At 50.7% G+C, this 565,658-nt stretch overlaps 8 protein-coding genes across 10 annotated transcripts; 4 read left to right on the top strand and 4 right to left on the bottom strand.

Annotated features, from left to right (window-relative positions):
- Positions 1-2,036: 2,036 nt before the first annotated feature.
- Positions 2,037-21,725, top strand: HSPA4 (heat shock protein family A (Hsp70) member 4). Its single transcript, XM_009902312.2, has 19 exons — positions 2,037-2,284; positions 6,598-6,655; positions 8,265-8,405; positions 9,579-9,701; positions 10,124-10,223; positions 10,616-10,749; positions 12,787-13,031; positions 14,079-14,155; positions 14,419-14,570; positions 15,479-15,585; positions 16,023-16,156; positions 16,545-16,726; positions 17,062-17,148; positions 18,087-18,239; positions 18,711-18,836; positions 19,661-19,768; positions 20,067-20,186; positions 20,537-20,698; positions 21,465-21,725. The coding sequence occupies exons 1-19, from the start codon at positions 2,178-2,180 to the stop codon at positions 21,669-21,671; spliced, it is 2,523 nt and encodes an 840-aa protein (XP_009900614.1). The 5' UTR covers positions 2,037-2,177; the 3' UTR covers positions 21,672-21,725.
- Positions 21,726-23,776: 2,051 nt separating this feature from the next.
- RNF14 (ring finger protein 14) lies at positions 23,777-31,099 on the top strand. The gene is made up of 8 exons (XM_009902333.2): positions 23,777-23,968; positions 24,559-24,721; positions 25,990-26,141; positions 26,952-27,473; positions 28,106-28,334; positions 29,148-29,320; positions 29,862-29,992; positions 30,554-31,099. Exons 2-8 carry the CDS (start codon positions 24,568-24,570, stop codon positions 30,612-30,614), a joined length of 1,422 nt encoding a protein of 473 aa, XP_009900635.1. The 5' UTR covers positions 23,777-23,968; positions 24,559-24,567; the 3' UTR covers positions 30,615-31,099.
- A 3,069-nt stretch (positions 31,100-34,168) lies between these two features.
- Positions 34,169-40,424, bottom strand: GNPDA1 (glucosamine-6-phosphate deaminase 1). The gene is made up of 6 exons (XM_009902311.2): positions 40,245-40,424; positions 40,075-40,176; positions 36,985-37,167; positions 36,193-36,377; positions 35,464-35,638; positions 34,169-34,960 (listed from the first exon to the last, which is right to left on the bottom strand). Exons 1-6 carry the CDS (start codon positions 40,366-40,368, stop codon positions 34,863-34,865), a joined length of 867 nt encoding a protein of 288 aa, XP_009900613.2. The 5' UTR covers positions 40,369-40,424; the 3' UTR covers positions 34,169-34,862.
- Positions 40,425-59,970: 19,546 nt separating this feature from the next.
- NDFIP1 (Nedd4 family interacting protein 1) lies at positions 59,971-72,892 on the top strand. Its single transcript, XM_054168657.1, has 8 exons — positions 59,971-59,988; positions 61,474-61,561; positions 62,893-63,023; positions 64,450-64,537; positions 64,846-64,970; positions 67,232-67,298; positions 67,891-67,996; positions 71,717-72,892. The coding sequence occupies exons 1-7, from the start codon at positions 59,971-59,973 to the stop codon at positions 67,992-67,994; spliced, it is 621 nt and encodes a 206-aa protein (XP_054024632.1). The 3' UTR covers positions 67,995-67,996; positions 71,717-72,892.
- Positions 72,893-95,612: 22,720 nt separating this feature from the next.
- Positions 95,613-116,402, bottom strand: SPRY4 (sprouty RTK signaling antagonist 4). Its single transcript, XM_054168555.1, has 2 exons — positions 116,245-116,402; positions 95,613-100,042 (listed from the first exon to the last, which is right to left on the bottom strand). Exon 2 carries the CDS (start codon positions 99,994-99,996, stop codon positions 99,106-99,108), a length of 891 nt encoding a protein of 296 aa, XP_054024530.1. The 5' UTR covers positions 99,997-100,042; positions 116,245-116,402; the 3' UTR covers positions 95,613-99,105.
- Positions 116,403-157,182: 40,780 nt separating this feature from the next.
- FGF1 (fibroblast growth factor 1) lies at positions 157,183-172,319 on the bottom strand. 2 transcript variants are annotated; one of them, XM_054168558.1, is made up of 4 exons: positions 172,197-172,319; positions 163,730-163,923; positions 158,884-158,987; positions 157,183-157,866 (listed from the first exon to the last, which is right to left on the bottom strand). In XM_054168558.1, the coding sequence occupies exons 2-4, from the start codon at positions 163,896-163,898 to the stop codon at positions 157,675-157,677; spliced, it is 465 nt and encodes a 154-aa protein (XP_054024533.1). In that variant the 5' UTR covers positions 163,899-163,923; positions 172,197-172,319; the 3' UTR covers positions 157,183-157,674. The 2 variants fall into 2 exon arrangements, with proteins under 2 accessions (XP_054024533.1, XP_054024532.1); XM_054168557.1 differs by having other exon boundaries at positions 157,183-157,869.
- A 20,836-nt stretch (positions 172,320-193,155) lies between these two features.
- On the top strand, positions 193,156-329,226 carry ARHGAP26 (Rho GTPase activating protein 26). 2 transcript variants are annotated; one of them, XM_009902306.2, is made up of 23 exons: positions 193,156-193,614; positions 216,900-216,995; positions 218,752-218,813; positions 219,230-219,301; positions 221,283-221,384; positions 225,410-225,520; positions 226,231-226,335; positions 226,513-226,642; positions 227,010-227,110; positions 229,851-229,945; positions 238,637-238,715; positions 255,747-255,783; positions 260,679-260,744; positions 260,979-261,053; positions 269,163-269,250; positions 271,016-271,074; positions 272,290-272,395; positions 289,133-289,292; positions 293,263-293,401; positions 295,764-295,917; positions 322,413-322,523; positions 325,384-325,475; positions 327,791-329,226. In XM_009902306.2, the coding sequence occupies exons 1-23, from the start codon at positions 193,461-193,463 to the stop codon at positions 327,877-327,879; spliced, it is 2,283 nt and encodes a 760-aa protein (XP_009900608.2). In that variant the 5' UTR covers positions 193,156-193,460; the 3' UTR covers positions 327,880-329,226. The 2 variants fall into 2 exon arrangements, with proteins under 2 accessions (XP_009900608.2, XP_054024441.1); XM_054168466.1 differs by lacking the exon at positions 322,413-322,523.
- Positions 329,227-349,804: 20,578 nt separating this feature from the next.
- On the bottom strand, positions 349,805-437,625 carry NR3C1 (nuclear receptor subfamily 3 group C member 1). The gene is made up of 9 exons (XM_054168490.1): positions 437,305-437,625; positions 433,814-435,002; positions 383,986-384,149; positions 378,008-378,124; positions 368,580-368,858; positions 363,137-363,281; positions 355,985-356,115; positions 352,220-352,377; positions 349,805-350,007 (listed from the first exon to the last, which is right to left on the bottom strand). Exons 2-9 carry the CDS (start codon positions 434,986-434,988, stop codon positions 349,855-349,857), a joined length of 2,322 nt encoding a protein of 773 aa, XP_054024465.1. The 5' UTR covers positions 434,989-435,002; positions 437,305-437,625; the 3' UTR covers positions 349,805-349,854.
- Between the last annotated feature and the right edge of the window lie 128,033 nt (positions 437,626-565,658).

Consider the following 565,658-nt stretch of genomic DNA (forward strand, 5'->3'; position numbering starts at 1 on the left):
GGTTTGAGGCACCCATTGGCCTCTCTGGACAACCTGGGCCAGTGTCTCATCACTCTTGGTGTAAAGCATTTATTTCTTCTCTCCAGTCTAAAACTCCTTCTTTTAGTTTAAAACCATCACCCCTTGTCCTGTAACCACACTCCCTGATAAAAAGTCCCTCCCCATCTTTCTAATTGATCCCTTGAAGTACTGAAAGGCTACCAGAAGGTCTTCCCAGAACCACCTCTTCTCCATGCTGAACAGCCCCAACTCTTTTAGCTTTTCCCTCCATCTTCAGCAGCACCCCTGGTGAGGTCCCAGGACCGTGTCCTAGCCCAGGGTCAGTGGCCACACAGCTGGTCTCTGGGTACTCCAAAACACGTCCTGACGCCTGGCTGCTGGGACCCTCTGCTGGTAGAAATACAGGGCATTCTGTAATTCCACAGACCATAGCATTGGTTTAGAGGCCAGCTGTTGTGTTCAACAAAAGGATCTATGAAGTCCACAGGCAGGGGCCCAAGCTCTGAATTCACTTTTCCGTCAGCTGGCCCAAAGACTGTGTTATCCATTGGCCTCAACGATGTGAAAAATGAGGGCAAAAAAACAGAGGAAGTGGGTTGATGTTCTTTCTCAGTGTTCATCCTGCCATGATATTCAACACTCTCCATGCAGAGCTGGTTTTGTCCCTTGGCTCAAGGACACCCGAGGTGAAACCCTTGGTTATTACCCTGTCATTAGTGCTGTGATGCAGTTCCCAGCCCATCGGCAGCTGTGCCGGCTCTGTGTCACTCCACACGCTGCCAGGAATGGCAAACACGCCAAGCTGAGGGCTCTCGACAGCTTCTGGGGCAAGAGTCCTTCCTGCCTTGAAATACTGAATTTCTCTGCCATGTGTTTGCTGCCTCATTGAAAGAAAAAGCAGAGACATCACTCCAGGGCTGGGCAGGATTTGGGAGCGCGCTGTTCGGAACACGTTAGGTTGCTGAGTTTTAGGCAGGTTTTAGCTGGGAATGAAAAGTGTTCCCTGAGTTTCTAAAAACCCATGAATGTTAGTGCTAGAATAACCAAAATCCATGAATGTATGAGAAGTAACAGAATTATCATAGAATCATGGAATGGTTTGGGTTGGAAGGAACCTTAAAGATCATCTAGTTCCAGCCATGGGCAGGGACACCTTCTGCTAGATCAAGGTTATATTCGTGTTTGCAATCTCAGCCAGTTCCTTCTGTTTGCCTCCCAAAACACTCCACTCAGCCAGCAGTGTGCTCAGGGGGCCAAGAAGAAGGACAGCATCCTGGTCTGGATCAGGAACAATGTGACCAGCAGGACCAGGGTAGTGATTGTGTCTCTGTACTCAGTACTGGTGAGACCACACCCATCTTGGGTTCAGTTTTAGGCTTCTCATTCCAACGACATTGAGGGGCTGGAGTGTGTCCAGAAAAGGACAACAAAGCTGGTGAGGGGTCTGGAGAGCAGGTCTGCTGAGGAGCTGCTGAGGGAACTGGGGTTATTAGTCTGGAGGAGGCTGAGGTGAGACCTTCTAGCTCTCTACAGCTCCCTGAAAGGAGGTTGGGGCGAGGTGGGGATCGGCATCTTCTGCTAAGCAACAAGTGATAGAACAAGAGAATATGGCCCCAAGTTGCCCCAGGAGAGGTTTAGGTTGGACATGAGGAACAATTTCTTCATGGAAAGGGCTGTCCACACCTGGCCTAGGCTGCCAAGGGCAGTGGTGGAGTCCCCATCTCTAGAGTTGTTTGAAAGAGATAGAGATGTGGTGCTGCGGGCCGTGTTTCTGAGGTGGGCTCGTCAGTCTCAGGTTAATGGTTAGACTGGAGGCTCTTGGAGCAATTTTCTCTGCAAACCCCCGCCGCGCCTCTGCCTAACTTTTGCCAAGGCAAAGGGGCAGGACAGAGCGCTGGGACTCCCCGCCCCGGACATGACATCACCGGCGCCGCCACCGCGCCCACACACCTACTGCAGCCCTGTCCCCGGGTGGGCTTCCCGCGCCTGCGCGCTGGCTGCCGCCCGAACTCTCGCGAGGCTTCCCCCCTCCCCTCCGCGCTGCGTTCTGCCGCGGCCCGACGGGATCTTTCGAGAAGTCCCCCCCGCCCCGACGAGGCAGCGCCCGTCGCGCCGCGCATTTAAACGGGCCGAGCCGCCGCTCCTCAGGCGCCTCTGCTCACTTTCCTCTCGCAACTATGTCGGTAGTGGGCATCGATTTGGGTTTCCAGAGCTGTTATGTGGCCGTGGCCCGCGCTGGCGGCATCGAGACCATCGCGAACGAGTACAGCGACCGCAGCACGCCGTGAGTGAAGCGCGGGGAGGGCCGCGCTGCTTTCCCGCCGGGCTAGGCAGCGGTGCTGGGGCTGGCTGCCTCCCCCCCCGCGGAGAGGACGGAGCCTGCCGGGCCCGGTTCTGCTCGCCCGGTGTGACGGGGAGGGCAGCGTGCTGGGGACGGGGGTTGCGCTGCGCTTCCCACTGCGGCGGGTCGGGAGAAAGCGGCTTGGAAGAAAGAGCCGCGATCGTACGGTGAACGTGGAGAGAGACTGGGTGACCCTCTGTGCTCCTGCGCTTTTAGTGCGGCGTAACCAGTTTGTCCTCCCCGAAGCAGGGCTGTGCTGATTAAAAGGACAGAGCCCGTGAATTTAAGGAAAAGCCACTGTATCTTCCGCTCCTGAAAGTAACAAAGCCTAATTTTCTCTAGATCTCCACACCGTACCTCTTCGTTCTCTTGCACCTTGGGCCCAGTTTCCCCCAGCGCACCCGAAGCGCGGAGGTGAAGGCTGAGCTGGGCTTAGCTCTGTACGAGCTCCTTGGCCTTCCGATGGATAAAAGCTTAGCAAAGCTGCTTAGCAGCCTTCCCTTTCCTTCTCCATGCCTTTGTTCAGCAAGTGATTTCACAGAATTTGCACGTAATTTTGAGTATTTGAGAGTCTTAAGTGAGTCTTTTGAACACTCGCTTGAAGTTAGCCAGCAGATTGACAAGTTGGAGGGATGGGGAAGTGGAATGTAAATAGGCAGTAAGGTGCCCGACGTCCCTTTCCCTGGCAAGGGGACTAACAGCACGCCGCTGGTTATTCTGGGGCTGAAGTATGTTACACTTTACAATACATACTATATATTCTAATTCTACCTACATAAATAATCCGTCCCACACATCTCTCAAGAAGAGTGTGCATTGCCTAGTTTTAATAAGGAACTTGGTAAAAAGGAGAGGGAGAGCTAAAATAAGGAGAACTCTTCTAAGGATAAGTTGCAAAATAAAGATGGGAAAAAAAACTTTCAGTGTGTCAGAACTGGAGAGGAGCTGTTTGAAAATCTGTCTTAAAAGTATTTCTGCATGTCCCTGTGTTGTACAGCTTTATTTTAAGAAGATCCTAAAGCAAATAGCTCTCTGGGTCAGACAATTGTATCATCTTAGCTTTGGAATTTTTTTCTTTTGTTCTTTTAGATCACTCACATCTGCTTGAAAAGACCAGAGGCATAAAATGACCTTGCTTCTAATGAGACAATACCTCAGCCTTTTAATGTCTCAAAGCAATGAATAAATGGAGAAGAAAATCTTTAATGTGATACATGTGATAAGAGTGAAGACCATTCTCTTAAGTGTTCTCAAGAATACAGAAGTTTAGATATGCTGGGGAAAATAATTCATGTGAAATATTTCACTGCAGTCTTCTAATAGCTCTGGGAATCTGGCTCTCAGGGGGTTTTTGTATGTATTTGAGATATGGATACATCTCACTCACTGAAGGAGATGAGCTGCAATGCATCTTCCAGGAAAGAATTCAATTATGAAAAAACTGAATTGAACTTGGAAGAGAGTTAGAAAGTAGTCAGGGTTTAACAAGTCTTAATCTCCCTGTTCTGAAGGAACTGCAAAACCGTTCTATAAGCTAACTCATCAATTAAAAGATGTTCTTAATGACTTCTGAGGGTTGAGCTTGGAAAGGAAGCCTGCTTCAAAAAGTGTTTACATTTCTGTAGAGTGAGCTCTAGGGGAATGGTGTAAGGGACTATGACAGTTTTCCTCATGGATCCAACCGTAGTCAGGGTTAAATATAATGTGTTAGGATGACTTCCAAATGTTGGGAAGGATTAGCAGATCTGGGTTAATTGCAATCATTAGTGTTAAAGTAAACCCTGCTGAATACATTATACCTGGTTGAGTGGCACAGACATTCTCATCGCATATGCTTTCAGCTCTGTACTTGGATTCTTCCAGAGCCCTCCACAATTTGAATGTGTACCCAAGAGCTGTGCAAAACATGTTTGTCTTTGAATACGATGGTCTTAAAGTATAGAGAAAGCTAGTGAAAAATGAGAGAGGAAGAAAAAGGAAGGTTCATTATCCCTGTAAGGTGGGAGGGACTTGGATAAAGTCAAGTAGCCGTAACTGATCTTGTGAAGCTAGAGCTGATTTGCAGTGTGGAGGAAACATGCTGTCAGGGGAGAGGGGATGGCTCCCGTGGATGTGACAACAGGTGGGAGGGTGAAGCAGAGCCTGTAGGTGTGTAAAGGAAGCCTAAAACTCTGCTGAAGTTGCTTTGTTAGACCTCTGATGACATTCACCATGACTGTGTTTTTACTCCAAATGCTGTGGTTAGCTCTTCAGTTTCCAGTGAGTAATAGTGTAATTAGTGTTTAATGAATTAACCCTGATTCCTATGGGGAGCTGATTAAATGAGACTGGCTGAGAATTCCCCCTTACCTTTGCATGGGGTCTCTGTATGACTCCTTAAGACTCTGTTGGGAGTCAGGGTTAACTAGGAGGGTTGGGAGGGAAAGGAGTGGAGCCCAAGTAAAACCATTCTGTCTGTCCAGTTGCACTCTTTGGCGATGCTTGCCTGTTTATAAAGCCAAACAGGGGCTTGTTTAAGAAGAATGTAGACACTTAAGGGTTTTATTCACTGTGTCTTTTGATCACTGTGCTGTATCCTTCTGTCAAGACAGCCTTCTACCTTGAGATGTTTCTCTGGCAGTTTAAAGAGTTCTATAATTGAAATCAGTTTACTTGTGGTGAAAGGGGGCTGATGGCTTGTGACTTAGAAGTGAAGTAGCTGGGTATTTATTTGGTCCAGGTGAAAAGCACCAATTCATGTCTTAATTCCTTTCTGGAGAGCAGAGTAAATTAATAACCAAGCTTCCTGCTCAAGGCTCATTAGAATTTTGGCTGTGTGCTCTGCAGTTCCTGTTCCCTTAGTATGGGCTTTGGGGTCTGCATAGCACAGAACTTGCTCACTTTTTGTTGACTAGTCCCTTGAACAGTTGTTTCAAATAATAAAAGATTCATTTAGAAATGTGAGTTTTGTTGCAATATCTCCTTTAGGGTGGGCCTTGCTTCAGTTGGTACTAATGAGTTGCAAGAAAATATAAAACAAACCCAATTATATTGTTGGACTCTTCAGCTCTGGTCTTGACAATTCCTGTTTGGAAGACTAATTCTCACCATCAGCCTCATCTGGGATTTGTTTCTTGTCGCAGCCTATGGTATAACCCTGTTGCAAAGCAGATTCTTGACCTGCTGTGTAGAGAGCAGCTCGATTGTCCTGCTAGTATGTTGGGAGTAGTAAAAATCTGCTTGATTAGTAGCATATTTCTTTCCTCAGTAAGTTTACCTCAGTGGTATGAGGAACTTGGATGAGAGGGCTGGATTTGTCATTGAATCAGAGAATGAGCTGAGTTGGAAGGGACCTTAAAGATCATCTAGTTCCAGCCTTGCTGCTATGGGCAGGGATACCTTCCACTAGACCAGGTTGCTCAGGCTACTATCCAGCTTGGCCTCAAACGCTTCCAGGTTCGGAGCCCCCACAACTTCTTTGGGCAATGTGTTCCAATGTCTCACCTCCCTCACAGGGAAGAATTTCCTCCTAATGTCTGATCTAAATCCAGCTTCTTCCAGTTTGAAGCTGTTATCCCTCCTCCCATCACTACATCTCTTTGCAAACATTTAATATTTTTAGGACTCCTACAGTTTGTTAGATAGGGAAATCAAGAGGCCTCATAGAGGAGGGATTCCTCCAGGAAGGAGGATTAATTGTTACTTTTTCTCCTTGGCGTTAGCTGTCACAAAGCAGTTTGGAGTAAAGTGTGATGTTTATTTGTAATCCAGTGGTGAAACTCAAGCACCAGTCTTTTCTCTGCAGGCTTTTCCTTCCTGCTTTTGAAGGGTCTGCTGGGAGGCTTAGCTAGCATTTGGTACAGACCTGTAGGAAGGATTTTTTCTTTCTGTATCTGATTTACTTCATGTATTTTTTTTATTGTTGAGAGTTTCCTGCATTATTGGTGAACAACTTTATCTTTGAGTAGCTTAGATCTGTGGGCTATTGCTGAGATAAGGTGCACGCCCCACTAGTTGCTACTTAGAAGCAAAGCTTGAAGCAGGGGTTAGTGCTGTCCTGCAATGGAGGAGCTTTGCTGCTCTGACTGAATTCAGTGTGCCTGGTTCTTTCCAGAATTCCCAGAGCATTCCAGGCATGTGTTGCAGTGAGTGGCCAGTTTCCTTTATGCACCAAACACCATTTACAACACCTCTAGTCCATGGTTACCACCAGGGAAAGGTTTGCAGTGCAGTTGTACTGATGACTCGCTAACTGCAAATCTTTCTTCTCCTTCTAGATCATGTATAGCCTTTGGACCCAAGAACCGCTCCATCGGCGCTGCAGCTAAAAGCCAGGTGAGCTCTAGTTTGGGTAAAAGCAACTTCAGCAGAAATCAGATGAGCTGGATGTGGTTTTTATCTCTGAAGATCACAAATGTCTCTGAGCTGCTGTCCTAGTGTCTCCGTAAGTGTAAGGAACAACTGAGTTTCATTCGGCTGTTCACCCTGCTGCTTTGTCATCTTGGGGCAGAAATCTAAGGGCTGGTGGTTGCACACAGTGAAATACACAAAACAGCCTTTGCCTCCTAAGAAATTCTGACAAATGCTGATTTACTTCTTCCTTTTTAGGTTGCAAATGTAAATTCTAAAGCTAAGCAGTGGTGTTTCATTCTGCCTTAGCTCGTTCCGGTTCATGTGCATTGTGGTGGCTTTTAATTATCTGACTGCATTCTACAGAATTCCATTAAGTACATAGCCTTAGCAGAAAGAGACTTGCCTGAGTGTAAATATATCTTGACTTTCTTGACTCTCCAGCTGAATTACAAACTAACTATCTTAGGCCTTCTGGCTTGTACTTTGAGTTTCTGTTGGTGTAGGTAGGTAAATATGATTTAAGGACTGAGAAGAGAAGGTGATTTGTCTTCATGCCATTTGGGTCCTGTTGTATTATGCCTTTTGTTCCTGTGAAACCCCTCTGACCCATGATTTTTCTTTGAAGTCTTCTACAGGAAGTGGCTATTCAAGCACTTGGGTTTTCTTAGCCTAGAATACTTAGAGATGTGCAAAGATGCATTATCTAGGTCTCAAATGACTGGTTTTACAACTGTGTTGCTCAAGAACAGAACTGTGCTAGAACTAAATACAGAACTAAACTTTTTGTTTTCTGGAATTGAGTGTCTGCTTAGCTTAAAGAAATTGACTGACACAGATCCAGTAGAGATGAGGTATGTTCTGCAGAAACTAAAGGTACAGCAAATCCAGCCCAGGTTACATAGGAAATAGACACTTGACTCTGAACCACAGGTAAATGTTCCATGGTGGAGTGCTTGTCTGATTTGTTGTTCACTGTGAGGTTTTGGTATGTGTCTTGCTCTGATGGTAATGAAGAATTCAACTTCCCTTGCACCACCTGAAAACAATCTAGAATGACTTTTCACTTTCCACTTGCACTGATCTCTGCTCTTAATGAAAGACAATCTACCTCTTCTCAGCTCAGTGGGGGGCCCTCCTGACTTTTTAAAGCTTCCCCACAAGGGCCTTGAGCTGTTCTGTGAGAATCTGTGTTGTGAGACTCTGTGGCGATTGTCAGATGCATGTGACAAGCCTCAACTGGAGTTCACATCCACCTGCTTGTTGTGTTTGTGAACTTACTGGCTGTGATAGTAGGACACAGGGAAATGGGAAGAGCACTTTTCCATTGCTTCCTGAGAAAGTTCAGCCCGAATGGGATCAATTTTTGATAGACTCTTGGCTCAGTTTTCCAGCACACATTGAATTTTGTATCTCATTCCTGTAGATTACCTCGGCAGTTGGAGAGAAGTTGCCTCCTAGCAACTTTTGGTATTATTAAGATACAAATAACAAAAGTACTCTCTCTGGTGAGAGAAGCATGAGAAGAAAACTCTTCTGTTTGAAATTCAGATGTTCCCCTGACACGCTGTATTAAAGGTTTCTTTTCCTCTAGGTTATTTCAAATGCAAAGAATACAGTACAAAGTTTTAAAAGATTTCATGGTCGTGCATTCTCAGATCCCTTTGTTCAAGCTGAAAAAGCAAGCCTTGCCTATGAACTTGTCCAGCTGCCAACAGGCTCAACTGGCATCAAGGTGAGTCTGGTGTGTTTGGAATAGAGCCAGGGGAGGAAACTGATAAGCTCCCCTTTTATCTTTTTATTTGAATCTGCTTGCTGTAGTTTCTGCTCTCTTGTGCAAGGAAAGCCTTAAATTAGGATGAAAAGGGATGCAGATGGTCTCTCCAGCTGCTACCTGAGACTGGTTTTAGTTGTAGAATTTCTCTGCTTGGCAAAGCTGGACCAGCTAAATGCAGTGCTTTTGTTTGGGTTTTTTTTCAACTCCATACTGAATTTGGAAGACAAGCTCCTAGACTAGTGTCCTTACCTAGCTGCTGTCCAGATGCTCCAAGGGTGAAAGGTGTCAGCTTAGCACTTCAGGTAAAATTGAGGGTGCTGAAGCTGCTGAGCATCTCATGCCTGAAGCATCTCTGAGGAGGAAAGGCTGAGAGCCCTGGGGCTGTTGAGCCTGGAGAAGAGCGGCCTGTGAGAGGATCTGATCAATGATCAGCAGGAGCTAAAGGACCTGTGAGGGGCAAGAGGATGGGGCCAAGCTGTTGTCAGTGGTGCCCTGTAACAGGACAATGGGCACAAAGTGAAACCCAGGAGGTTCCAGCTGAACATGAGGAGAAACTTGTTTGGTGTGAAGGTGATAGAGCCCTGAAGCAGGCTGCCCAGAGAGGTTGTGGAGTGTTTCTCTGGAGGTCTTCCAAATCACCTGGCAATTGTGATCCTGTGCAAGGTGCTGTGGTGGCCCCTGCTTCATCAGGGGAGTTGGACTAGGTAGTCTCCAGAGATCCTTTCAGCCATGCTGGGATTCCATGAAATGGTGAGAACTGGGTTTTTATAACAGGCAAAACTTCCTATTTGGGTTTTAGTGTGAACTAACTAGCCTATTCAAGACAAACTGATCTGGTTTAAGTTAACAAAACCAGAGGGAGGGAGGCATTCCAGGTATTGGCTAGCAGTCAGGCTTTAAAAAGATGCTGAAGGCAGAGCAGCTTTGGCTGTGTCAACTCTTGAGTGTTCATCCCAGTGTTGTTACCTCCTTTCAGCTGTTCTGCATAGGCCAGGCTGTCAGGGAATCCTCTCAAGCTGCCTTAGTGAAACCTGGCTTTAGTAAAGACTGCTTGCTGTGTATGTTCCTTATGTATTCAATGTGTGCATCTTACTGTGGTGTAATGTTTGTGTACACAATTTTTATTTGAAGGCCATGTATATGGAAGAAGAAAGAAACTTTACTATTGAGCAGGTGACAGGAATGCTCCTTACCAAATTAAAAGAGACTGCTGAGAATGCTCTTAAGAAGCCTGTAGTTGACTGTGTTGTTTCTGTAAGTATGGAATAGCAAGTAAGTCACTTACTTGGTTGTCATAAAATGCAGTGACTGCAGCATTAAATTGCTCTTTAAACAAGAATATTTAGCTATTTTCTGTTTAAAACTGAATTTTACATGCATCTCTTCTTCATTAAGGGTAAGATGTCCTAAATTGCTGCTAAGTAGCAGCATAAATAACATTTGCTACCTGCTTCTGGCTCTTTGCTTCTACAGTGAGTGGCTTGAGATGGAATGGCAAGATTCACAAAGTAACTTTTGTCTTTATTTTCTCTTGTGTGTTTTGCTTTGCTTTCTCTTGCAACTGAAGCAAACACTACTAAAGCTGAAGGATAACCCAGCTGTGCTCTGTACTGACTGTCTCCACAATTGTAACTGCTGAAGATCTCTTCTAAATGTTAATGTCTAATCTTTTGCAGGTTCCTTCTTTCTACACAGATGCAGAAAGGAGATCTGTGATGGATGCTACACAGATTGCTGGTCTCAACTGTCTGAGGCTAATAAATGAAACAACTGCAGGTAATATTTGTCCTTTTTCCCCTCGCTTGATATTGAAGTTGATTAGATAAAAGGGCTTGTAATCTGTCACTGAGCCATGCCCTCTGGTTTTGTTAACTTAAACTTCAACTGATCTGTTTTAAGATGTGGTCTGGGTTTTTCTCATTGCTTTATAGAGGCACGAAGATATTTCTTGAGTATCTGTTTTAATGCAGCTGCTAAGAGGGCATAATTCTCTCTGATGTCTTTCCGTGCTCTTTTAGCATGGGGAATTTTCTTTCACAGGAGAGAATTTTGTGTAGCTTGACAACTAGGCTGAAATGGTAATGCTGGTTACTGATGTACCACTTTTTCTTAAGGAATTACAAAAGGGAATGTTCTAACTGTACTTCTTGACTTTTCTTCTCTTGTAGTTGCCCTTGCCTATGGAATCTATAAGCAAGACCTGCCTGCCTTGGAGGAGAAGCCACGGAATGTTGTTTTTGTGGACATGGGGCATTCTGCATACCAAGTTTCTGTTTGTGCATTCAACAAAGGCAAACTCAAAGTAAGCAGTCTGTTACATTCCAGTTTGTGGGTAGACATACTCCTCAGCACAGATATGGTCTGTCTGGCTTCACTCAGGAGCCTTCAGACAGCTCAATTTATCCTCAGGTTGCACCTGGAGTTTGAAATAGGGTATGAAGTGGAGAGCTTGAGTGATGTGTGGAGGAAGCAAATGAGCTTTAATCAGCAGACTTTGGCAGAGTGAAAAACCTGCAGTAAATGATCTGTGCAGATTCTCATATGTGACTGGGTGCTGGTTGCAAAAAATACTCCAGCTCAGCCTTGGATTCTAGTATTGAAAGAGGAATTCCTAGAGTGGGGCAAGTGACCAACACTGAACACACTGTGGTGCTCATGTAAGAGTAAAACCTATGCATGGAAGCTAAGGAAGTTATGGTGCACTTCTGAGTGTAGATGTTGCCATCTGAAAGGAGTTTTGTTTCTCAATTTCCTCTTGTGAGGCAACCTAACCTTCTCTCTGATCTTTTAAACTTGGAAACCATGGAAATATCAATGATGCTTTTGAGTATGGAACAGAGCTGGACAGCAAGGCAGTTACAATAGTGTGGAGACCAACCCTTGTCTGAAAGAGTATTGACCATAATGTCAGACTTCACTGATTGCTGTTGCTAAAAAACAATGATCACAATACATTGGAAGAGTAGAATCAGCTGAGGTGGCTGGGCTACAGATGTTCTTTGTAGATAATACCCTCATCAGAAGTGAACACCTGTTTGCAAGAGTTAGCAACACTTATTCTTTGTTTTATTTTTAGCTTGCTGTGAGCGTGTTCCACCCTTACGAGGCATCAAATATTAAACTGGGATGTGAGTCAAGGGACAGTAGCTGAGCAGAGTTTGGAAACTCTGCTTACAGCACAAGATACTGAACAGACTGTGTTGCTAAGTCTTGCCTTGTCTTCATAAACCTCCTTTAAAAGCTGTCACCTCATTACAGGAGGTCTGAGTGCCCAAGGCTGCTCTTTATCATTGAGTTAACAGATAGTTTTCTTGTGAGAGTCACCATGCAGAGGTCTAATGCTTGTGTAGCTGCCAGAATTTGTCAGTGGTAATGATGGTTTCTCAACAGCATTTTGAATGTATCAGCTCCAGAAAGCTTTGGATAATCATGGTTTAGGCTTGGTAGACTTTAAAAGAGTCATCTTGGGATGTGTACAACTATTACTGCAGTTGCCATCCACAGACTGTCAAATCTTAGTGATGCAATTGCTGCTTGATTCCACTGAAATGTAAGGGCACTGTATAATGGCTCCATAAAGAGTATGACCAGCAGGTGAAGGGAGGTTCTCTTCCCCCTCTACTCTCTCCTAAGGAGAGAGGCCACAGCTGCAATATTTGGTCCAGTTCTGGGCCTTGCAGTTCAAGAGAGACAGGAAACTACTGGAGAGGGTCCAGTTGAGGTCACAAAGATGGTGAGGGGCATGAAGCATCTTTGTGAGAAAGAGGCTGAGGCTGTTGAGCCTGGAGAAGAGCAGCCTGAGAGGGGATCTGCTCAATGCTCAGCAAGAGCTAACAGGTGGAAGGCTGGGGCCAGACTCTTGTCAGTGGTGCCCAGGAGCAGGATGAGGAGCAACAGGCACTAACTGGAACCCAGGAGGTTCCATCTAAACAGGAGAAGTAACTTACTTGGTGTGAGGTGCTGGAGCCCTGGAGCAGGCTGCCCAGAGAGGTTGTTTGAATCTTCTCTGGAGAGCTTCTAAAGCCACCTGGCCATTGTGATCCTGTGCAAGGTGCTGTGAAGGATGAGTGTGGGACAGCTTTACTCTTTAGGATGGGTTAGACTTCTAGACAAGGGTGATGAAAATAATTTCTTTGATGGCAGGGATGTTGGATAAAAAAGAACTTGTCTGCATTTTATTCATTGTGGTTACACTAGTACAGCTCTTCCTCTGCAGCAGTGCTGTGATACTTGATTTAACTTGGGCTATATTTGAAACAATCTGACAACAACTGCTGGTAGCTTTCACTGAAGTGATGACAATTTGTGCTGTTACTGAAGGGCTTCCCCTTTTTTGAAGGTTCTTGCTACAGCCTTTGATACCACACTTGGAGGCAGGAAGTTTGATGAGATGTTAGTTGAGTACTTCTGTGAAGAGTTTGGAAAGAAATACAAACTAGACATCAAGTCCAAGATCCGTGCCTTGCTGCGGCTATACCAGGAGTGTGAGAAACTGAAGAAACTGATGAGTGCTAATGCCTCTGATCTCCCCATGAACATTGAGTGCTTCATGAATGACATTGATGTCTCTGGAACCATGAACAGGTAATGCTCACACACTCGGCAGAGGTTAGCTTTAGAATGTCCTTCAGTGAAGAGGGAATGAGCCTAAAAAAAAACCTGTCCTCAGCACTGGAGGGAGAAGGTAAATGCCAGAAAAACATGAGCAGGGTTGCTGCTCAAAATCATGTTTAGAGAATGGTCAGTGGCCTTGAGTTGAGAGGGAGGCCTGCAACTGTTGGAAGTGTGCCTAGATTCCTAGAACCATGCTGTCCTGAGAAGAGGTTGTTGGTGCTGGTGGGTGAAAAGCTGGGTGTGAGCCAGCACTGTGCTGCCAACCCAGAGCCAGCTGTGTCCTGAGCTGATCCCAACTAACATGGGCCTCAAGTGGAGGGAGGGGATTCTGCCCATCTCCACCTGCAGTGCCAGGACCAGCTCTGGACTCCTCCACACAGGGGAGGCATGGACTTGTTGGAGCAGGTCCAGAGGAGGCCACAGCAATGATGGGAGGGCTGGAAGCCCTCTGCTGTTAGGCAACACAGAGCTGGGGTTGTTAAGCCTGCAGAAGGCTTCAGGGAGACCATAAAGCAGCCCTTTGAATTTGAAGGGGGCAGCAGAATTTGAAGGGGGCTCCAGGTGAGCTGGAGACCAACTTTGTACAAAGGCATGGAGTCACAGGATGAGAGGTGGTGGCTTCAAACCGGAGAGACTTGGATTTAGATCAGACATTAAGAGTAAATTCTTGCCCATAAGGGTGGTGAAGCACTGGAGCAGGTTGCCCAGAGAAGCTGTGGGGGCTCTGAGCCTGCTGCTGTTCAGAATCAGGTTAGATGGGGCCTTGAGCAACCTGCTCTAGCAGTTGGTGCCCCTGCCCATGGCAGGGAGCTTGGAACTGGATGATCTTTAAGGTCCTTTCTGACCTGAACCAGTTTGTCTGGGGAATATACTAAGGAAGTTTAAAACTAGGGTTGTGGAGAGGTAAATTCCTGCAGTGGGTAGTTAAGCTGCCATTCTATCTTGGTATCCTGTTGTACTTGCAGTGTTCATTTGCTTGTGGTGTAACCTGGCTTTATTGATGGCTTCTTCCAACAGGAGCAAGTTCTTGGAGATGTGTGATGGGCTCCTTGCAAGAGTAGAACCTCCCCTTCGCAGCATACTGGAGCAAGCCAGTGAGTGTAAAGGCACATTGTGTTCTGCACAGGAGAGAGACATCCTTTGTGCAGGCTTCCTCTGGGTGTCAGAGGAACTTGGGCAGAAGGTTTAGCACATTAACAATTTCTTAGCTTGTGAGAAGCTTTTAAAAGCCAAGAACTAAAATTCTAATTGCTTAGAACCATGGTGAACAAGATTAAAATAGTGCTTGGTCTAGTAGAGCTTTTAGTTTGTCAGTGTATTCATACAAAACTCAAGCTAATGTTTGACTCCTTTCTAGAGTTAAAGAAGGAGGATATCTATGCAGTGGAGATTGTTGGTGGCACCACAAGAATCCCTGCTGTGAAAGAGAAGATCAGTAAATTTTTTGGCAAGGAAGTCAGTACAACCTTGAACGCAGACGAGGCTGTTGCACGAGGTTGTGCACTGCAGGTAAAAAGCTCTGGGTTTCAGCTGTGAGGAGTCTTGACTGCAATCCATAAATACTTTGAGCATGTTCTTTCTGTGATACTCAGGAAGTATTTGAATAAGCTTCAGGAAGGCAGGGGGAAGAATGCAAATAGCAGGTGCAAGTGATTCTGTTGTGCTGGTTGTCTAAGCCAAATTAGAGGGCCAGTGTCACTTGAAGGGAAATGTGCTCTTCTGCTCTATCTGGAAACTGGGGGCCTAGTAAAGCTCCTATGATGTTTTCTTCTCCAGGCTCCTTTTAGGTGCTTAGGTTAAACAGAGCTTAGAAAAAAGCACTGCTACTTGTGATATGACACTTCATTAGTAAGATGGATGAAAACGAAAGCTGAAGTCCTTGCTAATGGAAACCCATGTCCTGAGCTGGAATTGCTCACCATGGACTGGCTTAAGCAGCAATAAATTATTGTTACTAGTGCTAGCATCTCTTGAGTGCACCTTAATTTTTACTCTGATCACCTCTCTTCTCTAAATATTCAATATGGGCTTGCTGGCTCTGATGGAACAGAGATGTTACTGGAAACTCCTTGGACAAGAGTTTTGTGTCATGGTAATGTAAAAAGCTAGAGTCTCTGTCACTCTAACTGTACTTGAGGTTTTCTGACTTATGTTGGCACTAAAACCAATTTGGTAGCCAAGCCAAACCTGATGGCTTTAAAAATGTGTATTTCCCTTTCCAGGGCGAACAGATTGTGCCAGCTTCCTGAGAAAGGAGGGTGCTTGTGAGCTGCTAGGGCTCATTATGTAGCTCCCAAGACCAGCAGTGTTGGTGTCCCTTAATCTAGAGTAAATCTACCTATTAAGCAGCACAAATAGCTACTTGGTGCATTGAATGAAGTTTGAATGTTTGCAATGTGGCTCTTGTGCTCCTCCAGTGTGCTATTTTATCGCCGGCTTTCAAAGTGAGAGAGTTTTCCATCACAGATTTGATACCCTATCCCATTTCTTTACGATGGAATTCACCAGCAGAGGAAGGGTTAAGGTAAAACAATCTTTCACTCTTCTTGCATGATTACATATAGCTTAAAACTGACAGCTGGAGTGAAAAACACTTCTAAAACAATATCCACTGAGCAGTTTGAGCATTGCTAGTTTCTGGAGTTTGATAGTACAAAAAGCTAGGGGTGGGTGGTGGCCTAGCACTGCCTGTATGGCTGCTGGCCTTAAATAGTTCCAGGGGAGGTTTAGGTTGGACATTAGAAATAGTTTCTTTCCCAGAAGGGTTGCCAAGCCCTGGTCCAGGCTGCCCAGGGCAGGGTTTCACATTCCTAGAGGGGTGGCAAAGCTGTGGAGATGTGCTGCTGAAGGACCTGCTTTAGCAGCAGAGTTATTAGGATTAGATAATGGTTGGACTTCATCTTAATGGTTTTGTCCAGTCAAAACAATCTGTAATTCTGAGTACTGTTGTCTTTGTAACAGTGACTGTGAGGTCTTCCCCAAGAACCATCCTGCTCCTTTTTCCAAGGTCCTCACATTCTACAGGAAGGAACCATTTACTCTTGAAGCATACTACAGCTCCCCCAAGGAGCTCCCTTACCCAGATCCTGCTATAGGTGAGACCATTCTATAGCTTCAGACTTCATATGCCTCTTTGTTTTAAGTCTGGAAATGTTTCCAAAGTCCTGGATTTACAGTAAAATGAGTGGAGTGACATGAAGTTTATGGATAAGCAGGCTGATACAGAGTATCTTAATGTTGGAGCAAACTTGGAAGGGGCGTAGTCAGAGCTGTGTAGTCTTTCACTGTGATTCAACTAACACCAGCTCTTACAGCATGTCACAGGAAATTTGATTGCTGTGTCCTAGCACTGCTGAATAAATAACCTGTAGGATTTTCTATGTTCTTGACTGTGCTTTGTTGTCAGCCACAGTCAGGTTTTGTTTCACACTCAGTGATGAAGTTAACCAAATGGTTTGTTGTTTTCTCTCTGGGATTATTTAGCTCACTTCTTGGTTCAAAAGGTCACTCCTCAAACAGATGGCTCCAGTTCAAAAGTGAAGGTCAAAGTTAGAGTGAATATCCACGGTATCTTCAGTGTGTCAAGTGCATCTCTAGTGGAGGTTCATAAATCAGATGAGAATGAAGAGCCCATGGAGACAGATCAACATGCAAAAGAGGAGGAGGTAGGAGACTCTGTGTTGCTCTTACCTACTTTTGCCAGCTCTTCATCAGTTTTCTAGGTTCTGAGACTATAAAGATTTAGTAGGTGAAACATGAAGATGTAATGAAGTACCAGAGGAAGTGTGTTATGTCAGTGCCTGGTGTCTTGTGACAGAAGTTGTTAACCATACTAGGAGTGTTGCTTGCCTAAGCAGAGATATGTAATTAATGGGGCTCCATTTCAGGTTTCATTCTGTGTCTTTGGCCTAAAGAATGTGACATGATTAGCCTAAGCACTGGAGTAAGGATTTGCATGGTCATGGTTTAATACATCATATTTGATCTCTGTGATTTTCAGAAGATGCAGGTAGACCAGGAAGAACAAAAGGCTGAAGAACAACAGCAGGCCCAACCTGAAAACAAGGCAGAGTCTGAAGAGATGGAGGTAATGTGAACATCTGAGACTTCTGGTTTTTTACAGGGTATTTGTGGGAGATTCCTGAGAATGTAGTGTGTGAGCGTCTGCTGCATTTGGCTTAGCTCTGGAAGCTGAGCTTCTCTTGGGATGTGTAGAGCCATAGAGTTGTTTTGGGTGAAGAGACCTTTGAGATCATTAAGTTCAACCATTGACCCAGCACTGCCATGTCACCACTAAACCATGGCACTCAGCACCACATATCCATGGCTTTGAAACCTCTCCAGGAATAGCGACTCTCACTGCTTTAAGCAGCCTGGTTCAGGGCTTGACAACCCTTTTGGGGAAGAAATGTCCAAACTAAACCCCCCCTGGTGTAACTTGAGGCTGTTTGCTCTTGTCACCTCTTAATGAGTAGAGGGACCAACCTCAACCTGGCTCCAACCTCCTTTCAGAGTTGTAGAGAGCAATGAGGTCTCCCCCTCAGTCTCTTTTCTCCAGGCTGAACAGCCCCAGTTGCCTCAGCTGCTCCTTACCAGACCTGTTCTGCAGACCTGTCCCTGGCTTTGTTACCATTCTCTGGACCTACTCCAGCACCTCAGTGTCTCCTTTGTCCAAAACTGACCCCAGTATGACAGTCTGATCAGAGTTTTAGCGGTGCATAAATGGCATGGAGAACTGCAGACCTGTTAGGTGACCTAGTACTGATAAAAATGGGTGACCTCTCCTATTCTTGAGTCAAATAATCATTTAGTTTGAAATACCAGTGTTCTGATGAAAGCACAGTGGTGGCCTCAGGAGTGTAGCCAGTGTGCCAGAGAAAGGCAGTTAATGATCTTGTTAATTATCTGACTAGTAACTGCAGTGCCAGAATGACAGGTAATGCTGCTGTTGAGGTTTACTACCTCAGGGTTGCTTTTTCACTGACTGGTGATGCTGGTTTTACTTTGACTGTTTCTTTAATGCAGACTTCTCAGGCTGACTCAAAAGACAAGAAAGTGGATCAGCCACCTCAAGCCAAGAAAGCTAAAGTGAAGACTACTACTGTGGACCTTCCCATTGAGAATCAGCTGGTGTGGCAGATTGGAAAAGATATGCTGAATTTATTCATTGAGAATGAGGTAAACTCCTGCTGCCCAAGCTAAACCTTTCACCAGCTGTTAGCCAGAAATGTTGATGTTCCTTAAACATGGTTAAGGGTCATCAAGGAAAGACAAAAGTGGGGGGGGGGGGGGGCGGGTCGAATTCAGGTGTTTGAGGTGAACAGGAGTGCCTCATGGAGCCAAGAAATACTCTTTCTGTCAAGTGAATGCTATAACTCACTGGAGCTGTTCTGCAGGAGGGCAGCATCACAGGGTGATTATATCCACCATCACCTGTAGTTACAAGGTACTTGATGGCTGCTGCCACCAGGGCAGCAGTGTTCTATGATGCATCAGGTGTCCCACAAAAACTGAAAGTAGTCTTTATTCATGTGTTTAGAACAGTTCTGTAAACCAGAGTGTTTTAGTCAAATACAAGCCTTTGCTAACCAGGCAATAAATGTTAAATAATTAGCTTTTTAGCTAATTAACTTGTTAATTTGTTCACAGGGTAAGATGATAATGCAGGATAAACTAGAGAAGGAGAGGAATGATGCCAAGAATGCAGTGGAAGAGTATGTGTATGAGATGAGAGACAAACTCTGTGGGGTTTATGAGAAGTTTGTTAGTGAAGATGTAAGTATTGCCAGATTGGTTGTCTCCTGATCTGTTCTGTTACCATAGAATGGGTTGGAAGTGGCCTCTAAAGGTCATCTAGTTCTAACCCCCCTGCAGTCAGCAGGGACATCCTCCACTAGATCAATTTGCTCAGAGCCTTGTCTAGTCTGATCTTGAAGATCTCCAAGGGTGGGACCTCAACTACCTCCCTGGGCAACCTGTTGCAGTGATCACTGATTCTACAGAAGGTGGGATTAATCTGACTACTGTATCTTAACAGGTTGCCTAAAAATCTCTTGGTGTTATTAATTAGCTTTCTCTGGTGTGCTGAAGGAGCCTGCTGTGTAATTATTGTAATTGGAAGTGAGATGATTACATGAGTCAGATGAATTGCTCTGAACTCTTGACTAGATCCCCACTGATTATAATGAGTGCTTTGCCAGCAGGGTGTCTGCAGAGTCCAGATACCTACAGCAGAGCTGAAATAGGACAAGTCAAGTGAGATTCATCACACCTTTGCTAAAGATGACTTCTACTCTGTTCCCAGACTTGATCATATTGTGATGAGAATGTGAAGAGAGGGAAAGCTAAAATCTGCTTTTCTGCGCCAGTATTGATCTAAACTGGAGGTGTCCTAAATAGTTCTTCCCTAGGTCTGGTCACCACCATGAAGCCATACTGAAGACTTGTTTTATTTCCAATTTATCCCTAAAGCAGGATCAAGATTTCAGAGTTCTTTGCATTCTAAAGCTGTAATCCTTCCAGAAAGGTTCCCAAGATAATCCAATACCATCTACTAGCCAAAGGCATTTTCTCATCTAGTTTTGTGTGGTTTGCTTCAGGATCGGAATAGTTTCACGCTGAAGCTGGAGGACACAGAAAATTGGCTTTATGAAGATGGGGAAGACCAACCCAAACAAATCTATATTGATAAATTGACAGAGTTGAAGGTGAGTGGCCCTTACAGTCCCACTGGAACTGACCCAGAGAACTTTAGCTGAGGGAGTTGGCTTAGGTTTACTGAGTTGGAGATCGGCACTGGTGACAACCTCCTTGGTTTGCATATTAAGTACCCAAGGAGCAGATGAACCTATAACAATGTGGGGTTGAGACTTAGTCCCTCCTGCAAGTGGAGGGAGGAGTAAAAGTTCCAAGCAGCTGAGAGATGCTGATGCACCTTGTCCATTCTAGCAGGACCATACTTTAATGCCACATGATTTTATTTTTTTCACCTCTTTTTGATTTCAGACTCTGGGTCAGCCTATTCAAGCAAGGTTTCAAGAGTCAGAGGAAAGACCAAGAGCGTTTGAGGACTTAGGGAAGCAAATTCAACATTACATGAAAATTGTTCACGCGTTCAAAGCAAAGGTATTTCCAGCCTCGACTTGTGCTGTGAGTCTTTGAGTTTGACCTAAGAACCTTTAAACAAAGCCGGTGCTACCCTCCTGGCTGGCTTCTGAGTGCTGTATTTTCAGAAGTGGGTGTTAGCTTGAAAACCTGACAGCCTTTTTTAATTAGGTGTTGATTTCCTCAGGGAGGGGACAATGCCAGCAGCAGAACTTCAGTTCTCCAGTTACAGAGCTGTGGATCATTAAGCTCAATTGCTCTGCCCACTAGAACAGCCTTCTGACTTAATGGCCTTTCTGTTTCTTGAAGAACCAAGCATGCACTTCAGGTGTTAAATATTTGTGTGGCTACAATTACTTTGGTTATTTCAGGATGAACAGTATGACCATCTAGATGAAGCAGATGTGGGAAAAGTGGAGAAGAGTGCAAATGAAGCCATGGAGTGGATGAACAATAAACTAAATCTTCAGAACAAGAGAAGTCTTACTTTGGACCCAGTTATAAAAGCAAAAGAGATACAAGCTAAAACTAAAGTAAGTCCTTTCATGGAATCAGAATGGTTTGTGTGGGAAGAGACCTTCAAGGTCATCCAGTCCAACCCCTCTGCAGGGACATCTGCAACTAGAGCAGGTTGCTCAGAGTCACAAACTATGTCAACCTGCAACGGTTCCAGGGATTTGGCATCTACTACTCCTGAGCAACCTGGACTGGGGTCTCACCACCCTCAGTGGGAAATGTGTTGTATCTAGTTTAAATCTTTCTGTTATTCTAAAATTACTGCCCCTAACTGTGTGAAAACACTGAGTTATGCAGAATGTTTCTGTTTCTTGGTCTAGTTGTTAGTGCACAGAGGAAAACTGAGGTGAGAGATCTGTAATAGAAGGGTGGTGGTTGAGGATTAACCTAGATGGGGAAACATCAGTCCTCAACTGGAGTATCCACCTGGTGTGGCCAACAGTTGACTGGAGCAACAGCTTGAAGTACAGCTGGGTAGATAAAAACATTAGAATGAGAAGAAATGGTCTGAAATTGTGCCAGAGAGGTTTAGGTTGGACATGAGGAACAATTTTTCTGCTGCAAGAGTGGTCAGGCCTTGGAACAGGCTGCCCAGGGAGGTAGAGTCACCATCCCTGGAGGTGTTCAAGAAGTGTAGGGACATGACACTTGGACACAATAGGTTAATGGCCACGGTGGTGTTGGGTTGATGCTTGAGCTCAATCTTAGAGGTCTTTTCTGACCAAAACAATTTTACAATTCTATGGTTTTATGATTTCTAACAGTGTTTTATTTGTTTCCTAGGAACTGACAAGCATTTGTAATCCCATAGTCACAAAACCAAAACCCAAAGTTGAACTCCCCAAGGAGGAGCAGAAACCAGCTGAACCCAATGGACCAGTAGAAGGGCAAGGGGATACCAACAATGGGTCCCCACCTGCTGAGCCGAGTGCTGCAGGTGCTGCCCCCACAGCCCCTGAGAAGAAGCTTCCAGAAATGGACATTGACTGAACTGCAGCACTTGTTTATATTATTGCAAACTACAATAAAGCTTTAAGTTGTCAACTTTGTACCTTCTGAATCCAGACTGAAGCAAGCGAGTACCATAGCACTGGGGAGGCCCCCTCAGCGCACAGAGGCAGAAGGCTGCGGTAGCTCACTACTCCTCTAAGCACTATGATTGTGTAGAAGTGTTGGTGTCTTGATTAGACCTCCAGGCACACAGCACTAAGCTGAGTCTCCACGTTTTTTAACATTCAGGGTGAGTCAATCTTATTTTGAAGCAGTGAGGCAGTACCCTGTGGACCCTGCCTTGGCAGTGCTGCTCTTCTCTTCCACTGGGGATTGCAGCAGCATTGATTGAAGTGCCCATTACTACATGACTGTAAGATCATGGTGGGAGGGAATGTTCCTCCTTGAGCTCATCTTCTCACCTCAGTCTAGCCCTTGTTTTAGTGTTAACAAACTACTCTAGGTTTACTCTGTGCAGTTTCTAGCTACACCACATTTGCAGAGCTTCAGTACGGTTCTCTCACCTCATGGATGACTCAGATTCATTTATCTCATACTAAAAGTTGCAGCTGTACACTCCTGGATCAGCTCTTAGGCACCACAGTCTATGTAAATTTTTTGCCTCTAGTTTAAATTAGCTGCTTGTAGAAGAGTGAACACTTTGTATTTAACTGCCTACACCAGCAGTTGCTTCTGACTTGTTCCTACTTTCTGAAGGGGTTATGCTTGCTTCCATGAGGCCTTCATTTGGAATGCTTGGGGGATTTATTTTGTTTTCCCAGGGGAAAAAACAAACTGACTCATTTGGCTTTTCTTTTTTTTTTTTTTTCTATGAGCTTTATCCAATGATTTGCTTCTACTACTGGTTGTCATTAAACTTGCACCCATGAATTTGTCTGTGTTAAAACTCAAAGCTGAAACCACCCGTTCAGATATTGCAAGAAATAAATGCACTGGATTCTACTCGATCAGCTTCTCCAGCTGTTGATTGCAATGAGGAGAAAAGGGTGTTGGGGGGGTTGATGGTATGGGCTGTGCCCTTCCTTCCTCCGGGGGTGCAAAAGAGCACGGAAGTTTTAGTGCTTCAGCTGTTGACCACTGTCAATTCAAATCAAACCCGCTTTCCTGAGGTAGAGCTAATGCAGGGAGGCGGGGGCTTCTTGGTGAGGGTAGGGCTTAGGCGGGGGTTGCCCTGAGCTTGGCGGCGTTTACTGCAGGCCGCGTATATGCGCAGGGCCGAGCCGAGCTGCCCCAGGCCGGGCTGCGACCTCAGGCGGGCGCCTTCGTCCCTCCGGTCCGCTGGGGGCGCTGCAGCGGCAGCGCCGAGGCCGGAGCTGGGCTGCTGTCTCCGCCCCGCAGCCGCTTCCCACTTCCCTCAGGGCCGTGAGGGGCTGGGCTGCGCCGCGCCCGGCCCTGCCCCGCTGCGCCGGCCCCGGGGCTCCACGCCGGCGCCTGAGGATAACCGGTGAGGCGGCGCAGGCCTTGGCGGCCCGGGCGGCGGAGCAGGAGCAGGCGGTGCTGGGAAGAAGCGACGAGAGGTGGTGGGTGGCAGCACTCGTGGGTAGGGTACGGGGCAGCCGGAGTGGGCCGGGCCTCCCGGCGAGCCCCAGAGCTGCAGGGAGACGGGGTGAGGGTGCGGGGAGGGCTGGCGTGCTGCTGTGCGCCCCTTTTGCTTCACCAGAGCTGACGGCGAAAGGGTGGAGATGTTGGAACTGGAATAAGAGTTGCACAGTTTCTTGTTGGGGGCAGCTTGACGTGAGAACGCGGGTTTGGTGTTTTGTTTTCCTCTTTCCACCACTCCCTGCCTGTGTTTTGGTGTTTCTTTCTTTCTGGTGCTAGCGTTTTGTCGCTTAAAAGCGAAGCATGTCCCTGCGTGGGCTGGGGGAGAGCAGCAGGGTGGAATCTCTGCTCAGTTAACCGAGGCCCTTGTCGGGATTGCAGCTGTCGCAACTTACACACAAGAAACGAGCTGCTGCTATTTGAGCTAGAAAAAAACCCCAGCTTACTCTGAGTTGTCAGGTGTAATGTTTGTTAGTGTTCACGAGAGTGCTGAGAGGACTTTATTCCCTCTGAGCTGTGTGTTTGCTTGTTTGGCTATAGGCGGCTCAGGAGTAGCCCTGCCGTAACCCTGTGCACTTCCACAACAGAAGTCAACCTTTTTCCTGCCTTCTACGAGAAAAAGTTTCTGACCTCTGGTTGTCCCAAAGGAATGCCCAGGGAGTCTGTTCGGGCCCTGCGAGTGTGGCTGCCCTTGGCTAGCAACCAGTCCCTGCAACGGCTCGGTTGTGAGTACAAAGGTAATCCATTAAACGTGGGTATTTCCCACCAAATCTAGACCTGAAGTGGTCTGGGAGTGCATCTGTAAGATCCGTCTGTAGGATTTAAAGCTTTCACTGATATCTTCAACAACTTTAATCACGAATGGGGTTGTTTGCTTGTTTGTTTTGGAACACTGACAAGGGCTACTAATTCCTTGGGTTTTTGGTTTTGTTTTGGTTGGTGTTTTTGGGCTCTGTTTTCCCTTTCAAGCATTAATGAAATGTCCCTGTGTCACTTTTGCCATCATGTATTTCATTTTTGCCCCCTCTTTACCCACTAACAGTTTCCTTTCTGACTCTTCAATGTTTTGGTTAAGTGTTTTGTTGATTGGCTTTTTTTTCCCCATTACCTTTTCAATCCATTTCCACTATGTTTTTCATCCTGTTTTAAATGCTTTCAAAGGATTTTTTTCAACCTATAATAAAAGCTTGGTTGTATTTGGCATTGTTTTACCTCAGCTACTTTGGGTTCTAAATCTGACAGTAGTATAAACTGTACCTCTCAGGTGAATAATCAGAAGAAGATATGTTAACTGAGCTGATCTTGTAGTGTGGTCTTAACTCCACAGGATATTTAAATGTCTTCAGAAGATAAAGAAGCTCAGGAGGATGAGCTGCTGGCTCTGGCCAGCATTTATGATGAAGATGAGTTCAAGAGAGCAGAGTCTGCCCAAGGAGGAGAAACAAGGATTTGTCTGGAGTTGCCCCAAAACTTCAAAATTTTTGTGAGTGGTGAGTTGAGATGTTTTGTGCTATCTCACTGGGAGTTACACTAGATGACCTTTGAAGGTTCCTTCCAACCCAAAGCATTCTCTCTCAAAATTGCCTTTAACCAAGCTAATTTTCTGGTCTATACTTAGATGCTTGCTGCTTTAGTGACCTGTAGGAGCACTGAGCAGAGAGAGCCATGACTGCCCTCTGCTTGGGGTTCTTTCTGAGTAGTTTTCATCCTCCTGCATGAAGCCTCTTCAGAAGTAGAGGGGAATAGCAGCATTTCCTTGGAATAATTGAGTTCATTCATTATTTTGGTTTTTCCTTGAGGATATCACAGAACCCAGAATCCCAGCATGGTGGGGTTGGAAAGGACCTCTGCGAATCAAGCCCAATCCCCTTGCTAAAGCAGGGCACCCACAGCAGCTTGCCCAGCATCACAATGGCCAGGTGGATTTGGAAGCTCTCCAGAGAAGGAGGCTCCACAACCTCTCTGGGCAGCCTGCTCCAGGGCTCCAGCACCCTCACACTAAAGAACTTTTTTCTCCTGTTCAGGTGGAACCTCCTGGGTTCCAGTTCATGCTTGTTGCCCCTTTGACAAGAGTAAGGCCCCATCCTCTTGCTCACCACAGGTCCTTTAGCTCTTGCTGAGCGTTGATCAGATCCCATCTCATGTTGCTCTTCTCCAGGCTCAGCAGCCCCAGGGCTCTCAATCCTTCCCTCCTCGCAGAGATGCTAGAGGCCCCTCAGCATCTTTGTACTGGACTCTCTCCAGTAGTTACCTTCCTCTCGTGAACTGGGGAGCCCAGAACTGGACCCAGTACTGCAGCTGTGGCCTCACCAGCGCAGAGTAGAGGTGGAAGAGAACCTCCCTCGACCTAGTGGCCACACTCTTCTTTATATGCCCCAGGACACCTTGGCCATGAGGACCCATTTGCAGGCTCATGGTGACCTTGTCCACCAGCACTCTCAGGTCCTTCTCTGCAGAGTTGCTCTGCAGCAGGTCAGCCCCTCACTTACTGGTGAGTGTCTTTCTAGGTTCTGGGTTTGTGCAGGAGAGGATGTTCCACAGTAGAGGGGATGTTTCACAGTGGTGCTTACTGATTTAAGCATATCCATACAACCCCAGGGAGTTTTACTGCAGTGAGAAGTTCTGTTATTTAGGGTTGAACAACTAATTTTTAAACTCAGAAGTTTATCAGACAGGTAGAGATACCTTGTCATAAACCAGCTGTGCATCTTTAGATTTCATGTTATTTCTCAGACTGTCTCAATGCTCTCTGCTCCAGGCAGTTCCATGGAGAGCCTGCAGAGCAGCAAGTTTGAGTACACCGTTTGCTTCCTGCCTCCCCTTGTGCTGAACTTTGAGCTCCCACCAGACTACCCATCAACCTCCCCACCTGTGTTCACCCTCAGTGGGAAATGGCTCTCCCAAGCCCAGGTTTGCAAAACACTTCTCACATTTTAACAGAGCTTTTGGGATTCTGAGTCCATCGCTAACAGTTCACAGTGTGCTGTGGAATGTTCATGTAGTAGATGATGGTGAAATTAAGATGTAATTACATCACTCTTGCAGTTGGCCCTTTGGTTTCCTCCTTGGTTTTGGTTGGTCACCATTCTGAGGATTGAGAGCTCGCATCTCTGAGCCTCTGGCACATATCTCTCACAGTGTCCCTCTCTGTAAATTGGGATAGGGATCTGCTGGCTCAGTGGATGAGGAACTGGTTGGATGGGTGCATCCAGAGGGTGGTGGTCAAGGACTCAATGTCCAGGTGGAGATTGGTGACAAGTGGTGTCCCACAGGGGTCCCTGCTAGGACCAGTGCTGTTGGTATCTTCATCAGTGACGTGGATGGTGGGATTGAGTGAGCCCTCAGCAGGTTTGCCGATGACACCAAGCTGAGTGCTGCAGGTGGCAGGGCCAGAGGGACCTTGACAAGCTGAATAAGTGGGCCTTTGTGAATGTCTTAATGTTCAACAAGGCCAAGTGCAAGGTCCTGCACCTGGGTTGAGGCGGGCTGGGGCACAAAGGGTTGGAGAGCAGACCAGTGGAGAAGGACTTCAGGGTGCTGGTGGGTGAAAAACTGAACCTTCCCACCCAAACCAGTCCCGATTCTGTGATTGTCTTTACATCTGTTTTATGGATATATAAAAACTCCAGAATGTGAAAGCTGAGTATAGGCTAAGGGAGAGGAAAGCAGTAACAAGCTGTCCAGCCTTGCTGACACCTAGAATTGTTTCTTCTTTCCCAGCTCAGTGCCCTTTGCAAACACTTGGACAATCTATGGGAAGAGAATCGAGGCTGTGTGGTCCTGTTTGCTTGGATGCAGTTTCTGAAGGAGGAAACCTTGAGTTACCTGAATATTTCCTCCCCCTACGAGCTAAAAATGTGCCATCAAGGCAGTGAACAGAATAGGACACCTTTGGTTGGCACTGAGGAGGACGGTGGTGGAGCAGCAGGCTCTGCTGCAGCTGAAGGAGAACTCATTGATGCAAGAGCCGTGCAGGATGTGGAGTCCTTGTCCAGCCTGATTAGGGAGATCTTGGACTTTGACCAGGCTCAGAGGAGGAAGTGCTTTAACAGCAAGATGTACCTGTGCAATATCTGCTTCTGTGAGAAGCTGGGCAGCGAGTGCATGTACTTCAGTGAGTGCAGCCATGTCTACTGCAAAGCCTGCCTGAAGGACTACTTTGAAATACAGATCAGAGACGGGCAGGTCCACTGCCTCAACTGTCCAGAGCCAAAGTGTTCTTCTGTTGCTACTCCTGGCCAGGTAATAAAGGTTGTGAGAGGTGATTGACGAATCAGAGAACTGGTTCAGGCTGGAGGAGACCTCCAAGATAAAGTTAAGCCAGCACTGCCAGGTCACCACTGAACCATGTCCCTCAGCACCACATCTCCACAGCTTTGAAACCCCTCCAGCGATGGGGACTTCACCATTGCCCTGGGCAGCCCGGGCCAGGCCTTGACAAACCTGTTGGGGAAGAAGTTGTTCCTTATGTCCAAACTAAACTACTCCTGTGGCAACTTGAGGCCGCTTTCTCTTGTGCTATTGCTTGTTCCTTGGGAGAGGAGACCAACTCCCACCTCACTCCAGCTTCCTTTCAGGGCCCTGGAGAGAGCAATGAGGTCTCCTCTCAGCCTCCTCTTCTCCAGACTAAACAACCCCAGTTCCCTCAGCTACTCCTCACCAGCCCTCTTCTCCAGATCCTTCCCCAGCTTTGTTGCCCTTTTCTGGACACACTCCAGCCCCTCAAATGTCCTACTTGGAGTGAGGGGCCTGAAATGGACCCCAGTACTCAAGCTGTGGCCTCACAGCTGAGCACAGGGGAAGCACTGCCCTGCTGTTCTGAGCACAGGAGGCTCAGAGTTTCAGACCTGTGTGATCTTCCTGTGTCTGTTTAGGTGAAGGAGCTGGTTGGGGAGGAGCTGTTTGCACGCTACGACCGCCTGCTGCTGCAGTCCAGCCTGGACCTGATGGCAGATGTCGTCTACTGCCCTCGCCCAGGCTGCCAGACGCCGGTCATGCAAGAACCAGGCTGCACCATGGGCATCTGCTCCTGCTGCAACTATGCTTTCTGTACTCTTTGCAGAATGACCTATCATGGGGTCTCTCCCTGCAAGGTTACTGCAGGTGAGTCATCCTGGTTCAGAAATGGATCAAGAAACCATTAAGTTTTCTGTGGAAAAAGGCTGGAAGTCGGGAATTAAGCAAGGAAGCTTGTCACCACTTGAGCTTGCTGAAAGATTAGACATTTATCTGGAGCAGGTCTGGTGCTCCTTTGAGGACAACCACAGCTCAGGAAATCCCCAAACTGCTGACTGGCGAGTGCTTTGAGTCTGTAGAGAGGGAAAAAGACTTTTAGATGTCCTGGGGTTTGCCTTTTTTCACCTTTTTCTGTCCATCCATTTATTTCTGTTGGCAGAGTTGACATTGGAATCAGGTGGGTGCTTCTCTAGCATCAGGTTGGAAGGGACCCTCAGAGGTAAACTGGTCCAATCTCCCTGCAGCAAGTGAGCTAGGATTTTGGCCTCAAAGTCATGTGAAAAAGTTACATGTATGTTCAAAAAAGAGTATTTCCGTTTGATTTTGCATTTTAGATCTGTTCTGATTCCATCAGCTGCTCTCTTGTGGAACAAAAGTGTAGAAAAGTTGACTTTTGAGGTAGAGGGATTTTAATATTCTTGTCTTTTTAATATTAAAAAAAAAAAAATCATAGATCAGAGGATGTTAGGGGTCGGAAGGGCCCTGCAGAGATCATCAAGTCCAGGTCCCCTGCCAGAGCAGGAGCATAGACTCCAGCACAGGGCACACGTATTCCAATAGCTTTTAATTAATGATGTGAATTTTCTTTAATCTAAGCTGTTATCAGTTAAACTTTCTATCATCTATTCCAAAAGGTTTTGATTTGGGTGTGGGGTTTGTTGTTGTTGTTGTGTTCCTCAGAGAAGTTAACAGATCTACGCAATGAGTATTTAGAAGCGAATGAGGCAACTAAAAGGTTTTTGGAACAGCGGTATGGCAAACGAGTGATTCAGAAAGCCCTGGAGGAGATAGAGAGTAAAGAGTGGCTGGAGAAGAACTCCAAGTCCTGTCCTTGCTGTGGTACTCACATAGAGGTGAGCAGGCAGGGGAAAGGCTGAAGAATCAGAGGAACTCTTGAGAGAAACTCATGTAAATTAAGTCAGTTGTGGGTGTGGGCTGGGACAGAGATCTATTTGTAGGATCCCAGTTCACCAAGGAAGGGAAAATCCCTGGAGGTATTCAAGGCTGTGTTGGATGGGGTCTGGAGCAATCTGGTGTAGTGGGAGATGTCTCTGCCTATGGCACAAGGGTTGGAGCTGGATGATCTTTAAGGTCTCTTCCAACCCAAACTGTTCCATGAATCCATTTTGACTCTAGATCCATATGGATCCCTTTATTCTCTGTGTCCCAGACTACAGCCAGGCAGTGCAACTAGCTTCAGCAAAACACCCATTTCCAGTTCTGTGATTCTAGCTCCTCCTTCCCTTGAACCATGAAAAAACCCCAGAGTGACCAGAGCGTCCGAGTACAACATTGATGAGCTGATGTGGGTTTGGGGGCTGTTCTAGAGAGATAGGCCTGAGGACTGACCTGGTAAGATTTTCTTACTGCTCTTTCTTGTTTCCTTCCCCTCAGAAGCTAGATGGCTGTAACAAGATGACATGCACTGGCTGCAGGCAGTACTTCTGCTGGCTTTGTATGGGCTCCCTGTCGAGGGTGAACCCCTACAGGCACTTTCATGACCCATCTTCCCCGTGCTTTAACAGGTCTGTATTTATGTGTGCTGCTTTCTGGAGGCAAGGAGGTTGAGGGGAGACCTTCTCACTCTCTACAGCTCCCTGAAAGGAGATTTAGATTGGGTGTTAGGAACAAGTTCTTTCCCATGAGGGCGATGGAAGACTGCAACAGGCTGCCCGGGGAGGTAGTTGAGGCCCCATCCCTGCAGATATTCAAGGTCACGCTTGATAAGGCTCTGAGCAACCTGACTTACTGAAGGATGGTTCTGCTCACTGCAGCGGGGTTGGAACTCCCTGATCTTTAAGGTCCTTTCCAACCCAACCCCTTCTATGAATCATGTCTGTAAGGTGCTGTAAAACCTTCTGCTGTGAGGTGCTGTACAAGTGCAGAGTCATTTTAACTGAGCCTGAGGCCTGCAGCGTGTGGTTTATGATAGTGCAAACAAGTGAAACTTGGACTGGTACAAGCGAATCGTGGTGCTCCTGTGGCTTTGCTCACAGACTGATTTTCCTTTTTCTTCTTTTTTTTAACATACTGTGGGGTTTTTTGGCTTTTTTACATCCTGATGTCAGTTCTTGGCTGCCTTGCAGGTTGTTTCAGGCTATGCACATTGATGGTGAGTTCTGGGAAGATGAAGAGGAAGATGAGTAGCTTTCTCTAGCAACACGAGCTGAACAAACCAGAGATGCTTTCTGTTTTTGTGTCAAGTTTGTTTCTCACTTCCATTGCGTGGCAGAGGAATTGATAACTACCTTGCACTGCAGGATACCACCTTTCAGAGGCTGTTGCCAAAACCAAAAGAGACCATTCTACCCATCCTGTGCTCAGGGTCGCTATGGAGGGCCCTAATCATCATCTCAAGAGATGCAACCAGTCACAAGTTGGGAAATTACTGGAAAAATACATGCTAAGAGGTGTTCCTTTTCCAAAAGCAAACAAAAGTGAGGGCCCACAGCATAGACATTGTGAGGGGGGAGTGTCCTTCAGTGAGACTGCTGACCTTCCCAGGATCTGGTCTGGTGTCCCTGGTGGGGCTTAAGGCAGTTGTGTCATAGCTGTGTTGCTCTGTGTGGAGCTGTTGCTAGTTGTATAGGGCAAGTCTTCTGATACAGAGAATTTCTCCTGTGTTTAGCAACTGACTTCATTGATTCTGTGGCATTTTCTGCCCCGTTGCTCTGGAAAGCAATGGAGGCATTTAACATAATCCATAACCCCCATAGTGCTGGCTGTAATGTCTGGGTCTTTGCTTGGCTGAGTGTTGGGGCACAAAGTGACCAACAGCCATCTCCAGGATCAGTCTGAGGACTCATCTCAGTGTTGCTCTTGTGTTCATGCCTGTGGCCTCTCCTTATTCTGACAGTGATGAGTGCTAAGGCTATGGGCAGAGCATTTGGCCAGCAAGAGGGTGAAGGGTACCAGATCTTGAAACACGGTTTTGAGGTTAACTTGCATTCTTCAAGATACTGAAAGCTACCTTCTTGGATGAAGTAATTTATTTTTCACTAACTCTTCACTGATTAAATTTGATAGTTCCAGGAAAATTGACAGTTTTGTTTCTGGACTAGATCCTTTTCTTTCCAGTCTTGGCACCTCAATTTATTTGAAGAACCAAATTGTTTCCTCCCCATCCCGCCCCCTAAAAGCTCAGTAAGTATTTTTGTGAGCATTAAGTAATTACTAGAGGGAGACACTAATTTTTGTAGAAGTTTTTTTCCACTTGCATAATGATTAAAAAGAAGAAAAAAAAAGTAGTAGTATTTTAAAATGAAACCTGCATGTGCCGTGCTCAGAATGGAGAATGGAGGTGGGGTTGGGTGGCTCAGGAGCTGCAAGGCTCTTCAGAAACTGAAGGTGAACAACTTTCACTCAGTTTTGACTGACACTAAATAAATTTGCTAGTAAACTCAGCTCTCTGGCCAAAATCAGCTGATTGAGCTCCTTTCACAGACCATCAGAGCCTGTGCTGTTAGACGTGGCAGTGATTGCAAAGAGAAGAGCTGGTCAAGGTGGATCTTTTGACTTGCTTTAGGCTGTAGGACAGCGTGTAGGGCAAGTTTACATTTGTGTACAACTCGTGTTTCCTACACCTTTCACATGCACTAAATTCACTTTAAGAAAGTAAAGAGTCTCCCTGCTTGTCTTCATTGTGGCACGGGTAGGGCAGGGGCTGGGTAGAGCTTGTGCACCACAGGGCGTCTCTAGAGTGACGTGGAGCAGGCTTGGGCTTGCACAAAGCTCTTGAGTGAAGCTGGGGCAAGATGTATTCTGCTGATGGACGTTTGGAGCCTCGTGTGTAAAGCGTCCTCACACCCCACAAAGAGCCCTGGTTTTTTCTGGGAGACCATGCAAGGTGGTGGCTGTTGTGAGACAACTCTGGGGTTGCTGCAGTCCCCTTGGGAATTTCTGTTGAATGGAGCCAGCTTTGAGCTGCCATCCCCATGGGCTCTCCACTGGCCACCATTTGTTTCTTCAGCCTACATCCCACAGCTGCCAGCTTTTGGAAGAGGCTTTCTTCTTGCTAAGCTGCCCATGTGGGCAGTGTTTCTGAGGAGGAGAAGCCTGTGCTTCAACTCTGCTTTCCTGCCTGCAGGGAGGAAATGGTGTTGGATCTCCTAACCCTACAGGAAGCTGGGAAGGTCCCTTCTGCCAAACCAGAGGTGGGCTGAGGGCACGGTCTGGACACCAAAGGGTATGTTAGGGTAACAATCCAAGGCTGGGGGTGTCTGCTAGAGCTAACAGAGCACCAGTGCTGTAGTGAAGTATTTGAAGATGTTGCAGTGAACGATCTACTTCCAGGAGCTTTGTGTGGAGAGAGGAGGAATGGTGATGCAGACACCCCCCTGTCTATGAATTCTGGACACTCAGGTCGGGAGCTTCTGTTTTCTCCAGTGAGGTGAACAGACCCTCCTGGAAGGGGACAGAAGGACTCAGGACAATCAGCTGGTGTTGCAAAGGTGGCACAGCTAAAACTAGCAGAGAGCATGGCAGGCAACTGTGTGAAGCAGAGTTTCTTCCTCATCGTTTTTCTCCCCTTGCTCCTTTTCTGTCCATACACAGAGCATTAGATTGCTTGCAGATACTTCATGATACAATCTAACTGCAACCTCACTTTGCCTTTAAAGATCCCCACTTGTTTAATGGGAAATGGCTGCTGTCTGGCAGGCCAGAACTAGAGCAGGTGTCTGGTGGAAACCTGCCAGCAAACACTGGACCAGGCAGGGAGCTCCTGAAGCAGAAGCAGCAGCAGCTGTTCCTACCAAACTGCCAACAGAGCTCTGGTTCTAGGTCAGAGAGATCTTGGGCAGAAGAAGAGCTCTTTGTGTGCTCTGAGGGTTTTGTACTGTTCAAAGGTGGCACTGGGAGTCCTGTTCAGCCTCAAACTGTTCCATGTTTCACTGGCATAGGCAGTGGGAGCATTTAGTAAAAATTAAGACATTTACTCTAGAAAGTTCCATTACAGATCAAAAGCTTACAAAATCTGTGTACAGAAATCAGTGCTGCCCACTTTGTCCTGCCCCTCACCTGATAACAAGGAAATTGCCCCAGTGAGGCCACAGCAACAGTATTGGGTCCAACTGTGGGCTCCCTAGGTCAAAAGAGACAAAAGAACAATAGGAGAGAGTCCAGTGGAGGCCACAAAGGTGCTGAGGGACCTGGAACATTTCTGAGGAGGAAAGGCTGAGAGACCTGGGGCTGTGGAGCCTGGAGAAGAGCAGCCTCACTCAATGCTCAGCAAGAGCTAAAGGAGGGCAGGGTGGAAGGCAGGTTGGAAAGAGGATGGGGCCAGACTCTCGTTAGTGGTGCCCAGTCACAGGACAAGGGACAGTGGACACAAACCGGAACCCAGGAGGAGAAACTTCTTTGGTGTGAGGGTGCTGGAGTCCTGAAGCAGGCTGCCTAGAGAGGTTGTGGAGTCTCCTCTGGAGAGCTTCCAAACCCACCAGTGAGTACAGCTTCTTGTGCAATACCAATTGAAATCACACTGGTGTAAATGAAACCATTAACTGCATGAACGGTGCCATGTCATCAGCACTATGGCCTCACCTCCCTTTGCTGAGATGGTCTCAAGTCCCAACATCTGGCTCAAAGCAGGGCTTGGACATGGTTTTGTCATGGATGCCCCCTCCCTGGAGGTGATCAAAGCCTGACTGGATGAGGCCTTGAGCAATCTGGAAGCTGCCACTGCCCGTGGCAGGGGGGCAGGAAGTAGATGATCTTAGGGTCCCTTCCTACCCAACCCAATCTATGAATCTATGACAGTCAGCACAACCACTCTGCAGCCTGCCCCAGGGCCAGACTGTCTTCAGGGGCAGATTTTGTCCTTGTATCCAGTCTGGAGTCCCATTGTCTCTTCTCATCTTTCACTGCACACTGCCCAGGAGAGCCTGGCTTCACCTTTCTGCTGGTTGAGCAGCTGTGATGCATGCTGCTCTTAGGTGATGCTGGAGCTTTCTCTTCTCCAGGCTGAACAAACTCAGTTCTCAGTTGAAAGGGCACAATGGAAGGGTGTATTGTGGAGAGGGTGACACATGAGGAACTTGTCCAAATTGTGAGGAACACATTCCAAAGTGATTATCCATTTGGTTTCTGCAGCATTGTAATTTCACATCTCTCTATGTTTAAGTTTTGGGGCCTTCAGTCCACAGCATTACAGCTTGCTCTCCATTGACTTCACCTGAAGAGAATCAGCCAGGGGTGTTGCTTTGTGGGACAGCTACTGAAATCCATCCTCCTTTGGTTAATCAAGGCAGGTGTTGAATCTTTTTAGTGGAGAGAAGCAAACACAGAATCATTCTGATCATTTAAGAACAAAGAGCAGAGGAGTTTCTGCAGCAATTCCCTTTCTTTCCAGCTGGTTTTCCACAGAAAAGCTGGCTCAGAGGCCTTGGGGCAGCCAGGTTAATCACTGTATGGGCACTTGGACTGGCTGCTTTTTACTCCCGTCTCCTTCATGCTGTATAAGGGTTCCACCATCTTGTTGTGAACCAGCATTAAACCTGATAGAGCAAGAAAAAAGGATCTGAAGTAGACAAAGTAGAGCAAAATTCTTGTTGATTGGATGCTAATGAAATGAGGCATTATCAGAATCCTTGTTCTTTTGATCCCACACCCACATTAAGCTTGAGAAGGGGAAATTTAGACTGGAAATTAGGAAGAAATTCTTTACAGTGAGGGTGGTGAGACACTGGAACAGACTGCCCGGAGAGGCTGTGGATGCCCCCTCCCTGGAGGTGTTCAAAGCCAGATTGGATGAGGCCTTGAGCAACCTGGGCTGGTGGGAGGTGTCCCTACACATGACAGTGGGGGTGGAGTTAGATCATGGTTCCTTCCAAACCAACCCATTCTGTGAATCCATGAACCAAGCATTCCCTTTGCACTCTCATGATCACCATACATCCCAGGTGTTACACATGAGGAATGCAAACCTTTGGGAGCTGGTTTAACAGAAACATCTAAAAACCATCTACACAGCAGCTGCTTGGCCTGCTCAAACACTCACCTTTAAAGTACTTCACTGTCTTCACCCTGAGTTCCAGTGTGGCATCCTCGTCACACACAAACACAGTGTTGGGGTGCTGCTGGAAAGCAGAGACTGTCCACATGTGGTTGACCCCTTCCTCAATGGCTTTGTACAATGCAAAGGCTTTGTGGGCTCCTGTGATCAGAATCATCACCTGGACTCCGAGACACAGAATATGCCAGTTAGGGTCTAGAGGAGGCCTTCAGAGACCCACACCCTCTCAACCTCAAGAGAGCTGCCCTGGTCCCTAGGAGGACACAACATCCATCACCCTCCCCAGAGGCACTTCTCTCACGTTTGCTCTGGGTGTGTTTCATTTGTCCATTCATTCACAGCCTGTTGGGTCACTGTCATTATTTGGACACTGAGGTGCTAGACACCTGTATGCTAGACTTAATTAAAAGCCACCCCACTTGGCTTTCATGACATGCTGGTGTAACATCAAGCCAGCCAGTGATTCTTGCAGATATTTCCCCAAGAGAGGTTCTCAACCAAAGACACCCAAATCTTTCAGCTCCCTATGGATCACAGCTGTGCTGAGGGCTACACAATGAAGTGCTAGCAGAGCAAAGAGGGAGACACAGCAAGAGCCATGAGCTGCCTGTGGCAGGAACAGCATCAGCTGCCCTAGGCCAGCAGGGTGCAACGCTGCTCCAGGAAGCCCTGCTCAAGAGGTGCTACAGAATCAGAAGTCACTGCTTTGCTAACCTCTCTGGCATCCATGACAGTGCCTACTCCAACTGTCAAAGCCATGGTGGGGACTTTGGAGAGGTCACCATCGAAGAACCTGGCATTAGCCAGGATGGTGTCCATAGCCAAGGTCTTCACTCGGGTCCTGGATACCAAGCTTGATCCAGGCTCGTTGAAGGCAATGTGGCCGTCAGGGCCAATACCTGTGACAGAGACCATTGGAGAAGAGAGTCAGTGGCTGGGATGGTTCACATCAGAAGCAAACTCCTATTAGAAGGGCATTCACTGCATCAGGAATAGATTTAGAGCTGCGAAAAACACTTGTAATTCTTCTGCTCAAGATCAAACTTGTTTCTAGTGGGAATGACAGCAAAAGCCCTCTCTGAAGCCAGCAGGGACTGTTCCCTCACTGTTCTGGGACAAGCAAACAAAGCTGATGGCAGAATCTTGAGGCAAAGTGATGGAAGAAGTTTACCTGGAGCTCCTGTTGGCTTACAGGACTCTTGACTGCTCCTAGGAGTTTCCTGTTAGCCCTGGCAGCTGTAGTATGGTTTGTATCTGGTACAGCTCTAGCCCTGCCTGGTTCTGCTAGTTTATTCATGAACAGTTCACCTACTGGGCTGAAATACCTAAAACTGGGGGAGCAGATAAGGCTGCCAGCACACCTGAGTGCCCAGGGTGATGAAGCACAGGGTGCCTTTCACTGCAGACCCCCTAACTGCACTGAAAATTAACTCTCCTGAGCAGAAATGAGCTGGTGGAGGAAAGGGAATGCTTCCTGCCAGTGGTGACAGACCTTCAGCTTCTCACCTCCAACAAAGAGTTCAATTCCTCCAGCTGCTTTGATTTTCTCCTCAAAGGCCTCACACTCTGCCTGGAGATCAGCTGCATTCCCATCCAGAATGTGAACGTTCTCTGGCGAGATGTCAATGTGCTTGAAGAAGTTGTTCCACATGAAGGAGTGGTAACTTTCCGGGTGATCCCTCGGGAGACCTGGCAACACAGCATGACTAAGGACCACCTGAAAGCGTCATCAGTGACATAAAGCACCTACATGCAGTAGCTTTAGTACCAGAGCACTGCCTTCCCTGTCTCATGTGTGACTCCCTCAACCTCAATCCAATTCTGGTGCCCCCAGCACAAGAAGGACATGGAACTGTTGGAGCAGGTCCAGAGGAGGCCATGAAGACAATCAGAGGGCTGGAGAACCTTCCCTGTGGGGACAGGCTGAGAGAGTTGGAGCTGTTCAGCCTGGAGAAGGCTCCAGCAGCCCCTTAAAGCATCTCCTTGTAGTGATAGTGTGAGAGAGAATGGATTGAAGCTTGAGGAGGGGAGAATTAGACTGCAGATAAGGAAGAAATCCTTTACAGCAAGGATGATGAAACACCGGAACAGGTTGCCCCAGGAGGTTGCAGTTGCCCCCTCTCTGGAGGTATCACAGTATCACCAAGGTTGGAAGAGACCTCAAAGATCATCGAGTCCAACCTGTCACCACAGACCTCATGATCAGACCATGGCACAAGTGCCACATCTAATCCCCTCCTGAACACCTCCAGGGATGGTGACTCCACCACCTCCCTGGGCAGCCCATTCTAATGACCAATGACTCTCTCGGTGAAGAACTTTCTCCTCACCTCCAGCCTAAACTTCCCCTGGCGCAGCTTGAGACTGTGTCCCCTTGTTCTGGTGCTGGCTGCCTGGGAGAGGAGACCAACCCCTTCCTGGCTACAATCTCCCTTCAGGTAGTTGTAGAGAGCAATGAGGTCACCCCTGAGCCTCCTCCAGGCTAAACAACCCCAGCTCCCTCAGCCTCTCCTCACAGGGCTGTGCTCAAGGCCTCTCCCCAGCCTCGTTGCCCTTCTCTGGACACATTCAAGTGTCTCGATGTCCTTCCTAAACTGAGGGGCCCAGAACTGGACACAGTACTCAAGGTGTGGCCTAACCAATGCAGAGTACAGGGGCACAATGACTTCCCTGCTCCTGCTGGCCACACTATTCCTAATGCAGGCCAGGATGCCATTGGCCCTCTTGGCCACCTGGGCACACTGCTGGCTCATGTTTAGGCAGCTGTCAATCAGCACCCTCAGGTCCCTCTCTGTTTGGCAGCTCTCCAGCCACTCTGACCCCAGCCTGTAGCTCTGCATGGGGTTGCCGTGGCCATGCAGCACCCGGCACTTGGACTTGTTAAATGCCATCCCATTGGACTCTGCCCATCTGTCCAGTCAGTCGAGGTCCCTCTGCAGAGCCTTTCTACCCTCTAACTGACCAACATCTGCTCCCAACTTGGTGTCATCTGCAAATTTGCTGATGACTGTCTCAATCCCCTCATCCAGATCATCAATAAAGATGTTAAAGAGCATGGGGCCCAGCACTGATCCCTGGGGGACTCCACTGGTGACTGGCTGCCAGCTGGATGTGGCACCATTCACCTGACTCTCTGGGCTTGGCCCTCCAGCCAGGTCCTAACCCAGCACAGAGTGTTGCTGTCCAAGCCACGAGCTGACAGCTTAGCCAGCAGTTTACTGTGGGGGACAGTGTCAAAGGCCTTGCTGAGGTCCAGGTAGACCACATCCACAGGCCTCCACACATCCACCAAGCAGGTCACCTGATCATAGAATGAGATCAGGTTGGAGAGGCAGGACCTGCCCTTCCTAAATCCATGCTGGCTGGACGTTCCAGGTGTTCCAGGCCAGGCTGGATGAGGCCTTGAGCAGTCTGGGCTAGTGGGAGGTGTCCCTGCCCATGGCAGGGGAGGTTGGAACTGCATGATCTTGAAGGTCCTTTCCAACCCAACCCATTCTACGAATCTATGATTCTTGATCATTTATTTTGGTAGATCACTGAGCCCAACCATTAACCCAGAACAGGCAAGTCCACCACTAAACCAAGGCCCTCAGCACTACATCTTTTAGCAAATATTTAGCCTGTATGTTTTTCACCTTTGGAGCTTCAGGCTTACACACTAATCTCTCTGTACTTTTTCTTCTGAAGTGGCTGTTTCTTCACAGCTTCATAAAGGAAACAGCCTCTGCTATCTCATCAAGAACACACATGGATTAGGGAAGGGCAGCTAACACATTGGTCCTTGTAAGAGACCTGGAGCTAAAGTGACCTTTATAACCCCAGAGCAAAGGTGGCAGTAAATATTGCACACTATCTCAGCTTGCAATGATAGAACCATGGAATAATTTAGAATGGAAAATCATCTGTCATCAAGTCCAGCCACTAACCCGGCACTGCCAGGTCACCACTAAACCACGTCGCTCAGCACATCTCCACAGCTTTGAAACCTCTCCAGGGATGGGGACTCCACCTCTGTCCTGGCCAGCCTGGGCCAGGCCTTAACAACCCTCTTAGGGAAGAAATTATTCCTTACATCCAACCTAAATCTCCCCTTGCACAACTTGAGGCCATTTCCTCTTGTCCTATAGCTTGCTCCTTGGGAGAAGAGACTAACCCCCACTCTGAGGGTGTTATAGAGAGCAAGAAGGTCTCCCCTTGGCCAGAACAGTCCCAGCTGATGGGTCCTACCTGGCCTGCTCCTATCTATTTACTCGTTTATAAGGGCCTGTAGTGACAGGACAAGAGGCAATGGTTTTAAACCAGAGCAGAGACTACTGAGGTTGGACATTAGGGAGATATTTTTTAGGGTGAGGGTGGTGAGACACTGGAACAGGTTGCCCAGGGAGGCTGTGGATGCCCCCTCCCTGCAGGTGTGCAAGGCCAGGCTGGATGAGGCCTTGAGCAACCTGGGCTAGTGGAAGGTGTCCCTGCCCACGGCAGGAGGGTTGGAACTAGATGGTCTTGAAGGTCCCTTCCAACCCAAACCGTTCTGTGATTCCACGATATACAGTAACAGAGACAACGAAAGCCACATGCTTCGTGTCAGCGGGCACTCACCCACGTACTCGTCCATGTTGAAGGTTTTCACGTACTTGAAGGAGAGGTCCCCATTCCTGCAGTACTCCACCAGCTTCCTGTAGCAGCCCAGCGGCGTGCTGCCTGCGGGGAACGTCCGCTTCAGCGCCGGGCACAGGCCACCCGGCCCCGCTCCCGACCCCGGCACCCACCTGTGGGCAGCCCCAGCGTGAAAAACCTGCCAGGTCCGGGCCCGAAGTGGACGATCCGGTTGCGGATGTACTTGGCGGCCCACTCGCTGGCCTCGGCGTACGTCTCCTGGATGATCAGCTTCATGGCGGCCGGGGGCGGGCTGCGCGCTGGGGAGCGGGGAGCCGCTACGCCGCCATCTTAGCGCCTCTGCGCTTCCCACCGACCTACCTGCCCGGCTGCCCGCCGCCCCCGGCGCCAGCCGCCAGCCACCCGCCCCGCCCGCGCCGCCCTCCGCGCCCGCCCCGCTGGTGGGCGGCGAGCGCCGCGCCCGGCCCCGGCCCCGGCCCCAGCCCCGGCCCCGGCCGCAGCGCGGGAAGCGGGCAGCGCCTTCTGCTGAGCCTGGCCCTGGGGCTCAGCACGGGCAGCGTTTAGGGCTAAATGCAGCCGGTGAAGTGCTCGGGCTGTTAACGGGCTGTTACATGAACCCGAGGTACAGCGGCTGCGAATGCGCTTTATGCCTGCGCTGAGCTTTCGGGAGCAGCGTTTCCCACACATTAAAAAGGCAGCTGGATCTTTCCACACAATCCCAACGTGGTGGGGGCTGAAGGGACCTCTGGACATCATCCAGTCCAACCCCCCTGCTAAAGCAGGGCACCCACAGAGCTGGTAAAGGATCACAATGGCTTTGGAATCTCTACAGAAGACTCCACAACTTCCCTTGACAGTCTGCTCCAGTACCCTCAAAGGCTTTTTTCCTCATCTTCAGGTGTCCTTCGATGTCCCTATTCCTTCATGCTTCTAATAGGGTGAGCCAGTCACTGTAGGGGTCATCCGTCTTGGTCCTTCATCTGCTCTTGGTGTCTCAGCAAAAGGAAAGCCACGAACCATGTCCCAGACAGGAACAAGCAGCCCTAGCACCTGAAACAGTTTGTAGGAACCTGGTTCAGGGTACCCTGGGACCATTCTGTGTTCTGTTGGCCTCTCTAAGCGCTGATCGGCCACCAGAGGGTTTCCCTGGAGCTTCCTCCAGGCTGAACAACCCCAACTCTCTCAGCCTGGCCTCAGAGCAGAGGGCTTCCATCCCTCCTGTCATTGCTGTGGCCTCCTCTGGCCTGGCTCCAACAGGTCTATGTCTCTGCTGTGCTGAGGGCTCTGGAGGTGGACACAGTACTTCAAGTGAGGTCTTCCCTCCTGGTGTGCACAGCCCAAACTGCTGCAGGCTCAGGAGGAGGAGCGCAGCAGCACCTCAGCTCTGCAGATGACCCACATCCCATCGCTCGGCGTCACCACGGAAACGCAGCCGGGCTCAGAGAGTTCAGAAAAGCAAACACTGGAGGCACACACAGGCTGTGCAGCAAGTCATAGTGAGAGACACCCGGACTTCCCACAGCGGGGAGCCACAGGGCAACAAACACATACCCCTGTGGGGTGACTTGCAGGCACTGGGGTTTCTTGGCCATCAGAGCAGCCTGTGGACGGCCATCACCCCATTCCATACCTCCTGCTTTGCCTTCTTCACTGCTCTTTGCCCCATGAGAGGTATGGAGAGCTGCTGCCTTTGAGAATCATGTAATCATTATGGTTGGAAAAGATCTCCAAGATCATCAGGTCCAACCATCAACCCAACACCTCCATGATCAGTAGACCATGTCCCAAAGTGCCACATCTACTCTTTTCTTGAGCACCTCCAGGGATAGTGACTCCATCTGTAAAGAAATTCTTCCTAATATCCAACCTAGATCTGCCGTGCTGCAGCCTGAGGCCTTTTCCTCTTGTCCTATCACTAGTTACCTGGGAGAAGAGGCCAACACTGGCTTCACTTCACTACCTTTCAGGTAGCTGTAGAGAACAGTGAGGTGTCCTCTCATCATCTTCTTCTCCAGTCTGAACAACCCCAGCTCCCTCAGCCTCTTCTCTTAAGACCAGCTCTCCAACCCCCTCACCGGCTTTGTTGCCCTTCTCTGGAGGACCTGGGATGCCTGCTAGCATCCCACCACATTGCTGGATGTGGCAGGATGGATGTGGTTTAAATTCTAATGCTGTGGACCTGTCACAGAATCACAGAATGGTAGGGGTTGGAAGGGACCTCTGAAGACCATCGAGTCACAGTTGCAAAGGATCCATCTCCTGCTTTAATCTCCTGTGCAACTTTTTACAGGGCACAAAGGCGTGGGACGCAGCCAGCAGCTAAGCATGTTTTGCTGAGGGGGAAAAATCAGCGGTGGTGCAGGAGAAGGCAGGCAGGTGCACCTGCCAGCACAGCTGCTGCCCTGCTCTGCCCACATCCCAGCTCTTCACACAATTCAGGCAGCCTTACTTTAGGCAGGGATTGCTCCAGGGCTGGCTGCCGTGTGGGCCTAGCAGGCAGGGTATTTTTAGGTATGCTAATTGCTGTGTGTTATTGTTCCTGCCTTTGCAGCTCTCTCTGCAAATGGTGAAGAACTTCCTGGTATCTGAACAGGCTGATTTTCCTTCCTTGCAAAGGCAGCAGATGGAAGGAAACAAGCACTTCTCCTCTGCAGAAGAAGCTGAAGTTTAACCAAGGAGTTCTAACAAGCACAACATTTTCTTTTTCTCTCTGCTGAAGTACTTAGCTCTCCCAGCAGCACCCAAATCCCAGTTAAGAGTTTGCTGGGGGGAGGTCACAGCAAGCTGACACGCTTGAGCAGGGAGCTCTGGAGACCACACTGGCCAGGTCCTTCCCTCTCCCATGGGAAAGCTGGCAGAGCTTCCCTCCTTGCCAGCTTAAAACCCGCTGGTCTGTGCAGTAAGGGACTTAATCATAGAATCACAGACTGATTTGGGTTGGAAGGGACCTTAAAGATCATCTAGCTCACATCCCCTGCCTTGGGCAAGGGCACCTCCTGCCAGACCAGCTTGCTCAAGGCCCCATCCAACCTGGTCTTACACACTTTCAGGCATGGAGCCTCCACAACTTCTCTGGGCAGCCTATTCCTTGTCATCCTCATGGGGAAGAATTTCTTTGTCATATCTCAATTCAGCTTCTTACAGTTTGAAGCCATTACCTCTCATCCTATCAATCTGGATAGCCAGAGTAAGTTAACCATTGATTCATTGTGAGTTCTCTAGCAGGCTGAAGAAATAACAGCAGGACAAAGGGAGAGAAATCAGTGACTCTGGGTGCCAGAAATCAGCCCCGGGCCAAGTTGCTGGATGAAGCAATTTGGTGCTCAGCTGTCTGCTTTGTGCTGGTCACAGCCAGCACAAACTCAGCTTCCTTGCTCCCTATCTGACCCTCACTTCTGCTGCTGAATTTCAGGAGAACATTGGGAAGGTCTCCCATCTCTATGCTGCTTCATTCTCCTTCCTTACAATGATTGAGGGGAGGTCTTATCAATGATTTATAAACACTGCATGAGTGGGTGTCAGAAGGATGGGACCAGGCTTTTTCAGTGGTTCCAGGAGGTAGTGAACATTAATTTGAACATGAGAAGTTCCATCTAAACATGAGGAGGAATTTTTTAACTTTAAGGGTGGCTGAGCACTGGAACAGGCTGCCCAGAGAGGTGGTGGAGTCTCCATCTCTGGAGACATTCAAAACCTGCCTGAACATCGTCCTGTGCAACCTGCTGTAGGTGGACCTGCTCTGGCAGGGGGGTTGGACTGGATGATCTCCAGAGATCCCTTCTAACCCCCACCATTCTGTGATTCTGTGTAATTCTGTAGTACTCATGGGTTATCAGGGCATAATTTTCTGCAGCAGTAAAGCAGGCACTGCTAATGAGCAGCTCTGCTGGTGCTGCTGGAGCGTGGGCAGCTCAGCTCACTGTTGTAGGTGCTCCTGCTTGTAGGAGACCTGACGTGACCCAGCAGCTTCTGTTGTCACAACAGCCAGTCACAGAGAACTGCAGCTGCGTGTTCAGAACTGCCTGCAGAGGTGCATACCTGTGTTTGCCATGCTGGGAACCCTGCCCTCTGCAGAGCTTTGGACAAGTGGTGTAGCATGCTTGGCCAAGGCTTGTCAGAGGACTTTGGGTCAGGGTCCTTACAGAATCACAGAATGATAGGGGTTAGAAGTGACCTCTGAAGATTATCCAGTCCAACCCCCCTGCTACAGCAGGGGCACCCACAGCAGCTTGCCCAGGATCACAGTGGCCAGGTGGCTTTGGGATCTCTCCAGAGAAGGAAACTCCACAATCTCTCAGGGCAGCCTGCTCCAGGGCTCCACCACTGTCAAAGCAAAGAAGTTCCTCATTTTCAGATGGAACTTCTTATGTTCAAGTTGTGCCTCTTGCCTGGTTGCTGGACACCACTGATGAAAGCCTGGTCCCATCCTCCTGACCTTCTCCCTTTAAGTATTGATCAGCATTGATGAGATCCCCCTCTGTCTTCTCCAGGCTAAAAAGACTCAAGTTCCTCAGCCTTTCTTCATAAGAGAAATGTTATAGCCCCCTAATCATCTTTGTAGCCCTTTGCTGTACCCTTTCAAGCAGTCCCCTGTCTCTCTTGAACTGGGGAGCTCAAAACTGGACCCAGTGCTGCAGATGTGGGCTCACCAGGGCAGAGTAGAGGGGGAGGAGAACCTCCCTTGACCTGCTGGCCACACTCCTCTTGAGGTACCCAAGATGCCATTATTGTCCACCAGGACTCCCAGGTCTTTTTCCACAAAGCTTATAGAGCTCTTTTCCTCCTGTGCTGTGACCAGGCAGCAAAAATGCCTGTGAAATAGCTGGAACTGGGGGTTACACCGACTGTGGTCATCACTGATTTTGTTTCTCTGAAGAGGCAGCAAAGCCTCCTAGTTAGGCCCTGAACTACTGTAGATACATCAGTCACAGGGTTTCAAACCAGCTGGAGATGAGAGTACTCCCTACCCAGCCAACAAAGCTGTGAACTGATGATTAAAATAGTGAGGGGCCCAAAACTGAATCTAGTATTTGAGGTGTGGCCTCATCAGGGGGACAATCCCTGCCCTGGTCCAGAAGCTGATCCAAGCCAGGATGCTGGTGGCCTTTTTGGCCACCTAGGTACCCACTGACTCGTGTTCAGCTGCTGTCAACCAACACTCCCTGTGCCTTTTCTACCAGGCAGTTTTCCAGCCACAAACAGACCTGTGGAGATTGTGCTTTGGCTCACAGCTTAATGGCCATGGTGGTCTTAGGCTGGCAGTTGGACTCAATGATCTTAGAAGTCTTTTCTGACCCAAAGAATTCTATGATTCTATTAAATACTTTCAAAGCACAGCCCATGCAGAAGTCACTAAAGAGCAATGACCTCAAGCTTCAGAACATCTCTTGGGAGAAAACACATTTAGCACTAGAGGAAAAGTCAAACAGAGGCATGAAGCCATGTGCCTAAAACCACATGGGAAATGAAAGCAGAAGCAGTCATACTCTGCAACCACAGCATCATCCTTCCACACAGCTTCCCCATCTAAGAAAACAGAAGAAATTCACAAGAAACAACTGGAAGAAATTGCTATCACCCCTCCTGAAGAAGTCTTGCTTGGACTAACTGGCCTAATTAGGCTGCAATTTACCTCCAGCTGACCCCAAAATGGCTTCAAGACAAACTTTCACCTTTCTTCAGGAAGCATTCCAGCACCTTTTCTGAGGACATGTCCAGGTTGCTTATTTTAGTCTCTGTGATGTCCAAGTCAATCAGTGTACAGCTAATTACCACTGAGACTATAGCCTTGCTTAGGGCTATAATCCCACCTCAACAGCAAGCAAATCCAGGCATGGCATCAGGGCAGCCTCTTGCTGTGGAGACATTCGTAGTGCAAATGAGGAAGCTTGTGCAGAGCTGAAACCAGTCAGTCTGTTGCTCTTATTCCAGCTCCTTCAAAGGTATCTGTGTTGCAAGAAACCTGCGTTCTTCTTGTGCCTCCGACTGGACTAGAGAGGTGATGGTCCTCCTGTACTTGGCACTGGTGAGGCCCCAACTTGAACACTGGGTTCAGCTTTGGACCTCTCTTAAGAAGGACACTGTGGAGCTGGAGCGGCTTCAGAGAAAGGCAGTGAAGCTGGTAAAGGGTCTGGAGAACAGGTCTGGTGAGGAGCAACTGAGGGAACTGGGGTTGTTTAGTCTGGAGAAGAGGAGGCTGAGAGGAGACTTCGTGTCTCTCTACAAGTCCCTGAAAGGAGGTTGGAGCCAGGTAGGAGGTGGGGGCAGTCTCCTTTCCAAAGGAACAAGTGATAGGACAGGAGGAAATGTCCTCAAGTTGCATGAGGGGAGGTTTAGGTTGGATATTAGAAGAAATTTCTTCACTGAAAGGGTTCTAAACCACTGGGACAGGCTCCCCAGGGAGGTGGCAGAGTCCTCATACCTGGAGGGGTTTCAAAGCCATGGAGATGTGGTGCTGAGGGCCATGGTTTAGTGGTGACCTGGCAGTGCTGGGTTAATTAATGGTTGGACTCAATGATCTTAAAGGTCTTTGCTATACTAAACAATTCTATGATTTCAGGAGTCAGTCTTTTAGGTTATTCCTGGCTAAAATCCTTCAGGATTCTCCACATGAGAACTGTGATGTTCATTTATCTCACTAAGCCATGGGTAAATTATCTACTTCTGCAAAAACAGACTAGAGACAGAAAAGTGCAAGCTGATTAGGGAGCAGACTAATGAGCACTAAGGCGTGTGTTTATGACTGAGTGTGCAGTTCAAAACCATGCCCTCAGGTTGCAACGCTTGCAACACTCCGAATTTGCAGCTTGGAATCTCAGCGGGGCTGATTCAGCCTTTCTCATCCTAAAGCTGATATATTTAAGTCTCATCAACCTCAGGGATTGATGTGGGCAGTTTGGAACAAGCCTGAACTGCACAAGTAGAAAATAAAGGTTGCACAAGCTGGAAAATCTCTTCAGCAATGGTAGCACTCAGCTGAAAGCCTCCTCTGAATAAACAAATCTCTATCTCTGCGTGGCTTCCTACGCCTGCTTCTTTTGGAATGAGATTTCAGATCTGTGAAGCCATCTGCTTTATGTGGATATGAAAGATCTGACCGCGCTCTTGGAGGAGTTGGCCAACATCTCGTGTTTGCTTCAGCTGCAGTGCAGCACGGCGCCGGCCTCTTCTCTGCCTGGGGAATGGCGGAGCTGGCACGTTTTGGCACCATGAGATGTTGGTGATGGGTACACAGAGAAGCATAGCATTGTTTACTTTGGAAAAGACCTTTGAGATCATCAAGTCAACTCTGAACCTAGCATGGTTTATTAGGTTAACGTGGCTCAGGATTCATAGAATTACAGAATGGTTAAGGTTGAAGGGGACCTTAAAGATCATCTAGTTCCAACCCCCCAGCCATAGGCAAGGACACCTTCCACCAGCTCAGGTTGCTCAAGGCCTCATCTAACCTGGCCTTGAACACCTCCAGGGAAGGGGCATCCATGACCTCCCTGGGCAACCTGTTCCAGTGTCTCATTACCCTCGCTGTAAAGAATGTAAAGGATGTGGCTGGTTTATATGTGTTCTGGCCATGGTGGGTCCTCACTGAGGTATCTGTGTTTTTTCACCATGGGTTTGCATGTACTTTGATATCTTGGGTTTCCGTAACACCTTTTGTGGAGGCTTTGAGTCTGAAAAGTTTCTTGGTTTAAGGGTGCTGGAGCCCTGGAGCAGGCTGCCCAGAGAGGTTGTGGAGTCACCTTCTCTGGAGAGATCACAAACCCATCTGACTGTTGTGATCCTGGGCAGGCTGCTGTGGGTGCCCCTGCTTCAGCAGGGGGATTGGCCTGGATGATCTCCAGAGGTGCCTTTCAGTCCCACCATGCTGGGATTCTGGTTTTTGTAGTATCTAATATATTTAGTACCCCCAGTTTGTGGGCCCTTGAGCAAGCTGGTCCAGTACGAGGTGTCCTTGCCCGCGGCACGGGGATAGAACCAGATGATCTTAAGGTCTCTTCCAACTCAGTATAGTTTATAATTCTGTGATTCTGTGTTTTTCTCTGCTGCTCTTACAAACTCCCAGAGAATGTGCTGCCGGCCCGCAGCACCCACGCGTGCCCTGCTCCGCTTCTCGCTCCGCAGCCGGGCACACTCGGCTGTCTTTGGGGTGGCTCTGGGGTAGCCTTGCTCGCTCTAGGGTCACCAGTAAAGCCCTCCGGCGGCTCTCCTGCGCGGGCCGTGCCTCGCTGCCGGCAGGGCCGGGCCCCGCGGGGCGGGCGGGGCGGGAGGCGGGAGCGATCGAGTGTGACGGGCGGAGGGAGGGAGGGAGCGGAGCGGAGCCCGCAGCGGCGACGAGCGACTCGGTTGCCGTCGCCTCCGCAGCGCCCGTCGGGAGGCGGCCGGGCAGCGCTGCCGCCGAGCCCCCCGCCCCGGTCCCCGCCGTCCGTTTGCCCGAGCCCCATCGAACGCCATGGCGGCCGCGGCCGCCGAGCCCAGCAGCGGCCGCTACCAGCAGGTGAGGGAGGGGAGCGGCGGGTGCGCGAGCGCCGCGGCTCCGCAGGCCGCGCCGGGGACGACGGAGCTCGGGGGCCGGGTGGGGACCTGCCGCCGTGCACGGGGAGGCGGGCGGTGCCTCCGCCCCGGCCCCGGGCCGGCTGTCTCCCGGGGCGGCAGGCCTGGGCCTGGGTCGGGCCTGCGGGCGCGGAGGCCGCTGGCCCGCTGCGGGGGAAGGGGGAGAGCGGGGCGGTGACCGGGCCCGCGGCCTCGGAGGCAGTGCCCGGGGCGGAGGCCTCTGCTGCCCGAGCCGGGCTGGGGCCGCGGAGCCGTTCCTGGCCCTTGGGTGTGCCGCTGCCGGGGCCAGCTGGGCCTGGAGGGGCCGGAGCGACCTTGTGCGCGGGCAGGCTGTGCCGTCCCTGCCGGGCGTGTTCCTCTCCGGGCCCCTGCGGTGCTGCAGGCTCCGCCGTCTCGCTTCCAGCCGGCGGGTCAGCGAACTTGGCGTGGACCCTCCGGCGGAGCGAGCTTGTTCTGCCTCCTCTTGAGATTACCGTTACTTTTTATTTCATCCTCTGGCTCGGATCGACATCCCTGTAGGCCGGAGACTGTCCTTAAAAGAGCTGCCTCGTACGTTTGAGGCTGTTCTTCCTTCTCTGCCTCCTGAAGGAGAGGATGTTTGGGCAGGAATATTGGCATCACAGAAAGGGTTTGGGGTCAGTTGGGTCCCACTGTGTGACTTGGCTCGTCCTGATGTGTGTTTCTGACCTGCAGACGTGGTGACTTTGTTACTGAAATCAGGGAGAATTCCTCAAAAAGCCTCTTGCCTCTGCCTCACCCTGGTTCCAAACAATGTTTATTGATATGATGACAGGTACTTTACAGATACAAATAGATTTTTTTTTTAAAGGAATATATATATATAAAAACATCTCTGTCCTGCTTAACTGAGGTGCATAGAAGAAATCGCAGTTAAGGTTCTGCCTTGGTAGTGTTTTCAACATGGGTAGGTTCGGTGTCTTCAGAATATGAGGTGCACCTTGCTGTTGGTCTAGAGTGATAGTCTCCTCATGGCAGCTGGCAGTCTGTTCTTTACATGCTAAAAATATCAAAGTTAAATAAACCAGGCTTTTTTGTTGGTGGTGCTCTGTGCAAAGCAGATGTGTTCACTTATGAAAACAAATCTCTCTGTTGTCATTCTTGGAAGTGCTCGGTAGGGATAACCAGATCTCCTCACTAATCGCCTTTCCTGGCAGAGTCCTGCTGGTGATGTTGACCCCAGCAAACAGTTTCATAGATTCAGAGATTCGTAGAATGGTTTGGGATGGAAGGGACCTTTAAGATCATTTAGTTCCAACCCCCCTGCCATGATCTGGGACACCTTCCACTAGACCAGGTTGCTCGAGGCCCTGTCCAGCCTAGCCTTGAACATCTTCAGAGCAGGGGCATTCATGACCTCCCTGGACAGCCTTTTCCAGTGTCTCACCACCCTCGAAGTCTACCCTCCTCAACCTTCAATCTATTCCCTCTCATCCAAGCACTACAAGCCCTTGTGAAAAGTCTCTTTCCAGCTTTCTTCTAGCCCTTTCAGGTACTGGAAGGCTGGTCTAAGGTCTCCCCAGAGCCTTCTCTTCTCCAGGCTGAACAGGCTCAAATCTCTCAGCCTGTCTCTGCTGGGGGTGGTTCTCAAACTCCCTGATCATCTTCATGGCCTTCTCTGGACCCACTCCAGCAGTTCATCCTTTTCACCAGTGGCTTTTACAAAGGGATCCAGTTTCATGTCCCATCACCATGAGACTCTGGAGAGAGGTGACAGAACGTGCTGCAGGACACTCGCCTTGCTTTCCAGGCTCTGCACCTAACTGATAAGCACCATCCTGGTTTCCTTAAAAGAGAAGCTGCCTGAAGCTGTGGTGTGGCTGGGTCCTGCTAGCACATCTCCCAGACTCACAGCAGACGCCCTGCTTGCTGTAGAGCACAGCCCTGCCTGGTGCTGCACAGATGAGGGATTGGGCTGTGCCCCAAAGGATTTACACTGCTAAAGACAAACAGATAATGGAGGCCCAGTGAAACGACTGGTGTAACTGGAGCGCGGAATCGGAAACCCACATGTAAATATATTTCCTTTTGAGTAGCTGTTGAGAAATGTTTGGGTTTTGTTTTTCCCTCTGCCAGAACCCTGGGGTTCACAAAGTGTGTTGTTGCTGAACTGGTTCCTAGGGGTTGTTTAGCCTGGAGAAAAGGAGACTGAGGGGAGACCTCGGACTCCCTGAAAGGAGATTTGAGCCAGGTGGAGGTTGGACTCTTCTCCCAAGGAGCAAGCAGAAGGACTAGAGGAAATGGCCTCAAGTTGCCCAAGGGAGGTTTAGGTTGGACATGAGGAACAATTTCTTCCCCCAAAGGGATGTCAAGGCTTGGCCCAGGCTGTCCAGGACAGTGGTGGAGTCCCCATCCCTGGAGAGGTTTCAAAGCTGCGGAGATGCAGTGCTGTGGGACATGGTTTAGTGGTGACCTGGGTTAATGGTTGGACTTGATGACCTCAAAGGTCTTTTCCAACTAAAATGAGTCTGTGATTCTAGTGTTTGTGTTGCTCTAAACCCCCCTGCAAGCTGTGAGGCTAAAGATGCAGAGTTGGGATTTTGACAGAGAGGAGATGAGAGGATGGGAGAGGCTTTCTGGCTTTGAGTGTGCCTGTTTTTTTCCCATCCACTGAGACATCGTGTCAATGAGTGCACAATTAAGTAACAGCCCACGTGCCCACGAGGAAGGACTTGCAATGAATTGATAGCTAAGGGCTGGAGCTAAACACAGGATCCAACAAACAGAGGTAGCCTGTAGAAACTCACAAGCTCATTGAATCTTTAACTTACTGCCTTGTGAGGCAGTGGAGGAGAAGGGGAAACTTCAAAGCCTGCTAATGTATTTTTTTTCAGAGGGGTAATGTGGTAGTGGGGTTTGTCACATAACTGGGCTGTTCCTGCACAGCTAAAGGTGACACCATCCAAGCAAGCCAGAGGTGCATAAACCCTGCTCCAGGAAGGGTTATTGGTGTGTCAGCCTGTGTGTAGGAGCAGCACTGCTGTGCTGTGAATACTCCTGTGGTGTAAAATGTTTGTAGGATTCCCTGAGTGTATTTTGAGAAGAAAAGGTGGTCCACAAGGAAGCTGGGGAGGGACTTTTTACAAGGGCTTGTAGTGGTGGGGTGAGGGGGAATGGATTGAAGCTTCAGATGAGGAAGAAATTCTTTACAGTGAGGGTGGTGAGACACTGGAACTGGTTGCCCAGGGAAGTTGTGGGTGCCCCCTCCCTGGAGGTGTTCAAGGCCAGGCTGCATGATGCCTTGAGCAACCTCAGCTGCTGGAAGATGTCCCTGCCCATGACAGGGGGCTGGAACTAGATGTCCCTCAAGGTCCCTTCCAACCCAAACCATTCCATGAATGTATGAATTGTTACTGCAGATGAACCCAAACAACTGAAACTGATAACAGAACTTGAAACCTGTGTGCTTCTTCCCCAGTCCTGCTCCTCAGCCATGCTGCCCTGCAGGGGGGGGCACCCCAGCAGCCCCCTTCACAGCAGGCTCCCAGCCTGAGTCCCTTCCCTGGTATCTGCAGTGTTAAAGGGTGTTCAGCCGCAGATTTCTTCTCTAAAGCCAACTTTCTGGCCCTTGTGCTTTGTTCCAGCATTAGCTAATCTGATAAAAAATAGCCTGCGCTGACGCCTCGGGATGATGTGGCACTTTGGTCTGATACACTGAGGAAGTGCAGCTCCATGGAGAATAAAGCTGAAACTCCAGAGAAAGAATTTCAGCTTCTCCCAGACCCTTTTCTTTGGGAGCAGTGGCTGGAGCAACAAGCAGGAGCTGGGCAGGGGGACTGGGATCCACACGGTGTGACCAGGGTAGAACTTTGGTTTTGGTTCCTCCTCTGTGATGGGGCTGTACTTGTTGGAGATGGAAAGGGGAGATGTCAGAGGTGCTTCAGAGGGCTGGAGCACCTCTCCTATGAAGACAGGATGGGAAAGTTGGGTCTTTTGAGCCTGGAGAAGAGAAGGTTCCAGGGAGACCTTAGAGCTGCATTTCAATATTTGAAGGGGACCTACAGGAAGGCTGGGGAGGGACTGTTTAGAAGGGGCTGTGGTGATGGGATGAGGGGCAATGGTTTGAAACAGGAGCAGGGCAGATACAGGTTGGACATGAGGAGGAAGCTCTTCACAGTGAGGGGGGTGACACACTGGAATGGGTTGCCCAGAGATGTGATTGAGGCCCTGTCCCTGGAAGCATTCAAGGTCAGACTTGATGTGGCTCTTGGCAGCTTGATCTAGTTGATGTCCCTGCTGACTGCAGGGGGGATGGACAGGATGACCTTTGAGGGTCCCTTCCAACCTGATGCAATCTGTGAACGTCTGGGAGGAAGGAAGGCTGCAGCAAGCCCTGGTGACATCGTTCTGGGCAGTGCTGTTGTCATTTAGACCTGCCTTTGGGAAAGTTGCACTGGGATGCTGTTAGGATTAGGTGGCTTAAAGCCTTTTGAGCTAACCCCTGGGTTGTGAGTTCAGTGGCAGAACTGTCACTCAGAATAGAAACTAACCTCCATTCTGGAGCAAAAAAATAGCCAGGCTTTTAATAGATTTATTTACACTGTGTTAACTGAGGCATGCTTTTTACTTGAGGCATTTGCAAATCTGTGTGATGGAGATGAGTAATGTAAACCCACCTAGAAAATGGTGGGTGTGCTAAAGAATGGAGGCATATTCCTTTTGAAGTGCTATTTCTTCCTGTTCATTTGTTGAAGGCTCTACATGGATCATGAATCATTTCATAAGGGGAGGTGGCTATGGGAAGCATAAGAGAAAAATAGACTTTTCCATTTGTTTGGGTTTCTTTCAGTCAAACTCTGGAAATATGACACCAAGTTGTGTGGCCCACACTGGAGGGAAGGGATTCCATCCAGAGGGACTTGTACAGGCTGGAGAGGTGGGCCCATGCCAGCTTCATGAAGTTCAACAAGGGCAAGTGCAAGGTTCTACATGTGGGTCAGGGCAATCCCAAGCACAAATCCAGGCTGGGCAAGGAGTGGCACAAGAGTGGTCTCGAGGAGAAGAACTTGGGAGTGTCAGTTGATGATAAACTCACCATGAACCAGCAATAAGTCACTGGCATCCCAGAAGGCAGCTGTGTGCTGGGCTGCATCAAAAGCAGTGAGAGCAGCAGGACAGGGAGGGGTTTCTTCCCCTCTGCTCTGGTGAGACCACATCTGTAATGCTACATCCAGTTCTGGTACCCCCAACAGAAGAAGGACATGGAATTGTTGGAATTGGTCCAGAGGAGGCCACAAAGATGATCAGAGGACTGGAGAACCTCCTCTATGGGAACAGGCTGTGAATGTTGGGGCTGGTCAGCTTGGAGAAGAGAAGGCTCTGGGGACACCTTAGAGCAGCCTTCCAGTACCTGAATGGAGCTACAGGAGAGTAGCTTGTAGTGACAGGGGGAGTGGCAATGGCTTTGAGCTGGAAGAGGGGAGATTAAGAGTGGAGACTAGGAGGAAGTTCTTTAGAGAGAGGGTGGTGAGACACTGGAACAGGTTGCTCAGGGAGGTTGTGGATGCCCCCTCCCTGGAGGTGTCCAAAGCCAGGTTGGATGAGGCCTTGAGCAACCTGAGCTAGTGGGAAGTGTCCCTGTCCATGGCAGGGGGTTGGAACTGGATGATCTTGAAGGCTCTTTCCAACCTAAACCATTCTATGAATGTATTACTGAAGATAGAATGTGACTGCAGTTTAAATCCACGAAGGACCACAGAGTTTAATATCCAAGTGTAAAAGAGGGAGGCTGGTGGCAGTTGCCACCTTGTGCTTACCTTAAGCTTGTCTTTCTTTTTTTTTTTCACCTAAAATGGGCAGATGGAAACTAAAAGATGAGAATCTACCAAACCTTTTCATGTCAGCAGTTAGAATTAGTTGTGGCACTATTTGTTTCCTTGCTGAGGTGCTAGTAGAATGCAGATGTGCTTGCTAATGATCCAGGCAGCTGATAAGAATGGTAAGGAAATTTCCAGGGAAACTTTGAACAGCATTTTTTTTTTGGTCTGGAAATATCCCTGCTTTGTCTGCAGCTGCCCAGTGTCCAGCTCAGTCTTTGCCCAGGGTAATTCAAGTCTCACTGTGCTGTTCCGAAACATCCATTTCTCACCAGGCGAGTTTGCAAGGTTTCAGGGATTCTGTGTGAAAAAGCAATCCTAGAATGAATATAAATTCCATCTCTGAGGCTCAAAAGGCTTTGGGAAAGGCAGTGAAACAGTAGGAGTCTGGTATCATCTCGTAGCTTCTGTAACCAGAGAGCAGAGCCTTGCATGCAGGCTGTTAAATAAAATATAACCAGGGATATCAAGATTGTGCTGGAATCTTAGCTCGGCTTCTTTGGTGACTTCTCTTTCATCACTGAAATTCAGTGGGGCTCTGAAACCTCATCAGGAAAGCAGATGAAAGAGCCAGCCCCTCAGGCCTTTGGGTTGTTAAGTGGCTCAGAAGAGAAGTGGTACCTCTTTGTGTGGGCTTGGCTTTGCCTTTTGAAAGTCGTAATAGATGCGTAGGATGGTTTAGCTTGGAAGGGACCTTGAAGATCATGTACTTCAAGCCCCCTGCCATGGGCAGGGACACCTTCCACTAAACCAGGTTGCTCAACCAAGAAGCAGATGTTCTGTATGGGTGTGAATTCTGTTTCTTCATCATTGGGACTGAGAGGAGATACTCAGTGTCCAGGTGTAGCCATGTCTGTCTCCTGTAAAATAGCCCAGTTTGATTGATGGTACCACAATGGGATTTTTTTGTTTTTCATTGAAGATACTTTCTTTATTCACAGGAAAAAAAGAAAGTGATATTTAAAAATACTTCAAAGATCCAGAATTCTTTCTATGATGTCTTGGCATCCAGAAAAAAAATGTTCATCTTGTTCTGAATATTACAGTGAGGCTCTTTGATGAAAGTGTGTGAAGAGAAGGCTCTGGGGAGACCTAATAGCAACCTTCCAGTGCCTGAAGAGGCTGCAGAGAGACTGTTTACAAAGGCCTGCAGCGATAGGACAAGGGGCAATGGCTTGAAATAAGAGAAGAGGAGATGTAGATTGGATGTTAGGAACAAATTCTTTGCCAGGAGGGTGCTGGAACACTGCAACAGGTTGCCCAGGGAGCTAGGTGTGGCCCCATCCTTGCAGATATTCAAAGTCAGGCTGGACAAGGCTCTGAGCAACCTGGTCTAGTGCACTATGTCCCTGCTGACTGCAGGGGGGTGGACTAGAGGGCCTTTGGAGGTCCCTTCCAACCCAAACCATGCTATGATTCTATCCAAGATTAAAAGCTACTTCTGTATTAGACCCTGGAACACTCAAACCTAGGGATGGTCTGTAGGCACAGGTTGATACTGGCCTAAGTTGTTTACAGCCAAGCCAGACCAGGTAATTCCCAGTTTGAACAGAGGTGAGGGAATTAGCTCAGCCTGTTTCCCAGGACTGAGGTGTACTTATATGTTGTCAGGCCATTAACTGCTGTGAGTCAGTGAAGAATATCGTCCTTGTGAGCACAGGTGGTGTTTTGATGGGTATAAAATACATTTTGGGTTGTGTTTTTACCTTGGAAGCTGGAAGGCTTGGTGCAGATGAGCCCTTCTGGTGAATGCTCCTGCTGGTTCCTCAGCCTTGCCATCCTGCACTGGGGGTGCAGCTGGGTGCTCCCTGCATGGTCTGACTGGAAATCAACAAAGCATTTTGGGGCAGGGTTTTCAGTCCTTTATTACAGTGGAGGAGTAGCTCAGGTTGGTGGACACCTCAGGATGTTTCTCCCAAGAGCTGGCCAGGGCTCAGTTCCCCACTGTGTCAAAGAGAGGGGATTCTGCCACTCTGCTCTGCAGGTAGCCCTCTACCTGCAGTGCTGGGGCCAGCTCTGGAGTCCTCAGCACAGCAGAGACATGGACCTGTTGGAGCAGGGCCAGAGGAGGCCACAGCAGTGATGGGAGGCCTGCAAGCCCTGTGCTGTGAGGCCAGGCTGAGACAGTTGGGGTTGTTCAGGCAGCCTAGGGAAGAGAAGGCTCCAGGGAGACCTGGTGGCCTTTCAGTGCTTAAGGGGGCTTATCAGAAAGCTGGGAACAGACTTTTGAGCAGGGGGGCAGGGGGTGATGGTTTGAAACTATCAGAGATTTCAGACATGTTTGACACTGAGGGTGGTGAGACTCAGGCCCAGGTTGCTCAGAGAGGTGGAACTGCCCCATGCCTGGCACCGTTTCAGATCAGGTTGTCTGGGGCTCTGAGCAACCTGCTCCAGTTGCAGCTGTCCCTGCTGACTGCAGGGGGATTGGACTGGATGACCTTGAAAGGTCCCTTCCCAGGGTGACTACCGAGCCTGTCACCTTGGAGCAAGGCCACCCCATGCTGTGCCTGGGCACAGGTAGCTGGAGCAGAGATGGTGTTGGGGGCTGTCCCTCACTTCTGTTCAGTGAGCTGGAGGGAGAAAACAGTTATTTGCTCATCAGGGAGAGGGCTGGTGCATGTGGGTTGACTTGTCTGCTAGCTTATCATTATTCCTGCTGATTAATAAGCTGATATTAAGTTATAGAGACCTGGGCAAAAGGCAGGATTTGAAATCGGGGTCTCTTTAAAAGGAAGCTAAAATCAACAGTTATAATTCTTCCCTTCAGAGTTGGCAGCAACATTGATTTGCTTCCAGAAGGCCAGAGATAGGGAAGGAGAAATGCAAGGGGAGTTGTAATGGACATGAAGTGTAAGCTTTTTGTGGGCAGGCTGGAGAACTCTCAAATGTAGTGGTGATACATGGGTTTTATTTGTTTCTTTAAGCATTTGCCTTGCACAGGTTATGATTTCATCCTTCTAAATAAACAAATCAATCCTGTCACCTTTAGAAAAATACAGAGTGTGTCATGAGCCTAAACATCTGCCTTTGGGAGCCTCAAAGAAACCATAGAAACAGCAAAAATGGGATGTGCTGAGGGTTATCTTCATCCTAGAGTGCCTCTGGGGAGCTTCTGTGCAGCTCTGCCTTGCATGCCAGAACATCAAGAACTGAAACACACTCAACAGTGATGAGCCATGGCTGAGTTAATACCTGCTTGTGATGGTAAATTGCTTAGGTGAAGCTTGTAGAAGCCCTGATGTAGTGTGAAGAATATTTGCATGCAGCCTAAGGGTTTAGGGCAAAGGGAAATTAAAAAGATCCAAAACTGTGCCAAGTTAGGAAAATTTGGAAGAATGAACAACTGTCTTTGGTGGAAATGCTTCTTGCAAAGTGTACATGGAAGCACTTGAAAACAGTTTCTACCTTTTGAACTTCACCAGTGCCATGCTGTGTTTACATGAGGAGCTCACCATGAGCTGGCAGTGCACTCATGCAGCCCAGAAGGCAGCCATGTCCTGAGCTGCATGTAGAGTGTGGCCAGCAGAGCAAGAGAGGGGATTCCACCTCTTTGCTCTGCTCCTGTGAGACCCCACCTGGAGCACTGCATCCAGCTGTGGTGTCCCCGTCAGAAGAGGGACACAGAGCTATTGGAGTGAGTCCAGGGGAAAGCCACAAGCTCCTCTGCTGTGAGGATAGGCTGAGGGAGCTGAGGTTGTTCAGCCTAGAGAAGAGAAGACTTCAGGGGGACCATAGAGCTGCCTTCTCATACCTGAAGGAATCCAACAAGAAGGCTGGAGAGGGACTTCTCATAAAGGTGTCTAGCAGCAGGACAAGGGAAATGATTTTAAGCTGAGGGTGAGTAGGTTTGGACTGGATCTTAAGAAAAAGTTCTTCAGTAGGAGGCTGGTGAGACTCTGGAATAGATTGCCCAGAGTGGTTGTGGATGCCTCCTCCCTGGAAGTGTTCAGGGCCAGGTTGGATGAGGTCTTGGGCAGCCTGGTCTCCCACTGTAGAGAGGTTGGAGTAGACGATCTCTAAGGTACCTTCCAGCCTAAGCCATTCTGTGATTCTATGTGTCTCACACAGAAGAAAGTGGTAGAGGCAATGTCTTGCTCAGAGCCAAGCTGCTGAGGGTGTTTTTTAGCAAATCAATGCCCCTGGGTTTTACTTAGCTCTGCCAGGCAGCTTTTTGGTGACTAAAGCACACCAAACATTTGTTGTAATACTGTGTCACTGTCTTATTTCTCAGTGCTGCAGGTACAAGAGTCAGCATGATTTAAAAGCTCAAATCCATCAGTGACTCCAAGACAGAGCACCCCAAGGCCTCAGCAAAACAGACTGGAACTAAACACTCTTTTAATCAACTTCTAGAGGTTCTGAAGGCCCCTGGCAGAGCCCCAAGGTGGAATTGCCCAGAGTCCCAAGCAGTGCAGCCTCCGTGTGCGGTGTGTGCCTGGTGCTGTGCAGGGCAGGTGGAACAGAAGGGGAGAGCTCTGGCCCTGTGGGGCCTGGTGACTCACTCTTCCTGTCACATGAAGCCTTCCTGCTCTGCTAATAAGCACTTAGTTGAGTTTTAGCTGCCTGGGCTCATTACAAAGGCTGGAAGGCATTTGTGTACCTGTCCATTAGAAGAAAAATCTGTTTTCTGTGGCCGCACACCTTCCACAGCCTGCAGCTCAGCTTGGAAAAGGAGCTGCTTTTTGGGGCTTCTTACCTGAATTGCGATGCTTTGCAGCCAGCAGCAAGTTCAGCTTCTTTCTCCTACACAACAGTGTGGCAAGAATATTCATAGATTCACAGAATGGTTTGGGTTGGAAGGGACCTTCAAGATCATCCAGTTCCAGCCTCCTGGCACAGGCAGGGACACCTCCCACCAGCCCAGGTTGCTCAAGGCCCCATCCGTCCTGGCCTTGGACACCTCCAGGGAGGGGGCATCCACAACCTCCCTGGGCAACCTGTTCCAGTGTTTCACCATCCTCACTGTAAACAATCAGAAGACTTCAGAAGGTTGTGTATGTCTCTTTTTTTGTATAACCAGGAGAGTTTTAGTTCCTGCCACCCCCTCTCCAGGAGAGCAAGTAATGCTGTGAATGTCTTATCCAGAGAGTGCCTCCTGTATCAGAGCCTGACCTCCTTTGTTAACAGACCGGGTCCTGCATAGAATCAGAATCAATAAAGTTGGAAAAGACCTCAGAGATCATCAAGTCCAATAGGCTGAAGCAAGAAAGGGCTGAGGGATTGAATTGTCCTGGATACACTGAAAGTAACCCTGGTGGAGCATTTTCTGAGAATACACAGCATCCCAGCATGGTAGAGTTGGGAGGGACCTCTGGAGATCACCCAGCCCAACTCTGATGCTAAAGCAGGGGCACCCACAGCAGCTTGCCCAGGATCACAATGGCCTGGAGGGTTTGGAATGTCCAGAGAAGGAGACTCCACAACCTCTCTGGGCAGCCTGCTCCAGGGCTCCAGCACCGTCTCACCAAAGAAGTTTCTCCTTCCTGGGTAGAGAATGGAGGCTGCTATTGGAGTATGGAATCATAGAATTGCAGATTGGTCCGGCTTGGAAGGGACCTTGAAAGGTCATTTAGTCCAACTCCAGAGGAGTTGTGCAGGCTCCAGCTCTGTAAGTGTTCAAAGCCAGGCTGGACAGGGCCATGAGCAACCTGGGCTAGTGGAGGGTGTCCCTGCCCATTGCAGGGTGTTGGAACTAGATGACCTTTAAGGTCCTTTCCAACTCAAACTGTTCTGTGATTCTGTGGTTCCAAACCCAGGTTCTGCCTCTCTGTTCAGGCATGGAGTTCAGTCCCAAGGTGCTATTTTTTTGTTCTTTGAGATGAGTTGTGTTTCTGCATCAAAACTCAAGTTTTTGTTGATGATGAGAAATGGGAAGAAGAGAGCTGATTGGTAAATCCCTTTCTGGTGCATTCTGCTGGGAACACTTGTGGCCTGGTCTTGCCTGTCTGAGCAGAGCCTGTGTCCACGTAGCTGCTCCATGACAGGACCCTGTGGGTTGCAGAAGCTGGGTGGTTATTTATACAGAGCCTGTGGGAAGCACGGTGCACAAAATCAACTCCTCCTCAGTCACACAGTGTGAAAGGTTGAAGGGAAATGGCAAGATTCGGATTTATATGGATCCTTATGTAACATATCCATGAAAAAAGCCTTCCTTGGCAAAGCTGCAGGCAGCACTGGAGGCTTTTACAGGGTATCTCCTGCTATTTCCTCAACTAAACCAGATGCAGCTAAGCCATGTGAGCTGAGGAGGCTGAGGAAGTGCCAGGGCAGTGGAAAGATACTGGGAAGGTTTGTGCTGTGCCTTGCTGAAGTCCAGGTGTGTGAGAAGACCAGTACCTGGAAGAGGCCTGCAAGAAAGCCAGGGGAGGACTTTTTACAAGGCTTATAGTGACAGAATGAGGGTCAGTGGCTTTGAGCTGGAAGTGGGGAGATTTAGACTGGAGATTAGGAATAAATTCTTCACAGTGAGGGTGGTGAAACACTGGAACAGGTTGCCCAGGGAGGTTGTGGATGCCCCCTCCCTGGAGGTGTCCAAGGCCAGGATGGATGGGATCTTGAGCAGCCTGGTGTAGTGGGAGGTGACCCTGCCTGTGCCAGGAGGCTGGAACTGGATGATCTTGAAGGTCCCTTCCAACCCAACCCATTCCATGGACCTGAGATGGAACATTGATCATTTCCAGGCAGAGCTCTTTGGTGTAGAGCAGGGCAGCTGCTCATTTGCCCCATGGTGCTGGGGAGCATTCTCAAAATTGTAGAATTGTTTGGGTTGGAAGAGACTTCTAAGATCATCAAGCCCAACCATCGACCCAACACCACCACGGCCATTAAACCACAGCCCAAAGTGCCACGTCCACAAGTTCCTTGGACACCTCCAGGGACGGTGGCTCCACCACCTCCCTGGGCAACCAGTCTGCCACGGGCAATTAACGCTCCAGGGGTGATTTGGTAGAAGTTGAGGAGTCTTCTAACCTCTGTTGTTTGTGGTTGGTGTGTTCAGCTGCAGAATGAAGAGGAGCCGGGCGAGACCTCGCCGGTGGTGAACGATGCTCCTCCGCCTTACAGCAGCATCTCTGCCGACAGCACAGGTAAAAGGAGCTGGAGGGAGATAGCTTGGGGTGCTCCCTTGTTCTTCCTTACCTCCCTAAATCTCATTGATGGATGGCATAGCAGCATCCTTCCCACGGTTGCAGAGCATCAGGATTGATCCAGGGAGACCATGGTTACTTGTGGTTTAGAAGATGCATTTTGGCTGCCTTCATCTGATGTCATCCCCATCAAGTGGTGGTCAGGTTACATCCCAGAGTGTTCTTGGTAGATTGAAGACAGTTAAAGTGCTGTGAGTTCCCATCTCATTCTTTGGCACTTGGATGATGCTGTGCTCCTTCCCAACAGGATTTGTTACTTAAGAGGGATTAAAAACAATTCCCTCTTTCTGCAGGGTGCAGTTCATGAGGATTAACCTTCTGCTGAAGCATCACACCGGGGTGGCACCACTGGCAGTTAGTTTGTGTTCTGTCAGAGTATTCTGCCTTAGGGAAAGCTTCCTTTTTTCTTTTTTTCCTCTTCAGAGACTTCACAGTCAATCACAGAATGGTAGGGGTTGGATGGGACCTCTGGAGACCATCCAGTCCAACCTCCCTGCCAAGGCAGGATCACCTAGAGAAGATCAAGCAAGGACCAAGGCGGGGTTTGGTCACCAGTAGCCTACCAGAGCTTGCAATGATGGTTCTTTGACTCACTGAAAGCACTTGGGCTTGACAATCTGACCATTTCTGTGTGTGGGAGTCAGGAGGGGCACAGCGTGTGTCATGGGTTCAAAAATAAGCCCAGGCAGCTGTGGTAAAGCACTTCTTTGTGCCTTACTTTGTTAGATAAGATAGTCCCTTGGCTTTCACTTTCTGTTTTGGGATGACAAGAAGCTGGAGGGGTGGGGAGGGGACAGAAGGGACAAGCTGCAGCACTTTGGGGTGTTGGGATGTTTTGAGGTCATGTGGTCATGGAGGACCATGAAGTGAGCACCTCTCCTACGAGGACAGGCTGAGGGAGCTGGGGTTGTTCAGCCTGGAGAAGGCTCCAGTACCTGAAGGGGGCCTACAAGAAGGCTGCAAAGGGACTGTTTACAAAGGCCTGCCGTGATAGAACAAGAGGCAATGGTTTGAAATGAGAGAAAAGGAGATTTAGCTTGTATGTTAGGAACAAGTTCTTTACCACCAGGCTGCTGGAACACTGCAACAGGTTGCCCAGGGAGGTAGCTGAGGCCCCATCCCTGGAGATACTCAAGGTCAGGATGGACAGGGTTGCTGGCTGCTGTGGGGTTGAATTAGAGATCCCTTCCAACCCAACCCATTCTGTGATTCTATGGTGATGTTCAGGAGCTGCCAAGTTACCTTCTCTGCAACTTTTTTGTTTTTTCCAGCTTATTTTGACTACAAGGATGAGTCAGCATTTCCTAAGCCTCCATCTTACAACGTGGCCACAACGCTGCCGAGTTACGATGAGGCAGAGAGAACCAAGGCTGAGGCCACGATTCCCTTGGTTCCTGGAAGGGTGAGTTGACTCAGCTGCCCCCCTGTCCTTCACATTTCTTCTTAAAGTCTTGCCCATCAGTGCCATGACTTCTTTTTCTTTTTAACCTTTCTTATTTTTCAGCTGGGATGGAGATACTGCACACTCCCAAGAGTTCTGGGGCTAGTTTTTGTTCTGTACTTTTCCTCTGGACAGCTCTGGTGATGCCAGAGGCATCTCAGTAGTGCCAGTATATGCTGTGCAGATAAGTCTGGCAGGCTGACAGGGGCACTGCTCTGTGGCCATGTGCCCTGCCACTGCTGTTTGGGCTATTTTAAAAAGATTTGGGATTAATTCTTATGCCACCTCCCATACCTAACCTTGATACTCCTGCTGCTTACTCAGTTGACTTTGAGAGGTCACTGTAGCTGAGACAAGGATGATAAAATAATTCTGTCAGATTTATTTATTGTTGCCTTTTTTCCCCAACATCATCAGTCCCTTCCTCCAGCATTAGATACCCACTGTTCATTGTACTTCCTCATACAGGCCAAATTCCTTGCTAAATTTCGTTTTTCTGATGAGTAAGGGAATGCTTTACAGTGAAAAAAAAGAACATGCTGGCTCTTCACTGTTGTAGAAATATTTCATATTATCTACATAATGCTTCATGCTCTGCATCATCTCAGCATGAGAAGCTGCAATTTTTCCTGCTTACATTCACAACCTTACAGAATTTAGGATTTCACCTCTCTGTCCCGTGGAGAACTTGTCTTAAATGCCAGAATCCCAGCATGGTGGAATAGAAAGGGACCTCTGGAGATCATCTGGTCCAACCCCCCTGCTAAAGCAGGGGCACCGAAGCAGCTTGCCCAGGATTGCAATGGCCAGGTGGGGTTGGAATCTCTCCAGACAAGGAGACTCCACAACCTCTCTGGGCAGCCTGCTCCAGGGCTCCAGCACCCTCACACCAAAGAATTTTCTCCTCTTCAGATGGAACCTCCTGGGTTCCAGTTTGTGCCTGTTGCCCCTTGTCCTGTCCCTGGGTATCACTGAGAAGAGTCTGTCCCCATCCTGCTGCCCCCCACAGGTTCTCAATGCTCTTGCTGAGCATTGAGCAGATCCCATCTCAGGCTGCTCTTCTCCAGGCTCTCAGCCTTTCCTCCTCACGGAGATGCTCCAGGCCCTTCAGCAGCTTTGTAGCCTCCACTAGACTCTCTCCAGTACTTCCCTGTCTCTTGAACTGGGGAGTCCAGAACTGGACCTAGTACTGCAGCTCTGGCTTCACCAGGTCAGAGCAGAGAGGGACCTTACATTTCAATGTAAATGAAGCATTTTGATTCCCTCCATTGTACACTGTGTTTTTTTCTGAGGGCTGTTCAATTTGCTGGTCACATGCAGAGCTGGGATTTTGTGTGGACAGGCCTGATTTGAGTCCACCCAAGCCTTGTCTCCCTTTGGGTTTCAGGATGATGACTTTGTGACCCGGGATGACTTTGATGACACTGACCAGCTGAGGATAGGAAACGATGGCATCTTCATGCTGACTTTCTTCAGTAAGTACCTGCTGGAATGTGATTTTTTCCCAGGCATCAACTCCCCTAGAGCTGACACCACTTTCTAAACCCAACACCCTTCCCCAAGTTCTTTCTTCCCTATCCCCTGTTAGAAAGCTGGTTTGAATTCCCACCACCATAGCCTGCAGTAGTTGGAGCTCAATCCTTTCAAACTGTGAAGACTATCCCAGACCTAACTGGAATTTATTTTCTCACCTGTGAAAATAACCTGTGTGTAAGGGGGGTTTGCTTATTTTGCTATGGATATAAAGAGGACTTGAGCTGCTATTTTTCTCCTCCTTTCCCAGTGGCATTCCTCTTCAACTGGATTGGATTTTTCCTGTCTTTCTGTCTGACTACTTCAGCTGCAGGACGATATGGGGCCATCTCTGGCTTTGGTCTGTCTCTTATTAAGTGGATCCTTATTGTCAGGGTAAGTCATGTCATGCTAAAACTCAGATTCACAGATTGCATCAGGTTGGAAGGGACCTCCAAAGGTCATCTTGTTCAGCCCCCCTGCAGTCAACAGGGACACCACCTAGATCGGGCTGCCCAGCGCCATGTCTCCAGGGATGGGGCCTCCACCACATCCCAGGGCAACCTGTTCCAGTATCTCACCACCTGTGAAGGACTTCCTCCTGATGTCCAACTTAAATCTACCCTGCTGCAGTTTCAAACCTACCTAGACAATGATACTGGGATTTTCTTTCCTTAGCTTTTTATCTCACTTAGACTGAAGTTAGTTACCAGTTCAGCTTTTAGGAACACAATGGATATTGAGCCCCTTACTCTTGGGGGTACTGGTTGATAGTAGGCTGAACATGGGCCAGCAGTGTGCTCAGGTGGCCAAGAAGGCCAATGGCATCCTGGCCTGGATCAGGAACAGTGTGGCCAGCCTGAGCAGGGAGGTCGTTGTGTCCCTGTACTCAGCACTGGTTAGGCCACACCTTGAGTCCTGTGTCCAGTTCTGGGCCCCTCAGTTTAGGAAAGATGCTGACTTGCTGGAACGTGTCCAGAGAAGGGCAACGAAGCTGGGGAGGGGTTTGGAGCACAGCCCTGTGAGGGAACTGATGTGTTGTGTGTGTTGAACAGCAGCAATGATCAGATGTTTGTAAAACATTTAGCCAGATAAAGCCAGCTCAGAGGTGTCTCTCCCCAGTATGATGCTTCTCAGGTGCTCCTCTGAGAAATTCATTCTCTGATGAGAAGACAAGGATTTAAAAGAAGTAGGAAGTGTGAGGTTTGCTTTTTGCTGGAGGAAGAAGAGGTAGCCACTGCTTTGTGACAGGGATGGGAGAAGCCCACTGGTGCCCTCTGGTGCAACATCCCTGAGGCACACACGGGAGGGGATCAGCAGGAAGCACCAATTTCTGCTTTCTTTTATTGCCCTATAAACTCTGGGCATATCCAGGCAGTTCCCTTTCCACCAGATACCACTGCTGCCACAGGGAGGGGCAGGGGATGACTACTCAGAATGGGAGCCTCTGTGTACAGATAGGCCTCAGCTAGAGAGACCTGCAGAGGCAAGGAAGTCTGATGGAGTGTTTATAAAACTTGGGGAAACCTTTCTGGAACAAAAGAAAAGTACTTCTATAGATGTGTTGGTTCTGGAAGGAATGGGGGGAAAAAAAGTCAAACTTGTTTTCTTGAGGGACTGTGAGGAAATAGCAGACAAACTGGAGCCCATGAGAAGAAAGTGTCTGTGGAAATGGTGTGCAGCCATCCCAGGCCAAATCTTGAATGTCAAGCAAAAAAACATCTCATAAGCAGAAGTAAAGAGCTGCAGTGTTAGGGCTGTCACTTTGTACCTGATCTTTTCTGAGGGGGCTAGGAGCTGCCCTTTGTAAGTATTTGTAATGCCTGTAGGAAATGAAGGTTTTGAGGGTCTTCATCAATGGTCTTAAAATCTATTTGCTGGATTAAGAGCTGTGACAGAAACAGGTGAACTTATCTGTGGATTTGAGTTGAACTTTGGTAATAAATTGATCTTTAATTAGATTTTTAAACTTGGGTATAATGAAAATAAACAAACAAAAAATTAGTCTGTCTTTAGAATCATAGAATGGTTTGGGTTGGAAGGGACCTCCAAAGGCCATCTAGTCCAACACCCCTGTAGTCAGCAGGGACATCCTCCACTAGATCAGGTTGCTCACAACCTTACTGAGCCTGACCTTGAATATCTGCAGGGATGGGGCCTCAGCCATCTCTCTGGGGGTAGTTGAGGCACTGACACAGTGACCTTCAGTGCTCTGATAGTGCTGCAGCTTTTCATCCAATAGGCAGTGATTTTGCCCAGAAGAAAAATCTTGTCAGCAGGTTCCACAGATTTGGGATTTCAGAGCTGGAATTTGTTTTTCAGCAGTACTTTTGCTTGCTCTACTGTCCAGCCTTGCAAACCTGCTGCAGACCTGGTCTCCCCTTTCGAGAAACTGCACCTCTGGTTTATCAGCATCAAAAAATGTGAGGGAAAATTAGGAGTATTTGCCCAGTGGAGTCTTCGTGCTGCAATGATTGAAGAGTTTATGGCTGGGTGTTGGAGCTGTTCCATCATCCTTGAGTAGAGTTGATCTGGTGTGTGGAGAAAAGCCTTGCATGAAACTTGCTGCTGGAATTGGTGAGAATAGAGTTGAGTTTAGAAACTTCCATGTGTTCTAACTTGCATCTTTTTGGCTTGGTTCTTTATTTTTTTCACAGTTCTCCACCTATTTTCCTGGTTACTTTGATGGCCAGTATTGGCTTTGGTGGGTCTTCCTCGTACTAGGTGAGTGTCTGCTCGGGGTGGGGACAGCCAGAGCATGCTGAAAAACTGTCAAATGCAATCAGGGCCTTTGTGAGCATGGCTTTGTTGGCTGTTAAAATGTGTACATAGAGGTGTAAAGCTGAAAGGGAGCCCTCATAGTACTGCTCCTCTCACTGAATGCCTTCTAGTTTGTAAAGGCACACATTAACCCCATCCTTCTGGATGCTGCCACCAAGAAATGACAACAGAAGTAAAGAAGAGAGCAATGCTTGTCTTCATCATAAATTAGATCTGTTCTTACATCCTACATGCAAGGATGGATTTGCAATCCCTTTCCCCTTCCCCCATTCCCTTACTTTTCTCCTCCTTTCTTTCCCCCCTTATTCCTTCCTGTTTCCCCCGTTTTCCCCTTTCCTTTTTCCTCCCTTGGGAGTGACTGGATGTTATTTGGAGTCAAAAGTTCAGTGACTGCCATTGATACAAAGGAAATCTTGTATGTAATCAGCAGCCCACTGACTTAGGCCCCTCCATACTGGTAGCAGTGGGTTGCTCTGCTCCCTCTCCAGCTGAAGCAGCAGCCTCTGTATTAACTGCACCAATGTCTTTCTTCCAGGTTTTCTGCTGTTTCTCAGAGGATTTATTAATTATGCAAAGGTTAGGAAGATGCCAGATACTTTCTCCACTCTCCCCAGAACCAGAGTTCTCTTTATTTACTAAAGGTAAATGTTTTGCTTTCCTCAATGTGTTCCCGTTTGGTTTGAGCTCTGCTTTGTGACTCTTTGGGGCTGCACTTCTGTTGCTTGAAAGATTTGAGACACAGGGCATTAGGAAATCTGTTTCTTGCTGTCCCATACACAACTCCTGTGTCTAGAGAGTGGTGGGGAGCAGAGGAACACTTGATATTTCTGCCTGAGTTTTCCTTTCAGGAATTGTGTATTCATTAGATCCCATGGCTTGAACTGTAAGGATAAAATCCCTGCCCCTTGGTATTGCACTGATTTGGGAAGTGTGTCTCAGAAAAAGTTATCTGCCTGGAACAAGGTGTGTCCTAAAGATGACTAAAGGTCACACAGTGTTGTTTCAGGTTGTACCAGTGTCTGGCTTCTGTCCCAGACACACCAATTTGTCTGCATTTTACCTGCTGTTTGAATTTTCTGCCAAGTTCCTGAAGAAACTTAACTCCTGCACACCTTTGCTTTGTGAAAAGCCCTCAGTGCCTAGAGTCTTTTGCTTTAAGGCTGAACCTCAACATTGCTGCTGCCTTAATGGGACATTAAAGGACCCTTAAGTAGCTGAATCTTTCTAGCATCATTTCCTGCTTACAGCAGATAATGGCCTTGCCTTAACTGTCCCTCCCTGAGGGGAAGGAAATCCTGTAAGAGGTTGCTTCCCAGATGGTGAGTGCAGCCTGGTGCTCCCTTTAGAAACATCATCACAACACTGCATTTCCCCAGGACAGGCTTGAAGCAATCACAGCTGGGATAGGGACAGAAGGAAATCACACTACTCCTCCCACCCCACTAGGCTTGAAATTCACAGAATCACAGATTGTGTTGGTTTGGACGGGACCCTCGAGGTCATCTTGTCCAACCCCCCTGCACTCAGCAAGGAACACCTCCAACTCTTCAAGGCTGCCCAGGGCCACACCAAGTCTTGTCTTGAATGTCTCCAGGGATGGGGCCTCAACCACATTCCTGGGCAACCTCTTCCAGTGTCTCACCACCCTCAAAGGTCATCCTGTCCATCCCCCCTGCAGTCAGCAGGGACATCAACTAGATCAAGCTGCCAAGAGCCACATCAAGTCTGACCTTGAATGCTTCCAGGGACAGGGCCTCAATCACATCTCTGGGCAACCCATCCCAGTGTGTCACCCCCCTCACTGTGAAGAGCTTCCTCCTCATGTCCAACCTGTATCTGCCCTGCTCCTGTTTCAAACCATTGCCCCTTGTCCTATCACCATAGCCCCTTCTAAACAGTCCCTTCCCAGCCTTCCTGTAGGTGCCCTTCAGATACTGAAATGTAGCTCTAAGGTCTCTCTGGAGGCTTCTCTTCTCCAGGATGAACAGCCCCAAATCTTCCAGCCTGTCTCCATAGGGAAGGTGCTTGTGCTCTCTCGTCATCTTTGTGGCCTCCTCTGGAGCCACTCCAGCAGCTCCATGTTCTCCTTGTGTTGGGAGTCCCATATAGCTGGACACAGGTGAGGTCTCAGCAGAGCAGAGCAGCAGAATCAGCTCTCTCCATCTGCTGGCCACACTGCTTTTGATGCAGCCCAGGATGCCACTGGCCTTCTGGGCTGCAAGTGCCCATTGCTGGCTCATGTCCAGCTTCTCATCCACCAGCACCTCCAAGTCCTTTTGTTCAGGGCTGCTCTCGCTCTCATCATCCCCCACATTTGCAAACTGAGGCTTTGTTTTCCCAGTGCACTTTCCTTTCATTAGGAACAGCAAATTGAGTCAGGTTTCTGCTTCCTTTCCAGTCTGCAGTGAGAACATGCCACACAAAACAGGCATTGTGCAGCCTTCTCCAGCTCGAGTTTTCCACTGGTGATCAGGTGTAAAAATAGTTCAGTCCATTTATTGAAGTGTTTCACTTCTGTTTAACCAAGTTGTGGTTTATGGCCTCTTCCAGGATATGCAATATCCTCTCATATTCCTGCTGAGTCACCAGAGCCTTTATTTCCCCTGCTTGGATGGTCACGTAGCGTGAAGCCTCAGCTCCAGCAGCTGGAGTTTGCTCTCACTGAGCAATTTTCTTTACATTCTGCTTTACTCCAGCTCAGTTTTTTCCCTTAGAGCAGAAACTGGGTGGTTTCTTGTGGCACAGGGCTTTTCCTGTGTTTGGAATTTGAAATGGCAATGGCAGAGAGCGTGTTTGACTCCTTGCTTGAGAAGATGCAGAGGGGTTTCAATAGTTATTTATTTACTTATGGACCACTTTAGAGCTTCCAAAAGCACTCTCTCTTCTAGGTCTGTTGAGAATAATTGCTAAATATTGCACCTTCCAGACTGCACCTTCCAGATTGCAGCCTTGACTTTGCACCTTCCAGATTGCAGCCTTGACTTTGCACCTTCCAGATTGCAGCCTTGACTTTGCACCTTCCAGATTGCAGCCTTGACTTTGCACCTTCCAGATTGCAGCCTTGACTTTGCACCTTCCAGATTGCAGCCTTGACTTTGCACCTTCCAGATTGCAGCCTTGACTTTGCACCTTCCAGATTGCAGCCCTGACTTTGCACCTTCCAGATTGCAGCCTTGACTTTGCACCTTCCAGATTGCAGCCTTGACTTTGCACCTTCCAGATTGCAGCCTTGACTTTGCACCTTCCAGATTGCAGCCTTGACTTTGCACCTTCCAGATTGCAGCCTTGACTGTGCACCTTCCAGATTGCACCTTCAGTATTGCACCTTCCATATTGCACCTTCAGTATTGCACCTTCCAGATTGCAGCCTTGACAGTGCACCTTCCAGACTGCACCTTCAGTATTGCACCTTCCAGATTGCAGCCTTGACATTGCACCTTCCAGATTGCAGCCTTGACATTGCACCTTCCAGATTGCACCTTCAGTATTGCACCTTCCAGACTGCACCTTCAGTATTGCACCTTCCAGATTGCAGCCTTGACATTGCACCTTCCAGATTGCAGCCTTGACATTGCACCTTCCATATCACACCTTCAATATTAGTATTACAGTATTACAATTCCCCTGAAAAGAAATCCTGACTCCTGGGTAGGGAAGCCCAAGAAAATGTGGCTTTTTAGTGTGTTCCTGTTCTTAAGAGCAGGCCCAGGAGCTGAATGTTTTCCTTGCAGAGCGGGGATGATGGTTAGAGGGTGAGGAGGGGAGGAATAATTGGTGCATAGAGAAAAGAAGTGGTGCAGTGAATCTAATGGAAGGCTTGGTGTTTGCTGTTCAGTCTGTGTGTGAGGGATGTTGTCCCTTGGCAGAATCCATCAGCTGTACAAGTGTGAGTGGTTTGTGTTGGATTTAACTGGTTTAAATGGTTCTGGACAGCATGGCTGGAGCAGACAACTGGTGACAGCTGCTATCTCTGCCTCTCTCATACCAATGCACTGAATGGTAAGATCCAAAACTCAGAGCCAAACTGAGATCCAAAACTCAGTCTCAGATCTGAACTCAGGATGGATACAGCAACTAAAGTCTAGTCCAGCCTTGTTGTGGCAGTGTGAACCCAGTGTCATTTCCCACCCCAGTGTGCTTTTGTGCTGTTGTCTCCATTGTCTGCTCCCCCCTAAATAATTTTAACTCCTCAGAGCTGTAAAATCCCCAGAACTCCCTGAGTGCTTGCGAGGGTCAGGTCATTGTGTGCTGAGGTGCTTCAGGAGCTGTAGACATCCTGCTGTCTGTGTGAACAACATCCTTTTATTCTCCCAAATAACCATCTAACTATAGTTTCAATGTTCAATATCCTTCTCCAACAGCTGTTTTCTGGCAAATGTCTTCCTGCCTTAGCAAATTCTCCTTCAAGAAGCAAGAGGACACCTGCAGGAAGTGAATCAATCCTCTGGAGCAGAAGCAAAAATAATCAACCTGCTTTAAAACGAATAAAGAAATAAAAGTACTGTTAAAAAGAAAACAAAACCAAAACCAAGCCAGGAGAAGCATTTCTTTCTATTGGTTTCTAGGTGTAAAATTTTACTAATGACTGCAGACCTCTGTAATCATTGAATCACTTAGTGGCTGATGTGTGACAAAGCTGTTGCTGTGTGTCGATAGTTTCTGTAGTGGTTTGGTAGCCTGAGCCCTGTCCCTGGAGCCAGCAGGGGCCAGGCTTTGCTTTTATTTCCTCACCAGGGGCTCTGTGCAGTGCTGAGGGCCCAGGGGATGACCTCAGAAGCTGAAGTGATGCCGTTGCTGTGCTCACATCTTCCCACTCCTTCAGCCCGACAGCACCTCTGCTGGCTGTGGCCGAGAGGAGAGGCTGGCTCTGTGCAGAATCCTGAGGTGGCACTTGAGAGAGGATTCTTCTGAAGGTGGCACAAAGTATTCGGTTTTTAATAGTTATCTTCTCAGTGTTGTAGGATCCTTTTGTACTACCCACTTTTTTGGACTCTCTTGGGCTCTTCACAGCACACATTGGGCATGTAAAAACAAAAGATTCATCAAATGGGTTGGATTGGAAGGGACCTTAAAGATACCCAGTGTCAACCCCACTGCCATGGGCAGGGACACCTTCAGCTAGCCCAGGTTGCTCAAGGCCTCATCCACCCTGGCCTTGGACACCTCTGGGGAGGGAGCATCCACACCCTCCCAAGGCAACCTGTTGCAGTGTCTCACCACCCTCACTATAAAGAATTTCTTTCCATCACCTTGCAACTTTGTCTAAAGAATTCCCTTGCAGGAAAAGGCCTTTTTTCCCCTCTGCTTTTCTTTTCTTTTTTGTCTTTGGCTTGGGACTTTTGAGACAGCTCCTCCCATACCTGTACTTCTGGCTTTTCTAATTTGTGTTAGCAGAGACCATGCCATGTAATAAATGTAGATTTCCTGTGCACTTCTGTGCTTTCTGCCAAGTGGGAACTCGCTGCCGAGTTTTACTATGTCAAACCTGTAAATAGAGCAGAACCTGAATAAATGTCACTTATGTAGCAATTGCTGCCCCCAAGTGATGTTTGCTTTAGTTCTGATGCTTTACTGAACCTGGTAATTGATTGCAAGCACCAATTACCTGTGGGAATTTCATTGCTTTTCCATGGGTGTGACACAGAATGCCAGGTTGAAACGGACCCCAAGGATCATCTGGTCCAACCTGCCTAGGTAACAGGAGAGTTGAAATGCGCTGGCCCAGCACCCTGTCAAGCTCAGCCTTAAAACTCTCCAGTCTAGGGGAATCCACCACTTCCCTTGGGAGATGACTCCTGTGTCCAAATGTTCATGTGGGGAAACATTTTGTTCTGGAGTCCAGTGGGAATCTCCCCAGCAGTAACTTGTCCCCATCACCTCTTACCTTCCCCATGGGACTCCTTGTACAAAGGGAGTCTCCATCCTCCTGGTGGCCACCCTTTATGTACTGGTCCGTGGCGATAAGGTCTCCCCTAAGCCTTCTCTTCTGAAAGCTGAACAAACCCGGTTCCCTCAGCCTCTCCAAGGTGTCTGTCATCCTTTGTGTAACCACATTTTCAAACCCTGAGACCATCAAGGCCTGACACCCAACAGCAATTCCATCCCTTTTTGGGGCTCATTTTGGATTTTTTCATGGCTCGCTTCTCTGCTCCATGAAACTATTCATGGTTTTGTCTGGTGGCTGGACCTCTCCTGTCTGCAGCCCTCACAAACAAGCATTTGGGGCTGACAGAGATGGATGGACACCAGGTAAGAAGCATGCACAGATTTGTTCCATTTCTCCTGCAAGGCAAAATCCAGAGCATTGGGGAACTCTGAATCCCATTCGCCCAAACTTGGTAGATCAGCCTGGTGTTTACTCTCCTGGCATCTGGGCCTTATTTGGTCTTGTGTATTCAGAGAAGGTGAATATTTGGCATTCCTCTTTCTCTTCCTTTGGTGGCTGAAGCTGCAGACACCTCCTGCTCCATCATTTCTCTGCTGAGAGCAGCTCTGGGTGTGCAGGGCAGGGATGTGCTGCTCGCAGCGGGTCGCTGACAGGCCCTGAAGGAGCCTGCCGTGGTGTTCGGGGTGAGTTAACATCTTCTCCAACTCAAATAATTACTTTGGGTCTGTGGCAGCTCAGCCACTTCAGACCATGTAAGTGGCAGGTCTGTGGTCATCTGCAGTGACCAAATAAACACCTTTGGCCTTCCTGCCTGTGTTTTGTCAGCCAGGTTGTTTTCTTCCAGCATTTGCAACCTCCAAGCAGGTTCGGGCAGGATTCAGAATTAAATCTCCCAGAGACAGGTTTCATCCTTTGGGGAAAACAGCACATTATGGCCTTCCTAGATGGGTTTCACAGAATCCCAGGTGTGGTTAGAAGGGACCTCTGGAGATCATCCAGTCCAGCCCCCCTGCTCAAGCAGAGGCATCCACAGCAGCTTGCTCAGCATCACAATGTCCAGGTAGGTTTAGAATGCCTTCACAGAAGGAGACTCCAAAACCTCTCTGGGCAGCCTGCTCCAGGGCTCCAGCATCCTCACACTGAAGAAGTTTCTCCTCCTGTTCAGATGGAACCTCCTGGCTTCCAGTTTGTGCCTGTTGCCTCTTGTCCAATAGATTTTCACTGAGCAAATGGCTTTGCTTAAACCCAGTTTTGTTCTCCATGGACAATGCCTGGGATCTCCATGGAGGCTTGAAAATGTGCTGCCTGGCATGGTGACCTGGGCCTGAGAGCCAGCAACGGTAAGTTCCCTGGGTGGGAGGGTTTGCATCACACTTTCTGCACTGCCTGTGCCTGAAAAGGCACTTCTGGAACCTCAGCCTCACATCACAGCTCCACCTAAACCTTCAGTTTTAGGTTTCTTGATGTTTTAATAGCCTCAGGATGGGCTGTGACCATCTACCTGAGTCTTGGGTGAGGCATGTAGAGGTGCTGGGACCCAGCCTCTGTGTGAAGGAGCTGTTCCAGTGTACACAGTGAACACTGGCCTGGGAGGGGTTACAAAATGCTCCTAGAGATGGAGATTCTGTAGCAGATCCCTCCCTGAGATTTCATCATCTCCCCATTTCTGTGCAAGAAACATCAAGGTCTCCAGTGTTCCTTTGAGCTCACTGTGCCTGGAGGAGGGCTGGAGGGGCTGCAAGGTGGCTGTGCCTTGGTGGGGGGAGTCCTCTGACAGGCAGATGTTGCTCTTGCCACCTGCCTGAGGGCTAGAACTTCACCCTAGCCTACTTGTGAAGGTGGTGCTGAGGTGGGCTGGCTCTGGGGGCTTCCAGATCTCTCCAGTAGTGGTGGTGGTGGTGTCTTTGCAGCCATCCTTGCACTGGGGTGAGCAAACTGCAAACACTCTGGCTGTTTCTGATAAAGACAGAGGTTGGTGTGTGTGAGGAAGAGGAGCTGCTGGTGTGGTGTCCTGGCTGCTGGGATGGGTTATTCCGTGATGAGCCTCAAAATGGTTAAACTTTCTCATCAGTAGCAGAATTATGCAAAATAGTTGCTGCAGGTAAGGTTTAGGTTGGATGTGAGGAGCAATTTCTCCCCTAAAAGGGTTATCCAGGCCTGGCCCAGGCTGCCCAGGGCAGTGGTGGAGTCCCCATCCCTGGAGGGGTTTCAAATCTGTGTAGTTGTGGTGCTGAGGGCCATGGTTTAGTGGTGACCTGGCAGTTGATGCTTGGACTTGATCTTCAGGGTCTTTTGCAGCCAGAAAGACTCCAGGGGTCTATGAAAAGCTCAGCTGTTTCACCAAGGAATTGGGTTTGGGGGTTTTTTTGGTACCACTGATTTTTTCCCTGGTGCTTTGCAGTCACTGGGAAGCTGCTCTCAGGTTTTTTTTCCAGGTACTGCAGGAAGCACATCTTGAGATCTTGTTTCCAGTTGCCATGCAAGAAGGAAAAGCAGCTTGAGAGGAGAAGGATCAGGTCAAGGCAGAACAGCCTGTGCTGGAGGAAGTCAAACCTGCCTGTGGAGTAGGTGGGAAGCCAGAGGGCTCTGTGCATTGTCCCTGCCTTCCGCCTGCGCTGGTGGCAGCTCTGTCCCTGCTGACAGGACTGGAGCTAATTGGCCATGGCAGCCATGTGAAGGAGAGGATTAAGCTGAGGAAAGAAACCACCACATGGGAGACCTCCCACCTGCTTAAGAGACTTTTCTCCCCTCTTCTTCTTTCTCTACCCAACACACAATTCCATTTTCAAGAATCATAGGAAGGTTTGGGTTAGAAGGGACCTGAGATATCATCTAGGTCCAACACCCTTGCTATGGGCAGGGACACCTTCCACTAGACCAGGTTGATCAAGATGTTATCTACCCTGGCCCTGAATACCACAGCCTCCCTGGGCAACTTGTTCCAGTGTCTCCCCACCTTCACTGTGAAGAGGCTGATGAATATTGGTGGGTTTCAGAATGATTCCTATGAAGCTCTTTGCTGTGCTGCAAAAGAAAAACTCTGCAATGAGTTCATCCCTTGGTGCTTTGGCCACACAAAGCCAATGACTGACTCATTCTCAGTGGCTTCAACAGTGGAAGTGATTCAGGAGCTGGATTACCTTGACCTCTGCTCCAGGCTGGTGCACTCTGCTCTTTGTGGATGTGATGGCAGAGAGGGGATGGCCTGGAGGGAGATCCTGGAGCAGAGACTGGGAGGAAGCACCTGAAAGGGCCAGAAAATGTAACTTAGCCAAGAGCTCCAGGGCAGACCAAAGCTGTGCTGGGGTGCTGGGATGGTGGGTGGTGTGCTGGGATGGTGGGTGATGTGCTGGGTGGTGTGCTGGGTGTTGAGCATGGGCTAAGTGCCTTCTGCCTATGAACATCACCCTGAAGCAGCATCACCTGCGGCAGCTGCCAGCTCCAGAGGCAACACGAGGGGCTTTGTGTCCCCAGAAGCCCTGTGCTCACAGTTGAGCAGCACAGGGACAAAGCAGGCAGCAGACTGAGGAGCTGAGGAGAAGCAGAGCAGGGCTGGTGTTTGGTTTTGTTGCTGCTTTAACTGAACTGTCTGGAGTGTGGTAATTAAAGGCTCAGTGGCTCTGATTGGAAGAGGTTTAAACTGGAGGTCAAAATCCCTTCTGGCACTTCCTCTGCCTAATAACCACCAACTGAAATCAAACAAATCCAACTGGCTCCAGCCTCTAATCTGCAACCAGCAAAGGTCAGGTGGTGATAAGGGAGCCCAGAGGCTGCAGCAGGGCTGTGCAGGGCTGAGGGGTGCAGCTCCTGGCTCGGCTTGGGGTGGTTTGGTCACCAGGGGATGAGTCATGGTGGGGCAGAACCTGGCTCCATGCAATAGTTTGGAACTGGTGCTGCTGGGCTTGGGGGTGAGGAGAGGACAGGGTGAGAGAGTTGAGATTGTTCTGCCTGGAGAAGAGAAGGCTCCAGGAAGACCTTAGAGCAGCCTTCCAGTACCTGAAGGGGACTGCAGGAGAGCTGGGGAGGGACTTTCCATAAGGTCTTGTAGTGACAGGATGAGGGGCAAAGGCTTTGAACTGGAAGAGGGGAGATTGAGATTGAAGATGAGGAAGAAAGTCTTAACAAAGAGCCTAGTGATACACTGGAACAAGTTGTGCAGGGAGGCTGTGGATCCCCCTCCCTGGAGCTGTTCAAGGCCAGGTTGGGTGGGGCCTTGAGCCCCCTCTACTCTGCTCTAGTCTCACACCATTGCCAACATATGGAATCATATAATCACAGAATATTTTGGTTGGAAAAGCCCTCTAACATCATCTAGTCCAACCATCAACCCAACATCAGCATAGCCACTAAACCATGTCCCCAAGTGCCATGTCCACAGGTTTCCTGAACACCTCCATGGATGGTGACTCCATCACCTCCCTGGGAGCCTATTCCAATGCCTGACCCCCCCCGACCCCTCTAACTGGGCCAGTACAAGGGGTGGAAGTGGGCTGGCAGGGAGAGGAGCAGCAGAACCAACCTCCCCCCAACCCCCCAACCATTAAAAGGATTCAATCTGGTGGCAGAAGTTCCTGGAGACACCCCAGTGAGGCTGGGCAGCCCTGCTGCAGGGTGGGATAGCTCAGGGGCATCCCAGCCCCACGGTGCTTGGCTGCTGCACATCTGCAACCCCTTTGCTTTTCCTTTTTTGTTTCGTTTTGTTTGTTTTCTCCCCCCCAGATCACTTTTAAGGTCCAGACCAGGCCATAATTAGAGCAGCAGTTAAAGTGGTGACCTGGCAAGGGCAGTGACCTTGGGCGGTGGCAGGAAGCAGCGGCGCTGGGTGGGCTGGGGGTGCAGCCCCCCTTACCCACCCCCTGCACAACACCCACCAGGCGCCCAGGATTTAGCACTGAGCTGCAAAACTTCTTCTCCAACCCATCCCCCCTCCCCTCCAGCCTCAGCTTCATCTGTTGGCAGAAAAATGGCCTTTTGCTGCAGGGGCTCTGCTGGGTGCCCCACACGCCCTCCCTGGCCGCACTGGCACTGCTGGCTCGTGCACAAGGTCATGGAATCCTGGAATGGTTTGGGTTGGAAAGGTTTAAATGCCATCTAGTTCCAATCCCCTGCCACGGGCAGGGACACCTTTCACTAGCCCAGGTTGCTCAAAGCCCCATCCATCCTGGCCTTGAACACCTCCAGGGAGGGAGCATCCACCCTGGGACAATCCCACTGCAGGTGTTGATGCTAGAGAGGCACTTCCTGGGGTGGGGGGGTTGTGAACAAAGCAGATTTGGGTGCCTCGTGGTGACTTCAATTCCTGTCCCTGTGAGCAGTAGTTGGAAGAGAGGAGCCAGTTGTCCTCTGGGCTACAACAGATCTGTACTGTGATGACAGGAGGAAGACATGAAGGCTCCTGCTTCTTGGGGAAGTGCAGGAATCTGAAACATCTGGTGAGTTTGTGCCTGTGTTGTCCTCCTCTGTGCCTTTGTTCAGCCCCTCCAATTACTGCTTCTAAGTATAAACTGGAAACGGAGGCTGAGTTTGTGGGGAGCACATGGAGAGCTGGGAAATAAACAGCAGGAGGAATTCCTGGCTAATGAGCTCTGGGATGATAAGATACCACCAGAAAAACCCAACAACCAGCCACCCAAAAAAAGGCAGCAAAAAGAGGTCTGAGCTTCATCTCCTTTATTTCATGAGAAATACATTTCACTAATGATAGAGAATCCCAGAATCCCAGCATGGTGAGGGTAGGAAGGGACCTCTGGAGATCATCCAGTCCAACCTCCCTGCTAAAGCAGGGCCCCCACAGCAGCTTGCCTGGGATCCCAATGGCCAGGTGGGGTTGGAAGCTCTCCAGAGCAGGAGACTCCACAGCCTCTCTGGGCAGCCTGCTCCAGGGCTCCAGCACCCTCACAACAAGGCAATTTCTCCTCCTGTTCAGATGGGACCTCCTGGGTTCCAATTTGTGCCTGTTGCCCTTGTCCTGTCCCTGGGCACCACTGACAAGAGCCTGTCTGCAGTCTCTTCCCCTCACCCTTCAGCTCTTGCTGAGCATTGCTCAGATCTCTGGGGCTGCTCTTCTCTCAGCCTTTCCTCCTCATGGAGATGCTCCAGACCCCTCAGCATCTTTCTAGCGTCCACTGGACTCTCCCCAGTAGTTTCCTGCCTCTCTTGAGCTGGGGAGTCCAGAACTGGACCCAGTACTGCAGCATGGCCTCAACAGGGCAGAGCAGAAGTGGAGGAGAACCTCCTTTGACCTGCTGGCCACACACTGCCCCTCAGCATACCATTGGCCTTGCTGATACTCAACAGTGCTTTGGTGCTGTGCTGCAGCTGATGTCTCTTGCACTCTGCTTGGCCTCCAGCCTGCTGAGGACACAATATTCTGTGGTCTGCACTGGGCCAGTACTGTGAGGCTTACTTAAGCCATCCAGGACCCATAGCTGGATTCAAGCCATGGTGATGTTCTTCAGAGCCTCACAGCAGAGCTACAGCCTGGATGATGGAGGAGTTTCATCTTCTCTGAGGTCATTCCACTAGCAGCAGCCAGTGACACTGGCTCCAGGCTGGCTTTCCACAAGCAGCACGCACTTCCCCTTTCAGCCCCTCTCCATACATATGCAATTAATTACTCCAGTGAACAACAGGAACCCAGTCCTTCCTCCTCAAGTTCAAGGCTCGTGTCTCTCTTTCTTCCTGGCAGAAGAATAGATGCTTCCTTACACTTGAGGCAAGAGTCACCCCAACAGCTTTGCTTTTTCTTTGTGGCTGGGCAGCTGCTCAGGTTATTTTTGGGTTCTGAGCAGCACTGCACACCAAGGTGTTCATCTCCACTTTGGGTTAGGCACCCTGATCTGATCCTCAGTGCTCCTGAAACCCCCTGGGCTTTCTCTAATGACCAGTGAAAGCTCTTGGAGGCTGCTCCACATCTGAGCGTGTCTCTTGTGTTTCAGTGTTGTGGTTTGTAGCAACAGACTCTGTAAGTTCAAGGGAAAGGCATTTTCCCATCCAGACACCACCAAGGACAAACACTGGGCCATGCAGGAAATGGCCATGCTGAGCCCGTCATCTGGGATCTCCTGTGTCCCTGTGGGGTGAGCAGGGACCACTGGCTGGCTGACCAGCCACAGGGAGTGGAAAAGGGAGGAAAAAAGAGGCAAACCCCTGAAAATCATAAAAATCACAGAACGGTTTGGGTTGGAAGGGACCTTAAAGATCATCCAGCTCCAACCCTCCTGCCGTGGGCAGGGACACCTTCCACTACCCCAGGTTGCTCAAGGCCTCATCCAGCTTGTCCTTGAACACCTGCAGGGAGGGGGCATCCACAACCTCCCTGGGCAACCTGTTCCAGTGTCTCACCACCCTCACTGTCAAGAATTTCTTCCTGATCTCCAGTCTAAATCTCCCCTCTTCAAGCTTAAAAGAAAAGCAAAGCTGTGCAGGGGGAAGTTTAGGCTTGAGCTTAGAAAGAAGTTCTTCCCAGAAAGAGAGATTGCCCTTTGGAATGGGCTGCCCAGGGAGGTGGTGGGGGCAGTGTCCCTGGAGGTGTTTAAGAAGAGACTGGTTGAGGCACTTAGTGCCATGGTCTAGTTGATTAGTTAGGGTTGGGTGATCAGTTGGACTTGATGATCTTGGAGGTCTCTTCCAACCCGGATGATGATGATGATGATGCCAAATATTGCCCAGGAGGAGATGTGAGCGTGGAGGAGTTTCTAAGTGGGGTGGCCAGTGTGGGGCTGTACTGGGCACCAGCTGGGGCTTGCTGTGTTTTTTGGGGGATATTTCAAGCTGCTGTTGTGATCCCAAAGACCTGCTGCTTAATAAAGGCAGCACCAGCCCATTGCCTTCCAGCAGGCAGGAATGCAGATGGAGATGCCTCTGCCACCCCCTTCTCTTTGGCCAAACTATTGTTTAAGCATCAAACCTCCAGGACCAGAATCATGGAATAATTAAGGTTGGAAAAGCCCTCTAAGATCACCCAGACCAGCCACCAACCCAACCCCACCATGCCCCCAGGTGCCATGTCCACACGTATCTTGAACACCTCCAGGGATGGTGACTCCAGCACCTCCCTGGGCAGCCTGTTCCAACGCCTGACCACTCTTGCAGCAAAGAAATTGTTCCTCATATTCAACCTAAACCTCCCCTGGCACAATTGCAGGGCAAAACGAGGTGGCAGAGTTTGATCCAGCTGGCCAACAATTAGTTAAAAATCCAGGAAGCAGCAGGTTGTTTGTTCCCAGTTTGTGCTGGTTTTTTGTTTCCAGGGGAAAGTGGGATCATTTAAGTGGCTCAGCTGGAGAACAAACCCCCAGATCAAACAGCCAGAGAGCTGGAACAACAAAGGAATGTCCTGGTATTTCTGTTTTCCAAGTTTAGAAGTGGAAGTCAGGGCAGCCTGGGGCTTGGTGGGAATTCCTCTGGCATTGTCAGGAGATGGAGGAAGTGGTTGAAGGTTTAGCTACAGGATTCTGCAGCCCAAGGCAGGGACCAGTTTTTACCCTCCTGACTCAGGTTGCCTCAGCTTGGCTGGCAAGGACTCCATGAACATCAACCTCCTGACCAAGGCAACTGGACAAAAACCTCGAGGGGGTCTCACCATGCACCCCACCACACTTTGGGGTTCTCTGATGGCAACCAGCCTAGGAAAACAAGTGGGGACATTTTTGCATCCCTGCTGGTGTTTCTTTCTTGCAGCTGCTTGGTACAAGCTGAGTCAGGAAAGGTGGTTTTCAGTCCACTATCAGCATCTTGAGGAATGATTCCCATTTCTCTATGGAGCTCTCCATGGATGGACCACACTGACATTTTAATGCTGCTTTCCCAAAGCCATCCAGGTCATTAGATACCAAAAAAGCCTTCATGATCCCCAGATAGATTATATATACATACAGAGAGAGAGAGAGAGAGGGAAGAGAGCTCCAGAGTCCCAGCATGGTGAGGGTCGTAAGGGATCTCTGGAGATCATCCAGTCCAATCCCTCTGCTAAAGCAGGGCACCCACAGCAGCTTGCCCAGCATCACAATGGCCAGAGGGGGGGTGGAACCTCTCCAGAGAAGAATACTCCACAACCTCTCTGGGCAGCCTGCTCCAGGGCTCCAGCACCCTCACAACAGAGAAGTTTCTCCTCCTGTTCAGGTTGAACCTCCTGGGTTCAGTTTGTGTCCCTTGCCCCTTGTCCTCTCCCTGGGCACCACTGACAAGAGTCTGGCCCCAGCCTCTTGCCCCACACAGGTCCTTTATCTCTTGCTGAGTATCAAGCAGAGCCCTTCTCAGGCTGCTCTTCTCTAGGCTCAGCAACCCCAGGGTTGTCATCCTTTCCTCCTCACAGAGATGCTCCAGGCCCCTCAGCATCATTGTAGCCTCCACTGAACTCTCTCCAGTAGTTCCCTGTCTCTCTTTACCTGGGCAGTCCAGAACTGGACTCAGTACTGCAGCTGTGGCCTCAGTAGGGCAGAGTAGAGGTGGAGGAGAACCTCTTTTGACCTGCTGGTGACAATCTTCTTAACACCCTCCAGGAGACCATAGGTTTTATTGGCCATGAGGGCACATTGCTAGCTCATGGTGAACTTGTCCAGCAGCACTCCCAGGTCCTTCTCCATGGAGCTGCTTTCCATCAGGACAGCCTCTTGTCTGTACTGGTACACTTTAGCTTTGCTTGGCTGCAAGCAGCAGCTGGAAGGTAGAGCTGTGGGTTGGAGATGCTCTGGAGGCCACATGGGGATGGAAGAACTCTCATGGATGGTGGCACAGCCATGGCTGGTCTGGGAAAGTCTCCTTAAGAGCCTGTGCAGGACTTGGGTGGGAAACATGTTCAGCCCCAAAGCAGGACACAGTGTCTGTGTGCTGGGAAAGAGAACACGGTGTTGGCCACAGCTGCTCCATGAAGATGCTCAGCTTCAACCCCAGCCAGCTTAGCAGATCCAAGATCTACCCCTGCTGCTATAAAGCCAACACCTGAGCAGCAGTGTGGGGCTGGGGGACAGGAGCCATCCCTGTCCCCATCCCACAGACAGCCCTCATGGAAAAAGAACACGCATGGGATGGAAATGATCCTGGCTCAGCAGAGAGGGGATGTTCTGGAAAGGTTTTTCTTGGCAGGAGCCAATGTGGCTCTTGCTTCCTGCCCAGCAGGGCAACATTCCCCCCCAGGGGACCCCAAGGACAGCACATCCCATTTCATGTCCTGCCTCCCAGCCTTGCTTGACTTCGACCCAGCTGGCAGAAGACAGGCTCTAGCCTCCAGGCACATGGATGTGTTGCCCAGAAACTGAAGAGTATCTTTAAAAAACCCCAAACTACCAAAAAACCCCAAACCAAAGCAACTCCCCCGAGAAAACAGCTACACTGTGACTGGGAGAGCAAACAGCAGGGGGGCTTCAAACCAGCAGCTCTCTTCTCAGGGGCCTGAAGTGTCTCTTTGAGGAGGGAATGCTGAGAGCCCTGGGGCTGTTGAACCTGGAGAAGAGCAGCCCCAGAGGGATCTGCTCAATGCTCAGCAAGAGAGAAAGAACCTGTAGGGAGCAAGAGGCTGGGGCCAGACTTGTGTCAGTGGTGTCCAGGGACAGAACAAGGAGCAGGGGGCACAAACTGAACCCAGGAGGTTCCATCTGAACAGGTGGGGAAACTTCTCTGTTGTGAGAGTGCTGGAGAGTGCCCAGAGAGGTTGTGGAGCTTCTAAACCCCTTTGGCCACTGTGATCCTGGGCAAGCTGCTGTGGTTGCCCTGATTTATCAGAGAGGTTGGACTGGGTGATCTCCAGAGGCCCCTTCCAATCCTATCATGCCAGAGTGGTACTTACTCTGTAAGTGGCAGAGCACAAAGCCTGGGTGCAGCAGAGCTCCTGATGCTTGAACAAGTCAAGGCTTTTGTGCTTGGTTTGGTTTGGGTTTTTTTTTGCTCTGCTTTTTTTCTCTCAATACCTTGTCCCCATGGGCACACTGCAGCTGCCTGACTCTGCTGCCAGACCAAAGCCACCCCTGCACAAAGGAGCTGCCCACCGTGCTGGGGTTGCTTGTCAATAACCATGGATGGGCTCCAAGTGGCTGTTTTTGTGCACATACATTTTAGTCATAGATGGTCGGGGGTTTGCTTTTTTCCTTATCATGCTCTCATGCAGCTGCCTCCGACAGCCAGTGAAGAGCTCTGGAAGTTAATGGGAACCAGTATCACATTTTTGTGTGTTTTGGGTTATTTGTCTGGGCTTTTCTGAGCCCTGTCATGCAAGTCATCATGCAAAAATGTGAAAGAACAAACTGGGCTGTGTGTGAGGGTGTTTGTCCTGGGGACCAAACCCAAGAGCCAACAGGGCACGGTGCAGGGAATTGTTCTTTGTGTTTTTGGGGGAGATAAAATCCCGGTATGAGGAAGCCCTGAGGGTGATGAGCGGTACCTATTGTTTTATTCATGCCCTGCCCTTCCCAGTGCCCACCACATGCTCTGTGTTACTGAGGTACTGCAACTGGGATGTGTCTGAGGCTGCCTGTGAGAGAGGCTTTGAGACACCAGCAGAGCCCAGGGGACCCTCACCAGGACTTTTACCACTGGTTATATGGAAAACTGGGATTTAAGAGCTATCTTAGAAGGGAAGCACAGCTTGGGGATAATCAGCACAGCCTGGGCAGAGCTTTGGCTTTGACTTTAGCCTGGCACAGGGACAGGGCAAGTGGCACAAGCTCAGTTCTTTGAGTGAGGCTATCCAGTAAGGCCACACTTGTGTGCACGTATCACGTGGGTGATACCTTCCTCTTGCTTGCTCAGGAGGCAGATGGGGTGAATGAAGAAGAGTGTGGCCAGCAGGTCAAGGGAAGTTCTCCTCCACCTCTACTCTGCCCTACTGAGGCCACAGCTGCAGTACTGGGTCCAGTTCTGGACTCCCCAGGTAAAGAGAGACAGGGAACTACTGGAGAGAGTCCAGTGGAGGCTACAACGATGCTGAGGGGTCTGGAGCATCTCTGGGAAGAGGAAAGACTGAAAGCCCTGGGGTTGCTGAGCCTGGAGAAGAGCAGCCTGAGAAGGGATCTGAGCAATGCTCAGCAAGAGCTAAAGGGTAAGGGGAAGAGGCTGGGGCCAGACTCTTGTCAGTGGTGCCCAGGGAGAGGACAAGGGGCAACAGGCACAAACTGGAACCCAGGAGGATCCACCTGAACAGGAGGAGAAGGTTCCTTGTTGTGAGGGTGCTGGAGTCCTGGAGCCCTGAGGGCAGGCTGCCCAGAGAGGTTGTGGAGTCTTCTTGTCTGGAGAGCTTCCAACCCCACCTGGCCATTGTGATGCTGGGCAAGCTGCTGTGGGTGCCCTGCTTTAGCAAGGGGTTGGACTGGATGATCTCCAGAGGTCCCTTCCAACCCCACTGCACTGGGATTCTGGGATGAAAAATTGATCTCCAGGTACCAGCCTCATGGAGGCTTTATCCTCACATTGGGTGCAGTGAGTTTGGTGCCCATGGGATGTTCTGCTCCTTCTGCAGCCATTCACAGTGGTACAAAAGAGCTGTAAAAATCCTGCTTGGGTTCTGCTCCATATCTCACACTTTGAGGAGTGAAATCCTTTTTTGTTTGGTGCTTTCAGCACCCAGGGCATGGGACGTCTCCAGCATGGAGGTGAGGGAGATGTAATTGGTGATGAAAGGGGCTGTTGAAGCTTGTCCTCTAGTTAGTGCCAACCTGAAATTATCACACTTAGAGCTGACATTTCAGGGTTTTATCCCAAAGTGTCTCATTTTGGGGGCAGCCTTTTTGTTGCAGCATCATCATTATTATGATAATTATACTCCAGCACTCCTGGTGTGGAAACCACAGAGATCCAGAGGGAGCAAGAAAACCCTTGTGTGACCTCAGAGAAGGAATCACATGAACTGAACTGCCAGTGGAGGTGTGGGATGAAAGCTCTCAGCTCATGGCAGCAATGTGCTCAAGTGGCCAAGAAGACCAAGAGCATCCTGGCCTGGATCAGGACCAGTGTGACCAGCAGGACCAGGGTAGCGATTGTGCCCTTTTAATGGGCACTGGTGAGGCTGCACCTTGAATCCTGGGTTCAGTTTTGGGCCCCTCGCTCCAAGAAGGACATTGAAGGGCTAGATCAGGTCCAGAGATAGACAACAAAGGCTGGTGGAGGGTCTGGAGAGCAGGGCTGGTGAGGAGCAGCTGAGGGAATTGAGGCTGTTTAGTCTGGAGAAGAGGAGGCTGAGGGGAGACCTTATTGCTCTCTACAGCTCTCTGAAAGGAGGCTGGAATCAGGTGGGGGTTGGTCTCTTCTCCCCAGTATCAGGTGATAGAACAACAGGAAATAGCAGCAGGGGAGGTTTAGGTTGGACATTAGAAGAAAGTTCTTCACTGAAAGGGGGTGCTGCAGCCGCCCGTAGGGGATCCGACTGTCCAGCAAGGGCTGGACCATCGTGGAGCTGGGCACAACGGTGATGTTGTGGGGAACCCGGGGCTCCATGGATGAAGCAGTCTGATCCAGGGGGAGAAAGCTGCTCTTAGGTGTGCTGGGGGAGGGAAAGGAGAAAGAAAGAGCAGGTGGTTAATGAGTGACCCTGCAACACCTGCCCAACCAGGGCCCTCAGCTGAGGCTGGTATCATGCAGAAGGTTTGAAGAGGTAGAAGTTGTGAGCAGGGGAGGCAGAGCACTTGGCTGCCTGTGAAGTGCATCCCTCCTGCTTTGCTGCTGTGCTTCTCCTCCTAACCTTGTGGCCAACAGGACTGGGAAAGTGATCATCTCCTGTACTGGGCACAGGTGAGGCTGCACCTCCAAGAGTGGGTTCAGTTTTGAGCCCCTCACTCCAAGAAGGCTATTGAGAGGCTGGAGTAAGTCCAGGGAAGGTCAAGAAAAGTGGTGAAGGGTCTGGAGAACAGGGCTGGTGAGGAGCAGGTGAGGGAACTGGGGGTGTCTAGTGTGGAGAAGAGAAGGCTGAGGAGAGACCTTGCTGCTTTTTAAAGTCCCTGAAAGGAGGCTGCATTGAGGTGAGGGTTGGTCTCTCCCCTGTAGTATCAGGTGATAGAAGGAGAGGAGATGGCCTGAAATTGTGCTGGGGGGGTTTAGGTTGGAGATTAAGAACAATTTCTTTGCTGCAGGAGTGGTCAGGCATTGGAACAGGCTGCCCAGGGAGGTGGTGGAGTCCCCATCCCTGGATGTGTTGAAGAAATGTGTGGAGATGGCACTTGGGGACATGGTTTAGTGGCCATGGTGGTGTTGGGTTGATGGTTGAACTGATGATCCTAGAGGGCTTTTCCAACCAAAACCATTCTGTAATTCTGTTTGCTGTTCCAGGCTGAGGTAGCAGCTCAGCTGCTGCTCTGGAGAGTCCTTCCTTTAGAGCTCTAGAATCCATGGAACTGGTTGGTGGTCAGTGCTGCTTTCCCAGGAAGAAGGCAGAGGGAATTTTGGCAGGAAAAAGAACAGATCTAGTTTCCCTTGAGCTTGTCACTTGATGCTGTCACATTGAGGTCCTGTGTAGGGTTATATGTGGCTCTCTTGAGGGCAGAGTGTTGTGTTTGAGTATCAAAAGTCATTTCAGAGCATCTCATACTCATGGAGTCACCAACTGGTTTGGGTGGGATGGGACCTCTAAGTTCATCCAGTCCAACCCTGCTGCAGTCAGCAGGGACATCTGCAGCTTGAGCAGGTTGCTCAGAGCCCCAAACAACCTGACCTTGAATGGTGCCAGGGATGGGGCAGCTCCACCTCACTGGGCAACCTGGGCCAGGGCCTCACCACACTTCTTCCTTCTCTCCAGCCCAAATCTCCCTCTTTTAGTTTTAAACCATCAGCCTTGTGTCCATGCCACAACAGGTCCTGCTCAAAAGTCTGTCCCCAGCTTTCTGCTCAACTCCTTTAAGCACTGAAAGGCCACCAGAAGGTATCTCTGGAGCCTTCTCTTCTACAGGTTGAACAAATCCAACTCTTTCAGCCTGGCCTCACAGCAGAGGGCTTCCACCCTTGGGTCATTTTATGACCTTCTCTTTGTACTTCTACCTCCGCACACAAAATGATTCTAAGAGTCCTCAGGTCTGCAGAAGTCTTCAGCCAGAGTTTTACTTGCAGCTTGGATGAGCTGCTCGAGGCAGCCCTGGTTTGAATGAGTCTGGGTGGCTTCTCTTGAAGCCATCTGAGATCCTTTGTGGTGTGAGGCTTTCACATGAAAACACAATAAGCCAAACCCCTTGTTGTCCCTGGTCCTGGTTTGTCTGTTCCAGCTTCAGCCAGGCAGCGTGGGCTGAACATTCTCCCCTTGGCTTCAAGGAGGTATCTGCAGGCTCTGCCTGCCTGAGGGGTGATGAACTTTGATCCTGGGTGTACCTGGGTTCTTGAGAAGCATCTGTCCTACACAAGGGGTGACAGACTTTGCTCCTGGGAGCACCTGGGAGCTTCAGCAGTGTCTGTTCCTACACAGGGGTGGGACTGCACCATGCTTCAAACCCCTCAGCAGCACAGAGGGGAAACCTTGGCTCTGGTCAGAGCAGAACTCAGGGTGATGGTGGCGGTATGTGGAGGCATGATACAGTGGTTGGTGTCTCAACATCTTGCTGTGGTGGGGCACCCTGGAAAGAGCAGAATGGGCATACAGGGAGAGGTTAGAAATGCCAAGATGAAAAGAACAAAATTCAGACTCACAGTAAGGTAGGGGTTGGCAGTGACCTCTGGAGATCATCCAGTCCAACCCCCCTGCCACAGCAGGTCCACCTACAGCAGGTTGCACAGGATGATGTCCAGGCAGGTTTTGAATGTCTCCAGAGATGGAGACTCCACCACCTCTCTGGACAGCCCGCTGCAGTGCTCTGCCACCCTTACATGAAAGAAGTTCCTCGTGTTTAATGGAACTTGTGATGTTCAAGTTCTCTTATGTTTGAGGTTTTTTTGTTTGTTGGCTTGATTTTTGTTTTCCCCAAGGGAAAAACCCCTCCTTGGCTGAAGGGAGAAAGGAAGGAGGATGGGCAGAAGCTGTTTGTGAAGAATGAGCTTTTAGAGGGACCTTGTGTGCAGAGCTCTTTAACTTTTCCTGGCATCTCCCATCCATTCCATTGTTAAGCCCTTTGCTGTTGGAGGCTCTGGGTGATCTCATTGCCAGGGCCTCTGCAGTTGTCTCCCAGCTTTCGGATCCCTACTCTTGAAGGGGAAAAAAGGAGGGGGGGGGGGGGGAAGAGAAACCCCCCCAAATTTTTCATTTGTGCATCAGGTCCCTCCCATGCCCAGCTGCTGAGGGAAATAGCACCTTGGTGGTTGTGAAGGAGGGGAGGTAGCACAGCAGATTCCCACAGTTTGAGAGGAGACAGGAAGGTCTCAGTGACTCATAAACACCAACAGATTCGGAGCGTGGGCTCCTCTTTGTTGTTTGCTATTCCTCTTTTCATGGTTTTCCTTCTTTATGAGTGTGTTTGTGTGTTTTAGATGATGCCATCATTCTGTCAGGACACTGTGTGTGGTTCCCACACAGGAGAGATGCTCTCTGCACAACAGCTCTGCTCGCACAACGATGAGCAGCAGCCACTGGAAACCCCTGAGGGCTCTGTTTGGTGCCTCATGTGTGGATCTCAGGGCAGTGAGAAGGAGCAGGAGGGATGTTTTCATCGATGTGCACTCATGGCCAAGAAGCCAAATGGTCTCCTGCTGTGCATTCAGAAGAGTGTGGTCAACAGGTAGAGAGAGGTTCTTCTCCACCTTTAATCTGAGGCCACATCTACAGTACTGGGTTCAGTTCTGGACTCTCCACTTCAAGAGAGACAGGGAGCTACTGGACAGAGTCCAGTGGAGGCTCCAAAGATGCTGAAGGGCCTGGAGCATCTCTGTGAGGAGGAAAGGCTGAGAGCCCCGGGGCTGTTGAGCCTGGGGAAGAGCAGCCTGAGAGGGGATCTGCTCAGTGTTCAGCAAGCGATAAAGGGTTGGGGGCAAGAAGCTGGGGCCAGACTCTTCTCAGTGGTGCCCAGTGACAGGACAAGGGGCAACAGGCACAAAGTGGAGGTCAGGAGGAACAGAAGGAGAAACTTCTTTGGTGTGAGGGTGCTAGAGCCCTAGAGCAGGCTGCCCAGAGAGGTTGTGGAGTCTCCTTCTCTGGAGAGCTTCCAAACCTGCCTGGCCATTGTGATCCTGGGCAAGCTGCTGTGGGTGGCCCTGCTTCAGCAGGGGGGGTTGGACTGGATAATCTCCAGAGGTCTCTTTCCACCATGTTGTGACTCTGTGGCTTAACCACCCCTCCCAGCATGGCTGGGGCCCACTAGAGCTCTTGGTGTAGTTCCATGTGGTCTCAGCCCCAGTGTCTTGGAAGGCTGGTTCCATCTCCGTATGCTACCAAAGGCTGATGGGAACATGACTATCCCAGAAGTGGTGGCATCTTCCTAACTGATTTAATACCAGTGTTTTATCAGAGGGGTGGGATGAGTTTCCCTTGAGAAAGGAGATTGTTATGGGTTTGCATGGATGTTTGTGCTGTTGGGTAACTTGTCTTGCACAAGGTCCTTGTTTTCCTCTTCCACCAGGATCTCTTTCTGCTCGTGCAGTGTGTGTGATTTCATACTCACATGTTGTCTCAGAGCTGGAGATAGTTTAGTCCTTTTTGTATAACTTTAATTTCCTCTTTTAAGGCATGTAGAAGACCCTTTGCAAATTCATAGAATCATAGAATGGTTTGGGTTGGAAAGGACCTTGAAGATAATCCAGCTCCAACCCTCCTGCCTTGGGCAGGGACACCTTCCCCTAGCCCAGGTTGCTCAAGACCTCATCCAGCCTGGTCTTGAACACTTCCAGGGAGGAGTCATTCACTGCCTACCTGGGCAACCTGTTCCAGTGTCTCACCACCCTCACTGTAAATGTCAGAATGGTTTGGCTTGGAAGGGACTTTTCAAGGTCATGTAGTCCAACCTCCTGCAGTCAGCAGGGACAGCTGAAACTAGAGCAGGTGATGAAGCAGTTCATTGACGGTTGAGTGCCAGAGCTGTGAGCTGTTTGGCTCACTGGGCTGTGCTGGTCAAACCCCTGTGTGTCAGGAGCAGCTTGTAGTCCATCCTTGCCTACTCAGCTGCCTGAAAGACCTTTCCATGCTCCCCTCTGGATCTGGGGACAACAGCAACAATGCAGCTATTCAAATAGGGCTGGAAGTTTCAGAAGCACACAAGCAAGCCCTAAAACTCTCCCAAGGCGGCCGAGTAATTTTGTTTGCTTGAGCATTTGAATCCCCCCCAATTACCCCGGGGAAGGATATTGCCTCTTGAAACAGAGTTCAAAAAGCCCAAGACTTTATTTTTTTGGTTATAAATAGCTCACATCCTCTCGATAACAGCAGCCAGGCTGCTATTTATTGCCCACTTCCCCTCAGACAGACAGCTCGCGGTCGTTAAAATCGCACTTCCCATGGAATCCAGAGGAACTTGGGTCTTCAGGTTCCTACAATTGTTTGTCCTTCTGGGTTTCCTTTGTAGCTCACAGCCTTCAGCCAACCTAACCCCCACCAGCAGCTGGCTGAGATGCTGTTGAGATGCATGGCTGGAGTCCTAATCCCCATTCTCTACTCTCTTCATGGATTCATAGAATCACAGAATGGTTTGGATTGGAAAGGGACTTTAGAGGTCATCTAGTTCCAACCCCTGTTCCATGGGCAAGGACACCTTCTCCTAGCCCAGGTTGCTCAAGGCCTCATCCAACCTGGCCTTGAACACCTCCAGGGAGGTGGCATTCTTGGGGACCAGAAGGACAACCCATTGATTCCCAGCAGCATGGGATCTTCACTATATATATATATATATATAAAATTTTTTTTCCCCACACTCTAGATCTCAGTGAGCACCTTCTGGCCTTATTTTATTCTAGAATCATAGAACTATTTTGGTTGGAAAGGGCCTCAAAGCTTTGCAACCTCCCTGGGCAGTCTGTCCTAGCGTCTCACTGCCCTCACTTGAATTAATTTCTTCCTAATCTCCAGCCTAAATCTAAATCCAGTCTCTTCCTAGATGTAGGATATTAGGAAGAAATTCTTTACACTGAGGGTGGTGAGACACTGGAACAGGTTGTCCAGAGATGTTGTGGATACCCCTTCCCTGAAGGTGCTCAAGGCCAAGTTGGACGAGGCCTTGAGCAACCTGCGCTAGTGGAAGGTGTCCCTGCCCGTGGCAGGGGGTTAGAACTAGATGACATTTAAGGTCACTTCCAACCCAAATCATTCTGTGATTCTAAATCCTCTATCCACAGGAGTTAATTTTCTTTGGTCAGCCTCCTGCTGTGGCATCCATTTGGATAAAGCATCTCCTCTGAGAGGCTCCCTGAGCTGTTTCCTGCCTAGCTGAGAGCCGGGGGGGATGTTGGTCAGATGCTCCAGCACAGTGCCTGGAGTGAAGGGATGTGGTGCAGAATGTCCCAGATCCCTGCTCTGAGAGGATCATGTTTCTGATTAGAAAAGCCCAGTTACATAATTGCATCCCATAATCACAAACATACCTGGCACCCAGCAGGACTTGGGGTTATGATTTATTCATCAGAACTTCTTCACGCATAAACTTCTATTTATTCCCTGCTGCAAGGGGAGGAAAATGTCAGCAGAAGATGTGGTGCTGTGCAGCCAGTTGGAGCTTGTAGCTCCATCTTCCTTCTCTTCACATCTACTGAAAAGTCATTCAATTTTTAAGGCTTTTTGTTGAGGAATTCTTGGTTCTTTGGGATCATGAATCCAGCTGGAAAGGGAGTGGGAGATGCTTGCCCTGCCTGGTCCCTTACTGGGGCTGCAGGCAGGGTTGCTGCCCTACTGCCACTTGAAATCCTTGTTGGTTCCTTCAGAAGCTCTCCATCTCTTTTGCTGGGTTTAATGGGTGGTGAGGATTCTATGCTTGCTGGGTTGGGGTGAGCATTCAGCCCAAGCTGCTGCTGGGTGACTGCTCAGCCTCTGTTAAGTAGATGGGCTTTGGTGGCCCAGGCATGACCAACAGCTTCTGCAAGCCCCCTTCAGTCCTTTTCTGCCTCAAAAAGCAAGAGAAAACAGCCCCAGATTGTGCCAAGAGAGGCTGAATATGAGAAACAATTTCTTCCCCCCCAAAAGTATTGTCAAACCCTGGCTAATGGTTCCCAGGGCAGTGGTGGAGTCCCCATTCCTGGAGGTGTGTAAAAGCCATGCAGATATGGTGCTGAGGGACACATGGTTTAGTGGTGACCTAGCAGTGTTGGCTTAATGGTTGGACTTGCTCTCTTAAAGTCCTTTCCCAACCATTCCATTATTCTATGCTTCTAGTAGAAATTCCTTTCCTGATTTGACTTCCAAGAGCTGAAGTAGCTTTGGACCTGGTAGTGAGTGGAGAAGTCTGAAGCTTTTAGCTCTGTATCTCTGACATCTTATAACCTGTGCTCATGGTGTTGGAACTGATTTCCTTCAAGAGTCAATTACTGAAAAGAGTGTAAAAAAATGATTTAAAATATGATAACTCTGACTGGAAAAAGATGACTTTGACTTTGATTTGCTGTCAGAGTGCTCTGGTAGACTTCCAGCAGAGAAGCGAACAGCAAAGTGGTATTGTGAAAGCTTTATGTGCAAGACATCAGTCAGTGTTGCCAAACTCTGACTAAAATTTAGACCTCCTGGCTCAGGATATTTAAAAACCACCCCACAACCAGCATGGCAAAACCATCATCTTTACCTTGGTGCAGATTCTTTGCCATTGGATGTCCTGATCCCTGTGGTGCCATCTCTATCTCTTAAGAAGATGATCTTCAGTATGAGGGTGACGAGGCTCTGCAATATGCTGCCCAGGCAGGCTGGGGATGCCTTCTCCCTAGAGCTGGTCAAGGCCAGGATGGATGAGGCCTTGAGCAGCCAAGTCTAATTTGTGAGGTGTCCCTGCCCATGGCAGGAAGGTTGGAGTAGATGATCTCTAATGTCTCTTCAACCATTCTATGATCCTTTGATCTGACCCAGTGGCCAGCTCCACATCATTGCTTTGGTAATGTTCTTTCAGGCCAGGTAAAGCCCTGGATGAGGATGACCTAAACCATGGCCTGAAAGGCAGTTGTAGTGAGGTGGCTGTTGGTCTTTTTCCCCTTAGTATCCCATTTCCAGGAGGGAATGGCCTCAAGTTGCACCAGGGGAGGTGTAGGTTGGAGATTAGAAACAGGTTTTTTTCCTGCAAGAGTGGTCAGGTGTTGGAACAGGCTGCCCAGGGGGGTGGTGGAGTCACCATCCCTGGAGGTGTTTAAAAGACCTGTGGACATGGCACCTGGGGACATGATTTGATGGTTGTGGTGGTGCTGGGTTGGTGGTTGGACTTAATGATCTTAGAAGGCTTTTTTAACTGAAATGATTCTATAGATGCATGGCACATGCAAAGAAGTGACAGAAATGGTGAAAAATGACCCAAATACTTTATTTGTATCAGTCTCATGTGATGATGGTGACATGCAAGGTAGCAGCAGAAGCAAGACTGTGGGCACTGTAAAGAGGGTCAGGAGGATAGGGCCAGGCTCTTTCATTGGTGCTGAGGGACAGGACAAGGGGCTCTGGGCACCAACTGGAACCCAGGAGGTTCCATTTGAACAGAAGGAGCAATTTCTTTGGTGTGAAGATGCTGGAGCCCTTGAGCAGGCTACCCAGAGAAGTTGATAGAGTTTGGAGAGCATCCAAAGCCACCTGCCAATTGTGATCCTGGTCAAGCTGCTGTTGGGTGCCCCTGCTTTAGCAGAGGGGTTGGACTGGATGATCTCCAGAGGTCACTTCCAACCCCTACCATCATGGCAAACAGGGATTCTGTGACTTGTAAATGATGAGACTTTCAGCTGTCTGAGGCCAGGGACTTATCATGCTATTAATGATTGGTTGAGCACAAGAGAGGGCAGCAGCAGGGTTGGGTGCCGCTGGCCTTGTCCTCTGACCTCCATCTCTATCTCACATGGTCCCTCCATGCTTTGGCCATGGCATTCAAGCACAACATGACTGGTTCTGTGCTGTCAGCACAAGCTCTTGCTTCATGTCCAGCTTTTTACCCACCAGCACCCACAAGTCCTCCTCCTCAGGGCTGCTCTCCTCCCGCTCTCCACCCAGCCTGGCTTTGCACCATGAGCTGATATCCCCATGGCCAGTTATCCCCCGCTGGTTCTCAACTCCCATGGTTCCTCCTGGTGTGTGCAGTACCAAATAACTCCTTTTGGGCTACACTCTGTTTATGGAGTAATTGGTAGAACCATTCCTTGGGCTTTGTTCTCCTAAAAAGCACAGCAGCCATGGCTATATTTAACAATATATATTTTTTTAATATATATATATATCATTTCTAGATCAGTACATTCATCAGTACTTGGGTTTTTTTTCTTCACCAACAGAAGAACTCTTACAATAGTAGACTTTCTAAAATAAATACTATTAAAATAGAGCTTCAAAATAAATATTCTATACAAAGGGGGAAAAAAAAACAAACCTTCTGTAGCAACTTCTCAGGGTGTAGATGTGGTGGGGTGGTAACAGAAGTGTGGAGGGGGGGAAACCTTTCTCAGCGTGTCCAAGTGTGGGAGGGGGAATACCCAGTGCTGTGAGGGCTCATCCAGGTGGGAAAGCTGGGGAGCAATGGTGTGGATTTACTAGCTACTCCATGTACCCACTGGGGTGGAGGGTTCAGTGGTGATTTGTCTGGTGAAGCCACTCAAGCCAGTGATGTGGCATGGTCAGTGCCCCATAAAGTCACCCCTTCTTGCTATGTGGGCAGAGGGTGAAGCCCAGCAATGAGCCTGCTACAGCCATTAGTATTTCAGGGTGGCAAAGCTCTTGCTCTTCCTCAGAGCTGCTCTGTGCTGGCACAGTGCCCACCCTGGGGAAAAATGCTCTTGCCTTTGTGGTCCCACCCCAGCATGGCAAATGTTGTGCCCAAAGGTTGTGCTGATCAGCAGCTGGACCTCAATCTGCAACAGGGCACCTGGCCTAGAGGGAGGACGGCCAGGGCTGGGGTGACACAGCACCGTGCCCATGGATGTCTCAGGGGTGGCAGGAGGCCCAAGTACCTTGAAAGGGGATGAAGGAATAAAGGTGTTGGGATGGGAGAATGGAGATGTTGGGATGGGGGAAGAGAGGTGTTGGAATAAGGGAATGGAGGGGGAGGGGAAGAGAGTAGAATAAAACCATTGACTGGATCGTACCCTCTGCCAGCCCCACAGCCAGCACTGACAGCAGAGCCCTGCTTTCAGCTGACCCTGAACCATTCCAAGTGCTCTGCAAAGTGCTTGACACTTTCTGGCCATGCCTTGGGCCAGGAGCTGATGGAGCAGAGTCCTACTACATGAGGAGACCAAGAAGAGGGAAGGTTGCTCTGCTACATTTAGCACTGCTCTAACACATCTACTAACGCTTCACAGCCCACGTGGGGGTCACCTTACACCACTGCAGGACTTAGATATGAAAAGAATCCAACAGAGAAATAGTTTACAGCTATGTACAGTGAAAGCAAACCCCTAGGGGCTTGCTGGGTGTATATATATGAGTGTAGATTGGCATGGTGGTGACCACTCCAGTGGTGCGTTTGCTGGCAAGGACCATGCATCAGTGCTGCCTGGGGGACTTCGCTCTTGCAGCTTCTCAGCTCAAATTCCCCCAGGAACAGCCAGGGACAGAGGGTCAAAGAGGCAAAACAACCAGAAGTGGAGGCCATTTGGATAGGTATGGTCCTAAGAGAGGAGGGCAGCAGGCTGATCCTTCTCCTGCTGTTTTCTAGCCTGTTTGCATCTCAGGAGAATGAGTTTTCTTATTAAATAGAATACCTTATACGTTCAACCAACAATTCAGCCAGCTTGGGCTTGGGTTTCCTTTTACCTTTTCCCCTCCAATTTGTGCAAGACAAGAAATATAGCTCTGGATCCCCACTAGCTGCCTTCTCTCTGGTGCCACTGGAATCATCTCCCAAGAGAGGCAGGGGATTCCCCTACACTGCACAGTTTTAAGACTCAGCTTGACAGGGTGCTGGCCCAGCTCATTTCAACTACACTATCACCTAGAAAGGTTGGACCAGATGATTCTTGAGGTCCCTTCCAACATGATGTTCTGGGATTCTGTGTCCCCATGCAGTCAGTGAAAGGATAAACTCAGGACCTGGGATGTGGTGACAGATGTAGTATCCCTTTTCCTCTGATGTATCATGTTCAAGCCAGCAGAAGTTCTACACAGAGAAAGTTGGTGGGGGGGTTGTTTGGTTGGTTTCTTCTTTTTAATTCCTTGTTCAATGAATATCTCTAAGCCTAACCAACCCCCAAGCCATGCAGGTTAAGTGAATTCTGAAAGCAAAGAGACACCAGGAGTCCCTTCATGTTGCCCCTGCCCATCCTTCCATGCAGCAACTGCACTGCAGCCAAGCTAAATGGGCTTCCTGGAAATGCTACATGAGCTCTGCCTATTGCTTGTCTAATTAGAGATGACATTTCACTGTCACTGCTGTGCACTGACTGAGGAAAATTCCTCTCATTAGAACAAAAAAAACATGAAAAGGAAGGAAAAAAACCAGGAGAAGAGCCTAGCTCAGTTGTCTGCACGCAGCAAGTACCTACCTGCTGATTAGTGTTGCATGTTTGGGCAAAGGTTTGTGTTTAGCACCTTGTAGTTGTCAAGAGAAAGGGGTTGCTGCATCCTAAAGGGTTGCTGCATCCTGAGGCAATGCAGACCCAGCCCTAAGATGAGCACATGGGCAAAGCCAGCGAGATTCTCTTGCTCCCAACCTTGGGCACCTTCTTTAAACAAGCTCTCTGTCCTCCCCTGGCTTCCCCTGGTGTCTGTTAACACTGACATAAACACGAACAGCATTCTCTACACCTGAACAAGACACTTCTGTACAGAGGAGGCAAAGGTTGACCAGCAGCAATAGAGGTCGGGGAATGGGCTGTACTTCCAGCAAATGTCATTCATCCCCCAAACCAGAAACACCCTAACAATCTGAATATTTAATGAGCAAAGGAGAGCTTGTTCCAGGAGAGGAGGTACTGGGTTGGGTATCCCTACAAAAATACACCTAGGTGTGTCGTGCATTTGGGGTTTGTGACTCCTGAACAGAGCTTAAGAGGTTGAGAGAAACAAACACTGAACATCTTCACATCGTGGTGTGGAAACGATCCCCTTTGCTCCAGCACATGCCTTGGGGAATGGGATTTGCCCAAGAGCAGGTGGATGTGAAATGAATATTCCATTGAGTGAAACCTGATGCTATGGATCAGCTTTGCAGGCAGAACGCCACCATGTTGGTACCACTGATCCAACACATGCTGCTACTCTTCTTCCTGGGGAGGAACCAGCTTGATACCATCTTGCTTGAAGAAGGTCCAAATCCATGTGGCCAAGGGAGTTCAAGGAAAGCAACGTGTCTAAATGGTAAAAGACCCTTCAACAAATGACCTGCAGCTTCACTTCTGGCTCAAAATCTTCGAGGGACACAGAAAGCTTTTGAGAAACATGTACTTCATGTGCAGCTGGACCTTCTGAGGGTGATCAGGCAGGGGAGGAGGGTGGAAGAAGTTAACCCATCACCTTCAACAGGCTGCTGGTAGCAAATCAGGGTTTGGAAGGAAAGCAAAACCAAGAAGGCCACCCTGAATGTGACTCCAAAGCAGCGGTTTGCATCTGGGAATGGGTATTGTGCAGCTGTGCCTGCCAAGCCAGCAGCTCCTGGTTCCTGTGGTGAGCGGGAGGTGTGAGGCAGCTGTACCCCATGCCATTCGTAGGTGTGCAGCCTTCACTCTAGGTTAAGATTCCTCTTTGGCCCCTTCTCTTGAAATTCTGACCAGTCCCAAACCCCTGAATAACCCAAAGTGCTTCGGTTTGTGGAAAGAGTTGCTTCTGCTTCCCCTGAGGGCCAACCGCCACCCTCAGACCACAGGTTATGTTAAAAAGAGCCAGCGTCACCCCCTTCCCTGGAGTGTCCTTCTGCTCCCCAGCCTCCCAAACCATCAAAAGGGCTTTTCTGACCTGCTCCCTTTGCTCTCTGGCAGCGCCTTGCAGATGACACTGTTTGTGTTTTTGCATCTGCATCCAGGCCGGCTCACTTGGTCGTAGCATCTCTGGGACAGCTTGACGCAGCCGGTGGCTGGCAGGTAGCAGAGCAAGCAGGGGAGCACCAGGGAGAGGGCGCTCATGAAGGACCAGCGGGCACAGCAGTTTGAGTGGGAGCAGGAGCAGGGGTGGTCAGCACAGGTGCCCTCATCGTCCTCATTGGTGCAGTGGTAGAAGATGCCCTTGACGAGACACATGCAGGTGGAGTAGTTGACCAGGTTCTGTGCCGAGCAGAGGCACCCTTGGTTGCACACCCAGCAGGAAGGGAGAGTCCTGGGCAACGCACACTCCTTGCACTTGCACTTCCCACAGGCTTCACACAGCAGAAAGTGCTTGTCCAGTTCCTGAGACACAGGTTCCTTCAGGTCCAGGGGCTTGCAGTTGATCACCTTGGGCTGGATGCGGACCGCTCTGGGGGAGGACTGCTCCGCCACGGGCGCTGGGGCCATGTGGTCCAAGAGCCTTTGGTCTGAAGACGTGCTGCTGCTGCTGCTGATGGAGCTGGGGCGTCCACTGAAGGAAATCCAGGGGTGGGTGACATCCTGCTCACAGCGCTGGACGTGCTGGTTGGTCAAAGGCAGTTCGTGGGGGGCTCGGGGATGCTTCTGAGCCGCCAGCTGGGAGGCGGTGGGGTTGTCGGTGTAGTCATTCTCCATGTGAGTTGTCTTCATCTGGTCGATGGGCAGGGGGTGCTGCAGCCGCCCGTAGGGGATCCGACTGTCCAGCAAGGGCTGGACCATCGTGGAGCTGGGCACAACGGTGATGTTGTGGGGAACCCGGGGCTCCATGGATGAAGCAGTCTGATCCAGGGGGAGAAAGCTGCTCTTAGGTGTGCTGGGGGAGGGAAAGGAGAAAGAAAGAGCAGGTGGTTAATGAGTGACCCTGCAACACCTGCCCAACCAGGGCCCTCAGCTGAGGCTGGTATCATGCAGAAGGTTTGAAGAGGTAGAAGTTGTGAGCAGGGGAGGCAGAGCACTTGGCTGCCTGTGAAGCGCATTCCTCCTGCTTTGCTGCTGTGCTTCTCCTCCTAACCTTGTGGCCAACAGGACTGGGAAAGTGATCATCTCCTGTACTGGGCACAGGTGAGGCTGCACCTCAAAGAGTGGGTTCAGTTTTGAGCCTCTCATTCCAGGAAGGCTATTGAGAAGCTGGAGTAAGTCCAGGGAAGGTCAAGAAAAGTGGTGAAGGGTCTGGAGAACAGGGCTGGTGAGGAGCAGGTGAGGGAACTGGGGGTGTCTAGTGTGGAGAAGAGAAGGCTGAGGAGAGACCTTGCTGCTTTTTAAAGTCCCTGAAAGGAGGCTGCATTGAGGTGGGGGTTGGTCTCTCCCCTGTAGTATCAGGTGATAGAAGGAGAGGAAATGCCAGGGGAGACATAGATTGGACATGAGGAGGACATGCAGGAGTGGTCAGGCATTGGAACAGGCTGCCCAGGGAGGTGGTGAGTCCCCATCCCTGGATGTGTTGAAGAAATGTGTGGATATGGCACCTGGGGATGTGGTTTGACGGATGTGGTTTGGTGGTGTTGGGTTGATGGTTGGACTCAATGCTCTTAGAGGGCTTTTCCCTCTGAAATAATTCTCTGATTCCCTGACTCTGGTCCTGGGGACTGCAGGCTCCTGAAATGCCTGTTCATCACTTTTGCTGCTCGTCTTGAGGTCAGTGGTGGATGTTCATGTGTAACTTTGTCAGCAAACTGCCTGAAATGACTCATCTAAGGTTTGAGGACTTTCCTTAATTAACCCTGATTCTGAAATGCAAAATCAGTGCTTGCAGGAGCCTTGGCTTGGTACAAAGAAGCTTCAGAGTGTGGCGCTGAGACCTTATTAACTAGCAACCTTCTGCTGGGGGTGAGAAGGCAGGGCAGGGGGTCAAGGACCATGTGCAGCACGAGCACCAAAAATAGGCAGGGTTTGTACTGACGGTGTTTTAAAGGAGAGCTTCATCAAGAGAGACAGTGTGTCTAGAGCAGGGGTGGGAATGAGGAGAGTCTTGTTTGTCTGTCTTTGAACCAGAGGCTTTAGCACCCTAGGATCACAGAAACCTTTTGGCTGGAGAAGACCTTTAAGGTCATCAAGTCCAACCATTCTCTAACTCTGCTAAGGCTGTGGCCAAACCACGTTCCTCAGTGCCACATCGCTGCCTCTTTGAAACCCCTCCAGGGACGGGGATTCAACCACCCCCCTGGGCAGCCTGTTCCAGTCTTTGAGAACCCTTTCAGTGAAGGAATTTCTTCTAATGTCCAACCTAAACCTCCCCTGGGGCAACCTGAGGTTGCTCCCACTTTGTTCTAACACTTGTTCCTAGGGAGAAGAGACTGACTCCCATTTAGCTCCAACCTCCTCTCATTGTCCTTGCCAACCCAGAACCTGCCTGCAGGAGGGTGGCTTGGCTGCAGTGAGGACATGTCCTATCTCCACCACTGGTTTCCAGCTATAGCATAGAAGGTGGAAGCTCTTGCTCAGATCTTGGCTGATTGCAAGCAGAGGTGAGAGCAGATGAGGAGACCACGCAGAGGTCAGGTTGATGTGCCACCTCATGCAGATAATTAGGCACTCCTGTTCCAAACACGAAGTGAACTGGTGGATGAGAAGCTGGACATGAGCCAGCAATAGGCACTTGCAGCCCAGGAGGCCAATGGCATCCTGGGCTACATTGAAAGCAGAGTGGCCCCCAGATGGAGAGAGCTGATTCTGCCCCTCTGCTCTGGTGAGGGGCACCTGCAGTGCTGTCTCCAGCTCTGGGATCCCCAACACACGAGGGACATGCTGGAGTGGGTCCAGAGGAGGCCACAAAGATGATGGGAGGGCTGCAGCACCTCTGCTATGGGGACAGACTGGGAGAGTTGGGGTTGCTCAGCAAGGAGAAGAGAAGGCTCTGGGGAAACCTTAGAGCTGCATTTCAATATCTGAAGGGCACCTACAGGAAGGCTGGGCAGGGACTGTGGTGATGGGAAGAGGGGCAATGGTTTGAGAGCGGAGCAGGGCAGATTCAGGTTGGACATCAGGAGGAAGCGCTTGGTCCCTTCCAACCCAATGCCATCTGTGAATCAGTAAGAGTGAGTTGAAGTGCTGTTTACTAGCTGTAGTAGCTAAGCTGCCTGCTGCTGCAGATTCTGGATTCATTGAAAGAGTGCAATTTCTCCTGGAGCCCATCCAAGGATTCAGTGGCGGCGTAGGACAAGAAACCACAGGAAGTAACTAAACTTAAATCAAAGAACGGAAACGGCTGGGTTCAGATTTAGAAAGTGCACATTGTTTGCTGCTGGATGTGCCATTTCCTCACGGGGTGACCTTTATTCATAAATAATATTGTGCTGGAGAGCAGTTTAAAGGAGTGGGGAGTAAAGCTGCAGAGCCACTTGTGGGATGGGAAAAAGCTTCTGGGATGGAGAGAAAGGAAACGGTGAAGGGCTTGAGGCACTGCCAGCTGGTGGTGTTCAGGCAAACAAATTAACCTTCTCCAGCAGCACCAAAAAGTTTTGAGTGTCCAGCAGCCTGAAAACAGTCAGGGGGAAGAACTGCACCCGACTAAAGTGACCTCAAATTGTGCCAAAGGGGGTTTAGGTGGGACATGAGGAACAACTTCTTCCCCAAAACAGGACTGGAGCACCCCCCACTATGGGGACAGGTTGGGAGAGTTGGGCTTGTTCAACCTGGAGAAGAGAAGGCTCCAGGGAGACCTTAGAGCAGTCTTCCAGTACCTGAAGGGGGCTACAGGGCAGCTGGGGAGGGACTTTTGACAAGGGTTTGCAGTGCAATGGCTTTGAGCTGAAAGAGAGGAGATTTAGAGTGGAGATTAGGAAGAAATTCTTTAGGGTGAGGGTGGTGAGACACTGGAACAGGTTGCCCAGGGAGGTTGTGAATGCCCCCTCCCTGGAGGTGCTTCAAGGCCAGGTTGGATGAGACCTTGAGCAGCTTGGGCTGGTGGAAGATGTCCCTGCCCATGGCAGGGGTTGGAACTAGATGATCTTGAAGGTCCCTTCCAACCCAAACTGTTCTATGGTTCTATGAAATGGGTTGTCAAGGCCTGGTCCAGGCTGCCCAGGGCAGTGGTGGAGTCCCCATCCCTGGAGGGGTTTCAAAGCCATGGAGAGGTGGTGCTGAGGGACCTGGTTTAGTGATGACCTGGCATTGCTGGATTAATGGTTGGACTTGATGATCTTAAAGGTCTCTTCCAGCCCAGATGACTCTGTGAGCCATGTATGAGAGGTGTGTGTGTGAGGGTTCATCTACATTCCAAGTGCACTTCCCCCACTGAATTTAACCCAATTGGAGCATGAACTAACCCTGCATTTTTGGAAGGAATAAGGGAAGTGTGGTTTTACCCACAGAAAACTGTTTCTAGAGCCCACTATTCTATCTGGAAATCATTGCTTTGATGGATCACTTGGCATTTGAGGGCTTGAAAACCTGCCAGCTCTCCTGGGATCGAGAGCAGAGCAAGCTGAGGCTGGGGAGCAGAGGGAAGGGCGGCACAGGCAGCATGGCATATGCCACCTCTGTGTGCTGGCACCATGTCCTGCCCTCCAGGCTCCTTTCCACTGCAGAAGAGGAGAAGGAAGAAGCTTTATTAGCAGTGAGGATGATTATTGTCATGTAGTCCTTATGCAGGTTTTCTCCACCAGTTACAATTCTCTGCTGGGTCTTGGCCATTGATGTGAAATGTTTTTTGTGTCATTATTCATAGCTCATTGACTTGAGGAACAAGAGAGTTTTTAGAGCATCTGTTGCTAGTTACTATGTGTAGAAAACAGGATCATAGAATAATTTAAGTAGGAAAAGACCTCTAAGATCCTTCAGTCCAACTGTCAACCCAACACCACCACAGCCACTCAACCATGTCCCCAGATTCCATGACCACATGTTTCGTGAACACCTCCAAGAGGGCCAATGGCATCCTGGCCTGGATCAGGTACAGTGTGGCCAGCAGGAGCAGGGAGGTCATTCTGCCCCTGTACACCACACTAGTTAGGCTGCACCTTGAGTCCTGGGTCCAGTTCTGGGCTCCTCAGTTTAGGAAAGATGTTGACTTGCTGGAAGGTGTCCAGAGAAGGGCAACAAAGTTGGTGAGGGGTTTGGAGCACAAAACCTATGAGGAGAGGCTGAGGGAGCTGGGGTTGCTTAGCCTGGAGAAGAGGAGGCTCAGAGGAGACCTTATTGCTCTTTACATCTACCTGAACGGAGGTTGTAGCCAAGAGGGGATTGGTATCTTCTCCCAGGCAGCCAGCACCAGAACAAGAGGACACAGTCTCAAGCTGTGCCAGGGGAGGTTCAGACTGGATGTTAGGAAGAAATTCTTCATAGAGTGATTGGCCATTGGAATGTGCTGCCCAGGGAGGTGGTGGAGTCACCATCATTGGAGGTGTTCAGGAGGAGACTTGATGGGGTGCTTGGTGCCATGGTTTAGTTGATTAGATGCTGTTGGATGATGGGTTGGACTTGATGATCTTGAAGGTCTCTTCCAACCTGGTTTATTCTATTCTATTTTATTCCAGGGATGGTGACTCTACCATCCCTGAACTCAACTAAAAGCCAAAATCCCAATAATCCCTGGAGACAAAAATCCCAATTAAAAAGAAGTGATGATTCTGACAACAGGATGCACACAGAGGGGGGGAAAAATCAATTTTCATTTGCACATCAGAATTCAGGCTGATGAGCCAGGGGAGGTTTAGATTACACACAATGAACGATTTCTTCCCCAAAAGGTTTGTCAAGCCCTGGCCCAGGCTGCACAGGGCACTAATGGAGTCCCCACCCCTAGAGGGGTTTTAAAGCCATGGAGATGTGGTGCTGAGGGCCATGGTTTAGCCGTGACCTGGCAGTGCTGGGCTGACAGTTGGACCTGATCATCTTGGAGGTCTTTTCTAACCAAAATGATTCTATGATATAAAAAGTACTCACTGCAGGCCAGTGTTCAGCAGGGCAGTCAGTGGTGTGTATGTCCTGGTGCCCTGCAGGAAGACTTTGATTCCCCAGGAAGTTGTTTTTCTTATTTTTGTGGTGGTGGTTTGTTTGTTTGTGGGGTTGGGGTTTTGGTTGTCTGTCTGGTTTGGGTTTTGTCCTGAGTGGGGTCCCTCTTTCCCTCTTTCCCTCTTTCCCTCTTTCCCTCTTTCCCTCTTTCCCTCTTTCCCTCTTTCCCTCTTTCCCTCTTTCCCTCTTTCCCTCTTTCCCTCTTTCCCTCTTTCCCTCTTTCCCTCTTTCCCTCTTTCCCTCTTTCCCTCTTTCCCTCGAGCTGCAGCTGTTTTGGCTGCTGAGAGGAAGTGCAGCAGAGCTGACATTAGATGGAAGGTAGGTGGAGGAAATGGTGGCATGCTGAGCAATGATGTTCTGAGCCTCTGTCTGCCTGCTCCTTTGTGTCCCCTGCCCTCACTGCCTCTGTCACGCTGAAATAACCTCCGCACCCTGAGGCTGGAGTGTGGTGGGGGTCGGTCTCTCTTTTTCAAGGAACAAGGACAAGAGGAAATGGCCTCAAGTCACACCAGGGGATGTTTAGGTTGGAGATTAGAAGAAAATCCTTTGCTGAAAGGGTTCTTAAAGACTGGGGCTGCCCAGGCAGGTGGTTGAATCCCCATCCCTTATGGTGTTCCAAGGCTACAAAGATGTGCTGAGGGTACATGGTTTAGCCTCAGCCTCGGTGGAGTCAGAGTGCTTGGACCCAGTGGATCTTAAAAGAAAACTCTACCCTAGCAGCAGCACCCAGGAGCTGAGGTTTTAGCTTTCCACTAGCTCTGGAGCTGCATAGTCTGCAGTGGTCCAGCATCAGCAAAGACATCACATGGAAGTTATGGCATCAGATTAATTTGGAGAAGGATTAGAGTCTCAGGCCCTCTTAGAACACCCAAACCCCAGGGACGCAGACATGGCCATATGCAGGCAGACATTAAAGGTGGCTAAGTTGAGATAATGCTAATCAGGATTGCAGAGTTAATTATCCCAGAAGGGAGCCAAAGCCTAGACAAACCTCCCCACACACACACTTTTAGGCCAGTGGATGTTGGAAATTGTTCATCATCATCTGATACAATTCAGCTTCAAATTGTCATTCTAACAGGAAACTGTTTCTGCAGAGCAAGGCAAATGAAAGCCCTGCCATGGCAAACTCAACTACCCTGCAGATATTTGGCCACAGGATCCACTTGAATAAAGTTTTGCAGGGCTCACTCCAAGAAGGACATTGAGGGGCTGGAGTAGGTTCAGAGAAAGGCACTGAACCTGGTGAAGGTTCTGGAGAATAGGTCTGGTGAGGAGCAGCTGAGGGAGCTGAGGTAACAAGTCTGTAGAAGAGAAGGCTGAGGGGAGACTTTCTGGCTCTCTACAACTCCCTGAAAAGAAGCTGAGGCCAGGTTAGGCTTGGTCTCTTCTCCCATGGAACAAATGATAGGACAAGAGGAAAGGGCCTCAAGTTGCTCCAGGGGAGGTTTTGGCTGAACATGAGGAACAATTTCTTCACCAGAAGGGATGTCAAGGCCTGGACCAGATTTCCCAGGACAGTGGTGGAGTCCCCATCCCTGGAAAGGTTTCAAAGCCATGGAGATGTGGTGCTGAGGGACATGGTTTAGCCCCAGCCTTGGTAGAGCTAAAGAATGGTTGGACTTGATGCTCTTGGAGGTCTTTCCCAACCAAAATGATTCTGTGTTTCTCTGATTCTAAAGCTTCTGGAGCAAAGACAGCCAGACAAGACCCAGCTCTCCTCATTCCCACCCCCACCCTGGACACGATGTCTCTCTTGCTGGAGCTCTCCTTTAACACACCATCAATACAAACCCTACCCATTTTTGGTGCTTGTGCTGTATGTGGTCCTTCACCCCCTGCCCTGCCTTCTCAGCCCTGAGCAGAGGGTTTCTGGTTAACTGCTCTCACCTCTCCAGCTACTTCTAAGAGCCACAGATTTCTGATATTTGTGGAATTTTCCAGGGCCCATGACCATGTTGCTGCTGCTGCTGCTCTTGTCATCAGAAGTTTCAGCACTGCAGTAAGATTGGTGGTGACAGATCCAGGTCAAACATCTCCAGTGCTGAACTAGAGTGGTGTTTGTTCTGGCAGGAGGTTTCTCCTCCCTGGGGATCTGCCCAGATGACAGGGATGATATTTTATGGTGTAGATGCTGCTTTTTTTTTTTGTCTGTATGCTTCCACTGGCACCTGCCTTGTGCACATCTTTCTGCTCTAAGCTTTGTCTCCATCCCAGGAGAACTCTGTCTCTCATGGTAAAGAAGAGAAATCTAGACTTGTGCTGGTTCAGAAGCAAGCCAAGAAGCCAGATTGCTCCTGTGAAGTCCTGCAGGCTGAGGTATGCCTGCCTGGGTCCGTGCAGAGTTTCCAGTGACTTCCCTGAAAGATCCTTTGAGACATTGTAACTTGACTTTTTGTGGTTGGTGTGTTCCCCAAAGGGGAAAAAATGCAGCTGCAACCAGTCTGAAACTCCTCTGGGATGACTGGAACAATACAAGCAAGGCAGCCTTTGAAATGCAGTTGGTTTGCAGGCAGATCCCAGGATACCCTGTGATTGTTCACAGGAGCATCTGCTAAGATGTCTGCTCAGCAGCAGGAAAGCTCATTCTCACTCCAGAAGCAGGACACCACATTCTTCACCTCCCCACCAGGAACCACCCTTGCCTGGCCCTGGCAACCACTGACAAGAGTCTGCCCTCAACATACCCCCACACCACCCCCCCTTCAGCTCTTGCCCCAGGGCTTTCAGCCTTTCCTCCTCACAGAGATGCTCCAGGTCCCTCAGCATCCTTGTAGCCTCCACTGAACTCTCTCCAGTAGTTCCCTGTCTCTCTTAAACCGGGGAGCCCAGAACTGGACCCAACACTGCAGATGAGGCCTCCCTAAAACAGAGTAGAGGGGCAGGAGAAACTCTCTCAACCTGCTGGCCACACTCTTCTTAATGCACCCCAGGATCCACTTGGCCTTCTTGGCCTTGAGGGCACATCATGGGCTCACTACTCTGATGTTGCTGTTGTGAACAGATCTTCTCTTTCATACATTCATAAAGTCATGAATGGTTTGGGTTGGAGGGACCTTAAAGATCATCTAGTTCCAACCCTCCTGCCATGGGCTGGGGCACCTTCCATTAGACCAGGCTGCTCAAGACATCATCCAGCCTGGCCTTGAACACCTCCAGGGAAAGGGCAGTTGTGTGCTGCCTGAATTAATTGCTCAGCTTTAGTACAAGAAGATGTGCCACTGCATGAAGATTGTAGATCTGAAAAGGACAACTAGAGGAAGAGACACTAATGAAGTGGAAAAGGAGATTTAAGGTACTTAAGCCCCATAACTTTCCCAAAGCTACCAAACTTGATGCAGTTCCTTTGTCATCTACTGCCCCAATCCAGCCTGGCTGCAAATTGCATTTTAATTGAGGGAAAAAAAAGTCCCCCCTCAGAATCCCTGTAAATAGGATTAGCTCATCTGTGATCATCAGTGACTGTTAATTACAGCATCAGCACAGCCACCAATTCACTGCCTCTGATTGTCTAGGCAATTTTCTGACAGCACACACCAGAAAGAAAAATCCATGAGGAAGTTCTGACACTGGGAGAGCTTTGTTCTAAAGTTCTCAGGGAATCATGGAGTTGTTTAGGCTGGAAAAGATCTTGCAGGTCATGGAGTCCAACCATTAACCCAGCACTGCCAGGTCACCGCTAAGCCATGTCCTTCAGCACCATATCTACACAGCTTTGAAACTGCTCCAGAGATGGGGACTCCACCACTGCTCTGGGCAGCCTGGGCTTGGCCTGGACAACCCTCAAGGGGAAGAATTTTTAACTCATGTCCAACCTAAATCTCCCCTGGTGCCACTTGAAGCTGTTTATTCTTGTCCTATCACCTGTTCTATGGGAGAAGAGACCAACCCACACCTGCCTCCCACCTCCTTTCAGGGAGTTGTAGAGAGCAATGAAGTTTCCCCTCAGCCTCCCTCTTCTTCAGGCTGAACAGCCCCAGTTCTCTCAGCTGCTCCTCACTAGCCCTGTTCTCCAGACCCTTCACCAGCTTTGCTGTTCTTCTCTGGACCTGCTCCAGCCTCTCAATGTCCTTCTCGGTGCGAGGTGCTCAAACCTCAACCCAGTGTTTGAGGGGTGGCCTCACCAGTGCTGAGTACAACAATCCTCGCCCTGGTCCTGCTGGCCACACCATTGCTGATCCAATGGATGCTGGTAGCTTTCTTGGCTACCTGGGCACACGCTGGCTCATCTTCAGCTGCTGTAAGCCAACCTATTTAGCCAGTTTCCAGCCACTCTGCCCAAAGCCTGGAGCATTTGTGGGGTCGGTGTGACCCAAAAGAAGACTTGTCCACAAACTGCCACTGAGAGAAAACTTCTCTTCCCCCGTGGGGAGATCACACAGCTGCTCACCACATCCAGTTTTCAAGTCAAAATAGATTTCTGTGCAAGGGAATAAAATTGGTTTCTGCCCTTGGTTGAGCTCCTCATCAAGATACTGCCAATTTAAAATGACTGTTGTGCTGGTGGATAATGACATGGCCTGGAGTTGTAGGGAACCAACTGTTGTTTTAAAATGCTTTTGGTATTATTTCAGACTCCAAAGATGTGTAAGGTTCTTCAGCCACAGGAAATGAAATCAAAATGTGGCCTTGTGCTTTAGTGGGATTTTGGATTTGCCCACATGGGGTTATAGAAAGCTCCATCCTGGTGGGCAGAAAGTGAGAAAGCCACCTAAAGCCCCAGTGAGGCTCATTGCTTCAGTGTCTTCAGGACAAGTTTTAGATTCACAGTATCATTTTAGCTGGCAAAGACCTTTAAGATTATGGAGTACAGATATTTTTTAACTCTACCAAAGCTAGGGCTAGAACATGTCCCTCAGCACCACGTCTTGCCTCTCTGAAGCACCTCCAGGGATGGGGATTCAACCACCTCACTGCAGAGCCTGTTCCAGCAGCTGAAAACCCTCTCAGAGAAGAAGTTTCCTCTAATGTTCAGCCTAAATTTCCCCTGGTGCAGCTTGAGGCCATTGCAGCCTTAATGTTCTAATATCTTCCTTTTCCAAGTGGAGCTGGACAGCCTGCTTTCCAGTGCAAAACAAAAGGGAGCCTGCCTTAAATCTGCAGCAATAGTTAATGCTTATAACTGTCTCAGTTACCTGGCAGTTAATAATTTTAATAACTTCTTTCTATATGGTTGACAAAATTCTAGATGCATGTTGTCCTAGCAAAGAATAATGAGAATAAGGGTCCTAGATCCAGACCTCCCTCCCTGGAGGTGTTCCAGGTCAGGTTGGATGAGGCCCTGAGCAACCTGGGCTAGTGGAAGGTGTCCCTGCCCATGGCAGGAGGGCTGGAACTCGATAATCTTTAAGGTGCTTTTCAACCCAAACCATTCTATGATCAGAAATGCTGCTGCCCAAGATTGGCTTGGCAGAAATGCCCCTGTGCAAGTGGCAGATCCACCTCAGTGGATTACAAACTAAAGATCCAATCATCCAGGTTTGATGAGTGAATTACGCCTTAATTACAGCTCTTGAGCAGCCTGTTGTCTGTGAGCCTTCTGTTGTGTCTCAGCAGCTCCAGTGGCAGGGAGGAGCCATTTGTATCAGCAAACCAAACCTCCTAGTGGGACTCCGAATGTTCTGTGGCAGCACAGGTAGCCCCTCTCCTGACCCTGGGTGTGTGCCCTGTAATGCTGGGTTGCTGCTGAACACACCAGTGATGTGGTGCTGCCCATTGCTGTGGTGGTGCTGGGCAGTTCTAGGAGATCTGTACTGGTTATAAAGGTTGGGATGGAGAGTGATGTGTGGAAAGAGCTGCCTTCTTATCCCAGCAGAGTAAAGCACACTTGAATGATCAATCATAATTTTTGATCACAGGTTTCCAAGAACTTTCCCAGTGTTGGAGCATCACAAGTTTTTGTGAAGAATAAATGGAAAAATAACCACAGAGTGATGGAAGATCAGACCCTGACTGGTACCAGTGGGAGCCATGAACTGAGGTTGAGGTAAGGCCTGGATTACTTCTCTGGAGCCTTGCTGTGGGTCAGTGATGGTGAGGGGACAGAGCAGAGACCTCTGAGTCTTGTCACCTATCAGCTGGGTCACACCTCCTCTTGGTTACCATGGTGCTAGACCTGTTCTTGTCCCTGCACCAGCTGAATGGCAGCATGTGAAGGAGAAGTGACAACCACCTTATGAACCTCTGGGGAGTAACAGCTGCAGCAAATGTGCTGCAGAAATCTGCTTATTTTCTTTGCTGTGTGGGACACAGGAATTCCTGACACAATGGGGCACCAGGAAGGAAACAAACAACAACACCCCCCCCACCCCCCCCACCCAATAGAATCTGTACAGAAGTCTGAACACAAAGAAATGATCCTAAATGGAGACAGCCTCCTTTGGGGTTGGGTATTGAGTGTATGTCAAGGGCTGGACAAGTCAACTCTTCTCAGAATCATAGAATGGTTTAGGTTGGGAGGGACCTTAAAGACTAACTAGTTCCAGCTCTCCTGCCATGGGCAGGGACACCTTCCACCAGCCCAGGTTGCTCAAGGCCTCATCCAGCCTGGCCTTGAACACCGCCAGGGAGGGTCATCTGCAGCTCCCCTGGACAACCTGTTCCAGTGTCTCACCATCCTCACTGTCAAAAATTTCTTCCTGACCTCCAGTCTCAATCTCCCCTCTTCCAGCTCCAAGCCATTGTCCCTCATCCTGTCACTACAAGCCGTGCTAAAAAGTCCCTCCCCAGCTCCCCTGTAGCCCGCTTCAGGTACTGGAAGGCTGCTCTAAGGTCTGCCCAGAGTCTTCTCTTCTCCAGGGTGAACAGCCCCAGCTCTCTCAGCCTGTCCCCATAGCAGAGGTTCTCCAGTCCTCCTGATAACATTCATGGCCTCCTCTGGACCCCCTCCAACAGTTCTATGCCCTTCTTATGATGGGGGCACCAGTACTGAATGCAGTGCTCCAGGTGCGGTCTTACAAGAGCTGAGGGGGAGAATCGCCTCCCTCACCCTGCTGGTCACTGGCAACCAGTGCAAAATCCCTCTGATTTATGCCTGTTTTCAGTCTACACCTACTTGGAACATTCATGGCTATTGCCTCTCCTCTGTTAGTTTGGTTACACAGTCTGGAAAACCTTCTCCAGAAAGCCCTGCTCACTGCTGCATTGCCTGGTTTAGGGATGAGCACAGATCCTGCCTTGCTGGCTCCAGCATGGTGCTGGAGGCCAGTATTCACCAACAGCTTCCACTTCCTCCCTCTGGTTGGATGGAAAAAGAGGGAAATACCCAGGATATGCATTGAAAACCAAGCTGGGGCATCTGATATAAGAGCTATCAAAAGGGAAGATCTCTGGGGCTTCACAGTGTGGAGCTGGGAGGAACTGGGAGCTGCTGGCTAGGGCTCAGCAGAAGGATCAATAAAGCCCCTGGGAAGGAGGAGCTGGTGATAAGGCAACAAATTCTGCTATTGCCTTTGTTTGGCACAAAGGACATCCTCTTATCCAGAGCTGCCAGCAGTGATAGGGAACACCCTGATGGGAATCAAAAGGCTCAATAAAAGCTTTAAGTGAGGGAGGAGGCACTTGGAGTTAAGGGAGACCATCCAGTGAGCACGTCTGCAGTGTGTGGTTAAGAATATCTATAAATGTATATGTGTTTAAAGAAATTCTGTCCAAAGAAGGGCCAGGAAACTGGCAAAGGGTCTGGAGAACGAGGCTGGTGAGGAGCAGCTGAGGGACCTGGGGTTGTTCAGCCTGGAGGAGGCTCAGAGGAGACCTCATTGCTCTCTACATCTATCTGAAAGGAGGTTGGAGCCAGGTGTGGGTTGGTCTCTTCTCCCTAATATCAAGTGATACGACGACAGGAAATGGCCTCGAGTGGCACCAGGGGAGGTTTAGGTTGGACATTAGAAGAAAATTCTTCACTGAAAGGGCTCACAAAGACTTGAACAGGCTGCCCAGAGAGGTGGTGGAATCCCCATCTTTGGAGGTGTTTAAAAGCTGTCTGGATGCAGTGCTGAGGGATGTGGTTTAGTGGTGGACTTGGAAGAGTTAGATAATGGTTGGGCTGGATGATCTTAAAGGTCTTTTCCAACCAGAACAATCCTATCACGTTAGAAATCATTAGGACCAAACTGGGCTGCCTAAATGTTGAGACAAGCTGTAAATGCTTTAAACCAGAAGGAAAAAAAAAACAAACAAAGAAAAAAAAGAGAGCTCTTTCCCATAAACCATGTATTGATACAAACAAAATATTGCCATCCATTCCTTTTGTTCCTTTCCTTAGCAGCCCGACCTAGGGACAGCTGACACCTAAGCACAGCTAGAATTTTCTTTGGGATTACAAAGAAGAAATAAAAGCATTAGAAAGCTCCTTAGGGAAACATGCCATTTTTAAAAGGGGACACTAAATTCCTGCCAGAACACAGAAATTCAGGAGCTGGGAAACGAGACCTGGAGACTTCCAAGAAGCTGGCTTTGGCCAGCTGAAGCCTGTTCCTATGGCATGAATGGATCCAGCACATTGTGGCCCATTCCTGTTCAGAGTTCTGGGGGCTCCAGTTTCTTAGTTAAGGAAGCTGGAGGTGGGGAGATTCAGACTGGACGTGAGGAGGAAGTTCTTCACCATGAGAGTGGTGAAGCCCTGGAATGGGTTGTCCAGGGAGGTGGTTAAGGCTCCATCCCTGGAGGTGTTTAAGCCCAGGCTGGATGAGGCTCTGGCCAGCCTGATCTAGTGTGAGGTGTCCCTGCCCATGGCAGGGGGGTTGGAGCTAGATGATCCTTGTGGTCCCTTCCAACCCTGACTGACACTATGATATTATTTCCCTTTGGGTAAGAGCACTTATTTTAAGGCCAAATAACGAAGCTTGGGCGCGATCTGCTGAGCTAATGGTCCTGATTGATCACCATATCAGGAGGATTTTGTATTTTCTTAAGGAAATAGGCTTGTGTTGCATTTGTCAAATGACAAAAAGAGGTTGACAAGATGATGAAGCCAAGCGCTGTCTGTGCAGCTGTTTGCCCAGGAAAAGGCAGGTTTAAGGACCAAGCTGAACGCTGTTAATCATGTATCAGTGTGATCAATGGATTTTCTGCTTTTTCTGGTGAACACCTGGGAAACTCTCAGGATTGTGAATTAATTATTGCTTGGGTGGGGAAATTTATTTCAAATAAGCCTGAGAACAGGTTATTTTTATTATTTAGAGGCGGGGGAGAGGAGGGTAGAAATTGCTCTTATTCGAGATGTTGCATTTTCCCAGTGTGGTTTGGGCATTAGTCACGATTCCATGAAACCAGCTTTTGTTTTGCTGTTTTCAGGAGGAGAACAAACAAATTCTGCCCTGCACACACACCTCGTGGAGGATTTGCAAAGGGCTGTAGCCTTCAGAAACTGCCCTTTTAATCCTGCACGACCACCGTAGGGTCCCTTCCAGCAGAAACAAACGCAGCAGCCCCTGGCAAACGGCACATTTATCAATGAGACATCCCCAGTGGGGTTCCAATAACTGAGAGCCACCCCTCCTCCTGCTATCATTCATTTTTATATGGGGAAGGGGGAAGCTAAGTCATCAGGATCATTGTGATTCCCTGCACAAATGGCAGCCCCAAATAAAGAGGAGGGGGGGGGAAGCCTTAATATTGAGGAAGCTGGGTTTTTTTCTTAGCCTAATTAAGCAGCAATTCCTGAGCTGATTTTATGGCACGCTGTCCCTTGAGCATGGTTTGGTGAAGAAGTTTTAAACAATCTAGAATGTGCCTTTTCTCCTCTGGATAATCCAGGGATGCTTTTCCTGTTTATTTTTTTTCCCTTCTCTCCTTCATGCTTTGAGGAAAGATTTGGGATTATAAAAGATTTAAATCAAGAAATCAGACCCTTAGCTAGGTGAAGGAAAAAAGAGTGAAGCCTTTTCCTGCTGTGCTGAATGCTGATCTCCGCTTGCACTGCCATTTCCAAGGTCTGCAGTCCCAGTCCTGCTTCCCTCTGAGACCTTTGTGCCTCTTACATGCCCCTTTCTGCTTTTTCCATTCCCTCTCTGCTAATGAATTTTCAGAACATGTCGTCTCTAGGCTTCTCTTCCCCTGGTGACACCAGGACTGGTACCAGAGAATAAAATCCTGGCTTATCTCTGCTACGCAGTTGGTGGAGAAAAGCAGCCAAGGCAGGTTTGTCCCCCCTATAGCACAGATTTCCTATACCTTCATGGAAGGATCCTAGGTATACATCTTTGGTGCTTATCTAGCCTTAAAAGAAGACAATCCATCCAGATTTAAACCTGAAGCATCCAAGTGTACAACCAAACAGGGAAGAGAACAGGGATGGAATAAGGCAGCGAGGCCAAAAAGACAGGGAGGAGGGAGGGGAGGAAGGCAGCTCTATGAAATAAAATGCTACAGAGCAAAGGTCAGGAAGGAAAGATCTGACACACCAGTGGCTGAGGTGCCCTATTATGGAGACAGCTCTCAAGTACTTGACACTAACAAGGCTTTGGGAAGAAAAGGAAATGCCTCAAATCAGTTTTCACATTCCAAACCAAAAAAGCCAGCCAGTTCTTGTTTGTCAGCCCAGGTGATCATCTAATTCTCCTTCTTTTTGAGGGGAGGAAGAAGGGATGAAGGAGAAGACACCTCACCAGCAAAAAGAAGAGCTTTCTGCTGCCCTAAAAGCCCTGAAAACCAACCCGCCGCCAGCACGGTGAAACCTGCCTGCCATACACGTCCACCAAATGCAGATGTTGATGAGACAACACAGAAAAGAGGCAGAAATAGGAAAAACAGATGGAAATTCTGCGAGAAACAGGAGCCCACTTCAAGAGGTGAAGTCTCCTTTGGGCTGTGAAGCACCAGGCAGCTCTCCTCTCTATAGATAATTATAGATAACTGCTGCTGGAAAAGTCACGGGCAGAAATCTGATCAGTGAGTGGCAAGTGATGGGATGAACACATCCAGAAACAGCACAAGGTTCTCCCCCGGGGGCTCAGGCTTAGATTTTGGTTTTATTTTCCCCCTTACTTCAAAATATTTATCCGGCACAAAAAAAACCCAAGCAACAACAAAACCCCTCAAAAACACTCCAAATCCCCTACTTACTTTCAAGAATTCGGCTCAAACCGTCCCTCCATAGGCCAGCTAATCCTGGATCCGAAGTGAAGGAGGAAGGTGGAAGGGAAGAGGTGGTGGTGGTGGGGAAGCAGGGAAATCCTGGCCGGAGCTGCAGGGAAGGGACCTGCGAGCGCGGCGCTGTCAGAGGCGGCCGCAGCTGCCTGGGAAAAAAAATGGCTTTTTTATGAATGGGAGGGCAGCCGCCGCTTCTGCGCATGCGCAGTGGCGCCGCGGTGCCCACCCCATTCATAAGCGCCGGGCCCGGCGCTTATGAATGGGGTGGGCACCGCGGCGCCACTGCGCATGCGCGGCTGCCGTTTGTGAATGGCTCCACCGGGTATGGGAAAGGCTCCTGGGTTTGCAGTTTTTCTTCTTCTTTTTCCTTTTCCTTTAGTGTGGCTCCCCGCTCCCCCCCTTTTTCTTTCTTTATTTCTTTCTTCTTTTTCTTATTTTTTTTCCTTTTTTTTTTTTTTTTTTTTTTTTTTTTTTTAATGAATGGAGGGCTGAAGGCAGCTGCGCATGCACCGAGTTACCCCCTGTCCCACACCCACCCACCTACCTCCGCCCGGGGCTGAGGTAACTGGAGGTGGGAGGAGGAGGAGGGGGTTGGGGGGAAGGTGGGCACAGCTGGGCCTCTGTCCTCTCCCCTATTCTTTATTCCCCACTTTCTTCTTCCCGCCCTCCCCCCGCCCCGGGCACCCTTTTTTCCTGGTTTGTAGAGGGGAGCAGCCAAGAGGACGGCCTCTGAATGGGGTGCTCGCCCTCTGTCCCCGGTCTTCCTCTCCTTGGTTCTTATCGGGGAGCAGCCGAGAGGATGCCCCATGGTCCTCCTCCCCCCCCCCCCCCCCCCCCCTATTGCCTGGTCTTCTCCTTCTCCTTTATCGGGGAACAGCTGTGAGGATGCTCCCGATCCCCACCAGCCAGCCGAGACCCCATTCTCCATCCCCTTCTTCCCCTTTAGCGAAGAGCAGCCGTGAGGTTGCCGCCGCCACCCACCCCATCCACCAGAACCCCCCCACTCCCAGCCTTCATCCACCAGGCCCCCGCTTCCCCCCCGCCCCCTTTCTCCCTCCCCGTTCCGCAGCCTCGGGCGGCTCATCCTGCTGCGGAGCGGGGCGGGGTGGGGGCGGGCCGGGCCGCGCCTTTCGCCTGTACCGGGTGGGTCTGGCTACCCGTGTGCGGTCAGATGGAGGGGAAGCGGAGGTGCGGGAGACTGGGGCTTCGGCCAGCCCCAGCTCTAGGGTGTGTGGCAGGGCAGGCAGGAGATACTCGCAGATTTGCTGTCGCGTTCGGCTCCATTTCTCGGTGTTTGCGGCCCGCGATTCGGTCCTTTCGCTGCGGGAGCGGCACAGTCGCGGGTCCTGCCTCTGTGCGGTGCAGCTTGTGCGGGTTCCTGGCAGGATCCGTGTGGAAGCACAAGCCATAGCTGTGCTTGCTGGAAATAACGGTGTGAAACCCCAGGCAGAAATCATAGCTGTGTTTGCATCTGAGATGTGTTTGCCCTCCTCTCTCTTGAGGAATCGTAGGCTGCAGAATTGTTTGGGTTGGGAAAGCCCTCTAAGGTCATCCAGTCCAACCTTCAACACAACACCACCATGGCTGTTAAACTGTGTCCCCAAGTGCCAGGTCCACATATTTCTTGAACACCCCCAGGGACAGTGATTCCACAACCTTGCTGGGTAACCTACTGACTTCAAAGATACCAAAGTGATGCTTTTTTCCCCCCTGTTGTTGTTTTTTTGGGGGTGTGGAATAAATAGAAAGTGATTGTTAAAAATGGTGCTTTGTCATTAGTTGTGTTCTTTTCAGTTCAGTACTGCATGATGGACAGGCAGACACAGAAGTTCTGGGTCAGAGAACTGGTAAATTAGCAGTAATGGTTTGAAAGTGGAGCAGGTGGGGTTTAGGCTGGGCATTAGGAGGAGGTTCTTCACAATGAGAGTGGTGAAACATGAACAGGTTGCCCAGGGATGTGGTTGAGGCCCCACCCCTGAAGACATTCAAGATCAGACTTGATGTGGTTCTGAGCAGCCTCATCTGGTTGAGGGTCCCTGTGAGGGCAACAAAGCCGGTGAGGGGTTTGGAACAGAGCCCTATGAGGAGAGGCTGAGGGAGCTGGGGTTGCTTAGCCTGGAGGAGGCTCAGGGGAGACGCTATTGCTCTCTACATCTACCTGAAGGGAGGTTGTAGACAGGTGGGGCCTGGTCTCTTCTCCCAGGCAACCAGCACCAGAACAAGAGGACACAGTCTCAAGCTGTGCCAGGGGAGGTTCAAACTGGAAATTCTTCATAGAGAGAGTGATTGGCCATTGGAATGGGCTGCCCACGGAGGTGGTGGAGTCACCATCATTGGAGATGTTTAGGAGGAGACTTGATAGGGTGCTTGGTGCCATGGTTTAGTTGATTAGGTGGTGTTGGAGGATATGTTGGACTCAATGATCTCGAACGTCTTTTCCAGCCTGGTTTATTCTATTCTATGACAAGATGACCTTTGAGGGTCCCTTCCAACCTGATGCAATCTGTGAATCTGTAACAAGTGATAAGAAGAAACAGCCTCGAGTTGTTCCTGGGAAGGTTTAGGTTGGACATGAGGAACAATTTCTTCCCTAAAAGGGTTGTCAAGGCCTGGGCCAGGTTGCTCAGGGCAGTGATGGAGTCTGCATTGAATCATAGAACTGTTTAGGTTGAAAGAGGCCTTTAAGGTCATCGACTCCTGTTAATGCAGCCAAGCCTAGCACTAAACCATGTCCATGAGTGCCACACCTACATGGCTTTTAAAGCCCTCCAGGGACAGTGACCCCACCACTTCCCTGGCCAACCTGTGCCAATGCTTAACAAACCTTTCAGTAAAGAAATTGTTCCTTATATCCAACCTAAACCTAACCTCTCACAGCTTGAGGCCATTTCCTCTCATCCTGTCACTTATACCTTGAGAGAAGAGACCAACCACCACCTTGCTACAACCTCCTTTCAGGCAGCTCTTGAGAGCAAGGTGGTTTCTCTTGGGCCTTCTCTGCAAGGTTCGTCATCGCTAGAGGGGTTTCAAAGCTGTGTAGATGTGGTGCTGAGGGACATGGTTTAGTGGTGTCCTGGCAGTGCTGGGTTAATGGTTAGACTTGATGGTCTTAAAGGTCTTTTCCAGCCTGAACCATTCTGTGGTTGGCCAGGTGAGTGCCTGGCTGTCACTGGGAGCTGGCTCCTGGGCTCTCGGTGGAGCAGCTCACGTTGGAATATGGTTCTTCAGCCCTGCCTCTGCCTCGAGTGTGGGCTGGCAGGGCTCCAGGAAGGGTGTGTGTGTCTTGGCCAAAAGCTGGTGGTTTAAGGAAACACACAGTTCTTAATCTGCCATCAGAAAAAAGCAAATATGCAGCAATGTAGTGAAGTGAAAGTGCAACCCCCTGGGGAACATGGAACTCGTGCTTCTGAGATGTTACCAGTGATCAGCCATGTCCTGGCTTCAATCTTTTTGGTCACTTGGTGGTTTACTGTCTTTAAGCTGGATCAAGAACATGTGTGTAGACTTTATCTGCTGAGGTTTTCCTGTAGCTCCAAATCTTCTCTGGCTGGTGTCTGGAGGCTTATGCTATAGTCAGCACACAGCACTCCTGTGTGAAGAAGCAGCTAATTCCCAGGAAGGAACCTTGAAAATCAGCTAGTTCCACGCTCCCTGCCATGGGCAGGGACACCTCCCACTAGCCCAGGTTGCTCAAGGCCTCACTGAACCTGACCTTGAACACCTCCAGGGAGGGGACATCCATAGTCTCCCTGGGCAACCTGTTCCAGTATCTCCCCACCCTCACTGCAAAGAATTTCTGCCTAACATGATGTGTCTGATGCTTGTGATGCTTCCAACCATAGGCAGAGCAGGAGGAATTAGCCCCACTGAGAAATCTGATGGTGTTTTGTGCCAACCATTTGTCAGAAATATTGTTTGGGTGTTGCTATAGGAATTCTCCTCCCTTTGTGTGCTGCTGACAGCATTTTCTGTGCTGGCCTTTCGTGCCTGGAGATAAATAAGAGGGGGTAGGTGTGGAATGACAATAATGTTGGCAAGCTGGTGGTGGCTATGCTGGCAGCGGTGTCCTGGGCTATCAGCCACTGCCTGAACCAAGTCCCTCTTGAGATGCCAGGCAGAAAACAGATGCTACAAACCAGAGAACTGAAGTGCCTGCCTAGATGCAGAGACATGAGGCTTGGGTGCAACTTCTGCAGGGCTGTGTTTGAGCTTTTCTGATTAGCAGAACCTGGGAGGACTGGAAATGATCACAGAATCATAGAGTGGTTGGAAGGGATCTGAATGATCCCTAGGTCAGAATCACCTAGGGCAGGTCACATGGAAGCATGCCCAAATAGGTGCAATGGTTGAGGTCATTGCTTCCCCAGGAGATACTTGCACAGGAACTTCCTTTGGATCACCCACCAGCTTTTGTGGGGAGTAAGAGAAGCCCACTGTTGTAGTCCACGGATGGATGGGTGGATGTTGGAGCAGACCCTGTACTTCTAGTGGGTGGAGAAAAGTGCTGGACCCATCCTTGAAGTGATATAGGATGTGTTCCTGAGCTTCATCTCACTGCCTGAGGGCAGCAGGTGGAGGGAGACAATTCTGCCCCTCTGCTCTACTCTGCTGAGACCCCACCTGCAGTGCTGGGGCCAGCTCTGGAGCCCTCAGCACAGCAGAGACATGAACCTGTTGGAGCAGGGCCAGAGGAGGCCACAGCAATGATGGGAAGGCTGGAAGCCCTCTGCTGTGGGGCCAGGCTGAGAGAGTTGGAGTTATTCAGCCTGGAGAAGACTTCAGGGAGACCTTCTGGTGGCCTTTCAGACAGGGGGTGATGGTTTGAACTACAAAAGGGAAATTTGGACTGGACAGAAGGAAGACAATTTTTATTGTGACTGGTGAGACCCTGGCTCAGGTTGCTCAGAGAGGTGGGAGATGCCCCATCCCTGGCAGCTTTGCAGGTCAGGTAATTTGGGGCTCTGAGCAACCTCCTCTAGTTGCAGATGTCCCTGCTGACTGCAGCGGGGTTGGACTGGATGAGCCAACCCAACCAGTCTGGGATTCTATGGAACACCCAAGCCCCTAGCAGGGCCGCCTCTCCATCTCCCAGGGGATAGCACATCCCCTCTTCTTCTTGTGACATCACTTCATAAACTTGGTCACCCCCCTGGAGGTGACTCAGTGTGGTTATCTCTGTCACCAGGGAGGCTCTGGCCTCCTGCAGCAGAGATGAAAGCTCCGGGTTTCCTCTCTCTTATCAGGCACCTGTTCTTGGCCCTGCACATTACTCACATCCTTGAAGTCACATCTTGTTTTGCATATGTAACACCAACTGTGCTTCATTTCCTTCCTTCCCCTGCAGTTCTGCTCTTGGGCCTTACCTGGCTATGGAAAATTCAGTCTTGGTGTTGAGTTTTAACAGCATTTGGAGTTTTTAAGATGATTTGTTTTCCACCTTAGCCTCCACATGAAAGTGGATCCCTGGGTTATATTCCAGTCTACAGGGCTTAGCCACTTGATTCTTGATGGGTGAGGACCCTATGGGAAATAGTTCCAGCTCTTTGTAATTGAATATATTCATTCACAGAATCACAGAATAGTCTGGGTTGGAAAGGATCTTGAAGACCATCCAGTTCCAACGCCCTGCCATGAGCAGGGACACCTTCCACTAGCCCAGGTTGCTCAAGGCCTCAGGCAACCTGGCCTTGAACACCTCCAGGGAGGGGGCATCCACAGCCTCCCTGGGCATCCACAGCCTCCCTGGGCATCCACAGCCTCCCTGGGCAACCTGTTCCAGTGTCTCACCACCCTCAGTGCAAAGACTTTCTTCCTCCTTTCCAGTCTAAACCTGCCCTCCTCAAGCTCCCCTCATCTCCAGGACCGAAAATTGGGAACCTTTCTTTTTTTCCCCTGGCTCTTTATTTACAGTTCAGGTCAATACTCTCCAGAAACACAATTCTGCTTACAAACGGAATTCCTGGGCTGCATTCCCAGGCCTTCCCATGTGACTGGAGCATTTTTAGCAACCAAGTGAACAAATGCAAACATATTTTCAGGGCAGTGGAAGTGTTGCTGTTCGCATTCCGTCAGAGTGCCCTGGCCCCACGTCTCCTGAGACACGATGATCCTGGTTCCCCTCTCCCAGCAGCCCAGGCTCTGATCACAGAGTCACAGACTGGTTTGTGTGGGAAGGGACCTTGCAAGGTCATCTCATCCAACCCCCCTGCAGTCAGCAGGAACATCTGCAACCAGACAGGTTGCTCAGAGCTCTGAAACAGCCTGAGCTGTTTGAGCAGCAGCCAGGGATGGGGCAACCTGGGCCAGGGTCTTACCAGCCTCAGCAGAAAAAATTCTTTCATTCTCTCTAGCCCAGATCTCCCTCTTTTAATTCAAACCATGATCCCTTGTCCTGTCACAACAGGCCCTGCTTGTAAGTCTCACAGCAGAAGGCTTCCATTCCTCCCATCATTGCTGTGGCCTCCTCTGGCCCCACTCCAGCAGGTCCATGTGTGCATGGCTGTGCAGGGTACCCTGGCAAGAAGTCCTCTTTGAACCAGGGTCTGTACAGGCCTCTTCTTATCAGTCAGGTCCTGTTCCTTGCCTACTATTTAACTTCCAGTTCTAAAAGAGACAAGAAAGAAGCCCACTCTTTCTTGTGCTCCAAGGTCTACAGCTCCCTATCCCAGCAGGAAAAGGAGGCTCAGGAGGGTGCTTCACCCAACCTACTATGCTCTACCCAAAGAAAGGAAGTTGAGGATGGACAGAAACCAAAGGATGCTATTGCTGAACGTGAATTAATTGCATTAATTAGCAAGTGGGAACTGAACAAGAAGTAACAGCATCAAGCTGCAGATGAGAACCCAGCTGCTGAGGTGCAGGGAAATCCTTTCAGTGCTTAGAGAACATGATCTGAAAGCCGGGGACAGACTTCTGAGCAGGGCCTGTTGTGACAGGACAAAGGGTGATGCTTTGAACCAAAAGAGGGCGATTTAGACTGGATTGAAGGAAGGTTTGGGGTTTTTTTATTGCTGAGGGTGGTGAGACCCTGGCCCAGGTCTCATCACTAACAGGCTGTCTGAAAGCAGCACAACCAGCCCCAGGTCAGGAGCACCAGCTCCAGCACATCTCCAGCCCGGGGCGGTGAGGTTGGTGCTGTCGTGTGCCAAGACTCAGGAGGACACGAGGACGAGCGAGTGGAGTTTGCTGAGCCTCTTCTGCTGTGTTTTGGTTAGCTTCAAAATATTTTGTTGTGAGAAAGTCCAGATGGATGTGAATGTTCTCAGGGGTGGAGGGAACAAGCGAAGGGAGAAAGTTAGTCATCATCCTGGCAGGGCAGAGCTGCTGAGAACAAGCGCGGGATGAGGCACAGGGGCAAAAATAGCCCAAACTTCAAACGGGATGGGAGGTGGTGGGCAAGTTCCTCTGAGAGAAAACGCTCTGAGGTCCTTGTGCACATCTTGGTGCACAGCAGAGGCTAGGGGCTTTTATTATCTCTGGGACAAACAGAAGATGTTTGGGAAATGGAAAATTTAAGAGGCTGATGTGGAAATACAGAAGGGCTCCTTGGCCCAGAGCTGTAGGAACTGGGAGAGTTGTGTTTTAGCCCAACCTAAACCCCCGTTTTCAGTTTCCCTTTTCAGTGAAGGCTCCTGTCCATGCTGATGCTTTCCAAGGCTCTTTGAGTTATGCTGATACTCTTTGAAATGATTACTGTTAGAAGGGTGAAGTTCTGAAAGGTGGTTGTAGCCAGGTGGGGGTTGGTCTCTTCTCCCAGGCAACCAGCACCAGAACAAGAGGACACAGTCTCAAGCTGCACCAGGGGAAGTTTAGGCTCAAGGTGAGGAGAAAGTTCTTCACAGAGAGAGTTGTTGGCCATTGGAATGTGATGCCCAGGGAGGTGGTAGAGTCACAGACCTGGAGGTGTTCAAGAGGGGATTGGATGTGGCACTTGGTGCCATGGTTTAGTAGTCATGAGGTCTTGGGTGACAGGTTGGACTTGATGATCTTTGAGGTCTTTTCCAACCTTATTGATTCTATGATTCTGCACCTGGGAAGGAACAACACCAGGCACCAATACAGGTTAGAGGTTGATTTGTTGGAAAGCAGACAGAGAGTCCATGGAGTAGGACCTGGGAGTGCTGATGGACAATGAATTATTCATGGGACAGAAATGTGGCCTTGTGGCCAATAAGGCCAAAGGTCTCCTGGGGTGCATTAAGGAGAGTGTGGCCAGCTGGTCAAGGGAGGTTCTCCTGCCCCTCCACTCTGCTCTGGTGAGACCACATCTGGAGTCCTGGGTCCAGTGCTGGGCTCTGTAGTTCAAAAGGGACAGGGAAATACGAGCAAGTGTCCAACAGAGGCCATGATGATGGTGAAGGGAGTGGAATGTCTGTCTGATGAGGAAAGGCTGAGAGACCTGGGGCTGTTTAGCTTGGACAAGAGAAGGCTGAGAGGGGATCTTATGAATGTTTATAAATATCTGAAGGGTGGGTGTCAAGAAGGGGCCAGTGAGTGGTGCCCTGTGATAGGACAAGGGGTAATGGGTAGAGGCTGGAGCCCAGGAGGTTCCACCTCAACACGAGGAGAAACTTCTTTGCTGTGAGAATACTGGAGCCCTGCAGCAGGCTGCTCTGAGAGGTCGTGGATTTGTCTTCACTGGAGACTTTCAAGACCTGCCTGGTTGTGTTCCTGGGTGACCTGCCCTAGATGATCCTGCCTGGTAGGGGGGTTGCACTGGATGATCTGTGGAGGTCCTTGCCAGCCATTCTGTGATTCTTTACAGAAACTTTGACTTGATGTGTTGGGTTTGTGAATTCCTCTCGTTACAGTAGATGTTGAAAGAGACTTGAGGTTTCACCTCCAAACTTGTCTTAATAATCACAGTCATTAGAAACTGAATGGTTGCAGTCTGGAAATGACCCTGAATTGTCATAATCCAGTCAAATTCTGGTCCCCAGAGCTGTCAGGGATGTTAAATTCTGGTAGATGATCTGCTAAGGGATCTCTCTGACAGGAGCTGGGCAGCTGAGGGGACAAGAATCCCTCACAGTGTTTTGGTCGTATCAAGACAAATTCAGTGACATGAGTAATACAATTGCATGGATTGGTCCTACTGGTGAGATCGATCCCTGGGGTGTCTCAGACAGGAGCCCTTGTCCAGCAGCTGAAGGACTCCAAGGTCAGGGTGTCCAAAGGATGTCAAGAAGGCTTTTCTGTTGCTTTTCAGCAATTTATAGTGAAATCTGTAGAGCAGTGAAACCAGAGGCTGGATGGAGACCACCAGCTTGTTCACTTGTGCTGTTTTCTGCATCCCAGTCAGGACTTCACCACTCAGCCAGAGTTTTTTTTCTTTCTAACACAATACACTCTGGGGGCATGTCCCATCTCCCTTTTATGTTCTGGTATTTCTTATTAAGCCTGAAAGGACTTACCCAAGGTCATACAATCACAGACTGGTTTGAGTTGGCTGGCATCTCTAAAGATCATCAAGCCCAAACCCCCTGCAGTCAGCAGGGGCATCTGCAACTAGAGCATGTTGCTCAAAGCCCCCAGACAACCTGACCTGCAATGGTTCCAGGGATGGGGCATCTCCCACCTCTCTGGGCAACCTGGGTGAGGATGTCACCAGCCTCAGTGACAAACATTTCTGCCTTCTCTCCAGTCTGAAATCTCCCTCTTTCAGTTTCAACTCGTCACCTCTTGTCCTGTCACAACAGGCCCTGCTCTTAGGTCTGTCCCCAGCTTTCTGCTGGGCCACTTCAAGCGCCGAAAGGCCACCAGAAGGTCTCCCTGGAAGCCACCTTTTGTTTTGTCCCGGAGGAACCTGCTGAGACGGTTTAAGGACAACCCTAAGCAGAGCCTGTCTTGTGTGCTCTCCTAAGTCCTATTGCACCTGTGTTGGTGCTGGAGCTTCTTTTCTGGCTGATCTTGGTGCTTACAAACTGAGGTGATTTGACGTGTAGGCTGCAGCACCCCCAGCAGCCCTGGATGTCCTGTCAGGAGGATGTTGGTGATGGGCGTGTTCTGGACGTGGTTTATCCCCATGTAAGGGTTTCATGCCTTGGGGATTAGATGGACCTTTTAAAGAGAACAGAGTGTATCTCCAGTGCAAGTGTTTTTGTTTTCAAAGTCAAACAGCACGTTGTGGACACAGGGAAGTGTGTGGCTCTCAAAAAAACAAGCCACTATTTATGGATGCTCCAGCGGCTCAGGGAGGTTGGATGGTACAGTTCGAGCAGCAAAGAGTTGGCCATTCGGTACAGGGGGATTAAGGATCTGAGGAGCTGGAGAGTGGAAATTTCAGTCTCAGGTTTTGTCATTTGTTGCCTGGAGATGGAAAAGCCTTGGGCTGTTAAACCAGTGAATGTCTAGCTCTGGGATAACAGGTTAAAATCTCCTGGGAGAAAACACATGAAGGACATCACAGCACAAAGGGCGCATCGTCCTGTTGGAGAGGGGCCAGAGGAGGCCACAGCAATGCTGGGAGGGCTGGAAGCCCTCTGCCGTGAGGCCAGGCTGAGAGAGTTGGGGTTGTTCAGCCTGGAGAAGACTCCAGGCAGACCTTCTGGTGGCCGCTCAGTGCTTAAAGGGGTGATCAGAACGCTGGGGCCAGATTTTGAGCAGGGTGTGTTGTGACAGGACAAGGACTGATGGTTTGAAGCTTAAAGAGGGAGATTGAGACTGGAGAGAAGGGAGAGGCGTTTGGCACTGAGGCTGGTGAGAGCCTGGGGCAGGTTTCCCAGAGAGGTGGTAGCTGCCCCATCCCTGGAACCATTGCAGGTCAGGTTGTTTGGTGCTCTGAGCAGCCTGCTAGTTGCAGATGTCCCTGCTGACTGCACTGGAGGTGGACTGGATCATATTTAGAGGGTCCTTGGGCAACCTGTTAAGTGTTCCACTCAACATGAGGCAAAACTTCTTGCTGTGAGGGTACCAAAGCCAGGCTGCCCAGAGTGGTTGTGGAGCCTCCTGCTCTGGAGACTTTTAAGAGCCATCTGAATGTGTGGCTGTGTGACCTGCCCTGAGGGTCCCTGCTTTAGCAGGGGGGTTGGACTTGATGATATCCAGAGGTCCCTTCCAACCCCTAATATTCTATAATTTTCTGCAGAGTATCACCTACAAAAGACCCATCAGTGCTTCCAGGGTTTAATCCTCACTCTGCACACACTTCACCCTCTGAACCCTCATTTTCAGCATCACAAGATGAGGAGATGGCTCCCTAGGTGCTGTTGGACATTGGTTTGGGGATGAATCACACAACCAGGTTGGAAGAGACCTCCAAGACCGTCAAGTCCAACTGATCACCCAACCCTAACTAATCAATTAGACCATGGCACTAAGTGCCCCATCCAGGCTTTTCTTAACACCTCCAGGGATGTCATCCCCACCACCTCCCTGGGCAGCCCATCCCAATGGGCAATCTCTCTTTCTGTGAAGAACTTCTTTCTAAGATCAAGCCTAAACTTCCCCCCTGCACAGCTTGAGACTGTGTCCTCTTGTTCTGGTGCTGGTTGTCTGGGAGAAGAGACCAACCCCCACCTGTCTACAACCTCCCTTCAGGTAGTTGTAGACAGCAATAAGAGTAGAATATGGAGTAGAATATGGAGTAGAGTAGAATATACCAGGTTGGAAGAGACCTTCAAGATCACCGTGTCCAACCCACCATCCAACACCACCTAATCAACTAAACCATACAACCAAGTCTCCTCCTGAACACCTCCAGTGATGGTGACTCCACCACCTCCTCGGCCAGCCCATTCCAATGGGCAATCACTCTCTCTGTGTAGAAGTTCCTCCTAACCTCCAGCCTAAACCTCCCCTGGTGCAGCTTGAGACTGTGTCCTCTTGTTCTGGTGCTGGCTGCCTGGGAGAAGAGACCAACATCCACCTGTCTACAACCTCCCTTAAGACAGTTGTAGAGAGCAATAAGGTCTCCCCTGAGCCTCCTCTTCTCCAGGCTAAGCAACCCCAGCTCCCTCAGCCTCTCCTCATAGGGCTTGTGCTCCAAACCCCTCCCCAGCTTTGTTGCCCTTCTCTGGACACACTCCAGCAAGTCAACATCCTTCCTAAAGTGAGGGGCCCAGAGCTGGACGCAGTACTGCAGGTGTGGCCTGAGCAGCGCTGAGCGCGGGGGCAGAGTGACTTCCCCTGGCGTGCGGCGCTGGTGGCTGGCAGCAGAAGGCTGTGGAGCGACGCTGGAATTCCTGTGCAAACAGAGCTGGTTTCTTCATGTTATATAAGAAAAAAAGAAAGGAAGGAAAAAAAACCCAAAAAGAATAAAGGGGGGGGGGGGGGGAAGAAGGCAAGAGGAAAAAAAAAGCAGTGGAGGGAGGAATTTTTAGCACGTTGTCATGCAGCAGGCTCTGTTTCCTGGCTTTGCCGTTCAAGCTGTGTAATAATATTTATATACAAATGCTGACTGTGATTTTCCACCCCGGAAAGAGGAGCTGGCTTTTGAGAGCGCTGTGTGTGATGTAAAGCAGAGGGTTTTTGGGCACACAGCCTCTGTGTGTGTGTGTGTGTGGAAGGGGTGTGTGTGTGTTTCAATTGTTTGAAATGAGATCGTTTCAAGGAAAGATGGCATTCCTGCTGCATAAGCACATTCTCCTCAAGCAAAGGTCATTCTGCTCTTGAAGAGTTGCTCTTGGAAGGAGGGGAGCTTCCTCGTGTTGTCTTTCCTCTGTTCCTACCTTTATGAAGTGTTCTGAAAAACAAGAAGTAATTAATTGTTGGGCTGAAGCAGCTCTCAGACCGTGCTCGGGCCGTTAGGCTCTGGGCAGACCTTAGAGCAGCCTTCCAGTACCTGAAGAGGGCTACAGGAGAGCTGGGGAGGGACTTTTTACAATGGCTTTTAGTGACAGGATATGGGGCAATGGCTTTGAGCTGGAGAAAGGGAGATTCAGAGTGGAGATTGGGAAGAAATTCTTTAGAGTGAGGGTGGTGAGACACTGGAACAGGTTGCCCAGGGAGGTTGGGGATGTCCCCTCCCTGGAGGTGTTCAAGGCCAGGTTGGGTGAGACCTTGAGCAACCTGGGCTAGTGGAAGGAGTCCCTGCCCATGGCAGGGGATTTCAACTAGATGATCTTGAGGGTCCCTTCCAACCCAAACTTGAAACTATTCAAGCTGGCATCCAGTACCAGGAGCCACAGCCATGGCTAGATGTGTGTTGGCACATGGAAGAGCATTTGTGCCCCCAAATAGCCATGCTGCTCGATCTCCTCAGAACCAGCACCTGTGTCCTGCAAGCACACAGACTCCTTTTGCTGTCTGAATGATCACACTGAGTCTCTGAAGCTTTTCTGGAGCTGGGATTTAGACCCAGTTCCAAGGCAAAATTGCTGCTTTTTTGGCTTCAGCCAAGGAAACTCCTCTGACATCTTGCCAGTCACCCGCACATTTCTGATCCTGGTGTCCTGGGGCCTTAGTTTTCATCTGGAAATCTCTGCTCCTAGCAATGCCTTGGTGGACTGGACATAGAGATTAATGACATGTCATGCTGAGATGTGTATGTTCATCTTCTGATCCCTGCTTGACCAAAGAAGGTTGGATTACAGCTTTGTTTTATCCTGCTGCGATGACAGAATCCAGACGTGAACATCCTAAATCTCTGAAGTCCCTGGGTTTTTTCTCCTTTGTAAACTCTTTGAGGCCAGAGCTGTCATTCTGGCTGTGAAGCTCCTGGTGTAGAATCATAGAATGGTTTTGCTTGGAAAAGACTTTGAAGATCATGGAGTCCAACCATTCTTCGATTCTACCAAGCCTGGTGCTAAAACATGTTCCTCAAAACCAGGGGTAGGGATTCAACAACCTCCCTGGGCAGCTTGTTCCGGTCTTTGAGAACTCTTTCAGTAAAGAAGTTTCTTCTAATATCCAGCCTAGACCTCAGCACCACATCTGTGTGGCTTTTAAAACCCTCTAAGGATGAAAACTCCACCACTGAGGAGCTGTGGTGCTAAGGGCCATGGTTTAGTGGGGACCTGGCAGTGCTGGGTTAATGGTTGGACTTGATGATACTGTTTGATGTGAAGTCTGTTTCTTGCTGTTTGCCAAGGAAATGTATTGGGTGAGGAAGGATCTGCTCATGCTGATGGTTGCCCAGGGCTTTGACTGGAGTAGGCAGGTTGAAATGAAGGCCAGCATCTGATAGCCCCAAGTCCTCCTGGTTCTTGCTCTCTTGGCATCTCGTGGGTGGCATCTTGCAGAGCTGCACCCTGGGCTGGGAAACCAGTTCAGACTTTGGTCCAGGCTGTGCAGATCTTTGTCAGCTGAGCTGAGGACCTGGCCAAACTTCTGTGTCTTTACAGGAGGGTGCCAAAGCCTTGGCTGATAAGAGCACAAATGTCTGAGGCATGCCAATGTGCTGAGGAATGTTTGCAAGGTCAATGATGCCTTTAGTCTGGAGAAGAGAAGACTGAGAGGGGATCTTATGACTGTGTACAAGTATCTGAAGGATGGGTGACAAGAAGAAGGGGCCTGGCAGGACAAAGGGCAGTGGATACAAACTAGAACCCAGGAGCTTCCACCTCAGCATGAGGAGAAACTTCTTTACTGTGAGGCTGCTGGAGGCCTGAAGCAGGCTGCCTGGAGAGATTGTGGAGTCTCTTTCTCTGGAGACTTCCAAGACATGCCTGGATGTATTCCTGTGTAACCCGCCCTAGGTGATCCTGTTTGGGCAGGGGGCTAGGACTGGGTGACCTGTGGAGGTCCCTTTCAACCTCTGTCATTCTGTGGTTCTATGATGCCTACAATTTATTTGTAGGCTAGTGGCTGTCTTCTGCTCCCCACCTAAGATACTTCGGTTCAGAGGATGAACTGCATGTAGAGTGAGGATTAAACTCTGTAAGCACTGATGGGTCTTTAGTAAGTGATGCTCTGCAGAAAATCATAGAATGGTTGGAAGGGACCTCTGGAGATCATCAAGCCCAACCCCACTGCCAAAGCAAGATCACCTCAGGCAGGTCACACAGGAACATATCCAGATGGGCCTTGAAAGTCTCCAGAGAAGGAGACTCCACAGCCTCTTGGGGGTACTGGTTGATGGTAGGCTGAACATGAGCCTGCAGTGTGCCCAGGCAGCCAAGAGGGCCATGGCATCCTGGCCTGTATCAGGAACAGTGTGGCCAGCAGGAGCAGGGAGGTCATTCTGCCCCTGTACACTGCACTGGTTAGGCCACACCTTGAGTCCTGTGTCCAGTTCTGGGCCCCTCAGTTTAGGAAGGAGGTTGACTTGCTGGAGCGAGTCCAGAGAAGGGCAACAAAGTTGGTGAGGGGTTTGGAACACAAGCCCTACGAGGAGAGGCTGAGGGAGCTGGGGTTGCTTAGCCTGGAGAAGAGGAGGCTCAGGGGAGACCTTATTGCTGTCTACAACTACCTGAAGGGAGGTTGTAGACAGGCAGAGGTTGGTCTCTTCTCCCAGGCAACTGGCACCAGAACAAGAGGACACAGTCTCAGGCTGCGCCAGGGGAGGTTTAGGCTGGAGGTTAGGAAGAAGTTCTACACAGAGAGAGTGATTGGCCATTGGAATGGGCTGCCTGGGGAGGTGGTGGAGCCACCATCACTGGAGGTGTTCAGGAGGAGACTTGATGGGGTGCTTGGTGCCATGGGTTAGTTGTTTAGATGGGTTGGATTGGTTGATGGGTTGGACGCGATGATCTTGAAGGTCTCTTCCAACGTGGTCTGGTCTATTCTATTCTATTCTCTCTGGGCAGCCTGCTCCAGAGCTCTATCAAGCCCACAGCAGAGGAGTTACTCCTCCTGTTGAGGTGGAAAATTATTCCTTTGAAATGTTGGAGTGGAAAAGAATTTTCTCCCCCTTTGTTTTTTCCTTCAGGCTTATCAGCCATAAGATGTTGTTGGGAAGGAGGCTTGGAACAGATGCACTCCCAGTTTATTCCACTTATCACGTTAAAAACAAAGAAAAGACAATTTCAGCTCATTTGCTGCTTTATTAGTTCCAATAACCAGCTTTTCTAACCAATGTGCATGGCAAACACCAGCCTTCCAGAGCTGGCAGGGACAGTCCCAGAGTTAATGAGACCGTCCTTGTTTATTGTCGGGTAACAAGGCAGGCAGTTGATATCTAACCCTGCTCTTCACTTCTATTCATTCTAGGGTTGGAAAAATCAGCCTTAGTTTTAAACTTTAAAACATTTCAGGGTTGAGGTCTGTGTCCCCCCTGCCTCTCCCTCCCTGCCACCATCCATCCACTTGAGGAAACACGGCTGGAAATGAGCAGGGCTGTAGAGGAAACCCTCACGAAGGCAGAGATCTGAACAACGTCTAAGGGAGCTTTTTTGCTGTTGTTTACCTGGAGATATTTAGGATTGGGCTTTATTTGTCTGTCCTTTCCAAAAATACTGATTCAGTTTATGAGGTGATAGAAAGGGCTGGGAGAATAATTCTACCTGTGAGTGCAACACTGTCCAACTAATTACCCAGGAAACAGAGAGCAAAGATCTGCTGATCTCCTCCTGCAGATGTTTCTCATCTGGAATACAGACCAATCTGAGCCATTTAACATTTTTTAAGGGGGGGAGGGATTACTGTTTATTTTGATGCTTTTTTTTAACACTGCCTTTGGAGGAAGGAAGCTGCACAGAACCCAGCAAGGTTCTGGTTGTGCTTTGGTAGCCTTTATTTGGTAGCAGTCGTCATTTATTGATCAGCTTTAGGCATGAGGTCTGTGGTGACAGGTTGGACTTGATGATCTTTGAGGTCTCTTCCAACCTTGGTGATTCTGTGGTCATTTATACACTCATTTAGCACCAGTCACAGATTGATGGGCTTAGAAGATCTGGAGATCATCCACACCAACCAGTCTGGGGTTTCTCCTTCTATTGTGTCTATAACTGAGTCTTCCCTTCCATTCCTTCACTGGGAGCAATAAAACACGTTGATGGGTCTACTGGATGATACCCACCAGGGTGGTTATTAAACTACCTGAGTTCTTATGGATCTATTAATGCTTGTTTCCAGCATAACCAATAAGGACCTGTTGGCTTTTTTTGCCACCTAGTGCTTCTGTCCCTGCATTACTGAGAGGCTGGTATGTGGGAGGGGAGAGGAGCCATATGCTGCAGCCAAATGCCTGCTTGGTTTCTCAGAGACATTTCCTTGCACAAGCAAAATTGACACTTAAACCTTCAGCCTTCTGTGTTTTGCTAGAGACCTACTGAGGGTTGTGGCAAACCTTCCCTGTACCCTGTGGGCAGAAGCAGGTTTATAGAATCATAGAATGATTTTGGTTGGAAAAGACCTCTAAGATCACTGAGTCCAAACTTCAAACCAAGGTCACCATGGCCATTAAGCCATGTCCCCAAGTGTCATAGCCACACATTTCTTGAACACTGCTAGGGATGGTGACTCCACCACTTCCCTGGGCAGCCTGCTCCAATGCCTGACTACTCTTGCAGGAACTAAGTTGTTCCTCATGTCCAATCTAACCCTCCCCTGGCACAATTTCAGTCCATTTCCTCTTGTTCTATCACCTGATGATAGAGAGAAGAGACCAATTCCCACTTCACTGCAACCTTCTTTCAGGGAGTTGTAGAGAGCAGTGAGTTCTCCTTTCAGCCTCAGAGGGGAGGCTCCATGCTCAGCAAGAACTAAAGGATGGGGGACCAGACTCTTGTCAGTGATGCCTAGGGACTGCACAAAGGGAAATAAGCACAAACTGGAACCCAGGAGGTTCTGTCTGAACAGGAGGAGAAACTTCTTTGGTGTGAGGGTGCTGGAGCCCTGGAGCAGGCTGCCCAGAGAGGTTGTGGAGTCTCCTCTGGAAAGCTTCCAAACCCAACTGGACATTGTGACCCTGGACGAGCTGCTGTGGGTACCCCTGTCTTATCAGAGGGGTTGGACTGAATGATCTCCAGAGGTTCCTTCCAACCCCCACTGTGCTGGAATTTGTGCAGCTGATGCTGTGTCCCACGCAGTGGGATCATCCAGACTGCTGCCCGCTGCTTGCTGGGCATCTGCTTTAGGGGATTTCAGCTCCATTTGACCAGAGAGGCTTCCTGCTACCCTGAAGCCAAGGAGATGATCCATGAAACAACGGTGGAGCTGCAGGGAGAGTCAGCAGGCATAGTTTTCCTTTGCTAGTTTTATTTGACACTGTCCTTAAACCTAAGGTCGTTTTATAGCCTGCCTGAGAGAGGCCAGGCAGAGCAAGTTACCTTGTGAAGGAAGGAACCAGCCCATACTGACTAAACATTGTCAATTGTGGACTGAATGGAGGCCATGGCTTGAGGAACCTCAATAGTAGCTCTTTGTGTCCCTGGCCACCTCCTGCCAAAGTACTTTCCATAATGAGGCGTAAAACATATTTACATTCCTGTTGTCTTTGGTCCTGGACACACACCTGGATGTGTGGATGGCCATGGCTGAGGTGGAGAATATTCACTCCTGTGTGCTTAGAATGTGGGCTTCTGGCCAGTGCCCATGAGAATGGCCACTGGAGCTGACTGGGATGTGTGCTTTGAGAGTCAGGGCTCATAGCTGTGAGAGGCACAAGTAGTAAAAAAGATGGGGAGGGACTTCTTACAAGGGCTTGTTGTGATAGGATGAGGGGCAATGGCTTTGAGATGGGAGAGGGGAGATCTACACTGGAGATTAGGAAGAAATTCTTTGCAGTGAAGTTGGTGAGACCCTGGCACAGGTTGCTCAGGGAGGTTGTGGCTGTCCCCTCCCCGGAGGTATTCAAGGCCAGGTTGGATGAGGCTTGAGCAAGTTGGTCTAGTGGAAGGTGTCCTGTGGTGACAGGAAGAGGAATGATGGTTTGAAACTGGAGCAGGGTAGGTTTATTTTGGACATCAGGGAGGAAGTTCCACACAATGAGGGTGGTGAAACACTGGAACATGTTGCCCAGAGAGGCCCCATCCCTGGAGACATTCAAGCTCAAACTTGATGTGACCCTGGGCAGCCTGATCTAGTTGATGTATCTGGTGACGGCAGGGGGGTTGGACAGGGTGACCTTTGAGAGTCCCTTCCAACCTGATGCAATCTGTGAATCTGTGAACCTCACTTAGAGGTTCTCCATGGCAGACACTGCTCTGCTTCCAGCCTTCCTGCCTCTGTGAAGATAAATGCTGGAGGAAAAACTCACTCTAGCTCTATCACTTCCATATTTATAACGAAGGGGTTGGCGTACAGCAGCTTTTCCATGCCTGTTCCTTCCCCTCCCTCCATCCTCCATGATAACCAGCAGCCAGACATTGATTAGTTCCACTCATCTTTTTTTTCTGCTGAGGGGTGTGTGTGGTGGTGGTGGTGGTGGAAAAGTGGTGTGGGACAACAGATACTTCAGCAATGTGATTCCTGAAACGTGGCCAAGGCAGAAGGGAGCAGTCACCTGGTGCTGGCTCCCTGCCTGCTTCCAGCTGCTGAGTTTCATTAAAAGGCAGCCAAAATACATTAATTAGTCTTCTAACATAGCTTTGCTCTGCAGGCAATCCACAGCTTTCACAGCCACGCCATCGGTGCAGACGAGATGGTCTGTTCAATGCATGACTGATGGCTGTGATGGAAGCCCCATGTCGAGGTGTGTCTCCTTCCTGAGGCTCCCAAGAGCCCACCTTTGTAGCAGGGTCATGCTGGGGAGGCAGGAGCAGAGGAGGCAGCTTGGTCTGGCTTTGGGCTTTCTGACAGTTCAGTGTAGCTCCTTGTGAAGATTCCGAGCCTGGAAGCATTCAAGGCCAGGTTGGATGAGGCCTTGAGCAACCTGGTGTCCAGCAGGAGGTGTCCCTGCCCATGGATGGGGAGTTGGAACTAGATGAACTTTGAGGTCCCTTCCAACCCAACCTATTCTGTGATGCTATGATCTAGGGCTGCTTCTAACCTACCTCTGTATGAAGTCACCTCTATAGGAAGTCTCCTTTGACATCTTTCCAAGAATTTTAGACAAATACTCTCCCATTTCTGTTCCTACCTGTATGGTAGTTGGGAGGGCACTCTCCAGTTTCCCAGGCTTGTACCTGCTCCTATTCCAAAGCTACTTGTGGTAATGCTGCAGCAATTCAAGCACAAAGTCCTGCTCTCTCAAGCCAGGAGTTTACTTTCCCTCTGGATGCTTTCCGAGCTTTCAGGCCCTTGATGGAAACAGCAGCACTCACACTTGGAGGGCAGGCTTGGAAAGTCTGCATGGGCTTCTGAGTGAGCCAGGGAGCCAGGGAGTCACTTTTTTTGTCTATTGGAAGCCTCTTTCCATCATGTTTTTGTCAGACCTTGACTCTGTAAAGGGGAGTTTGGACTTTCTGTGTCGAAGTGCTCTGCAAATGTTCTCCAAGCCCTTTGCCTCTCCTCAGTGCTTTAGGTTGTACCAGGAACATCTACCAGGGCTTGACCAGGAGTGGGAAAGGCAGGGCTTAGAACTCTTGTACCTTGATGGAAATGTCAGGTGCTTTGGGTTTTAATTCTCTCTTCCCTCTGCAGTCACCATTTCAGATGCAGGCTTATGCTCAGGCTCTCTTTAACAGTCTGTTTTTCCTCTAACCACTTCCAGCTCCCAAACCTCTCCACATCTTCTCAGTGTAAATACATTTTAGCTTGCTGAGGAGACAGTAGTGACCTTCACTGAGAGCAGAGCATTTGAATTTGACCTAGTTTGCTGAAGAATGGATTTGGTGGTAGCAGGGCAGCTGCTGAGCTCTTTCTTCCCTTGTCCCCCTCCTGGTGAAGGTCATTTGGAAGCTCCAGGGGCAACATGGGGCAGATGCTCTGTGTGAGTGAGGAGGATGAAAACCTCAGGGCTTGAGTTTTGGATGATGTTTGAGTAGCTAAGGTGTAGGCAGGCTGGCCACTGGGTTTCTCCATAGTGCCAGCTTTTGTTTGCACCTTTAGATGTTTGAACATGTCTTAAAAACTCTGCTGTGGGTTAGTCACACAAAACACCCACCAGAAAACACTTGGTTTTCATTTACCACCTAAAAATGTTCCCTTTGGTTGCTTTCCTCAAGCCTGCTTGTGTGAAGGTGGCTCCTGTGGGAGGAAGCTCTCAAACCTGCTGAAAGAACAGAAGACACACACATGCCCATTGTGTCCAGTGCTGCTCATAGAATGGTTTGGGTTGGAAGGGACCTTAAAGGTCATCAAGTCTAACTCCCACACCATGGGCAGGGGCACCTCTCACTAGACCAGGCTGCTCAAGTCCCTGTTCTTCACCAAGAGGGTAGCAGCTCTACTGCCAGCCCCAGAACTTCCCAGCTGGTACAGAACAAGTGACTTCCCCCTTGTATTGGAGGAAACAGAACAGGAATTTTTACTCTTACATGAAACCCATGAAAGAAAGGGAAATTGTGGTTGTCCCATAAGAAGCTACTGGTAGCTGCTGAGTTGCTCTGAAACCAGTGCAAGGAAATGCCGGAAAGAGAAGAGCCAGTGGTGGGAACCCCTCTGATTTTGGCATTGAAAGTGTTACAGAAAACATGCCATAAAGTTCTTCTGAGGGTTTAATTTCCCTCCCCCCCATCTTCCTTTGATTTCCATCCCCTCCTCTCCTCATGTCCTTTGAACTGCTAAAAAGCCACTTTGAAGCCATGTCATAAAGTGGGGGGTTCATTCAGGATCTCCTCTTTGATGCTCCTGCTGCTGCCTGTGAAGTGCAGCCTCGCAGGATGTGGGAGCTGGAGGAGCCCAAAGTCCAGATGGAAAGGAAAGTAAAAGTGTGGACATGTTGGTTGTCAATAACTCCTGACTATCTGCCTCCAACCTGTGGCTTTCGTCTGGCCTCGCTGTCAAAAACCACAACACAACCAACCTGTTTGGATTGGTCAAAGGAAACAGGGCCAGAGCAGTCCTACTGCAAGAAATGGTCTTCAGCAGATAGCACAATTGCTCCCCAGTTCAAGAGAGACAGAAAGCTACTGGAAAGAGTCCAGTGGAGGCTCTGAAGATGCTGAGGGGCCTGGAGCATCCCTAAGAGGAGGAAAGGCTGAGAGCCCTGGGGCTGGTGAGCCCGGAGAAGAGCAGCCTGATCAATGCTGATCAGGTGATCAAAGATGATCAGAGGGCTGGAGCACCTTTGCTGTGAAGACTGACTGAGGGAGTTGGCTCTGTTCAGCCTGAAGAAGAGAAGGCTCTGGGGAGACCTTAGATTTGTGGAAAGGGCTTTTCCTCCAGAGCAAAGGTCTGAGGAAAGAGAAGCAAAGCTGATGCCCCTGGATGATCATCCCGGGTACCACCTGGAGACTGCTTTACTTATAAAGACAGGGAAGAAACCCAATTTAATGACATATGTCATAGATTCATGGAATGGTTGGGGTTGGAAGGGACCTTGAAGATATCCTTCTTATTAGTCACTTTGCTCTCATGGCTTGATGATTTTCCTGTTTCCCTGTATATGGTGTATGAGGCAAAGGGTAGAAATCAGCCTGGTTTTGACCCAGGATTAAACCCTCTTTACTGATGGGTGCGTGCCCACTGAGGTGACCTGGAACCACTTTGCTGCTGTGGGGAGCAGAAGGTGGCCCAGGGCTGGAGCTGAAAAGGGCAGGATTTGTGTTGCTTAACAGCTTTGCCAGGCTGTGCTGGAATTTTGGGAGCTTGCAGGCTTGTGTGTTTACCTGGAAGTGGAAAAACCAAGAGACCAAATGAATTCAGTGAGAAGTGAAAGTGGATGTGGGTGGAGGGGTGGAGGCTCATGCTCAATGGAGCTGTGGAGAGTTTCCTTGGGGGTTCCTTCAGCTGCAGAGCAGCAGCCTGTGAATCTGTTTTGTTGCTAACCACATTTAAACCATCAGCCAACAAATCCATTTCCTCCACAGGATGGTGTTTCCTCATCCAAGTGCTTTTCTGTGGAGCTCATGGAGTCAAGATGTGTGTGAGGTTCCTGTAGTGCTACTCAGTCCTCGTCCTGTCCAGGTAAGCCACCTAAAGGAACCTGTCTCCCAGAGTCAGAAAGGTCTTGCTGAACACTCTTTCTGTTACTTCATTCTTCTCTTTTGAACACCCTGGACTCTCCACCTTGTGCTGTGCTCTCTGGCTGAAGCACTCAGAGAATGGTAGGGGGTGGATAGGACCTTTGAAGACCATCCAGTCCACTCCCTCACCAAAGCAGGATCACCTAGGACAGGTCACACAGGAATGCATCCAGATGGGTCTTGAAAGCCTTCAGAGAAGGAGAGTCCACAACCTCCCTGGGAAGCCTGCTCCAGCACCCTCACAGCAAAGGAGTTTTTTCTCATGTTGAGGTGGAATAGAATTGTTAGGGTTGGAAGGGACCTCAAGGATCATCCAGTTGCAACCCCCCTGCCATGGGCAGGGACACCTCATACTAGATCAGGTTGCTCACAGCCACATCCAGCCTGGCCTTAAAAACCTCCAGAGATGAAGCTTCTACCACCTCCCTGGGCAACCTGTTCCAGTGTCTCACCACCCTCATGGTGAAGAACTTCTTCCTAACATCCAATCTGAATCTACTTACTTCTAGTTGTGCTCCATTCCCCCTAGTCCTATCACTACCTAACAGCCTAAAAAGTCCCTCTCTAGCTTCCTTGTAGCCCCCTTCAGATACTGGAAGGCCACAATTAGGTCTCCTCGGAGCCTTCTCTTCTCCAGACTGAACAGCCCCAACTCCCTCAGTCTGTCCTCATTGGAGAGGGGCTCCAGCCCTCTGATCATCCTCTTGGCCATTCTCTGGACATGCTCCAGCATGTCCAGATCTTTCCCGTAATTGGGATACCTCTGCAAAGTATCTGGCCCCTTCTTCTTGACACCTACCCTTCAGATATTTATAAACATTGAGAAGATTCCTTCTCAGCCTTCTCTTCTCCAGGCTAAACAGCCCTAGGGCTCTCAGCCCCATGCAAACAGCATAGCATAGAATAGAATAGAATAAACCAGGTTGGAAGAGACCTTCAAGATCATCGTGTCCAACCTATGATCCAACACCACCTAATCAACTAAACCATGGCACCAAGCACCCCATCCAGTCTCCTCCTGAACACCTCCAGTGATGGTGACTCCACCACCTCCTCGGCCAGCCCATTCCAATGGGCAATCACTCTCTCTGGGAAGAACTTCTTCCTATCATCCAGCCTAAACCTCCCCTGGCACAGCTTGAGACTGTGTCCTCTTGTTCTGGTGCTGGCTGCCTGGGAGAAGAGACCAACCTCCACCTGTCTACAACCTCCCTTCAGGTAGTTGTAGAGAGCAATAAGGTCACCCCTGAGCCTCCTCTTCTCCATGACACCTTGCCAGCGGTGGAGTACGTATGGGACATAAACCTGAGGGTGTGCTGTATGATTGTGGAGGTCTCAACCTGTGGTGGGTGGACGGTGGTCTGGAGAACAACTACAGCAAGTGAAGACATTAATTGACTTGTCCTTCACCCAGAGAGGTCCCACTTTCAGCAGACAGCACTGAAAAGGGCACCTCAGGGTGAAGCTCAGGAAGGGTTTTAGAGCTCTCAGCAAAAAGATGGACTTTGCCGTTTCAGCGGTGGCTGGGAGGGGGAATTTGAGGCATGCAGAGTAACTAATCAGATTGGAGCTTGCCTTAGAGAGGGGGGCTGAGGCTCGTGGGGTTTGTTTACAGGAGCTTTGCATCTAAGTGAGATCCCTTCACGTAAGCTCTTTATATTAATTGCTCTGGAGGAGGCATGGCTCAATGAACAGATGGCTTTATTTCCCTGCCCGGGCTGGGGGCCACGTGGGTGGATTTCCTTCCCCAACACGCCGGCGGGGACAGGTACACAAAGTCACATCTTGTGCCGTGCCGGAGCCGGGGCACGGTGGGACCATCCTGTAAGTGCCTGGTGGGCAGCAGGGTAGGGAGAAGGAGCCCCACGTGCTTCCCAACCCCATGGCTTCGCTCTCAGCATCCCATAATAGCACACACGTTAAAGGATGTGACTCTTTAGGAGGTTATTAATGGTTTCCCATGGGAACTGGGAGCCTGGTGGTTTCCATCCCTCTCACCCAGGATCTAGAAATAGAAAGGGGCTCTTCTGTGCTCCCCCACATCTTGCTCAGCCATGGGTCTGCCAACAGGAAAGTGGGATGCTGTGGGAACAGCTCCTGGGGCTGGGACATGTTTTCCCTGCTGGGGGAAGAGCAGTGAGTCAGCAGAGCTAAAGATGTCCATTGATGATGTCACTGCTTCCTCCTGTCTCCCTGAGACACAGTTCCTCTCTGCTGTGGTGGGACCTTATGGTGGGTGTTGGGGTGGTAGGACAGAGCCATTTGCTCTCAGGGCAGAAAGGAGGACTTGGTGCTTGATGGCAGCATGGTGGGACCTTCAGATTGGAAGGTGGCTGAGATGTTAGCTGTGTGGAATTAAAGTGGCTGGGCAGTACTCCACAGTGCCTGCCAGAGCAATGGGGAGAGACTCAGCAGCAGCCCACAAGCAGGGTAAGACCCTTTGGAGTTATTTTGACAGGCAGTGGTGGAGTCCCCATCCCTGGAGGGGTTCCAAATCTCTGTTGATGTGGTGCTGAGGAACATGGTTTAGTGGTAGCCTGGCAGTGCTGGGTTAATGGTTTGACTTTTCCAACCAAAACAATTCTATGACTTGAAACCCACTTTGGAGAGGGCAAGGGGGCAGCATCCAAAGTACTTTACTCTGCGGGAAGGGACTCGGTCATGCTGAGTAGGGGAATTTCTTGGCTCTGAGGTGCTGAGTTTTCACACTCTGAGCTTCAAAAGCTGGAGCAGCTCAAGCTGAGCTGTGCACAGCACAGCGGTCAGCTCTGAGGTCCCCATTTCCTCAGCCTGGAGCAAGCTGCTACCCCTTGGCAGGACCTGACTGTGCAGGTTGAAGTTTGTGAGGAGAAAACAAAAGTTCGCACCCAGAGCTGTCATAGAATCATAGAGTTGTTTTGGTTGGAAAAGACCTGCAAGATCATTGAGTCCAGCCATCAGTGTATGACCACCATGGCCATCAAACCATGTCCCCAAGTGCCAAGTCCACAGGTTTCTTGAACGCCTCCAGGGATGGTGACTCCACCACCTTCCTGGGCAGCCTCTTCCAGTGCCTGACCACTCTTGCAGCAAAGAAAATGTTCCTAATCACAGGATCACACAGGATGACAGGATATTAGGGGTTGGAAGGGACCTCCAGAGATCAAGTCCAAGCCTCCTGCCAGAGCAGGACCATGGAATCCAGCGCAGGTGGCACAGGAATGCATCCAGATGGGTCTTGAAAGTCTCCAGAGATGGACACTCCACAACCTCTCCGGGCAGTCTGTTCCAGTGCTCTGTGACCCTCACAGTGAAGAAGTTCCTGGATGCAATATGCCAGGTGTGGTCTCACCAGGGCAGAGTAGAGAGGGAGGAGAACCTCCCTCAATCTGCTGGACACACTTCTCTTAATGCACCCCAGGACCCCGTTGGCCTTCTTGGCCACAAGGGCACATTGCTGTCCCATGGATAACTTGCTGTTCACCAGGACTCCCAGGTCCTTCTCCACAGGGCTGCTCTCAAGCAGATCCAATCAATATCAAATCAAATCTTCTCCTTTGTCTTTCCTCCTTCCTCCCTCCTTTCCTCCTTCCTTGTTCCACAAAACTGATAGGAGAAGTGGTGGAGACCCCCTAAACTTAACCAGCAAGCATCCCAGGTGAAAATCCGCTTGGGAACAGGCAGTTATCCACGGGCACTTCCGAGACCAGCCGGCAGATCTTGCCACATCCTGGGAAGATCCCAGCGTGCAGCACCTCCCAGCACAGCCCCCTCTTGTCCCTTCCTAATAACACCGTTTTGCTGGGCTTTCCTTGGGCTCCAAATGGTTATGCAAATCCCCAAATACTTTCCTACTTCCTTTTGCAGCTGTCTAGCAGAACGGATTCTTCTCTGATCCTTACCTAACCCGGGAAATCTGTTTTCCATCTCATTTCAGCCAAGGGTTTGGTTTTTTTTTTCCCCCCCCTTTTTCTTATTTATTATTTTGTTAAATTATTATTAATTTTTTTTTTGTCACCAGTCTTTCCCAGCTGTTTTCCTTTAACACTGTGGCAGTCTCGGTTTGCTGAGTGAACTCTGCAAGGTGGAGATAAATGAAAGTGAAAATCTATTGCTTGTCACACGCTCTGCTGGTTAGAGATGTGGGACTCTTTTCCCTCTCCCCCCCGACTCTGGACTGGAAGAGAGGGATATAAATCATTGGCTTAAACCCAGGGTAATTCAACAAGATTATAGGAGAGAGAAAATCCACTTCCTACCCAAAGTAGCAGTCTCTTAGTTTCTCCACCTACACAAGCCCTACGCATCCCCCGCGCTGCCCGAGATCCTCTTTCGTGTTTTCCTGCCAAGGCTGTGGTACAGTAATTAAAATCCATATGCAAAGATGTCCCTGTGAAGCCCGTGGTGGGGCTCTTAATTACTTTGGAATCGGTCAGACAGTTCCCATCCCTCAGACCCCATCCTACTCCACTCTGTTTGAGGAGTCCCAGATCTGGAAGAATAGAAAAAGCTCAAAATGTCAGGACAGAAGGATGTGCTCAAGGGTTGCCACCTTCCCCCCCACCTTCCCCCCCACCTTCCCCCCCACCTTCCCCCCCACCTTCCCCCCCACCTTCCCCCCCACCTTCCCCCCCACCTTCCCCCCCACCTTCCCCCCCACCTTCCCCCCCACCTTCCCCCCCACCTTCCCCCCCACCTTCTCCCCCCCACCTTCCCCTTTTTAAAGTAGCATGAGCAAACTGGGCTTTTCTTTGCCAGGAGAGAAGTTCTGGGATGGATAGAGCAGTGTGCGTGGAGGCAGCAGGATGCCATATCCCATTGCTTCATCCATCCCAGAGCTTTGGCTGCAGCATCCCAATGATCCCCTGCACTGCTGTAGCCAAAGCTTTGGGATGGGTAGAACAGTGGGATGCTGTTTTGGGTGCCTCACTCCAAGGACATTGAGGTGTTGGAGTGGGTCCAGAGAAGGGCAACAAAGTTGATGAAGGGTCTGGAGAACTCCTGAGGAGTGGCTGAGGGGCTTGGGGTTATTTAGCCTGCAGAAGAAGGGGCTGAGGGGAGACGTCATTGTTCTCTGCAATTCCCTGAAAGGAGACTGGAGCTGGCTGGCTTAGTCTCTCCTCCCAAGCAACAAGTGACAGGATAAGAGGAAATGGACATAAGTTGCCCCAAGTCAGGGTTAGGTTGGATATTAGAAGAAACTTTTTCACTGGAAGTGTTCTCAAAGACTGGAACAGGCTGCCCAGGGGGGTGGTTGAATCCCCATCCCTGGAAGTGTTTCAGAGAGGCAGCGATGTGGTGCTGAGGGACATGGTTTAGCACCAGCCTTGGCAGAGTTAGAGAATGGTTGAACTCCATGGTCTTAAAGGTCTTTTCCAATGAAAATGATTCAGTGATTCTGTGTCACAGGAAAAAGTTCCCTGGAGCCTGCCTAGCTCTGACTTGCAGGAGGAGGTTCCAGTAATGAATTTTCAATGGGTCGTTTTTCTAATTATAGAAAATGATTTTTACAAACAGTTTCCTGGGAAGAGAGTTGGAAACCAGAGCCAAAAAGGTGAAAGGCTGAGATGTAGTGCCTTAAAAATGGACCACATGCTAATTTAATTTTAATTATCAGGTCAAATACTTCTCCAAAATGCAGAGCAGCTGCTGAGCTCATTCCACCATCACAGTGAGTGCTGGTGTAGTGCTGCAGTGAGACCTGGCCAGGCTGAGGAGATAGAATAGAATAGAATAGAATAGACCAGGTTGGAAGAGACCTTCAAGATCATTGTGTTCAACCCATCAACCAATCCAACCCACCTAAACAACTAACCCACGGCACCAAGCACCCCATCAAGTCTTCTCCTGAACACCACCAATGATGGTGACTCCACCACCTCCCCAGGCAGCCCATTCCAATGGGCAAACACTCTCTCCTATATAGAACTTTTCCTAACATCCAACCTAAACCTCCCCTGGCACAGCCTGAGACTGTGTCCTCTTGTTCTGGTACTGGCTGCCTGGGAGAAGAGACCATCATCTGTCTGTCTACAACCTCCCTTCAGGTAGTTGTAGAGAGTGATGGGTGGTGAGGAACCTCATGAAGTTCAACAAGTGTAGGGTTCTGCACAGGGTGAGGAATAAACCTTTGGAGAAGGACCTGGGGAGTGCTGGTGGACTACAAGCTCACCATGAATCAGCAATATGCCCTCATGGTCAAGAAGGTCAGTGGTGTCCTGGTGTGCATTAAGAAGAGTGTGGTCAGCAGGTCAAGAGAGGTTCTCCTGCCCCTCTACTCTGTCCTAGGGAGGCCTCTTCTGTAGTACTGGGTCCAGTTCTGGGCTCCCCGGTTCAAGAGAGGCAGGGAACTACCAGAGAGAGTACAGCAGAAGCTCCAGAGATACTGAGGTGCGGGCAGCATCTCTGTGAGGAGGGAATGCTGAGAGCCCTGGGGCTGTTGAGCCTGGAGAAGAGCAGCCTGAGAGGGAATCTGCTCAATGCTCAGCAAGAGATAAAGGGTGAAGGGAAGAGGATGGGGCCAAACGCTTCTCAGTGGTCCTCAGGGTGAGGGGCACCAGGTGCCGTCTGGAACCTAAGAGTTTCCATCTGACCAGGAGGAGAAACTTCATCGGTGTGAGGGTGCCGGGGGCCTGGGTCCGGCTGCCCAGGGAGGTTGTGGAGTCTCCTCGTGGAGACGGTCTAAGGACCGCAGCGCTCTCAGGCCGATGGTTGGACTGGCCGCTCCTGGAGGCCTTTTCCAGCCGGAACACTTCTGCCACCCCACGATTCCCACGGACTCACCGAAGGGTTAAAGAGGGATGGTTTGCCTTCTCTCCTCCCCCCCCCCAAGTCACCGAAGGTAATGACACCCCCATCCATTGAGCCGGGGAAGAATCTGCCATTGAGCGGCTGGCGCGGGCCGGCCCCGGCCCTTCAGCCCCCCAACAATATCGCATTACCCGCGCCGCATAAAGAGCGGGGCCGCTTCCGCCGGCGCCCCCAGAGCGGGGGCCAGCTCCTCACAAAGCCCCCGCTTCAGGCCAGCTGAACGCCTCCTCCCGGCCTCCCAAATCCCGCTGCCCTAATCCCTCGCAGCAACAAAGATCTGTTTCTTTGCTTAGCATGAAGTAGACCTCAGAGGGCCGGTGTGTGCCTTGGCCTGGAGGCCAAAAAGCCTCCTGTTTACAATTTCCCTATTCCTGTTTTTAATGTTGTTCTGAGAAGCAGCCACAAAGGGCTGGTTTTGTCCAGCGGGAACAAGGGAGCTATTAGAGAGGGGACAGAGGAAGGAAGGAAGGGAGATCCAAAAGGAGCAGCCCAGGAGGGATTAGCATACACAGCTGTTCCCTCAGGGATGCTTTTGAGAATTTCCCTCTCATTTACATTTTTTAATATCTGGTTTCCTCATGTCCAGCCCTCCCCCCTCGCCGTGTCTTCAGGACCATCTGCCCACTTGATTGGATTTGTGGTTGTTTCCACGGCGGGAGCATCCAGCCCACTGTGCTTAAATCCTGCCCTCCCCATCAGCTGGCCTTCACCCCTTTTGCTCACTTTAAGCCCTCTCTCCTACTTTGCTCGTCTTATCCCAGAATCCCAGCATGGTGGGGGGATGGAAGGGACCTCTGGAAACCATTCAGTCCAACCCCTCTGCTAAAGCAGGGCACCCACGGAAGCTTGCCCAGCATCACAATGGCCAGGTGGGTTTGGAAGCTCTCCAGAGAAAGAGACGCCACAACTTCTCTGAGCAACCTGCTCCAGGGCCCCAGCACCCTCACACCAAACAAGTTTCTCCTCATCTTCAGCTGGTGCCTGTTGCCCCTTGTCCTGCCCCTGAGTGCCACTGAAAAGAACCCTGGCCCATCCTCTTCCCCCAACCTTTATCTCTTGCTGAGCATTTCTCAGATCCCCTCTCAGGCTGCTCTTCTCCAGGCTCAACAGCCCCGGGGCTCTCAGCCTTTCCTCTTTACAGAGATGCTTCCAGGCCCCTCAGTGTTTTCATAGCCCCACAACACATCCCTCCATCCTGCCCAGTTGTCTGGCAGCAATGGAAGCTGCCCCAGGGAAGGCAATGCTGAGCATCTTTGGGTTGGGATGCCCAAGGCTGAGGCATTTTGCCCCTGAATACACATTGTCCTCAACTCTGCCAAGACCAGAGGGAGGAACAGCTGAGCTCTTGACAATATTGCTTCACAGATGGCTCAAAAGCCATCAGCTATTTTCCAGAGGGGCAAGGAAACTTTCACAAGCAGGGGAAGTGCTGCAGCTTGGTGCTGCTGGAGCTTTGCAAGGAGAAGACGATGTAACCCATGAACAAAGCAATTAGCAGGACATGCTTATCTCACTTTCAGTCACTCTTCCAAAGTGGTGATCCCCTGGCTACCAGGGCAGAGCTGGTGAGTGGAGCAGCTGTATCTGACCTGAGGAACACCTGCAGCACATCCTGGGCTGGGCACAGTGTGAAGCTGGATAAGGTGCTGCGCTGGCTGCTCTCCAGCTTTGCTTGGCTGTGAGTTCTCTTGCAGCCCAGGGCTCTCGTTGAATTTCTGTATGGTGTATAAATACTGCGTGGGTGCAGGAAGAGAGGGTTGGGCAGCAGGGTGAGCAAGGGACTCTGCCCCCTCTACTCTGCCCTGGAGAGGCCACATCTGCAGTACTGGGTCCAGTTCTGTGTTTCTCTTGTTCAAGAGAGACAGGGAACTACTGAAGAGAGTCCAGGGGAGGCTCCAAAGATGCTGAGGGGCCTGGAGCATCTCTGTGAGGAGGAAAGGCTGAGAGCCCTGGGGCTCTTGAGCCTGGAGAAGAGCAGCCTGAGAGGGGATCTGCTCAATGCTCAACAAGAGATAAAGGACCTGTGGGGAGGCAAGAGGTTGAGGCCAGACTTTTCTCAGTGGTGCTCAGGGATAGGACAAGGGAGCAACAGGCACAAACTGGAAGCCAGGAGGTTCTGTCTGAACAGGAGGAGAAAATTCTTTGGTGTGAGGGTGCTGGAGCCCTGGAGCAGGCTGCCCAGAGAGGTTGTGGAGTCTCCTTCTCTGGAGAGCTTCCAAACCCAGCTGGTTATTGCGATCCTGCTTTAGCAGGGGGTTTGGACTGGATGATCTCCAGAGATCCCTTCCAGGCTCACCACTCTCTGAATCTGTGTGTCTCTGCTCAGATATGGAGCTACAGCCCCTTGTGCCTGCCCACACCAACCCTCATTCACATCACCCATCTGAAATGGGGACATTTCATTGCAGATAAATGACCAGCACAGCATTTATTCCCTTCATGAAATAGCAGAGGTCATCAAGTCCAGCCACTGATGTTAACACCACCATGGTTTAATGGCGATGATGATGTTAGGTCAATGGTTGGACTTGATCATCTTAGAGATCCTTTCCAACCAAATCAGTTCTATGATTCTATATACCTGCCTCTACTTTTACAGCTCCATTTTGCTTGTTTTCCAGTGCTGCAGGCTGTTCCTCACGTTGAAGTTACAGCAGGTCCTTTCCCCACCCCCCACCCCGGCACAGGAGCACTTCAAAGCTCATTAAGACCATTAACAAAATTTATTTGAGGCAAATGGATGCTCTACCCAGAATTGTAACCCAGCTAAATGCAGGAATAAATCAGAATTTGAGTTTTACTGTCCTGGCCATGAATGTTTCACTGTATCTCCAGCATAAGGGATCCCATTGTATGGAATGAGGATGTCTGCAGCTTTTACGTGGCTTCGCGTTTCATATTTGACGTTCCTTCTAGGGAGGTATCAAAAGGAAAAGCTGCGTCTCAGCTCCAGTCCAGAAGTCTTCACATATTCAGAATTACTTAGGGCTTGTAAAAGTCATTTGCTCCTGTGGAATCTGTTTAATAGATCTCCTGGAAATGGGGTGGTTTGTCCCATCCAGCAGGAGCCTGGGCTGTGAACTGGAGGCTGTGGTTAACATCCTCCCGACTCACTCGGGGACGTCCAGCCTCAACCCTTCCTTCCTGCCCACAGTGGAATTATCATTAACTCCTAACTCCTTTTCAAGAAGAACATTTTGTGATCTTATTTTATTTTATTGGTAGCCTGTGGGATTCTTCCAAGAATTCCTCCCTTTTCACAAATGAAAATGCAGCCTCCTCCAGATGCCAGCTCAACCGCCCTGACTTTGTACCGGCTCACCAAGGCACCAGCCCAGCACTGCCCCCTTTAAAGCAACCTTTCCAGAGCAAGCTGAGGAGAACACTTCCTCAAAAGCCACAGTTTCAGCTGCTCTGATTACTCATCCTATCCTTCATGGGTGTTATGAGTGTGATGGAACTTACAAATGATATTTAAGGAACCTCAGCTTCACGAGCCCCCAGCAGACTTGGCTTCCGTGCAGTGCAGGCTTCCTCCGTGGCGTTAGAGTGTGGGGACTGTGATGAGAGTGTTGATGGGAATGGACATCTTCTAAATCATTTTTCTATTCCTCTTGTTACCAAGCACAGTGATATCAACATTTAGCACCTGACAAAGATGAGACACTCTCCAGTGTCCTCCCCAGCAGCAGGGTATTGATGATTGATGGATCTGAGCTGTGATCTCCAAGCAACCATCAACCTCCTGCTTTAACCCAGCACATTTCCATGCTGGATCCAGCTCCCTCAGCCCTACGTTTCTTCAAGGTAATATTTGAGTCCCCAAAGCTCACATTTCTGGCTGCTCAGGTCTAGGAAGGATGTTGACTTGCTGGAGTGTGTCCAGAGAAGGGCAACAAAGTTGGTGAGGGGTTTGGAACACAAGCCCTGTGAGGAGAGACTGAGGGAGCTGGGGTTGCTTAGCCTGGAGAAGAGGAGACTCAGGGGTGACCTTATTGCTGTCTATAACTACCTGAAGGGAGGTTGTAGCCAGGTGGGGGTTGGTCTCTTCTCCCAGGCAACCAGCACCAGAACAAGAGGACACAGTCTCAAGCTGTGCCAGGGGAGGTTTAGGCTGGAGGTTAGGAGGAACTTCTACACAGAGAGAGTGATTGCCCATTGGAATGGGCTGCCCAAGGAGGTGATGGAGTCACCATCTCTGGAGGTGTTCAGGAGGAGACTTGGTGCCATGGTTTAGTTGATTAGGTAGTGTTGTATGATAGGTTGGACTCAATGATCTTGTAGGTCTCTTCCAACCTGGTCTATTCTATTTTATTCTATTCTATTTTATTTTTGCCTTGTAAGAGGTTGTGCCCTGGGTGAGCAATTGGCTGGTTCCTTCCCCTGGGGCTGTGGTAAGGAGGGTCCCAGCAGGACCTTGTTCTCCTCCTCGCTCATCCCTCAGCTCCCAAGGCTGGCGACACAGCAGCTGTGGTGGCAGGGACCAGGATGAGGACCACCAGTTTTGTTCTCCCAGATGATAGCTTCTGGCTTCTCCAGCGCATTGTTTGTAGTGACAGGAACAAATTATGAGATTGTCCTTGCTCCAGGAAATTTCCCATCTTGCCTTGATGACATCCTGGCCCCAGAAAGTGCCTGTCTGCTCCCCCAGCAGTGACCCTCGACACCCACATGTGGGGCTGGTGTCCTGGGGTGAGGTTGTTTTCTTTTTAGGGTTGACTTGGGAAGCTTGCCCATACAAAAAGAGGCAATAAGGAGATATTTGATAGCTCTTGGGATAGCTGGAACACTTTCATGCTTTTGAAAGATGGGATGTTGAGCTGTGTCCTCCTTCATCCCTGCTAAAATCCCTCAGAGATTTGGGAATTTGGGAAAAGGTGCTGGTGGAGATTCTGGGATGAGCCTGTGCTGGCTGTGTGTCCTCTGAGGGAGCTGTCTGTATGAAGAGGAGATCTGCACTGGAGGGGCTAGGCTCTCCCAGTAAGGATGGGGTGACTGGAGGGTGCCATGGTGGCACAAAGCAGAGCTGGAGAGGATAAGCTTTGTCGTGTGTGTGTGTATGTGCCTGGAGGGAATCAAATAGAAAATCCCCCTGTTTGGTGGAGGAGGGAAAGCTGGAGAATGGAGAGAAGGCAGCCTGGAAAATCATGGGTAGGTGAGTGGGTGGGGGTTTGTAGCCCTGGAGGGGGAGAAGGGCTGGGGCAGAGTGGGACAAGAAGGTCTAGGGCAGTGCTGTGAAGATGGGAAGAGGCAGAGACTGTGGAAAGCAGCTGGGGAAGAAGCTTTCTGTGCAGGAAGCCGAGATGTTATTATTAGTGCTCTGTTTCCTGGACAAAAAGATTCTTATCTATTGAAATATTTCTGCTTCACAAAGCCCCAGTTCTCCAGACACAATAAAATTTGCCTTTTTTTCCCTGGCCTCCTTTTCCATTTGCAGCAGGTGGGTCAGGCTGCTGTGTGCTGCTGAGTCAGGGATACACAGCCTGCTGCAGGAGCTGCTTCACTTGGGGACTACAGAAAGGCAGGTGCTGGGAATGAGGATTTCTTCCAGTGTCCCACTGCACCTACCTGCTGAGGCCACATCCTGTCCCTGGAAAGCCAGCAAGAAAGCTCAGCCAGCAGAAGCTGCTCTCATGTGACTAGGGCTGCTCCAGGTACCTGTGCCCCAAAGTGGCACAAGGATGATGTGGTGGTGATGGTGCCAGGCAGCAGGATCCATGCAGCAGCAGAGCCCCTAAGTGTAGGGAGCCCAGGGTGGGAGTTCAGCCTTAGCTCAGAAGATGGAATTGGTGCTTGTGAATGGAAATCATGGAATCCCAGACTGGTTTGGGTGGGAAGAGACCTTTCAAGGCCATCCAGTCCAAACCCCCTGCAGTCAGCAGGGACATCTCCAACTACAGCAGGCTGCTCAGAGCCCCAAACAATCTGACCTGGAGTGGTTTCAGGGATGGGGCAGCTACCACCTCTCTGGGCAACCTGCAACAGGGTCTCACAACCCCAGTGTCAAACATTTCTTCCTTCTCTGCAGTCTGAATCTCCATCTTTTAGCTTCAAACCATCACACCTTGTCCTGTCACAATAGGCCCTGTCCAGAAATCTGTCTCCAGCTTTCTGCTTCGTTCCTTTAAGCACTGAGAGGCCACCAGAAGGTCTGCCTGGAGCCTTCTCTTCTGCAGACTGAACAACCCCAACTCTCTCAGCCTGGCCTCACAACAAAGGGCTTCCAGCCTCCCATCATTGCTGTGTCCTCCTCTGGGGTGACTGCTGCTGCTACTTGGAGCTACTGACAAAGTCATTGTGAGCTGCCTAATTGCTTTTGGATGTTGTTCAGGCACTAAAGTGGGGTGGAAGCAACTTTCCAGGATGGCTTTGAGCTCTTCTATGGTGTTGTTATTGCTGGGTTGGTTGCAGGGAGAAGTGAACTGGGAGAGGTGGGCAGTGGGGCTGGAGCCATGGGGTGCAGGAGCCTGTGGTGGGGTCCTTGGGATGTGGGGAAGTGAACAATGAGGTGGAATCAGAAGAAATATTTTCTTCGCAGGCTTAAACCCTTCAGTTGTATGTGGAAGGAGTGGAGGAATGTTTGGAGTGATGGATGGAGCAGCCCCTGGCTGAGGGGATTCATACTGGAGCAGGATGGTATCTGAAGCTGTGATACACACACTGGTGTCCACAGCACCTGCACACAATGAATTAGCATGAGTAAGAAACATGAAGAGGGGAGAAGGTGTGTCCCAGAACCCCAGCACTAACTGCCTGCACAGGCTGGAGGAGTGGATGGTGTTTAAAAGCCGTGGGGACCTGTATCTGCTCCTTGGTGGGGACAGTGTTAATCAGCCGTGCTTAGCAGCATGTGGGATGGCAGGAGGAACAGGAGGGCTGCTAAGCAGCAGGAAATGGTTTGTTGTGAGATGGGCTTAGCACAGCATAAACCACACAAAGTTAAAGCCTGAGGTGGTGACCAAGCTAGAGTTACCCGGCAGCTGTGGCCAGAGAGTGAGGTTTCTCCTGCATGGGGGTGTTGGAACTAATGCTGAAGGACAGTGTCCATCACCAGCTTTTCCCTTTGGACAGAAAGGCTTCTGCAGTGTTTCAGAGCCTTTAAGCCCCAAACTACCTGACCTGGAATGGTTCCAGGGGTGGGGCATCTCTCACCTCTCTGGGCAGCCTGGACCAGGGTCTCACCACCCTCAGTGTGCTTGTGCCTGGAAATCCTTTTACTCCTTTATGTATCCTGTGCTTAAGATGTGTTTTTAAGACCTACAACGAGCTGCCAAGTGCCTGGAAATCATTTTCTTCCTTGATTTATCCTGCACTTAAGGAAGTTCTTCACGATGAGAGTGGTGAGATATTGAACAAGTTGCCCAGAGATGTGGTTGAGGCCCCATCCTTGGAGACATTCAAGGTCAGACTTGATATGGCCCTGGGCAGCCTGATCTAGTTGGAGATGTCACTGCTGACTGCAGAAAGGTTGGACAAGAAGACCTTTGGGGGTCCCTTCCACCCCAATGCAATCTGTGTGTTCTTAAGACACAGTGCCAAGTGCAGTTGTCACCTGAAAGCCTTGACTTAGCTTTTGGTGGTCCCCACATGCACCAACGTTTCTCTGTGCTTGGTGGTGACAGCTGGTGGTCCCAGGGGAAGAGCCTCAGGAGGAGGGCATGGGGGGGCGGGGAGATGAAGATGTTCTGTGCTTTGGGTGGTTGATGGATCGTGGTCCAGCTGCGGAAATGGGACAGGGGAGGATGTGAGCAACAGAGGATCCATATCCTGGAAATGTGGTGGTGTCATGGCTCTGGAATTCAGCAGGATCAATGCCTTTGCCTGCTCTGCTGCAGACAATCTGTCTGATGTGGGAATCAGAGCTTCCTGCAGCACCAGCTCAGTGGAGAAGGGAAAACCCCGAGAGCCAGCAGCAGAGGGGAGGGTGAAGCAGGTAAAGTCATCATCAGTGACCAGCTCTTGTTTGGGGATTATGCTGAGTGTGGAACTGTGGCTTCCTGACACTCTATGAGGAGTGGGGGCTGTGAGCAGAGGCCTCTCCCCCTCTCCTGAGGGGCTCTACCCCACAGTTATGAGCTGCCCTCGGTAGCCAGAACACATTTCTGCATGTGCTTAGAAAGAGCCCAACGTGCACAAACCCTGGTGATGCTTCAGGAGAAAGTTGGCCAGACCTTGCTCTGTCACATTCACCCATGGAAATCACTCCTTGGGAATTCTCTGATTTACACTGTCCCAGAGAAGGGCAATGAAGCTGGTGAGGAGCAGCTGAGGGACCTGGGGGTGTTCAGTCTGGAGATGAAGAGGCTGTCTTTCTACAACTCCATGAAATGAGGTTGAGGCCAGGTGGGGATTGGTCTCTTCTCCCAAGGAACAAGTGATAGGACAAGAGGAAATGGTCTCAAGTTGCAGCAGAGGGGGTTTGGTTGGACATGAGGAACAGTTTCTTCCCCCAAAGGGTTGCCAAGGCCTGGAACAGGCTCCCCAGGGTAGTGGTGGAGTCCCATCCCTGGCAGGGTTTCAAAGCCACGTGGATGTGGTGCTGGGGGCCATGGTGTAGTGATGATCTGGCAGTGCTGGGTTAGTGGTTGGACTTGATAATCTTAAAGGTCTTTTTCAACCAGAAAGATTCTGTGATTCAGTTAGCACAGCATGAGATGCTTTGGCACAGCTGATAGTAGCTGTTCTCAAGCAGGGCTGCAGGTGATGAGGAGGGGGGGTCTGGGGTGCAGCAGGGGGTTGCTGGGGATGGGGTGTGTGGAGGGTAGGGACATGGGTAATGCTGCTGCAGCCCACAGCCAGAGAGATCTGCAGGGGTGGGCATCATCAAGAGCTGTGGCTGCTTGGGGTCTCTTGCTGAAGCCTCTGCTCTATGGCATCATGTGGTGCCCTGAAACCCTGGCCACCAACCACCACGTCACCCCGTGGCTCTCACAGCCCCAAGCTGTGTGTGTCCAGCAGCCTGTCCAAGATGCCAGCCACAGGAAAGCAGCTGAAACCCAAGCTTTGCTTTCACTTGGATTCCCATCCACTCCCAGAGCTTAATCACAGACCAGTGCAGGCTCCCTCCTTGGACTCCTTTGGTTCTGGCTCCTGGGCCAAACAGTCTCTGAGGAAGAGGAAGGAGAAGCCACTTTGTGGGATGAAGGTTTTGTTGGGATCAAACCCTCCCTCGAGCCTTGCCAGCACTGTGACGCCCTCCACCCTTCCTGCTCCCTGTGCAGGTCCTTTGCCAGCCCTGGTCCCGTGGTGTGGGGATGCAGCAGAGGGGTCCCCGGGGTGGGAGCAGCCCTCAGTACCCCAGACTGGCCTCACCCGGCGGGGATGCAGGGGACTCACCACCTCCCCGACCCCTTTAATCTCCCTCTGGCTCCATTTGTCGGCCAGATGCGGATCCAGCTGTTGGCTTCGCATCCTGCTCCTCGTCGGCTCCGCATCGCCATCTCCTGGCATCCCGCGGCACGGGGACGGAGGCAGCGGGAGGCTTTGGAGCGGGGAAAGCGCAGCCCCCGAGTGTCCCGGGAGGCTTTGGAGCGGGGAAAGCGCAAGCCCCGAGTGTCCCGGGAGGCTTTGGAGCGGGGAAAGCGCAAGCCCCGAGTGTCCCGGGAGGCTTTGGAGCGGGGAAAGCGCAAGCCCCGAGTGTCCCGGGAGGCTCTGGAGCGGGGAAAGCGCAAGCCCCGAGTGTCCCGGGAGGCTCTGGAGCGGGGAAAGCACAACCCCCGAGTGTCCCGGGAGGCTTTGGAGAGGGGAAAGCGCAAGCCCCGAGTGTCCCGGGAGGCTTTGGAGCGGGGAAAGCGCAAGCCCCGAGTGTCCCGGGAGGCTTTGGAGCGGGGAAAGCGCAAGCCCCGAGTGTCCCGGGAGGCTTTGGAGCGGGGAAAGCACAACCCCCGAGTGTCCCGGGAGGCAGCGGTCTGGGGGGGTTGTGGGTTTTATAATCTTCCTTATTTTCTGGTGCGCCCCTCGCCCCAGCAGGGCATGGAATCCCGGACTGCTTTGGGTGGGAGGGGATCTTTGTGAGGGTCCCCAACCACATGTCCCTGCCACTGGGGCCATGGCTTTTGTATATCCTCACAAAGCTCAGCCCTGCTCTATTTCAACACCCCCTTCCCTCTGAGAGATTTGGACTTCTGAACTCTCAAGGTAAGATCAGACATAGCCCACTGCAAGATTTCCTACCAACCTTTATTCTGCTCCTGTGTCACATTTCCTTTATAGCCCAAGAGTTCAGTCTGGGACCAAAGGGAGGACTGAGCTGGATGCGACTTTTGGCAGCGCTTTGGTTCCTTGGCTGATGAATCCACCCCAGCCACAGCTCCACCTGCACCTCACCCACAGCCACACCTGGGCTATGCCCTGTCACACAGGTGCAGTGCAGTCAAACCTCTTCCCCTGTCACCACTTCATGCAGTGCCACCAGAAAAGGTTAGTTAAAAGACTTTGGGCTTGTCTGCACCTGAGGAAAGTCGCTGCAGGGTAAAATGGAATTGGGATTGGAATTAGAGAAGTGCTGACAACGGTTGCCTGGGGTGATGTGGCCCCACTGTTGTTGCAGGCATCTTCAAGTGCCTAAGGAGGACAGGGGAAGCTGAGCTAGAGTAGGACATGGCAGTGTGATGCTCCTGTGATGCTCTCACCTGGCAGGAGCAGCTCTTGAGCTGCTTGGAAGATCTACTTCATGTCAGGAGAGGAGGAACCTGGCTTCATGGAGGATGTGGGAGGCACCAAGGCACCCCAGTGCCATTTGTAGTCAGCAGGGGGCCCTGTTGCCATTTTTAGACCCCTCTTAGCTCGGCACTGGAGGTATGGGAGGAAGCTCCCTGGGAACGGGGTGCAAGGCACTCCCAGCGTCATGCAACCCCTTTATGTGGCACCATCAGACCTTGGTCTGGGGCACTGTCAAAGGGCTTTGGCACCTCGAATCACTGATGAACAGGCTGTGGAAGAGACAGATTTACTTAATAAATAAATACAAATAACATATGGCAGGGAGTAACATGATGCAGAGCAGTATTCATGTTGTAAGGGAGGTCTGGGAGCCTTTGGCTGATGCTAGTTTAGCTTGACACACCTAGGATGTCAAGCAAGCAGACTCACAGGAGCACAGAATGACAGGGTCTGGAAGGGACCTCTGGAGATTGAGTCCAACCCCCTGCTAGAGTGGGTTCACCTAGAGGAGGCTGCACAGGATGGCATCAAGGTGGGTTTGGAGTTACTCCAGAGATGGAGACTCCTTCTCTCTGCAGCACCAGTACTGTGGCTGATGGTGCAACCTGGAGGGCATGTTAGAAGCTACATATTTAGATGGATAAATGTTAATACAGGAGGCTTTACCTCAGAATAGCTGGGGACAGTAACTGGAATGTCCTTGGGGTGCCCTTGGCCCCATTTCTGGGTGCCTGCCCCTGGGCAGGTTTGTGATGTCCCCAGGAGTTCTGGGCAGCATGGTCATGGCAGGCACCATGCAGAGGGCAAGGGGAATGGGGGTACTGATAGACCTTGGGGGTGTTGGTGGACCCTGAGGGGTTCTGATGGACCTTGTGGGGTGTGGAGGCTGCCCCCTCATCTCTGCAAAGCTTCATGCAGAACAAGTTTATTCTGCGTTGTCTATTTTGGGTCAAGCCTTTGCCTAAAGCTTGGAGCTCTAATGTTTGGCTCTGAGCCAAAGACAGAATGAGGGGAAAGGTGGCATTTGGGGTTCAGGGTCATCTCTGAGCTCCCAGGGTAGGGTTTAGTCAGCTGAGACAGGCAGTGGGAGGAAGAGGATGGCTTTCTGGCCGTAGTGAGTCCGTGGCCCCAGCTTGCTGTTCCCGTTCTTCTTCAGCCCTACAAACCAGTTCTTGTCCGCGTGCTTTTTGGAGACGTAGGTGTTGTAATGGTTCTCCTCCAGCCTCTCAAGGAACAGGCACTCCTCACCCAGTAACTGCTGAAAGACAGCCCCCAGTAACCACAGTGAGATGCTGGAGGGAGCAGGACAGCTAAGAAGCTATCCAGACCCACCTCCCAGATTTTCCTGCCCCCGTGAACTTTGGATTTAAAGTGTGGAGCTTTGATTCAGTCCCCTGGGCTGTTCCTGCTTTCACTTGTCCGTGACCTGGGCACTTCAGCTGGCAGTAACTGAGCTTTGTGCTCTGTAAGCTGGTCCTGGCACCAGCTCCTGCTCTGGCACTGAGCTGTGTGGTGGTAGCTGTGGGTTCAGAGGGAACAAAACAGCTCTTTGGTGAGGCTAAGCAGCCTGTGACCAGCATTATGTGGAGTGCACTTGGCTCTAAATGGGGCTGTTTTCACAGACCCAGATTATTTTGGGTGACTCAGTGCCCTCCCGCTCCTGGGCACAGCAGGGTAAGCTTCTGCCTTGCACAATCCCACTCAGACCAGAATGTTGTGACTGGTGGTTGCTGCTCCCTCCAACACAGGGTTTGGTGCATCCAGGGTGCAGAGGAAAGACGTGAGGAGGACTTTACTCAGTGGCTGTGGATCATTGTTGGGGGCTGCTGCCTCTGGCAATCTTGATCCCCCCCTCTTCGTGCCCATCTCCCTCCCTGCTCCAGTAAAGCCATGGAGGTGGTTCAGGGAGAAAGCAGAGGTGCGGGCAAGGCTGAGGCTGGAAGAGCAAGGTGCCCCCATGGCCCCAGCAGAGCTGGCAGCTGCTGAAAGGATGCAAAACAGCTGCTGCTCCAAAAATGCACTGCAATAATTTGAGAGTCAGAGCTGAACTACAACATTTGCCATGTGGCAGGCTGGGAAATGGTCTTTTCTGGCTATTTATTTATCCCCCCCACCAACCCCCAAATAAAGCTGGATGAAGAGTGGCCCTCCAGCTGCCAAAATAACAAACAGAGGGTAATTGTTGGTTGGGGTTTGGATTACTCAGAGCTCTGAAATTGTTGCAAACCTCAAACCTTCTCCTTGTCTGGTCCCACCAAACCCTCTCACTTACTGAGCCATAGAGCAGCCCATTGGGGTCCATTGCCAGGTACTGGCCAGACTGGGTGCTCCTTATGTACACCTCTCCCACGCTCTCTGCACTTAGCTGGAGCTGAACTGGAAGGAAAAACAGGAGAACAACAACAAAATGAGAAGGAAAATAAGGAAAAGCTGTCAGAGATGATGCCCTGGCTGCTAGGAATGTTAGCAGGGTGGTTTTGCTTGGAAGCTTGGCTTAGAAAAAGTTGGTAGGAAACAGGACACCATGTAGTCAAGGTGTCTCCATGGACCCTTGGATTTAAGCTCCATGGACTGAAGTTTGAGGAGGGGAGGTTTAGACTGGAGATTAGGAAGGGATTCTTTCCAGTGAGGGTGGTGAGACACTGGAACAGGTTGCTCAGGGAGGTTGTGGATGCCCCCTCCCTGGAGGTGCTCAAGGCCAAGTTGGATGAGGGCTAGTGGAAGGCGTCTCTGCTCATGGCAGGGGTTTGGAACTAGATGATCTTTGAGATCCCTTCCCACCCAAACCATTCTATGACCCTCTCCCTCATAGAAGCTAAGCTTTAGGAACCAAAGAGCTATTCTTTCCCTTATTTTACATCAAAGGGCAGGCAGCCTTTTGGTTAAGACACTGGAATGGGACACAGGAGGTTGGCATTTTAATTCTAGTTCTAATTGCCAAATTTCTCATGTGGTTTTGACAAGATACTTCAGGGGTGACAGCAGAGGAAGTGTTTTGAGAGCTAAGCCACAGAGGGGCAGATTTCAGGTGGCTGTGTTTCAACCCCCTGATCCAAAGCATCCCATCACCAGCTTGCCATGGTTGGTGTTACCCAGTGTGGATAGTGGAGAAAGGGTTGAACTTCACCCTAGAAAATCCCTCCTGTAGGTAGCCATGAGCCACATCTTAGATGGTCCCAGTTTGTGGCACTAAGATGGAGCTGATACTGAATGCATGGGCATTGGGTTTGTGGTGATGCTGATGTTCATCGCTCACCAGCCACCAGCTTTCCACCCCTGTCACCCAGCCTGGACCTCAGCTAGAAACTCCAAGGCTAAAACCACCTCCTCTTGGTCTTGTCCTGTGGGAGGAGAGCAGGTCAGCTGCAGGACAGTGTGTCTGGGCCACCTCCCCCTGCATCTACCCAAGCAGATTTAACCTTCCTTTTTGTCTGGTTCTTTTGTTGTTGTTTTTTTGCCCTATGGTTTCCTCATTTTCTTGCTTTGCTCATTACAGGACTCTAAGCAAACAATGAAACCTTGGCTCAAGTTCTTGTTGAAGGTGTTTATCAGGAAGAGGCTGGTTGGTTGGAGAGCAGTTTTGGGAGAAACCCTCTCTGAGTGCCCAGAGGGGACCCCAGGGGTGGGCAGAAAACTGTAGTCTGAGCAATCAGCAGTCAGAGGGCTGTGGTTATATCCAGAGTGGGACTTGCAGAATCCAGCTCTTCCAAAGGATCATTCCCATCTCCTAGTCAGCTTTTCCTCCTGTGCTTCTACTGGAGAGATTTGTAACAGGAAGATTTAGAATCATTTAGGATGGAAAAGACCTTGAAGATTATCAAGTCCAACCATTAACACAGCACTGCCAGGTCACCACTAAACCACGAGCCTCAGCACCACATCTTCATGGCTTTGAAACCACTCCAGGAGTGTGGACTCCACCACTACCCTGAGCAGCCTGTTCCAGACCTTGACAAACTTTCTGGGGAAGAAATTGTTCCTCATGTCCAACCTAAACCTCCCCTGGTGCAACCTGATGCTGTGTCAAAGGTCCCTTCTGTGATTCTATGATTCTGGCTGTCCAGGTGTTCTCTGTGAAGGCTGAGAGAGAGATCAGCTGCAGGGTGTTGGTGCTGATGGGATGCAAGTTGGAGCAAGGTTTAAATGCTGCTGCTCCAGGTGGCAGTAGCCTTTGTGAGAGCTTTGTGGTGGCCCTGGTTGGGGTGGCTGTGCTGGACACAGTGCTATATGCTGGGATTCTTGCTGCAGCAGCAGTGCTGGAACAACATGTCTTCCAGCTCCTGTGCAGCCAAAGGTGGGCACTGGGATGGGGTACAAAGGTGTTTAATGGTGGTGGTGGTGGCCAAAAGCCCTCCTGCCTTGAGTTTTGGCTTGATGCAGAGGATGAGTCTGTTACAAGAGCTCATCTGGGTGGGTGTTGTTGGTATGTCCCCTGGTTTCCTCTCATCCTGTTGCTTGTTGCATGTTCAGGTTGGTTTGAATGAAGCCTGATCACATACCTCAGCTCCAGTTCCTTTCTTTGTAAATTGGTTTTATCCCTATTTGGATGAGGCAATGGGTGATGGCACCTCTTGGCATGGCAGAGGCCCCTGTTCCAGTGATGTCTTTGCTGTAATGGTTCACATTCTTCATTTATGGAGATTCCTGCTCCATAAATGATGTTTAATTAGTCAACTGTGTGGGTACAGGTTTGCAGTGATCCACAATCCAGCTGGGAGCTGGAACAAAATGAGCTGGGCAGCTTGCAGAACACCAGTAGAGACTCTACTGCACCCCTGCACATCAGCTCCCCACATAAGCTGTGGGCATTCTGGTGCCCTGCCCCTCCTTGCTGTCGCTCCAGGCAGCCACAGGCATCTGGCTTGCTCCTTGCTGTCACTCCAGGGTTCCACAGGCATCTGGCTTGCTCCTTGCTGTCACTCCAGGGTTCCATAGGCATCTGGCTTGCTCCTTGCTGTCACCTCCAGGGTTCCACAGGCATCTGGCTTGCTCCTTGCTGTCACTCCAGGGTTCCACAGGCATCTGGCTTGCTCCTTGCTATCACTCCAGGGTTCCACAGGCATCTGGCTTGCTCCTTGCTGTCACCTCCAGGGTTCCATGGGCATCTGGCTTGCTCCTTGCTGTCACCTCCAGGCAGCCACAGGCATCTGGCTTGCTCCTTGCTGTCACTCCAGGGTTCCACAGGCATCTGGCTTGCTCCTTGCTGTCACTCCAGGGTTCCACAGGCATCTGGCTTGCTCCTTGCTGTCACTCCAGGGTTCCATGGGCATCTGGCTTGCTCCTTGCTGTCACCTCCAGGCAGCCACAGGCATCTGGCTTGCTCCTTGCTGTCACTCCAGGGTTCCATAGGCATCTGGCTTGCTCCTTGCTGTCACCTCCAGGGTTCCACAGGCATCTGGCTTGCTCCTTGCTGTCACCTCCAGGGTTCCACAGGCATCTGGCTTGCTCCTTGCTGTCACCTCCAGGGTTCCATAGGCATCTGGCTTGCTTTGTGCTGGCTGCTGCTTGTCCCAGCTGTGTAAGCAGGATGCCACAGTGCAGGTCACAGTCCCCTCATGTGCCAGAGGGTGGTGCTGAGCAGCTCTAGTTTGTGCCAGGGCAGGACCGTGGGTGCTCTTGGTGCACAGAAGCAGGTACCTTGCTGGCAGGGCTGCTCCTTGGGCACACAGCCCTTCCAGGAGATCCCTTAGGAAATGTTTCTGCTTTTGGATATCCAAGTTTATGAGAACATTTACAGGAGGTTCCTTCCTGGCAGAGGTTTCCAAACATGTGGCCCCAGGCCAGCAGCTGGTGGGGTGAGAGGGTACCATGCCAGGAGTGCTGTCTGTGTGGACTGGATCCCAGAATCCCAGCATGGTGGAGCTGGAAGGAACTTCTGGAGATCATTCAGTCCAAGCCCTCTGCTAAAGCACCCACAGCAGCTTGACCAGGATCACAATGTCCAGGTGGGGTTGGAAGCTCTCCAGAGGAGACTCCACAACCTCTCTGGGCAGCCTGCTCCAGGGCTCCAGCACCCTCACACCAAAGAATTTCCTCCTCCTGTTCAGATGGAACCTTCTGGGTTCCACTTTGTGCCTGTTGTCCCTTGTCCTGTCCCTGGGCACCACTGCCAAGAGCCTGGCCCCATCCAAAACAATTGGGGTCAACCAGAAGGATTCTGTGATTCTATGAAAATGCTGCAGGGATGCCGGTGGGGTTCACACAACCTCTCCAGCTTGTAGTCGCTGTGAACCTGGCCCTGTCTTCTGCTGCTCGGTGCCCTTTTCTGCCCCTTGCAGTGGTGTGAGGACATCTGCTGCCAGGTTTATTCCAGGCTGGAGGCATCCTGCCCTCTGCTGTGTTTATCCAGCCTTGGTGAGCTCATCCTTGCCCTGCCATGTGCTCTGTGAGTGGTGGGTGAGCAGTGCAGTGAGGCCTCCTCCTTAAACAGCCAGAGCAAGCAGAAAGGTGGAGTTTGGGGAGGAAGCCACATCTACACTTGTGGTTTAAGGAAAATAAAAATGCTTTTCTTAGAGCTTTGTCAGGGCAGATGTGGTTTTCTCCCAGCCTTTCTTCTTAACCAGATAGGAGCCTGGCGGGTCCCAGTTAGATTCCAGTAAGTGTTCAGGAAGTGCTGTGCCCAGAGGCTTCTGCTGAGAACCAAGAAGCCTGGGGTGTGGTGATGGGGAAGAGCCTGGCCCCGTGGGGAGCCTTGCTCTGCTGCTGTCCTGCTCTCCTGTGTTTAAAAAGCTCTCTCATGGAATCCCAGGGGTTGGAAGGGACCTCTGGAGATCATCCAGTCCAAACCCTCTGATAAGACAGGGGCACCCACAGCAGCTTGCCCAGGGTTATGATAGATGGGTGGCTTTGGAAAACTCTCCAGAGAAGGTGACTCTGCCACCTCTCTGGGCAGCCTGCTTCAGGGCTCCAGCATCCTCACACCAAAGAAGAACCTCCTGGGTTCCCATTTGTGCCTGTTGCCCCTTGTCCTGTCCCTGGGCACCACTGACAAGAGTCTGGCCCCATCCTCTAAGAGCACCTGGTACCAAGCCTGTCTTCTCCAGTTCCCCTGTTGGCTAAGGCTGATAAAAGGCCAGGAGCAAGGAGGAGCACCAAGCAGCCCCACCAGGTTTGCTTACTGTGCTGGTCGCTGCGGTCCCTGGTCCCATCCACTTTGCCGTCTGGGAGGATCCGCAGGAAGTGGCCTCCGTTGCTGCAGTAGAGGAGTTTGGGCTTCTTGTAGTTGCCTGGGGGAAGGTTGAACTTTTCTGTCAGGGCACTGAAGGTGGTGATGTCTCCTTCAGCCATTGCTCAGCCTCTCCTGGCGCCTGGGCTGCAAGAGATGTGCTGGTGTTAGGGTGGCAGCGGCGGTGGCACCAAGTGCTTGGCACCTGCTGCTGCTGCTGCCAGGCTTTTAAAGGGAGGGGAGGCAGCACGGTGGTCCCCAGCTGGTGCCCAGCACAGGTGATTCACACCGTGGCTGGTGACTCCAGCAGTGACACAGCCCCAAAGGTGATGCTGCTTGCCGTGGGAGGCTGGGCCGGGGGGGTCGTCGTCTCGCTGGGCAGGCGGGACGCGGTCCCGTTCGTTTCATCACAGCACTCTCTGTTTTCTGTCTACCTTCCAGTGACGTGGGGACTAAAATTACAGGCTCCAAAAGCCAGGTTTGAAACCACCAGAAGCCAGGCTGGAAGCCATCCCATGTCTGATGGGAAGCCGCAAGGGGCAGGAAGGGAGCCCAGGTGAGTGACTCTCCACTATTTTAACTTCCAAGGCTGGTGATGGTGATGATGGGGTGCCGTGACACAGAGCGTGTGCCAGGTCACAAACATGACCTCCTGCCTTAGCACTCTGCATCTCACCTGCTGTGGCATAACTGCCCTGGCCAAACGCACCCACGCTAAAGATCAGAGCAAGTGTTGGACATCCTGGAATCCCAGAAACCCAGCAGGAGGTGCTGGGAGTGCTCCCTGCAGGTGGTGACATGGGCTAGCCCAGCTGTCTTGTGATGAGGCTGCTGAAGAAACCCACAAGAGCTCAGAAGGTTTATGGTTCACAGAATCCCAGCATGGTGGGGGTTGGAAGTGACCTCTGGTGATCACCCAGTCCAACCCCGCTGCTGAAGCAGGGCACCCACAGCAGCTTGCCCAGGGTCACAATGGCCACGGGGGTTTGGAAGCTCTCCAGAGAAGGAGACTTCACAGCTTCTCTGGGCAGCCTGCTCCAAGGCTCCAGCACCCTCACACCAAAGAAGTGTCTCCTCATCTTCAGACAGAACCTCCTGGGACCTCTGGTCCTTTATCAGGGAACCAGATGATCTCCAGAGGTCCCTTCCAAACTCCACCATCCTGGGATCCTGAGATTCCATGAGTGGTGTTTTGCAATGTACTGGAACCAAAGCTTTTCTTGAGCCTTGATCTGAGGGTCAGAGTCACCCAGGAGTCTCCTGGGTTGATGATCTTGGTGAGACACTGGAACGAGTTGTCCAGGGAGGCTGTGGATGCCCCCTCCTTGGGGGTGCTCTAGGCCAGGTTGGATGAGGCCTTGGGCAACCTGATCTAGTGGAAGGTGTCCCTGCCAATGGCAAGGGGTGGAACTAGATGATTTTAAAGATCCCTTCCAATCCAAATCATTCTATGAATCTATGACAGATAGAAGTGAGAGACAACTATCCCAAAGCCAAGAGCTCAGGTCAGGATCTCAGCAAACTTCGGGGTGCAAGTGAGGGGTGGACTGAGACGCTCCTCTTGGTTGCCTCAGAACTGTGTGCTCAAGGGCATCTTGGAGAGCTCTAAGAGAGCAGCTCTCCTGGCAACAGCTTCTTCATTCCACGTTTCCTTTAAGGTTTTTTGGCTATTTTTAGAACACATTCAGAGGTCACCAGCTGCTGTTGAGTCCACCAGAGAAGCTGAATGAACATTATTTTCCACTCCCATTGTCTCTCCTTGCAAAATACTGTTGCTGTTCTCCCACTTTTATGAGCGTGGAGCTGCTGCTCCACACACACCACCACTCACGGCCCTACTATTACCCTTTTGGCAGGGACATGTTGGGTTTTTGTGGGAATTAAGCATGAGAGAGAGAAACTGAACCAAAGACAACACCAAGGGGCTTATTTCTCTGGGTGGAAGCCCAATCAAATGATTAAACAGCTCGAAGCAGAGCAGAAGGCTTTCTCCAAGATGCTGAGCTGAGAGGCACCACACTCCAGCTGTTATTTGGTGCCACATAGAGAAAGGAAACTATTCTAGGAGGAGATTGCTGTGAGAGGGGGATGGCTGCTGCTGGGACATTGACATAGCTGGTCACACCAGGACAGTAAGTGGGAGAGTGTTTGCCCAACACCAGCTGTGTTTGTGGCTCTCCTCTTTTCTCCACCCCTCAGGAACATGCTCTTCCACTCCTGTAGCTTTTCCTGCTCTGTTGCCTAAAGCCAAAACAGCACTGAGAATGAAGGATGGACCTAGGACATCTGCTCTGGGGTGCCTCCTGCAGTGCAAGGGGCAGAGGGTCACACCAGCAGCCTGAGGGCACTTGGCTCTTCCTCTTGGGCTGTGGAAGGAGAAGTTAGAACCCTATAAAGATCAGAAATAGCTTTCTGAAGGAGAAAAGGACCTTAGTGTTGATTTTAACCAGGTCCTCCAGAGCTGGGGATCTGCCTGTGTTTGACTTCTCAGGGGACAACGGTCTGGAGGGAGTGAAAACAGCAAGGGAGAGGGCAAAAGCTCATTGCCTGTTGCAAGGTGGGATGTTTTGTGGTGACAAACTCAAAGAGGGACATTCAGAATAGGGAGAAGGAAGACATGTTTGAGGGTAGTGAGAGCCTGGCCCAGGTTGCCCAGAGAAGTGAGGGATGCCCCATACTGGGAAGCATTCCATGTGAGGTTGTTTGGGGCTCTGAGTAAACTGCTTCAGTTGCAGCTGTCCCTGCTGACTGCATGACTTCAGTTGAAAAGTCCCTTCCCACCCAAACCAGTCTGTGATGCTATGACACAGGAAGTTCTCTTGGGCAGGGGGCACTCAGGCCTGGTTTGGTGATGGGGGGTAAAGTGGCATCTCCCTGCATCATCTCCTGTTCAGCACCTTCCAGTCATGAAAGGTCCCTGCAGCTGGCACCCCCTCATCCACACCCTGCTTGGGACCCTCTGCCCAGATGCTGGCAGGCATGAGGGAGGTTAAACTGGGTGACACTTCATCTGGCTTCCAAATGTCACTGTCCCCCAACTGCCACCCACTCCTGGTGTCCATGCAGGACACTGGGCAAAATGTCAAACCACAAAGCTCCTCCTGCCTGGGCTGTCTGGGCTCTGCTGCAGGTGTGGCTGCGCCTCACGCCCACAGACAGACAGACACCACCGCTGCTGGCCACGGCCAGCCTTCTCATGGTTAGCTGAGGGAACTGGGCTTGTTTGCTCTGGAGAAGAGGAGGTGAGGGGAGACCTCACTGATCTCTACAACTCTCTACAACAAAAGGAGTTGCCCTGTAAAGAGGTTGCATTGAGGTGGCAGTTGGTGTCTTCTTGCTAGTATCAGGTGATAGAAGGAGAGGGAATGGCCTGAAATTGTGCCAGGGGAGGGTTAGGCTGGACATGAGGAAGAATTTCTTTGCTGCAAGAGTGGTCAGGCATTGGAACAGGCTGCCCAGGGAGGTGGTGGAGTTATCATCCATGGAGGTGTTTGAGAAACCTGTGGCCATGCTACTTAGGGACATGGCTTGATGGCCATGGTGGTGCTGGGTTGATGGTTGGATTCCATCTGAGAAGGTTTTTCCAACCCAAACAATTCTATTAATCTGTGATTTGTGTCCATGGAGGAGTGGGCACCAGTTTGGTCCTTACTGTGACACTGGTGAAGAAGGCACCATGACCATGGGCAGGAGCAGGCAGCTGCTCCTACACCACTCCAGGGAAAACAGTGCCCTGACTGGGACACTGCCATGAGTTTCCATAACAGTGCCCTCAGAGGCTTGGGGAGGTTTTTTTTGGGAGGCTTTTCTACCTTTTCCTGATTTCTATAAACAACAAACCACCAGAGAAGTCTGCAATTTTAGCTACCTGCTGGCACTGGGCTGCTGCAGCAAGCACTTTGCAGAGTGCTGCCTGTGCAGGGACACCCACGCTCTTTATTTCCAGCTCCTGAGTGGGCAGAGACATGGAGATGTTTGTCCTGCCTGGTGTTCCACAGACAGCTGAGGGGAAAGCTGTGGGGTCCTGTTGATCTGCAGGGATGGAGTCAAGGGTTCTTCTTCCTGATATCCAGTCTAAATCTCCCCTCTTCCAGCTCAAAGCCATTGCCCCTCATCACCAGAGGCCCTTCTAAACAGTCCTTCCCCAGCCTTCAGATATTGAAATGTAGCTCTGTGGTCTCCCTGGAGGCTTCTCTTCTCCAGAATGAACAACCTCAACTCTCCCAGCCTGTCCCCATAGGGAAGGTGCTCCAGCCCTCTGATCATCTTTGTGGCCTCCTCTGGACCTTCTCTATCAGGTCCATGTTCTCCTTGTGTTGGGGGTCCCATAGCTGGACATAGCACTGCAGGTGAGGTCTCACCAGAGCAGAGCAGCAGAATCAGCTCTCTCCATCTCTTTGCCATGCTGCTGTTGATGCAGCCCAGGCTGCCACTGGCTTTCTGGGCTGCAGGTGCCCATTGCTGGCTCATGTCCAGCTTCTCATCCACCAGCATCCCCAAATCCTTTTGTTCAGGGCTGCTCTCAATCTCCTCATCCTCCAGCTTGCACTGATATCGAGGCTTGCCCCAGCCTAGGTGCAGGACCTTGCACTTTCCTTTATTGAACCTCATGAGGTTCTCCTAAGCCCGCTTCTCCAGCCTGTCCAGATGCCTCTGGATGGCATCCTGTCCTTTGTTCTTATCAATTGCACCACTCAGCTTGGCATCATCAGCCACCTTATGCTGGGTATGTACCATCTGTGAGTCACTGGTGGCTTCTGCAAGAGCTCTGCAACCTTCAGAGGCTGCTCTTGCTCTCCAGCAGCAGGAACACAACATGTGGGAAATGAGGCAAAAAATAGCAACTGAGAAATACTGGGCTAGGGATCTCCCCTTGATGACAGACAGGGAGGAAAGGAGGGTGGCTGCCTCCAGGAAGGCCACACAGCACCCTGGGGCAGAGATACCACCACACAGCAATGGTCCCTTCTCCCTCTCTCTGAGCTGGCTTTCAACAAATTCCACCACAAAGAGATTTCTATTGTTTGAAAGACAAACCTAGCCAGGCCTCCAGCCCAAAGGATCGCTGCTGACAGCTCTGCAGTGGCACAACATGTCTACAGGACTCCTAAAAATGTCCCACTGTGAATCACTGCTCAATGTGTGCAGAGAACCATGGACTCAGTTGGATGAGAGCTTTGAGACCATCAAGTCCAAGCATTAACCCAGCACTGCAAGGCTGCCACTAAACCATGTGGTTTACTAAACACACTAAACTCAACACCACATCTCCACAGCTTTGAAACCCCTCCAGGGATGAGGACTCTACCACTGCCCTGGGCAGCCTGGGCCAGAGTTCCAGCACCCTCACACCATAGAATTTTTGCCTCATGTTCAGGTGGAACCTCCTGGGTTCCAGGTTGTGACTGTTGTCCCTTGTCCTGTCCCTGGGCACCACTGGGAAGAGTCTGCCCCCATCTTATCCCCAACCCTTCAGCACTTGCTGAGCATTGAGCAGATCCCCTCTGGGGCTGCTCTTCTGCAGGCTCAACAACCCCAGGGCTCTCAGCCTTTCCTCCTCACAGAGATGCTCCAGGCCCCTCAGCATCTTCCCAGTCTCCACTGCACTCTCTCCACTAGTTCCCTGTCTCTTGAACTGTGGAGCCCAGGTCTGGACACCAGGCTCTTCCCTTGTGCTGAGGTCTGTTATTTTAATTTCTGACTTGGCAGCCAAGGAGAGGACAAATATTTAGAGTAATAGGATTGTTTGGGTTAGAAAGGACCTCTGAGATCATTGAGTCCAACCATCAACCTAAGACCACCGTGGCCATTAAGAAGGTGCTTGAAATCCTGGCTCTGGTCTCTTCCATGAGCATCTTGTTAGAAACACCTCAAAATGAGAGGAGAGAGACTGAAAGAAACCCACTGTGGCTCTTGTCCTTATGGCCCTGGGGACTCAGGTCTCACTCCTCATTACAGCTCCACTCTGAGCTGCTAAATGCTATTTAGACCAAACTGAAGATGTTAATTATGAAGGCAAATTCCCCTGGCTGGGTGAGTGCAGGTGCTCTGCATGGCCAAGCCTGAATTCCACACATCCCTTCTGTCCCCCTTCCACTTCCCTGAGCACCTTGGCTTGCTCATGCCATTTAGCCAAGGAGAAAGCCCTGATGGAGCAGATCCAGGGAGGTATGAAACTGACAGCTCCCATCACAGGGGTTCTGGGGCTGCAGGTTTTCAGCTGGAGGAGCTGAGCAGGAGCTGAGCCAGGCAGCTGATGGGGAGTGAGGTGGAATGAGCCCAAGCCAGCTGCATGATGAGCTGCCTCAGCTGGGAGGAAGATCAAGGTCTCAGGAGTGGGAGGAAGGCCAAAACCATCAGGGGAGCTTGGGAGGGAAAGTTCATTCCCTGGGCTGGGGTGGGGCTGGGAAGGAAAGTTTATCCAAAGGGCTAGCAAAGCTCTGGGTCTGGCTGGAGACCTCGGTGGACCTGAGCTCTCTCCAGCCCTAACCCAACGCTGTGTGTCTCATCCTGCGCCCGGAGGAAGCAAGGCTGACCCAGGGCTGCAGGAGAACAATTGGACATTGTGCTGCCTTATCACCACCCAGCCCTGGCCGGCCCTCAGGAACCCATTAAACTTTAGACCCCGTTTGTGCAGCTCTTCCTGTGCACCTCCTGTGCTCCCCAGGGCAATGGCTGCAGGGGTTGAGAGGTGCCCAAGCTCCCCATCACCATTGTCTGCAGCCCATCTCCTAGCGTGGTGGGGCTGGCGCCAGCGGGGTGCTGCTGCGGTGCTGCTGCATCACAGACTAGTTTGGGTAGGAAGAGCCCTTGCAAGGCCATCTAGTCCAACCCCCTGCAGCCAGGAGGCGTATCTGCAACTAGAGCAGGTTGCTCAGAGACCCACACAACCTGACCTGGAATGGTTCCAGGGATGGGGCATCCCCCACCTCTCTGGGCAACCTGGGCCATTTCTTCTCTTATCACTTGTTCCTTGAGAGAAGAGACCCACCCCACCTGACTCCAGCCTCCTTTCAAGGAGCTGTAGAGAGCCAGAAGGTGTTCCTCAGCCTCTTCTTACCTCCTTCAGCAGGGTCTCCAGCCTGGATCCCGACCCCTTCCTGCTGACTTGGATATCCCTACCAGAGACCATCTCCAAAGCTGCTAGGATCTGGGGACACCACCCCAGCAGCCATGGCTTGGAGCAGGATGAGGATGCTCAATGCTCACCTCCATGGGCAGGAGATGATCAGAGGGAGCCAAGGGTGGCTTGAGGAGATAATTCTGGTAAGATCTGAACTTACTAAATCTTATTTATGGCCTGCAATTGTGCCAGAAGAGGTTTAGGTTGGACACGAGGACCAATTTCTTTGCTGCAAGAGTGGTCAGGCACTGGAACAGGCTGCCCAGGGAGGTGGTGGAGTCACCATCCCTGGAGGTGTTCAAGAAACCTGTGGACCTGGGGATGTGGTTTGATGGCCATGGTGTTGGTGGGTTGATGGTTGGACTTGGTGATCTTGGAGGTCTTTTCCAACTGAAAAGATTTGGTGGTCCTACTCTGGCCAACAACTCCTTTTCCTTGGGACTTAGGTGCTGGGTGGAGTTGGCCCAAGGATTTTTATACTTTTTTAATGGATTTTTTTTTTTTAAAGGAAACCTGTTTTTTATTGCATGAAAAAAGAGCCATCTCACAGTGCTGTGTCATGTCAACCAACTTCAGATTGGGTTGGGGTTTTTGCTTGTTTAGTTTTGGGGCTTTCTGGTGATCCCAACATTGTGGTTTGTAATTGCAAATGGTTTTTCATCTCCTGATTCTGGTTTTGATCCAGGCTTTAGGTTCACTTCTGGGCATTTTGATACTGCAGCTGAACATGACCCTCCCATTTTTCAACCTTTCCTCTCTCTCTCTCCCCCAGGGGACTGGGGGGTGGCTGCAGCACTGTCAGGGTTGGGTTTTTTTTTGGCAAGCCAGGTGAGACTCTTCTGCTGTCCCTGGAGAGGGGACCTGTCTGCTTCTCCCCCACCATCCCAGCACACCCTTGTGCCTCCAACCCCAACTCTGACCCCTCACTTGAGCCCCCCTGGGTGCATGAACAGCCCACAGGGGGCTGGCAGGGTGAGAGTGGGAAGCCCGGGGTGGGGGTCAGCATCTCCTTAGGGGGCTCAGCTTGGAGTGTTCAACCTCCTGCACTGCCCTGGGTGTAGGGTCTGAGCATCCTTCCCCGGGGATTCAGCAGTCTGGGGTGTGGCTCAGCCCTCTGTGCTGCCCTAGGATGCTCAGCCTGGGGAGCTCAGCATCTCCCTGGGGGATTCAGCATTGGCGGGGGGTTCACCATCCCTCCCGGCTGAGTCTCATCCCTTGTACCCTCTCGGGTGCATCTCAGTTCCCTCACCACCCCCGGGGATGCTCAGTCGCCTGCATCCCGTTCCCCGGCACCTACCGCCGGCTCCGCGCTGCTCCTGGCTGTGCCGTGTCCAGCGAGGGGAAAAAAGGGAAAATCACCAAAAAAAAGGAAAGGAAAAGCTGCTGCGAAGCTGCCTCTCGGCGGCGGCGGGAGGAGGATGCTGCCGGGGGGGTGGGAAAAGGGGCGGCGATGCTGGGTCACATCCAATCCCTTCTGCTGCCAGCGGGGCCGGGCACCTGCCTGCTCTGCTTGCGCTGCCTGTCCTGGCTGCCTGTGCCGCCCGCATCGCGCTGCCTGCCCTGCCTGCACTCCTTTCCTGCCTGCACTCCTTTCCTGCCTGCCTTGCCCTGCTCATTTCAATGTCCCCCGGGAAGGAACCCCTAGCCTTGCTCAGCTGCACCCCAGCAGCGGGGATGGTGGGGGGTGTGTGTGGGGGGTTGACTGCATCTCTGTCCTCTACTTGGGCAACTGTGGAGAAGGGGCTTGGTGCCACAGGGCCACAACAGGCTGCTCAGCACTCAGCCTGGCACGAGACTGGGCACAGCCTGGCCTTAAAAGCCAAAGTGGTGCCTGAGCTCTGTCAGCCTGACAGAACCCAGCCCTGTGTCCCCAAGCACAGGGACGCTGCAGCGTGGGCCTGGTGCTGGTCCAGCTCTGCAGCACGACTTGGCACCTCTGCCGCAGCCATGGGCTCTTGGGGTGCCCCCTGTGGGCTCACAGGTTGCCAGTGCTGTGCTTGTGGAGTGCCAGCTGTGGGCTTACCGTGTGCCAATGGTGGGCTCAGAGAGAGCCAACAGTGTTTGCCTTATGGAGTGCTAATGGTGAGCTCATAGGGAGCCTACAGGGTTGGGTTCTGGGGGTGCAGGGTTGGGTTCTGGGGGTGCAGTGTTGGATTTGCAGGGTGCAGTGTTGGGTTCTCTGGGTGCAGTTTGGGGTTTTTGGGGTGCAGTGTTGGGTTCTCTGGGTGCAGTTTGGGGTTTTGGGGTGCAGTGTTGGGTTCTTGGGGTGCAGGCTGTGTGGTGTGCAGAGCCTGGGGGGTGCTGAACAGTTGCTGGCCGCAGCGTTGGAGAGCAGGAGCGATGACTTCACTGCCTGGCTGGTCTCCATCAGCCTCTGCCGTGGTATTTAAGCTGCTTTATCTAAGCCTGGCTTGGAACAGACTTTGAGTCCCAGCTCCCATGGAGGCTGTGAGCTCAGGCAGGCACTTTGGGCTGGAAGCTGAAAGCACCCAGAGCCCAGACACAAACATCTTCTAGCTGAGTGCAGCTTCCAGCAGCTGGTGGGGATGGCTCCTGCAGCATCCAGCAGCACAGGTGGGCTCTGAGCCTCCCCAGCCCCTCAATATTCCTTTCTGTTTTGTGTGTGTGTTCAATTTGATCAAGTTTTGCTCCTGCCATTTTAGCCACATGTTGAAAATAGAAAGAAAAAAATATGGAAAATGTAGCCAAATATTTCTAAGCCTCAAAAAAAGACCAAGGCTGGCCTCAGCTCAGGCTTTCCTGGAGGAAGGACTGCAGGATTGTAAGGATATGAGGACTAGCAGGAAACCTTGCTCTGTTTTCTCATGCAAAGGAATATTCCCCTTGTTCTGGAGCTGTGGGGAGACTGCATCCCCTGCCCATGCCCCCAGCCCTCCCCATCACTGCCTGGCTCTCCTTACAGCCCTGCTGTGGTTGGAATATGTATGGCTTTGATGCCATGCAGGGCACAGCTGATGGCACCTTGCCCAATTCAGTGTTGTGTCCTTCCTGATGCACATCCTGGAGGCAGCCTGGGGGCAAATGCTTGCTCCAGGCTCATGCTCTGGTCACTGGGACAGAAAATCCCTATGTGAAGTGGCCAAAATGCAGAAGCTGATGGTGCCACAGCAACCACCAGCCCTGCTGCAAATTGCATCTGGAGGCCACATACGGAGTACTGGGTCCAGTTCTGGGTTCCTCTTGTTCAAGAGAGACAGGGAACTACTGAAGAGAGTCCAGGGGAGGCTCCAAAGATGCTGAGGGGCCTCTAGCATCTCTGTGAGGAGGAAAGGCTGAGAGCCCTGGGGCTGTTGAGCCTGGAGAAGAGCAGCCCCAGAGGGGATCTGCTCAATGCTCAGCAAGAGATAAAGGACCTGTGAGGGGGCAAGAGGGATGAGGGGAGACTTTTGTCAGTGGTGCCCAGGGGTAGGACAAGGGAGCAACAGGCACAAAGTGGAACCCAGGAGGTTCCATATGAACAGGAGGAGAAACTTCTTTGGTGTGAGGGTGCTGGAGCCCTGGAGCAGGCTGCCCAGAGAGGTTGTGGGGTCTGTTTCTCTGGAGAGCTTCCAACCCTCCCTGGCCATTGTGATGCTGGGCAAGCTGCTGTGGGTGCCCTGCTTTGGCAGAGAAAGTTGGACTGGGTGATCTCCAGAGGCCCCTTCCAAGTCGATCGTACTGGCAGGGATGGGGGTCTCTGCCCTCAGATCCACCTATGCCTCCTCCCACCCTGCAGCCCTGCCCAGGAAGCTCCAGTTGCCTGGGTTATTTCCCAGGCTCTCAGAATGACTTGACAGCTGAGTTCTGCTCCTGTCTGGGGTGAGGAACCTCCTCCCCTCGCTGCCTCTAATGTCCATGAGACTCCTTCAGCTACAGGTCTCATAAATAGCACAAACTTCTTGGGGTTGTTTGGAAGCACAGAGAATAATTAACCATTGAGATGCTTTCATCCTGGTCTAATAGGAGGTGTCTCTGCCCATGACAGGGGCTTGGACCCAGATGATCTTTAAGGTCACTTCCAACCCAAACCAGTCTGTAACTCCATGATTTCTGCCCTGAGCAAGCCACAGGTGCTTCTCTCTGCCTGGCACCCAGGACCCAGTGCCTGTGTGGGCAGCTGAGCCCCAGCACACACTGCCCAGCAGCTCCTCTTCATCATAGCCATCACCATGCAGCACAGAAAACTTAGACAGTCCCAGGCTTTACTTTCATCCCTCTTGGAGCTGTGTTGCTGAAAGGGCTCAGCAAGTGCTGTTCAGCCCAGCACAAACTGGGAACAGCACTGAAATGGAAAGTGCCCCCCCTCCTGCCTCTGAGCCTGAGGAGAGGAAAAGGAAACCCCAGTTGTTCCTCCAGTGACAGACATCCAGCTGAGCTGGCAAACAGGCCAGGAGCCCAGGAACTGGGGGACCCAGTTGTTCCCCCAGTGACAGACACCCTGCTGAGCTGGCAAACAGGCCAGGAGCTCAGGAACTGGGGGACCCAGTTGTTCCCCCAGTGACAGACACCCAGCTGAGCTGGCAAATAGGCCAGGAGCTCAGGAACTGGGGGACCCAGTTGTTCCCCCAGTGACAGACACCCAGCTGAGCTGGCAAACAGGCCAGGAGCCCAAGAACTGGGGGACCCAGTTGTTCCCCCAGTGACAGACACCCAGCTGAGCTGGCAAACAGGCCAGGAGCCCAAGAACTGGGGGACCCAGTTGTTCCCCCAGTGACAGACACCCAGCTGAGCTGGCAAACAGGCCAGGAGCCCAGGAACTGGGGGACCCAGTTGTTCCCCCAGTGACAGACACCCAGCTGAGCTGGCAAACAGGCCAGGAGCCCAGGAACTGGGGGACCCAGTTGTTCCCCCAGTGACAGACACCCAGCTGAGCTGGCAAACAGGCCAGGAGCCCAGGAACTGGGGGACCCAGTTGTTCCCCCAGTGACAGACACCCTGCTGAGCTGGCAAACAGGCCAGGAGCTCAGGAACTGGGAACACACCTCTCTCAGGATGCTGTGCCCAGCTAGGGGGCAAAGGGGGATGCTGGAAGAGGCACTCACCTGCCGGGCTGGGCTGCACAGAGCTGGGTGGTGGTGGCAGCAGAGAGGTAACACCGGCTGGGGTCACCCTGTCCTTTGCCTCACTCCCTGGGGTCCAGGCAGCTCCTGGAGGGATGCTCACCTGCACCCACACGTTGTTGCAGCACTCATGGGCAGGTCCAGAGGCAGGCAGTGTCCTCAGATGGGCTCAGGGGCTGTGCTGGGTCCTGGGCAGAAGCTGTCATCTGCTGACGGGCACTGCGGTGCCCGGGGACTGCGGCTGCTGCTCTGCACCCAGACAGGAGAAGGAAGCATGGAGAGCCCTGTGCCTTGCTATTTTTTCCCTCTCATGTGACCTTGTTTTTGGATGGCTATTTTGGGGCTGGCCTCCAGCCCAGGTGAAAGACCAGGATCTCATCCAGCCTGCCTCCCCCATCACCCAGGGGGGGCCTCCCAGGACCTGCCTGCCCAGATGCTGGGGCTCAGTGCTCAGTGGGTGCTTCCCAGCCCTTGCCTTCTTCCTGCTAAGCTGCTTCTGTCCCTGACCTATTTCTGTGCAGTCACAGGATGATGGCAACCAGCTGCTGTCTGCATGCTGCACCCACTCCAGCACCCCTTCCCCCTGTCCCCAGGGCTCTTGCTGGGGGTCAAAGTCTCCCCAGCACTGCTTGCCCTCTTTCTGCCCATTTTGCCCCCATTTTGTCAGGAAGCTGCTGGCAGAGAAACAAATAACAGACCTGCTGGCAGCTTCCAGCAGCCTTGGTGTCAGCTCATCAGAGAATCATGGATCTGTTTGGGTTGGAAAAGACCTCTAAGATCATTGAGTCCAACCATCAACCCAACACCACCATGGCCATCAAAGCATGTCCCCAAGTGCCATGGCCACAGGTTTCTTAAACACCTCCAGGGACAGGGACTCCACCACCTCCCTGGGCAGCCTGTTCCAATGCTTCACCACTCTTGCAGCAAAGAAATTGTTCCTTATGTCCAACCTAAGCCTCCCCTGGCACAATTTCAGGCTATTTCCTCTCCTTCTATTACCTGACAGGAGGGAGAAGAGACTAACCCCCACCTCACTGCAGCCTCCTTCCAGAAAGTTTTACAGAACAATAAGGTCCTGCTATTTCCCTGCTTTTCGTGAAGCAGTTTTGTGTGGAGCAGGGAATTGCTCTCTGGCAGCTGTGGAGTGCCCTGTTCTCTGTTTGGTTGGTTGTTTTTTTGGGGTGTGTGGGGTGTGGGTAGGAGCTCATGGTGTGGCCACCACCAGTGACAAAGCTTTCCTGTGGTGCAACCTGGAATTTTCACAGAACCCCAGCACGGTGGAGTTGGAAGGGACCTCTGGAGATCACCCAGTCCAACCCCCTGCTAAAGCAGGGCACCCACAGTAGCTTGCCCAGGATCACAGGGGCCAGGGGGGTTTGGGATCTCTCCGGAGAAGGAGAACCCAACAGTGTGTGACCCAAAGCTCCTGAGGAGCCCTCGTCCCCACGGCACTATCCCTGGGGGAGGGAGGTGGAGAAGGGGTGCCTCAAGGGGAAAACAAGGACTTGGGATATGTGGCAGAGGTTTTGTTGAAGGAGAGGATGGAGAAGGTGGAGCAAGGAAAAGGCTGCAGGCGAGGGAGGCGGTGCGGCCGCCAGGGGGAGCCGCGGGGCCGCAGCTGGGAACAGCTGGACGCGGGGGGGCCGCGAGCTGGGCAGAGCTGGACGCGGGGAGGAAGCTGAGTGCGGATGGATAAGTGTAGGGGGCAGGGGGCACAGCTGCGTGCAGGACGGATCTGGAGACACCTGGATGAGGGGAGAGGAGTGATGGCCACAGCTAGGCGCTAGAGCTGGGCACAGCTGGATAGGGGGTGGGGACAGCTGGGCACAGCTCCATGCAGAGAGGGGGGAGCTGGACACAGCTGGAGGTGGGCAGACTTGGGCACAGCTGGATGCAAGGAGAGGGGGCTCAGCTGTGCACAGCTGGATGCAAGGTAAGGGTGCTGGTCACAGCTGGATGGGAGGAGATGAGCGCAGCTTGGTGCACAGAAGTGGGCACAGCTGGGCACAGCTGGCTGTGGAGGGGAGCAGCTGGGCACATCTGAAGACATATTGGGGTAGACACCACTGGAGGATGCACACAGCTGGGTGAGGGGTGATGGCATGGAAGGAGGGAAGCACTGCTGCAAGGGGCACAGCTGGGGTGACTGTGACACAGCTGGCAGCCACTGGATCCCATTCAGGTGAGTGTGCTTGTGGTAACAGTGCCCTTCTGGAGCACATCTGGCTGGTAGCAGGGCTGGCAGCTATGGCTCATCTGGCTGGCACTGTGTGGAGCATAGGTTGCTTCTGCTGCCTCCCAAAAGCAGATCCAGGCTTGGGTATCCTAGGTGACCCAGAGGAGCTGTCAGAGCTCCTTCTGCTCCCTCAGGCTGTAGCTGAGGCACCTGAGAAGGAGTGGAGGAGAGGTCCCATGAAGATCATCTCATTAGCCATGACCTCTGTCAGTCCCAGTCCCTCTCCTCAGCAGACACACAGAGGGGGGCTTCTGTTTGTCTTCTCCATGGCCCTGCTCAGAGTTTGTGTTTCAGGACCCCTTTGGACCTCTCCAGTCACCGTTGCCCAGCAGAGAGCAGCCCCTCCTGAGGAATGACTCCCATCCTTTGTTCTCTAAAGAGTGACCTTACAGATTGAAATGGATGAGGTTGACTTGTGCTCAGCACTGGGCTGGAGTCAAGAGCTGGTTCCCAGAGGACTCTCCTGGATACAGGAACCAAATGAGGAATCATCTCCTGTAATTACATTTCAGGGACACAGACATTTTCTGATGCATTTAATGTCTGCCATGTTGCATTTGGCACCAATCAGCTACCTGCCAGCAGTCCCTCTTGCCTTATAACTTCTGCTGCTATCAGGCACTGCCTTAATTACACTTTTATCCAGAACCAGATCAGCTTAGCTTGGCAGACCCCATTTATCCCACTGCTGCCTCTTCCCTTCAGTTCCTTCTCCAGCAAGCCCAGCATCAATCCACTGCTGCAGCCTTTCCACAGAACCCCAGCATGGTGGGGTTGGAAGGAACCCCTAGAGATCATCCAGTCCGACTTTCTCTGCAGGGCAGGAGGCAGCATAGGTGGATGTGAGGGCAGAGACCCCCATCTATGCCAGTATGATGGACTTGGAAGGGGCCTCTGGAGATCACCCAGTCCAAAGCAGGGCACCCACAGCAGCTTGCCCAGCATCACAATGGCCAGGAGGGGTTGGAAGCTCTCCAGAGAAAGAAACTCCATAATCTCTCTGGGCAGCCTGCTCCAGGGCTCCAGCACCCTCACACCAAAGAAGTTTCTCCTCCTGTTCAAATGGAACCTCCTGGGTTCCACTTTGTGCCTGTTGCACCCTTGTCCTGTCCCTGGGCACCACTGAGAAAAGTCTCCCTTCATCTCTCTTGCCCCCCACCCAGGTCCTTTATCTCTTGCTGAGCATTGAGCAGATCCCCTCTCAGGGTGTGCCCTGGACCAGCTCCAACACAGACATAAGGACCTGAAGAAGCCCAGCTCTCCATCAGAGTCACTGGTTGATCTTTCTTCTTTTGCTCTACCGCCCAAGAAGGTTCTTCCTGCCTCACTGGGTGTGCAGAGTGGAGGGAGGAGAGCTCTGTGGCTCTGCTAGCACGGTGGTGGCTTGTTCTGGGACACCAGCTTCACTCCCTGCTTTATTGGCCTTTCTGGTCTGAACCCCAGGAGGAAAACAAAACTGGGACTTCAGTGTCCGGTGGCTGCTCCAGGAGATACTTCACCGCTCAAAATCTCCAAGAATTCCTCATTTTGTCTTTGTCAGCTCAGCTACTTGTGCAAAGTGTCAGCCAGGGCTGGCCACACAAAGCAAGGTCGCTTTGAAGCCATTCTCCTGGAACTGAGGCACTTGGAGCCGGCACAAAGACAGCTCTGTCTCTGCCTTTGCTGCCATCCCGGAGTTAACCCACAGCATCGTGGCTGGTCCTGCCTTAGGTGCTGAGCATGGGGCTATGACATGGGCACCCAGCCTGCCTGGCAGGGCTACTTCATAGTTTCACAGAATGCTTTGGGTTGAAGGGACCTTAAAAGTCATCCAGTTCCAACCCCACTGTCGTGGGCAGGGACACCTTCCACTAGCCCAGGCTGACTCATGGCCTGCCTAGCCTTGAACACCTCCAGGGAGGGGGCATCCACGACCTCCCTGGGCAACCTGTTCCAGCATCTCTCCATCTTCACTGTAAAGAATTTCTTTCTAATCTCCAATCTAAATCTGCCCTCCTCAGGGAAATGGAGCTGCCAATGGCAGACTGAGAAGTGTGGAATGACTGAAGGACTTGCCTGGTTTCAGGAGAAGTGAAGAAAATCACTTGGGATTGTATTGTTTTAAAGCAATGGATGGGACCTGTGTGTTGCCCAGGGAGCTGGGAGATGTCCCCATCCCTGGAACCATTCCAGGTCAGGTTGGCTGGGGCTCTGAGCAACCTGCTCTAGTTGCAGATGTCCCTGCTGACTGCAGGGAGGTTGGAGTAGATGACTTTTAAATGCCCCTTCCCACCCAAACCAGTCTGGGATTCCATGATTTGAGGGGGAAAAAAGCAAGTGGGGATTGGTCTCTTCACCCAAGGAACAAGCAATAAGACAAGAGAAAATGGCCTCAAGTTGCTCCAGGGGAGGTTTAGGTGGGACACGAGGAACAATTTCCTCCCCAAAAGGGTTGTGAGGGCCCAGAGCAGGCTGCCCAGGGCAGTGGTAGAGGGAATCCTGGAGGGACTGAAAACCTGTGGAGATGTGGTGCTGAGGGACATGGTGATGCCTGTGGGACCTCCTGAGGGTGCCAGGCACAGGCAGAGCAGGCAGTGATGCCCGTGGCACCTCTGGGGAATGCCACAGTGCCCTGTGTGCCCTTGCAGCCAGGTATCAGAGAAGCTCTCCAGACACTTGATGTTTCTAACTGCACATGGCCTGGTTCCCATCACCAGGATCTTATCTGCAGGCATGAAGGGCACCTTCTGGGCAACCGCTGCTGAGGAAGCAAACCCAGAGCAGTGCCAGGGTTTTCTGCAGCAAGGTGAGCACGGGAGGTGGCTCTGCTGGGATGTGAGGACACCACCCCACAACCTTCAGAGGATGAAATCCACACCTAGAGAAGCAACTGAGATGAGAACTCTGTCTTGCTCCCCCAGCTGTGCATCTGCTGTATAGCTTCCCCTGTCCTCATGCAGCACGGTGAAGACATTGCACTGATCTGACAAGCAGGTTTCCTGGCCAGGAGATCTGGTTCCATGCTGACACAGTAAATGTGGGTGAAGTGAGACATCAGGATCTGTTCCTCTGCTGCACCATTGCTGAACTGGCACCACCAGTCCTTGGCCATCTCCTTGGAGAGCGCTGGGGAGAGAGAAAGGTGACACCACAGAGCCACGGGCACTGATACCTACTGCTGCTGGGATTTGGTCAACCACAACTGATAGTGAGCAAGCCTGTGCCCACATGGCCAACAAGGCCACCACCATCCTGGCCTGGATCTGCAATCATGTGGCCAGCAAGAGTAGGGCAGGGATTGTCCCACTGCACTCAGCACTGGGGAGGCCACACCTCAAATCCTGGCTTCAGTTTTGGGCCCCTCACTCTAAGAAGGACAGTGAGGGGCTGGAATGGGACCAGAGAAGGGCAGTGAAGCTGGGCAGAAGAGGCACCCTCTTGCCCAGCTCCTCTTCCCTGTCTTCTGTTGAGAGATGGCAAAGGAAATGTCAGCCCTGGAGACTGCAGAAGAGGCTCCCAAGCAAGCACAGAGCTTAGGATGTGGGCAGTGGGCATGGTGATAATTGGGGTCCACAGCCTTCAGCAACCATCTCCTGCCTCCAGGTCCCACCCTCAGGAGCAAATCCCTTGGTCAGAGTTTCTGGGCAAGGCTGGGAAGCTGGGATAATTAGTGGGGATTTCTGTGGGATTTTGGAGCAAAAACTGCCTTTGATGATATTTTTATCCAGGCTGTGCTGGAATGATGAACATCAAAATGATTTCCACCAGCCATGAGTGGGGAGCTGATGGAAAGCTGGGGCTAAAGGACCATGCACAAGGAGTGGTCACTGAGGGCTGAGGGAGAGGAAAATCTCCATTCTGTTCCCAGGAGAGACAGAAAAAGAGGGCTGGAGTCACTGAGGGAGGAGATGACAGCAGGAGAGCCACCACCTACATCCATCCCATGGGTCACACCAGGGCTCATGCACTGCAGCCATCTCTGGAAAGCCTCCAAGAAGGAAACTGGAGTTTGTTGGGGAACTTCTGGTTCTAATTCCTGGCAGCAGAGGTGAGGCTCAGTTTCACAGTGCTTTGTGTCCTTTTTTCTCCTGTGGTTCTGTGAATCTGGGGAAAACAGTCCTCTCCTTGTGGTGATGTAACTGCAAGTGGGTAGTTGGAGGTCTTGTGTGCCTTCAAACTACCCCAGAAGGTGCCTGGAAGCAGCAGTCCCACCTGCAGCTCGCAGTGGGGCAGAGGGACCATTGGGGTTGTTTGTCCAGTGCGTGGCCTGGGTTTATGACAGCCTGTTGCTGTACTTTGACACATGGAAAAGGCTAGCCCACAGTGTCTGCTGGAATGTGGTGTGAGCCAGCTGTGGGCTGCTGGATCCCTTCCTGGGTCTGTGTCAGCCAGCAGAGCTGGGAGCAGCACAGGGCAGGCAGCAGCTGAGAGATACCTGGGCTGAAGCACAGGTGGAGGTTCTTTATGGGCTTTGTGTAGTTCTTGTTTCCTTGCACAGCTCCATAGCCTGTGGTGCACCTGGCACATGCAGGTTCTTAAGAGGAGGTTTTCCAGAGGAGACCACAGCAATGATGGGAGGGCTGGAAGCCCTCTGCTGTGAGGCCAGGCTGAGAGAGTTGGGGTTGTTTAGCCTGGAGAAGAGAAGGCTCTAGAGAGAGACCTTCTGGTGGCCTTTCAGTACTTAAAGGGGCTGAGCAGAAAGCTGGGGACAGACTTTTGAGCAGGGCTTGTTGTGACAGGACAAGGGATGATGGTTTGAAGCTAAAAGAGGGAGATTGAGACTGGAGAGAAGGGAGAAATGTTTGACACTGAGGATGGTGAGACCCAGGTTTCCCAGAGAGCTGGGAGCTGCCCCATCCCTGAAACCACTGCAGATCAGGTTTGGGGCTCTGCTAAACCAGCTCTAGTTGCAACTGTCCTTGCTGACTGCAGGGGGATTGGACTGAATGACCTTGAAAGGTGCCTTCCAACTCAAACCAGCCTGCTGCTCTCAAGGCTGCAGCTCCAGCTGAATCCAATTCTGGGCTGCCTGGAGCTGCGACTTCCTCACTCAGCCTGACCAGTTCCTAGGGTGTCCCTTCCAAAGGCAAGCAGTGGAATGCAGAAACCCCTTGGCAAGAATTTGTGTGATGGCTTTCAGGGGGGATTCCATGGAGCATTAGGATGCCAAAGCTCACATGTAGAACACGGATGGAGGCTGGCATTTCATGGCCGTGGATGAAATGAGTGGCAGCTGCTTGGCTGAGCCCTGGAGATTTCCTGTTTCCCCAGAAAAATGAGAGTAAGAAAGGGCAGGCTGTTTGGCTTTTCCTGACAATGCCACTTTGTCATGTCCACAATTAACCCTGTTATTTAAATCCCTCTTCCATGAGCATCTCTGAAGGTTTCATAGCCCTCGGTTCTCTTGTTACTGTTCCACTTGAGCTTCCTGTGCTGCAGCCATCCCCAGGGCCATGACTAATTCCACTTTCCCATTTAATTGAGGCCTTCTTTCTGACTCTGCCTTTGTGTGTCGAGCTGAAGCCTGGCTGATGCCTTGTCCCTGCCCCAAAATGCACCTGTCAGCACTTTTGTTTTCCTTTCCAGGCAAAGCTTCCCAGGGAGTTTGGACAACATCTATGACCCAACGCTTCTCTTCAGTTCAGAAACCTTTCCATCAGTGATGCAATCCCAGAGGAATTTCTGGTGGCTGTCAGTTTAATCCTGAACTTTAGCCCTTAGCTGCAGGGCCAGGACTGGTGGAGGCTTGCACCCAGCAGCACCGTGCCATGGAGGTGGATGGTGAGTTCTCCAGCACCCTGATGGACCTGGGGTGGAGGTGCTATGGATTTGTGGCTCTTCAGCAGGGTTTCTGCACACCCAGCTTCCCAAAGCCTTCTCTTCTCCAGGCTGAACAACCCCAACTCTCTCAGCCTGTTCCTGTAGGGGAGGTTCTCCAGCCCTCTGATCATCTCCACAGCCTCCTCTGGAACCGCTCCAGTAGTTTGTCCTTATGCTGGGGCACCAGAACTGGACACAGTGCTCCAGATGGAGTAGAATTGTTTCAGCTGGAAAAGCCTTCTAAAATCATTGAGTTCAACCACTAACATAACATCACCATGGCCACTAAACCATGTCCCAGAGTGCCATGGCCACAGGTTTCTTGAACACCTCCAGGGATGGTGACTCCACCACCTCCCTGGGCAGCCTGTTCCAGTGCCTGACCACTCTTGCAAGAAAGAAATTGTTCCTGGCATGATTTTGGGCTATTTCTTGCCATTCTATCACCTGATAGCAGGGAGAAGAGACCAATCTCCACCTCACTGCAACCTCCTTTAAGGGTGTTGGAGAGAGCAGTGAGGTCTCCCCACAGCCTCCTCTTCTCCAGGCTAAATGACTCCATGCACACATGCAGAGCAGTGAAGTCCCTCTTCCTGTTCTTCCAGCATCATGTCAGATCTGCTAAATGCCTCCAGACATCCCAGCTCCCTGACCCAGTAATTTCTTACCCTTGCCTTTGTGCTTGAGCGATCATCACGTCTCCAGAGGTTCTGACCAGGCAGTCACTGTCTCCAGGATTTGGAACACAGACTGAACCATGCCACGGGTAAGAGATCATAATGCAGGGCTTTGTTCTGTCCCCACATTTATGCTCAGTGCTGTGAACATTTACAGTGTGAATGGTGCTCTGGAATGAGGTGGAGAAGGGGTCATTGTGGCTGGAATCAAACAGGGTTTGTGCTGGTGTGTAACTGAGCCTCTGCCAGCTCCCTATTGAGGCTTTTCTCTTTTCAGTGAGGGTCCTGCTTTGTAAATTATTTTATCATAGAATAGTTTGGGTTGGAAAAGACCTTTAAGATCATGGAGTCCAGCCATTCTCTAACTCTGCCAAGGCTGGTGCTAAACCATGTCCCTCAGCACCACATCTCTGCCCTTTTGAAGCACCTCCAGGGATGGGGATTCAACCACCTCCCTGGGCAGCCTGTTCCAGTCTTTGAGAACCCTCTCAGAGGAATAGTTTCTTCTCATATCCTAAACCTAACCTAAACCTAAACCACTCCTGGGACAACTTGAGGCCATTTCTTCTTCTCCTATTCCTTGTTTCCTGGGAGGACAGACTGACCTCCACCTGGCTCCAACCTCCTTTCAGGGAGTTGTAGAGAGCAATGAGGTCTCTTCTCAGCCTCTTCTTCTGGCTGAACAAACCCAGTTCTCTCAGCTGCTCCTCATCAGACCTGTTCTCCAAACCCTTCACCACCTTCATTGCTCTTCTGTCTTTTAAACACCTCCAGGGATGGGGATTCAGCCACCTCTGTGGGCAGCCTGTATGTCTAGTTCCTGGGCAGGGCAGTGTGATGAGGAACCTAAAAGCTGCTCTTCGGTGTAAGCATCTCATGGTGCTTTGATTGTCAGTCATCAATATCATCACCCTAGTGGGAAGTGTCCCTGCCCATGGCAGGGGCATTGGAACTGGATGATTTTCAAGGTCCCTTCCAACCCAACCCATTCTATGAATCATCACCACCAAATAAAAGGAAAACAAAGGATCTCCTTTGTTCACATGGTGTGTGGAAGCCTGGCTCCAGCACCATGAGGATCACCATCCTGCAAACCACTCAAAGCATAACATGGAATCACAGAATGCATTGGGTTGGAAGGGATCTTCAGAGGTCATCTTGTCCAACTCCCCCTGCAGTCAGCAGGGATACCTCCAACTAGATAAGGTTGCTCAGGGCTCCCATCAAGTTTGACCTTGAATTTCTTCACAGATGGGGCCTCCACCACAGCCCTGGGCAACCTGTTCCAGTGTTCCACCACCCTCATTGTGAAGAACTTCCTCCCAGTGTCCAAGCTAAATCTACCTTACATGAGGCTAGGGAAAGCCAAAGGGATTCCCGAGGATCCATGTGTTCTGGGGAGGGTGCTGGTTTGGGGTCTGGTCAGTGGGCTGGTTTTTGGGTCAGAAACTCGGGACAGGAGAAGGGAGGTTGGGCCTCAGGGCAGGTGTCAGAGCGAGTACAACCTGTAATGAAACAGTAAAAATGCAAACAAGCTGCTGCTGAAACTGGGGAGGGGGAAGGCAAACAGCACTCTAGGGAACTCTGCCTACAGTCAACAGTTTGGGGGAAAATGCCCAAATTCCTTACTTCCTGTGTGAAAGGACTGGTCCAGTGAAGATGAGGGGTCAGGTGAAGGGTCAGGGTCCTCTATGGCTTCCCAGTATCTTAGCTGAAGAGCACAAAGAAGGTTTACTTTGGTTTTTACCAGAATCAAGGCAAACAAACCTCCTGAAGTGGCCAAAAGCAGGAGCTCCCAAAAGGAGCAGAAGCCGGAGGAGCGCTGCTGTGCTTGCTGCTCGTGGAGCCTGGGTCTTGCTCTATCTGCTCTGACACCTGCCAGCAAGATGAAAAGATTTTCTGGAGACAGCTCCCCTTGGATGTGATGCTTGGAGGCTTTGTTGCTGTGATTCCTGCTCTTCTTGGTGCTTCCAGATGCCTCTGAGAGGCACGTGCCAGGCGAGAGGCTTGGCAGAGCCCATGCTGCAAGTAGCTGGCATGTCCTGGGCATGTAGGAAGGGGTGTGACTGCAGAGGGAAAGCAGGAGGTGCAGCTAATTAGGCCTAACAGACAACGAGCTGGTGGCAGCTCTGGTTACAGGAATCTGCTCTCTGCAGAGAAAAACTGGTTGCCCAAGGCTCTAACAATAGATACAGGGACCTGGAAGGAAATAGATGTAGAGATCAGCACAGGAGAGGTGTGAGCCTGCTGAAGCAGAGCCAGAGGAGGCCACAACAACAGCCATAGAATAGAATCAGAGAATTGTTTTGGTTGGAACAGACCTCTAAGGTTATTGAGTCCAACCTTGAACCCAACACCACCATGGCCATTAAACCATGTCCCCAGGTGCCATGTCCACAGGTTTCTTCAACACCTCCAGGAATGTGACTCCCCCACCTCCCTGGGCAGCCTGTTCCAGTGCCTGACCACTCCTGCAGCACGGAAATTATTCCTCATATCCTACCTAAACCTCCCCTGGCACAATTTCAGGTAATTTTCTCCTGTTCTATCACCTGATACTAGGGAGAAGAGACCAACCCCCACCTCACTGCAACCTCCTTTCAGAGAGTTGTAGAGAGCAATGAGGTCTCCCCTCAGCCTCCTCTTTTCCAGACTAAACAACCCCAGTTCCCTCAGCTGCTCCTCATCAGCCATGCTCTCCAGACCCCTCACCAGCTTCGTTGCCCTCCTCTGGACACACTGCAACCCCTCAATGTCCTTCTGGGAGTGAGGTCCTTGCCCACCTCTGCAAACCTGCAGGTCAGAAGGAGGGGCTGCAAGGACAGAAGTTCACAGGGAAAGGAAAAGGGGAACCGAGGAGGTGGAAATTTACTTGTGATTGCTAGAGGCACATCTGAGGAAGGAAAGGAGCTGCTGTGCTGTGAGCTGTGGCTAACAGGATTATAGCTGTGCATGTAAAGCTCAGGAGTGCTCAGTGGAGGGAGCACTCTCTACATGCTGGAGCTACATGGAGAAGGTCTCTCTGATGATCAGAGAATTGTTTTGGTTGGAAAAGCCCTCTGAGATCGAGTCAAATCATCGACCTAACACCATGGCCACTAAACCATGTCCCAGAGTGCCAAGTCCACAGGTTTCTTGAACATCTTCAGTGATGGTGACTCCACCACCTCCCTGGGCAGTCTGTTCCAATGCCTGACCACTCTTGCAGCGAAGAAATTGTTCCTCATGTCCAACCTAAACCTCCTCTGGCACAATTTCAAGCCGTAAGACCATGCCCAGAGTGTATTTCCAGGCTGCCACGGCTGGAAGCTCTTGGTGTCTGCTCTGGAGTCGCATTCACAGCTATGAAAAGGTCCAGATTCCAGGATCAGATCTCAGATGGCTGTCAGTACAATAGGTCAGTAGATGCCCTTTGGTTTACAAGAGGGAATTCATGTAAATCCATCTTGATGGTCTAATGCATTATCTGGAACACTTTTTTGTGTGTGCTGTATACAATGCTTCATCTGTGCCTGGCTCAAAAAAAACTCCTCGAGAGCAATAAAGATGTGAGTGTGATCTACAGTCACATAATAAATAGACCTTGAACATTGCTGCTGGAGGGCAATTCCAAGCAACCTCCCATGTAGCTCCTGGGTTTTGACAGCCAAGATGCCCATTGTAGTCTCCTGGGGTGTAAAGAAATGCATTAGTGTGCCCAGGTCACCCCTGGCTGGCTGGTTTTCCGCCTTCCCTCCCCCTCTAACACTTATGTTCACAGGCAGTGGGAATACTGCTGAGCCTGGGGACTTGGGGCTCAGCTGTGGGAGGGGAGCCCCCCAAGTCCTGGATGCCAGACAGAGGATACCTGGGTTTAACACCTGCTGGCATCCCCTTGGGCATCTGTCGCTGTGAGGCTGTGGCGATTGGGTTGTGAGATGCTGTGAGATGACGTGGGGATGGGGCTGGTTCCCCACCTCCTGCTCCTGCTGTCACTCCAGCTCCTGCTTCACCTGACTGCTCTCAGTTGACTGGCAGAAAGCTTTCTCCAAGGAGAAGTGGCTTGTTCCTGTTGTGCCAGCAATGGTGGTTTCACAGAGGAGCACCAAATGCTGCAACCAGTGGAAGGATGGGGCAGGAAAACGGAGATGGGGAGATGCTGTGCTCAGACTGGGAAGCTGGTAGAGCCAAAACCTAGCTGTAAACAAAATTACTAAGTTTTTAAAAAATTTCCTTAATCCAGATGATTTTGACCCCCACAGGGATCACAGCAGAGGTTTGGGTCACAACAAACCTATGCAATGCTCCAGGGGAAGAATGGCTGGAAAGCTGCCCAGCAGAAGAGGACCTGGGAGTGTTAGCCTGCAGCCAGTCGAGTGTTAGCCAGTGTGTGCTCAGGTGGCCAAGAAGACCACCAGCACCCTGGCTTGGATCAGCCACAGTGTGATCAACAGGACCAGGTCAGTGATTATCCCCCTGGACTGGGCACTGGTGAGGTCACACCTTGAACACTGGGTTCAGTTTTTGGCCCCACACACCAAGAAGGACATTAAGGAGCTGGAGTTTGTCCAGAGAAGGGAAACGAAGCTGATGAAGGGTCTGGAGAACAGATCTGGTGGGGAGCAGCTGAAGGAACTGGGGTTGTTTTTTCTAGAGAAGAGGAGGCTGAGGGAAGATCTTATTGCTATCTACAACTCCCTGAAAGGAGGTGGGGTTGTGGTTGGTCTCTTCTCCCAAGGAACAAGTGACAGGACAAGAGGAAACTGCCTCAAGTTGCCCCAGGGGAGGTTTAGGTTGGACATGAGGAACAATTTCTTCCCCTTGAGGGTTGTTCAGGCCTGGTCTAGGATACTCAGGGCAGTGGTGGAGTCCCCATCCCTGGAGGGGTTTCAAAGCTGTGGATATGTGGTGCAGAGGTCCATGGTTTAGTGGTGACCTGGCAGTGCTGGGTTAGTGGTTGGACTTGATGATCTTAAAGGTCTTTTCCAACCAAAATGGTTCCTTGATTCTAATGGGGGTAGGGGGGAAGGTGGGGAGGGTGAGGGAAGGCTGGGAGGGGCAGCTTGGCTGATGCTATTGCAGTGTCCATCTTACTCTGACTTGGCTGTAGCTGTGGTGGTTCTCACCCTGCACCAGCACTGGTGGTTATTTGATCCCAGAGTGTGAAACTCGGTAGAAACTGCTTCCCCCCCCTTCTTTTCATGCTGGATTAGTTTTCTGCTGACTTTGCTGGCCGAGCGAAGCTGCGGTGGGATATGGGCTGGTGCCTGAGTAAGGGGTGTGGTCGAGATGTGGGGCTGCTGTGGCTGACACTAGAGAGAAGAGACCAACTCCCAGCCAGCTTCAACCTCCTTTCAGGGAGCTGTAGAGAGCAATGAGGTCTCCTCTCAGCCTCCTCTTCTCCAGCCTGAACAAGCCCAGTTCCCTCATCCTGATGATTGCAGCATAAGCCAAAGAAAAGGGACATGAGTCCATGGGTCCATTAATTGCTGCCTGCCCGAGGCCTCAGCTGCAGTCCTGTGGTGTGAGCAGCATTTCATGTGTGGCAGAGCTTTGTCATTCCTCCACTCCATCCTCAGCACAAAATGACACTCTGAGCATTGCTACTTTCTGTCTTTCTGGAAAAGTGATGGAAAAAAAATCAGTCTCCTGCCCCAAACATCCTGATCCCCTAAGGCAGTGTCCTATAAATCTAGTTACAGGTTCTTCTGCATTAGCTCTAAGTGCTGGAACACTTAATTTGAACAAGGGTGATGGAGAAGGGGAGAAAGACGTGCTCCTGTGGCTTTGTGGAGTGTGGAATTGAGGAGCATAATCCAAATATTAACATTAATGAAGAAATATTATTAGGAAGAAGTTCTTCACAGTGATGGTGGTGAGATACTGGAACAGGTTGCCCAGGGAGGCTGTGGATGCACCCTCCCTGGAGGTGTTCAAGGCCAGGCTGGATGAAGCCTTGAGCAACCTGGGCTAGTGGAAAGCGTCCCTGCCCATGTCAGAAGCTTGGAACTAGATGATCTTGAAGGTCCTTTCCAACTCAAACCATTCTGTGATTCTATAATCTAAGTCCTTCCAACCCCTGCCATTCTGTGATTTGTGCTTTTACAGAGCTGTATGCATATGGAGTAAATGACAGCTCATTAAACTGCCTGCAGGGTAAGGGTGTAATTAGTGTTACATCCTCCTTTTTTTTATTATGAGACCTCATCCAAAGAGATGTGGCTCACAACCCATCTTGGAAGGCAGTGTGACTCAGCCTGCATGAGGCTGTGGTGTGAAGATGGAGCAGATCGTGCTTTAAACCTGCCAGGGAATGGGAAAAAAAAAAAACAACAACCAACAAAACCCAACAAAAAAAGAAAGCCCCAGCCCCAGAAAAGCAGAGACAAAAGGTTGAGCTGGTACCAGGCTGCTGCGCCCAGACCCATCCGCTGCGAAACAAAGGTGGGTGGATTAACTTCTAAACATCGAGCTGGGGCTGGATCCTGCTCTGTCAGCCCTACGTGGAGCTCAAGCTTTGTGCACCACCATTCCTCTTCCCCCCACCCCCCGGTCTGCAGAAAAGCAGAAAGCTGGCAGGGGCTCCGCATCGTGTTTCATGGCTGACTTGACAGGAATTCCACCCCGACGCCGGGATTGATCCAGAACGTGCTTGCTGGGTTTGTGTTTGCGGAGCGGTGCTTGTCCGGAGCCCTCCTCGCCCAGCCTGAATGGCTGAGCTGGGGAGAAAGGGGGAATTCCAGCCATCCGGGGATTATCCACAAATGTGTCTGTTTGTCACAGTCTGGGGGGAGAGGCCATGGCTGGCTCCAGTGGCTCTGCCCGGGGAGAGCTGTGGGTGGCTCATCCTGGGTTTGGAGCTGCCATTTCTGGCAGGAATGGATTGTCTCAGCTCCACGGGGGCAGTGCTGATGGTCGTCTCCCATTTTGCTGCCAGTTAGTCACCAGCCACCTTACGGCAGTCAGAGCCATAAGCTTGAGGAGAAACCATTGTTTTGTGGGCTGCAGTTTGGTCCTGGAAGTTCCCAGCCAAGGGAAGGAGGTGACGAGGCAGCTGCTGTGCTCTGGCCAAATTCCTGGCATGCTCCTGAAGGAAATGGGCTGCAGGGACAAGCACTGGGGCTTGAGCTCAGCTACGCAGCCCTGTCCTGCCCATCCACATCTCCTTTGCTGAATTCCCTTGGCCCTGAGCAATGTGAGCTCATTGGAGGTGTCCCTGCTGTCTGTAGGGGGTTGGACAAGATGACCTTTGAGGATCCCTTTCAAACTGAAGCATTCTGTGACTGCAGATGGTGTGCTTGTGGGGATGGAGACCTGCAGTCCTTTCATGGTGCTGAGCTGCTCATGGCTCTTCATAATCTGAAGTCTCCAGGGAGATCTTCTGGTGGCCTTCCAGTCCTTAAAGAGACTGATAAAGCTGGGAACAGACAGGACAAGGGATGATGGATTAAACTGAGAGAGGGAGATTCAGACTGAAGAGATGGAATTTTTTTCCACTGAGGTGGTGAGATCCTGGCCCAGGTTGCCCAAAGAAGTGGCACATGCCCCATCCCTGAAACCATTCCAGATCAGGCTGGGGCTCTGAGCAACCTGCTCTAGCTGCAGATGTCCCTGCTGACTGGAGGGAGGCTGGACTAGATAAGCTTTAAAGGCCCCTTCCAACCCAAACCATCTTGTGATACCATAACCAGCTGTTTCAAGAGATTAAGGGTTTATTTGCTTATTTCATCGGGGGAAAAAAATCACGAGTCTTTCAGGCTGGAAAACATCATCAAGTCCAACTATTAGCACTGCCAGGTCACCACTGAACCATGTCCCTCAGCACCACATCTCCATGGCTTTGAAACCCCTCGAAGGATGGGGACTCCACCACTGCCCTGGCCAGCCTGGGCCAGGTTGTGACAATCCTTTTGGGGAAGAAATTGTTTCTCATGTCCAACTTAAACCTCCCCTGGGGCAACTTGATGCCATTTTCTCTTGTCCTATCACTTGTTCCTTGGGAGAAAAGACCAACCCCTGCCTAGCTCCAACCTCCTTTCATGGAGTTGTAGAGAGTCAGGTCTCTCCTGAGCCTCCTCTCCTGGATGAATGCCCCTGAATCCCTCAGTTGCTCCACAGTTGTTTAATGGGCGGCAATTTGCGTAAAGCCACAGCCCGCAAAGGCCCAACCAGCGGGGCTCTGCCCGGTGCAGGTTTTCTTGCAGCCCGGGAAGGTCCGGGGGAAGGGCAGTGAGCCGCAGGGCACGGCCGAGCCAGGCGCCGCAGCAGGAGCCGCGCACGGTCCAGCTGCGGGCTCCGCGGCCCGGCCGTTCCCGCAGGCCGCGGAGGGGATGGGCTTCACTAGATCCCACCCTTCATGCCCCACCCCCGCAGTTGATTGGTTCGTGCAATATGACGGGCGTGTCCCTGCAGAGGAGGTGGGTGGGGAGCAGACCGCTGGGCTCAGCCACTGGCTGAAGGCTGGCGCGGGGGCGTGTCCCGGGCAGGGGGCGTGTCCCGGGCTGGCGGCGGCGCGGGCGGGCGGGCAGCGTTCGGGCCCTGCCCGGGCGGCGGCCCCAGAGCGGCGGCAGCTCCGCCCCCGCTGAGCGCTCCGAGCCGGCACCGCTCCGCCCGCCCCGGCCCCGCTGCGTTCCCCTCGGCCCGGCCCGCACCGTCACAGCCCGGCCCAGATCGGCCCGCCCCGACACGGAGGCTTCCCGTGGCTCCCGCAGTTCCCCGCAGAAGCGCTAAAAAACCGCTGTAGTTTTTCCGGTTTTGGGTGTTTTGCTGTAGTTTTCTGGTCTTGCGGGACTCGGTGCGCGGGCAGCATGGGGCTGCCGGCGCTGGAGTTCAGCGAGTGCTGCCTGGACAGCCCGCAGTTCCGGGAACGGCTCCGCTCCCACGAGGCCGAGCTGGAGAAGACCAACAAGTTCATCAAGGAGCTCATCAAGGACGGGAAGTCCCTCGTTGTCGCCCTCAAGAGTAAGTGAGGGGCTAGGGGTGGCTCTGCCGGGGACCCGCGACCCCCGCCCAGTCCCCCGGTACCGGCTCCCTGAAGCCTGCCCGGCCCACGATACCACCTGGTCCGTCATTATCCATCCTGGTTGGTGGTGCCCTGGTCCTGGTCCATCACGGACCAGCTGCGCTCATCCATGGTCTCCGAGAGCTTTGTAGTTTGAGTGGTTCATCGGGATGTGCTTGGTTCTGCTCCTGATCCATCTGAAAATGTGTGGCTGTTGTCCTTTGGGATGTGCCAGGTCTGGTCCTGGTTCCTCAGGACATGGATGGTCCATCAGGATGTGCCTGATTCTGATTCTGCTCCATAACGATGTGCCTGCTCCATGGCCCTCAGAGGTTGCAACCTTTGCAGGTGGTTTGGCTGGAGCTGTGGGTGGGTGCTGTGCATTCCTTTCTTGTCTGTTCAGGGTGGTGGATGCCCAGGGACACCCTCCCGGGCTCTGCCCAGGGTTGGCCCCACCAGTGCTACCTCCTCTGTTCCCAGCGCGTACGGTGAAGTGGAGATGGTTGTTGTGTGGGAGGGGGTCAAAGCTGTAACCTACTGCTTTGAGGTGTGGACTCTACGGGAGGAGGACGCCGTGTTGTAGGTTCTAGGGCTGGGGAGACCGTTGTCTGTGGCCAGCAGTGTCTGTTTCCCCCTCATGCTCACCCTGGCTCCCATCCCCATGGCCAGGCCTGGGGACACCTCTGCATGGCCACCCACTCAGAGTGCTATGGTGGGTGGGTTGCTTCCTGAGCTGCATCTCTGTTCCTGCCGTCTGCTCATGGTGTCGTTTGTTTTTTGTTTTTATTTCAAGTGCTTTTGGCTCAAATCACAGCTCACTTCCCTAGCTGGTAGGTTTCCTGTCCTGAGCGCGCTGGCAGCATGAGTTGTTACCTTGCTGAGCTCACCCTGCCCTTCTCAGTGTCACGGGGTGGTGGGATGGGAGACGGACATGTCCACACACAGCTGTGTTGGACCCCCATGGGGACCTGGGACCCACCAGCCTGGCCTTGAGGGGGTTATTTTGGGACCTGAGGCATGGTGATACCACCACTGGGCAGGTGATGCTCTGGGAGAGTCCACCAACCTGTCCCACTAGCCGCAATCAGAGGGTTGACCTCGCACTACTGTGTCTCATCCCAAGCTGCAGCCATGGAGCTGATTCCTGCTCTCTCCCCTTCACATCTCACACCAAGTCCCATGGGTACAGTTCCTGCTGGTAGCATCTGGCTTACAGGGACCCCCATTCTACCAATTCTGGGCATTTGGGGTTAAAAATCAACCCAGACCTGGTGCATTTATGGTTCTGCAGGTCTGAGCTGTCTTCTGCTGCAGTGCATTTGCTGAGCTGAAGGCAGCTGTGCCTGGCCCTGCCTGGAGCATTCATTTTATCTCTGCACAAATCCTACAGCCTCATTCTTCATGGCAAAGAACATTTTAGGAGCTCAGCTGGTGGGTCCCAGGGGGGTTGGTCTCTGGGCTGAGTCAGGGACACCTTCAGCAGGTCACTTGGCAGGTGGTGGTCACGTCCTTGCCCTGATGATGCTGATTTGTGGGCATGCTGTGCCATTGTGTGTGCTGGAGGTGGCTGGAGGGCCTTGTTCATTGTGGCAAAGAACTGAGGAGCTCTCAGGTGGGTCCCAAGGGGTTGGTGTCTGGGCTGAGTCGGGGAACCTTTAGCAGATCACTTGGTGGTCATGATGCTTATTTGCAGATACGGCTGCTGGGCTCCTCTGCTACCAGCCACAGCCATGCCGCATGGTCCTCACGCTGGGGCAGGAAGACCCCTTGCTGGCCTCTGGAGATGAGGGTGTTTTGATGGTGGCATTGTTCTGTGGGCCCTGCTGAAAGCACTCCTGGATTAGCCCTTAATTCTGGCACGGGGCCGGGGGGTGCCCGCCTGTGCCCAGGCTGCGCCGTGCGGGCAGGCCGTGAGTAATGAGGGTTTGGCTGCAGCATTAATTAACGCCGGAGAACCAGCACTGCCTGGCCTCCTGGCCACGTCCCACCTGTGTGTGTGGCCTCAGGCGTGGAGCCATGGTCCCTGCAGAGGTGGGGAAAGGTTTTGGGCAGGGCATGGGTGACCTGCTCCAATATGGGGCTCCTTCTCCTGCTGTGACAGCGACTTCACCAGCTGCCCATGATCCATAATGCCTCTGATTTCTCCAGCAGAGACCTGCTGCAGGACAGGATCTTACCCTGCTCTCTCTGCTGGTGTTACCCTCAGGGTGTGGTGGGTGTGAAGTCTGGCCATGTTGTGTGGACTGTTAGGACTTTCTGGCTGTCCGTCAGCATGGATGAGGATGAGCCAGGGGTGGGGATCTGCTGTGCTACCTCCTGCTGGGTCTTCCTCCTGTTTCACTGCTGCAGGTGGTTTGGGTGACCATAAGCTGGTGCAGGTGGTACCTGGTGACCATTCCTGGAAACCAACAGGTGCTCACTTATCAGCATTGCATTTTTGGTGTCTCCATGGTGTCTTATCTCCCCATGGCTGTTTGGGGTGGCCTTATCTCACTGCCTTAGCTGTTGTAGAGGACATGATGATATGGGGCCAGACAGGTCCAGGGAGTAGCAACTCCTCTGGCTCAGGGTAGGCTGTCTTTGGAGTGAGGACTCAGCTCTTGGCACAGCCCTGCAGCCCAAGTTTCTTGAAGTCTTGGCAATATCCTCTCTCATTTTCCTTCCTCTTGTGTTCTCTGCTGAACGTTTCACATCCTCTTTGTTGTAAGACAGGCACAAGGAGATCGTAACTCTTTGTGTGTCAGTGAGGAGCACTTGGATGGGGCTGTGGGGTGGAAGGTGCAGGAATGAGGGGGACCCCTCCATAGCTCTGGGGTGCAGCACTCTCCTGCTCCCCACTACTCTGCTTGGCCCCTTGGAGCCTCTCTGCCCCCAGCACTGTTCTGCTGGGATGCTGAGGCTGGGGTGAAGGCACATGGGGAGGTCTCTCACCCTGCTTTTGCTCTCTGTGGAGGTATGGAGAGAAATGGGGCTGAGTGACAGCACTTGCTCCTTCATTTATAAAAAGAACTAATTCAGGAGGTTGAAATGAATCCTCGTTCTTGTTAACTACCCCTTGGAGCTGAAGGCATCTCAGGGGTGTTTGTATCTGTGTCTATAGATAGAAATGCCATTTTTCCCACCCAGTATCTGTGCCTATTTCTATTGTCTCCCTCTGCTGCTAGGCTGCTATTAGGAGTGACCTGGTTTCCAGCCAAACGTGTCCCTCTCCCTCCCTCCTACACCCACCATCAATTATTCACAAAGTTTTGCAAATGCCAAGACCTCAAGTGAGACATAAATAATGAACTCGAAGCTTGGATGCTGTGAGACTTGTTCTCAAGCACAGGACCGTGGTGACCATCAGTACTAGGGATGTGGGATCGGTTTGTCCCTGGCCTGGACCAGGAATATTGTGGCCAGCAGGACCAGGGAAGTGATTGTGCCTCTGGATTCAGCACTGGTGAGGCTGCACCTTGAATACTGGGTTCGGTTTTGGGGCCCTTACTCCAAGAAGGACATTGAGGGGCTGTAGCAGGCTGAGAGATGGACAGCAAATCCTGGTGAAGGGTGTGGAGAACAGTGCTGGTGAGGAGCAGCTGAGGGGACTGGGGTTGTTCAGCCTGGACGGAAGGAGCCTGAGGGGAGACCTCATTGCTCTCTACAACTCCCTTAAAGGAGGTTGGAGTGAGGTGGGGGTTGGTCTCTGTAGTATCAGGTGATAGAACCAGAGGAAATGGCCTGAAATTGTGCCAGAGGAGGTTTGAGTCAGACATGAGGAACAATTTCTTTGCTGCAAGAGTGTTCGGGCATTGGAACAGGCTGCCCAGGGAGGTGGTGGTGGGGTCACCAGCCCTGGAGGGGTTCAAAAAACCTGTGGGTATGCCACCTGGGGACATGGTTTAATGGCCATGGTGGTGTTGGGTTGATGGTTGGACTGGATGATCTTAGAGGGCTTTTCCAACTAAAATAATTCCATGATTAAATGGTCCCAATGTGGTGGCTGCCCTCAGTGCTGGCATTGCTACCAGCCCCTCCACTTTGGAGTAGGGAGAGGGGATATCAAGCTCAGTCACCCAGATGGTGATGTAGAGATGCTTTGCAGCTTGCTTCTGACAACAGGCAGCATGTCTAAGGATGGAGGATCTGGAGATGCAGGTGGCTGCCAGCCATCTCCTCCCCTGTGCTGCTGCAGAGGCTGAGGGGGATACCTTCCTATTATATTTATATTACAATTACTACTTACAAAGGCCTGTGGTGAAAGGACAAGGGACAATGGTGTGAAACTGGAGCAGGGCAGATGTAGACTGGATATTAGGAAGAAATTCTTTCCTGTGGTGGTGGCAAGGCATTGGAACAGGTTGCCCAGAGGACTTGGGGGAACTCCTGGAAGCGTTTAAGACCAGATTGGTTGAGGCTCTGAGCAGCGTGGGCTAGCAACTCAAACTGTTCTCTGATTCCTCCTCCTCTTGACCCCCATGGTGACATACGCTGTGCCCCCAAGGTGCTGGGGCAGTTGGGGGGCTGGGGCTGTCATGTCCTTTGGGGCTGCAGTCTGGTGCCCTGCCACGTTTCTGCTCTTGTTTTGGTTTTGCTTCCTCCTCCAGTTCCCAAGCACTAATTTGAAGCCACTGAACCCGTCCACGCCCCTGCTGCTGCTGCATTCCCATGTTGCAGGCTGCAATTTGTGTGGTGGGGCTGGAATGGGGCTGGAAATCCCCTTGGGCAGAGGGGTGCAAGGGCTGGACCCCAACCAGGCTGAGCCATGCCCTGGCCAGACTTTGCTATGCCCCAGCTTGTCTGTGCCATGCCCTGGCCGACCTGTGCCATGCTCTGACCAGGCTATGCCATGCCTGGGGCTCCCGTGGCAAGGGCAGAGGTGCCTGTGCTCCCAAAATGTGCATTTAGGCTGGGCTGGGGTTTGGGATCATTTTTCCTTTTGGCCAGGTCACTGCAGGGCTGCAGGATCAAGGAGGGATGTGGGGAAGGGGTGATGTTGGGGTGGACCTGGGTCCTGCAGCAGCTGGAAGGTGGCCTGACCCTGTCAGCCTCCCTGGGTTTTGCCTTGGCTCTGCCCTCCTCCAGCATGCCCTGAGCTGGCTGTGATGGGGCTTGCCCCTGGGTTCCCAGCCCTGAGAGGGCACAGTCTGGGCAAGGTTGTTGACCCTTTTGGTCTGTGTGATTTTTAACAAGCTGCCCCAGGGAGCACTGTGTATCTGCCCATGTGGTGCCAGGGTCACAGACTCACAGGATGATGGGGTTGGAAAGGACCTCTGGAAATCATCCAGCCTGAGCCCCCTGCTAGAGCAAGGGCACCCACAGCAGCTTGCTCACAAAGTACAGGTGGGTTTGGAATCTCTCCAGAGGGAACACCACAGCCTCTCTGGGCAGCCTGCTCCAGGGCTTCAGCACCTTCACAGCACAGAAGTTTCTCCTCATCTTGAGATAGGTAATGGAGGTGGCCTATGATGCCAGGAGGGTTCTTGCTGTGGCTGTGGGGTTTTCCTGGGATGCATCCTGTTCCATGGCTGCCCTGTGGTGTGAGAGGCAAAGGGGTGGCTCCTGGCTGTGTTGTGGATGTGCTGGGCTCTGCCGTCACCTCTGTTCCACATCTCAGCAACTTGGCTTCTGCCAAGCCTGCATGAAATGCTTGTGGGTGTGTTTGTGGTGTGCAGTGGTGTGCCCGGAGCAGGCTGGAAGTGAAAGTGAAACTGGTGTCCAGCCTCCAACCTGAGCAGCTAATTCCCTTCTAGTCCAAACAAGAAGAAGGCTGTCTATAGGCAAATGCTTCAGTCTCCAGCCCATAGCTTCAGGTATCTCCTGCCCCAGATGGCTTTGCCACCATTGCTGCCTTTCCCTGCCTGCCTCCAGTTCAGCACCCTCAGCCCTGCTGGGAGAGGCAGCCCAACTGGAGCGTGGCCCTGCTTTGGGTGGGTAGAGTTGGCCAAGCACTGGGCAGAGAGATAACAGAGTGATGTGCTCTCCAAGTCTCCTTGTTTGCCTCTCCAGGGTGAAGGCCCTTGGGCGTGTTGGAGGAAGAGCCACGTCTTGGGCTGTTTCATAACCTGGTGATGTTTGTGGTGAGAGTCCTTGTCATAGAATCACAGAATGGTTTGGCTTGGAAGGGACCTTAATGGTCATCTACTTCAACCATTAACTCTTCTCTACCAAGTCTACCACTAGACTATTCCCCCAAGCACCACATCATTGCCTGTGGCATTGCTTCCTGGGTTTCAAGAAGCACCATAGAACTGGAGAATTGTTTTGGTTGGGAAAGCTCTCTAAGATCATCCAGTCCAACCTTCAACCCAGCACCACCATGGCCACTAAACCATGTCCCCAGGCGCCATGTCCACACATTTCTTCAACACCTCCAGGGATGGTGACTCCACCACCTCCCTGGGCAGCCTGTTCCAATGCCTGACCACTCTTGCAGCATGGAAATTTTCCCTTATGTCCAACTTAACCCTTCCCTGGCACAATTTCAGGCCATTTCCTTTTGTTTTATCACCTGATAGTAGGGAGAAGAGACCACCCCCCCACCTCACTGCTACCTCCTTTAACGGCTCTGTAGAGAGCAATGAGGTCTCCCCTCAGCCTTCTCCAAAGCACACAACAATTCCAGAATGCCCACAGGGAGGGAGGGAGTAGAGCAGAGGGGTTATCAGACCCCTGTGCCAGCCAGATAGGGGTTGGCAGCACCATCCTATCCTGGCTGCAGGCTCCTGAGTTCAGCCAGGGAAGCTCTGTGTGTGCCAACCTGTGAAGAGCACAGGGACAGGCGGCACCGGCGCTGCCTCCCACCCTCCTCGCAGCAACCATGGGAACAGCATCTCCTTCATGCAGGGTCCACGTCACTGTGAGCTGCCAGCCCCAAAGGAGAAAAAAAAAGAAAAGAAAAAGAAATCCAAGCAGCCCACCACCCCCAGCTCACGTCCCAGGGCGTGCAGCTGGCACCACGGACATCGCTGGGTGTGGTGGGATGGCAGAGCAAATGGAGCTGGGAGATGCAGCTGTGCTGGCATAGCTGCACATAGCCCTGGATGAACAGCCTCTTGACCTGAATCAGGCACATATGCTCCATGCTGGCAGTATGAGCAGGACCCAGCAGGTACCCAGCTCCTGGCACTGAAGGAACATCTAGACCTGCCCCTCCACATCCCAGTCTCCAGGTCCATCCACCTCTTGCTTAGATTTCTGTCAGAGATGGAGAGGAGGAACCTCTCCATGGTTTGGGTTGGAAGGGACCTCCCATGGTCCCCCTGCAGTGAGCAGGGACATCCTGCACTAGGTCAGGTTGCTCAGAGCAGAGCCTTGTTGAGTCTGGCCTTGATTATCTCAACTACCTCCCTGGGCAACCTGTTGCAATGTTCCACCACCCTCACGCTAAAGAACTTGTTCCTAACATCCAATCTACATCTCCTCTCATTTCAAACCATTGCCCCTTGTCCTGTCGCTGCAGTCCCCCTCCAGCCTTCTTGTGGGTCCCCTTCAGGTACAGGAAGGTCTCTATTAGGTCTATCTGGAGCCTTCTCCAGGCTCTTCCTCCTCTGCTATCATGTGCACCACCCTCATTTGAATTCAATGCCAGCTGAGCTATTAAGCATCTGACTGCACAAGCCTCACAGGTCATGCAAAGAAGTAAGACGTTCTCTTTGCCTTTGGCCATGCTGGTGCAGCACTGCTTGAGCTCTTAACCATGCACCTCTCTCATAGCATGAAAGATTCCTCATCCCCAAATGTTTCCTATAGTCCCCCAAAAGGAAGAGAGGAGGCAAGTCATGGCCTGGCATGGGGGGAATAACATTACTCCTTCACTGGGTGACCCAGGCAGGAGAAATCAGAAGCAGTTCAGGACCCAAACCTCAAACCCAGGTGTGTTCCTCCCAGACTGGCGCTGTGTTTTGCTGGCCTGGCCAAGGTGTCAAGAAAAAGGTACTAGTCTCTTTTCAGTGGTTTCCTCTGATAGGACAAAGGGCAGTGGCCACAAACTGGAGCCCAGGAGGTTCCAACTCAACTCAGTTGGGAAAAAATTCTCTGCTGTGAGGGTGCTGGTGCCCTGGAGCAGGCTGCTTGGAGAGGTTGTGGAGTCTCCTTCTCTGGAGCCTTTCAGGACCCATCTTGATGTGTTCCTGTGTGACCTGCTTGGGCAGGGGGTTTGAACTTGATGATTGTCAGAGTTGCCTACCAGCCCCCACCATTCTGTGCTTTTATGGTTCTGTGTGCCCAGGGTGGCTGCAGTGGGGGCACCTGGCTGTGTCCCATCGTTGCTGGGCTTGGTGCTGGGCACGAAGCAAGCTCCTTGGGGTTTTGCTGGGCATCCGGGGCTGTGCCCAGGGGGTCGGCTGTGGTCAGTGGGTTTGGGACGGCCCCAGGGGAGCCGGGCTGGGCTGCGGCTGCTGAGGAGCTGCAGCGTGACCGCGGTGGGCGAGGAGGGGAGGGGGAGCTGGTACCAGAACCCGCACAGCTTGTTCAGTGCTTGCTGTGAATCATCCCTGCCTGCCTCCTCCCCCGGGCACGCGAGCGGCTGCCGCTGCGCCCGCCGCATCCCGAGCTGTTTTCCTGGCACGCTTCCCCACCACCTCACACCAAAGCCTCTTCCACCTGCTCCTCATCATCGCCCTGTCTGCGCACCCGGCGCGGGGGGCTGCTTGTCGGGGCATCACCCCAGCTCTTTGTGGTGCCAAGGGTGGCTGGGGGGAACCGGGAACAGGGCTTCCCCGCTGCTGTTCCCGCCTGGCAGCCGGAGCGCTGGTCAGGGCACCGCGCGGGTGTCCGCCGAGAAGGGACAACGGGCACGGGATGCTCTGCGGAGCGGGGACTGGGGAGCAGAGGGGGAAGGGGCTGTCTGTGTGGTGGTGCCAGGCTGTTTTTTCCCTGGAGTTTGTGGGAAGTACACCAGCCTCCGGACCATCTGGCTGCCGCACGTGGAGTGACGGGTGCCGCTCTGCCGGGGCTGCCGGTGCCAGCGCGGGGGCGAGGGGATGCTGAAGGGCCTGGCTAGGCTCATGGTTGGGCTGTGGTGGTCTCCACAGCACCCCATCACTAGGGGTTGGACCCACAGCCAGGGTACAGTGCTCACCGTGGCACCCATCAGCGGGGTTTGGACCCCCAGCTAGGGTATGTGTGATGCTCCCAATGGCACCCCTTCACTGAGCCTTGGGCCTGTGGTACCCCGTCACCAGGGTCTGGATATGCTTTCTGCCCCATGCCAGGCGAGGCTTTTTTATTCCCAGAAGACAAAAATGGTCCCTTTGTTCTGGGCTGCAGTGTAAAATGAGCTATTTTTAAAGGATGGGGATTTTTTCATCTACAGCCAGGCCAGAAATAGCTCATGTATAAGAAAATAAAACCTTTCATGTCCCCAAGGTTTGCCCAGCTCCTGGGGGGGTAGCTGTGCTATGCCCTGCCCTGCTGCCCATCCTGCTATGGGGATGGTGAGCATCAAGCTGGTGAGCACCTGGTATCCTCAGAGCTGCTTTCACAAGGTTCATGTCCTGTGCAGTGATGTGTTTGGGGATGTGGTCACAGCCCATGTTTACCTGGCATTGCCCTGGTGTGCCCACAGTGTACCTGTGTACATGTGTATGCACACATGGTTTTGTTTGGTGGCTTCTAATCATAGAATGGTTTGACTTGGAAGGGACCTTTCAAGCTCATCCAGTCCAACCCCCCTGCAGTCAGCAGGGACAGCTGCAACTGGAGCAGGTTGCTCAGAGCCCTAACCAACCTGACCTGGAATAGTTCCAGGGATGGAGCATCTCTCTCTGGGCAACCTGGGCCAGGCTCTCACCACCCTCAGTGGCAAACATTTCTCTCTGCTCTCCAATCTGAATCTGTCTCTTTGAGTTCAACCATCGTCCCTTGTCCTGTCACAACAGACCTTGCTCAGTGGTCTGTCCCCAGCTCTCTGACTGGCCACTTCAAGGACTGAAAGGCCACCAGCGGATCTCCCTGGAGCCTTTTCTTCTCCAGGCTGAACAGCCCCAACTCTCTTAGCCTTCCATCATTGCTGTGGCCTTCTCTGCCCCTGCTCCAACAGGTCCACGTCTGTGCTGTGCTGAGGACTCCAGAGCTGGCCCTGGCACTGCAGGTGGGGTCTCAGCAGAGTGGAGCAGAGGGGCAGAATCCCCTCCCTCCACCCACTGCCCATGCTGCTGAGGATCAGCCCAGGACACTGCTGGCTCTGGGCTGGCAGTGCCATGTCATGTCCAGCGTTTTACCCATCAGCACCCCCAGGTCCTTCTCCTTAGGGCTGCTCTCCAGCCCCTCATCCCCAGCCTACAGCCCTACAGTGCTGTCTCATGAGGGGTGTGTTGGATTCTCTCTGCATGGGCCAAGTGAGCTGGAAAATGAGCTGCTGTCACCTTTCCAGTCACACTGCCCACCAGAGCATTCCTCTGCTGTTTTTTCCCCTTTTCCAGCTGGAGTAGCATCTGCCCAGAGCTCTGCCCTCACCCAGTGCTGGTTGCTTAGCAATATTGGACAAAAAAACCTCGTTGCAGAGCAGAAGGGTTGGGTGACTCCTCTGCTTTCCCTGCTGCTGGCAGCTCTTGCAGGTTCTTCAGGTGGTGGGGTCACCACTCCTGGAGGTGTTCAGGAAATGTGTGGACATAGCATTTGGGGACATGGTGTAACGGCCATGGTGGTGCTGGGTTGGTGGTTGGACTCAAGGATCTTAGGGACCTTTTCCAACCAAAACAATTCTATAATTTCTGGGGGGACAGCCCTGCCCTTGCCCCATCCCTGGAGCAGCAGTGGGATCCCTGCTTCAGGCAGGAGCCTTCTCCAGCTGGGGTTGAGCCAGAATGGTCTTCAGGAAACTGGGAATCATTTCCCAGTGTTGCATTTCCAGCCCTATCAGTGCTGTGGCCACGAAGGCTGGGAGAAAGCCTAGGCTGGAGGCAGGGAGGTGCTCTGGGCTGTGCATCCCGTTCTCACCCCTTGTGCCTCCCCTGGGCTCTGCTGGGGAGTTTAATTTATTTCCTTTTTTTTTCCTGCCAGAGCAGGAAAAATTGAGTCACTTGCTGGTGATGTTCCTGCCAGCACGGTGGGATTGTTCCTGTTCTTACAGATGAGGTGGAGGAGCACCGGAGACAAAAGGATTTCCGCAGGCTCCTTGGGAGGAGAAGGAAGCAGGCTGCTGCCAAGCTGCTGCTCTTGAGGGGCTGGGACCTGACCCCTCTTTCCTGCCCTGACTGTGGGCACTGCTGAGAGCTGCTGCTGGGATACAGCCCCTTGGGGCCAGAGAGTGGCTTTGGTTGGAAAAGACCTTTAAGCTTATCCAGTCCAGCCATTAAGCCAGTATGGCCAGGTTACCACTAACCCATGGCCCTCAGCACCACATCTCCACAGCTTTGAATCCTCTTCAGGATGGGGACTCCACCACTGTCTTGAGCAGCCTGGGCCAGAGCATAACCCTTTTGGGGAAGACAGGCCAGGCTGGATGTAGCTCTGAGCAACCTGATCTAGTGTGAGGTGTCCCTGCCCATGGCAAGGGGGGTGGAACTAGATGATTCTTGAGGTCCCTTCCAACCCTGACAATTCTATGATTCTGTGTCCAACCTAAACCTCCCCTGGTGCAACCTAAGCCTGTGTCCCCCCAAGACAATGCAGCCCCTTGCACAGCAGTGGCTTGCAAGCTGAGGTGGGGCCCCGTGAGGCATTGCTCCATGGGCACAGCAGAATCATAGAATGGTTTGGGTTGGAAGGGACCTTAAAGGCCATCTAGTTCCAACCCCACAGCCATGGGCAGGGGCACCTTCCACTAAACCAGGTTGCTCAAGGCCCCATCCAACCTAGTCAACCATGGGTCAACTGGGATGTGCTGGAGAGGACTCCTGTCCTGCCCTTTGGGTGGGGTGCAGGACCCCTTCCCACCCAGGGCGTGAAGGTTGCATCATCTGCTGTGGGACCCCAATGCTTCAGCTCCTGCTCCTGGAGAAATCAAGCAGGCTCCCTGCTGGGCTGGCTATTAACTAATTAGATTCAATAAGGAGCTAATCCAATAGGTGGCTGCTACCTGAGGCAATCTGCTCCCTCCCAGCATGGTGTCTGGCTGAGGGCTCTGCCAAGGTCCCTCCCACCCCTACACCAGGGGTGTGAGACCCCCGCCCAGCCTTCTGCTCCACTAATGGTCATTGCCGTGGTCATCAGGAGCAAATTTCTTCTGGATTAGTGTCCTCTAAATGGATTAGCTGTCTTGGGCAGGGCCTTGTCTTCTCCTGAAATGTGATTCCAGGCTCCAGTCGATGAATTGTCGTGGCAAGGAGGGAAAAGTGATGTGGTGTCTTTGTGTGATTCCTTCCAGGGCTGGAGAGCAGGGAAATGGAAGAGGCTCAGAGGGGAAATAATAATTAGCAAGAGAGCTCATTACACTCTGATGGACTTGTTAACCATGAGCCAGCAAAGTGCTCATGTAGCCAAGAAGGCCAATGGTCTCTCCTCCCCCTCTGCCCTGTCCTGCTGAGGCCACGGCTGCAGTCCTGGATCCAGTTCTGGGCTCCCCAGTTCAAGAGACAGGGAACTACTGGAGAGAGTCCAGGGGAGGCTCCAAAGATGCTGAGGGGCCTGGAACATCTCTGTGAGGAGGAAAGGATGAGAGCCCCGGGGCTGTTGAGCCTGGAGAAGAGCAGCCTGAGAGGGGATCTGCTCAATGCTCAGCAAGAGATAAGGGCCTGTGGGGAACAAGAGGATGAGGCCAGACTCTTGTCAGTAGTGCCCAGGGACAGGACAAGGGGCAATGGGCACAAACTGGAACCCAGGAGGTTCCATCTGAACAGGAGGAGAAACTTGTTTGGTGTGAGAGTGCTGGAGCCCTGGAGCAGGCTGTCTAGAGAGGTTGTGGAGTCTCATTCCCTGGAGAGATTCCAACCTCCCCTGGCCACTGTGATCCTGGTCAAGCTGCTGTGGGTGCTTCTGCTTTAGCAAGGGGGTTGGACTGAGTGATTTCCAGAGGCCCCTTCCAACCACACAATGCTGGGATTCTGTGACTCACCTGTGCTCCCTCTTGCAGGAGCTGGGGACAGGGGAGCTGTGAGTAACTGCTGGCATTTCCATGGTGCCATCAGAGGCACTTTACTCATAGGTGTGAGGCTGGAAGCGTTTGCAGGGCTCGCCTAGAGCAGCAGCTGTGGGACAGCCTTCAGATGGGGGTGGAAATCCAGTGTTCCAAATCCTTGCCGCCTGGGAGAAACTGGAAATACCTTCCTGGTTTGAGGCCCAGAGCTCAGCAGCTGTGGAGCAGCAGCTCTGCACAGGTGGGACACGACTGTCCTTGCAGCAGGGACGTTCCCAAGCTGCTCTCCTGACCCTGGCTGAGACAGGAGGATTGTCAGTGCAGCCTCCTCAGGAGGTTTGTTTGTGCCCTGGAAATGCCAAGCGGGGCTGGAGTTTTCCACTCCGTTGCTGTGTCCTTGAAGTTTCGCAGGCACTCCGCTGCCGCCCGCCTCTGGTGCTGTCACACATCCAGCCCTGCTCTGACACATCCTCCTCCGTGCTGGAGGGCTGAATATTTACTTTTGATTTTACTCAGAAGCTGTGCTGGTTCCACCTGAGCTGCTCTCACCCCTGGCCACGGTCCCAGCCGGCAAACTTTCCACCGGTTTGGCTGTTGCTGGCTGCAGGTTGGAATGGGCCGGGGGGGGGTTGGGGTGGTGGTTCTGCCACAAAACAACAGCAGGATGTCACCAGCAATAAACAGGAGGAGAAGCTCCAGTGCTGGGAGTTGGGTGGGGAAGAGGAGAAATCCCCTTGGGTTGGTTGTGTTGCTGAGTGCACAGAACAGGCTCAGGGCCAGCGGTGTGGTGGCACCCTGAGGGTGGTGAGACACTGGAAAAGGTTGCCCAGGGATGTTGTGGATGTGCCCTTCCTGGAAGTGCTCAAAGCTAGGCTAGATGGGCCACTGAGCAACTTGGCCTTGTGGAAGGTGTCCTTGCCCGTGGCATGGGGTTGGAACTAGATGATCTTTAAGGTCCCTTTGATCCCAAACCATTTCATGATTCTATGATTCACACAAAGCTCCCCAGGGTGGTGGGCCTGGGGGGATCTCTGCAGTGTTGGTGGGTGGGAGGGTGGCTGAAGTACTGCTTCCTGACATGGTTGTGGTCAGCCTGTGATGCTGGTGCTTGGCTTTGGGCCCTTTAAGACTGTCTAGGGGACGTTGTGGTGGTTCCCAGCACTGCTGGAGAGCTCTGCTGCCTGGCGGCTTGCCTGTGTTTCTCCAAGCCCTGGTGATCCTTGCTGGAAGAAAGGACTTGCTTTAGGATGTGCCTTCCAGCAGCTGCAGACATCTGTCTTCTCAGCATCTCCAGGAATGGGGAGCCTTTCCAGGGGTCATTTGTGTAATTTCATGGGTTGTCCTGGAATTAGGCTGATTTGGATGGGAAGGAGCCTTTTGAGGTCATCCAGTCCAACCCCCCTCCAGTCAGCAGGGACATCTGCAACCAGAGCAGGTTGCTCAGAGCCCCAACCAACCAGACCTGCAGTGATTCCAGGGATGGGGCATCTACCACCTCTCTAGGCAACCTGGGGCAGGGCCTCACCAGCCTAATCATAAACAATTTCTTCCCTTCTCTCCAGTCTCAATCTCCCTCTTACAGTTCAAACTGTTGTCCCCTGTCCTGTCACAACATGCCCTGCTCAAAAGTCTGGCCCTGTCTTACTTGTAGGGCCCTTTAAGTACTGGCAGGCCATTACAAGGTTCTCCTTCCTTGTTCTGACCACAGATAGAGACAAGTCACAGTGCTTAACCAACCCAGCACCTGCAGGCAGCTCCTGCACTTCTCATGTCATTTTGTTCTCTATCACTTTCCTTCCCCACCCACTGTTGTCTTTGTCCATCTTCACCCATGTTAAGCATTGGAACAGGCTGCCCGGGGAGGTCACCATCCCTGGAGGTGTTCAAGTATGGACATGGTTCAGTGGCCATGGTGGTGTTGAGTTGACCATTGGACTTTATGATCTTGGAGGTCTTTTCCAACCTCAATGACTCCCTGGTTCTATGTGTCTCTGAATCAAGAGCTGCTGCAGCTTGTTGCCTCCTTCCTCTCCACAAACAGCCTGGCTAACACTCAGCTGGGGCAGGGCTGATCTGTGCTGGGCACCAAGCAGAGCACTTCTGAGCAGAGAGTCTGAGAAGTCCAGCTTGGGCAAGAGGAGAGACTAGTCCAGAGTCCTCAGGAAAGGCAGGACAGATGGGAGCCTCCCCATATCTTCCTTTCTGGAGAGGTTGTGGAGCCCCTCGCTGTGTGATGGTGAGCTTAGCACTGAAGTGAGGATCTCTGGAGGTGTGACCCTCAGCAGCGATGAGCACCAGCTGCTTTGTTAGCACATCCCTGCTGCCTTGGCCAGTTGCTGGCCCACCAATGATGCAGGGAAGAGAGGAAGGACCAAATCTGTGTGCAGTGGATTTCTGAAGTGTCTCCACCACCACAAGATAAAGATCTGAGTCATGAAAGTCTGTGTTTGAGTTCCGCTGCAGTAGGAAGTGATGAGCTAAGAAAAGCTGAACAGGAAGGATGGAGAGCGGTGGTGAGACCCCTGCTCAAAGCCTCTGCAGCAAAGCAGGCTCTGCTGGGGGCTGGAATGTCCAGAAAGAGAAAGATCAGGGCTAGGTGTGGGTCAGAGAAGGGAGGGCAGGAGGGTGAGGTCTCTGATTAATCATCAGCCTCTTCAAACTGAGAAGGCAGCTGCTCCTCACCTCTGGAGCTCCGAGGCCCTGCTGCAGGCTGTCTCACCGAGCTGAGCTATGGCAGCAGGCTGATGGACCTGGCAGCAGGCTGATGGAGCTGCCAGCAGCCTGACCTCCACCACCAGCAGCAGTAGCTATTTTTGAACTGCTTATCAAAACACAGTGCAGGTTTGGACCATTTCTAGCCCAAGAGAAGCAGGCAGGAGTCTCTGCTGCCTCCTCATGTGTCCATGGCCAGATGTTTCTGAGAGCCTCACACTGCTCTTATCTCTCTGAAGTTGTTTTTACTGATTTTAGAGCTCTCTGTGAAGTGGCTCTGGTGAGCTGGTGCCCAGGGCTGCAGCTGGGGAGGAGGGCCAAGGCCAAGCTCCTTGGAGGTGTTTGGAGAATGAGTAGATGTGGCACTTTGGGACACGGTTCAGTGGTCATGGAGGTGTTGGGTAGAATGTTGGACTTGGTGATCTTAGAGGACATTGCCAAACAATGATTCTGTAATTCTATGAGGTGCTTTCTCCTGCCCCTCCAAAGAGAGGAGCAGCCCCAGTCCTCGGCTAGGTAGGAGCTTCCTCCTTGCTGTCTTTCTAGCGTTAAACATCTCCTTTCTTCCTTGGCACCATGACACAGGGACAAAGTCAACCAGCAGACCCTCCTTTTCCTCACAGATGGGCTGGCCCCAGAATCCCAGCATGGTGGGGATTGCAAAGGAATTTGGGGAAGCTTTGCACAAACCTGCTGGTCTGGCAAGGCTCCCGAGATATCTCCAAGCATTACTGGTTTGGGGGTGGCAGGATGACGTGGCCAGGGTGCTGAGCTGGTGGGCAGCATGGGGGGGGGGGATAATTTTAGCTGTGCAGCCAGGCAGCCCTTCCAAGGGCTAACTTTGTTTGTCATGAAGCAGGGAACTTATATCTCTTCAAATCCCATGGCAAGAATTCCTGCCTTTGATGAGTTACTCCGGGCTGATCTGCTGTGGAGACCCAGTGAATGGTCCCATTCATCCTACAATGGCTTCTTGAGGCTTTGAGCAAGTCCAGTTGAGAGGCCCATGGCGGGGAGGTTGGAACAGATGATCTTTAAGGTCCCTTCCAAGCTAAGGCACTCTCTGATTCTGTCCCTCTGGTCAATGTTTTGCCCTGCCCAGGCAGGCTGAGCGTGTGAGGTGGGGCAAGGGCAGCAGGACACTGTGCTCCTGAAGTGGCAGCAAAAGGCTCAGCAGAGGATGTGGCACCTCCTGGATCTTTGTTCTTGGGGCCGTCTTGGGCAGATCATTCAGGCTTTGTTTCACCTGGGCAGTTTTTCCCTTGAGGCATGGTGTGTAGGGTGCATGTGGTAGGATGAGAGGAAATGGCTTCAGGTTTGTCTAGGGGTGGTTTAGGTTTTGGATAGTAGAAAAAAAATGTCTTTGCTGGAGGCAGGAGTGGTCAGGCACTGGAGCAGGCTGCCCAGGGAGGTGGTGGAGTCACTGTCCCTGGAGGTGTTCAAGAAACCTGTGGACATGGCACTTGGGGATGTGGTTCAGTGGCCATGGTGGTTGGAGTTGGTGATATAGGACTCACAGAATCAGAGAGTGACAGGGGTTGGAAGGGACCTCTGGAGATCATCAAGTCCAACCACTTGGCCAGAGCAGCTTGACCCAGAACAAGCTGCACAGGACGGTGTCCAGTCAGGTTTTGAATGACTCCAGAGATGGAGACTCCACAGCCTCTCTGGGCAGCCTGATCCAGTGCTCTACCAGCCTCAAAAGTACAAAAAGTTCCTCCTCGTGTTGACAGGAAGATTTTGAAGGTCTTTTCCCACTGGAACGATTCTGTGATTGTGTTTGCAAAGTTTCCCATGTCCAATGAAGATCTGAGCTTTGGGGAGGTGGGATTAGCTCTGTGTGTGTGTGCTGCTGAGATGAGGCTCACACTGTGTTTTGGCAGGAGCCACACATGTGGTAAAGGCACCAAAATGAGGTTTGAGGGTGCTGCAGGGCCCTGACAGTGGTGCTCTCCTCTCCTTGGAGGGTCCTTTGCCTCTCACATTAAGTCCCCAGGGTTACCCCCTGTTGGGTCTGGCACCCTCCAGCAGGTGCTGAGCCAGGGTAACCTTTCCCAGGGCTTTTGTGGACAAACTTGGTGGCAAAAGCTGCTGCTGGAGGTGGGGTTGCCTTTGCTCATCTGGTTTTATTTATTTACTCAAAGGATGAATCAGAGCAACCTGCCAGCAGCTGCAGGCCCATCCTGAAGCACTGATTAACTCCAGCCACCTGGGTGAGAAGCTCTTCAATAAACAAATAATTGCTAATTAGCTCTGAATGCAGTGTGGGGACTGGGCTGACTCAAGAGGACCTCCTTGGCTTGCAGGAGCAGGGAAGGCTTTTGCTGATCTCTGGGAAGCTCAACGAGAGAAGAATTAAACTTCTTGGAACAAATTCAGCTCTGAGTGGCGCAGCCCCAGTGCTTCGTGCTTGGGCTGGGTCCAGGTGGGGGCTAAGATTTGATGCTGGTGGAAGGACATTGAGGTCCTGGAATGGGTCCAGAGAAGGGCAACAAAGCTGATGAAGGGTCTGAAGAACAGGCCTGGTGAGGAGCAGCTGAAGGAACTGGGGTTGTTCAGCCTGGAGAAAAAGGAGGCTGAAGGGAGAACCTCTGGCTCTCTACAACTCCCTGGAAGAAGGTTGGAGTCAGCGGGGGATTGATCTCTTCTCCCAGGGAACAAATGATAGGACAAGAGGAATTGGCCTTCAGGGGTGGTTTGGTTGGACATGAGGAACAATTTCTTCCCCTTGAGGGTTGTCCAGGCCTGGCCCAGGCTGCCCAGGGCAGTGGTGGAATTCCCATCCCTGGAGGGGTTTGCAGGCTGTGAGGTGTGGTGCTGAGGGCCATGGTTTAGTGGTGACCTGGCACTGCTGGGTTAATGCTTGGACTTGATGACCTTAAAGGTCTTTTTCCCACCAAAATGATTCAGTGGGTGCTTTCCTGCATCCATGGGCCATTCCCACCTCTGACCTGTCCCAAACCCCATTCCTGGGCATTCCTGGGGATTGCTGTGTGACCCTGTGGTGGCTTTGCTGCAGCCCTGGCTGGGTGGTGGCTGGCAGGGGTGGTTGCTGTGGGGACAGACACCATATTGCTGCTTCCTAAGCACCCTTGGCCAGCCCTAATCCGCCTGTTTTGGCCACTGATTAGCACGGCTGCTCCCTGGATTATGTGTCCTGGCTGGTCCCTGCCTGCCCTGGTGGCTGCTGTGCTTCAGGGGGGCTCTGGAGGTGCTGCTGGGGTGGCCAAGTTGGCTGTGTCATGCCCCAGTTTCCCTGCACCTGAATGGCTAGAGGTTCTGCTGGTGAGCCCTCCATCTGTGTTCTCCAGGCTCCTGCACTTGGGCTGTTGTGCAGGACAGATGCCCTGGCTGGAAGGAGGCTCCTGGCAGGCTGAGGTGGTGGTGGAGGTGAATCAAGCCTTGCCATGGCTGCAGGCTGGGAGACCCTGAATAGGCCCTACTGTGAGCCCATGGGGAATGCAGTCCAAGGAGTTGCCTCTTGCTGCTTCCCATCCTGCTGCAGTGTCCCCTGTCCTGTGCTCAGGGCTGGCAGCTTGCGTGTGGGGCTTGTGGCTTGCACATCAGGCTCGTGGTTTGCACCCAGCATCTTGCCTGATGTGGTGGCTTCTCCTAGGGCTCCCCTCATGGCACCCATGCATGGTGCTGGTACCCTTCCTACAGTGCCCATGCATGGGGTCACCTGCTGGGCTGCAAGAGAAGGAGCTGTAGGGTGGTGGCACCTGCATGGTGAGGTCCTGGTGTGTGAGGCTGTGCTGCTCGCTCTGCTTGGCCTGTTGCTGTGGGATTTGCAGTGGTTACACTGGAGTGTTGCCAGCTGGGGGCTGTCACTGACCAGCACTGTGATCCCTGTAGCCTGGGCAGGGACACTCAGACCTTCCACTTGTGCCATGGGCAGATCTGAAAGTGTCTTGCAGATCCCTTCCCTTGATCCTGGGAAGCTGGATGTGTTATTTAACTCGTGCCCAAAGGGGAGCTGCCGTGTGAAGGACCAAAGGAAGCTTGTCCCTGTGCCAGCTGCTGGTGACAACACTGGGAGCAAGCCCAGGGGATGGCAGCAGGCTGGTGATGCAGCCATGGCACTGGCAGTCCCTGTTGCATGCCCACAGGCACATGAGTGGTGAGGAGGCTGGAGGTTTTTTCTTTAGAAGCAGCCAGAAGCTGGACCGTGACGCAGCTGCAGATGGCTGCTGGGGAATCATAGAATGGTTTGGGTTGGAAATGACTTTGGAGGTCATCTGGTTCCAACCCCCAGCCAGGGGCTGGGACACCTCCTACTGCACCAGGTTGCTCAAGGCCTCAAGCATTGAGAAACTTGTCAAACCCACAAAGGGGGGAGCTGGTGGCTTCTGCCCTTGTGCTCCCCAGTGGGAATGTGGCCACCTCCCCAGTGAAGGACTGGGAACCCTCTAGGGGCTGCTGGGAGAGGACAGAGATAGGCAGTGCCCAGGAAGAGGGGACATGCTCCTGTCCTACCAAGGACCTGGGACCCTGCTGTCCTTCTCTGGAGGGGGTTGGCAGGGGACACACAGCTTGAGCCTGCTTGTTCCCTGCTGTTCCCTGCTGCAGGGGAAGGAAGGGGCAGGAGTCTCGGTTCCTGTTGTCCCACCAAGCACCAGACAGAGGCTGTGAAGCAATTTTTCTCTGCAGGAAGTGGAGAAATCCTGCTCCTGAGAGCACAGCCCTGTCAGACACCCAGAGCCTGCAGCAGCATCCTCTGCTTTCCCCACTTAGCAGCAACTTTAACCCTTTGCTCCCAGGACTGTTCCACCAGCTTTGGCTTGGACTTGAATCTCCTACACCTCCTGTCTCTGTCCTGGTGTCCCAACAAGGAGCTGACCCATGGACAGTTTTGCTTTTTTCCCAGCTTAAATAGCAAGCTGAGGGCAAAGTCAGCTCTGGGAAGAGCCCTGCTCTCTGGGCCAGTGGGATGACTTGGTCCTGGGCCAACCTGATCTGCTCTCCACAACTGCCTGAAAAGAGGTTGGAGAACAGGTGGGGTTGGTCTCCTCTCCTGAGGAATGAGTGACAGGGAAGAGGACATGGCCTCAAGTTGTGCCAGGGAGGGCTGGATATGAGGAGCAATTTCTTCCCCAAAGGGATTGTCAAGGCCTGGCCCAGGCTGCCCAGGGCAGTGGTGGAGTCCTCATCCCCGGAGGGGTTTCAAAGCCGTGGAGATGTGGTGCTGGGGACTGTGGTTTAGTGGTGACCTGGCAGTGCTGGGTTAGTGGTTGGACTTGATGATCTTAAAGGTCTTTTCCCACCAAAATGATTCTGTGATTCTATGAGCTTCAGCTGCTTCCACTGGAGAGGTTTTCCCCCAAAGTGTAGATGAGAGGTTGGAGCTTTTAGGCTAGCAGGACACAGGGTGCAGGTGGGTCTGACAGTGGCGCAGGGAGGACAGTGGGGCCGCTCTGTGCTGGCTCCTTGCTTGTCTTCAGACATGTGGTGGGCACGAGTGCCCCTCTCTCCTTTTCTGGCCAAGCCTGCTGCTAATTTTAGTCTCCTCTTCAGGCCTGTGAAGAGGCTGTGTTCCAGTGACGGCTGCCAGAGCCCCTCCTCTGTCGCTGTCACACCAGCAGTTATCTCCTCTCCCCTCCCCATGGGCCATTGTTGGGTGTTCCCAGTGCTGAAGGATTCTCAGCTTCCCTCTGGCTAATGCCTGCTGAGTGCAGAGTCCTGAACTTAGAGAATCACAGAATTGTGTGGGCTGGAAAAGCCCTCTAAGGTCATCCAGTCCAACCATCAACCCAGCACCACCATGGCCACTAAACCAAGTGCCATGTCCACATATTTCTTGAACAACTCCAGGTGGTGCCTCCACCACCTCCCTGGGCAGCCTGTTCCAGTGCCTGACCACTCTTGCAGCAAAGAAATTGTTCCTCATGTCCAACCTAAGCCTCCCCTTGTACAGCTTCAGGCCATTTCCTCTCATTCCATCACCTGATAGTAGGGAGAAGAGGTCAACCTCCACCTGGCTCCAACCTTCTTTCAGGGAGTTGTGGAGAGTCATAAGGTCTCCCCTCAGCCTCCTCTTCTCCAGACTGAACAACCCCAGTTCCCTCCAGCTGCTCCTCACCAGCCCTGTTCTCCAGATCCTTCACCAGCTTCATTGCCTTTCCCTGGATCCACTCCAGACCCTTAATGGGGCCTTGGAGTGAGGGGCCCAAAACCGAGCCCAGGAGTCAAGGTGCAGCCTCACCAGTGCCAAAGCCCTCCTGGCTTTTGTCATGGGAGATGGCCCTAGCAAGGGGTGATGCTGGAATGCTGTCACCCTGTCAGGGGTCCTGAGCTGGGTCCTTCCCAGGGGTTTGCACCCATGCCAGGGCAGCACCCTGCCCAGATGGTGGTGGGCAAGAGGGATGTGACCACAAGTCACATGGCTGGGGACATGGTACACACGAGCTGGGCAGGGTATTGGTGAGGCCATCGTGTGCAGCAGGCAGAGCTGTGGCTCATGGTCAGCATGGAGCTGGAGGAGAGGAAATAGCTCCTTAAGTCATCAACGTCATCATCTCTGTTACTGCTCTGGAGGAGGCAGGAGCCCTTCCAGCTCCAGGGCTGGATTCAAGTCCCCAGGCCCTCTAGCTGCCCCAGGGAGGGAAGGGGACGTGGAGGAGAGCAGGGTGAGTGGCACCAGTTGTGTGAAACCACCGAGGACTGTGCTGTGGGCAGGGTTAGCTCCAGGGCTCTGAGCAGAGACACCCAGAGCAGCTTTGAGGAAGCTTTAACTTCTCGAATCCCAGGGGGAAAGCCAAGCACTGGAATTCTTTGGCTGGTGGTGTCCAAGAGGAGGAGACACCCTCTGTGTGCACACGTGTGTTGGCCACCTGTGCTTGGAGAGGGGAAAAAAGGCTGAAGTCTTGAACTTGGGGTGAAGAAACACCCAGAAGAATGAGTGTGATGTGTTCCAGATGCGGTCTGGGTGCCTGCATTTCCTTGTGTGGCTCAGCTACAAGTTCTCCTCCGTGCTGGTGGCCTGGTGGTGCCCAGGGCATGTGTGTGTGTGTCTGTGTGTGCAGGGTTACGAGGCCAAAAAGCCAGCCCTGGATCCCTTCAGGTCACTGTGAGTAAGAACTTAATAGGATTCAGATCCCAGAGAGGATCTGCAGCTTGGAGAGCAACAAACCTGTGCAGGGCCTCTGTGGTGTCTCTGGTCCATGCCGCAGGACTGGGAGCCTGGGCAGCGGTGCCAGCTCTGGGGGGGGCTACTGTGGCAATGCCACCATCCACCATACTTTGCCTCTGCCCCATGGCACTGGGCTGCAGCTCCCACGTGGCTCTCAGGGCATTTTGAGGTTTTGTCTCCTGGTGGATGCTGGTGGGGCCCCTGCAGAGCCCCGTCCCTGGGGTGGGCACAGGGAAGCTCTCAGGGCTGCTGGAGATCCCCCTGGGACAGATCTCTCAATCCCAGCAAGCAAGTCTCTGTGATGTGTCCACCTGCCTGCTGCTCCTGGTGGGCTTTTCCCCCTCGTGTCCGCCTGCCTGCTGCTGCTGGGGGCTGCTTCCCCTGCTGAGCTCCGGTTTCTCTGCCAGACCTGTCGACGGCCAAGCGCAAGTTCGCCGACTCGCTCAACGAGTTCAAGTTCCGCTGCATCGGGGACGCGGAGACCGACGACGAGATCTGCATCGGTGAGTCCTGCCCGCTGCTCCTGGGGCTGCCCACCACCCCTCCTTCCTCAGCTGGGCATGGCAGGCAAACACAGGAGGACGCCAAGGGACCAGGAATTTGTCTGGGTGCTTTCCTACGCGTTTCTCTGGGCTCAGCACCGAGTGCCAGGCTGGTTTGGGTGGGAAGGGACCTTCCAAGCTCATCCAGTCCAACGCCCCTGCAGTCAGCAGGGACAGCTGCAGCTAGAGCAGGTTGCTCAGAGCCCCAGCCAACCTGACCTGGAATGGTTCCAGGGATGGAGCATCTCCCAGCTCTCTGGGCAGCCTGGGCCAGGCTCTCGCCACCCTCAGTGGCAAACATTTCTTCCTTCTCTCCACTCTGAATCTGCCTTTTTGAGTGCCAACCATCACTCCTTGTCCTGTTGCAACCAGCCCAGCTCAAAAGCCTGTCCCCAGCTTTCTGAAAGGCCACCAGTCTGCCTGGGCTGAACCACCTCAACATCAGCAGAGCCTTCCCAAGGAAGTCAGGTGTTGCTTCTTGGCCTAACTCTAGCCCTGCAAGGTGGAGATGGAAGAAAATTGCCTGTATCTGAAACCAGATTATCCATTCCCTTCCCTTGGGAAAGCAGGGATGTGTCCCTGCTGAGTGCAGGTGGGTTGGACTAGATGACCTGTGGATGTCCCTTCCAACCCAAACCCTTCTATGGTTCTATCAGGAGATGTGGCCATGGCTGTGAAGGGCTGTGAAGGGCCCACTGTGAAGGGCTACAGTCTGGAGAGGAGCAGCAGCAGCTTTGCCTCTGGCTACAGGAGTAGCAGTTCAGAGCCAGTGAGCTTCAAATCAAGCCCAGCTCCACCACAGAGCCTTTCATGATGCAAGACAAGCAGTTTCAGCAGCTTCACTCCATGTTATCCTGCTTCTGCCCCAGCTGAACTTTCAGAGCTTACTGTGTGGAGCTGTGCTCCAGATGAGGCACACAGTAAGCTCTGAAAGTTCAGAGCAGATGAGCTTTAGCCCTGATTTAACTTGCCTGATTTATTTGTTCTCAGGCTCTCAGCAAAAATAGCTTCCTCATCCAGTTCCTCTGGCTCTGATGGGCATGCTGGTGACCTGCCACTCATCTGCCAAGCATGGCTGGAGCCTGTGCTGAGCCAAAGGGCTGGCCTGTGATCACACAGTACAGGTTCAAGACGAAGGTGTGGGAAGAGTGAGAGGGAATTTTCTCAATGCTGATCAACAGATAAAGGGGGGGGGGGGGGGCAAGAGGAAGGGGCCAGACTCCTCTCAGTGGTTACCAGTGGCAGGACAAGGGGCAGTGGGCACAAACTGGAACCCAGGAGGTTCCATCTGAAGAGGAGGAGAAACTTCTTTGTTGTGAGGGTGCTGGAGCCCTGGAGCAGGCTGCCCAGAGAGGTTGTGGAGTCTCCTTCTCTGGAGAGATTCCAAACCCAGCTGCCCATTGTGATGCTGTGCAAGCTGCTGTGGGTGCCCTGCTTTATCAGGGAGGTTGGACTGGATGATTTCCAAAGGTCCCTTCCAAGCTCTGTGATGTGCTGCTTCTCTCTGGAGGGAGGAACATGTTGCTGTGGACGCTCTGCTCCCAGTTGCTTCTGTGGGCAACTGGAAACCTTGCTGAAGAGAAAGCGCAGCTGGCTAAACCCCTCAACAACCAAGCCCCACAAGACACAGACAAAAAAAGCCCTGCTCTGTCTGTCTCTGAATTTAAGAAGACAGTGAAGGGTTGTTGACCACTGACTGTGGGTTTGTTCCTTCCAGCCAAGTCTCTGCAGGAGTTTGCCACGGTGCTGCGGAACCTGGAAGACGAGAGGATGCGCATGGTATGGCCCTGGCTGCTGGGAGCAGGAGGGGTGGGGGCTCTGCACGTGCCTGCTGGCATCTGGGGCACCACAGCGTGGTGCCAGCCCCAGTGTCCCTTCTCTTGCCCAGGGCAGAGCTGAAAGGGAGAGGAGAAGGCAGGCTTGGTGATGAGGAATGCTTGAAGAGCATGACTAAAGGTGTCTTGCTGCTGGAAATCTGCCAGTGCTGCTGCTGGGGGCTCAGTGGGGTGAGGAGCAGGCTGGGTGCAAGGTCCTCAGCCTCCTCCCCCAGCACAGGTGGGGGGTGTGGCTTCCCAGGGCTGCAGGAGGGCTGTTTCTGTGGGAAAAGCTGGTGAGTGAGTGGCTCAGGGTCTGGGGTGTCTGGGGCTGAGGTGGGCAGAAGGTGGTGGCTGAGTTGTGCCTGGTTTTGCCTGCAGATCGAGAACGCCAGCGAGGTGCTGATCACACCGCTGGAGAAGTTCCGCAAGGAGCAGATCGGCGCTGCTAAGGTGAGCTGCTGCTGCTGCTGCATGGAGCTGCTGTCTCCTTGGGGAGCCCTGCTGGGGCTCACAAACAGAGCCCAGAGCCATGTGGTGATGGCAGGGACCTGGTGCACTTGCCCTTCTCTGGACCCACTCCAGCACTTCAATGTCCTTCTTGGAGTAAGGACAACAAAGCTGTGGAAGGGTCTGGAGAACAGGGCTGGTGGGGAGCAGCTGAAGGGACTGGGGCTGTATAGTCTGTAGAAAAGGAGGCTAAGGGGAGACCTCATTGCTCTCTACAACTCTCTGAAAGGAAGTTGGAGCCAGGTGGGGGTAAGTCCCTTCTCTCAAGAAACAAGTCATGGGACAAGAAGAAATGGCCTCGAGTTTCACCAGGGGAGGTTTACGTTGGATATGATGAACAGTTTCTTCCCCTTCAAGGGCTATCAAGGCCTGGCTCAGGCTGCCCAGGGCAGTGATGGAGTCCCCATCCCTGGAGGGGTTTGCAGGCTGTGGAGATGTGGTGCTGAGGGACATGGTTTGGGGGTGACCTGGCAGTGCTGTGTTAAGGGTTGGACTCCATGACCTGAGAGGTTTCTTCCAACCAAAATGATTCTGTGATTCTTTCTATTCTGTGATGGGTTCTGCTGGGCATGGGTGTGGGAAGAGGTGATGTGCTGCCAAGGGATGACCCAGGTCCTGGTTAAGTTCCTCAGTGTTCTGAGGTCACCCCCAAACAAGTAACATGCCAAAAATCAAATGAACGTTCTCTTCTGTTATTCTGAACAAGAATTACCATTTCCTTAGGGGGGTTCCCTGAGCCCCCCAGTCTGTGCTCCCCACTCCCAGTGTGTCTCTGGGTGGCTGCAGGGGTATTTGGCTGGTCCTGCAGGATGGGTGAGCTGGGGAAGCACTGGTGTGGCTGAGGGTGGCTGTGAGACAGGCTGCCCCCCTCCTTGCTTTCCTGCCTTTGTTCTGAAATGAAACCCAGTGTCTGCAGCTCTCCTCTTGTGAGCCCAACCTGCTGCTGCCTGCAACAAGGACATGGCTGTGGTGTGCTCAGCCCCATGGTGGGCAGCGACAAGAAAAAAGCCCAACATAAAGTTCTTTTTAGAAAGGGGATGGTTGTTAGCAGGTGTCACAGAATCATAGAGTGGTGGGGGCTGGAAGGGACCTCTGGGGATCATTGAGTCCAACCATCCTGACAAAGCAGGGTCACCTAGGGCAGGTCACACAGCAACACATCCAGATGGGGCTTGAAAGGTTCCTGAGAAGGAGACTCCACAACCTCTCTGGGCAGCCTGCTCCAGCACCCTCACACCAAAGAATTTTCTCCTCCTGTTCAGATGCAATCTCCTGGGTTCCAGTTTGTGCCCACTGCCCCTTGTCCTGTCCCTGGGCACCACTGAGAAAAGTCTCCCCCCCGCATTCCTCTTGCCCCCCACAGGTCCTTTATCTCTTGCTGAGCATTGAGCAGATCCCCTCTGGGGCTGCTCTTCTCCAGGCTAAAAAAGTGTCACTGGTGTTGGGGTGGGGAGGTTGGGACAAGAAGTGGAAAAGCAAAGCTGAGGCTGTCATTCTCCTGAAGCTCCTGCCACCAGCAGCCCAGTTCCTGTGTCACCATCCTGAGTGAGACATCGGATGCGGCACTGCGAGGGGTGGCAGGGGACGAGGTGTGAAATGGTGGCGAGGTGCTGCCTAGGTGGTAGCAGGCATGTTCCTCACACCATGTTGTTGTAGGACCAGCCCTGGATCTGGGTGTTTTGCCAAGCTTTGGGCCCCAGGACTCCTCCAACTCTTGGATTTTGGCAGCATCAGCCTGATGGCCACAGATAAAAGCAGCTTCGCTTGCTTCCAGCTGGTGCACCTTGGCCTTGGTCCCACCTTGTGCTGGGCAGAGCAGGAGCAGCTCCCACGCAGCACTTGTGGTCCTGCCTTGTTCAGTGGGTCGTCATGGCTGCCTTGGTGCTTTTGTGTTAATCACCAACCTTTTTGCTCTGTTTTTTAGGATGCCAAGAAGAAATATGACAAGGAGACAGAGAAGTATTGTGGTGTCCTAGAAAAGCACTTGAACTTGTCTTCTAAGAAGAAAGAATCCCAGCTCCAGGAGGTGAGAGCAGCCTCTGCTTTTCCATGGCTGGCTGTAGCTGTGATGAGCTCTTTGAGTGCCTTAGGACATTGGTTCTCCTGCCTGCAAACTCTTTGGTTCTCCTTTCTGATGACACCAAGTTGAGTGTCAGGAGACTCTCATGAGACCCTAGGGGTCAGGGCAACCCTCAATATCAATCCAGGCTGAGGGATGATGAGACTGAGAGCAGCCCTGCAGAAAAGGACTTAGGGCTGCTGGTGGATGAGAAGCTGGACATGAGCCAGCAATGGGCACCTGCAGCCCAGAAGGCAAATGGCAGCCTGGGCTGCATCAAAAGCAGAGTGGTTAGCAGACGGAGAGAGCTGATTCTGCTGCCCTGCTCTGGTGAGACCTCAGCTGGAGTCCTGTGTCCAGCTATGGGACCCTTAACACAAGAAGGACATGGACCTGCTGGAGCTGGTCCATAGGAAGCCGTGAAGATAATCAGGGGACTGGAGCACCTCTTATATGGAAACAGGCTGAGACAGTTGGGGCTGTTCAGCCTGGAGAAGAGAAGGCTCCAGGGAGACCTTAGAGCTGCATTTCAACATCAGAAAGTGACCTATAGGAGAGCTGGGAAAGGACTGTTCAGAAGGGTCTGTGGTGATAGGATGAGGGTCAGTGGTTTGAAACTGGAGCAGGGTAGGTTTAGGTTGGATAGCAGGAGGAAAGTCTACACAATGAGGGTGGTGAGACACTGGAACAAGTTCCCCAGGGATGTTGTTGGGGTCCTGACCCTGGAGACATTCAAGATCTGACTTGATGTGGCTCTGAGCAACCTGTTCTAGTTGGAGGTGTCCTTGTTGAGTGCAGGAGGGTTGGACAAGAGGACCTTTGAGGGTCCCTTCCAACCCAACCCAATGCAATCTGTGAGTCTGTGAGCTGCCAGCATGGAGAGCAGTCAATGGGGAGAGAGTTTCTAATTCAAGAGTGGAGCAGAAAGGAGCTGGTTCTGCTGCAGGCATCCCTGGTGCCTTCAGGAACATCTAGTTTCCTTCTCTGAGAGTAGCTGCAGAGGCTTTGAGCTTGATGGGAGGAGTGATCAGGCTTAGAGCTTCTAAACTGCTTTAGGAGCCTCTTACTGATGCGGGGGGTGTTGGCTGCTGCTCTGCCAAAGGCTCTTACTGGATGAGAACCTTGAGTTTAAAATCCCTTCTTCCAAGTCTGGAATTCCCTGCACTGATCCAGAGCTGGGTTGGTCCCTGCAGGATGGGTGTCCTTGCTTTTGGGCATGGTGTTGGTGTGCTGCTGAGGTGTTTTCAGGGGAGCTGGTGGGCACTGGGATGATAGCTCGGGTGGTGGTATGGTGCCCAGCAGAGCTGGGGACTCAGAGAGCAAAGAGATCTGTGGCACAAACAGTATCTTCCACCAAATCAGGGCTGAAGGGGGTAGGACTCATGGTTGAGGTGTCTGCAAGCCAGCTTTGTCCATGCAGGGGTGATGTGGGTTTGTAGGGAACTTAGCCTGTGGAAGCAGCCGTGTGGGTGGTGGCTCTGTGTGGGATGCACGAGCCAGCAATGTGCCCTCCTGGCCAAGAAGGCCACTGCTCTTCTGGGGTGCACTGAGTGTTGCCAGCAGGTCAAGAGAAGGTCTCCTTCCTCTCTACTCTCTCCTGGTGAGGCCACATCTGCAGTCCTGGATCCAGTTCTGGGCTCCCCAGTTCAAGAGAGAAGAGAACTACTGGAGAGAGTCCAGTGGAGGCTACAAAGATGCTGAGGGGCCTGGAGCATCTCTGTGAGGAGGAAAGGCTGAGAGCCCTGGGGCTGTTGAGTCTGGAGAACAGCAGCCTGAGAGGGGATCTGCTCAGTGCTCAGCAAGAGCTAAAGGTTGAGGGAAAAGAGGATGAGACCATACTCATCAGTGGTGTCCAGTGACAGGACAAGGGGCAGTGGGCACAAAGTGGAACCCAGGAGGTTCCACCTGAACAGGAGGAGAAAATTCATAGGTGTGAGTGTGATGGAGTCCTGGAGCAGGCTGCCCAGAGAGGTTGTGGAGTCTCCTTCTCTGGAGAGCTTCCAAACCCACCTGGACATTGTGGTCCTGGGTGCCCCTGCTTTATGAGGGAGGTTGGACTGGATGATCTCCAGAGGTCCTTTCCACCCCCGTGCTCGGGTTGTGCGGTGCAGGTGGTGGCTGTATGGGACGCTGTGCTGGTGCGGGTTGGGCAGTGCTGGCTGCTGGCGCCACCTGCTGGCCTCTTCCTCGGCAGACGCTGACCTGGGCTTCAGCTGGGAAGGGAGGAGGAGGCTGGGCCAGCTCCCAAGTTTAGGTGTTGGGGCCTTTTCCCCTGGGGCTCTGGGAAGCAAACCAGGAAATTTTGCTGGCTCAAGCCCCGCTGAGGAGGGAGATGCCTTTGAAAGAGCAGTGTTTGGGTTGTGAACTGTGGGTGTGACATCCAGCCCCATGTGGAAGCTCTCAACCCATCCAGTGCCTCCCCAGGGGCTGCCTACCATGGCCTCTACCTGCCAAGGGGCTTCCTGGGCATATGTGGTGGGTTGGTTGGGAAGGTTAGCACAATCCCTTTGTGAGCTGTCTGGAGGTTCATCTGGTGCCTTGATGTCCTCAGGGAAGGACTTTTGTGTGCAGGAGATGTTTCCAAAACTCTTCTTGCTGTCCACATCTGGAGGGTGATACCAGCCACATGTGCAACCGCTGTGACCAGGCGGGAGAGGAGGAGGCCATGGGAATTCTCTGCTGCTTTGGCTGTTGGCTAAGGAAATAGCACACAGAGTCTAATCTGCTGCTGAACTCCTGGCAAAGTTCTTGGATTGCATCATTTTTCCCCCCTACTTTTCAGATCTAAGTTTGCTAAGCACCTCACATGGGCAGGCAGCAGAAGCAGAGGGCATGGGGGGCAATGGGCCATGTCATGCCTGAGTCATGCAGATCAGGACTAAGCTGCTGTTCAAACACAAGAAGGTGTTTGCCAGCCTGCTTTTGCAGAGTGCCCTGTGCCCAGCCCTGATGGGGTATGTGGCACAGAGTGTCCTCCTCCATGGAGGCCCAGTTCTGCCCTGGGTGCATTGAGGGTCACGCTGGTGATGGCACCATGCTGGGACAGAGGAATTTGCCCCCACTGAGCAGTGACCCCATGGTGGTTTGCACTAGGGTGAACCTCTTGGTGTTGAGGTCAGAGGGATGGTGACTCACTGAGGTTGACCCCATGGACACCACCAGCATAGGTGGCACCTCCCTGGTTGTTCCACACAGTGTCACATGCGAAATAGCAACACATGTCACTCACCCTCCTGCCAGGGCAGCAGCTCCAGTCCCAGTCCCAGGTCATTTTTATGCACTGGGATTGTGGCATGTCCATATCAAAAAAGGGACATTCAAACTGGACAGAGGGAAGAAATGTTTGACAATGAGGTGGTGAAAGCCTGGCCTAGGTTGCCCGGAATGGTGGGAGATGCCCCATCCCTGGCACCTTCCCAGGTCAGGTTGTTTGGGTCTCTGAGCAGCCTGCTCTAGTTGCAGATGTTGGACTGGGTGACCTTCAGAGGTCCCTTCCCAATCAGATCATTCCATCATTCTATGTTTTTGCCTGTTTAGCCTCTACCTGCAAAGCAGGGAAGATCTGCTGTCTGCTGACTCACCAAAGTGCTCACTGGTGTGGTGGGGTGCTGGGTCGAGGGTTGGACTGGATGATCTCAAAGGTCTCTTGCAGCCAAACCTATTTTGTGATTCTGTGCCTCCCCAGTTCAGCCCCAGTATGCTCCAGGCTGCCTCCTGTTGTGGTGCTCTCCAGCAAGCAGAGAATTGCCTTTTATTATCCCAAACTTCTCAGTTTTCTCTCTTTTAATGCCTGATTTTCTGCACAGCTGCCAGGGAGGTGACAACATCAGCTGGAGAAAGAGCTCTACCATCTGTCCCAGCCCTTCACTGGGCTCTGCAGCTCAATTTGTTCTGCACAGACACTCTCCCAGTAGACCCAGGCTGTCCTCTGGTCACCAGGCCAAGTGGTCCTGGTCAGTAGTAACTTGGTGTTTCCTCTTGAATCTCCCCAGGCAGACAGCCAGGTGGACCAGGTCCGGCAGCACTTCTATGAGGTCTCCCTGGAGTATGTCTTCAAGGTACAAGAGGTGCAGGAGAGGAAGATGTTTGAATTCGTGGAACCTGTAAGTGAGCTCTCAAACCACCTGAGCCTGCAAAAAAGTGGGGGCTTGTGTGAAGAAGTAGGGGCCTGGGGCAAGCTGGATTGTGGTGGGGATCTTCCCTGTGGTGGGATGGCTGAGGGGCTCCAGCCTCATCTGCTGCTCCAGCCTGGGAGGGAGATTTAGAGGGACAAAGGACTTGTATGAGCTCTTCCAGGGCGTGGAGCAATAGCTCAGCAGCCACACACATGCTGGAAACGTTTAACTTTTTGTTGTGTGGACAGCTTGGTCGTGGTGCTCAAGTTCACCATGAGCCAGCACTGTGCTCTTGTGGCCAACAAGGCAAATGACATCCTGGGATGCATTCAGAAGAGTGGCCAGCAGGTCGAGTTCTGGGCTCCCCAGTTCAAGAGAGACAGGGAACTGCTGGAGAGAGTCCAGTGGAGGCTCTGAAGCTGCTGAGGGGCCTGGAGCATCTCTGTGAGGAGGAAAGGCTGATGCAGAGATGAGGGGTCCTGGGGTGAGGGGCTTGGCTTGGCTTTGGGGGGAAGAAAACACGGACTCAGCTCCGGGGTCTGTTCAGAGGAGGGTTTGGAAGAGAAGCAAGGAGCAGTCCACCTTCCGTCAAGTCCTTTGCCCCTGGGGAGCTGCAGGGATGTGTGCACTTGGTGGTGGCTCTGAGGGCAGCTGTGGGTCTCATACTGACCATCTGGATGTGCTTTCCCCCAACACAGCTGCTGGCCTTTCTGCAGGGGCTTTTCACTTTCTACCACCACGGCTATGAGCTTGCCAAGGACTTCAGTGACTTCAAGACAGAGCTGACAATCAGCATCCAGAATGTAAGTGCCGCCTGCCCATCACCACAGCTGTCCTGCGGGGGCAAAAGAACCTTTCTGGATAGATTGTGGTGGCTCAGCTGTGGGTGCAGAGGAGACCCCAGTGGCTGCATGCCCTGGAGAGGACAATCACTGTTTGGGTTTGTAGCTTTCCCACTTAATGTCCGTTGCAATTCGCAGACAAGGAATCGGTTTGAAGGAACCAGGTCAGAGGTTGAGTCTTTGATGAAGAAGATGAAGGAGAACCCTCATGAGCACAAAAACATCAGCCCTTACACCATGGAGGGTTACCTCTACGTGCAGGAGAAACGTAGGTGTGGGGTGGTGGAGCTGCCTGCCAGGGCAGCCTGGTGTGGGGCGTCTGGGGAAGGTGGTTGCTTGGGAGGTGAGGCACAAGGGGAATTCAGCAGGGTGCAAAACCTATGGGAGAAAGAGGATGGTTGGGATATTGATGTGGGAATCAGGCTGTTCCTGGAAGGTGGAATCGCCTCTAGTGCTTGAGAAAAGTCTGTTCCCCTGAGTAAAAGTCTTTCCCCTGCTCAGTCCTCTCATGGAGTCCCAGTGAAACCAGTAGGTCCAAAAATGCGTCCTGTGAAGGGATGGTTAAACCTGATTATGACTGGGAGGGCACTGAAACTGTCCTCCTTCTGGGAGTAAAAGCTGCATTTGCTGTGTAGGTCACTTTGGGACCTCCTGGGTGAAGCATTACTGCACGTACCAGAGGGAAACCAAGAAGATCACCATGGTGCCCTTTGACCAGAAGTCTGGAGGCAAAGGGGTGAGTGTGGATTGGCAGTGGGGTTGTGCCAGCTCTCCTGGTGCTCAGACTGACCTGTTTTGAGCAAGGTGACACATGTGCCAGAGAAGTGGGGCAGATCCATGCCAGGCTGAGCAAGTGCTTCAGGGGGAATTCACTCTGCTCCTTATTTAAAAGAGAAAAATAGAGAAGGAAACTTCCAAACCTCCCCACCCCAGATCTTTGGAGCCTGTCAGCTGGGCTGGTTTCCCAGGTCCCCTTGGGCATGGCTCTGGTTCATGCTTCAGCTCCATGTTCCTGGCTGGTGGCTGGGCACAGGTATTTGTACAGACAAGCTCGCAGCAGCTGCCTCTGGGTTGAGACTGGAGCTTTCTCCTGGTGCTTCTAGGCCTGTCCTTTATTTACTTCATTCCATTTGTGAAAAGAGAGACCTTTAAAAGCTGAGGCATGTGAGGTTAGAATCATGGAATCACAGAATGGCTTGGGTTGGATGAGATCTTTATGATCTTCAAGTCCAACCCTTCACCCAGCACTGCCAGGTCACCATTAAACCATGGCCCTCAGCACCACATCTCCACAGCTTTGAAACTCCTCCAGGAATGGGGACTCCACCACTGCCCCAGACAGCTTGTGGAAAGAATTGTTCCTCATGCCCAGCTAAACCTCTTCTGGGACAACCTGAGGCCATTTCCTCCTGTTCTGTCACTTGTTCCTTGGGAGAAGAGACCAACCCTCACCTCACTCCAACCTACATTCAGGTAGTTGTAGAGAGACAGAAGGTCTTCCCTCAGCCTCCTCCAGACTAAACAACCCCAATTCCCTCAGCTGCTCCTCACCAGCCCTGTTCTCCAGACCCTTCAGCAGCTTTGTTGCCCTTCTCTGGACACACTCCAGCACCTCAGTGTCCTCTTTCTGGTGAGGGGCTCAGATCATGCAGAGGTTTGCATGGTCCTGGCATGAAGTGCTGCCTGTGCTGGGGCATCTTTCTCCAGAAGTCCCTTCCAACCCCCAGTAGTCTGTGGTTCTGTGACCACCATGGGTGAGCCATCAGAGCGTGGAGCAGCCCAGGGGCTTGTGGTCTCCCTGCTGGGTGTTCTGGGGGCTGGCTGGAGCAGGCGCTGGGTGATGCTGGTGCCGCAGAAGGAGATCACTCACTCAAGGATCACATGTGACACTGCACGTGGCATCAGCCCCTTCTGAACGTGCCTCAGGCTGTGGCTGGAGCCTGATATTCCTGAGATTGAAGTTAGGGAGTTCCCTGAACACCAGAGAGCTTGGGAACAGCCCTGTGCCAGCAGCATGTAGGACCGAGTGCAGGTAGCCTCTGCTGAACCCTGGGGAGAAGCTCGCTCAGCTCTGTCTTTCTGGGTCTGTTCTGGGGCTCTACAGATGTTTCCTGGAAAAATGGTGATGTCAGGGAACAGGGTGGTCAGCCAAGGTGCCATCAGGAGGAACACAGCACAGAAAAGTGGCCATCTCCAGGAACTGCTTCCGAACTGATTTTCTGTTGAGCCGTGGGTGGGTTCCTGAAGCCACGTCTGTGCCGGCAGGGCGTGAGCAGGGCCTTTCTCCAGCAGAGGACAGCATTGCATGCAGATCCTGCTGGATCTCTGCTCGGCTCGTGGGAATCCAGCAGAAAAGTTGGAGGCAGAGTCCTGGATGGGAGAATGGTTTTGTCGTTGCTTTGTTATATAATAAACATTTCGAGGCGTGTTTGCTCCCGTCGAGAGCTCCGCTGTGCAGAGCCCTGCCAAGAAGCCAGCCTGGAGTGAAAATTTGACAGCCAGGTTTGTGCTGCATTGTTCAAGCTGTGGAGAATGGAGCTGACTTTGGCCAAAAGTGGTGGTCCAGCGCTCCCTGCCTGCCCCCAGCGTGGGACGCCTGGTGCTGAGGGCACGAACTGAATCCTCTGCAGCCTGAGAGGAAAGCTCCTCGTGAGGGGCTGTGGGCTAAACGTGTTTGCAAGGGTGAGAAGACAAGTCCTTGTGTCACAGATATAAATAGACCTAGCCAGCAGGCTGATATTGCCAAATCTCCCCAGGTTGGAACACGCTCATGCAAAGTGCAGTGGGTGCTGGGTGATTGCTTGATTGTTCTTGGTCTAGTGGGAGGTGTCCCTGCCCATGGCAGGGGGTTGGAACCTGATGATCTTTAAGGTCTCTTGCAACTCAAACCATTCTGTGAATCTTCCTCTCTACAACTCCCTGAAAGGAGGTTGCAGTGAGGAGGGGGTTAGGTCTCTTCTTCATAGTATCAGGTGATAGCAGGAGAGGAAATGGCCTAAAGCTGTGCCTGGGGAGGTTCAGGTTGGACATTAGGAGCAATTTCTTTGCTGCAGGAGTGGTCAGGGTTTGGAACAGGCTGCCCAGGGAGGTGGTGGAGTGTCGGGTTGATGGTGGGACTCGATGATTCGTATCTTCACAGAATGGTTTGGGTTGGAAGGGACCTTAAAGATCATCTAGCTCCAACCCCCTGCTATGAGCAGGGACACCTTCCACTAGAACAGGTTGATCAAGGCCTCATCCAGCCTGGCCTTGAGCATCCCCGGGGAGGGAGCATTCACAACCTTCCTGAGCAATCTGTTCCCCTGTCTCCTCACTCTAACTGCGCAGAATTTCTTCCCAATCTCCAGTCTAAATCTGCCCTCCTCAAGCTTCAGTCCATTCCCTCTTGTCCTGTTGCTACAAACCCTTGAACTTGGGTGATCTTGGAAGTCTGTTCTAACCAGATGAATTGGTGTGTGGGTTTTGTCTCTTCCCAGGGAGAAGATGAAGCTGTCATCCTCAAGTCCTGCACACGACGGAAAACAGACTCCATAGAGAAGAGGTTTTGCTTCGACGTGGAAGCTGTTGACCGGTGAGTGGTGAGGGGCACAGCAGCCTTGGCTCCTGCAGCTGGGCTCACCAGAGGGTGCACACAGCAGGGGGTGTGCCAGCCATGCCTGGGGGAAGGTTGTTCTCATCTGTCCTTGGCTTTCCTGGATGCTTCCTGTGCAGTTTGTGTGTTTCTCTTCTCCTGTATTCACTTCATGAATGAAAAGAGTTAGGCCGTGGAGATCTTCTCCCTGGTGCTTCAGCCCGGCGCTTTCAGGGTGTTCAGTCAGTGCTTTGGCTTGCAAGGCTGCAAGTGTGGAAAAGATGCTCCCAGGGGCAGCTGGCAGGGAAACAATGTCTCTTCCCAGTGCTGGCTTGTGGTGGAATCACTTCAGCTTTTCTGCTGGAAAGTGGCTGGTGCTGGTCCACTGTGGATGCATGATGATGGAAGTCTGCTTGCACCTCTGTGCTCATGCACCTCAGGGAACCTCCCAGAATCTGAGCATGGTGGGGGTTTAAAGTGACCTCTGGAGATCATGCAGTCCAAGCCCCTCCTGATGCAGGGGCATCCATAGCAGCTTGTCCAGGATCACAATGGCCACAGGGGGTTGGAAGTTCTTCAGGGAAGGAGGCTCCAACCTCCCTGGGCAGCCTGCTCCAGGGCTCCAGCACCCTCATACCTAAGGAGTTTCTCCTCCTATTCAGATGGAACCTCCTGGGTTCCAGTTTGTGCCCACTGCCCCTTGTCCTGTCCGTAGACACCACTGCTCTTGCCCCCCACAGGTCCTTTAGCTCTTGCAGATTCCCTCTCAGGCTGCTCTTCTCCAGGCTCAACAGCTCCAGGGCTCTCATCCTTTCTTCCTCCCAGAGATGCTTCAGGCCCCTCAGCATCTTTGGAACCTCCACTCTCCAGTAGTTCCCTGCCTCTCTTGAACTGAGGAGCCCAGAACTGGACCCAGTACTGCAGCTGTGGCCTCACCAGGGCAGCACAGAGGTGGAGGAGAACCTCCCTCGACCTGCTGATGTTTCCTGAAGGAGTGGAATCCTTTCTGCTGGGATTTCTTATGCAGCTATTGAGCAGATACCTGTGTGGGCTCAGTCCTAGTGCCCAGAAGGGTGACTCTGGTATCTAAGGAGCATTCCACAGGGCTCCCCTATAGAAACAGGAAATCCAGGCTGGAGTTACTGCTTCAAGTGGAATTAGTCACTACCTGGGATCCTCCTTGCTGCAGGAAGCTCCCATGGTTTACACAAGCTCTCTCCAAAGTCCCTGGCTGCCTGTACCCCCACCCTCTCCTCCCTGCTGGTCGCTGCAGGAATGCCCAGGAGGTGTTGGGACAACCCCAGTTCCTCAAACCCCAAGGTTTTCCAATCGCTCTGGAACAACCCCTGGTACCACTCCTTGCCCAGCCCCAGCTCCCAGCCTGGGGTAGGGAGTGGGGGGTGGTGGTGGTGGTGCTCTGCTGGTGTTGGGTGATGGATGAGATAACCCCAGGGCCGCCTTCTGCTCTCTGGAGTTCTGCTGTCCTCCAGAAAGCTGCCAGATTTCTGCTGGCACAGGGATTTTGGGGTTTGGGTGGTTTGGTTTATTTCCCCCCTCTGCCCTGAGGATATTTCTTTTTTGATATGAAACTTAAAATTGGACCAGGAGGAGGAGAATTCAGCCACAGTAGGAGCTTGCTTCTGCAGCCTGTTCCACAGCAGCTGAACCTTGCCTTGATGTTTGCAGCCTGCTAGGCACGGGATCAAGAGCTGCTCCAGAAATCTGCCTGCTCAGGGTAAATAATGGCAGGGGAGTGGCAAAGGAGGGGAAAGCTGAGAAATTCCTCAATTCATGTCCACATTCCTGCTCTGCACGAGAGGACAGCTGGAGCAGAAGGCATGCAATGAAAGGCTGGTTTCCCCCCCAGCACACAGGCAAATCTCTGGGGTCAACAGCCCCCTTTGCTCAGTGAATCCACAGAGCCACAGAAATTTCACTTCCTACTCAAATATTTTCCCTCCCCTCCCATGACATCTGTGGAGCTCCTCAAGCTCTGCCCATGCTACCTCACAAGGTGTTGCTGGAAGGTGTCCAGGGAAGGGCAACGAGGCTGGGGAGGGGTTTGGAGCACAGCCCTGTGAGGAGAGGCTGAGGGAGCTGGGGCTGCTTAGCCTGGAGAAGAGGAGGCTCAGAGGAGACCTTCTTGCTGTCTACAACTACCTGAAGGGATGTTTTAGACAGGTGGGGGTTGGTCTCTTTTCCCAGGCAACCAGCACCAGAACAAGAGGACACAGTCTCAAGCTGCACCAGGGGAAGTTAGGAAGTAGTAGAAGATGTTAGGAAGTAGTTCTTCCCAGAAGGAGTGATTGGCCATTGGAATGGGCTGCCCAGGGAGGTGGTGGAGTCACCATCACTGGAGGTGTGTAGGAAGAGACTGGATGGGGTGCTTGGTGCCATGGTTTAGTTGATTATTTAATGTTGGGTGATAGGTTGGACTTGATGATCTCAAAGGTCTTTTTCTATCTGGTTAATTCTTTTCTATTCTAGCATCCTACAGCAGTAGGGTGTGGTGGAGCTCCAGGGGCTGTGGTCCTCACACAGACCCCAGAGCAAGGGGACCATGCACAGCCTGGAGGTGGCAGTCTCAGCTGGTCCTGCTTTGGTTGTCTTCATCTGCAGAGAGCTGGGCTTGTGGACTGTTACATTTTAGGAAGCTGGTGAACATGAGGCAAGAGCTGCTGGCTTGGAGGTTTTTAAGTAACACCCAGAGAAGGTGGGGCTTGTTAGAGGGGGGGAAATCTGGGGTTTCCCCTGGAAAGATGATTCAGCAAAACTGAGCTGAACCTCTTGAGCCCGGTCTGCTTATGGCTGCCTTTTCCTGCTGTCACAGAATCCCAGTGTGGGGTTTGAAGGGACTTCTGGAGATCATCTAGTCACAGAGTCATAGAATCTCCTGACTGGAGAAGACTTTAAGATGGAATCCAATCATAAACCAACATTTCTCTGTCACAGCTGTTAGCCCACATTGCTCAGTTCCTTATCCAAACGTCTTTTAAACACCTTCAAGGACTGTGACTCCACCACCCCCTGGGCAACCTGTTCCAATGCTTGAGTGTCCAACCCCCCTGCTAAAGCAGGAGCACCCACAGCAGCTGCCCAGGATCACAGTGCCCAGGAGGGTTTGGAATCTCTCCAAAGAAAGAGACTCTACAACCTCTCTGAGCAGCCTGCTCCAGGGCTCCACCACCCTCGAAGGGTGCTGAAGTGCTGAAGGTTGGAAACTTGTGGTACCACTGTTTGAGAGAGGTCTGAAAAAGTCCTGACACTGCATCTGCCAACAGTTCTGAGGGTCTGGAGCGTGTCCAGAGAAGGGTAACAAAGCCTGGTGAAGGGTCTGGAGAGCAAGTCTGGTGAGGATCAGCTGAGGGAACTGGGGTTGTCTAGTCTGGAGAAGAGGAGGCTGAGAGGAGACCTCATTTCTCTCTATAGATCCCTGAAAGGAGGTTGCAGTGAGGTGGGGGTTGGCCTCTTCTGCCTTGTATCAGGTGATAAAATAGGAGAAAATGTCCTGAAATTGTACATGGGGAGGTTTAGGTTGGAAATTAGGATCAATTTCTTTGCTGCAGGAGTGGTCAGGCATTGGAACAGGCTGCCCAGGCAGGTGGTGGAGTCACCATCCCTGGAGGTGTTCAAGAAGGGTGGCTAGTGGCACTTGGGGACACGGTTTAGTGTCCATGGTGGGGGACTGATGGGTGGACTCGATGATCTTGGAGGTCTTTTCCCACCCAAACAAGTGTATGATTCTGTGATTCAGTGTGGGAGGGTCAGACCATTGCTTTTGTAACTTTACTGCTTTCTTATAGCAAAATGCCCCCTGGAATGGTCTTCTCCTGCCTGCCTGCAGCATGTTCTGGGTGATGGATGTCCTGTGGTGCTGCTAAAGCTCTTTCTTTCCGAACTAAACTTATTTGCAGTCTCTCTGCGTTAAATCAGTTTTATAAATCAGGTGAGCAGGGATGACAGCCAGTGTCTTACCAAATGAGCCTGAGGAGGAGGAGGAGGAACATCTCATTTGGCTGATGACAAAGGCCTTGTGATTTAGGATAATGTAGGTCATCGCTGCGGGCCAGAAGCAAAGCGCTTCTCAGACCAGTTGGGGAGCAGGAGATAATCAAAATATGGGGGCTTTGCTCTCTTGGTTGTTCATAAAGGCAGTGAACCTTCCAGGGAAGTCCATTCCCCTGGGCCACCAGCCCCGAGGTGGTTGGCACTGCTCTCGGCCAGGCTGCGCGGCGGTTGGCACCGTGCTGGGTGAGCTGCGAGGCATCTGCCCGAGCATTTCCCTCAGCAGATGGTTTGCAGTAGGTAGGTGGTTGACCTTGCTCTGGGAACACGTTTTGCAGATCTGCATCTTTCTTTCTGCCTGCATCAAGGTCTCTCTCTCTCTGCTCCTCAGCGCTGGGTGGCTGGTGGCCACCCCACCTCTGTTGGTGTTCCCCGCGGGTGGTTGGCGCCAGGCTTTGGACAGCACATGTGAGACAACTTGTACTTGTTCCTCTGCTGGTGTCAGCTTTCCAGTGACCTTTTAAACAAAGCAATTCATGGGGTTTTCACAGGCAGCCAGCAGATGAAGCTTGTTCCTCCTTTGAGTGCCCCAGAGACCCTGCCGAGCATGCTGTGGTGCTTTTACAGACCACGCTCTGAGCCTGACAGCTGAGACCTCCTGAGCTTAGGAGCCAAACCTCCCCCTGGTTGCCAGCTTCCCTCATCTTCATTTTGGGGGTCACATCTGCCTGCTGGGGCCTGCACCGGCTCCCTGTGACTCTGGGGTCCAGTCTGGGGGGGGCAGCAGTGAGTGGGTGCACTGGGGCTCCAGACTTCTGCCTGTGCTGCAGCAGCCCCCTCGGCCCTCAGCCCCTGTTGTTACTCTGCGCTTGTGTTGTCTCATCCGGCGGTTTAGATCGTCTCGCTGCGATAAGCTGCTGCAGGTCTTGAGAGTTCTTATCTCCTTCTGTTGCTTTCATGATTTGTTTTGTTTTGCTGGAAGAAGGAGAAGCTATTGGACTTCTCATCTCCTCTGCTTGCTTAGTCATAGCTCCCCCAAACCAGGCTGTTTGTCACAAAAACGGAGATATTGAGAAAATTCAAATTTCCTGTGTGGTCTGGGATGGAAAATAAAACCCACTTTGGGTTTTTAGATGGCAGCATGCTGAAAATAGACCTCCCTGAGAAGTGCTAACCATGCTCTGCTCTGCTCTCATGCTCCTGCATCCACTCTGTTTAGAGATGGATTCCTCCCCGTCATAAAATGTCTCTCGTTCCCCCTTGCATCCCAGGAGAAAGCAAAGAGATTGGGTGCCTGGAGGTGGGCATGGTTGATGCAGCACCTAATAGTCACAGAATCTCAGCATGGTGGAGGTTGGAAGGGACCTCTGGAGATCATCCACTCCACCCCCCCCTCCTAAAGCAGGAGCACTCACAGCAGCTTGCCCAGCATCACGGTGGCCAGGTGGGGCTGGAAGCTCTCCAAAGAAGGAGACTCCACAACCTCCCTGGGCAGCCTGCTCCAGGGCTGCAGCACCCTCACACCAGTGAAGTTTCTCTTCCTGTTCAGATGGAACCTTCTGGGTTCCAGTTTGTGTCTGTTGCCCCTTGTCCTGTCCCTGGGCACCACAGCAGTTCACATCTGTTTCTCCTGGATGTCAGCTCCAGGAGGACATTGGGTTGATGGTTGGGCTCGACAGTCTTAAAGGTCTTTTCCAGCCCAGACAATTCTGTGATTCTCTGACATTCTGCTGTCCCCATCCTTGGGCTGGTGTGGGTGGGGAAGGCAAAGGTGGTGCCTCCAGCCTGTGTCCCTTTGCGTGCCAAGGCTCTGGGAGGGGTGGGAGCTACCCAAGGGCAAAATCCAGTGCTGAGGCCCATTTGTGTGCTGGGTGGGGGAGCAAAGGCAGACACGTTTGCTTTATCTGCTTGGAAACGGGGGTCAGAGAAGGGTCTTCCCTGTCTCAGGCTCCATGCTGAGTAATGGAGATATCTCTAATCTAAGGAGCACACTTCTGGAGTCGGTTGAGCTTCAAGGCACCCTAGAGAAGCAGGGGCTGGCCACAGGCAGGCAGCGTTGGCAGGATGTTGGTTCAGCACCGAGCCTCCTACCTGATTCTTAAACACATGGTACCCGCCCTGGGCATCCTCCAGCTGAATAATGAATGAGGAGGAATGTGGAGGGTGCAGCTTAAATGTATCCCAAGCAGGAGGACCTGGGTTCAGTTGAACAAGGTGGTGCAATGGGAGCCTTGGCAGCTGAGGGTGGTGGGAGGGAATGCTCTTTGCCATGTAAATGGAGCTTTAATTCAGTTTCACAGCCCCTCCCCTCACACTGTGAAATGAGTTTGGCTTTGATGTGGAGCCCAAAGAGTTGTTATCTGCTCCAAGGCAGAACAAACATCTTCATCTTATCACCTCTGTGCCCTGTGCGTGAGGGAACCTGGCACGCCTGACACTGGGGTTGTTTCCCAAGGACCTCATTGCTCTGCTGGGAGCTCAGTGTCAAATTTACCACCAGTAAATGGTTTGAATTCCAACCAAAGAGACACAAATCCCAGGATTTCTCTTCCTAGAGTCTCCCTGGTTGAGCCAGAGCCCTTGCAGGGCTTTCTGCTGGAGGTACCTGTCAGCAGCAACATACAATCATAGAATTGCTTCACTTGGAAGAGACCTCCAAGACCACTGAGTCCAACCCTTAACCTAACACCACCATTAAACCTTGTTCCCAAGTGCCATGTCCACAGGTTTCTTGAACCACACCAGGGAGGGTGACTCCACTGCCTCCCTGGGCAGCCTGTTCCAGTGCCTGGCCACTCTTTCAACAAAGAAATTGTTCCTAATCTCCAACCTAAGCCTCCCCTGGCACAATTTCAGGCTAAAGGCGTGGTTGAAAGCAGGTGCAGCTGAGAGCTGGTCACCCCAGGAGCAGCCTTCTCCTGCCATGGGGGAAGGATTTGCTGCCAGCTCCACAGCTCCAGGGACTGCTCCTGGATCTCTTTGTCCCTGCACAACAAGGAGGTTTTTTTCCCCCAGTGTTTGGAGGAGGTTTGGTGTTGGATGTTGAACGTTTTCTTTCTGACATGGGATGATGGTTTAAGTGGTTTCCTCTTCCCTTCCAAATGCGTAAACTTCCAAACCACTAAGCTGGTGACTATGGACTGAGTCACCAATGGGATTAGTGGAGATCAAACACATTCTGTCTGGTTTACTTGGACCTGTGCTGGTTGCAAGCCTCAATGCATGGCTTCTGCTGGCAGAACAGTGTCTGTGCCAGAAGTGTTGGAACACAAGCCAGTGTGTGCCCAGGTGGCCAAGAAGGGCACAAGCACCCTGGTCTCTTATCAGCAATAGTGTGGCCAGCAGGAGCAGGGCAGTGATTATCTCCCTGTATTCAGCACTAGGGAGGGTCACACCTTGAGCACTGGGTTCAGTTTTGGCCCCCTCACTCAAAGAAGGACATTGAGGGGCTGGAGCAGGTCCAGAGAAGAGGAACAAAGCTGGTGAATGGTCTGGAGAAGAGTGCTGGTAAGGAGCAGGTGAAGGAAATGGGATTGTTTGGTGTGGAGAAGAGGAGGTTGAGGGGAGACCTCTTTGCTCTCTACAGCTTACTGAAAGGAGGTTGCGGTGAGGTGGGGGTTGGTCTCTTCTCCCAAGGAACAAGTGATAGGACAAGAGGAAATGGCTTCAAGCTGTTGCAGGGGAAGTTTAGGTTGGACAGGAAGAACAATTTATTCACCCAAAAGGGTTGTCAAACCCTGGAACAGGCTGCCCAAGAAGTTACCAGCTTATGACATGACCTTTGGGAGCCCAGTCTTGGCTTCTACCTTCCGTGGCAGGGTCCTCTCATAGGCTTTTGCATAGTGGCAGTGGCGTTGGCCCTGGGGTGAGGGCTGGGATGATGATGTCCCTTGGCTCCTCATGCTTTGTTTGCAGGCTCTTGGACCTGTTCTTTCTCCTTCTCATTAATGAGCAAAGCCAGAGCTGGTTTTGGAGGCTGGGTTGACACTGCTGGTCTCTGTCTAATGACAGGGGTGGCAGGGCCAGGCAGGACCAGCCAGTGCAGGATGGCGCACCCTGGGGCACCCCAGGACTCCTGGCAGTGCTTCCTCCCCTCAAGGCTGCTGGCAGGGGCATATGGAGCAGGATCAGAGACTGAACATCAGTTAGATGCAGTAGAAGGTCCTTAGAACGTCATCAGCTTGACTGTGTAGCTCCTCAGTGCGTGGAGGTGGTCAGGGAAGTGATGCAGCCGTGCTGGCACCAGCGTCTTGGGGATGAAATCCATGCCACAGCAGAAGGTTCCCATTGTGAGCTGGTGCTTGTGGGGGTGGTAGGACGTGGGGGCTGGGATGTGAGGCTCTGCTGCTCGCTTCGTTACCTTTCTTGCCTTCTCCTGGCATTGCATGGATGTGCTTAGCCCAAGTGCAGGTGAGATGGCTGGCTGGAAGCCAGAGGAGGGATTTGCCATCCAGCTCACTTGCACTGAAACCACCACAATTGCGTGGTGAGTGTTGGAGGTGTCCTCTGCTCGTTTGCTGGTCCTCATTAGGACCTGCAGGGCCATCCCTGGAAGCTCAGCCCCGTGCTGCTGAAGTTTTGCTATAGGAAGAAGGTTGTCCTCCTTCCCTCTGGTGGGAGGTTTGTGTTTGCCCTCTTTGCTTTCCATCCTACAGTTTATTTCTGACCTTCCCTTTGTCTCCTCAGCCCTGGAGTGATCACCATGCAGGCTCTGTCTGAAGAGGACCGAAGGCTGTGGATGGAGGCGATGGATGGCCGGGAACCGGTGAGCAGAGAAATGAGTCCAAAAGCTTTAGAGGAAACCTTTCTGTAGCCTGGGGCAGGTGGCTGGCTGGCTGCTGAGCAGAGCTGCATCTGTGGGGCAGCTCCTGCTGCCTGCCAAGAGAAAAGTTTTAATCCCTTGGTTAAATATTTGAGGTAATACTGTATCTCCTGTGCATGGGTTGCTTGGAGGTGTGCTTGGAGGAACAGGAGGAGGAGGGTAGGCTTGGCCAGCACAAACATGCTGCTGTGCTGTGCTGGAAGGAAAACCTGGCAGGAAGAGGAGTTGAAGGAAACACACTGGAGATTTCCAGGGCTTTTTGAGTGCTGTAGCTCTTCTCAGGTTGTACCAGGGGAGGTTCAGGTTGGATATTAGGAAAAATGTCTACTCAGAGAGGGTCCTTAGGCATTGGACCAGGCTGCTCAGGATGGCGGTGGAGTCCCTATCCCTGGAGGTGTTCAGAAGCCCTGTGGATATGGTGCTGAGGGATGTTGTTTAGTGGTGGTGGCTTAGCAATAGTTCTGGCTCTGGCATTGAAATACAGAATCCCAGCATGGTGGGGGGTTGAAAAGACCTCTGGAGATCATCCAGTCCAACCCCCCCTGCTAAAGCAGGGCACCCACAGAGCTTGCCCAGGATCACAATAGCCAGGTGGGTTTGGAATCTCTCCAGAGAAACAGACTCCACAACCCCTCTGAGCAGCCTGCTCCAGGGCTCCAGCACCCTAACACCAGAAATGTTTCTCCTCATCCTCAGGTGGAACCTCCTGGGTTCCAGTTTGTGCCCATTGCCCTTTGTCCTGTTTGCCCCTTCAGCACTGAGGATATGTGGTGGGATTATGAGCTCTAAGTGAGTGGTTGGACTTGATGTTCTCAAAGGTTCCCTGACTCTGGTAGCTGTTCCTGGGTCTTGTAGGGAAGGGCAGGTTTGGGGTGAGCTGAGGAGCATGGACCCTGGTCGCTATACTCAGTGACAGCCTTCTTGCTGCTGTGTTCCTCCTGCCATGTCAAAGCTGCTGAGCCCCTCACCTCTGCAAGGGGTCATGGAGAGCTTCAGAAAGCTCATCATTGTTGTTTTATTTTTCAATGCTTCATCTGGTTCTGACTGGGCTTCCTTGGAGGGGTGGTGGTGTGTCAGTGGTGTGGTCCTGCCTGGTTTTGGTGTCCAGCCATGAATGGCAATCCCAGCACCACCAAGCAGTCTTCATATGATCAGGAAGGCTGAACTGAGGACCTCTGTGGTTCCAGCACCAACCTGTAGTTCCAGTGTGCAAGCTGTCTTGTTCTCTCCCAGCTGGACCTCTACCTTGCTTCTGGTAGCACCTGGAGACAGGATATTTTCAGTTTCTTCAGGAAAAAGCCCGTGGTGTTCTTGCTCCTGGTCTTGAATCAAGCCTTGTCCTGCTCACCTGCTTCTCACCACCTCAGCTCCACTGAGAACTGTGGTTGCAGGGATGCAAACCCCATGCAGCAGCATCAGGAGCTGTGTGGCTACCACCATCCAGTTGCATTTTGACCTGCCGGTGTTCCTGGGGGCTGGCGCATCAGCAGAGCCTGGCTGCTAGGATCAGCTTGCAGAAGAGCAGCCAGATTTGAGTTGCCTGTCAAGTGCTACCCATGTGAAAGGTGCTGTGAAGCAACCAGCTGCAGGAGCCACCTGGATTATCCTGTTTGGGGATCTGGTTGTGTGAACTCCTCCAGAGCCCCACAGGTCTCCGTGCTGCCGCCTGTGTGGTTCTGCTCCTCCCTCTCGTGCCCATCAGCTGCGGGGGACCTGCTCGTCCAGCACGGCAAGGGAGGGTTGCTCTGCTTCATGCAATACCTCCTGGCTCCTCACTGATCATGGCCTTCAAACCCAGCCTCCAGGTGTGCTGAGGGAGCCATGGGAATGAAGCCCTGCTAGAAATGGATCCAAGAGGTGTTTGACTGGTGGTGATGATGTGTGTTGACAGATGAGCTAGCTCCTTGTCCTGAGTTATCCTCCCTTCACCAAAAGTGAAGCTGTTACTCTTGCTGGGCTCTTATCTTGCTACACCAGGGTGTGAGATGTTACCTGCTCCACAGAGGTTTCCTTGAGCAAGAGACAAGGATTTAATCTTTGGACTCCTGGAAACATCCATTCCCTGCTTTGACTCTATTTATGTAAGCAAAAAACCCTGCTGAAGAGTCTGCTTCCCTTTGCTGTGGGCTAAGGGTTTGCATGTTAGTTAAGGGTGTATGAAGAAGAGTATGGCCAGCAGGTCGAGGAAGGTTGTCCTGCCTCTGCTCTGCTCTGCTCGGGTGAGACCACAGCTGGAGTGCTGGGTCCTGTTCTGGGCTTCCCAGTTCAAGAGAGACAGGGAACTACTGGAGAGAATCCAGTGGAGACTGGGAAGATGCTGAAAGACCTGGAGCACCTCTGTGAGGAGGAAAAGCTGAGAGCCCTGGGGCTGTTGAGCCTGGAGAAGAGCAGCCTGGGAGGGGATCTGATCAGTGCTTAGCAAGTGATAAAGGACCTGTGGGGGGCAAGAGGATGGGGCCAGACGATTGTCAGTGGTACCCAGGGACAGGACAAGGGGCAACAGGCACAAACTGGAACCCAGGAGGTTCATGAGGAGAAACTTCTTTGGTGTGAGGGTGCTGTAGCCCTGGAGCAGGCTTCCCAGAGGCTCTCCTTCTCTGGAGAGCTTCCAACCCCCCTAGCCATTGTGATGCTGGGCAAGCTGCTGTGGGTGCCCTGCTTTAGGGGGGGGGGTTGAACCGGGTGATCTGCAGAGGTCCTTTCTAACCCGCCCTGTGCTGGGATCCTGGGCATATCGAGTGTGGGAGTGACTGGCAGAGTGGGGACAGCAATTCCACGTGCAGAGGCAGGCAGGGGAGCAGTTAGTGAGGTCTGGAGTTGGTTCCTTAATTTGTAATTAACAAACTCACCCCAACTGTTGCGTTATGTTGCAGTCAGATCTAAACATAGCTCGTGGGCTGCCTTAGCCAAGACATTTGTCACAACTTGAAATGATTTAGTCTGTGTCTTGCAGTCAGAGCAGTCTCCAGATAGCTATCATCAGGCTGTTAACTCTTCACACTCATTATTAGTTTGGCTAAAACCTGGTGTTGACTTTGGGGTTTCTTTCATGCTGCAAGAGGCGAGAAGCAGGAGAAGACACCAGCTCCAGGAGAGAGCACTTGCATTCATTTTTGTCAGGTTATTCAGGGGAAGATTCCTATGGTTTATCTCCTCCAGTTTGTGGATGGTGGATGACAGACTGCTTCTGAGATTTGGCTGGAGCCTGAGTGGAGCACCAGAGCTGCAATGGCTCTTAGCAGTGGCTGTGGTAGGCTGATGGATTGAGAGAGGCACAAATCACAGAATCATAGAATCAATAAGGTTGGAAAAGACCTCAAAGATCATCAAGTCCAACCTGTCACCCAAGACCTCACGACTGCTAAACCATGGCACCAAGTGCCACATCCTTACTGCTCTCTACAACTACCTGAAGGGAGGTTGTAGACAGGTGGAGGTTGGTCTCTTCTCCCAGGCAGCCAGCACCAGAACAAGAGGACACAGTCTCAAGCTGTGCCAGGGGAGGTTTATGCTGGATGTTAGGAAGAAGTTCTGTACAGAGGGAGAGATTGGCCATTGGAATGTGCTGCCCAGGGAGGTGGTGGAGTCACCATCATGGGAGGTGTTCAGGAGGAGACTTGATGGGGTGCTTGGTGCCATGGTTTAGTTGTTTAGATGGGTTGGATTGGTTGATGGGTTGGACGCGATGATCTTGAAGGTCTCTTCCAACCTGGTTTGTCCTGTCCTGTTCTGTTCTATTCTGTTCTATTCTGTTCTATTCTATTCCCTCTTGAACACCTCCAGGGATGGTGACTCCACCACCTCCCTGGGCAGCCCATTCCAATGGCCAACAGCTCTCTCAGTGAAGAACTTTCTCCTCACCTCGAACCTAAACTTCCCCTGGCACACCTTGAGACTGTGTCCTCTTGTTCTGGTGCTGGTTGTCTGGGAGAAGAGACCAGCCCCCTCCTGGCTGCAACCTCCCTTCAGGTAGAGAGCAAGAAGGTCTCCCCTGAGCCTCCTCTTCTCCAGGCTAAACAGCCCCAGCTCCCTCAGCCTCTCCTCACAGGGCTGTGCTCAAGGCCTCTCCCCAGCCTTGTTGCCCTTCTCTGGACATGTTCAAGAGTCTTAATATCCTTCTTAAATTGAGGGGCCTACGACTGGACACAGGACTCAAGGTGGAGGCAAGGAGCTGAACAAGAGAAGTGGTTTAAGAAGGTTGGGGCTTTGCTTTCCAAGTCTGCAGCAGGCATGCCAGGCAAGGAGAGATGGTGGTGGCTCCTGCTGGTACCTTCTGAGCAGGTCGGTGAGCTTAGAAGTTGTTCTCACATTAGTGAGGGTGCATGAGGAAGAGAGTGAACAGCAGCTCAAGGGAGGTTCTGCTCCACCTCTACTCTGAGGCAACAGGCACAAACTGAAACCCAGCAGGTTCCATCTGAAGATGAGAAGAAAATTCTCTGGAATGAGGGTGCTGGAAGCCAGGAGCAGGCTGCCCAGAGAGGTTGTGGAGAGCTCTGGAGAGCTTCCAAACCCAGCTGGCCATTGTGGTCCTGAGCAAGCTGCTGTGGGTTCCCCTGCTTTAGCAGGGAGGTTGAACTGGATGATCTCCAGAGGTCCCTTCCAACCCCCACCGTGCTGGGATTGTGTGGTGCAGAAGTGAGATGCTGGGTTTGAAGTGTTTGGGGCATGAGAACCTTCCTCCAGGAGAGCAAAGCCTCACCATGGGAGGGCACACAGAGGGTTAAGGATATGAGAGAAGTTAGGTCACATCCCTCTTGAGCCGTGCTCATCCGTGGTCCTTAGCCTTGGGTGGTGACAGAGAAGTTAGTTGAGCTGCAGATGCAGCAGGCTGTGATCCTGGGAGAGGAGATCAAGGAGGATGGATCTGAGCAGAGCTGCCCTGCTCCTTACATCATGCTGCTCTTTGCTCAGTTTGCTTTGGTTGCCATTTTTGTGCTTTCAAGCAATCCAAGTCTATCAAACACAGCCAGGACTTCGTGGTGGCCTTGGTTCTAGGAGTTCTGTTCAGCCAGGGCATGATGGGGTGGGCAGTGGGTCTCCTACCCTTGGTCTCCTCACTGCCTTGGGAGCAGAGGTTCTCATGAGGATGGGCAGCACAAAATGGAGCAGGGTGGCCTGGGGAAGGACCTGTGGCCACTCTCCACTAGATGGCAAGCTCAGACCAGCCCTCTCATTGCACTTCTGCTCTGGTGGGTCTGTGGAGTGTCCAGGGCTGCCCTCGCCCAGCCACCCATAGGGCTGTGAGTTTGGGGAGCGATGTGACCCAGAAGTTGAGCTGCTCATGGCTGCCACCCAGCCCTGGTTGTGCTGCATGAGGTGGGGAATGTGCTTGTTGCCCAGTTTTGTCCCCACACCTGGCACAGGCGAAAATCAGAGCTGCTTTACTCTTCCCTTCCTCTGTCTTCTGTCTCCTGTCTCCTGCTGCCCCAGGGTAAGCAGCTGATGATTTTGATGCTTAATCCTGATGAGAGCAGATCTGCAAATCTTGTAGGATTTTTACTTCTCCCCAGCCATGAGGATCCTTCCCCTCCTCCTATCCTTCCATGGCCCCTAGGCCTGAGGTTGGATGTTTCTGTGGTTACCATTGCCATCATCTTCTCTCACTCCAGTTTGGACCTGAGGTGTCTGGAGGTTCCTTTGACAGATGCCAGGGGGCAAACACATAGAGGAGCAGCTGAGGGACCTGGGGCTGTTCAGCCTGGAGAAAAAGAGGCTAAGGGGAGCCCTTCTGGCTCTCTACAACTCCCTGAGAGGTGGGGGTTGGTCTCTTCTCTGAAGGAACAAGTGACAGGACAAGAGGAAATTGCCTCAAGTTGCCCCAGGGAAGGTTTAAGTTGGACATGAGGAACAATTTCTTCCCCAAAAGGGTCCTCAAGGCCTGGCCCAGGCTGCCCAGGGCAGTGGTGGAGTCCCCATCCCTGAAAGAGGGGTTTCATAAACCATGGAGATGTGGGTGCTGAGGGACCTGGTTTAGTGGTGACCTGGCAGTGCTGGGTTAGGGGTTGGACTCCATGACCTTAAAGGTCTCTTCCAGCTGAAGTTATACTGTGATTCAGCAGCTCTCCACCCCACCTCTAGCCTGGTGGCCATGGGACAGGAGCCTTCCCTGTGGCATTTCCCCCCTTGCAGTCTCTGGTGGTTCCTCCACATGGCCTGTGTGGTGCCAGGTGCCATGACCCTTTGCAAGCTCTGGCTGCATGTCACTAAGACTGTTGGCACTGGGATGGCACCACCCTGGGGCATGCCTCTGGATCCTAGCTTGGGAGGGTGTAAGGGACCTCTGGAGATGATCCAGGCCAACGCCCTGCTAAAGCGGGGGCACCCACAGCAGCTTGTTCAGGATCACAATCACAGAATCATGGAATAGAATGGCTGAGGTTGAAAGGGACCTCAGGGATTATCTACTCCAGTGTCCAGGTGAGTTTGGAATCTCTCCAGAGAAGAAGGTCCCAGCCCCATACCACAGTCCTGGTGCTTGCCCCTCGGCCACACTCCCCATCTGCCAGCTGCTGGGTGATGCTGGAGCTCGGTGGTGTTGCTGCCCTGCAGAGGTGGTGCTGTGGTTGGTAGCAAGCCTCAGTGGAAGCACCAAGCCCAGCCTTGCATTCCTGTCCAATGTGCAGCACCCTGGCCCCCACCTCCTCCTCTGATACTGCTTCTGGGAATTCTTTCTGAGATTCTTTTTCATTTCCCTTGTCTAATTATCCCAAATGGTGAGAGATTTATTTCCCAGTGGAGATGATGTCTTTTGAACTCGGGCCAGCGCTTTCAGCCTCGGCATTCCTGTCATTTTGGCTCATTCAGAAAGCAAATCCATTTGAAGGACTTGGTCTCAGCACCCAAGCTGCCCTGGGGGGACTGTTGGGCACCAGCCTCATGGCTTCCCAGCCTCCTCCTGAGGTGCAGGCCTGCTTCGTCCTTGGAACGCGTTTCATCTCCGGATTCTCATTTGTTTCCTCTGAAACAGGTTGCCCAGGGAGGTTGTGGATGTTCCCTCCCTGCAGACTGGATGAGGCCTTGCACTGCCTGGTCTAGTGGAAGGTGTCCCTTCTCATGACAGGGGGTTGGAGTAGATGACCTCTGAGGTCCCTTCAAACCCAAGCCCATTCTATGTGTCTGTGATCTCCTGCTCCTAATTTCTTATGGCCCTCATTAGGGCCACCAGAATGATCAGAGGACTGGAAGCTCCAGTCCATGAGAAGAGGCTGAGAGCTGGATTTGTACAGCTTTGAGAAGGCTTAGTGGAGACCTCACCACCATGGACCAGTACATAAAGGGTGACTACCAGGAGGATGGAGACTCCCTTTTTGCAAGGAGTCTGTGGAAAAGACAAGAGATGATGGGGACAAATTACTACTGGGGAGATTCCCATTGGACTCCAGGAGAAAATGTTTCCCCATGAGAGCAGCTGGACCTTGGAATCATCTCCCAAGGGAAGTGGTGGAGTCCCCTACACTGGACAGCTTTAAGTCTCACTTGGCCAGGTGCTGGGCCAGCTCTTCTCAATTCTCCTGTTACTTAGGAAGGTTGGACCAGATGATCCTTGGGGTCCCTTCCAACCTGGCATTCCATCATTCATTTGATTCTATATTGGTTTTGGTGCTGCTCTCTTTGTCTCTTTGGCTAAGTGTGTCCAGCAGAACTTGTGAACCCTCTTTGCTGGAGACAGGGACCAGGGGTTTGTGCTTAGGATATGTTTACAGCTGCTGCTGCTGCACCAGCATCTGGCAGGACATGGGGAGCAACCACTTTGATTACTGAGAATCCCAGCATGGTGGTATTAGAAAGGACCTCTGGAGATCATCCACTCCAACCCCCCTGTTAAAGCAGGGGCACCCACAGCAGCTTGTCCAGGATCACAAAGTTTCTCCTCCTTTCAGATGGAATGAAGTCAGCAGAGCTTTTCTCTGAAGGCTGTGACTGTAACTTGGTAGTGAGAAAAGGGAGTTACTAGAGAGCAGTCTTCACCCAGAACATCTTCTGACTACAGATGGTGGCCTTTGGCTGTTTTCCTTGCATGGGAGAGGTGGCCAAGGTGTTGGAGTGATCATCATGTTGGCTCTTCTGGTGCCCTCTAGGGCTTGGTCTCCTCAGCATGTTTCCTCACAACCTTTTCCATGCTGATCTCTGTACTCCCTTGGTCCCCAGATGTGTCTTCCTGTGGGCTCTCCAGAGAGGATGCTTCTTTGGGTCTGCTTTATCTTGCAGCTTTTCCATTGCCTTTGTCCTTTCTGGGTTTGTTCGATTATGGCAAATGGTTTCTGTTCTGCTTTCCATCTCCTGGCTCACTCCAGTTGCTGCTTCTCCACCTCCCTGTCTTGTCTGTGCTGATCAGGGCATTTTTCTCTCCATCTCTGTGTTTCTACTGTTTGCTTTTGCTCTTTGCCTCTAATCTCCTCCCCAACCCAGACAACCCAGTGAACTTTCCCTGAACTGGAGCTGCGGTCTCACACCGCCTGGGAGCATCCCAGCTGCCTCCAACAGCAGCAAGGTGCTGTCTCCATGGAGCTACAACATGTTGGTTTAGCTGCAGAACCTGGCCCAGTGGAGCTCCTCCTTAGTCTTTTTGTTGTCCAACCTTTCAAGACTTCTTTTTTTATTCATTCTTTTATTTTTTCTTTTTTCCCCCTGAAAGTTCTTTGTCATTTTTGGGGGACAAGGTGCTGGAAGAGGATCCTCAGAGAATCAATCTGGGCTTCCACATCCGAGTTCTGGGTTCTGCTCATTGGCCACAGCAACCCCATGCAGTGCTACAGGCTGGGGTCAGAGTGGCTGGAGAGCAGCCAGGCAGAGAGGGACCTGGGGGTGCTGGTTGATAGTAGGCTGAACATGAGCCTGCAGTGTGCCCAGGTGGCCGAGAAGGCCAATGGCATCCTGGCCTGCATCAGGAATAGTGTGGCCAGCAGGAGCAGGGTGGTCCTTGTGCCCTGTACTCAGCACTGGTTAGGCCACACCTTGAGTTCTGAGTCCGGTTCTGGGCCCCTCAGTTTAGGAAAGATGTTGAGTTGCTGGAAGGTGTCCAGAGAAGGGCAACAAAGCTGGGGAGGGGTTTGGAGCACAGCCCTGTGAGGAGAGGCTGAGGGAACTGGGGTTGCTTAGCCTGGAGAAGAGGAGTCTCCGGGGAGACCTTCTTGCTCTCTACAACTACCTGAAGGGAGGTTGTGGCCAGGTGGGGGTTGGTCTCTTCTCCCAGGCAACCAGCACCAGAACAAGAGGACACAGTCTCAAGCTGCACCAGGGGAGGTTTAGACTGGATGTTAGGAAGAAATTCTTCCCAGAAGGAGTGATTTGCCATTGGAATGTGCTGCCCAGGGACTGGTGGAGTCACCATCCCTGGAGGTGTTTAGGAAGAGACTGGATGGGGTGCTTGGTGCCATGGTTTAGTTGATTAGATGATGTTGGATGATAGGTTGGACTCAATGATCTTGAAGGTCTCTTCCAACCTGTTCTGTTCTATTCTATTCTGTTCTATTGTGTTCTATACTATTCTATTCTATTCTATTCTGTTCTATAGCAAGTGGTAACTTGTCAGGTTCTATCTTAGTTTTGTATCTCTGACATAGATGTCCCTGCTCACTGCAGGGGGGTTAGACAAGATCACCTTTGAGGGTCCCTTCCAACCTGTTGCATTCTATGATCTCATGCTTCCAGTGCTGCTGCTTCTCCCTCTCCAGGGCTCTAAGCCATGTGAAGCCTGGAGTAGCAGCTTTGCACCGAGTTTATGAACTTCTGTTGTGTTTCTAAAGCTCTTAAGCCAGGGAGGTCCTAAGCCTTGATTCCAGGCTTTTATTGATGGCTCCAGCAAAAGCTGCTTCAGTGGTTGGTGACTAACCCAGACAGAGTTTCTGCTGCACCACCCTGACAGCTTTTTGTCCTTTGCTTAAGAAGCTGTTTGGGTCATGTAGAGAAGCACAGGCTGGGGACCCAAGTGTTAGCCTGGCCACAAACCTCAGGACATGAAACATCAGTGTGTGTGGAAGAGGTTTCCAGGGAGGTTGTAGATGCCCCTCCTGGAGGTGTTTGAGGCCAGGATGGATGAGGCCTTGAGCAGCCTGGGCTAGTGGAAGGTGTCCCTTCCCATGGCAGGGGGATTGGATCTAGATGATCCTGAAGGTCCCTTCCAACCCAACCCATTCTGTGGATCCCCCACTGCCTCTGCTGCAGCCCCTGCTGCTCTCTTCCTTCAGGCCAGCAGGGAGGTGCAGTGGCCAGAGGTGATTGGAGTTTGCAGAGTCCCTGGAGAAAGGTGCTTGATCAAACCTGACTTGCAGGATGGCTGGGTGACGAGTGGTGACTTGTCTGTGAGTCTGGGCCTGGACAGGAGGAGCAGCTTTGGAAGAGGTTGCATCAAGTGATTTCGTTACAGTGCTGCGGTGGGAACCCAGCTGTGCACCCTCCGGCTGCATCTATCCAGCTGTGCTGGCAGCCTTGGTTGGAGACAGAGCGCAGAGTTGTTCACTTTCCTTTTCTCTCTGCTCTTACATCACCTCTGCTGAGAATTACTGCAGCAGACATCTGAAGAAACATGTGGAAAGGATGGGGCTGGGCTCTTCTCAGTGGTGCCCAGTGACAGGAAAGGGACAGTTGGCACAAACTGGAACTCAGGGGGTTCCACCTGACCAGGAGTGTGAGGGTGCTGCAGCCCTGGAGCAGGCTGCCCAGGGAGGTTGTGGAGTCTCCTTCTCTGGAGAGTGTCCAACCCCACCTGGCCATCGTGATCCTGGACAAGCTGCTGTGGCTGCCCCTGTTTGAGCAGGGGGGTTGGAGTGGATGAGCTCCAGAGGTCCCTTCCAAATCCCCCACGATGGGATTCTGTGACAAAAACCCAGCAATGATTGTGGGGATATGATTTTCCTTTTCCAGAACTTCTGGTCTGGCCCAAGAGAAGTCTCTTGGGCCTGTTCCTGGTGTTTCACTTGCAGATGTCCCTGCTGACCTCAGGGGACTGGACTAGGTGACCTTTAAAAGTCCCTTTCCATCCAAACCAATTTGTGACTCTATGAAGGGGCACTACAAGCTCTAGAACAGCTCCAAGAAATCACCACTGCAGCTGCTGAGAGCTTACAGAAGTCTCCTTGGCTGCAGAGGGCAGGGCTGGTAGGGCTGTGGTCCCTTTTCTGCTTGACCTTCTCAGAGCCTGTGAGTTCCCACAATGATTTGTATGGCTGGCATGCGTGGCCTGATGGCCAACCCACAAGAGCCTGTCCAAAACAAGGGTTAAAAGTGGTCTCACCTCAAAGATGTTGCAGTTGTGGCATGAAACCTCTCTGAACAATGGTTCAGAAGTACTGGGCAGTGCCAAACCTCCTCACAGAGGTGGAAGATGAGGCATGGCTGTGCTACAGTTACTTTATTAGTTAAGATCATAGACTCATAGAATCAGTAAGGTTGGGAAAAACCTCAGATATCATCAAGGCCTACCTGTCACCCAGCACCTCATGACTGCTAAACCATGGCACCAAGTGCCATGTCCAGTCCCCTTTTGAACACCTTCAGGGATGGTGACTTCACCACCTCCCCAGGCAGCACATTCCAATGGCAAATCACTCTTTCTGTGAAGAATTTCTTCCTATCATCCAGTCTAAACCTCCCCTGGTGCAGCTTGAGACTGTGTCCTCTTGTTCTGGTGCTGATTGCCTGGGAGAAGAAACCAACCCCCACCTGGCTACAACCTCCCTTCAGGTAGTTGTAAGGAGCAGTAAGGTCTCCCCTGAGCCTCCTCTTCTCCAGGCTAAGCAACCCCAGCTCCCTCAGCCTCTCCTCATAGGGCTGTGCTCCAAACCCCTCCCCAGCTTTGTTGCCCTTCTCTGGACACCTTTCAGCAACTCAACATCTTTCCTAAACTGAGGAGCCCAGAACTGGACACAGAACTCAAGGTGTGGCCTAACCAGTGCTGAGCACAGGGCACAATGACTTCCCTGCTCCTGCTGGCCACACTGTTCCTGATGCAGGCCAGGATGCCATTGGCCTTCTTGGCCACCTGGGCACACTGCTGGCTCATGTTCAGCCAGTACCCCCAGGTCCCTTTCTGCCTGGCCACTCTCCAGCCACTCTGACCCCAGCCTGTGGCCCTGCATGGGGTTGTTGTGGCCTTGCTGAAATGCAGGTAGATTACATCCACTCTCTGAATTAGTTGCTTAAACAGGCTGAAGTTTGCCCTCTGGAAGTCCAAAGTGAGGGTTCTGTTATTGCTCCTCCTTATTTCCCTGCATGTTGAAAACTCCACTGTCTCATGGTCGCTGCACCCTAGACAGCCTCCTGCCATCACCTCTCCCACCAGCCCTTCTCTGTTTGAGAACAGCAGGTCAGGCAGGGCCTGACCCCTGGTAGGCTCACTTAACAGCTGCATCAGGAAGCTGTCCTCCATGCACTCTCAAGAACCTTCTGGACTGCCTCCTCTCTGCTGAGTTAAGTTCCCAGCAGATGTCTGGCAGGTTAAAGTCGCCCACAAGGATGACAGCAGCATTTCAGACTGGGTTGGTTTTGATGTGCTCAGGCGGCTTTTCTCAGCAGACAGGAGGAAGGGTGTGGAGGGAGCCATAGCGAGGGGCTGGCTGTCCTCCAGAGCAGATAGCTGCTGGAGGAGGATGTGCAAGTTCTTGCTCAAGCATCCTAGAAAACTGAAGGGAAGCTCCTGAGCTACCAGTAGAAGTTTTCACTTTGAATCGGTCACTTGAGTGGTCTGAATGTCTCTGCCCCACTGGCAACCAGCACCAGAACAAGAGGACACAGTCTCAAGCTGCACCAGGGGAGGTTTAGGCTGGATGTTAGGAAGAAGTTCTTCACAGAAAGAGTGATTACCTGTTGGCATGGGCTGCCCAGGGAGGTGGTGGAGTCACCATCTCTGGCAGTGTTTAAGAGGAGCCTGGATGAGGCACTTGGTGCCATGGTTTAGTTGATTAGATGGTGTTGGGTGATCCAACCTGGTTAATTCTGGTTTTTTTACCCCACCAAGTTCCCCAGGACTCCTAAATTCTTGACATGATTATTCTTGACTTGCTCCAAAACTCTGCTCTGTCAAACTTTAGTTATTCCAAAAATGTCTTTTTCTCAGCCACTTGACCTTTAGCTCCATTGTTCCAGAGGCTGCTCTGTCATGCTTTGTTGCCCACCACTTCCACCTATCCCCTTGTTTCTTTCCCTCTCCCCAAGTATCTGCTGCCTGCTTGCCAGTTCCCACCAAGACGTGGTAGGTTGATGCTTTCACCCAGGTGATGTCTTCCTTGGTTTGACCCAGGTAATTTTTGTCTTGGGTGACAAAGACAAAGGGTTGTATAACCAGGCTGAGCTCAGCAGTGCAGCTGGCTGGCCAGGAGCCCAGCCAGCTCCAGCTGTGAAGGCTCTGGGGAATGCCTGCACTTGTAATAAAACCGGGGCTTGGTTTTAATTAGAACCACCCTTTGGTTCAGCTTGGAGGGGCAGAAGAGCAAGACCCTTGTAGAGAATTCAAGCCCCCAACATGCTTCACTTCTGACAAATTTTATATTTCATTTGGGGGTTTTTTGGATTTCTTTTTAATCAGGCTGAGGCTGAAATTCAGGCTTGAGCTGAAATTGATACTGGAAGGAAGGAGGAGGAGGAGAAAGAAAGAGGGAAGTGAGGTGGTGGGGTGTTGACGATGAGCAGTAGGTTAGAAGGGAGGGAAGGAAGGAAGAAAGAAAAGCAGGAGCTGCCAGGGACCCTGGGCCACCCTCTTCCAAATGCACAGCCCTGTGCTGAGTGACATAAAGCAGCATTTCACAGCAGGTTTCTGCTGCCCTGCCAAGTCTCTCACTTGGGAAGCAAGGCAGATTTTCTTCCTCCCCTCCTCCCGCAGGGACGTGGGCTGGGAAAGATCTCCCTGCTGTCTACGTCCCTCTGGCTGACAGAGCTGGGAGGGTTATTTGTAGCCACAACACAGCGGAGTCAAGCTCTGAAAATCCTGCCTGTAGTATCCAAACCTGGCTCTGGGACAGAAATAGAGCAGGGCTGATAAGACAGAGCCAGGAACAAGGGCTGATTTCATCAAGGTTGCCAGGTGTCCTGCTCTGAACAAGGAAATGGGCTTTTTTGTACAGCAGCCTTCCTGCTCTGAGCCCTGCTGGCACCCTGCTGCTGGGCTGTGTCCCAGCATTGGAGCTCTGCAGTGCTGTGCCAAGCTTGCTGGGGTGTCAGGTGCAAGAGGATCCTGCCTGGCATGCTCCAGCTCTCCTTCCTCCTTTCCCTCCCTCCTTCCTCCTTTCCCTCCCTCCTTCCTCCTTTCCCTCCCTCCTTCCTCCTTTCCCTCCCTCCTTCCTCCTTTCCCTCCCTCCGTCCTCCTTTCCCTCCCTCCGTCCTCCTTTCCCTCCCTCCTTCCTCCTTTCCCAGGGCTGTTGTGGTCTTGCACCTAATCATAGAATCACAGAACTGTTTTGGTTGGAAGAGACCTTTCAGATCCATGAGTCCAACCCAGCACTGCCAGCTCACCACTGAAACATGTCCCTCAGCACCACATCTCCAGGGCTTTGAAACCCCTTCAGGGATCAAGGACTCCACCACGGCCCTGGGCAGCCTGGGCCAGGTCTTGACAACGCTTTTGGGGAGGAAATTGTTCCTCATGTCCAACCTAAGCTTCCCCTGGTGCAATTTGAGGTAATTTCTTCTTGTCCTATGGTTGTTCCTTAGAAGAAGAGACCGACCTCCACCTGGCTTCGTGATTGGGAATCTCCCCAGAGAAGAAGACCCCACCACCTCTTTGGGCAGCCTGGTCCAGCCCTCCTAGGCCATCTGAGTCAGTCTGAGTGGCTGGCCTCCAGCCTGCATGCTGCTTTTCACCCCATTTTCTCTTTTCCTTTATTAAAAGGTTGCAAAACAGCCCTGTAAAAGGTCTGAGCTTCTCCTGCCCATGTCCTCACAACATTATCTTTGGGTGGCTGTCAAGCCACGGTGGGGCTACCAGCTTTGAAGGAAGAGAATGATTCCTATTTATACTCTTTTTTTTGGCCTGTGTATCTTCTGAGCTGCAAGCTGAAAAACCCGTTGATGGTTGTTTGGAGGCATTCTGAATATGAATCAGAAGGAAGTTGCACAACTGCAGAATTTCCTCCTATTGCTTAGGGCTCTCCAAACATTGAACTCCTCCAAGGAGACCAGGGAAACCTGGCAGCACTTGGCCCATTCTGTTCAGAAGCTTGGGTCTCAATGGAAAGTCTGGGTTGAGAGGTAGGCCCCAGCACCAGTAGAAAGAGCTTTAGGTGGAATCTTCCATGGACTAGGTGATTGAAATGGTGGGTTCCTTCTCAGGTGGAAATTCCCTCTGTGGCTGTCACCTAGGACTGCTGGCCCTCATCTTTCATAGGTTCATCAACTGGTTTGGGTTGGAAGGGACCTTAAACATCATCGCGTTCCAACCCCCTGCTGTGGCAGGGACACCTCCCACTAGACCAGGTTACTCAAGGCCTCATCCAACTTGGCCATGGACACCTCCAGTGGAGCTGCTGGGGGACATCCTAACAGCAGGGAATGCCAGGAAGCACACAGACCCCCTCACCCAGCTCCTGAACCTCTCTCCTGCGTGTGTGTATCATGAACTGCGAGCCTGGGGTGGGAGAGGCGGAGAAGGACTTTCCTGTCTGGTTGCAGAGCACAGCCTCTGCTCCTCCCCGCTGCCCTGGGCTGTGTTGGCTGTCGCTGCCTGGCCTGTTGCTATCAACAGAGCCTTTGGAACCTTTCCTTCCCCAGTGGCTATTTCTGGAGGTGCCGTGTGATTCCGGCGGCTCCCCGCGCTGCTGCCGCTGGAAGGGGCTCCCTGCTTTGTTCCCAGCAGAGGAAGGGTGTGCACAGCACCAGCTTTGTTCAGCAGCCCACACAGGACCTTACTCCTGTTCTGCTGTATGCTGCCATGCTGGGCTCCAGCTCAGGAGGCTGGGGATCACCTGTGTGTGTGTGCAGTTTGGGCTCTGGGCTGATCAAGGGTGATGGGCCATGAGTTATCCATGACCCAGAAATGTGTCCTTGTGGCCAAGAAAGCAAATGGTCTGCTGGGGTGCATCAAGAAAACTGTGGCCAGCAGGACAAGGGAGGTTCTCCTTGCCTTATGTTCTGTCTGGTGAAACCAAATCTGGAGTCCTGGGTCCAGTTCTGGACTCCCCAGTTCAATAGGGACAGGGAACTACTGGAGAGAGTCCAGTGGAGGCTCTGAAGAAGCTGAGGGGCCTGGAGCATCTCTGAGGAGGAAAGGCTGAGAGCCCTGGGGCTGTTGAGCCTGGAGAGGAGCAGCCAAGCTGCAGCAGGGATTCAGACAGGAGGAAGATCACCAGTATCTGAAGGCAGGAAAGTGTTTGGATGAAGCTCCAGAGTTAGTTCAGAGAATGGCCTTGTCACAGGCAGTGTTAGGTGCCTTGCCTCATCCTCCTGCATTTCAGGTCCTCTCCATGTGAATGACACTTGTTTTCCTCTTTGCCTGATCATAGAATGCCAGGTTGGAAGGCACCTCAAGGGTCATCAGATTCTTGAGATCAGAGCAATCAGATGTTGCTCTGATGCCCATAAGGTGTAAAGGGATTTGTCTGCTGTGCTCTAAGTTTATAACCTTGATGTGCATCTTTGAGAAGAGCTTGGGGGACAGGACTCCCAAGCTGTGGCAACCTGATGGATTGAAAGCAGAAGGCTTTAGTGGCTTTGAGGACCATGCTGCTGGGGATGATACTTCTTCACAGAGAGGGTTATCAGGCATTGGAATGGTCTGCCCAGGGCAGTGGTGGAGTCACCATCCCTGGGTGTGTTCAAGCAGTCCCTGGCACTTAGGGACATGGTTCAGTGTTGACCCTTCAGTGCTGGGTCGAGGGTTGGACTGGATGAGCTTGGAGGTCTCTTCCAACCAGATATATTCTGTGATCCTGTGATTGAGGCAAGTCTTCCTTTACTGTCACCAGTAAAGGTGACACCCAATGTGTCATCAGTCCCATCCCAGGTGGATCCATGCTTTTCATCAGTCTGTCTTCTTGTGTTTTGCAGGTCTACAACTCCAACAAGGACAACCAAAGCGAAGGCAGTAAGTATGCCCATTCAAAACAGACCCCTGGAAGGTGGTTGTGCTGCATGGTGTGCAGGCTTTGGGGGCCAGCAGGAAAGGCTGATCTGCTGGCTGTGCTGTGCTCTCCTGGGCCAGCAGTGGCTATGGGGAATGCCCTGGACAGGAGCTGGATCCAGCACCAGTAGAACCAGCTGCAGAACCTTTGTGGTGGGACTTGGAACCATGAAGAGCAGTATTGAGCTGTTTCCTTGGCACTTTGGGGTGCCTCCCCTCCTGCTCACCCCACATCCTGTGTTCTTTGCCACAGAAGTGGGGCAGGCATGCCTTGGGACCAGCTTCTTCTGCTTTTTGGATCCAGTGGGTGCAGGTGGCACCTTGAGCCAACCATCTCTCACTTCTGAATCAGAATCTGGAGGCTGAAGGTGCCTTTTGCAAAGGGATGTTGGAGCAAAAGTATAAATAGTAGGAGGGTCCTGCTTGATGAAGATTGTCAACAAAAGCCTCTGAGAAAGCCCACTGCTTTCATTGTGGTTTGGGCAATCAAAGAGCTGACTCAAGCAAGCAGTTGTTTTCCCTCCTGGAGGAGTGGTTGCTCCTGGTCCTGGCTCTTATGCCCTATGTTTGAAAACCCCTTAATGGAGCCATTTCCCAGTAGGTTTGATTGCCATAATTGCAGTAGTCAAAGTCCTGATTCCTTCCCTCCTTCCCCCAAAGCTGTTGGTCAGGCAGGAGCCCAACCCCAGGGTGATGGTTAGTGAATGGTTCATTTTTAGACTGCCTCAGAGTATTTTCATCTTGAGCAGAAGCTTTTCCCTCACAGTAATAGGTGTCATTTGCACCTAATGTTCCTCATCCCCATTTCCAGCCCTTGCACAAAGCAGGCTCTTCATCCTTTCTGTTCTTGATGTGGCTTCTTCCTTTGCTGGTGGTTCTCTGTGCCATCTCATCCCATAGATGTTCCACTTGGCTTAGTGCAACCCACATGATCCTCACAGAACTAAATGCTGTGCCTTATGTTCCTATGGCTGATGCCTCAGCTGGCTATGAGTTCTGCATCATAGAATCATGGAATTGTTTTGGTTGGAAAAGACCTCCAAGATCATTGAGTCCAACCATCAACACAATGTCAGGCCATTTCCTCTCCTTCTGTCACCTGATATTAGGGAGAAGAGACCAACCCCACCTGGCTCCAACCTCCTTTCAGGGAGTTGTAGAGAGCAATGAGGTCTGCTCTCAGCCTCCTCTTCTCCAGACTAAATGCCCCCAGGTCCCTCAGCTGCTCCTCACCAGCCCTGTTCTCCAGACCCTTCACCAGCTTCATTGCCCATCTCTGGACATGCTCTAGCACCTCAGTTTCTTCACAACTCCATCTTTTCTCCAGTCTACAGAGACACAGAGAACATGACTTGCTCCACTCTGTCCAACCCTGGCCATGAACTGTCACTGCTGTGTATTCCCAGGACAATCTGTGGTGATCTGGTTCAAGAAGGGTGTTCAAAGAACCATTTTCTAAGCTTGGCTGGGGGGGTGATGCAAAAGCAGAGCAGACATTAGGGATGGGGGTGGGAGGAAGGGTTGGTGAAGCAGCTGATGAAGTAATGACTGCTTCTGAAAGAAGCATTTGTCACACCGTGGCCTTCCCATCTTACGTGCTGTCAGCCAGAAACCCTCCTGGGGCTGTGACTTAGGCTGGAGTCATCCTGCAAAACAGCAGCAGCTCTTTGGAGACGGTGAGAGCTCGAGTCAAGTGAGTCCATGGCTTTCCCAGGGTTAGTTGTATCATTTGATCCCAGTCTTCAGCTGCCAATCTTGCAATGGGTCCCAGGTTGGGGCTCCTAAATGCTTCCTTGGGGTTTCCTCAGGTAAGGGCTGTCTGGGTGGCTGTTCTTCACCCAGGCTCTTCACTGCCAGGCTGTTTGCTTTTGGCAAAACTCAGCAGGACCTTGCTGAAGGCCCCAGATACCAAGTTCCCCCCTGTACATCTTCAGCAGACAAAGCTGGGGTTTCATCAGCCAAGGAGGCTTTGCCAGAGTTTCCTGTCTTTTAGTACCTCTTCCACTTCGATGGTCCACCTTAAATGTGAGAAAAATCCCAGCGTGGGGGGGTTGGAAGGGACCTCTGGAGATCATCCAGTCCAACCCCCCTGCTAAAGCATCCACAGCAGCTTGCCCAGCATCACAATGGCCAGGTGGGTTTGGAATCTCTCCAGAGCAGGAGACTCCACAGCCTCTCTGGGCAGCCTGCTCCAGGGCTCCAGCACCCTCACACCAAAGAAGTTTTTCCTTCTGTTCAGATGGAACCTCCTGGGTTCTGGTTTGTGTCCATTGCCCCTTATCCTGTTGCTGTTCCAGTGCTCAACCAGCATGAAAATCTGCCTTGTCTGCTCTGTGGAGTCTCCTCCTCCAGCTTTGGCACCCTTGGCTGGATGCTGCTGATGTAGCAGCAGGTTCTCCTGAACCATCTGGTGGCAATTATCTTCACATACGCTTCTGACTGGGGCTGCTGCTGGTGTGTTCAAACATCTGACTCTGCTGTAGCCCTCATTAAAACCATGTCTGTGGTGAACTGCTTGTCTCACCAGCCACAGTTGAGATTGATTTGAGTCTGGCTTTGTGCCAGCTTCCCATAAGGACCATGAGTATGGTGATGGAGTGGAGTCCAGATGCAGTTTCTGTCCCTGAAAACCCCTCTGCTTCCTGCCCCTACCTGTGGCACTCACAGTGCTGCAGTGAGATCTGCTCTTGGCCACTGTCTTAATTTTATGGAGCTTTTGGGTTTTGGATCCTGCTGGGTGGCCAGATGGTCACTGACCCAAAAGGTGGCTTATGTTAATCTTCTTTGGGAGCTGGGAGGAGGTGGTGGTGAATGGTGGGGGTGAGTGGGTGTCCGTCAACAGCCAGAGCCTGAGGAATTTAGGTGCATTAATTTGCAAACCAGGAAGACTTGTCCTGCTCTGAGGGCCACAGCAATGATGAGAGGGCTGGAAGCCCTCTGCTGTGAGGCCATCCTGAGAGAGTTGGGATTGTTCAGCCTGAAGAAGAGAAGGCTCCAGGGAGACCTTCTGGTGGTCTTTCAGTGCTTACAGAGGCCTGTAAGAAAGCTGGGGACAGACTTGATCAGGGCCTGTTGTGACAGGACAAGGGATGATGGCTTAAACTAAAAGAAGGAGATTCAGACTGGAGAGAAGGAAAAAATGTTTGACATTGAAGGTGGTGAGATTAAGAGCCAGGTTGCCCAGAGAGGTGGGAGATGCCCCATCCTTGGAACCATTGCAGGTGAGGTTGGTTGGGACTCTGAGCAACCTGCTCTAGTTGCAGATGGCCCTGCTGTGACTGCAGGAGGGTTGGACTAGATAATCAGTGACAGGACAAGGGGCAACAGGCACCAACTGAATCCAGGAGGTTCCATCTGAACAGGAGGAGAAGATTCTTTGGTGTGAGGGTGCTGGAGCCCTGGAGCAGGCTGCCCAGAGAGGCTGTGGAGTCTCCTTGTCTGGAGAGCTTCCAAACCCCCCTGGCCATTGTGATCCTGGGCAAGCTGCTGTGGGGGCCCTGCTTTAGCAGAGAGGTTAGACTGGATGATCTCCAACCCCCACCAACCTGGGGGGGTTGGGATCATCTCCAACCCCCACCATGCTGGGATTCTGGGATTCTGTGGCAAAGCTTTACATCTGCAGGAGCTGTTTGGAGGGAGGAAGAGCATGGCTGCCGTGGGTGACCTGTGTGGTCGTCACAGGTTTTTCACCCAGGCAGCCCTACCTGAGCTGCAGAATTCACACAGAGAAACATTGTCCCTCAGCAAAGGTGACACACATCTCTTGTCTCACAGCTGTTGCACACAGGCACTGATCTGACCTTGGTGTGACATCATCCTCCTAGTGCTCCTGACCTGCTCTCCTCCTGCTCTGTTTTTCCTAGCAGCTTATTTCTCTTTAATCCCTTAATTCTTTGTTGATAAGGCTAATCAGAGCATGGGTGGGGGGAAGCACTGAGTCAGCTCTGCTCAGCCTCAGGCAGCCTTGCTGACTCCAGCAACAGAAGGTCAAAGCCAGCTCTGCTACATAAGCCTGAGTGAGGCTGAAGGGCTTCTGCCTCTCCACAACTCCCTGAAGGGATGTTGGAGACAGGTGGGGATTGGTCTCTTCTCTCAAGGAACAAGTGATAGGACAAGAAGAAATGGCCTCAAGTTGCAGCATGGGATGTTTAGGTTGGAGATGAGGAACCATTTTTCCTTAAAAGGGTTCTCAAGGCCTGGCCCAGGCTGCCCAGGGCAGTGGTGGAGTCCCTGTTCCTGGGGGGGTTTCAAAGCCATCTAGATGTGGTGCTGAGGGCAAAGGTTTAGTGGTCCCCAATGTGGCCTCAAGATGGAGGCATCTCTGCTGTTGATAGGTGGCTTGGTTAGCTGGGTGGAGAGCTGGAAGGGTTTGTAGGGGTGGCCTGGGACTCATCAAGCAAGCTGCCTCCTGTGCCATCTTCAAGGTTTGTTGTGTCATCTAGGATTCACTTTTGTTCCAAGCAAACTGTTGTCAAAGTCAAAGGTCTCTTTGAGTCATCTCATTTCCTCCTCAATTAGTATTTTGACCATTGCAGAGGTAAGTACTTGATGGAGCCTGGTGGAGCCTGATGGAGCCTAGGGCTCTGTTGCCAAGCAGGCATGGGAGGTGCTGCCTCAGAGGGATGCAAATGCTGAGATGATGGATCCACATTGTGCTCTTCTCTGAGTGCAGAATTCTGTATTGTGCCTTTCCAGCCCAAACACCTCATTGATCTCCTCTTCTTCCTCCCCTCCTGGTTTTGGCAGCAGGACACTGTAGGTGTGAGCAGCAGCAGGGATGTTGGGGTGGGCACTGTGCTCAGTGTGAAGCCATCCCTTTGGTGAAGTGTTCATGGCTTCTTTCTCCTCTTCCCTTCCAGCTGCCCAGTTGGATAATATTGGCTTCAGCATCATCAAGAGGTGCATCCATGCTGTGGAGACCAGAGGTAGTGTGCTTCACCAAATAGACTTGGACTAGGGGGTGGGTGTGGAGCTGTTTGTAGCAGAGCAATCACTGATCTGCTCTTTTCATGAGGCCTCCCATTAACCCTGGCAGAGCCACATCAGATGAACCCTGTGATGTTCTGGGACAGTCACCTTTGCTGAGAAACACCTTGGGCCTGGGACCTGTTGGTGTAGCTCTTGTGACATCCTCCTGATAAGCTTTTTGTTCTTCCCAGGGATCAATGAACAAGGGCTCTACCGCATCGTTGGAGTCAACTCCAGAGTTCAGAAGCTGTTGAGTGTGTTAATGGGTAAGTGTCTGGTGTTTTGGGAGAGCCAAGTAGATTGGGCTGCTTCTTGCTAGCCAAGGATAGAGGCTCTTCTTGGGCTACCTAACTGTGGTGAATGTGCTCTTAGGACCATATGGTTTTAGAGGCCAGGAGGTCCCGGAGCACCACTGGCAGGTTGCTAAGGTAGGACTCATGTAGGACATTGCTTGAAAAGATTCTTCTGATGCAGTCACTGGTGGCCTGCTCACATATGGTATGAGTTTCGGCAGCCTTCCCAACTGCAAGCTAAACTCTTCAAAGAAAGAGCTGAAAGCTTTGGGTTTCAACTTCAGATCTGCCACCTTGTTCCTAGAGTACATCTGAATTGTCTTCTCTTGTGTGTTGCATGCTGCCTGTGGCTCTTCCTACCTTCCCTTTGGACCCTCTTGTGCCTCTTTTAACACAGGGTTGCCCAGACTTTCCAAGCATGCCTTTCCCTCATGCCTGAGGCATCAGGTCCTGTTGTTCTGGGCGCTTGGGAGGAGGGGTGGTTTCAGGTCACACCATGGCAGAGCTTGGTGTTGACGTTGCGGAGTTCCTCTGGATGCTGGCCCTGATGTGCAGCCACCCTGCATCTGCCCAGCAGCCTTCAGAAACCTCTCCCCACCTCTGAGGTGATATGATGGCAAGAGAGAGGTGATGATGCTTGCTACAACTGTGTTTGTGCTCTGAACTAGTGCTTCTGTGGGCTTCATCTGAGCTCTGAAATTGAGCAGACAGGTCTGGGGCTACCACAGCTGACTTCTCCTGGAGCGATTCTGTAGTGGTGATGTTTGGTTTCTAGCACCCTGTAGCCATGCAAAGCCCTGTGTTGCATCATGCTTGTTGGAGAACCTGACTCCCAGCCATGCTTCTGTGTCAGCTGTAACCCAGGGGTTATCCTTGACCCAAAAAGAAATGTGAGCTGTTCCCCTCTTTGGTCTCTTTGCTGCCTTGACCTCTCCAGCAGGACCTCCACATGCTCTTGCCTGCGGTCCAAGCTGCCGCTGAGCTTGATTCTGGCTGTGTGACCAAACCATTTCATCCCCTGAGCTAGCAGGTGGTGTTCTCCATCCCTCAGCTGCAGCCCTGAAGGAGTCCATCCAGACATGCATGATAGAGACTTTTGAAAAACCATTTGGAGTACACAGACACTTGGGTTGGAGCAGGGGCAGCTGCCCTCTGCCAGTCCCAGCTCATGCCTCTCACACTTGGCAAAACCATGGCTGAAGTAGGTGTAGGAAGGAGGAATCAAGTGCTCAAGGATCTGTTAGTGCCCTTATGGATGTGTTTGCTGCTCTTTGGGTGATATTTGGGGTCTTCTTCCTCTTCCCATTCTCTTATTATCATTCCTTTGGCCATGACCTCCTCTCCTTTGCCTTTTTGAGATACAACCATTCCTTTCTCTCTGTGTTCCTCCTTGCAGAAACTTCTAATGTGTTATTTCACTTTCAACATCTTTCCTTCTCCTCCTTCCAAGTCCTCCTTTTTCCTACCATGATGTTCCCCGAGTAAAGCCCATGGTGGCTGCTGGGGCTGTCCACGTTCACCTGCACAAAATGGAAGCTCTGGGGATAATTGAGCAGGCAGAAGGGTAAGGCCCTAAATCAGGGGCTGTCACAAGGGGACCTCTCTGTGCTGGTTTTGCTCTGGCATTTGGAAAGTTGGCTGCAGTCGCAAGAGCTGGTGGCTGACTCTTTTATTAGTAGAAGCTTGGCTTAGGTTCTGGGCCATGTGAATGTGTCCTTCTAGTCCCCCCCCACCCAAGCAGATAAGCCAGGGCTGTCTCATGGCACACACATTTGGCACTGTCACCTTGGAGCGTTGCTGCCCACCGATAAAAATAAGTCTGGCTGTCCCAGGGTGCAGCAGGTCCCAGATGCCAGGCCCTCTGCTTGTGCTTTCCATGCCGGTGGCCACCATCGCGCGGGCTGGCGGAGGCCGGATCCTGTTTCCTCTGTGTCAGCGTGGGGTCGAGGCGGCCGGGCTGTGACAGATGGCAGAACTTGCTTGGTTTCAGAGCTCTCTGGAGCTGGGAGGGATTTCACATCTTGGATGCCAGCCAACAGCCATTATCTCCTCAGCGGCTGAAGCCACTCAGCTGCCGACCTCGTGTCTCATAACGTGGTGATATATTGTGGGTGGCTTTGCTTTGTCCCAGCGCAGCGCAGAATGGCTTGGGCTCAAAGGGACCTCAAGGATCATCTGCTTCCAATCCCCCTGCCAGGGGCAGGGACACCTTCCCCTAGGCCAGTATCACAGTATCACCAAGGTTGGAAGAGACCTCCAAGATCATTGAGTCCAACCTGTCTCCACAGACCTCATGACTAGACCATGGCACTAAGTGCCACGTCCAATCCCCTCTTGAACACCTCCAGGGACGGTGACTCCACCACCTCCCTGGACAGCACATCCCAATGATGAACGACTTGCTCAGTGAAGAACTTTCTCCTCACCTCCAGCCTAAACTTCCCCTGGCACAGCTTGAGACTGTGTCCCCTTGTTCTGGTGCTGGTTGCTAGGGAGAAGAGACCAACCCCTTCCTGGCTACAAACACCTTTCAGGTAGTTGTAGAGAGCAATGAGGTCACCCCTGAGCCTCCTCTTCTCCAGGCTAAACAACCCCAGCTCCCTCAGCCTCTCCTCACAGGGCTGTGCTCAAGGCCTCTCCCCAGCCTTGTTGCCCTTCTCTGGACACTTTCAAGTGTCTCGATGTCCTTCTTAAACTGAGTGGCCCAGAACTGGACACAGGACTCAAGGTGTGGCCTAACCAATGCAGTGTACAGGGGCACAATGACTTCCCTGCTCCTGCTGGCCACACTATTCCTAATGCAGGCCAGGATGCCATTGGCCTTCTTGGCCACCTGGGCACACTGCTGGCTCATGTTTAGGTGGCTGTCAATCAGCACCCCCAGGTCCCTCTCTGTTTGGCAGCTCTCCAGCCACTCTGACCCCAGCCTGTAGCTCTGCATGGGGTTGCTGGGGCCCAAGTGCAGCACCCAGCACTTGGACTTGTTGAATGCCATCCCGCTGGACTCCGCCTGTCTGTCCAGTCGGTTATAGACCAGGTTGCTCAGGAGTTTGCAGACCCATGACTCCATGTCTGTCTTTGAATCACAGGTGGTTAAAGAACCTTCAACCATCTCAACACTCAGGTTGTGATACTGTGAAATCAGTGTCACAGAATCCCAGCATTGTGGGGTTTGGAAAGTGACAACCAGAGGATGTGAAACTGCTGGTGCAGGCCCAGAGGTGACCACGATGATGGTCAGAGGGAGGGGGCTGAAGCACCTCCCCTATGGGGAAAGAGTGGGAGAGTTGGGCTTGTTCAGCCTGGAGAAGAAAAGGCTCCAGGGAGACCTTGGAGCAGCCTTCCAGTGCCTGAAGGTTGCTACTGGAGAGCTGGGGAAGGACTTTTCATGAGGGCTTGTAGTGACAGGATGAGGGGCAAAGGCTTTGAGATGGAAGAGGGGAGACTAAGACTGGAGATAAGGAAGAAATTCTTCACAGTGAGGGTGGTGAGACACTGAACAGGTTGCCCAGGGAGGTTGTGGCTGCCTCCTCCCTGGAGGTGTTCAAGGCCAGGCTGGATGAGGCTTTGAACAACCTGAGCTAGTGGAAGGTGTCCCGGCCCATGGCAGGGGGTAAGAACTGGGTGATCTTTAAGGTCCCAACCCAAACCATTGTGTGATTCACATCCTAAGCAGGTTGCTCAGGGTGGCATCCAGGTGTATTTGGAATCTGTCCAGAGAAGGAGGCTCCACAGTGTGTCCATTGTCAAATCCTGGGCTGTTCTCAGTTGCCCCAAGGCTCTGGCATCCCTGTTCGGATCCAGCCTTGGTGAAAGGGAGGAGCCAAAGTGTCCTCACAACTTGAGGTTTGGCCTATATTTAGAACTGAATGTGGGCAGACTCAGTGGTTCACATGCAGTTTAAATGGCAAAAGGCTCAGGTTTCCCTCAGCGGTGGCCCCGCTGGTGAGGTGACGCTGCTGGGAAGGCCTTTGGCATGAGGTGGCACTGCAGGAGGCTGCTGCCGTGCTTGGCCAGCCCTGGAGCAGAGTCTGCCCGTGGGCAGCAGCTGAGTCAGGGGCAGCACAGGGCTTGGGCTCGGGCAGAGCAGCTTGTCTGTGTCTGCCCTGGAGCGGGGCACAAGTGTTGGCCGCAGCAGCGTCGGGCTAGGTGGCCTTTAAAGGTCCCTTCCAACCCAACCAGTCTGTGCCTCTGTGTTGGAGTGGGGACAGTGGAGGCCACAGCAATGATAGGAGGGGTGGAAGCCCTCTGCTGCGAGGCCAGGCTGAGAGAGTTGGGGTTGTTCAGCCTGGAGAAGGCTTCAGGGAGACCTACTGGTGGCCTGTCAGTGTTTAAAAGGGCTGATCAGAAGGCTGGGGAAAGACTTTTGAGTGGGGCCTTTTGTGACAGGACAAGGGGTGATGGTTTGAAACTAAAAGAGGAAGATTTGGACTAGATATGATGAAGTTTTTTCCACTGAGAGTGGTGAGAACCTGGCCCAGGTTACCCAGCAAGGGTGGGAGGTGCCCCATCTCTGGAACCATTCCAGGTCAGGGTGTTTGGTGCTCTGAGCAACCTGCTCTAGTTGCAGCTGTCCCTGCTGACTGCAGGGGGGGTGGACTACATTCCCACCCAAACCAGTCTATGACTCTGTGGTGTGGGTGAGAATTACTTCTGGGGGATGAGGTGAGGCCCCAGATGCTTCCCCTTGCTGTGGAGAAATGGGGGAGGAAGTGAAGCCAAGTGTATTATGGCAGCAGCTTTCTCCATCCCTGGGAATTAGATGGAGAGGTTCCTTAGAAAGAGCTTTGGGTGCTGTCCCTGACATCACATACCAAGTGTCTCGCTGTGGTTCCATCACAGCTCTGGCTTTAGGGGCACTGGATCAAGCTGCCCAGCAAGGTACAGCCTGCCCTGTCCCATCATCCAGGGTCTGCAGGGATGAGCACACATTGATGAATGGGGCCAGCATCCCCTCTGCTGCTCTTTGTCTCCTGGAAGAAAATAATCCAACAAAACTCATTCTCTGGGGGGGAATGGGACTGGATTTCTCCCACTCCTGGATTTCTGTGTAGATCCTGCCATAAAGAAGCAGAGCTGCAGCTCCCTTTTCTTTCATAGAATCACTAAGGTTGGAGAAGACCTCTGGGATTGTCAAGTCCAACCCAGCACCTCCGTGGCCACTAAACCACGTCCCAGAGTGCCACATCTCCTTGTTTCCTGAGGTGTCCCTTCCAATACCACTTTGGCCCTTTCCATAGCTGCCAGGGCACATCAAGTCAGGAATTTACAGCAGGAGGCAGCTTCAGGGTTGATGCTGGATTTGGCCTGGAGGTGCTTTTCCAGCCCCTGTTTCACATTTACACAGGTTCCTGAGGAACTGTGACCTTGTGTGGAGGCAGAGGTTGGCCTGGTGCTGTCTGCAGCCACCTCTAGCTGGGGAGACAGCTGCTGCCTCTGTAACCCACAAAGCTGACTTTCTGCAGACTCGTAAATTTGAAGGTCAAGGGGAACTGATGATCTGCTCCAAGCCTTTTCATGAGCCCCTCCATAGCATTCCTCCCTGCTGCATGAATCATGCCCATAAACTTCCAGAGGAGCTTTTGAAAAGGCATCCAGGCTGGGCTTGTTTGTTCAACTCTGGTGAAGGTCTTGCTGTTAAAAAGGGCTTTAAAGGGGGGGAGGGGGGGAGTGGCATTTGTTGTTGTTGGAAAGGTTTGTAACTCTGCCAAGCTTCTCCTGAAGCTTCAGACTGCCTCCTGATAAAGGGAGCAGTAAGGTCTTGTCCCAGAGTCCCAGCATGCTGGGGGTTGGAAGGGACATGTGGAGATCATCCAGTGCAACCCTCCTGCTAAAGCAGGGGCACCCACAGCAGCTTGCCCAGGATCACAGTGTCCAGGTGGGTTTGGAATCTCTCCAGAGAAGGAGACTCCACAACCTCTCTGGGTATCCTGCTCCAGGGCTCCAGCACCCTCACACCAGTGAAGTTTTTCCTCCTGTCCAGATGGAACATTTTTGGTTCCAGTTTGTGCCCATTATCTCTTGTCCTGTCATTGGGGACCACAGATAAGAGTCTGTCCCCATCCAATTGCCCCTCACAGCCCCTTTAGCTCTTGTTGAACATTGAGCAGATCCCCTCTCAGGCTGCTCTTCACCAGGCTCAGTAGCCTTAGGGCTCTTAGCCTTTCCCCCTCACAGAGATGCTCCAGGCTCCATCAGCATCTTTGGAGCCTCCACTGGACTCTCTCTGGTAGTTCCCTTCCTCTCTTGAACTGGGGAGCCCAGAACTGGACCCAGTACTGCAGCTGTGGCCTCACCAGGATCGAGCTCTCCTCACCAGGGTGAGGAGAACCTCCCTTGACCTGCTGGCCACACTCTTCTTCATGCAATCCTTCCAAAGGCATGATGGAGGAGGGATGGGTTCATTGTGTGGTTGCTGTGAGGAGCACAGGTGATGTGTGAATATCCATCTCCTCCATTTTTATGTTTCAAGGGCTTCTCTTGATGTGTTTTTCTAATTAAAATGAAGCCTTAGCCCTGGGGAAGCCCAGCCACTGCTTTCTGCTGATTAGCTGTAAATGACACCCAGCTTTACCTGTGGCTTTAAAATGCAAAAGCACATCCTAGGTGTGGGTGAGCTGCTCCCAGGGACCAGATGGTGACAGCAGCTGCATCTGCCTTTGCTGCTGGTGGTGCCTCCCTGCGCCTGCTCCAGCTCTCCAAGGGTGTTTGGTGTGTCTGTGCCACTGGGAAGGACCCACAGCTCTGCCTCGAGGTGCCCACAGAGGTTTCCCAGGGACTTCAGTGGGAGCAGCAGCCAGGTCACAGAACAACAGAATGGTTGGGGTTGGAATGGACCACTGAAGATCACTGAGTCCAACCCCTCTGCCAAGACAGGTTCACCTGGAGAATGGCACACAGGAACACGTCCAGGTGGGTTTGGAATGGCTCTATACATGTAGACTCCACCATTTCTCTGGGCAGCCTGCTCCAGTGCTGTGCCAGTCTCAAAGGTCCTGCTCTTGGTGCAGTCACAATGGAGTTGTGAAGACACTGAGGCACTGGAACATATCCAGAGATGGGCAATGAAACTGGGGAAGGGTCTGGAGATGAGCAACTGAGGGAACTGGGGGTGTTTAGTCTGGAGGAGACTGAGGGGAGACCCCATTGCTCTCTACAACTCCCTGAAAGAAGGTTTCAGCCAGGTTGGGCTTGGTCTCTTCTCCCAAGGAACAAGTGATAGGACAGGAGGAAATGGCCTCAAGTTGCATCAGGGGGGTTTAGATTGGACATGAGGAGCAGGTTCTTCCCCTTTTGGGAAGAAAAGGTTATCAAGCCCTGGAACAAGCTGCCCAGGGCAGTGGTGGAGTCCCCATCTCTGGAGGAGTTTCAAAGCCATGTAGATGTGCTGAGGGACATGGTTCAGTACCAGACTTTGTAGACTTAGATAATGGTTGAACCTCATGATCTTAAAGCTCTTTTCCAACCAAAACCATTCTGTGATTCTAGGAAGGAAAATGCAGCTGCAGATCTGCCTGCCCACATCTCCATAGTGAGTCAGGCCAGCTGCAGGAACTCTTCCCTGCCTTGAGCAGGAGAAAAATCCACCTCCTGTCCCCCTGCACACCCAGACTGTGTTCCTGTCTCTGCCACTCTCTCTGTCCTGCTTGCCCACCCCCCACCATGGAGGCTGTGCCACTATCACTGCTGTTGCTCATGTTCCTGAGGGCTGTGGCCCACATGGGGCTGGGCTTTTCTGCTGTCTGGGGGGGTCTCTGTCTGGGTCCATGTCATATTTGTGCCCTGCTCTGTCTCCTCTGTGGCTGATCCCCATGGTCTCCTGCAGGTCTGTAATGTCATGTTTGGAGTCCAAGTGTTGATCTCATTGCTCTTGATGGATGTTTTTCTTCTCTTTTTCTCATGCCATGCAGGCAGGAGCAGGCTGTTGTCAACTCTGCTTCCTTGTTGGTGACTGGCTTGTGGTCATCAAGCTGGGGAAAGGCAAATAAAATGGCCCATGGTGGTCTTCTCACACCAGTGAGCTGGTATGAGCTGGTGTTACCTTCACCCTGGCTCACTTCTGTCTTTCGTTTCTTCCTTTAGATCCCAAAGCAGCTACAGAAACAGAAACAGAGATCTGTGCAGAGTGGGAGATAAAGACCATCACCAGTGCACTGAAAACCTACCTGAGGTAAGGCAGGAAGGTCTCATCTGTTTTGGGGCTGCAGGGTGGATTTGGGTTGGTCTGGGGTGTTACTGCAGGTCCTACCAATAGCACTTGCATAGAAACAGAGAGGAAATTGCTCTTCAAGAATTTATCCTGGCCCCTCTGACTGAGGCCAGGCTCTCCTCAGTGGTGCCCAGGGACAGGACAAGGGGCAACAGGCACAAACTGGAACCCAGGAGGTTCTGTCTGAACAGGAGAGTGTGAGAGTGCTGGAGCCTTGGAGCAGGCTGCCCAGAGAGGTTGTAGAACCTCCTCTTGTGAGATTCCTGGCAAGCTGCTGTGGGTGCCCCTGCCTGAGCAGGGGAGTTAGACTGGATGATCTCCAGAGGTCCCTTCCAACTCCATCATCCCAGGGCTCTGGGATTTTTCCCTTGAGGCTCCAGCATGCCCAGGAAGGACCTGGAGAGCACCGTCAGCTCTCTGACAAATGCATGTGTCATGCAAACATGATTCAGAAGCTCACCCTTACGTCTCCTGCTTTGATTTAAGCTTTATGTGATGGGCTTCCAGCTGATGAGCGTGGGGCAGGAGGGAGCACAGTGCTCCTCAGAGGGCTGTGGCTGCAGTGCTGGTTCAGAAGCAGGTGCTGGGCTTGACTGCAGCAGTGATTTCTGCAAGGGAGTCGATGCTGTTCTCCCAGGGGGTTGTCTCCCCAAGGGGTTGGTTTGCTGGCAGCAGACAGCAGCTCATTACCCACAACAAGCTTCGACCTGTTGCAACTGCAGCTCCTCGCTTGCTGCTGCTGTGTTGGGCTTTATGTGAGAGAGAGAGAGCAAGAGGCAGAGGCTAAATCTGATTAGGGTGAGGAGTGTAATTAACTCAGTGGATCTCAGCTTAGACAATCACAGAACACAACAGAATTTTGCATGAAAAGACAGTTTTGCAGGAGAGACATTGAGGGGCTGGAATACACCCAGAGAAGGGCAATGAAGCAGGTGAAGGGTCTGGAGAACAGGTCTGGTGAGCAGCAGCTGGGGGAACTGGGGTTGTTCAGTCTCGAGAGGAGGCTGAGGGGAGACCTCATTGCTCTCTGCAACAACCTGAAAGGAGGCTGCAGTGAGGTGGGGGTTCTTCCTAGTATCAGGTGATGGAAGGAGAGGAAATGGCCTGACATTGTGCCAGTGGGGGTTAGGTTGGAGATTAGGAACAATTTCTTTGCTGCAGGAGTGGTCAGGCACTGGAACAGGCTGCCCAGGGAGGTGGTGGAGTCCCCATCCCTGGAGGTGTTCAAGAAACCTGTGGCCATGGCACTTGGGGACATGGTTTAGTGTCCATGGTGGTGTTGTGTTGATGGACTGGTCTTTTCCAGCCCAGACAAGACTCTATGATTGGCAGCATTTGCCCCATAGTTTGCAGAGCCATGAATGTCAGCAGCACCAAGGTGTCCCACGGAAGGGATGTGGAACTGGGGAGAGGAATGGGGAATTTAATGAGAATGGTGGGGGTGAAAGTTTTATGATGGGGCTTGTTCCATGGGCTTGGGAATGTTCTGGAAGTGTCTTACCAAGGGGATGCTAAAATTAAAAGTGTGTTTAGTGTGATGCAGAGAGGGAAGGAAGAACAAATCAAAGCACCTCAATAGATCTTCCTTCTGCTGGGAGGAATTAATTAGGGCTGCTGTTGCTTAATTCTGCACTGCTAAAAATGAAGCTGGATTTATGGCCAGGACAACACTTTCTTGCTGTGGATTGTGTTCCTCAGGCCTGCTTTGGGCTTTTTTATCTTCCAGGATGCTCCCAGGGCCACTCATGATGTACCAGTTTCAAAGGAGCTTCATCAAAGCAGCCAGTGAGTTTGGTGGTGGTGGTGGCACCGGTCTGAAGGAGGAAGTGACTTGAGCACAGCACCTGCCCTGCTGCTTCTCCTGGGAGACCAGGGGCATAGTGTTGTTTGGAAAGGAGGCTCAGGTGGTTGTGGAGCCTCTTCTCTGGAGAGATTCCAAACCCAGCTTGACTTTGTGATCCTGGGCAAGGTGCTGTGGGTGACCCTGCTTGATCAGGGAGGTTGGACAGGATGCTCTCCAGAGGTCCTTTCCACCCCCACCATGCTGGGATTCTGGGGTTCTGTATGGTACAGGAGGAGTAAGACATGGTCTGGTGACAGGAGCTGCTGCTGCAGCTCTGTCTGGTTTTGACCATCTCCTGCCAAAACAAAGGAGAACGTTGCGCAGACTCCTGAGGAGCTTTGATGGGATCAGTAGTGGTTCAGATGTCTGTGCCTGGGGGAAGGTGCTTTGCATGAGAGCAGGTAACTCTCTGTGGGCAGCCTGCATGCACATGGGTGGGACCACAGGGACAGGAAGGGTTGATGTGTCCTGTGGTGGCCACATCAGTGATGACCCACTTGGGTAAGTCCCACTTAGGCTGTCAGGACACATATGTGGACCCAACCAGCCTGGTGAGCTACAATGTCACCAAGGACTGAGCACATCCTGATGGTGCTGGGGACACCTTGAACAGGAACATGCTGATGTTCCTGTGTGACAGCCCTGATCACAAGTGGCTTTTCACAGGGCTAGAATCTGCTCACACCAAGCTGTGTCAGTCCAGTAGTTTCTTCCTTTTGAAAACAACTGGTTGCAGTTGGTAGAAAGGGGAAGTGTTGGAGAGTATCCACAGTGTGCCAGGGTGTGGGATGGAGAAGAGGGCAGGAACATTGGGTTCCTGGGATGTCTGTTGGTGTTAGTAACCCCCCTGGGGTGTCTGTTGGTGTTAGTAACCCCCCTGGGGTGTCTGTTGGTGTTGGTAACCCCCCTGGGGTGTTTGTTGGTGTTAGTAACCCCCCTGGGATCTCTGTTGGTGTTAGTAACCCCCCTGGGGTGTCTGTTGGTGTTGGTAACCCCCCTGGGGTGTTTGTTGGTGTTGGTAACCCCCCTGGGGTGTCTGTTGGTGTTGGTAACCCCCCTGGGGTGTTTGTTGGTGTTAGTAACCCCCCTGGGGTGTCTGTTGGTGTTGGTAACCCCCCTGATGCAGAGCTAAACCATCTTCTGTTCCCCCCCCCCAGAGCTGGAGAACCAGGAGTCGCGGGTCTCGGAGATCCACAGCCTCGTCCATCGGCTCCCAGAGAAAAACAGGCAGATGCTGCACTTGCTCATGAACCACTTGGCAAAGTATGTTTGTGACTGGTTTGTTTTTCTCACCAGTTTTCCACTTCCTCTGAAAGTTCACAGTGGTAGAACAGTTTCCTTCTGTGTGTAGCGGGGGCGTTGAGTCACATCTGGCCAGTGAGGAACGGGGATGCCACACGTGAGGGCTGATGGGGTGGAGGAGAGGTAAAGGGAGGGGTGAAGGGACAGGGGGATGGAAGGATGGAGGGAATGGGACTTTCCTGCTGACCCCACATCCTGGCCATCCACTGCCTGTGCCACCAGGCTCCACCTCCATGATGGCGAGGCTCCACAACCCCCTGAAAGAAGAGTGGAGTAAGTGGTTGGTCTCTTCTCTCTGAAATTGTGCCAGGGGAGGTTCAGGTTGGGCATGAGGAATAATTTCTTTTCTGGGCATTGGAACAAGCTGCTGAGGGAGGTGGTGGAGTCCCCATCCCCTGGAGGTGTTCAAGAAACCTGTGGACATGGCACTTGAGGACATGGTTTAATGGCCATGGTTGTGCTGGGTTGATGGTTGCACTGGATGAGCTTAGAAGTCTCTCCTAACCGAAACAATTCTCTGATTCCATGATGGCAGGAGAAATCCATATGCTACTGGCAGTCATAGAAGGGACCTTCAAGCTGACCATAGCATTGCTTTTAATGGTGGCAATGGGATTTGGCTATCCAGCAGGCAGAGCGGAGGTTCAGCTCCTCACTGGCTTTCAGATCAGGCCTTAAAAGGACCAAGAGGACCTTAAAGGACTGAAGTCTGTTTCTTCAGCACAGCAGATGACTACTCCAGGGTGTATTTTCTGCCTTCATGCAGCCTGATGAATCAACACCTCTAGGTCACCTTGAAACTCTTGGAGGGCGAAGGAATTGAAGGGGTTTTTTTGCTTTCAGTGCTAGAGCTGACCTGTAATTTCCCATCTGCTTCCTGCTCCTGCTGGTTACCATGGAGACCTTTGATTAGTGCTTGAAAAGGGAAAGCATCATCAGGTGCTTGCGCCAGCTCCAGGCTGCGGGGTCGTTCCTGCCCTCGCTGGTGGGGAGCAGGAGGGATCAGGCAGGACTTGGAAGCCTGGGGAGTGAGTTAATCAGCTGAACAGTTTAGAAGAAGGTCTGGGAGAACATAGACACACCTGTTTGAGAGGGGGAAAAAAACAAACTAGTGATACTTGGAATGGCTTAAGCATGGTCCAGATGCTTTCTTTGTGTCTGTTCCATGGACTCCTCAGCAAGGCTGTTCAAATCCAAAGAGCTGGGTTAGGTCCTTGTTTCCAAGCCTTCTCCAGAGTCCAGGGAGTTACAGGTGATCCCCACAGCCAAATATGTGTGAGGAACCTCAGGACCACTTCAGTGCTTCTCATTTCAAGGCAGACCTGGTAGTGTTGAGGAGAGACTTGGAGAGGAGAGGCAGGTGGTACCATGGGGGTTTGTGTTGCTTTGGTGGAGGAGGAACTAAACCAGAAGACAGACAAAGAGTGAGCGTAGTGGTGCTGGGTCAGGAAGAGCAGCAGCTCATTGTGTTTGTTTAATGGTGAAAAAATGATCTGAGAGAAAGGCAGGAAGCAGAGGAGGGAGAGCCTGCCCTGCTGAGCTCACTACCCTGCAGAAGCTCTCTTGGTCCTGCAGTGGTTCCTGGGAGGAATCCTGGGTTGTGGGGGCAGAGGAGCAGGGCCACAGACTCTGGGCCACTCCTGCTGCCCCTGCACAGTAGCTGGCCTGCTGCTGATCCCTCTGGGAGCAGCACTTTGCTCCAGGAGCACCAGGAGGGCAGCCTGGTCTGGGATGCCTTGCTGGGATTCTTCTATATGAAGTGGTACACTAAAGCCGAGTTAAAGATGTGGTAAAGAGAGAGACAGCAGGTCGAGGGAGGCTCTCCTCCCACTCTACTCAGCCCCAGTGAGGGCACAGCTCCAGTATTGGATCTAGTTCTGTGTTTCCCAGTTCAAGAGACAGGTAACTACTGGAGAGAGTCCAGTGGAGGCTCCAAAGATGCTGAGGGGCCTGGAGCATCTCTGTGAGAAGGAAAGGCTGAGGAGGCCTGGGGCTGTTGAGCCTGGAGAAGAGCAGCCTGAGAGAGGATCTGCTTAATGCTCAGCATGAGCCAAAGGTCCTGTGGGGGGCAAGAAGCTGGGGCCAGACTCTTGTCAGTGGTACCCATGGACAGGACAAGGGGCAGCCTGGTCTAGTGGAAGGTGTCTCTGCCCATGACAGGAGTGTTGGAACTGGATGATCTTTAAGGTCCCAAACCATGCTATAATTTTGTCAGCATTTCTGATGTTTCTCACACTGCTGCTGTGGGGACCTCTTCCTTTAAAAGCAAAACTCAATCTGTGTCAGTCAAAAAGAGGCAGAGACACTGTCTATGGCAGGGTTCCCCCTCACACCATCCTCAGGGTTTTCTTTCCTTATACTGGGAATTTTCCCCCCACTGTTTCTAGCTGGGAAAGGAGGAAAACACCATTTCTGCAGAGCTCTCTGGGCTGTCCCACAGCACATCACCTAGCAACACGCTGCTGCTGCTGCTGCTTGCAGGCTTCCCAGCTGTTTTGCTGCAGAGATCTCCTTTTGGCCCAGCACCTATCTCCAGGAATGGCTGCACTCTGCTTCCAAATCCTCTCTTATCAACACAGTGTGCCAGCACTGATTAAACCCAGTAATTATTTTCTGCCAAATAAGTTAAAGCAGTTCAAATCCAAGGGGAGATGTGTGGTGCTGCTGAGCTTGTGGTTGCTGCACTGATGGTGCTGCCAAGAGCAGGGCTGGTGGCTGGAAATAGCCATTTTTGTCAGCAGAGCTGGGCCATCAGCTCTCCTTTTCTTCTATTTTTAATGTACTTGTTCACTAAGGAGCTTTGGAGGTGCAGGAGGATTGGCAGCTGGACTTGATGATCCTAAAATGATTGTGAGATTTCAGGGTTCTGTGGTTTTGCTCTGATTCTGTTTCAAACAGGAAGGAGGAAACAGAAAATGGAGCACAGAAGGAGGAAACAAAAAGGAGCACATCCCCTATGGGCACAGGCTGAGAGAGTTGGGGTTCAGCCTGGAGAAGAGAAGGCTCTGGGAAGACCTTCTGGTTGCCTTTGAGTGCTTAAAGGGACCTACAAAAAAGCTGGGGAGGGACTTGAAGGCTTGTAGTGCTAGGATGAGGGCCAATGGCTTTCAGCTGGGAGAGGGGAGATTGAGACTGGAGATTAGGAAGAAATTCTTCACAGTGAGGGTGGTGAGACACTGGAACAGGTTGCCCTGGGAGGTTCTGGATGCCCCCTCCCTGGAGGTGTTCAAGGCCAGGTTGGATGAGGCCTCGAGCAGCCTGCTCTAGTGGAAGGTGTCCCTGCCCATGGCAGTAGGACTGGAATTGGATGATCTTTGAGGGCCTTTCCAACCCAAACCATTCCATGATTATATGAAACACTCAGGAATTATTTTTCCTGCATGGCCATGGTTGGACATTTGAGCCTTAATTTGCTCTTGTGGGGCAGGACCTTGAGGTCCAGGTTCTCCATCCCTGATGGTGCCATGCTCATGCACCTTCCTGAGTCCCTCCTGCAACTCAGCATCAATCTGTGCCTCCCTGCTGCTGCTCCCTGCCCCTGCATGTCCCCTGTTCTCGTGGCAGGAGCTCAGAGCCACCAAGGAGGCTGCAGCAGGAAGGTGTGGATGGGTATTTAGCAGAATTAATTCTCCTTGATGACTGGCCAGCAGCAGCTTGCTGCCTTTGGTTTTGCTGGAGTGGTTTTTTCTAGTTTCCATGGTTTACCCAAGGTGACAGTGGTTGCTGTCTCCAGCACAAATTGTTTTGCACTGATCACTGTGGATGGGCTCCATGGACCCTGCAGGGTGGCTGCTGTGGTGCCACAGCCCCAGCAAAACCCACCCTCCCTCCCAGCCCCTTGATGGGATGGGACGAGACAGGGGCTGGACACAGAGCAGAGCCTGGTTTTGGAGGGCTGTCTGCTGAACAAAGGCTTGTTGGGAGAGGAGGAGAAGAAGAAAAAAAAAAATCCTCCCTGTCTTCTGCCTAAAAATACAACCTGGAGCTTGTTTTCCTTCCCATGGAGCAGCCCTGTCCTTTGGCAGCCCCACACTGAGCTCCCCGGGCTCTGCTGCCCACAGCAGCCGGGGGCCTGGCGGCAGCACGGCGCTCATCGTCACGTTCCCCATGCCTGGTGGCTTGAGGAGACCCAGTGAGGCACCTGAGCTGCCCAGGGGCAGCTGCTTCCCTGGAAATGTGCTCTTCCTGGGGTTGTTTTCCCTGCTTCCCCTGAAGGTGCAGGCGGCAGGGAGGCTGCGGCAGCTCTTGGCACAGCAGGTCTGATTTCATCCCCGTGGCAGCTGTTTCTGCTGCTGTCTGCTAACTATTCATTGGCTTGATTTATGGATGGCTTCCAGTAAGTCATTCTTGTCCAGGACCTTCTGGAAATTTCCACTAGCCTCTGAGGCCTCTGAAGATGCACTTCACTCATCTGCTCCTCACCTGATCTGGCTGCCAAAAGAGAGTAGTGAGTGAGCTCCCCGACCTGGTGTGGCCAGGCTGGGCACCCATCCTGCCCTCCCTGCAAATTCCACAGATTTATGTTTTTACCCAGTGCCTGTTTCTTCTTATGCCTTTGGATCACAACTGCTGGATCCTTGGTGAAGCCCAGGAGTATGAGTGACCCAGAGTGTGGGTGGCAAAAGGAACATCACAGATGAAGTGAAACCCCACAGGCATGCTCTTTTGTGCAGGAGCTAGGGGAATCCTGCCTGGAGCTGCAAGAATCCTGCCTGGAGGTGGGAGAATCCTGCAGGGAGCTCATCTGTCCCAGCTCTGGCTCTTGCTGTGCCTTTTCCCCCTATTTTTGGGGTTTAAAAATTTTTCTTTCTTTCCTTTTTCTCCTCCTCTTTTGTTTCTCTGCTTTGTGTCTTGCTTTAGAGCATTGTGCCCTGGTACCTGGGGAGGTGGCATTGGTGCTGCCAGGGTGAGTCCCATGCTGGTGCCAGTCCTGTGCTGGAGCTGGTGCCGCTGGGCATCCCTAGAGCCATGCTGTTAAGGCATCCTCAGCCCCATCCAACCCAGTCCACCATCTTGTGAGCATCCAGTTTGGATGGTTTAAGAGAGAGGCAGAGAGGGGATGTCCAGCCCAGCTGCAGCTCCCCAGAGCTTCATCCCCACAGTGACCAGTGAGCACCAGGTCCATCACCTGCTGGTGTCTGTGGAGGTGTAAATCCATGTTGGAGCTGCTGTGTATGTGTTCTGTGGGCAGGGCAGAAGGGGTGAACTAACTTAGGGAGTAAGAAGGGAAGTTTGGGCTGATGATGGGAAGTTTGGGCTGATCAGAATGAGGAAGGAAAGCCTGGGATGACAGTGGAAATTTTGGGCTGATGATGGGAAGTTTGGGCTGATCAGAATGAGGAAGGAAAGCCTGGGATGGCAGTGGAAATTCTGGGCTGATAATAGGAATTTTGGGCTTATGATGGAAACTTTGGGTTGATCAGATTAAGTTTGGGCTGGTGATGGAAAGTTTGGGCTGATGGTGGAAAGTTTGGGCTGATGATGGAAAGCTGAAGGAAGGTAAAGTGAAAGGAAAGTTTAAAGGGATCAGAATAAGGAAGAAGGAAAGTTTAGGCTGCTTCTGCTAATCCAAAGCACAACAAGAACATCCTTAGTTTGGAAAATACAGTTTAAGCACCTATTTTAAACCCTCTCCCCAGCTGGAGCCAAGCCCTCTTGGATCAGTTGAAAACCCTTTTGTTTGATGCCTTTGACACCACGAGCAGGTGCAGCCCCTTGTTCTGTGTGGGAAAGGCTGTGGAGCGCTGTAGCCAGCTCCTGCCCAGGGGGATTTGGAAGGAGCAGCCTGGGAGGGTGGGTGGAGGGGAAGGTGATACTTTGGCAGCATGCCATGGACCCATCCTCATTCCTGGCTCCAGGACTGGCGTCCTCCACATCTCCTTCCTCAACAGACTTGGGCTGAGTGCAGACTTTGGGGTATTTGTAACGCTGCAGAGAGGTGGTGGATGAGATTGCTCTGCAGATGGCTTTGAAACCTCAGCACCACCCATCTCACCTGGCTGATTTAATTCCAGAGTTTAGCTGGAACCACCTGTAGCTCTGTGGAAAGGCAAAGGCTGTGGAGGTACCCAGGCCACAGCAGGGCTCTTCTTGGGCTCCCCTACCCCCTCAAAAGCTTTCCCAGCACTGATGAGCTCTGCATGGCTTTGCCATCATGTCTCCCTTGTTTTCTTAGTATTTCCATTTTCTTCTACTGCCAGAAGATAATCCACAGGGTTATTGATAATGCACCAGTAGATCAGCTCCTTCCTCCTGCTTGAGGCTGGAGCATGTTGGCCAGACAGAATCCTGGAATGGTTTGGGTTGGAAGGGACCTTAAAGATCATCCAGTTCCAACCCCCTGTTGTTGGGAGGGACACCTCCCACTAGACCAGGGTGCTCAGTGAGGTAGGTAGACAGTGAGTGTGCTTCTCAGCTGTTCCCAATTAGCAGCTGGTATAATGATGGTGCTGTGAATGCATCCCCTTCTTTTCCTGGTGATTTCTCCACTCAGGACATGTGGTCAGGGGGATCTTCCCCACTGCTGAAGCCCTTCTGCAGGAAGCAGCTCAAGAAGCAGCTCAAGAAGCAGCTCTGGTGTAGTAGAATGAGTCCTTGTGAACCATTCATACTTTGGACTTGGAGGTGCCAAAGCCTCATGGGGCAGGAGCAAAGCCTTCAGTATCCCAGAATAATTAAGAAGGGGGTTTGGGTTATTGTTTGAAGAGCTTTTAACTATGCCAAGTTTATCCTGAATCTCTTTAAACTGCCTCCTTATGAAGGTCTTATCCCAGAATCCCAGCATGGTGAGGAAGGGACCTCTGGGGATCATCCAGTCCAACCACACTGCTAAGGCAGGGGCACCCACAGCAGCTTGCCCAGGAACACAATGGCCAGGTGGGGTTGGAATCTCTCCAGAGGAGACTCCAAAACCTCTCTGGGCAGCCTGCTGCAGGGCTCCAGCATCCTCACACCAAACAAGTTTCTCTTCTTCTTCAGATGAAACCTTGTGGGTTCCAGTTTGTGCCCTTTGCCCCTTGTCCTGTCCCTGGGCACCACTGACAAGAGTCTGGCCCCATCCTCTTTGCCCCCACAGGTCCTTTAGCTCTTGCTGAGCACTGAGCAGATCCCTCTCAGGTTTCTGTTCTCCAGGCTCAACAGCCCCAAGACTCTCAGCCTTTCCTCCTCACAGAGCTGCTGCAGGCCCCTCAGCATCTCTGTACCCCTCATGTCCTTCTGCCCTTCCCTTCTCTGCTTTGTTGAGGAGCTGGTGATGCTCTGCAGAGTGGGGACAGCTGGGAATGAAGGTGCTGGTGGGTGTGCAGCTCCCTGGGGACACAGCCCTGGGGCCATGGCATGCAGCCCGCACAGTGTGTGTGCCCTCCCCCTCACCAGCCCTGGCTCCCTCTCACTTTTCTGGTTTTGTTTTTAAGACAAAATTCTGCAGGATGTAAGAAGCAAACCACAAGAAAAGCCTGTAGGTGCTTGCTCTGGTTTTTGGGCTTGGCTTCCTGTCGTGTGTAAGTGAGCAAAAGGTTTGGTTCTGCTACTGCAAATGAACTTTTCACCTCCTGGATTGTCAGCAGCTTGCCTCTTCGCACGCTGTGGTAGCTTTTCCTTCCATCCCTCTCCAAAATGTCCTCAGCTTTCAGCTGGAGAGGAAGGCACTGGAGAGACTGCAGCAGATCTCTTCTCAGCTTCTTCACAGCTCTGGTCTCATCATCACACACAAGAGTGCTCTCCCTAGACATGGTGATGGGTGTCTGAAATAAGACTGAAGCTTACCTCACCAGCACTGGTGACCAGTCATTTGGGAACCTCTGATGAGGCATGTGTTGGGTTTGCTGTGGAGTTTCTGTGGTTGAACATCTCTGCTGGCTTCCCACCACTTATCCAGCAGCTCACTGGTTCTATGAATCTAAGAAGTATCTGAAGGATGGGAGGCTGTGATAGGACATGGGGCAATGCATACAGACAGGAACACAGGAAGTTCCATCTCAACATGAGGAGAACCTTCTTTGCTCTGAAGGTGGTGGAGCCCTGGAGCACACTGCCCAGAGAGGTTGTGCAGTCTCCTTCTCTGGAGATTTTCAAGACCCATCTGGATGTGTTCCTGTGTGACCTATCTTAGGTGATTCTGCTTTGACACAGGGGATGGTCTGGATGATCTCCAGAGGCCCCTTCCAACCCCTACCCCTCTGTGATTCTATGCATCACCAGGAGGAGCACCAGTTCTTCATCATCACCTGAGTGTGAGCTGTTGTGAGTTTGTGTTTGAACTTTGTGTTGTTGGTTAGAGGTTGTTGGCAGCACTTAGTTATCTGGCTTCTTTTTAGCTGTTTCTCACAGTGAAACTGAAGCTGTTTGCAGCAACAGATTGTATCTAGAGTGAGCAAAAGATTTCCAATAAATAGCTGGTGTCTGTTCCAGGTGGTATCTCCCCCATCCCCACAGAGTGAGACTAAGATCTCTTAAAGAGAGAGCTTCTCTAGATTGTTCTGTGTGCTCAACCAGAGTCACCATCCCCGGAGGTGTTCAGAAAATGTGTGAGCATGGCACTTGGGGATATGATTTAATGGTGGTGTTGGGTTGATGGTTGGTCTGGATGATAAAAGAGGGCTTTTCCAACCCAAGCAATTCTATGACTCTGTGACCTGGCTGCTGGCTGTGAATCCTTTCCCATGGAGAGCACTGGGAGCTGTCCCAGCACAGGTTCTTGCTGGGAGCTTTCCAGGGGCCTGTTTGCTTTGGCATTTTGCCACCTGTCAGGTAGGCTTTGGCACCGTGCTTTCCATTATGGCAGATCTTTCAAAGCCTTCCTTGTTGACACATTCTTGCTCCTTCAGGCTCTTGCTGCCCCACTGGCTCTGTGGGTTTTCTTGTTGCAGGGTGAAGGCATCAGGGATGGGTGTTTTCAGAGGAGAAATGAAAAGTGGGGGCTTTGCTGGGGACACTGGGGCTGGTGGTGCTCGTGCATGGACAGCTGGAGGCACAGCCTGGAGCTGGCCACAGCCCTGTTGCTGCACAAGCCACCACCATCACTAATGGGTTAGAAAATGATGACTATTGTGAAGAGGGAAGATGGGATTGTGTGTGGCAGCTTGAAGTTGTGACAATGCTGTGCCTGCACAACCATGGCCAAGATGGAGGGCAGAAGCTCAAGGCTGAGGTGTGGGGATGGGGTTTGACCTGTGGGGTTTGCTGGTGCTGGGGTTTGACCTGTAGAGGGAAGGGTGGCGGATCAAGGGAGGTTCTCCTCCCTGTCTGTTCTTCCCTACTGAGGCCACAGCTGGAGTATTTTGTCCAGTTCTGGGCACAGAGAGGTGGGAGATGCCCCATCCTTGGAACCACTCCAGGTCAGGTTGTTTGGTGCTCTGAGCAACCTGCTCTAGTTGCACATGTCCCTGCTGACTGCAAGGGATTGGACTGGATAGTCAGTGACAAGAAAGGGGCAAGAGGCACAAATAGGGACTTAGGAGGTTTCATCTGAGGAGAAGAAGAAACTTGTTCATGTGTGAGGGTGCTGGAGCCCTGGAGCAGGCTGCCCAGAGAGGTTGTGGAGTCTCCTCCTTTGGAGAGCATCCAAACCCCCTTGGCCATTGTGATGCTGGGCAAGCTGCTGTGGGTGCCTGTGCTTCAGCAGGGGGATTGGACTGGATGATCTCCAGAGGGTCCCTTCCAGCCCCCACCACTCTGTGATGCTATGATCCTCCTTGGTGTCTGGTGAGCTGTCCTGTGGGCTGTGGGAAGGGTGCTGGTCTCACACAGGACATCACCATTGCAAGGTAGCTATGTTCAGCAGCACAGGGGATAGCATTTCCAGCTCCATCCCTGGGGTGGGGTTCCCTGTGGCTGTCTCTATTTCTGTGGTGGAAACCATGGTGACATTTCAGTATCAGCTTGTGCCCAGGGCTTTCAGTGGGATGGCAGTGGAAGCTCCTAGTGCTGCCAACACCGTGCCAGGGCATGGAGAAGTTGCCAGCTCCATGCCACTCACCCCATCCGCAGCCTCGGGCTGAGGCTTGGTGAGCAGGTTTGGGTTCCCTTTGCCAGCGCTTCTCTCCAAGATCTCCTGTGAAGCTCAGCTTGCCCAAAGGCAGAGAGGATGGTGTTGGAAACCAGGACAACTTGATCTGGAGAGCATGACCTAGAGGAGCATTGCAGCACAGTGAGTGTCTTGCCTGCAAGTCACAGCACGTCTGGAATTCACGCTGCTCACCAATCCCCCGCCTCACGTTTGGCCTCAGCTTCTGCTCCCTGCCACAAGAGCCTTTGTTGGGTTGTTTTCTTTTTCCCTGGGAATGAACCCAAGAATCCAGCTGTGGCCAGATTCACCCTGGAGAAGAGGAGAGTCTTGTTGGAGCAAGTCAGAGCACCCAGGAATGGGGCAGGAGCGCGCTCGGTCGCAGCTGAGCAGGGAAACCCAAGAGCAGCAGGGCCGCTTGCTGCTGACCCCTTGAATTCTCCACTTTACATCTGAAGGTTTGGTCAGCTGCCCGCAGGAAGTTTCTCCTTGTCCTCGCAGGGGGATTTTGCATCTCCCTGGTGATCTGTCCTCCTTTTGGATCTGCTGGCCTCCATCCACATTCCACAGGACTTGGCTGTCCTCGCTCGAGCGGCTGCTGTTGAATGATGCTGTGAGCCTGCAGAGGCCTGGGCTGCGAGTGGGATCGCAGTCAGACAACTGTTCAGGTTGGAAAAGACCTCCCACATCACTGAGTCCAACCATTAACTCAGCACTGCCAACTCCACCGCTGAACCACGTCTCTCAGCACCACACCTCCATAGCTTTTCAATCCCTCCAGCAATGGGGACTCCACCACTGCCCTGGGGAGTCTGTTGCTGTGTGAGTGCTGCGGCCCTGGAGCAGGCTGCCCAGAGAGGTTGTGGAGTCTCCTTCTCTGGAGAGCTTCCAACTCCACCTGGCCATTGTGATCCTGGGCAAACTGCTGTGGATGCAGTGCTTTAGCAGGAGGTTTGGACTGAGTGGTCTCCAGAGGTCCCTTCCAACCCCACCATACTGGGATTCTTTGACTTGGTGGGGACATGGCTGCTGCCTGGGTGGGACCTTGCCAACATGGGTTATATGGTCTTCCACACACCAACCCAGTGCCCAGAATGATGGTAGGGTTGGAAGGGACCTCTGGAGATCACACAGTCCAACCCCCCTGCTAAAGCAGGGCACCCACAGCAGCTTGCCCAGCATCACAATGGCCAGGGGGCTTTGGGATCTCTCCAGAGAAGGAGGCTCCACAGCCTCTCTGGGCAGCCTGCTCCAGGACTCCAGCACCCTCGCATGAACGAAGATTCCCCTGTTCAGATTGAACCTCTCTGGTTCCAGTTTGTGCCCATTGTCCCTTGTCTTGTTGCTGGGCACCACTGAGGAGAGCCTGGCCTCAGTCAGAGGGGCCAGGATAAATTCTTGAAGAGCAGTTTCTTCTCTGTTTCTGTTGAAGTGCTGTTGATAGGACCTGCAATAACACCCCAGACCATGAACCCACCAGCTCTAAATGGATGGTGGACCCAAAGATGCCTTGGCCAAGCTCTCTGCATTCACTTTGCTTTTGTCTTTCATCTGTCTGGAGTCCAGTGTGTTTAACTCATACCCCAGAGCAGCCTACATAATTTTGGGGGTTGCTGCTGCTCAGCTTTTGGCATCCAGCAGAAGCTCTTAATGGTGGTGGCAGACATGAGATGGGCTTTTACCTGTAGCTGTATGAACACGCTGCCTTGTTTTCCACCCTCTAAGGTCTTGTTACAGTGCAGTAACAAGGACTTTGTGTTCAAAGGTTTGTCCCAGGCTTGGAAATAGAAACACTCCAGACTTTGCCTTTGTTCCCTCTCAGATGTTTGTTTTCTCTCAGGTTTTTCACCAGATCAGGGAAGATGCTTGAAGGCTTTTGGCTGGGGCTCTCTTGTGTTCATCTGAGAGACAAAATATGTGCACAAAGGGATTCCAGGCACAGAAAGGAGGGCTTCTGTGCAAAGCAGAGCTCTGGCATCCCCTAGAGAGGCCATTGCTGCCCAGGGAGGTGGGGGGTCCTGGCATGGCAAAGAGAACAAGAGGAAATGACCTGAAGTTGCACCCGGGGAGGTTTAGGTTGGACATGAGGAACAATTTCTTCCCCAAAAAGGATTGCCAAAGCCTGGGCCAGGCTGCCCGGGGCAGTGGTGGAGTTCCCTGCCTGGAGGGGTTTCAAAGCCATGGTGAGGGACATGGCTTGGTGGTGACCTGGCAGTACTGGCTTAACAGTTGGACTTGATCTTAAGGACCTCTTCCAACCCAAACAGTTGTCTGACTCCATAATTCCCGTGCTTGAGGGGCACCACAACCCATCCTACTCTGCCAGGCTGATCTCCCACTGATGCCAGAGGCATGTTGGGAACTGCTGTGTGCTGTGAGGAGAAGGAACAGCCCAGAAGCCATTAGTCAGTGACAGCCTGGCACATTGAGAGCACCGAGAAGAGGAGTTAAAGAGGTTGTTCTGCTCAGTTCTCCATTAGTTGTTGCTTCACACCCCCTCCTAGTGCTGGGAGCGACTTCTGCAAAGCGTGGATGGAGGGAGAACTGAGAAAGGACCCATCTAAATGAGTCAGTGCAATTGCTTTCAGGGCCAGAAAGAAAGAGCAGGTTAAAAGGAAAATGCAGAGAAGACTTGGAGACCTTCTGAAGAGCAGCTGAGGAATGGCACTGACAATGCCTGCCCGGCAGCACCCACACGGAGCAGAGGCTGGGATGAGAGCACCCCATCTCCAGAACCACGCTGCTATTTTCTGGTACAAAGGATGATGAAGAGCTGCAATTTATGGTAAATTGTCCTGTGGGTAATGGCTGTGGAATCTGAAGGATGTGAAAGGTGAATCATGTTTTGTAGCATGGCTTTGCTAACCCAGCCCTGGGGAGAAAAGGAGATTCATAGAATGGTTTGGGTTGGAAGGCGCCTTAAAAGATCATCCATTTCCAACCCCTTGCCATAGGCAGGGATACCTTTCAGTAGCTCAGGCTGCTCAAGGTTCCATCCAACCTGGCCTTGAACACTTCCAGGGAGGGGACAGCCACCACCTCTCTGAGCAACCTGTTGCAGTGTCTCACCACCCTCACTATAAAGAATTTCTTCCTAGTCTCCAGTCTGAATCTCCTCTCTTCCAGCTTCAATCCATTCCCTCTCATCCCATGGCAAGAAGGTTGGAGTAGGTGATCTCTGAAGTCCCTTCCAACTTAAGCCATTCTGTGATCTGTGATCTTCTGTGATCCTGTCACTACAAGCCCTTGTAAAAAGTCCTTCCCAAGCTCTCCTGTAGCACTCTTCAGGCACTGGAAGGCTGCTCTAAGGTCTCCCTGGAGCCTTCTCCATGCTGAACAGCCCCAATTCTCTCAGCCTGTGTTCATGGGAGGGGTGCTCCAGTCCTCTGACCATCTTCATGGCCTCCTCTGGACCCACTCTAGCAATTCCATGTCCCTTTTGGGCTGGGGGGCTCCAGGAATGGATGCAGTGCTCCAGGTGGGGCTTCATGAGAGTGTAATAAGCATTTTTTTTCCCTAAAGAATTTATTTGGCCAGGACCTCACCACTTTTCAAGTTGTAACCCAAGCCCAGGCTTGGTGGAGGTGACAGCTCTGCCTGTACTACAGGGATGTAATGTGCAGCAGCCATGAGACTTCTTGCCAGGGCAATAAGTAGGGCTGAAGTTGCTGCCTGGGGGCAGAGCTAATGCAGCCGTCCTGAGCTTCTCATCATCCCTTGCTGATGAGGTCCTCTGCTGCTGCTGGAGGAGCTGTGGATAGGGGCAAAGAATGAAGAGTTCTGTGCTGAGATTTGGATGAATTACAGAGTCACAGAATAGTAGGAGCTGGAAGGGATCGTTGTGTCCAACTGCCCTGCTAGGGCAGGTCACACAGGAGTGCATCCAGATGGGTCTTACAAGTCTCCAGAGGAGACTCCAGAAGAGGGAAGGCATCCTGTAAGGATGGAAGGTGTCCTCTAAGGATGGAAAGTGTCCTGTAAGGATGGAAGGTACCTTCTAAGCCAGCCCTAGCTTATGCTGTGCTGAAATAAATGCACACAAACAAGGACTGTGGTCTCTTGGCTCCGAGATCAATAATTAAAGCTGATGGCAACAACTTTTTAGGCCAATCCAGCAAGACCTGACTCAGGCTGACTTCGTGCTGGCCTAGTGCATTTGTCCAGGGAAAACAGAAGGGGAAGAGTAGAGGGAAAAGTCTTCAAAACCCCCTTCAGCTGAAATCATGGTTGCACTGCCTCAAGTCACTGTAAGTTTCCTGGTTGAAGAGGTCAGGAGTAAACCACAAGAGAGTCAGGGAAGTGGGGCTGTAGAGCTGCCACCACAGGCCCCCACTGTGTCACCTGCACACACATGGTTGTGTTATGTGTCTTGGTGTGACTCCAGCACCCCACTCAGCCACGCTCACTGAGATACCTGGTCCATACCTCAGCCAGCTGTTGGCCACAGAGCAGCAGACCACCCGGGTTCCTGAGCACTCATGGTTGGACGTGGTGAGGGGACCTCCAGGCTGTGTCCACACCGCAGTGTGCCCCCTGTGCATGGCCGTGGCGCTCTCTGGGACTGAGCTGGAGCAGAGGTGTGCACCGTTAGGGCCAGTGATGCTTTGCACCATATCAGACCAGAGCCCAGACCAAAGCCCCTCCATGGTAACCCCCGAACGCACATCACAGAGTTACTGAGGCTGGAAAAGACCTCTGAGCTCATCAAGTCCAGCCTATGGTTACCCCAGGTGCCAGCTCCTCAGCGTGAGCTGTTTCACTGTGCTGGACTCATCTGTCAAAACAGATGGAGGTGACAGGGAGGATGGCTCAAGTGGTGGGTCCCCAGCTCAGGTGGATTCCTTGGTGAGGTGGAGAAGGACATAGGTGCGTGCACACGTGGGGCTGGGGGTGAAGCCTGAGCCTCACCTTCCAGCCTCTTCCGGTTGGGCTGGATGGGACCCAGCCGTGGTGCAGGGGAACGGTGAAAGGGGTGAGGAGGCGCAGGACTTCGGAACATATTAGGTCACTCATTGAGCTGGAGAGCAGCGTGTGTCAGAGGTCCAAGGGTTTGTTTTGAGCAGGGCTTCGGGCCTTTAGTGATTCAAGCTGTTTTGCTGGGCGTGGTTTGCAGCGGGAGCCCGGGGCGGGCGGCGCGGCCCTGGGGTTTTTCGGGGATTAGTCAATGGGCTGAGGCTGGCAGCCCCGAGCGGCGCACTGCTTACATTTGTACTTTTCCACATGGCTGAGCCCTCCAGCAGCTCACCGGGAGTGGGAAAAATGTAAACAGGGTTGTGGAGCTCGGTGCCAGCCCTCAGGCAGGGAGGGGGTTTCCAGCCCCAGCGCTTCCATCCCCGACTGCTTTTTTTCCTTTCCCCTTTTCATCTCTTACCTTTTTCTTTTTCCTTTTCTTTTTTTTTTTCTTCTTCATTTGTCTCTATTTTCTGGTTGGTTTTATTTCCCCCTGTGTTTTATTTTTTTTTTTCTCAGTTTTCCTGCTTTATTTCCATTTTTATTTTTGGTGTTTTTCCATTTTTCTCTTTTTTTTTTGCTCCTTTTTAAAAAAAAAATTTCTCTCTTTTTTTTTCCCTCCATTTTTCTCTTTTTTTTCCATTTTTGCTGGTTTTTGTTTTTTTTCCAATTTTCCTTTTTTTTTTTCATTTGTCTCCTTTTAAAAAATTTTTCTCTTTTTGTGTTTTTTTTTCCCATTTTTCTCTTTTTTATTTTTATTTTTTAAATTTTTTTTCCATTTTTCTCCTTTTATTCGTTTTTCTCTTTCTCTTTTTTAATTTTTTTCTTTTTCTCTTTTTGTTTTTCCATTTTTCTCTTTTTGTTTTTCCATTTTTCTCTTTTTAAATTTTTTTTCCCATTTCTCTCTTTTTGTTTTTCCATTTTTCTCTTTTTGTTTTCCCCTTTCTCTTTTTGTTTTTGTTTTTCCATTTTTATCTTTCTTTTTTTTTCTTTTTTTTTTTAATTTATCTCTTTTTGGTTTTACATTTTTGTTTTTCATTTTTCTCTTTTTTATTTTTTCTCTTTTTAGTTCCAGTTTCCTGGGTTTCATTTTTCTCTTTCCAGTTTTTAATTTCTCTCTTTTTTCAATTTTTCACCTTTTTTCATTTTTCTCTTTTTGCCACTTTAATGTTTTCTCATATTTTATCTTACTTTTTCTTTTTTTCTTTTTATCTTTTTCTTTTTATGTTTTCTTTTTATAGATTTAACATTTTGTTCACTTTTTGTCTTTTTACATTTTCTTTTTCATTTTACTCTCTCCCATTTTTATTTTTTCTCCTTTTTTCCCATTTTTTTCCATTTTTAAAAATGTTTCCTTTTAATTTTTCATTTTCCTCCTTTTTGTTTTTCATTTCTCATTTTTCTTTGTTTTATTTTCACTTTTTGTCTTTCTTTGGGTTTTTTCCCCTCTTTTTAAATTTTTAAATATTTTTCCTATTTCCTTTTTCTCCCCTTTCTTCCTTCTCTCCCCTTTCTTCCTTCTTTCCCCTTTCTTCCTTTCTTTCCCCTTTCTTCCTTTCTCTCCCCTTTCTTCCTTTCTCTCCCCTTTCTTCCTTTCTCTCCCCTTTCTTCCTTCTCTCCCCTTTCTTCCTTCTCTCCCCTTCTTTTTTCTTTCATTTTTCTGTTTTTATTTCTTATGTATAATTTTTCTCTTTTTCCTTTCATTTTCTCTTTTTTATTCACTTTTTGTTTCCTTTCCTTTCCAGAGTTGCAAATAATCACAAGCAGAACCTGATGACTGTTGCTAATCTGGGTGTGGTGTTTGGGCCGACGCTGCTTCGCCCTCAAGAGGAAACAGTTGCTGCCATTATGGACATCAAGTTTCAGAACATCGTCATTGAGATTTTAATAGAAAACCATGAGAAGGTAACACCTTGGCTTCCCATCCCCTTGATTTAGTAATCACAGCATGGGAGAGGCTGGAAGGCACCTCTGGAGATCATCCAGTCCAGCTCCCCGTGCCAAGGCAGGATCACCTAGTGCAGGTCACACAGGAAGGCGGCCAGATGTGTTTTGAAAGTCTCCAGAGCGAGAGACTCCACAACCTCCCTGGGCAGCCTGTTGCAGGGCTCCAGCACCCTTAGAGCAAAAAGGTTTTTGCTCATGAGTGCTGAAAGAATTAATTCAACAAGGAGGCCTGGGCTGGCTTCCTGCTTTCTGACCAGGTCTGGATTTATTCAATCTCTGGCTATGTGTTGACCTCCTAAATTGTGGTGCATTTGTCTTTGTAGGCCAGAAGGATGTTCTGGTCTGTCAGCAGATAGTGGCCATGCTGGGTGTGGAGAGCAGAGCCCAGGGCAGGCATGGTGCCCCTGGTACCAGTTTCAGCAACCCCATGCTGGGGGTCCTGCCCTGGAGGAGCTGTATTTAGCAGGCAGAGCTCAGGGCTCACAGGAGGGGTCCCCAGCACAGCCAGGGCAGGCACCTGAAGCATGTGCAGCTGCCTCATGTTTTAGCATGGTGAGCAATGAGCTACGAATAGCTCTTGGAGCTGGAACCTGGGAGATAGGCTGAGCACCACAGCTTCTGCTGGGGAGAGCTGGTGGGGTGCTGTAGGGGGCTGGTGGGGTGCTGGAGTGGGCTAGGCCTATCGGTCTAGTAGAACACTGGGAAGAGCTGATGAGGTGCTGCAGCATGCTGGTGGGATGCTAGGAAGGGCTGTTGGGGTACTGGAGAGTTGTGCTGGGGAGGGCTGATGGAATGCTGGGGGTGGGTTGGTGAACTGCTGGGAAGGACTGATGGAATGCTGAGGGGGGCTGTTGAGCTGATGAGGAGAAGTACTGAGGTGCTGAGAAGGGCTGGTGAGATGTTGGGGTGGACTGGTGGGGTGCAGCAGCCATGCAAGAGGCTGGGGAGTCAGCAGCCCCAAACTCCCATAGGGAGCCTGGGAAACAGCCAGTTTGGAGGTGGGAACAGGCATAGCAGGGTGAAGAGAAGCAATGCTGCCTGCAGAATGAACAGCTTGGAGCTGCTGCTTCTTCAGCTAATCCCCCAGGCCAGGAGGAAGGTGTGAATGAGCTCAGCAGAGCTCCCCAGGAAGGGCTGCAGCAGGACTCCACCATCCAGCCATCTGTTCCCAGTATGCCCAGCTCCACACAGGCAGGTTCAGCTGCTCCCTCCGTGGGAATTTTGCCACGTGATTCATCCCTCAGCCCATCTGGGAAACCCAACCTGAGCCTGGGCAGAGTCCCTGCAGATAGACAGGCTGGGCAGAGGATCATGGAAGAGAGAATCATGGAGTCAGAGAATCATTTGGGTTGGGAAACCCCTTTAAGATCATTGAGTCCAGCCATTCTCTGGCTCGACCCACTCTGCTGCTAACCCACGTCCCTCAGCACCACATCTCTGCCTCTTTGAAACACCTTCAGGGATGGGCATTTACCATCTCCCTGGCTGATTGACAGCTGCCTAAACAGGAGCCAGCAGTGTGCCCAGGTGGCCAAGAAGGCCAATGGCATCCTGGCCTGCATCAGAAACAGTGTGGCCAGCAGGAGCAGGGAAGTCATTGTGCCCCTGTACACTGCACTGGTTAGGCCACACCTTGAGTCCTGTGTCCAGTTCTGGGCCCCTCAGTTTAGGAAGGACATTGAGACACTTGAATGTGCCCAGAGAAGGGCAACGAGGCTGGGGAGAGGCCTTGAGCACATCCCTGTGAGGAGAGGCTGAGGGAGCTGGGGCTGTTTAGCTTGGAGAAGAGGAGGCTCAGGGGAGACCTCATTGCTGTCTACAACTACCTGAAGGGAGGTTGTAGCCAGGTGGGAGCTGGTCTCTTCTCCCAGGCAGCCAGCACCAGAACAAGGGGACACAGTCTCAAGCTGTGCCAGGGGAAGTTTAGGCTGGAGGTGAGGAGAAAGTTCTTCAGGGAGAGAGTTGTTCATCACTGGAATGTGCTGCCCAGGGAGGTGGTGGAGTCACCATCCCTGGAGGTGTTCAAAAGGGGATTGGACGTGGCACTTGGTGCCATGGTCTAGTCATGAGGTCAGTGGTGACAGGTTGGACTCGATGATTTTTGAGGTCTCTTCCAGCCTTGGTGATACTGTGATACTGTGACCCTGTTCCAGTGTTTGAGAACCCTTTCAGTGAAATTTCTTCTAATGTCCAACCTAAACCTCCCCTGGTACAACGTGAGGTCTTGTTCTTAGCCGTGGATTCACTGGGAAAGGTCCATTAGCTCCTCTCTGAGGGCCTGGTCCTGCCCTTCCCACCCACCTTTGTCACACTTGTGGGGTGAGATGCCACATGAGAGTTTTTGGGTCCTTTAGCATTGATTTGTAGACTTTGGCATGGAGGGTTCATGTGTGTGTGAGGATCTTCTTGTTCCATGAGACAAACCCCTCAGCTGCTGGCAGCTGCTCCTCCTGGCTGGCTGGCTGCAAGGCAAGGGGCGCTGGGGACCAGCGGTGATGGCCACATGCTACTGGGTGGTCACCCAGTGCTGCTGCCTCCAAAATATGGTTTTCCTGTTGGCAGCCCCCAGCAGTGCCCATCAGTTGTGTGGTGGGGCAGGTAGAGCAGGGAGGAACATCAAGAGATGGTGTTTGACATACTCTAGTGAAGGGAGAGCTTGAAAGAGCCGGGCTTCAGGCAGGCTTCCAGGAAAGAAACAAAGAACCAAATACCAACAACAAACAAAGCTGCAGCTCTTGAGGTTCCTGCAGATTGGAAGTTCCATCCCCTGGAGAAAAATGTGATGACTCAGTGTCCTGACAGCTGGGGCTGGGAGCTGAGAAGAGTTTGCCAAGCTGGGTTCGAGGGCTGCGCTGTGGGGAGGATGCGTGGGGACACACCAATGTGTCCTGCCCGGGGCACTCTGGCCATCACCATGGGGACATGCTCATGTGTTGTGTCTGGGGGTACTCTTCCCCACACTCCAGTAAGGACCTTGTGTGCTGGAGCAGGGCCAAAGAAGGGCAACAAAACTGTTGAAGGGTCTGGAGAACTTCTGAGGATCAGCTGAGGGAAGTGGGGTTGTTCAGCCTGGAGAAGAGGAGGCTGAGGGAAGACCTCATTGCTCTCTACAGCTCCTTGAGAGAAAGTTGGAGCCAGGTGGAGGTCAGTCCCTTCTCCCAAGGAACAAGTGATGGGATGAGAGGAAATGGCCTCAAGTTGCCCTGGAGGAGGTTTAAGTTGGACATTAGGAGCAATTCCTTCATGGAGAGGGCTGTCAAGGCCTGGCCCAGGCTGCCAAGAGCAGTGGTGTAGTCACTAACTTTGGAGGGTTTTAAAAGCTGTGGAGATGTGGTGCTGAGGGACGTGGTTATGTGTCCAGAGAAGGGCAACAAACCTGGGGAGGGGTTTGGAGCACAAACCCTATGAGGAGAGGCTGAGGGAGCTGGGGTTGCTTAGCCTGGAGAAGAGGAAGCTCAGAGGAGACCTTATTGCTCTCTACAACTACCTGAAGGGAGGTTGTAGCCAGGTGGGGGTTGGTCTCTTCTCCCAGGCAACCAGCACCAGCACCAGAGGACACAGTCTCAAGCTGCACCAGGGGAGGTTTAGGCTGGATGTTAGGAAGAAGTTCTTCACAGAAAGAGTGATTGGCCATTGGAATGGGCTGCCCAGGGAGGTGGTGGAGTCACCATCACTGGAGGTGTTTAGAAGGAGACTTGATGGGGTGCTTGGTGCCATGGTTTAGTTGATTAGATGGTGTTGGATGATGGGTTGGACTCGATGATCTCAAAGGTGTTTTCCAACCTGGTCTGGTCTGTTCTATTCTATTCTATTCTATTCTATTCTATTCTATTCTATTCTATTCTTCCCTGGGCAGTGCCCTGTGGAGCAGTGCAGCCCTGGCAGGTAGACAGGGGACAGAGGACAACCTGTTGCTTGCCTTTCACAGATCTTTAACACGGTGCCAGACACTCCAGCCCCCAACTCCCAGCTGCTGCTATCTCGCAAGAAGAGCACAGAGTCGAAGCCTCCCTCCTGCAGCGAGAGGCCCCTGACGCTCTTCCACACCCCCCAGGGCAACGAGAAGCGTAAGTGTGCTGACATCCTGCTCTGCCTTGCCCACTTGGCACAGCTTTTGCCCTAATCCTGACTGCACAGATTGGCGTTCCTGAGCCCTGCCATCCCCATCCCGCTGTCTCTGGAAGGAGATGATTCCTGTAACAGGATCAGGCTTGGGTTTCCTCTGCTCTGCCATCAGCGGGGAGTGTGAGGATCGTCTGGCATCCAAGCCCTTCACCGGGGGCTTGAGATGGGGCTGCGTTAGCACAGTATAAAGTGTTGCTGTCCTCCCCCCACCTGACTGTCCCCTGGGCATTCCCTTTCTCATGTTGCTCAACCCCTGTCCTCACCATCTTCAGCTGCTGAGATGTGCTTCTGCGCATGGCAAGGGTGGCCACCCACCTGTGTCCCCCAAAGATGACCCTTTTTGGGTGCCTTGGGGCACTTTGCCTTTTACAGGCACGAGAACTTGGCCAGGAGGATCTGCATTTTTCTGAGGATGATGTGCCATGGTGGCTTAAAAATGCTGAAGATCATCTTTCCATTTCTGTCACTAATTGATGCTCCAGATATTTCTGAGAGGGAGTCAGTGCTCTGTTCTTGCTCATGGGCTGGCAGAAATGTGTCTGCCTGGGCTGCTGCTTCGTGTTACAGCATAAGCCCCATTCCCAGTTTTCTCAGTCATTCCAGAATCCCAGCATGGGGGCGTTGCAAGGGACTTCTGGACATCATCCAGTCCAACCCCCCTGCTGAAGCAGGAGCACCCACAGCAGCTTGCCCAGCATCACAATGGCCAGGGAGGGGTTGGAAGCTCTCCAGAGGAGACTCTACAACCTCCCTGGGCAGCCTGCTCCAGGGCTCCATCAGCCTTACACCAAAGAAGTTTCTCCTCCTGTTCAGATGGAACTTGAGAAAGGGTTCTCAGGCCCTGGAACAGGCTGCCCAGGAAGGTTGTGGAGTCCCTATCCCTGGAGGTATTTAAAAGCTGCATGGATGTGGTGCTGAGGAATGTGGTTTAGTGTCAGTGGCTCAGCAGCAGTGGTGGGATTGAGAGTTCTATGTGACTGGTTGGACTTAATGATCTCAAAGGTGTCTTCCAACCTCATCAGTTCTATGATTCTATGAAAAATCTCAGCCCAAGTGATTCTTTGATGCTGTCTCAGCAGTTGCTTGTTGGACTTCAGAGTTACCCAGCTGCTGGAGCCTTCACATCCCCTCCTCCCCTTGCCTAGAAGAGGAACTGGGTTAATTTATTTATTTCTTCATTTATTTATTCCCACAAGAAACTGTGTTTTCTCAAGTGTCCTCCTGACAGCCTGTGATCTCCTGTGCCTGTGGGAAGCTGTCACCATTTTGCTCCATGTTTGCCACCCCTGCTGCATGTGTCAGCTGAGGTTTCCCACTGGTGCAGTCAGCTCTTGTGGCTGTAGGACCAAATTAAACCTCACAGCAAAGAATCCCTCCTGTAAGCTTTTAGAAACACGAAGCAAAACACAATGTCAGGCCTTTGAAAAGGAGGAAATCAAGTAAAGCAGTTTCAGATTCCACTGCTGATCTCCCTTCCTCTTTAGATGAAACACTTCCAGCTTCTTGGCTGATAGGGCTGTTAATTCAACATTGGCTGGTAGCTAGCTCTGAGATTAGGAGGACAATTGACTCTGATTTGTGAGGCTTATGGAGCTTATTTTTGGCCTTCTGCCTTGGGCAGAACATGTTTGGAAAGAATAAGCTGTGGTGTTAGACCTCACTCCCATCAGCTTGGGGCTGTGCTCCTCATGGCTCCTCAGAATCTCAGCGTGGTGGGGCCTGGAAGGGACCTCTGGACCACCAAACTTCCTTTTGTTTTCTGCTTTGGATGAGACCCTGCACTTTTCACTCCCAAGTGTAGCTGGGAGAACCTCTGCACACCCTCCATGTAAGCCTGCACCTTCACAGAATTCCAGAATCCCAGCATGGTGGGAGTTGGAAGGGACCTCTGGAGATCATCCAGGCCAAGCCCTCTGCTGAAGCAGGGGCACCCACAGCAGCTTGCCCAGGATCACAATGGCCGGGGGGTTTGGAATCTCTCTGGGCAAGGAGACTCCACAACCACTCCTGGCAGGCTGCTCCAAGGCTCCAGCACCCTCACACTAAAGAATTTTATCTTCTGATGGAGCCTCCTGGGTTCCAGTTTGTGCCTGTTGCCCCTTGTCCTGTCCCTGGGCATCTGCTGTTTCTCATCATTTAGTGTACAACATCTCTGTGAGGTGCCTGTCTCTGAGCTGGGATTTGCACTGGGCAGGGGTTGATGCTCAGGACCTTGATGCTTGCCAGCAGCCTGCTGTTTGCTTCTGTAGGCCACAGCAGCCCTGTGTGGTGGTTGATGGTTCTTGGGGTTTGATCTCATTCCAGAGGAGAACAGGAACAGCATCATCAACTCCAGCCTGGAATCTGTCATCTCGTCGAATGCCAACAGCCTCCTCAACTCCACCAGCGCTGCCCAGCCCAGCCTCACCTCCAGCGACCTCGAGCTCGAAGTCATCAAACCCACCAGGCCCAATTCACTGTGAGTACAGAGGGGATGAGTGTCCTAGAGGTGCTCCATCCATCATCAGGGCTGTTTCTCACTCTCAAGTCTTGGAGGAGCAGCTGAGGGACCTGGGATTGTTCAGCCTGAAGAAAAGGAGGCTGAGAGTAGACCTCGTTGCTCTCTACAGCTCCTGAAGGGAGGTTGGAGTGAAGTGGGGGCTGGTCTCTTCTCTCAACTGTCAGGTGATAGAACAAGAGGAAGCAACCTCTAGTTGTGCCAAGGGAGGTTTAGGTTGGAAATTAGGAACAATTTATTTGCTTGCAAGAGTGGTCAGGCATTGGAACAGGCTGCCCAGGGAGGGAGGTGATGGAGTCTCCATCCCTGGAGGTGTGCAAGAAACCTGTGGCCACGGTGCTGTTGGGTTGATGGTTGGACTTGATCTTAGAGCTCTTTTCCAACCTTAATGATTCCATGATTCTGTGAATCCCAGCAGTTTATTGGAGAAGACAATTGAAAGTTTCATTTCCCAATGGGTGCCCAGCATGAACCCATTGTTTTCCATAGAATCACAGAAGTGTTTGGGTGGGCAAAGACCTCTGAGGTCATCAAGTGCAACCATCAACCCAGCACCACCAGGGCCATTAAACCACAGAATCGTTAACATTGGAAAAGACCTCCGAGATCATCGAGCCCAACCTTCAACCTAAGACCACAACTGAGCCTAGGCAGCGGAGTCAGCTGCCGTGGGTTGTAGCAGGCAGGGACTTTCAGCTCTGGTTGTTTTGCACATGTGGAAGACATGTGGAGCACAACTGCACACTGCTGCTCTCCCCATCCGCTGATAACTCCAGCAAGCACAGGACTCTTCCTCGGAGTGCAGTCCTCTGGCTGCTGTCAGTGCAGTTGATCTGCAGCCAAGTCTGTGCCATTGCTTCTGCTGTTGCTTCCCTCAGCTGGAAAGTTCAAGGGAACAAGCAGCGACCTCAGCAAGGAGTCCCTGGGGCCGGCTGGGTTATTTATGCGGTCCCCTGAACCCGGCGCAGCTGAGCCCTCGCGCCCATGGCCAGCGCTGCCGGGGGAATTTCCTTCCTGCTGTGGCTCTGCCAGGCCCAAGAGCATTTTCCCACAGAACAAACCCTCCTTGGACATGTGAAGATCTGCTCAAGATCTCCAAGAGCCAATGCAGTCCCTATAAGCTGGAGCCAGTTTTCCTCCCACCCTGTCACGCCTCTGCCCATCCCTGCTGCTCCTGTCATGGCCTGGCCACATGTGGTGACTTTTGCAGTTAAGGGAGACCTTTCTTCCCACCGTCCAGTCCTCCCACAGGCTCTAAACACTTCCAGTTCCCACTCAACTGGGAAGCCCCCAGTACCTTGAGAGCAAACAGTGCCATTTTTGCTTTAGCTGCTTTCTTCTGGTTGTCAGCAGATATGGGATATTGGTCACGACCAGCTGAAGATGAGCCAGTGTGTGCCCAGGTGGGCTAGAAGGCCACCAGCATCCTGGCCTGAATCAGCAATGGTGTAGTCAGCAGGACCGGGGCAGGGATTGCTCCTTGGCCTGGGCACTGATGAGGCTGCACCCCAAATCCTATGTTCAGTTTTGGGCCCCTCCCCACAAGAAGGACGTTGAGGGGCTGGAACAGGTCCAAAGAAGGGCAAGGAAGCTGGTGAAGGGTCTGGAGAACAGGGCTGGCGAGGAGCAGCTGAGGGAACTGGGGTTGTTTAGTCTGGAGAAAAGGAGGCTCAGGGGAGACCTTTTGGCTCTCTACAACTCCCTGAAAGGAGGTTGGAGCCAGGTGGAGATTGGTCTCTTCTCCCAAGGCACAAGCAATAGGACAAGAGGAAATGGTCTCAAGTTGCACCAGGGAAGGTTTAGGTGGGACAATTTCTTTCACAAAAGGGTTCTCAAGGCCTGGCCCAGGCTGCCCAGGGCAGTGGTGGATTCCCTGTTCCTGGAGGGGTTTGAAAGCCATGGAGATGTGGTAGAGAGGGCCATGGTTTAATGGTGACCTGGCAGTGCTGGGTTAATGCTTGGACTGGATGATCTTGAAGGTTGCTTCCAACCAAAACTAGACCATGATTCTGTAGAAGCATTGCTAAGGACTCAGAATGGTTGGGTGCCAGGGTGGGTACTGCTGGAGATGGGGAAACCTGTTGCAGTTGGCTTGATTGACAGCAGGGGCTGTGGTTTGGGGGCTGTGGGGTGCAACCCTTGCTGGCACCATGCAAGGACAGCTCAGAGCTGCCTGCAGCACAGCAGAAAGGTAAGTCCTCTGTGTGTGTGTGTGAGCAGAGGCCAGGCTCTGCTTTTCATCCATCCACTCTGCCTCTCTCCTCACCATCCCTGCCACTAAAATCATGAGCTGCATGAGGACCAAACCTCACCTGGGGCTGGCTCTGGGCATGGCTCAGCTCCTCCCAGCCTCACCTGCTCCCTGCAGGTTTACCTACTGTGAGAAAAGCCACCTCTGAGGAGCGTTGTGGGGACAGAATTGAGCATCCAAAAGGTAGGACACCTCTAAGTGAAGGCTGCACATCACCTGTGTGATGTCCTGAGGAGAGATGTGTGATACAGGGCAAGAGGAGATGTCTTCAGTCTGCAAAAGGGAAGATGTAGGTTGGATATTGGGAATGATTTATTGACTGCAGGAGTGGTCACACTGCCCAGGGAGGTGGTGGAGTTGCCATCCTTGAAGCTGTTCACAAAATGAGTAGATGTGGCACTTTGGGATGTGGTTTAGTGGTCATGGAGGTGTTGGGTGGGCAGTTGGACTTGATCATTTTATAGGTCTTTTCCAAACTTAATGATTCTGTGTCTCTGTCCCTATGGTTGATTGAAGCTCATGAACCATTCTCTACAGGATCATAGGCTGGTTTCTGACTGACTTCCAGAGCTTCAACCAGTCACAGAATGGCTTAGGTTGGAAGGGACCTTAGAGATCCTCTACTCCAACCTCCCTGCCATGGGATGGTTTTAGTTTGTTTATCCATTAGCGGGGGGGAAAATAATGATGTGTTATGATAGAAGGTTTGTGAGCCTGAGTCTTGCTGTGCCCTTCCAGGAATTCTTTGCCAAGAGTGCAGATTTTCAGATTCCAAGAATTGCCTCTTCCCAATAATTTCTTTTTTGAATGGCAATTGTAAAGTTCAGCAGGAGAAATCAGTTAAAGCTGTGTGGGGTGATGGGAAATGGAGGCATCTGCTTGTTACTGAGGGGCTAAGGGAGAAGACCAGCAGAGAAGCCAGGTGCTTGCCACCACTCAAGGGACCTTTCCAACCCTGCAGAGTGCAATGGTGATGAGCAGGGCAGCACCAGCAGCTCTTGTGGCTTTGGTGGTGGTTGGGGCTCTTCCTCAAAGCCAGTGGGGATGGTGTGGTGTCTACACAGGAGTTTTTGGTCCATGTTGAGCTAAAGGCTGAAAAGTGAGTCTTAAGATGAATAACAGAATCATAGAGTGGTTTGGGTGGACCTTTCAGAACCACCTAGGCCAACCCACCTGCAGTCAGCAGGGACATCCGCAACCAGAGCAGGTTGCTCAGAGCCACAAGCAGCCTGACCTGGAACAGTTCAAGGGTTGGGGCATCTCCCACCTCTCTGGGCAACCTGGGCCGAGCTCTCACCACCCTTACTGTAAAAAAATGCTTTCTACCAGATGTCACAGGCCCCTGAAGTCTCTTAATCCCTCTTGGACTGTGGGTTGAGGCTTCATCTCCACCTGCATGGAAGGTAAAAGTCCAAGGGTTGTAGTAAGCAGGTAAGGTTCCCAGTGGTGTCCTTGACCCAGGCCCCAGAAGGCAAATATTTTCCTGCTGTCTGTCTCATTGATGAAGATATTAAAGAGCACTGGTCCCAGCATGGACAAATATAAAATACCACAAGGCAAATATTTTCTTCTCTATAACCCCAAATATCCCAATCCAGCATCTTTGACCCAACCTTGCACTGGGAAATGAAGCTTCTGGCTTCATTTGGCACAGTTTGGAACAGGAGGTGGAGATGCCAGCTGCCCAGGGAGGTGGTGGAGTCCCCATCCCTGGAGTGGTTTCAGTGCTGTGGAGATGGGCATGGTTTAGTAGTGACCTGGCAGTGCTGGGTTAAGGGTTGAGCTGGATGATCTTGGAGGTCTCTTCCAACTAAAGTGACTCTGTGACCTGTGTCCCCTCAGCCTGCCCCTGCCCGTGTACCCGTGGGTTTGGCAAGGTCCACGGCATTTTGCCCTTGGTGGTCGGCACTCTGCGGGGTGTTGGTTGGCAGTGGTGAGGATGAGGAGGGTAAGGAAGGGCTGCCAGCAGCAGGTCTGTCCCCAGCCCAGCCCCATGGCTGTTTACTGGCTGGGCTGGGGCAGGGTGGCTGAATGGTGCCAGTATCTTGGTGGCTTTGTTGCCGCTGCTCTGCGGGACAACCCAAATAACTCCTGGATAAAGCTGCTTCTGTTTGTGTAACCAGCTGAGTAATTGGGGCTGTGGAGGAGCCCTGGGCAGCCTCACACTGCAGGGTGGCTGCAGCAGCTCTTCCTGGGGCTCCTCTGCAATTACCTGACCCACAATTAGGGTCTGCGGCAGCCAAGAAGGTCTCAGGGGGCCTTGTCCCTTGTGCTCCTTCAGATGCTCTGCCAAATGCAGCCTGCTCGGCGCTGGGGAGGACACACCTTGAATCCTGAGGTCAGTTTTGGGCCCCTCACTCTGAGGAGGACATTGTGGTGCTGGAGTGGGTCCAGAGAAGGGCAACACAACTGGTGAAGGGTCTGGAGAACAGGGCTGGTGAGGAGCAGCTGAGGGACCTGAGGTTGTTTAGTCTGGAGAAGAGGAGGCTGAGGGGAGACCTCATTGCTCTCTCCAGGGCCCTGAAAGGAGGTTGGAGCCAGGTGGGGTTGGTCTCTCTGCCAAGAAACAAGAGAGAGGCTCTGGACTGCACAGGAGCTGTGGCACAGCTGCTCACTCCACCAAAGCCCTTTGAGAAGCTGCAGGAGAAGAGTTGGGTCATTCTGGTGTTCCTACTGAGCTGAACACTGATGTTCTTGTGGATACAACTCCTGCTGGTCTCAGTGGGAGTCTTCTTGGAGTACACATGTTGAGGACTGCAGGGTCCTCTGCTGGGGCTGAGGCATCCCAGGCCCGGTGCCTTTACCCCTGTCCTCCTCCCATGGGCAGCATGGTTGGTCATCTCAGACTTGCCTTCCCTGCTCCTCCTTCATCAGCTGGGAGGGAAATGGTTTCTTCTGCAGGAGTTTTACTGTGGGAATCCATTTTTTTTTCTTAGGGCTGGTTTTATTTGGATGGAAAAACTGCTCGGGGCAGGAGTTGTACTGGGTGAGTCAGCAGGGCTTCTGTCCCATGCCAGGAGCTGTCACCACCACTGAGGGACCAGGCTGGCTGCTGGGGCCACCAAAGCCCCAGGGAAAGGGGAATCTGTTTCTAAAGAAGCTTTGGGTTTCTTCATCCTACCCTTGCAGAAAACATCTTCCTTTAAAACCAGGGCAAAGCAAGAGCCAGGAGGTGCTGTGGTCCTGGCGTGGAGACTTCAGCTGCAGTTGGGGGATCTCACAAATGTAGGACTGTGAGGTTTCAAACCCTTTCAGAAAGCACCTTGCTGTGGTGGCTCTGCACTGAGTGGCTGTGATACCCTGAGTGTGGAGTGTATGGCTGCAGGTAACCAACACCTTCAGTGGGGCTTGCTTTCTATTTTTCCTTCCCTGTTTGTTTATCAGTTGCACAGAATCCCTGCATGGGGGGGTTGGAAGGGACTTCTGGACATCATCCAGTCCAACCCCCCTGCTAAAGCACCCACAGCAGCTTGCCCAGCATCACAGTGGCCAGTGGGGTTGGAAGCTCTCCAGAGGAGACTCCACAGCCTCTCTGGGCAGCCTGCTCCAGGGCTCCAGCACCCTCACACCAAAGAGTTTTCTCCTCCTGTTCAGATGGAGCCTCCTGGGTTCTGTTTTGTGCCCACTGCCCCTTGTCCTGTCACTGGGCACCACTGAGAAGATTCTGGCCCCTGCCTTGTCAGTGTCCACTTTATTACTCCAAGCTGCTGGGTGCATGGGGAGTGCTTCAACCTGGCTGAGACCAAGTCAGGAGTGGGTGCTCTAAAGCCAGGCTTAGCTTCCTTAGAATCACTTTTTACTACTCAAACATTGTAGTGAAATACTGGAACAGGTATCCCAGGGAGGTGGTGGAGGCCCTATCCCTGGAGGCATTCAATGGGGCCCTGAGCAGCCTGATCTGGTTGGAGGTGTCCCTGCTGAGTGCAGGGACTTGGACAAGATAACCTTTGAGGGTCCCTTCCAGCCCAATGCATTCTATGAAAATAAGCCAAATCCCTTGGCTTTCCATCAGCTGTTGGGTTTAGCCCTGGGTGCTCCTGGCTGGCTTTACCTGGAGCTTGCTGCAGCTTTCAGCTGTGAGCAGAGAATGTGGTTAAGGTCTGGAGAGGAAAGAGCAGCCCAAACTTGCTGGAGGAGCCAGCTGCAGTTGTGAGGGTTTCAGTTTCAGGCTGATTCTGTGCCTGTGGGACTGTTTGGAGGGTGGGGTGGGGCCAGATGGTGTTCAGACAGGTAACCAGATGGGCTGCATTTTTGCACTGCTGCTCCTGGGAATTGCCAAGCCTGCACCCTCATGGGCTCAAGAAGCATGTGGAGGGGTTCAAGAAACGTGTGGACGTGGCACTTGGGGTCATGGTTAATGGCCCTGGTGGTCTTAGGTTGATGGTTGGACTTGATGATCTTACCAAGCTTTTCCAGCCAAAATAATCCTATGATTCTATGAGTGTGAACTCCTGGGGGGGTCTGCCTATTCCTCTTGGAAGGGGAGGTGGGCATCAGAGCACAGGAAGGCCTGGGGTGGGTGGCAGAGCACCCAAGATTGTCCCTCTGCTTTGCAGTGCTGGGGCCAGCTCTGGAGTCCTCAGCTCAGGAGAGACATGGACCTGTTGGAGAGAGGCCAGAGGAGACCACAGCAATGATGGGAGGGATGGAAGCCCTCTGCTGTGAGGGCAGGCTGAGACAGCTGGGGTTGTTCAGCCTGGAGAAGAGAAAGCTCCAAGGACACCTTCTGGTGGCCTTTCAGTACCTAAGGGAGGTCTACAGGAAAGATGAGGAGGACCTCTTTGTCAGGGAGTGCAGGGATGGGACATAAGGAACAGTTTCAAATGGAAGAGAGTAGATTTAGATGAGATGTAGGGAAGCTATTTTTGACAGTGAGGGTTGTGAGAGCCTGGCCCAGGTTGCCTGGAGAGGTGGGAGGTGCCCCATCCCTGGAACCATCCCTGGTCAGGCTGCCTGGGACACTGAGCTGCCTGCTGTAGTTGCAGATGTCCTTTGTGAGGGCAGGGGGGTTGTACTGGATGAGGGAGTTGGGACTGGATGGCTTTGAAAGCTGCCTTCCCACTCAGACTGTTCTAGAATTCTGTGATACATTCCCAGTTTACCAAGAGGATGTATCTCAACCTGCTTAGTGACACCACCTGTGGTTGACAGCACCTCCACACCTCTCCCAGTGGAGCACTTCAAGGTCAGGGCTCTTCCCAGGTGACAGCGAAGCAGGGCCTGGCTGGGGGAGGCCATGGTGGACTCTGCCTAGAGGGAAGGAATAGTTTTGGGAAACTTGGATTTCATCATCACTCCTCTGTTTGCATTCTCCTTTATTTTCTCACTGACCAAGTATGGCTATTTCTCTGGGTATGGAAAGAAATGAGGAGCAGATCTGAGGTCTGGTGGTCATGAAAAAATAGCCCAGCTCAGTGAAGGAGGAGAGGCTGTTCCCATGTGCCTTTGATTTACAGCACCAGAATAACTCTTCAGTAGGTCTCCCAGTTGAGACTTGAGCAAGATTTCTCCTTCCTTGCCCAGAAATGAGAGAAATTTCATCTGTTAAGGTATTTGCAAAGCTGTCTCCATCAGTGACTTCTTCCTGGGGTGTGGATGGGATCATGGGCTGAGAGATGACAGCTGAAGCCATGGTGTGCCATTTAGGGCCATGAGGCTGGTGAGGGGTCTTGAGCAAAAGTCCTGTGAGGAGCAGCTGAGGGAACTGGGGTTGTTCAGCCTGGAGAAGAGGAGGCTGAGGGGGAGACCTTCTGGCTCTCTACAGCTCCCTGAAAGGAGGTTGGACTGAGGTGGGGGTCAGGCTCTTCTCCCAAGGAACAGGACAAGAAGAAATGGCCTTAAGTTACCCCAGGGAAGGTTTAGAGTGGGCATTGGGAACAATTTCTTTACCAAAAGGGTCACAGGGTCCTGTCCCAGGCTGCCCAGGGCAGTGGTGGAGTCTCCAGCCCCTGAGGAGTTTCAAGGCTGTGTAAATGTGGTGCTGAGGGACATGTTCCAATAGCTGTGTACAGGAAGATGTTAGATCTCAGTTGGACTCAATGGTCTTGAGCAACCTGCTCTAGTGGAAGGTGTCCCTGCCCATGGCAGGGGGTTGGAACTAGATGATCTTGAAGGTCCCTTCCAACCCAAACCATTCTATGTATCTATGACTCTTCAGATCTTTTCTGACCAGCTGATTCTGTGATTTGAAGGACCACACCTTCTCCCTGTGCTCTGCTCTGGAGCCCCAACCCCATCCATGTCCAGCAGCCAGTGAACCAGTGTGGCATCCCCAGGGTGTCACTTGTGGGGATAAGTAACCCCTTGATAAGGCAAAGAGTGTCAGCAAGTGTTGATGCTGGTGACACATGTAAGCAGAAGCACAAGGGGAAGTAAATGAACCTTCAGATGCTGCTGGTTCCTCACAAGATTTTGGTCCCTTTTTCCACTCTGAAAAATAATCAGCTGGTGGCCCAGGCTGGTTCAGCAGCACTGCTGAGGTAATAAGTGGCTTTAGTTTTCCTTTTCTCATCTTTTATTTTAAGTTCCATGGAGCTGTCAGGAGCAGGAGTGATGAGAACCTCCCTGGGCACAGTTCAGCAGCCAAGGCCCTGGCAGGAAGAACTCCTCCTTATGTCAGCAGCAGGGTTAGCCAGGTGTGAAGGGCAGCAGAAGCTGGTGCTGGTCAGGAATTCCAGGGGAGTTTCTTGGTTTCTGGATGCTGTGTGGAGATGGCAGCTGGAATCAGCTGCTTGTATTTGTAGAGGGACCCTGCTGAAGGCCCACAGAGAATGTGGTGGGGAGATACTTGCAGTCCGAAAGCCCAAGGACTCCTCACCGTGTGCCATGGTGGCGCTAGGTCAGTGGTTGGACTTGATGATCTTAGAGGTCTTTTCCCACCACAACAGTTCTCTGATTCACAGAGAGGCTGTGAGGTGGTGCCATCTCATTCTCCAGGCAGAGCTTGGCTTTGATTTTTGGGGAGGGTTAGGTTGGGCATGAGGAACAATTTCCTTGCTGCAGGAGTGGTCAGGCACTGGAACAGGCTGCCCAGGGAGGTGGGGGAGGCACCCTCCCTGGAGGTGTTCAAGAAACCTGTGGGCATGGCACTTGGGGACGTGGTTTAGTGGCCATGGGGGTGTTGAGTTGATGGTTGGATGGGTAATCTCAGAGGTCTTTTCCAACCTTACTGCTTCTGTTATTCCACGAGTCTCAGCAGTTTGTTGGAGAAGACAATCGAATGCTGCCGTTTGTAATGGGTCCCCAACATGAACCTTGTGTTTTTCACTTGCTCTGAGAGGTGGAAATAGCTACTGTGGGTTGTATCTGGAAGGGACTTCCAGCCCCTCACAAGGGGGCTAGGGCTTGGGTTGGTGGAGAGTCCAGCTGGGTGGAGCAGGCAGGAGAGGACAGATCCATCTCGCTGCCCCTTGAGGGAGGCTTGTGGTGTGTCAGAAATGAGCCCTTAACCTGCGTGACCTCCTCACTTCCTCGCCCTCTTCATCATTCGCCCTTGTTCTGCCTGGTTTTGGTGGCTCTCTCACAGAGTCACAGCACAGTAGGGGATGGAAGGGACCTCTGGAGATCATCAAGTCCAATCCTCCTGCCAGGGCAGCTCCTGGTGTTTATATTCCTGAAGAATAATGGCCATTGGAGGGGCAGCGGCGGGTCCCACCCTCATCCTGCCTTCCTGGCAGTCACTTTGGAAATGTCCCTCTGAAAAGGCATCTCTGGGACTTCTGTTTAAGACATTTTCTCATAGATCAAGTCCTCCTGTCCCTGAGGAACCTAGACTCTTCCCTGCTCTCCTCCCACCACAATATGAAGCCCCACTTGTCATTTGGCAAAAGGCCAGGAAAACGCAGGGGATTCGTTTTGTGGCTCTGGTTTGTTGGGGTGCTTCTGTATTGATACTGTGTGGCTCTAAAAAAGGGGTGATTTGTGGGCAGAGGGGTCCTGTTTCTCCTGGGTGGATGAGCTGGTGCCCAAGAGGGTGTCCCAGGGGATGGCAGCCAGCAGGGATGGGGCTGCCAGCTTGTGTGGAAGGTTCCCACACGGCATGGAGCTCTTTGTGCCACCTGAGCGGTGCCTGCTGCACTGAAGACATTTCTTTGTACTTCAGCTTCCTTTTCTGGTTTTCAAAGTGGCAAGGAAAGCCCTGTGGTGGGTGCAGGCTCCTTGACTCCACCATGATGTAGAAAGTGCCTGGTGCATTTTGGGTTGGTGAAGCAGGACTGTGAGGAAGTGAGAACTTGATGAATTGGGCAAAACAAAGCTGCTGCTGCTGCTGCTGCTTCCTTCCACCACATTGTGGCCGGCTGGCCAGGAGCCACTGCAGCCCTGGAGGAAGCCAAGAGCTGGGAGAGGCGTTGCTAGGGCCAGCAGCTTGGAGCTGAGGTCCCCCAGGGACCCTCATCCACCACCACAGGTCCTCTGCTGCCCTTCACAACAGGGATTAAAGCGCCCAGCGGGCTGGCACCAGTGAACCACAGCTGGGAACTGCTGGGGCTGGAGAGAATCATCTCCACCGGCAGCCAGGCAGAGCTCAGCCCAGACCCTGGGACGCTGGGTTTTTTCCTAATCTGGGGTTTAATCACCCCTCAAGGGGCGGATCTTCTGTCTGCCAAAGTTAAAAAATGGCATTTTTTAGGGATTAGGTAAAATCTTGTAATCACAAGTCCTGTGGAACCGCTGCGTCACGCCTGCGCGCTGCGGCCGGGGCCGGCCGGAGCCCTCCACGCCGCTCCGGATCTTCCCCCCCTGAGCTCTTATCCCATTGCTCTCTTGTTCTCTCTAGTTTTTAACATCATTATTCCCTCCATTCCTGCTGCCTTGGCCATGGTTGGCATGGTTGAAAGGGCTCTTCAGTGTCTTGCACTCGTGTTGGTAGAGCTCTGGATGCTGCTTCATCCTTCGGCACAATGAACGTGCAAGACTCGCTCCCCCCGTATAGGAGATTAGGAAGTTAGGATAGGAAATGAGGATGCATGGGCCCAGCTGAAAATCACAGAGTGGTTTGGGTTGGAAGGGACCTCCACAGGTCATCTGGTTCAAAGCCTTTTCAGCCAGCAGGGACATTCTCCACTAAATCAGGTTGCTCGGAGCCTTGTGCAGCCTAACCTTGACTATCTCCAGGGATGGGGCCTCATCTACCTCCCTGGGCAGCCTTTTGCAGTGTTTCAGCAGCCTCATGGTAAAGAATGTTGGACTTGGTGATCTTAAGGGTCCTTTCCAGCATAAACAATTCTGTGATCCTATGGAAAAGCCTTACCTCAACTTCTGATGGCCTGGAGCTGGTGGGGAGGTGTCCTGGATAGTCACCAACCCCAGGTGCCCAGGGAAATGGCAGCTCAAGGCACTGCCTCCCAGGCGGTGTCGTGACAGACAATTACTTTTGTCTTCCCTTGGTACCTCCTCCTGCAGCTGGCTGGGATTTGCATCTTCTCCAGCTGCTAGCAGAGCTGTGAGGTGCTGCCATGCTGGGGAAGAGCCCTGGGACACCCCTAACAACAGATCTGCATGGAATTTTGTCTGGAAGTGCAGGCCCTGAGCCTGCCCTCAGCAGCAGAAAGTCAATCCACGGCATTTGGTGCAGGCTGGGGTGAGGTTACCCCAGACTGAAGTGCTTCCTCCCCTGTTTGCAGTCACAAGGGATATTAAAAGAGCAAGGCTGGGGCCAGCACAGCAGAAATGAGGTGTCACCTTCTGTGCCAGGAAGCAAAATGGGTTTGCTTACCATGAGCATGGTTTGAAGGGCGCTTGGCACCACTGCAGCATGGGCTGGGGTCTGGCAAGAGAGGCAGAAGGGCAGCTGCTGCAGCTGGCAGCGTGAACTTCCTTCTGGGGTCAGCTGCTGGAGGACCTGAGGTGTTTCTCTGCTGGGCTGGGCAGGGGGATTGGGGCAGATGGCTCTGAGGGTGCTCTGGGTTTTGTATTTTAGATATGGGGGCTGGCTTTGTGCTCAGGAGGAGCAGAGATTGTTTCCAGTCCCAGCCAGGAACAGCCTATCTGCTGCTTTCCTCACTTGAGAAAAGATCCTGGACTGCCCAGTCTGCTGCCTGGCTCATTCCAGATGACATAATTTGCAAAGTATCTGATGACTGACTTATTTTTTTTGGTGCACACTCTTGCAAGGGTGTCTGTCTGCTTGGGTTTGTTGTGGGCTGTTTTGTTTTGTTTTGGTTTAACTTGGGAGTCCTAAATTGTGCCTGCAGTTGGAAAGCTCCATGAACTTCGGTGACTCAAGGGTCTGGCAAACACCCTGAAACCTGCTGCACCAGCAGCATGTCAGCTTCACAGAGAAAGAGATGGGAGGTTGAGCTGCTGGTGGCAAGAGATTTGAAACCTGCAGATATAGGCATGACATCTATAGACGGAGGGCAGGAGCAGCTCCCCTATGGGCACAGGCTGAGAGAGCTGGGATTCTTCAGCCTGGAGAACAGAAGGCTTCAGGGAGATCTTAGAGCATCCTTCTGGTACCTGAAGGAGCATACAGGTGAGCTCAGAAAGGGCTTTTTACAAGGGCTGGTAGTGAGTGAACAAGGGGCAATGGCTTTAAGCTGAAAGAGGAGAGATTGAGACTGGAGATTAGGAAGAAATTCTTTAGAGCGAGGGCGGTGAGACGCTGGAACAGGTTGCCCAGGGAGCTTCTGGATGCTCCCTCCCTGGAGGTGTTCAAGGCCAGGTTGGATGAGGCCTTGAGCAACCTGGGCTAGTGGAAGGTGTCCCTGCCCAGGTCCCTTCCAAACCAAATTATTCTGTGATTCAAATCTAGTTCAACCCCAGGACCTGGGAGTGTTGGTGGGCAATAAGTTTCCCACGAGCCAGCAGGGCCAAGAAAGCCAGTGTTATCTTGGCATGCTGTGGCCAGCAGCTCGAGGGAGGTTCTCCTTCCCCTCTACTCTGTCCTGGAGAGGCCCCATCTTCAGTACTGGGTCCTCTTCTGGGCTCCCTCATTCAAGAGAGATAGGGAACTACTGGGGAGAGTCCAGTCTCCACAGCTCCAAAGATGCTGAAGGTCTTGGAGCATCTCTGTGAGGAGGAAAGGATGAGAGCCTTGGGGCTGTTGAGCCTGGAGAAGAGCGGCCTGAGAGGGGATCTGCTCAATGCTCAGCAAGAGCTAACAGGTGGAGGGCAAGAGGCTGAGGCCAGACTCTTGTCAGTGGTGCCCAGGGACAGGACAAGGGACAACAGGCACAAACTGGAACCCAGGAGGTTCCATCTGAACAGGAGAAACTTCACTGGTGTGAGGGTGCTGCAGTCCTGGAGCAGGCTGCCCAGAGAGGTTGTGGAGTCTCCTGCTCTGGAGAGATTCCAAACCCAGCTGGACGTTGTGGTCCTGCACAAGCTGCTGTGGATGCCCTTGTTTTAGCAGGGGGATTGGACTGGGTGATCCCCAGAGGCCCCTTCCAACACCACTGTGCTGGGATTCTGAGATTTTAAGACACATATAAAGGAACAATGCTTGCAGACCAGAAGAGCAGTGATCCTGTTTTGGGGGGTCAGAGGGAAAGCAGAAATGTCCATCTGAGCTGAGCTATTTGAGAGTGGTTGGCCAAGAAGGAAAGTCCCATGCTGATGGGATGCCAGGCTGCTCATCACCTCTGCTCCATGGGCACTGTGCTTTGAGCTCACAGTGGGGGAAGGTCCAAGACAGATGGTTTATCTGTTTTTCTGCTGTGTGGGCTTTTCATATCCCCCAGAGTCTGGCACAAGAACGTCTCAAAGCTTTAGCTCTTTCACTTTTTAGTTGGCTCTTGGTCTCGAAACTTTCCACAAATTGAACTTGAAAATTAAGCCAAATATTCTCATAAAAGAAGGCTCCAGTTCTGTGGCTAACCCCATCTGAACTAGCAGACATCCATCTAAATATTTTCTACAGGCTCATCCATTAAAACAAAGATAATTTGTCCAGCTAAGAGCCCTCTGCTGACAGGGTGAGACACCCATCTTCCCTTCCTCAGCAGCAGCCAGTCTTGCTCAACACCCTCAGTGACCTGGATGAAGGCAGAAATTGGACTCTCAGCAATGTGCTGAGAGTACCAAGCTGGGAGGAGTGGCTGACACCCTGTCAGGCTGTGCTGTCATCCAGTGTGACATGGCCAGGCTGGAGAGTTAGGTGGAGGGGAATTCAACATGGGCAGGTGTAGCATCCTGCACTTGAGGAGGAACAATCCCATGCACCAGTATGGGTGAGGGGGTTGATCTGCTGGAAACCAGCTCCAAGGAGAAGGGCATGGGCATCCTAATGTGATTGGAGGTGTCCTTTTCACTGCAGGGTAGTTGGACAGGATGACCTTTGAGAGCCCCTTCCAACCTGATGCAATCTGTGAATCTTGCCAAGGGATGCTGTGGATGCTCCCTCCTTGGTGGTGTTCCAGGCCAGGTTGGATGAGGCCTTGAGCAGCCTGGTCTGGGGGGATGTGTCCCAGCCCATGGAAGGGAGTTGGAACTGGATGATCTTTGGGATCCCTTCCTACTAAAAACAGTTCTGTGCATCTATGAATCTGTGAATCTGTGACCTGGGAGTGCTGGTGGGCAGGAGTCTGCAGCTTTGTGTTACCGTGGGCGTGCTGCTTTGCGTGGGGTGTATGGGTGGACAGACTGAGGGAGGGAGGGATGGATGGTGTTCCAGGCCATCTACATCTCCTCCTGCTTCACTTCTATTCTCCACAACTTTGCCCAGTGCTGCCTCTCAGGGGATTTTTCCAGAACTTTCTGCCTTTGAACAGCATCACTGTGCTTGGGGGGGTGTGCTTTGGGAACATCTGAGGGTGCTTCTTGCAGGCTGAATTCAATTAGATCCCCCTCCAAAAGATCTAAAAGGGGACCTTAAACTTCATACACTGAGAAGCCAGCCCTCTGAAAGCCCAGGAAAGGAAAATAACAACCACCCTGCTTTCATTGCCTGCTTAATTCCTGTAATTAGTGTGGAGCTAGCTGCAGAGCTGTGTTTGCTTCAAAGCAGCAGCCTCAGACAAATATTGGCTAATGGAAATTTTACTTTCAAATAAAGCCCTGTTTGAAAATACATTAGGGGCACCAGGGGGAAACGGAGGCAGGAATCAAAGATGCTACAACAAAGCCTTCCCTGGGGCAGGCAGCAGAACAGGCTGTGTCTGCTTAGGAGATGATGGGCAGGTCTCACTCATCTTCATGCTGTCTACTGCTTGCTTCTTCCCTTTCCCCCTTTCCCCTCTCCTGCCTGCCGTCCCCCTTGGGTTTTGGCCGAGCTGTGGGTGCTGCCCACGCTGACCCCGGCCCAGCTCCGCTCAGGCTCCATCTCGGCTTCTCCTGGGCACGATCTTTTCAAGAGGAGGGAGCCTGGCTGAATTTTTTGTTGCAGGGGCTGCTGAAAGCAAGATGCTAGTAAATTAGGGCTTTCTGCCACCTATAAATGTCACCACAGTCAAAATATTGTAACGACGTGGTTGGACGCATTCTTTGGTTCCCCTTCCTGCGGGCAGATTGAATTCAGAGCTGAGGATGTCGCCGAGACTCTGCCTTGTGAAAGCCTTTTGACGAATGTGGGAGTGCTTGCCGCTTTCCAGCCCTACCACACAGGCACTGGAAATGCTGAAAAGGTCCCAAACCTCCCCAGTCGCCCAGCAGCTACGACCGGCAGGGCTGGGAATGAGCCGGGGCGGGCAGAGGAGCAACACGTGAGCGGGGTTCAGATGGGGACCACCCCCGAGGGGTGGCTCTCCTGGGGTCACAATCTGATTTCCCAGCAGGGAGAAAAAAAAAGGCTGACAATTTCCCCTCTGAAAGGGGGGCTGCTGGCTCACAAAGACATCCTGTCTGCTTCCGAAAGAGGATCCTTCTGCCTAATTAACTTCAGAAATTAGCCGGCGCTGTAACGCCACCACTTTAAGCTCAGATGGAGGTAACCCAATCTGCCCCATGGTTGATTAATTTGCCCTCCTGGACTTTCTGTCCAGCTGCAGGTTGGCTGTGCAGGGGCTGCTGTGCAGACCCTGCTGACAGGGCTGTGCTAAGCTGGGAAATTATCAGCAGCGTAAGAACCAACCCTAATTATCCTCCGGGCATCGCTCCCCATCACCCACCTCAGCCGGCACCTGCCTGCTGAAGGGTTGAAGTGCTCCTCAGGCTTCCTGCAGGGAAGATGTCCCAGCTGGGTTTACTGGACAGTGGGAAAGGAAACCATGGGAGGAAGGAGCGGGATTCCATCCTTTGTTTTTGTCTGCACCGGTGCTCGGAACAGCCCAGACGCAAGCGGAGGAGAGGAAAATCCCCTCTGGCTCCTGCCCACACCGGGCTGGAGGGGTGGGAGCTGCAGGCATGGAAACAGAGCTGCCTGCTCCAAACAAACACCCAAATCTGGCTCCTGGAGACCCTGCACAGGAGCTCTGAGGAGCAGGCAAAATTTACCCCCCACCCTGTGGGATGCCATGGTGATGGATGCAGGAGAGCTCAGGTTGTTTGAGGCTCTGAGCAACCTGCTCTAGCTGCAGATGTCCCTACTGACCGCAGCTGGGGGTGGACTGGATGACCTTGAAAGGTCCCATCCCACCCAAACCAGTCTGGGATTCTAAAAGCTTCAGTAGCTGCTTGCCTTCTGCATGCTCTTCAGCAGCATCAACCTTCAGGTAGGTTTGTAGAATCACAGAATGGTTTGGGTTGGAAGGGACCTTAAAGACCATCCAGTTCCAGCCATGGGCAGGGACACCTCCCACTAGCTCAGGTTGCTCAAGGCCTCATCCAACTTAGCCTTGAACACCTCCAGGGAGGGGACATCCACAAAACCTCCCTGGGCATCCACTGGGGGAGATGCTGCCCTGATGTGACCACATCCTGTCCCTGGAAAGCCCAGCAAGAAAAGCTGAGCCAGCTTGTTGTCATGCTGCTCTCACGTGACTAGGGCTGCTCCACATCTCTGTCTAATATATCTCAAGCTCTTAAGTATGACAGGCTTAAGGGATGGGACTTGATGTGGTTTTCTCTGGCTTTAGCTATGTCTGACATGATAAAAGGTGCTCTTCAAGTCTCTTGCAAGAGCCAGGCTCTTCCATGTGCAGTGGTCAAACATGGACATGGTGTCAGTGCCTGTGGTCTCCAACCCACTCCAGTCTCACAGTCCCATGGCTTGAGCAGGATGTTGGGGCAGAGACCTGCTGAGGACCTTCTCCTTGAACACCTCGGGGACTCTGAGCACAGTAGTGGTTGCAGCCCATGGGAAGAAGTGGGAGAGCAGATGGGGAGACTTGGGAGAGCAGCTGAAATGTTAGAGCCAACCCTCCCCAGAAAAGTGAATGGAATGTTGTCATCTTCACTGAACTTGATTAGCAGGGAGGGACTAAAAGCTGGGTCATCAGCTTGGTTGCAGGCAAAGTAATTGAGCTTGGGCCAAGAAACTGGGAGGGTTGTGGTGCTTACACCGCCCAGCTGGGCTGCACTGGGAGGGGAGGAGGGATGCAACTGGGGGAGGAGGGTAAGAGGTGATGAGGCAAAAATGTTATTATGACAAAGCCTGGGGTTTTCAAGGTGGGGGGGGAAAGGCAGCTGATAAAGAACAGGACAAAGGCAGAACTTCTTCAGCTAAATGTGATCGAATTGGAGCATTGCAGGGCTGCAGTGCTTGGGCTGTGGGGTGGGATGTTCTGAGGAGCTCTCTGTGACTGATGTTTGGAGAGTGCTTGGGAAACAAAGCAGCACAAGAACAAACACACAAAAGGAAATGAGGCAAATCAAGGAAATGCAGAAAGTTATTCTGCAGTGACTTTACTCTCCCATTATTCTCCAGCCGTTTTCCAGCCAAAAAGAACCCTCACTGCTTTTCCCTGCTGTGTCTCACTCCTGTGGGCAGGTGCTGGCTCTTCAGACTACAGGAAGAATGTTTGCACAGTACAAAAAATCAGAGGGTTTGGGCTGTGGTGCTGCTGAAGGCTTGCAGAGATGCTCTTTGCTTTGTGCTAAGGCTTGGGTAAGGAAATGACCTTGCACCAGTTAGGGATTGACCTGCTGGAAAGCAGCTCCATGGAGAAGGACCTTGGACTCCTGGTGGACAATGAGTTATCCACGGGACAGCAATGTGTGCTTGTGGTGAAGAAGGCCAAAGGTCTCTTGGGGTGTATTGAGAAGAATGTGGCCAGCAGGACAAGGGAGGTTCTTCTCCCTATCTACTCTGTCCTGCTGAGACCACATCTGGAGTACAGGGTCCAGTTCTGGGTTCCCCAGCTCAAAAGGGACAGGGAAATACCAGAGAGGATGAGGAAGGGACAGGAGCATCTCTCTGATGAGAGACTCGATGATCCTCGAGGTCTCTTCCAACCTTAGTGATACTGTGAAAGGCTGAGAAAGCTGGGGCTGTTGAACCTGGAGAAGAGATGTCTGAGAAGGGGTCTTATGAGTGTTTATAAATATCTGAAGGGCTGGGGGCAAGAAGAAGGGGCCAGGCTCTTTTCAGTGGTGTCCTGTGATAGGACAAGAGGCAATGGGTATAAACTGGAAGCCAGGAAGTTCCACTGCAACATGAGAAGGAACTTCTCTTTGGTGTGAGGGTGCTGGGGCCCTGGAGCAGGCTGCCCAGACAGGTTGTGGAGTCTCCTTCTCTGGAGATATCCTAAACCCACCTGGCTATCGTGATCCTGGGCAAGCTGCTGTGGGTGCCCCTGAGAGAGCAGGAGCATTGGAATGGATGATCTGCAGAGATTCCTTCCAACCCCTGTAAATCTGTGAAAAAATGCTATTTCCTGAGTCTTTCCAGACCTACATCTGACACATTCCTACTTTAAATGTTTTGGTCACCTTTCCTGCAGCTCCAACCCTCCTGCAGACCACCTTCAACTGCGTGCAGCGAGTTTGAGCTTTTCATGGTTGGCAAACCCTGCTGAGCAGTGGAGCAGGGCCACCTTGCACACAGCATGTGTTTACCTCAAATATTTGATACCACCAAACACCCCCCAGCTGATCTGGGAGCTGTGATCCCACAAGGGACTTTAATTACCTTCCTTTTCCAAGAATCCCATCTGGTTGCTGGGGTGGCAGATGGGAGAGTTTTCTTTTCTGGGGGATGTCAGATAGCAGAGGATTGAAAGGAGCCAGAGGAAGATGAGAGATTTCTGGAGGACTGTGCAGTTCTCCTTCATAGTGAGTACAATTTCTTGGTGACTAATGCATCCAGGCTTGCAGAATGACCTCATGGGTTAGAGGCAGTGGTGTGATGGAGAAGATGTGACTAAGATGCTGGCTCCTGATTTCCCAACACTTCCCTCCTAAACTGCTCTTTGGCTTCCTACAGGCACATCACAACTTCTCTATTAATAATTAAGAGCTTTAATATGGTTTGAAAGCTCTTGGTTTGACATCAGATCCACCAGCTTGAGTTTCTGGCCTGCTGAAAGACTTTTGAGCAGAATAGGAGCAGGGGGAGGATGAGAGCATAAAGATGGTGAGCAAATAGGTTAAGGCAGGACATGCTGTGTCCAGGCTAGAGGGACCCAAAAACGTCTTAGTATGGGTCTGTGGTTGCCATTGTCCTACTGCCCTGCCTCATCTGTGTCTGCCTGGTGAGACCACACCTGGAGCAGAGGGCTCCCCAGTTCAAGAGGGACAGGGATATAGCAGAGGGTGTCCAACAGAGGCTATGAGGATGGTGAAGGGAGCGGAACATCTGTCTGGTGAGGAAAGGCTGAGACACTTGGGGCTGTTTAGCCTGGAGAAGAGAAGGCTGAGACGGGATCTTATGATCCTTTATGACTATCTGAAGGGTGGGTGTCAAGAAGAAGGGGTCAGGCTCTTACTGGTGGTGTCCTGTGATAAGACAAGGGGCAGTGGGCACAAACTGGAACCCAGGAAGTTCCACCTCAACATGAGGAGAAACTTCTTTGGTGTGAGGATACTGGAGCCCTGGAGCAGGCTGCCCAGACATGTTGTGGAGTCTCCTTCTCTGGAGGGATCCCAAGCCCCACCCTGGCCATTGTGATGCTGGGCTGGCTGCTGTGGGCACCCTGCTTTGGCAGGGGGATTGGACTGGATGATCTCCAGAGGTCCCTTCCAACTCCATCATCAGCTGGGAAAATCTGTGGCTGCCAGTGTAGCTTCTGGTGCTGGTAGGATGTTTCTGTAGGAGCAGTGAGTGATGGGTTGCTCACTTGCTGGTGATGCTGTGGATTGTCTGTTAAAAGCAAGTGGCAGAAGCGCTGGTGCGGTGCTGTTCCCTGTTCAGATGGTGTGATGCTCCCATCACCGGGATCCCACCCCATGTGGAGGACACCTGCACACTGGTCCAGCCAGCTTCCTTCTCACAGTGCCTCCAACGCTTACTCATGCTGAAATTTCACCCATCTCTGACTCTGCTTCTTCACTCAGCTTTCTCCAGCATTAACATCCATCTTCCAAGCTTCGTGCCAGGAGGCTGTTCCATGCCAGCAGTGTCATCGCATCCCCTTGAAACATCCGGCATTATCTCTCTGCTTGGAAATGGAAATGGCTACTAAGTGGGACAACAACAACTCCAGCTCCTCTTCCCAAAGTCAGAACTCTTCCTGCTCTCTCTCTGACTCACCTGGGAAAGCTTTTAGATGCTTTATGAAGTCGCTAAAGCAGGGAAATGTTTCTGCGTGCGGGGAAGAAGCCAAGTAGCAGCGAGGGGACAAACCAAAGGGCTGGGTATCCTCAGGATTACCAAGAGGGACATGTCCATCTGGTCCAAAAGAAGAGCCTCTAAATCTGTGCTGATGGAGACAGAGGAATTAATAAATGGAGCCATGGGAAAGTCCACCCTGAAGGAGATGCACTTTTCTGGACCTCTTTGGTCAAGTGATGTTGACCACAGTGCGTTTTGGCTGCTTCTTCCCCTAAGTGTGTCATTGTTGTCCACCTGAGTGATTATGCACCTGAGGGAATAACACTGGAGAGAGTTCTAGCAGCATTTCTCTTCCATTTAAATTTCCAGCCAGAGGAAGAATCCTGCCAGTGTGAAGCCCTGTGTGCTGATGGTCACCTGTGGGGCCCTGTGTGATGCCATCACTCACCGGCAGGGCAGGCAGAGCCTGGGGACTCGCTTGCTGGAGCTCATCCTTCCGCACCTTGAGCTGTGCTAGGGCCTGCAGCATTGCATGAACTTCATGGGCTTCTTAACCCAAAGCTGCCTCCCATCTCATTTAGCCAACAGAGCCACATCTGCTGCTGAGCTGCACTCTTGGCCTCATGTTAGAAGACTTTAAGTGATGCTATACTGTGTTTTTTTTCTTCCTTTCTGGTTAGCCTGGAGAAGAACTTCATGTTCTGCAGCTTTGTCTCATAGGAACAGGTCAGGAGGTAAGGGGCTGGGAGGGTTTTGATGTATTTTGAAGCAGTCAGGTATTGATAATGTCAGGCTGGAATTTTGTTATTTATTCTGGAGGTGATTGCATGAAAGGGCTGCAGCTCATCAGCAGGCTCTGCCCATTCATGGTCATTAGATGTTCTCTGTCAGAAATAGCCCTGAGTTCCACCAAAATAAACAAGAAGTTGCAAACGTTTTTGAAGTGGAACTGGTGTCCTCTCAGCCAGGAGAACAAAGCAGCAGAAGTTGTCTGGAAGCCCTGCTGAGAATAGCTCTTGAGAGCTGTAAATGCCTTGAGGACTTGAGCTGTGTGAAGAAAAAGCCAGAGGCAGTCTGGACAGGGAGGCTGCAGAGAGAGGAGTCGAAGTGAGGTTATGAGAAAGGGTTAGACAAGAGATTTTTTAGCTAAGGCAACTGGGAAGGAGGCTGGAGCCTGGAGACAAGAACTGCTGCTGTCTCTGTGTGGCCAGGCAGCAAACTAAACATCAGAGAGGGGACGGCAGAGCGAGCAGCAGGCACGAGGGCTTAGCTTCTAAAGCTGTTTCTGAGTACCCTTGGCTGGAAGAATGGGGCAGCCAGAGGGTCAGATGGAACTGAAGTGCTCCTGCAGCTGGTAGGCAGCCACTATGGCACAATGCCCTCCCACACCCTGCCCTTTGCAGGGTGGTTTTACCTCCTCACTGGCTTGCAGGTCACAGCTGCTGCATTCAAGGGGCTCAGATGGACCATCAAGAAAGGTGAAAGCCTTGGGATGTGCTGGGCTACAGCCTCATGGATTTCCTTCTGCTGCCTCTTCATACTCACCTTGGAAGATTCTCATTTTAGCCACTTCTGTGTTTCCTGGTTCTGGTGGTTTTGGTTCTTAGCTTTTTTTTCCCCTCTTTTCCCCCCACTCTGCACCCAACAGGAAGAGTCCCTTGCAAAGTCCTCCAGAGTAAGAAGAAGGAAAACAACAAAGGTCCAGATGACTTTTGCCTTCTGCAGGCAGAGCTGAAAGCAGGCAGCAGCCAACATTGCCTCCAAGCCTCTCACCACCCCTGCTCTATCCACGAGAAACAGAAAGGAAATTGGATCCCACAAGAAAAGCACTTCCCAAATGCCAGAGACCTCAGAGCAGTCTGGCCACTTGTGTGCACTGACCTCTCCAGTGAGACAGGCACCTCAGGGGGGTGACACTCCAGCAGTGTCTTGAAAGAGTTCCTGCATTTCACGGAAGGGAGGTGAACCCCTCATGCATATCATAGCTCTGAGGTCCATAGGTGCTGGGAAGGCCAGCCCAGGTGGATTCTGGAGTGTCCATTTGTTCTTCCTGAGGAAATGTGCTGGAAGGACTTGCAGAGGAAGACCATGGGATAGCTCAGTCATCACAGGACCACATTCATCTCTTCTGTGAGCAACCTCATTGAAGCAGGATGGTCTTCAGATGTAAAACCCACGCAGAATCACACAAATCTCACCTCAAAGGGATGTTTCTGCTTCCCCTCTGATCCCCCAAAACAGCATCACTGCTCCTGTGCTCTACAAGCATTTCTCCTTTTTCATGTGTCATAAAATCCCAGAATCCCAGCATGGTGTGGTTGGAAAGGACCTCTGAAGATCACCCAGTCCAAGTGCCCTGCTAAAGCAGGGCACCCACAGCATCTTGCCCAGGATCACAATGGCCAGGGTGGGGTTGGAAGCTCTCCAGAGGAGACTCCACAGCCTCTCTGGAGAGCCTGCTGCAGGGCTCCAGCACCCTCACACCAAAGAAGTTTCTCCTCCTGTCTAGGTGGAACTTTGATGTGCTGACATTAGTTGATAGTTCTTTCAGTTGTTTTGGTGGACATGAAGGGTGTTGTCTTTGCCACCAAGGATCCAGAGACGCACAAATCCTGCTCCAAACTACCCATAGCTTCTTGGGTAGAGGCCAGCCCTGAGTGCTGGTTCTTGCTGTAGGGCTTTGGTACCACAGCATCACAGGAATAGCTCTGGGAATCCCACTGCTGGCATCGCTCAGGAGCAGGCTGCGCAGCTGGTGGGGCGATGACAGAGAAGACTTTCTGAGTAGCAAGAGCTGCATTCTTTGGAAATTACTTCATCTCAAAAAATGCTTTGGGAATTCCTAGTCCTGGAGCCCTGCATGGTCAGATTTTCTTTCAGTCACGCTGTGAGGAGGAGCAGGGCTGGTAGGGAGGTGGTGGCTGTCCCACGGTGCAGGGGCAGCATCGCTGGTGGGCCAGCGAGGTGTCCTCGTGGAGCCTGCTGCCTGCAGAGCTGGTGGGAGCTATGGCCAGAGGGCTGGTGGGTGTTGGTGGTCACTCTCAGGGGGAGAAGCCCAACCATGTTTTGACCTGTATCTCATTTCTATGCACATGTAATCTTCTGATGCAATAAAGTTTTGGGCCATAATTGCAAAGGGAAGTCCTTTGTTTGTGTTGAATCTAGTGACACAGCATCTGCCAGGAGGGAAGAAGCCAAGAGCTTGGCCTTAAAGCAGATATGGACCTCAGAGGAGCTCATGCCAACAACTGAACCTTCTTTGATATTCTCAAGGTATCACTGCAGTGGTGGTATTTATGACATGGGCACTTTGGGCACTTTCCCCCTAGGAATTGGACCCAATCCGTGGATTTATCCTTTGAGTTTTGAATTGTCACCATCAGAGAATGCCAGGGAGCACTGGCTGCCAGCCTTACTCATGGGCATGTGGAAGGGCATTCAGGAACCACTGGTGAGGGTCACGAGCCTCTTGGTGTAGAGGAAGAGCTAAACACCCAGAGATGAACCTGGTGCAGATAAGAAAGGCTTTGGGGTGGTGGTGGCACAGAGGCATGGGCTGGAGGGACATTTTTGCTTTAAGGTGCTAAGCTGTAACTCAAGCTGAAGGGAAGACAGCAGCTCCAAGGTTAATCAGAAATATTGGCTGGAGAACCTGCTGGGTGAGGTTGGCTGGAGCTTTTGCACAAGGGAGGCTGAGGTTTTACATTCAGCCTGAAATGGAAGAAGGTTTGTGACACCCAGGTCTCTGACAGAACGTGAAACATTTCATCCTGAGCAGAAGCTAGGGGCTGAAGGGTATGACTCCTGCTGCTGTGATCTGATAGGTATTGAATGAGCATGAGCTGACCCTTCATCTTTGCTACAGAGTCTTCATCTTCTGGGGAAGGTTTCAGCTGTGTGTGTGCTGGTGCTGCCTGGTTTGGTTGGTGTGGAGGGGAGGGGTTTGCTTTCATCCTTCCTGGAGGCTGGGACTTTTTTCCCAAGTTGGCTACTGTTCCAAGCCATGCTCCTCAGGAGGCTTCTCCTTGAATGTGGAGGAGGCACATCACTGCACACCACATGGTGACAAGAGGAAATGGGAGTCACATCTCTCTAGGAAATTATTTTATGACCCCAGACAGGTCTTTGGGACAAATTGTATTTGCCTCCTGGAGCTGAGAGGGAAGACTGTGTCCCTCTCCACACATGTGCCACCTTTCTCTCCACCTCAGGACTTACCCTGACAGCAGCTTCACCCTGTTCCCCCAGAGAAGTGCCAGTTCCCTGAGAATGTCTCCCAAAGGAGAAGAGATGAAGCTGTGGCCACTGGTGTGCCGTTAATCCTGCTGCAGTCCTGGTCCTCCCTCCAGCATCCCTTTGCTCTGGTGTGACCCATAAACTTACTGCAGGACTGAGGTTTCCCTGCATACTCTGGAGCTCCCCACCCCAGCATCCCTTCTTTCTCCTTTGGGTGCCCCCAGATTAAGGATGGAGATGGGGATGGGAATGAGGACAGCCCAAGCATTGCCTATGAGCTTGTACTCGAGGTCAGGTGGTCTGGAGCTCTGAGCAACCTGCTCTAGTTGCAGATGTGCCTGCTGACTGCAGGGAGGTTGGGCTGGATGAGCTTTGAACGTCCCTGCCAACCCACCCTGTTCCATGACTCCATGATCACAGCCCTGTGTGATCAGAGGTACCAGAGGCTCAGAAAAAAAGCCCTAAATGATGCTGCTTTTGCAGAACTTCTGCAGGTGCTTCTGGAGTGCAGAGAAGTTTTTCTTAGTGCTCTAGCAGGGATGGAGCTTAGAGCCTGAATTGGAAGGTAGAGATGAGTCTGGGCCTGAAAGCAGCAGCAGATGAGTCAGAGCCCAGTTGGTGTTGTAGTACAATAATTGCTTTTTGGTGACCCTGAGAGTGACCTACATTGAGCAGTGGTGAAGGAACCAAGCTTACTTTGTGCTTGACTTCTGTCTTCATTTACTAGTTCAGTAACTTGACTCAACTTCAGTTGGCAGCTGTAGCTTGAAGGTGAGGAGTTTGCAGGAGGGGAAGAAGAGGGCTTCAGTGTAAACTGTGGAAAATCCATCCCTGTTTACAGTGCTGGATGGATGAGCAGGGCAGGAGCCCTAGACCAGAGAGCTCTTTGCCTGATGTATTCAGTAGCCACCAAGTCTGAGGGCCCTCTGGTGCTGCTGATGCTTGCAGGGTGATGTGAGCTGGAGGTTTTCTCCTGCTAGCTCTCCTGGGATGGCAGCCTGGAAACACCAGCCCTGGCTGGCTCCATCCTGCAGATAACCAACTCCTCTGTGCTCCCAGACCCGTTTGGAGGTCATGAGCGGGCACGGCGGAGCAGGTCCCCGGTTCTGACAGCACCACAAGTGCCGTACAGAAGGGGGATGGAGGCAGCTCAAAGGCATCAGAAATGCCAGGAAATCCCATTCTCTGTGCCCATTCCCAGCAGCTGGGGGGAACAAAGCGGGGCAGGTAAGTGGTGGGCAGTGGGCTGGCTGCGAGCGCCGGGCCGGCCGGCCGGGGTGGTGGCGCAGGGCTTGCTGAAGATCCAGCTCCTCTTGTCCGGAGAGATGCAGATGCGGCTCCAAGGCTCTCCCCAGGTCCGAGCCCCTCATTTCACGGCTGTGCCCGGGTGGCTGTGTGTGTGGCTGGCTGCACGTTGATCAGGTATCTGCTTCTGTCTTGCAGCCCTCAGAATCCAAGCCCAACGTCACCCCTCTCACCGTCCTGGCCCATGTTCTCCGCGCCATCCAGCCCTATGCCCACCTCCTCTACGTCCAGCGACTCATCCCCCATCAGGTCTGTTGCACAACTCGCTTTGCTCTTTGTTGCTTTGGCTGTTTTCTGTTGGATTTCTCCAGTTCCCCCCACTCTGCCTTGCCTGTCCCCTTGGCTTCCTGCTCACCCCACCCCACCTGCAGCTATCTGCACTCGGCAAGAGAGGAGCTTCCAGCCGCCTCCAGCCCCAGGGGCGCCCTTTGAGTGCCCCCCTGAGCCCCACAGCGGGTGCCCCCTGAGCCCCGTGGTCACGGTCACAGTGCTGGATGTCACCGGTGGTTTCTCTGGTCATGCCCAGCCACCGCAGCTCCTGGGGGTGGCTTTAGTCCTCTGCAACAGGTAAGAGCTGTGGTGCCATCCTGGGTGCTGCAGGGAATGGCCAGCCTTTGGAACTGCAAGGAATAATGAGCCTCGGTTCTGTGGAGAAGGACCTGGGAGTGTGGTGGACACCAAGCTCACCGTGAGCCAGCAGTGTGCCCTCGTGGCTAGTGGTCTCCTGGGGTGCATGAAGAAGAGTGTGGCCAGCAGGTCGAGGGAGGTCCACCTCCAGCCACCTCCTGGGGTTGGGACGTGTCCAACCAGTTCTTTCCTTACCAGTGCAGAGCGAGCTCCTCCCAGCACCTCCAGCCACAGCAGGGCTCTCTGCTCAGCAGCTGCCAGCCCAGCAGGGTGCCTGCCTTGCTTTGCTTTGTGTCTCCAAAGGCTGACAGCAGCCCAAAGCCACCCGAGCAGCCTTCCCCCCTGTGGGAGGGGACCCTCATCATCCCCCAAAACAGCACAAGGGCTGGTGGGGGCAGATCCTGAGTGCGTTGCTGGCCCTGTGCCATGCTTGGAGGCAGATACCAACCATGTGCTGGAGTGCCTGAAAGCCCTGCAGGGTTCCAATGGGAGCAGTCACAGCTGGAGAGCAGCTAGCAAGCGAGGGGCAGGCTGCAGAAGTCATTCCAGGGGGAGAAAAACAACAACTTGAATAATTCAAGGTGGTTACACCTGAAAATACCTTCTGGTTTTTACCTGACAAGTCTCCACAAATGAGACTCTGTGTGGGTGGTGCCTCCCTGGGACCCTCTGCAGTGGGACAAGTGTTTGCCCATCCTGGGTTTCAAGTGCTTGGCACCAGCTCGTGTCAGCCAGCTGGAATTTGGAGAGGAGAGTCCTCAGCTTTAAGGTTCTCTTCTCAGCAAAACCAAAACCTCTCACAGCTGCCTCGGTTCATGCTTTCTGGGTGATGTTGAACCACTTCTGCCAGGAGGTTAGAGCGTGCTGCTTCCCTGGGATCTCTTTGGCAGATGCAGAGCAAGCTCAAGTCCTCCAAAAGACAGAAATTGGTGAAACAGAATCCCAGAGTCCCAGAGGGTGAGGTTGGAAGGGACTTCTGGAGATCATCTGGTCCAACCCCCCAGGTACTCCTAGATCAGGTTGCACAGGAACACATCCAAACAGGTTTTGAAAGTCTTCAGAGAAGGAGGCTCCACAACCACTGACCCGAGAAATGGCGAGACCTTGGTCCTTGCCCCAGCAGCTCTTGGGTCACTTCCATCACTTCCTTTGGCTGTACCATAGCTGAGCAGCCTCCTGCAGCACTGATGATGTTCTGTGTCCAGAGTCTTCAGCACAGAAAGGACATGGACCTGCTGGAGCAAGTCCAGAGGAGGCCACAAAGATGATCAGAAGGCTGAAGCACCTCCCCTGTGGGGACAGGCTGGGAGAGTTGTGGCTGTTCATCCTAGAGAAGAGAAGGCTCTGGGAAGACCTTAGAGCTGCATTTCAGTATCTGAAGAGGATCTACAGGAAGGCTGGGGAGGGACTGTCTTGAAGGGCCTCTGGTGATAGGATGAGGGGCAATGATTTAAAGCTGGGGCAGGGTAGGTTTAGGTTGGCCATCAGGAGGAAGCTCTTCACAATGAGGGTGGTGAAATACTGAAACAGGTTCCCCAGGGGTGTGGTTGAGGCCCCATCCCTAGAGACATTCAAGATCTGACTTGATGGGGCTCTGAACAACCTGCTCTGCTTGGAGGTGTCCCTGCTGACTGCAGGGGGGGGTGGACAAGATGAGCTTTGAGGGTCCCTTCCAACCCAGTGCATTCTGTGCTGCATCCTGCTGGTCGGGCAGCCCATGCCCATGACCTGGCAGTGTCCCAGCTTTCCACCAGCCTTGCTGGAGCCCAGAAGGATGAGTGGGGGGCTGGAGGTGCGGAGGACAGCTCCACATGCTGATGCCTTGCTGGTGGGGTCTGAGGTCCTGCATTTTCTCCCTGCCTCTGCTGCTGGTTTGCTCCATCTCTGGCTGCCCCTGCAGCCTGGGCGGGCTGGCACTTCCCGCTGCCATCTCATGGTGGGTGAATCTCTTTTATCTCTAGGTACAGCCTCCTAAGAAGTGCACCAAATTCTCCACGGACCTCCCTGCTTCTCTCTTTTGAAACCCCCTTCCCCAGGTGCTAATTCCTCCTGCTGAAATTCTCCCAGCTGCTCTCGGAGTGATGTGCTTGGCACGAGCAGGGCACTGCCAAAGCCCTGGACAGTCACCCGCTGCCCACCTTCACTCTGGCACTTCAGACGGTCACAGAACATCTCCGGGGCCTTGCTCTGCTCCTCTTGTCTAGCTCCTGGCGCTGTCCTGGGCCCTTTTTGCTTGGGGCTGCCCACTGCATGGGCACTGGGTATGGGCACCGCTCCTGGCAGTGCCAGCTGAGCTGCAGCTGGGATTTGCAGTGTAGAGACTCATCCCGAGGCCGCCTCCGGTCTCCTCCTCACTGGTCCCTCAGGCAGCGCCAGCTGGCACCTCCGCAGAGCCGCAGCGTCCCCAGCCGGTGGCCCCCTGTGAGGGCAGCGGTGTGTGCCTGCGGGGGGCGCTGATGCCAGCCCATGGTTTGTGTTGCAGCTCTCCCCTGCGGAAGGCGCGGGCCCTCTACGCCTGCAAGGCAGAGCACGACTCGGAGCTCTCCTTCACCGCCGGCACCATCTTCGACAACGGTCAGTGCTGGGCTGGGGCTGCTGGCCAGGGGAGGGGCTCGGGCTCCTCCCGGTGCTGCCCGAGGACAGCACAAGGGGCAGGGGGCACAAATGGCAGCTCAGGAGGTTCCATCTGAACAGGAGGAGAAACTCCTTGGGTGTGGGGGTGCCGGTGCCCTGCAGCAGGCTGCCACAGAGCTTGTGGAGTCTCCTGCTCTGGAGAGCTTCCAAACCCACCTGGACACTGTGGTCCTGCACAAGCTGCTGTGTGTGCCCTGCTTTAGCGAGGTGGATGGCCTGGGTGATCTCCAGAGGTCTCTTCCAACTCCCCCCCCCCACCATGCTGGGATTCTGGAAGGGACAGCCTTGCATGGAGGTTCTCCAGGCCACCCTTGGGAGTGCAAAGTGCAGGCTGTGATCCAAATCAGAAAAACAAAGGGAGTTTGGTGGGGCACAGTGTCACCTTTGTGTGATGCTGTATCCTTGGCAGGCAGGAGCACCACCAGTGCCCGCTGCCGGCCTTGTCTGCTTGCAGTTTGCCTTCCTGGCAGCTGCCCAATGCTCCAGCTGCTCACTGGAGTTACTGGAGACCTTGCAGTAGGCATGTCCCAGCTCTTCACCATGTCACAAAATGCATCAGAGTGAGGTAGGACCGCACAGACCTTGTCTGCTTGTGCCATGCTGGGTGTGTGACCACATTGTGTCTCTCACGTGGCCATGGGCCCTTGATCTAAATGTAAGGGAGAAAGCAGTGGGTGACAGCAGGGTGGAGCCCTGTGTGACACCAAACTTTACCATACACAGAGCCATCCCTCTCTGGTTCTCTGGGTAGGGGTTTGAGAGGGGTTTGAGACTGGGTTCTGAGTATCATCAGCAGGAACGCGTGCAGCTGCTATGGTGTTTCATGCAAGGAGGTGGAAAAGCAGCTTGTTTGTTTCTCCTTCTGGATACCAAGAGCTGAAGAGGTAGGCTCTGGTTAGTCAGACTTCTGGAGAGGATGTTAATGAACTTAGATTTTCTCTTTCCTGCATCAAGGGACAGAGGTAGTGCCCCACAGAGCCAAGCAGCTCTGCCTGAGCTGTAATCCCAGTGTAAAGAAAAGACTTTTGATCACTGTCCAGGGAGTTCCTGGCTTTTATTTGTTGAGCATTGTCAGTTGGGAAGCTGCAACCACATGCCCTGTGATATATGTGAGGATCCAGCAGGAAGGGGAAGAGAATGAGGACATGTGAGTGAAAGAAAATACGTTTGCTAAGCAGCTCCAGGGCTACCTGATAAATAAACATGGTCTCCCCTTGGAGAGCCCGTGGGAATTAGAGCAGCCAGGAGGGGAACCAGCTTGAATTCAACACATTGTGTTTGCTAGATTAAAATCAATGGATTATTCAAGGGGAAAACCATACAGCATGTTCTGATCACCTGGCAGCACGGCCAAGGCTCACGTTGGCCGGGGGAGCAGCTCTGCTGGGTGGAAACAGCCTGATGCAGGGGGTTGGGAAACCCAACCACAGCAATGTACCATGGGCACAGAATCAGAGCATTGTTTGGCTTGGAGAACACCTCTAAGGTCATCAAGTCCAACCATCAAACCAGCACCACCATGGCCACTAAACCATGTCCCCAAGTGCATTTGCCACAGGTTTCTTGAACACCTCCAGGGATGGGGACTCCACCACCTCCCTGGGCAGCCTGTTCCAATCCTTGACCACTCTTGTAGCAAAGAAATTCTTCCTCATGTCCAACCTAACCCTCCCCTGGCACAATTTCAGGCCATTTCCTCTCCTTCTATCACCTGATACTAGGGAGAAGAGACCAACCCCCTCCTCAGTCCAACCTCCTTTCGGAAAGCTGAGAGCAGTGAGCTCTCCCCTCAGCTTCCTCTTGTCCAGGCTGAACAACCCCAGTTCCCTCAGCACATTTACTGCCACAGTGAGGGCACTCAGGTACCAAGTGCCTGAGATGTGCTGTGAAGTCCAGGTTTCCTGTAACTGAAGTTCCAGTGGGGGTTGGTCTCTTCTCTCAAGAAACAAGGGCTAAGATGAGAAGGAAGGCTCAATCTGAGGCTCAAGTTGCTCCAGGGGATGTTTTGGTTGGACATTAGAAGCTTCTTCCCTGAAAAGGTTCTCAAAGACTGGGACAGGCTGCGCAGGGAGGTGTTTGAGTCTCCATTCCTCAGGTACTGCCATCCCATTGTGCAGGTGTGGCAGTTAGGGCCATGCTTCAGTGGTGGACTTGGCTGTGCTAGGTTGATGGTTGGACCTGATGATCTTAGAGGTCTTCTCCAACCAAAATGACGATTGTCTGGGTCCAACCTGCCTTTTCCTTCTCCCCTGCAGTTCACCCATCCCAGGAGCCTGGCTGGCTGGAAGGGACCCTCAACGGCAAGACAGGATTAATCCCGGAGAACTACGTGGAGTTCCTATGACTCTGGGCATCTGAAGGGCCACTGCTGAGCTTTCCATGGTATCCATGGCAGCTGCTGGTGGCATCCTGCAGACCACTTTGCTCTCTGCCGCCGTGCAGCGCGGGGCGAGCACCGCCCTGTGCCCGCTGAGATGAATGTTTGTGTGGATAATCTCCTTGGTGTCTCCTGTGGTGCTGGGGCTGTGGGGCGAGTGGTCCTGGGGACGCCTCACCTCCTCCAGCCCCGAGCAGAGGCAGGTGATGCCCGAAGCCCATGTCCCCGCTGGAAGCCCTCCCAGCAGCCAACAAACCCCAGCAGCGCAGCGGCTCTCTGCTCTGAGCCTGCAAACTCTGACCAGCAGGAGAGAAGCCACCACACTGATGATCCCTGCTGGGAGCCTGCAAAGAGCTTCAGTGGGAGCTGAGGAACCCAAACCCATCGCCCTTCCCTCTGGAGAAAGAGCAGTCAGCAGTGAGGAGTCCTTTGCGCCCAGGCTCTTCGCTGCTTTCCAACCAGCCCAAGTGAAGCTCTCCTGTGCTGCCCAGGAGCAGCCCAGCCCTTCTCATGCCACGGGGGAAGGGGTGAGGTGCTTGCGGCTGACATCAAACCGCAGGCTGGGCCTGCAGCAGCAGCTGGGATGAGGCTGAGCTCCCCTTGGCAGCGCCGGTGAGGTGGTGGCCGCCCTGCCCTGCCCCAGCAGAGATCTGCTCTTGCAGGCGAGAGCGAGATGCTCAGTGGGCTCTGCAGGGTGGGCACAGGGGTGGCTGAGAGCTGCCAGCGCTTGTCAGGGTGGAGGGGAGAAGATTTTGGACCAAACCTCTCCAGGTCTGCTGCTGGATTTGTTGAGGGTTCTGGGGTTTGTGAGGTGCAGGTCAGTGCTTCTTGCCCTTTCCTTCCTGGAGGGCTGTAGGCAGCTCGCCAGGAGCACCCCTCCTGTGGCTGGACTGATGGGTTGTGTCTGCCCTTTCCAAAGCACATCCATCCACGCTTCTGTGAATGCCCAGGCTGCTGCTGTGCCATTTTGGAGCTGCGTTTGCCACTCTCCACCGTCGCTTTGTTGTGGTGGTCTCCTTGCTTGCAGCCTGGCACGTCGCCTGTCCGTGCCAAGTCTGTGCAGTACTGGTTGTGCAAGGTCAATTATTTCCATCCTCACAGGACATTTGTTGTTGGGGTGGCCAAGCTGTGGTCTACAAAGAACTAAGAACAAGCCCTTTGGCTCCACCACCACTCTGGTCCTGCCCTGCAGAAGATGCTTGTGTCTCCATGGATGCGGCGAGTGGTTGGCAGAGTGAGTCTGCAAATCCCTCACCAGTCCAGGAGGAAGAAACTCCTTACCGTGAGGGTGGGGAGGCACTGGACCAAATTGCCCAGGGAAGTTGTGGATACCCCTTCCCTGGAGGTGATCAAGGCCAAGTGGCATGAGGCCTTGAGCAACCTGGTCTAGTGGGAGGTGTCCCTGCCCATGGCAGGGGCTGGGAACTGGATGATCTTCAAGGTCCTTTCCAACCCAAACCGTTCTGTGATTTTGGGTCTCTTCTAAGTGAAAGGGTAAGAGAAGGAGTCCTATGGGACTGCAGAGCCAGGCTGGCCAGGTGGCATGTCCAGGGCTGGAAGGATGGTATTTTGTCATGGACAGTGGTGGGGAAAGCCCAGCTGGCTGGTGGAGAGGGCCTCTGGAGCAGGAGCCACGCTGCGGGGTGGGGACGGTGTCGTGTCTTTTTGTACTGATTCCGGAGACTCGGGGTGACTGAGTTGCTGTATGTGTCACTTTTTATTTTGGACAGATTTAATGTATAAATAGAGTATCTTAAAATATTCTGAGGGAAAGATCTATATTTGATATTTTTAGAAGAGCTGTAAGGAGAGAAGAGAAGGACATTTGAAACCCGGCTCAGCAGAGCGCTTGCAGACGGACTCACAGCCACAGCCACCCTCTGGCCTTGGGCTGCCTTCTCCTTGGCTTTGTGGTGTCACATAGAGATGAGGGAAACTGAAAGTTCAGGCCTAAAGATGTTTCTTTCACAGTAATTAAACATCCTGGACTTTTGTCTTGGACCAAAAAAGCAAAGAGGAGAAAGGTGATCTTTATTTTCCTGATCTCTGGGGTGGGTGTGGTATGGCTCATCTCGGGGTGGGAACCTCTCCCTAAGGACACACCAACCCTTCTGGGGACACACCGGGCTGGGGAGGCTGCCATCAACCCTCAAGCAATGGTGAAGCCTCCAGAGTGGCCATGTTTTCATCTGTAAGGAGCTGGCTGAAGAGGGCTGAGGGGTCTGTAGGTAAAAGCTGGTGTCTCGCTGGCGAGTTGCCGGTTCACGTCCAGCCCTGGATTTAATGGTGAACATTTGTTGGTTCTCCTGAAGCACAGCCTTGAGCTGGGCCTGATCCAGCCCCAGAAGTCACTGTGGTGCTGCCAGCCAGTGCTGGGGGCTGCTCAGAGCGGGTGCTGGGATGAGCAGTGCAGACACCCCCTTCCAGAGGAACAGGAGAGGGATGGGAAGGACTGATGGAAGGGGGATGGGGGAACGGGGGGAGGCGGGGCAAGGAAAGAGCTTAATGATTTTAATCTTTCATCTGTCCAAGCTGTTTGTTGGTGTTTGGGGCTATCCCATCCTGAGCTGCTCCTCCAGCATGGTCCCTTCTGCCTTCAGTGGGTGGTGGTTTTCAGCTCAGATGTGGTTTTCTCAGCACAGCCTTCTGCCTGAAATGTGACTCAGCCTTTAGCCAGTAAACAGCCCAGCGGTGAGGGGCAGCTTCCCTCAACTCCTCTTTCCAGCAGCTGCTGCTTTAGTTTGAGGAAGGTGATGGTTAATCAGAGCTGTCTCCCTTGCTTCTCTGACCCAGACCTAACCCTGATCTTTCTCTTTCTGGACATTCCAGCCCCCAGCAGAGCCTGCTTTGCTGCAGAGGCTTTGAGCAGGGGTCTCACCACCGCTCTCCATCCTTCCTGCTCAGCTGTTCTTAGCTCATCACTTCCTACTGCAGCGGAACTCAAACCAGGGAGAAAGGAGGGCTTCAGTCCCATCAGAAACACCTTAAAAGGCATCTTTAAGGGCCATGGTATTCAGGGACCTCCTCAGCAGGGCTGCCCCAGCTCCAGCAGGTTGCTGCCTGTCCTTGTCCCTGTGAAACCCTTCAGAGCAATGTGGCCCTTTGGCTCCTCAGCCGCTGGAGTTATTCTGAGCTGGGAGTGAATTCCTGAGGCACTCAGGAGCTTTTGGATGTGCTACCTCCAATCTTCTTGGGAGCAGAAGTCCCAGGCAAATGTGTTTATGAGATGTCATCTGGAAGGAAGGAAAATAAATGCCAGCAGAAGTTATTGCTCTGACAGGAGGGCAGGGGAATACTTTGGGGGTTTTTTTTCTCCCTTCTCCTCTTAAATGAAAACTTTCCAAAGAGAAAAATTTGGCTGAAAGGCTTTGCTGAATGTTCCTGTCTGGGGCCAGCTTTAATGCTGGAGTAAACTTTGGTTTATTCCACCAGGAGAAATTCAAGAGAGAAAAAATATTTTTTTAACCCAGCTTGACATGGAATTTGATGCTTTAATACCAAAGTCATCAGTCCCAAGGGTAAGGGAGCAGGGTGGGCAGACCTGCTGGCAGGTAAAGGCTCTCCTCTGTTCCCTCTCCATCAGTTTAGGCATTAAACCACCCCACAAAAAGAGACATGGAGGCACAATATCTGCTGAAAAGGAGGCCATGAGGCCACAGTACCTGCTGAAACAGAGGTCTCAGGAGCAGTCCTGCCATGCTTCAACTCAATAGCACAAGCCTCATGAGCCGGCCATGGCCAGGCCACCCCACAGCCTGGTGGCCACCCACACAACGTGGCATTTCTGAGATCCTCATGGGCCTGAGTTTGAGCTGCTGGCCCTTGTCTCTTGGCTGATTTTGTGGGGGGGGTGCACAAAATGGTTTGGGAGCACCCTGAGCGCTGCCAGTGCTCTTGGCACATGTCCTGGTGCTCTGCTGAGGGTTTAGGGTGAGGTGGGTTCAACTGGATTGAGCTGGATTGGGTTGGGCCAGGCCAGAGTTGGGTTAGATTGTGTTGTGTTGGATTAGGATTGAGTTGGGTTGGATTGTTTTGTGTTGGAGTTGGGCTGAGTTGGGTTGGATGTGGGTTGAGTTGGGCTGAATTGGGTTGGATTTGGGTTGAGTTGGGCTGAATTGGGTTGGATTTGCATTGAGTTGGGCTGAATTGGGTTGGATTTGGGTTGAGTTGGGCTGAATTGGGTTGGATTTGGGTTGAGTTGGGCTGAATTGGGTTGGATTTGGGTTGAGTTGGGCTGAATTGGGTTGGATTCGGGTTGAGTTGGGCTGAATTGGGTTGGATTTGCGTTGAGTTGGGCTGAATTGGGTTGGATTCGGGTTGAGTTGGGCTGAATTGGGTTGGATTTGCATTGAGTTGGGCTGAATTGGGTTGGATTTGCATTGAGTTGGGCTGAATTGGGTTGGATTTGCATTGAGTTGGGCTGAATTGGGTTGGATTTGGGTTGAGTTGGGCTGAATTGGGTTGGATTCGGGTTGAGTTGGGCTGAATTGGGTTGGATTTGCGTTGAGTTGGATTGGAACCATGGCGGGAGTCAGAAGGACCTCTGGAGATCATCCATTCCAAACCCCCCCTGCTAAAGCAGGGGCACCCACAGCAGGTGAGTCCATGGGGGTCCAGCATGACTGTGACCAGCTGGCACAGGTGAGGTGGTTGATGGGGAGAGCTCAAGCAACACCCACAGCCCCTCAAATTCCCAGCAGGTCAATGCAGCACTGCCTGGAGTCAGACTGGAGTCAGACTGGAGTCAGACTGGTCTGCCAGCTGAGGAGCATTCCCTACCCACCAAAGCAGGAGCTCGGTGCTCAAGGGCCGCGCTCTGCTGAGCAAGTGCCTGGGATTTTAATTATCCTAATGAAGCAGAAACCTCAAAGCAATCAGAGTTTGTACTTTGGGGCCAATTCAAGTTTCTAGCTTTTGGGAAATAAAGATGAAAAGCAAAGGTTTATTACTATTATTATTATTTTTAAGGAACTAGCTGTTTAAGCTTCTGGTCTCTGGGTGAGGAGCTGATTGTTTGGAGGCAAGCATGGCAAAGCAGCTTGTAATTTAGGCTGATGAGGTAGCACCTACCTATTACTGATTAGCAATCCTGCCTTCTGCTAATGAAGTTTATTCCTGCTTCTAAACCTCAGACAAAAGGGTCTAGAAAATCACACTTGGGCTCTAAAACTCGCTGACGCACTCAGGAAGAGCTTAACAAAACCCCACCCCAGCAGCCTGGAAATCTGCTGCAGGGCTCAAATGATACGGGGAAGGCAGAGCAGAGGGTCTGGATGTGAGGAGGGGGATGGTGGAGCTTAAATCAATCAATTTCCAGAGAGAGAGGTCCCTGCAGGGCTCAGCTCCCCAGGCTCTGCATCAGCTTCACGTCCCAGTGGCTTCTTCCCGTCCCCTGCTCGGCAGCAAGGCTGAGCTGCATGCCCCCAGACAATTAGGTAATTAAATCTCTGCAAATTGGTCAGAGCTGCCATTAACTTGTGAGGTAAGAACAGGGGGGACTGGGCTGGTTTAGTCTGGAGAAGAGGAGGCTGAGGGGGAACCTCATTGCTCTCTACAGCTCCCTGAAAGGAGGCTGCAGTGAGGAGGGGGTTGGTCTCTTCTCCCTAGCATCAGGTGATAGAGGGAGAGAAAACGGCCTGAAATTGTGCCAGGGGAGGGTTAGGTTGGACATCAGGAAGAATTTCTTTGCTACAAGAGTGATCAGGCATTGGAACAGGCTGCCCAGGGAGGTGGTGGAGTCCCCATCCCTGGAGGTGTTCAAGAAACCTGTGGCCATGGCACTTGGGGACATGGTTTAGTGGCCATGGTGCTGGTGGGCTGATGGTTGGACTTTATCTTGGAGGGCTTTTCCAACCCAAACAGTTCTCTGTTTCTACAAGAAGTGATGAGCACTGAAAATGACACTTTGGATGAGCTGCAGGACATCTGGACTGGGAGTCATCGTGAAGGCAGAACCCCAGCATGAGCATCCCTGTGGCACGGGGGTTTGGTGCTCACCTTCCCACTTTGCTTGGGTTTAATCCCAGGAGAGATTCCTGGTGGCATCCCATGGCCCCACAGCCCAACCAGCTGGGACCTGCTGTGGCTGCTGCAGGAGGTGCTGGTAGGGCTGGGGCTGAACTCGTATTTCCAGCTGCTGCCAGAGCAGCTCCTGTGCAAACAAGCTCCTTCTAATCTTGTTTACCAAGAACTTGCTCCCCAGGCAGAGCCACTGTCCTGGCCACCAGCCAGCCCCATTGCAGCACCCTGCCATGTCGTGCCCTCCTTGCTAGGTTGCTGGCACCTCTGCCTGGTGTCAGGCTCAGTGGCACCTCTGCTTGGGCTCTGGCTCAGTGGCACCTCTGCCTGGTGTCAGGCTCAGTGGCACCTCTGCCTGGGCTCTGGCTCAGTGGCACCCCTGCCTGGGGGTCAGGCTCAGTAGCACCTCTGCTTGGGAGTCAGGCTCAGTAACAACTCTGCCTAGGGGTCAGGCTGAGTGGCAGGTCTCCCAGCACAGGCTCAGTGGAACCTCTGCCTGGGGGGATGAAGCTTAGTGGCACCTCTGCCCAGGCTTTATCTCAGTGCACCACTGCCTGGGGGGGTGAGGCTTAGTGGCACCTCTGCCCAGGCTTTATCTCAGTGGCACCACTGCCTGGGCTCAGGCTCACGTTGAGGGGTTGGGGAGGTGGCAGGGTGGCTGCAGGAGCAGATCTCTGCCTTCTCCCCTTGGTTCTGGCTCCCAGCACAGAGCTGCAGGCAGAGGGAGGGTCGGTAAACGCTGCCCTTTTGATCTCCTTTGCTCTTTTGAAGCTTCATGATTTTGCTGCAGTTGCAGTCGATCAGCAGCATTGCTGGGGCTGGGAACTGCCTCTGCTTCTCCTGGCCTGCTCCTGCCTTTGTTTTATTTCACCACCATTTTTACTTTTTGGGTTTCTTTTTGAGTTTGGGGTTGGCTGGGGCTAGTGCTGCTGCTGCTGGTTTTGGTTGAACTGGGCAGTTGCCGGTCTGCTACCTGCACCGCCTGCTCCTCTGCAACAGCCAGGGCCAGGCCCTCCAGCCCTGCTCAGGAGAACCAATGACACCAGGAGCTCCTAATCACTCTTGTGTTGATTATTTATTTCCCCAGCAACACTGAGGATATTTTTAGCCCAACAGCTTTCAGCTTTTTCAGCCCCATTATGCTCAGCAAATCCCAGTGGCCGTGGGCGGCTGCGCCGGGAGCCGGCTGCGATGGGAGCCGGCTGCGACGGGAGCCAGCTGATGGCCAGAGCAGGGAGGAGACCAAAGAGCACCAACTCCCTCAGCAGCTCTGCTCCCCGGGGTGGGCTCCCCGGGGTCCCACCAAGCCATCCCCCCCCAGAGCAGGGCAGGCTTTGACCCAAGCTGAGCAGCATCTCCCCAGAAGGAGGAGGGTGTGGAGGCGATGTCCAGCGACTCTCTTTTGGTTTGCCAAGTGCTGGGTTGGGTTGGTTGGAGCGTTTTTGGTTGATATTGTGTGGGTAATTGCTCTGGTTTGAGCCTTGTGGGAAAGTGCTTTTGGTTTGTGTGGTAGGAACACGTGCAGCTCTGCTGGGGCTCAGCTATAGAAGCTCCTCCTGCAAGCCAAAGAGGAAGGAAAAAAAAGGAAAAAAAAACCAAGGAGTCAGAAATGAGGAATTAAAAGTGCTGGGGTTTGACTGAGGTTTGCTTCTTGCAGGAGAACAGCTGCAGATGGGATGGGGCTGGTGGCTTCCATGAGGGATGGGGACAGCAGGCTTGGCCCTCCGTGATCTTACGGCAGCGTCTGTGGTGACAGGACGAGGGGTGATGGCTTGGAACTAACAGAGGGAGATTCAGACTGCAGAGAAGGGAGAAAGGGGAACTGCAGAGGGACATCTGCAACTACAGCAGGTTGCTCTGATCCCTAAACAACCTCACCTGCAGGGGTTCCAGGGATGGGACATCTCCCACCTCTCTGGGCAACCTGGGCCAGGCTCTCACCACCCTCAGTGTCGAACATTTCTCCCTTCTCTCCAGCCTCAATCTCCCTCTTTGCCCAAAAGTCTGTCCCCAGCTTTCTGCTTGGCCCCTTTGAGCATTGAAAGGCCACCAGAAGGTCTCCCTGAAGCCTTCTCTTCTCCAGGCTGACCCCACCTCTCCCTGCCCAGCCTCCCAGCAGAGGGGGCCAGGTGGGTTTGGGATGACTCCAGAGATGGAGACTCCACCACCTCCCCAGGCAGCCTGCTCCAGGGCTCCAGCACCCTTAAATTAAATCGAGGAACTTCTTCCTCATACTTAGATGGAACCTCCTACGTTCAGGTTCTTGCCCACTACCTCCCTGCAGTCCACAACCCTTCCCACCATGGCTTGGTCCCGGGAGGGCAGAGCAGAGGAGCTGTGGTGGCGCAGGACAAGCTGCCCCACAGCTGCCCAGCCTGCAGCCTGCTCACGCTCGTTCTTCCTCCAAGAAAGACCCATCCCACTTGAGCCAAACCCAAACCCCTCCCAGACAGGGCTAGGAGAGACAAAAAATCCTCAGGGCTGGATTTATGGAGCTGCTGGAGGGAGCAGAAGCTGCATTTGGCAGCAGCCTGGGAGAGGATCCAGGCCCCCTCCTCGCGCCGCTCCTGCCGTGGCAGCTCCGCTCAGCCCCAGCCGTGCCCACTGCACTGCACTGGGCACAATGGACCACTTTGCTCAGCCTGGATCACCTCGGGCAGAAAGTCCAGCCCCTGTCCCATCTCATTAGCAATGCAATTAGTGGCCATAGCAGATGCTGTGTCAGCACTTTCCCGTCTGCTTTCTCCTGTGGTTTGCTCTTGGCTCAACAGAGTCCATAATTAGAAGGATTCCTCTTACTTGTTAGGTTTTAAACTTAAAATTCCCTGTTGTGACCTCAGAGAATATCCTTAATTACCCCTTGGGGCTGTGCCAGGCCTGTGGGGTAGCGAAGAACAACATTTGCTGAGACATTTGGGGCTTTTTAGTCTGGAGAAGAGCAGCCTGAGGGGGATCTCATCAATGCTGATCAGCACTTCAAGGGTGGGTGTCAGGAGGAGTATGGGACCAGGCCTTTTCCAGTGGTGCCCGGTGACAGGACAAGGGGCAGCAGGCACAAGCTTGAACATCAGAAGGTCCAGCTAAACATGAAGAGGAGCTTCTTTAAGGGTGATTGAGCCCTAGAGCAGGCTGCCCAGGGAGGTGATGGAGTCTCCATCTCTGGACACATTCCAAACCCACCTGGATGTGTTTCTGTGTGACCTTCCCTAGGTGCCCCTGCCTTGGCAGGGGGGTTGGACTGGATGATTTCCAGAGGTTCCTTCTGCCCCCTGCCATTCTCTGACTTGCTCCCCAGCACCACTTCTCCTGTTCACTTCAATACAAATTTCTAGCAGCCATTCCATCAGATCAACCAACCTCTAATCTCCTTCAGAAGGTTCCTCTGGGTTTTGTCCTTCCAGTCACACCTTGACAGGCTGAACATTGACACTGGTTTGGTTTCAAATGCACATCCCATGTGTAATAATTTCAGGTCCACTGATAAATGTACTTTTCAGTGATCTTGATGAGGAAACAAACCAAACCTGCTGTGTGAGCCCAAGGAAGTGGAGCTGGCCTCATGGGATGTGTGGCCCAACACCAGGTATGTGCTGATGTCTGTGATGGGTGCTCACAGGGTGCATGGCTGGAGGGAAAACAGCTGCCGAGGTCTTCTCCATGGCTTCACCTGGCATCTGCCCTGACAGTGGTCCCAGAGGTGCTCGTGGAAGGTCTCTGCTGCACTTGTACCTTGTACCTTCTCCTGCAGCAGCTCAGAAGCTGGACAGGCAGGAAGACTTGTTCCTGGGAGTTCAGCCCCACAGCTCCTCTGCCTGGCCATGCCAAGGGGCATCAGGAGAGACCCTTAAGCTTGGTCAGACAGAGCAAGCTGCTTCTCCTTGTCACCATTCCACAAGCAGTAAGCCATCAAAGCTTCAGTCGTCACCTCCCAGAGCTGGAGGATGTCCAGAGGAGAGCTGGGCTCAGGCAGTGGCTAGAGGACCAGAGGGGTGCTGGAGCCAGCCAGCCTGGGCACACACAGCATGGGAGCTGGGAGGTGCCTGGGAGCCCCTGGCACAGTCTTAGCATAGGACTCCCTTGGGATTGAGTCTAAGGGGCAGAACAGTGTGAGGCGTGGGAGCCTGGGGACCAGCACTGAGCTTCTCACTGGTTCAAGGGGATGGGGCACCAGTACCAGCAGAAAGAGGACCCCAGGAAGGAAGAAGCAGCCAGATCTGAGGGAGGCAGCAGTGACTAAATCTTGGATTCAGGGACTTGAAACAGTTGGAATCCCTACGGCAGCGCGGCAGAACCTGCGGAGTCCTGGGTACCCTCCAAGGCCAGTCCCACAACAGGAGCCTGGCAAAGGCCCCAGCACTAGGAAGGTCTTGGAGCCTGCTGTGGGATAACAAGGAGCTGTAAGGCCAAGGAGTATTTATCTCTGCTTTTTTTCCCCTGTAAAATTCCAGTACTTTGGGGTTTTCTGCAGCACAACCAGCCAGTGCTGGGGCAGGGGCACGGCTCAGCATGTCCTGGGCTGGCCCGGGGGCAAACACAGAGTCAGGAGTGCTGGAGCTGGCAAACCCTAAATGCCAAAACTGTCAAGGAAGGGCCTGCAGTGATGGCAGCCTCTCCAAAGCAGTCTGAAATGCCACGGCTTCACTGGGGCACTGAACAAAGCCAACGCCAGGGACGGCAGCCTCCCGCTGGGCTCCATCCGGATTTTCTGGAAGAGGGAAGCCCGAGCAAGCTCTGCAGAAGGGGGGTAGGAGCTGCCTGTGTCCCTGCAGCTCAGCCCCACAGCCCAAACCCACCCTGACAGGGCACAAGGACACCGTGCCCACCCGGCCGTGCTCCAAGCAAGGGTAAGCGCTGGGGGAAGGGGAGATGCCAGGGGAGATGCAGAGAGCCTGCCGTGAGGGGGGCTCTGGTTTTGTGCTGCCTGTGTCCCAGAGGCTCTTGATGCCAAGGGTTTTGTAACTGTAATAGACCCACAGAGTGGTTTGGGTTGGAAAAGCCCTCTGGGATGAAGTCCAACCACCAACCCAGCACCACCATGGCCACTAAATCATGTCCCCAGGTGCCATGCCCACAGGTTTCTTGAACACCTCCAGGGATGGGGACTCCCCCACCTCCCTGGGCAGCCTGTTCCAGTGCCTGACCACTCCTGCAGCAAAGAAATTGTTCCTCATGTCCAATCTAACTCCCCCCTGGCACAATTTCAGGCCATTTCTTCTTGTTCTTTCACCTGAAAGCAGGGAGAAGAGACCAACCCCCTCCTCACTGCAGCCTCCTTTCAGGGAGCGGTGGAGAGCAATGGGGTCTCCCCTTGGCCCTCCTGCAGGCTGAACAATCCCAGTTCCCTCAGCAGTCAGATTTGGGGTGAAAAGTGAAGCCAGCTCAGAACTGCTGTGCTCTGTGGAGTTGGTACCTTGGCCATAAAGCAGTGACTTCATCTCAGTGCCTGATTTAACTTCCTACAGTATCTTCCCCTTACCAGCTTCACAAACAAACTGAGTTATCAGAAGCCCTGGGCTCCTCTGACCCCAGTCTCCAGCCATCCAACTTGGAAAGGACCAAAGTGCAGTTCCTGTAATGCCAAGGCATCACTCCCTGCAGGGAGGGTGGCATTTGGTGATGACTGAAAGATCTGACCAGAGCAGGGAGCTCACTCTGCTCAGTTCTGGGAGGGCTGAAGCAGGAGCTGTGATAAGGGTGAAAAAAACCCCAAACAACCCTCCCCCCCTTTTTATTTATTGATGATAGTTTACTGGTTAAAAGCTCAGATGGTGACACAGCAGGAAAGGAATCTCAGGGCAGTGTTAGTTGTTCTAGGGCTGTGGAAGCACCAAATGAACACCTCTAGCACCCCGGCACAGGAGGGGTTCTCAGCACAGCTCCTTTAGCAGACACTTTATCAGAGTTTGGGTCAATTCTGTGCTGTTTGTGTGTTAACTGGAAAGTGACTCCCATGTTGTACAGGGTCCCAGCCTGCGGGCCCAAGGGCAGTTCAACTCCTCTGACTGAATTCTCACAGCCCTCAGCATCCTGTCCCAACCCAGTAGCCCCAGTCCCACTTTCGAGCCTCTCAGGGGGCTTTACGAAGATGCCTCCACACGATGCAATCGTACTCCCCTCCACCCCCCCAAACCACCCCTCTCCCGGGGCACAGCTGCAACTCAAAGTACATCTGCAAAAGGAGGCTTCAAAGGTGACTGAGGAGCAGCCACAGCCCCTTGGGGAGGCATCCACCACTATGCTGGGAAAGAGGGTGGCTGAGGAGAAGAGAGCCACCACCATCCCCTTTTCTTACTGCTACACCATTTTAAGCTGCAATCAGGGCTAAATAGGTGCAGGACAAGTGGGGGTGGCAAAGGGGAAGATTTCCACCCAATTCTTTGTGGTGTTTTCTTTCCTTCACTAACCTTTTGCAGAATCAGCTCCCTCCCTCTGCTGACCACACTGCTTTTGATGCAGCCCAGGCTGCCATTGGCCTTCCGGGCTGCAAGTGCCCATTGCTGGCTCCTGTCCAGCTTCTCATTCAGCATCCCTAAATTCTTCTCTTCAAGGGCTGCTCTCAGTCTCATCAATCCTCCAGCCTGGCCTGACAGCAAGGGTTGCCCTGACCTAGGTGCAGGACCTTGCACTTTGCCTTATTGAGCCTCCCGAGGTTCTCCTCAGCCCACCTCTCCAGGACCATCTGGGGAGCACCCATCCCCCCCTTCAAACTGCTGACTTTGGGGCCACCTGTGACCCCCAACCAACCCAACAACTCCAGTGTCAGACCCAACCCTGCTGACTTTGGTGCCACCTAGGATCCCCAACCAACCCAACAACTCCATTGTCAGCCCCAAACCTGCTGTGTTTGGTGCCACCTACGACCCCCCCAAACAACCCAACAACTCCAATGTCAGACCCAACCCTCCTGAGTTTGGGGCCACCTATGACCCACAAGCAACCCAAGAAGTCCATTGTCAGCCCCAACCCTGCTGGTTTGGTGCCACCTACGACCCCCCAAACAACCCAACAACTCCAATGTCAGACCCAACCCTACTGACTTTGGGGCCACCTATGACCCACAAGCAACCCAAGAAGTCCATTGTCAGCCCCAACCCTGCTGTGTTTGGTGCCACCTGTGACCCCCAACCAACCCAACAACTCCATTGCCAGCCCCAACCCTGCTGTGTTTGGTGCCACCTGTGACCCCCAACCAACCCAACACCTCCATTGCCAGCCCCAACCCTGCTGTGTTTGGTGCCACCTGTGACCCCCAACCAACCCAACAACTCCAGTGTCAGCCCCAACCCTCCTGACTTTGGGGCCACCTATGACCCACAAGCAACCCAAGAAGTCCATTGCCACCCCCAACCCTGCTGTGTTTGGTGCCACCCCCCACCCAACGCAAGGGCTCCGCTGTGCATCCCGGCGCCTCTCCCGGGCCCCAGCCAAGCGACTCCCCAGAAGCCTTTTTTGAGGCCATTTAATAAAAAAAAAAAAAAAGAAAGCCAAAAAAAAAAAAAAAGGGCAAAAAAAAGAAAAAAAGCAGCAGGCTTTTATTAGCTGTTTGTGGTTGTGTTTTTCTTTCTGGCCATTCTTCAGCATTGCTGTAAATGGCTGCCATTTACTGCAGCTTCTGTACACGGGGTGGGGGGTTTTTAGGCAGGGTTGGGGGTGGTTGGTTTTTTTTCCCCTTCTTTTTTTGCCTTTTTTTTTTCCCTCTTTTTTTTTTTTTTTTGGGTATTTTTAACCCAGAACAGCAAGAAAGGAAAATAAAGGAAAAAAACCAACAACCCCCCCCCCCCCACCAAAACAACCAAAAACAAAAGGATGAAGTGGAAAAAAAGAAAAGTCAACCATTTCCACACAAGCTTTTACAGTCCCAACAGGGTCGCTGAGGAGGTGAAAAGAAATGACCCCAACCCCCCCCCAAACCAACTCCAAACCAAACCTCCAATACCAAACCCAAACCTTCAACTCCAGACTTAGAGAATTAGTCAGCATGAATTAAAAACCCCAACAACCTACAACTTCTTTATTGATTTCTTGGTTGTTGTTGTTGTTTTTTTCCCCCTTCTGAAACAGGAGTCACTGCTTTCAGTTTTAGTCTTTTTTTTAATAGTTTAGATTTTTTTTTCCACCTTTTTTTTTTGCTCTTTTAATGCTGTTTAAAATGACTGTGATAAAAATAATGAGTTGGGTTTTTTTTTTTTCTTTTTGCCTTTTTTTTTTTTTTTCACCTTCCCCCCCCCCCTTTTTTTTTTGTGTTTTTTTTTTGTGTGTTTTTTTTTTTTTTTTTTTTTCTTTTCTTTTTTTTTTTTTTTTAATAATAATGCCATACACAGGTATGAGATACAATTTGTCCCCAGTATATACCCTTTAATATACAAAATAGAATAATGACACATTGCTGACTCTAGGTGTTGGGGGGGGGGGGGGAAGAGGGTAGTTTGGAAGGGGTGGGGAGGGGGTGGAGGGAGAGGGGATATATTTCTGTTTGTTTGTTTGTTTTTTTCCCCATACACACAGCCTTTTTCCTCAGGGAATGAGGAGCTGGGGGCAAGAAAGGCCCTGACCCCCCCCCCCCCCCATCCTGACAATTTGGTTCCTATGTTAAGATGGATGGCTCAGCAACACCTGGTTGCAGACCGGGCTAAGGAGGGAGCGTCTCCAACCGGGTTCAAGGTGGAGCTTCTCCGTCCCTGGCTTACAACCTGGCTCTAGGGTCTAACCCTGAAGTCCTCGCTGGCTGAAGATGGGACACAGGATTTGGCTGACGTTCATCCAGGCACTTCCTCCTCTTTTGCTACCTTTCTCTTCTCAGAACGGCAAGGTCATTTCTCAGCTTCAGTTGGCACCTTCTCCCCATCCCACCCTCCCTCCCTCCCCTCCTAACCCCCCCCCGGCTGTCGCTGGGGCCGCGCCCAGGCAGCTCCCTCCCTCTCCATCCCCACTCCCACCTAAGGCCATTCCCAGCGCCGGTCCCAGCGGGCGCGGGGGAGCTGCGGCGCGGCCGTTCCTCGGAGGCATGCACTTTGTGATAAGGCACTAAGAGACCAAGTCAGAATTCTCCCTGCTTTATCCAGAGTGCAGATTCTACCCACTGCTACAAGGACTAAGGACACACACACACGGACTTCTCACTGCCTACAGAAGCACCAGGGAGGGGGAAAGGGGAAGTTGAAACTCAACAGCACGCACAGGACGATTGCTTCCTTCTAGCATCAGAGTCTCCTCTTGTTTTTCCTTAAATCCACAAACTAAAACTGAACCTACAGGCAAACAGACAACAAGGGGTAGAGAGGCTCTCCTGTGCGACCAGGGTGGTGAGGATTTGTGCTCACTGCAGTCACTTCTCTGCTGGCCAAAAAGGGAAGTGTTGGAGCTTTGCGTGGCCAAATCGAGTGTTAGGGCGCCTGCAGGCACCCACACCTCCAACCACTCACCCACATAACAGAATCAGAGACTCATTTAAGGTTGGAGAAGACCTTTAAGATCATCAAGTCCAACCATAACCCCACTACCATGACCACTAAACCATATCCTGATACCTCCAGCTATCCGGGGATGCAACTTGCCCTCTTGGAGCAAACTCAGGTTTCCTCCTGCAAGCAGATGGTACCAAACTCCTGTCTGCATCCACCGAAGGGCCACCTTCCGCTAGACCAGGCTGCACAAGGCCTTGAGGCCCAGGAGAGCGGTGAGGCACTGGAACAGTTTGCCCAGGTTCCAAGCCTGGAAGCCTTCCAAGGAAGGTTTGATGAGGCCCCGAGTAAGGTGGTCTAGCAGGAGGCATCCAGTGCCAACCATGGCAGGGGTTAGAACTGGATGATCATTAAGGTCCCTTCCAACCCAAACCATTCTGTGATTCTATGTTCTCACTGAATTGGGCTGAGAGTTGGAATGAAAGCCTGAGCTCCACCTTGTCCTCTACAGTCAGAAAGACGAGAATGATTCCTTCTTGTTTATTAAAGGTATTTGACTCCAAAGCACTCAATAGAGGAAATTTTCCTCTCAAAAGCTGCAACATTCAAAAAGAGATTTAGGCAAGGGTAAAAGTTTAGTTTCCTGTTTGGAAACAACCTCCTGCTGAGGACAGGAAGGTCCCAGTGCACTGCACCAGCCCACACTCTGCATTTACAGATCACAGAATGCCAGGTTGGAAGGGACCCCAAGGATCATCTGGCCCAACCTTCCTAAGTAACAGAAGAGTTGAGTTGAGCTGGCCCAGCACCCTGCCAAGCTGAGTCTTAAAACTGTCCCCTGTAGGGAACTCCACCACTTCCCTTGGGAGATGACTTCAGTGTCCAAATATTCCCATGGGGGAACCATTTTCCCCTGGAGTCCCATGGGAATCTCCCCAGCAGTAACTTGTCCCCATTACCCCTTGTGTTTTTCATGGGGACTCCTTGTACAAGGGGAGTCTCCATCCCCCTGGTAGTAGTCAGATCTTTATGTACTGCTCCATGGTGCTAAGGTCTCCCCTAAGCCTGACCACCCCCAGCTCTCTCACACACCAGGGCTTGCAGCCATAGTGCTGTGCCCACTTTGCATGCTAGTGCCAGATTTCCACAGCTGTCTTTGCTGTGCTGGGGGTGAGGCTGGATGTAAAACCAACCCTGGGGATGGTGTGGGTCAAAGCTGGAGGTGTGGGTGCCACACGCCTCTCCCCGGTCACCTTTTTGGCAGCAGAGGTTGTGATTCAGCAGTGACTCCTGAAGGGGAACCATCCAGACAGGACAGATCCCACCTCAGTTCCAACTTGGTTTTTTTTGTTTCCACAGTGATTAAGCACAAAGCCAACCCCACAAAGTCCCCTGGGCACAGGTTCTCCTCTCTCTGCACTGAGCACTTCTTTGGGTACTGGACACCGACGCCTTCTTCAGCGCTGCCTCCAGGCAAAAGAACAAAGCACGACGTGATACCATTCAGCCTATTGGGTGACCCCCTACCAAAAATAGAACTACATGTATCATGATAAAGCAATCTGTCATCTAAAAATCATCCTTATTATACACTATACAAGCTATTTTACAATCATTTAACAAATTGGTTTTGTCTTTAAAGCTGCAGTAGCCCTTCCCTTCTCGTCTCGGATCAGCGGAGCACACTGATTAGACACATTGGAAACTCTAACTAAATACAAAAATATATTAGGGTTTGTGTTTGTTTTGTTTGTTGGGGTTTTTTTCTCTTCTCTCTCAGAGGATCTGTCTCATGATTTCTATGACACAAAGGATCTGGGGCCACTTGGGAGTAAAAATCAAGAGGTCTCTTTTTGCTGTTGTTGTTGTTGTTGTTGTTTCTCTTTTTCTCTTAGAGTGGCTCGAAGCAAATAGCTCATTTTCCAGGTACAGAAAATCGTTAAGGTGCAGGTAGAAAAGGCTACTACAGCTTCTAAACAGTTTAAAATACAGTTCTTGATGGCAACCAGGAGAAGTTCACAAGAGCTATGGGAACCTTATGGCACGCTGGGAATTGTGTGAGGGGATGCAGCCTTACAAAGACAGAAAAGTGCCACGTACGACGCTAAGACCACGCAAATCAGTAGCGGCTCTTTCCTGCTCTCCAGGAAAGGGGGCTGGGGGAGATTGAAGCAGCTGGTGGCAGGTGGAGATGTGAACATGGGTCTCTAACCCCACGGGGTGGGAGCTGGTGGGTCCAGCATGAGAGTCAGCCAGCTCCTGAGCTGCTGGGTCCAGAGTCGAGAGGAGTCGGCCAGCTCCTGAGCGGCTTGGGTCCATCTTGGGAGGACTCGGCCAGCTCCTGAGCTGCTGGGTCCAGCCTGGGAGGAGCCAGCCAGCCCCCGAGCTGCCGGGTCTAGCGTCGAGAGTCAGCCAGCTCCTCCTTCCCTGCCCCTGGCCGCGGTGAACACCTCGCCGACGAGGAGACTTCTTCGGAGCAGTAGGAGAGAGCAGACGAAACGCAAACCGCTTGGGGCATCCCCGCAGGTCTGCCTCCGAAGTCCCGGGTGCATTGTTTTCCGTCGAGACTCGCAGGGTGAGAGAGTTGAGCGTATAGAAAATTCCACACAGAAGTAAACTTGTCTTAAGCTCTGCATATTTTTTTCCTGAAAAATTTCCTGATGGGCAGTCAGGACTGATCTTCTTGGCAGCAGTGCAGCCCGTGACTCGTAGCGTTATGGCTGTTGCGATTCTATGCGAACACCCCCCACCCCACCCCCCCACCCCCCCTCAAAATCAGGCTCTTTGTGTGTTTTGTTTCGTGTTTCCAGCTACAAAATAACCTGCTCATTTACATCCAAGTGAGGACTGGGTTGGTGAATTCTCTGGGACATCTGCATATCCCATGCTTTTTTGCCCCTCTACCAAAAGTGACTTCGTTTTGTTCACATCGATTGAAATTAGACTCTTTTTGGAGAGTGTTCTCTCACTCACCCTGGCCCTTAAAAAAAACACCAAACCAAACCAAAACAGAACAAAACAAAAAGCAACCCCCCTCCCCCCCCCCCCCCCGCCCCAAAACACCTCATCTTTTATGGTCACTTGGGACGGTTCAAAGCTCTTAGGTTAGGAAAGCCCAACCCATTTTTCACGTGAATATACTCAAGGATTACTCTCTAGAGGTCATTGAGGAAAGCAAGGAGCTGCCCCACCTTAAAAACAAAAAGAACAAACCCCAAACAAAGCAGCTGTACAATAGGCATCTTGAAGTAGTACAAAAAAAACCCCCAAACAAACCACCCCAACCACCCAAAATTATGTCAGAAAAAAAACAACAAAAGAAAAGAAAAAAGACCAAGCTTAGGTTCAGGGTATATAAAGTTAAAGGAAATGGCTAAAACCAGACAGTAATAGCTATAAAAGGCACAACTTCCCTTTTCTGATATACACTTGTAAACTTTCTTCAGGTTACATGCATAAACCAAAATGCTACCTTAACTTGAAAAAGAAACCAGCCCAATAAAATCCAAACCACTTTGCTAATAAAAAAACCCCAACCCCAAACAACAACAACAAAAAAACAACAAAAAAAAAAACCCTCCCAAACAACAACCCCCCCAAAATATCCAAACAATGAAAAACCCCCAGCCCTAATGCAACCAAAATAAAACAGACCCCAACCAAACTCCTGAACAACAAACCAACCTAAAGCCACCCAAAATGACACCACCCCCCCCCACAAAACAACCCCCTCCAAAGCTCCAAAATGAGGAAAACACCCCAAAATAACAAAAAAAAAAACCCCACCCTGAGCAACCCCCTCAGAAAGAACAAAAACACCCCAAGGGGTAAAAAAAATATCCAAAGTAATACAAGGAAAAAAAAACAAACCTAAGCCACCCCCAAAATTAACGAAGACTACCCCCAAAAATAGCTAAAATAATAAAAAACAACAAAAAACCCCAAAATAACAACAACAAAAAAATCCCAAACACAAACCCCTCCAAAATAACAAAACAAAACCCCAACCCCCCCAAAATAACAGACTACCCCAAACAAAAAAATACTCAAAATAACCAAAAAACCCCCCAAAAAAACCAAATAAAAAAAAACTCCCAAACAAAACCCCTCCCAACTAACAAACAACCCCCCAATAACATCAATACCCCAAACAAAAAAACCCCTCCAAAATAACACAATAAAACCCCAACCCCCCCAAAATAACAAAAAAGCCCAAACAAAAAGATAGCTAAAATAACAAAAAACCCTAAAACCCCCCAAAATAACACAAAAAATTCCCCAAACACAGAAGCCTCCAAAATAAAAAAATACCCCCCCAAAAATACAACAAAAAAAAAGCCCAACCCAACCCCCTCCAAAATAACCAAATAAAACCCCAACCCCCCCAAATAAAACTACCCCAAGCAAAAAAAAAAATCCAAAATAACCAAAAAACCCTAAAAAACCCCAAAAGAACACAAAAAAAATTCCCAAACACAAAAACCTCCAAAACAACAAAATACCCCCCCAAAATGACAACAAAAAGAGCCCAAACAAACCCCCTCACCAAAATAACCAAATAAAACCCCAACCCCCCAAAATAAAACTACCCCAAGCAAAAAAAAATCCAAAATAACCAAAAAACCCCTAAAAAACCCCAAAATAACACAAATAATTCCCCAAACACAAACCCCTCCAAAATAACAAAATACCCCCCAAAAAACCAACCAAAAAAAGCCCAACCCAACCCCCCTCCAAAATAACCAAATAAAACCCCAACCCCCCAAAAATAAAAGTACCCCATGCAAAAAAAATCCAAAATAACAAAAAACCCCTAAAAAACCCCAAAATAACACAAATAATTCCCCAAACACAAACCCCTCCAAAATAACAAAATACCCCCCAAAAACAAAGAAAAAAAAGCCCAACCCAACCCCCCTCCAAAATAACCAAATAAAACCCCAACCCCCCAAAAATAACAAAAGAAACCCCAAACAAAAAAAAGCCAACAAAAAAACCACCCCCCCGAAAAAAACCCCAACCCAAACAAGAAACCCTCTAAAATAACCAAATAAAACCCCAACCCCCCAAAAATAAAAGTACCCCATGCAAAAAAAATCCAAAATAACAAAAAACCCCTAAAAAAACCCCAAATAACACAATTCCCCAAACACAAACCCCTCCAAAATAACAAAATACCCCCCAAAAACAACAAAGCCCAAACCCCCTCACCAAAATAACCAAATAAAAACCCAGCCCCCCCCAAAATAACAAAAGAGACCCCAAACAAAAAAATAGCCAACAAAAAACCCACCCCCCCCCCAAAAACCCCCAACCCAAACAAGAAACCCTCTAAAATAACCAAATAAAACCCCAACCCCCCCAAAATAACAAAACAAATCCCAAACAAAAAAAAGCCAACAAAAAACCCAACCCCCCCCCAAAAAACCCCCAACCCAAACAAGAAACCCTCTAAAATAACCAAGTAAAACCCCAACCCCCCAAAATAACCAAAACCCCCTCTCAAACAAAACCCCTCCCAAATAACAAACCCCCACCCCCCTCCAAAAATAACCCCCAACCTCCCTCCCAAACAACAAAAAACCCCCTCCACAGTAACAAAATACAGAAAACCGACCCCAAAAGTTACAGATGAAAACTTCCACCCAGAAAAACCTCCAAAGTAACCAAATAAACAGAAAACCCCCAACCCCCCAAAGTAGTAAAGACTTCCCAAACAAAAAACCCCTCCAAATTAACACACACACCCCCCCCAAAAGGAGAAAGACCAAGAAGCACAACCCCAGCCCTAGCCAACAACTCTCCCCTCAAAGCAACCCCAGCTCAGCCAACTCTCTCCAGCCAACCGCAGAAACGAATCGGTGGGAAGTCCATCCCACAGCCCCCGAGCCCGTCACTGCTGCGCACAAGGGGAGAGGAGTGAATTTGTGGCCACTCTGCCTCCTTTCCCTTTCCCTTTCCCTTTCCCTTTCCCTTTCCCTTTCCCTTTCCCTTTCCCTTTCCCTTTCCCTTTCCCTTTCCCTTTCCCTTTCCCTTTCCCTTTCCCTTCCCCTTTCCCTTCCCCTTTCCCTTTCCCTTCCCCTTCCCCTTTCCTGTTCCCTTCCCCTTTCTCTTTCCCTTTCCCTTTCCCTTCCCCTTTCCCTTCCCCTTTCCCGTTCCCTTCCCCTTTCTCTTTCCCTTTCCCTTCCCCTTTCCCTTCCCCTTTCCCTCCCCCTCCCCCTTCCCCCCTCTCTTTCCTTTTGCTTCTCTGCAACCCGCCGCTCGGCTCGCCGAAATCTTGGCCCTCTGTAAACCACTGTAGTGCATAATTACGAAAGGTAACATCGCTGCAAGGACAAAAAATCCACCCCTATCAACCAGTTCTGGAGGTTTTACCTTTAAGAAAAAGAAAAAAAAAACCCCAAACAAAACACAACCAAACCCCCCCCCCCCCAAAAAAAAAGAACAACCCCAACCCCCACCAAGCCCCCTTCAAAGCTATCGTTTGACGGTTTCTTAAGGCAACCCTTTTGTGTTAAGGCAGTCACTTCTGGTGAAACAACAGCTTCTTGATGTTTCCGTTGGAGTATTTTGGTATCTGATTGCTGATGATTTCTGCCAGCATCTCTGGGAACTCAATACTCATGGATTTATCCAAAAAGGTCTGGAAGCAAAAGCTCAGAAGGTTTTCAACCACCTACAGGCGAGAAAGCAAAGCGTTACTCACGGGAGCGAAGGCTGAGCCGCCACACAGCCACAGAATCACTAAGGGTGGGAAAGACCTCCAAGATCATGGAGGCCAACTGTAAGCCAGCACCACCGTGGCCACTAAACCATGTGCCCAAGGGCCATGGCCACAACTTTCTTGAACATCTCCAGGGATGGTGACTCCACCGCCTCCCTGGGCAGCCTGTTCCAATGCCTGACCACTCTCGCAGCAAAGGAACTGTTCCTCATGCCCAACCAAAACCTCCCCTGGCACAATTTCAGGCCATTTCCCTCTCCTTCTATCACCTGATACTAGGGAGAAGAGAAAAATTCCCACCTTCCTTCAGGGAGCTGTAGAGAACAATGAGCTCTCTCCTTAGCCTTCTCTTCCCCAGACTAAACAACCCCAACTCATCCATTCTTTGGATGATGCCCTCCAAACCCCTCACCAGCCTCACTGCTCTTCTCTGGACACCCTCCAGCACCTCAGTATCTTTCCTATCCTGTGGCACCCAGAACTGAACACAGGACTCAAGCTGTGCCCTCACCAGGGCCAAGTACAGAAGCACAATCACTTCCCTACTCCTGTTGGACACACTGGTTTTGATCCAGGCCAAGATGCTGTTGGCCTTCTTGGCCACCTGGGCAGACTGCTGGCTCATCTTCAGCCACCCATCCACCAACACCTCCAGATCCTTTTCCACTAGGCTGCTTTCCAGCCACCCTGCACCAAGCCTGTGCCATTGCTTGGGGCTGTTGTGACCGAAGTGCAGGACCCAGAACTTGGTCTTGTTAAACCTCATCCCACTGGCCTCAGCCCACCCAAGCGACACCTCACACCCCACTGAGAGGGTATGTGTGACAAGGGGCAGCCAGCCAGAGTCATCCTTATCATAATGAGTAAGTCTGCAAAGGACATTTTGATATACACCAAGTGAGGCACTGTGCCAGGCTCTACAAAGGGTTTAATGCCCATGGCGATCTTAGGTTGATGGTTGGACTCAATGATCTTGGAGGTATTTTCCAGCCACATCAGTTCCATGACTCTACAAATACTGAAGAGATTTTGTATCAGTTCATAGAATCACAGACTTGTTTGGGTTGGAAAGGACCTTAAAGATCATCTGGTTCCCACCCCATGCCATGGGCAAGGACACCTTCCTCTAGAACAGGTTGCTCAAGGTCCCATCTAACCTGGCTTTCAATACTGCCAGGCTTGGAGCCTCCACAGCTTCTCTGGGCAACCTGTTCCAGTGCCTCATCACCCTCATGGGGAACAATTTCTTCCTGATGTGTAATTTCCTCCTAATGCCTAATTCCCTCCTCACGTCTATTTCTCATTCTAGCTTATCAATCACATACATATGGAGAAGCTTAATGAGATCTTTCCAGGTGCTTGGTAAGGTAACAAGGCAAAAAAAGAAATTATTTTGAGGTCTCAAAGTTTCTGCTGCCTTATCCAGCTTGAATACTACTCAGACATATACAGCTTAGAGCACCCACAGCAAAAGGAGCCAGCCTGAAATTCCCTGCTAACCCCACAAATAGCACTGCTGCATTGTTTTAACACCCTTTCAAACCACTCCAATGGGACTTCAACAGTTTGTCTCCAGGATAACCTTGCTTTTAAACTTCACAACTGCAAAATGATTCCCACTTTCCAAGTTCCTCCATTTTCAATGGTTGGACTCCATGATCACAGACTCAACCCCACAGAATGCCAGCTTGGAAGGGACTCCAAGCATCACCTGGCCCAACCTTTCTAGATAACAGGAGAGCTGAGGGGAGCTGGCCCAGCACCCTGTCAAGCTGAGCCTTAAAAACACCCAGTGTAGGAGACTCCACCAGCTCCCCTGGGAGAGAATTCCAATGTCCAACTGCTCTCACGAGGAAACACTTTCTTCTGGAGTCCACTGGGGATCTCCCCAGGAGTAATTTGTTCCCATGATCTGCAGTGTCTTTTCCAACCACAACAATCCTGTGATTCTCTCATTTTAGACCCACATTTTCACAAACTGAAGACACTTCCCTGAGAGGGTCATTAGCCATTGGAATGTGCTGCCCAGGGAGGTGGTGGAGTCACCGTCCCTGGAAGTGTTCAAGATTCTATGACTGCCTCCACCCCACATTTATCCCTTTAAATACAAGGATAGAGGAGATCACTCTTAGATCCCCAAACCTCTTCATCTGGCAGGACTTACATCATGCATAGAGTCCAACAGCTTCGTCAGTTGATAAAAGCGCTGCCAGTTCTGGCTGGAGTTCCCTTCCCTCTTCACGATGGCCTTCCCCAGCTCTTTGATGTAGGTCATTCGGATTTCTTCAAACAGAGATTGACTCTTCAGGCCCTCCTTGGGAACTGCAACATGGAGACAAACCTTTAAGACATTATACATCTATGAATTGAGTTGTTATTTGAGCTCTCTGACACGAGTCATGCAAAAATGACCGCAAAAAAAAAGAACTTGGGCTCGATGACTGGGGAGAAAGGAGAGGAGAGAGCAGGAACCAAGTCAGATGACTGGTTAACAAACAGCACAGGACTAAGAAACACCACAGGCAAAACAAAAGAATCCAAAGTTAACCCCCAAAAATTAGAAGGAAGGGAACTCGACCATGGAGGCAACAACACTGAGGCCAGGAAGTGCCCTGAGGAAGAACCACCAGGGCTGGCTGCTGTGTTTTAAGTGCCTGGGGAAATGTGACATTGGACAGATTCCATTAAAAACTTCTCTGTGCTGAGGGGAGAAAAGAGCAAGGATCACAGGGTGGCTTGGCTTGCAGGATCACAGGATGACCTGGTTAGTAGGGTCACAGGATGGCTTGGCTCAGAAAGGATCCTGAAAGATCATGGAGTTCCAAGTCTCCTGACACGGATCAAATAACCTGTCCAGTCAAGGCGGGACAGAGACACTGGACAACAAGCTGCCTGCCCAAGGCAGGAGGGACTTGGGTCTCTGTAGAACTTCTTGAAATAGGGATGAATCATGGACAGATGAAGAACTGTGGGTTAGGAACCCAAGACATGGAGACTGAGGCCTGTATTCAGACTCAAATACCTGAAGGGATCCTACTGGAAGGCTGGAGAGGGACTTTTAATAAGGCTGTCCAGCAATAGGACACGGGGGAGTGGTTTTAAAATGAGGAACAGCAGGGTTAGTTTGGATCTTAGGAAGAAGTTCTTCAGTATGAGGGTGATGAGATTCTGGAATAGGCTGCCCAGAATGATTGTGGATGCCCCTTGCCTGGAAGAGTTCAAGGCGAGGTTGGATGAGGCCTTGGGCAACCAAGTCTAGATGAGAGGCATCCCTGCCTATGGCAGCAGGTTGAAGTAGATGATCTCTGAGCTCCCTTTCAACTCAAACTATTCTATGGTTCTATGAAATCCATGGTAAGTTCCTGTGTCTGTGCTCTCCTACTGGGCCGGTCCTTCTAAACACCAAGGACTAGTAAACAAATCAGGAGAAATCAGGGATATGGACTCCTGTGGTCCTTAAAAGAGGCTTGATTTGAAGCCTTTAATTACCTTGGTGAAGTGAATGGAAGGAGGTGGAGGTAGAGAAGAGAGAGAGCTGAGACAAAGCCAACTGAAAGCAAGAGAGGAGGAAAGAGCCCCTGAAGCACCCTCCCTTGCCTAAAAACTCCATCCCTCCCTACACTGTCAGCATCTGTGAGATGCTGGAGCATCCTGTCTGCCTTGTCTCCACAGGAGATGACAAGATGTCAGCTGGTGCTTCAGTGATTGAAGAGGTCTGTGAGCTCCGTCTATGTGTCAGCTACGTGTCTAGACCCGCGTGGGATTCCTGTTTTACTCCTCCTCCTACTCCTTCTCCTCTCTTGGGAAACTTAACAGAGAAACACAATAAATAGAAACTAAAGCTGTGGATGACAAAGCTGCACAAATTTCAGCTTGCAACTTGCAGAAGTCCACAATGTTCCCCTCACACAATGTCTGTACTCAGAAAGACATCTGAGAATTGGTTGTCTTTAGCTGTAAATACGACAGAGGAGCTGGTTAGCACCAGGGCTTCCACAGCTCCCTCATCAACAGGCTGCATTCCATGACTGTTGCCTCTTCACCATTTCTGCCATGGAAATTCCTTCAAGGAAATTTCCAAGCTCTCTAAGGAAAGTTGGCTTCCACCACATCCAAAACACTTGAGGAATTTTTGGGAAAGGTTTCAGAAATCTGCAGTTTTGGGGAAGGTTCAAGTTCAGCATAGCCCAGGGCAGCGTGGAGCTGAAAGTTCCCTCTGAAAAGAGCTCTTGTTCCAGTTCTGGGCTTGGCAGGTGAGGCTGAGCTGGTCCTTGCCAGGCCACCGAGGCGACAGGCATGGGGAGGAGCCGGTCGTGGCACCTCTCCTGCCCACACACATCACCTGGCCTCCAACAGGGCCTCAGTGCTGGGCTACACCAGCCTCCTGCTTTCAGCTGGGAAAAGCCCAAAGCTATCAAGGTGTCATTTCTTTAGAAGAACTGATGCTGTTATTGTCTGAGAAGAGGAAAGCTGAGGGGTGTTTGAGCTCTTGCTATGATGAACTGACTACAGTTTTCAGAATTTCTAATCCTGGCCTTGAGCAACCAGGTCCAGTGGAAGGTATCCCTGCCCATGGCAGGGGAGTTGGAACTGGATAACCTTCAAGGTCCCCTTCAACCTAAACCATTCTATGAATCTATGCTGAGAAACCTTTCTATGTACTATGGCTCTCACTGACACTTCTAATCCACCCCCAGGTCCTTGTCACTACACCCAACCAGAAACCATCTTTAGTCAAGCAGGAGCACAAAGGCTCCAGAAGAACTGCAGTCACTGCCTCACAACTTCCTCAGTCCTATGGGCCCATGGGCAGCCTAGGCCAGACCTGGACAGGCCTTCTGGGGAAGAAACTGTTCCTAATGTCCAACCTTCTCATAGTGAATGGTCCCAAACTGAACCCAGTATTTGAGGTGCAGCCTCACCAGGGACAGTCTCTGCTCTGCTCTTCTGTCAGTTTGTGATTCATGCATTTTTGAAGCATTTCAAAGTGCAGTTGGGAGCTAGGCCTCTCTGTTGATCTTGGGAAGTTCTCAACACCATTTGTATGGCCTCAGCATTAATGTCTAAAAGCAGAAGTCATAGAACCCTAGAATGGTTGAGACAACCAGGTTGGAAAAGACCTCAGAGATCAAGGGACCTTAAAGGTCATCTAGTTCCACTCCCACTAGACCAGGCTGCTCAAGGCTTTATCCAACCTGGCCTTGAACACCTCTTCATTAACCCTGTATGATGAGGTACCCAGCAGAACATTTTCACTTTGATTTGCTATCAGACACCTCAAGCCAATTTTAAATCACATTTGTGATGCTGGTGAGCTGGAGGCACATTGCTGAATCATTTGATTGTTTGTGTTGGAAGGGGCCCAAGGGAAAGATCATCTAGTCCATTGCCCTGCCATGAGCAAGGACATCTTCCACTGTTATCAGGTTGCTCAGAGCCCCATTCAACCTGATTCAACACTTCCAATGATGGGATATCCACAGCACCTCTGGGCAACCTGTTCCAGTGCCTCACTAGCCTCATAATAAAGACTTTCTTTCTTATGTCTTATCTAAGTCTCCCTCTTCCAGTTTACAGCCATCACCCCTTGTCCTATCACTGCATGCTAATGAAAGACCCCCTCCAGCTTTCTTGTAGACCCCTTTTAGATACTGGAAGGCTGAAATCAGGTCCTCCTGGAGCCTTCTCTTCTCTGGGCTGAACAACTCCACTTCTCTCAGCCTCTCCTCATAGGTGATGCTTCAGCCTTTCAGTCATGTCTGTGAACCTCAACTGTGGCTATCACTTCCCTGGTCCTGCTGGTCACACCACTGACAAGCATCTAATGTGATGCTGTTCCAAATAAAAGGAGAGTTGAGGAAATATCGTAGAGGTGGGAATAGAGATAAACATAACAAAGGTTCACAGAGGCATTTAACTGTTAACCTACTTGTAGAGAGGAGAAGCAAGGTCTTCATGCAGAGATACTCTTCGTAGGAGACTTGCAGGCGTGACAGCTCTCGGGCAACCATGAGCATGTGTTTGCATTGTTCATACATACAGGGTAGATTCATTCTCTGCCTGAGGAGTAAAGAGTAGAGAAATTAGTTCAATGTACAGTCCCAAATCTAAGTCTTTTTTCCATGCTTCATTCATGCAGGGGTTTTAGAGACAGATGACAAGCTGGTACATGATCAAAACAATGTTTGGTCTGCCCACTGCCTCCATCGCCATGGGCACTGGCCCAGAACTGCAGCCCAGGAGTGTGATGTATGAAACCCCAGTGTAACAATAGGAGCCTGCTTTTACCAAAGGCTGGTCAGCAAGTTCTGTTGTCAAGAGACAACACAACATTTCATCACAAACTAGACCTAAATTTCAGTTCAGGAACTTAGTAACTAACTTCTTGGAGTCTGCAAGTCCTGAAGTATTTAAGCTGTGTAGAGAAACAAGACAAGTTCACTGCACTAACCATAGAAGGGTTTGGGTGGGAAGGGACCTTAAAGACTATCTAGCTCCCACCCCCTGCCATGGGCAGGGACACCTCCCACTAGCCCAGGTTGCTCAAGGCTTCACCCAACCTGGCCTTAAACACCTCCAGGGAGGGGGCATCCACAACCTCCCTGGGCAACCTATTCCAGCGTCTCACCTCAGTAAAGAATTTCTTCCTACTCTCCAGTCTAAATCTCCTCTCTTCCTGCTCAAAGCCATTGGCTCTCATCCTGTCACTCCAAGCTGTTGTCTGAAGTCCTACCCCAACTCTCCTGTAGCCCCTTCAGGTACTGGAAGGCTGCTTTAAGGTCTCCCTGGAATCTTCTCCAGGTTGAACAACCCCAACTCTTGTGGCTGTATTAATCCAAATCAAGCACAAGTCTAAACTCCCATCATTTCCAAACACATGGTGTTGGACAACGCCTTCTGAGTGTGACAGGACTCTCTGTGTGGCACTGCTTTACACACAAATGTATCTACAGCTCACTCATGGTCCACAGACACTGGCATTCTGTTACACCTTGAGAATCAAGGAGAAACAGCCAGGACACAAAGCACACTCGAGGTAAGCTGCATGGATCATAGAATCATAGACTTGTTTGGGCTGGAAAAGACCTCAAAGCTCCAACCATTGACCCAACACCACCATGGCCACTAAACCACATCCCAAAGTGCCATGTCCACAAGTTTCTTGAACACCTCCAGGGATGGTAACTCCACCATCTCCCTGGGCAGCCTGTTTCAATGCCTGACCACTCTTGCAGCAAAGAAATTGTTTCTCATGTCCAACCTAGACCTCACTCCTCTCCTTCTATCACCTGATAGTAGAGAGAAGAGATGAGCCCCCACCTCACTGCAACCTCCTTTCAGGGAGTTGTAGAGAGCACTGAGGTCTCTCCACAGCTTCCTTTTCTCCAGACTAAACAATCCCAGGTCCCTCAGCCACTCCAGAAATCAGAGTTAAGTGCAGGATGTGCTGCTGGGGGATGTTTCTCAGGGCACTTGACACTATTTGGCCCTTTGGTGTGTTCTCTCTGGGCCGTATCAAAGGGCATCTGACAGATCTCAAATTGAGTAATTTAAACACATTCCAAGCCAGGGCTCAGCAGTTTTCCTCCTGCAAAACTGTTGCCATTTCTGGGCAGAAAGTTAAAGCAAACATTATTAAATGGGTCAGCCTGGCATTTGGGTCTATCTGCTGCAGATGCGATGGCCTTGGCAGGTCTGAGAAGCTACCTGAAGACAGGCAGGCTTTTGGTAACACCAAGGCTATGGAAATTGCAGTCCTCAAAAAGGGAGAGTGAGGCAGAACTCCCTCCCTCGAGAGCAGGGGAACACAGCTGAGCTCTGCACTATACCCTCAGAGGGCAGCGGATCCAGGCTGTATCAGCAGCAGAGGGAAGCTGATTCACTGGATAGCCCTGAACGCTGGCACAGGCTCTGGGAAGAGGTCCCAGACACTGCCCTTGCTGATCTCCTGGCCAGAGCACATCAGATGACCTCAGCTGCCATGGGGCTGGGCGCAGGGAGGCTGTCCAAGGATCTGCATCAAGTCACAGAGCGAAGAGCCTGCGAGGAGCAGAGGATTTGGGGCTCTCTCATTCCCTGTTCAGTTTCACAGACAGAGGGCATTCAGCAGCTCTGTGAGTTAATGCAGCCACACATCAACCAGGTGTAACACTTAAACCAGGTGCTCTAATTAGATGATTAAAAGTGGTATTATACCTAGTAATGGCATGAGGGAACTGGGGTTGTTCAGTCTGGAGAAGAGGAGGCTGAAGGGAGACTGCATTGCTCTCTACAGCTTCCATTGGATCAGGCTGGCCAAGGCCCCATCCAGCCTAGCTTAGAACACTGCCAGTCTTGGAGCCTCCACAGCATCTCTGGGCAACCTGTTCCAGCGCCTCACCACCCTCATGGGGAAGAATTTCTTCCCAAAGTCTCATCTAAATTCAGCTCCTTCCAGTTTGAAGCCATCAGCCCTCATCCTGTCACTCCAAGCCTTTGCAAAAAATCCCTCTCTGGCTCTCCCGCAGCCCATTTCAAATCCTGATCTCCCTGGAGCCTGCTCTTTTCTAGGCTGATGTGACCCTGCTTTAGTGATTGTAAATCTCAGTCTGTTTGGATTCACCTTGTTCTACAGGTATCAAACATTCCTCTGCCTCAGAAAAGAGGCAGAGCTGGAAGCTGCAGCTCCATGGAAGCCCATGTCAGGTACCGGGGCCGCAGGCATGCCTGCGGTGTGGGATGCGTGCTGCTGACAAAAGCCTGCCATGATTTTCCACACTGCTGTGAGTCATTCAGCTCTGCTAAGTCTATAAAAGAGGAAAAATCAGCAGCAAGATGCTGCTGGGCTGGGGAAAAAAAAACCACCCAACCCCCAAAAAACAAAAACAGATGATCCTGACTCCACAGAATTAGTTACCAAAGAATGTTCAGAAATAGTTCTGGGAATTACAGAGTCATAGAATGACAGGGGGTGGGAGGGACCTCCAGAGGTCATCCAATCCATCCACCCTGCCAGAGCAGGATCATCCAGGGCAGGGCACACAGGAACACACCTAGATGGGTCTTTGAAAGTCTCCAGTGATGGGGCCACAACCACAACCCAGGGCAACCTGTTCCAGTATTTCACCACCCTCGTTGTGAAGAGCTTCCTCCTGATGTCCAGCCTAAACCTCCCCTGCTCCAGTTTCAAACCACTGCCCCTCATCCTATCCCCACAGGTCCTTCTAAACAGTCCCTCCCCAGCCTTCCTGTAGGTCCCCTTCAGATGTTGAAACACAGCTCTAAGGTCTTCCTGAAGCCACCTCTTCTCCAGCCTGAACAGTCCCAAGTCCAGCAGGTCCATGTCCCTCTTCTGCTGGGGGTCCCAGAGATGGATGTAGTACTCCAGGTGAGGGCTCACCAGAGCAGAGGGGCAGAATCAGCTCTCTCCATTTGCTGGCCACACTGCTTTTGATGCAGCCCAGGATGCCATTGGCTGGGCTGTTAAGTGCCCATTGCTGGCTGCTGTCCAGCTTGTCATCCACCAGCACCCCCAAGTCCTTTTCTGCAGCGCTTGTCTCATCATCCCCCAGCCTGGACTGATATCAAGGATGTCTATCTACATCTGTATCTGTATCTATTTCTACCTGTACCTCCATCTATCTATACCTGCATCTGTACCAGCCCTACAAGATCCACATATGGAAACTGCCAGCTGACACAGACGTAGCTCTGTTGGAAAAGCAAAGAGGAATTCTTGTTTTGCAGTGTGAAATGCAGAGTCTAATGAATAATCCCACACTGCTCCATTAAAGGCTATTATCTCTGCCCAGAAATGAAGGAGAAAATGAAGCATAAGGAGATGAAATGAGAACAATTCTATGGATACATTTGGTGGAACCTTTTTGCACCCAACAAATGCCATGAAAAATGGTTTTTGTTCATCTCACAGCAACTCTAGGATCCACCCTTCCCATCCTTAGCTGATGTCTCAGCCTAGAATATACACAATATGATGAACATTATTCAAATGTATTGCATTGTTTTACTGTATTTTGTTTTTCCCCCAAATAAATGAATCACTAATCACAGCATGGCAGGTTGGAAGGGATCCCAAGGATCATCTGCTCCAATGACAGGAGCACAGACACAAAAGGGGAATATTCAATGCATATTCAATTCTTAAGAGAGGCCTGGTCAAATCACCAAGCTGCCAGCTTAAGACTCAAGAAGGGCAGAGCTTAATTCCCTTTCTCCCCACAGACTGTGTTGATGATGCTTGGAAAATCAATGCTGGTGGAATCAATAACAGTAGTAATGAATGGTGGCAATCAACACTACCATGGCTACAGCTACCTGAGCACCAGGCCAAACAAGTCCTCTGCCTTCTGAGCAGCTCTGTGTTCAGTCAGGGGAAGAGATTTATCAGTGCCAAGGATCTGCTAGCTGGAGATGCAGCTTGACAAACCTCCTGACGGGTTAGACAGGTTTTTTGTGGGCAGCCCACTTGCCTGAAACCTGTCAACATGAGCTAGCAGATCTTGCTACTCTGTGTTAAGTAATTAGTAACTACAGAGGAATAATGGTGGACAGGGCTGGTGCAAGGATAAAGGTGTGCAAGACTCGTGCTGCTCAGATGCTCGAGCAGATTACATGAAACCAAAGGAAGTTTTGTCATCAGAGAATCACAAAATGGATTGGAAGTGGCTTAAAAGATCATCCAGTTACAGCCCTCTGCCATGGCAGGGAAACCTTCCCCATAAAGAATTCAGTATTATCCAAATTATTTGGCAGTTATGTCCATTCAAGTCACCCAGGCTTGGAGAATCATGGAATTGTTTGGGTTGGAAAAGCCCTCTAAGGTCATCAAGTCCAAACACCATGAGGGCCATTAAACCATGTCCCCTAGTGCTATGTCCACATGTTACTTGAACACCTCCAGAGAAACTCTACCACCTCCCTGGGCACCCTAAACCTCCCCTGGCACAAATTCAGGCCATTTCCTCTTGCTTTAACACCTGATGCTAGGGCAAAGAGACCAACAACCCCCTCACTGCAACCTCCCCTCAGGGAATTGTAGAGAGCAATGAGAACTCTTCAAAGGCAGAGTTTCTCTTCCTAAAGCTGAAGACAGGGGAGGTCTCAGTTGGACATTAGAATAAACTTCTTCACTGAAAGACCTCTCAAAGACTGGAACCGGCTCCCCAGGGAGGTGGTTGAATCCCCATCCCTGGAGGTGCTGCAAAGAGGCAGAGACTACTCTTCCAGGAAAGACATTTTTCCTACTATCCAACCTAAACCTTCCCACTTCAGAGGCTCCTGAGAAGTCAGCAGTGGGTTTCTGTGTTTGTCCAGTTTCACTCTGAGGTGGCTGCATTTGTTTTGATTAAAGGTACATCAAAAGCTACAACCAGAGAGTTCTATGGAGAACCTGCAGCACACTGGAGGAGCACCTGCAGTGCCCTCAGACTGCCAGCTTCACTGAAAAGTCATGTTGATAAACAACCTCTGTAGCAAAGCAGTGACTGGAATGAATTTGAGAATTATCCTTCCAGTTGGGATTTTTTAGGAGTAGCAGCACACCCTCAGCTCTAAAGCTCTGTGGCTTTGGCCCACTGATAGAACAGCAGGAGCCCTCTGACTGACAGCAAATTAGATGTTGTTATGCTGCTCATTAGTGACAACACTCACTGGAGGTGTTCAGGAGGAGACTTGATAGGGTGCTTGGTTGCATGGTTCAGTTGGTTGGGTGGTGCTGGATGATAGGTTGGACACGATCATCTTGAAGGTCTCTTCCAACCTGGTCTATTCTATTCTATTCTATTCTATTCTATTCTATTCTATTCTATTCTATTCTATTCTATTCTATTCTACTCTACTCTACTCTACTCTACTCCACTTCACTCTACTCTACTCTATTTTATTTCAATTCCAATTCACTGAGACTATGTTAGTCCAGAGATGGAGAATCATAGAACCACAGAATAGTTCAGGTTGGAAGGGACCTCCAAAGGTCATCTCGTCCAAAACCCCTGCAGCCAGCAGGGAAATCCTCCACTAGATCAGGTTGTTCAGAGGCCTGACCTTAAGTATCTCCAGGGATGGAAAATATTTGAAGAACTGTAATCAACAGCACAGAGATTGGTCCCCATCTGCCAGGTGCTCCTCACCTTTCTTTGAAGAACAATGATGCTGCTGATCAAGAAATGATTACAGTTTATAAAGCCTGCATAAACACTTTGAAAAAAATAAAGGGAATACACCAGTCACCTCGAATCCTGGGGTCAGTTTTGGGCCCCTTGCTCCAAGAAGCACATTGGGGTACTAGAGCAGGTCCAGGAAAGGGTAACAGAGCTGGTGAAGGGTCTGGAGAACAGGTGTGGTGAGGAGCAGCTGAGGAAACAGGGGTTTTTCACTCTGGAGAAAAGGAGGCTGAGGGGAGACCTCATTGCTCTCTGCAACTCCCTGAAAGGAGGTTGCAGTGAGGTGATTGTTGGTCTCTTCTCTCTAGTATCAGGTGACAGAATGAGAGGAAATGGTCTCAAGTTGCACCAGGGGAGGTTTAGGTTGGACATAAGGTACAGTTTCTTCTCCTTGAGGGTTGCTGAGCCCTGGCCCAGGCTGCCTGGGGCCACAGTGGAGCCCCCATTCCCTGGAGGGCTTTCAAAGCGGTGGAGATGTGGTGCTGAGGGACATGGACTAGTGGTGAGCTGGCAGTGCTGAGTTAAGGGCTGGCCTGGGTGATTTTGAAGGTATTTTCCAACCACCACAATTTAAAGATTAAATAATGAATGGTGCAGGAGCAGTCACAATATGGCAGATTTTAGTACAAACACCTCCCACAAGCCCTTCTTAATCTAAATAAATTTAATATCTCAACCAGCAGCTTTTCATTTGCCTGATTTCAAACCATGAAGCATTCTGCTGAAAGAAAAAAGGGAAAAAAAAAGAACAACCAACTAAAGCCCCTTCCAAACCCAAGCTTCAAATGCCAGCCTGAGCTGTGATCTCTGCAGGAATCTGCTATCCAGTGATTCACCCCTCAAGTGCGATCCCCAGGAGCGCTCCGTGGAGGCTCATCTCACCCTGAGAAACCTGGGAAGTGACTCAGGTCTTAACTTACTCATTAATAATCAGATCTGGTGCAAAGCACAGGAGGTTTCCATTGGATTGTTTGTATGATCTCCATCCTAAAGCAAAAGCCATCAGGAACATCCAGGAGTACTGCAGAAGGGTCATTTGGTCATCCAGGTGTAAGTTTCGGAAACCTGGGAAAGGAAGAACGGAGGCTTGAGAGGGTTGGTTGCAAAAAGAACACCCCAAAGCTGGCACAGGACCATGGCTAGCAGCAGCACAACTTCTGCACTACCACCTTTAAAAATGCATCCCATCAGCGCTTCTGTGACCACCACAGCTGAAGCAACAACAGCATCTCTGCCACGTTATGAGCCTCTAACTCAGGCATGGATTTTAGATTAGAAAGAAAGGAAACACAGGGTTCAGAACAGCAGGAGGTGTCATGCTTGCTGGATGAAAAAAGAAAGCACAGTATCACAGTAAGGTTGGGGTTGGAAGGGACCTCTGCAGCTCATTGAGTCTAACCCCTCTGCCAAAGCAGGGTCACCTAGAGAAGGTCACGGGAACACATCCAGGTGGGTTTTGAATGTCCCCAGAGAAGGAGACTCCACCACCTCTCTGGGCAGCTTACTCCTGTGCTCCAGTACCCTTAAAGAAGTTCCTTCTCATGATCAGATGGAACTTCTGATAGAATAGAATAGAATAGAATAGACCAGACCAGACCAGAACAGACCAGGTTGGAAGAGTCCTTCAAGATCATCGCATCCAATCTATCATCCAACACCACCTAATCAACTAAACCATGCAACCAAGCACCCTATCAAGTCTCTTCCTGAATACCTCCAGTGATGGTGACTCCACCACCTCCCTGGGCAGCCCATTCCAATGGGCAATCACTCTCTCTGTGTAGAACTTCTTCCTAAGCTCCAGCCTAAACCTCCCCTGGTGCAGCTTGAGACTGTGTCCTCTTGATGTTCAAGTTTGTGTTAATTACCCCTCGTCCCATCACTGGGCACCACTGAACAAAGCCTGGCCCCATCCTCCTGACACCCACCCTTGAAATATTGGTCAACACTGATGAGATACCCCTCAGTCTGCTCTCCTCCAGACTAAACAGCCCCAAGTCTCAGTCTTTCCTCACAAGAGAAATGTTAGAAGTGTTCCAAGCTAGGCTGGATGAGGCCTTGAGCAGCTTGGTCTGGTGGAAGGTGTCTCTACCACAGGCAGGAACTGGATGACCTTTAAAGTCCCTTTGAACCCAAACCATTCTATGAATCTACACTACAAATATTGATAGTATTTACATGCTATTAATACTCATTTCATATCTTTCCATAAGTCACTGAGCTCTCTTCCCAAGCTAACAGCATTATTTACATTATTTGAGAGCACTCCAGTAGACAACCAAAGGTTTAGTGCCAAACTGGGGTCTGAACAACAACTGTATCCTGAACTTACAAAACTTCTGTTGCACTAGCTACCATCATTAACTGCTTCTAATTGTACAAGGCTCATGTGGCATGGACAGAGCCAATTAAAGAGTGAGGAAATGGGGGAAATCTGAAAATTGGTCCCTTAAACACCCTTCAAATGTAGGCAGCTTTTAATTGGCAACCCCAGCTCCTATTAGAGCCTGCCTACATCTAGCCAAAAAAATACTGTGCAGCTTGAACTCAGGCTTTAATCATTCTCAGATGTTAATGAAATTAAACAAAACTGACTTGAATTCAGGCTTTAATCATTATTAAATTATTATTCATTGTGATGAAAGTCTGAATTCAAGTTGATTTGGTTTAATTTTATGAAGCAGCTGACATCTATCTAAAGGCCTTGTTCCAGTGCTGCCTCCTGGAGATCTGCAAATAGCATTCAGCAGATTAATAAATAGCATCACAGAATGGTTTGAGCTGGAAGGGACCTCCAAAGATCATCTAGTCCAACCCCCTTGCAGTGAGCAGGGACATTCTCCACTAGATCAGGTAGCTCAGAGCCTTGTCAAACCTGACCTTGAGTGTCTCCAGGGATCTGGCCTCAGCTGCCTCCCTGGGCAACCTGCTGCAGTGTTCCAGGACCCTCATGCTAAAGAACCTGTTCCTAACATCCAATCTACATCTACTCTTTTCTCATTTCAAACCACTGCCTCTTGCTCTGTCACTGCAGGCCTTTGTAAACAGTCCCTCTGCAGCCTTCTTGTAGGCCCCCTTCAGGTACTGGAAGGCTGCTATTAGGTCTCCCTGTTGGGATGTCTAACTGCTCCCTCAAAAAAGCTTCTGGCTTTGGAGAGGCAGCAGGAGCCACCAGCTACCACTTCTAAAACACCAGCAAAGTGTTTCAAAGTCATTTCAAACTTACTGGGTCAAATCTTGAAATCTTTGCTCAAAGCCTCCTCCAGGAAAAGGCTATTTTGAAATCTCAGCGAGAGGGTTTGGCAACGAGAGCTGAGCTGGGTTACTGCTGGTGTCTGATCATCTACAGCCAGTTGTGGTTTACAGACATGAAATACTCGAGGAAGCACCTCAGCAACCCAAAAAAGATTAAAAACTGATATGAAGACTTCCTTTTAATGCCATTATTAAGCAGAGGATTGGCATTAAGAGCATCTGTTGTAACCCGACGGGTCTGTCTAATTAGGGAAACTGTTCAGAAGTCAGAAGTGTTGTAGTGGTATCTAAATTTGTATTTGAGAAGAGCAGATGGCCTCCTGAAGACTTGTCCCAGAAGAAAGTGTGTGATGAGAACTTCTCCTAACGCACATCTCAGCTACTTCAGCCTAACTCCCCAATGCAGAAAAGCCCTGACAGACACAGGTCTCTCTGTTCCTATCTCTGCTGGACACTGATTTCATAGGATCACAGAATGGTGGGGGTTGGAAGGGACCTCCCAGAGACCGAGTCCCAGCCCTGCCATGGCACCCATCCTCATGGGGCTTGCAAGTCTCCAGAGAAGGAAGACTCCACAGCCTCTCTGGGCTGCTTGCTCCAGGACTCCAGCACCCTCACACCAAACAAGCTGTTCCTCAAGTTAACATGGAACTTCCTGGCTTCCAGTTTGTATGCACTGCCCCTTGTCCTATCACAGCCCACCACTGAAAAGAGACTGCCACCATCTTCTCAACACCCAACCCTTCAGATATTTGTAAGCTTTAATAAGACTCCCTCTAGGGCTGCTCTTCTCCAGGCTAAACAGCCCCACATCTCTCAGCCTTGCCTCATCAGACAGATGTTCAACTCCCTTCATCAACCCTGTAGCCTCTGTTGGATACTTTCTGCTCTACCCCTGTCCCTCTCGAGCTGGGGAGCCCAGAACTGGACACACAGTGCTCCAGATGTGGTTTCACAAGCAGAGTAGAGGGGGAGGAGAACTTCCCTTGTCCTGCTGGCCACATTCTTCTCAATGCACCCTGGGAGACCTTTGGCCTTCTTCACCACAAGCACACATTGCTGTCCCGTGGATAACTCATTGTCCACCAGGAGTCCAAGGTCCTTCTCCATGGAGCTGCTTTCCAGCAGGTCAATCCCTAACCTGTACTGGTGCCTGGTGTTGTTCCTGCCCAGAGTTCAGCCTTTTTTTCTCCCTGTGAATTTATTTCCCCTGCCTCCAGAGAACCACGATGACAACTCATAAATAGCACTCTGAGACTCTTTTCCTTTGGCAGACCTGCTCCATGACGTTATTCTTGGCCAACAGAAGCAACAGGGAGGTGGCTTTTGAAAACAGGTAGCCAACAGTACTGACTAGAGGTGGAAAGGAGAAAACCACCAGCCTTTGTTCTGTCAGGATCAAACAGATACTCACCTTGACTTTCATCTCAGGCCTCTCCCAAAGGCATACCATGACTTATGTCCAATGCTGGGGTTTGACATAATTTCTTCTGTAAGGGAACTGCTGACTGCATCTTCAGGTGGGAGCTAAAATAGCACCAGATATTCCCCAGGTGACATCTAGTCTAACTACAGTGCTTCAGAGAAAAGGAACATCTTGACTTCCACCCTGGAACTGGCCGCTCAAATGCCTCTTGTTGCCAAGAAAGGTCGGACCAGATGATCCTTGAGGTCCCTTCCAATCTGAGCTTCTCTGATTCTAATCTCAGCCAAGAAAAACACTACAGATATGGTGAGGGGTAGTACAGAAAGAATCAGCCATGAATGCAGACCCAGACAAGCCAGTAGAGCTGCAGCAGCCCAGAAGTCAACAGAACCTCACTGCTAAAAATATTCTAGAAACAATTATCTAAGAGGTGGAACCAGAGTAAGAATAGTTCTTTTGATTAGTTTCACAAACAAACCTCTATTTTATTATGACTTTTAGCACTCAGTGTTTTCAGAATCCCAGCATGGTTGGGGTTGGAAAGGACCTCTGGAGATCACCCAGTCCACCGTCCCTGCTAAAGCAGGACCACCTAGGTCAGGTTACATAGGACCACAATGTCCAGGTGGGTTTGGAAGCTCTCCAGAGAAGGAGACTCCACAAACTCTCTGGCAAGCCTGCTCCAGGGCTCCAGCACCCTCACACCAAACAAGCTGTTCAGGAGGAACCTCCTGGGTTCCCATTTGTGGCTGGTGCCCCTTGTCCTGTCACTGGGTACCACTGAAAATGATGATCACAGAAACACAGAACTACCGAAGTAGGAAGAGACCTTCGAGATCATCAAGTCCAACTGCTCACCTAGAGCTCACAATCCCACCACTACTGCTAAGCCACCAGCACTGAACCACATCCCTCAGCACCACATTCAAGCAGTTTTTAAATACCAGCATGGATGGGGACTCCCCAACCTTCCTGGGCAGCCTGTTGCAAAGGGTTCAAACAAAATGACCTAATTTGTAACTGTAGTAGGGAAATTTTTGCATCTGCATTTCCCCCCACTTTTGCACTCCAGATTTATCTGAGGCATGAATAAGCCCAGGTAATACCAAACCTTCACCTGTGAAAGGTCTGAAGAACAGGTCTGGTGAGAAGCAGCTGAGGGAACTGGGGTTGTTTACTCAGGAGAAAAGGAGGTTGAGGGGAGACCTCATTGTTCTCTACTACTCCCTGGAAGGAGGCTGGAGTGAGGTGGGGGTTGGTCTCTTCTGCCTTGTATCAGGTGGTGGAACAAGAGGAAATGGCCTGAAATTGTGCCAGGGGAGGTTTAGGTTGGACATGAGGAATAATTTCTTTGCTGCAGAAGGGTCAGGGTTTGGGACAGGCTGCCCAGGGAGGTGGTGGAGTCACTGTCCCTGGAGGTGTTCAAGAAACTTGTGGACATGGAACACAGGGACAGGGTTTTACGGCCATGGTGGTGCTGTGTTGACAGTTGGCCTTGATGATCTTAGAGGAGTTTTCCAACCAAAACAATTCTATGGTTCTCTGACACTTTGAATCCCAGAAAAGGGTTTGGGAGGAACCTCTAGAGATCACCCAGTCCACTGCCCCCACCAGAGCAGCATGTGAAACGGCATTTTAAGTTGAAAATCCTGCAGCTGGTGACGAAAGCATTTGTGCCTTACCTGGTATTGCCTTTGCCCACTTGACCGCAGCCACCACTTGCCGGCCCCCCAGCATGTTGAGGGTGGAGAGGATGCGCCAGCTGGAGTCAGGCAGGGAGCTGTCATAGCCTGAGTACAGCACCTCGGGCTCGATCACCTCCAGCAGCGAGACCAGCGTGGGGGTGAGCTGGGGCAGGGTGGCAGGAACGATGCTCTTGTTGCCGGGGCTCTCGGAAGCATCCCGCGCCCCCGTGGCGCTCGCCTGCTGCAGGCCTTTGATCTTCTTCTTTGTTTTTCGAGCTAGGAAAGTGTGGGTAAAGGCAGAGGTGAGATAATGGAATGTGACCACATGGCAACAGAAAGCCAGCAGAGGAAACCCAGCGCTGGATTTCCGGCAGCTGGAGACCAGGGAGGAGAAACTTCAAAGCTTTTTTTCCTTGAAATCTGTAATTAATTTCACATTACTGATTAACAGATTGCAATTGCTTGGAAGACACCCTCGAAGGTCATCTTGTCCAGCCTCCCCACACTCAGCAGGGACACCTCCAACGAGATCAGGCTGCCCAGGGCCACACGGAGTCTCATCTTCAATGGAACCTGATCGAGATGTCCCAGGGTTATCAGGGAAGTTGGAGTCGGTGATCTCCAGAGGTCCCTTCCAACCCCTACCATTCTATGATTGCACACTTGGCAAGTTCCTTAAAATCAGACTCACAGACTGGTTTGGGTGGGAAGGGACCTTGCAAGGTCATGCAGTCCAACCCCCTTGCCATCAGCAGGGACATCTGCAACTGGAGCAGGTTGCTCTGATCCACAACCTCCCCTGCAATGGTTCCAGGGATGGGGCAGCTACCATCTCTCTGAGCAACGTGGGCCAGGCTCTCACCACCCTCGGTGGCAAACATTTCTCTCTGCTCTCCAATCTGACTCTGTCTCTTCGAGTTCAACCATTGTCCCTTGTCCTGTCACAACAGACCCTGCTCAATGGTCTGTCCCCAGCTCTCTGTCTGCCCCCTTTAAGTCCTGAAAGGCCACCAGAAGATCTCCCTGAAGCCTTCTCTTCTCCAGGCTGAGCAAGCTCAACTCTCCCAGCCTAATACTATATTAAGTATAGAAACCATGCAGAAGAAAGGGGGGGAAAAAACAACCAAAATTCTCTTTAATGGGTAAGAAGTTACTCGATCTCTCAAGCCAGGGAAAACATTTTTTTGGAGAGGCTGGGCAGGAGGAGATTTTTCCCCCTGCCAGCTCCCTTGCATATAAATCATTGCTGCGCAATTAAACCATAAAAACCTTGGCCAAATAAATAAAACATCACAGGGAGATGTTAACTGTAAACTACCAAAAGTTGGAACAAGCCTTTTATTAGCATCTTGTCTATACTGGAGGCTGGGCCTTGGCTCCGGGCTCTGCTGGATGCAGTCCAGCACTGTTTAACCCTCACCAAAACCAAACCCAGCTCCTTGCCTGGGTCTCATTTAAGTAACTGATTTCTCTGCTGGAACTTCTGAGATAACTCAGCAGTGCATCAAAGCATCCTGCAATGTGGTGTTTCACATTCAGAGGTTCTACTGACCTGTGCAGAATCTATAATCATAAAATCATGGAATGGTAGGGGTTGGAAGGGACCAAGTTCAACCCCCCCTGCCAAAGCAGGATAACTTAAGGCAGGTTAACCAGGAACACATCCAGATGGCTCTTGAAAGTCTCCAGAGAAGGAGACTCCACAACCTCTCTGGGCAGCCTGCTCCAGGGCTCCAGCACCCTCACACCAAACAAGTTTCTCCTCATGTTGACAGGGAACTTCCTGAGTTTCAATTTGTGCCCATTGCCCCTTGTCCTGTCACAGGACACCACTGAAAGAGCCTGGCCCCTTCTTGACACCCACCCTTCAGATACTTATGGACTTTACTAAGATCCCAGGAGGAGGAGGAGAGGAGAGGAGGAGGAGACTTGATGGGGTGCTTGGTGCCATGGTTTAGTTTTTCAGGTGGTCTGGATTGGTTGATGGGCTGGACGCGATGATCTTGAAGGTCTCTTCCAACCTGGTCTGCTCTGCTCTGCTCTGCTCTGCTCTGCTCTGCTCTGGTCTATTCTATTCTATTCTATTCTATTCTATTCTATTCCATCCTATCCCCTCTCAGCCTTCTCTTCTCCAGGCTAAACAGCCCCTGGTCTCTCAGCCTGTCCTCATCAGATGTCCCACTCCCCTCATCATCTTTGCACCACGCATTGGACACACTCCCTGCCCCTCTTGAACTGGGGAAGCACAGAACTGGACCCAGGACTCACTAGGGCAGAGCAGAGGGGCAGGAGAACCTCCCTCGATCTGCTGGCCACACTCTTCTTAATGTACCACAGGAGCCCTTTGGCCTTCTTGGCCAGAAGGGCACATTGCTGGGACATGGATAACTCATTGTCTAACAGAAATCATCAGAAACACACCAACTCTGCAGCCTGACAACTCATAAAACCCCTGTTTGTCCCTCTGGTGAGGACAGAGCCTTCAGAAAGCGCTAAAGAGACAAAATCCTCCCTGGGCTTTGTACAAACTGCAGTTTCCCAACGGTTTAGAGACTGGCCCTGTTTGCCAGGACCGTCATGTGAGAATAGCAAATGTCATCTGCAACTTCCAAAGAGCTCCTTGTTATTCCCATCTGAATTTTGAAATCATAGAACCATGGAATAGTTTGGGTTGGAAGGGACCTTTTGAGCTCATCCAGTCCAAGCCCACTGCAGTCAGCAAGGACATCCATTAATACACCAGACAGCTCAGAGCCCCATCCAGCGAGTTGAATGTTGCCACGGATAGGGCATCTACCACCTCTAAGTGCCTGTTCCAGTGCTTCATAACCCTCAAGATAAACAAGTTCTTCTTTAAATGGTTGCTCTCAAATCCTGGCTTTCTTTTTTCTTCTTTTTTTTTGCCCAACCACCCTTGTTCTCCACAGCAAAAGAGCTAATTTGACTTCAATTCCCATGCAGATGTCTTCAGCTCAAAGCAGACACCTGGTATGGAGCATTTCCAGCCCTGAATGTCTAGTAAAATGAGAAACAAAAGAAACCTGACAAGACAATGGATTATGCAAGGATTTTTATGAGGCTGTGCTACCAGACCTGGCTCAGATCTACAGCTGTAACTCACCAACAAAAAAAAGAAAGGTTGAGATAATGGATTTCTTTACCCTTTCTTCTCAGATCTAAAACGCCACCCATTTAAAGCCAGCTCCTGAGGGCAAATCACAGAAGATAATCCAGACAGATTAACTCAGCATGGCAAAAAAAAAAAAAAAAAGGCATTTTCTGTTAAAAAGAAACAAAAAGAAAACCCCCCCAGCCCCTGCAGTCTGGCACCCAGCAATGCCATGCAGGTTCTTTTGTACCACACAGGCTTCCTGCCCGTGGGGCTGGCAGCCTGTGCACCTCAGCAGACACTGAGAGAATTGTCTGGCTTGGAGAAGATCTCTAAGATCATCCAGTCCAACCATCAACCCAACACCACCAGGACCATTAAACCATGTCCCCACATTTCTTGAACACCTCCAGGGACGGTGACTCCACCACTTCCCTGGGCAGCCTGTTCCAATGCCTGATCACTCTTGCAGCAAAGAAATTGTTTCTCATGTCTAACCTAAGCCTCCCCTGGCACAATTTCAGGCCATTTCTTCTTGTTCTATCACCTGATACTAGGCAGAAGAGACCAACCCCACCTCACTGCAACCTCCTTCAAGGGAGCTGTAGAGAGCCAGAAGCTCTCCCCTCAGCCTCCTCTTCTCCAGACTGGACAACCCCAGTTCCCTCAGCTGCCCCTCACCAGATCTATTCTCCAGACCCTCCACCACCTTTGTTGCCCCAGGATTTCATACAACACACACCAAATAGGTTCCCATATTTATACACCAAACAAATTCTCTTTTTGTTAACATCAGGCAAATTCTATTTGTAAAACTATTTTTCTCTTCTGTTTCTCAAAGCTACCTTCTTAAAGCATGTGTCTCATTTTACTCAGCACTCGTGAGGCCACACCTTGAATCCTGGCTTTGGCCCCTCACTCCAGGAAGGCCACAACAACCCCATGCAGTGCTACAGGCTGGGGCCGGAGTGGCTGAAGAGCTGCCAAACAGAAAGGGACCTGGGGGTGCTGATTGGCAGCTGGCTGAACATGAGCCAGCAGTGTGCCCAGGTGGCCAAGAAGGCCAATGGCATCCTGGCCTGCATCAGAAATAGTGTGGCCAGCAGGAGCAGGGAAGTCATTGTGCCCCTGTACTCAGCACTGCTTAGGCCACACCTTGAGTACTGTGTCCAGTTCTGGGGCCCTCAGTTTAAGAAGGACATTGAGACACTTGAACGTGTCCAGAGAAGGGCAACGAGGCTGGGGAGAGGCCTTGAGCACAGCCCTGTGAGGAGAGGCTGAGGGAGCTGGGGCTGTTTAGCCTGGAGAAGAGGAGGTTCAGGGGTGACCTCATTGCCCTCTACAACTACCTGAAGGGAGGTTGTAGCCAGGAAGGGGTTGGTCTCTTCTCTCTAGCAACCAGCACCAGAACAGGAGGACACAGTCTCAAGCTGCAGCAGGGGAAGTTTAGGCTGGAGGTGAGGAGAAAGTTCTTCACAGAGAGAGTTGTTAACCATTGGAATGTGCTGCCCAGGGAGGTGGTGGAGTCACCATCCCTGGAGGTGTTCTAGAGGGGACTGGACGTGGCACTTGGTACCATGGTTTAGTAGTCATGAGGTCTTGGGTGACAGGTTGGACTTGATGATCTTTGAGGTCTTTTCCAACCTTGGTGATTCCATGATTCTATGACATTGACCTACTGGAGCCTGGCCAGAGAAGGGCAACAAAGCTGGTGAAGGGTCTGGAGAAGAGGTCTGGTGAGGAGCAGCTGAGGGACGTTGGGATGTTCAGCCTGGAGAAGAGGAGGTAGCTGCAGAGAACCAGAAGACCTCCCCTCATCCTCCATGCTTCACCAACCTGGGAGAGACCACACACCTCACCTCTAAAATGGGATTTGCAATGCCAGAACCCACTGCAGGTCCAGAGCAGGGCACACAGAGAGAGGAAGACAGCCTCGGAAAAACTGCCATGAATTCGTAAATGAAGAACAGCAGAAAAAAAGCCTCTATAAACTGCCAAGAGTTTAACTATAAAATGCAGCATGAAAGGCTGAAAAAAATTAGAGATGATTTTTTACAAGCTTAAAAACTCAACAATAAATCTTTTGTTCAAAGACATCAGAAGGAGAAAGAGTGCCAGGGAATGCTGAGGGTCAATTAACGATGGGAGCGGAAATGAGAACTCAAAGAAATGAAGGCACAAAACATCCTCATTCTACTGAATAAATCTCTGCTACCTGCAGCTTCAGACTTTTATGTCTCTCCAGCCCCCTGTGTCCCAAAAAACATGCCATAAAGACACAGAAGTGGCAGAATAGGGTGATAAGAACGGCTCAAGGTATGAATGTACCAGAGAATCTTCATGGCTCAATGTCCAGATGGAGATCAGTGACAAGTGGTGTCCCTCAGGGGTCCATACTAGGACCACCACTGTTTAATTATTATCAGTTCTACAGACAGCAGGACTGAGTGCACCATCACCAGGTTTGCAGATGACACCAAGATGAGTGGTGCTGTTGATATGCTAGAGGGACAGGATGGTATTCAGAAGGACCTGGACTAGTTAGAGAGGTGGGCCCAGGTGAGCCTCACAAGGTTCAATAAGAAAGACCAAGTGCAGGGTCCTGCACCTGGGTCTGAGCAGTCCTCATTACCAGTACAGGCTGGGGGATGAGGTGACAGAAAGCAGCCCTGTGGAAAATGACTTGGGAGTGCTGGTGGCTGAGAAGCTGGACATGATCCAGCAGTGGGCACCTACAGTCCAGAAGAATAGTGGCATTCTGGGCTGCATCAAAAGCAGTATGGCCAAGAGACAGAGAGAGGTGATTCTGCCCCTCTGCTCTGGTGAGACCTCACCTGGAGTGCTGTGTCCAGATATGGGACTCCCAGCATAAGAAGAACATAGACCTGCTGGAGAGGGTCCAGAGGAGGCCATGAAGATGATTGAGCACCTCCCTTATGTGGCCAGGCTGGGAGAGGTGGGGTTGTTCAGCCTGTTGCATCAGAACTGGACACAGTACTGCAGGTGGGGTGTCATGAGGGCATGGAAGAAGTCTCCCAGCAAGTAAGGTCAGGTGAAAGGAGCCTTTGGGGTGAGGTGCGAGGGCGTTTTGATCTCCTGCTAGTCATGAAGTGGCTGCTTCTAACCATTGTTTATGCACCGAGGAGCCACCTGATGACTAATTAGAAATTGCTGTTTAATTTGTATGCAAATTTAACTCTTAAACAACAGGCATTCCTGAAGTCTAACTCCAAAACTCTGCCCTATTGAGACCACACCTGGAATACTGTACCCAGCTCTGGGCTCCTCAGTTCAAGAGAGACAGGCATATGGTGGAGACAGTCTAATGGAGAGCTGCAGGATGATGAAGGGACTTGAACATCTCTCCTGTGAAGAAAGACTGAGAAACCTAGGGCTCTTTAGTCTTGAGAAGAGAAGGCTGAGAGGGGATCTTATCAATGTCTATAAATAACTGAGAGGTGGGTTTCAGGATGAAGGTGCCAGGCTCTTTTCAGTGGTGCTCAGTGATACGACAAGGAACAATGGGTACGAGCTGGAACACAGGAGGTTCCACCTCAACAGGAAGAGACACTTCATTACTGTGAGGGTGCTGGAGCTCTGGAGCAGGCTGCCCAAAGAAGCTGTAGAGTCTCCTCTTAAGACTTTCAAGACTCATCTGGATGTGTCCCTGTGTGTCCTGCCCTAGGTGATACTGCTTTTGCAGGGGGTTGGACTCAATGATCCTTCCCTTTAAATGCCAACCATTCTATGATTCTGGGGCAAGATAAAAGGAACAGTATCTTAGTCTCTTCTGCACTTCATGCTGTCTTCCAGTTTTCCTTTCTACCAGTCCTTCTGTAGGACCAGTCCACCATCTGTTCAGATCTGATAAATCATCTTTTCCATGGGTGTTTTTCACTGCTTTGCTCTACCCTGAGCTCTCCCATTTTTGCGCTGCTGAGATTCTAGTTCCCTTTTCCCTCTCAGTCCCCCCCTCCTCTTCCCAACAACTTATATAACAATATCCATCCTCCAGAAAGTCCCTCTTTTCTAGGATTCTCTGTGCCAAACTTCAGGCAAACAAACTATAGCTGGAAGGGCTCCAAGCTCCCTGTGGAAAGCGGCGAGTGTCCGACCTCATTCCATTTTCATTTTCTTTGGTGCAAAAGGCAGCTCCAAGAACACATCCCACAGCCTGACATAGCCACATTGGTATCTACTTGAAAAAGAGCTCACACAACTTGATGCTGGAATGGAAATATTTACTATTAGAGCAATATCCATAATGAGGAGCTTTATTTATGTGCATTTGCAGCCCAGAAGGCCCACAGCATCCAGGGCTGCATCAAAAGCAGACTGAGAGAGGCAATTCTGCCCCCTGCTCTGCTCCAGGGAGATTTCATCTGGAGTGCTGTGTCCAGATCTGAACTCCTCAACATGAGAAGGACATGGACATTCTGGAGGACCAGAGGAGGCCATGAAGGTGATCAGAGGCCTGGAGAACCTCTCCTGCAAAGATAGGCTGAGGGAGCTGTGGTTGTTCAGCCTTGACAAGAGAAGACTGTGGGGAGACCTAATAGCAGCTTTCCAGTACCTGAAGGGGGCTACAAGAAGACTGCAGAAGGACTGCAGTCTCTTCTCCCAGGCAACCAGCACCAGAACGAGAGGACACAGTCTCAAGCTGCACCAGGGGAAGCTTAGGCTCAAGGTGAGGAGAAAGTTCTTCACAGAGAGAGTTGCCCATTGGAATGTGCTGCCCAGGGAGGTGGTGGAGTCACCATCCCTGAAGGTGTTCAAGAGGGGATTGGACATTTAGTAGTCATGAGGTCTTGGGTGACAGGTTGGATTTGATGATCTTTGAGGTCTCTTCCAACCTTATTGATTCTATGATTCTATGACTGTTTGCAAAGGTCTACAGTGATAGGACAAGGGGCAATGGTTTGAAATTAGAGGAGATTCAGACTGGATGTTGGGAACAAATTCTTCACCGTGAGGGTGGTGAACACAGCTTACCCAGGGAAGTAGTTGAGGCCCCATCCCTGGAGATACTGGAGGTCAGGCACAGCAAGGCTCCCCTCTTTCAGCTCCAAGCCATTGCCCCTCATCCTAGCATCACAAGCCCTTGTCAAAAGTCCCTCCCCAGCTTTCTTCACCACTCACATTTTACTCAAGGATAGTATCCCTGATAGAAATAAAGCTCTCTTCCCATTTGTATCTGCCAAACACATTCCTGACATTTTTACTCTACCTGACCATTTTGATTATAAAGATATGACCTTGCTAACTACCCCAGCAAGAAGTGGTATTCCCCTCTACAGCTCAAGGAAAACAAAATATCAAGCATAAGCCACAGCTGACACTAATAAAAATGTTTGGTGCCATTTTACAACTGCTGCTAAATCTTTTGTTGATGTTGTCTTTCAGTTTCGCATAAGCCATCCAGGATGCAGCAGAGAATAGGCAATGGTACATCCCAATGTATCTATTTAACTTGTCTTTGCTAGAGATTCTGATAGAAGAATTCACAATATGAACAAAATGCATTTTCCTTTTCTCCAGTCTGAAGACATCAGTATCTGAGAGGGGCCTAGAAGAAAACTGGGGAGGAACCTTTGTACAAGGGCTTGTAGTGACATGACGAGAGGCAATGGCTTTGAGCTGGGGAAGGGGAGATTTAGACTGGAGATTAGGGAGAAATTCTTGACAGTGAGGGTGGTGAGACACTGGAACAGGTTGCCCAGGGAGGTTGTGGATATCCCCTCTGGAGGTGTTCAAGGCCAGGTGGGATGAGGCCTTGAGCAACCTGGGCTAGTGGAAGTTGTCCCTGCCTATGGCAAGGGCGCTGGAACTAAATGATCTTTGGGGTCCCTTCCAACCCAAACCATTCTGGGATTGTATGAATCAGCCTCTCTTCAACTTCAGATCTGTGTCTCTGGGCTTTCCCTCTGGTTTCAGTGTCAGGTCTCTCCCTGCGTAAGGAGGAGCAAGCGTAACGCTTCCCAACAGGAGTTCTTCTGAAGTTCTGCTGTCTCAGATTCAGTGAGAAAGCATCAAGATACGTGTGCTGACAGGAAGAAAAAACAACCCTCTTTTGTGTGGATGACTCACTTGTGCTGAACACACCGAGGGACAGAGCCACTGAGAATGGAGAGGAAAGGCCAGGAGAAGTATTAGCATTAAACCCCTTTGCTCTGCATTCAAACGCTCCTCCCCCTGCCCCCCAATGAAATGCATCACTTTCAACATATTGAAGTGCTGCTCAAATAATTGCTTCAGCTTCACAAGCAGCATGACCTTTATTGTCTAGGACTGGAAAACAAGGCAGATGTGAAGTTACCTTCGAGGTTCATGCCAGCCTGGAGACATTTGCGGTAGCGGCAGGCCGGGCAGTTTTTCCTTCGGATCTTGTCGATGATGCAGTCGTTCCTCCCCGCACACAGGTAGTTGTGCTGCCCTGTGGGCACAGAGACACACAACAGCTGTAAGCTCCACCACCAGAGCAGCAGATGAAGTCATTCCTTCAGTAGTGTTAAGGACCTGGGGACTAAGTAACATCTTGGCTAACCGTACTTAATTTCTTGTGGAAACAAGATCAGTACCCAGAGCATCGGAGAATGGTTTGGGTTGGAAAAGCTAAGATCATCCAATCCAACCATCAACCCAACACCACCATGGCCACTAAACCAATGTCCCCAGGTGCCAGTCCACGTATTTCTTCAACACCTCCAGGGATGGTGACTCCACCACTGCCCTGGGCAGCCTAAATACCCAGCAAAGCTTCATGAAGAATCACAAAATCACAGCAGCATTAAGGCTGGAAGAGCCCTCTAAGATCATCCAGTCCAATCATCGACACAACACCACCATGGCCATTAAACCATGCCCCAAAGTGCCATGGCCACAGGTTTCTTGAACACCTCCAGGGATGGTGACTCCACCACCTCCCTGGGCAGCCTGTTCCAAATCTTGACCACTCTTGCAGCAAGAAATTCTTCCTGATGTCCAACCTAAACCTCCCCTGGCACAGTTTCAGGCCATTTCTTCTCCTTCTATCACCTGATACTAGGGGAAAAGAACAACCCTCACCTCACGGTGACCTCCTTTCAGGGAGTTGTAGAGAACAAGGAGGTTTCCCCTCAGCCTCCTCTTCTCCAGGCTAAACAATCCCAGTTCCCTTAGCTGCTCCTCATCAGACCTGTTCTCCAGACCCATCTGGATGTGTTCCTGTGGCTGGCCCCAGGTGATCCTGCTCTGGCAGTGGGCTTTGACTTCATGATCTCTGGAGGTCCCTTCCAAGCCCTACCACTCTACAGTTCTATGATTTAGGTTCACAGCTGACTGCTGCCCAGAGGATGTGCCAGCTGCACAAGGAAGGACTTCAGTTAGCTTTGCCCCTCAAAACCCAAAGATACTTCATTAACAATGCACTGGTGAAACTGGTAGTGAGCAAACAAAGCTGTTTCCAAGAGGATTTATGAGAGGAGATTCCTCCCAGAGAGGTTGGACACTCTCAGTTTTGCAGTGCCCACAGTACAACTCGGTGCCTGAGGCTCTGAAGCACTGTGAGTTTTGGCCCACTTGAGGACACCAGTGTGTAAAAAGGTTAGAAACTGAAGACAAAGGATTTGGGGAAACAGAACTAAAAATGCTGAAGGGCAGTGACAATCTGGAGCAGAGCAGGAGGCAGAGGTGTTGGGGGTATGTGTGGAGGGGAGGTGTGAGGATCAGAAGCAAGGTGAGGAAGCGGAGGTGAGGAGGAGTGCTGAAGATCTGGGTTGGCAGCAGGGTGAGGGTAACATGCTGGGAGGTGAACTGGGCTGGTTCTGGGATGGGAGAGACTGAACCATGAAGACTTCAAAGCACCACGAAAATAACTAGAACAGGATGGCTTTGTGCACTCTGGGCTCCTGGAGAATCACAGAATCACCAAGGTTGGAAGACACCTCAGAGATCATCAAGTCCAACCTGTCCACAGACCTCATGACTAAAGAAGGTTCTGTCTGCATGAAGAATCATGCAGAAGCATGTCTTGTTGTCCCACCTTCATCCTTCCTCTTCTCCTCTGGAGTTCTACTCTTTGCTGAAGGACATACAATTACATGGATTTTCTAGGTACTGCTACTTTCAGTTTCTGTGCTTATTTCCAGCACAGCACACGTGTGTGAAGGTACAAAGAAGGGCTGCAGGCTGCAGGCTGGGTAACCAACGTGCCGAGTCAGCTTGATCTGTACACTGACAGGTGTCTGGCAGCTACTAGTGGAAAGGATATTGCACAAACAAATTCTCTTGACATATGTTCCTAATAAGAAACATGGCTGGAAGAGACAAAAGGGAATTATTTATTCCTTAAAGTATATACTAGAACTAGGAGATGCTGGAAGAGCTCCTGAAAAGCTCCACCATGTCAAATTGGAAGGATTAAGGTTGGGCTAATCTGTGGGACAATAAAAATTAAAGCCTTGAGGAATTTATTGCAGTTTTTCACCTTCAAGCCTGCTTATGTTTTTAACACTACTACAGCTGACATATGATGGGGCAAGTAGCATCACTGATCTGAAGGAATCACTGGGATGGTCTTGAATTTTGGTGATTTGATGCAGCTTGAGGATGGGCAAACCCATTGCCATCAGATACATCTAGCTGGCACATATTGCTTCTTCTGAGGGAGAGCCACTGATCTGATTGTAACCAAACATTTAGAACCTGTGTCCTGGGCTGCATCAAAAGCAGTGTGACCTACAGGATGAGGGAGGTGATTCTGTCCCTCTTCTCTGCTCTGGTGAGACCCTGCCTGGAGCACTGTGTCCAGTTCTGGTGCCCACAGAACAAGAATGACATGGAACTGTTGGAGCAGGTCTAGAAGAGGCCAGGAAAATGATCAGAGGGCTGGAGAACCTCCCTTATGGGGCCAGCTGAGAGAGTTGGGGCTGTTCAGCCTGAAGAAGATAACACTCCAGGGACACCTCAGAGCAGCCTTCCAGTACCTGAAGGGGGCCACAAGAAAGCTGGGGAGGACTTTTGACAAGGACCTGTGGTGACAGGACAAGGGGCAATTGCTTCAAGCTGGAAGAGAGGAGATTTAGACTGGAGGTTAGGAAGAAATTCTTTAGAGTGAGGGTGGTGAGACACTGAAACAGGTTGCCCAGGGAGGTTGTGCCCCTCCATGGAGGGCCAGGTTGGATAGAATAGAATAGAATTAACCAGGTTGGAAAAGACCTCTGAGATCGAGTCCAACCTATCATCCAACACTACCTAATCAGCTAAACCATGGCACCAAGCAAAGAGGCCTTGAACAACCAAATTCAGTGAAGGTACCCCTGGCCATGGCAGAGGGCTTGGAACTAGATTCCTTCCAACCCCAACCATTCTATGAATCTATTCTGTAATTATTTGCTTCACATGAAGAGCCTGGCTCTAAACAGAAGTGTAACTCCAGTCAAGACCAGCTGGGAGTCCTGGAGAGCCCAAGCAGCACAGTACTTTTCACTGGAGCTCCTACTGGCTTTCCATATCCTTCAGAAACAGCTTCAGCTTCCCACGCAAGTGACATCCTTCCCCTGTGACTAGCAGAGACTGAAATGTGAACTTGACTTTTCCAACCCCTCTGAGAGGCTCTGCAGTTCTGCAGTGCTCCCAACTGCATCCAGTGAGCTGGGAACTGGGAGAAAGTGCTCCCAGAGTGAATGATGTCTCGACTTGGTCACAATCTTCTCCTTCAGTGAACCCCAGAGCACAGAAACATTAGCAAAAAAGGATGGTTTGATTCACTTCTAAATACCCAGCAAAGCTTCATGAAGCATCACAAAACCACAGCAGCTTTAAGGTTGGAAGAGCCCTCTAAGATCATCCAGCCCAATCATTGACACACCACCATCATGGCCATTAAACCACATCCCCAGGTGCCATGGCCACAGGTTTCTTGAACACCTCCAGGGATGGTGAATTCACCACCTCCCTGGGCAGCCTGTTCCGAAGCCTGACCACTCTTGCAGCAAAGAAATTGTTCCTCATGCCCAACCTAAATCTCCCCTGGCACAATTTCAAGCCATTTCCTCTTGTTCCATAATCTCATACTAGAGAAAAGAGATCAACCCCCACCTCACTCCAACCTTCTTTAGGTAGCTGCAGAGACAAATGAGGTCTCCCCTCAGCCTCCTCTTTTCCAGGCTAAACAACCCCAGCTCCCTCAGCCTCTCCTCACCAGACCAGCTCTTCAGAGCCCTCCTCAAACCAGTAAGGCTGCAACCACAAGGCCACAATTCCAGAACACAGGAACCATTGCCCTTCCAGAGACACTGAGGATGTGCTCTCAAGTTTTCTGCATCTCTGATACTGAAGAGTAAGACACAGATCTGCAACCCAGTTCATTATTAAATGGCTGCTTAAGCAGCCCCAAGAGCACAGATAACTTATTGCACATCTTCAGGTGTAGTTTTCCATCATCTCTATTTTCCAGAATGATTTTCTTCCTCTGATCAGAGAGAAATCTCACAGATTCACAGACAGTATCAGGGTGGAAGGGACCCTCAAAGCTCATCTTGTCCAACCCCCTCTGCACTCAGCTGGGACACCTCCAACTAGAGCAGGCTGCCCAGGGCTACAGCAAGTCTGATCTTCAGTGTCTCCAAGGATGGGGCCTTAACCACATCTCTGGGCAACCTGTTAGAGTATTACAACACCCTCATTGCAAGAAGCCTCCTCCTAATATCCAGCCTAAACCTGCCCGGCTCCGGTTGAAAACCACTGCCCCTCATCCTACCACTACAAGTGCTTTTAACCAGCCCCTCCCCAGCCTTCCTACAGATCCCCTTCAGATACTGAAATGCAGCTCTAAGGTCTCCCTGTAGCCTTCTCTTCTCCAGGCTGAACAGCCCCAATACTTTCAAGATCTCCATGACCCCAAGCCACACACACGTTCTCGTGACCTAGTTACCCTGCAAAGAACATACGTGGAGATGGAATTCAGCCACTGTTGCTTCAAGGGAAACCTGCCCAGCCCCACTACCCTGACACACACCAGATATGCTGTACAGTTTTACACACAAACCAGCTAAAATACAATCTTACAGATCACAAACCCCACAAATCTAATGCACACAAACAAGTGTCTGGATATAAAGGGGACAAAGAAACACAACCAACAGCCAGCGAGAAAAGAAAGTAAGTGAAAAAGCCAAGACAACAATAGAGCCTTTTGCACTGGGAGAAAATGGGAGCATTTGCTAAATGTAAATGGAATGGACAGTGCAGATAATGCACCATTATCAGAGAATCATGGAATGGGTTGGCTTGGGAGGGACCTTAAAAATCATCTCATTCCACCCCCCTGCTATGGGCAAGGACAACTCCCACCAGACCAGGTTGCTCAAGGCCTCATCCAACCTGGCCTTGAACACCTCCAGGGAGGGGGCATCCACAACCTCCCTGGGCAACCTGTTCCAGTGTCTCACCACCCTCACTGTCAAGAATTTCACCCTAATCTCCTCCAGTTTAAATCTCCTCTCTTACAGCTTCAATCCATTTCCCCCTTGTCCCTTGTATAAAGTCACATCCTTGCTTCCCTCAATAAAGAAGCACTAGAAAAAGAGTAAGACAAAAGCCAGGACCTTTATACTTAAATAAAAACTTAATATAAAAAACCCATAATCCTAGGATAGCCAAAAAAAATTGAACCACCCTGGTCTACCCGAATTCTTTATGCTTTATGGATGACAGAAGAGGTTTTTGATGTACATATACTTACAGCCAGGCTGTGCATCATCTAAAATCTGACCAAACCAGCTTGCTCAAAGCCCCATCCAACTTGGCTCGTAACACAACTCAAACAGTATATTGCTATCAGGATACAAAGCTCAGGGAGGGCACTTCAATGCCCTTATCAATTCATTATCAGTGGTATCCACCAGGAAAATGTCAGTGATAGAATGGATGGGATTTTACAGTAGGATTCTAGGAAATGGTGTCCCTCTTCTAAGAAGAACACAGAGCTGTTGGAGTGAGTCCAGAGGAGGCCACAAAGATGATCCAAGGGCTGAAGCACTTCTGCTATGAGGATAAGCTGAGAGAGCTGGGCTTGTTCAGCCTACAGAAGACTCCAGGGGGGTTCTTAGAGCTACCTTTTAATACCTGAAGGAAGGCCAGAGAGGGACTTTTCTTAAGGGTGTCTAGAGATCTCTGAGGTCCCTTCCAACCTAAGCCATTCCATGATTCAAACCCATGCACTCCAGTACGCCTCAAGAGACTGATCTGGACTGTGGATGGCATGTACGTGGATTTTATGTTTTCAACCAGCTCATTCATCCAAAGATGCCTTACCTTCCACAGCTCTCTTGAAGAAGACTTTGCAGCTGCCACAGGTCAGAACCCCGTAATGACAGCCAGAGGCCTCGTCCGAGCAAACCAGGCAGAGCTTGGGAGGTGGTCCCGTTGTCGCTGAGGTTGTGGATGGAGAAGAGCTGACATCTGATCTCATTCCAGGGCTACACAAAAGCAGAGAAGTACTTTGAGTGAGGATTGGTGGGATACCGGCAAACATACCATTCCTAACTGCAAGACATGGATTGTCCTCCTCCTCCAACATCCCAGCTCTGCACACAAAGCTCACCAGTCTCTGAAAGAGTTAAAGAATGAAGTTTGTAAAACATATAAGCAAAGCTGCACAGAATTTTCACAGCCTGTTTGACCAGGTCAGGATTACTTCTCTCACACATCTCCCAAGCCAAGTTTCTTGCACAATTATCCTAAAATCCTTTAAATCCTTTAGAAGTGACTCTTGAAACATACTCTCAATTCCATACTGTTTTCATTACTCTCACATTCCCAGCACTGAGCCCTGCAAGAGCTGAATTTCCAGTACCATCATGGAGTTGTCTACTAGGATATGCAAGAAGCTGTGCAAATTAAGTGACAGAATGCCAGGTTGGAAGGGACCCCAAAGACCATCTGGTCCAACCTTTCTAGGTAACAAGAGAGTTGAAATGAGCTGGCCCAGCACCCTGTCAAGCTGAGCCTTAAAACTGTCCAATGGAGGGGAATCCACCACTTCCTTTGGGAGATGATTCCAGTGTCCAAATGTTCTCATAGGGAAACATTTTCTCCTGGAGTCCAATGGGAATCTCCCCAGCAGTAACTTGTCCCCATCTCTCCTTGTCTGTTCCGTGGGACTCCTTGTACAAAGGAGTCTCCATCCTCCCGGTAGCCACTCTTTATGTACTGGTCCATGGGTGCAAGAAGGAACATGTGCCCTCTTCAAGGTGCAAAACCCTAGACTAACAGGAATTCAGATGGGCTTTGAAAGGCATAAAGAAATAGAAGGTATTGAGTCATAGAATCATCACAAAATGATGGAATGGTTTGGGTTGGGAAGGACCTTCAAGATATTTAGTTCTGACCCCCTGCCATGGGCAGGGACAACTCCCACCAGACCAGGTTGCTCAAGGCCTCATCCCACCTGGCCTTGAACACCTCCAGGGAGGGGGCATCCACAACCTCCCTGGGAAACCTGTTCCAATGCATCCCCACCCTCACTGTCAAGAATTGCTTCCTCATCTCCAGTCTAAATCTCCCCTCTTCCAGCTCAAAGCCATTGCCTCTCACCCTATCACAAGTCCTTGTACAAAGTCCTTCCCCAGCTCTCCTGTAGCCCCTGTCTGGTACCAGAAGGCTGCTTTAAGATCACCCTGGAGCCTTCTCTTCTCAAGGCTGAGCAGCCCCAGCTCTCTAAGTCTCTTCCTCACATGGCAGGGCTTCCAGATGTTCACAACAATTAATGATCATTTCACCCCACAACAAAAGGATACCAATTCCAAACTTCAGGATGGGGATTACCTATGTCAACACAGAGGCCATCTACAACTGCAGGGCTGGTTCTTGAACAAACCCCATCATTGTTAGAACACTAAACAATCCCTCGTAATCGCCTTCAAGCTGCTTCTAATCAGAAGGGCTGAACCAAGAGTGGCTGTGCCAAAGTTCAGGGGCTAATCCCAGCCAGCACATGTAAACATGAGAGCCCAAACCTGACCCATCCCCACTCCAAGGCTCTCTCAACACCTCCTCTTACAAGGCTCAGTTTGCTCAGTTTAGTTTCACCAACTTTTCAGCTTTTAAGATGAAAATTTCTAGACTTTATGCATCACTTCAAGTCATTTTCACAGAAAATTTGCAACAGGGTTCCAGCCACTTCCCAGATGAAGAGAGAAAAATCACACTTCCATCCCCCCCAGGACTTTGGTGCCTTTCTTGGAAACTCTCCAGAACATCCACGTTCCCTGATGTGGGCTTTAACATTTGCATGTGGGCTGGCTTTTGCATGGAAAATTCCTTCTCCTCTCCTCAAGAAGGTCCAACCAGATTGGCTCTCACATTTCAAAAAAATGTAGAGTTCCCAAACATTCTCAACCCCCTTAAAATTCCAGTCCCAACTGGAACCCTCCCAACACCTTGGAGGGCTCTGTTGTTGATCAGCTCACCTCCACCTGCCCCATCCCCAGAAGGCAACGGAGAAATGCTTTGTCCAGCTACTCCAAGGCCTTCTGCTGTCACGTTTGCTAGTACCTTGAGGGAGGTAGATAATAAAAGCAGACATGAAGAGTGGGAATCCTACCACTCAAATAGAGCAGGATAAAAGCTAAACCAGAATAAATGTGTCAATGAAGCCCACACTTTGACAAATATGGAACCAGAGGGCAGAGAAAAGTGACAATGACTTGTGCTAGAGAAAAGCTGAGATGCTAGAGAGACACTAAGGAACATGTAAACCTTCCCAAAATACAGAATCTGATGTGAGTAGGGGAGAATGTGACCTGTATCTGAGCCAGAGCAAAGAGAGCTGAGCAGAAAAGAACCAAGCAGCAGCCTGAACATGCTGGAACAACTGCAGGAAAGAAGAGAGAAGGTTAAGACCAGTACCTGAAAAGGGTCTACAAGAAAGCCAGGGAAGGACTTTTTACGAGGGCTTGTAGTACTAGGACAAGGGGCCATGGTTTTGAGCTGGAAGAGGCAAGAGTTAGACTGGAGATTAGGAAGGAATTCTTTACAGTGAGGGTGATGAGACACTGGAACGGGTTGCTTAGAGAGGTCGTGGATGTCCCCTCTCTGGAGTGTTCAAGGCCAGGCTGGATGAGGCAACCTGGGCTAGTGGGAGGTGTCCCTGCCCATGGCAGGGGGGTTGGAACTTTGAGATCTTTTCCAACTGAAACCATTCTGTGAATCTATGAATAGCTGTGGGAAGGAGAGAAGGTTAAGAGCAGAAGAAGGGCAGTGTGATGGCTTCAATAGGAAAGCCTGGCACTGAGAATGAAGTAGAATGAGGTGACCTTGAGGAGAAAGGGAAGAGAAAAAGCCCACCTTCTTCCCAGAACTTGGAAAAGAACTCAAATCCATCAAATCACTCCTTTGTGTTCAGAAAACACTCGTGAAGTGCTGCAGAACTTCTACTCTACCCCTCTCCAGAGGCTGCCAACCACCATTAGCTGTCTGTCAAGTGAAGCAGCAGTCACCGCTAGACTGTAATCCTGTTTGTGATCCATAGGATGGCTTTTCTGTGCTTCCTAATTAATTTGTCTTCTTTTGAAGAGCAAAGAAAGCTCTAACAAAATGCCAAGGTTGCACAATCCAGCACTTGATAGCCACATAATGGCAGAAGGTAATTCAAGCCAGTCACATTTATTTGCTGTCCTTACAAACACGCATCTTTAATTACAGGCTCAGCCTCACTTCTGCCCGGCACGTCTGCGCCCAGGCGCTCGAGGAATGAGCACTGGAGGATGGGAGCTGCTATTTGCATGGCCCCATCTCCTCTGGTGATGAAATTGGCTGGAAGAAGCTAATGGATATGCGCTTATAGGTCACAACACTGCGCGGTTAGGGAAGCGTCCCTGCTGACTGCAGTGGGGTTGGACAAGATGACCTCTGAGGGTCCCTTTCAACCTGAGGATTCAAATCTCCTTCTGCCACTTCTCACAAAGCTGTCTGTGATTCACAGATTCATAGAATGGTTTGGCTTGAAAGGGACTTTGAAGACCATCCAGTTCAAAACGCCCCTGCTGTGGGCAGGGACACCTCCCACCAGACCAGGTTGCTCAAGGCCTCATCCAACCTGGCCTTGAACACCTCCAGGGAGGGGGCATCCACAACCTCCCTGGGCAACCTGTGCCAATGTCTCACCACCCTCATGGTAAAGAACTTTTTCCTAACATCTGATCCAAATCTCCTCTTGTCTCATTTCAAGCCATCCTATCACTGCAGGTCTTTACCAACAGTCCCTCTGCAGCCTTCCTGTAGCTCCCTTCAGGTGCTGGAAGGCTGCTATTAGGTCTCCCCAGAGCCTTCTCTTCTCCAGGCTGAACTTGAGAACTTCATTACATTAAAATGATTAAAGGCAGAAAAAGATGAAACATCTTTCTGTGCACAGTTTTACAGGCAGCTAATTTAGATACAAAACTGTAACTCTTTCTCCCTTACAGATTTTGGACAAAAGCATTTGTAAAGCAACATCCATCAGCTGTCACAGGAACTCAGGGCAGAGCCAAACACCATCCACTGCAACCACCTTGAATTTTTAAACAAGGCTCATTTTCTGTATCAGTGGCACAGAAAATGTACCCATAGGGGAGAGAAAACCAGGAGAAACTACTCTGGTATTATCCTGCTATCGGAAATCATTCTGATCCTGGTTTTACTCTGAGAGTAGGTTCAGACTGGATCTTAGGAAGAAGTTCTTCAGTATGAGGGCAGTGAGACTCTGGAATGGGTTGCCCTGAGTGGTTGTGGATGTGTACTCTTTGGAGCTGTTCCAAGGCAAGGCTGGATGAGCCTTTGAGCAACCAAGTCTAGTTCAGAGGCATCCCTGGCCATGGCAGGGGAGGGGGTTGGAACTGGATGATCTCTGAGGTCCCTTTCCAACCTAAACCATTGTAGGACTCTGATTCTGTTAGGTTCAGCAACCTGTTCCAGTAGGAGGTGTCACCACCATAAATTGTCTTTAAGGTCCCTTCAAAACAAACCAGTCTGGGATTCTGTAAAAACAGATGACATAACTTACTAAACTAAACATAAATTATTACATTAATTAATAAAGTCATAGCCAGCAATTTAATCTAGGCTTCTGGCCTATCTCTTCCAGCCTGGCTTTATCAGATAAGGCTAATATTTACTAACTGTGTGGAAAGCCGCCAGCCGCTGGCAGGCCCTGGCTGTGTCAAACATCATTTGCTTGCCCCAAAACGTGGAGAACTGGAGGAATTATGGTGCAGGAGGACCCCTGGAAGAGCTACAACAGAATGCCTTGAGGTTTCCTAGAATCACAGAATGGTTTAAGTTGGGAAGGACCTTAGCGATCACCTACTCCAACCCCCCTGCCATGGGCAGGGACACCTCTCAACCAGACTTGGTTGCTCAAGGTCTCATCCAATCTGGCCTTCAACACTTCCAGGGAGGAGGCATCCATAACCACCCTGGGCAGCCTATTTCAGAGTCTCACCACCCTTGTCCTAAAGAACACCTTCCTAAGATCCAGGCCAAACCTACTCTCTCTCAGCTTCAAATCATTCCCCCTTGTCCTGTCAGTAGACACCCTCATGAAAAGTCCCTCTCCAGCCTTCCTGTAGGATCCCTTCAGGTACTGGAAGGCAGCTCTAAGGTCCCCTCAGAGCCCTCTCTTCTCCAGGCTGAACACCCCTAGCTCCCTCAGCCTGTCCTCAAAGCAGAGGTGTTCCAGCTCTTGGGTCATCTTTGTGGCCTTCCTCTGGACTTGCTCCAGCAGCTCTTTGTCCCTCTTACACAGGGGACACCAGAACTGGACGCAGTATTTGAGGTGGGGGTCTCACCAGAACACAGTAAAGGGGCAGAATAACCTCCCTTGCCCTGCTGGCTACACTCCTCTTGATGCAGACACATTTTCATACAGATCTTTTACTTCTTAAGTTCCAGGTAGTAAAAGACAACCCAAGGAAGAGGTGAGGGAGAGGAATTACACTCTGAGATAATAGGACTGATAATAACAACAGCAACAACAACAACTAAAAACCTAATAAACCCTGATTCTTATTTCATTAAAAAGCCAAGAAGCACAGAGCAGAGAAGGAAATCTTAGAGGTCTTTTTCAACCAAAACTATTCTATGATTCTACAGAAAAAAAAAAATAAATCCAAATTTTAAGGGCTACAAATTTAATTCACTTCTAGAGGTGCACTTATTCTTTCCAGCCAGGGAAACATATGGGGGGGGAAATGAAAGACTTAATGAAGATGCAGCCTCCACCATCCCAAGCTCTGTAGAAATCAAGTTGTTTAACCAAAGCCATTTCTGGGTTAATCATTTACCAGAGGTTTTCAATCCAGGCTCAAGGTTCAACCTTGACTAAAGCAGGTGTGGTAACGTTTATGGCAGTGTGAAGTTTTCCCTTCTTGGGGTCCCCATCCACCACAGGTCACGCTGTCCTCCTGCAGAGGCCGGTGGCCAAGCCCAGGGGGCCACGTTTGCCCATCACAGCAGCTCTTGTTCCTCTAGTGAGGGCTTTACAGGCAGGAGAGCAGAATGGGGTGTTCAGCAGTCACCTGCACTCAGGTACCAATGGCTGAGCAGAAAGAGATGGGGCAGAGGGAAGTTCTTTATCCTTCTTAACATTCCAGGGAGGGGGCATCCACAACCTGTTGCACTGACTTTATCCTTCTTTATCCTCCAGCATCATCATCCCTGAGTGCAGAAAACATTTGCCCTTCCCTCTTTCTTCTGGCTTTACTTTGAAAATCATAAATCATCCCTGATGAAGCACAGAACCCACATGCTGCCATGCACCCAGCCTCCTAATGCTGCAATATTCTGTATAAAATGCACAAATTCCTCTTACTTTAGATGATTAAATGGGGGGAAAAAACCTCAGTGAAATAATGAAGAAATGAACACTTCCAGCAACTCCAATCACGGACTGTTAGAGGCTGGGAGGGACCGCTGGAGATCATCCAGGCTAATCCCCCTGTCAGAGGAGGATCACCTAGGGCAGGTCACACAGGAAGACATCCAGACAGGTTTTTAAAGTCTCCAGAGAAGGAGACTTCACAACCTGTCTGGGCAGCCTGCTCCAGGGCTCTGTCAGCTTCACAGTGAAAAAGTTTTCCCTTATGTTCACATGGAACTTCCTCTGCTCCAGCTTGCACCCCTTGCCCGTTGTCCTATCATTGGACATCACTGACATCCTCCAAACACCGCCCTTCACATCTTTACCAACATGAATGAGGTCACCCCTCAGTCTCTTCTCCAAGCTAGAGAGCCCCAGCTCCCTCAGCCTTTTTTCATAAGGGAGATGTTCCACTCCCTTCATCACCACTCATTTAATTACAGGCTACAGCTTGTGACTTTTCACCAGTGCAGGAAAGCTTTGGATGATCAACCTGATCATGATGTGTCCCCATCAGTGTTCCCCCACTTCTTTATAACTACCATTTCAATATCTGATAGGGACCTACAAGAAGGCTGGGGAGGGGCTGTTTAGAAGGGCCTGTGGTGATAGGACGAGGGACAATGATTTGAAACTAGAGCAGGGCAGATTTAGGTTGGACATTAGGAGGAAGTCCTTCACAATGAGGGTGGTGCGACACTAAAACAGCTTGCCTTGAGATGGGGTTGAGGCCCTATTCCTGGAGCCACTGTGGCCCTTGCTGTGGCCATGGGCAGCCTGCTCTAGTCGGAGGTGTCCCTGCAGACTGCAGGGGGGGGTTGGACATGATGAGCTTTGAGGCTCCCTTCCAACCTGATGCATTCTGTGAACCTTGATCACACTTTGACCAAAACCACGCCTGGCCCCAGCACGCTTCTGCGGAAGGCTCCATTTTGTTTATAAAGCACAAATTAAATTAGCACCCCCAGGGTGTAAGGAGAGAGAACTTGGTTAGCAGCTTAAAAAACAACTGCATGTAAGGAAAATGACTGCAAGGCACAGACCAGGGGAAAGAACATGTAGGAAATTTGGTTGATTTAGACTAGAAGTTAGGAAGAAACCAAACACTTCTATTCTTACCCAGCAATGAATAAAGAGTTAGGATGGCCCAAGGATGATTTTTTTCCCCCCTTTTGTTTGTTTGTTCTGTTCTGTGATTCTGTATTTCTGTATCCTGGCTTCTGTCTTACTCTCATTCTGCTGCCTCTTTATTGAGGGAAGCAAGGATGGGACTTCATACAAGGGCTTGTAGGGCTAGAACAAAGTGCAATGGATTCAAGCTGGAAGAGGGCAGATTTAGACTGGGGATTAGGAAGAAATTCTTTACAGTGAAGGTGGGGAGTCAATGCAACAGGGAGGTTGTGGATGTCCCCTCCCTGGAATGTTCAAGGCTAGGCTGGATGGGACCTTGAGCAACTTGGTCTAGTGGAAGGTGTCCCTGCCCATGGCCAGGTGTTGGAACTAGAGGATGTTTAAGGTCCCTCCCAACCCAAACCATTCTGTGATTCTTTGAATTGCCTTGGGGAATTGTAACAGGAATAACCATGAAGAAAGTGCCTTTGTCACTTGTTGGAGGTGACACCACCTGCTTTCTGCAGATCAGTCTCTGAATCCATGAAATCTGTGGAGCTGAAGGCAAAGAGCAGCATGAGCTGTAGCAGTATTCACCTGTGAAACACATCCACCCTGCTGAAAAGTTGAGGGGGAATGTACAGTCCAAGTGTTTTTTCATCCATCCAGCTAAGGTATTGCCTGGTGCTGTTATAAATTACAGAAACAACATGCTCCTGGCTCCTATAAACCTCAAGAAAATGCTGTTCACGTCCAACTGCCACCTCCAGGGAGAGAAATGGACGCAGAGTGTCTAGGGCGGGAAGAAACAGCTCAAAAATTGACTCTATTTATTGTTTAAGTTTAAAGCAGGGCAGAAAAATCTATTCATTTCCCCCCTCCTTGGAATCTGTTGCTTCCCAAAGAGGAGCTGCTTCCATTCTGCATGGTAGAGAGCACAAAATGCTGCACACCACAAGTGCTGTTCTCCAGCTGAAGTCACCTCAGCCTTCACAGAAGCCATTCAGTTATCTGCGTGTCACCGAACTCACAGTAAAGAAACGATTTTCAATGTCCTTGCCATCTGGGCCTTGTTCTTATCTTCCAGCCATGAGAATAATGTAAACACTCAGCTGCAGACAACCAACTGATTACATTTTTGAAATGGCTTGCTTATTACTTCAGTAACTAGAGAAAATATTAATTATTTTTTATCCCCTCTTAGGCAGTTTTTCAGCTCGAGCAAGAATGAAAACCAAGCCAAGGCGACTGATGCTCCATTTTTTTGTCACAATGTGAGCAGAAAAGTGTGTTTGTCAACTGGAAATTGCTTTGGAGATGCACTTTGCTGAAAGCTTCTTGGCTTTGTTTTTGAGGATCTGAGATCTGATGCTTTGGTTATCAGGGAAACTGAGGAAAGTCCTCTAATTGTCCTTATCTGGTCTTGTGGAAGGTTTCCCTGCCCACGGCAGGAGGGTGGGAACAGGATGATCTTTAAGGTCCCTTCCAACCCATGCCATTCTATTAATCTATGAATCTGAAACCCTGGTTACATTAGGCTCCTCTGGCTCTTGAAACGTACCCACTGAAGTTTACAGCTTCACAGATCACATCTGGGTGGAAGGAACCCTCGAACGTCATCTTGTCCAACACCCCTGCAGTCAGCAGGGACACCTCCAACTAGATCAGGCTGTCCAGGGACACAGCATCCCTTTAAAAAGACTGAATTTATACGAGGTAGTGAGAACCAAGCTTTTCATAGATTCACAGAATGGTTTGGGTCAGAAGGGACCTTGAAGCTCATCCAGTTCCAAGCCCCCTGCTCCCGCTGCCATGGGCAGGGACACCTTCTGCTAGCCCAGGTTGCTCAAGGCCTCATCCAGCCTGGCCTTGAACACCTCCAGAGGGGACATGCATGACCTCTCTGAGCAACCTTTTCCAGCATCTCAGCACCCTCACTGTAAAGAATTTCTCCCTCATCTCCACTCTCAATCTGCCCTCCTTCAAGCCTGCTGGCAAACTCTAAGCAGAGACACACACAGCACTTAGCTACAATCAGTGGGCAACAGCCACCCAGAGATCTACCCAAATCCTAAGATGTCCTGGGGTTTTCTTTCATGCTTTATGCTTAAAACAGAGACCTGGCTTGCTTTGGGATTGCAGCTCTTGATCACAAGCATATCCCCAGTGATGCCACAATCAATTAAAACTCTCTTACAGGTTACAGCAAGTAACCCAACACCTGGTCCTGCTGTTTCACAACCCCTCTGGAAGCCAAGGTGATGAACATAATTTCTTTTATCATGTACCCAGATAAAGGCTGTATCATAAACTGATAAACAAGGGAAGCAGCTCTAGTGCTGTGCACATGCTCACAACTCTAGCAAGATAACACCAACATGGGGAACAGGTCACATGGAAGAAAGGCCATGGCCAAATTTGCTTCCTTGCTGGACACCAGAACTCGTGGCAGACACAGATGCTGTTTTGCTACCAGTTGGCAGGCACCATTTTGACTCCTCCTGACATTGTCTGCAGAACACCATGCTTTACCACCCCTTTCACACAACTGAAGCAGCCTGGAGGATTCATGGGTTTGTGGAAAGCCGCCTCAAAAATCATCCACATTTCTGCTCATGTTTCCAACAACTCAGGTTCATCATGTCAAGGACACTGACCCAAGTATCCAGGCTGAGCTCAGAACAAAATAGTGACTTCAGTTTGGACCAAGAGAAGGCTTCACATAAACATTATCAGAGATTTTGTGCATAAAAATGCACTTTGTGCTGGCAAGCAAAACTGGGATGCATTCCTGTCCTGTCTGGATTGTTGTGCAGAACCAGTCAGACCTCGGTGCTGGCAAGGTTTTGATCCCCATACAGCATTAGGGGTCTAAATAAGAACCTGAAGTGCAAACCTAAGCTCTGTTCTCTCTTAAGAAGGACAAAACATAAGAAGGACAAGGACCTGTTGGAGCGGGGCCAGAGGAGGACACAAAGATGATTGAAAGGCTGGAACACCTCTGCTATGAGGATAGGCTGAGGGACCTCAGGTTGCTCAGCCTGGAGAAAAAAAGATTCTGGGGACATTTAGAGCTGCCTTCCAATCCCTGAAGGGATCCTACAGGAAGGCCTGAGAGGGACTTTTCCTAAGGGTGTCTGGTGACAGGACAAGGGGGAATGGTTTGAAGCTGAGGGAGAGTAGGTTTAGACTGGATCTTAGGAACAAGTTCTTTAGTATGAGGGTGGTGAGACCCTGCAACAGGCTACCCAGAGTGGTTATGGATGCCTGAAGGTGTTTAAGGCCAGGATGGATGAAGCCTTGAGCAACCAAGTTGAGTTGAGAGGTGTCCCTGTGCATGACAGCAGGGCTAGAGTAGGTGATCTTTGAGGTCCCTTCCAACCTAAGCCATTCTATGACTTAACGTGACACACCAGAGCTGCATGGGCTTGGAGGAGCCTTCAGAAGCTCCAGTGCTGCTGCCACCAAAGCCCCTCTGCTCCAAAATGGCATCTGCTACCATTTTCAGCCTGCAGAGCAGTAAGAGAGGGAACACTAACAGAAGGGAGCAAGCAGACTTGTTTTCCTTCTGGACCTTCTCCAGAACATCAAGGTTTCAAGGGCACAGGCAAAGCTTTCTTGGAATGGATAAATGGTAATTGATGGTGCAGCTGCAACCTTAGGGAGAGCTCTGGGGATTTCAAATGCACTACAGCCCTGAAGTATTTATGACCAGAATATAATAATTAAATTCTGTGCTCTAAACTTTTACATTTCTGACAATGCTCCAGCAAAGCAGCCAAAAAAGCCTTACCTTCAAGGGTAGGACTTCACTTCAGCACGAATCAAATTAGACATTTTTTTCCCAAATGGCTTTTTCCTTCATGCATTGCATTGGGCATGGAATAGCTTGCATTGGAAGAGACCTTAAAGATCATCCAGTTCCAACCACCTGCTGTGGACAGAGACACCTTCCACTAGCCCAGGTTGCTCAAGGCCTCATCCAACCTGGCCTTGAACACCTCCAGGGAGGGGGCATCCACAACCCCCCTGGGCAACCTGTTTGAGTGTCTCACCATCCTCACCGTAGAAAGCAATATGTTTTTTCCTCAGCCTTCTCTTCTCCATACCAAACAACCCCAGTTCCCTCATTCTCTCCTCACCAGACCCCCTCATCTCCAGACCCTTCACTGTCTTTGTCGCCCTTCTCTGTACCCATTCCAACGCCTCAATGTCCTTCTTAAACTGCAGTGCCCAAAAGTCCAGTCTAAACCTACCCAGTCACAGCTTGAGGCCATGCCCTCTTGTTCTATCACTAATTAACTGTGAGAAGAGACCAGCACCAAGCTCTCCACAAGGTCCTTTCAGGTAGTTGTTGACAGCAATGAGGTCTCCCCTCAGCCTCTTCTTTTTCAAACTAACCGTCCCCAGCTCCTTCAGTTGCTCTTCATCAGATTTATTCTCCAGGCCCTTCCCCATCAATTTTCAATAAAGACTATTTTCCTTGGTTACAAAGGGAAAATATTTTCATATGTGATTTTTAACCTAGACAATGTTCTCTGTATTGCCTTCCTATAGAAGCACCCTCACTGCTGTGAACTGCCCCAATATGATTTGTCTTCAAATCGAGTAGCTTGTTTTCATTTGAAACAGGCATGCTCCTAAGGACAGGACTGGAGCCCTGAATGGGCCAGCTCTGCATGTCACTGGATCACTTCAGCTCGTGCCCAGGTTTTCATTCATGGAAGAGGGTGCTGGGCCACCTCATTTAAACTTACCATGAACAGTTGGGCTAGATAATCCCTGAGGTCCCTTCCAACCTGGCATTCTATGAAACTCAACACAGTGTTCCAGGTGTGGTCTCCCCCGTGCCGAGTCCAGGTTACTTACTTAATTATCTCAATTAGAGCTCCTTTCACATAATAATTTCATTCACTAGCACACTGAATTCCACAGGACAGCAGAATCCTTGCCAAGTTCTTCTCTTTCTCAAGCAGAAATATTTTGGTTTTAGAGCAGCCCCATGAGCTTAGAGCAGCCCACAGCATTTTAGCTCAGCCTACAGAATCTGCACGGAGCAGGAAAGCTTTTTACTCCTTATCACAGCACCTTGCTAATGTGGTACCAGAGCAACTGGACTTAAAATATCAAGCAGGATTTGTTCCATTAATGACCTCAGCCTGAGCTATGGACATGGCTCTGCTCTCCTGAACACGAGTGCTTGTGTCAGTCACAGGGCTGCAGACGCAGGCTGCCAAAACGCTGTTGCTAGGAAAGAAGTCAAGAGACATCTGGAAGGTGGACTCCAGAACACATGGGAAAATATCAGTAGTGCTGTAAGAAATGCAGAAAACTATTAAACTGCAAGAGCCACAGAAGAGACATTTTAAAAGCTGCAGTGTAATGGCTGCACAAACTGAGTCATGAAGTTATAAATACATTTTGATTGGAAACTTCATTTAGAATCACAGAATTAAGTCGAAGAATTTAAGGTCTAAGGGACCTTAAAGACCATCTAGAATTAAGGTCAAGAATTTAAGGTCAAAGGGACCTTAAAGACCATCTAGTTCCAAGCCCCTGCCGTGGGCACAGACACCATCCACTCGAACAGGTTGCTCAAGGTACCATCCAACCTGGCTCTCAACACTGCCAGGCTTGGAGCCTGCACAACTTCTCTGGGCAACCCATTTCAGTGCCTCAGCACCTTCATGGGGAAGAATTTCTCTCTAATACCTGATCTAAATCCACCTTCTTCCAGTCTGAAGCCATCACCGCATGTCCAGCCACTCCATACCTTTGTACAAAGTCCCTCTCCATCCCTCCTGTAGCCCCCTTCAAGCACTGGAAGGCAAGAGGAGCAGAAAGGAATTTTTATTCCTTAATTCTTTCTACAGATCTTCAGGGAAGCTCTGTTTCAAAGTGGAACTGACACTAAAAGGAAGTCAAGCTGGTAAATTCTTCAGTGCACAAAGTCCTATTTCCTTCTGGGGCTGTGTGAAGCCTTGCACAATGTGCCTTTACCCTTTCACACTTATTTTGTCAATGAAAAGAGCACATTTCCATGTGGAGCTGTTTATTATGGAATATTAAGCAATGTGTGGCATTCTGGGCTCTGCATCAGTGGAAAGAGATGGAAAGGAGGGACAGGGCAGGGTGCCAAGTTCAGGTTTTGGCCTCAGTCCATTTGATGCAGATCCAGGGTGACTTGCTTGACTGTTGAGTCATAGGTTGGTTCAATTGACATTATTTTACATTTGACTAGTTATTGTTCTTTAAACTTTGAACAGGAGTCCAGAAGCTCAAAAAACACCACTGAACCAAAAAGAGAGAGACCACAGAGTTTAAACAAGACGCTGAAGCAAGAAAAAGGCTCTCCTTAAATGACATCTCTTTCGAGCAGAGACAGCTAAAAACCCAAATCTACCCCCTACTGCCAGAAATTACTGTCAGAAATTACCCCATCCAACAGTAAGATGGAGAGCTGGGCAAAGAAGAGCCTCATGAAGTTCAACAAGGACAAGTGCAGAGTCCTGTACCTGGGTGGGAACACCACCAGGGCACCAGTACAGACTAGAGGCTGTCCTGCTGGACAATGAATTATCCATAGGACAGCAATGTGGAAGGCTGCTCTAAGGTCTCCCTGGAGCCTTCTCTTCTCCAGCCTGAACAACCCCATCCCTCTCAGCCTGTCCCCACAGGGAAGATGCTCCAGCCCTCTGATATCTTTGTGGCCTCCTCTGGACCCACTTCAGCAATTCCATGTCCTTCTTGTGCTGGGGGCACCATAACCGGACGCATGGATGTGATCAGAACTGGCCTTGCTTTACAGACGCATCACATGTAGCAACAGCAACGTGGAGTGAACGTTGAGTCCTCTTCTTTTCAAAATGTCCACCTGACTCACTCTATTCCACTCTATCTTCCCCCAATTTCAGATAGCAGATGTGTTTTCAGGAGGCTCTGATGCTCTGTGAGAGAAATTCAATGTTATGTATTTCAGTTCTCACAGAGGCCTCCAACAACTTCTCTGGGCAACCTGTTCCAGGACCTCACCGCCCTCACTGTAAAGAATTTCTTCCTGAAGTCTCATCTCACTCCAGTTTCTTCCAGTTTGAAGCCATCACCCCTCATCCTGTCACGCTGTGCCTTTGTACAAAGTCCCTCTCCAGCTCTCCTGGAGCCCCCTTCAAATCCTGGAGGGCCAGACATGCAGAAATGAATCAGACAAACGTAGTGTGAAGGGACACTGGGACCACAGCCTAGCAAGGAGGGAATCGGCTTCCCTAATAACTTCCAAAAGTATGAAAAACAAACCAACCCAATAAAAACATCACATCTTGGGTGCTCTGCTGGAAAACAAAAGTCCTTCTGATGATTTTGAGATCTGAGTCAGAGAGCAGGATGACTGCAAGATGTTCTGCTTGGTGCTAAAGGCCAGACTTGAGGTTCAGCGCCAGCTTAGCATCTAGAGTTGTGCAAGGTGCTACCTCCCCAATGCCTGTGGATTATGTTCCACTCTTAGTCATGAGCAGAAGCTTCACTTGAAAAGACTCTTTTAACACATTAGAGAGAGAACAAAAGTTCCTGCAGGAAAGATAAGGAGTAAATGGAAAGTTCTTGGTGACATAAAAATCAGAAAGTTGTTGAAAGATGACACATGGACGGGGAGGCCAAGACCTCCTACTCTGAACCCTACCAAAAAGTGCTTATGTGCTTTAAGTTCAGGTTTTGGGTTTCTGTTTTATCCTTCCTCTCTGTGTGCGTGAACAGAGCTTACAACTGAGCTAAGCTACCGACAAGGTACTCTCCAGGGCCCTGCAAGCCTTTATAACCCCCTTAAGAACATGATTCGCTTTCATTTCAGCTGGCCTCTGACACATTTGAGGCACAGAGCACACGTGAAACCACTGTTCCCACATGCAAGCAGGAAGAGAAGCATGCAATAAGTTGATTTACTGAAACAAAATCAGCCATCTACACTTGGGCAGCATTTTCAGAAACAGGGGTGACCTCATTCATGTTTATAAAGATGTGAAGGGCAGTGTTGGGAGGACGGAGCCAGGCTCTGCTCAGTGATGTCCAATGACAGGACTAGGGAGAAGGAGTGCAAGCTGGAGCAGAGGGGGTTCCACAAACATAAGGAGAAACTTTTTCACTGTAAGGTTGGTAGAGCCCTGGAGCAGGCTGCCTAGAGAGGCTGTGGAGTCTCCTTCTCTGGAGACTTTCAAAACTTGCCTTCCTGTGTGACCTGCCCTAGGTGATCCTCCCCCGACAGGGGGATTGGCCTGGATGATCTCCAGCGGTTCCTTCCGACCACTAACACTCTGTGATTCTGTGTGTGATTGTATGTCATCTTCATGGCACTTTTAAGTCAACCTTATTGGATCATGCAGTGAAGGTTCCAATGACTTTTGTCAATACTTAAGCAATTACAGACAATTTCTGTGGTAACTTGCAGTGGGTAATTATCTGCCTTTATTTCCACCTGGCATCCACGTCACCCACTCCAGACTACTGAGATGTTTCATCACACCCCTCCTGTTGCATACTCTCAGGGCTTTACAAGCATTTCTTGCCTTGTTTGTTTTTGTTTTCTTGTCCCCACAATATTTTAGGCCTTGCCTTCTGTCTCTCTCCTGGATTTCTCATATGATTTTATCCACTTTCCTCTGTCCTCTTCCTCTACCCCTCCCCAGCAGATGAAGGAAGCTCTATTCCTTCCTCACTGAACCTCACACCGTTTCCTGGCCACATTGTTCATCTCTGCCTCTTTGTGTATTTTCTCTTCCTGAGCAGCACTGGGAACCCCTCCCAATTTCAGCTCCATCTGTAAACTTCATTAGCAGGCTGTTTACCTCTCCCACAGAACTATCACGAAGGTGACCGGGCAGATCGTCTGCACACACGGAGCTCCCCACCGCCCCTTTCCTCCAAGAGCATCTCCTGCAGGACTGCTCTGGAGGATGGGCACTCATTTCATCTTTGAACAGTGGGAATTCCCAATGTTCCTTCAGGAAAGCACTGAAAGCATTTCCTGGTGGGAAACTAAGGGTTTTTTTCCCTGGATTTTCATAGAATCACAGTATTGTTTGGGCTGGAAAAGCCCTCCAAAATCATCAAGTCCAACCAGCAACCCACCACCACCATGGCCATTATAGCACATACCTAAGTGCAATGTCCACACATTTCTTGAACACCTCCAGGGTTGGGGACTCCACCACTTCCCTGGGTGGCCTATTCATATAACCATAGAATGATTTAGGTTGGGAGGGAACTTAAGGATTATCTAGTACCAACCCCCCTGCCAAGAGCAGGGACACCTTCCACCAGACCAGGTTGCTCAGGGCCTTGTCCAACCTGGCCTTGAGCACCTCCAGGGAGGGGACATCCACAACCTCCCTGGGCAACCTGTACCAGTGTCTCACCATCCTCAATGGAAAGAATTCCAGTGTCTGGTGTTCATTACAGTAAGATGCCCTCTTACGAAGGTCCTGATGGCCTTTACAAATCTTCTACAAGCCATCATTATCTTTCAGCAATAACATGGTTACTGAAGAGCTGCCAGGAGAATAGGTCCTGGTATCTCAAATAGAAAACCTGAACTATGGTTGAACCAGTATCAGCCTCGCATGGTGCAGACCCCATGGCACTGCAAACAGAAACAAGCTTTTCACAGCACTTAAGTTACTGCTAAGGTTTTAGGTAGCTGAGCACACCTTCCATGACCATGGCAGTGGACACACAGATGTTTCCTGCTCTGATGGACACTCGGGCAGCAGTGCCAGCTTTCTTGCAGCCTGGAGCCTTCTCTTCTCCAAGCTGAACAGTCCCAACTCTCTCAGCCTGTCCACATAAGGGAGGTTCTCCAGCCCTCTGATCATCTTCATGGCCTCCTCTGGACCCATTCCATGTCCCTCACATACTGGGGGTTCAGCAAACTTCAGTACTCTGTGAGATTCTCTCTCCTACAAAAGCTTTTTTTTAACCCTTCTTTAGCTTCAGAATCATGGAGTTTCAGAGATATTAACTCATAATCAGGCCAGGGAAGTGGTTAATCTTTGTTTACTGGTCACAGAGGTTGAGACCAAAGCAGCAAATAAGCTTCCAGCCATGTCAACAAACCTAGGGTTCTAAAACCTGAGGGCAGCTGGGATCAGGAGGTTCCTCCAGAGCACTGTGCTCCCAACCCAGGCTCTCAGCACCCTGATTAGATGCAAACACTGCAGGACTGGTCTGGAGGTGAAATCCATAACTTCATGATCAAAGACTCACATTATTTCCAGTCAGTGCTAAAATCTGTTAGACTGTGCAGGCTTTGAAGTAGTGACCAAGCCCAGCATTTCATGTCACTTACATGTTCCATCTGAGAAACATTAAACAAAGGTCACATTGACAAACAAGCAAGTTTGCCAACAGGCACCAGCTGAGCCCTGATTGCACACTTAACTCTTTGCTGCAGCGAGCTCTTCCCAAAGTCTGGGGCTCAGCCTGTGTTTAGAAAGGGATTTGCTCTGCCCCAGTTCTGCAGTGCCACTGCTGTTGCACAAGGAGGTGTAAGCTGTGAGTATCCTGCGCTGGCCCTTCCTAGCAGAAGAGAAGCTACTCCTTTCCAGGGGGTCAGCCACAGTGGGGTTTCTTTTCACCTTGCCTAAGGATGTTTCCCCAATTTAGTAGCACAGAATCACAGAATTGTTTGGGTTGGCCTCTGAGATCATCCAGTCCGACCGTTAACCCAACACCACCATGGCCATCAAACCATGTCCCCAAATACCGATACCCTCGGGACAAGATAATAATGGATCAAGCTGAGACACAAAGCTAATTGGAACAGGTAAAGAAATGCTTGAATCATGCAAACTGGACAGTCTGAACCTCCCTGTGTATCAAATAGCATAGATTCATAGAATCACAGAATTGTGAGGCTTGGAAGGGACCTCAAGGATTATCTAGTTCCACCCCCCCCGCCATGGGCAGGGGTATCAACAATAACCCTCCACCACAGAAAATGAAAAGTAAAAGTAACTAAGAACTTCCATATCCTAAGAATAGAACTAAACAAAAATAAAAATAAGAAATTTAGGCTCACACTTCACAGAATCATACATTCATCAAATAGTTTTAGTTGGAAGGGACCTTAAAGATCATCTAATTCCAATCCCCTGCCAAGGCCAGGGACACCTTCCACTAGCCCAGGTTGCTCAAGGCCCCATCCCACCTGGCCTTGGATGCCTGCAGGGAGGGGGCATCCACAGCCTCCCTGGGCAACCTGTTCCAGTGTCTCACCACCCTCACTGGAAAGAATTTCTTCCTTATCTCCAGTATAGATCTCCCCTCTTCCAGCTCAAACCCATTGGCCCTCATCCTGTCACTACAAGCCCTTGTCGAAAGTGTCCCCCCTTCAGCTGCTGAGATATTGAAATGCTGCTCTAAGGTCTCCCCAGAGCTTTCTTGTTACCAGGGTGAACAACCCCAACTCCTTCAGACTCTATTGATAGGGGATGTTCTCCATCCCTCTGATCATCTTTGCGGCCTCCTCTGGACCCTCTCCAGCAGGTCCATGCTCCTCTTGTGTTTGGGGCCCCAGAGCTGGACACAGAGCTCCAGGTAAGGTCTGACTAGAGCAGAGGGGCAGAATCCCCTCTCTCCATCTCTGCTCACTCTGCTTTTGATGCAGTCCAGGATGCCATTGTCCACTGCTGGCTCATGTTCAGCTTCCACCACCATGCTCACTGAACCATATCCCAAGTATCACATCCACACATTTTCTTACCAACTCTACAGAGAAAGTGACTCCACCACTTCCCGGGGCAGCCCATTCCAATGCCTGCCCAACTTAAGGCCATATCCTCTTGTCCTACCACTAGTTACCTAGAAGAGACTGATGCCCACCTCACTTCAACCTCCTTTCATGTAGCTGCAGAGAGCTAAACAACTAAACAACCCAAGTTCCCTCAGCTGCTCCTCACCAGACCTCTTCTCCAGACCCTTCACTAATAAGAATCAGTTCTCCAAGGCGTCAACCTACTGTCACTTACCAGTGGCTCCTAGAGCTACAGATGCTGAGGACTCTCTAGTTCCAGAAGAATAAAACCAAAGCAATACCCACAAGAGAAACAGAATCATTGTCTGTAGGTGATAACACTAAACCTACAAACCCACCAACTCCCATTTTTATGTTGTAAGCATTTCCAAAAGCTTGAAAGGGTCACAACTTAAACCCCAATCCATAAAGCAGTAAGAAAGAATGGAATGGAATGGAATGGAATGGAATGGAATGGAATGGAATGGAATGGAATGGAATGGAATGGAATGGAATGGAATTCAATTCAATTCAATTCAATTCAATTCAATTCAATTCAATTCAATTCACCAGGTTGGAAGAGACCTCCAAGGTCATGGAGTCCAACCTATGACAGAGCATGCAGTTGCTCATCACAGTCACAGATGGCCTGAGTGGGGCCAAGAGATAAGCTGGCTGGCCTGTTCAAGGAGAGAAGGAGAAGGGTTTCCCTCTCTTGCTTGTTCTTGCAACTTTAATCACAAGTCCTGCAGCATCTGGCACTTTTCCTTCAGCTCCACTTCAGGGCTGACAGTTGGGAGAATCTCTCTTTTCTCAGGAAAGCTGCAGACCTGCAAACTGCACCCAAGGGTTAAAAAAAACCCCAAAGCCACAAGCACCTGGAGTGTTTGTCAGCCTCTCCTGAGCCTGAAACCATGGTGCTGGTAAGGAGGCTTTTTAGGGTTTAAAAGGAAAATGTGAAATGTTTTAATGACTTTGATGAAGGAGGAAATAAATTCCACAGGTCATGGCTAGGGCTGTGGGAGAAATTCCAGCTGCAGAGGGACAGAGCAGGCTGCTGAGGGACCTCAAGTGGTTAAGGAGCAGCTGTGAGGACACATGGACACGGTACACCCCCTGCATCTACGTGCAGGTATTTTCCAGTGCCTGGTGGTATGAGAATAGAACAGGTTCAGACGCCTGCAGCCCCACAGAGATTACACAGGGCAGGGCTTGGTGGAGGGCTAATTACAGCCTCAGCGGCTTCCAGCAACCTCTGTGCTCATCTCCAGCTTGTTTCCCCTCAAACCTCTGAAGACATGGGATAAAATGATCTTTGCTGCTCTGCTAGAAGAGCAGCAAAGCTGGTGAAGGTCTGGAGAACAGGTCTGGTGAAGAGCAGCTGAAGAAAGGCTGTTTACTGTGGAGAAAAGGAGGCTGTCTCTAGACACCCTTATGAAAAGTTCCTCTCCAGCCTTCCAGCAAGATCCTTTCAGCTATCAGAAGGCAGCTCCAAGGTACCCCTGGAGGAGTCGTCTTTGCAGGCTCCCTCATTCTATCCTCACAGCAGAGGTGCTCCAGCCCTTGGATCATTGTTGGGGCCCACATTTGGACAACCTGTCCATGTCTTTATCCCAGACTGAAGGCTTCAGGAGCTGGAATGAATCATCTACACTTTGTTTTCCTTCTCTGTTCAAAGGCAGGAGACACAGCTATGAGCCTCAGTCCACGTGCTGAAGCTCTCCCAGCCTAAGTATTTTGTTTTGGAATATGTGAGCACGTTCAGAGGGGGGAAGGAAAGGGACAAGGGAAAGGAAGCAGCTTTCCTGGCAGATATTTATCCTAATTACCCAGGCTGAAAGATCAATTACAGGCATCCATTCAGTCCAATTATTCTCCAGCTTACAGCTCAGACAGATTTAAGCTACCACTGCATTCGATCACTCAACTCTTGGAAGAAATCTACCCACACCAGTGCAAACTGCCAGGTTCTTCTGGCCAAGATCTGGCCTGCCACCTGGAGTGCTTCATGCAACGTTTGCAGTCTTTTGTCCCTGCCTTATAGTTCAAAATATGCAGAGAATACAACCGCAAAAGGTTAACTTTCAAAGCAGAGGAAGCTCTCAGTCCCAGGTACACGGAAAGCAAGCATGAGTGTGTCCAATGATAGGACACGGGGCAAAAGGGGCAAGCTGGAGCATAGGAGGTTCCAAGTGAACATAGGAAAAACTTCTTCCCTGTGAGGGTGACAAAACAGTGGAGCAGGCTACCCAGAGAGGCAGTGGAGCATCCTCCTCTGGAGACATTCAAAACCCACATGGATGCATGCCTCCGTGACCTGCCCTAGGTGATCCTGCTCTGGCAGGGGGGTTGGACTGGATGATCTTTTGAGGTCCGTTCCAACCCCTAACATTCGGTGATTCTCCACCATCTCCTACACCCAGACAGCTCACCCTGAGTCTCCATGTGCCTTGAACACCTCCCTTGGGGAAGGCACAGCTTCCCCAAGCAACAAATGTCCAATCAGGGAATGAAAATTAGCCTCAAACTATTCCATGACTCAAAAAAACCCTCCCCACCAAACCCAGCCCCCAAACAATTTCTAGACCAGCCACTTCTCAGCCCAACATTTGTAAGCCCACATCTTGAAGGCTTCTAAGCAAAGGTCAGAGGCCACTTTCCAAAAGGCTCAGACCTGTTATCTCAGCAGCTTGACTGTCCCTAATTTTAATATTTAGGCCAGGAAACCTATTTGAGGGGAGAAGGAGAGAAAAAAAAAAGTTGTATTTTTTTTGTATCTGAAAGGAAAGGAAATGACCAAGTCAAAAGGCATTCTTCTGAGCCTGAATGCAAGTCACAAGTCACAGGATTGCTGCAGGCCAGCTGGCTCCCAGCCCACTTACAGTAAGTTGTTTACTTGTTGTCCCACCACTGATAATGCCGAGCGTGGATCCACGGATCCTAAAAACAACTCAATTTTCGCTTCAGACAGGAAGGAAGAAGCAGACAACAATAAAAATATTCCCCTACTGATGGCTGCTGCTGTCACTTCTGAGGAGGGATGATTCCATGTGAAATTCAAAGCCTGAATTTCAACCTAAAATTCAATGAAAATTAAAAGCCAAGCAAGGCAAAGCCACTCGAACCCACGCAGGAGCTTTGTTGGTAAAGGGAAACGATGCTGCTACCACCAGCACAATGCCAGCTCGGGGCTGTATGCTCCTCCAGCCAACAGAAGAACATAGAGCAGGTGCAAAGCTGAAGGAGATAAAGCTCATAGGTGTTTAACAAGGCTACAAGTAAGGTCATACACCTGCGTCAGGGCAATCCCGAGCACAAATCCAGGCTGGGTGAGAAGTGGCTTGAGAGTAGTCTGGAGGAGAAGGACTTGGGGTGTCAGTTGATGATAAACTCACCATGAGCCAGCCATGGTCACTGGCAGCTCAGAAGGCAGTTGTGTGCTGGGTTGCATCAAAAGCAGGACCAGGAGGGGATTCTGCCCCTCTGCTCTGGTGAGACCCCACCTGGAGCACTGCATCCAGTTCTGATGCTCCCAGCACAAGAAGGACCAGGAACTGTTGGAGAGGGTCCAGAGGAGAGCATGAAGATAATCAGAGGGCTGGAAAACCTCCCCTATAGGGACAGGCTAGGAGAGTGAGAGTGGTGAGACACTGGAACAGGTTGCCCAGGGACGCCCCTTCCCTGGAAGTGTTCAGGGCCATCCTGCTCTAGGGCTCCAGCACTCTGACACCAAAGAAGATTCTCCTCAATCCATGGCCATCCACAGCCCACTCTGAGGGAAACCAGCACCCAACCAATAGGATACTGTGTAACAGCATCCCAGCTACTAAAAAAAAACCCCATTATTAATGTACAGTATTCTGTTAATGAGCCTAAGAGGCACCACAGATGTAAGGAGATAGTGAGAAGATGTTTGATCTTTGTTACTCATTCATGGAGCAGCAGGTGCTGCTGTCTTCAATTTGCATCTGTATTTGATGTCCATCAGCAGGCACTAATCCCATGCCCGTGATTGCAGCCAGAGACCTTGTGCTGCTGGAGAGGTGATAAGTAGCTGAGAGGTGATATTTGCTCAGATCTCCTCTGGCTTCAGATGGATCATTCCAAAAGTCGTGCTTTGTTGAAGAGAAAGACTTTATCCTAAATCACCTTTCACAGCAAGACACTCTCTCATTGTCCCACATGCTGGGGACTGACCAACGGGCTTCAAACTCATGATTCAAAACGTTTGTCTTACCATTTGCATGTCTACAGGGCTTCAGAACTGGTGAGTCACTTCTCTAACCAATAGTAACATCAAATAATCACCCTGCTAATTAATTAAATCTCAGTTTCACTCTGAAAGGTTTAAAATACACCAGCATAATGGGAACAGGCTTAGCATCAGGTGATGGGATGAGAGGAAACGGCCTGACATTGTGCTAGGGGAAATTTACGTTGGACATGAGGAACAGTTTGTTTGCTGCAGGAGGGGTCAGGCTGCCCAGGGAGGTGGTGGAGTCACCATCCCCAGAGATGTTCAAGAAAAGTATGGCCATGGCACCCTGGGGACATGGTTTAATGGCCATGAGGGTGTTGGGTTAACGGTTGGACTCGATTACCTCAGAGGGATTTTCCAACCTTAGTGATGGGAACAAAGTCATTTTTGTTGGTGGAAATGCTGCTCAGTTGAATTCCAGCATCCCTGGCCTGTCAATTGCAAATCTGGAAATTCCTTGTGTAACAAAATCTAGACCAAACTGCCTGCAGAAAGCTGGAACTTGGACCAGCAAAAAGAGATAAAAAACACAGGTAACAAAAGTGTCAAGAGGAAGAGGTGGAGCTGGATGCCTCAGTATGCATCCAGTTCCGGTGCTCCCTACACAAGAACATGGAACTGTTGGAGGAGGCCATTAAGATGATCAGAGGGCTGGAGCACCTGCCCTATGGGGACAGGGTGGGAGAGTTGGGCTTGTTCAGCCTGGAGAAGAAAAGGCTCCAGGGAGACCTTGGAGCAGCCTTCCGCTACCTGAAGAGCTCCCACAGGAGAGCTGGGCAGGGTCTTCTTATGAGGGCTTGTAGTGATAGTATGAGAGGCAATGGTTTTGAGCTGGAAGAGGGGAGATTTAGGCTGGAGATTAGGAAGAAATTCTTTCCAGTGAGGGTGGTGAGACACTGGAACAGGTTGCCCGGGGAGGTTGTGGATGCCCCCTCCCTGGAGGTGCTCAAGGCCAGGTTGGATGAGGCCTTGGTCTACTGGGAGGTGTTCCTGCCCACGGCAGGGGGTTGGAACTGGATGATCTTTAAGGTCCCTTCCAAACCATTCTATGAATCTATGAATATGCTGCAGCTGAGAACAGATTCTGAAACCAGAAGCACAGGGAGCAAGCTCAGCAGAAGAGGAAGATGCAGAAACCATCACCACAGTGTGCAGCTGGCTGTGGGAAAGCCCAGGAGGTGACTCCAGGCTGGTGAATCCAGGATGGGTGATGGCTCAGCAGTGCATCCAGAGACACAGGGCAGCAATGGAACCAAGAGCTCAGAGCACAGCTGGCTGTTTGCTGACCTGGTATTTGCATTTCGGCACAGATCACAGACAGAGGAAGCTGCCTATGCAAAACCCCTGTTGTCTGAATGCTCAGCATGGCTCCAACTTTCTGAATCAGTAATCAGCATGGTTCTAAATTTTTCAGGCTGGTTTTCTGGACTGAGACCTCCCTGCAGCCCAAGGACTCACTTGCACACCTGGCAGAGCAGAAATCACAAATGACTCCTGCCTTGGGTCCTTTTTCTCTGAGATACCAACTTACCTTCTTGCCTTTCTCTTGCCATCTTTCTCCATTCCACCTTTCCACTCTCCTTCTCCAAATCATTCTGGTTTCTCTTGCTGCTGCACACCTGGCTCATATCTCCTCACAATGTTCCCCCCACCACCACCATCTGTGCTTCTACAAGTTGGCAAATCCTGATTAAGCCACCAGCCTGCCCCGTACCAAACACCCACTGCTGAGTTCTCAAAGACCTTCTGCAAGACAGGATTTATTAGGAGTATTTTTATCTTACTTTCATGAGTACATAAAAGGAGATACAATTAATCTCAATTTCCATTTGTCTTTCTCAGTAGCACCATGAAGATGAAAAATAGAAACCTTTAGTTAGCTTTTAAATGTGGCTGAAGTCATCCACAGTGAAAAGTTCTGAGGTATCACCACCTGGGAGGAACAACAGTAGCCTTTCACATGCATCTCCACACATTTTGACTTTTTCCTGCACCTTTCTTGGTCCACATGAACTATGAACTGTCTACAACTACCTGAAGGGAGGTTGTAGCCAGGTGGGGGTTGGTCTCTTCTCCCAGGCAGCCAGCACCAGAACAAGAGGACACAGACTCAAGCTGCACCAGGGGAGGTTTAGGCTGGATGTTAGAAAGAAGTTCTTCAAAGAAGAATGAGTGATTGCAAATTGGAATGGGCTGCTCAAGTAGGTGGTGGAGTCACCATCACTGGAGATGTTTAGGAAGAGATTGGACGGTGTTGGACGATAGGTTGGACTCGATGATCTCAAAGGTCTTTCCCAACCTGGTTAATTCAATTCAATTCAATTCTATTCTATTCATATTCCTATTCTATTCCTATTCCAATTCTATTGTTCTGCCAACAGCTTCCAGAAGAATTAGAAAAGCCACTGAACTGAACTAAACCAGGCATCCCCCCACCTCCAAGAGGCACAAACTGCATGCACGGAGGTGATCTTGTCTTCATCATGCCACCAACAACAGAAAAAGGAAGCAGAGGTTTGATTACCTCAGGTGTCACAGAATCACAGACTGGTTGGGTTGAAGAGGTCATCCAGTCCAACCCCCTGCAGTCAGCAGGAAGATCTGCAACTAGAGCAGGTTGTCCAAAGCCCCAAACAATCTGACCTCCAATGGTTCCCAGGATGGGGCACCTCCCACCTCTCTGGGATCCAAAATAAAAGATGAATGTGTCAATGAGCATTCCAAAATGATAATCAACCCCTTGGTCCTGATTTTTGATGATGCACACCCCCCCCCCCACCAAACATCAACCATTTGCTGAGCCTCACGCTACACAAAGCAGATGACACCAGACACCTGCAGAAAGAGGAAATCAAGGATGTTCTCTGGTTTGCAATCATCTCACTCAGCAACATAAATGGAAAATAATGGAGACAAACCAACATCAACACCTGCTGCTGGAGAAGTCCTAAGAAGCTGGATTTAGATCAGACATTAAACAAGAATTCTTCCCCATGAGGGTGGTGAGGCACTGCAGCAGGTCAAGCAGAGAAGCTGTAGAGGTTCCAAGCCTGGAAATGCTCAAAAGCAGCTTGCCTGGGGCCTTGAGCAACCTGGTCTAGTAGGTGATGTCCCTGGCCATGGCAGGGGGGTTGGAGATGATCTCCGAGGTCCCTTCCAACCTAAGCCATTCTGTGATTCTATGGTGAGCGCTGGGAATGGATAGCAGTCAGGATCCCATGGCAACAAGCTGCTGTCGACCTGCTGACAGCCCCTCAGATACAACCCAAACCTCTGAGCACACTCAGAGCTGTGCCACTGAAACAGCCCAGGACAAGCTCCATCCCAACAGCCCACCTTCTCACCATCCAGAAACCCCTAAGGTTTCTCCTTCTAAAGGAGCTCAGGAGAGCAGGAAGCACAACCAACGAAGGAAGGAGGGAGGGGAAGAGGAATGGGTGATTAAAGATATAAGCAGCAGGGAATGCTATCCTTTGCTGTCAGAAGATCAGAGCATGGTTTGGGCTGGAAGGGATCTCCAAAGGTCATCTAGTCAAACCCCCTTGCTGTCAGCACGAACATCCTGCACTAGATCAGGTTGCTCAGAGCCTTGTTGAGCCTGGCCTTGAATATCTCCAGGGATAGGGGGGCCTCAACTACAGTATCACAGTATCACAGTATCACCAAGGCTGGAAGAGACCTCAAAGATCATCAAGTCCAACCTGTCACCACTGACCTCATGACTAGACCATGGCATCAAGTGCCATGTCCAATCCACTCTTGAACACCTCCAGGGACAGTGACTCCACCCTCCCTGGGCAGCACATTCCAATGATGAACGACTTGCTCAGTGAAGAACTTTCTCCTCACCTCAAGCCTAAACTTCCCCTGGTACAGTTTGAGACTGTGTCCTCTTGTTCTGGTGCTGGTTGCCTGGGAGAAGAGACCAACCCCTTCCTGGCTACAACCACCTTTCAGGTAGCTGTAGATGGCAATAAGGTCACCCCTGAGCCTCCTCTTCTCCAGGCTAAACAACCCCAGCTCCCTCAGCCTCTCCTCACAGGGCTGTGCTCAAGGCCTCTCCCCAGCCTCGTTGCCCTTCTCTGGACACGTTCAAGTGTCTCGATGTCCTTCCTAAACTGAGGGGCCCAGAACTGGACACAGTACTCAAGGTGTGGCCTAACCAATGCAGTGTACAGGGGCACAATGACTTCCCTGCTCCTGCTGGCCACACTATTCCTAATGCAGGCCAGGATGCCATTGGCCCTCTTGGCCACCTCCCTGGGCAACCTGTTGCAGTGTTCCAGCAGCCTGATGGCAAAGAACTTGTTAGTAGCATCCAATCTAAAGCTCCTCTTCTCTAATTGCAAACCACTGCCCCTCAATAAAATATTTTAATTAAATAAAAAGAAAATGACTAACAAAACAGAATTAAAATGATTATAACTAAATAAATGTAAAATAGATGATCTATGACATATACAATTATGTATTTCTATATAGTTAGACACAACCTGTATTTATATACCAAATACATAATTGTAGGTAATTATAATGCATATCATTATTACAATTGTGCATAATAATATCTATTAAAACAAAGAAATAAAAGCAGAAAAGAAAATAAATAGAAGTATAAGTAACAAATTCATAAATCACAGAGCAGCAAATCCCTATAAATAATATCTATTATAAATAAATAGGGAGGGGTGGAAATTCTCCTTAAATGCCTAAAAATGAACTACTGGAAGGATTGAAACAGTGTCAGTGTCCAGTTTATCTTGGATTGGCAAAAAGCACTTTTGATTTGCAAAGCTGGGCCTTAATTGCATTTGTTTTCCCCTTCCCCCCACTCCCCACCAATGCACTGCTGGAAGATGGGAAGCCAGCAGGGCAGGTTTGGGGCTCTGGCTGCCCTGCCGGTGTGGCTCTGCAGCACAGGAGTCACCAGAAGGTTGTGAGAGCATCTGAGCAGGTGTTTGTGTGAGGGGGGTTTGGTGCTGGTGCGTGGCAGGGACAGCTGGGGCAAGCCACTGACGGCAGCACCCGCACCAGGGCAACCACCTCTGTCACAGAGGAGTTTAATTTCCCAGCTGTCTTTGGAGCTCCGAGGAGCGTTGGGAGAAGAGAAGGATGGCTTTCAAGCAGGCAGAAATTTCCCCAGGCAGCAGTTTGGAGAGGCTGCTTCCTATAATTACCTTGATTTATTGGCCATTTGGAAGACAAAGTGAAGCATGGAATTTAACACATGGGGTGGGGGGAACTCTTTAATATAATATTAACAGTGAGGGGGGGAAAAAATATATATATGCAAGAAAACATCCCTGCAAGCACCGTGGATTCACTCCTGTCTAACACTGTCAGAGGCTGCATTCTCTTTGCCGAGCCTTTTTCCCTCCAGCTTGGTGATATTTGGGGCTGAACTGGGTTTGGTCATCCTTGAGAAGAGAAGGCTTAGGGGGCACCTTACATACAGTACATAAAGGATAGCTACCAGGAGGATGGAGACTCCCTTTTCACAAGGAGTCCTGAGGCAAAAGCAAGGAGATGAGGAAGAAATTCTTTAGAGTGAGGGTGGTGAGACACTGAAACAGGTTGCCCAGGGAAGCTGCGGATGCCCCTCCCTGGAGATGCTCAAGGCCAGGTTGGATGAGGCCTTGAGGAACCTGGTCTGGTGGGAGGTAAACCTTCCCATGGCAGGGAGCTTGGAGCTAGGTGACCACCTAATTTAAGATCCCTTCCAACCCAAACCATCCCATGAAACATTCCCGAGACTCAACCTTACATTTCCCCATCAGCTTGCCTCTGTGCTTTCAAAGAGCATCCCAGCCTGGCAGTGTGCTATCATCTAACCCAGAAATGGCTCCACATGCTCCCTGCTCAGGTCCCATCTCAGCAGCCATCTGCAGGGATCCAGGCTGTCAGCTTCTCCTGAAAAGCAACCACTAAATCCTGCCCTTCACTTCCTATTCTCTAGCCAGCTCTCCAGCCCACAAAAGAACCACTCTTCCAGTTCCATGACAACCTGGGGAGGGAGGGTGGGGGGGAATTGGTGGTGTCTTTCTTTTGAAATGGTCCCTGGCAAGGAAGCGAGTCAAAGACTTGGAAGCAAAAGCAGCAATTCAGAGAGAATCAGGTCAGTTGGATTTCCCTGTCCACAGGCTCACAGAAACCCAGGACAGCGGATGAGGTGGTGGTTTCCTTCCAGGAGCAAGGACAGCTCTTTCCCAAGAAACTCACATGCTCAGTGACCTTACAGCTTTACAATCTGCCACCGTGCCAAGGCCAGAAGTTGGACTCTCAAACCCCCACAGCTCCACGGTTTTAACGGAAGGCACACCAGCAGCCCTGTCACAGTGGCTGGCTTGGCAGAGAGGACATCTTTGCTGGCTGGTAGGTCCTTCAAGCTCCCAGATGAATGTCACCCAGGTCCCCTGCACTGATTTACCCATCCAACTGCCCCCTACTCCACATGTCCCTCAGCCTTGAGCTCCCTGTCCTACATCAAGGGGCTGCCGGTTGGGTCTGCAGAGCTGCCTGCCAGCTTGGGCATCTCTCCCAAGTCACTTTACCAACTTCTTTCTTGAATCCCTCTCAAGTTCCTCTTTAAGGTTGAACTTGCCTCTTTTATGGGATTCACCACAGGTGGGCCTCTTCCTGGTTTAAAATGGTGATTTGATTTTATGACATTAATTTGAGCTACTTGGAGCTATCAGTGCATCACAAAGGGATACCTTCTGATACCCTGCTTTTGTCAGCCAGGCTTTGGGCTCTTTAGGGGGGTCCCTGGGTGTTGGTGCTGTTTCTATGAGTTTTGCTTTGGGGAGTTTGGGGGTTTTAAACTAATTGCCTCATTTAGATGTAGTTCCCTCTTTTACAATTGTCTGCACACTGCTCTTGACTTGCTCTCTCCATCAGCAGCTTTGTGGTGGCCACTGCAATGCAGATCTCCCACCGGGACCCTCTTCAGCCAGCTGATCTCTCTTGAAATCTAATCTGGAAGCCTACAACCTTTCCTTGTTGCATTACAGATGGACTTTTGGGGCACCTCAAGCAAGCTGCACCAAATGAGGCCATGCCAGTTCCAGCTTGGTGACACAACATTGGGGTAAGACAACTGTAACCATAGAACGGTTTGGGTTGGAAAGGACCTTAAAGATCATCTGGTTCCAACCCCACTGCCATGGGCAGGGACCCCTTCCACTAGACCAGATTGCTCCAAGCCTCATCCAACCTTGCCTTGAAAACCTCAGACAGAAACTGCCCAGAAATACAAAGCCACTCATATGTCTGCTGACCCCTCCAGAGGCTATGGATCCCTCTTAACTTCCAAACCCCATAAACATCCTGGTAGAGTTTATAATTTAGTCCTGGAGTTTCTTACAATCTGATGGTGAATCACTGTTGCTAAACCATCAGATTTGAAAACACAACATGGAAAAAATCTACCCTACAATCAGCTCCCAGGCATCAGTCAGTGAGTCAGCCATGTGTGTTGAGAAGAGATACTTCAATGTCATGTGTGGCACCCAAATCCGATCCCATCCTGCAGAAGAATGTTGTCCTGGAGCTCTCAATGGAGGAACAGATAGAACAGGTCCAGAGAAGGTCCACTAAGATGATCACAGAATCACACAGAATTGCCAAGGTTGGAAGAGACCTCAAAGATCATCAAGTCCAACCTGTCACCACAGACCTCATGACTACACCATGGCACCAAGTGCCACATCCAGTCCCCTCTTGAACACCTCCAGGGATGGTGACTCCACCACCTCCCTGGGCAGCACATTGCTGGAGCACCTCTCCTACGAGGGCAGGCTGAGAGAGCTGGAGTTGTTCAGCCTGGAGAAGAGAAGGCTCCAGGAAGACCTAACAGCAGCCTTCTAGTACCTGAACAGGGCCTACAAGAAGGCTGCAGAGGTACTGTTTACAAATGCCTGCAGTGATAGGATGAGGGGCAACAGTTGGAAATCAGAAAAGAATAGATTTAGATTAGATGTTAGGAACAAGTTCTTTACCATGAGGCTGCTGGAACACTGCAACAGGTTTCCTAGGGAGGTAGTGGAGGCCTCATCCCTGCAGATATTCAAGATCAGACTCAACAAGGCTCTGAGCAACCTGATCTAGTGGAGAGTGTCCCTGTGACCTGCAGAGGGATTGGACTAGATGAGTTTTGGAGGTGCCTTGCAGCCCAAACCATTCTATGACTTTATGATACAGGCCATACTGCATGGGGACATGTGTTGGTTACGTCCAGGGCACGTTTTGAGAGTCATTATTTCACATCCCAAAGCACGCACGAGGAGTTGCGCCATCTTCACAAAAGCAGAACCATTAGAAAGAGCCTTGAGTAGGAAAGGCACACGAGAGGAAAAACATCTGCTGCACTCATTTCCCTCTTTTAACACAGAACCTAGAAAGAGACTCTTGGATGGGGTCTTTTTAGCCTGGTAAATAGCAGACTGAGGTGGGATCTCATCAATGCTGATCAATACTGAAAGGGTGGGTGTCAGGAGGATGGGACCAGGCTTTGTGCAGTGGTGCCCAGTGACAGGATAAAGGGCAACAGGCACAAACCTGAACATCCAAAATTCTACCTGAACATGAGGAGGAACTTCTTTAATTTAAGGGTGCTGGAGCACTGGAACAGGCTGCCCAGAGAGGTGGAGTCTCCATCTCTGGAGACATTCCAAATTCACCTGGACGCGTTTCTGTGTGACCTTCTTTAGGTGGCCTTGCCTGGGCAGGGGGGGATGACTCAATCTCCACAGGTCCCTTCCAACCCCTACCATTCTATGACTGTGATCCAGAGAGGAACCTAAGTTTGCTCTTCATCAAAGAATGGGCCAAAGGAACACACACCACACATGCCCCTCAAGACACCAGCAGCAGCTGTGTGCCAATCAAACATCTCTGTGAATGCTGCAACCGAACATTTTGGAGAAAGATTGGATTTTTGCTACCTATTCCCATGAAGTTTTAGGGCTTCCCTCATCAGTTTGTGCTCTGCTTCCTTTCTAAACCAGGACAGCAGTTTGAAGATGTCCACATCTTGAAGTGCTATGTACAGGAAGAGAGTTGGTAGCACTTCTGAATGCTTGGAAAGATTCAATGAGCTAAATGCTGCATTTCCTTTAAAGCTCTTCCTCGGTTTAGAGGCTGGGGTCAGCCAGGAATAGAAACCTCAGTCACTTCCTCCCTCCCCATGGTATGTTCTGCAGCCTCACCAGAGACTTCTCATCTGCAAGATGGAGCAAGGCAAGGCACATAAAGAAGAGGGCTATCAGCAATATTCCAGCCTCCTGATGGTTATTTCCTCAAATATCAGATGTTCCGACCTCTAACGTGGTAAAAGAGCCTTTAGAGAAGAATCTTTTAAGTGATAAAATAGGTCCACAAGCTCATTTGTCAAACCAGTTGCTCTGGTTGGAAAGTAGCTGTCAAATATCTGGTGTGACTAAGAATGGAATCTTGCAGGGATCTGAACTGCTCACTTCAAGAAGGAATAAAAAAAGCATGCTCTGCTACTCCAAATAAAGAGCTCCGAGCGCTCAGCTCTTCACAACGTTTACATCTGAGGAGCTCTATCACTACATTTCATCTTTATTAAATCCTGAACAGCACTTGCCAATAACCTGGCACCTCATTTGAGCAGACTTGTCTCCTCCAAGGAGAGGCTAATTCCTTACAAAACTCGTTGGATGGGTTCTGTCAAAAGACGAAGGTGTCAGAGCAGCTTCCTCGGCGGCTCAGCAACACGACAGATGTGTGGGGCTCCGCAGAGCTGAGGGAGGGCAGAATGCACAAGGCGGCCTGAAAACGAAACCAAGGTACCTCCCAACAGAGCAGGGCTCAGATTTTGAAGAAGATTAGACCCTGCTGAAATCAGCGTGGCCAGGTGACCTTTAAGAAGCCTGAGCCGGGCTGCAACAAAGTAGAACAGGTCAGAAAAAAACGGCGGCTTTTGAAGCCTGTCTCTGGTGCCCACAGACAGCGCCAAGGGAGGCTGCTCTTGTGACACAGGACCTCTGCCATAATTTGGGCTACTTCAAATAACCAAGAGCACCAATTTAATGCTCATTCACATTTCTTAAGCACGTGCAATCCCAGCATGATAGGGTTGGAAGGGACCTCTGGAGATCGTCCAGTCCAACCTCCCTGCCAAAACAGGGGCACCCACAGCAGCTTGTACAGGATCACAATGACCAGGTGGGTTTGGAAGCTCTCCAGAGAAGGAAACTCTACAACTTCTCTGGGCAGCCTGCTCCAGGGCTCCAGCAACCTCATACACACACAATTTGCTCCTCCTGTTCAGATGGAACCTCCTGGATTCCAGTTTGTGCTCACTGCCCCTTGTCCTGTCCCTGGGCACCACTGACCAGTCTGGTTCCATCCTCTTGCCCCTCTCACTTTAGTTCTTGCTGAGCACTGATCTCAGGCTGCTCTTCTCCAGCCTTTCCTCCTCACAGAGATTCATAGATTGCATTGGATTGGAAGGGACTCTCAAAGGTTATCTTCTCCAGCCGCCCTACAGCCAGCAGGGACACCTTCAACTAGACCAGGTGGCCAAGGGCCACATCAAGTCTCAGACTGAATGCCTCCAGGTACAGGGCCTCACCCACCTCTCTGGGCCAGCTGTTCCAGTATTTCACCACTCATTGTAAAGAACTTCTTCCTTACATCCAGCCTAAAGCTACCCTGCTCCAGGCCCCTCAGCATCTTGGTAGCCTCCACTGGGCTCTTCTTTTAAACCTTAACCCTACCACGGTAATTTGGCGAAAGCAGCACAAAAAGCACTCCAAGTCTCCCCTTTTCCTCCAAAAAGGGCTTACATAATTTCTGAAATTAACAGGCAAACCCAGCCCTGCTCTTCTGCTCCATCTCCTCCGTATGGTTCCAATTTTAGTGCCTGCACTCCCTTCAGCAGCACAGACGCTAAAATTGGAAGGACAGGGAGGAGATGCGCACGGCTCCCGCGCCAGGGTGACACGCTGCCTCACGAGCTGCTCCAGATTAGCTTCCTGCTCCAGCAGCTCTTCTCCATGGACCACAAGGCCTTTAGAGATACACCTGCTCCAGCCTGGCCTTGCTCACAGCCACAGGAGTGACGCTTCTCCAACATGGTCCCAGCCACGGCTGAAGGCCCTGCTCCTCAGACCTGCTCTGGCCACACACACTGAGGTACCGCAGCACGTCCTCCTGCGCAGCCATTGCTGTGGTGCACCTGCTTCAACGTGGATTTATCCACAGATGCTTCAAGGGGTACCCTCTCCAGTGCTGACTTAGCCTTTGGCCATGGTCCCTTCAGATTTACACCTGCCGTGGCATGCATATATCCATGGCCTTCAAGATGTACCTGCTGCACTAGTATGGGAGACGATCCATGGCCTCAGATGCTTCAAGACTGCTTGCTCAGAGAGGTCATGGATGCCCCCTCTCTGGAGGTGTTCAAGGCCAGGCTGGATGAGACCCTAAGGAACTGACCTAGTAGAAGGTGTCCCTGCCCATGGCAGGAGGGCTGGAACTGGCTGCTTTCAGCCCAAACCATTCTGTGCATCTAAGATGTACCTGCTGCTATGGCACAGACCTTTCCAAGGCCTTGGAAGCTTCAAGATATATGTTCTGCTCTAGTATAGGCTTATCCATGACCACAGACACTTCAGGCTCTTCTGCTCCCACATGGACTCATCCACAGGTCACAGCCCCTTCAACTAAAGTTCACACTAGAGTTTCAGCCTGTCCAGTACAGCAGCAATGCCTTAGCCATCTGCCAGTCCAGCAGATCACCACTACTGTTATCAGAAGGTTCCCAGACACAGGAGGTGGGATGATAAGCACCACAGAAAGGAGCGAAAAACAAAGAGCAGCCACCAACGAGCACCAGACAAGCACAGGAGCCTGCTGGTTACCAGCTGAACAGCAGTAACAGCTCTAAATTCCTCCCAGCACATTACAATCAACCTGTCCTTATCTCAAACCCAACATGGGGCTGGGGCTGTCATGGTTTAACTCCAGCTGACAACTCATCCCCACACAGCTGCTCACTCACTCCCCCCTGGTGGGATGGGGGAGAGGATTGGAAGGGTAGAAGTGAACTTGTGGGTTGAGGGAAGGTGTTCAGTGGGTAGAGCAAAAGCACAAGGAATTCATCAACTCCTTCCCCTGGTGAGGCAGGTGTTCAGCCACCTCCTGGAGAGCAGGGCTCTATCACACGTAACAGTGACTTGGGAGGACAAAAAACATCACTCCAAGTGTCCCCTCCTTCTCTTCTCTTCCCCAGTGTTATATGGTGACCATACCATAGGTTCATAGAATGGTTTGGGTTGGAAGGGACCTTGAACATCATCTAGTTCCAAGCCCCCTGACATAGGCAGGGACACCTTCCACTAGACCAAGTTGCTCAAGGCCTCATCCAGCCTGGCTTTGAACACCTCCAGGAAGTGCTGTGACATCTCTGGGCAACCTGTTCCAGTGTCTCACCACCCTCACTGGAAAGAATATCTTTCTAATACCTTTTCCCTCCTCCACTGGTTCTTGTTTCTGCACTCAGTATCCATACTACCTGGGTTCCACAAACTGCTGATGCTAGCCTGAGAAACCAGCATCCTGCCCAAAGGAGAGGTCTCCTTCACCTGCTCAGAATCACAGAACATATCTGGTTGGAAGAGACCTTCAAGCTCATCCAGTCAACCACCTCAGTCATCCAGTCCTCAACCAGTCATCCACCTCAACCCAGCACTGAAGGGTCAACACTAAACCATGTCCCTGAGCACAGGTCTACACACTGCTTGAACATCCCCAGGGATGATGCCTGCACTGCTACCCTGGGCAGACCATTCCAGTGTTTGATAACCCTTTCAGTGAAGAAATATTTCCTAATATTGAGCCTGAACCTCCCCTGGCTCAGCTTGTAACCAAGGAGAGAAGAAAGCTCCCAGCTTCTTGTCTGCAAACCATGCTGATTTCATCCAACTCTCCTGCTATTTATCTCCCTTTTAAGTCCAGTTTTCCCCACTGATTAAAGACCACTTTAGGAGGATTTCTAGCATTCAGGATCTGGTCATTCCACATGCAGCCTGCTATTACTTCAATAAACATTTATTATCTTACTAAAATTAAGCCAGGAAGTTAAATTCCACCTTCCTTCACTCATTTCCAGCACCCAAAAGCTTTCTGGATACCAAGCTGAAGAGCTCTAATTTTTAAAGCCTTTTGAAATGCTTGTTCTCAGATATGATTGTTCTTCTTCAATATTTTATATTGACTGATATTCTAATCTGTTACATGTCTGCAGAGAAGCAAGATGCAGGGCTCTTAAAAAAAGAAAGTCTAATTATATCTGCAAGCACATCACCCTCATCCTGGCAATTCATTCTTGGAGCAATTCAAAGAGAACACAAGACTAACAGAAATTCAACAGGCAAAACAAACCATCCAAGGACCTGGCACCAGAAGTAACTCACAAAAAAAGACCCCAAAACTCACAAGAGAGAAAAAAAACCCAGCTAGGTATTGTAGCAACTGCAATCAGGAGATGGAACTAGAAAGTCTGCAACCACAGAATAGCAGGGGTTGGAATGGGACCTCTGGAGACCATAAAGTCCAAGCCCCCTGGGCAGGTAGGGTCACCTAGAGAAGGTCACACAGAAACATGCCCAGGTGGGGTTTGAATGTCTCCAGAGATGGAGACTCCATCACCTCTCTGGGCAGCTTGCTCCAGTGCTCCATCAACCTTAAAGCAAAGAAGCTCTTCTTCATGTTTAGATGGAACATCTCCTGTTCAGGTTTGTGCCTGTTACCCCTTGTCCTGTCACTGGGCACCACTGAATAAAGCTTGCTCCCATCCTCCTGACACCCACCCTCTCAGTGCTGATGAGCATTGATGAGATTCACCCCCCCCCCCAGGCTGCCCTTCTCCAAACTAAAGGCCCCAATTCCCTCAGTCTTTCCTCATCAGACACATGTTCCTGTCCCCTCAGCATCTCTACTGTATCCTCTCCAGCAAGGCCCTGTCCTTCTTGAACTGGGGAGCCCAGAACTGGACTCAGCGCTCCAGATGTGGCCTCATCAGGGCAGATTAGGGGGACAGGACCAGCTCCCTCAACCTGCTGGCCACACTCTTCTTAATGCACCCCAGGATGCCATTGGCCACAAGGCCACATTGATGGCTTGTGGTCATCCTGCTGTCCCCCAGGACTCCCAGGTCCTTTCTACAGGGCTGCTCTCAATCTCGTCATCCCCCCAGCCTGGACTGATGCTGAGGACTGTTCTCCACAATCTTTTCCTGACTGTTCACACAATCCTTTCCTGACAAGGCATCAGTTTGACAGCCAGCCTCCTTCAGAGCCCCACCACGTGTCCTCAGTTCTTAGAAGTGTCAGTGAATGAATTAAAAGCAGTTCAAAACTGCTGAGGAGAGCAGGAAGGACAGGCTCCAGCAGGGACTGCTGAAGCCCAGTGGCACACCACATCCAGCTTGCCATGGGGAACACCCCAAGCGTGGCTCCTCTCCTCTGCCACAAAGCAACTGCCATCCGACGTGGCCTGGCAGCACTTGGCGGGCAGAGCTCTGGTTCCACATGAAGTCACAGCAAAGCCTCCCAGACCCTGCTACTCCATCATTACAGAGGATCACACACACACACCAGGCGAGCAGGTTCTCCGGGTGATGACAACCAGAACAAACTGCATCAGCTGCTCTTTTCTGTCACAGATACCAGACTCTGCTCAGCAGGCACAACAGCCTGTACAAGCTTGGCAACAGAAATGGTGAAGAACCCCAGAACTTCACACTTGCGCTCTCAAGGAGCCAGTTATGACTGTGTGGGAAGGTTCAGAGACACCACAGAGGGTCTGGAGCACTTAGAGATACTCTGAAGTCACCAGCAAAGCCAGACACCCATGCACAGGAACAGGCTGCCCAGAGAGGTTGTGGAGTCTCCTTCTCCGGACACATTCGAAACCCGCCTGGATGCGGTCCTGCAGGACATACTTTAGCTGATCCTGCTCTGGCAGGGGGCTGGACTCCAATCATTCCAGGTCCCTTCCAACCCCCTAACATTCTGTGACCCTGTGATCCTGTAGCCCAAGCAGCAGAGCCCTCTCTGAAGGTCCAGCTGGGAAGGAAGCGAGCGAGCGAGCAAAGCCTCTCCCAGCACAATTCCCAGAGCTGGAAAGGAGCCAAGTCATGGATGGCTGCAGGATTCTCATCCAAGTCCAAAACCTCATTTGCTAAAAATTCCACAGAACTTCCAACCACAGACGTCCTGTTTCCACACCCTTCTCACCCTGCCAGAGATGCAGCCAAGCTCCTGCCTACTTATGAACCAAAAGGTCATCCACCTTCAAACCTCTCTTCTCAATGAGTACTTCCAGGAGAAGCTGGTATCCAAGTACTCAGAGACAGGAGCACTCACATAAAAAACCCCAAAGCAACACACCCCACACTCCAAGTTTCTAATCCAAGGCAAGACCAAAGTCCACGATGCAGTGGGAACCCACCACAACGGAGCTCCTAGATTCACAGAATGGTTTGATTGGAAGGGAGCCCCAAACATCATCTAGTTCTGCCCCCCCCTGCCATGGGCAGGAACGCCTTCTGCCAAGTAAGGACAATTAGAGGACTTTCCTCCATCTTCCTGATACCCAAAGCATCAGATCTCAGATCCTCAAAAACAAAACCAAGGCAAACAAAACCCCAAGCCCCAAAGCTACGAAATCAGCTTCATCAGCTGAGTATTGAGTAAACTACACAGAACCACAGAATCCCAGGCTGGTTGGGGTGGGAAGGAGCCTTAAAGATCAGCCAGTTCTAACCTCCTGCCATGGGCAGGGACACCTCTCACTAGACCAGGTTGATCCAAGGCCTCATCCAACCTTGCCTTGGATACCTCCGGGGAGGGGGCATCCACAACCTCCCTGGGCAACCTGCTCCAGTGTCTCACCACCCTCACAGGCAGGAATTCCTTCCCAATGTCTCATCTCAACCAAGCTTCTTCCAGTTTGAAGCCATTCCCCCTCATGCTGTCACTCCATGCCTTTGTACAAAGTCCCTCCCCATCTCTCCTGTAGCCCTTTCAGGTATCTGAAGGCTGCTCTAAGGTCTCCCTGGAGCCTTCTCTTCTCCATCCTGAACAGCCCCAACTCTGCTAGCCTGTCCCCACAGGCGAGGTGTTCCAGCCCTCTGATCATCTTCGTGGCCTCCTCTGGACTCTCTCCAGCAGTTCAGTGCCCAGCAGTAGGCTGGTACAGCCATATACTCCACTCAAGATGTCAAGACAAACTCTGAGGAGCACAATTTCCTCCAGAAATCCACACAATCGTAGTGATTATTGATTTAAGGAACCATTATTATAGAACTCTACATGATATCCTGGATCAGTAACACTGTGTCCTGGAATCTGAACTGAAGTTTCACATACAGCAAGAAAAGTTGACATCACCTGCATTACAAAACTGAAAGCCAGGTGGTGGCCCTGGGCAAGAACTTGGGAAGCTGTGGGTTATACCTCATGGTGACTGCCAGAGCACACCTCTGGCACACGTGAGCAGCCATGGGATGAATCATGGAGCTGTTTCAGCTGGAAAAGCCCTTCAAGACCAGAGTCCAACTGTTGACCCAACACCAACACAGCCATCAAACCACGTCCCCAAGTGCCATGTCCACAGGTTTCTTGAACACCACTAGGGATGGAGACTCCACCACCTCCCTGGGCAGCCTGTTCCAATGCCTGACCACTCTTGCAGCAAAGAAATTGCTCCTAATCTCCAAACTAAACCTCCCCTGGCACAATTTCAGGTAATTTTCTCTTGCTCTAACACCTCATACTATGGAGAAGAGACCAATCCCCACCTGACACCCACAGGGAGCTGTAGAGAACCAGAAGGTCTCCCTTCAGCCTCCTCTTCTCCAGACTGAACAATCCCAGTTCCCTCACCTGCTCCTCACCAGCTCTGTTCTCCAGACCTTTCATCAGCTTTGTTGCCCTTGTCTGGACCTGCTCCAACCCCTCAATGTCCTTCTTGGAGTGAGGGCCCCAAAACTGAACCCAGGATTTGAGCTGTGGCCTCAACAATGCCCAGTCCAGAGGCACAATCACTTCCCTGCTCCTGCTGGCCACACCACTGCTGATCCAAGCCAGGATGCTGCTGGCCTTCTTGGCTACAAGAGCACACTGCTAGCTCATGGGGGTTGTTGTGACCCAAGAGCAGGACCCACCACTTGGCCCTGCTGAACCCCAGCCCATTGACCTCAGCCCATTGATCCAGCCTGGCCAGACCCTTCTGCAGAGCCTTCCTCCCCTCCAGCAGCAGAGCAGATGTGCTTCTGCCACAGCTCACACACTTCCATTTCAAGCAGCTCAGCAGCTCACACACAGGGAGACTTTGCTGCAGCCAGGAGCAGAAGCCTGCCAGAGAACGTCACGGCAGAGGTTAGCCCAAGCTGAGTCAGGCGAGGATGTAGGAGGCCATGTGCACAACATTACACCTTCTTTGGAGTGAAGATGAGGTAAGAAGAAAAACCTCCAGGAGAGACAAAGTAATTGCACTAAATTGTTTTCCCAAGCCAACACACTGCTGCTGGAAGCACCATTACTCACCCCTCCAGCAACCACCATCATCCAAGGTGCTGGACTCGTTATGCAGGGGGGGACAACCCACCCCTCCTTGTCCTGCTGTGGGAAGGCAGCCAGAGCTGAACATCCAATCTTTCAGTTTCCTTTTAATTAAGTCTGTGACACTGAAGAGCTCCACAACACAGATGGGTTACACTTCATGCTGGTTGCCCTCACACTTTTGCAGATTCACAGACTGCATCAGGTTGGAAGGGACCCTCAAAGGGCATCTTGTCCAAACCCTTCCTGCACTCAGCAGGGACACCTCCAACTAGATCAGGTTTCCCAGGGCCATATCAAGTCTGATCCTGAATGTCTCCAGGGATGGGACCTCTTCCAGTATTTCACCACCCTCATTATAAAGAACTTCCCCTCCTGATGTCCAGCCTAAACCTACCCTGCTCCAGTTTCAAACCATTCCTCCTCATCCTGTCACTACAGGCCCTTCTAAACAGTCCCTCCCCAGCCTTCCTGTAGATCCTCTTCAGGTACTGGAAGGCTGTGCTAAGGTCTCTCCAAAGTCTTCTCTTCTCCAGGCTGAACAAACCCAGCTCCCTTAGCCTGTCCCCATAGGGGAGGTGCTCTGGACCCACTCCAGCAGGTCCATGTCCCTCTTGTGTTGGGGATCCCAGAGCTGGACACAGCACTGCAGGTGAGGTCTCACCAGAGCAGAGCAGAGGCAGAATCAGCTCTCTCCGTCTGTTGGCCACACTGCTTTTGATGCAGCCCAGACTGTCACTGGCCTTCTGGGCTGCAAGAGCCATTGCTGGCTCACATCTAGCTTCTCATCCACCAGCACCACCAAGTTTTTTTCTGCAGGGCTGCTCTCAACCTCATCATTCCCCAGCCTGGGCTGCTATCAAGGGTTGCCCTGATCCTCTGTTCTGGTTCCTCTGCAGGTGCCCAGTGAAGCCCCAGTTTGAACTGGAAGCAGTTGGATTTAGCCATCTCACCCTCACACACAGCCCAGAGGAGCTGCAATGGTTGCATTGAATTCCCTCCCCCAGATACGTGAGGCTGGTGCCTGTGAATTCAGCACCAAGACAATGAGCTGAAGTTGTTGTGTTTTGTGAGGGTCATCTATTCCAGCTGTACTGGTTCACTTTTGTCCCACAGGGATGAGGCTGTCCACTGACACTATCTGCCTAGTATGTCCAGAACCCAGAGCTGGGAATGTGATTAACCCCTGGTATCCGAGTGTCCTGGCTGCTCAAGCACAGACTGCATTAGAAATGGCTGTCACAGAACCACAGAATGCATTGGGTTGGAAGGGACCCTCAAAGCCCATCTTGTACAACCCCCACGCAGGTAGCAGTGACACTTTCAACTAGATCAGGCTGCCCAGGGCCACATCAAGTCTGATCCTGAGTATCACCGGGTAGGATGTCAACCACATCCCTGGGCAACCTGTAATGGTGTCTCATTACCCTCACTGTAAAGAACTTCCTCCTGCTGTCCAACCTAAATCTGCCCTGCTCCAGCTACAAACCACTGCCCCTCATCCTATCCCCACAGGCCCTTCTAAACAGTCCCTCCCCAGCTTTCATGTAGGTCCCTGTCAGATATTAAACTACAGCTCTAAGGTCTCCCCAGAGCCTTCTCATTTCCAGGCTGAACAGCCCCAACTCTCCCAAGCCTGACCCCACAGGGGAAGTTCACCAGCCCTCTGATCATCTTCATGGCCTCCTCTGGACCCTGTCCAGCAGGTCCATGATCCTCTTGTGCTGGGAGCCCCAGAGCACTTCAGGTGAGGTCTCACCACAGCAGAGAGGCAGAATTACCTCTCTCTGTCTCTTGGCCACTCTACTTTTGATGCCACCCAGGATGCCATTTGCCTTCTGGGCTGCAGGTCCTCATTGCTGGCTCATGACCAGCTTCCACCTCAACATGAAAAGGAACTTCTTTGATGTGGGGGTGCTGGAGCCCTGGAGCAGGCTGCCCAGAGAGGTTGTGGAGTCTCCTTCTCCAGAGACTTTCAAAATGGCTCTGGCTGCATTCCTGTGTGACCTGCCCTAGGTGACCCTGCTTTGGAAGCGGGGCTGGAGCTGCTGCTCTCCAGAGGTCCCTTCCAACCCCCAGCACTCAATGATTCTGTGATCCCAGTAATGACACTTGGAACCATCTGCAGAACACACACTTTATGCTGCACTGGCCCATCAGTGGTAGGACATCAGCTTAGGCAGCCTTCCTCTACCCCAGAAAATTAATGGAGATTTAATTGTGTTTTGCAGTACTCCACAAACAAGGGAGTTGTGAGAAGAAGTCACCACCAAGGCACAGATGTTCATTTTCTCTCAGGCAAATTTCTGAGGGCTGAGTATTTGCTCTCCTCTTGTAAGCAGAGAAGACACTGATGGTAGCATCTAGTGGTGTGGGAACCAATGTTTCCCAGGACAGTGGTAAGGAGATTTAACACAATGTCCTAAGAAAAAGACTCCAAATCACATGTTTCACTCAAGTGTCAACACTGGCTCCCTCATTTGCTCCAAAAAGCAGCACTCTGAAGAAACCCAGAAGCCACAGGCTACTAAAAACCAGAAACAGACAAAACATTTACTAGCTTATTACAACCAGCTTACACTAGGTGAGAGGATAATGAGTTGGAAGTCTTCTCTCAGGTGAATATTGCACATCAATTAAAAAGGAAAACAGAAAGATGTGTGCCTGAAAGTTCTGCTACCACCCTATTAGAGCAGTCAAGTTGTCAGACCAGCCACTACCCAAGTAAGAAGTGATGTTTGCATCCTCCAGACCAATTTGTCCTCACTGTGTAAAAGTAACCTTTGACAGAGTAAATACCTGATGTAGGAGTGGAAAAGTACATAGTGGTGTTCAAGACATGTGGACGTGGCCCTTGGCAACATGGTTTAATGGCCATGATGGTCTTAGGTAGATGGTTGGACTGGATGATCTTGGAGAGTCTTTCCAACCAAAACAATTCCATGGTTCCATGATTCCTTTGTCTTCTCCATGCTGGGCATCTTCACCTTGGTACTCCCTGCCTGTTAAAGTCACTTCAACCATTTTCCAAAGCTGATGCTCCTTTTGAATCCCATCCATCACCCAATCTCATCCACCTCAAAACATGGTTTAGTTGAGATGGTGGTGTTGGACTTGATGATCTTAGAGGTCTTTTCCAACCTTAATGATCCCCTGAGTCTATAAATTTCACATTTATGAGAAGATCTGTGAGTTGGTTCAGAGGAGGCTCAGAGGAGACCTCATCACTACAACTGGTCTACAACTACCTGAAGGGAGGTTGTAGCCATGTGGGGGTTGGTCTCTTCTCCCAGGCAACCAGCATCAGAACAAGAGGATACAGTCTCAAGCTGCACCAGGGGAGGTTTAGGCTGGATGTTAGGAAGAAGTTCTTCAAAGAAGAATGAGTGATTGGCCATTGGAATGGGCTGCCCAGGGAGGTGGTGGAGTCACCATCACTGGAGGTTTTTAGGAAGAGACTGGATGGGGTGCTTGGTGCCATGGTTTAGTTGATTAGATGCTCTTGGGTGATGGGTCGGACTTGATGATCTCAAAGGTCTTTTCCAACCTGGTTAATTCTATTTTCTATTCTATTCTATTCTAACTCTAGTTTTGCCCTTGCCACCAGCAGAAGAACAGAAGGGAAGGGGTTCAACCTTAGAGCAGCCTTAGCAGGCCCTACAAGAAAGCCAGGAAGAGTCTTTTAACAAGGGTTTGTAGACATAGGATGAGGGGCAATGGATTGAAACTGGAAGAGGGGAGATACAGACTAGAGATTACGAAGAAATTCTTGACAGTGATGGTGGGGAGGCACTGAAACAGGTTGCCCAGTGAGGCTGTGGATGCCCCCTCCCTGGAAGCGTTCAAGGCCAGGCTGGATGGAGCCTTGAGCAGCCTGGCCTAGTGGAAGGTGTCCCTGCCCATGACAGGGGGTTGGAACTAGATAATCTTTAAGGTCCCTTCCAATCCCAACCATTCCATAACTCTATGAAACACTCAGGAGTTCCTTCTTCTTGCACAAACAAGACAGAATATCTGAGCCTTGCTTTGTGGGGCAGGTTCTCCAACAGAGATGGTGCCAAGGAAAGGGCCACAAAAGTGAATTTGTGTTTTACAAGCTCTATTTAAAATTGAGATCATTGTAGGGGGGTAATAAATCAGCAGAAATCAACAATTTGGGTTGGAATTGCGGAAACACTCCTCAGCTAGCAGGCAGCTGAAGGGCTCAGCCACAGCTGGAAGCAGTGGGCTCCATCTTACACCACTACCATTTCTCAAGCTGCCTCTCCATGGCGCCTCAGAGCATGTTCTGCAGGACATTCCCAGCTCCCCACTTTCTGCCAGAACCATTAGATTTTGTGCTGGGCATGTCCAAGACCCAAACCCCAAGTACAGTATTACATTAAGCTGACAAATCACAACACAGACGGCCGAAACCCCGAGCACTCCCTCCAAATAACAAGTCTGGTTTCTGTATCAAAATAGAATGATCAAAAAAGGCCCATTTCCATATGGCCCATACATTATATACTGCTGAGTCAGACAACACTTAAAGCACAACATCCAGCCCTGCCAAGCCACCGGCCTTGGCCAAGAGCCAAGCTGGAACAATGCAGCAAGATAAACGGACAACTGACCTTTACCATTTCTAGCAAATGATCACTTTTCCCCCCTTCCTTCGAGTAAAATATCCCAGTCCAAGGAGAATCCCAGCTACAGAGTGACAGCAGAAAGGTAACGTCTCCTGTGAGCACAGCTTTGGACTGTGACCGACCAGCAACAGTCGCTCCCCCTTCCAGCTTCTCCTCCTCTTTCGAGGCTTCACTCAGCTCTTGCCCTTTCTTAAACTTCCTTAATGATCCTTATCCCCCACAAGCTTAAGTACTAGGAACGATGTCAAATGTAACAAGAGAAGTCCTAACACTGCCAGTGGGGCCCAGTTGCTGCAGATTCCAGCTGCTGGCTGAGGTTTTTCCCTCACTCAGAAACCCCTGTGTGGCTGCCTTGTTTCTCAGCAGCCTTCACAGCAGCCACATCTCCAGGAAGTGGGAGGAATGAAAAGGTTGAGTGTTGGATTTAATGTATATACCACACAAGAGTCCTAGGGGTGTGTGCATTGCTAAAATAATTTCCTTGAAATTTAACAGTTTGCTCTGGAGTTTTTGTTGTAAATCACAAAGAATATCCCAGCGGAGACAGACAGCATCAAACCCTCTCATTCTTCAGTACAGCATTTCCCAAATGCTCCCAGCCTGTTGTACTCCTCTTCCAGATGCTGGCTTGCTTCAGCCATTAAAGAAAATCTTAGGCAAATTGTATCAGTCTCCCTTCTCCTCCCCCCACCCCATCCTTATTCCATCCACCTGAGCTGGGCCCAGCGCAATTGATCAGCCACTGGCTCACACAGCTGGAAGACCTCACCAAAGCAACCCCACCACGAAGCTGACCTGTTGGCTTTGGAGTTTCGCTGCTGCTCAAGAGGATTTTGAGTACCAGCTGCTGAAACCCTCAGCTGCAGCTCCAAATCCTGCCCATCAGCACAAGCACTGGCAGACTCCTGCAACCCCGGGCTGCAGGCGGCGATTTATCGACTATTGCCAATCCATTCACATCGAACGAGCCTCTGAAGTTCAATATTCTCCTTTTAAACTTCCAAGCAAGCCCTGCCATCCACTGGAAGATTGATTAGTTTTCTCAGTCCTGATTATCACTAGTCTCATTAAAGCCAACACGTTGTGCCTTGCTCAAGAGCTGCACAGCATCAGCTCTAAAGTGTGTGTCTACAAAGAGGCATCATCGCAGCCTTTACATTAAAACAGATTAAACACTGCCTGAACACCAGCACAGGCAGCTTTCCTTCCCTGTGCTTACTACATAATTAATGGTAGGAAGAGCCAAATCATTCCACCAAGAAATATTTCCCACTGGAAATGAAAATTTAGCAATTCCTTACTCTCAAAATCCCAGCCTTCACCTCACACAATAAAAAAGAAACCACCACAGGAACCTGGCAGGATAATCCTTGCTTTGTTTCTAAAACAAATGCCAATTTTGTTAAGTCTTCTGTAAGAGAAAACAAACAGATCCACAATGCAGCACCTTAAACTAAGCCAGCTGAGACCAAGTATCTCTGCCGAGGTTCAGGACGAAAGAGAATTGCCGCTTCAAACCCCGAGTCCATTTAGTATCTCCAGTATTTTTACACAGAAAATGGAGTTGCCTGTATTTTGTGAGCCACATCAAAAATAAACCCAACTGATGTCGGTTTTAGAAGTGGACTTTGTAGCTTCAGTGTGTAAAAATCCTTAGGAAGTAAGGGCAGGGGCCATAAAAGCTGGGAATGCTGATTTTTAATGCAAAACTCAACTTGGAGCCACCCCAAAATTCTTTACACATTTCTTAAATTAAGGAAAACAAAAAACAAACCAAACATAAATCCATTCTCTTAAGGCAAAAGAAAGCAGGAAAATCGAGGGCAAGCTTGCAGAAAGCAAGGAGGCAAACACTTGCAGCAGCGCAGCGTTGTTAACACTGTCCCGCGGAGCAGGCTGATCCCTGCCCGCCGTGCCCGGGATGCTCCCCCACCAGCGCTGCCTGCTTAGCTCCAACACAAACACCCCCAGCACAAACCTGCTTCTTAATAGCCACCAGAACCTCAGGCACAGCTGGCTGGCCTCTTCTCCCTGGGATCAGAGGGATTCTCTAGTATTCAGCGGGCTTTTCCTGACACTACAGCAGAATTAAATTGTTGATGGAATTCCCCCGAAGTCGGGCAAAGCTTTACACGCAGAGCACCCCTGCCTGGGACTCTCCTTGGAGCTACTTCAGTAACTCCATAAAATAAAAACAAGGCATGAACTTCACAGAGGTATTTTCCCAAGTGATGTTTCCATAGCTAGGAGGAATCTGCTCGTTTCAACAGTCACTGAAATTCACCTCCCCAGCCCTGAAAGGGTTCATCTTCCTTTGACACAGTTTTTATGGTGCCTGCCGTTAAAGTGAGAGCAAAATAAAAAATGCTACCCAAAAACACCCCCAGGAGACAAACTACAAACAAGGTGGACTGCAAAAGGTTAGCACAAAGGATTTCTACTCAGTCACAATAAGTAAGTCACATTCAACAGCCATGAATTGAAGCTGAATCGATCCACAAACCTTGAGTTTTCTTACATTAAAAATGGCTTTAAATGCTTCAAAGGCGAAAAAAAAGCCAACCCAAACAAAACACCACACCACCAAAACCCAACCATGCCTTCACACTGCAGAAATCAAAAATGATGGAAGAAATCTAGAATGAAAGCAAGCAAAAAAGTTGCCTTCCTGAAACAAAGAAGAAATGCTCACACACCTCATTCCACCCGTGGGAAAAGGGAACAAACACTGAGTAGGGAGAGCCCCGGGACTGGTGGTGAACACCCCAGGGATCAATTCTCAGTGGGGCAACAAAAACCCCCCAAACTTAAACCAGATCCTTCATTAAAAGGCTACAATTACTTGGACATATTTGGACTCTAAGAGCCATTTCTAACCAAGACCCCACAACAAAATCCTCTTCCTCCGTTGAGATCGAATGCTGAGCTGGAGCGAGCGCACGTGAAACAAAGAGCAGCGGCAGGGAAAACATACAACCAGGTGCAGACACACATCAGAACCTGTCCTCACTGCAAGGAGATGGACACTGAGAAGCTGCCACCATCCCCCTTGCTCCTGAAGGGCTGAGGAGAAGTGATTTGGTTGAATATCAGCACCATGGAACCACTCGTAGTAAACACTACTCCAGAGTCACTTACAACACGTACCAACCAGCTCCCCCAAAACACCCTGCTCTCAAGAACCACCTACAAAGCAAGCCCTCCTGCAGCCCTGTTTAAAGAGTTAAATTCCAGGTATGTTTGAATCTCCCTGCAAATACCCTTATCTCTTTAAATGCAGTTATTAAACAAACTGCTGAGTGCTTCCTACGCCGAATCTTCTTCTCCATGTAAGGCAAATGCAAAACCCAGCAAAGCTAAAACTCCACTGCAGCTTAAATGCAATTCTAGAAATTTACCCAGCAACCCGAGTTATTTTTGTGCATAACATTTGAGTAACACCAGGGAGGAAAAAAAACACCAAAACCACCCACCCCAGAGCAATCGATCCCCTAACTCTTGAGAAAGCAGCAGCTTTTGCATACACAGAAATTACTTCCTTCTAGACCTCTTCCTTCTGCATGGATCCTTCTGCCACGCACTCAGTTTTCCTTCTAGGTTGTGTCTTAGAATTGGTACAGATCTATTTCTCTTTTCAAGCATGCCAGCTCCCCTCCTCTTTTTTCTCCCCCCCACTTTAATCCCAGTAGTTGAGCACTGTGTTAAAACTACTATCCCGCTGTAAAATACTCACACCCCGGCACTGTCTGACCAGACACACGGGCAAGACATGACACCCCCTCTCCTCCTCTCCCCCCAAACCAAGGGGCATGCACACAGTCATGCTAAACATCCTGGTAGTATTTTAATAAAGAGCAAGGAAAAACCAATTACCTTGAATAGCCATTAGAGAAAGCAGGTCTGCCAGAGAGGTTGAGCGTTCCCAAAGGAGCTAACGTCTCATCCCCAGATCCCTGGCACCTATTCCAATTGTCTGAACTGGCAGGAAGAGATGGAATGATATTAAAAATTGGTTTCTGATCCTGCTGCTGAGAGAGCGATGCAGTATTTAAATCATAGTGATACATCTGTCCCCCAGAGGTACTGACACCATGGATAGAGATGGCAGAGACTTTAGTACCCAGCAGATTCGACCCAGAGAAGTTTGCCTGACAATAAATTGGGCCCATGTTTTCTTGCTTTATGCCAGGAGTACAGAGTTCAATGAAGTCTTCCTTTTCTGTTTTCACTTGAGGCATTGGCATTTTGGAACTGGGTAAAAGGTCACCACGGTCATTAATTTTAGGTTTAGTGTCAGATAAAATAGGAGGCTTGCAGTCTTCACCAAGGGTTCCTTCCAGGAGGAATGCATCATCTGCAGATATAGGGGACAGCAAGCCACCGTCATCGAGCAAGGGGTCAAGCCTCCACGGGCTCCCATTGGGCTCTTTGCCAGGAGACACCGGCGGCAATTCTAAATCCTGGAGGATATCCAGGGTGCTTTGGTCTTCAGAGAACAACTTCAAGTTGCCACCATTCGAGCCAACCTGGCTTTGGACTGCAGTTCCTGACTCCAGAGGGACATTGCGGGCAGCCATGCCTGGGAAATCCGGCTCAAGAGGCACCTCAGAAGATCCGGCTCCCTTCGAGTCCTCGGCCAGGCTCGAGGACTTGTTCAAGTTGGCAATACTTTCTTCCAGGAGCCTGAAGTCCGTTTCCCCAGAAGAGACGGCGATTTGGCCCTGCTGCGAAAATCCAAGGTCGTTTCCCATCACTTTGGAGTCTGTTTCACACATGTACAGTCCCATCGAGAGCGACACCGCCTTGGAGAGGTCTGGCTGAGGCACATTGTTTACTAATCCTTTTGAAAAGTCAGCCAAAGCAGGTTGCTGACTGGAATCTGACTGAGAAGATGCAGGGAGAGGAGATGTAGACACAGGGCCTTGGACAGTAGCTCCACCCCTGAAGGGTGGATGGAAGTCCATCACAATCCCTCCTTTGGTACTGAGGAGCGCATTTTTCCTCGCGTCGTCTTGATCAGACGAGTGAAGCAATTCTTTGGAATCCATTACTGTAACATTAGCTATAAAAAGATCAGAAGCATTCAAAGTTAGCACAGCAAGGATATTTTAATAACAGCTTTAAAAAAGAGAGAGAAAAGTCTAAATCATTAGCCTGGAGAACCTGGTTTAACTGCCCTTTTAACAAAACACAGCAAATCACGCTACCAGCTGGCATGTGCCACATCCTTCTCAGCCCCAAACCGGGTTTGGTTTTAATGTTTCTGACTGGTAACAAGGATGCTTATTTTTTGAAAGCTTGCTATACCTAAAGTGGTAATTCTGCCTGCATACAACTCTGAATCATGCTACAGCACATCTTTCTCATCACTCTCTAACTCTGTACCCATCCCAGCAAGAAACAGAATGGTTAAAAATACCCAATGCACACATTTTGGAAGGCAGCTTTCCCTGGTATTTAATTACATCTTGAGCAGGGCTGGGGAGAAAGACATTGATCACCTTTGCTGAGTCTGTCCTCTCTTTTCTGCAGGTGAGGATTCATCCCAACAGGTACTGAACCTCCAGAGCCTCCCAAACCAACCAGACAAAATCCAAGTGGTTTGTTCTTGTCCAGGAGCTACACAACCTCTCCACCATGAAACACGCAGTCTGCTATCTTTGCACAGGTTCAGCTTAAAAATGCAACTGCTGAACCTTGAAATTCAAGACAATTCAAGAACCTTGAAACTCAAGACAATTCCTTAAATTAATCTGAAGTTTATAAATAAAAGACATGTAAAATTAGAGTTGAATTTTCACTAGCTTGAAACACCCTTAACAGCTCATAGCCATCCTCCAAACACACTGAACACTGAAAACAAATCCCCCAAGTTTCATCTGTTTGTTATTTATTTTCAGCACAGAACATAAATATTTGGAGAATCACTGTAAATTCTTCCTATACTGTTTGTCTATGGCCCAACACTACGAGCAAACAGCCAGCAGCCGTCAGCTCACACCCCCCCCCTCCAACCCATCAGAGGAGGCAATGCCTAAGTTAAAGCCTGGCGATGGAATTATCCATTAAACAGAGAGACCCAAGAGCGCTCACAACAACTTCATGGTCGTCTTAATTATAAACCTGCCGTCTCTGCCACCCATTTTCTCCAGCCTGCTGATGAAGGATGGAGGCTGCTGCCGTCTCCATGCCAAAGTTAAAGCTGCGATCAACAAGAAGTCCCCACGTGTAAAAAAATTTAAGGTGGCCCCAGCGAGTTTTGGCCTGGGTGAAATGTCCTGAGCTCGAGAAGCTCAACACGAAAACCTTTCACAGTCCTTGGACATGGTTCTGTGCGGCTCCTCTGCGGCTCCGAGCAGAGGGTCTCACACCCGAGGCGCCAGGTCTTGGTGGGCCATGCTTAAGGGAGCTAAGCTCCCATCAAGCCAACTGGGACCACGGCTCATGGTGCAGGACAGGGTTGAGGCAGCCCCTCCAAACCTTACAGATTGCTGAGAAATCTCACTGGGCTGTTTAAGGTGGACACTGCAAGAGTCATTGGAAAACAAATCCTAACTATCTACCTCCAGTTTTACCTTTGGGGGTATTTTGTTCGTTCATGATTTTTTTCCCTAAAGCTTATTTTTTTACATGCAGGGGAGGGAAAATGCAGTTATTCCATCTGACAATTTCCCCAGCGTCCAAAAACACAAAAAAAAACCCAGCAGCGAACCACCCAGCGTAGGAAACGTGTCAAAAATCAGCGAGTCTGCTCAAAGTGGGGAGGTAGAAGTGGGGGCAGGAAAGCTGCGGACACTTAAAACTGCCGGATTACACCCAATTCTGCTGTGCAAAGTAGAGTTTTCAGAGCAATGTGCCGAGACCTGTTGAGCTGTCTCCTTGGCACACCCACTTCTGCAAAACCAGACCAGCCCACGGCTGCGCTCCGGGCTCCGCTCCCCCTTTTCTCGCCCTCCCCCCGCCCCGGCCCTGCAGACCCCGCTTTCCCCGGCCAACACCCCGGGACGAAGAGCAGGAGCGGCCGGGCAGCCGGACCGGAGCTGGGGTGGGGAGGGGGCCCCCGCCTCCCGCAGCTCGGAGATTGGGCATGGGGATCCCCGCAGCCTCGCCGCTTCCCTCCGTGAACACCCACCTCGGGGGCAGCTCCTGGCTCCGCCGTGTCCCCTCCTGTCCCACCCCAGGATCCTTCCGGGGGCGGCTCAGCTCAGCTAGGCTCGGCTTCCCCTCACCCCCCCGCCCCGCGATCGGGGCATTCCTGCGGGGGCACCGCTGCCTCCCCCGCGGCCGCCTCCCGGGAACTTCCCAGGGTTAAGGCTGAGCTGGGCTTGGCCGCTGCCCCCCGCGGGACCCCTCGGTTCGCTTACCTCGTCCAGGGGAGGGCGCTGGGGCTCCTTCAGCCGCCAACTGCCATCGCGCCCCGAGGGCGGCAGTGGCTGGAAGGGGCAAAGAAGCGGGCGGGGGCGAGGAAGTCAACAGCCGCCCCTCCGGGGGCCGCGGCGGCGGCCAGCACCTTTCCCCACGCTCCTCCTCCTGCCGCCGGACCGAGACCCTGACCTACTCCTCGCCCGCCACCGCCGCGGCGCCCCCTCCGTTAATTGGCGCTAATTGCCTCCGCGGACTTCGCCCCCCGCCCCCCCGCTTCTTCTTCTTCTCCTCCTCCTGCCTTCCCTCCGCGCCTCCCCGTCCCGTCCCTCCGCCGGGCAGCGCCGCGCTCGGCAGTGCTCTGTCCCCGCCACAAAATGGAGGACGGCGGCGGCCTCCTCCTCCTCCCCTTCCCCCTCCCTCTCTCCCTCCCTCCTCCCGCCTCCCCGACGTGGAGAGGGAGTGGAGACAGCCGCGGCACGGCGAGGGGCGGCCGCCGCAGCCTGGCAGCTCCCGCTGCCCCGGCGCACTTCGCCCCGACACGGCTGGGCACGGCACAGCACAGCGCAGCCCGCCGGCACTCGCAGCCCCTCGCCCAGCACCGTGGGGCAGCGGCCACCGGGGCTCAAGCGAGGGGGAACGGTGCAACCTGTTGGCTGAGACGGGCAACTGCAGCCGGCGGGGGGCTGCCGGCCGCGCCGCTTCTCGCCTCCCTTACCGGACGGCCCCGGCTCTCCGTCCCCGCCGCATTACTCCTGTTGCCGGCGCCAGCCCTGGGTGACCGCCGAGGTCGCCACGCTTCTTTCCTCTTTCGGTTCCTCAGCTTCCTACCCGGAGGGACGGCGCTGAGCCAGAGGAGGGCTCACCCTCGGTCACCTCCACCCAGGGTTCTTGCCCTCGGTCTGGCCATAACGAACCTTACAGCAGTGCCGTGATGGTGGGGTAGGGTCTGCCTGAGCTCTCCCTTCGCCCCGCGGTGGGCTCCAGGGGGAGAAGCCGCTCCCCCGTGGGCAGCTTCCGAGGAGAGTCCTGCGCTGGAGAGAGGCAAAAAGCCACGGGAAAGCTGCCCAGGGGCTCGGGGATCAGTTCTAAAGAAGGGTGGAAGCTGGGATGGATGGTTTGGGGGCAAATCCTTGGGGGGGGAGGCAAAAAAAGGCAAAAAACCCACTCGAAATAGGTGAGGAAGTGAGACACTAAGCGAACAGGGGCAGACACGGTTGTCCTCTGGCAAGCACTGAAGGGATGGATGTTTTCATTGAGAAATAGGAGTGAACTCCACAAAAAGACAGTAGCCTTTTAGTGAGAAGTTAACAGATTTTTGTCAATTTTTTTAAATCAAAAAAGCAACTGAGTAGTGCAGTGCTCTGGAGCTCTGTGTTTAGAGGCATGGAAGAAGGAAGAGCTGGTGGTGGGACATCCCCAGCAGCTGGGTTTGCCTGCTCCCGGGACAGCTCAGCTTCACCAGCTGCTCCTGTGTGACAGCACATTTCTGAAGAAGAAAAGATCAGAAGTTGTCAGTACAGAAGCAGATATGGAGTTAAAAATACTAATGGAGTAAAACAACAAAAGAGAAAATTTTTCTACCTTGGAGAAGTGGAGGGGGAGGAGATGGCCCTTTGGCTGTAGAACATCATGGGTTTGGTTCTCCCTGGAACTGGCAGAAATCCAAGTGATGGAGGGAAGAGAAATGGGAATTGTCTTCCTCTGAATCCCATAATTGTTTTGGTTGGAAAATATCTCCAAGATCATTGAGTCCAACCTAACACCACCATGGCCATTAAACCATGTCCCCAAGTGCCATGTCTACACATTCAACACCTCCAGGGACAGAGACTCCACCACCTCCCTGGGCAGCCTGTTCTAATGTCTAACCACTCTTGCAGTGAAGAAATTGTTCATGTCCAACCTAAACCTCCCCTGGCACAATTTCAGGCTCTTTTCTCCCATTCTGTCACCAGATAGAAGGGAGAAGAGACCAACCCCCACCTGTCTCCAACCTCCTTTCAGAGACTTGTAGGTAACAACTCATCATTCAGATTAGAGACACTTAAGTGAACTTGGAGATAACAAGCAGGCAATGCTTGCACTGGGACTGTGCTGAGGAGCAGCATCAAGAATTGGTTATCATGGCACCTCATCAATTTCTTTCCATGATCCAGCTTACATCCCTGAGAGGGGTTCTTTCCAGCACTTCAAAGGCAGGTTTGGAGATTCTTCCACAAGGAAAGGCTGAGTACAAGCTCAGATTTTTAAGGCCCAATTAATCTGCCCCTGTTTTATTTGAAGTTACGCCGTTTTTACACGCCACATTGACTTTTGGAAGCTATCGATTTGCCTTTAAAAATGCAAAATAAATGCATGCAACGTTAGCTTAATGTTCATTGATGTTCCACAAACGATGAAAAATGGCTCTACATTTCTTGCTATTTCTCTGCAGTCTCCCTTAATCTAATGGGTTTTTGAAGGATGGATTTAAACCGGCTCTTCAAACTGTCTTCTGGTGTTTCTGGAGTGAAGCGATCAATTTACAGCTAGCAGGAAACCCTTCTTCACATGCAAGGAAAACAGAACAGCAGAAGGTCCAGTTCTGGTGCCCTCAGCATGAGAGGGACATGGGCCTGCTAGAGTGGGTCCAGAGGAGGCCACAAAGATGACCAGAGGGCTGGAGCACCTCCCATCTAGGGACAGGCTAGGAGAGTTTGCTCTGTTCAGGCTGGGGAAGAGAAGGCTCTAGGAAGACCTTCCAGGACCTGAAGTGAGCTACAGGAGAGCTGGGGAGGAACTTTTCACAAGGGTTTGTAGTGACAGGATGAGGGGCAATGGTTTTGAGCTGGAAGAGGGGAGATTTAGACTGGAGAGTAGGAAGAAATTCTTTACAGTGAGGGTGGTGAGACACAGGAATAGGATGCCCAGAGAGGTGGAGTTGTCACCATCCCTGGAAGTGATCAAGAAATGCATGGACATGGCCCCTGGGGAGATGGTTTTATGACCATGGTAGTGTCAGGTTGATGGTTGGACTGGATGATCTTAGAGGTCTTTCTCAACCGAGGCAATCCTGTACGCTTCTGGGACTAGGCCTGGAAAATTTGCTTCACTTTCTGTAGTAGAATATTCACAGAACAATAAACTATCTTGCTTTTGGGGACCCTTCTGCCTCTGAGGCTGGGTATACTCAAATTTGAGGTATATACAGGGGAGACATCAGCCTGCTGTGACACTATGAAGTGCTACTTTCCCTGAACTTCTGCAGTTTGAGGGAGCTCATCTACCAAAGCTGTTTATTTCTAAGACATTTAGATGAGAACATCTGTTTATAAACACACACTCAGATGGTTAATTACAGCTGGTTTCACACAGTAATGGGGAGGACATTCCTTTCCTAATGAATAACTCCATAGCTTCATATCATCTTTAATCCAAAAGGACCCCAGTTTAGACAGCAGTACAGAATTTATTCACCAGCATCAGCCAGGGACATGACACAGCAGTGCAGAAGAGCAAGCAGAGGACATCATACAAGCTTCCCATCCTGGGAATATTAGGAAGAAAATCTGGAGATTGGGAAGAAATTCTTGACAGTGAGGGTGGTGAGACACAAGAACAGGTTGCTCAGAGAGGTTGTGGATGCCCCTCCCTGGAGGTGTTCAAGCCCAGGTTGGATGAAGCCTTGAGCAACCTGATTTAGCAGAAGGTGTCCCTGCCCATGGCAGGGGGGTTGGAACTGGATGATCTTTAAGATCCCTTCCAACCAAAACCATTCTGTGATTCTATGAATCTATGAATACTGGGGCAGGACAATATGTGCAGAAGTGGGCTCTGGCCAGGGCAAAGCCATTCACCTTCTTACTCTCCTGAAGGATGTTTCTCACTTGTGGCTAAGCACAGCAGCATTCAGAAAATCCTTTAGGCTGGAAAAGCATTTTCAGACCATCCACTCCAACCATGAATCCAACACTCTCAAGTCTGCTGCTGAACTGTGTCCCTTAGCACCACACATACACATCTTTCAAATCCCTCCAAGAGTGGGGCCTCCAACACTACCCTGGGCAGGCTGTTCTGGGGCTTGACAACCTTTCCAGGGATGAAGTTGTTCCAGGGCAGGTTTAGGTTGGACATTAGAAGAAACTTCTTCGCTAAAAGGGCTCTCAAATACTGGAGCAGGCTGCCCAGGGAGGTGGTTGAATCCCCATCCCTGGAAGGGTTTCCAAGAAGCAAGGATGTCATCCTGAGGGTCATGGTTTAGCACCAGCCTTGGTAGAGTTAGAGTCTGGTTGAACTCCATGATCTTAGAGGTCTTTTTGAACCCAAACAATTCTATGATTCTTTTCTTTGATTATGTGAATAACATCAAAATGTTTTAATTGCCAATTTTGACCTTTCTGTTTCTTGCATTCGCCTTTCGCCCTGGGTTATTTTATATCCACATTTAAAATACAGAACTGCTTACAGTCAGATGAGATGAAGGTTCATGCACTGTTGTGACAGTGTCATCAAAATCCTCTGCTAACAAATTTCCCTACCCTGTTATCAAGATATCTCGAGGCTGATCAGACAGCAGAGCTCATCCCCCTGCACAGAGCTGCTCGGTTTCTTACCGCAGGAACGTTGTTAGTCCCCAGAAGAAAATTCTTTCTACAGCTTGTGGTTCATCTTCAATCATAGAATGGTTTGCATTGGAAGGGACTTTGAAGATCATTGAGTTCCAACCCCTGGCACAATTTCAGGCCATTTCCTTTTGTTCTGTCACCTGATACTGGGGAGAATTCTTCTCCTGAAAAAGCCCCTCATGACCCTCTTAGGTACATCCATGGGTAAAGCCTTTGAGCCCTCTGCAACTGCAACAACTTCATGTCAAGGAAGGCAGCCTGCACATCCAACCTTCAACTTAAGACCACCATGGCCATCAAACCATAGAATCATAGAATCAATAAGGTTGGAAAAAACCTCAAAGATCATCAAGTCCAACCTGTCACTCAACACCTCATGACTACTAAACCATGGCACCAAGTGCCGCATCCAATCCCCTCTTGAACACCTCCAGGGACAGGGACTCCACCAGCTCCCTGGGCAGCCCATTCCAATGGCCAACAACTCTCTCTGTGAAGAGCTTTCTCCTCACCTAGAGCCTGAACCATCCCCTGAAGGGCTATGTCCACACATTTCTTGAACACCTAAATGTATAAACGCTCTGTGCACATAATACCTGATATCTGTCCATAAAGGGAAGAATTCTTTCCACATTTTGAATTTGAGGAAGAACTAATAAATATCCTGAAAAAAACATGACTAAGATAAGGCCTGACAGACAGTTTCAGCTACAAAGGCAGTTCCAGCTGCTGCGCTGCATTGACGATGGAACCTTTGGCTGCAGGTCAGTGCCTGATTTTGAAGGAGAACTTCAAGTGATCTGGACTGCAAGCCTGGGAGGTGTCCAGCAGATCTGTGGAGCCACAGGAGGAGAAGAGTGGGATGAATTGTCATGTAATAGGTTTAAAAATATAGAAGTGACTACACAATCCTGTGCCACAACCTGATGATATTGCAAAGATAATTGCCCTCAACCTTAACAACGCCTAAATATAGGCATTAAAATAGATTGAATCATGGAACTGTTTAATTTGGAAGAGACCCTTAAGATCATTGAGTCCAACCATCAACCCAGCACCACCATGGCCATTAAACCATGTCCCCAAGTGCCATGTCCAAAGGTTTCTTTAACACCTTCCAGGAATGGTGACTCCACCACCTGCCTGGGCAACCAATTCTAAACGCTGAAGATACAATTCTGACTTTCAGAGAGGAGCATGGAAACTAAGACCAAACTTCAGATTTGTGTGCAGCCTTCCAAACCAAACATCAGCAAGAAACATCTGAAGCACCGAAGGGAGCTCTCGTGGCTGCCAGATGCAGACATAAATCTGCCTGGGCTTAGCATGGACAATGCAGAGGACCTGAAGATAAGCAGATCATGCCACGCATGGCTTTGAAGTGAGTGTGGATAACGTAATCCTCAGGAAGCGTGGAGGTATAAAAATGATCTGGAGTCATGCTGGGGGGAAAATTAACCCCCTCTAGACTGAAGGAAACAGCTAACTGTAAAATGACAGAGAGGTTTTTGTCGGTTATGAACTGCTGACAGGCCCAGGAAGAGTGGAACCGACACATGGGTCCCTGCTGGCAAACATATCTAGGCCACTGTGGATCTCCACTAAATCATTTTTAGTGCTAAAAGCAGGCTAGGGAAAAAAAAAAATGATTGAAGTTTTTCCAGATGAAGTGCAACAGAAAAGCAACAAGTTTCTCTGTAACCTTCCAGAAATTAGTGCATGAAATGGTGGCAGGAGAGCAGGTTCAATCAGCTGGATCTACTTTACCTTGGTAGGACAGAGTAGTTTGCAAGCTAAGGGATTGATTTACCAGTATTTCACTCAAAGTGCTGAAATGGACACAAATGATGTCTTTGATCTCTGAAGCAGTTAATCAAGATAAGCTAAAGGAAGAAAACAAAACAAGATACTGAAGAGCTACACAGCAAGACAACAGGGAATGAAAAGAATTGACTCAAACCAAGGCCAGGGTAGCACCAGTGACCAAAGGTCAGGTCAATGAAATAAAACCTTACTAAATAAATATTTGCAGAAATAGCAGAAATGGGAAGATAGAATCATAGAATGGTTTGGGTTGGATTGGAAGGTCACTTAGTCCAACCCCCCCTGCAGTCAGCAGGACCATCCTCCTCTAGATCAGGTTGCTCAGAGCCTTGTCGAACCTGACTTTGAAGATCTGCAGGGATGGGGCCTCAATCAGCTCCCTGGGCAGCCTGTTGCAGTGTTTCAGTACCCTCATGGCAAAGAACTTGTTCCTAACATCCAATCTACATCTACTCTTCTGTCATTTCAAACCATTGTCCTTCACACTATCACTGCAGGCATTTGTAAACAGTCCCTCTGCATCCTTCTTGTAGGTCCCCTTCAGGTACAGGAAGGCTGCTATTAGCTCTCCCTGAAGCTTCCTCTTCTCCAGGCTGAACAACCCCAGCTCCCTCAGCCTGTCCTCATAGGAGAGGTGCTCTAACCCCCTGATCATCTTTGTGGTCTCCTCTGGACCTGTTTCGTCAGGTCTAGAACTAGAACAAAGAATTTTCACTTTTGAAATAAATCCTCTTTGGAGCCCACAAGTAAGGAATGAGAAAGTTCTTAAGCCTGTTTGGAAGTGCTTCCAAAAAGAAGGGTTGCTTTGCCTTCTCCTATGAAATGCTAATTCTGGAGCTGTGCATCAAAGCCACCTCTTGTGAAACTACAGGAAGATCTCTTCCTCCCTTTGCAGTCTCTTCTCTCTCCACAAAAAGGCAGAAAAACGCCCAGTGTCTCACACTCTTCTCAAACAGATATCTTTTAAGATCTTGGTTGACTTTTAAGGAGGTCATTTTTGCTTCCTATCAGCTTGTAAGAAACTGTTGGATTCTTGAAGATACATCAAAGTCATTCATCCAGCCTGTCAAAGAGTTTTCCAGCTAAGCCAGAATGGAAAAACAACGTTCCCCAGCTGCTCAGAAGCGTGCTTCCCTTCCACTATGTGATCAGCAACATCTTTATTGCAGCCCTTCAGGGCTTCAAGAGGCCCATAGAAAGCTGGGGACAGACTTTTGAGCAGGGTCTGTTGTGACAGGACAAGGGGTCCTGAAAGAGGGAGATTCAGACTGGGGAGGAAGACATTTTTTCCACTGAGGGTGCCCAGGGAGGTGGTGGAGTCACCGTCCCTGGAGGTGTTCAAGAGGGGATTGGACGTGGCACTTGGTGCCATGGTCTAGTCATGAGGTCCTTTGGGGTTGACAGGTTGGACTTGATGCTCCTCAAGGTCTCTTCCAACCTTGGTGATTCTGTGATACTGTGGTAAGACCCTGAGAAAGGTTGCCCAGAGGTAAGAGATGCCCTATGCCCAGAGCCATTCCAGGTCAGGTTGTTTGGGGCTCTAAGCAAGCTGCCAGGAGCTGTGCTTAGGTTGTGGGTAGAAAACTTGTGAACCTGCTAATTAGGAGTGAGCTGTGAAGCACTGCAGGGGCATTGTTAATTGCAATTGCAGTCAGTGTGGAGAAGGGAAGTCTGTTTGCCCTTCTCAGGCCTGAACGGTAGAATCATTTTGGTTCAAAAGTTCTCTAAGACCATGCAGTCCAACCATCAATCCAGCACCACAATGGCCATTAAAGCATATCCTCAAGTGCCTTGAACACCTCCAGGGATGGTGACTCCACCACTCCCTGGGCAGCCTGTTTCAGTGCCTGACCACTCTTGCAGCAAAGAAAACATTCCTCATGTCCAACCTAAGCCTTCCCTGGCAGAATTTCAGGCCATTTCCTCCTGTTCTATCACCTGATGCTAGGGAGAAGAGACCAACCCCCACCTCACTGCAACTTCCTTTCAGGGATTTATAAAGAGCAATGAGGTTTCCCCTAAACATCTTGAAAGACAGCAGAGTACAGAGGGAAGCTGTGTGAGGAATGGTGAAATAAAACTCATGGCAAACTCCTGATGAAATCACACTTCCAAATTTCATCATAAACTGGCAAAACCTGAAGCCTGTATCCAGCTGATGAAGCCCCACATGGGGTTAAATGTCTTTCTGGCACAATGCTCTATCAAGTCCTCTGAGCTCCATCAGCGGAGAGTTTGACTTTTGGTGTTCATTGAAGCCATCAGAGCAACTGTGAGTGCTGAATTCCCCCACTCTGGGTCTGCATTGACAAAACATCGAGGGCTGCTTTCTTGTGCAGCTGGTTTGTGTAAAAAAGAAATCACCACTGCAACTGGAAATTAGTCTGAGGAGGTTATGGTCCTCTTGAGCTGTTCTGAATGCCAGGAGGTAGATCTGTAACAAATGGCTGAGGTTCTGCTGAGGTTCTGCAGTGCTGCGGCAAACAGACAATGGAAATGGGGAGAATTAATTGGGTTAATTGAGGAGGAGGAGGAGCACTTTGAGACAGGCATTGGGGTGAAGTCATGTGTAAGTACACACAAATGACTTTGTTTGGTTTATGCTTCGCAGAAACATCTGGCAACAACATGCAAGGAAGAGGAAACTTTTGGTTTATGCATCAAGACCTCTCTATGAAGAAAAGAAAGCTGTAGCTAATGACAGGATGCCTGTGAGCAGAGAACCACCTTTGATTCCACCAGGATTTTTTCCTGCAACACAATGCCTCATAAAATCAGTAGTCAGTGACACACAGGCTCTGAGGCAGCCTGGGTTAGGTGGCATGATCACTGTGGGAAGGTTGTGCAGGCTTCTCGGGTTCTGCCTGTGGGGCAGAGCAGGGGCTGTGGACAAGGGTTTGCATCCCTCTGCTTGCTTGTGAGCCCACATGACACAAAGAGGGGTTCCAGAGGAGGACAATGAAGCTGGTGAAGGGTCTGGAGAACAGGTCTGGTGAGGAGCAGCTGAGGGAATTGGTGTTGCTTAGTCTGGAGAAGAGGAGGCTGAGGGTAGACCTTGTGGCTCTCTCAAACTCCCTGAAAGGTTGGAGCCAGCTGGGGGTTGGTCTCTTCTCCCAAGGAACAAGTGATAGGACAAAAAGACACGGCCTCAAGTTGCACCAGGGGAGGTTTAGGTTGGATGCTGGGAACTATTTCATCCCAGAAGGGTTGTCCAAGCCTGTCCCAGGCTGCCCAGGGCAGTGGTGGAGTCCCCATCCCTGAAGGGGTTTCAAAGCCATGGAGTTGTGGTGCTGAGGGGCATGATTTAGCGGTGACCTGGCAGTGCTGGGTTCATGGCTGCACTGGATGATGTTAAAGGTCTCTTCCAGCCTAAACCATTCTGTGATTCTGTGCAAACAGCTCCATGAGTCCAGCTCTGCCCTAGCACACCAATATGTACAGAACAAACACACCTGCACTGAGACATGAAACACAAAGCCATGAACATTTCTCACCAGTCTAGCAGAAGAGACACTACAATTCCATGTCTCAAAGATGTTCAATGGGACCATGGTCTCACAGTCAACAGGTACAGATTTTTCCTGAGCTGCTCCATTTATTTCCTAACAAAGAACTTGATGTTTGTAAAGACACCAGTTAGTTGTTTGTAGCTACTACTGACCTGTTCTTGCCTTTTTAAGGTGAGAGCTACACTCTTTCTTTCTGTTACATCATTGTCTGTCCTTTAAAACCAGCAGATGATTGCCCTCTGTCCTCCTGACAGAACTGGCTGAGAGGTCTGTTCTCTTACAGACCTCCCACTGCCACCCCTTGTCACCTCTGGAGCTTCCCTTCTTTTCATGAACTCTTCTTTTGCTTTCATTCTATTTCTTGACCTTTTCTATACCTTTCTTTAGTTCTGGACTAAACCTGCTGAGATGGGTGACCAGAGGTGCACCCAATACACAAGCCAGGGTGACACAAGAATGTTCTCTGTTTTGTACCCTCTTCCTTCCCTCATCTTTCCTAATATTCCACTTGACTTTTTTGTGACAGCCAGCAGTGATTCCATGTTGCCATACAACTACATCTCTTCAGTAAGTCTTTTCTTGGTGCTAAAACCCAGCTGACAGCTTCTCATTGCTCAAATTCAGACACTTCTTGTTTGAGCATTCTGCTTTTCCTTGTGCATGTTGGAATTTACAGGCAGCATGTCTAGCTTGGCATCTTATCCCATCGTCATTCAGGATGATGGGATGCTCCTGCAGCTCCTTACAGCCAGATTCTGGGTTTACAGAATCAGAATGGTTTGGGGTTTAAGGGACTTCTAAAGGCCATCTAGTCCAACCCCCCTGCAGTCAGCAAGGACATCCTACACTAGGTCAGGTTGCTCAGAGCCTTGTCCAGCCTGACCTGGATGTGGCCTGAACTACCTCCCTGGGCAACCTGTTTCTTTCCCTCATGGTAAAGAACTTGTTCCTGACATCCAATCTCTCTCTCCTCATCTCTAATTTCAAAACAATGCCCCTCAACCTATTACTCAGAAAATAATTTCTGTTCAGCAGCCAACTTTGTCCCCTTCTGCCACCTCCTCCCTTTCCCCAAGGCTTGTATTGGTATTTGGAATGGCACAGTGGGACTCCACTAAAAAGAAAATAAATCTCCTTTTGCTGTGAAATTGTTTCTCCCTACCTTTTTCTTCCATAGTTTAACCTCTTTCTGACCCTTTAACACATCATCTCACTTCCTCTGATAGCTCAGTTGGTCTTACATGAAGCAGTCTTGAAGCAGCAAGAAATAGAAAGCAGAGGAACAACTCTGACCTTTTATTAAGCAAGCAGCGAAGTGTCAGTGTGAAGCTGGCGCAGCTTGGAGGAGATCACCAGATGCATGCTGAGATGAACAGGAGCCTGACATACCCCTGCAGACACAGAACAGCAATTCTCAGCTCCTGGCTAATGAGGAGGCATTGGATGTTGTGGCCAAGCACAGACTGGCTGGCAGGACTGAAACCCTTGAATTTGCAAACCTCTGCAGCAGAGTGCCTTGGGGAGGTTGATTTGATTACCAGCACTAACCAAGCTGGAGGCCTGGGTTCTCCTCAGCAGTGCAAAGCTTTCTAGAATCAAATGCTTCTCTCATCAAACAAGTTTTCTAAGGTATTTGTTGTTTGGTTTGTTGGTTTTCTGTTGTTTGGGGTTTTTCCCCCCTTCCCCCCAGATACGGTGTGAAACTGCTCATTAATTTGCAGGTAACAGCCAGACACACCCAAGCTGTCACAACAGAGGAGGTCATGCAATGGCAGAAGTGCTGCAAAGGGGGTGATTTATGGGGCTTGCCACAGCTAAAGAGAAGTTGAGGGTTGTCATCATAGAATCAGAGAGTGGTTTGGGTTGGAAGGGACTTTCAAAAGTCACCCAGCAGGGACATCTGCAACTAGAGCAGGTTGCTCAGACCCCCCCAAACAGCCCGACCTAGAGTGATTCCAGGGATGGGGCATCTCCTGTCTCTCTGGGCAAGCTGGTCCAGGCTCTCACCACTCTCAGTGTAAAAAATTTCTTCCCTTCTCTGCAGTCTAAATCTCCCTCTTTTAGTTGAAACCATCACCCCTTGTCTTGTCACTTCATATTCACAGCTCAGGAATGACTGTACTGGTCACATCTCTTTGTTAGAGACTTTTTTTTGGCAGTGCTGGTTAATGGTTGGACACAATGATCTTAAAGGGCTCTTCCAACCAAAGCCATTTTGTGGCTCTATCAGTTTCCAAATGGAACACATCAAATGACTAAGGCAGAAGGGCCTCAGCTGTCCCTTTCACAAGCTTGCATTGCCTCACAGGGCTAAAAGAAGATTTAGAGTAGCTTTGAGTTGTGAAGCTCCACAGAAGGTTGAGACTAGAGAAATATTTCTTAATTAGCCAAAAAATGCTGTTTATAATTATGAAGCTCTTTGGGATCCACAGAACCATAGAACTGTTTGGGTGTGAAAAGCCCTCTCAGATCATCGAGTCCAGCCATCAACCTAACACCATCATGGCCATCAAACCTTGTCCCCAGGTGCCATGTCCACAGGTTTCTTGAAACACCTCCCTGGGCAGCCTGTTCCAGTACCTGACTGCTCTTGCAGCAAAGACATTGTTCCTCATGTCCAACCTAAACCTCCCCTGACACAATTTCAGGGTGTTGCCTCTTGTTCTAGAGAAACTGGGGAGAAGAGATACTAGGGAGAAGAGACCAACACCCACCTGGCTCTGACTTCCTTTCAGGGAGTTGTAGAGAGCAATGAGGTCTCCCCTCAGCCTCCTCTTCTCCAGAATAAACAACCCCAGTTCCCTCAGCTGCTCCTCACCAGCCCTGTTCTGCAGACCTTTCACCAGCTTTGTTGCCCTTCTCTGGACCTGCTCCAGCCCCTCAATGTCCTTGGAGTGAGAGGCCCAAAACTGAACCCAGGGTTCAATGTGTAGCCTTGCCAGAAGGTCAAGGATAGAGGAATATTCATTAATAATATAATAACTACTAATTTTAGAGTACCTTTCAGTCACCATCAAAGAGGAAGGAAAGAGCAGGTTATGAACTGTAACTTTTACACAAACTTATGCAGGTACTACAGGAATCATTGAATTGTTTTGGTTGGAAGAGACCTCTAAGATCATGGAGTCCAATCATCAACCTAAGACCACCATGGCCATTAAAGCATATCCTGAAGCTCCATGTCCACCTTGTGTTTGAACACCCAAAAGCTCTTCCGTGCTACATAAGGTCACAACTGGACCTCTCCCATCACTGCACAGCAAGGCACAACACTTGAAACAATTGCACAAGGGAAAAACAATACCAGGCATGACATTATCTTCCTTGCCAAAGTGCTGTTGTGCCTGTAGACCTCAAAGAGCTGAGATAAAGAGACAAGAAGATGAGAGGCCGGATGACAGCAGATGCCATCACTGCTGCGATCAGCCTGACTCAGAGCTGGCTGGGGCTTGGGCTTTCTGCCTCCCACCCGCCTCCGCCACAGCCCTGCCACACGCTCTGAAGCTCTAACTCAGCCCATGCCTGGGGTTTGGGTGGCTTTATTAAGGTCCTTCTACAAAGCTGAGAGCATCTATCCATCTCATCACTCAGAACGAAAGCGAAACTCCAGAGGGTTATTTTTGTCCTGGCCCTAATCCCAGCAGGGTGAGAAGCCACCCTGCTGTGTACAGAGGAACACACAGCCCCTGTGTCATTGGCAGCAGGGTCCCTCTAGCATGTGGGACTGTTGGAGGAAGCATCTCATCATCTATCAACAAAAATAACCCATTTGTGATGAGAGACCTTTCTAAATAACTGACAAAGCAACAGGAAACCACAGCGCTGTGGAGCAGAGCATCTTTAAGATGCTGTTGAGCTGCTCCATGACCCCGAGGCAACAGCACCCAATGGATGCTCATGAAATGGAGCAAACACCTTATATTGACCTTTTCATCTGTATTGCTGCTGCCCAAGGGGAATATGCCCTCCAAATTCATGACACTCATGCAGGCCAGCCCTCGGGAGTCAGCGTTTCAGGCAGCGTCCCCAGTCTGTCATCAAGAAACAGAACTGAAGGGTGAGGAAGAGCTAGAGTGAACACATGGCAGCTTGGCTGAGCTGAAGTGATCCTTAGATTCATAGAATGGTTCAGACTGCAAGGGACCTTAAAGATCATCTAGTTCCAGCCCCCTTGCCATGGGCAGGGACACCTTCCACTAGACCAGGTTGCTCAAGGCTTCATCTTACCTGGCCTTGAACACCTCCATGAAGGGGTCATCCACCACCTCTCTGGGCAACCTGCTCCTGTGCCTCACCACCCTCACTCTGAAGAATTTCCTCCTAATATCTGGGCTGCATTAAAGCAGAAAGCAATTTGCTGTTGGTGTCTTCACCATGCACTTGGTGTTTTCTAAAGAGTTCATCATAAGTGGTCAGGAGAATGCTAACACCAATCAATGAACAAATTCAATTAGGAAAGGAAAAATCAAAATACAAGGTGAATTACTAAGCTAATCTGATCCATTTGAGCCTTGGGTTCAGAAGCTGCTTGGTTTAGATGAGAAGTTCTAATCAGATTTAAAGGAGGCTTCCAAAAATGAACAGCAGATGTGTCTGAAATAGAGAATGATTTTCCTTCTGGATTGTGTGACTGGGGTTATAAACAGGGGGAGGGAGTTTAATGGCCATAGTTTGCCCCATGTGCTTATGGCTGTTCTGATAAAGACTAACACTTCACAGCTGTCCCTCAATTTGGGAGGTGAGGAGTGACCAGTCCCCAGCTGATCTAAACAGACAGAAAACCTGACAGCCTGAATGTCCTTCTGCTTTCCTCCAAACTCCATCAGCAGCCAAATGATGTGATTTCCTTCTGTGGAAGGACAAAATGCCTTCTGTGGAAGGAAACCTTATCAGGGTTATCCCTCAACACGAGAGGATGTTAAATCTTCAAGAGAGTGCAGCATGAAGAGCTGCCTGTTGCTGAGGTGGTCAGCAAAGCAGTTTGTGACACACAAAAGGCAAAGTGAGAAAATCTGGGTCAGATCCTTAGAGAGGGTTAATCACTGCATGAAGGGTCTGGAGAACAGGTCTGGTGAGGAGCAGTGGAGGGAACTGGGGTGGTTTATTCTGGAGAAGAGGAGGCTGAGAGGAGACCTCTTTGCTCTCTACAAGTCCCTGAAAGAAGGTTGGAGTGAGGTGGGGGTGCACTTTGGTCCATCCATGGGTAAAGCCCTGGAGCGCCCTATGACTGCAATGACTTGATGGCAAGGACAGCAGCCTGCACTTGAGAGAACAAGCCCAAGCCCTGCATTTTCAGACTACTTCAGGTTATTTTTACCAACTGCTTTTTTCAGATGCTGTGTCTAGTTTTTGGAATGCTCAAACCTACAGGAGGAATGTAGAGAAATAATTCATACCATCTTGTTAGACCATGGCCAAGCTAATAGGCTGAGGGGAAGAGATTTCCACCTTCTCTTCTTCAACCATCTTACACTTTCTTAAGTTGCCTTTAAGGTCTTTAAATGGCTTTGAGCTGGAAGAGGAGACATTTTGACTGGAGATTAGGAAGAAATTCTTTCCAGTGAGGGTGGTGAGATGCTGGAACAGGTTGCCCAGGGAAGCTGTGGATGCCCAGGGAGGTTGTGGATGTTCACGGCCTCATTGGATGACTCCTTGAGCAATCTGGTCTAGTGGAAGGTGTCCCTGCCCATGGCAGGAGGGTTGGAACTGGATGATATTCAATGTCCCTTCCAACTCAGACCATTTTGTGACTCTATGGGCTTTAAGCATCAGAATGAGGAGAGAGCACATGGGCAAAGATGTTTGTTTTCCCAAGGCCAGATGGATGGATTCAATTTTCAGATTCTTTAAACTTCCAGCACTGGAAAGTCACAAAGCAAAAGGGAAAGGCAAGGCAAAAGCATTTGTTTTAAAGATCTGTCATGGCTTCTATAAACTGCACAGAGAGGTTTTGGCACTCAGCACACAGCTGATGTCATCTTCTCTCACTTGCATCTGATGAGGTTCTATTAGTGAGAAGTTTCAGTATGGTAAAAGAGAAGTAATTGTAGTTCTTCTCTCTTTCCTACCACCTTCATTTTAACCACAGGGACAACTCTGTCCAAGACCTGCTGCACCCCACAGACAGCTCTGTCCTCACACCGAGCTGGCATCTCTCAGAGAAGGGAAAAATGGGTTAAACATATCCAACTCTGTTTCAAAATGAAGAAGAGAAGAGAGATGAGGGCAAAGGATGTGGAGACTCTTGAATGTGTCCAGAGAAGGGCAACGAGGCTGGGGAGAGGCCTTGAGCACAGCCCTATGAGGAGAGGCTGAGGGAGCTGGGGTTGTTTAGCCTGGAGAAGAGGAGGCTCAGGGGTGACCTCATTGCCCTCTACAACTACCTGAAAGGTGGTTGTAGCCAGGAGGGGGTTGGTCTCTTCTCCCAGGCAACCAGCACCAGAACAAGAGGACACAGTCTCAAACTGCAGCAGGGGAGGTTTAGGCTGGAGGTGAGGAGAAAGTTCTTCACAGGGAGAGTTGTTAGCCATTGGAATGTGCTGCCCAGGGAGGTGGTGAAGTCACCATCCCTGGAGGTGTTCAAGAGGGGATTGGATGTGGCACTTGGTGCCATGGTTTAGTAGCCATGAGGTCTTGGGTGACAGGTTGGACTTGATGATCTTTGAGGTCTTTTCCAGCCTTGTTGATTCTATGATTCTCTGAAAGGCCATACCTCCTTCTATGAGGCTACCATAAACCATGCAGCTAATTACAGAGGGATTAATGAACATGGTTGGAGGGGGTTTTAAAAGAGCAGTTTGGAGGAAGCAGCAACTGGTGCCTTGGTACCAGATGGCCTGTGTATTTCAGCCAGCATACGTGACCTGCCTCATCACCTCCCTGTCCTTCTTGGAAGTGCTCAAAGCCAGCCTAGATGGGGCTCTGAGCAACCTGATGTAGTAGGTGTCCCTGCCCATGGCAAGGGTGTTGGAACTAGATGATTTTTAAGGTGTTTTCCAACACCAACCATTCTATGATTCTATGATTTCCAGTCTCTCTGCCCAGCTGTTTGGCCTCCATCCATGCTAGGCACCCATCCATCCTCCTGTGGAGTGGCCTAACCTCTAGAAGAACCCAAGCTTCAGAAGAGCCCAAAAGTACTCAGCCCCTGGGCTAATCACCCCACTCAGCACTTCTGGCCTCAGCTTTCCCTTTGCCCTGCCAAGAGCAGAGTTGGCAGCTCCTGCCTTGCCCCTCACCACCACCCAGCTGTCTTTTGATGGTGCATTGCCGTGCCGCTGCCTGTTCCCTCCTCTCCCAAGCCACCTCTCATGGATCACTTGTGGTAGCAATGGGTGCACCAAGAGTGGCTCCTTCCAAGTGTGAGGACATTTTTCTCTGCAGCACAGCACCAGCCTGATCTTGTGGAGCACAACAAAAGGTGTTGAAGGTGCAAACATTTGGTCTGTTACTGTCTTTGTTGAGCAGAGGGTTTGGTAAATATTTCTCATCCCTGCCCACCCCAGCAAACCACAACAAGCAGTTCCTCACCTCCAGCCTGCTTGGCTGTGTGTAAACTCTGTAGGAACAAGTCAATTTCCACCCCGGGGGACAAATCCCTGCCCTGTGGGTGTCACCAGGAGCACTTCCTATTTTCCAAGCAAATTCAGGTGTTGTTTGAAAAACATTCTGTACCCATCACAGAGCTCAATTCTCTATTAACAGGGATTATTTGGGTCTTTTCTACATGAATTCTCCTGCCTTAAAAAGAAGATAAGAAAATGTTTTACCTCCTCTTATCTTCCTTTCTCCTTTAGCTGCTTAACCCCGTGGCACTCGGCAGAGCCCTGTTAATCCCACGGTCGCTGCAGCTCAGCCTGATGAGGGCTGTGCTAATGACACCTCCTTATCTGCAGGCACACACTGGCAGCTGAGACCTCCTCTGCTTCTACCTGGGCTAGGCACCAAAGAGCTTGGAAAGGATGTGACAGTTTCAGGAAGAAGCCTCAGGAGTTAAGGTGGGAAGGTGATTGCTTTCTTGCACAGGCGCTGGAACATGCCCAGGGAGGTGGTGGAGTCACCCTGGAGGTGTTCAAGAAATGTGTGGACATGGCACTTGGGGACAGGGTTTAGTGGCTGTGGTGGTGTTGGGTTGATGGCTGGACTCAGAGATCTTAGAGGTCCATGATCAGGATTTGCCATAACCCAGACTTTTTCCTCTGTCTAGAGAAAACTCCTGAGTGTGTAGGTCTGCAGGATCAGGCCCTTTTACAATAAGGAGGAGATCAAGCAAAAGAAGAGGAACTCATCTGGAATATTGTGTCCAGTTCTGTTCTTCCCAGTTCAAGAGAGACACCAACTGCTAGAGAGAGTCTAGTGGAGGCTGTGAGGATGATGCAAGAACTGGAACATCTGTCTGGTGAGGAAAGGCTGAGAGCCCTGGGGCTGTTGAGCCTGGAGAAGAGCAGCCTGAGAGAGGATCTGCTCAGCGTTTACAAATACCTCTCTTGGCAGCCTGCTTCAGCACCCTCACACCACAGAATTTTCTCCTGTTGAGCTGGAACCTCCTGTGTTCCAGTTTGTGCCTGTTGCCCCCCGTCACTGGGAACCACTGACAAGACTCTGTCTCCATCCTCTTGCCCTCCAGCCTTAGCTCTTGCTGAGCATTAATCAGATCCCCTCTCAGGCTGCTCTCCTCCAGGCTCAACAGCCCCAGGGCTCTCAGCCTTTCCTCCTCACAGAGATGCTCCAGGCCCCTCAGCATCTTTGTTCCATGTGCAGAGTGAAGTGACACTCAACAGGCACACTGGGACACAGTCATCAAGTGTCCTAGGAAAGAGACATCAGTGCTGGAATGGCAGGCAGCAGGTGGCTGCAGAAGGTCAAGGTGGGATCAGTGATACCTTCTGGTCATGCAGCCCTTCTCAGCTCCTGGAGAACTTAGTGGGTGGTGAAAAGAGCTAGCAAAATGAAAGTACAAGAAGGTCACTGGGGAGGAGCAGTTGGACTGCAGTTATTTCATTGATGGGAGTTTAAATAGTTGCTGGATGACTTTGTGGACTGTTAATTGCCCAAGTGACCGTCTGGAAAATGCGTAAACTGCTTTGGGAAGGAGCAACTTGAAAAGCAGCCTGAGCAACACAGATGCATCTATGCATTTATGTACGTCAGGGGACCGCAGCTAACAATAGATGGAGATGCTGGACCCATCCAGAGTGAGCCAGCTGGTGCAGGGGAGCTGATCCCCTACCCCACCATGGCACTGGGGACTCTCCACTACTGGTGGCTCTGCCCCAGGACTTTGGGCAGCATCTTCTCATGGCTCCTCTTCTAGAATCTATTTCCTCTGAGATTAGATGAAAACTACTCCCTGCACACCAGCTGTCAGGAGGAAATGGTAGTGCTCTGGAAAAGTACAGCATTTCCACCAGAAAAGTCTCCTATTGTCTTTACCAAGCATAGACTGAAAATGTCACAGCTTAATGCCAGGTGGACATGGGTCTCGGACTACTTTGCCACTACGATCAGGTGGAGATCACTTTGCTTTCAGTAACAGCTTTGCATGGAACTTCATCCTCAGCAAAGTTACAAGGCAGAAAGGAGTCAGGGCCACAGAATCAGAAAGTGAGCTACCACCAGGAGTTTGAACAAAGCAACCTGTGACATTTTCTATGACTGGAACATTTTGAATGAAATCAAACAGGCTGCTCAGAGAGGCTATGGAGTCTCCTTCTCTGGAGAGCTTCCAAACCCACCTGGAGATAGTGATCCTGGCAAGCTGCTGTAGGTGACCCTGCTGTAGCAGGGGAGGTTGGGGTGGCCTGGATCATAGAGTTGTTTGGGTTGGAAAAGACCTCTAAGATCATTGAGTCCAACCTTCAACCTAAGACCACCATGGCAATCAAACACGTTCCTGAGTGCTGTGTCCACAGGTTTCTTGAACACCTCCAGGGATGGTGACTCCACCATCTCCCTGGGCATCCTGTTCCATTGCCTGACCACTCCTGAAGCAAAGACATTGTTCCTAATCTCCAATCTAGATGATCTCCAGAGGTTCCTTCCAACTCCACCATGCTGAGAATCTGTGAAAGCTCCCAGCATTTTAGATCCAGAAGCTGAGGATGCTTTCAGCTGGGAGTTCAAAAAGAGTTAAGTCAAATTCTCAGGCAGGTCCTGGAGGGCTGAGCTACCAGAGTGCAAATTGCTGGCACAGCCACTCACTGCTTCTGAAGCAGAGCTCCAGGAGCAGATTGATGTCTCTATAATCGTAACCTGGTGCCAGGTCTAAGGTGCTCACAGGCTGTTGGTAGATACAAAGAGGAGTTTATTCCCTCTGTGAGGAGAAGTAGAATAAACCAGAAGTTTTGTTGGTGCTGAAGCTTCTCTGGCCACTCTGAAGCTACGTGAGGAGCTCTTTGGGGTTTGGGTTTGTGTTGTAATTGCATGTTCCTGAATCTGCAAGGCAAAGGAAGCCAAACTGGATTTCAATGGCTTTGTTTAAATATAAGAGTTGAATATCATGGAATGGTTTGGGTTGTAAGGGATCTTAAAGATCATCCAGTTCCAAACCCCCACCACAGGCAGGGACATCTTCCAGTAGACCAGGTTGCTCAAGGCCTCATCCAGCCTGGCCTTGAGCACCTCTAGGGAGGGGGCATCCACACCCTCCCTGGTCTTACCACCCTCACTGTCAAGAATCTGAATCAGAGAATCATCTAATTGTTTGGGTTGGAAAAGCCATCTAAGATCACTGAGTCCAACCTTCAGCCCAACACCACCATGGCCGTCAAACCATGTCCCCAAGAGCCATGCCCACAGATGTCTTGAACACCTCTGGGGATGGTGACTCCACCACCTCCCAGGGTAACCTGATGCAGTGTTCACCCCTTTCACTGTAAAGAATTTCCTCCTGATCCTCAGTCTGAGTCTCCCCTCTTCCAGCTCAATTCTATTCCCCCTCTTCCTACACTACAACCTCATCCAGCTCAGGGTTTTTACACCCGAAAAGCTTCCCTTAGCAGAGAGGGGTGAGTACTGCCTTGGGCAGCAGTAACTCCTGAGCCAGCCTTACATGGTTTAGTCACTTATTTTCCCTGATTACATTAAAAAAAAAAAAAAAGAGGAAGAAAGAAAGAAAGAAGAAAAAAAAAAAGGCATATTTGCCATAGCAACCTCTCCATTCCATGTCAGGATACCAATTCAAACACAAAGGGCTTCTCTTCCAGAGACCCCCTCTAAGGTCACCGCTGCATAAAACCTTTCAGGCACAGAATGTACACAATGCACTGAGAGAGGGCCTTCTTGATGTGCTTTAAAAGCAAGATGGTCCCTTCCCTGCAGAAGAAATGCACTAAGATGCTTCCTTTGTTTTTATTTCCCCTCCCCTCCCCAAAATACAGTAGGAGGATATCTGTAAAGGCTCCTGCCTGGCTAAAACACAGCTGAAATTGTATGAACTCCAAAGGTGTAGAGAGGCATTAATTAGAGCTGGGAAAGAGAAGAAAGAAAAGAACAGGTCATATAATTAGTACCTTAACCCACCTTGATTTATGGTGGGAATATCTGATAGGATCTTGAATGTTTGATCTGGGTGTCAGGTTTGTTTTCTCTTTAAGGAGCTCCAATAATTGAAATTCATGCTTGCCAAATCAAGATGCTGTCAGCAAATCATCTGTGACGGGGGGAGCCTGAACCTGGCTTGATGCACAACTCCTACTTCTGCAAAGAGCTTCTCCAAGAGATGAAGTTATGATGGATCGGCTGCCAGCGGGCAATGGCCCAACACAATAAGCAAGAGGAGACTTCACCCTGCAGCTGAAATAGTTCTTCTGCAGGGCACATTTAACTGTGGTAAAATTAGCTGTAGAATACAGACAGGAGGGTCAGGAACAAAGGGTGCCTACAGGAAAGCGGAGGAGGGACTTTTTACAAGGGCTTGTAGTGATAGGACAAGGAGCAGTGGCTTTGAGCTGAAAGAGGGGAGATTTAGACTGGAGATGAGGAAGAAATTCTTGACAGTGAGGGTGGTGAGACACTGGAACAGGTTGCCCAGGGGGGTTGTGGATGCCCCCTCCCTGGAAGCACTGGCTGGTTCTTGCAGCTCAGCACATTACTGTGATTCCCTGCACACACCTCTCTTGCTGGGCAGCCACAGAACCATCTGGTTTCCCCTTCTGTTCCCAGTCTGTCCCAACAATCTGTTTCCTTAGGTACAAACCAACTGATGTCCAAGTCCAAGTAGCACCTTGGCACATCACAGAGATGTCCTGGCCACCACAAAACACACACACAGAGCAAAGAGCAGCCCATCACCAAGTCCAGCTCCACTTGGGACACATGGACATTCCAGATAGGCCCTGCCTTGTGCAGAGACCTCACCCTGCAGTTACCAACTGGGGCAGATTCTCTGAGCACTGCTCCTGTCATGATTGAGCTGATTCTCTGACTGAGCAACCATAGGAACATCCCAACAGCTTCCTCCAGAGTTTTCTAGGTCCCAGATCTTACATCTCCATCTTCCTTTCTGCCCTGTGTCCTGCACAGAGATTTCCCAGTCCTTGTCCTGCGTGGTTGGTTGGTTCTTGCCCTGGTCCATTCACTAGGGGAGGGAAAAACAACAAATGCTTGAAGAAGTAGCCTGGCTTTGTGTCATGTGCTTTACAGCCTCTCCACCCTCATGAGACTACATCTAGAGTCTTGTGTCCAGTTCTTGGCTCCCCAGATCAAGAGGGACAGGGTGATACTGGAGAGAGTCCAATGGAGGCTACAAGGATGATGAAGGAACTGGAACATCTGTCTGATGAGGAAAGTCAGAGATCTGGGGCTGTTGAACCTGGAGAAGAGGAGGCTGAGAAGAGGTCTCATGAATGTCTATAAATATCTGAAGGGTCAATGTTGAGAAGGGCCCAGGCTCTTCTCAATGGTGTCCTGTGATAGGACAAGGGACAATGGACACAAGCTGGGACCCAGGAAATTCCACCTCAACACGAGGAGAAACTTCTTTGGTGTGAGGATGCTGGAGCCCTGGAACAGGCTGCCCAAAGAGGTTGTGGAGTCTCCTTCTCTGGAGACTTTCAAGACTCATCTGGATGTGTTCCTGTGTGACCTGCCCCAGGTGACCCTTCTTTGGCTGGGGGGTTGGACTGGAGGACCTTCAGAGGTCCCTTCCAAGCCTTCCCATCCTGTGATTCTATAAAATCCCATTCCAGCTGCTCTTGGGGAAAACAGCCTACAGCACACTGCAAAAGTTGAAGCACTTTGTAGACGGAACGTGAACAAATGCATGTTGAAAGGCTGAGCAGGCTGAAAGGAAGATGGTTTTGCTCAACAAGATTATGCATTTAATAAGGAACTTCTAAAGAAGCTGCTCTTTTCATCTTCCAGCAACCAGCCTGTGTGTCAGTGTGACCAGGCTCCGCTGCAGACAGCTCTGCACTAGACGGGAAGAGCTGAGGCAGGTGCACGCTGTGGGGTGCTTCAGATCTGGAAACAACATCACTGGGTAATGAAAAGAGTAAACATAGCCATGACAGGTCTCAGTGCTTCAGAAGAAGTTTCAGGGATGGGAACATCAGCACCTGAGAGCATCATCACAGCGATGTTTGTGCTGCAAGATGTTCCACAACGTTCAAAGTGCAGTGAGAGCAGTGAGACACTCTAACAGGTTGCCCAGAGATGTGCTTGAGGCCCCATCCCTGGAGACATTCAAGATCAGACTTGATGTGGCCCTGATCTGGTTGGAGATGTTCATCCTTCCTGCATTCAGCAGGGACATGATGACCTTTGCAGGTCCCTTCCAATCCATCTAGAATAGAATAGAATAGAATCTAGTTGATCTCACTCCAGGAGGGTTGGACAAGATGACCTTCGAGGGTCCCATCTAATCCATCTAGTTGTTGTTCCTTCTCACTGCAGAGGGCTTGGACAGGATGACCTTTGAGCATCCCTTCCAACCCAACTCATTCTGTGTGTGATTCAGGTGCTTGAGGTACAGAGCTCCCCCATACACAACTCATCAGATAGACTTCAGCCAGAAGCTTGTCTGGAGGTTCAATTGGGCATGAAATCTGTATGTAGGATTCCAGAACCTGAAACAAAGGAGAATTAACTCCTTATGCACGTGTGGCTTCAGCCAACAGGAGGAATTTGCCTTTGGAAGAGAGCAGGCAGGACCTTGGGTGATGCTGGTGAAGAGACAATGCCCAGGTTTCAGGAGGATGCTTGCATAGCAAATGAGTGTCCCAGAAGCCCTTGGAGACCTTGCTCTGTTAACATTTAAAGCATTTTGCACATTTCCTTTCACCCCTGCTCTGCTTCAGCTGCTAAGGCTGAGTCTATTTGGTATTTCTCCTTCGTTTGTACTCACAGCTTAGCTTCTAATTAGGAAATTGAGCTTGTGGGAACCAGGAAACTGGCCCAGAATATGACTGCAGTGTTCCTGTACACAGACACCGAGAGAAAACAACTTTTAAACTGAGACTAGCTACAATTTGGGCTTCAGAAAGCAAACCCAAGTGTTTTGAAATAACATCTGGCACTGGCCATAGGCTGACATTAACCCTAGTGTGTTGGAAAACAAACAAACAAAAGAAGGTATTTCAAGCTGAAGCCTGAGCCCATGCTGCAAACCCTCCTCTGGTCAGAGCCACATCGATGTTTTAGAGATAACAAATCAATGACAGATCATCATCCTGCTCCTCCCTCTGCTCCCTGAGCCTGCACAGTTATCTAGCTTCATTTTCCCTTTTCCAGTCCTGCCTAAAACCCAAGCCAGCAGGGAAGCACAGAGCAGACCCAAAGGGCTGAGACAGGAGGAGTTGGGGCTGTGTCTCTGGGGGGTCAGGACCACCCCACCCTACCCCCCCGCCAGGCTCTTCTCACCCTCCACACAGGAGCTGCCACTGCAAGGGATGAACTCCTGCACGTCACCAGGGTGGGTGCACCACAAGAATGATGCTCTTGGCATTTTCTGGTGACTCTCAAAGATGTGATGGTCAGGGAAATAACTCTCCTCACCACTACTTAGGGTGGCAATAACTTGTAGAACATTTTGTCCATCAGCCCCAGAACAGACAAATACAAACTACATGGGTTTGATCTTTTTTGGCTTCTCCCTGAAGCCACTGAGAACAGAGATGATTCACAGAATCACAGAGCTGTTTTGGTATGAAAAGACCTCCTAGGTCATCAGGTCCAACCATCACCCAGCTCTGCAAGGCTGGTGCTAACCCATGTCTCTCAGCACCACATCTCTGCCCTTTTGAAGCACCTCCAGGGATGGGGATTCAACCACCTCCCTGGGCAGCCTGTTCCAGTCTTTGAGAACCCTTTCAGTGGAGAAGTTTCTTTTTATGTCCAACCTAAACCTCCCCTGGCACAACTTAGGCCACTTGTCCTGTCACTTGTTACTAGGGCAAAGAGGCTGCTTTGCCCTTTCCTTATCCTTCTGACTCATCACATGCATCCTGGAGAGAGGAGCAACCAGTATCACCAGTGCTGAGACACCAGCCTGTGGTAGTTGGGGCACCACGACAGGGACAGCCACACTGGACCTAGGCTGCAGTTACTCCTTGTCCCATGCAGGGTCCAGCACTTGGGAGAGCACAGGGCTGAGACTCCACTCTGCAGCAGGGAGCTGCAAAACGATGGCACCGTTCCCCGGGGATCAGCGCTGGGTGCCTCAGCAGTTGGCACAGTCACAGAAGAAGAATGTGGGAGAAGACTTGGACACTGGCTTGTGCGTGTCACCAGCACCTCTGCAGCCTGTCCATTCAGTGCTAGGCACAGCTCAGGCCACCAGCCAAGCCTGGGCTCCTCATCAGTCAGGATCATCTCTCTCTGCCACTGAATGTTTGTTTGTACAAGCGTAACGGGTCCAGAAGACACAGAGAAGCTTTAACTCCAGTGGCCCAAAGCCCAGTTTTGGGAGCACTTGTTTACTCTCAGCTGTGTGTTATGGGCTTCAGCCTCTACAGGATGCTGCTTTCCTCTGCATCTGCTGTGGTGAGGAGCACTTTAGATGGCAAAGGCAGAACCCCTGGGTGCTGCTTGGTGCCCCAGGGCTCTGCAGAGGACAGCCCAAGTCTTTTCCTGAACTTAGAATCACAGAACACTTTGGATTAGAAGGCACCTCCAAGACCATATAGTTCCAACCCCCTGCCATGGGCAGGGACATGTAGGACATAGTAGGACACCTCCTACTAGACCAGGTTGCTCAAGGCTTCATCCAACCTGGCTTTGGACACCTCCGGGGGGGGGCATCCACAGCCTCCCAGGTCAACCTGTTCCAGCATCTCACCACCCTGACTGGAAAGCATTTCTTAGTCCTGTCTCACCTAAATCCAGCTCCTTCCAGTTTGAAGCCATCACCCCTTGTTCTATCACTCCATGCCTTTGTACAAAGTCCTTCCCCAGCCCTCCTGTAGCCCCCTTCAGGTACTGGAAGGCTGCTCTAAGGTCTCCCTGGAGCCTTCTCTTCTGCAGGCTGAACAACCCCAACTCTCTCAGCCTGGCCTCATGGCAGATGGCTTACAGTCCTCCCATCATTACTATGGCCTCCTCTGGACCTGCTTCAACAGTTCTATGCTCTTCTTGTTTTGGGGCACTCCAGAGGTGGCCCCAGCACTGCAGGTGAAGTCTCATGAGTATAGAGCAGGAGAATCCCCAACTTGTTGGTCCCTCCCTGAGGACCTCCCTGTTCTTAAAAAGGAAGGAAAAGAAGATGCATTGATGTGCTGTCCCCAGTGCAGTGCCACAAGATGGAGGTGCCCACCCATGCTCCCCCCCCCAGTGCATCTCCCCAGGGCAGAGGTGTGGGGGTGCCAGGTACCAGCACTGTGTGATATGTTATTGACCATAAAAAGTGGATTTTTAACAGTTGCTTCTGGAATAATTAATTTCTGGCACATTAGGAAGTGACTAAATGGGACCATGCTGGAGAGGTAATTGCCTTCCACCCAAATAAAGCTGCACCAGTAAGGAACTGTGGTATTTATGGATATTCTGGTGTCATATAAATAGAGCTGCTGCTAGAGACAGAGCCTCTGAATCCCTCCTTTGGGTTAGGAGCTGGAATAAAACTTTGCCTCTAACAGTGGTACCAACACCGAAGAAACAAGGCTGATGTCCCATCCCTGGAACCAGTCCAGGTCAGGTTGTTTGGGGCTCTGAGCAACTTTCCCTGGTTGCAGATGTCCCTGCTAACTGCAGGAGGGTAGACTGGATGACCTTGGAAGGTCCCTTCCCATCCAAACCATTCATAGATTCATCAAAGCCAGGCTGGAGAAGGCTTTGAACAACCTGACCTAGTGGAAGGTGTCCCTGCCCATGGCAGTGAGGTTGAAACTCAATGGTCTTCATGGTCCCTTCCAACCCAAACCATTCTGTGATGCTTCTATGAATGAGGTTTTATTTCTCTGCAGCACAGAGGAGTTTGCTGCAACCAGGCTCAGCACTCACATGCTTGCCTCCAGCTCCCCAGCACCGGGAGAGGCTGATGCCCAAAACATTTCCATAGGAGCCAGTCCCCGCTGGAACAGGGGATTTGGGACTGACAGCCAAGAAGGTCACACTGACAGGACCAGCACAAGAAATGCAGGCAGACAACACAGGGATCAAACCCAACAGAAGGCACAGTCTCTAAATGCAGCTCAGCTGGGGTCACCCACATAAATCCTCTCAAGTAATGACTGCTGTTTGCTAAATCAGATGGGATCCTCCCACACAGGCAGATCCTGATCCCTGCCTGGGCTCGGGAGGTGGCCATCCCGACGCCCTGCATCCTGACACCTCACAGTGAGGCTTTGCTAAAGCTGCAGCCCAGAGGACCCTGCTCCTCTTCCCCACACCCAGCACAGCTCACTTGCCCTCAAGCCTCTGTGCATTGCACTGGTTTGAGGAAGGCTGTGAAGAAATTCCCGTGGATTCCAGCTCCTGGCTTTGATCCCAGGCACTCCCTAGGCCAGCAGCCAGCCTCCCTCCCGCCCCAGGCTGGAGAAACCTCCACTGCATTTCTCTGTCACAACATCTTTCTGTAAAGCAGGAAGCCCTATGTGAGCCCTAAAACCCAGCTAAACCTGAGCCTCAAAACCACCTCAAATATGAGTCCTAAAAACCCAAAGAGATGTGGAGGCCCCATCCCTGGAGATATTCAAACTTGGTGGTGGAGTCGCCGTCCCTGGAGGTGTTCAAGGGGAGATTGGACGTGGCACTTGGTGCCATGGTCTAGTCGTGAGGTCTGTTGGGACAGGTTGGACTTGGTGATCCTTGGGGTCTCTTCCAACCTTAGTTATACTGTGGTGGAGCCCTGAGCCATCTGATCTAGTTGGAGGTGTCCCTGCTCACTGCAGAGAGGTTGGACAAGATGACCTTCAAGAGCCCCTTCCAACCCAAACCATTTTATGGTTCAAACCTGAGCCCTAAGCAACTAAGCCTGGGTGTTTATTAACAGCCACCAGCTAGGGTGCCAGTGGACTTGATTCTCCAGCAGGTTTGCCCCTGCTGCACCATCCTCTGCTTCTAGCAGAGAACATTGCTGTTTGCTGCTGCCCTGCTCCTCACTGCCCAGCTCTGGTGAGATGAGGTGGTTACCAAATGGTCCCAGATTTGTTGCAATAGTTTACTGGTAGCTTGTGAAAAGAGCTCAAGTGCATTAAATGGGAAGCTTTCATCACAACAGGAAACACAGCTGCAAGCTGAACCAGGAATTGCTTTAATTTAGACTCACTCAGGGGATTTCCCCCACCCCTATTTCAACCCTCCCCCCTCCCTATTTTGGCCACAAAGTTTGTAAACCCTGTGCAGGGATATGGCTGCTGCAGGGAGCTCTGGGCCATGGCTCAGGTGACACACAGGGAGGGATGCAGCATCTCCCAGTCACTGTGGAGGGGCTCCTCAGCTGCTTTCCTGCTGGCAGGGAAAGCATTTCCCCAGTGACCACTGGCCAGGGTCATGTCACCACTGCCCTTGTTCCTGCAGTGAGAAACAAGGTGTGGAGGGGGGGACTCGGGTACCTGCTCATTTCACCTCGGTGCTGGCAAAGCCCTTGGCATACTTTTAAATCCCAGGATGGTCTTAAATTATTTCCTTAATTAGAGCTTGGAATTTATTATTTATTATTTTTTTTAAAATGATTTCTGGCTGCCTGGGAGATTTCTTCATAAAAGGAGAAAGAAACAAAAATCTTTACATCTACAGTGAGGTGCTGCACAAATTTATTGACTTGGTGGTGGTGGTGGGGGTTGTGTCTCTATTACCTGCCTCCAGCAAAGCTGCAGAGGGAATTACAAGTCAGGCCAGAACGTGTTTCCAGCTGAGACAAGTGTAAGAACTCTTGAAAGTACATAAAAAAATACCTCAATTCAATACTAAATGCATCATTGCCAGAGAGCTCCAACAATTAGCTGAGAGGGGGGAAAAGCTGCAGAGCAAGAGCTGGAGAAGCAGTGCCCCAGAAATCAATGGTGGTGCTGCAGGGGTGGTGGGGGTAAGGGGTGGTGTTTTAGGCAGTATTTAAGCAAGCCTTCACGCATGGATGGGTTGAAATAGGATGAAGCAAAGCTCTGTGGTCACCAAAGATGACCAGACTGAACTTAGAACAGGATCCAGAGAATCATCTGGGTTGGAAAAGGCCTTTGAGATCATCAAGTCCAACCACTCTGTAACTCTACCAAGGCTAGTGCTAAACCATGTCCCTCAGCACCACATCTCTGCCTCTTTGAAACACCTCCAGGGATGGAGATTCAACCACCTCCCTTGGCAGCCTGTTCCAGGGTTTGGGAACCCTATCAGTGAAGGATTTTCTCCTAATGGCCAACCTGAACCTGCCCTATCACTTGTTCATAGGGAGAAGAGGCCAACTTACACAGCTTTACAGAAGTTCCTTCCCAATGTCAAGTTCAGTGGTCAGTGTCACAGCCCAGCCTGGAGCTTCTCCAGCCTTCTGCCAGAAGCAGCAGCTGCCAAAGGGGCTTCTCACAGAATGCTTAGGGTTGAAAAGGACCACTGAATCTTACCCAGTCCAACCCTCTGCAGTCAACAGGGACATCTACAACTAGAGCAGGTTCCTCAGACCCAAACAACCTGACCTGCAATGGTTCCAAGGATGGGGCAGCTACTACCACTCTAGGGAACCTGCGCCAAGCTCTCACCACCCTCAGCATCAAACATTAATTCCTTCTCTGCAGCCTGAATCTCTCTCTTCTCCCCCCTTGTGTGTGAGAGACGCTGGGACCAGCCTGGCCCACGTGGGCTTTATCGTAGCAAGCGTGGAGCACGTCTTAAAAAAACCATCTCCACATCAGCTTCAGCAAAAACAAACACCAAGAAAATTAACCTGATTTATGCTGTCCAAATTGCAAGCCCAAATACCCCAGAAACAGAGTTCCACCAAGAGAAAGCACCAAGAGAAGTGGTCAATAGCTACCTGAAAGTTCAGCTGCATCTTCAGTATCACAGAATCACCAAGGTTGGAAGAGACCTCAAAGATCATCAAGTCCAACCTGTCACCACAGACCTCATGACTGCTAAACCATGGCACCAAGTGCCACGTCCAATCCCCTCTTGAACACCTCCAGGGATGGTGACTCCACCACCTCCCTGGGCAGCACATTCCAATGGCGAGCAACTCTCCCTGTGAAGAACTTTCTCCTCGCCTCCAGCCTAAACTTCCCCTGGCACAGCTTGAGACTGTGTCCCCTTGTTCTGGTGCTGGTTGCCTGGGAGAAGAGACCAACTCCCTCCTGGCTACAACCCCCCTTCAGGTAGTTGTAGAGAGCAATAAGGTCTCCTCTGAGCCTCCTCTTCTCCAGGCTAAACAACCCCAGCTCCCTCAGCCTCTCCTCATAGGGCTGTGCTCAAGGCCTCTCCCCAGCCTCATTGCCCTTCTCTGGACATGTTCAAGCTGCTTCACAGGTCAAGGGGTGACTGGGAAAGCACTTCCCTCAGCAGAGCCTTGCTGCAGGAAAAAACAGGTCACCACAGCCACCAAAAGGGAGAGCTGAGTCACTTGGCAGCATCTGCTCTGTGAGCTGCTCCCTGTGAGCACCAGCTCTGGCTGCAGCTCCAGTGGCACCATGCTGACCAGCAGCACGGCCACCAGCATCAGGTTCCTGCCTTCTCACAAGACAGACTAAAGGGGCAGCATTGGAGCTGCTCACAACCAGCTCTTGATGCCAGGGTAAGGATGACAAAGTGGAGATGCTCATCTCAGCAGGGAGTTGTCTTTGCTGCTCCAAGGACTTCTCAAGAAGCTGCTGGTATGAATCACGCAATGAGACTTCATCATTTAAGGACTATAAAATTACTCTGCAGTGCAAAAGTGACTATTAATGAGGAGTGTGTGTGTGTATGTGGGGGGTGTTTGTTTGGGTTTCTTGGTGGTGTCTGGTTGGGTTTTTAAGTAATTAAGGACTTCCCCCAAGCTAACAGGGGCAATTAGATAATGAAGATGGGAACAACCTAAGCACACTGGCCATCTCCAGGACAACAGTTTTGTGTTTGAGCAGTGGGAGGTGTTTGGGTGTCCTGCCCATCACAGGCTGATTTTACCTCCAGCTCCCCCAGACTCCAACATATATATGCTGTTTCTTTCCCCAAGGATCAGCAAAGCTCAGACCCATCTCCATGGCCACCCTTGTCTCTCACCATCTTCTGGCCAAGGCTCCCAGAAATCCTTTAATAGGCATTTTACTTGTTCCTTGAGCCGCTTCTGCTGCCTTGCAGTGAAAAATCTGTTGTCTGGAGGAGCTGCTTGCTGGAATTTGGGAGGACAGCTCTTTAACAGAGAGTTTCTGGGGATGAGAAGATGGTCTCCAAGAACAGAGGGCTTTGTGGTATTTAAAGGTCAATTCTCAGTTCAGGGTTTTGACTAAAGTAGAACTTCAGTTCTTAATTCAGGAGAACTCTTCTACTCAATTAGTGAGCATGTTACTGCTGTTGTACAAACAGAACTAGAAATCCAGCTCTCAGCTGAGTGGGCTGGAAGCACCTAACTCAGAGCAAAAAGGCTTTTTCTCATCAAAACAGAAAGCACAGAGGTTTTACATACAAAAACAAAGCTGATAAAAAGTTATTGCCTGGCCTCATTTCTGAGGCTTTTAACTGTCCCAGGGGGAATAAACATTTTATCAGCCCCTATCTTTAACACACAACAAGGCATTTCCTCCTCTTCTCTGGTGAGGCTCAAATCCCATGGTAGAAGCAAACCCTTCACAGGCCAGGCAGATGAGTAGCAAGTGGATGTGTGAAGCCTCTCTGGCAACACTTTGTGCCACCGTCTCTAGCAATGCCACAAAGTATTTAGCAACGGGGGCTGGGTTGCTCCTCTCTTTGCAAGAGCTTCCTCCATCTGGGGCAGCTGGAGAGAAGAATGTGGGTTTGCTGACAGTGGAAGAGCTCTTGCCCTTGAAGCAAAGCCACGTTGGGTGTCTCACATTGACAGCACTCAGCTTTGGGTTCAGGCAGCAGGTTCCATCCTGCCCATGCCAAAGCAGGAGGGTCCTGTCCCCCTCAAAAATCATCGAGGGGCTGGCTGGTACCTGGTGCTTGGGTCAGGAGTTTCTGCCCTACAGCTGAAGCATTCCCCACGTAGTTCTCTACAAGCTGCTTTACCAGACTGCCAGAATTTCAGCCTGTCTCCAGTAGGTGCAAATCCCTGCTCACCCAGCTTTGCTTTTGGTGGTACTTTGCTTGTTTACAAGACGGGGGGAGGCAGGGCTTCTGGATGATCTCCTACCTCTCTTGGCACCAGCTCAGTAAAGAGCACCAAACCTGCCACTTGTGTTTCTCCTGCCTGTTGTACCTGGTCGTCAGAGCAAGGAAAGTAAATGAATACCAGAGTAGTTACCTGAGGAGCAGGAACGAAGCTTACACAGCTGAGGAGACTCCTCTTGTTTCCACCTTCCAGCAGCAGCACCAGTCAGCTCCCTTGCCTTTGGTGATTTATCCATACAGCTCTCTGCATTTATCTGCAAATGCACCAACCATCACAGACTGGTTTGGGTGGGAAGGCACCTTTCAAGGTCATCAAGTCCAACCCCCCCTGCAATCAGAAGGGACACCTGCAACTAGAGCAGGTTGATCGGAGCCCCAAGCAACCTCAGGTGGAGTGATTCATGGGGTGGGGCATCTCCCACCTTTCTGGGCCATTTGGGCCAGGGTCTCACTGCCCTCAGTGTGACAAATGTCTTCCTTCTCTCCAGTCTGAATCTCCTTCTTTTTGTTTAAACCATCACCCCTTGTCTGGTCACAACAGGACAACAAAATCACTTTAGATTTTAATGCTCAGTGGCAGAAAATAAGAGCAAATGACAACTCCTGAGCTTCCTGGGGTTTCCAAAAGCAGCTTACAATGAAGTTTTGCTGCCAGGCTTGCCCTGTGCAGGCATAGCAGAGAGGCAGGGTAAGGAGAGGCAGCAAGGAAAGCGACTCAGCTTAAAAGCAAACCAGAGAACCAAACAGCTCTTCAGTATTCCACTGAATACACAAACACATTTTTTCAAGCTAAAAGAAATTGTCTGGAAAAGGCAGAGACTTGGAACAAACCTCCCTTGCCTGACATCGGGCAGTGCAGGGCTCAAGACCCTCTTAGCATCACTCACTTGACTCCATGCCAAGCTATGAGGTCAGCCTGCTGAGCTTCCCAGAGAGTTCATCGAGTTGGAAGGGACCTTAAAGTTCCAAACCCACTGCCATGGGCAGGGACACCTTCCACTAGATCAGCATGCACAAGGTCTCATCTGACCTGGCCTTGAACACCTCCAGGGAGGGGACATCCACCACCTCCCAGGGCAACCTGTTCCAGTGTCTCACCACCCTCACTCTAAGGAATTTCTTTCTAATCTCCAGTCTAAATCTCCCCTCTTCCAGCTGAAAGCCATTGCTCTTCATCCTGTCACTACAAGCCCTTGTAAAATGTCCCTCCCCAGGTTTCTTGTAGGCTCCCTTCAAGTCCTGGAAGTCCTGAAGTTCTTCATGTTTCCAGAGCATAGAGGCAGGGGAGCCAGCTTGGCCCCAGAGGATAGAGACTCTAGGTCATGTCCAGCAGAAGCTGGGGTTGGACAGCCCTGCCATGCTCTGTTCTGTGGGATGTGACTCAGGGATGTGTATCCACATTTCTCATCTTCTTCCCCCCCCCCCCCCCAGTTGTGTTCAATATGTATTGAAACCAAGTTTCAAAGTTTCAGTTTCCCCCCAAATGTCATTCTTGTGCTGTAGCCAGCCCAGCAAACAGTGTTTTGATAACACGGTTGGGGCTTAGCAGGGCTGGATGAGTAATAAGTTGGGCAAGCAATGAAAGCAATTTGAACATCACCCCTCTGAAGAGACTTCTGATGTTCTCCTCAGAGCTGAAGACATTACTCCAATTCCCTATCAGTTCCATGGCTTTAGGCAGGCAGAGAGAGCCCCCAGCCATTTCTGCAGGCAGGGATGAGCACCTCGATGGAAGCAGATGCCAAAAGGCGTGTTCACGAACCTTTCTCATGGGAGGAGTGGAGCAGCAGCTTTGCAGCACCTCCCTTGGGCTGCCCCCTCTTCCTCTCTGCAAAGATTGAACCGAAGATAGCTGGGAAAAAAAGAAAATTGACGAGAATAGTTTGTGCTGAGCAAAGCACAGCAGAGACATCGGGTGCAGATCGCAGATACGGTTACTGGTGAGCGAGGGAAAGCCAGCACTGAACGTCCCAGAGCTGGCTTGGCAAGAAAGGCAAACATGGTGGGCAGGAGGACTGGCCAGAAGGAGGATCCAGGATAAAAATTCCCAGCTACAGAGCAGGAAAATGCGTCTCCAAGCAGTAAGAAAGTAACATTCATCTATCTCCTGCCTGGTAGGGTGAGGTCTCCTGCCAGCGATGATTTGCTTCACATCTGGAGGGGCAGATTCCCTTTGCCTGTCCCCTTTAAACTTGTGCTAACACACAAGGTGCTCCCATGGGAGCTGCAGACCTGCAGAGGCAAGCACTTGCCCTGGAGGAAAACACTTACAATTTGACAGAGAGAAAATCCTGCAGAGAACGGTTTGGGTTGGAAGGGACCTTAAAGATCAGCTGGGAAACCTGTTCCAATATCTCACCACCCTCATTGTCAAGATTTTCTTCCTGATTTCCAGTCTAAATCCCCGCTCTTCCAGCTCAAAGCCATTTCCCTTCGTCCTGTCACAAAAAGCCCTTGTCAGAAGTCCCTCCCCAGCTTTATTGTGACCCCTTTCAGGTACTTCAAGGCTGCTCTAAGGTTTCCCCAGAGCCTGGGGAGGTTTGAAAAGGTTTGGTGGATGAGGTTTTTAAAACCAGATTAGTGGGAACAACTCCCCTCCCCCCCACCCCAGCACCCTGACAACAACCTGCTCCAGACCCTGGAGTCAATCCTTTCCCATCCTTAGTTATCTGGAAGATGAGAGAAGTTGCAGAGTTACACATTCTCATTGCTTTGTGGTCCGCAGCCCCCAGCGCCGCTGAGCTCCTGCTCCCTCACATTTGCCTATACATGGCTTGGGCCGAGGAGGCACATACCTGGAAGGAGAAGGGGATTAAGACAGGACAGGAGACTTTACAGCTGAGCTCAGTGAACCTGGCATGGGTGACACACTCCAGAGCCTGCTGTGCCCCATCCCCGCGGAGCTGGTGGGATGCGCAGGGGCTGCAGAGCTCCCGGCCCTGAGCCCGGCGCAGATGAATCGTTCTGGAGGCTGTGCAGTGCACAGGCTGGCCTCTGCCAAGGGCTGAGGTCATCTTGGAAGGAATTTTATTTATTCAGGAAATATTTCTGGAAATATTTACATGTCAAGATTACATGTTTAAATTCCTTGACAAAGCAAGCTCTGGGCCACAGGCAGGATTTCTAAAGAGCTTTGCAAGTAGTCCTGTGGGGTTCTCCTGCACACAAAAGGGTTTTACACCATCACCGCTCTGCTGACAACCACGGATCACAGAAGGCTTTGCATGGGAAGGCTCCTTGAAGACCACCCAGTTCCAACCCCCATGCCATGGGCAGGGACACATTCCACCAGCCCAGGTTGCTCAAGGCATCGTCCAACCTGGCTTTGATCACCTCCAGGGAGGGGGCATCCACAGCCTCCCTGGGCAACCTGTTCCAGTGTCTCCCCACCCTCACTGTCAAGAATTTCTTCCTAATCTCCAGTCTAAATCTCCCCTCTTCCAGCTCAGAGCCATTGCTCCTCATCCCATCACTACTACCCCTTGTAAAAAATCCCTCACCACCTTTCTTGTAGCCCCTTTCAGGTACTGGAGGGCTGCTCTGAGGTTTCCCCAGAGCATTGTCTTCTCCAGGCTGAACAGCACTAATGCTCTCAGCCTGCTGCTCTAGTGAAGGTGCTCCATCCCTCCGATCATCTTTGTGGCTTCCTCAGGGCCCATTCTAACAGTTCCAGGTCCTTCTTGTGCTGGGTGCACCAGAACTGGATGGAGTGTTCCAGGTGGGGTCTCACCAGAGCAGAGGGGCAGAGTCCCCTCCCTGTCCTGCTGCTCTCACTGCTTTTGATACAGCCCAGCACACAGTTGGCTTTTTGAGCTGCGAGCAACCATTGCTGGCTCACGTTGAGTTTTTCAGCAACTGACACCCCCAAGTCATCCTCCTCAAGACTGCTTTCAATATGTGCAGTCAAGGTTCTGCAGTGAAGCCTCCAGGCTGAGCAGGGGGCTGCAATTCCTGGTCAGTGCAGAGACAAGGAAAGAGTTTCTTCATGTGCTTAGGCTCAGAATGATGCACATAGCCAGGTCCTTCTTATTAGCAGGTAAACTGAGTGAAGCTCTTGAATAGGAAGGAACCTACCAGAGTCAGTGCCTCCAGGCAGAAGAGCACTGGGAAGCTCCCCTTACCCCAGGCATGGCTAACACTGAGTGACCAACCAGCACTTCCAAGTGGTGGAGGTTTTGACTCAAGCAGTAGTATGTGAGGTAAAATTCTCTCCTCTTTAAATCTCTATTTCAAATAGCTTGTGACTCGACAAGTCAATGAACAGGCACTTGAGGGGAACCCTCCTGCTCTGGAAAAAGACAAAATCACCTCCTGCACTGTGCTTCCCATCCAGGAGAACAGCTTAGCAACTTGGCTTGGTCACTACAGGAGAGAAGTCAGCCGAGGGAAGGTATGAAAGAGCTTCTGTATGAGAAATGAGGAGGCAGAGCGTGGCTGGAGAGGTTGCTGTGGGGGAGACAGGGAATATGAGAAGAGCCTGTAAAACTGTAAATGGGGAAGAAAGGAGTAAGAGGGAACAAGTTCCTGGCTGTGTGTCTGTGAGAGCCAGAGGCATCAGCTGAAGTCATCACGTGTTGGTTCCCACGCGGGCAGGAGGACGCACTTCTGCACACATCACAGCCTGGGGAAGGTTGCCACAGAGGAGACCACAAACTCACGTTTGCTCAAAGGCACTTTCACATGTTTTGAGAATCAACAACAACCAAAAAAAAAGCCTAGAAAGAGTTGCTAAGCCTGGAACCACCACACTGGTTTAGGAGGACCCAGTGCCACGAGGCAGCGGGCAGCACCGCTCCTCCCCACCCTCTTCTCAGGCACCCACAGTTGGAAGCATCCTACAGGGACATCCCTTTATTTGTGCTGGAGTAGTACATGATTTTAAGCCAGAAAATGAAGACGGCATGAACTGATGGCAGTAAGTCTTGGTTCTGATTGTGCAGCCTGCTGTCATACCTGCTATTGCCGGATTTGCAGGTAGACCTGAGATCAGAAGCACCAGGAAACTGTGGCACAGCACAGCCTGAGCAGATCCAGCAGCGTTATTCCTGGAGTTACAGTGTGGAATTCCGAAAGTTACACCCATATCTATCTCTGTTCTCTGCCTGAAGGGGGGGAAATTAGGCTAATTAACTACCGGAACAAAAGACGAGGGCACAGTGAGAACGCGATTATTCAGAGGACTGGAGGCAACACCACTTTATCTGGTTAATCACACCTCAGTCATTGGCATGACAAAGGAAAGCGTAAACACCTCTCCAGGCTTGAAAGCTTTGGGCTCAGCCTCTACTCACAGCTCAGCTTCACCAAGCACAAACTCACCTTGAGCAGCCTCACAGAATCACAGAATGTTTGAGCTTGGAAGGGACTTTGAAAGACCATCCAGTCCAACCCCCCCTGCTAGACCAGGATCACCTAGAGCAGGCTGCAGAGGATAACATCCCGGTGGGGACTGAATGTCTGCAGGGGGAAAGAGCCCAACCAACCCAATCCAACCACAGGCACGCCACCAAGCCAGCACTGACAATCAGAAGTCACTTTTAATGTCAGTTGAAACAACAGAAAGTACAAGAAAGGAAGTCTATATGAAGAACATAGACTGCAACAGGTTGCCCAGAGAGGTTGTGGATGCATCTTCTCTGCAGGCATTCAAGGCCAGGTTGGATGAGGTCTTTAGAATAGAATAGAATAGAATAGAATAGGAGTAGAATAGAATAGACCAGGTTGGGAAAGACCTTCAAGATCATCACATCCAACCTACCATCCTACACCACCTAATCAACTAAGCCATACAACCAAGCACCCTGTCAAGTCTCTTCCTAAAGACCGCCAATGATGGTGACTCCACCACCTCCCTGGGCAGCACATTCCAATGGCAAATCACTCTCTCTATGAAGAATTTCTTCCTAACATCCAGTCTGAACCTCCCCTGGTGCAGCTTGAGACTGTGTCCTCTTGTTCTGGTGCTGGTGGCCTGGGAGAAAAGACCAACTCCCACCTGGCTACAACCTCCCTTCAGGTAGTTGTAAACAGCAAGAAGGTCTCCCCTGAGTCTCCTCTTCTCCAGGCTAAGCAACCCCAGCTCCCTCAGCCTCTCTTCATAGGGCTGTGCTCCAAATCCCTCCCCAGCTTTGTTGCCCTTCTCTGGACACCTTCCAGCAACTCAACATCTTTCCTAAACTGAGGGGCCCAGAACTGGACACAGTCTTCAGCAACCTATTCTAGTGGGAGGTATCCATGCCCATGGCAGGGGGGTTGGAACAAGATGATCTCTTGGGTCTCTTCCAACCCAAACCATTCTATGACTATGAAGAAGCAGAGCAGGTTGCATGAAGAAGCAGAGCTGGTTGCATGAAGCAGCAGCAGAGCAGGTTGCATGAAGAAGCAGCAGAGCAGGTTGCATGAAGAAGCAGCAGAGCTGGTTGCATGAAGCAGCAGCAGAGCAGGTTGCATGAAGCAGCAGCAGAGCAGGTTGCATGAAGCAGCAGCAGAGCAGGTTGCATGAAGCAGCAGCAGAGCTGGTTGCATGAAGCAGCAGAGCAGGTTGCATGAAGAAGCAGCAGAGCTGGTTGCATGAAGCAGCAGCAGAGCTGGTTGCATGAAGCAGCAGCAGAGCTGGTTGCATGAAGCAGCAGAGCTGGTTGCATGAAGCAGCAGAGCAGGTTGCATGAAGAAGCAGCAGAGCTGGTTGCATGAAGCAGCAGCAGAGCTGGTTGCATGAAGAAGCAGCAGAGCTGGTTGCATGAAGGAGCAGCAGAGCAGGTTGCATGAAGAAGCAGCAGAGCTGGTTGCATGAAGCAGCAGCAGAGCTGGTTGCATGAAGAAGCAGCAGAGCTGGTTGCATGAAGGAGCAGCAGAGCTGGTTGCATGAAGGAGCAGCAGAGCTGGTTGCATGAAGGAGCAGCAGAGCTGGTTGCATGAAGAAGCAGCAGAGCTGGTTGCATGAAGAAGCAGCAGAGCTGGTTTCCTCTGAAACAGCCTGTCCTGGTTTGACTGCAGGATGCCAGCACGTGTCACGTTCAGTACTTCACACCTCCCTGGAAACTTGTCTAGCTCTTGCTCTGGTGCTCATCAGCATCATTTATGGGCTACTTGTGAAGATAAACACAACAATATATTCTTGCAAGAGCATAATTCTGGTGAGCCTGGGGAGAGGCTGAGATACAGGAGCCCTGGGATTAGCAGCCTGAACTAATATCACAATTGCCATCACATTAAGGGGATCTCGGGAGGCTGGAGTATTGATACAACTATGGTGTGAAATCAAAATGTTGTCATTTGGAAAGGGGGGAGAGAAGGGGGGAGGGAGAAGGGGGAGGGGGGAAAGAAGAATGTTCCTGGCATGCAGACAGCTCGTTATGCATCAGCGTGGCACATACAAACCACAGTGTTAGAAAAGCCCCAGGAGATGCTCTGATTCTGCAAACACAACTCTTCAGTAGAGTCCAATGGGGGAAAAACCCCCAAACCATCTTTGCCACCCCTCCCAATCAGTTATTGATACAATTTTAGGGATATTCTGTCCCTTTTCCCTTGGATATTTCTTATTTTCATGTCTCTGTATCAAATGAGCTGCATGAAGACCTTAATACACACCCAGACCCATTGCCTGCATGAAGACCTTAATACACACCCAGACCCATTGCCAAGCAGTTGGTTGCTGCCACAAACAGCTTTATTGTAATTGTCCTTCAGCAAAGAGCTGAATTGTCACAGTTTCCCTTTCTCTTAGAAAAGAAACAGGAAGTTCCCCCAGCAGACTCAGCTCCTCAGTCCACAGAGCAACATTAGCAAAGCCACTTTGCCCCAAAACTAATTTTACCAGCATCTCCCCAGCTCTAAAGAGAAGCTCCCACCAGGGAGATGAGCTACTCATTATTCCCACTGGATGCTGAATGCAGGCAGTTGCCCAAGTGCTTGTTGAGCTCCTCCAAAGAAGGACCAAGGGACACTGCAGTGGTTCATACCTGTGGCTGGGATGGTTTATTCCCATAGATAGGGCTGGCCTCAAGTTGCTTGGGGGAAGGCTTAGGTTGGACATGAGGAACAATTTCTACATGGAAAGGGTTGTCAAGGCCTGGCCCAGGCTGCTCAGGGCAGTGGTGGAGTCTCCATCCCTGGAAGAGTTTCATGCCATGGAGATGTTGTGCTCAGGGGTCTCTGTTCAGTGGTGACCTGGCAGTGCTGGGTTAATGGTTGGACTTAAAGACCTGAAAGGTCTGTCCCAAACAAAATGATTCCACGATTCAGTGATTCACCACCCCCACTGTCTCTCATTTCATGAAGAACAGGACACAAAAAGGTGCTGTAAAGGGGGTTTTGCTTTAGCTAACTGGGTTCCTCTGGTCTGTAGAAGGCAGGAGGCTGCCTTGTAAATACCATGACAAGGGAGGCAGGAAAATGCAGTGACCTGGATACTCCTGGAAATGCTCTTTCTGAAGAAGTCTCCACAAAGATGAGTACTTTGGACAGAGATACTCAATGGCACCTGCATCCTTTAGGTTTTCCCAGTCTTAATTAGAATGGAGGTGAAATCTGGGGAGTTATCTTGGAAAATCTGCATCCATGATGAGTAGAGCTGGCAAGGGAGTGGAGGAAGTTCTCCTTTCTTCGTGACTTGAAGGGAAAATGAGCAGAGAGGTATTTTACCTGCTAAGATTTAATGCAACCTAAAAGGTAATTATCCTGGCTGCCAGCATCCTGGGTGAAATTAGCACCATATTAGCACTTTGGTTTCTATTGTTTTCTCTTGGAAAAGAAAAGCTGATTTGGGAACTCTTTGATCTTTCCATAAGGAAAACTCTGTAGAGCTGGGAAATGCCAAGGTCTATGGACTTTTGTAAAGCCTTGGACATAGTACCCCACAACATCCTTCTCCTTTAAGCTGGAGAGATAAGGATTTGATGGGTGGGCTGTCCAGTAAATAAGGAATTGGTTGGATGATCACTTCCAGAGGGTCAGCAGCTCCAGGTCCAGATGCAGACAGGCGACAAGTGGTATCCCTTAAGAGTCTGAACTGGGACCAGTGCTGTTTAATTTCTTTGTCAATGCTATAGACAGCAGGATTGAGTGCACCCTCAGCAGGTTTGCAGATGACACCAAGCTGGGTGGTGAGGTTGATAAGACTGAAGGATGAGATGGATGCCATCCAGAGGGACCTGGACAGGCTAGAGAGGTGGGCTGAGGAGAATCTCATGGGCTTCAGTAAGGCAAAGTGCAAGGTCCTGCACCTAGGCTGGGGCAATCCTCAGTATCAATCCAGGCTAGGGGATGAAGAGATTGAGAGCAGCCCTGCAGAAAAGGACTTGGAGGTGCCGGTGGGTGAGAAGCTGGACATGAGTCAACAGTGTGGGCTTGCAGCCCTCGAGGCCAATGGCATCCTGTGCTGTATCAAAAGCAGTGTGGCCAGCAAATGGAGAGAGCTGATTCTGCCCCTCTGCTCTGCTCTGGTGAGACCTCACCTTGAGTGCTGTGTGCAGCTCAGGGTCCCCCAACACAAGGACATGGACCTGCTGGAGCAGGTCCAGAGGAGGCTATGAAGATGATGAGAGGGCTGGAACACGTCCCTGTTGGGCCCGGCTGAGGGAGTTGGGACTGTTCAGCCTGGAGAAGAGAAGGCTCCATGGAGACCTTAGAGCTGCATTTCAGTATCTGAGGGGGACATAGAGGAAGGCTGGGGAGGGACTGTTTAGAAGGCCCATGTCTGTCTTGTGCTGAGGACTCCGGAGGACATGAAGGCTGAGAAGCAGCAGGCTGAGCTGGTGGCAGCCCCTCCTGTGCATTGCCTAGATGGGAGCAGGCGGCCCTCAGCACTCCAAAACTCTGGCATCTGCTCCCCAGGAGAGGTGAAATTAGTACTAAAAATTTCATGCATCAGAAGGAGATGATTAATTTTCTTCCAACTAATTAATGAAATGAGATGATTTTCCACCTACTGATCCAGAGAGCAGCGAGATCAGCAAAAAGGCTGCGGCTGCCTCGGTCGGGGCTTGTGCACCGCTGTCATTTTCTGGTTGACTTCAGCAGAGTGATCCATTTATACTGGGAATGGGAGGTGATGGGATTTGCTGGGAAGAAGATCATTTTTCAGAAAGAAGGGTGTTTTGCCTACATTTTTCCTCTGCTGCTAGGGCAACTGGAAGGCAGCATTGTTGTCTGGGTTTTGGTGAAAGTTTCTATCATCGGTCCCACCCCACCGTGTTGACTTTTAAACGTGGGAATCAACGCTGAAGAGCAGATAGGGTTTGTGAGACCCTGCTCTGCAGTTACTCACTGCAGCCTACAGGGTTCTTTCCAGTGAACCCAGCTGCACATTTTCAGCAGCATTCTGGCAGATCTGAAGGGAAAGAAAGAAAGGAAGAAGAAAAAGAAGTAGGGCAGAAAACCCACCAGATTAAGCCAGCCTGTCCCGAAATGAGTGTGAGGCTCTGGCATGAGCAGTTTCTGATTTGCAATGAGGAGGCTGCAGCACTGCTGGGACATCCTGTCAACAACCCCCAGCACTGGGCCAAGTGGCATAGAAACATAGAATCAAGAAGGTTGGAAAAGACCTCAAAGATTATCAAGTCCAACCTGTCACCCAAGACCTCAGTTCTGGGCCCCTCAGTTTAGGAAAGATGTTGAGTTGCTGGAAGGTGTCCAGAGAAGGGCAACAAAGTTGGGGAGGGGTTTGGAGCACAAGCCCTGTGAAGAGAGGCTGAGTGAGCTGGGGTTGCTTAGCCTGGAAAAGAGGAGGCTCAGGGGAGACCTTCTTGCTGTTTACAACCACCTGAAGGGAGGTTGTAGACAGGTGGGGGTTGGTCTCTTCTCCCAGGCCACCAGCACCAGAACAAGAGGACACAGTCTCAAGCGGCACCAGGGGTGGTTCAGACTGGATGTTAGGAAGAAGTTCTTCATAGAGAGAGTGATTGGCCATTGGAATGTGCTGCCTGGGAAGGTGGTGGAGTCACCATCACTGGAGATGTTTAGGAAGAGACTGGATGAGGTCCTTAGTGCCATGGTTTAGTTGATTAGATAATGTTGGATGATAGGTTGGACTCCATGATCTCGAAGATCTCTTCCAACCTGGTTAATTCTATTCTATTCTATTCTATTCTAGGCACCAAGTGCCACGTCCAATCCCCTCCTGAACACCTCCAGTGATGGTGACTCCACCACCTCCCTGGACAGCACATTCCAATGGCCAATTCCAACTCTCTCTGTGAAGAACTTTCTCCTCACCTCGAGCCTAAACTTCCCCTGGCACAGTTTGAGACTGTGTCCTCTTGTTCTTTTTCCTCCTTTCAGTATACACATAGATTCATAAAATGGTTTGGGTTGGAAGAAAACTCAAAGATCATCCAGTTCCAAGCCCCTTGCCATGGTCAGGGACACCTCCCACTACGCCAGGTTGCTTAAGGTCTCATCCATCCTGGCCTTGAACCCTTCCAGGGAGGAGGCATCCACAGACTATCTGGGCAATCTGTGCCAGTGTCTCCCCCCTCTCACTGTGCAGAATTTCTTCCTAATCTCCAGTCTAAATCTGCCCTCCTCAGGCTTCAATCCATTCCCTCTTGTCCTATCACTACAAGCCCTTGTAAAACGTCCCTTGCCAGGATATGGAGATTGATTGATTCTCAGACCTGATGTCATGGTGGTGGACTCCAGGTCAAATCTGCTTCGACCATGAGCAGAGATAGGAGCAGGGCTCAGGGTTCTCAAGTGTCCCAAGCTGGGGGGCTTCAGAGAAAAAAAGAAAAAAAAGGGGAAAAAAAGAGAGGCTTGTCAGAAAATACCACCTGATCAAACCCAAAACAGCCTGGGGAAACTTCTTTGGTGTGAGGGTGCTGGAGCCCTGGAGCAGGCTGCCCAGAGAGGTTGTGGAGTCTCCTTCCCTGGGACTTCCAAAGCCCCTTGGCCATTGTGACCCTGGGCAAGCTGCTGTGGGTGTCTTTTCTTTATCAGGGGGGTTGGACTGGATGATCTCCAGAGGCCCCTTCCAGCACCACCATGCTGGGATCCTGGGAAGCCTGGCTGAGCAAGAGAGAGATCTTCTAGCCCTTGCCCAGCAGCTCATGTGCTGCTCTCAGAGAAACTTCGTTTCTGAGGAAGCTGAAACTGGCACTGTTTATTGACCTGCAGCTGGGTCAGTCATAGGCATAGTTGGTCTGCTCTGGAAACATTCATGTATCTCAGGCTGAAAATTAAAAGGGCTTCTGGATGCCTTGGTGCACCTTAGTGCCCCAACGGGCTTTGGGAGGGCTTGGTTGTACTCTGCTCCTGGGGAGCTCAGAAGAATGGACAGCAGAGTGCTGACAAGCTTGGGTAGTGTGTCAAAACCAGCTCATTCCACTGAGCTCCCCAGAATCCCTTCATGGCAGACAAACAACTCAGACTGAGCATGACCCACTTTCCTTCCCCTGAGCAGTCAGATGGCCCTTCAACACAGAGAGGTCACAGAACTTTGCTGTAAGAGAACCCATAGCTTGTAAAACCTCGTTCCCATCACCAGAGCTTGCTCACACCTGTTCAGTGGGAGTTCAGTGATGGAAGTTCACTCAAAGTTCTTGATGAGAGCTATGCAAGCTGCAGGAGGGTGAAAGTCAGGATCAGATCATTGCATGGACAGGCCACCCAGCTGTGGAAAGTGTCTGCAGGGTCCTTCCTGTGGCATTTCCCAGGCACAAGTGTTTTAGTGCAGCAGAAGGGCTGAAGTAACGTGGTAAAGCAGCACATGGTGTTCAGACTGCAAGGGGTTTGTGTATGGAATGAGTCTTGGAAGCCCAGCTAAGCAAAGCACCACCATGAAATTCAAGAGAAGATGTCACAAGTTGGCCATCCTGAGACTAAATGTGGGTGAGCTGCATCTTCCTGAGAAACTGTTTTCAAGCTGCTGTTGTGGTCACTGTTCTCACCCATAGTCCCAGTGCGAGGAGCTCCTCTCAAGGCTGCCTTCCACTGCAGTGCAGATCCTCTTTCTGTCCTTGTTGGACAACTCATGGGATGCTGTAGGAAAAAAAGCCATGGTGTCAAGTCACCTTCTTTAATTACACAAGGTCTATCCCCTCCATTTTCAGAACTACCCAGCTCATCACCATGCAGCCCAGTTCAGCCTAGTCCAGCCCATCCCATCCCAGTCCAGCCTTACACCCTGCTCACTACCAGACCCTCGTGTCCATCCCACCAGTGCCTGCCATCCTGCAGGTCCCTAGGTCACCTCCCATCACCCACAAAGCCCCCATGAACCCTAATACCCTGACCCAGCCCTTTGCCACCTCTAACGTGCCCCAAGCATTCTTTTGGGGCCAACCGGGAGCAGCTAACACCCACCTGGGGCTGGTTGCTACCAAAACCTGCCTGGAGCATTGAGCTCAGCTCAAACTACATTCTTCTGCTGTTTGTACCTCCTGGAGCCAGTCCATCCTTCCTGTAATTTGGGATGGCTGCTGGGTCCCAAATCTAACCCTTATGTAGGCCAGTATATACCAGCTGGCTCCCACCTCAAAGGCGAGCTCGTGTTGGGTAAGGACTCAGCTATGCAGGACAGTCTGCAAAGGCCTCCCAGCACAATAGGCAGTTCTGCTGTGGAGCTCCTGACAAGCAGCCAGAAATTCTTCCCAAATGTATATGCAATTATTCTCATGTTCCCTGGCCTTGCCTGAACCTCCCCAGTGTCCAGAGAGGAACAATCCTCCCAGCACACCAGCCAGCCCTGCAGATGGGGTGTCCAGGGCTTGAGGTGCCCTTTGGCCACCCTTTGACCACCAGACCCACTGGCATCCAGCTTGGGCTGACCACAGTGGGAATAGGAAAAGGAATGGGTTTCCCCCCTCCCCCCCCCAAAAAAAAAGCAAAAGTACAACAGAAGTTTTGTTTCTCATGATTGCCATCAACAAGGCTGAGGGGATTGTCCCTGGGCTGGTTAAATGTCCTCAGCAGTGCTCAAGGGCAAGTCATGGCACGGCTCTGAGCTGTCACCCCTTCCATGGTGGCACCCTTCGGCCTCCACTAGCTGGCTTTGGGATACGAAGTGACTTTTTGATCAGGGAGCTGTTGCTGCTCATCTCACGGAACCACAGAGCTGGAGGGGCAGATCATTGAGTCCAACCCCTCTATCAAGGCAGGGTCACTGAGACAAGGTCACACAGGAACACATCCAGGTGGGTTTCAAATGTCTCCACAGATGGAGACCCTACCACCTCTCTGGGCAGCCTGTTCCAGGGCTCTATCACCCTTCAATTAAAGAAGTTCCTCCTCATGTTTAGATGGAGCTCCTTATGTTCAAGTTGGCCCTTGTCCTGTCCCTGGGCACCACTGAAAAAAGCCTGGTTCCATAATCCTGACACCCACTCTTGATCAGATCCCCTCTGTCTGCTCTTCTCAAGGCTAAAAAGCCCAAATTCCCTCAGTCTTTCCTCATCACAGGGATGTTCCTGTCCCCTCAGCATCTTTGCAGCCCTGTGCTGTACTCTCTCCAGCAAGCCCCTGTCCTTCTTGAACCAGGGAGCCCAGAGCTGGACCCAGTACTCCAGCTGTGGCCACATCAGGGCAGAGTAAAAGCGGGGACAACCTCCTTCAACCTGCTGGCCACACTTGTCTTGATGCACCCATCTCACCTTGTGCCCCTCTCAGCTGCTGGCACTGTTCTTACAGGTTTCCAGGTGAGGCTTTATGCCTTTAAAAACCCAAGCCCCAAAGCTCTTAGGAGTGTCTTTGTAACCCCGGCCCGAGCTCCTCCAGCTGTTGTGTGACCTCATCCTTTATTAATTTCTGTGGACTTGTATTTACCATTGAGATCAACCCTACAAGTGTATAATTTCCTGATTTCTTTCCAGTGACTTTATTAAAGATTGGGGTTAGAGATTGGCTCCCCTCAAGTCCCTTGATGACCCTCCTCCTCCTCTCACAGGAGTTGTTAAGGAGCAGATGATGCATCACAGGTTCCTTTATAGCAACAATAATTGTTCTGCTCAGGAGCAACCATGGCTTATCTAGTGCAGCCTCTCAGAAATTGTTTTTCTTCTCTCCCCTTATTGCTAAGGAAGATATTGGCACCAAAATGTGATTTGAGAGCTCATGTTCCCTGATTTTCTCCCCTACCTGCAGCCAGTGCAGATGCTACGTCTGCAATGCCACCGCTGACATCTGTGTAACCGAATCCAGCCTCATAAACAGGAAGCAGAAGTGACAGCAGCAATTTCAAGAGGTGCTTTTCTTCTGCTGAAACCATTATTTCAGACAGGATGTATAAATCACACCACCTCTGAAGTGTCCAGCTCCAGCTCCTATGGCAATCCTCAGCCCTTTGCCTCGCTGACAGCCTGGCTGCTTTCCCCGAGGCCGTTGGAGCTGGCGAGGACCTGGTTTGAGGCAGGAAAAGGGAGGATGATCCTTGCTAGAGAAGACCATAAGATGAGGTTTGTGTCTGCCAGCCAGGGCTGTCTGTGCAGAAGCAGAAGTATTCATAAACACTTCCAGAGTGGGTTCAGTAGCAAACCCCAAACAGGTTTTCCTGCCCCAGATGTCTCAGAGCATGCTGTGGATGTGCCACCAGTATCCCAGCCAGGGCATGCTTCAGGGAGGCTCCTTTATTCATTACTTATACTAATTATGGTCCCTGATCCCCATCTTGGATCTCATGGCTGAGTTTTCCAATGGTAGATCTTAGAACCATTAAGGTTGGAAAAGACCTCCAAGATTATCAAGTCCAAACTTCTTCCAACACCTCCATGACCATTAAACCATGTCCCCAGGTGCCATGTCCATACCCTTCTTGAACACCTCCAGGGATAGTGACTCTACCACCTTCCTGGGCAGCCTCTTCCAATGCCTGACCACTCTTGCAGCAAAGAAATATCTTCTCATGTCCAACCTAAACCTCCCTTGGTGCAACCTGTCTCTTCTCCCAGGCAATCAGCACCAGAACAAGAGGACACAGTCTCAAGCTGCACCAGGGGAGGTTTAGGCTGGATGTTAGGAAGAAGTTCTTCATAGAGAGAGTGATTGGCCTTTGGAATGTGCTGCCCAGGGAGGAGGTGGAGTCACCATCCCTGAAGGTATTTAGAAGGAGACTTGTTGGGGTGCTTGGTGCCATGGTTTAGTTGATTAGATAATGTTGGATGATTGGTTGGACTCAATGATCTCAAAGGTCTCTTCCAACCTGGTCTATTCTATTCTATTCTATCCTATCCTATCCTATCCTACCCTACCCTACCCTAATCCCTCTTGTCCTGTTGTTAGTTACTTGGAAGATAAGGCCAACACCTCTTCTTACTCCAACCTCCTTTCAGGTAGCTGTAGAGAGCAATGGGGTCTCCTCTCAGCCTCCTCTTCTTCAGGCTGAACAACCCCAGTTCCCTCAGCTGCTCCTCACCAGCCCTGTTCTCCAGACCCCTCACCAGCTTCATTACCCTTCTCTGGACCTGCTCCAGCCCCTCAATGTCCTCCTTGGAGTGAGAGGCCCCAGACTGGACACTGTCCTCAAGGTACATACTACAGAGACACAATCACTTCCAAATGTTAGCTCTCAGCACCTTTAGGGACCTTGGCAAAGGAGATTCTCCACCCACTTCATGATCTTTTGCTATAGCAAACATCTCAGCCTTTCTTCACAGAGGTGCTCCACACCTCTCCTCATTTTTGTAGCCCTTTGCTGTACCCTCTCCAGTAGGTCCCTGGGAGCCCAGAAGTGGACCTAGTACTCCAGCTGTGGGCTCACTAGAGGAGCAGCTTGTTCAATCTCCGTGGGAGACACAGGGATTGTGTTGAACATATCAATGGGCACAGAGCAAACGGGTGCCTGATCAGTATTTGCATCCCATAATTGTCTGTAGGAAGGATCGTGTGGGTTACGTCGCAGTGGGGCCGTTTGTCGGTGTGGAACAGCAGAACTCTTAACAGGTTTCATTTCCACCGCTCAGGCAGCTAATGTGCAGCCCCTCAGTCTGAGCACGCTGCCGCTTCCAAATGGCACTTCCCCAGGGAGCACCTCTAATCGGACATGTTCTGCCAGCAGCTCCTCTGGGAAACGACTTCCCAGACTGTCTGGAGGTGGCTGGGAGGAGTCTTGCTCTTTATGGGGTGGTACTCCTGAGTGATAGCACCACAGCGGGTGGCTTTCCACGGGCAAGAGGAAGCAACTCGCTACAAGAAGGACGTGGAGGTGTGGAGCAGGTCCGGCGAAGGGCGAGGAAGCTGGTGGAGGGTCTGGAGAGCAGGGCTGGTGAGGAGCAGCTGAGGGGCCTGCAGAAGACTCTATTGTTCTCTACAGTTCCCTGAAAAGAGGTTGCAGTGAGGCTGGTGTTGGTCCCTTCTCCCAAGAAACGAGTGACAGGACAAGAGGAAATGGCCTCAAGTTGCACTAGAGAAGGTTTAGATTGGACATTAGAAGAAACTTCTTCACCAAAAGGGTTCTCAAAGACTGGAACAGGCTGCCCAAGGAGGTGGTAGAATCCCCATCCCTGGAGGGGTTGCAAAGCTGTGGAGATGTGGTGCTGAGGGATGTGGTTTAGCACCAGCCTTGGTAGAGTCAGAGAATGGTTGGACTTGATGATCTCAAAAGTCTTTTCCAACCAAAATGATTCTGTGATTCTAACCAGCTGGAGATCAGTGTGGACCTGGCTGCTAATCTGCAAGCTCCTTCTGTGACTAGTAAAGGCTGAATGGGTCTGGGTCAGACCCCTTAAGGTCTTGATGGTGTTCAAGACCGTAATACAGGATAAAGCTACATCTTGAGTTGTGTTTAAGAGTTAATTCTGAGCTTAATGAATCAATTCCAGTTCCTGAGGCCAGTATAAGGTGGGGACTAGTGAAAGTAATTGAACATTCCATTGCATTTCTCCTGGCTGTGGAGATAGAATCCTCTGAGACTTTCTTCAAGACATAAAGGTGGTGACTTATGGACATGATGAAATATTTAAAGCAGCTCCTGCAGCTCTCCTTTCTGCCAGGAGGTATTTTTCAACATTTCAAAGGGCTGCAGATGAAGAAGAGAAACAAAAGTCTGGGATGAAGATGAGGACAGTGTAACCCTTCATCTAGATTCCAAAGGCAGAAGAGCTTCAACTCCTGGCCTTGGGAGAGCTTGGGTGCAAATGCTGTTGCTTGGACCCTGCAGCAGTTTAAAACTCCTTTCAGATATGGAATTCACAACCTCCAGGGACTGTCCAGTTCTGGGTGGTAGATGTTGCAGAGCACACTCTGTAATGCCCCATGGCTGCATCACCAGGTAAGACACTTTGCAGGACTGCAACTGATGTCATGTTGAAAGACCCTTTCTATATTCACAGAAGAGCCAGAGAGAGGCCAGAAGCAACCCAAACAGAGAATGAACAGCATTTGTTTCTTTTCAGTCAGCAGCAAGAAGAAAGATGCTTATCCTGAGGAACCCTGTCTGTCCTCACTTCTCCTGTGTGCTGAGGGTCACCATCTGTAGCACCTTCATGTATCATGGTCAGGCATTGGAACAGGCTGCCCGGGGAGGTGGTGGAGTCACCATCCCTGGAGGTGTTCAAGAAACCTGTGGACTTGGCACCTGGGGACATGGTTTAGTGGCCATGGTGGTGTTGGGTTGATGATTGGAATCAATGATCTCAGAGGGCTTTTCCAACCCAGACAATGCTATCATTCTATTTAACCAATACAGAGCTTGACAGCTGAGGGCTATAGCCTGGTCCCAGTGAGGCCAGCTGTCTCTTGGCCTCGTCTCCAGCACCGAGAGGGTGTCACACCAGTGCTCTGCTCCAGCTCTTGTTCTGGCCCTTCATGCTGATGCTCTAACTCTGACCTTTGGCTTGGGCAGAGAAGTTTGCTGTTGACATGGCTGTAGAGACATTATGTGGGGGAGAGGTTAAGATACCAAGGGAAGGTTGGAGGATTTTAATAACTCCTATTTTTACATCTGCTAGATGCCAACCATCTGAGCTAATAGAATGTAACTGGGAGACTAGATTTAGTCATTTTCTTTATTATTAGGTCTTGATGTACTTCTGTCAACTCCAAAATCCTCATTACTTGTAATTAGGAGGAAGATTAGAGTGCTGTTAAGATGCAGAATAATGATGGAGCTCAATAAGGGCCAGTGGAAAAAACAACCCACTTAGGAGAACGTCTCCAAAGTGCTGAGCAGAAGAGGGCATTTTGGAAAAATGAGAGAGAGGAGAGCTGTTGCTGAATGCTGGGGATGAGGCTGAAGTGGGCAGGAGCTGATCTGCAGAACCAAAGCATTGGAAGGCTCTCCCTCCCCCTGAAATGAATCCCTTGTGTTGAGTCGTGGCTGAAGTAACGTCAGGCAGACAATTCCCTAAGAGCTACCCTTGGTGTCTCCTTCATAAACTCCCAGCCCAAACACCATGACTGATTTCATTGCTGGATAGAAGAAGAGTAAGGAAAAACCAAATTCAACTCCCTGGGAGGTAGGTGGTGATTCCTGCCTGACAGAAACTGTCAGACACAGGTCAAACTTTCACCGAATGAGAGAATTGTTTCTGCCTCCAAGATCTCTGAATCCAGCCATCAACCCAACACCACCATGGCCATGAAACCAAGTCCCAAAGTGCCACATCCACACATTTCTTCAACACCTCCAGGGATGGGGACTCCACCACCTCCCTGGGCAGCCTCTTCCAATGCCTGACCACTGCTGCAGCAAAGAAATTCTTCCTCATGTCCAACCTAAACCTCCCCTGGCACAATTTCAGGCCATTTCCTCTCTTTCTGTTACCTTATACTAGGGAGAAGACACCAACACCAGCCTCACTGCAACCTCCTTTCAGAGAGGTGTAGAAAGCAATGAGGCCTCCCCTCAGCCTCCTTTTCTCCAGGCTGCACAACCCCAGTTCCCCAGCTCCCCCTCACCAGCAGGCCCTTCACTACCTTCATTGCCCTTCTCTGGACCTGCTCTTCTGATCATTTATTCCCCAGCAACTGCTGGGGCTATCCTGATCTGAGGGCTGTGGCGCTTAACAAGCTGATCTTTCACTCTGATTTCCTTGAGCATGGTCCAATTTATTAAGGGTAAATTCCAGAGGAGCGTTAATATGAAAGGGGAGTTCTTTTCCCCTCGCACTCCAGCGTAACGTGTGCCCAAGGTTCATAATGGGACAGCCAGCAGTAATTAACTTGTGTGCAACACCCAGAGACAGGTTAAGAGGAACAAGAAGAGCATTTCTGAACATTTCTAAACATTTCTATTGAATTAAGGGATGAAAGACAAGAAAAAAGGAGCAAGCCTGTGTCTGCCACACCGTACAAAGCACTACGAGGCACCGAGAGATGGGAAGCTATTTCTGGTTCTATCATCAACTCCCCATATGACATCAGATGAATTATTTCAGGACAGAAATGCTTTTCCAGCAGAAAGGTACTCAACAGCAAAAGGGCTGGGAAGATGCAGCTTCTCATCTCAACCCCAGCCCATGCTTTGCTCTGTACAGGGTGCCAGCGCTGCAGCATGCCTGTGCTGGTGCTGATGGTCATCCCCCACGGACTGCTGCCCCCCAGCTCTGCAGAAATCTTGTGGTCATTTTGTTAGTTTTGGCTTTATGGAATCATAGAACTTTCTGGGTGGGAAAAGCCCTCTAAGCTCCAACCATCAACTTAAGACCACCATGGCTGTTAAACCATGTCCCCAAGTGCTATGGCTCCAGTCTAAATCTGTTCTCCTCAAGCTTCAAGACATTTGCTCTTGTCCTATCACTACAAGCCCTTGTAAAAAGTCCCTTCCTGCCTTTCCTGTAGGCCCCTTTCAGGTACTGGATTTCCTCCCTCAAGCTGCACAACAGCTGGCACCAGCTGGTTCCCTGCCTGCAGCTGGAAAGGCAGAACACACACAGGCACCAGGGCTGCGGATGGACCAAAATGCAAGCAATTAACCCCAAAATGACACCGGTGGGGTGGCTGATCCTTCAAGCCCTGGTGCATGCCCATGGTGCTGGCCACCCAAGCAGGGTGCTGTGCTCAAGGACCTGGCTGTGCCTGGGAGGTTGCTGCTGCAGCCCAATCAATCTCCTCTTGCTTGTTTATGAGGATCTGTGACTCACAGACATTTTTCCTGCTCCTTAATTGCCAGTTTCCTGAGAAACCATCACAGCCAGCCAATGGGGGCAGAAATGTGGCTCAGTGACTGGATGCAACTGGGGAAAATAAACCTGCTGTATTGGTGAATTGAGCAGCACTTCTCTGGGCACAGTGCAGTGAGAACCTGCACGCAGCGGCCAGGAGGCTCTCAAGCTCTCCAAAGGTCTTATCCCACCCCTCTCTGCTTCTCTACCTGTCTGTGGGATGGGGAATACACAGTGGGTATGTTGGTGGCCTGGGGACCACAACAGGTATGGGGATATGAGCCATGATAGGAGCTGTGGCGTCACCTACTCCCTCCAGCTGGCACCAGCACCACAGAGGAGCCTAGAACAGGAAGGTGGCTTGGCTGAGGATCATCTCTTCTGCCCAGACGACTGACCAGATGGAGATGTTGCCTGTGCCAGCTCACCACCCCATCACACAGCCAGCCAGGGACTGGACTCTTGTCAGTGGTACCCAGGGACAGGACAAGGGGCAATGGGCACAACCCAGGAGGTCCCACATCAACAGAAGGAAAAAGTTCTCCATTTAGAGCCCTGGAGCCGGCTGCCCAGAGAGCTTGTGGCATCTCCTTATCTGGAGAGATTCCAAACTCACCTGGATGTTGTGACCCTGGGCAAGTTGCTGTGAGTGCCCCTGCTTGGGCAGGGAGGATGGACTGGATGATCTTCAGAGGTCACTTCCAATCTCCACCATGCTGGGATTCTGCGACAAGACCTAACAAAGGGACAGGGACAAAGTTAGAGGGACAGCAGGAGGGATGCTGGGGGCTCTACCTTCAGGCTACTCACTGAATCTCTGCATTTTGAACTCCACTTTCATAAAATGGGACCAGTAACACAGGGACTGGGCCAGAACTGGGCACCAGGGCACTCCCTCACCTTTGACCTGAGTTTTACATTTAACAGCAGCCAGGGCACAAAAGCAATGAGATGCTGAGTGCAGGGCATGGGCTGAGCCCCCTGCCTCACCCTCACTCTGCTCCCCTTCCCTGTTCCCCACTAAGCAAGGGGCATTGGGAGACATGGTAGTGATGGTGGTGGCAAGGATCCCTAGACTGAGGTGCCTGCAGGTCCTTGGGTTGGGATGCCTGGGGGTCCTTGGGTTGTGGAATCTGGAGTTCACAGCACAGTGGGAAGAGAAGGCAAGGGGAAAGGAGGAAGGGGGAAGGGGGAAAGGGAAGGGTAGCTGTCCATTCTGGCAGCAACAACCTGTCCCACAGCTCAGCTGTCTCACCTGGCTCTCCTCTCTGCTTCTTAATCCACATTTGAATCCTGGATCTCCTAAACCATGCTGCCTTCCTAAAAGTCCTTACAGATCATTACAGTACAGTAATTGCAATAAACCAAGTGAAATCCTGGGAGAAACCACAGTGCAGTGCTATTGCTGTTATTATTTATTACAGCATTGTTCTAAAAGTGATGCAGAGGATCCAAGCAGGGGAGAGAAGACAATCTCTGCCGTCAGCGTTAGTCACTGCTCAATTACAGCTTCATTCAAAGCCATTAATTGGCAGAAAGAAATAAGGCTGTGAAGTCACTTTAGCACAGCATGTAATTTCCTTTCTTCTTTTAATACCTGATTGTGTTTGGGAAGCTTGACAGTCTTTTTTAGCAGTCATTTGGTAAAGCCACTCTAATAGTTGATAAAAGGCTAGGAAACACAATGTCGGTTAATTTGGGATGAGATCATTGGGAGCTGGGGAAAGGAGGGAAAAAATAGAATGGCAGCAAGGCAAACGAGAAGCTGGAGGAGAGCAGCACCTCGACATGAGCTGCTGGATGATTCAGCCTGGCAGGAGAGGCGCTTGGGGAGGTGCGTGCTGGCGAGCTTGCTCTGCAGAGCGTGAGCAGCCCGTGTGCTCACCTCCTGTCTGTCAGAGCTGCCTGTCAGAGCTGCCTGTCTGCAGACCTCTCATTGCCTTTGCTCCTTCAATTAGCGAGCATGAGGACAGCAGGCAGTGAGAATCCTCTGCTGCTCTCCTAGAGCCTGAATCAGAGTTATGTGAAACCCTCCCATCCTCCTCCTCCTGCTGCTGCCAGCACTGCTAAAGTTGAGGCAGGAGGCCATGGGATGTGCTTGAGGGCAGGCATGTGGGATGGGTGAGAGCATCCTCCTGTGGATGTGGGGAGTGGGCATGGGGTCAGCAGATGGAGAGAGGTAATTCTGCCACTCTGCTCTGGTAAGGCTTCACCTAGAGTACTGTGTCCAGATCAGGGCCCCCGAACACCAGAGGGGTGTTTAGAAGGCTGGAGCACCTCTGCTATGAAGACAGGATGGGAGAGGCGGGGCTCTTCAGTCTGGAAAAGAGAAGGCTCCAGGGAGACCTTAGAGCAGCATTTCAATATCTGATGGGGACCTACAGGAAGCCTGGGGAGGGACTGTTTGGAAGGGCCTGTGGTGATAGGACGAGGGACAATGGTTTGAAACTGGAGCAGGGCAGATTTAGGTTGGACATCAGGAGAAAGTTCTTTACAATGAGGCTGGCGAAACTCTGGAAGAGGTTTCCCAAGGATGCCTTTGAGGCCCTGTTCCTGGAGACATTCAAGGTCATATTTGATGTGGCCCTGGGCAGCCTGATCTTGTTGGAGGTGTCCCTGCTGAGTGCAGGGAGGTTGGACAAGGTGACCTTTGAGGGTCCCTTCCAACCCAGTGCAATCGGTGAATCTGTGGGGATTGGCCACCCCAGGTAACGCCAGACAGTCCCCGTGAGACATGTGCTTGCAAAGGCACCACTGACACGAATGAGAGGAAAATGAGATGTGGCAGCAGCTCTGCAAGTGCCTCTCTGTTTGGAGGGTAACTTCTGTCAGTCAGTTAAAACTCACATCTCTGCCTCAAACGCTCTGGGAAAGCGTCTGTTCCACTGGGTTTGGAGCAATCTGAAACTCTTGGGCTCGTAATAGTTGCAACCAAGGGTCTTGGAAGTAAGGAGTTTAGTTCCTTCCTTCACTCAAACCAAACCCATCATTTCTCTGCAGCATGACACTTAATTTTTGGTGGTGGCTGTTGTTGCCTTTTTCCTCCCCTCAGATCTGGAGTTCAAACCATGGTTCTGATCAAGAACAAAACCATTTCAGCTGGCCAGCGCTCCCCCTTTGCCATTCCACCTGCTTGAAGCCGAGTTGGAAGAGGTGTTTGTGCTGGAGATTAGCTCATGGCCATTAAGTGGTCTGGGCTGAAGATGGATCTGGCTGTCAGAGCAGCCGTGCTGATTTATCCCGGCGGAATGTTCCCCGGCTGCACGGAGCTGCTGCCACAGAGATCTTCTGGCAGGAGGAAGCTGTGAAAGTTCCTGAGCTGCATTTTTGCAGAGCTGACCCCAAAAGGCTTTTGGAAAGGCTGGAGGGGAGAGCTTTCCCTTTCTCAGACCCAGGCGTCAGAATCGCTGGGTGCTGGAGCAACATCAGATGACTGGGGGGAAAGCAAAGGAAATGAAATGTTCCTGCAGGCTCCACTGCTCACAGAACGAGGGGAGGAGAATAAATCTGGCAGTTGCAGCAAATTCAAACCAGGTACTGAGTGCATGCATTAAAAACCACCATTGCCCTGCAAGTGATTGCAGCGGGCCATCTGCATCGGCCCACACAATCAGTCCCTGTCAGGACCTTCTGTCTGCCTTCAGAAGGGAAGGGTGAGGGAAGACCTCATAGTCCTCCACCGCTGCCTCCTCTGAGGTGGGGGTGGGTCTCTCCTCACATGCAACAAGTGACAGGACAAGAGGAAATGGCCTCAAGCAGTGCCAGGGGAGGTTCAGGCTGGGTACTAGGAAATATTTCTTCTCAGAATGAGTTGTCAGGCATTGGAACAGGCTGCCCAGGGAGGTGGTGGAGTCACCATCCCTGGAGGGGTTTAAAAGATGTGTGGATGTGGTGCTGAGAGAGGAGAGCAGAGGGGAGGAGAGGAGAGAGGGAGGAGAGAAGAGGAGAGCCACCACTGAGAGGAATGATCCTACTCACACCTGTCTGGGTTGCTGTTCCCAGCAGTACCCATCTGGCCTTTTAGATGAAATCACCATGCAGGAGTGGATGGATTTCTTCCCCCTTCCCTTCAAGCCCATTTCTGCCTGAGTGGCTGATTTCCCACACAGCAGAGCATTGGCAGGGCTGTTGCAGATTCCCATGGGAGGAGGAAGGAAAGGCAAGGAGAAGGGAGCAGGTTTATTGATAACGTCGTTGAGACCATTTGTGCAAGAGATTTCCAAAAGAGAGGCTGTTCCCTTCTTTCCCACAACAGCACTTCTGAAGCTCTCCTATCATATTTTTCTCTCTGAATAAACCAGACCTAACTGCCTCAGGAGGTTTTTGCCATCTTTACATTTGCTACAGCACAGAAATCTTTTATCTTCTCTGAAGCAAAAATATCAAAGCAGCTCAGTGAAGCCCTGAGCAGCCAGGAACAGGCCTAAAGATGGATGTACAAGTTCAAACCTTTCAAACCCAGGAAATAAATCAAGATGACAACAAACATCAGAAAACCTCAAACTTACGAAAACCAGAGTATCATAACTTAAGGCTCTCCTTACTCCAGTCTCTGGGAACAAGGAAATGTGTTTCGTGTTGCACACAGGTGAGCAGCAGCTCCCTGCCTTCAGCCCCGATCCCAGAGGATGGAGGTGGGGGCATGGGAGAAGCCATAGGGTGGTGGCCATGGAAAATCCTTGTCAAACCTTGCAGAAAAGCCAGGGAATACTTTCCTAAAGCTTAACAGGGGCCAACACTGACATCTGAAAAAGCAGAGGGGACAGCGTGGCGCTCCCAAGGTAACACCTGGACCCATCATTTCTTCCTTCTCTTATGGAATCATAGTATCATAGTATCAGTCAGGGTTGGAAGGGACCACAAGGATCATCTAGTTCCAACCCCCCTGCCATGGGCAGGGACACCCCACGCTAGATCAGGCTGGCCAGAGCCTCATCCAGCCTGGTCTTAAACACCTCCAGGACTGGTTTGGTTGGAAAAGACCTTTCAGATCATCAAGCCCAACCATTAACCCAGCACTGCCAGGTCACCACAAAACCAGGTCTCTCAGCAGCACATCTTTGCAGCTTTGAAGCCCCTCCAGGGATGGGGACTCCACCACTTGCAGATACAGGCATGCTCTGCATGCAATAGGTGCATGTTGAGTCCTGATCATGGCACCTGCTGGGTTTTACTGCACCAGCAAGGGAGGGAGTCAAGATGGTTATGTGCAAAGCCAGCCCTGGCAGCCTGGAGGATGGCTGTGTGCTGTACATCACCATGAAGCATCATCTAACTGTCATACCAAATCAACTGCACAAGAAAGACTGCTGGAGTGGGTTTAGAGGAGGCCATGGGGATGATCAGAGGGCTGGAACACCTTCTCTATGGGGACAGGATGGGAAGGTTGGGGCTGAGGGAGTTGGGGTTGCTTAGCCTGGAGAAGAGGAGGCTCAGGGGAGACCTTATTGTTCTCTACAACTACCTGAAGGGAGGTTGTAGACAGGTGGGGGTTGGTCTCTTCTCCCAGGCAATCAGCACCAGAACAAGAGGACACAGTCTCAAGCTGCACCAGGGGAGGTTTAGGCTGGATGTTAGGAAGAAATTTTTCATAGAGAGAGTGATTGCCCATTGGAATGTGCTGCCCAGGGAGGTGGTGGAGTCACCATCACTGGAGGCGTTTAGGAAGAGACTGGATGGGGTGCTTGGTGCCATGGTTTAGTTGATTAGATAGTGTTGGATGATAGGTTGGACTCAATGATCTCACAGGTCTTTTCCAACCTGGTCTGGTCTATTCTATTCTATTCTATTCAGCCTGGAGAAGACTCCAGGAAGACCTTAGAGCAGCCTTCCAGTACCTGAAGGGGACTACAGCAGAGCTGGGAAGGGACTTTTTACAAGGGCTTGTAGTGACAGGACTAGGCGCAATAGGTTTGATCTGGAAGAGGGGAGATTTAGACTGGAGATTAGGAAGAAGTTCTTTCCAGTGAGGGTGGTGAGACACTGGAACAGGTTGCCCAGAGAGGTTGTGAAAGATCCTTCCTTGGAGGTGTTGAAGACCATATGGGATGAGGCCTTGAGCAATCTGGTTCAGTGGAAGGTGTCCATGTCCATGACAGGAGGTTGGAACTAGGTGATCTTCAAGGCCTTTAAAGTTATGATCTTTTAAAGTAACCCAATCTATGAATCTATGATCTGTAGGTAGCCTTCCAGCCACCACATACCTCTGCTCAGAAAGGGCTTCCCACCTGCTGAGCAGGACACCTCTCAGCTGCTGGCATATGGAGCTCACTCAGGACCTAAGCACACACCTCTATTCCTGGAAAACTTGCTCCAAGAGGATATTAAAACTGTCTCTTCCAATTCTGTTCAGAGGATCTCCAAGCAGCGTGGCAATAAGGCCACATAATAACAATCAGATGTTCCAACTTGGCCTAGAGAGCTCAGCCATGGGAGAGCAGCCAGGCTGCTTTCATTCATGAAAGTCAGATGCCAGTTTGGAGTGAAGAATGATGATAAACCCTAAATCTCTTCAGTTTTCTCTAAATGTTAAAATTAGGACCCAAACCAAAATGCATGTTCTTGGCCACAGACTTATGGACTTAGTTTAGCTTTGGTTACAGAGGTTGGAAAAGAGTGTGCAGATATTTGTTTAACATAAAATTGTCTTCAGTAATGTTAAGGATGAAACCCCTGCAGTCACATTTTCCTAACACCTCTCCCAAGCCCTCAGCACTGCACCACAAACCTCAGCAAGACCGAGTAAGAGCAAGACTCTGCCCTGGTGAGGCCACATCTGCAGTGCTGGGTCCCATTCTGGGCTCCCCAGTTCAAGAGACAGAGAACTACAGGGGAGAGTGCAGTGGAGGCTACAAAGATGCTGAGTGGCCTGGACCATCTCTGAGAGGAGGAAAGGCTGAGAGCCCTGGGGCTGCTGAGCCTGAAGAAGAGCAACATGAGAGGGGATCTGCTCAATGCTCAGCAAGAGGACCTGTGGGGAGTGAGAGGTTAGGGCCAGACTCTTGTCAGTGATGCCCAGAGACAGGACAAGGGACAACAGGCACAAAGTGAACCCCAGGAGGTTCCACCTGAGCAGGAGGAGAAATATTTTTAATTACCATATAGATTCTGGTAGCACCTCAGTTGGATGATGCCAATAAATACTTATGTTTGCTAAATGTACGTTAATGCTTATTCCCCTTCAGTTGAACCCTGAAGGACCTAATTCTCTTTGTCTGTCACTTCTGCTTAGGATAGCCTCCAGGATATGGTCCTTGTGCACACACCTGGTTTAATGACCATGCTTGGCTTAAGTTCATAGATGAAGAGAATGGTTTAGTTTGGTTTGGAAGGGACCTTAAAGATCATCCAGTTCCAACCCCCTGCCATGGGCAGGGACACCTTCCACTAGACCAGGCTGCTCAAGGCCTCATCCAATCTGGCCCTGAACACCTCCAGGGAGGGGGCATCCACAACTTCCCTGGGCAACCTGTTCCAGCATCTCACCATCCTCACTGTAAGTAATTTCTTGCTAGTCTTCAGTCTAAATCTCCCTTCTTCCAGCTCAAAGCCATTGCCTCTCATCCTATCACCACAAGCCCTTTCAGCCAGTCCCTCCCCAGCCTTCCTGCCAGTTGCCCTCGGATACTGAAATGCAGCTCTAAGGTTTCCCCAGAGCCATCTCTTCTCCAGGCTGGACAACCCCAGCTCTCTCAGCCAGTCCCCATAGTGGGGGTTTTTTAGCCCACTGATCATATTTGTGGCTTCCCCTGGACCTTCTCCAGCAGTTCCATATACTTGTGTGTCAGGGATACCAGAACTGGATGCAGTGCTCCAGGTGGGATCTCACCAAAGCAGGAGGGCAGAATCCCCTCCCTGCCCTGCTTCTCTCACTGCTTTTGACACAGTCACACAGCTGCCTTCTGGACTACCAGCAACCATTGCTGGCTCATGGCATTGTTTAGCATCAAGTGACAGAAAACATCAGGTTGATGGCTGGACTCAAAGGTCTTGGAGGTCTTTTCCAGCTGAAACAATTCTCTGATTCCATGAGCTCTACACTGAAATTAGAGCTTGCAACAAACCCTGTCTTTGGTGGTGTTTTAGGGGCTGGCACGAGCAGCAGCTTTCAATAATCATCCATCAGGCAGGAAAAAGGTTCAGCTGTAAATCTGAAGTCAAAAACCTTAAGGCCTGAAGCTGCAGAAAGATCCTGGCTGGCACCCACCCTTTGGATTATCAAAGTAAATATCAAAAAGAGGTGGGTTTTTTTTTTGTTGGGCTACAATGTCCTGTTTGCAGACTGCTGCTGCTGCAGCCACATATTGTAGGATGAAAGGAGACTTCCAAAAACCCAGTTTTTGTCCTAATAGCTTTGTAAACTCTGTTCTGTGTTTGGTGGAGTTGGAGTGTGAGTGCAGTTGGCCCAGAACTACTTCTGCAGGAGATTAGTGGGAGAAAACGTTACCAGATGTCAGCAGAATGGCAACATCCCACAGATTCATTGAATGGTTTGGGTTGGAAAAGACCTCAAAGCCCATCCAGCTCTAACCCCGCTGCCGTGGGCAGGGACACCTTCCACCAGCCCAGGTAGCTCAATGCTTCATCCAACCTGGCCCTGAGCACCTCCAGTGAAGGGGCATCCACCAGCTCCCTGGCAACCTGTTCCAGTGTCTCACCACCCTCACAGTGAATACACTTGAGAGGATCCTGAGCTCAGCCCAGCTCTTGTGTATCTAGTGTGGCAGCATTTCCATGCTCCATGGATGGGCACCTCTGCTTAAACAAACAACCTCATGGCAGTGACTCTCAGAGACACTTGGAGCACTCCAACAAAAATAAAAGTAAATGTCTACTTATATATATATATGTTTAAAAGCCTGTTTCTACTAGCTCAGCTCTGCTGGTGAGAGATCACAGGCCACCAGCTCCATACCCAGCATGGCTCTACTGGAAAAACCCTGTAATGTAAACCTGGCCCAAACATTTGCTGCCTGCTTGCCTGGGTGGTCTGTCCATAGGACACTGTTAGCCCTGCAGAGCTGTGCTTCCTGCAGCTTGCTCCTTTTCCATGGAGAGCTCTCATGGCCATGGTTCTAAACCACCTGGCCATCTCTGAGCATGTGGCAGGGCTTTGAGAAAACTCTTCTTGCTTAGTGTTCGTTGTTAGGGTTCTCAGGGGGGAGTTATTTTCCTCGCTCTGATTCATTGCTATACCTGATCACAGAATCCCAACATTGTGTGGTTGGAAGTGGCCTCTGGAAATCATCCAGTCTAACCTCCCTATTAAGGCAGGGCACCCACAGCAGCTTGCCCAGCATCACAATGGCTGGAAGCTCTCCAGAGCAGGAGACTCCACAACCTCCCTGGGCATCCTGCTCCAGGGCTCCAGCACCCTCACACCAAACAAGTTTCTCCACCTGTTCAGATGGAACCTCCTGGGTTCTACTTTGTGCCTGTTGCCCTTGTCCTGTCCCTGGGCACCACTGACAAGACTCTGGCCCCAGCCTCTTGCTCACCACAGGTTCTTTGTCCCTTGCTAAACAGTGAGCAGATCCCCTCTCAGGCTGCTCTTCTCCAGGCTCAACAGCCCCAGGGCTCTCAGTCTTTCTTCCTCACAGAGATGCTCCAGGCCCCTCAGCATCTCTGCAGCCTTTGCTGGACTCTCTCCAGTAGTTCCCTGTCACTCCTGAAGTGGGGAGCCCAGAACTGGACCCAGCAGTCCAGCTGTGGCCTCACTGGGGCAGAGCAGAGTGTAGATCTAGCACACAGAGTCCTAGGGAAGGTCTAGCTGGGACCTCTGTTCTCCTGTTTTTCAGGAGATGCTGTTCCACACCAGAGCAGAGCTCAGTTACTGGGAATTAAAACTTGCTTGAGAGCACTGAGCAGGGGCTGGCCAAACAGAACAGCTTTTCCCATCAAACAATAATTGTACAGCCTCAAAAATGGCAAAGGAGCAACTTGATAATAGAGTTGCCAGGAAAGAGATGAAAAATTTATTTGCTAATAGGGGTGGGAAAGCATTGCAAGGTGAAGAGGAGTCTGGTGAGAGGTGGGGAAATGGCAATCAAGTGTTCCTTCTGTGGGGTCACATCAGAGAAAGATGGATGTGACAAATTACAAGGGCTTGTGGTGAGAGGGTGAGAGGGAATGGATTGAAGCTGGGAGAGGGGAGAGTTAGACTGGAGATTAGGAAGAAATTATTTATAGTGGGGGTGGTGAGACACTGCAACAGGTTGCCCAGGGAGGTTGTGGATGCCTCCTCCCTGGAGGTGTTCAAGGCCAGGTTGGAGGAGGCCTTGAGCAACCTGATCTAGTGGAAGGTGTCCCTTCACCTCCCATGCAGGGGGTTGGAACTGGATGATCTTCAAGGTCCCTCCCAGCCCAAACCATTCTATGAATGTATGACTTCCTAATTTTGCTGGCAAAGGAAACCTTGGCTGTGGTGGGAAACAGCTGCAAGAAGTCCTGGTGTTCAGAGCCTTGCCCAGAAGTGGCCATTCAGAATGGAGGAAGCAACACCTGAGGGTGGGATTCACAAAAAGCTCTCACATCCCAACAACTGCAGCTGTAAATCCTGAGGAGCTGCTCCATGTTGCCACAAAAATAAACACACTCTCCCTCTGACAATAAATCACTGAACTTGGATTGCAGTGGTTTCCACTGGACTCATTTGAGATTGATATGCCCAATTAATATCCCTAATTAGGCTCTGATCCCTTTTAATCAAGAAAAATTAGTGAGTGGGAGATGTTTCTGTTCTGGATTTGACCTTTCTGTGTAAATTCCAGCAGCTCCCTGAGGACAAAGTGGGGTCGGTGGCTGCAGCCCCTGCTCCGTTCTGCTGCTTGGACAAACTCCCTTTGTGCAGGGCAAGGAACAGCCACCTTATTGTCATAGAATCATTGAATCAGTCAGGGTTGGAAAGGACCACAAGGATCATAGTATCAGTCAGGGTTGGAAAGGACCACAAGGATCATCTATTTCCAACCCCCCTGCCATGGGCAGGGACACCTCACACTAGATCAGGCTGGCCAGAGCCTCCTCATCCTCACTCCCTGAGCAGAGGGGCCAGACCAGAATAATCCAAGCAATTCTTGCTAAAAGCCTGGGTCTTAGAGGTTTTTCTCTGTAGTGATGTCACCTCTGCACTGTGCTGAGGTCCAGCCCAGCACATTAATTTGTGTTTCTAGAAATAATTGCCTCAGAGCCAGGAGCCAAGCAGGAGGCACATTTCTGGCTTTCTCTGTAGATTACCTTTATTTAAGCTTTTCCCCCAGCTTGCTCAACATTTACTACTAGACCAAAATTCCTCACTGCAAGAGCAGGCTGACCACCTCAACCCTTCCATGGCTTTCCAACAAACCAACAGCTACAGGCTCTGCAGCTCTCAACAGAGGAAGAACATGGACCAGGTGGAGAGGGTCCAGATGAGGACCACAAAGATGACTGGGGGGGGGGAGCTAGAACACCTCTGCTATGAGGTCAGGCTGAGTGAGTTAGGATTGTCCAGCCAGGAGAAGGGAAGGCTCCAAGGAGACCTAATAGCAGCCTTCCAGTACCTGACAGGGGCTACAAGAAGGCTGCAGAGAGATTTTTCCAAAGGCCTGTAGTGAAAGGATGAGAGGCAACGGTTTGAGAAGAGAAGATTTAGATTGGATGTTAGGAACAAGTTCTTTATCATGAGGATCTTGGAACACTACAAGAGGTTGCCCAGGGAGGCAGTTGAGGTCCCATCCCTCAAGGTCAGGCTTGACAAGGTTCTGAGCAACCTGATGTAGAGGAGGATGTCCCTGCTGATGGCAGGGGGTTTGGAATAGATGCCCTTTGGAGGTCCCTTCCAACCCAAACCATTCTATTATCTCATTTATTCTTCAGGCAGGGATCTGCTTCAGCCTCAGCACCACCACTTTGGTGCAACTGGAGTGAAGCAGCACTGAAGTCAGGTAACCAAAATCAGCCAGATTTTCCACCCTGGGTGAAGGTGAGGTTCTCAATTTTAGATGCTTTGAGCCTTTTTGAACCCTTTATAAAGCAGAGTGAGATGCTGGTCTAGTTTTGATGCAAGTTGTTCACTGCAGCTTTGCAGTGGGAAGGGAATTACAAAACTCAGGCCATGAAATACCCTGTTCCTCTGAACTTTCAGGATTGCTCCTCAGAAAGAAAGGACTTTTTTCTGCCTTGCATTACTTCTCAGTGACAGAGTGACAGAAACCCTAGAGAATGGCATCCAGGCACTGTGGACAAGGGTTGATATACGAGCATTAATCTTCAGTGCTGTCTTAGGGTCTGGCAATCTGGCTGACCTAACATTGAAAATATTTGGAACACAAGATGTGAACTTCAGAAGTCCAGCTTATGAAATGTAGGGGTTGGTCTGCTGAAAAGCAGCTCCATGGAGAAGGACCCAAGAGTGCTGGTGGACTAGAAGTTCACCATGAGCTAGCAATGTGTTCTTGTGGCCAAGAACGCCAATGGTGTCTTGGGGTGCATGAAGAGGAGTGGATCCAGCAGGTTGAGAGAAGTTTTCTTGCCCCTCTACTCTGCCCTAGTGGTGCAATAGCTGCAGTACTGGGTCCAGTTCTGACTCTGCAGTTCAACAGGGACTTGCTGGAAAGAGTCCAGTGGAAGCTCCAAAGATGCTGAGGGGCCTGGAGCATCTCTGTGAGGAGGACAGGCTGAGAGCCCTGGGGCTGTTGAGCCTGGAGGAGAGAAGGTTGAGAGGGGATCTTTATAAATGTCTGAAGGGTGAATGACAAGAAGAAGGGGCCAGGCTTGTTTCACTGGTGTCCTGTGATAGGACAGGGGACATTAGATACAAACTGGAACCTGGAGGTTCCATGGAAATGTGAGGAGAAACTTGGCAGTGAGGGTACTGGAGCCCTGGAGCAGGCTGCCTGGAGAGGTTATGAGGTCTTCCTCTCTGGAGATCCGTCTGGATGCATTCCTATATGACCTGACCTAGGTGATCCTGCTTTGGCAGGGGCATTGCACTCTACGATCTCCAGAGGTCCCTTCCAACTCCTACCATTCTATGACTTTGTCTTCCATTGTCAGCTGGGAAAAGATCCAAAGTGGTCAGCAGGAGGTGGAACCAACAGCCCTGGCTCACTCCAGTGTGAAGGGCGAGACTTGGGGAGTGCAGCATAGAAGAAGGGTTGAATGGCAGAGGGCAAACCAGTGCCTGGAGGCAAGAAGGGGAGCGACCCAAGCGGAAGGGCAGAGGCAGGTGAAGGGCTCAGCAGCAATGTTTGTGTTGGTTTTACAAACCTGATATATGCTTCCTGTGGCTGGAGGTGAAGAACTGTTCTCCTGGCCTGACGTGTCTGCCCTCCCAGCCCTGTGTTGTGGGTAACCAGAGAGAGAGCTGTCGCTCGCCGTTTCCCACCGCCGCCGCTGCTAGCGACGCTGTCAGGCACCCGCCGCTGCACCAGCCTGCAGGCACCACAGAAAGGGCAGCTTTCCTTGGGCTCCCTGCTTCTCTTCCATCAGAGAGGTCTAGAGCAAGGCAGAAGTCTGGACAAGCATGTCCTTGTGAGAGAGACACATGGAGAAAGAAAAGGCCTCAGGGAAAACAGAACGAGAGGGTTGTGGCAGCTGGAAGAGAACGTTCAGATTCATCGATTCATGGTCTGGGTTGAAAGGGACCTTGAAAACCATCTAGTTCCAAGCCCCCTGCCATGGGCAGGGACACCTTCCACTACAGCAGGTTGCTTGAGGCCTCATCCAACCTGGCCTTGAACACCTCCAGGGAGGGGGCATCCAGAACCTCCCTGGGCAACCTGTTCCAGTGTCTCACCACCCTCACTGTCAAGAATTTCTTCCTAATCTCCAGCCTAAATCTCCCCTTCAGGTACTGGAAGGCTGCTCTAAGGTCTCCCTGGAGCCTTCACTTCTCCAGGCTGAAGAGATCATCAAGTCCAACCATTATCTGGCTAGCTGTGTGCTTTATGTGGTCATCAGGTAGCAGAACTTAAAGACAAGGCTGTTCTCTTTGGTACTTAGCAAGGGATCTGGAGCAAAGACTCAGCAAGGGGTTTTGATAGCAGGGGCAGCAGTGGGCCACCCCTGCCCTGTTGGCTCTCTGCACCCTCACGGCTCCACCAGTTTAGACACCTGGAAATGTCCTATAGCCATGAGCATTGCTTTGTGGGACTGCAGCTCCCGAGTCCCGGGTGACTCTGCATCCATCACAACTACTGCAAGAGCTTCTGCAAACATCTCGTGGCTTCCCACTGGCTTTCTGAAATAGCTGCCATTGACCAGAAATACTTCAGTAGCCAACTAGAACCTGTTGACTGCACGCTGCAGCCCGTGTGAGCCTCTACAGCATCTGAACAAATGGCTTAATTTGCACCAGAACAAAGACCATCAGCCCCTGCCCTCAGGCTCCACAGCAGAGCTCCTTCAGCAGTGCCCAGCATGTAAGCTGCTGGCTTCACAACCCCACGTTCTCCACCATTTCATCTTGTTATTTACCTTGGACCCTAGCTGAGACCTTGACTGCTCCTTTCACCTCAGCAGTGTTAATCTCATATGGATTTCCCAGCATTTAGACCTCAGCCCACAGGCACAGCCCACTGTATTTCATGCCTCACCTCTGCTGAGGAAATCCTTCCTGCTCAGAACCGGGTGTTCCTCAGCCAGCCACCAACAGCATAGAATCTTATCCCCCCTGCTAAGGTAGGGGCACCCACAGCAGCTTGCCCAGGATCACAATGGCCAGGTGGGGATGGAATCTCTCCAGAGGAGGAGGCTCCACAACCTCTCTGGGCAGCCGGCTCCAGCACCCTCACACCAAATAAGTTGCCCCCCACAGGTCCTTTGTCTCTTGCTAAGCATTGAGCAGATCCCCTCTCAGGCTGCTCTTCTCCAGGCTCAACAGCCCCAGGGCTCTCAGCCTTTCTTCCTCACAGAGCTGCTCCAGGCCCCTCAGCATCTCTGCAGCCTTTGCTGGACTCTCTCCAGTAGTTCCCTGTCACTCCTGAAGTGGGGAGCCCAGAACTGGACCCAGCAGTCCAGCTGTGGCCTCACTGGGGCAGAGCAGAGTGTAGATCTAGCACACAGAGTCCTAGGGAAGGTCTAGCTGGGACCTCTGTTCTCCTGTTTTTCAGGAGATGCTGTGCCAGAGCAGAGCTCAGTTACTGGAGAATTAAAACTGTCCCCAGTAGTTCCTTGCCTCTCTTGAACTGGGGAGTTCACAAATGAACTCCATACTCCACTAAACAGAATAGAGGAGGAGGAGAACCTCCCTTGACCTGCTGGCCACACTCTTCAATGCACCCTAGGAGTCCATTTGCTTTCATCACCACAATAGATTATTGCACCAGCACTTCCAGGTCCTTCTCTGAAGAGCTGCTTTGCAGCATGTGCTCAAAGCCCAGCCTGCATTTCAAGGTCAGCCACTGCTCTCCTTGAGGTCCCTTCCAACCTGGTGCTCTATGAATCTACCTCTGCATTTATTATTATGGTTAACATTATTTGGAAAGCCATTTCCAAACTCACCAGGACTTCAGGACACTTGCTGCTGAGCTGCACATTGGTGAACTTGGAACACTGCAGCAAGGGTTGCATTTGCTGATGTGATAGGAGGAAAGGGAATGGACTGAAGCTTGAGGAGGGCAGATTTAGACTGGAGATTTGGAAGTAATTCTTTACAGTGAGGGTGGTGAGAATCTGGAACAGGTAGCCCAGGGAGGTTTTGGATGCCCCCTTCCTAGAGACATTCAAGGCTAAGTAGAATGAGACCTTGAGCAACCTGACCTAATGGGAGGGGTCTTTGCCTATTGCAGGGAGTTTGGAACTGGATGACATTTGAGGTTCTTTCCAACCCAAACAGTATCACTAAGGTTGGAAGAGACCTCAAGGATCATCAAGTCCAACCTGTCACCACAAACCTCATGACTTGACCATGGCACCAAGTGCCACATCCAATCCCCTCTTGAACACCTCCAGGGATGGTGACTCCACCACCTCCCTGGGCAGCACATTCCAATGGCTTATGACTCTCTTGGTGAAGAGCTTTCTCCTCACCTCGAGCCTAAACTTCCCCTGGCACAGCTTGAGACTGTGTCCCCATTCTGTGAATCTATGAACTGTTAGCAGTTCACAAGCAGCCTAGCCCTTACAAGGACACATGCATGGAGCATCTCTGGGGAGAGGCTTGAGCAGCCTCCAGGCTGTGCTCCTCTGCCCCTCTGAAGTCAGTGCTTGCTTTGGGTCACTTTTCCATCAGCAGGAGCTCCCAGCCCCTGGCTCTGCTGTGTGTTTTCAGTTAAAGCTGGTCAGATCTTCCATCCCTCGTTTCCCTTGGCAGCCCCTCCGATCGTCCCAGATTTCTCCCTGCACACTTCAGTCCTGGCACAGGGAACAACTCATTTTTCACTTGAGCAAAGAGTCTAAATACCCTTTACATGGTGTAAAGACCACAGTTAATCCCCAGCTAAGCAAGGACTAAAAGAATGACCAGAGAAAATGATGAACAGTGAGCAGTGGTTTCATTTGGTTTCCAAGCAGATCCAAGAACCATCCCAAACCTGGTTCCTTTCTAACATTCCCAAGCTGAAGAAGATGATTTTACCAAGGTGAGGAAGCAGCTGCCCTCCCTACGTGGTGCTGTGTGCTATTTTCCTCATGGTAGCAGAGAAGCAGATCTTTGGTTTGGTGCCTTTTGCTCACCCTGCTGAAGGCATTGCGCACCTTCAGGATTTCTGTTCCCTGGAGCTGTCACCAAGAGAAATGTCATGGCTCTGGAAATAAGGAACAAGCAAACTGCTCCCTTTCTTGCAGGAGATTAAATATGCACTCTCCAGAAATAGCTAATGTACATACTTTGCTGTGGAAAATGGAGATATCTTCCAAAATCCAAGGTGTCAGCCAGGGACGGAATTGATGCTGCAGAGGCAGCAGAGCCAGTCAATGGGGCTGGGAGCAATCGTCGTAGCAAAACCCTGGCAAAACATCTCCAGTTTTGGACAGGATCAACAAACCCAAACCTCATTCAGGCTCATGGAGCTTTCAGCTAAGCCACAGAGGAGTGAATTTCACAGTATAACTAAGGTTGGAAGAGACCTTGAGGGGTTGCTGCTCAGCTCTGCAATTCACTCCATGGTAGGTGGGGAAGCACTAGCTCAGCACTTCTCCTCATCTTCCCTTTAGTGCCCTGAGAGTCTCCTATCCTGGGCAGCAGTGCCCACATCCCTGTGAGGAGCAGGAAAGAGAAGCAGTTATAGAATGCTTTGAGTTGGAAGAGACCTTAAAGGTCATTTAGTTCCAACCTCCTAGCAGTCATTCTGCTAAGCCTTTACACGGGGCTTGTGGACAGAAAGGTGCTTGCCGAGCATGGCAGAAGTTGGCAGATAGCTCTGGCAGGATGCATCATGAGAGATATTTACAGCTGGGGGAGCAGTGACTGCTTCCAGCCAGGTCAGTGGTTAAGAGTTTCCATTTTGCAGGTGTTCAGTTTGCAGAGAGCAGCCACAGCTGTCTCAAGGAGCTGGCCCTGGCTCACAGACCCTGCAGTTAAGGGCTGACTTTGTACAGCCCTTGAGCTAGGTGATTTCACCCGAACTGCAGGATAGCCTCAAGACCTTTGGAGGTCCCTCCCAGCTGAAATGATGCCATGACGCTGCAGGGTTTCAACCCCTTCTCTCTGCACTAATATGAGTGTGAGAACAGAAATCTACTATTTTCTATTTTTTTTTTTTTTGGTTCCTATTGCCCATTTCTCACCTCCAGTGGTTTTAGTGACCACAGAATCATTTCCACAGCTGCTAGCTGAGATGTCACACACCCCGAGCCTAAGCATGCCAAGGGAGGAAACACACGGCAGTGAAATACCAGGACCGAGAAAGACATTAGAAGGATGAATTGGTAGAAGTGGTTTCAATCAGCCTTACATCTGGTTTCATCATTGCTTCCCCCATATCTGACTGCCTTGAGCTGCTCTGCAGTGCCAAAGTCCTAACACATCCATCTCACGAGAGGCAAGACACTGACACGTCCTCAGCTTCTAGGTCTCTCTTTACCTTGGGAGAGCGGCAAAGGGAAACTCACATTTCAGGGTGAAGGCTAAGGAACAGTGATGAGAGATAAAGGGGTTTGAACTTGTTGAGTTGTGGGGCTTTTGGTTTTGTTTTTCAGATGGAAAGCTATGTTGCAGCTGAGGCTAAGTGCTAAGAACGATCTCATGCATGGTTGCAGACCTCAACTGAGCAGTCCCCACTCTGCTTCCCACGGCCAGAAGCAGAAGCCTGCCTCAGTGACCCAACCACAGACCTCTTCTAGTTGCATTTCCAGTTTGAAGGCAAACAGCCCTTCAGCAGCAGCAGCAGCTGCATCTTTCCGGTGTCTTTGCAAGGGGTTTATAGTCAGCAAGTCCCCGGGAGGAGGGACTGGGCAAGGTGCCTGATGCCTTCAAACCTCAGCTCTTGGTGCACCTCCACTGCCTCTGCAAGGATGCAGATGTTTGCAGAGCAGGTGGTGAAGTGCAAGTTGCTTGTGCACAAATAATGAGTTAGAGATGATGGGAGATGTTGGTTCTTTAGCTTGCTCAAGGGCTGGCACCTTAGAGGCTCTGAAGCTGGCTGGGTGGAGCTCTGAAGTGCCAAGCTTCAGCTGATCTGGCCAGAAGCACTGCATAAAAGAGCTGAAGTGGAAAGAGCTGCTTCCTTCACAGCAAACTTGAGGTCCTCATCAGTAACTTGGGGTCCCTAAGCTTAACCTATGCTGGAAATTGAATGGAGAAGATCAGGGAATAGATAAAGTGTGTGTGTGTGGGAGGGTAACCACAAGACTTCATGGAAATAGAGTGGGTTTGAAAGTCTGGTCTTGTTAATACCAAGCACAGGTCCTCCTGCTGCCTAGGGAAAGTAGGGATAGGGAGCACTGGGCACAGCCATTCACTAAATAAAGGGAGAAGATGGTTGTGCAAACTGCTTTCAAACCACTACAAACCAGTCAGGTATTTTGAAGACTTCCAGGGCTGATATTCACAGAGTTCATTGGATTGGAAGGGACCCTCAAAGCTCACCATGTCCAAGCCCCTTGCAGTCAGCAGGGACCATCTCCAACTAGATCAGGCTGCACAGGGCCACATCAAGCCTGACCTTGAATGTCTCCAGGGATGTAGCTTCAACTATACCTCTGGGCAACCTGTTCCAGTGTCTCACCACCCTCATTGTGAAGAGCTTCCCTCTATGTTCAACCTAAATCTCCCCTGCATCAGTTTCAAACCACTGCCCCTAGACAGCTCTGAGGTGGAAAAAAAAAAGAGCTTTGCTGCCTTCAGTGATCTGGGCTGCAAGTTCATGAGTGTTAAAGAGTGAGCTGTGTGGGATTCAGAGAATTTACACAGGGGAGGACTGAAATGTTCTAAAGGTGCCTGGTTGTAACCTTCACACACACTTCCCTCGTTGCTTGGCCTGGCCTAGGTCAATAGGATTGCATTTTCTGCAAAGCCTCCTTGCCTGGAAAAGCTGCTGTGAAATCAAACCAGTGTGGTTTTCTTTGGCTCACCAGGGGAGTTTTTCACAGCCTAAAGCCAGAGCCAGTGGTTTGCATAAATATTCTACTTTAACTCCAACCTGCAAAGTTAAGGGGATTTGGAAGGTAACTCAAGCTCTGGCCTCCCCCTGTCAGGCAATATTAGCTGGTGTGTATCTGTAGTTATTCAGCAGGTTATCATCTCAGGCTTGCAAAGTCTTCAACAAGCTGGTCTAACCTTGTGCCACCAAAAGGCCACCACCCCCTGACCAGCCAAACACTCTTAGAGCCATGAATTATTTGGGTTGAAAGGGTCCTTAAAGATCATCTAGTCCCAATCCCACGCTATTGGCGAGGACACCTCCCACTAGCCCAGGTTGCTCAAGGACTCATCCAAGACCTCCAGGGAGGGGGCATCCACAACCTCCCCGGGCAACCTGTTGCAGTGTCTCACCACCCTCATTGTCAAGAATTTCTTCCTAATCTCCAGTCTCAGTCTGCCCTCTTCCAGCCTCAATCCTTTCCCTCTCATCCTGTCACACAAGCCCTTGTGAAATGCTCAGCAAGCACAAACCTCTCTTCCACAGCTACATGATCTCCTTCAAACAAACCACGCCCAAACTTTCCCACTTCCACACAAAGCTCAGCCTCAGCTTTGGCTCTTCACCAGGTACAGCTCCTGTTCCTCACACCTGGAATCCATCCATCACCACCAGCTTTACCATCTAGCTGCTAACAAGCAGTTCTGTGCCAGGTAGGCAACCCTCCAGGAGAGCTGTTTGATGTGTTGGACAAGTCAGAGTCCTGTTTCTGCAACACAGGGTTTCTGGGCACTGTTGGGTCGTGGACAAAGCTTGTGATGGAGTCTAGAAGCATTTGTCCCTGTTTTGTTTCTAAGCAGTAATACTGAAACTTGAACAAGACAAAATAAATTGCCTGAAAGGAATGATTAATCTGTTTAAGAGAAAAACATATCATATTTGTTCTGATTTGAGGGGAGATTCAGACTAGATAAGGAAGACATTTTTTCCACTGATGGTGGTGAGATGCTGGCCCAGGATTACCGGTGGGAGATGCCCCATCACCAGAACCATTCCAGATCAGGTAACCTGATTGTATGAGCAATCAGTTCTACTTGCAGATATCCTTGCTGACTGCAGGGGGGTTGGACTGGATGAACTTCAAGGTCCCTTGCAACCAAAGGCAGTCTGAGATTCTATGATTTGGGGTTACCTGGTGATTGTGAAGAGTCAGGATGGAGGCCAGCTGTGTGAGGCACTTATTTTCAGATCACTGTCCCACTCAGAATCTCCCCTCCCAGGGGCTCAAGGCCTTTGCCCCTCCTCCTATCACTATGAACCCTTGCAAAAAGTCCCTCTTTTTATGCATTTTAACAGACAAGGCTAAATAACCGATTTTGAGCACACAAATTTCACAGATTGATAGAATGGTCTGGTTTGGAGAGGACCTTAAAGACCATCCAGTTCCAACCCCCCTGCCAGGGGCAGGGACAGCAGGTTGGCTCAAGGTCTCATCCAACCTGGCCCGAAACACCTCCAGGGAAGGGGCATCCAGAACCTCCCTGAGCAACCTGTTCCAGGGTCTCACCATCCTTGCTGGACAGTAGTGTGCCTGTGTATGTTCTTCAGGTGTGGAAAAGCAAAATGCAAGCAATGAATAAGATTCTCCCTCTTCTTTCTTTTTTTTCCAATTAGAAAAATGCTCCAATTGTATTCCCCCCCCCTCCCCATCAGGGTTATGAAGGTCAGAGATCCCATCAGCATTCTGCAGCAGTTTTGCTGTTAGTCAGTTCACTCCTGTATTTAACAAAGCAGCACTTGAGACAACATCTCAAGGCAGTGCGTGCTGCTCGCCTGCACAATGAGTCATTTTCTGAATGCTCAGCTCTTCCTTTTTACCTTCAGTTGAATAATATTTGCTTTAAAGTCTCTCTGCTCTAATTCTTACTTGTGGAAATAAAAGGCTTGGCTGAGCCCGGCTCTGCCTGGCCCCTGCAGCTCCGCTCCTCGTGGGACGCTCGGGTTGGGTTTGGCATGGGTGGAGAAACGGCAGCTGAAGGTAGCTGAGCACAGGACAGCAGGCCCAGCAGCACCAGCAGGAGAAGGGAAAAAATGTATTTAAATGCTGAGGGAGGTGGAGCTATGTCAAGAGGCTTGGAGCTCGAGAGGAGCCATAAATCACAACGTGTGCTCAACTATTTGCACGTTCAGTTGAAATTCAGGCAAAAAAAAACCAACCCTCCCTTAGAAAGAGGGGAAGGAACATTTGGCAATTCTGAGCCATCTACATTCTGCTTTTTCTTGGAAATCATGCAAAACAAGAAAGGAGAAATGCTCCAGTCCATTCTCTTGCTCCAAGTCAAGATCAATTATAGTTAAATCATTCCTGGTAATAGCTGCCAAACTTATTCTTAAAGACTTCCCGTGATGGAGTTTCCTTAAGCTGCCCTGGCAGGCTCCAGCAGTGCCTCACCACTGGAAGCATTAGCCAGCTTTTCCTGCTGTCTAGCCTAGATTGCCCTCACTCAGATGGGCTGTTTCATCAGCTCTGCTTTCTTGATGATATTAAAAGGGATCTGCACAGACAAATTAAATCTCTCATCTGTAAGAAACCATTCCATGGGGGGAGGAGAAAAAAGAGATGTTCACAGATGCTCAACGCAAACACTGAAGGCACTGTGCGACTGCTGCCAGTGCTCCTCTAAGGGATGAGAGCGTCCAGCAAGTCCAGTTGCTGTTATGCTTGCAATTAGCACAAAAAACAATTGTATTTACAGTCTGGAATGTGCTGTAGTCTGTTATGTTACTGCTTGGACAGATGAGCCAATAGCCCCTAAACCAGGTCTGGGGTGGGAGAGCAAAAGGAGTGGAAATTATTTCTCCAAGCTGAAGGTGTGCGAGTGAAACAAGGTCCTTGTCCAGCAGAAAATACATACCCTGGGACACTTCTGCACCTGAGCTTTCCTGACTTGGAATCATAGAAGTGTTTGGGTTGAAAAAGACCTCTAAGATCACCTAGTCCAACCATCAACCCTACCCCACCACCACCACTAAACCATATCCCCCAGTGCCACGTCCATACATTTCTTGAACATCTCCAGGGATGGTGACTCCACCACCTCCCTGGGCAGCTTGTTCCAGGGCCTGACCACATCTACAGCAAAGAAATTGTTCCTTGTGTCAAACCTAAAGCTCCCTGGCACAATTTCAGGCCATTTCCTCTCATTCTATTGCCTCATGCTAGGGAGAAGAGACTGAAACCCACCTCAATCCAACTTCCTTTCAGGGAGTTGTGGAGAGCAATGAGGTCTCACCTCAGCTTCTCCTTCTCCAGACTGAACAACCCCAGCTCCCTCAGCTGCTCCTCACCAGACCTGTTTGAGACCCTTCACCAGCTTCACTGCCCTTCTCTGGACACACTCCATACCCTCAATATCCTCCTTGGAATGAGGGGACCAAAAGCTTTTGGATTGAAACCATCAATATTAATCAAGAATTGACAGACTTGATGTTTGTTTGCTGGGATGTACATGGAGGTGTCCTGGGGAGCAATCTGAAAGTGGAATTCTGGGCTTGGGGATTGTGAGTGTGCTTGTTCCTAGGTTTTCTCTCTCCTGAACTAAGCTGAACTGCATTAAAGGCAAAGCAAAATATTTAAAGTGAGGGAAAACCTTTTAAGCTTCACTACAAGCATCTGATAGATAGGTGACCACTAAGTGAACCTTCAGCAACATTCAGCCTTGTGAAAGCCCACCAGGTTTGCTGCTGTGCTGTGGGCATGTGCTCCTGTGCAGAAGGCAAGATTAGACACTAGGAGGAATTTCTTCCCCACTAGGGTGGTGAGGTGCTGGAACAGCTTGCCTGCAGAAGCTGTGAAGGCTCCAATCTTGGAGCTATTTAAAAGCTGTGTCTGGGCAAGAGCAACAAAGCTGGTGAAGAGAAGAGCCTGGCCACCAGTGTGACTTGGTGTCTGGAGCTGTGTAGCAGAGCCCTGAAAGCTCAGGCACAGCAATGTGGAATGACCCCCAGGTCTCCACTGAACTCAGCTCTGCAGCCTAGATGGGGCTGTGCTGCTCTGGTGCTGCTCTGATCTACACATCTCCATCCTCACAGGAGTCTACCTCAGCTTGGCAGGGTGCAGGCAAGCACACTCAGGTGCTGCAGGGTGCAACAAGCTGTGCATAGTAAAGTGGAGATCATCTTCCTTACAGGCTGTGGAACTGGGCCAACCTGCAGCTAAAGCAAACACCACCAGAACTGGAACCACATTAGTTAGTTACCAGATACTGTTGTCTGCACTTTTGGCTCCCTCACTACAGGAGGGACATTGAGGTGCTGGAGAGGGTCCGGGGAAGGGCAACAAAGCTGCTGAAGGGTCTGCAGAACAGGGCTGGTGAGGAGCAGCTGAAGGAACTGAGGTTGTTCAGCCTGGAGAAGGGGAAGCTGAGGGGGGAGAGCTCATTGCTCTCTGAAAGGAGGTATGAGTGAGGTGGGGGCTGGTCTCTTCTCCCTGGTATCAGGTGATAGAATAAGAGGAAGTGGCCTGAAATTGTGCCAGGGGAAGGTTAGGTTGGACACGAGGAACAATTTCTCTGCTGCAAGAGTGGTCAGGGATTGGAACAGGCTGCCCAGGGAGGTGGTGGAGTCACCATCCCTGGAGGTGTTCAAGCAATATGTGGACTGACACCTGGGGACATGGTTTAGTGGCCATAGTTAGGTTGATGTTTGGACTTGATGATCCTAGAGGGGTTTTCCAACACACTCAGTCCTATGATAGAACAATTAGACAACATAGAGCTAGCTTACTTTTTTCTCTAGTGGTTTAGCCCAATCCCTCCCACAGCTGAAGCAAAGCAGATAAACACTATTTTAATCAAGGATCTGAACAAGTGATCAATTCAATGATCTAACCACCATTTAGCCTCTCTCAGCCTGCCCCCTCCTTCTATGGTGCCTTACAAGAGACAATTGCTCTCAGACTCCTTGGAAATGAAGAGAAACTGCTTTTTGTCCTTTAAAACAGCTCCCAGAGAAGAAAATTGCAAGAAGATTTTTTGCCTTTAGTGAATGCCAATTGCAGAGTTCCAGATGAGCCCAACACTAATTGCTGTGTCAAGGCACCTCAGAGCACAGCCTCAGCCTGCACCTCTTCTCTGCTTCTTGTGACAGGGAGCAGAAGTAGTGACAAAGTTATTTGTCAAATCATTTTCATGTAGGGTTTCAAGTAAAATTGTGGAATGCTGATGTTGGCAGTCCCAATGATCAACACCTGGGGCAAATAATGAGCCATTTGGAGATGTTGAGACAGCATTTTGCCTCATTTCCAAAGGATGCTTCGTGCCTCTCGCACGCTTCACAGAGTGGTTTGGGTTGGAAGGGGCCTTACAGATCACAGAATCACCAAGGTTGGAAGAGACCTCAAAGATCATCAAGTCCAACCTGTCACCACAGACCCCATGAGTAAACCATGGCACCAAGTGCCACATCCAATCCCCTCTTGAACACCTCTAGGGATGGTGACTCCACCACCTCCCTGGGCAGCCCATTCCAATGGCTAACAACTCCCTCAGTGAAGAACTTTCTCCTCACCTCCAGCCTAAACTTCCCCTGGCACAGCTTGAGACTGTGTCCCCTTGTTCTGGTGCTGCTTGCCTGGGAGAAGAGAACAACCTCCTCCTGGCTACAACCTCCCTTCAGGTAGTTGTAGACAGCAATGTGGTCACCCCTGAGCCTCCTCTTCTCCAGGCTAAACAACCCCAGCTCCCTCAGCCTCTCCTCATAGGGCTTGTGCTCAACCCTCCTGCCATGGCCAGAGACAACTTCCACTAGCCCAGGTTGCTCAAGGCCTCAGCCAACCTGGCCGTGAACACTTAGGGGTACAGCAAGCCCTGAAGCAGCAGCATTTGCCCAGGTCTCCATCTGAGGTTGCTCTTTGTTCCCCACAGACCCTTGGATACAATTAATGTTTTGGGGTTTCCTCCCAGCTGCTGAAAAAGCCTTACCAATTTCTGGCTGGGGGTACTCTGAGGATTCAGGGCAGAGGAGGGTGCAGGCACCAGCATCTCTCAGCACAGTGGCTGGACCATTGAGCACCACTGCACATCACCTCCTGCTTCAAATTGTCCCAGTACATCTCCACAGGGCTTTCAGCTATGGTGGGATCAATGGATAGCTCAGCTTCTATTCCTCCAGAGCACCTCTGAGGAGCAAGCAGAGACCTGCCAGGGAAAACGGCTGCCCCTGGAGAGAGCACCAACCCCCAGGTATGAGGCCATGCATTCTGGAGTGCCATCTACTGGCACCATCTCCAACACCACTTAATGCACACAGACATCCAAGTGCAGGAAAGGGCAGGTGGCCAAAGTCCCCTGACTGCCACACTGCCCCAGTGCCCCATCCCCAGGCTGAATGTGGCAACTAAAGGCAAATAGGAAACAGGACCATAACATCACTGCTTCCAGCTGCTCAGCAGAGAGCTGACATCTCCAAGGACTCTGTGTTTTGAGAATTCCATTCACTACAAAGGTCTGGAGAGCAAAGCTGGGGAGGAGCAGAAGAGGGAATTGGTGGTGTTCAGTCTGGAGAAAAGGAGCCGAGGGCAGACCTCACTGCTCACCACAGCTCCCTGCAAGGAGCCAGGCAAGTGCTGGTCTCCTCCCTAACAACAATTGACAGGACAAGAAGAAACGGCCTGAAGTTACATGAGGGGAGGTTTAGGTTGGGCATTAGAAGAACATTCTTCACTGAAAGGGTTCTTAAAGACTGGAGCAGGCTGCTCAGGGAGATGATTGAATCCCCATCCCTGGAGGGGTTTCATAGAGCCAGAGATGTGCTGCTGAGGGACACAGGTTAACAGCAGCCTTGGTAGAGTTAGAGAGTGGTTGGACTTGATGGTCTTAAAGGTCTTCTCCAACCACAATGATTCTGTGATGCTAACAAGTGGTATTCCACCCCCCCCCCCCCCCCCCCCCCCAATGTGTTTCTTGCATCCTCCCTTCTACCCAGCAAACATTCTCCTCAGGCACTTTTACTCCAAGTAGTACTTTCTTTAGTAGTACTGGGTACTGGTTGATAGTAGGCTAAACATGAGCCAGCAGTGTGTCCAGGCAGCCAAGAAGGCCAATGGCATCCTGGCCTGGATCAGGTAGTGTGGCCAGCAGGAGCAGGGAAATCATTCTGCCCCTGTACACTGCACTGGTTAGGCCACATCTTGAGTCCTGGGTCCAGTTCTGGGCCACTCAGTTTAAGAAAGATGTGGAGTTGCTGGAAGGTGTCCAGAGAAGGGCAACAAAGCTGGGGAGGGATTTGGAGCACAGCCCTGTGAGGAGAGGCTGAGGGAGTTGGGGTTGCTTAGCCTGGAGAAGAGGAGGCTCCGGGGAGACCTTCTTGCTCTCTACAACTACCTGAAGGGAGGTTGTAGACAGGTGGGGGTTGGTCTCTTCTCCCAGGCAACCAGCACCAGAACAAGAGGACACAGTCTCAAGCTGTGCCAGGGGAAGTTTAGGCTGGATGTTAGGAAGAAGTTCTTCATAGAGAGAGTGATTGCCCATTGGAATGGGCTGCCCAGGGAGGTGGTGGAGTCACCATCACTGGAGGTGTTTAGGAGGAGACTGGATGGGGAGCTTGGTGCCATGGTTTAGTTGATTAGATGATGTTGGATGATAGGTTGGACACAATGATCTCTAAGGTCTCTTCCAACCTGGTTAATTCTATTCTGGTAGAGAAGACTCAGCTTTGTGCTATCAGATGCAAATATCACCAAACACAGCAGCCAAGGCTCCTATTCCTGCCTTTGGCAACACGACATCAGGTTGTAGCTGCTGCAGCCTGAACAGCAACTGTTAAGCAAGATGGAAAAATACTCAGAATGAATCCAGTGGAAAAAAAAGGGGGGGGGGAAATGATTGTCCCAGTATTATAGCAGGAGGAAAATGGAGGGAATTTGTAAAATTACAACAGAGCTCAAGTTGCATTGATTAGAGACTAGAGGACATGGTCCAAATCATTCAATTCCTGTGGGTCCAGTGCTGAAGGTTGGAGCAGCTGATTCCTGTTGCCCTGGGAGTACATTCTGGTCTTGTTCCACACAAGGTGAACATTTTTCACTCTTTTCAGTTCCTTTTTTACTCTTATTCAAACATGGTTTTGAAGGCAAGTGTGTCAACTCCTCCACAAAAAGCCTTTTGTTATTATTTTCAGTGTCTAATTACATACCAGCAGCAGGGGGAAAAAGCTTGTCCAAGGATGAGCTGAGAGATGATGTTCTTTTGGAGACACATTCTGATTATCTTTTCTCAGAAACCAATCGGTTTCAGGTGGCACATCAGGAGCCTCAGTCCCTTAAGTGGCAAGAAACTTGGTTAGAGAAGACTCATTGTGGTGCTGCAGCTCCTCTGCCATCACAAGGCCTTGGTGCTGCCAGTGCAGAGCTACAAGTGATCACACAAACAGCTTCGAGCCATGATGGGCACCAACCAGTAAGGATTCACCCTTCACCCAAGAAGGGGGATTAGATGCCCAGGTCCTCTGACTGCTGAACATGTAGGGTTCAAGGTCCCACAGGGAGATCTTGTGGCAGTGCCCTTCTGGCTCTGTGTTGGAAAGAAGGAGCTGGGTCCACTCCTGGAGAAGGAACTGGTCCAATGACACATTGCAGGTGCTCCAAAGCAACCATTAAAAGCCCCTTTTACTCCCTCTGCTTTTGCCAGCTTCAGCTTACAGCTCAGGGTGGCTCTGGTGCTCCTAAAGAGCCTCCCTAGACCTTGCACTGTTCTTATTCCTTTTTAAACTTGAGGACACCAGAAGCCAAAGGGGGACCAAAGCCCTCTCTGGGGCATGGCTGCAGGGCTGGATGGGTCCCCAGTCCCTGTGATCATCCCTGGTCCCCAGCAGGAGCAATGATCATACACTCCCAGATGATAGATGCCTGCAAGGCAAGATGATAGGTGCCTGCAAGGACTGATGTAGGCAGGGGTACCCAACAATGTCAAGAGCCCCAGCAGCTCCTTGTCCTGAGGGCTAAGCTGCTCTTGGAGAATCTATCTTCATACCTGAAAACCAGGCAAGCACTGGAGGGCAGCTGCTGCTGCTTCTGTGAACAAAGAGCTTCAGCTTGGGCTGCACCTGGGGCTTCTCCTGCTAGAGCTGCTGTTCCACATGGCACCTGGGAAGGCCCCTGATGTCCATCCAAGCCACCTTCCATTCCTTGGGTGGCTTAATGGCAGAGCAGCTTTGTTTCTGTGGCAAATGCACCTTTCCTAGCTAGCAGGAGTCATTTACTGATAGTTCTTGTGATCTCCTACAATTCCATATTGTAGCTTCTTGTGGCATCTCTACAGAAACAGCATCACACACTCTCTTGGCTGCAATTTCAGCTTCAAAGCCATTGCACCAGAAATGCTGATGAGGAGCAAGGAGAGGCCAGGGTGGGCAGGACAGCTGCAGAGGACCTGCTGCTGCCTATGCATGTGAAGAAGGCTGCATGGTGTGAGATTGCAGGTGGATGTTAAGCACATACCAATGCTTCCAAACAACAGAGAGGAGCTGAGGGGATGGGACACAGCCTGACTTTGCTGCAGGAGGCTGTGATGATCTGAGGGGATGGGACACAGCCTGACTTTGCTGCAGGAGGCTGTGAAGCTGCTCTGGCTTGTGCTATACTTAGACACTGCAAACTGCCTCAGCCCAAAGAACATCCATTGAGTAAAGCACTTGTTGAGAGATGAAACCTTTCCCATCATCTGCCTGGGTGAATGTTCAGACATTCTAAGAAAAGTATTAACAAAGTCCCATCATCAAGCTCTAGTTTGGGAGATCTGACAGGGAAACCACCATCACATGGAAGGGACCTCTGGAGATCATCCAGTCCAACCCCCCTGCTAAAGCAGGGCACCCACAGCAGCTTGCCCAAAATCACAGTGGCCAGGTGGGGTTGGAAGCTCTCCAGAGGAGGAGACTCCACAGCCTCCCTGGACAGCGTGCTCCAGGGCTCCAGCAACCTCACACCAAAGAACTTTCTCCTTGTGGTCTGATGGAGCATCCTGGCTTCCAGTCTGCACCCACTGCTCCTTGTCCTGTCACTGGGCACCACTGAGTAGAGTTTAACTCAGTACCATTCTCCTGCTCACATATCTTGGTCAAAACGTCCTATTTGCTGTTGTCTTTGATGAAATCATGTCCAAAACCTATTTTCAGAAGGCAGAAGATAATATTTTAAAGCAATAACTCAGCTTTTGTTCTGAAGTAGCACATTTGAACCTATAGCTACAAAGAGGCTGCTGGAAGTCGATTCCCCATTGATGGCTTCTGAACTTTGAGTGCCCATGATCACAGCTGAAGTTTCAGACCTCAACACTCCTGTAGCCATATAAAATTTCATTGCAGGCTCACTTTCAACTCTTGTCACAGAAAGCATAGAATCATAGATTGGTTGGGGTTGGAAGGGACCACCCTGCTGTATGTAGGGACACCTCCTGCCAGACCAGGTTGCTCAATGCCCCATCCAACCTGGTTTTGAACACTTGGAATGGTTTACATTGAAAGAGACCTTGAAGATCATCAGTCATCCAACTGTTAACCCAGCACTGCCAGGTCACCACTGAACCATGTCCTTCAGCGGCACATCATAGAACCATGTTTGGGTTGGAAAAGCCTTCCAAGATCATTGAGTCCAACCTTCAACCCAACACCACCACAGCCACTAAACCATGTCCCTACATTCCATGTCCACAGGTTTCTTGAACACCTCCAGGGATGGTGACTCCACCACCTCCCTGGGCAGCCTGTTCCAATCCCTGACCACTCTTGCAGCAGAGAAATTGTTCCTCGTGTCCAACCTAACCTTCCCCTGGCACCTCTCATTCTATCACCTGATACCAGGGAGAAGAGACCAGCCCCCACCTCACTCATACCTCCTTTCAGAGAGCAATGAGCTCTCCCCCCTCAGCTTCCCCTTCTCCAGGCTGAACAACCTCAGTTCCTTCAGCTGCTCCTCACCAGCCCTGTTCTGCAGACCCTTCAGCAGCTTTGTTGCCCTTCTCTGGACCCTCTCCAGCACCTCAATGTCCCTCCTGTAGTGAGGGAGCCAAAAGTGCAGACAACAGTATCTGGTAACTAACTAATGTGGTTCCAGTTCTGGTGGTGTTTGCTTTAGCTGCAGGTTGGCCCAGTTCCACAGCCTGTAAGGAAGATGATCTCCACTTTACTATGCACAGCTTGTTGCACCCTGCAGCACCTGAGTGTGCTTGCCTGCACCCTGCCAAGCTGAGGTAGACTCCTGTGAGGATGGAGATGTGTAGATCAGAGCAGCACCAGAGCAGCACAGCCCCATCTAGGCTGCAGAGCTGAGTTCAGTGGAGACCTGGGGGTCATTGCACATTGCTGTGCCTGAGCTTTCAGGGCTCTGCTACACAGCTCCAGACACCAAGTCACACTGGTGGCCAGGCTCTTCTCTTCACCAGTTTTGCTGCTCTTGCCCAGACACAGCTTTTAAATAGCTCCAAGATTGGAGCCTTCACAGCTTCTGCAGGCAAGCTGTTCCAGCACCTCACCACCCTAGTGGGGAAGAAATTCCTCCTAGTGTCTAATCTTGCCTTCTGCACAGGAGCACATGCCCACAGCACAGCAGCAAACCTGGTGGGCTTTCACAAGGCTGAATGTTGCTGAAGGTTCACTTAGTGGTCGCCTATCTATCAGATGCTTGTAGTGAAGCTTAAAAACTTTTCCCTCACTTTAAGTATTTTGCTTTGCCTTTAATGCAGTTCAGCTTAGTTCAGGAGAGAGAAAACCTAGGAAGAAACACATTCACAACCCCCAAGCCCACAATTCCACTTTCAGATTGCTCCCCACCTCCTGTATCCATTTGCCATCAAGCAGAGAGCCTGGACTTTAAGGGTACAATTTAAAGAGTTGTGTTCATGGCCATGTCAGAAGAAAGATGCCTTTCTATCAGCTCTCCACTGCCACTCACCATCTTTTTACTGTTATCAACAAGACAGGATTCAAATGAACAGCAGCTACACAACAAGGAGTTCTGCATCTGTTTAAAGTCAGTAAGGCAGTGGTGTTATCGAGGAGGTTGTCAAAGTGTCAGCTCTGCCAGTGCAGATGCTTCCTTCTCTGCCTCTTCTCATAGATTCACAGAATGGGTTGGAAGAGACCTGAAAGGTCATCTAGTTCCAAGCCCCTTGCCATGGGCAGGACACCTTCCTTTAGGCCAGGCTGCTCAAGGCCTCATCCAACCTGGCCTTGAACACTTCCAGGGAGGGGGCATCCACAACCTCCCTGGGAATCTGTTCCAGTATCTCACCCCCCTCACCAGGAAGAATTTCTTCCTCATCTCCAGTCTCAATCTGCCCTCTTCACCTGTTCTCCAGACCTTTCTCTGGACAAGCTCCAGACCTTCAATGTCCTTCTTGGAGTAACCTTAGTATGAAGACACTGATGAGCACCAAACACCTCACCCCTCTGTTGCCTGGGTGTGAAATCCCTCAACTCTCTGGTTCCCACCCCAGGTCTGTCCGCTGCACCCTGTGGCAGTAACTGTGGCAGCTCCTTGGCAACCATTTTTTACACTTTGATTAAGGATCAACTGATGCAACATTTCTGGAGACAGGAGAGAATGTGGGGTGGGGGGGACAAAAAAAAAAACCCACACAACAACCAAGGGTTTGCTACTGAGAAAAACATTCTGGCTGTTCTGTATTGTCCTTGAGGACTTTGCTGTGTGCCGTCACCCACTGCTTAGCAACAGATTGATAGCGGCTGGCGAATCGATGCTCTCGGAGCAGAGAGCAGCGCGCACAATGCTGCATGTTCCCATTCAAGAGATGCTATTGGGAAGCTATAGAAGCAGCAATTATGGCTTTTTAGATGCAGTTAATTATAGCAGGGAGAACTCTGAGCACAGAACTAGCCTTCCTTATTCCCCTCACCTTCTTCCTTTGAAAGGAAAAGGGAAAGGGAATGCCGGAGGACTTGCTATAGATTAGCAGAGGAGAAAGCACCCAGAGTGTGATTATCCCAAATTAAGAGGCTGCTTCTGAATGGATTTATGCCAGAAAAAGTGAAGGAAAAGAAAAACAAACAGGAATGCAAAGCAATCAAATATATAAAAACCACCCCCTCAAACCAACCCAAACAACAAACAAACCAAAACCCCCCAAGCAAACCAAACCCAAACGGCCTTTAAAAAGTTGTAAATGGAATTGTCATTGTTTTGCTGTTGGGGATTTGATTTGAGTTTGGTTTTCAAGTACAAAAAGCTCTTCCTCTAAACACAATTCCCTTCCCCAGCATGTAGACAGGCAAACAAGGGGAGAACCCCAACAGACTTGCTATGGATTAACAAATTGGAAACCACTAAAGATGTGGTGATTACCCCAAATTCAGAGGCTGCTTCAGAATGGATTTGTTTTTCTGTTCCTTCACATTTTCTGGCACAAACAAACAGGAACCCAAACCAAAAAGAAAGCAAACCAACCCAAAATCCCAACCAAACACCCCCCACCCCCACCCCCAAACCCCCAAGCAAAACAAACCCAAACAGCCTTTAAAAACTTGTAAATGGAATTGTCATTGTTTTGCTGTTGGGGATTTTATTTGAGTTTGGTTTTTAAGTGCAAAAAGCTCTTCTTTTAAACAATTCCCTTCCCCAGCATGCGTACAGGCACTCAAATAGGGGGAACCCACACCCCCCAGCCCACCCCAATTTACTATGGATTAACAAATTAGAAGATGTGACTATCCCAAATGCAGAGGCTGCTTCTGAATGGATTTGTTTTTCTGTTCCTTCACATTTTCTGGCACAAACAAACAGGAACTCAAAACAAAAAGAAACCAAACCAACCCCAAACCCCAACCAGAACAAACTCAAACAGCCTTTAAAGAGTTGTAAATGGAATTGTCATTATTTTGCTGCTTGGGATTTGATTTGAGTTTGGTCTTCAAACACAAATGCTCTTCCTTTAAACAGAATTCCCTTCCCCAGCATGTGCACAGGCACTCAAATAGAGGGAACCCCCCCCAAACTGACTATGGATTAACAAATTAGAAACCACTAAAGATGTGACCATCCCAAATTCAGAGGCTGGTTCTGAATGGATTTGTGCCAGAACAAGTAAAGGGATAAATAAACAAACCAGCCAAGCAGCCTTCAAAAATTTGTCAATGGAATTGGCATTACCTTGGTGCTTGGGGTTTGATTTGGTTTTAACTATGAACCACTCCTCTTTAAACATGATGCAGACAGACACCCACATAGGAAAAACACAACAGTGGACAGCTCAAGTGATATGGAATGGTGAGAAATTAAGGAGAGCAAAGCCATCAGAATAGCACCTGCCCAGGAGGAAAAAAGACAATGGAAAGGGACTGTGCAGGCACCACAGCCTTTGCTTTGCTGAGAGGGAAGGTTTTGAAGCCTCAAGCCATGAGCAGCCACTCAGCTGAATTCCTCAGTTTTTATCCTTTGTAGCTTTTCTGCCATGGCAGTGAATATGCAGCAGCTCTCAGCTCCTTCCACCACCTGCGACCTCAGCACTCCAACCATCCCTTGAGGCATCCCAACCACCAAGAACCTGGATGCAAACCCCTCAAGTGCCTCCTACTGTGCCCCTTTTTCCAGCAGCACTAAGATTTTCCCACACAGTGGTGCCACACAGGCTCCCCAGCCAAAGGCTAAATTCAACCCAAGCCCAACTGCTTCAGAAACATGGGAAAAGCCCTCCAGGATCAGAGTCCAACCATCAACCCAACACCACCATGACCACTAAAACATGTTCCCAAGTGCTATGTCCACACATTTCTTCAACTCCTGCAGGGAAGGCGATTTCACAACCTCCCTGGGCAGCCTGTTCCTATGCCTGACCACTCTTGCAGCAAAGAAATTGTTCCTAACCTCTAATCTAAACCTCCCCCAGCACAGTTTCAGGCCATTTCCTCTCCTTCTATCACCTGATATTAGGGAGAAGAGACCAGCCCCTACCTCACTCCAGCCTCCTTTCAGGGAGTTGCAGGGCAGACACGCTAGGAGGCAGAGAGCTTCATGGTGCTGCTTCACGAAGGAAAACCATCCAGCAGATCAGCCTGAGCCAAACCTTGTTATGTGTATCTCAATTCCACCCCCACAACCCCACCAGTTTAAAATAAAAGATGTCTGTATTTGTGTAGGGGAGGAGGAACACAGTGGGGTCTCCTCACTGACTGCTGAAGGCTTGCCTGAATTCCTTGCAGCTGCAAAAGTATTCTGTGACTGAGGCCACCTCATGGAACTTCTCAGTCTTGCTGCTGGTGGAGGGAAAATGATGCAAGGGGCATTTTACCACTTGGCATTCTTCACCAGCACCTGAAGAATTCAGAGTGTGAACCTACAAATACACACCCAGGGCTTCAATTCCTGGAGGTCTTGTTGCTTAGTTCAAATTCTGGCTGATTAAGACTTTGTCTGAAATAACCAAAGCATTGCAACCTGCAGCTCATTAACAATGAATCTCATTTGTGCAGGTGCATTCAAAGGGAATTTAATTCTTCTTCTGGAGCTTCTCCTGGCTGGAAAGATTGAAACCCAGATGAAAGCTTCCCTTCCCTCCCTGCATCTTATCAAGCACCATCTCATCTCTCTGTAGCCTTCCAGAATCCCTCAACTAGATCCCTTTAAATTCTGTGCTAATTGAATCTAAAATTAGTCCCCTGTGGGGACTAAGTAGAAGCCAAGTAATTTAATGGTCAGACAATTAACAGCTCTGCATTAACTGGAGCTTCTGAACAACAACTGTTTCCAGTAACATGGGCAGACTTCATACTGGGTGTGCTTTTCCTCTTCCTTAAGAGGAGCTGAGAATCACAGTGCAGTGCTAGCAGTGAAAAATGCCAGTTTCACTCCATGGAGTGATTAAATGATGATTTTTTTCCTCAAACAGAAGCAGCTTTGTGGGCTTCCTCGGCTGGATTTTCCATTCGCAGCCTCCTGCTCCATTTCCCCCTCCCATAGCCATATCTGTGCCACTGGGGAGTGTTTTCATTGCAGACTGGGCAAAACCTGACACCTTCTGTAGCAGGCAGATGTTTGGTCATGTCACAGAATTCATTCAGCTCAGCTTTAGAGATGGAGTTTCCATCTCTGCTGAACCTTCTGGAGCCATGGAAATGTCAGCATTTTTCAAAGCAGAAGCCATCCCACATGGATGCAAATAGAACAGCAAAGCTGCACCTCATGTGGGGATGGAAACCACTCCTCAAACATCAAATAAGCTCTCCTGGAGAGGCTACTGCTAAGAGCTGCTTCTGCAACAGAGACTCACATGTCCCAGGGTCCAGGACTTTATATACCTTCCATTGGTTTAGCTGCACCAGAGGAAAGCCACTAAGGGCTTCAACTATAGAAACCATCTCCACAAAGGACAGAGCCATTGGTTTAACCTGTTCACAGAATCCCAGCATGGTCGAGTTGGAAGTGACATCTGGAGATCACCCAGTCCAACCCCCCTGCTAAAGCAGGGCACCCACAGCAGCTTGCCCAGGATCACAATGGTCAGATGGGTTTGGAAGCTCTCCAGAGAAGGAGACTCCACAACCTCTCTGGGCAGCCTGCTCCAAGGCTCCAGCACCCTCACACTAAATAATTTTCTTCTCCTGTTCAGGTGGAACCTCCTAGGTTCCAGTTTGTGCCTGTTGCCCCTTGTCAGCAGTGCCCAGGGACAGGACAACACTCTGGCCCCAGCCTCTTGCCCACCCCAAATCCTTTACCTCTTGCTGAGCATTAAGCAGATCCCCTCTGAGGCTGCTCTTCTCCAGGCTCAACAGCCCCAGGGCTCTCATCCTTTCCTCCTCACAGAGATGCTCCAGGCCCCTCAGAATCTTTGTAGCCTCCACTGGACTCTCTCCAGTAGTTCCCTGTCTCCTGAACTGGGGAGCCCAAAACTGGACCTGGTACTACAGCTGCGGTCTCACTGAGCAATTAATTCCCAAATGAGTCCCACTATCAGATGTGGATATTTTGGGGTGGACATGACATTGCCCAATGCACAAGCACACCCTACCTGAGTGTCTCAAGTTGATTGACTGAACTACAGAAGGTCAAAGACACACCATGGAAAGCAGGAATGGCTTCTCCACAGCCTTAGTGAAATCCCAACCACAAAACCCCAGCAATTAACTACAATTAGGCAAACCTTTTCTCATCCATGATGCTCAACCAGGCTGAAGCACATGGCAGTGACTCTCCTTCTTACTTCTCCACTGGTGGGTGCAAAGGGATGACGTGCCTGTAGAGAGACTTACATAAGCACAGAGCCCTACACAGCCTCCACCCCCCAGCAGAAGGAACAGAACACACTGCAGCCACTAAGGCAGATCTGGTGTTTAATTGCAATCACTAATTAGCTAAACCTCTTCAATCACAGAATCACCAAGGCTGGAAGAGACCTCAAAGATCATCACTGTTAAGCAGAACAGCTGGGGATGGACTTAGAGTTCCTACCTATGTGTCTACACAGGAGGGGAAATAACTGAAGCACAAGAAGAACAGGCTTTCCCTCTAAAAACACAAACAATTGTTTGGCAGCACAAAGCTCTGGCACCTCCTTCCCTGGAGGTGTTCAAAGCCAGGTTGGTTGAGGCCTTGAGCAACCTGGTCTAGAGTAAGGTGTCCCTGTCCATGGCAGAGGGGCTGGAACTAGGCAATCTTTAAGGCCCCTTCCAAGCCAAACCATTCTAGGAGTCTGAATCAGACCTTGTATTTTCCAAACATGCTTCTGTTCTAAAACATCTTCAGCACCAGCTTGTGAGCTCTTCTTACTTGAGCAGTCTCAAGTCATCCTGGGAAAGGGAGCCCTCATTTCTTTGTATTTCTCTTGCACCCTGCCCAAGAGCTCAGTCCTTCCGTTAACCACCCCTTGCGGACCCCCAACATGAGGCTCTGCCCTTCTTTGGCAGGCAAACCCCTGCCACCATACCTGGATCTCTGCATGCCACAGTACCAGCCTTCAAAAAAGAGAACCAAACCTTCCACCCAAAGCTGCCCAAGGCCCTTCTACTTAAGCCTACCCCACAGATCCACCCACTTGTTGCTCCCCACCCCTTGCTCCCAGCTGCAGCACATGAGTGCCTGGGATGGGCTTGCCCTAGCCCTCATGCCTCCCTCTCCAGACACAGCCCAAGTCTTCTCTTTTGCTAACTGCTCAAGAGCAGCTTTCCCTCACAGATTCTTGGAAACTCAGCTTTTTGGATTTTATTTTTCTCCTTTCTCTTTTTTTTTTGTCCCAAAGAGGACCATGTTCCATGCAGCATCATGGTGCTCCTCACACGTGTGCTGTCCTCATCCTGAGCCAAACCGCAGAATCATGGATTCACAGAACCATTCGAGTTGGAAGGAGACCTTAGAGATCATCCAGGTCCAACATCTAGTTCCCAGCAGGCAGAGGCACCTCCCACTAGCCCAGGTTGCTCCAGGCCCCAGCCACCCTGGCCTTGAACACCTCCAGGGAAGGGGCAACCACAACCTCCCTGGGCAACCTGCTCCAGTGTCTCACCACCTCTACTTTAAGGAATTTCTTCCTAATCTCCAGTCTAAATCTATCTACTTAAGGAAGAAGGAAACTAAACATCTCCAACTTGATATATGTCAATGAACACATGCAGGATAGCTGACCCCCATTTTCCTTCTCCTCTTTTGTTCCCTGGGTTTTAGGATATGAGTTAAACTCCTGTTTTTTTTTTTTTAGGGGCACTGGTTTGAAACTGGAGCAGGGGAATTTAGGTTGGACATCAGGAGGAAGTTCTTCACAACGAAGGTGGTGAGACACTGGAATGTGTTGACAAGGGATGTGGTTAAAGCCCTGTCCCTGGAGACATTCAAGATCAAACTTCCTGTGGCCCTGGGCAGCCTGCTCTAGTTGGAGGTGTCCCTGCTGAGTGCAGGGGGGCTGGACAAGATGACCTTTGAGGGTCCCTTCCAACGCAATGCAGTCTGTGATTCTGTTTTACTGGGAGATTTATTCCCTTTTCCAGCATTCCATCTCTTTCCGTGGTGCAAATGCACATCTGAAGAGTAAGGAAAGGCAAAAGGGATGAGCTGAGTGAGAATGTAGGAGGTGATAAATGGGCAGATCATCAGCTCTGGAGAAGGGAGAAAATGGAGCTGATGAGATGCTAGGTACAGAACCTACAAAGCTCTGCACTCAAACCACTCTTTCCATCTCTCTGCCCAATGCACTTCCCACCCTGGTGTCTGGGTGTGCAGAGGAGCACCCACCACAGCAGAAGCACAAGGGGTGTTTAGGCCAAGAGCAGGGCAATGTGGTACCTTTGGGTCTGGCCTGAATTTGGAAGGTTCCCCCAGGCTTCCTGCAGGTTGCCCACTCATAGGTTAAGAAATAACAATTTTCCATCACATGACTTGTTTGTATGGCTGCTGGTCCAGACAGAATGGCATCTGGTCATTTACCACAGAGCAGGACAAGAGAGAGAAAGGAAGCAAATCTACCTTTACCTCATGGTCAGCATGAGAGCCCAGTGAGGCCATGGTGGTGCTGGTGTCTGCATTTCAATGCACTGTCAAGAAAGAGAGAAAAGGGCTCTGTGCTGCTGGGAGGCTTCAGGGCAGAAAGACCCTGTGGTGCCACGTCCCACAGCGCTGGGGTTTGTGCCCAGACTCAGCCCCGAGCTTTCCAACTGGAAGCAGGACTCGGTGTTTGAATGCTGGTGTTGCCTGACATGGTTTTTAATCAGCCCAGCACCTCCTGAGCTCCTGGGTGCAGAAGCAGCCTGGGGAGCTGAGAATGTACCGAGCAAGGCTGGGCTTTCTCCTCAGATCTCCTGCTGTCTTCTGAAGAAGAGCAATGGAAGTGCAGATCTCCGTGGTGCTCATGGATCAATGGCAGCAGCTCTCATTAACAGAATGACTACATGGCTGGGGTGGAAATCAGGTGGGAGTGCATGCAAAAGAAGTGCAAATATTTTATTTAAGAGGCATTTTCAGGTGAGCTCATTTCCTTCTGCACAGTACTCATTTTTTAACCTCGCTGCTGCTGCTCTTCTTCCACTTCTCTTCGCCGCAGAGGGACTGAAAGCTTCGGTCTGTGGTGAAAATCCCTATGCAAAATTGAACACAAATCTGAATGCCTCACTGAATGCCAATTAATAAATGCTTTCCACCTATCACTGTTATCAGCTTCCATTGGAAGCTGGCTCTTGCCGTCTCTGGGCGCAGCGAGGTTTTGCTTTCCAGCAGCGCTGATGCCCACACAGAATTCCAGCTGTCTGCTTCTGCTGCTCCCTTTGCAGTTGGACTGCCCACAAGAAATCCCAGAGGTTCCAAAAACTCCTCAGGATCCTCAGCACTGGAAGGCTCCTGGAGACTCTGCTCACTCACTTGGTGTTTCAGTCCAGAAGATTCCTTCAGGAAACACTCTGAATCTACCTCTTTCTGTCTGAGCATGCAGGAGTTTTCCTTTAAACTGCAGCCTGGTGAAACACTCCCAGCAGTCCATGCCCTGCTGAACCTTTAGCTACAGGGAAAATCCAGCAGTTTTCCCCTGACTGAACAAGAGACTCAGGTCCTTTTGGCAGGCTGAGACACCTCCATCTCACCAGGAGCCCGAGCATAAGGCCAGACTCTTGTCAGTGGTGTCCAGCAACAGGACAAGGGGCACAAATGGGAACCCAGGAGGTTCCATCTGAACCGGAGGAGAAACTTCTTTGGTGTGAGGGTGCTGGAGCCCTGGAGCAGGCTGCCCAGAGAGGTTGTGGAGTCTCCTTCTCTGGAGAGATTCCAAACCCAGCAGGCCATTGTGATGCTGGGCAAGCTGCTGTGGGTGCCCCTGCAGGGTGGTTGGACTGGGTTGTAGAATCAGAGAATTGTTTTGACTGGAAAGAGGAAAAGACCTCTAAGGTCATCAAGCCCAACCATTCCCTAACTCTACCAATTCTGGTGCTACACCATGCCCCTCAGCACCACATCTCTGAGGCTTAGAAGCAGCTCCAGAAATGAGGATTCAGCCACCTCAGGACAGAAAAACTGTGGAACACATTGTCCAAAGAGCTTGTGTGGCCTCCACCTGCAAATCCCTTAAGACCTCACCAGATAAAGCCTTCTGCTACCTGATCTGACATCAGGGCCACCTGCTCTGAGCAGGATGCTGGGCTAGAGACTCGCCAGGACCCCCTGATTTTATGACCTCTAAGTTAATTGCTGAAACAAAAGAAAACAAAAAGACAGACCTGCCACCATCCAGGTCTTCCTGACTGAGAAGATGACTTATCCTGTCAGCTCCTATCACAACATCTTGGCCCACTGGGTCACCGAATCACAGACTGCTTTGAGTTGGAAGGGATCTTAAAGATCATCTCATTCCAGCTCCCTGCCATGGGCAGGGACACCTTCCACCAGGCCTGGCTGCTCAGCATCCCATCCATCCTGGCTTTGGACACCGCCAGGCTTGGACCCCCCACAACTTCTCTGGGCAGCACGTCCCAGTGCCTCACCACCCTCATGAATGATCTCCAGAGGTCCCTTCCAACGCCAGTCATGCCAAGATTCTGGGACAAAAGGTGTGGACACCATTCACCCTCCATAGAGAACTGGCTTGATGGCCGCACCCAAAGCGTGGCTGTCAATGGGTCCATGTCCTGGTGGAGGCCAGGGACAAGCAGAGTCCCTCAGGGATCAGTCCTGGGACCAGGCTTGTTCAACATCTCTGTGGGTGCCATGGACAGTGGCACTGAGTGCACCCTCAGCAAGTTTGCTGATGACACCAAGCTGTGTGGTGCAGCAGACAGCTGGAGGGAAGGGATCCATCCAGAGGGACCTGGACAGGCTGGAGAGGTGGGCACAAGCCAACCTCAGGAGGTTCAACAAGACCAAGTGCAGGGTCCTGCATCTGGGTCGAGGCAATCCCAGGCACAAATCCAGGCTGGGCAGTGCCTGGCTGGAAAGCAGCCCTGAGGAGAGAGACTTGGGGATGCTGGTGGACGAGAAGCTCAACAGGAGCTCTCAGTGTGCACTTGCAGCCCGGAAAGCCAAACAGATCCTGGGCTGCATCAAGAGAAGTGTGGCCAGCAGGTCAAGGGAGGTGATTCTCCCCCTCTACTCAGCTCTGGTGAGACCCCACCTGCAGTACTGCCTCCAGTTCTGGAGCCCCTATTACAAGAGGGATCTGGAGGTGCTGGAGCGTGTCCAGAGAAGGGCCACAAGGATGGTCAGAGGGCTGGAGCAGCTCTCCTATGAGGACAGACTGAAGGAGTTGGGGCTGTTCAGTCTGGAGAAGAGAAGGCTCTGAGGTGACCTAATTGTGGCCTTCCAGTATCTGAAGGGGGCCTACAAGAAGGCTGGGGAGGGACTTCTCAGGATATCAGGTAGTGATAGGACTAGGGGGGATGGAATGAAGCTGGAGGTGGGGAGATTCAGGCTGGAGATGAGGAGGAAGTCTTCACCATGAGAGTGGTGAAGCCCTGGAATGGGTTGTCCAGGGAGGTGGTTGGGGCGCTGTCCCTGGAGGTGTTTAAGAACAGGCTGGATGAGGCTCTGGCCAGCCTGATCTAGTGTGGGGTGTCCCTGCCCACGGCAGGGGGGTTGGAACTAGATGATCCTTGTGGTCCTTTCCAACCCTGACTGATACTATGATACTATGATTCCATGCTCCATTCCAGTGGTCACTCCGTGCTGCTAAGAGAGTTTCTCCAAAACGCTGAGCCCTCCACCAAACCTCTGCCTGCACTGGGTTGTTCCACTGCTAGAACATACAGGTTCCTGCTACTTTTTCCAACCTCTACAGCTTCATCCTTTCTTAGCCCTCAGAAGGGTTTTTGTTCCAGCACTGTGCTGCAAAGGAAGCTGCTGTTTTCGTTTGGGCTTCGTCACGTGCTCCGCTGCATGTTTCCAATTCACAGATGCTAAATTATATGTCCTGGAAATAACTGTTGGAGTTACCTGAGCTGCCGAGGCTGAAGTGTGCTTTGGCCCCAACAACCATACCCCAGGGTGAGCTTGACAAGGCTCCCACTGTCCTCACCTTGTGCTGGATTTCCTCTGGGTCACTGCAGGAATGGGTTTCCCTGGTCACGGCTGAAAGCAGCCCTTTAGGAAACCAGCTTTGCAGAGGCTGCGTGCACCCAAACTCACCCAGTGTGCTGCAGAATGGAACTGTGACACCTGGGATACCGAGGGGCAGCAAGCCAACACGGATATGGCCTTGTCTCACTGCAAAAGAACTGATGTCTATCAATCCTCAGGCTGGAGTTATTCCCCATGGGGTGATTCCGTTAAACTCTAGACTTTGACGTGCCAGCTGCAGCCTGTGAGAAGAGCTCCATGGCTCCACAGCTCGTGTTCCTAGCAGGTCCAATAACACAGAATTACAAATGCAGTGTTAGAGTTCCCTTTTAACTGGATGCAATTAATTAGAAGTGAAAACAGTTGCTGAAGTTAGAGGAGGAAGCTCTCCCTGCAAGCCACCATCCTGTGCCCAGAATCAGTTCCTGGAGTGGTGTCAGTCTGATGGCTGTCAGCAGAGATATTAAAGCCTTAGTCACTGCCTGCTCAGAAAACGATGGCTTTGGAGCAGGAAAGGCAACCAGTCAGAACTGATGTGGCAGGACAGCTTCTATTTGAGCACACCTCAACATGAGGAGAAACTTCTTTGGTGTGAGGCTGCTGGAGCCCTGGCACAGGCTGCCCAGAGAGGTTGTGGAGTCTCCTTCTCTGGAGACTTTCAGGGTTCATCTGAATGCGTGCCACTGTGACCTGCCCTAGGTGATCCTGCTTGGGCTCGAGGGTTGGACTTGATGACTCTCAGAGGTTCCTTCCAATCTCCACCATTCTGTGATTTTGTGAAGGTGAGTTATGGAGTCCTGCACGAATCACAAAGAATCACAGAATGTTAGGGGGAAGAGGGGACCTCAAAATATCATCAAGTCAACCCCCCCTGCTAGAGCAGGATCACCGAAGGCAGGCCACACAGGAACACATCCAGGTGGGTTTTGGAGGTCTCCAGGGAAGAAGACTCCACAACCTCTCTGTGCAGCCTGCTCCAGGGCTGTGTCATCCTTTCAGTGACAAAACTTTCCCCTGTGTTCACATGGAACCTCTTAGGCTTCAGCTTGCATCCCTTGCCCCTTATTCTATCATTGGACATCACTGAGCAGAGCCTGGCTCTATCCTCCCGACATTGCCCTTCACATCTTTACCAACATGAATGAGGTCACCCCTCAGTCTCCTCTTCTCCAAGCTAGAGAGACTCAGCTCCCCCAGCCTTTCCTCATAAGGGAGATGTTCCACTCCCTTCAGTGTCATGAGTTAACTGTGCCAGGGGAAGTTTAGGCTCGAGGTGAGGAGAAAGTTCTTCACTGAGAGAGTTGTTAGCTGTTGGAATGTGCTGCCCAGGGAGGTGGTGGAGTCCCCGTTCCTGGAGGTGTTCAAGAGGGGATTGGACATGGCACTTGGTGCCACGGTCTAGTAGTCATGAGGTCTTGGGTGACAGGTTGGACTTGATGATCTTTGAGGTCTTTTCCAACCTTGTTGATTCTATAATTCTGTGATCATCATCACAGAATGGCTTAGGTTGGAAAGGACCTACTCCAACCTCCCTGCCATGGGCAGGGACATGTCTCAGCTAGATTTGGTTGCTCAAGGCCTCATCCATCCTGGCTTTGAATATCCCCATGGAGGAAACATCCACAAACTCTTTGGGCAGCCTGTTCCAGAGTACCAAAGAACATGTAAGAGTCCTGTCCTGCGTGACTCCTGTACGGAGTTCCATGGGTGTCCCTCACCTCTCCAATGGGGCAGCCTGGCCGAGGGCAGGGCAAGGGGAGCCCAGGCAAAAGCCACAGGGCTGCTGCTGACCGCGCTGTAAGTGCTTGAATGAGCTGTGTTTAAATTCTTCACAGACACTTAACCACGGGGGATAAATGTTTGCCTGGAGAGCTCACAAAAAATCAACAGATTAGGACAAAAATTCAGGGCTTGCCGTCAGCCCCTGAGATCAAAGAGGTCTCCACCTCATCCCCACCTCATCCTCACGCAAGCACTGACGGACACCAGCTTGATGCTAAGAACTAAGGAGCTAATCTCAATTAACCCCCTGGGTGCTCCAGAGCTGGGGTCAGGAGCAAGGACCCAGCACACTGCCTGATGGTCTGACACAAGCACCCCAACACTTTACTGTGCCCTGGAGAGGGCATGAAGTACCTGATCACAAGGTAGAATTTGCTGCCCTTGAAGCCAAATCCTTGCTCTCCACTGGTGAGAATCCTAACTTAAATCCCAACCAGGTTTTAGTCACTTGAACAGAAACTTCACACCTGAGCTTGGAGAAATATTCAGATATTTAGATTGCAGATTAGGAAGAAATTCTTGACAGTGAGGGTGGTGAGACACTGCAACAGGTTGCCCAGGGAGGTTGTGGATGCCCCCTCCCTGGAAGTGTCCAGGGCCAGGTTGGATGGGGCCTTGAGCATCCTCTTCTGGTGGAAGCTGTCCCTAGCCATGGCAGGGGGTTGGAACTGGATGACCTTCAAGGTCCCTTACAACACAACCATTCTATGAACCTATGAATATTTCCTCCCTATGGCATAAAACAGGTACAAAAATGAGCTCAGGCTTCTGCATTTGTACTTGAGGGTGATAAGCAAAGATTTTAAGAGCATGGAAGAAGATCTTCCTCTTCAGCTTTTTGTGCCTTTTCCTTCTACATAGAAAGTGGACACTTTGCAGCAATTCAGTCAGCCTGGAGACTTTCTTTAAAGCAATCAAATAATCTAAGTTTTAGGATAAGTTATGATTGCTCAACCTGGCACAAACTCCCTGCAGGTAAGTGGGAATGTGTAACTAAGTTAAATATTATCACATTAATCACAGAATAGGAGAGGTTGGAAAGGACCTCTGAAGATCATTGAGTCCAACCTCTCGACCAAGGCAGGGTCATCTAGAGAAGGTCACACAGGAACATGTCCAGGGGGGTTTCAAATGTCTCCAGAGATGGAGACCCTACCACCTCTCTGGACAGCCTGTTCCAGTGCTCTATCACCCTTAAATTAAAGAAGTTCCTCCTCATGCTCAGGTGGAACTTCTGATGTTCAAGTTTGTGCCCCTTACTCCTTGTCCTGTCACTGGGCATCACTGCACATAGCCTGGTGCCATCCTCCTGCCACCCACCCTTTCAGTACTGGTCAGCACTGATGAGATCCCCCCCTCAGCCTGCTAGTCTACAGACTACAAATCTCCAGGTTCCTCAGTCTTTCCTCATCACAGCAATGTTCCAGTCTCTTCAGCATCCTTGCAGCCCTTTGCTCTACCCTCTCCAGCAAACCCCTGTCCTTGAACAGGGGAGCTCAGAACTGGACCCAGTACTCCAGATGTGGCCTCACCAGGGCACAGCAGAGGGGGAGGAGAACCTCCCTTGACCTGCTGGCCACACTCTTCTTCATGCACCCCATTTTGCACCCCATGATGCCATTTGTAAGTCTGAGGCGTGCAGAACATACATGGTGGCAATGCAGAGTATGAACCAGAACATCAGGAAACTTGCTGGTCTACAACAGAAACAAACTTTGGGCTCTAAAAGCTGCTCTTTCCCTTTTCCTGGAGAAGTAAGCCAGGGATCTCTGAAGTACATAACACCTGAAACTGGAAATCAAGAGATAAGCTCCACAAGGAGAGGCTGAGGGAGCTGGGGTTGTTTAGCCTGGAGAAGAGGAGGCTCAGGGGGGACCTTATTGCTCTCTACAGCTACCTGAAAGGAGGTTGTAGCCAGGAGGGGGTTGGTCTCTTCTTCCAGGCAACCAGCACCAGAACAAGAGGACACAGTCTCAAACTGTGCCAGGGGAAGTTTAGGCTGGAGGTGAGGAGAAAGTTCTTCACAGAGAGAGTTGTTAGCCATTGGAATGTGCTGCCCAGGGAGGTGGTGGAGTCACCGTCCCTGGAGGTGTTCAAGAGGGGATTGGACTTGGCACTTGGTGCCATGGTTTAGCAGTCATGAGGTCTTGGGTGACAGGTTGGACTTGATGATCTTTGAGGTCTCTTCCAACCTTGGTGATTCTATGATTCTAAGCAACCTGAAGAGATTTCAGTGCCAGGGGAAGAAGCTGGCAGCTGGATTTTGGGAGGACTTGGCATCTACGCCGGTTCCGGTGGCATTTTGGCTGATGGGTAAACACAGTACAATTTTAAACACAGTGTAATTTGTGTCATGGAGATGATTTGCAATTAAAAACTTATTAACAAAGTGCAGAGATAACAAGAGGGATAAAATGCCAAGATGTGGAATTGCTTAATTATGGGAAATAGTTCTGCTGAACCTAGGGCTCCGCGGAACATTTTTTCCTCTCTCTAATGAACAATAAGTTCTCACTGCATCCTAATTAGCCTCAATAATGTTGATCCAGCTCAAATATTAGTGGGAGAAAATGCAAACTGAATGGTTCCATCAAACAACTGCCTCAGGTCCAGCTGTGCTGGGCAAGCTGCAGAAGGTTGATTCAGAGATTCATGGAATTGGTTTGGGTTGGATGTTGAAGATCATTCAGTTCTACCTGGCCTGCCATGGGCATGGACACCTTCCATGAGCCCATGTTGCTCAAAGTCTTATCCAACCTGGCCTTGGACACCTCCAGGGAGAGGGCATCCACAGCCTCCCTGGGCAACCTGTTGTCCCAGGCAGCTGCTGAGGACCAAGGAGAGTTCTCCTTAGAGGCCCAAAGGGCATCTGCGATCCACAGAGTGATCTATGGTCACATCTAGTGTCTTGCCCAATCCATCCCCTTTGAGCAGATTAAGGCTGTGAGCTTATCCAGACCTGTTTTAAAGCCTATTTGATCTTGAAATAGGACTGAAGAATCCAGCAAGAAGAGGCTTGTAGGAGATTTTCTTGTTTAATCAGCATTGGAAATGCAAGAATTGGAAACCGGAGAATAGACCCCTTCAGCACCTTTCCTCTGCCAAGATTGCAAAGTCCTGAAGCACATGAAAAGGAGATGACAAAAATGTTGAACTGCCAAGCCTGAACTGCTCACCACCCCCTCTGGTGAACCAGCAACACAAAGTATGTCTCTGGAGAAAGTTGTTGGGATGTCTGAGTTACCGATGGCAGCACCCTCATCCTGCCACCTGGGTCACCTCTCCTCTCTGCTGGGCAAGATGAGCACCAGCACTGCTGGTTCTGCTAGTTCCCTTTGCCTTACCATGTGCAGCAGCATCACGGAACTGTTTTGGTTGGAAGAGACCTCTCAGATCACAGAGTCCAACCCCCAGCACTGCCAGACCACCACTAAACCTCAGCACCATATCTACATAGCTTTGAAACCCCACCAGGGGTGGGGGATCCACCACCATCAGCAGCTGCAGCCCCCTCAGCCACCCTTAGCTGCCTTTCCCACCTTCTGTCCCCTCTTTGGCATGGTCCAGCAGCACAATGCCCAAGGACCTGGGCTGAGCCTGCACAGTTGCCCCTGATCTCTGCTGGCTCTCAGGGATGGTCTCACAGCATCACACACTGGTGATGGTGGCACAGACAGCACCACCAGTGCTGTGAGAGTGTTTCCCACACTTCCAGGTGTGCATGCAGCATGGGCAAAACCAGCTTCTGAAAAGGGATCTCCTTCCTCTAAAGACCTGATTGTATTGGAGAGTCTCCAGATTCTCTTCATGCCTTTCTTAAAGAGGAAAAACCTCTCCCCACTTCATTCTCCTGAAGTCTTCTTAGTGACTCTCCAGGAAGAAATAAAGTATCATGGTGTATTAGGAAGGACATGGAACTGTTGGAGATGACCGAAGGGATGGAGCACCCTGTCCCAGTGGGGACAGGCTGAGTCGGGGTTATTCAGTCTGGAGCAGAAAAGGCTTCAGGGAGGCCTTAGAGCAGCTTTTCAGTACCTGAAGGGGCTACAGGAGAGCTGGGGAGGGACTTTGTACAAGGGCTTGTAGTGACAGGACAAGGGGCAATGGCTTTGAGCTGGAAGAGGGGAGATTTAGGCTGGGGATTAGGAAGAAATTCTCCACACTGAGAGTGGTGAGACACTGGACAGGTTGCCCAGGGAGCTTGTAGATACCCCTTCCCTGGAAGTGTTCAAGGCCAGGCTGGATGCAGCCTTGAGCAACCTGATCTAGTGGGAGGGTTTTGGAACTGAATGAACTTCAAGGTCCCTTCCAACCTAAACCACTCCATGATTCTATGATACAAAATTGTGGAGCTCTACAACATAGGCTGCAAGCAGAAGAGAAGCAAGAAATAATTCTGAAGCTCCCATGTAGTTCCAGCAGTTTATTCCTGGGAGTAACAGGGAACTTAATTAATACTTCAGCAGGCAGAGTTCAATATCCCTGCCTGCAAAGCACATAAGGGGTGGGCTGTTAATGATGCCCATGGGCTGAGAGTTTGGTCATGTCCTAGGGTAGAATATCCTCAGAAACACAAAGGTTTCCTTTTGCAAGCCCACATCTGTTACCACCACCATCTGAAATCATAGAATCAACAAGGTTGGAAAAGACCTCAAAGATCATCAAGTCCAACCTGTCACCCAACACCTCATGACTACTAAACCATGGCACCAAGTGCCACATCCAATCCCCTCTTGAGCACCTCCAGGGACGGTGACTCCACCACCTCCCTGGGCAGGACATTCCAATGGCTAACAACTCTCTCAGTGAAGAACTTTCTCCTCACCTCGAGCCTAAACTTCCCCTGGCGCAGCTTGAGACTGTGTCCCCTTGTTCTGGTGCAGATGAAGTCCCTGCACATGAGAATGTTTGTGGCAAGGGTCCTCCCCATCCTGATCTGGCCACCAGAGGGATTGAATTTTGAAGCAAAGCAAAATGAGCTTCCATCCCTTTAACAACATTCTTTTGGTCTCCAGTAACAGCGTGAGCTGCTCCCTCGTACTCCAGGCACTCCAGCAGGAACAAAGCCCTCTCTCTTGCTCTGCTTTCTCCCACTCCTCCTTGCCAGCCTCTGCTTCTTTTAGTGCATTAACCCCATGCAGATGTGCTGCTTTCCTTGTCCCAGCAGCCAAGGGAAGCCAAACAGATGCTAAGAGAGGAATAAAATCCAATTTAAGCAAAAGTCTGGGTTTCTTTGTATCAAAAGAAGGTGGGGAGGGGCTAGGGGGGTGGGAGAGAAGAAAAAGCTCCTCAGCCTGTAAGGAAGTGCTGTGGGTCAGACCACATTGGTGGAGCAGGAACACTGGAAGCCCCCACAACAAGCCTTTGCCCAGAGATGGAAAAGAGCTGTTTGTGTTTAATGTCAAGCAGGCAGCCGTGCCCACTGCAGAATGGAGGCTTTGTTCTCCTCAGGGCTTGCTCCAGCTCCCAAATATGTTACCAGAGAATATTTTTAGCTATGGAACCATCTTGATGTAAAATAATTCTTTTCAAGGCCATTTCTGGTGGTCAGACTGAAGCATGAGATGAAATTTCACCATTTGAAAACTATGTTATGGTTGGGAACTGTTATTGGAAGAGTGCTCTCTAGTCTCTGAGTCTGTAGGAGACATGGATGTGTGCACTGGTGCCATTAGCATCGCACCTCTGAGACGGTGGAGATGTGGAGCCATACACTGGTGGCATTAGCATGGCACCATGAACTCCATGCAAGCTGGAAGGACCTTGCAAACCATCAAAGGCAGAGTACCAGCTCTGCTCTCAGCTGGGATTCCATCCTGCAGGAACTGGTCATAGAATCATAGAACCGTTTGGGTTGGAACAGCTCTCTAAGGCCATCCAGTCCAACCATCAATCCAACACCACTATGACCATTAAACCATGTCCTCAAGTGCCATGGCCACACATTTCTTGAACACCTCCAGGGATGGTGACTCCAGCACCTCCCTCAGCAGCCTCTTCCAATGCCTGCTCATTCTTGCAGCAAGGAAATTGTTCCTCATCTCCAACCTAAACCTCCCCTGGCACAGGAGAGGCCATTTCCTCTCGTTCTATCACCTGATACTAGGGAGAAGAGAACAATCCCCACCTCCTTTCAGGAAATGTTTCAGGAAAGGAGGTTGTGCTGAGACAGGGGTTGTTCTCTTCTTTCATGACCTCAGCTTCCTTCCACATCAAGGATAATATACTGAGATGGGTCAGTGCTCCTTTCTCTGCGTATCATTCATGGAGGTGTTCAGATCTCAGACTAATCCTTCCTATTACTTTGGCATTTCCATCCCATGTGCAATCTTCTTCCTTTCTGGCTCTTGTTCAAAGCTCATAAATTAACATGTGTTAGCACCTAATCTGCATGCATCTCCTCCAGCCTGTTCACACTCCTGGTTACCTCACCTTATCATACTGAACCAGAAGGTTCCACCTGAAGAGGAGGAAAAACTTGTTTGGTGTGAGGGTGCTGGAGCCCTGGAGCAGGCTGCCCAGAGAGGTTGTGGAATCTCCTCCTCTGGAGAGCTTCCAAATCCTCCTGGACTTTGCAATGCTGGGCAAGCTCCTGTGGCTGCCCCTGCTTGAGCAGGGGAGTTGGACTGGATGATCTCCAGAGGTCCCTTCCAACCCCACCATGCTGAGATTCTGCAATCATTGACCCAGGCTGCAGATGGGGGCTGAAGCAGCTCTGATAGCTGGGTGAAGCCACGATCTCCTTTGCGGCTCCTGATCCCTTACCCTCCATGCTACCCTGCTGCCTGCTCTGAGCCTCTCAGCAAAGCTCCAAGCTGTTAATCAGGATTTTGCTCTGGGTTTTCAGTGTTTGGCAGCACAGAGCCTGGCTCAGCAACTCCAGGCACCGCTGAAGCACCAGCAATAAGTCAGTGTCCCCATGACCGCAGGGCGAACCCTGCAGAGCTGATTTAATCGGGTTCAGCTCTCAGCAGCAGCTGGCTCTCTGCTGCTCCTCATGCTCCCAGCATTGTTTGCACTTGCTCAAGCAAAGCTGGCCAATTTTCAGAGCTCCTGTGGAGATGCCACAAGAGGTTTTCAAAGGTGAAACTGCAATGAGCATCCCCTGTGCTCACCACCGGCCATGGGTCCCATCCTCAGCCATCCTTGTGTCCTTGGCATAGGGGTGTCTCTCCTGGTGACTTCTGAGCTTTATGCCTCTGGAATCCTTCCAGTAATGAGCTCAACTCCTCCTACTAATGACCCACACTTATTAGTAAACAGCACCATGTTGCTGGGGGAGGCAGGCTGCAGAATGCAGATGGTGTCACTTCCAGCAAGTGACAAAGGAACTGTCCTCACGGCTATTCCTGTTACAATTCCTAAAGGCAATTCATAGAATCACAGAAAGGTTTGAGTTGGAAGGGACTTTAAAGACCATCTACTTCCAACCCCTTGCCATGGGCAGGGACACCTTCCACAAGATCAAGTTGCTCAAGGCCTCATCCAACCTGGCCCTGAACACCTCCAGGGAGGAGGCATCCAGAGCCTCCCTGGGCAACCTGTTCCAGTGTCTCACCACCCTCACTGGAAAGAATTTCTTCCTACTTTCCAGTCTCAATCTCCTCTTATCCAGCTCAAAGCCATTTCCCCTCAGCCTGTCACTACAAGCCTTTGTACAAAGTCCTTCCCCAGCTCTCCTGTAGCTCCCTTCAGGTACTGGAAGATTGCTCTAAGATCTCCCTGGAGCCTTTTCTTCTCCAGGCTGCCCAGCCCCAACAGTCCCAACTTGTCCCTATAGGGGAGGTGCTCTCACTCTACATATTTTAAAACAAAGGTTTGGGACAGAGTCCAGACTGCAGCACCAAGCCTGGGCTGGCAGTGATGGGGAGGCTGCAGCTCCCTCAGCCTGGGCAGCCTCACAATCTCAGCATTTAGCACTTAACCAGCTCCAGTTTCTGCAGGAGTTGCTCTCTAAGAGCAAACAGAGGTTTAAGGTGCTCTGAGCTCATCAGTGTCACGGGTGAGGGCCCTGTGTTCAACTGGGGAGAGTGAAATAGGTCCTTAGGACAGTGGCTTTAGGAAAGAAGTGACCTGGGGAGCACAGGGACAGACCTCCATTATTATTATCATTATTTTTGGTAAGGTGTTGAAGAAGCATGTGGATGTGATGCTCTAGGACGTGGTTTAGTGGTCATAGCAGTGGGGCTATGGTTGGACTGAATTATCTTAAAGTCTTGTCCAAGCTTAGTGATTCTATGATTTTTTTTAATGAGGCAGCCTCCTGTGCCTGCCAGCACTCTGCTCAGCAGGGACATGGAGAGCTAAGCCCTTAGCACTGCTGTCCCACAAAATTCTTCCTGGAGATTTCCTCTCCAGCCTGCACAAACCAGTTGGTTGATGAAAAAGAACACAATGCAAACCACAACTGACTGGGGAAGTCCCAGTGAAGTGCATTCACACACTCACCATCTTCTCACACACACACCCTTGGCAAACTGACAGATGTTTTTCAACACACCTTTCGTGCAGCTATTGGCTTTAATGAGCAGCTCCTGGCTGGATCTGGCAGCTGGAGTTACAACCTAGTCCTTAAATCAAGTCACTTATTCTAAGACCTGAGGGTTCTCCACCTCTCACACTACTCTGCCCTGGGCTTTCATAGAATCATAGAACTGTTTTGGTTGGAAAAATCCTTTAGGATCATTGAGTTCAACAATCAATTCAACACCACCACGGCCACTAAACCATGTCCCCCAGTGCCATGTCCACAGGTTTCTTGAACACCTCCAGGGATGGTGACTCCACCACCGCCCTGGGCAGCCTGTTCCAATGCCTGACCACTCTTGCAGCAAAGAAATTGTTCCTCATGTCCAAACTAAACCTCCCCTGGCACATTTTCAGACCATTTCTTCCTGTTCAATCACCTGATACTAGGGAGAAGAGACCAACCCTCTCCTCACTGCAGCCTCCTTTCAGGGAGCTCTAGAGAGCAATGAGGTCTCCCCTCAGCCTCCTCTTCTCCAAGCTGCACAACCCCAGTTACTTCAGCTGCTCCTCACCAGCCCTGCTCTCCAGACCCTTCAGCAGCTTTGTTACGCTTCTCTGGACTCACTCCAGCCCTCAATATCCTTCTGGGAGTGAGGGGCCCAAATGTGGACACAAGCATTCAAGGTGTACCCTCACCAGTGCTGAGTACAGCAGATCAATCCGTGCCCTAGACCTGCTGGTCACACCATTGCTGATCCAAGCCACGATGCTGGTGGCCTTTTGGGCCACCTGATCACGCACAATGGCTCATCTTCAGCTGCTGCAAGCCATAACCCTCAGGTACTTTTCTGCCAAAAAGTTTCCAGCCACTCTGCCCCAAGCCTGTAGCATTCATGGAGTCATTGTGACCCATGTGTGTTAAACCTCACACACTGACCTCAGCCCGTTGATCCATCCTGGCCAGATCCCTTTGCAGAGCCTTCCTACTCGCCAGCAGATCAACGTTCCCACCCGGTCTGGTGCCATCTGCAAACTTGCTGAGGTTGCACTCAATTCCCTCATCCAGATCATTAATAAAAATATTAATGAGAGAAAGATATTCAACAGATCCTGTCTTGCACTCAGTCTGGTACAGAAAACCCTCTGCAGAGCTGGGATTGAGCTCAGGGCGTTGGGCCCAAGAGCTGAATCCAGCAGCCATCCTCTCAGCTGGCCCTTGCTCCCCTTGTCCCAGCACAGCGCTGCACGCCGTGCCTTCCTCTGTGACCTCCAATATGGATTTCCAGCTTGCAAGAGCTCTACAGTGGCTCTTTCCCTTCTCAGCCCTGCAGTGCAGGACAGAATAAATACTTTAAAGGAGATTTTGCCTAGCTCAACCATTGGTGGGCCAAAGGCTGGGCAGCTGCAGGGGCACAACCACCTGCTTGGTTCATTTCAGCCACCGCAGAAATAAACTCGAACCACTAGCACTTGGAAATGACCTTACCCAATCTTCTAGAAGTCTCCTAATCCCTTAATCTGATGAAGCATTTTGACCTCTGAGTTTTGGGTGGATTAGTGCCTTGACTGCATTTGCAGTAATTGCTCCTCAAAGCCCCAGAGAAGTCTCATGATGGCAACCGCAGGGAACGCAAAGCATTTGCACCACCCCCGCAGACACTGCCTGAGGAGATAAAGCCAAGGGGCACCTACAGAAACTAAAGTCTGGGAGGCAAAAAGGGGTTAACTTATCACAGAATCACAGAATCAACAAGGTTGGAAGAGAGCTCAAAGGTCATCAAGTCCAACCTGTCACCCAACACCTCATGACTACTAAACCATGGCACCAAGTGCCTCGTCCAATCCCCTCTTAAACACCTCCAGGGAAGGTGACTCCACCACCTCCCTGGGCAGCACATTCCAATGGCTGACAGCTCCCTCAGTGAAGAACTTTCTCCTCACCTCCAGCCTAAACTTCCCCTGGTGCAGCTTGAGACTGTGTCCTCTTGTCCTGGTGCTGGTTGCCTGGGAGAAGAGACCCTTTATAGAAAGGTCCCAAGGCTACAATCCCTAAGGGAGAGAGGAAATTTCTAAGGGAGAGAGGTCAGCTCTGGCCAGCCCATGGCAGGTGCCACCTGCAGCCATCCCTCCAGGGAGAAGTTATTGAAGGCGGTGAGCACCAAGCTGCTTCAAACACTGTAGGTTATCCAAGCTGATCCTGTTGTGCTTGCTCTTCCTCCATCCTTCTCTTACTGCCAGTGAAAAGTGACTCTGCAGTAGGGGTGTCTGAGCCCATTTCTGTCCCTTTCACTCAGCCAAAATGGACAATCCAGGCTCAGGGGTCTGATGCACCTTCTGCTCACAGGCTGTTTGCCAACAGCTCCGATGGCTCTTCCGTGCCCGCAATGCTGTGGCACAGCAGGTCCTGCCACCTGTGCCAGATCCTCCTGGATCCTTGCAAAGAAAAGAAATGGTCATGGCAACACTTCAGATGCTGCAGATTGTGATGGGTTTGCAGAGCAACCTCAAACACAACATTTCACTGCAGAGTGCCCAAGCTGGTCCCACCAGAACCAGCAGCCCTGCATTCAGAGGTCACTTTGCCACCTCCTAAGGGAAACCCCCCAACATTCTACACCCCACGTGTTGGCAGTTCTAAAGGAAAGTGAAGGATGACTCTGGTGGCAGCCCTCCTGCAGCCTGGCCATATGGAGGCACTGATGCACACACTTGACTTCTTCCCTCCTGCTTTGCTTCTCATTATCTCGACACTCTCCAGTAATCAGCTGGAAGTGACAATTTCCATTCTCAATTGGTGAGCTGGGGCTCACTGGCCCATTTCTGTCCCCAAGCCATAACAGTGAGGAAGAGGACTGCAATCCTCATCTCCACAGCCCAGCTCTGCTGCTTGGAGAAGTGCACCAAGGGAAAGCACTCAAGGTCGTTGGGCCATGCATCACAAACAAACAAGGTAGAGCAAATATTTGGCCCTAGCTCAGATTTCGGGAGCTGTGCTGGCCCCGCTCGGAGCCACGGAACAAGCTCTGACCAGTGCTTTAATTAAAGTCTTGTTTACATCATTTTAGGGCATTTGTAACCTCTTCAGGTGGACCTCAGAGGAAACACTTTGCGTTTGCTGCCGTCACGTTGATGATGCCTGGACACGTTCGAAGCCCACAGCCATCTTCCCAGGTTAATTCATTGCTCCTGCGACTGTAAGGCTTCCTCCTGGGGAAGCACAAGAATGAACTATGGAGAGAAAATCTGATTGATTGCAGCTTGATCTCCTTATTACAGTGTTTGAAGAACTCATCACACTGTTTGGAGAGCTAAATACACAGCTCCAACAGAATGAAGGTACATAAAGACCCAAATCATGAGATAAAAGCTCCCAAAGGGGTCTTTATGTTATTTTGGCATGATGCTCACCTCCTGCTAGCTACCTTCTGTTAAAATCCACTTTTTGTTCCAATCTGATAGAGCACACACAACATCTGGCCTTGCTCAGCTGCCTGGTCATTCTCAAAGTGATGAGAAGGCAAATTTCTGTGGTCACAGCAGAAGTCTGCCCATGGGTGGTGGATCCTGTGGTGTAAATTGCAGTGCACTGCAGCACTGCCTGGACAGGGGAGAAATTCCAACCAAATCAGAGTTTTTCTCCATGTCCTTTGTAGGGGCCTGAAGGTTCCTTGAACAATCTGAGCATAATTATTCCCTCAACATTTCCTAATTTCACAGTCAACAAAGAGGGGAGATCACAGAATCCCAGCATAGTAGAGGTTGGAAGGGACCTCTGGAGATCATCCAGCTTGCCCAGCATCACAATGGCCAGGTTGGTTTGGAAGCTCTTCAGAGAAGGAGACTCCACAACCTCTCTGGGCAGCCTGCTCCAAGGCTCCAACATCCTCACACCAAAAAATTTTCTCCTCATGAACCTCCTGGGTTCCAGTTTGTGCCTGTTGCCCCTTGTCGTGCCACTGGGCACCACTGACAATAGTCTGGCCCCATCCTCTTGCCCCCCACAGGTCCTTTACCTCTTGCTGAGCATTGATCAGATCCCATCTCATGCTGCTCTTCTCCAGGCTCAACAGCCCTGGGGCTCTCAGCTTTTCCCCCTCACAAAGATGCTCCAGGTCCCTCAGCATCTTTGTAGCCTTCACTGGACTGTCTCCAGTAGTTCTCTGCCTCTCTTGAATTGGGGAGCCCAAAACTGGCCACAATACAATCTGCTGCCTGTGCTGTCTGCAACCACTAGAGACACACAGCTGAGGTGTCCAGTGAGGAGTCTGGGCAGTTCAAGCAGGTGAGGATTTTGGGAGGCTGTTTCTCCCCAATGTGGGCTGCTGACACCAAGGTGTCAACCTCCAGCTGTGCCACTGAAGCAGTTTCTGTTGTCAGTCACACATTTCTTAGCATATGAAGACTACTTTCAGTCTGAATTGATGTGTCTGATTACCCCTGAAAACATCATGCCTGTAATGCCAGGATCCTGAAAAATCCCAAGTGCCACAAGCTCTCTTCTTCCAGGAACCCTCCTTGGTTCTTTCCATCTATCCCTGAGCACAGAGCCATAGATTCATAGAATGTTTTGGATTGGAAAGCACCTTAGAGATCATCCAGTTCCAGCCCCACTGGCATGGGCAAGGGCACCTTCCAGTAGATCAGGCTGCTCAAAGCCTCATCCAACCTGGCCTTGAACACCTCCACAACCTCCCTGGGTAACCTGTCCCAGTGTCCTGTTTCAGAATGTGAAGCTTGTCCTCAGCTGGGTCAAGTCTGCCATCCTCTCTCCTGGGAAGCTCAACACATAAACCCTTCTGTTCTTCCTCCCTCTTCCTTGAGGAAGCTCCTGGAGAAGGCCTGCCAACACCTACCTGCTCTCCCACACAAATCCAGGCAGAAACCACTTTTCCTGCTGATGGTAGAGTGGGCATCTTCAATCTCAGCACTCTAGCTGGATTTAGGGCTTTACATCGCCATCACAGCACAGGCTGCAGAGACCTCAAACAGTTACAGGACGTGGAAAGGTGAACCTGGCTCTTCTGGCAGGAGTCAGTGGTGCAGATGGCTTCTCAGATGTCCTGCTGGGGAAAAACAAAAGTTGGCTTCGATTTTAATACAGCAGTGTCTGTAATTTGTATTGCACTGACCAGATCAAAAGCACTTGGCTTTGTAGCCAGGAGGGAGTTGGTCTCTTCTCCCAGGCAACCTCCCAGAACAAGAGGACACAGTCTCAAGCTGTGCCAGGGGAAGTTTAGAATAGAATAGAATAGAATAGAATAGAATAGAATAGACCAGGTAGGAAGAGACCTTTGAGATGATCAAGTCCAACCTATCAACCAACACCACCTAATGAACTAAACCATGGCACCAAGCACCCCATCCAGTCTCCTCCTAAACACCTCCAATGATTGTGACTTCACCACCTCCCTGGGCAGCACGTTCCAATGGGCAGTCACTCTCTCTGTGTAGAATTTCCTCCTAACATCCAGTCTGAACCTCCCCTGGTGCAGCTTGAGACTGTGTCCTCTTGTTCTGCTCGAGGTGAGGAGAAAGTTCTTCACTGAGAGAGTTGTTAGCCATTGGAATGTGCTGCCCAGGGAGGTGGTGGAGTCATCATCCCTGGAAGGGTTCAAGAGGGGACTGGACGTGGCACTTGGTGCCATGATCTAGTCATGAGGTCTGTGGTGACAGGTTGGACTCAATGATCTTTGAGGTCTCTTCCAACCTTGGTGATTCTGTGCTAACCTACAGACAAAAGTCACCCTGCACAGACACTCTTTGAGGAACACCAGAGCAGGGAAGATCTTTTCTTCAGTGGTGACTGGCTTACTGCTGTTTTGCAGGTAAATCTCAGATCAGAAAATGAGATTCTGAGGTTCAGCCCCCCCCTTGCACACAGCAGTGATTATATTTGAGCTTGCTCCCTGTCCCTTGGTGCTGAGGAGGACAAGAAATGTGGTTGCTGTTCTCTGAAAACCCAGAGTCCCCAAGTTCATTATGTGAGTTGACAGCTCTCCTTTGAGCTCTGTGCACAGTCATTCGTTTCTCCAGCCCCCACCTGGACTCAGGTAATGAAAGGAAAACTTTGGGAAATATCCTCTGAAATGAAAGGTGCTGCTGAAGATGATGATGTTTAATTTCATTGCAAGCAGTGTCCTCTAGTTGCTAAATTGAAAAGTCTTTTCACCTGCTACTTTGGAAATGAAGCCATGACCTTTCATAACTCCATTTAGTCTAAATGAATAAGTAGAGCTGGGAGTGGATTGAAAGCCTTCCCGAGTGCTAACCAGGGTATAGCCTCCATGTCTTGCAGGCATTAATAGCTGATGAAGTCAGCTAATAATGTCAGAGGACTTTGTCAAGGTTGGTGGACCCAAAAACTCATCCTTGTTTCAACAGTGCTTCCATAGAAGAGGGAAAGAAATTCATGGAATCACAGCAAAGTCTGGGTTGGAAGGGACCTTAAAGATCACCCAGTTCCAAGCCCTTGCCATGGGCAGGGACACCTTCCACTACACCAGGTTGCTAAAGGTCTCATCCAGCCTGGCCTTGAACACCTCCAGGGAGGGGGCATCCATAGCCTTCCTGGGCAACCTGTTCCAGTGTCTCACCACCCTCACTGTGCAGAATTTCTTCCTAATCTCCAGTCTAAATCTGCCCTCTTCCAGCTCAAAGCCATTGTCACTCATCCTGTCACTACAGGCCTTGGTAAAATGTCCCTCCCCAGCCCTCCTGTAGCCCACTTCAGATACTGGAAGGCTGCTCTAAGGTCTCCCTGGAGTCTTCTCCAGGCTTGACAACCCTATCTCTTTCAGCCTGTCTCTATAGAGTAGCCTTCTGATCATCACTGTAGCCTCCTCTGGACCCCTTCCAGCAGTTTCATGTCCTTCTTATGCTGGGAGCACCAGAACCAGATGCAGTGCTCCAGGTGAGGTCCCAGCAGAGCAGAGGGGCAGAATCCTCTCCCTGTCCTGCTGCTCTCACTGCTTTTGATGCAGCCCAGCACACAGCTGCCTTCTGGGCTGCCTGGGACCATGGCTGGCTCCTGGTGAGTTTATCATCAGCTGAGACTCCCAAGTCCTTCTCCTCCAGACTGCTCTCGAGCCATTCCTCACCCAGCCTCGGTCTGTGCTTGTGGTTGCCCTGACCTAGGGACAGGACCTTGCACTTGACCTTGTTGAACTTCATGAGGTTGGATTGGGGCCCCTCTCAAGCCTGCCCAAGTCCCTCTGGATGGCATCCCTTGCCTCCAGTGTGTCAATTACCTTAGAGAGCTGGTTAATAGTGGATTTCTTTGGGAGGACTTGAATGGATGGGCAGAATAGAATAGGACTTTTTCTTCTCTTTTCTGAGCACAAATTGTGATTCACACTGATTTTCAGTTCTGGTTATTTGCCAGTATTCAGTGACAACCATTATTACCAGGGCCTTTACAGCTCCCTGTGGTGCCACGAACAGCAGGGTAGAGAAGGCTCCTCCAAAGTCTTGTCATGATTTATCATCACTTACTTAATTTCCATCACCCAGGGCTTCTTGGACTCCTTTTCAAAACTGGATGATCTCTAAGGTCCCTTTCAACATAGGCCATTCTATATTTCTATGATTCTATGAGCTATGGACAAGTTTTCCTGCTGGAAATAGAATCCTGATGGCGCTGTCTTGCTCACAGAACATGATTTTGGTTGTTTCAGAAAGATCTGGGGACCACTGAGAGATGCCATGGGGACAGCAATGGCAGTGCCATGGTTGAGGGGTGCAGCCTCTTCTGAGAATGACCTTTGGTGTGCAACAGGCAGAAAGGAACAGGGGATGCTGCAAAGGAAGCAGGGAGGTGGGGGAACCATAAAGATGCTGAGGGGTCTGGAGCATCTCTGTGAGGAGGAAAGGCTGAGAAACCTGGGGCTGTTGAGCCTGGAGAAGAGCAGCCCCAGAGGATTGCCATCAGGAATGTCTGACAAAACCTGTCAGAGGTACTCCCCAGACACAGGTACACAACTCATGAACAAGGAGCCCTCAATAGAAACATGAACTGTTTTCCTGTGCTACTGAAGGTCCCCTTCAGATACTGAAATACAGCTCTAAGCTCTCCTTGGAGCCTTCTCTTCTCCAGGCTGAACCGCCCTAATTTCTTCAGCCTGTCCTCACAGCAGAGGTGCTCCAGCCCTCTGATCATCTTTGTGGCCTCCTCTAGACCCACTCCATCAGGCCCATGTCCTTCTTGAGTTGGGGGTCCCAGAGCTGGACACAGCACTCCAGGGGAGGTCTCAGCAGAGTGAAGTTCTCACCAGAGAGAGAATCAGCTTTCTCCATCTGCTGGCCTCGCTGCTTTTGATGCACTACAAAAAATCAGTAGCCATTAAACATCACACTTTGAGCCAGCAGCTGTTAAACATCATTCTACAAGGTGCTCTCCAAGCACTGAAATCACAGAGGCCAGATTCTCACCTTGACACCATCACCAGCTCCATGCAAATCCATGATCCCTGAGGCGGGGAATTGCTTTAGACTTGAGCACAGCTGAGCGTGAAACCCAGCCCCTGGTTTTCAAGCCCTAATGAAGTTCAATTGCACAGAGCACTTGAAAGGGTTGGCTGGTTGGTTGGTTTGTTTGTTTTTGCAGTCTGTAGTGTGTGCAATCAGGAACATTGGTCATTTGCAAGATAAGAAAGCTAAACACAAAAGCTGAGCATATGTAGATGTTTAGGCCACGGGGAATAAAATTCTCCAATTAAAATACTAATAGATGCAGAATATCCCCTCCCTTAATTAATTGCTTAAACAAACAGTGAGCCTAGGTGAAAGACTCCTGTGCCTGTTTAACAGAGAGTAGGAAGCAAGAGGGTTGACTGAATCACAATCCCTCAATTAGCAGACAATGAAGAACATTTGAGTTTTAATTAATCCTTATTGGCAGCCCAGTAACTTCCACTGGAGAATCTGTTCCGGCTCATTTTGGCAGCAGGCGCTTCAAGTTGGGGCAATGTCGACATTTGGTGGCCAATATAAATCTCCTGATTAAAAGTAATGGAAACACAGGGGATTAACATCAGGTACAGAGGGCAAGGACGTGCTGGGAGTTCAGTTCCCCACGAGGAGCGGCGCTGCTGTTGGCAGAACGTGGCACACTTCATTTCCTTGCCCTGCTGAGGCAAACCCAGATGGGCTTCTAGCTTTAATCTGATTTTTCATGTAATAATAGTAATAGTAGTAATAATAATAATAATAATAATAATAATAATAATATCATCATTATTGTATCATCATTAGCCTCTTATTATCATTGTTATTAGCGTTGTCGTCGTCACCGTTACCACTGTTACCATCAAAAGTCACTTATTCTAAGTCCTGAGGATTCTCCACCTCTCACATCACTGTGCCCTGGGGTTTCACAGAATTCTTTTGGCTGGAAAAGCCCTCTAAGATCATCCAGTCCAACCTTGAACCCACCACCACCACGGCCACCAAACCATGTCCCCAGGTGTCATGTCCCCACTTTTCTTCAACCTCTCCAGGGATGGTGACTCCACCACCTCCCTGGGCAGCCTGTTCCAATGCCTGACTACTCTTGCAGCAAAGAAATTGCTCCTAATCTCCAACCTAACCCTTCCCTGGCACAATTTCAGGCCATGTCCTCTTGTTCTATCACCTGATTCTAGGGAGAAGAGACCAGCCCCCACCTCACTGCTACCTCCTTTCAGAGAGTTTTAGAGAGCAATGAGGTCTCCCCTCAGCCTCCTCCAGACAAACAACCCCAGCTCCCTCAGATGCTTCTCACCAGCCCTGTTTTCAAGACCCTTCACCAGCTTTGTTGCTCTTCTCTGAATGCACTCCAGCCCCTCAAAGTCCTTCTTGGAGTGAGAGGCCCAAAACTTAACAAATCTTGGTTCCCACTGTAGACATGCTGTAGCAGTTGGTGTAATGAGGATATCCTCTCTGCTCCTGCAAGCCCCTGGTGTCCTCTGCTGCTGCAAACCCCACCACAGCTGCAGCTCCAGCAGCCTTCTCCAGATGGCTGCCAGTTGCAGCAGTTCTTGTGAGAGAGTCATATAAAATTTAATACACTTCACTAACAGACTTCACAGGAGTTGATTTAAAACCCATAGGAATTCACCAGACTTCACTCTTTTATCAAAGGCAGAGAATTTCCTGTTGCCTTCTTGAGATTCACCCAGGCCACCTACAGCCCTGGAGCTGTCAGCTGAGGACCTGTCCTGACTCAGGAGCTACTCTGCAAGGATCCAGGGAAGGGAACTAAGGGTAGCACAACTATTTTCAGTGGCCCTCAATTGACAACAATAAATGCCCAGCTGCCACTAGAAAAAAAACAACCCAAACCAACACAAAACAATCCAAACAAATTAGAATGAGTGATCTAAACCCAGAGATCTGTCCAGGGCAGTGGTGAGGGTCACCATACCTGGAGGTGTTTGAACAGCATGTGGACCTGGTGCTTAGGGACCTGGTTCAGTGTTGCCCTTGTGGTGCTGGGTTGAAGGTTGGACTGGATGATCTTGAAGGTCTCTTCCAAACAAAGGTATTCTGTGATGCTGTGAGTTCTGTGAGACCTATTCCATGTTCTAGTCATAGAATCATAGAATCATCACAGAATCACAGAATCAAAGAATCATCAGAGAATCACAGAATCACAGAATCATTTTGCTCTCTACAACTACCTGAAGGGAGGTTGTAGACAGGTGGGGGTTGGTCTCTTCTCCCAGGCACCCAGCACCAGAACAAGAGGACACAGTCTCAAGCTGCACCAGGGGAGGTTTAAGCTGGAGGTTAGGAAGAAATTCCACACAGAGAGAGTGATTGCCCATTGGAATGTGCTGCCCAGGGAGGTGGTGGAGTCACCATCATTGGAGGTATTTAGGAGGAGACTTGATGGGGTGCTTGGTGCCATGGTTTAGTTGATTAGATGCTGTTGGATGATAGGTTGGACTCGATGATCTTGAAAATCTCTTCCAACCTGGTCTATTCTATTCTATTCCATTCTATTCTATTCTATTCTATTCTATTCTATTCTATTCTATTCTATTCTATTCTATTCCATTCTATTCCATTCTATTCCATTCTATTCCATTCTATTCCATTCTATTCTGTTTTTATTGCTGTCTATAACTACCTGAAAGGTGGTTGTAGCCAGGAGGGGGTTAGTCTCTTCTCCCAGACAACCAGTGGCAGAAGGAGAGGACACAGACTCAAGCTGCACCAGGGGAGCTTTAGGCTGGATGTTAGGAAGAAATTCTTCACAGAAAGAGAGATTGGCCATTGGAATGTCCTGCCCAGGGAGGTGGTGGAGTCACCATCCTTGGAGGTGTTCAAGAGGGGATTGGACGTGGCATTTGAAGCCATGATTTAGTAGTCATGAGGTCTTGGATGACAGGTTGGACTTGATGATCTTTGAGGTCTTTTCCAACCTTATTGGTTGGAACCTTATTGGTTGGATTCTATAGAATCATAGAATCATCAGAGAATCACAGAATCAAGGAATTATAAAATCATAGAATCATCAGAGAATCAAAGAATCAGAGTCATAGAATCAAAGAATTACAGAATCACAGACTCATAGAATGGTTTGGGTTGGAAGAGGTCTTCTCCAAAGGTCGTCTAGTCATCAGCCTGACAGACATCAGAAAAGAAGGCTCTGAGGTGACCTTCTTGTGGCCTTCCAGTATCTGAAGGGGGCATACAAGAAGGCTGAGGAGGGACTTCTTAGGATATCAGGTAGTGATAGGAATAGGGGGAATGATGGAATGAAGCTGGAGGTGGGGAGATTGAGATTGGACATGAGGAGGAAGTTCTTCACCATGAGAGTGGTGAAGCCCTGGAATGGGCTTGTCCAAGGAGGTGGTTGAGGCTCCGTCCCTGGAGGTGTTTAAGAGCAGGCTGGATGAGGCTCTGGCCAGCCTGATCTAGTGTGAGGTGTCCCTGCCCATGGCAGGGGGGGTTGGAACTAGATGATCCTTGTGGTGCCTTCCAACCCTGACTGATTCTATGATTTTAAATGAGCAAGAAATCAATTCTTTTTATCACATCTAGATTATAGATCTATCATTCCTGGGGCTGCTTGACACAAACATGGGTAATCCAGTGGAACACCCATTTAGACCCAAGGCCAAGGTCCAGGTTTACAGGTAGGAGTAGGTAACAAATGTTTCAAGAGACCTTTCAATACCTCAATGTTGCTGCACCTGCAGCAGTTTTGCTCTCGTGCTGCATTTTAATCCCGACACCAATTTGTGAGTTGTGTGTTATGAAGCCAACAGAAGCGCTTCTTGTCCTGCAGTGACACAGCAGACTTCTGGTTTAATTTAAAGTTCTGATCTTCCATAACCTTAATTTCAGTTTCTTGCTCAACAGAAATATTTATGTTGGGATTTATAGGCAGCTTGCAGAATTTCTTTTCATCTCCTAGACTGGATAAGCAAACTGACTGAAGCCTGTGATATATTGTACTGCTGATCCCATCTAGAGACAGGATTGTGCTGGGCAGGGATGGGAAAGTCTGGAGATCACTTTATGTGCTGAAAACACAGCAAGGTGAGCATGGTCCCCATCTTGATGTGCAGAGAATTTTTGTTCTTCTTGGCTCTCATCTTATGTTATCACCCTATGTTCACTTAGGGCTAAGACACAGAATCAGAGAACGGTTTGGGTTGGAAGGGACCTTCAAGATCATCTAGTTCCAGCTCCTGTGCCATGGGCAGTGACACCTTCCACTAGACCAGGCTGCTCAAGGCCCCATCCAGTCTGGTCTTGAACTCCTCCAGGGATGGAGACTCCACCACCTCCCTGGGCAATCTGTTCCAACACCTGACCACTCTTCCAGTAAAGAAATTGTCCCTAATCTCCAACCTAAACCTCCCCTGGTACAATTTCAGGCCATTTCCTCTTGTTCTATCATCAGATACTAGGGAGAAGAGACCAAACCCTACCTCACTCCAACCTCTTTTCAGGGAGCTGTAGTGACCAATGAGGTCTCCTTTCAACCTCCTCAGGCTGAACAAATCCAGTTCATTCAGGTGCTCCTCACCAAACCTTTTCTCCAGACCCTTCAAAAGCTGCTTCCCTGACACACTTCCCTGTACACACTCCATCCCCTCAATGTCCTTCCTGGAGTGAGGGACCCAAAAATGGACACAGAATTCAAGGTGTGACCTCAGTGGTGCCCAGTAGAGGGGCACAATCACTGCCCTGGTCATGCTATTGCTGATCCAGGCCAGGATGCTCTCGGTCAGAGGAATCCCCACCGCAACAGTCCTCTCAGACCCAGCCTGACCCTCAGTCTTGCAGAGGCCATCTTTGCACAAGCCTTGCAAGGCCAGAGCTGGCCTTAACATTGCCATGCTGGCTCCAAGCCCTGCTCCTCTCTGCTGGGGAGGATCTGGGGCTGGATCTACGAAATGGAATTGACCAAAGCAGGTGGGTTTCAGTTCACTTGTTCCAGGCAGTGCCTGCTATTTGCACAGCTGAGGCTCTCTGCCAAACATCAGCACTTGGAGGGGCTCAGCACTTTCTTCTCACCTTTTTTTTTTTCCTTTTTTATATTTTTTTTTTTAAAGGAAACTTAGTGCTCAAATGGAAAAGCTGGAAATGAATCCATAGTGGGAAAATGGAAATGCAGGGATCAAATCACTCCTCCAATAAAAAGGGGCTTTTATACCAGCAGTATACAGCAGCTCTGGTTTTTCAGGGGCATGTTTGCATTCCAGCTGAAAAACCCTTTCTCATCATCAAATATGAGGCAGAAGAACATGGCTTCCTCAAAGCTTGTCTAGACAGCCCATCAGCTAACCACACAGCCAGCCCCATGGCAGCTGCAAAGCTGTCCAAACAGCTCCTGGGATCTGTCACCCAGCCCAGCAAAGCCTTCGTGTTCATTGCACGAGGATGGGGAGCAGGGGAATAGCCCAAACCCAGTGCAGGAGGGGACTGCACCCTGCACAGCCCTGGCACTGCTTGAGCTCACACCTTCCAGCAGCTGGCAGTCCTGGTTGGCAGCAGGACCACAAAACCCACCCCAAAATAAGCCTGAACTCGGTTATTCTGCTTCTTTAAGATCCTTGCAGAGCTGAAGTGTGAGTTGTGTAAAAGTGCAAGCAGCAAAAGCCATCCCTGGCTGCAATTTGGTGAAGATCAAGCAGGAGGACATTGGTTGGAATAAAGGCATGGAGAACTGCATCATGCTAAAAGCATGAACCAACACACATGGACACCACCTGGAACCCAGGAGGTTCCATCTGAACAGGAGGAGAAGATTCTTTGGTGTGAGGGTGCTGGAGCCCTGGAGCAGGCTGCCCAGAGAGGTTGTGGAGTCTCCTTCTCTGGAGAGCTTCCAAACCAACCTGGCCATTGTGATGCTGGGCAAGCTGCTGTGGGTGACCCTGCTTTAGCTTGAGGGTTGGAGTGGATGATCTCCAGAGGTCCCTGCACAGGTTTCAGAGTCACAGTGTTTGTTTCCTAGAAGCACAATATCAAAGCAATGAGTAAGGAACACAGAGGACACACTGGGACTGGACAGAGACCTATCAAAACCCTCCTCAGTGCAGCCTTTCAGCATCCCCATCTGGTCTGAAAGGATGTCTGGCCTGAAGGAAGTTGAGATGATAGGTGGGGCCTCAGGTGCACAGACAAGCAAGAGCTGCCTGGCACGAGGTTGGCAGAGGTTCTGCCTGGCTGAGTTGGGCCACCAAAACATTGCAAACACCATTTCCCTACTAACAGCCCCTGGAAGTTGGGAAGTTGCAAGGTGGAACAACACTTTTCAACACCTTGCTTCCCGAGGAGAAGTCACACCTGGGGATTTGTCTGTGTCCCAGCCACAAAGATCTCCCAGGTTCAGGGCAGTTATTGGTTTGGAGCAGTTGCCTAGAAATCTCACTGCAGACACAGCCTACAAAGAAAGTGAGAAGGTGAACCCCTGGGAGACTGGAGCTACAAGAGGAGGAGATGGAATTGCCTTTGTACTTAGTCACGTCCACGAGGAGGGGGGGATGCTCCAAAAGTTTCAGAAACATTGAAAGAACCTGGGTCCAGGCTCAGTAGGACCTGCCACTGCTTGCCAGCTGGGTCATGCAGGTCAGAAAGGATTTATCTGCATCTAGAAAGCTCCATGATGACATGAAGCAGCTTGTGAGGAGGATTCCTGCTTTATTTGTGTCCTGCAGCTGCTCCTCAGCGGCAGAGCCGCATTCCTGCGAAGCCTGCCTGGAAATGAAGCGGCTCTTTGCGTGACCAGAAATTGCAAAGGAATCCATGTAAGGGCAGGCAGGGCTGGAGGCACAAAACCAGCAGCACGTTTTAGAGCCTGTTCTAAGGCAGCAAGGATCCAGTGCCTGGAAAAACTTTGTTCACTCACCCCAAGCTCCGATTTCAGCAGAGGACAGAGCGGGGAAGCTCAGCCCTGGGCACAGCCCCACAGGTACCTGTCCTGCAGGGGGGCTGAGCTTCCCAGCGCTGTTGGTTTGGGATTCAGTTCACACACTGGTCCAGTCTGTGTGAAAAGAGCCATTTCCACCTTAACTCTATCAAACCTGTTGCTAAGGCCATCAAGCACAAACAGCCCCCATGAAAAGCCGTGCCCTGGTCACAGAAAACCATCAGAGGATGCATGATGTGCCACTCACAGCAAATCACTTCAAAGTATCAGAGACTTGTTTGGGTTGGAAAAGACCTCCAAGATCATCCAGTCCAACCTTTAACCCAACACCACCATGGCCATTGAACCACCTCTGCAAGTGCCATATCCACACCTTCAACACCTCCAGGGATGGTGAATTCACCACCTCCCTGGGCAGTCTGTTCCGATGCCTGACCACTCTTGCAGCAAAGAAATTGTTCCTTATGTCCAACCTAACTGTTCCCTGGCACAGCTTCAAGCCATTTCCTCCTGTTTTATCACCTGATACTAGGGAGAAGAGACCAACCCCCACCTCACTCCAACCTCCTTTCAGAGAGTTGTAGAGAGCAATGAGGTCTCCCCTCAGCCTCCTCTTCTCCAGTCTAAACAACCCCCATTCCCACAGTTGCTCCTTATCACCTCTGTTCTCCAGACCCTTCAGCAGCTTTGTTGCCCTTCTCTGAACATGCTCCAGCCCCTCAACACCCTGCTGAACCCAGAGTTCAATCTGTGGCCTCACCAGTGTTGAGCCCAGGGGCAAACCCACTGCCCAACTCCTGCTGGTTGCACCATCGATGATACAAATAGAATTTGATCTGGTTTGATGATTTCCAATGAGGAGATGCCACAGATGGTGATACCCTGGTGCTTCGGGTGTTGAGATGACAAAATATTCCCAGAAGCAGCATGCACAGGGACCTGGTATTCCACCAAACAGCTCCAGCTTAAAGGAACACCTATGGCTTTGCTCAAAGGTTTGTCAGCCTCTTGGTGTAACTTGGGTAGGTTTCCAAGGACAGACGTGGTTGACAGCTGCATAAATCATGAAATATTGGAGTTATTACTGAGTCTGAGAAATGAGATATCTGCCCTAGGTTTGAATGCCAACCATCATATCTAATAACTACAATGAGCCTATTCATTCCTCTGGCTTTCCCAGCACCCATGGCCACGCACTCTACTGTTAATGTGTGGAAAAAAAAGGGCATTTTTTTTGGTCTAGACCCTCAAGCTGATAGTCAGCAGAGGAAATTATCACCCTCTGGTTTTGGCAGTGTATCAGAAACGTGAATGTTTGTTCCTTAGCCTTTTTCTCCCCATAGTTCACAACGCTGAGCTGGGGCCACGGCATGCACCCAGCTGTCTAAGGCTGTGGAGTAAGGGTGGTGAGACACTGGCACAGGTTGCCCAGGGAGGCTGTGGATGCCTCCTCCCTGGAGGTGTTCAAGGCCAGGTTGGATGGGACCTTAAGCAAATTGGTTTAGTGGAAGGTGTCCCTGCATATGGTGGGGAGGATGTTGTAACTGGATGATCTCTAAAGCCCCTTCCAAGCCAAACCATTCCAGGATTCTACAATAAGCCCTTTCTGGTGGAGCACAGAGAGAGGACATTTAGAACAGGAAGATAAAAGGAGTTGCCACATCCTTTACTTAGGCTCAAGGTTTCTGCACAGCCAAGAAACCATGAGGAAGAAAATTGCACTGAAGTTCTGGCAGCCACCAGCAAGCAGCTGCTTCCAATGCATCGTTCGGTCTCAGACCTCATTGTCTCGAACCTCCTGTGCTCATTCTGCTGGTACATGCACAACACTCCCTCTCATCAGTAGGTAGATGGACTTCTTTTTGTGGTTTACAAACCCAAAATTATTCCAACTTGACAGCTTCCCTTACCAACATCTTGCCCTTTGACATGGCAGCAGTGGCAGCATCCCACTCACTGCAGGTAACTGCTGCAAAGTTCCACAGAAACAAAGCCCAGAAGCAAAGTCCTTTGGCGAGTGGAACTGGATGATTCATACCTCTTAAAGCTATAAAATTTAAGAGGAACATAAATTAGACACCTACTCAGAAATTAGAAGGTTTTAAGCCCTAGCAACAACAAAGTGTGTGCCATGTGGTTTGATTTTAACATGTTGGATTCCATCCCCCCCGGGCACCACTGGCGGGCATGGGCTTGGGTCATGGGACCAGCCATGGTGACTCATGGGGATACTGGAGCCCTGGGGCAAGCTGCCCAGAGAGGTTGTGGAGTTTTCTTCTCTGGAGACTTTGCAAGACTCATCTGGATGTGCTCCTATATGACCTGCCCATGGTGATCCTGCCTTGGCAGGGGGCTTGGACATGATGATCCCTGGATGTGCTCCTATATGACCTGCCCATGGTGATCCTGCCTTGGCAGGGGGCTTGGACATGATGATCCCCAAAGGTCCCTTCCAACCACTACCATTCTATGTTTCTATACTAAGCCAAACAAGGCTTTTAAAAGCACTGCAGCAGGCTTTTAAAAGCATTCTGAGCAGATTAACCAAGACAATTCATTATGATGTAACTGCAGAGTATGGAAACATCTCTTTGCTAAATATTTTATTTCAGAGAGAGCTTTTATACCTCATAGTTCCTCAGGCTTCCAGAGAACATCTCCTAGGGCTGCACAAGTTGCTAGAATGATTTGCACAGGTAAAAGCCACTGCACTGCAAATAATTGGGTTTTAAATCCCATTAATCTAAATAAATACTTTCATTCTGCAAAGGCAGGTTTATGATGATGTTTGGGAGCCACTGGGTGCTGTTAGGAACATCAAAGCTCACAGATTCAGGGAATGGTTTGGGTTGGAATGGAGCTTGAAGATCATTCGGTTCCAGCCCCTGCCATGGGCAGGGCCACCTTTCACTACACCAGGTTGCTCAAGGCCTCATCCAGCCTGTCCTTAAGCACCTCCAGGGAGGGGGCATTCATCACCTCCTCCCTGGGCAATTCATGACCTCCAGTGTTTCACCACCCTGACTGGAAAGAATTTCTTCCTAATCTCCAGTCTAAATCTCTCCTCTTCCAGCTCAAAGCCATTGCCCCTCATCCTATCAGGTGAATAGCAAAGAGATACTTTGAATACCTAGCAAAAGCAAAAAGCAGATTACTGACATTATCATCAACTCTTAAAGCCCAGCAAACCCCCCAATTTCTGCTACTCTGCCTACATCCAAATTGCTCTGCATGAACAGGACACGTTTTGATACGAGGGCAAGATGAAGTTTTACTGCTTGGTGAGCTAATTCCCATGAACAGCCATGCTTCAGCTTTAAACATGCCACAAAAAAGCTGCATAAGCCCATGAACAGCAATGAGAGGCTTTCATTTTTATTGAGCTCTTTCCAAAACCAGGCAGCCTGAGTCTCAGTTTCACTGTCCTGTTGCACATCCCTCTCCCCAAAGCTTCATTTTCACTCCCTTCAAGATTCCCTAAGGATGTGAAAAGCCTGAAATGATTTTCAGCTCCTCATCTTTAAAGCAATTTCCAACCATTAATATTTCACTATAAATACTGAGTGATCTCATAAAGCAATGAGAAGAGCTGAGGTGAACAAGACCCAGCCTCAGCCAGGCTTTGGGCACGTGAGGGCTGTTGCACGTGGGCAGAGCTAAGGGGAACCAGAAGCTCCACTGTTACCCTGATAAGCCCTCAGAAGGGGATTCTGAACCACCACAGATTTGGAGAAAGCAGAGAAGAAGCTGCTCAGTTGGATGTTGTGATCCTGGGCAACCTGCTGTGAGTGTCCTGCTTTAGCAGTGGGGTTGGACTAGATGATCTCCAGAGGTCCATTCCAACCCCACCACGTTGGGATTCTGTGATCTGAGAAATCACCTCATCATGAATTCACTGACAGAATGCCAAATCCTCCTTTAAAAAGGAACAGCAACCCCCCCAGGCATCTGGCCTGGTGAAAAGCTCCACACAAATCAGCACAAACAGTTGTGAAACCACCTCAAGTACAAAAGAACTCCCTGCTCAGAGCTGCTCATCCCCCTCTTTGGCCCTGAGGAAAGTAGATCTTTCTGAAGAGATCCTCAATATCAGCCCAGGCTGGGGGATGATGAGGCTGAGAGCAGCCCTGCAGAAAAGGACTTGGGGGTACTGTTGGGTGAGAAGTTGGACATGAGCCAGCAATGGGCATCTGCATCCCTGAAGGCAAATGGCAGCCTGGGCTGCATCAAAAGTGGTGTGGCAAACCAATGGAGAGAGCTGATTCTGCCCCTCTGCTCTGATGAGACCTCAACTGGAGTGCTGTGTCCAGCTTTGGAGGTCCCCAAACACAAGAAGATCATGGACCTGCTGGAGTGGATCCAGAGGAAGCCACAAAGATGATCAGAGGGCTGGAGCACCTCCTCTAAAGGGACAGTCTGGAAGAGTTGGGGCTGTTCAGTCTGGAGAAGAGAAGGCTCCAGGGAGACCGTGGAGCTACATTTCAGTATCTCAAGGGGACCTACAGGAAGGCTGGGGAGGGACTGTTTAGAAGGGCCTGTGGGGATAGGATGAGGGGCAATGGTTTGTAACTGGATGATCTCGGAGGTCTTTTCCAACCTGGTTAATTCTCCTCTAGGAGTTGGAGCAGAGGAGATTTAGGTTGAGACATCAGGAGTAGTGAGACACTGAGTAGTAGGGTAGCGAGACACTGGAACAGGTTGCCCAGGGATGTTGCTGAGGAGACATTCAAGGTCTGACTTGATGTGATTCTGGACAACCTGCTCTAGTTGGAAGTGTCCTTGCTGAGTGCAGGGGGGTTGGACAAGATGAGCTTTGAGGGTGCCTTCCAACCCAATGCAATGTGCCAAGCTGTGGAGCAGCCTTGCTTCCAGAGCACACAGAGAGCTCTGCTTGCACAGCAGCTGGAATTCTCCCCAGGCTTCCACCCTGAGCACGCAGAGCCACTTCCCCGGAACTGAATCATTAGCTTTTATAGATCCAGTGGCAACACTTTAACGTAATGACCCAGCCATTATTCATCCCCCTGACATTTATTTTAATAACATTCATCATAGTGAGCCCATTTGGTATTAATGGAGGTGTCAGAAGGGCCTCCTGTAGGATTCCTGCACCATTAATTACCCCCACCATTATTTTTATTATTGTTCTTAAAGTTAATCTAACTTTGCCTGAAAGAGCCCTCAGCTGGCCCAGGGAGGTGCACAAAGCTTCCTAAGGTGTATCATACAATCATTTGTGTTGGAAGGGATCTTAAAGGTCATCCAGTTCCAAGCCCCTGCCATGGTCAGGGACACCTTCCAGTGTGGCCTTGAACACCTCCAGGGAGGAGGCATCCACATCCTCCCTGGGTAACCTGTTCCAGTGTCTCACCACCCCTCACTGTAAAAAAAATCTCTTCAGGTACAGGAAGGCTGCTCTAAGACATCCTTCTTTTCTCCAGGCTGAACAGCCTCCAAACCCTCCCTTATCAGGACAGGGAGGTTCTTCAGCCCTCTGATCATCTTTGTAGTCTCCTCTCAACCCATAAAGGAGGTTCTTCAGCCCTGTGATCATCATTGTAGCCTACTCTGGACCCCTTCCAGAAGTCCCTCTTATGCTGGGAGCACCAGAACCAGATGCAGTGCTCCAGGTGAGGTCTCAGCAGGGCAGAGCAGAGGGGTAGAATCTCCTCCCTGTCCTGCTTCTCTCACTGCTTTTGATGCAGCCCAGCACACAGCTGCCTTCTGGGCTGCCAGTGACCATTGTTGGCTCCTGGTGAGTTTATCATCAGCTGGCCCCCCAAGTCCTTCTCCTCCAGCCTGCTCTTGAGCCACTCCTCCCCCAGCTTGGCTTTGTGCTTGGGGCTGCCCTGATCCGAGTGTAGATGCTTCTGGCTGGGTTTTGATGTGATATGGGGCTAGGAATCATTTCCCTTTCCAGTGTCCAGCTGGGCAGCAGGACCCTGGCTCCATGCCCATGACTGACAAGGTGTCCTACCTCCAGGCTAGCTGAGTCCCTGGCCTCAGCACTGCTCGTGGCACTCAGATGGACTCTAATCACTGCATGGATATTCATGAAGCATGGATATTCAGAACCATTTTTCCCAGGCTTGGACATCTTGCCAAGGAACTGGGAACTGCAGCCAACTCCTGCATCTCTGCAGGGAGCTGTAAAATGAACCTCTCCTGGTTTTGGGCTACTTTTTAATCATGCACATTCTATGGACTCAAAGCTGTAGATGTTATCTGAAGAGCATATCCATGCTCATGATATTCTTTCTTTTCAAAAGGATAAGCAGTGCAGCTGATATCTCTTCATTCCTTAATCCAAACCCTGCCTCATCCATAAATATTTGTGTTTCAAAGCTCCTCACATTGCCAGGAGCTAGCAGGGAGGAAAGAACAAACCAAACACCCAACAACCCAGCATACAGGGCTTTGAAACTGAAGGCTAGAACTCCTGAGACAAAAACCTTCTACCTGGGTAAATCACTTTCACTCTTATGGGAAAAGCAACCCCATTTTCACCTGGTGCTCCAAGAGAAAGGTGCAGCTATTTAATGATGGAAA

The sequence above is a fragment of the Dryobates pubescens genome, chromosome 16 (assembly GCF_014839835.1).
Source record: "Dryobates pubescens isolate bDryPub1 chromosome 16, bDryPub1.pri, whole genome shotgun sequence".
In the NCBI taxonomy this organism is placed as follows: Eukaryota; Metazoa; Chordata; class Aves; order Piciformes; family Picidae; genus Dryobates; species Dryobates pubescens.

What these genes read in the sequence shown, in the direction of transcription:
- HSPA4 (XM_009902312.2), top strand. Translation starts at nt 2,178, where the DNA reads ATGTCGGTAGTGGGCATCGATTTGGGTTTCCAGAGCTGTTATGTGGCC. An exon ending in ATAAATTGACAGAGTTGAAG is followed by an intron (nt 19,769 to 20,066) that starts GTGAGTGGCCCT and finishes TTTTGATTTCAG; the next exon opens with ACTCTGGGTCAGCCTATTCA. An exon ending in TTCACGCGTTCAAAGCAAAG is followed by an intron (nt 20,187 to 20,536) that starts GTATTTCCAGCC and finishes TGGTTATTTCAG; the next exon opens with GATGAACAGTATGACCATCT.
- RNF14 (XM_009902333.2), top strand. Translation starts at nt 24,568, where the DNA reads ATGTCTTCAGAAGATAAAGAAGCTCAGGAGGATGAGCTGCTGGCTCTG. An exon ending in CTGTTGCTACTCCTGGCCAG is followed by an intron (nt 27,474 to 28,105) that starts GTAATAAAGGTT and finishes GTGTCTGTTTAG; the next exon opens with GTGAAGGAGCTGGTTGGGGA. An exon ending in TCTTCCCCGTGCTTTAACAG is followed by an intron (nt 29,993 to 30,553) that starts GTCTGTATTTAT and finishes GCTGCCTTGCAG; the next exon opens with GTTGTTTCAGGCTATGCACA.
- GNPDA1 (XM_009902311.2), bottom strand. Translation starts at nt 40,368, where the DNA reads ATGAAGCTGATCATCCAGGAGACGTACGCCGAGGCCAGCGAGTGGGCC. An exon ending in CAACATGGACGAGTACGTGG is followed by an intron (nt 37,168 to 40,074) that starts GTGAGTGCCCGC and finishes CTGTGTTGCCAG; the next exon opens with GTCTCCCGAGGGATCACCCG. An exon ending in AATTGAACTCTTTGTTGGAG is followed by an intron (nt 36,378 to 36,984) that starts GTGAGAAGCTGA and finishes TCTCTGTCACAG; the next exon opens with GTATTGGCCCTGACGGCCAC.
- NDFIP1 (XM_054168657.1), top strand. An exon ending in CTTCATGCTGACTTTCTTCA is followed by an intron (nt 64,538 to 64,845) that starts GTAAGTACCTGC and finishes CTCCTTTCCCAG; the next exon opens with TGGCATTCCTCTTCAACTGG. An exon ending in GTGGGTCTTCCTCGTACTAG is followed by an intron (nt 67,299 to 67,890) that starts GTGAGTGTCTGC and finishes TCTTTCTTCCAG; the next exon opens with GTTTTCTGCTGTTTCTCAGA.
- SPRY4 (XM_054168555.1), bottom strand. Translation starts at nt 99,996, where the DNA reads ATGGAGCCCCGGGTTCCCCACAACATCACCGTTGTGCCCAGCTCCACG.
- FGF1 (XM_054168557.1), bottom strand. Translation starts at nt 163,898, where the DNA reads ATGGCTGAAGGAGACATCACCACCTTCAGTGCCCTGACAGAAAAGTTC. An exon ending in GGACCGCAGCGACCAGCACA is followed by an intron (nt 158,988 to 163,729) that starts GTAAGCAAACCT and finishes TTTTCCTTCCAG; the next exon opens with TTCAGCTCCAGCTAAGTGCA. An exon ending in ATGGGCTGCTCTATGGCTCA is followed by an intron (nt 157,870 to 158,883) that starts GTAAGTGAGAGG and finishes GCTGTCTTTCAG; the next exon opens with CAGTTACTGGGTGAGGAGTG.
- ARHGAP26 (XM_009902306.2), top strand. Translation starts at nt 193,461, where the DNA reads ATGGGGCTGCCGGCGCTGGAGTTCAGCGAGTGCTGCCTGGACAGCCCG. An exon ending in GGACAACCAAAGCGAAGGCA is followed by an intron (nt 255,784 to 260,678) that starts GTAAGTATGCCC and finishes CTTCCCTTCCAG; the next exon opens with CTGCCCAGTTGGATAATATT. An exon ending in TAATAGAAAACCATGAGAAG is followed by an intron (nt 289,293 to 293,262) that starts GTAACACCTTGG and finishes TGCCTTTCACAG; the next exon opens with ATCTTTAACACGGTGCCAGA.
- NR3C1 (XM_054168490.1), bottom strand. Translation starts at nt 434,988, where the DNA reads ATGGATTCCAAAGAATTGCTTCACTCGTCTGATCAAGACGACGCGAGG. An exon ending in CTTCAAGAGAGCTGTGGAAG is followed by an intron (nt 378,125 to 383,985) that starts GTAAGGCATCTT and finishes CTGTGCCCACAG; the next exon opens with GGCAGCACAACTACCTGTGT. An exon ending in GTGGGCAAAGGCAATACCAG is followed by an intron (nt 363,282 to 368,579) that starts GTAAGGCACAAA and finishes TTCCTTTCCCAG; the next exon opens with GTTTCCGAAACTTACACCTG.